Raw genomic sequence first — 445,476 nt, 5'->3', positions numbered from 1 at the left:
CCAAAGAAGCCCATCGCTCTCAGAAATAAATCCTCAAAACGTACTCCTGATGTGGGGAAAAAAGGAGAAGCTGAGTCTGGATGTGACTAATCCTCACTTTGTCAGGTCACCTTGGCAAGAGATAGAATTTAAGCATCTGCTCGAAGTAATCACAAAAGTCTTGGAATCTTGAATCCACTTTCTTTTCCATGGACTCTGTATGACCCTGGAGTGAGTCACTTCATTTCTTCATCTATTTTAGCTGGATAAAGCAGAGTTTCTTACCTGTAAGAGGTTTCTCCCAGGACAGCAGGATGTAGTCCTCACATGTGGGTGATGTCACTGGATGGATCCCTATCACGGAAAACTTTTCTGTCAAAGTTTCTAGAACTTTTGACTGGCACACTGAGCATGCCCAGCATTACATAATCCCTGTAGCCACAGGGGTCTCCCTTCAGTCTCGTTTGTAGCAAAGGTGTGAGCAAAAAAATAAAATAATAAAACGTTTCGGACCCAACTCTGCGGGTGGCGGGTAGGTTTCGTGAGGGCTACATCCTGCTGTCCTGGGAGAACACTTGTTACAAGTAAGCAACTCTGCTTTCTCCCAGGACAAGCAGGATGGTAGTCCTCACATGTGGGTGATTAGCAAGCTACAGGCTGACATATTTAACTTGGACCAACAGCATACAAATTGTGCAACAGGCACAACAACTGGTGTACTGTTGGTAAAAATGAGGCAGCCTGAAAATCACAGCAGATTGGATGTGGAAGGAGTTGGGATTATACTGGAAATAAATTCTTCAAGACGGATTCGCCAAAGGCAGAGTCTTGGCGTCCTTCCTTGTCCAGGCAGTAATGTGCTGCAAAGGTGTGAAGAGAGCTCCATGTTGCAGCTTTACAGATCTCAGCAATCGGTACTAGGGATGTGAATCATTTTTGAACGATTAAAATTATCGTCCGATAATTTTAAAATCGTTCTAAATCATTAGAGTACACGATACAATACAAATGCCCCGATTTCTCGTCAGGAGCATTTATATTGTATCGTTAAATGAGCACGGGAATTATTTGGGGGAGGGCGGGAAAACCGGCACACCAAAACAACCCCTAACCCACCCCGACCTTTTAAAACCAATTCCTTACCCTCCCCCACCCTCCCGAACCCCCCCCAAAATGTTAAGTTACCTGGTGGTCCAGTGGGGGGGGGGGGGGGGTCCCAGCGCGATCTCCGCTCTCGGGCCATCGGTGCCATTTTGGCTACCACTGATAAAAAGGCGCCGATGGCCCGAAAAAAAAAACCCACCCCGACCCTTTTCAAATTACCCCTTTGCTTCTCCCACCCTCCCGACCCCCCCAAAAACCTTTTACATGTACCTGGTGGTCTAGCGGGAGGTCCCGGAGCCATCCCTTCAATCGTACTGGTGCCAGTGATGGAGGTTTCAAAATGGCGCCGATCGCCTTTGCCCTTACCTTGTCACAGGGAGCGACCGAGCAAACGGTCACCATGCAACCAACAACACAAAAACACAAAAGAGGGAGCAAGGGAACGGAGAGCAAGGGAACAGAGAGCGAAGGAGCAGAGAGCAAGGGAATGAGAGCGAAGGAGCAGAGAGCAAGGGAACAGAGAGCAAGGGAGCGAACAGAGAGCGAAGGAGCAGAGAGCAAGGGAATGAGAGCGAAGGAGCAGAGAGCAAGAGAGCGGAGAGCAAAGGAGCAGAGAGCAAGAGAGCGGAGAGCGAAGGAGCTCAAAGAGCGAAAGAGCCAAGAGCGAGAGAGCAGAAAGCGAAGGAGCGAAGGGCGAAAGAGCGAAAAGCGAGGAAGGGAAACGAGGGAACGGAAACATGGGAACGAGGACGGAGAACACACAAGCGGGACCCAACAAACGGGAAAGAAAACAAAGGGAAAAACAAACAAACAAGCAGCCAACACACACAGCACAGACAATACAAGACAGACAAACGAGCAACAAGCAAGAACCAACAAGAGCACCCAGAAATACCAAGAAGACCTGGGGGAGGGAACCCAGGGCGGGCAAGGAAAAACCAGCAAAGCAGTAGGGGTGCAGGCGCCTCCTGCAGGTCGAAAAACCCCCAATCTGGCAACAAGATGGCAAAAAGTCTGTAGCAGGCTCCTCCTGCAGGTCATTACAAAAAGAATCCAGACAGCTGGCACCTCCAGCAGGTCGTGACTATGGCAAACTGGCGCCTCCAGTAGGTCGTACATATAGTCCTGAAAAATTTTTTCCGGTCCCATAACAGTCCAGGACACAAAGACAAGACTCTGGAACAAGGTGAAGAAATCAGCGGGGCACCACCGTTGGGCACATGGCCTTGCATTCTGTTGAGAATGGCCTCGAAAGGCCTTACATTCTGTTGAGAATGGCCTCGAAAGGCCTTGCATTCTGTTACCCTCGGGTGGTTTAGTGTACCCATGGGCCTCAGCCCGACCCAGACCTTCCGGGCCGAGCTAAGGGTTGACGGTGGCTCCGCATGGCTGACGGTCTACCCTCCGCCAGGCCGGCAAGCTCCCATGGCCATCATCCAAGAATGTTGGAATTTGAATGGTCCTCCGACCATTCCGAGCCCTTTCGGACCTGCTGCGAGCAGCATGGAGCTGCAGGCCTGGCCTGAGGTTGAGGGCAGACGGACCTTGACACGAAGACAAGAAGATTGATGCAACGGCATCACATGGCATGAAGACTTGGGTTGATGCGACGGCATCACATGGCACGAAGACTTGGGTTGAAGACATGACACCAGGACTATGTAGACATGACACCAGGATCGATGCAATGGCATCGCAGACGAGACTTGACACCAAGGCTGATGCGAAGACATCACGGACCAGTGGTCGATGCGACGACATCCCGGACCAGGGTCGATGCTACAACATCAGGAACATGACGCTGAAGGGCAGACACAACAAGGAACTTGGAATCCAGACGAGACGAGAAGCAAGGAAGGCGGACATTGGCACTGTCTCTCAGGGCGCCCTACTCAGGCCACCTGCGGGACTGAGTCGCGGACCACCCTGTCCCACTGCGCACCCTACACAGCCCTTGCAGACTGGTCACGGACCACGAGGAGAACGGGACAGCGCAGGAACAAACACCAGGACATGATGGCTCAGGAGCACAGGACAACCGTCCACCAGCAGGCTAGTCCACTCAGGAATACTTCATCTGAGGGACCCCCGGCCTACCGGACCAGAAGGCTCGAGAGCAAAGACAGACGTAGGAATGAACATCGAGGAAGGCAGGAACACCAGGACGTAGAAGATCAAGACACCAGGACATCTGGACGAGGACCTCAGGCACGAAGACATGACATGGCATGACGAGAAGACATCACGATGAGGAGCTCCACAAGACAAGAAGACATTACACAGGCTCTGGCAGGCAGGAGCCTCCAGAGTGAAGTCACCACGATGCAAGGCCCTGGACAACTGACGGAGCAGCCCTTTATAGGGCTGGTACAGGAAACAGTCACCAAGGCGGGGCCAAGACACTTCCTGTGTCTGGCCCTTTAAATGTTGAAGGAAGACGAGGCCGCGTGCCTAGGAGAGAGCAGAAGCACTGACGTAGTTGCGTAGGACTCAGGGCAGGGCCTGAGGGGCAGGCCCTGACATCGGCAGCAGCTCCAGCTGCTGCGGGAACCCCGGGGGCAGCTCCAGCCGCTACTCCCGCCTGGGGCTGCGGCCTTAGCACCGCGAAGATGCAGTCAGCAACGGGGGCGGTCCCTGGCCCCGAAAAAGGTGGAAAAGTCCGCGGCTCCGGCCGCGGTGAAGAGGAGAGACGCAGGCGACCTCCGGGCCGCGTGGGCAGGCTGACGGCGGTGTCCTGCTGCGTCGGCAAAGAAAACACAACGTGGGAGTCCCGCGGGCAGTGTTCATAACACTACCAATTTCTAATCATCCGTTTATCTCCAGATTCATGTAGGGCATGCTATGACTTTGACCCACCGGTGCCATGGGACCTGAACGTGGTTTTGGAACAACTAATGCTTCCTCCCTTTGAACCATTAGATACGAGCCACATTAAATACCTGACATGGAAAACAGTCTTCTTGGTGGCCATTACATTGGCAAGACGAGTCAGTGAACTCCAGGCCTTAGTTCACTACTCCCTTTATTTGGAATTCTACCATGACAAGGTGACACTTTGCTCTCACCCCACCTTCCTTCCTAAGATGGTCTCTATATTTCATCTCAATCAAACCATTACTCTACCTTATTTATGCCAAAGCCTCATAACAATGAGCATGAAAAACTTCTGCATTCCTTAGACTGTAAAAGGGCTCTAGCTTACTATAAACAAAGAACTCCATCCACTATGAGAACTTCTCAACGGTTCCTTTCCTTTAATCCAAATGATCCTGGTCAACCTGTCTCAAAACGAACTATCACCAGTTGGTTATCTCAATGCATTCTATTCTGTTACAACAAACGTTCCATCAAACTACAAATCAAGCCTAAGGTGCACCAGATACACGCCACAGCAGCATCAGTGGCCCACTTGCACAAAGTCCCATTAGTAGATATCTGCAAAGTGGCAACTTGGTCGTCCATCCACACCTTTACATCCCACTATTGTGTACAACAACAGAAGACCTCTGATGCAGCGCTGGGCACGGCAGTCTTATTGACACTTCAAAATGTATGAGACTGTCTACTACTCCAAGGGTTGTTGTCCAATCCTTAAAACACATATACCAGGAACACAACCCGGGAGCTTGGGACTCCCAGACAGCATGGCTAATTCAGCCCTGCTATCAACGGGAAAAAGCAAGTTTGCTTACCGTAAACAGTGTTTTTGTAGATAGCAGGATGAAGTAGCCATGCGATCCCTCCCTCCTCCCTAGATAGTCACAAGGAGGACACATACTTTTTTCATTCACCTCTCGCTTGGCTACAAAGAAACTGAAGAGGAGAGGGAATCGCGCGGGAACACTACCGCACAGCTGCATAGAGTCACAGCTCTGTGACTATCTGAGGAAACTCCGCCTACTTGTGGTCATGACGCTTCCCAGACAGCATGGCTAATTCATCCTGCTATCTACAGAAACACCGTTTATAGCAAAGCAAACTTGCTTTTGTCTTTCTTGTTGCAGTTTCTTTTTCAGTTTTTGTCTGCAGGTTTCTATTTTGCTTCATGGTCTCTTTTTATTCTGTATTTGGTGAAGATCTGTCTGCATTCTGCTAGTGTGAAGGGATCTATAGCAGCTTGGCTTGTTCCGTTTCCTAATAGCAAGTGTATTGGGGCCTAGTGTAATATTTGCAGTATTGCCTTTTTCATAGGAAGGCAACACTGTTATTGAGGGTGTGGTTCAGTGATGGGGCTCCATCTTTGAAGAAGCGGTGGTTGCTTAAATCCTTTATGAAAAGGCTGAGTAATCAAGACAGAAGAAGGTTTACTTGCACAGTGAATGACGGCGTTGGTGAATGAAAAAATAATTTGGGAATCAAGAAAGTCAGTTGGGCTGTAAAACAACAAAGAGTTCCGAGGGACTTTGATTAAGAAATATAAAGAAACACATTGAAGATAAAAAGAAGATTAAAGGAAGATAGTTGAAATAGATGGGATTATAAAGGGTTTGGGAAACATTGTGAGGATAAGTGTTTTAGGGTTGGAAGGAATGTGTGGGTATGTGTGAGGGGTTGTGGATGGTGTGATGCATTTTAAAGTGTAATGTTCTCTGTATGAGATATATTTATTCCTTGGATAAAAAACATTCAGTGAAAAATAAAGAGAATTTTTTGATTGAAGTAAAGTAGTTTCTGTTGAGATATGAGCATAAATAGATAGTCTGCCTATGTATTATTCTAGTACTGATTGAAGGCTGACAATTAGCGCTGTTTTGGTATAGGAGGTTTACTATATTGTAATTCAATTTATTTATGGCTGTCTAAGGGTGAAGCCAACACTCAAAATGTATTACAGTGGGCCTAATACCAAATTAATTCCAAGTGTCTTTTCTGAAGCATTTTTTGGCTGGTACCTAAGTAGTGCATGTAAATATATACACGTTTTTGTAAGTGATTTTTTTTCCTCAGAAGACTGTACTTTGATGTCCTTTTTCATGTAAGCTCTGTTATTAATGCATCATTTTTAATTGTGCGTGGGAATGGCTGGGGGAGAAGGAACAGGGCTGTAAGGATCACCTAGGGCACCACACACATATCCCCCATCTCCCACTTCCCCAGTGTACAGATGCTGGGGAAACAGGGGAGACAGGTGGTGGGCTTCCCGAGGGTGTGGCTGGGTTGCCAGATTCCTAGTGTCAGTGATAATATTTCTATCTGCCACTCCTCTGGGAATGTGGATGGTTGAGGGAGGGAGCTGGCCGACAGGACACTTTTTGCTGATGCCGCCTTACAATTTTGTTCCATGCCTGGCCTCAGGCCCTGCTTAATTGTAGAATTGCACGGTTCGCAGGTAGGGAGCGTGGGACTTGGAAATTTCTTAATGCTTATCAATTTTAAGATGTGTGTGTGTGTGAGTGTGTGTGCATATATATAAATTATATTGTGTGTGTAATTGGGTACCCATGGGCCAATATGGAGAAAAATCCTCTGGGCCAATATTTTCCCACAATCCGCCCCTGTGCGTGACACTAGCATAGAGCCCTGAAACATCTTGCAACCCAAAATATCAAGGAATTTTTGGTCTTTGTCAGGAGGTGTTGAAGAGTGAGGTCGCAGTCTTCTGGTCTTCTGTGCAGACTCAACAACCATCGATTGATGGGGTAGTTGTGGTTTTTGGAATCCAGGAATATGTTGGACCAGGTAAGTTGCATCTGTCCTCTTATTCACTGGCTGGACAATACAAGGATGGTCCCAGAGATGATGCTGGAGATGCACTAGCACTTCATGGACAGGGATAGCCATAACTTCTTTCGGAGCATCAAGAAATTGGAGAACTTCCAATGTTTTATGGCGTGTGTGTCCTCCTCTGTAATCAGGTCAAAGGGGATTGTCTCTGACATCTCCCTTACAAAATTAGCAAAGGAGAGATCTTCTGGGGAGATTTTCTTCATTCTTCCGTTGGAGATGGTTCTGATAAGATGTCCTCCGTGGATGTGTTGGTGTCAACATCTTCCCATGTGTCAGAAAAGGTCTCTAGTCGAGATCCTGAGGGAGGGAAAAAGGTTGGTACTGTTGGACATGTTGGCACCGATGGATCCTTTGATGGCCTTGATGGAAGATGCGGTGGCACCGGTGTGGGTTTTGGTGGCACCGAAGGCATCGAGGGGAAACATGGGCCTCTTGGTCCCGAGAGCCCTGATGGACCAGGCATCGGTTCCGGCATCGGTAGAATCGGTGTTGAAAGGGGACTGGAGTCCATGTCTTCGTCCTCTGAGGATCCTGGAATGGGAATCGGGATTTTCAGAGACTTTGCGGGTTGCTTTGGCATCGGTGGCCCAGGTTGTGGCGGAAGGGCACTGATGAGTGCATCCAGTCTGGTTAGCAACGGTGTAAATATCGATGGCTCCGGTGTTGGTATGGGTGCCGACATCAGTGGCTGTAAGTCTCGGAGAGCATCGAGCACTGCCTGGAGAATGAAACCGTCCAGTTCCTCCCTGAAAGCTGATGTAGATATTGCAGCCAATAAAACAAATCGGAAGGTGATCCCACGTAGCCAAGGCAAAAAAACAAAGAGACAACCTTATGCCGTGGAAAGATTTATTAATTTATTGTAATACAGAGCCCGACTCCGGCCGAGTTTCGCCAATTAAGGCTGCAACAGGGGATGACTTCTGATGGCAAAAGAAACTACATAAGTATATTCTTTTGTAGTGTTATCAATTCAAATTTCAATCTTGATCCTGCATATAGCTCTCTTCGCTTCGCGAACTGGCAGCATATCTCGCTCAAAAATGTGTAGGAATAAGGCAAAAATAACCAATGTGTCTATAATATTTTGCAACCTCTCATCCGCAATAAGACAGGTCCTCGTATTGCTAAGCAAAAATATTATAGACACATCGGTTTATGATACAGATGCCTTAGATGGAGGCGAGGTTTGATGACTAATTTCTTCGATGTTCCTGCCGGTGACGATTGGGTAGACGTTGTTGGAGTCAGCTTGATTTTAAACAGGGTCTCCATCTTGTCGAGATGAGCCCGCCTACCCTTCGGAGTCATCTGGGCACAACTTGGGCAGTGAGAAATGTCGTGTGATGAGCCGAGGCACAGCACACAGACATCATGTGGGTCGGTAATCGACATGGTGTGGGGGCATTCCGGACATTTACGGAAACCTGTTGCCATGATGGCAGAGGCTGAGGCCCAAAAATGGTCAATGGCCTGCAGACACTGAAAAAAGGTAGGGGCAGAAACCGACCGGGGATAGTGAAGTTTACTCACCAAGCGATGAAAAACAATATCGCGATGGGAGACCCCTATGAGGGAACTTTTTAATGAAGTAATTTTCAAGTTTTTTTCCCGTGAGGAAAATTGTATGAGAGAGTTCTCACAGAGCTCCTAACAGCGAGGCAACTGCAGTGCTGAAAAAAAGAGACTGAAGGGAGACCCCTGTGGCTACAGGGATAATGGCATGCTGGGCATGCTCAATATGCCAGTCAAAAGTTCTAGAAACTTTGACAGAAACGTTTTCTGTCAAAGGGCTCCGTCCAGTGAAGTCACCCACATGTGAGGACTACCATCCTGCTTGTCCTTGGAGAATGACGATTTTCAGCTTCATCTAGTTTAGCCAGGCCTAGGACAGTTGTCCTATAGTTAGCTGGAAAAACTTATCAGACTAACTATATGATAGCTGAGTATATTCAGCAGCAGTCATGCTGCTGAACATCTCAGCCAAGTTAGCTGGATAAGTTTAACCTGCTAACTTGCTCAGCTACATAGTGTCTGAATATTGGCCTTTTTTTCTCATTGGGCCTCATTTTTTTTTTTTTTATATAATTTATACTTTATTTATTTTCAAATTACACATCAGTGATAGCAAATTTTTCAAACTTTAAATAAAGTAAATAAATTGTGCACATCATAATAAATTCAATATAACATAAAAATAATAATTAAATTTAGCACAGTTTATCCAATAAAGGGAGCCGCTTATCACAATAATCAGTCAAAGAAAAATAAAATTACAAGAGAGAGGAGGATTACATTTCTATTACAATTCTAACCCAAATCCGTTATTAAAGCCTGATTTAACTTTTCTGATTCTTTATCCCTTAAAAAATTCTCCATATGTACAGGTAAAGTAAAGATAAACTTATTCCTTTGATAATTGACAAAACATCGGCAGGGAAACTTTAAATAAAAAATTGCCCCTAATTCCAATGTTTTAGCCTTCAACATAAGAAACTGTTTTCTACGTCCTTGCATAGCTTTAGATATGTCAGGGAAAGTGTATACCTTTGTCCACAAATAACATCTCCTGATTTTTTAAGGCTTTTTCAAATATGAACTCTTTATCCCTCTCTTGCACAAAGGAAACAAACAAAGTTGTTCTTTTATTTATTAAATCTAAGGAATCTTCCAAGAATGTTGATATACCTGGAGACTGTAAATCATCCAGTCCTCCAGGCTTATCAGCCAATTTTATAGGAAAATAATACATTTTTGAAATAGGGGGAATTTTGTCTTCTTTATATGCTAAATTTTCCTTAAGATATTTAACAAACATCTCCAACGGAGATAATAACCTTGTATAGGAAAGTTAACAAAACGCAAATTCTTAATTCGGAGAAAATTTTCCAAATTCTCTATTTCATTCTGCAAAATCACATTATCTGACACACGTATTGTTTCAACACTCTGTATATTTTGAACATTAGTTGTTAAATTATTTACCTTAGTTTCTATATCTAATAATTTTTTCCCTTGTTCAGTAATTGTTACTTTATTACTATTAACAATCATTGAAAAGGAAGAGTTCATTTGGGTAACATTAGAATCAAGTTTTAATAACATCCTCCACAAATCCCCCATTGTTACTTTGGATGCATCCACTTCAGCTGCCTGGATGCTCGCTTGGAATGGAGATGGAATACCATTCTCACCTTCCTGTTGTAGGGAAGACAAAGATTGTAGAGATTTAGATCCTACCACTTCGGGTGTTACCTCCTCTCTACTTACATTAGCAGTCTCACTTCCAATGGTTTTATCCACGGTTGCTGCCCCTGGGGGTTGTGTAGGAATGGGTCCCGTGTCAGGACTTAAGGAGACTTCAAAAGAGTCTCTGTTTCAGTCCTCTCTTGGCATGTTGAGTCCATTCAAGTGGGCGTCCATCGGTCCGGTCCTAGGTGTAACTGGAGAAGAGGTGTAGGCCTTGGCCTTCCTTTTACGCCCCATTTATCAACTCCAAAATTTTCAGGCAATCAAAGGCGGTCAAAGCCGGTCTAAGCCGCGCACGTCCCCTTTGGCGCGTGCGGCTTAGGTCATGTGCCGGCGGCGACTATGCGCCGCTTCTCGTGGGGTTTTGAAGCCCCGGATCAGGCAGTGATGTCACGCGGCAATCCCAGCTGGTCAAAGTTCTTTAAATTTACCGCTGCCTGAAGAGCTCCAGCGGTCCTCCGTTCTCCCTCCGGCTCCACAATGCGCCACTTCTCGCGGGGTTTTGAATCCCCGGGTCAGGCAGTGATGTCACGCGGCAATCCCAGCTGGTCAAAGTTCTTTAAATTTACCGCTGCCTGAAGAGCTCCAGTTGTCCTCCGCTCTCCCTCCGGCTCCACAATGCGCCACTTCTCGCGGGGTTTTGAAGCCCCGGTCAGGCAGTGATGTCACGCGGCAATCCCAGCTGGTCAAAGTTCTTTAAATTTACCGCCGCCTGAAGATCTCCAGCGGTCCTCCGCTCTCCCTCCTTCGGCTCCCATTGGGCCTCATTTCTAATCCTAGCTCTGTCTATGTGGCCCATGTGTTAGGGTATCAAAACTATAGCTTGCACTCTAGAGATAGTTGTATGTATGTCCCTGAAGTACAGTGAAATAGGTCTATTATACCAATAGGGGGATTGAGGATTTATTGCTCAGCTAGGCTGTCCATAAAGGACCTATGGATAGGGTTGCCAGTTGGCTCCAGGTTTTCAGGACAGACTGATCCAGTCCTGTTTTTACCCCATTGCATGCAGAGACTTACAGTTCTGATTTGCTTACTGCATTTCTTAAGAAAATCAAGACTACAGGTCCCTGCATGCACTGTTGTAGAACCAGGACTGGATTAGCCTGTCCTGAAAATCTGGAGCTAGTTGGCATCCCTACCTATAGATTTATTTGCATTTAAAGAATAAGGTAAACAATGTGGATATTAGGGGTTATTAATGGATTTGGTGATGTATCATTGGTACTTTTGTTAAATGAAGGAATCCAGAGACAACCCAAGCTGCTTTCCTGTAAATGAAATACAATGTCTTACATTTTTATTTTTTTTAATTTTCATGATGTTCCCTGACTTTTCTCATGCACGAAGCCAAAGAATCAGTTCTCCAAATATCAGCTCTTTAGCTTTAATTTAAAACCACTGAATAAACAGGAGATAAGAATGGCCTCAGGGTGAAACCCAGGGTCCACATTAGCAAGGTTCCAGAGAGAGCTGTAGTTTGTGGCCCCATGCCCAGTGATCATCGCTGCATTGGCTGGGGTAAGCTGGATGGAGGATATAACAAGCAGAAACTAACATATTCTTTAATGATTCAACAATGCCTCAGTTCTTTCTCTCCCCATAGCTTCCCATGCAATCTCCCACATACGCATTTCTTTGCCACAGATTCCCTCAGTAATTACATCCGCCCAACTACCCAAACTACAAAGACCACTTCTAGAGCCGGTGCTGGCCTAGGGAGGGTGGCAGTTTTGAAAAGACAGACGAGATGAGAAGTGGCGCAGGTGAGGCATGGAGCTGGAGGGCATGAGAGATCACGGGACATCATCACTGCCTAGGGCGGCTGGACACCCTTCTACCTGGCCAGTGGAAGGGTGTCCAGCCTAAGGCTCTCTGTACCTTAAACTTTCATGCTTGTACCTGATGCCATTGCCAAGTTTTAAGGGAGGGGCCACAAACACAGTCACGCAAACCTTTACATACACAGACATCGCTACGATCTCTTTCGATAGGACTGAGGCTAAAAACAAGAGAAAAATCCCCAGGTGGCTGTAAAGGAAGTGGCACCATAGCCCAACACAGACTGGTCTCAATTAAAGGAGAAGGAGTCAGGTCAAAAAAAAACCAACCCAGGAATGACCTTAGGAACTGAAGCCCATCTTCTTGCCATTTACTGCATCAGAGACCTCAACCTCTACCCTCCATTTCCTCCCCAGTTGCTCTATGAGTGAGTCAGCAGAACCATGTTTGGATCACCTTCAGCAGCACTGAGTACCAGAGATTATGCAAATTAACAAAAGCATGGAAAGCATGCTCAGGCCTGGCCGTGTAATTGTGTAATCAGTGCCAGGGTGGGCAGGTGCTCAATGAAAGATGCTGACAGAATTTCCCCGGAGACCTTTAGCGGGTCAGGGTTTCAGTATAATTCCAGCAGGTCTGAATTACTGTGTACTGCTGGAACCCTATGTGGCTCTGTGATGGGTTCTGTTATTTTGGTGGCAGTAGTGTGAGGCTATCAATGCTTTCTACTGGGATCGAGAGAATGTATGGTGCAGTATGCCGCACTGTGGCCTAAGAAGCAGTCCCCACCGCAGTGCTGGCTCTGAGTATCCCAGCACATGCCAGGGCAGAGACAGTTCATTTCTAAGAAGTCATCAGGTCTTTAAAATGGAAACTCCATCTTTTTTTTTTTTTTATTATTATTATTCCTCTTCACTCCACCACCCCAGATTCCTTGCCCAGCAGCAGGGCATTACTGGCACTGAGGCTGGATCTCTCAGCACCATTACTTATGGCTGGATAGGGCAGCCACAGTAATGGCAGCAGCTACCTTTCATCCCTATCCCCACCTCAGAATCAAGTGTATCATTGCCATGATGTTCTTGACCCCAGTTGGCCCTGACAGATGGCACCCGTAAGCTGGAGTCTACAGCCTTTCTCACAGGGCCAGCCCCGGAGAATTTTGTTCAACCTCAGAATGTTACCATTTTCCCATGATATTCCTCTCTCTCTTTCCCTTCCTTCAGATGTGTCAGTGGAGGATTAACACACGTCCCTGTTTTGCTCATCCAATCCCTTTAACTAAATCTTTCCAAGGGTGGTGGGTGTACAAGTCCTGTGTGACCTCAGGAAAAATTTCACTCTTTAGACATAATTGTTACTGTAAAAGTGGTCATAGGTTTAATTCGATCTCTACGTATTCCTGATTTTTTTGTCACTGGAGGGTCATGCTTTGCTGGCCATGGTGGTCATCTGATCTCAACACCATCACTGGTTACTTTTATGGACAGCTGGCCTTGTGGAATTTTAGCGCTGGGAATCTGATGGTATGGCCACTTGATAAGCTTTGTTTCATTTGTATGCATAAACACTTGGCCTCAATATTTAAAGCAATCTGTTTAGATATGTTAGCTGAGTAAGACTTACCTGGCTAATTTACATGCGATATTTAGCAGTTCGTTTCCCTGTAGAAATTGCCACTTAGCTGAATAAGCCATATCTAGCTAAGTTAGACCAGCTCTATGGCAGGTCTAACTTATCTGGTTTGACTTAACCGGATAAGTCCAAATATTGGCACTTACCCTGCCCACTAGATATCTGGCTATTCAGTGGCCGCCACTTAGCTGGACAAGTTGCTACTTATCTGGCTAAGTAGCCTTGAATATTGGCCTCCCTATGTATATGCACAGTCTGTACACATAAACTAATAAATAGGATACATAGCTACACAGAAATGCTTTGAGGTATGAAGGACTAAGTATGGAAGTGGAAGCTACTCTTTTGAGTTCCCAGCTGGCCATCATAATAAAGCTAGGTAGGTAGAACACAGAAACTGTTTTAACTTGCCAATGGGAGGTCATTTAGAAGTTTTGGGGTTAGTGGTATCAGGCCTAGCCTGCACGGTCTCTGGAGCCTGCGAATGCTGCATTCTTGGAGTGCTTTAACTTGTTCTCCTCTGCCAGCTGCTCTTCCAGTTCCGGGGTGGTTCCCCCTGTCACTAGCGTCTGGAACAATGCCAGAATCTGATAATTAAAGTAAGTCTGGAAAAGAAGACATGACAAAAAGTGGGGGCAAAAGCATGAGTATATGGACTCTAGTGTCTGAAACCGTACAAATAAATGGGAAAAAACAAATGCGGCTATGAAACACCAGCTAGGAACACATCCTTTTATGAATGTATTAGTTCTTTTGTCAGACTAACGGTAACACTCTTGTAATAATGCTAGGCTTTTAAACTAAGAACATGCCATACAGGTTACTCTGAAATTAATGAGCTCAAGAAGATCTCCACTTTAACATTCAGCTGAACAGCTGAGGGCACCTTAAAAGATCGCTGCTGAGCTTCCAACATCAAGGGCTCAGCTAGGCCTTCCACCCTATGCTTACAACACAAGGGTTTACTCTCAGTTTGCTATTTTATCTGACTGTGTCATACTCAAGAAAACCGCAGAGTTATACATGCATACATATATATGTGCTTTGATTTCCATAGGGCAGATTTAGTTCATCATATATCTTATATCTGGTATAACTGTGTCTATGGACATTTTTTTTACATAGAACAAGTGAGATATTTAGGCACCTGTCCTCAATGAAACACATGTTGGGGTGAAATGGTGTTCCCTGTACGTACCCGGATCAGTCCAGACTCCTGGGTTTTGCCCTCCCTCTAGCAGATGGAGACAGAGCAGTTATCAAAACAAACGCCGCCTATAAATAGGCTGGTGCCACCTACAGTCCGGCAGTATTCCTCTGTCTCCAGCAGATGTGGGAGGTGCAAAACCTATAGTGTGGGCTGTGTGCTTACTTGGTTTTCTTGTGTTTAGTTAGTTTAGGGGGCTTCTTTGTCTTTTGTTTCTGGCTTATTTAAGCTTTATTTAAAAAAAAAATATATATAAGAAAACAGCTTGTGGCAGCACAGTGGTCGTTAGCCTCCCCCGCTGGTCTGAGGCAGCTGCTTCACAGGGTCGAGGGCCCTACTTATCTTCTTAGCAGCTTGGGTGCGACACCGGGGAGCCCAGTTCACTCCACCCAAAGGGATCAGCACCTTGGACCACTGCCGGGCAAGTTTTATAATTTAAAAAAAAAAAAAAGTTTTACTTTCGTTTTCTCTCGCGCCCGCTCTCTCTCTGACTCTCTCTCTCTCTGACTCCTTTCTTCACAATTTTGTTAAATTTTGTTTAATTTAATTCCTGTCACAACTCGATGCTGCGTTCGTCGTTTTAACCATCCACAGGTCGGCTTGCGTGCTTCTCTCCAGGGAGGATCTTTGCTCTGCTTGAATCCCGGGGGAAGGGGTCGTCGGGAGCCAAAAAAAATGTTAAAACTGCAAAACTAGTAAAAACAAAGTCTGCCCGGGTCCCGGTTGGGGCGTCTGCTGCAATTCACTCTGAGGCTGATCAGTTCCCTTCAGTGCAGGAACGGGGGCCCTTTTTCAATCTTTCAGGGTTGTGACTAGTGCAGCGCTGGGCCCAGGCAGGTCATCTGGAAGCTTCGGTGGTGTACAGTGCAGATGCACTACATGATCTTTTGCGCACATCGCCCAGATCCATGGTTTTAGCTGTCTCAGCTCCTCTGGTTGAGAAACTGGTCAGCGGATGTCTCCTCCAAGTCACAGCTTGGGTCCTTGCCCTTCAAAGGCAAGCTTCTTTTCAGTACGGACCTAGAAGATATGATCCAATCTCTAGGGGAGAATAAGATTCATCGGTTACCGGAGGATAGACCGAAATCCAGAGGCTCCTTTTCCCCTCGAGCCAGATTCAGAGGGAATCGAAGATTTTGCCCATCTAGACCGCCGGCGGCCCCTTTTTGGCAAGCTCCTAACAGGCAACAGACCTAGTCCCAGTCCTTTTGGGGCTGCCAGTTCGGCAGGCCTGGTAACTCCCAGTCTGCTTCCAGTGCAAAATCATCACAATGAAGGGGCGCAGGTCCATTCCTCGGTGACAGAGATAGGGGGCAGACTATCCCTGTTTTTTGAGGAATTGACCAAAGTAACGATGGACCAGTGGGTCCTTACCGTGATAAGAGAAGGCTACACTTTAGATTTTGCACGGCGTCCTGGGGACCAATTTCTAATTTCTCCCTGCGGTTACGAAACCAAGCGAAGAGCGGAGCAGGACACTTTGCAACGACTTCTGCATCTAGGGGCCATCCTCTCAGTGCCTCTAGAGGCAAGAAGGAAAGGCCGTTACTCCATTTACTTCATAGTGCCAAAAAAGAGGGATCCTTTCAACCCATTGAGAGTGTAAACAGATGTCTCCGGGTTCCCCAGTTTCACATGGAGACGCTCCGGTCAGTCATTGCCTCGGTGGGCAATGGAGAGTTTCTAGCATCCTTAGACCTCACGGAAGCTTATCTTCATATAGGCATTCAGTCAGACCACCAGAGGTTTCTTCAGTTTTCGGTACTGGATCAGCATTTTCAGTTTCGGGCTCTGAACTTCGGTCTGGCTACAGCGCCCAGGAATTTCACCAAGGTGATGGTGGTGGTGGCAGCCCATCTCCACAGAGAGGGGTTGCTGGTGCATACTTACTTGGACGATTGTCTGATCTGTGCGAAATCAAAAGCACTTGCCCAGGAACCTCCACTTAGCACTTAAAACTACAAAAACAGAGCTGCTTATCATAGCAAATCCACAGAACCCCAGACTAGCCCTCTCAAGTAACCCTCCACGCAACCTGACCTCTTTACAGCCTTTTGTACGTAATCTTGGTGTCATGATTGACCAACAATTCAACTTCAAAAAACACATTAACACAGTCCTAAAAGAAGGTTTCCATAAGCTCCATGTTATGAAGAAACTCAAACCCTTCTCTATACACATGACCTCCGCACAGTCATACAAGCGACCATCTGCTCAAAATTGGACTATTGCAACTCCCTTCTCCTGGGCCTCCCATACACCACCATCAAACCGCTTCAAATGCTCCAGAATGCGGTAGCCAGAACCCTCACCAATTCCCGTTAATCCGACCATATAACACCTGTCCTCAAAGAACTGCACTGGCTCCCTATACCCTCACGTATCCTCTACAAAACCCTCACCATTATACACAAAACTCTATACAACCACAATTCCAACTGGCTTGAAGACCCATTGCGTTTCATCCTCCATAACCACCCCACTAGAACAATCTACAAAGCTACCCTCCACACATCCCCCCTCAAGAATGCCCACCTCACCTCCACAAGGGAGTGAGCTCTTTCAGTTGCAGGTCCCACCCACTGGAATTCCCTCCCCGCTGAACTCCGCACTGAGCCCTGCCATTACAAATTTAGAAAAAAGCTGAAGACCTGGCTCTTTAAGCAGGCATTCCCAGCATAGATCTCACAGCTCCTCCTATCAAGCACCCCACCATATAATATTTATTATCAGATTAAATATGACTACGTAACCTTCTGTTATCCTTACCTTCTGGTTTCTATTATGTTTACTATTATCTGACACCCCACCAGTGTTCCATTCTTGCCTCTCTCCTGTTCATCCCCCCCCCCCCCCCCCCCGGTTAACTTCTTCAATGTTATTATTATTATTAGTATTATTATTATTTTCCCTCACTTCATTATATAATGTCATACATCTTATTTGCAAACATTCATCCAATTTGTTACTCTCTGCCTTTTCTCTGTTAATCCCTTCCCCATTGTTGTTATTTACTCCCTCCCCTCCCCTTGTTCGCTGTATTTCTCATAGTTCATTGTAAACCGATATGATTTACCCACGAATGTCGGTATAAAAAAGTTGTAAAAAAAATAAATAATAAATAAAATACTTCAGCTCCTACAATCGCTGGGCTGGGTGGTCAATCTCACCAAGAGCCGACTGGAGCCCACTCAGTCGTTGGAATATTTGGGTGCTCTATTCGACACTCAGCAGGGCAGAGTTTTTCTTACCACGGAACTCATCTCCAAGCTGCAAGTCCAAGTAAGAGGTTTAATGCTCAAGCACCCACCCAGAGTCAGAGATTATTTACAGGTTCTCGGGTCGATGACTTCAACATTAGAACTGGTACCCTGGGCCTTTGCTCATATGAGGCCTTTACAGTCTGCCTTGCTTTCCCGATGGAACCCAGTCTCCTAGCTTTTTCATCTATCTTTGCCGCTTACGGAGGCAGCGCGATCCAGTCTCGATTGGTGGTTGGTGACGGACAATTTAATCCGATGAGTTCCCCTGGAGGTGCCCCACTGGACAGTGGTCACCACGGATGCCAGTCTCTCTGGTTGGGGAGTGGTATGCCAAGGAAAATCGGTGCAAGGACTTTGGTCTCCTGCCGAATTGCTCTGGTTGATCAATTGACTGAAAACCAGGGTGGTATGGTTGGCGTTGCAAGCGTTGCATCCTTTCCTCCAGGACAAGTCGGTCAGAATTCTCTCAGACAATGCGACCACGGTGGCATACATCAATCGCCAAGGAGGAACCAGAAGTCAACTGGTGGCGATGGAAGCTCGCCAATTGATCAGCTGGGCAGAACAAAACTTGGTAAGCATAGAGGTGTCTCACATAGCCGGCGCAGACAATGTGCAGGCAGACTTTCTCAGTCATCCTCGCCTAGATCCCGGAGAATAGGTGCTGGCGGAGACCGCCTTTCAACTCATTTGCGATATATGGGGCACACCTAGCATGGACCTAATGGCAACCTTTCGGAATGCCAAAGTGCCGCGGTTCTATGCTCATTGCAGAGAGACAGGAGCAGAAGGGGTAAATGCCCTAGTGCTGCCTTGGCCCACCGAGGTACTGCTGTACATCTTCCCACCTTGGCCATTGATCAGCAAAGTGCTCAGGCGGATAGAAATCCATCCAACGGAGGTCATTCTGATAGCTCCAGAATGGCTGAGACGTCCCTGGTTTGCGGACCTTCTCAATCTAGCGGTGGACGGTCCGCTGAGGTTTCCAGTTCTCCCAGACCTGCTGCATCAAGGACTTGTTTGTTTGGAGGATGTCGATCGCTTCTGTCTAGCGGCATGGCTTTTGAAAGGCAGAGGTTAAGTCGCAAAGGCTATTCAACAGCCATGGTAGCTACGCTTCTCCGATCGTGTAAGACTTCTACCAATCTCACATATGTTAGAGTATGGAAGGTTTTTGAGTCTTGGTGTTTGGACTGAGAGGTCGCGCCTTCCCGGGCCTCGGTGTCGGATATTCTGTGTTTTCTACAATCCGGTCTTTCTAAGGGTTTGTCATGTAGTTCCCTCAGAGTGCAGGTGGCGGCACTTGGTTGTTTGCATGGCTTCTTCCAGGGTGTAGCATTAGCGGCACATCCGGATGTAGTTCATTTTCTTAAGGGAGCAAAACACTTGCATCCTCCGATTCGGCATCCTTATCCGTCATGGAGTTTGAATTTAGTCCTCACTGCCCTTTGGTCGGCGCCTTTTGAGCCTTTGAAGAGATCGACTCTAAAAGATCTTACCTTAAAGGTGATTTTTCTGGTGGCCATTACATCGGCTCGTAGGGTGTCGGAACTCCAGGTGCTTTCCTATAGGGAAAGGAAAATTTCAAACTACATACTCTAAAAAGAATCAAACCGCTTCTGCATCCACATGACTTCCGGACAGTTTTACAAGCTACAATATTGTCAAAACTGGATTACTGCAACGCCATACTTCTTGGTCTCCACAAAAACACCATACAACCACTACAGATGCTACAAAATGCTGCAGCACGCTTACTCACTAACACGCACCGCCATGAACACATTACTCCTGCTCTCATGTTCCTTCACTGGCTTCCGGTAGCATCTAGGATTTTATTCAAAGCTCTTACACTCATTCATAAATCGATTTATAACCAAGATATGCAATGGTTCTCCGATCAGTTTATCTTCCGCACATCAAAGAGACCAATAAGAAAAATGCACCAAGCCAAACTCGCCACCCCTTCACTTAAACACATCAAACACGTTGCTACTAGAGACCGCTCATTCACTATTGCCGGAACCAACCTCTGGAACAAAATGCCCACAGACCTGCGTCTAGAACCCTGCCATAAGAAATTCAAGCAGAATCTCAAAACTTGGCTGTTTGAACAAGCATTCTCCCAATGATCATCCGTTTCCTGAAATGCCTATTACTTAACCCTGTTTTCTCTGATCTATATTTACTCGCCTAGTTATCACCGCCCATTGATTTTATACCGCTGCTAAATTTTACTTTATCGATCTCTTACCTCCCATTTATCATCTAAAATTGTCATTAACATTAGAATATTATTATCTTTAGTTTAATTGTTCTTTGTTCTTAACTTGTGTTTAATTTATATATGATGTTATGATATATGATATGTTCACATTATTTAATATTGTCTGTAAAGCTTGTTGCTAATTATTGTTTATTGTAAACCGAGGTGATGTTATTAACGTGCCGCGGTATATAAAAAAAATCACTAAATAAATAAATAAATAAATAGATAAATAAAATTACTTCTTACCTATTAATTTTCGTTCCTGTAGTACCAAGGATCAGTCCAGACTGCTGGGTTATGCCTCCCTTCCAGCAGATGGAGTCAGAGAAAAGCTGAAAAGCACCTCCCACATAACCCGGGGTGCCACCTGTGATCCCTCAGTATTATCGATATCAAAGCAGAATGAATGGCTGAAACTACAATTTTTTTATAATCAATCATGCGTAAACACGCCTTATCAACCAATGACTAGATCAAGTTAAAAGTAAACCGGTTAAAAAGGTAGAACGTGCATGAAACTATAAGAAGAACAATTAGAACTATATTGGTGCTGCAAAAATAAACTGACTTCCATCATAACCTGTCAAGAGAATATGAATAGCTGAGTGGACTTTCCTGTGTACGGGCGGGCGCCTGGACTGACCCTTGGTACTACAGGAACGAAAATTAACAGGTAAGAACTAATTCCTTTCCCTGTACATACCAGGATCAGTCCAGACTGCTGGTATGTATCCAAGCTGTCCTAGAGGGGGTGGGACCTGGAGAGTCCCGCGCGAAGCACACTGCTGCCAAAAGAATCCACCCTCGGATCCCGGTCATCCAAACGGTAATGTTTAGCAAACGTGTGGCCGCCCGACAAATCTCCTGGGGCGAGACACATTGGCTTTCTGCCCATGATGCTGCTTGAGACCTAAGGGAATGCACCTTAAGGCCATCCGGTACTGGGCGCCCGTGACATATGTAAGCGGAAGCAATAGCGTCCTTCAACCAGCGGGCGATAGTAGCTTTAGAAGCCTTAGCCCCTTTCTTAGGACCGCTCCACAAAACGAAAAGGTGATCAGACAATCGAAACGGATTAGTAATCTCCAAGTACCGCAAGAGAACCCTACGGACATCCAACCTCCTCAGTTCCTTATCCTCATCAGAGGATACCGGTAACTCAACTGACTGGTTGACATGAAATGCCGAGACTACCTTAGGCAAAAAGAAGGGTACTGTGCGAAGAGAAATACCCGAATCAGAAATACGCAAGAAAGGCTCTCGACAGGACAAGGCTTGGAGCTCTGAAACCCACCTAGCCGAACAGATAGCCACGAGAAACACCGCTTTAAGCATCAAGTCTTTAATTGTCGCTCGCTTCAAGGGCTCAAAAGGTGGCCCACAAAGGCAACAAAGAATCAAATTCAAACTCCAGGACGGACAAACCGTGCGTACTGGTGGTTTCAAGTGCTTGGCCCCCTTCAAAAACCGTATCACATCCGGGTGTGCCGCAATGGACATACCATCAACCTTACCACGAAGTCCGCCCAAAGCCAAGACCTGAACTCTGAGCGAACTATAAGACAAACCCTTCCATAAGCCGTCTTGTAAGAATGACAGGATGTGAACAATAGTGGCCTGTCGCGGGGACAAGTTCAACCCGCGACACCAAGAATCAAAGACTTTCCATACCCATACATAGGGAATAGAAGTAGAAGTCTTCCTGGCACGCAGAAGAGTAGAGATAACTGCCTCTGAGTAACCCTTTTTTCTTAACTGCCTCCTCTCATAAGCCAGGCTGCTAGACAGAACCGATCGACCTGATCTAAAAATACCGGGCCCTGCCTTAGAAGGTTGGGTAGGTGACTGAAGCGTATTGGACCGTCCACTGCTAGATTGATCAGATCGGCGAACCAGGGTCTTCGCGGCCACTCTGGAGCCACTAGAATCACCAGCCCCTGGTGAGACTCTATGCGACGCAATACCTTTCCTATTAGTGGCCATGGAAGAAACACATAAAGGAGAATGTGAGGTGGTCACGGAAGAACCAGAGCATCCACTCCTTCAGACCTGTGGTCCCTTCTGTGACTGAAGAAGCGAGCTGCCTTTGCATTCAGACGCGTCGCCATCAAGTCCAGGCGGGGGGCTTCCCCATCGTCTCGAGACCATTCGTAGCACTTCCTCCGACAGTTCCCATTCTCCGGGATCCAATTGATGTCGGCTGAGGAAGTCCGCCTGAACGTTGTCGACCTCGGCTATGTGAGATGCCGCAATCTGGGCCAGGTGACACTCCGCCCAGCTCATCAATTTGTCGGCCTCGTCGGCCATGGGACGACTTTTGGTGCCTCATTGTCTACGTAGGCCACCGTGGTCGCATTATCGAAGAGAATCCGCACCGCTTTGCAGCGTAACATTGGTAAGAAGTGTTGCAGAGCTAGCCGGACCGCCCTGGTCTCCAACCTGTTGATGGACCACTTTGCCTGTAATGGAGTCCAAAGACCCTGAGCTGACCTCGACTGGCACACTGCCCCCCAACCGGAGAGGCTGGCATCGGTTGTTACAACTACCCATTGAGGACTCTCAAGGTCTACCCCTTGCAGTAAGTGATCCGGAGTGAGCCACCAGTCCAGACTGGATCTGGCAGGTTCAAGCAGATGCAAGGGGATCTGGTACTCTTCGAACTTGGGATCCCAACGAGACAGCAGCGCTCTCTGCAAAGGTCTCAGATGCACGAAAGCCCAAGGAACTAGCTCCAGGGTAGATGCCATAAACCCAAGAACCTGTAAATAGTCCCACACCACTGGGGAGGGGAGCGATAGCAGCCGCTGCACCTGAGACATCAACCTGTCCATGTGCTTGAGGGGTAACGAGACTTTGCCTACAACCGTATCGAATCGAGCCCCCAAAAGTTCTAACACCTGGGTCGGGATCAACTGGCTCTTTGCATAATTGACAACCCAGCCCAGGGACCGCAGGCGACACACAAGCAAATGAACCGCCACCTTGCAGAGGTCCTCCGACTTCGCTCGAATGAGCCAGTCGTCAAGTAGGGATGTACTAGAATCCCTTCCCGTCGTAAGCTCGCCGCCACCACCACCACCACCTTGGTGAACACGCGGGGTGCAGTTGCCAGCCAAAGGGTAGGGCACAAAACTGATAGTGTTGATCCATGATCATGAATCTCAGAAACCGCTGATGGTGTTCTTGGATCCCTATGTGAAGGTAAGCTTCAGTCAAGTCCAAAGAAGCCAAAAACTCGCCTTTGTGGACCGCCGCAATGACTGATCTCAACGTTTCCATATGAAAACGAGGTTCCCGCAATGCCTTGTTGACCTGTTTGAGGTCCAAAATCGGTTGAAAAGTTCCATCCTTCTTGGGTAACACAAAATATATGGAGTAACGACCGGTCCGGCGTTCTGATCGAGGAACTGGCACAATGGCTCCCAGAGCCTTCAACCGAGCTAGGGTCTGAAGGACCACCTGTTGCTTCTGGGCGGTCCGCAAGGAGACACTAGAAAGAGATCCCGGAGGGGACGAGCAAAATCCAAAGCATAACCGCGACTTATAATATCTAGTACCCACTGATCTGAGGTAATTTTGACCCATTCCTCGTGAAACTGGGATAGTCGGCCCCCGATCTTTGGTATGGAGGAATGGGCCGGTGTCCCTTCATTGTGCTGGTTTGCTGTTGTGTGCGAAGGCCTGGGCCCCGGCATGCTGAGGTCACCTGCCCCGAAAGGAATACAACCACGACTGTGCTCTTGAAGCTGTTTGCCTAGGGGTATAGCTCGACGCACCCCTACCAGACCGGAAACGACGCTGCCGCCTAAAGTGGCCCCTGTAGCTACCCAGTGAGCGGGCCGCTCTGGGTTTGTCCTCTGGCAGCTTATAGACCTTGTTGTCTCCCAAGGCTTTTATGAGTTGTTCCAGCTCATCACCAAACAACAGCTTACCCCGGAAAGGGAAGGACCCCAGCTGAGATTTAGACGAGGCATCCGCGGACCAGTTACGGAGCCACAATAGACGCCGTGCGGACACCACTGAAGACATAGTGCGCGCCGAAGTACGTAGAAGATCATAAAGGGCATCTGCCGTACAGGCGACTGCTGATTCCATATGGGGCCACCTGTTCAGCCTCCCCCGGGGGAAGGTCTTGGGCCGTCAATATTTGCTGAACCCAACGTAGCAAAGCTCGCTGCATAAGGCTACTGCATACAGAGGCCCGTATCCCTAAGGCGGATACTTCAAATATGCACTTGAGCAACACTTCCAACTTCCTATCCTGAAGGTCTTTGAGCGCTGTGCCTCCAGTCACCGGAATAGTAGTATGCTTGGCTATGGCCGTAACTGCCGAATCCACCTTCGGAACTTTAAGTAGGTCAAGCGAATCATTAGGAAGTAGATATAATTTCTCCATGGCTCTGGTAACCCTCAAAGAGGCCTCCGGGGTCTCCCACTCACGGGATACAATCTGGGACAGCTTCGGGTGAAAAGGAAAAGTCTGCGGTGGGGTGCGAAGCCCCGCAAAAGCTGAATCTCCCATGTATAAATCTGACGTTTCCTGTGAAAGAGGAAGTTCCAGCTCCTGAAGTACGTGCAAGATCAAGGGATCCAGCTCCTCCCGTCAGAACAGACAGAGGACTTAGGGGTCATCCCCCTCCACCTGGGTAGCATTGTCCCCCTTATCGCCCATATCTTGGGTGAATGAATCCTGAGACCCTGGATCCACCAGGGTCACTGGGTCAGGCAGCCTATTCCCCGGGTTAAAGGAAGGGAAGAGGGAATCTGCCTTTCCCTGACCCATGGAATCCCTCGGGATCTTGGCTGGGCTAGGAGACTGGGAATCCCACTCAGTCTCCGCCTCCATATACGCTTTATGAATTAATAAAATAAAATTTGAAGAAAATGGGTGCTGCCGCTTTAAGGCCCCCCCCCCCCCCGGGGGATTGGAAGGAGGAGGAGCCGTGTCCGAAGACAAACCGCGCGGCCTGTGCGGCGAGGACAGCGGAAGAGGGAGATCCTCTCCCTCCTCAGAGAAATCAGTGTCCCCGTCCGAGGCAGACAAGATGGCCGCCGCTCCCAAGCTAATTGGGAGCGAGCCAGGCCTCTGCCCCTCAGCCTCGTGAACGCCGCGCAATTTTTTTCGCCATGAAATGGCCGCCCCCCCCATGCCGAATCTGGTCATTGTGAAGGCCCCTCGCCCCCGGGGAGACACCAGGAGCAGAGGCCTTCGCGGGAGAGCCGGCTCTCCACAAGAATTACACACCGTCCCCCTCGGCATCGCTGGCAGCCGGGTGGAAGCTCTACCCCTTCTGGAGACCCGGGAGACTGTAGGCAGGCGCGGCTGAGGTAAGAAATTTCAACTAATAAAGTATTAAAATCTCCTTCTTTTACTTTGTACTGTTCTTTTTTTTTTTTTTTTAAAGTACTCAGCCCACGGGGGAACGGCACTGGAGGGGTGCCAGAGGAATTAAAACATCTCTGAGGGAGGGGGAGAGTGACCGGCCCACCGGTAAATCTTCCCCCTCTTCTCACCGTGCTATTGCTGTGACCACTCCGGGAATTGACTGTAGGGCAATGCCCTGCCTTGCCTGCCCCTGGCTGGCTGCTGCAGAAAAACTTATGAGAAAATCAGAAGGAAACAGAAAACCAATACCCTGTTTTTTTTTGTTTTTTTTTAAATGATCCAGTCAAAAGTTCTAAATGTCTGTTTTTTTTAAGAAATTCAAACCTGGTGGGGCAAGACCCCAGGAATTTTGAGATCAGGACCACAAGTTATGCCCCTCTCAATCTGCTGGAGTCAGAGAAAATACTGAGGGATCGCAGGTGGTACCCCGAGTTATGTGGGAGGTGCTTTTCAGCTTTTCTCTGACTCCATCTGCTGGAAGGGAGGCATAACCCAGCAGTCTGGACTGATCCTGGTATGTACAGGGAACCCTTTTTGCGGATTTCAGATTCGGGCATTACTTTAAGGACGGTTCTTGCCGAAAGTGGTTTCCTCCTTTCATGTCAACCAATTGGTGGAGCTGCCGGCCTTCACGGAGTTAAACTGTTCGGATCCTTTGGCTAGTGACTTGCGGAAGCCCGAATTTCGCAGAGTCTTGCTGCGTTACCTTGAGGTTACCAATGAGTTTCATGTGACTGACCATCTTTTTGTGCTGTGGAGCTGTCCAAAATGAGGACAGCAGGCGTCCAAAGCTACTATAGCTCGTTGGCTAAAGGAAGCTATTAGTTCGGCCTGTCTCCTTCGTGGTAGATCCCTTCCTACAGGTTTGCGTGTCCACTCTACTTGTTCACAAGCGGCGTCTTGGGCAGAGTGTCAGATGGTATCACCGCAGGAGATTTGCAGGGTGGCTGTGTGGAAATCCCTGCATACGTTTGCAAGACATTACAGATTGGATGCCCAGGCTCCAGTTTCAGGACGATTTGGAGAGGGAGTGCTTCGAGCGGGCCTCTCCGGATCCCTTCCCAGGTAAGAAAGCTCTGGTACATCCCAGGAGTCTGGACTGATCTGGGTATGTACAGGGAAAGGAAAATGAGTTTCTTACCTGATAATTTTCGTTCCTGTAGTACCACGGATCAGTCCAGAATCCCGCCTGTCAGAGACATGGAAGAAAGGGAGAGTCCGCTCGGTTCTTATATATTTCTTTATTTCAGATTGGCAGAGATTTTCAATTTTTTGTCCTCAAGTGGTATTCAAGGTTCAGGTCCCAGGAGGGTTCAGTGGACCGGTTTGCTTCTTTTATTATATATAGTTATGATGATTTTGAGAGTTCCATTCTGCTTTGACATTGAATAATACTGCCGGACTGTAGGTGGCACCAGCCTATTTATAGGTGGAGTTTGTTTTGATAATTGCTCTGTCTCCATCTTCTAGAGGGGGGGCAAAACCCAGGAGTCTGGACTGATCCATAGTACTACAGGAACGAAAATTATCAGGTAAGAAACTAATTTTCCTTTGCCAGCGGTTATGTCTGGTACATGACTGACTCATAAAGACTTTATCGCCAGCAGCACCTGCTCATTACCCTAAAAGACATGCTGTCAGAGATGCACAGATAACAGCATCCAAGTATCTTTTTTAATTGGTGCTCTTCTGTTGACGTTAGTGTCTATTAAGTCAAATTGATGTGGTTATGTATGAGTATTTGTAGTCTGCACTGATCATTGTTTTTTTTTGGAAGTATGTGGAATATAAGAATTTGTAAATTTTTCCGCATTGTCTTACATACTGCCATAGACACAAGGTGCAATTGGCCAAGTTAGGGCATGGGTTTATCCTTCATGATTTTTGCTGCTCAGAAACATGTTGCATTAGGTAGGCCCAGCAATCATCTTTTCAGCTCTGAATTTGAAAAGTGTGCCCTGTTTGTTCGGTGCCTTGCTCTATCTGATGGTTTCATTTGCCCCTTTGGGATACACAAGGCACCTAGTACAAATGGGAGACCTGGCTCCACCCGACTTGTGAGTACTCTGTGATAACTGTCCCTCCAAACAAGTTTTCACGGTCATTTAATAAATGCAGTTTGGCTAAAAGGAAACCATTGTGCCCATTAAACCCATCCATATTAAACGTCCACACAAGTGGTAGCCCGCACTCTAAGTATTAAAAATGCTGAAGACAATATTAAAATGGTTTATCTAGCTAAGTTTGAGACTTAGGAAAACAAACCTGGAAGTTTAAATATGTTCTCCTGTGTTCTAAGGACAGGACTTAAACCTAGCTGAGCAGCAAGAAATATCAGTGCTGTCTGGTTAATTTTACCTGTTAAGTCTGATCATGTTAAGAGCAGTACACGCACATGGATAAATTTAGCATTAACTGGCTATTTTCAAAATATAGGCAGGCAAGTGGAGAGAAAATAAACAAAAAAATTCTTAAGGGCTTACTGGCCTGCTCGCGCCCCCCCCCCCCCCCCCCCCAATATATCAATCAAACATATGTTGGGCATATCGCCCAAATTCTCTCCATCACCCCTGCTATATCACTCAAAATTTTGTTGGGCATAGCTCCCAAATCCCACTTCCATCAACCCTGCTATATCACTCAAACGTATGTAGGCATAGCATCCAAATTTCCCTCAATCACCCCCACTATATACTCAAACTTATGTCAGGCATAACGGCCAGACCCCTTCTACCATCCTCACTATATCACAAATTTATATTGGGCATAAGCATAGAGGCCAAATCCCCCTCCATCACAAACTTAAATTGGGCATAACATCCAAAGACCACCTCAATCACCCCCGCTATAACATACAAACTTATATCAGGCATAAAGGCCAAGTCCCCCCTTCATCACCTCCACTATAACACTCAAAGTTATGTCAGGCATAACTCCTAAATCCTCCCCTCTATCACCCCTGCTATATCACTCAGATTTATGTTGGACATAGCACCCAAATCCCCACTCCATCACCCTCACTATATAACTCAAATTTATGTCGGATCTAACATCCAAATTCCCCATCCATCACCCCCACTACATCACTCAAACATATATTGGGTATAAGGCCCAAATCCCCCCCTCCATCACTCCCGCAATATCACTCAAACCTGTTGGGCATAGTGTCCATATCCCTCCTCCATCAACCCCTCTATATCACTCAAACCTGTGTCAGGCATAGCACCCAAAACCCCAGTCCATCACCCCCGTCATATCAATTAGACTTATGTCAGGCATAACGGCCAAAGACCCCCCTCCATTACCCCCACTATACCACTCAAACTTATGTCAGGCATAACGGCCAAAGACCCCCTCCATTACCCCCCGCTATATCACTCAAACGTATGACAGGCATAACGGCCAAAGACCCCCTCCATTACCCCCGCTATATCACTCAAACATATGTCAGGCATAACGACCAAAGACCCTCTCCATTACACCCGCTATATCACTCAAACTTATGTCAGGCATAACGGTGAAAGACCCTCTCCATTACCCGTCCCCTGCTATATCACTCAAACTTATATTGGGCATAACACCCAAGGACCCCTTCAATTACTTTTGATATGACATACAAACTTATGTCAGCCATAGCACCCAAATCCCCCCTTCATCACCCCCATTATATCACTCAAACATTTATGTTGGGCATAGCACCCAAATCCCCCCTTCATCAACCCCACTATATCACTCACTTATATTGGGCATAGCACCCAAATCCCCCCTTCATCACCCCCATTATATCACTCAAACACTTATGTTGGGCATAGCACCCAAATCCCCCCTTCATCACCCCCATTATATCACTCAAACACTTATGATGGGCATTGCACCCAAATCCCCCCCTTCATCACCCCCATTATCACTCACTTATATTGGGCATAGCACCCAAATCCCCCCTTCATCACCCCCATTATATCACTCAAACACTTATGTTGGGCATAGCACCCAAATCCCCCCTCAATCACCACCATTATATCACTCAAACACTTATGTTGGGCATAGCACCCAAATCCCCCCTTCATCACCCCCATTATATCACTCAAACACTTATGATGGGCATAGCACCCAAATCCCCCCTTCATCACCCCCATTATCACTCACTTATATTGGGCATAGCACCCAAATCCCCCCTTCATCACCCCCATTATATCACTCAAACACTTATGTTGGGCATAGCACCCATATCCCCTCTTAATCCCCCCCATTATATCACTCAAACAATTAGGTTGGGCATAGCACCCAAATCCCCCCTTCATCAACCCCATTATCACTCACTTATATTGGGCATAGCACCCAAATCCCCACTTCATCACCCCCATTATATCACTCAAACACTTATGTTGGGCATAGCACCCAAATCCCCCCTTCATCACCCCCACTATATCACTCAAACACTTATATTGGGCATAGCACCCAAATCCCCCCTCAATCACCCCCATTATATCACTCAAACACTTATGTTGGGCATAGCACCCAAATCCCCCCTTCATCACCCCCATTATATCACTCAAACACTTATGATGGGCATAGCACCCAAATCCCCCCTTCATCACCCCCATTATCACTCACTTATATAGGGCATAGCACCCAAATCCCCCCTTCATCACCCCCATTATATCACTCAAACACTTATGTTGGGCATAGCACCCATATCCCCTCTTAATCCCCCCCATTATATCACTCAAACAATTAGGTTGGGCATAGCACCCAAATCCCCCCTTCATCAACCCCATTATCACTCACTTATATTGGGCATAGCACCCAAATCCCCCCTTCATCACCCCCATTATATCACTCAAACACTTATGTTGGGCATAGCACCCAAATCCCCTCTTCATCACCCCTGTTATATCACTCAAACACTTATGTTGGGCATAGCACCCATATCCCCTCTTAATCCCCCCCATTATATCACTCAAACACTTAGGTTGGGCATAGCACCCAAATCCCCCTTAATCAACCCCATTATCACTCACATTAGGTTGGGCATAGCACCCAAATCCCCCCTTCATCACCCCATTATATCACTCAAACACTTATGTTGGGCATAGCACCCAAATCCCCCTTCATCACCCCCATTATATCACTCAAACACTTATGATGGGCATAGCACCCAAATCCCCCCTTCATCACCCCCCATTATCACTCACTTATATTGGGCATAGCACCCAAATCCCCCCTTCATCACCCCCATTATATCACTCAAACACTTATGTTGGGCATAGCACCCATATCCCCTCTTAATCCCCCCCATTATATCACTCAAACAATTAGGTTGGGCATAGCACCCAAATCCCCCCTTCATCAACCCCATTATCACTCACTTATATTGGGCATAGCACCCAAATCCCCCCTTCATCACCCCCATTATATCACTCAAACACTTATGTTGGGCATAGCACCCAAATCCCCCCTTCATCACCCCCATTATATCACTCAAACACTTATGTTGGACATAGAGCCCAAATCCCCCCTCCTTCGCGTCGTATCAATTAAACTTATGTTGGGCATAGCGCCCAAATCCCCCCTCCATCACCCCCATCATATCACTCAAACTTATATTGGGCATAACACCCAAGGACCCCTTCAATTACTCTTGATATAACATACAAACTTATGTTAGGCATAGCACCCAAATCCCCCCTTCTTCACCCCCACTATATCACTCAAACACTTATGTTGGGCATAGCACCAAAATCCCCCATCACCCCCACTATATCACTCAAACACTTATGTTGGGCATAGCACCCAAATCCCCTCTTCATCACCCCTGTTATATCACTCAAACACTTATGTTGGGCATAGCACACAAATCCCCCCTTCATCACCCCCACTATATCACTCAAACTCTTATGTTGGGCATAGCACCCAAATCCCCCCTTCATCACCCCATTATATCACTCAAACTCTTATGTTGGGCATAGCACCCAAATCCCCCCTTCATCACCCCCATTATATCACTCAAACATTTATGTTGGGCATAGCACGCAAATCCCCCCTTCATCACCCCCACTATCACTCACTTATATTGGGCATAGCACCCAAATCCCCCCTTCATCACCCCCATTATATCACTCAAACTCTTATGTTGGGCATAGCACCCAAATCCCCCCTTCATCACCCCCATTATATCACTGAAACACTTATGATGGGCATAGCACCCTAATCCCCCCTTCATCACCCCCACTATATCACTCAAACACTTATATTGGGCATAGCACCCAAATCCCCCTTCCATCATCTCTGCTATATCACTCAAACCTATGTCAGGCATAACGGCCAAAGACCTCTTCCATCAGCCCTGCTATATCACTCAAACTTGTTGGGCATAGCATCCAAACCTCCCTTCCTCCATCCCTGTTATATCACACAAATTTGTATTTGAATTTGTATTTATTAAAATTTCTTAATCGTTACATGTAAAAGCTCTGAGCGATTTACAATATTAACACACATACATAAAAATTTATGTTGGGCATAAGCATAATGACCAAAGAGACCCTCCATCACATCCGCTATGTCAATCAAACTTATGTCAGGCATAACAGCCAAAGACCCCCTCCATTACCCCCGCTATATCACTCAAACCTATATTGGGCATAACACCCAAGAACCCCTTCAATTACTCTTGATATAACATACAAACTTATGTCAGGCATAGCATCCAAATCCCCCCTTCATCACCCCCACTATATCACTCAAACACTTATATTGGGCATAGCACCCAAATCCCCCCTTCATCACCCCCATTATATCACTCAAACCCTTATATTGGGCACATCACTCAAATCCCCCCTTCATCACCCCCATTATATCACTCAAACTCTTATGTTGGGCATAGCACCCAAATCCCCCCTTCAGCACCCCCATTATATCACTCAAACACTTATGTTGAGCATAGCACCCAAATCCCCCCCTTCATCACCCCCATTATATCACTCAAACACTTATGCTGGGCATAGCACCCAAATCCCCCCTTCATCACCCCCATTATATCACTCAAACACTTATCTTGGGCATAGCACCCAAATCCCCCTTCATCATCCCCATTATATCATTCAAACACTTATGTTGGGCATAGCACCCAAATCTCCCTTCCATCATCTCCGCTATATCACTCAAACGTATGTTGGACATAGCTTTCAAATTTCCCCTCCCCCAAATTCTTAAAATATATCAGCCTCCATGCCCCATCCTAATCCCCATTCATAACCCCCAACCTGAACGCTCCCACCCTGGCCACCACCCCCAAAACTCCCAAAGCCTTCAGAAACGTGGTACAAGCATACCACTCATGCGAGCATCCATAAGCTACCAGCATTGTCGTCAGTTTACAATATGGCAGGAGCAGTGGATGCCACCGGGAGCTATATGATTGTACTGCTCTCCTGGCAGCTGTTGGGGGTTTTGGGGGGTGCAAGTTGGAGTGGTAGGATTTGAGCTGGGATTGTGGGTAGAGGCCGGATATATTTGAAGAATTTGACAGGTGGGGAGGTTCTTCAGCCAATAGGTCTACAACTTTTAAAATCGTTTTTTGGGGTGCTTGAGTGGGAGGGGATTTCAGGCGCTATGCCTGACATATGTTTGAGTAATTTAATGTGCTGGGGGGAATGGGGGATTGGGTTTTTAATTTTGTTTTTTCTTCCAGTTAACCACTTATATTTTGAATACAGCTAGTTAAGGCTAAAGTTATCCAGGTACACATACTCGGATAACTTTAAACCTAAACTTGTCATATGGAAACATAGCCAGTTAGCTTTTAAAGTTATATGTGTTACATTACCTGGATAACTTTAGCTGAATATATTCAGTGGGCGCCCTGTCCTGCTGAAAATCTGTGACGTTATCTAGTTAATTTTAGCCAGATAACTTGTCACTCTCTGATTTCATGGATACTGATCTTGTTATTATTAGGAATGCACAAGACAAATTCCTCATGGTGCTCCCTCATAATTCTTCAGACATGTTTGGAACAGTGTCACAACTTGCCATGAACAGAATGGTGCCCGATGTGTTCATGCTGTGGGATGTCACTTATGGTAATATAACCAATACGGACCAGTCAAATCCAGTGCATATAAGTCATTTTTAAAATTCTTTCAAACACGGCCACTCCAAGAGGGCTTAAGGGTAACCTCCAAAACAGTGGCTTCAAGAATTTCACCTATAACACTTCCTAGAAGCCACATTTTAACTACTGGTCAAAACCTCTGCGTGCCATGTGCCAGCATGATACTTTTATTATGAATGGATGTGATTTACCAAACATACCATGTAGTCCATTGCCTTGATACTCAGCCAATGGGGGAACACTGGCAGGAATAAAATACTTACAGTAGACATCAGGGAGTCCAGGAAACTGCCAGAAAAGACTGATCCAGTAGCAAATGATGTAGTCATGTAAAGTGTCCTCTTGGTATCCCTTGCACTCAGCTCACCAATCTGTTCAATAAACTGGATGTTTGACGTATTCTCTAAGAGACATAATGTAGCTCATTTATTTTTTATCCAAAATAAAATGAAACTTCACCTTAAGATGTTCTTTCTGTGGCTGATGTGGACCATCTTTCTGGTTATTTTACTAAATGTCTGCTCTGTGTCCTTAGTTCTTCGCTGTGTGCACTGAATGAGGATCTTCTATCATAAGGTAACTTGTTGCTTGATTTGGGGATGGCTGGGGTCATAGGGGTCATGGTTGAAAAATCATCTGCTGCCAGAGGAGACCTTCATAGATTTTCTCTATGGTCCTGCTACTACTGTCTTCTTACTGCTGAGCATGGTTACGCTTTGCCTAGTGTCACCACCACTACCTGCACCATTAATATCATCAATAAGTCTACCCCACCTCACCACAGTGCTGTATATGGGGGAATCTTCCATTTATGGCTGTGCTAAAGACCTGCAAATCAGCAGTCAAACAATAGAGGAGGTAAGTTTATCTAATAAAGACGTCTGCCCCCCCCCCCCCCCCCCCCACTGCCTCCCATTGGCATATCACTAGTTTGTGTTACTGACTGCTTAGATGAATATCATGTCATAGAGACTTGAGGATTGTTAATGGAAGAAAAGACAGGAGTCTACCAAGGCTTGGCCAGTGTTGGATGTTGCTAATCAGTGCACTTTTATTTATTATTCCAATTTAATCGCCAAATCTGGGTGGTGCTCATAGCGACTTACAGCAAAACAAAAAATGCAAAGATATTAAAAATGTTTAAAGCAACAGAAAAACATAACAATTACCAACAAATAGCAATAAGCAAACAATTTATAAACAAGTCATCTATTTATGACCTAAAATAGCTACAATTAAAAATCAAAATATAGCAACTGAAACAATTAACTCATTAGTCATAAATGTATATGGCACTCATTAGTTGAGTGATTCAGTGCATGACAAAGAGAGAAAGGCTAAACATCATACAAGTGTCAGGGGTTATGGCTTAGCCTGCGGCAGCTAAGAGATGAAAGATGACACCTGTTGACCTTTCCATGCACTAGTAGCTGTAGTATATGAGAGGCACAATCCCGGGTTTTCCCACTTGCTCTCTGCTGTACAGTGAAGAACTGGAGTCCCAGGTCTGGCCCCCTACAGCAGTGCAGTCTATATCTTGCCAAGCTTCTCCCCATTAGTGGGGGCTAAGGGTGTCAACATCACTGCTAAAAGTGTAAAGTCTCCTGCCCCTTCCCACTCTGTGCCCAGAGACTCCTAGTAAAACAATTACTACAAAGTGTGAAACGCTTTTGAGTTGTCCAGTCTGACACATGAACTGAAGGGGCTGTTGTCTTCTCTGTCAGAGAGAGGAAGCCCTGCCCTGCTGTAACAGCAGAAACCTGGAGCCATAAGCCACTATAAATAAAGCCCCGAGCATCCCACCTAAAGGACAACATACTCAGCTCAGTGATGACGGGAATCCTTCTGTGGGATTCTGGGACCTGGCTCTCCTCTGCTCTCCATCTTCTGAACGGGTCTGCACAAAGGGGCAAAAATGAAAGCATGAGACAGTGAGTGATGGCTGCAGCAAGCACGGACTGATTTCAGGACTCACGATTTCAATTTGCTGTAAATAAGGGTGGGGGGCATGGGGAGGGGGGTGTCCCGAGCAATGAACAGAGTCAAAAAAATTAGATTCGGGACAGAAGGTGTACCGACAACTTAAAACGGCTCTCCTCTATAGTCACCCAAAATCAGATATGAGGCACTATCCCAGTCAGGTGTGTATGGTGTCACTATACAGTGTTACATGTTCTTCGAAAGGAAACATCCCCCAGACTTTAGACAAAATGGTTTCCCCCAAAGCTTCATGCATCTGTGCTCCCTGCAGACCTTTAAACCTTTCCCTTGTCCTATCAGAGAGAGACTGGTAAAACATGGGCCCGGCAGGCTGACAGGGTAAGTGCAGAAATGTTTTGAGGACTAAACCTTTTCTCAGTGTAGTTATTTCCTTTCCTCCACCCCCCCAGGGGATTTATAGCGTTACGCCCCTCCTGCCCCTGCTTCCCCAACAGCTAAGTATTTCTGCATGGCCAGCCTTCTGCCCTCCATGGGGAAGATGCTTTCAGCAGGGATCGCAAGGCTTTTTCCCGAGCTACATTTTGTTCTATTGGTGCCTTGCAAAGTGTAATGATTTGTGTGAGGCATTAGTCCTATAGTGGAACAAAAGCTAATCCCCAAAAATTACTCACCAAAATTCTTTCTCTCTCTTTCTCTCTAGGAACACTATCTTCACTGCCAGATTTAGGCACAAGCTACCTATTAAACTATAATTTAGGAACTCAGATTATAAGGTGCCTCTAAATACAAAAACAATTACTAAATTTCAGATTTTACATTTTTCTTAATTCCTATGGGCCTCTTAAATGTGACATAGTTTAGGTCCTTAGCATGTCTTAATCTGGCCCAGATTACCTTTAAGGGTGAATTTTAAAGGCGTTGCTCATGTTAAAATGCTCATATACATGAGTATATAGGCCATGCATGAGCAACGCATATTTTAAAAGTCACAAATTGTGTGTGTATATGTGTGTGCGCATATTTTTAAAAAAGGGGTGAAGTTGGAACATGTCTGTTGCGAGCGCAGGAGAGCAGTCACTTGCTCGAGAGAGAGTGTGCCCTTAGGCCATGGCATGGCCCCAGAGGAAGACACCAGGGTGTGTGCCATGGCAGGTGAGATATATCCGAGCATGGGTGAACAGGCGGAAAACTTGACGCACTCGAACCTGAATGCACCAAGAGGAGAAAGCAAATGTTGCTTACCTGTAACAGGTGTTCTTACAGGACAGAAAGATGTTAGTCCTCACATATGGGTGACATCACAGGATGGAGCCCAATCACAGAACACTTTTGTCAAAGTTTCTAGAACTTTGACTGGCCCCTACTGGGCATGCCCAGCATGGCACTAACTCTGCAGCCAGCAGGGGTTCCCCTTCAGTCTTGTTTAAAAAGCTACAGGAAGTGCCGAAAAATAAAATAATAAACGTAATGAACCCAACACTGCGGGGCGGTGGGCGGGTTTCGTGAGCACTAACATCCTGCTGTCCTGTGAGAACACCTGTTACAGGTAAGCAACATTTGCTTTCTCAGAGGACAAGCAGGATGGTAGTCCTCACAAATGGGTGAGTACCGAGCTGAGGATGTCCGAGTATGCACCAAATGTACCCAAGATGTGCAACAGGCACAACAACTGGGGTGGAATTTGGCCGAGGGCATCCTGAACCCTAACGGGCAGCGGGAAGGGTGTTGGTACGTCAAGTTGTGAATAGGTTACGCAGGACAGATTGGCCGAAGATGGAATCTTGTTCAAGCAATAGTGGGCTGTAAAGGTATGGAGAGAACTCCAGGTGGCAGCCCTGCAAATGTCAGGAAGCGGCACCGAGCGTAGGTGCGCTACTGAAGTTGCCATGGCCCTCACAGAGTGTGTTTTAACACGGTCTTGAAGTGGAATGCCTGCTTGCTGATAGCAAAAGGATATGCAGTCCGCCAACCAGGAGGAGAGAGTCTGCTTACCCACAGGCAGCCCTAATTTGGTGGAATGGAAAGAGACAAACAATTGAGTGCTTTTCCTGTGGGCAGCTGTACGGTCTAGGTAGAACACTAGAGCCCGTTTACAGTCAAGGGTATGCAGAGCCTGCTCTTCTGGATTGGAATGGGGCCTGGGAAAAAAGGTAGGTAGTATAATGGATTGATTGAGATGAAACTCTGATACTACCTTAGTCAAGAACTTAGGGTGAGTGCGGAGTACTGCCCGGTCCTGCAGAAGTTTAGTGTAAGGCGGATAGGTAACTAGGGCCTGTAACTCACTAACTCTGGAGCCGAAGTGATTGCCAAAAGGAAAATCACTTTCCATGTGAGATAGCGAAGTTCACAGGAATGGAGAGGCTCGAATGGTGGTTTCATGAGCCTTCCTAAAACCAGGTTGAGGTCCCAAGAAGGGGCCGGAGGACGCAGTGGAGGCTTGAGGTGAAGCAAGCCCTTCAGAAAACTTGTTACAAGGGGTTGTACTAATATAGGAACATCCCCAACACCTTTATGGAAGGCGGCCACCGCACTAACATGCATTCTGATGAAGGAAGTTTTTAGACCTGACTCCGACAAGTGCCAGAGATAGTCCAGAAACTTTGTGATTGGACAGGTAAAGGGGTCAAGGGATTGAGAAGAGCACCATGACTGAAACCTGTTCCATTTGTAAGAATAAGATTTTCTCGTGGAAGGCTTCAGTGAAGCAATCAGGACACGGGAAACTGATTCAGAAAGGTTAAGTGGCTGAAGGATTAACCTTTCAACATCCATGCCGTCAGGGACAAGGCTTGCAGATTGGGGTGGCGCAGGCACCCGATGTTGTAGTGGAGCACTCGGAGAGCGATCCCACTTCCTGAGAGATGTGTGTCCTTGGGCCGCGGCTCGACCCCAGAGGATTCCGAAGAGGGCCACGGGAGGCGTGGCATGCCCGAGCATGGGTTGGACGGAAGCAAGACTGGAGTGATGACCAGGCGACAGGCCCTCCTCCGGACCTGCACGCTTCGGAAGACCCAACAATGCAATGTTGGTCTTGTGAACAGTCCTCCGACTGTTCCCAGCCCTTTCGGACCTGCCGCAGGGTACTGCACGAAGCGGCAGGCCGGACGGAGGCCAGGACAGCGAAGACTGGAACATAGATTCAGACGAGACTCAGAAGCAGGGTACTGGACGTGCAGACATAGACTCAGAAGCAAGGTACTGGGAGTGCAGACGTAGACTCAGAAGCAAGGTACTGGACGTGCAGACATAGACTCAGAAGCAGGGTACTGGACGTGCAGACATAGACTCAGAAGCAAGGTACTGGGAGTGCAGACGTAGACTCAGAAGCAGGGTACTGGACGTGCAGACATAGACTCAGAAGCAGGGTACTGGGAGTGCAGACGTAGACTCAGAAGCAAGGTACTGGGAGTGCAGACGTAGACTCAGAAGCAGGGTACTGGACGTGCTGACGTAGACTCAGAAGCAAGATACTGAAGGTGCAGAGGTAGATTCAAAGGCGAGGTACTGAAGATGCTGAGGTAGGTTCAGAAGCGAGGTACTGAAGGTGCAGATGTAGACTCAGGAACAAGGACTGAAGGAAGACATGAGCACAGTCCCTCAGGGCACCCTGCTCAGACCACTCCTGGGACTGAGTCACGGGCCACCCTGTCCCACGCATCCCCAACACTGCCTTGGAGGGCAGGTCACGGACCACACTGAGAACGGGAAAGTGCAGGAGAGATCCAGGCAAAGCGAACTCCGATGCTGGGATACTGACATCCGAAGCCCCGTCGGCTGGCAGGAAGGGAAGCTCCAAAGCACAGGGACGAATCCCACCTGTTGGCCACTCCTGGGCCCAACAGGCCAGAAGGCTCAGGAGCCAGACAAAGACGAAGGGCAGAACATATGGGACTGGATCAGGAACTGGATCTGGCACCGACATCAAGGTAACAGGGAAGAAGCTGGTTTGCTGCACACCGGCAGCCAGAGCAGGATTTGCTGCACACCGGCAGCCAAGGCAGGAGACAGGGTCAGGAACAAGGGCTTCTCAGAGACTTAGAAACGAGGTACATGGCTTGCATCAGAGATGGCCCTAATCAGCCCGCCCCGAGGGCTGGTCACGGACCACGGCGTGGCTTGCCGCGAGATACCAGGACACTGGAGGACACAGGATCAAGATGATAGCTTTCAAGAGATTCAGAAGCAAGGTACTTAGCTTTCAGGCGAGTTTCAGGAACAAGGTGCAAGGCTTGTAATATCTGGACTGGATCATGGATACCGGATTAGGAATCAGACCTCAAGGCAGGAGCAGGAACAAGCGAACATCAGGACTGGAACAACTGGAGACATCAGGACTGACAAGAAGCTCCGACAGGAAACATAGAACACTTAGACCTTGCAGAGGGCTGGAACTCAAGGCAGCTCCTGGAACGAGGATCTCAGGAGTGACCAACTCCTTGCGAAGGCAAAGACAGACTGAACGTTGAATCCCTTTGTAGAGCTGAGGTGGACAACGCCCAGGGAGGAGCCAGCAGGGGCCACACCTGGCTGGCCCTTGAAGAACAGACGAGAGGGGCGCGCTCGCGCCCTAGGAAGCTGGAGAGATGAGTGCTGGAAGCTGGTGGCGTCCTCGGCCACGTGGAGGACCCATGGAAACAGGCAAGCAGCGAAGCAGGCCTGCCCTGGAGCTGGAGAAGTGGCAGGCTGCTGGAGCGGCTTCCAGCTACAAGGACGAAAAGCAGGAGAGCAGGAAGAGAGCTGGAGAAGGCTGACTGCAGGACGAGCCGGTAGCTGTAGCAGGCTGCAGGCAGAGAGGTAAGGCTGGTTGCAGGGAAGCTGGAAGAGCGGTTGCAGACCGCAGGCAAGGTGGGGAGCTTCAGGCACCGGCAGGGACGGCCTCCCTGCCGGGCAAGGACCCGGACTGCAGCGACGGGCACCGGCAGGGACGCCCTCCCTGCCGGCTGAGGACCCCGGGAAGGCAGAGGCACGTTGGGGAGAGCCCGGACAGACAGCGGGGTTCCCAGCCGCGAGGGAGAGCTCGCGGTGGGTCGGCCCCGCTGCACGGAGGAGCAGGCAGCCGGGGAGGAGCCCGGACACCGTGGAGGGACCGCAGCAGCGGCAGCAGCGTCGGCGGCTCGACTAGCCACGTGGAGGTGAGGGCCTGCCCGCGCTCCTCGCGGGCAGGATCGTAAAAGATGTTTTGCGTAATCAGAAGTGGGTCCTTTCCCAAGGGAATATGCCTGCGAATGGAGAGATCCTGAAGTACTGGAAACCACACTTGGCGAGGCCAGTGAGGTGCTATCAGGATCATGGTTCCTTTGTCCTGACGTAACTTCACGAGAGTCTTCGAGAGAAGTGGAAGTGGAGGGAAGGCATATAAGAGACCTGTCTCCACAAGAGGGAGAACGCATCTCTTGGTTGTGAGTGTTGGCTGCGAGTGAGAGAGCAAACGTTCTGTACTTTTCGGTTTTGACATGTTGCAAAGAGATCTATATGAGGGTAACCCCATTTTTGGAAGATTGAGTCTGCCACTATGGGGTTCAGAGACCACTCTTGCGGTTGAAAGGTGCGACTTAGCTTGTCTGCCAACACATTGTCCACTCCCGGCAAGTAGGTGGCCCTGAGGTACATCGAGTGGGAGAGGGCCTCCGCCCATATCTGCGCAGCTTCCTGACACTGAAGGTAGGAACCCGTCCCTCCCTGTTTGTTGATGTACCACATGGCCACCTGGGTGTCCGTCTGAATCAGGATGACCTGATTGGACAGGCAATCCTGAAATACCCTGAGAGCATATCTGATTGCTTGCAGCTCCAGGAAATTGATTTAGTGTTTGGCTTCCTCTGGAGACCAACTTCCTTGTGTCTGCAGATTGGCCACATGGGCTCCCCAGCCGAGATTGGAAGCATCGGTGGTGAGAATTATTTGAGGGTCTGGAGGTTGGAAGGGCAAGCCTTGGAGGAGATTGATCTGATTTTTCCACCAGGTGAGAGACTGACGGAGTGAGTCGGTGACGTGGACAATGGTCGACAGGGGCTGAATGCATTGAGTCCATTGTGACCTTAGAGTCCACTGCATGACTCTCATGGCTAGGCGGGCCATTGGGGTGACCTGAACTGAGGACGCCATGTGTCCCAGTAAGATGAGAAAGCGGCGTGCAGTCATGTGAATGTTTTACGATATTATTGTGAAATCATGGAGTGTTAACTGTTGAATTTCCCTGTTAAATCTACTTCAGGTATGCAATCCAGTGAATTTTTAGGGATAAGTCCCTAATATTAGTTTGGAATAATTTGATATGGTTTCTATGAAACCTATATATATGAGTGTAATATTTATGTTTTTGTTTTTACTATTATTATTATGTATGTTTATTATGTATATCGCCTAGGCCTTCTAGTGTTAGGCGATTAATAAATTTTATTAAATAAATAAAAATAAATGTAGCGCTGACACTGCAGCTGGTGTGCAAGAGAGATGAGAGTGAGAGCTCATTGTCGAGGTAGAAAAGCTTTTGCCTGCAAGGTGTCCAAGTCTGCCCCTATGAATGATAAGGTTTGAGATGGGACTAAGTAGGATTTGTCGTATTTGACGAGAAATCCTAGCGAACTCAGCGTGTGTAATCGACTAGATAGGGGTAGACATGAACACCTTGAGTCCTGAGGAAGGCTGCAACTACCACGAGACATTTCGTGAAGACTCGTGGTGCAGACGCGAGGCCGAATGGAAGCACTCGGTACTGATAGTGCTTGGGGCCTACCAGAAATCTCAGGAATTTGCGATGAGATGGAGTTATCGCAATATGAGTGTATGCGTTCTGGAGGTCTAGAGAGCAGAGCCAGTCTCCTTGTTGCAGAAGAGGAAGGAGGGAACTCAAGATTACCATCTTGAACTTTTCTCGTTGGAGGTACTTGTTGAGGGCACGTAGGTCCAGAATTGGATGAATGCCGCCTGATTTTTTGGGGATTAGAAAGTACCGGGAATAGAATCCTAGGCCTCGTTGGGAAGAGGGTACTGGTTCTATTGCTGTGGACTGGAGGAGGAGGGAGACCTCCTGTTCCAGAAGTGGTGAGTGGTCAGATGTTCCTCACATCAGCCGAGATGGGGAGTCTGGTGGGATGGAGAGAAAGTTCAGGTGATAACCATGAGAGATTATGGTGAGGACCCATTGGTCTGAGGTGATTGTGTGCCACTCGTTGTGGAAATGGCACAATCGACCTCCCACTGGTATCTGAGGCACTGGAAGCTGGCTGCTGCTCTCTATGCAGGAGTCAAAAACTGGAAGCAGGGCCCGGCTGAGGAGCTGCTTGGTAGCAGTGTCAAAGATATCATAAGATGATCTTATCTCCTGCTTGCCCGCCTCAAACCCTCTGTTTACTAGGGTTTGAAGCTGTTCCTGGAATTGCTGCGGCAGGGACTCTGCAAAGTCCTGTATCTGCTTGAATAAGACCCTGTTGTACTGGGTCATATACAGCTGGTAAGAGGCAATCTGAGAGATGAGCATTGAACCCTGGAAGACCCGGCGTCCAATGGCATCTATAAATTTTTGCTCCTTGCCTGGGGTAAAGGAAGTATGAGGTTTTGCTCTCTTTGTTCTCTTTTGGGCAGATTCCACGATGATAGAGTGGTGATCCAATTGAGATTTTTGAAAACCTGGGGCTGTCTATACCAAATAAGTGGTGTCAGCCTTCCTGTTGACTGGAGCAACAGAGCCAGGGTGTTCCCAGTTCTTTTTGAGGAGATCCAGAAGAACTTGGTGAATGGGGATGGAGGTTATTTCCTTGAGAGCATCCAGGAATTGCAACAACTCCATCATTTGGTGCCTGTCATCATGCTCAGTCTGTAATTGGAAGGGAACCAATTCAGACATCTCCTTCACAAAGTTTATGAAGGAAAGGTCCTCTGGAGGAGAACGCTTTCTGCTTTCAGAAGGAGAAGGTGGTGAAGGCAAGTCATCGGTGTCTGGTGAAGAATCATCTGTCCAGGTATCATAGGGATTGGCATCTGCCCCTCTAGGAGCCCTAGGGGGACAGGACGGTGGAATCCCTGAAGGTCCTGGTCTAGGCTCTGAAGGAATCGAAGGAATAATTGGAGGCACCGATGAAGGCATCGAAGGCACCAGTGCAGGCATCGATGAATGGATCGGTGGCGCCGACGGACATATTGGCATCGATGGACGTATCGGCATCGATGGCTGAGGCATCGGTAGGTCTCCCGATGGAGGGATGCGGAACGGTGTTTCTCCTCCTGAAGACAAGGTAAGCGGAGAGGGCACCAGAGCCATTGGTGACCCGGGATCCGTCGGTGGAAAAGTGGCGATGAGCGCTTCCATCTTCGAGAGCAGCGGTGCCAACGCTGCCGGAATCGGATCAGCGGTCAGTTCCATGATCAGTACCGGTGTTGGTGCCAGAGGAACTTGGAGTCGATGCATCACCTTGTCGATGGCCTCCTGAACCAGCCGGTCCAGTTCTTCTCGGAGACCTGGAGCAAGCAGCACCGGCTCCGGAACAGAAGAAGGAGGCAGAGGTATAGCCGGAGGGACCACCGTTAAAGGCGGAATCGCGGCTCCCAATCCCCTTTCGGGTGAGGGTTGCCTTGGTGACCCAGTCGCCGAAAAGATCGGAGCCTTTTCTGGACAGGGTTTCTTCGACGGCGGTTCAGACGATGGCGAGGTCGATGATTTCGCTCCCTCGATGCTCCGAGGCTTCCGATGTCGATGGCGATGTCGCTCTCTACGATCCCCTCAGTCCTGAGAGGGAGTAGAGGGAGCTAAAGGCCGAGAAATTGTCGATGCCGGACGGTCACCGGCCGGTGGTCGATACTTGTGCGAAGTTGACGGTGCCGGTTCTGACGACGTCGATGCAATAGACTGTATCAGGGTTTGAGCACGGAAGAGAAGTTCCATTTTCTCCATTCTGGCCTTGTGACCTTTGGGTGTCATTAGGGCACATTTGGTGCAGGTCAGGACATCGTGCTCACATCCGAGATACATTACACAGACTTTATGAGGGTCTGTGATGGACATGGTGCGATTGCAGTCCGGGCACCGATGGAACCCCGACGCCATGGACACTGAGCCGCGGTACGGTCAACGGCCAGTAGGCTGCGAGGGCCAAACTCGACGGGAATCGACCGAAAATGGGTAAAAACTTACCGGAGTACCGCGGAGTCAAAAATTCGAAAGAGGGACCCCTGTGGGGTATGAAAGTTTTTAGTAATTCCGTGAGGAAAATTCCTGTCAGGAATCTCTGTGGAGCTCCTTAACCGCATGGCTACTGCTGCGCGGAAAAAATAAGACTGAAGGGGGACCCCTGCTGGCTGCAGGGTTAGTGCCATGCTGGGCATGCCCAGTAGGGGCCAGTCAAAGTTCTAGAAACTTTGACAAAAGTGTTCCGTGATTGGGCTCCATCCTATGATGTCACCCATATGTGAGGACTACCATCCTGCTTATCTGTGAGAACCAGCAATGCAATGCTTGTCTCTGGGGTAGCCCTCCGGCCACTCGATAGCCCTTTCGGACTTGCTGCATGGGAATGGCAAGTGCGACAGGACAGACAGAGGTCGAGGACAAATGAAGATTCTGGAACAAAGACAAGACATGGCAAAAGCACTTGGAGACTTGGACGAGATGAAGTCACTTGAAAGACTAGGACAAGTCAGACAAGGAACTGTCCCTCAGCACACCCTACACAGCCCCCTATGGGCTGGTGGCAGGCCATGCTGTCCCACTGTGTGCCCTACACAACCTGAACAGGCTGGTTGCGGACCACGCAGAGAGCGGGACAGGCTCAGGGCTGGCGCTCAGGAAGGGAGAGAAATCCGGGCAGCTCTTGGAAAGAGGATCCAACTGGAACATAGCTCCAAAGACGGGAACATGACTCAGGTTCAGATTCAAGGATTCAGATTCGGATTCGGATTCAAGCTTAAACTCAAGGGTGGTCTTTTGGAGACTGGATCCGGTGGTGAGGAACAAGGCTGGAAACCCAGACCCAGGAACTGGAGAATCTGGAACATCTGGAGACAGGAACAAACTAGACTAGGACAACTGGACCCAGGAATCGAAGAAACTGGAACATCTGGACACAGGAACAGACAAGGACCAGCAACCAACAAGAAACCAGGAACACACATTGAAGACAAAGGATCTCCCACAAAGAACAGAAGACACTGAAGAAGCGAAGATGGACCTCAGGAGCCTCCTGGAGAGAAGCATTGGAACAAGGAATCCAGGAGCAGGCAACTCCTTGCGAAGGCCCCGAGGACCTGAAGAGAAGCCCTTTTATAGGGCTCAAGACGTGACAAGGGATGACATCATCAGATGGGATCACGGGGCTTTTCCTGCCGCTGGCCCTATAAATACAGAAGAGAGGCACATGCGTGCACCTACGGAGAATCCAGCCTCAGAGCAGCAGTGGTGGCATCCTTGCTGCGAAGAGGAAGCATCAGCGGCGGAAGCTCCCCCCACCAGGAGGAGAACAGTGGCGCTGGTGGCACCTGGGCCATGAAGAGGAGACTGGTGGCGGCCCTCCTGCCGCGAGGAGCAGCAACATCAGTGGCAGCTCCCCCGCTATGGAGAGAAGAAGTCTGGCATCCAGCCAGCAGGCAGGAGTGATAACAGCTCCATACCACAAGGCAGGCAGGCAAGGCCTCATCAGCGGCACTCTTGCCGCAGGGAGAGCCAGCGGCATTGGGTCGGCAAGAGGTGAGAGGCTGCTCATGGTTGGGCATGTGAGCAGCATTGCAAATTAGTCAGGGTGTTTCGAGGGTGTGCCCATAATTTACACGCATAAATCAGAATTTTAAATGCGGTGGCCACAGAGTGGAACGAGCTGGGTGCGGGGTCTGGAACCAGAGAGGTCCGGATGACCTCAAGATGGACTGGGCAAACTGGTGGACTCATTGGTAAAACTGGGAATGTCCTTCACGCAAGAACGTTTCAAAATCCACTTTCCTGCATGTGTTAAAGCCAACAAAGTCCTAAGGAAGATACATGAAATATGTTTGCTCGAGTAACCACTTAAAATGAGGAGCACACTAGGGATGTGAATCGTTTTAGGACGATTAAAATTATCGTCCGATAATTTTAATATCGTCTTAAACCGTTATGGAACACAATACAATAGAGATTCTAACGATTTATCGTTATAAATCGTTAGAATCGTGAGCCGGCACATTAAAACCCCCTAAAACCCACCCCCGACCCTTTAAATTAAATCCCCCACCCTCCCGAACCCCCCCCCAAATGACTTAAATAACCTGCGGGTCCAGCGGCGGTCCGGAACGGCAGCGGTCCGGAACGGGCTCCTGCTACTGAATCTTGTTGTCTTCAGCCGGCGCCATTTTCCAAAATGGCGCCGAAAAATGGCGGCGGCCATAGACGAACACGATTGGACGGCAGGAGGTCCTTCCGGACCCCCGCTGGACTTTTGGCAAGTCTTGTGGGGGTCAGGAGGCCCCCCCCAAGCTGGCCAAAAGTTCCTGGAGGTCCAGCGGGGGTCAGGGAGCGATTTCCCGCCGCGAATCGTTTTCGTACGGAAAATGGCGCCGGCCATACGCGTATGGCCGGCGCCATTTTCCATACGGAAAATGGCGCCGGCAGGAGATCGACTGCAGGAGGTCGTTCAGCGAGGCGCCGGAACCCTCGCTGAACGACCTCCTGCAGTCGATCTCCTGCCGGCGCCATTTTCCGTACGAAAACGATTCGCGGCGGGAAATCGCTCCCTGACCCCCGCTGGACCTCCAGGAACTTTTGGCCAGCTTGGGGGGGGCCTCCTGACCCCCACAAGACTTGCCAAAAGTCCAGCGGGGGTCCGGAAGGACCTCCTGCCGTCCAATCGTGTTCGTCTATGGCCGCCGCCATTTTTCGGCGCCATTTTGGAAAATGGCACCGGCTGAAGACAACAAGATTCAGTAGCAGGAGCCCGTTCCGGACCGCTGCCGTTCCGGACCGCCGCTGGACCCGCAGGTTATTTAAGTCATTGGGGGGGGGGGGTTCGGGAGGGTGGGGGATTTAATTTAAAGGGTCGGGGGTGGGTTTTAGGGGGTTTTAGTGTGCCGGTTTTGCGATTTTACGTTTTTTTGATTTTTCACGATTTTTCACGATATTTTACCCCCCCAAACGGCAACAATACGATTCCCTCCCCCTCCCAGCTGAAATCGATCGTTAAGACGATCGAGGACACGATTCACATCCCTAGAGCACACATATGAGTGATAGGTGTATTTTAAATTATACGCGCGCAACTGCATGCACAATTTAAAATTCCAGCATATGGGCACTCATGTACTCGTTTTAAAGTTATTGTCCCTACCCTTTGGAATCCAAGAAGTTTTGAAAATTTTCATAGAATCCTTGAGGCCCTTCATTTTCAGTATTTATTTTATTTTGCCTGGGAATTTCAATGTTATAACAAAACAAATCAGTGGCAAAATGACTTTGTTATATCACATAGGAGAGAAATCAGTGGAAAAGGAAAATTAGTTCTTACCTGTTAATTTTCGTTCCTGTAGTACCTCGGATCAGTCCAGACTGTGGTTGAGCCTCCTTTCCAGCAGGTGGAGACAAATTAAAACTGAAAGGATATCCTATATGAGGACAGAGCCTATCCTGTAACCCTTCAGTATAATCATTGTCAAAGCAGAAAGCAAAACCAGAATAGGATCAAGCAAGTAACCATAAAACTCAATGGAGCAACTGTAGAACAATGTAAGAAACATGGTATAACTATACGCTCTTGCATATACTTGGTATTCAAAACGACCAAGGCTTCCGGTGTAATCGCTCAGTATTCTTGCACAAAAATGAAGTATTAGAATCTGCGAATCTGCAAGAAACAAGCTTCGAGAGGACAGAAATAAAGACAGACAGGGAAGGGCGTCTGGACTGATCCATGGTACTACAGGAACGAAAATTAACAGGTAAGAACTAATTTTCCTTTCCCTGTATGTACCCAGATCAGTCCAGACTGTGGGATGTACCAAAGCTTCCCTAAACCGGGTGGGACCGAGACAGTCCCGCTCGAAGCACTTGCCGCCCAAAAGAACCGAAGACCGGAGCTTGCACATCCAGACAGTAGTGTCAAGCAAAAGTATGCAAGGATGTCCAAGTGGCGGCCCTGCAAATCTCCTGCGGAGAAACGGATTGACTCTCCGCCCAAGAAGTAGCTTGAGCGCGCAGTGAATGAGCCTTCAGGCCCTCAGGAACCGGTCGACCTTGGCAAAGATAGGCTGAAGAGACCGCTTCTTTCAACCACTGCGCAATAGTGGTCTTAGAAGCCGGCTTACCCCAGTTGGGACCACTCCAAAGGACAAAGAGATGGTCCGAGACCCGAAAGGCGATGGTAACCTGGAGATAGCGAAGCAGGACCCGTTTGACATCTAGTCGATGGAGGTCACCCCCAGTCGTACTCGCAATCTCCTCTGGGGAAAATGCAGGGAGTTCTACCGACTGGTTGACTTGGAAGGTGGAAACAACTTTTGGCAAGAAAGAAGGGACCGTCTTGAGAGAAACCCCTGAATTGGAAAAATGCAAGAAGGGCTCCGCTTGAATCTCGGAGATCCGCCGAGCGGAGGAGATAGAGACCAGAAAGTCTTCAGCGTAAGGTCTTTTAGCATAGCGTGTCGGAGAGGTTCGAACGGAGCCTTGCAGAGAGCCCGAAGGACCAGATTAAGACTCCACGATGGGCACGTGGCCCGAGAAGGGGGGTGGAGATCTTTAACGCCCCTCAGAAAACGAATCACATCTGGATGGCCCGCTAGGGAATGATCTTCCACCCGACCCAGGAGAGAGCCGAGCGCGGAGACTTGTACGTGCAGAGAACTGAAGGAGAGGCCCTTGGAGAGACCCTTCTGAAGAAAAGAACCACAGAGACCAGGGCGGAGCGCGCTGGGATACCCGATTCCGCACAAACAGACTCAAAAACCTTCCAGATTCGCACGTAGGCTAGGGAAGTTGACTGTTTCCAGGCCCGTAGCAAGGTGGAGATGACCTCCTCCTTATAGCCCTTACTCCTCAGGCATTACCGTTCAAAAGCCAGGCTGCTAGACAAAAGCGATCGGCCTAGTCGAAAAATACAGTCCCCTGTCGAAGAAGACGAGGCAGGTGACCGAGTCGAAGAGGTCCGTCCGTCGCCAGGTTGATGAGATCCACAGTCTTCGCGGCCACTCGGGTGCTACCAGAACCACGGGTCCCCGGTGGAGTTTGATTCTTCTGAGAACTTTTCCCACCAGAGGCCACGGGGAGGATACGTACAGGAGGACGTCCGCTGGCCAAGGAAGAGCCAGAGCATCCATGCCCTCTGAGCCGAGCTCCCTCCAGCAGCTGAAGAACCAATTCGCCTTGGAGTTGCGCAGGGTCGCCATGAGGTCTAGGTGGGGGGGCCCCACCTGTCCACTATCAGAGCCATGTCCGTATCCGAGAGTTCCCACTCCCCCGGATCGAGTGATTGACGGCTGAGGAAATCGGCTTGGACATTTTCCTTGCCCGCGATGTGGGAGGCCGCCAGGCACTGCAGATGCTGTTCCGCCCATGTGAAGAGACGGCTGGCTTCCAGGGCCACCAGGGGATTGCGAATGCCCCCTTGGCGATTGATGTAGGCCATCGTGGTAGAGTTGTCAGACAGGACTCTTACTGCGTTGCCGCGGAGCAGGGGGAGGAACTCCTGAAGGGCCAGGCGCACCGCCAGGGTCTCCAACCGATTGATGTGCCAGCGAGACTGAGTCTGCGACCAGGTTCCCTGGGTGGACTGGGAGAGACAAACCGCACCCCAGCCCGACAGACTGGCGTCCATGGTTACTATCGTCCACTGTGGAGCTTGGAGAGGCATCCCCTGGAGGAGATGAGGGAGCGACAGCCACCACTGGAAGTCGTCGACTGTAGAGTCCAAGAACGGAATGACCATGTGAAATTGTTCCGACACCGGCTGCCAACGGGATAGCAAAGCTTTCTGTAACGGCCGCATATGAGCAAAAGCCCAGGGGACGAGGTTGATGGTGGAAGCCATGGATCCCAAAACTTGCAGGTAGTCCCAGGCTGTCGGGGAAGGTAGCGCAATCAGGTTCTGGATTTGCTCGATCAACTTGAGAGCGCGCGCATGCGGTAAGAAGACCTTGCCTACTCGGGTGTCGAAGTGGGCTCCCAGGAACTCTAACTCCTGGGAGCGCTGAAGGTTGCTCTTGGAGAAGTTCACTATCCACCCGAGGGAAGCGAGAAGAGAATACGCGATCCACCGCCTAATGGCAGGAAGCCGCCGATTTGGCCCTGATGAGCCAGTTGTCCAGGTAGGGATGAACCAGGATTCCTTCCCGGCGAAGAGCCGCCGTGACCACCACCATGACCTTGGTGAAGGTACGAGGCGCGGTCGTGAGACCAAAAGGAAGCGCTTGAAACTGGAAGTCCTGGTTGAGAACATGGAAGCGGAGATACTTCTGATAGTCGCTGTGAATTGGAATATGGAAGTACGCCTCTGCGAGATCGAGTGAAGCAAGGAACTCCCCGGGGCGAACCGCTGCGATGACCGCTCGCAGGGTTTCCATGCGGAAATGAGGAATTTTGAGGGCCAGATTGACCCTCTTGAGGTCCAGGATCGGGCGATAGGACCCGTCTTTCTTGGGAACGACGAAGTAAATAGGATATTGGCCGGCACCAAGCTCCCTCTCCGGGACCGGGACCACCACACCCAGATCCAGGAGTCTGGTGAGAGTTTGTTCCACCGCGTCCCTCTTGGACCGCCCGCATGGAGAAAAGAGAAAAAGATCCGGAAGGTCACGGACAATTTTGAAGGCGTACCCGTCTCTGATAATGTCGAGGACCCACTGATCCGACGTGATTTTGACCCATTCCTCGAGAAACAGGGAGAGGCGGCTGCCTAGAGTGGGGATCGAGGAACGAGTCAGCTGAACTTCATTGTGTGGCAGGCTTGGGGGTGGAGTGCGCGGGCTGGCCCACGCGAAAGGGCTGCCGCCCACGAAAGGGCTGCGACCAAGACAGATAGGGAAGAATAAACCCGCCCATGTGGAGTATAACGACGCTGACCCCGGAAGTGAGGACGAGAGGGTGTGTAGGACAGGGATGGTTTAGGACGGTCCTCCGGGAGCTTATGGACCTTGTTGTCCGCTAAGGAGTCCATAAGCATCTCAAGGTCCTCACCAAAGAGCTGCTTACCTTGAAAGGCAAAGTGCCTAACCGGGCTTTGGAGGACTGATCGGCCGACCAATTGCGTAGCCAGAGGAGTCTCCGGGCAGACACCGCCAAAGCCATCGCCTTCGCCTGAACATGAACCAGATCATAGAGTGCATCTGCCCCATAAGCGATTACGGCTTCCAGACGCTCAGCCTGCTCCACCTCTGCCGGTGGGAGGTCCTGGGTGCAGAGTAATTGTTGGACCCACCTGAGGCCTGCCCACAGCATGAGACTGCTGCAGCAAGTCGCCCGGACTCCGAGAGCCAAGATTTCGAAGATGCGTTTCATGTGAGCTTCCAGCTTACGATCCTGTCCATCCTTGAGAGCCGTCGATTCCTCCACCGGGATCGTGGTATGCTTGGTGACCGCCAAAACATAGGACTCCACAGAGGGATTCTTTAGCATTTCCAAGCATTCCTCCGGGAGGGGATAGAGTTTGTCCATGGCACACCCCACCCGGAGAGCCCCCTCGGGAGCCTCCCATTCCCACAGGATCAGGAGCTTGAGCATGGGATGGAAGGGAAATGCGGTAGCCTGAACCCTGAGACCCCCCCCAGGACCGGGTCCATATCCTTGGGCAAGGAGGCCATCAAGTTATCCGCAGTGGGCCCCTCCAACCCCAATTCCTGGAGGACAAAGGGGAGGAGGGCTCCAACTCCTCCTTACGGAACAAGCGAAGGGCTCTGGGGTCGTCCCCCTCCAGAGGAAGAGTACCCTCCGGATCCGGGGGAGCGGTGGGGTCCGGAAACCCTGGATCCGCCGGGGGGGGGGGGGGGACATCCCTGGGACCACCCGCACCTGAACCGACCCCTGAGGCTCCGCAGCCAGGCTAGCAGTCAACGGCGCAGAGCGAGGGAGTTTTGGTGGGGGGGGGGGGTCGAGGGGGGGCTTTCGTCCTCCTCCTGCAGGCTAGCTAGATATGATTTATGCATGAGGAGGACGAACTCAGTTGAAAAACGGACCCTGGATTTCCCGAGGGGGGTGAGGGAGGCGTCAGGGAACCCCTCCTGGGGACCCGTGGGGCTCAAATCAGGGGGTATCTCCAAAAAATCCGGCCCCCCAGCCCCAGGCAGCTCCGAAAACGGAGCCGCTGAAAAATCCAAGATGGCCGCCGTTCCCAGGCTTTGCCGACCCGGGAACGGCCTGGCCATGCCGGAGGAAGTCGATCCCCGGACTAAATTTGCTTGTTCTGCCGAGGAGGGACCTTCCCCACCCAGCAGGCAAGCAGAGCAGAGGCCCTGTCACGAAAATCGTGAAGAGGGCTGCCCACAAGAGAGGCAGGCTGCCTGCTGCGGCATAGGAGAACCGCTTCTGAAGAAAAAAATATGAAAAAAAAAAAGTTTGATTGACAGCCTGCAGGCCCAGAGTGAAGCAGGAGGGAAACCTGCTGACTCCTGCCTGTCTGGCTGCCGGTTCAAGGCCTCCTGAGACCAGAAAAAAAGAAAAATACTGGTTTACTGCTGCAAATAAGTTAGAGGTAAGGGAATACCTGTAACTTATATTCAACTTTGAAATTGACTTTATTTATTTATTTATTTATTTATTTATTTATTTATTTAAACTGAGCGCAGCAATCGGGTTCTAAACCCTCTCGGCAGCCAGACCTGGACAGACTCGGTCCCCACACCTGGAAGCGGGTACGGACTCAGGCTATGCAGCGCACAAGGGGCAAAGCGCACAAGGGGCAAAGCGCACAAGGGGCAAGAGCTGGAAGACGGATCCGTCTCCCACACAGAAGAAACAGAAAAAAAATCACTAAAAGAAAATTCTCTTTTAATAGGAAGAAGAATAAGTACTTGCTTGATCCGTAAGAAAAAGAAGGAAAGGCTGACTAGCCTAAAGCAGAGAACTGAAGGGTGAGCTGCTACACCTTCTGGAGACAGATGAATACTGAAGGGTTACAGGATAGGCTCTGTCCTCATATAGGATATCCTTTCAGTTATAGTCTGTCTCCACCTGCTGGAAAGGAGGCTCAACCCACAGTCTGGACTGATCCGGGTACGTACAGGGAAACTTTATTTAAATTGAAATTCCCAAGCAAAATAAAATAAAAACTGAAAACTAGTAGGAATCCTGTATTTCTCAATAATATGATAATAGTGTTATCAAAAAATGGATTTATCAGCTGGTGGATGATATAGGGTGAATGCATCAGTTATAAGCCAGGGAGAGTAAACCTTCAGGGAGGGAGGATAAACCTTCTCTGTGCCAATATTTTTCCCCATCAGGAGCAGCACAGGATTGTCCATGCAGTCCTAAGGCATGGCAGGGTGTTATTACCAAAAGATGAGTTAATCATGGATTTCATGAGCTGTCCCATTAAACTCCTGATACTTAAGATTGAGTCACATTTAGTGTGCAGGCTTTCTCAGTTTGCTTTTCTGTGAACCAAGAAGTAGATGACTGGAGCAGCGATGAGGAACTGAAGCTTTGCCATGACCGGGCATGTAGGACAATCATGAAGCTGTCCTTACTGGGGGTTATTTGTGGGGCAGTGTTGGCTGCTGGTTAGAAGCTCTGGCTGGGAAACCTGGAAGCATGGGATCCAATCCCACCACCACTGCTCACCCTGTGAAACTTCAGTAAGTCAATTACCTCCCCCTGTGCCCAGTAGGGCACGAATTTATTCACAGCACCTGATTTCTCCCATTCTCTGTATATGGGAATATGGCCTACATTCAATGTAAAAAACAAGCAAAAAAATGACATGCCTATATTAAGGGGTTAGGGCCAGATATTCGTACCTACGCGCGGGCGTAGATTTGTGCGCACAACCCGGCGTGCACAAATCTACACTCGATTTTATAAAATAAGCGCGGATGCACGCACATGTTATAAAATCCGGGGTCGGCGCGCACAAGGGGTGAACACTTGTGCACCTTACACATGCCGAGCCCTAGGGGAGCCCCGATGCTTTCCCCGTTCCCTCCGAGGCCGCTCCGAAATCGGAGCGGCCTCAGAGGGAACTTTCCTTCCACCCCCCCACCTTCCCCTCCCTTCCCCTACCTAACCCGTCCCCCAGTCCTACCTAAATCCCCCACCTTTATTTTTTTATTTATGACTGCCTCCGGGCAGACGTAGGTTGCGTGATCCCCGGGCCCAGCGGCAGTGGAGAGGCCTCTGGCCATGCCCCCGCCCCACCCCGGACCATCCCGCCCATTTTTTCAAGCCCTGGGACTTACATGCGTCCCAGGGCTCGGCACGTGCAGGAGCAGGTTTTTGGGGTTAAGCGCGTAATATACACACGTAACCCTTTTAAAATTCACCCCTTAGGTTTTCCCTGTTGGATACCATTATGGATATTTCAGCAGTGGGAGATTCTAAAGGAGCAGGAATGGGTTGCAAAAACCCAAGCGAGCAGTACAGTCTAGGGAGGAAATTCTTCTAGGCATGAAACAAGAAAGGGATCTAGGAGTAATCATTTCTGATGATGTCAAGGATCCAAACAGATGGTTAAAACATGTACAAGTCCCTGGGTAAGACTCATTTGGAATACTGTGTACAGTTCTGGACAGGTCACCTTCAAAAGTATATATAACAGAATTGAGCGGTCCAGATAATCACTGGTCTTCATTGTAAAGCATATTAAGACAGACTTTAAATCTAAATATGTATACCTTAGACTAGAGCAGGGGTCAGGAACCTTTTTGGCTGAGAGAGCCATAAACGCCACATATTTTAAAATGTAATTCCATGAGAGCCATACAATATGTTTAAAACTAAATACAAGTAAATGTGTGCATTTTATGTAAGATCACACTTTTAAAGTACAATAAGTCTCTGAAAATATTACACCAGGCCTTAAGACACCAATACATCTCCTATTAGGAAAACGGACCAAGTCAGGCTGCTATAGAGTCCTACACAGAAACTACACGCCAGCAGAAAACCTCACCTGAATCACGTGCTGTCCCTCACCTAACATAGAATAAAGAGACCAAAACGCATAACAAGAAGCATGCAGACAAAAACTGAATTGGAAACTGCAACAAGCCAGAGTCTCTGTCTGCAGTGTAACAAAGGAAAAAAGAAACATCACACATCCTTATAAAACAAATCAAGAAATATAAAATCATCAGCAGTAAAACTGTACTAACAAAAAGAACATATTTCGAAACAGCTGATGAGTGGAATATCCAATAATTAAAAACTCATATAAAACATTTCCAGATACCAACAAAATATTTCAAAATAGCAGACACTAAGATCCAGTAATGAAAAATAATAAGGATACAAAAATTTTTTTGCTCTGCATACCTGGGAACGTTTGATATCCAGGTGTCCTGAGATTGTTCTGAATTAGCAGGAGGTGGGGTGGTTTGCTTGGAACTTTCTCCTCTCTCAGTCACATACCAGCGCTCTCTCTCACACTGGCTCTCAATGACACACCTATACACACATGCTCTCAGTCACTCACATATACAAATGTTTTTTCTCTCTCACTTATATAGGCTCTTAATTACACATATGCTGTCTATCTTTTCACGCTTACACACACACAGGCTTTCAATCACATAAATACATGCTGTCTTTTTCTCTCACACACAGACTCTCATTCACATGCTTACAAACATGTCCTCTCTTTCTCTCATTTACACACAGGCTCTCAATCACATACTCACATGCTCCCTCACCTAAATCAGCTCTCAATCACACAGACACACATGGTCTCTCTCTCTCATTTAAACACAGGCTCTCAATCACATACTCACATGCTCCATCACCTAAACCAGCTGTCAATCAGACACAGACACACATGATCTCTCTCTTACTTATACACACAGGCTCTTAATCATACATACACATGATCTCTCTCACACACAAAGGATCTCAATCATACACACATACTCTTTCAAACAAACAGGTTTTCAATTACAAACTTACACATACAGGTTCCCAATGGTAAACTTACATTCATGCTCTCTCTCTCTCTCACAGGCAGGATCTCAGTCACAGACATACTCTCTTTCACATATACAGGCTCTCAATCATTCACATACATGCAATCTCTCACTCACACACACACAGGATCTCAAACACACATGCTTGCTCGCTCATTCACTCTCTCTCTCCCCCCCCCCCGGGAACTCGCGGCAGCAGCAGCCACCTCCCAACGCTAACCTCCTTCATTTTCAGCCCTCGCGGAGGCGAAGGCGGAGTCCCATCGGCCGCGGTTGAAGATTTTCATTTTCCTCCGAGCCGCGCTGCAGTTTTCTTCCCGTCGGACACTAGCGTGCCTGCGCGGGTCTTCCCGCGCAGGCACCCGATGCTCTCCACTTCCTCTTCCGGGCCGCGGGAAGAAGAGAGCACCGGCGTGCTCTCTTCTTCCCGCGGCCCGGAAGTGGAGAGCATCGGGTGCCTGCGCGATGACTCCAGCGCTGGCACCCGGCTGACACCCGATGACTCCCGCGCAGGCACCCGGATGACTCCAGTCGGCGTGCTCTCTTCTCCTCCCCCCCGCGGCCCGGAAGAGGAAGTGGTGAGCATCGGGTGCCTGCGCGGAAGAAGAGACCACGCTAGTGTGGTCTCTTCTTCCCGCGCAGGCACCCGATGCTCTCCACTTCCTCTTCCGGGCCGCGGGGGGGGGGGGGAGGAGAAGAGAGCACGCCGGTGCCGCTGACTCCAGCTGTCCTGCCGCGTTCCGCCCGAGCTGACAGCATTTTAAGCCCGGGCGGCGGAGGACCGGGGAGCAGCTGGGTCAGCGGGGAACCGCGAAGTATGGCGACACTTGTCTGCGAGCCAGATGCAGCCCTCAAAAGAGCCATATCTGGCTCGCGAGCCATGGGTTCCCGACCCCTGGACTAGAGGAAAGGTGACTGGCATAAGGGGTCATGGCATGAGGGTGAAAGAGGGTAGAGTGAGGAGTTATCTAAGGAAATATTTCTTTACAGAAAGGCTGGTGGATGCATAGAACAGCCTCCCAGTCGAAGTGGTGAAGACAAAGACAGGTTTCAGAATTCAAGAAAGCATGGGACAAGCAAGGGGATTTCTGAGGAAGTGGTAGCGATTGCAAAGCTTAGCAGTTGTGTGGATGGATAGACAAGATGGGCTGAATGGTCTTTTTCCACTGTCATGTTTCTATGTAATACTTGAAAAATAAGAACAGAAATGCATTTCCTCCTGCACTGTATAAAATCCAAAGATATCAGAGACACATTTCCAAAATGAACATATTCTAATTACTAAATTAAAAATAAAATGTTTGGTTTCTATCTGGACGTTTTTATTTTCCAATCATGTTAATTCTGGTCTCTTTCTCCTTCTTTCCTTTTCCAGGATCTTCTTTCCATTTTCTGTTTCTTTACTCTGTTTACTTCCCCTGCACCTCTCTCTGACATTGATCCTTCCTTTTCATCTATTTTTTCTTCACTTCTCTCTTTCTCTGCATTTCTATCCATTCATAGCTAGATTTCAACCCTTCTCTTCCTCTAGTTCTTCCTGTCCCAACCCTACACCTTCCCAAATGTACCCCTCTAGTGCCCCCTCTCAGCCTTTTATCTCACGCTATTTGGCTCCCTTGCCTTCCCATCTACAGCAACCTACTGTTAGTGTTCCCAGCCGCGGGTGGCCACGGCTGGCCCCTCCTACCTTCTCTCCCGGCGCCGGGACTGCCGCCGGCACCTCTGCGGCAGCAGGGAGATGTCCCTGACGCAGGCTCCTGGCCCCCTCCTTCCTAGCAGCTTTGGCTGCCAAACCCCTGACGTGCTCCGCGGTGAGAGAGACAACACTCGGCCTCCTCTTCGCGGCATCGGGCCGTAAGCCAGCACTTCCTGCAGCCCACTCGGGCTGTCTCCTTCCCAGGTGTGCGGCCGCGCCTCCTACACACATTTAAAGGGCCAACATCACTTAAACTCCTTTTAGCTGCCTGGATGACGTCAGGAGTCAGGGACTATTTATAGGAGCTTCCTCTTCCTATTCCTCGACTTGGCACGAGTCTGCTTCACTTCTTGTGAGGTCTTCGGCGCTCTGGTGGTATCGAGTCCTGTTCCTGCCTTCCGAGTTCCTGTTCCTGCTCCTGCTTCCATTCTCCAGCTTCTTGGATGGATCTTCTGGCTTCTGACCTTGGATTGGCTTTCAACGACTCTTTGGCTCCCGACCTCGGACTGGCGATTGGCGATTCTCTGGCTTCTGACCTCGGACTGGCAATTGGCGATTCTCTGGCTTCTGACCTCGGACTGAATCTCTGTGATTCCTTCGTCTTCTCAAGGGCTCACCTAAGTCCAGCCGGCCCCACGCACCCAAAGGCTCAACCTGCAGGGAATGAGGTTGGTATTGGTGAAGTTCCAGTCGGCCCTTGCTTCAGTTCAGCCTCACCTCCTGATGGTGGGAACCTATGGGGGTTCGCTCCCTTAGGTAGCGCCAACTCCCCCTCGGGCAAGGGGTCCACATTCTCCTCCATCAACACTACAGATTGCCAAGTCCATGGACCCGGCAGAGGCTTCGGCTCTTCAAGCCATTCCGGGCATAGCACAAAGGATCCTGGAGCAACTGAAGGCCCTGGATTCCCTCGCCTCAGCAGTAGAAAGCCTGAATCGACATTTGGACTCTGCCGGCCCTATGAATCCCGCCTCACCACCAGTGCCTATTGCCACACAATCGACATCTGGTGTCCATCCGGTGATTCTTCTACCTGCTCCTCTCCACTTCGCTGGAGACCCCCGGTTCTGTAGGGGCTTTATTAATCAGTGCAACATGCACTTCAGCTTACAACCAGCCCTCTTCCCAGACGACGTTACGAAGACAACCTACATCTTGTCTCTCCTCGATGGAAAGGCCCTAGCCTGGGTGTTTCCCTTGTGGGAGTTCGGCGACCCTGTTTTACGTAACCTGAGTGAGTTCTTGGCTCTCTTCTGTATCATCTTTGATGATCCCACTCAACAGGCGGCCTCCGGAGCAACTCTTTTACACCTACGCCAAGGATCCCGGACTCTAGCTGAATTTGTATTTGAGTTTCGAACATTGTCCTCGGAACTTCACTGGGATACCGCATGCCTGAGGACCATCTTGCTGGAAGGATACAACCCTAGAATTAAGGACAAACTTGCAGCCCGCGACTTACCAGATCCTTGGACTCCCTCATTGAATTGACCGGGCACATCGACAGACGCCTTCAAGAACGTTCCCGGGAGGTTCAGTTCTCTAGGAAAGCTTCCAGTGCCTTCAGACGCCCTCGGCTTTCACCATCCCCGAAGGTCGAACCAAGCCCTCCAGGGTCCTCAGCAGAGGAACCCATGCAACTGGGCCGAAGCAAACTCTCCCTTCAGGAATGCCTTAGATGCCTGCAAGGTGGTCTCTGCCTCTACTGTGATGGTGCTAGGCATGTCCTGACATCATATCCGGTGCGTCCAGGAAACTCCCGGGCCTAGCATCTGAAGGAGGACTTTTCCTGGGCCTGGGATCACCTGCACCTTCACTGACTCTACCGGTCACGCTGACAACGGGAGACCATGAATTCCATACCCTAGCCCTGATGGACTCGGGAGCCGGGGGTGACTTTATCATGAAGAATTTGGTGGAACACCTCGGGATTCCACTCCTCTACGCCCAGGTCCATTGGTCCTCTCATCCATTCAGGGCGAACCCCTTCTGGGCGGGGTCACCCACGTTACTGCTCCCATCCAGGTCCGCACTGGGTTGCTTCATGTGGAACATCTCACCTTCCATGTCCTTGATCGGTCTATACATCCCATCGTGTTGAGACTCCCCAGGCTCCAAGCGCATTGCCCCCAGTTCGACTGGAAGACTACAATTGGTCCGCTGGGGACTGACCTGTCAAACCTCTTGTCTTGATATGGTCTCTCCGTTACACTGCCTGACTGTGACCACCCTTCCTCATGACCTACCATCACAATACGCTTCCTACGCAGACCGTTTTTCCAAGAAAAAAGCCGCTGCCACCTCATCGGCCCTTTGACTGCGCAATTAATCTGCTACCTGGTACCGAGCCTCCCTGGGGGTGCACCTATCCTCTCTCACCCTCCGAGACCCAGGCCATGTCGCTTTATATCTAGGAAAACCTGGACTGAGGATTCACCTGCAAATCGACCTCCCCAGCGGGTGCTGGGCTCTTCTTCGTGGGCAAAAAGGATGGGACGCTCCATCCCTGCATTGACTACCAGGGGATGAATGCCATAACCCTTAAGGATCGCTACCCATTTCCCTTAATTTCAGAGCTCTTTGATCATCTCCAGGGTGCGCAAGTCTTCACCAAATTGGACCTTACGGGAGCCTACAATTTAATTCGTATCAAGAAGGGTGACGAATGGAAGACGGCCTTTAATACCAGGGATGGGCACTATGAGAACCTAGTTATGCCTATTGGCCTTTGTAACACCCCAGCCGTCTTCCAAAACCTAATGAATTAAATCTTCCGAGACTTATTATATCAATGTGTCGTCATCTACCTCAACGACATCCTAGTCTTCTCCAAGTCTCTCTCTGCTCACTGCCAAGACATCTCTCAGGTCTTAGGGAAAATAGACTCTATGCCAAACTTGAAAAATGCGTCTTCGAACAAGAAGCTCTCCCATTTTTGGGGTATATCGTCTCCAGTCAAGGGTTCCGCATGGATCCACAGAAACCAAAAGCCATTCAAGACTGGCCTCAAACTTCCGGACTAAAACCCCTACAGCGATTTTTGGGTTTCGCTATTACCGTTCCTTCATCTCCAACTATGCCTCTATTGTGGCGCCGCTGACTGCCCTGACCCGTAAAGGCGCTGACCCCAAACCTGGCCGCCTGATGCGATATCCACCTTTCTTCACCTCAAGTAAGCATTTCTCCTCAAGCCCTGCCTGACCCACGATGCCCGTTTATTGTTGAAGTGGATGCCTCCACCGAAGGAGTTGGAGCCGTTCTCAGCCAATACTCTGCCAATCATACACTACATCCCTGCTCATTTCTCTCCCACCAATTCTCCACAGCAGAACGTAATTATGCCATTGGCGACAAGGAGCTCTTCGCCATCAAAATCGCCTTCAAAGAATGGCGCCCTTGGTTAGAGGGAGAGCAACACCAGATTATGGTCTATACCGATCATAAAGATTTAGAATATCTGCATCGGGTGCAACTTCTCAATCCACGACAGACCCGTTGGGCCCTATTTTTTGCTAGATTTGACTTCATTTTACGATATCGCCCAGCCGCCAAGAATTTGAAAGCGGACGCACTCTCTCGAGCCTTCGACACCGTGGATATGCCAGAACCTCCCAATTTCATCATTGACCCATCCCAAGTAATGCTGGCTGCTACTACGCCCGTTCCACCAGGGAAATCTTTCGTGCTATCAAGCCTCTGAAATCAGGTCTTGACCTGGGCTCATGACTCCCGCAGCTCGGGATATCCAGGACAACACCAGACTCTGGTCACCCTCCGCCAGTATTACTGGTGGCCTGGGATGCCTAAGGATGCTCGATCCTACGTTGAATCTTGCTACATGTGCACCCATCACAAGAATCCCCCAGGGTTGCCTCGGGGTCTGCTCCAACCTCTGCCTGTCCCCAACGAACCGTTGGCTGCAAGAGGAGGGATTTAGCAGTGCTGGGCATCTTCCCACCTCTTTGTATCTGCTTGATGCACATGGTGCCCAGAGCATGCAGGCTGTGGTCATGCAATAAAGTCATACTTCTAGGGACGCTTGGAAGGCTTCAATTATGGGAGCTAGTACAAGAGTTTTCGTTCAGAAATGGACACAGTCTCTGCTCTGGACTGTAGCAGGCATTGCTTAGCTGGCACATGATAACTATGTTAATAACAGGAAGTAGCATGGTCAGCACTGAATTAAAATAGAATGGATTTCCAGGCTGCTTGAACACATCCACTGGAAAAATAGCATTTTCTTGTGATCCTCGGATTGCGCTTAAAGCAACTGAAGTCACTGCTTAATAAATCCCGGCCTATTCAATTAAAGCTATTTCTCAGATTTACCGTGTTCCCTAGGACAGAAGAGAGCCATTAAATTAAAATACATTACTATCAATAAATAAAAACACATGCAGAGCATGCCGGGATCTCTTTTTTTACTAAGCCTGCAGTAAAAATTGTTAGTAATATTAAAAGTTGCTGTCTCCCTTACTCTGTGCCATTAGGCAAGGCACTAAAATATGCAGTTTAATTTCCTTCTTGCAACATGTGTACATTGCTGGTGTAATTCTGGAGATGAAATTCATCTGTAACAGTGGTACAGAAATGGTGTAAGCTTCATCAATTTCTGGTTTGATCCTAGAACAGACTTTGTGGATTCTGTCCGGAGTCAAAGCACCATGAAGGTAGTGTTTGATCATTTGCTGTTCTTAACATATTTTGGATGCAGTAAAATTTTGACTCCCTGCCAGTCTCCACATCCCCACTGAGTACCCATCTTGCACATGTCAACTCTAATTTAGTCCTACTTTTTGCTAGATTTGACTTCATTTTACGATATCGCCCAGCCGCCAAGAATTTGAAAGCGGACGCACTCTCTCGAGCCTTGCATGGAGTTGTAGATCTAATTCTTCCAATAAATTCTTATTACTAAGTAAGAAACTACAAGAATTCCTTACTAAAAGGAGTGAACCAAATTCCTGGGTGAGGTACAGTGCAATTAGGTAGCCAGAGGTTTTGGGTTTTGCTACCCCATGTGGGAGAAGCAGCTGGTGCGCTCAAAGCCTTTATAATTATCTATATAAATAAAAATGTAAATGTTTGTTTGTTCAAAATCTTAAATCTCCAAAAGTTCTTCACCGATTGCTTTGAAATTTTGACACAACGTTGCATTCGAATACGCACGTGTTTTTATATACCTATATTATATAGATGTCACACTTGTGACAGGTAAAAACATGCTTTTTTGGAAAAACAGCGCCATCTGTTGGACGTACAAGCAACACACACTATCTACAATATAAATGGGCTCTGACCGACGGCACGCAAATGCACGGTACAGAGCAGCTCTACTGCGCATGTGCGGACCATTGAGCTCTGCGCTATGTGCTGGGTGTCACAGAGGGGAGGAGGAAAGGGCAGACGAGTCGCCGCTCCAAGAAACGGCTCAGCCCGTTCCTCCCCCGCTGGGGAAGGGGGGAGGGAGTAGGGACTGCTGGACAGTTACACACAGGAGGAGAAAATGGTAGAGTCGCCGAGCCAGTCCGTCCACCGCCAGGGAAGGGGGGGAGGGAGTTGGGACGGCAGGAGCAGAGCAAATGCAGTAGAAAGCGGCTGTCAAGAGATCACAAGCAGCTGCAGCCTGCAGCAGCCAAAGTGCAAAGAGCTGAACAGAGAACAGCTCGCCCTCCTCCCCTGCCCCCTGAGTCCCGCAGATAAGGAGAAGCCAAGTAAATATCCCTCAACTGTGGGGGGTGGGGGGGGGGGGAGAGGCAGTGCTGTCAACCCGCCCGTTGGTCTCAGCCACCACAGGAAGAGTTTACATGGGCATCGCTCCACCCCCACTCCCAGCAAAGCACCGTGATGAAACTGAAAGCCAGAACCCTGCTCCCTCCTCCCTCTCAAGCCCCCGATCGGATTTGTTAAAGGCACAGGTCTCCCAGAAAGAGCTAAGTAAGCTAGGCAACGTGTCCCAAATCTGTTGCAGTGCCTGCCGCCTGCCCTTTGCGAGGGGGGGGGATGGTGTGTTTTCCTCACTCTCCCAGACACAACTGGTGTGGGAACTTTGCAAGCTCTTGCGAGTGCACAGCAAAAACTTAGGTGGGGAGAGGACAAAAATCCCGCCTGTTTTAACTGTGTGAGAGAGAAGTGTGGTAATGTGTGCTGAAGGCGAGTGTGAGTGCCAGAGAGAAAGGGAGACTACGTGAGGGATTGTGTATGTGTGTGAGAGGGATTGGGCGTGCGTGTGTGAGGGACAGAGGAAGAGTGTATGTGCGAGAGAGAGAGAGGAAGCCTATGTAGGGGGCTGTATGAGAGAGAGATTATCTACCCTCCCCAGCTCTCCACTTATAGGTTACAGTGGAAGGGGTTCAGTGTAGAGTGGAATGGGAGAGCAAAGGAGTTGGGGCCTGTAAGGATAGAGTGAAAGGGGTCTGAGCCACCGGGGAAGGGGGGAGGGAGTTGGGATGGCAGGACCATTACGCCTCGCGAGAACCCCCTCGGCCACCGCTGCAGCTCCTACCACCGCCGCTGCCTCTGGCCCTTCGTGGTGCTGGGGGGGGGGGGGGGGAGGAACGGAGCAGAACAAAGACGTAGGAGGAGAGGGGACAAAAATCTCGCCCGTTTTAACGGGCTTAATGGCTTGGACTAAATATTTTACGATTCCATTGGAATCGTAAAATATTTAGTCCAAGCCGTCACTATGCTATTGTATCGCGGCTCTAACGATTTTTGACGATTTAAAATATATCTGACGATTGTTTTAAATCGTCAAAAAACGATTCACATCCCTAATCTCTACCAGCAAATGGAGATAGAGTAAAACTGACTTGCTGATGTTATGGACATATAGCCCTGCCCAGACATGAGCCCGCCAGTGTTATCTGGAAAAGCCCCCCCCCCCCAAAGACTTACTGAAAATCCCTGGTGGTCCAGCGGGGTCCCAGGAGTGATCACCCCCTCTCAGGCCATCAGCTGCCACTAATCAAAATGGCGCCAATGGCCAATGTCCCTTTGCCCTTACCATGTGACAGGGTCTATCGGTGCAATTGCTCCTACCATGTGACAGAGGCCGGCCAATGGCACCGATAGCCTCTGTCACATGGTAAGGGCAAAGGGCCACTGGCGCCATTTTGTTTACTGGCAGCTGATGGCTCGAGAGCAGGAGATCACTCCCAGGACCCCTGCTAGACCACCAGGTACTTTAGGCAAGTTTTGGGGGGGGTCAGGCGGGTGGGGGGTTATTATTAATTAAATCTGAAGGGTTGGGTGGTTTGTTTGTTTTTTCGGTTCTGGACAGCCAAAAAAAATCGCCCTGAACCGCAGGAAACAAAATTTCCTGCGGCGGACCGATAATGAAGGCCGAACTGAAAGGTTTGGCCGAATCACATCTCTATTCCTTAGAGGAAAGGAAATTATCAGGTAAGTAAGTAGTAATTTCTCCTTCCTCTGCATTCGGTTAGGCCAATCCACACAAGTGGGATGTACCAAAGCTACTCCTGAAAAGAGTGGGAGGCTGCCTGTGGTCCTGTCAATGCCGCACACACGAAGGTTGCATTCTCCACGTCCAAGCGATAATGCTTAGAGAAAATGTGTAAGGGTGACTATGTCACCACTCGGCAAATCTCAACAGGAGACAACAACTGAAGCTCCACCCACCATACTGCCTGAACCCTAGTGGAATGCGCCCTAACCTATCTAGGTAATGGGACATCAGCATCCACATGGGCGGCTGTGATGACTTCTTTTACCCAATGGACAATAGTTGCCCATGTTACCATTTCACCCTGTTTATCTCCACCATGGAGCACAAATAGATGATCAGACTTCCTGAAAGATTTAGTAATCTTCAAGTACCACATCAGATGCCACCTGACATCCAAACCATGGAAAAGACAATAATCACTCTTATCTTTATCCCTGTCCAGCATGGGCAAGGAAATAATATGATTCGAATGAAATTCCAAAACTACTTTGGGAAAAAGGAAGGTACTGTTCTAAGCTGTACCGCACCCAGAGTCATTTGTAGAAACAGCTCATGGCATGAAAGAGCTTGCAGCTCAGAGACCTATTGTGCTGAACAGATTGCTACAGTAAAAACTGTTTTCAAAATGATCAGCCGTAAGGAGAGACCATGCAGTGGCCAAAAAGTGAGACCTGCCAAGAAACTCAAGACCAGATTAAGGTCCCAAAGAGGAGCCGGTTGGGAGGACACAGATGCTTAACTCCCTTAAAAAACCTGGACACATCTGTATGGGAAGACAAGGCTCTCCCATTGACTTGTCCTCTATAGCAAGCGAGAGCTGCTACCTGCACTTTTAGAGTGTTAAGGGCCAAGTCTTTTAGCAAGTAGGGATGTGAATCGTGTGCCCGATCGTTTTAACGATCGGGTTCGGCTGGGGGGTGGGGGGAATCTGATCGTTACGAGATGTGAATTGGAATCGGTTCCGATTCCAATTCACATCACTAATTTTTTTTAGTGAGGCCCGCGCCGATAAAAAACCCCACCCGACCCTTTAAAATTATCCCCTTAGGCTCCCCCACTCTCCCGACTCCCCCAAAACTTTTTACACATACCTGGTAGTCCAGGGGGGCCGCGGGGAGCGATCTCCCGTTCCCACGCTATCAGCTGCGCTAAAAAAAAATGGCGCCGATGGCCCTTTGCCCTTACCATGTGACAGGGGGGTCCAGCTGGGGGTCCAGCTGGGGCCCGGGAGCGATCTCCTGCACGTGGGCTATATTGCCAATATTCAAAATGGCGCTGGCACTACCTTTGCCCTGTCACATGGTAAGGGCAAAGGGCCATTGGCGCCATTTGTTTTAGCGCAGCTGATAGCGTGGGAACGGGAGATCGCTCCCCGCGGCCCCCCTGGACCACCATGTATGTGTAAAACGTTTTTGGGGGGGGTCGGGAGAGTGGGGGAGGCTAAGGGGATAATTTTAAAGGGTCGGGTGGGGGTTTTTTTATCGGGCCATCGGTACCATTTATATTAGTGGCAGCCAAAATGGCGCCGATGGCCCGAGAGCGGGAGATTGTGCCGGGACCCCCCCACTGGACCACCAGGTAATTTAAAACATTTTGGGGGGGTTCGGGAGGGTGGGGGATTTGTTTTAAAGGGTCGGGGTGGGTTTAGGGGTTGTTTTGGTGTGCCGGTTTTCCCACCCTCCCCCCCCCCCCCCGATTTATGATTTTTCACGATAAATCGGGGGAATTTCTATTGTATCGCGACTCTAACGATTGTTGACAATTTAAAAAATATCTGACGATTTTTTTAAATCATCAAAAAACGATTCACATCCCTATTAGCAAGCCTTCCTGTAAAAAGTCCAGTATCAGAAGAATTTCAACTTTGAGAGGATGAGAACCTCAGACCTCACACCAGCTTTCGAACACTCTTCAAACTCTAACAAAAGCTAAAGATGTAGAACATTTCCTGGTCCAGAGCAAAAGAAAACACCGCAGAAGAATAACTATGCTTCAGCAACCGAGCCCTCTCATGCAGAATGGACCCCTGATGCAATAGATCCTTCCGGAATGGCAGTCTCAGAGGACTGTACATCAGAAATCTCTGAAGATTGGCATACCACAGCCTCCAGGGCCAAGAAGTACAGTTTTGGTTTGACAAGCAATCTTTCGAATGAGCTTGCCTATCATCGGCAAAGGCAGGAAGGCATACAACAGCCCACTCCGCAATCAGACCTGAATGAGCACATCGATGCCTAGCAAACTCAGATTCCTTCTCTTCTGTGACTGAAGAACTATGGTATCTTCGCGTTGACAGAGGTCACCTGCAAATCCAGATGTGGGTGACCCCAGCATGCCACTATGAGTTGAAAAGCTTCATCTGCTAACTCCCACTCTCCTGGGTCCAAGTTTTGCCTGCTTAGGAAGTTGGCTAATACATTGTCCTTCCTGGCAATGTGGGAGGTGGAGATGTCCTGGAAATTACACTCTGCCTACACCATGAGTGCAACTACCTCCACCGACACCTGTTGGCTTCTGGGTACACCTTGATGATTGATGTAGACCACCGTTGTGACACTGTCTGACATTATCCTCACTGCTCAAGCTTCTAGTTACTCAGCGAACTGCAAGCATGCCAGACGAATTGCACATGTCTCTATGTGACTGATTCATCCACTGCCGCTCCTCGGCACTCCAGCAGCCTTGTGCCATCAACTCTTTTTAGTGATCCCCCCATCCCAGAAGGCTCACATCTGTCATAAGCACAAACCATTCTGGTATCTCAAAGGAAACCCCCTTGCTGAGATGATCCGCTTATAATCACCACTGCAACTGGGTGCTCACCTCCAATGGCAAGAGGAGTCTCATCGTGTACTCCTGTGACTGCAGATTCCACTGGAAGAGCAATGTGTGCTGAAGGGGTTGCATGTGTGCCCTCGCCCAGGGGACAATGTCCAACATGGCTGCCATCGACCCCAGGACTTGTAGATAAGATCACACCCTTGGGCAAATCATCCTTCTCAGGGCCTGAACCTGAGAAATGAACTTCTGAATGTGACTTTCTGGCAGAAACACTCTGCCGTATCGAATCGCACGCTAAGATATTCTAGCATTTTAACCAGAAGTAAACTGCTCTTGGCCAAGTTCACCACCCAGCCTAGTTCCTAAAGCAAGGAGATCACCTTGTGAGAAGCCGATTGGCTCTCTTCTGCACTTTTGGCCTGAATCAGCTAGTTGTCCAAATATGGTTGGACTAGAATGCTCTCCTTGCGCACAGCTGCAGCTACTACCACCAGGACCTTGTAGAAGGTCCTGGGCATAGTCGCCAGTCCAAAGAACAGAGCCTGAAATTGACAATGACATCCCAGAACAGCAAAGCATAGGAAACGTTAATGTTCCTGGCAAATGGGAATATAGATATGCCTCCGTCAGTTTGAGAGACTTGAGAAATTCCCTTGTTTGCACTACCATTATTATTGAATGTAGAGTGAGTTTCCATTTGGAAATAAGTCACACGCAAATGCAGATTGACACCTTTGAGATCCAGGAAAGGCCAAAAAGACCAATCTTCTTTTTTGGGAACCACAAAATAAATGTAATAGTGCCCTATATTTTCCTGTGATCTGGGAACAGGAATCACGGCCTTCAGAGCCAACAAACTCCTTAACGTAGTCTCCATTGCCATTCTCTTCTATAGAGTTGCATAAAAAGACCATAAAAGCATCTGGAGGAATGTGGCGAAATTCCAGAGCATTCTTCACCACGTCCAGGATCCACTGGTCCATCATAATCTGGACTCACCTCTAATAAAAGGGAGATAGATGCCCGCCTATCTCCTGCACCAGGAGCACCGGATATAGAGCACCTCGATCTTCATTGTGAAGATCGAGGTGCTCTGGTCTCGAAGTCTGTATCCTTATGAGGCTTTCTAGGCTGAAAGGACTGAGATCTTCCATATGGATGAGACCTTTCAGTAGATCCTCCTCTGTAAGGACGAAACTGCCAGGATTTTGTCCTTCGGTAAACGAGGAATCTTAGATTCCGCCCAGCTATTTACCATTTTTTCCAACTCACTGCCGAACAAAAGGGAACCCTTAAAGACTAACCTTGTAAGATTGGACTTGGAAATAATGTCTGCTGACCAATTTCACAGCCAGAACTGGCGTGTAGCCACTATCACAGAAGCTACCTCTTTAGCAGTTGTCTGCACCAATTCACAGCCCACATCAGCTGAGAATGCAGCACCCGGTTCCATCGCTGATCCACCATCAGACCCCGCTCCTTGCATCTCTTGAGAGAGACACAAACCAGCCCGAGGAGCCAGGCAGCAGCAAGAAGCAATCTTCAAATTCATTGCCATGGCCTTAAAGGCCTGCTTAAGGATAGCCTCAATCCTCCTATCCTGAGCATCTTTTAGAGCTGCCCCTCCTTCCACTGGAATGGTGGTTTGCTTGGTAACAGCGCACATCAAGGCATCAACCTTTGGGCACTTCTACTGATCTCTTTCCTTAGGATCCAAGGAGTACAAAGCCATTAAAGTGTGCCTCCCCTTTAAAATTTGCCTCCGGGGCACTCCATTCAAGGTCAATCAACTCTTGAATTGGATCCAGAAGGGGAAAGAAACAGGATGCCTTGTGTAAGGTGACTAATGTGGGATCTTTCTTTTGCAAGCTCGCAGCGACACCCCTATCTACACTGAGCATCCTCAGGGGCTGATTCAACAGACGTGGCAATTCATTTTTATGAAAAAAAAACAGAGCAGAGTCTGATGCAATTCCAAATCAAGTGGAATTAATTCTTTTTTCAAGTCCCCATCAGAATCAACCAAGGTATCACGATCCTCATCCCCCGGAATATCACCAGGGATTAGAGATGTGAATCGTGTGCCAGATCGTCTTAACGATCAGATTCGGCTGGGGGGGGGGAAATCTGATCGTTAAGATATGTGAATTGGAATCGTTTCCGATTCCAATTCACATCGCTAATTTTTTTTTTAGGGAGGCCCGCGCCGCTAAAAAAAACAAACCCACCCGACCCTTTAAATCGACCCCACCCTCCCGACCCTCCCGACCCCCCCAAAACCTTTTAAAATTACCTGGTGGTCCAGGGGGGCCTCGGGGAGAGATCCAGGGGGGCCTCGGGGAGAGGAGAGATCCAGGGGGGCCTCGGAAAGAGATTTTCCATTCCCAGGCATCAGCTGTTCTAAAAAAAAAAATGGCGCCAATGCCCCTTTGCCCTTACCATGTGACAGGGTATCCGTGCCATTGGCCGGCCCCTGTCACATGGTAGGAGCACTGGATGGCCGGCGCCATCTGTACTCATCAGCCCGACCCTGATGTATCCTTATGAGGCTTTCTTGGCTGAAAGGACTGAGATCATCAGGGTCGGGAGGGTGTGGGAGGCTAAGGGGGGTCGATTTAAAGGGTCGGGTGGGTTTTTTTTTTTTTAATCGGGCCATCGGCGCCAATTTAATTAGTGGCAGCCAAAATGGCGCCGATGGCCTGAGAGCGGGAGATCGTGCCGGGACACCCCCCCCCCCCCCCCCACTGGACCACCAGGTAATTTAACATTTTGGGGGGGTTCGGGAGGGTGGGGGAGGGTAAGGAATTGGTTTTAAAGGGTCGGGGTGGGTTTAGGGGTTGTTTTGGTGTGCCGGTTTTCCCGCCCTCCCCCAAATAATTCCTGTGCCCTATTTAACGATACAAATCAAATGCCCCTGACGATAAATCGGGGGCATTTGTATTGTATCGTGCACTCTAACGATTTAGGACGATTTTAAAATTATCTGACGATGATTTTAATCGTTCAAAAACGATTCACATCCCTACCAGGGATAGCCACAGTAGTTGACAAATGGGTACCCCAAGCACGCAAACCCTTCTTAGTAGGTTACTTCACATTGGCTGGGTGCCTCTGCAAAAAAGCCTGCAGACCCTGGAAAAATTCCACCCAGGAAAAGAAGAAGAGATCCAAACTGGGGCCCATAGGCTCAAACTGGACACTCTGACCCTTCTGCCAGAGATGTCTCTGCCATTGGGAACAAGGGGGGAAGGTACCTATCCACTGTGTCACCTTTCACTCCACTGCCCTCCCTAGGGAATGGCCCAACATTGGCAAAATCCAAAGTGGCCAAATCGCCTTGAGCATCCAAGCAGCACTGACACAGGCAAAGAGAAGCTTCCCTACTCTTTTATTTTTACTACAAGCAATCCCCAGTAGGAAGATGCATATCCACCATCTTCTAGAGACAGAGAATACTGGCAGGCTGATATCGGGGCAGGGCTATATGTCCATGATGTCAGTGAGTCAGTTTTACTCTGTCTCCATCTGCTGGTAGAGGTACATAACCCACTTGTGTGGACTGACTTGCCTGAGTGCAGAGGAAAACTGAGTTGGAATCCAGTTTCCAGCATGATTATTGCTGCTGTCTAAGTTGGGAGATCATCAGTGCTGTTTACAAGAGACTGGAAGAGGTGTCTGGGAGTAAACAATGCAAAAGGGCCTTGAAGCTGAGCTTCTACCCAGAGAGGGATCCTGGACTCAGAGCTGGTGTTTTGGGTTGTGAGAACTGTGCAATTAGGGGTAGATCTTTAAAAAATACGCGATCGCGTACTTTTGTTCGCGCACCAGGTGCGAACAAAAGTACGCTGGATTTTATAAGATACGCGCGTAGCCGCGTGTATCTTATAAAATCCGGGGTCAGCGCGCGCAAGGGGGTGCACATTTGTGCAACCTGCACGCGCAGAGCCCAGCTCGCGCTGCCTGTTCCCTCCGAGGCCCTCCCCCCACCTTCCCCTCCCTTCCCCTACCTAACCCACCCCCTCGGCCCTATCTAACCCCCCCTACCTTTGTCGGCAAAGTTACGCCTGCTTTCAGCAGACGTAACTTTGTGTGCGCCGGCCGGCAGCCCCACTCTGTCCTCCGGTCCCGGGGGCTGGTCCAGAGGCCTCGACCACGCCCCCGGGCCGGCACCACGCCCCCGAAACGCCCCCGAAATGCCGCGTCAGTTCGGGAACGCCCTGGACACGCCCCCTCCCGCCCCTTTTCGAAAGCCCCAGGATTTACGTGCGTCCCGGGGCTTTACGCGCGCCGGCGGCCTATGCAAAATAGGCGTGCCGGCACGCGCAGGCCTTTTAAAATCCGCCCCTTAAGGTCCAAAATGGAGATGTGAGCTGCTGGGTTCAAAATCAGGATTTTCTTGCCCAGGGATTACAATTATATATATAATTATTATAATAAAAGAAAAAACTACCTATCCATGCATGCAAGGAGGCAAAACATGGACTGGATCAGCCTCTTCAGACTATCCTGAGTGAGATGGTAACCGTGATCCATCCACCCCTATCTGAACTTGAAGGCTCTCTCACTGTTTCTGTTTTTGTTTGATCTGCAAGTGCGCCGCTGAGGATTTTACCTGCAATTATAGCGCTGTCCCTTAGATGCATGGACTGGATGTTCAGGGTTGCAAGGATGCTGTCTGTGTCCTCCAGGTAGTAACTGTCCGTAGATCTCCAGTTGGAGGTGAGAATGGCGCACATGGAACAACAGTGGGCACCTACCGCTCTCAGATCTGCACAGGACTGGGCACAGCCCTTGGCAAAGCAAAACGCAGAACGTTAGAAGGCAGACAGAGAGGTACAAATGGAAAAGAAGAGAGGGAGCAATGTGCACAAGGACAGGACAGACAAGAGGAAGAAAGATATTGGAGGAGAGTCTGTAAAAGGAAAGGAAAATAGAAAAGTGGAAGAGAAAACATCCTTGATAGTGAAAACAGTAGTTGAAAACATTGCCAATGAAAGCTGAAAGCATAATAATTACCATCACAGTTCTGATCTGTACAGGGACTGTTAGTGAAATACTGTAGAAGCTGGGAAGGTGCTTAGAGGGCAGTTTTCATAACTTAGTGGACGGGTGCAAAGTATGAGCATACTTTCCTTTTGAAAACTGCCCAAGAAAAAAGCAGCCACAGATACTTTTTAGTTTAGTTTAGTTGCAGTTTGGGTCATATATTTCTACGGGTAAATCCATATTCTGTTGCAATACAGAATCAAAAGCATAATACACAAATCATTAAAACATGGGGTCCATATTCAAACGCTACTTAGCCAGATAAGTCGGATTTATCCAGCTAAGTGGCTGCTGCTGAATATCTGGCTATACTATTTAGCCAGATAAGTCACTTATCCGGCTACATAGTTAGCTGTATAGTCAGTGGGCAGGGAGTGGGTGAAACTGGGTGATGCTATCTATCTGGCTAACCTAGCTGAATAATTAGCAATATTCAGCCTTATCCGGTTAAGTTAACCAGATACGTGAGATGTGCCCCATAGCAAGTCTAAAGTTAGCTGGACAAGACTTATCCAGATAACTTTAATACTTATGCAGCCACATTTCCATGCCACTGAATACTTTGTGTAAGTTAGCTTGATAAGTCTTATCCGGCTAACTTATATACGGGTCGATACTGTAAGGCCGCGGTAGAAACAGTGCGGCAGTGTCAGGCGCACCCTTCCTCCCCGCACGCACAGTTCTCTTGACCTAGCGCCTGATACTCTCTTCTAATTGCATGCAAATGCATGCCGCGGCTGTGAAGCGTTAGGGAAGGGTTATGCCCGCGCAACCCATTTTACTGTATAGGTGCTTAATACAGCGCCGCCTATACAGTAACCTGGGTGCGCTGGTACCTGTCATTTCAAATGTCATTTCAAATGACAGGCACCAGGAAGTGTAAAAAACAAAATTTTTAAATACCTGTCGGAGGGCCGCGTGGGTCCAGGCGGTCGGCGGGCGGGATCCGGGGGGCGGGTGGTCGCGTGTTAAAATCTAGGCCGCGGGCGGGTGGGCGCCTGTTCCAGGCGGCGGGGGCGGCAGCGGCAGCGGCGGGGGCGGGTGGACGCGCGTTAGTTTCAGACGGCCGGCGGGCGGCGGCGGGAGCCGGGTGGTCGCGTGGTAAATCTAGGCCGGGTCGCACAGACGCGCATTCATCCAGGCGGAGGAGCCTGGATGAATGAATTCATTCATCCATCCAGGCGGAGGAGCCAGCTCCTCCGCCTGGATGAATGCGCGTCTGTGCGACCCGGCCTAGATTTAACACGCGACCACCCGGCTCCCGCCGCCGCCCGCCGGCCGTCTGAAACTAACGCGCGTCCACCCGCCCCCGCCTGGAACAGGCGCCCACCCGTCCGCGGCCTAGATTTAACACCCGGCTCCTGCCGCCGCCCGCCGGCTGCCTGGACCCACACGGCCCTCCGACAGGTATTTAAAAATTTTTATTTTTTTTTCTGACAGGTTTTATGTGTCCCACAGCATTACATTTTCTCAATCATCTCTGTATCGCTTTTTTTTTTATTGTGTTTTATTGTTTTTGAGTATCTTAAGCGGTGTCGATGGATTTGTTACTAGACTCACAGTCCTAACTCCTACTAGGGGGAGGCGGTAAACTAACACGTTAAGGCCGCGGCAAAACAGTGGGTTACTAAGGAGATAATCTGAGCGTGCGTTACGGTATCGGAGGGGAATAGCTAATTCCTTCATTATACAGCATTATACAGCTAATTCGTTCATCTACATGCCGCGTGCGGAAAGGGTTATGCGTCTGTTTTAAGAAGCGCTAAGGACGCGTGAAACTGGAGACTGTATCGCTGGATCGCCTTACGCGCCCGAATTGTGCGCTCCCTGCACGTTACAGACGGGCAATCTTCGACCGAACGATACTGTATCGACCCGATAATCAGCTAGTTTTAAATATTGGCCTCATAATCAATATCAATTGCATAAACACAAAGAGGTCAATATTCAAAACATTTAAATGGCTAGCTTGGAGTTAGATGGATAATTTGGAGCTAGATGGTTAACTTGCCATTTAGATGGGTAACCTGTGAGTTTTCCATCTAAATGGCTTTGAATATTGACCTCAAAACATTAGAACAAAACTTAATTATATCAATATATAATTAGGGATCCTCTAGGTTCTCACTGTCCAGCTGCCCCTAACCTAAACCCTGGGCTAGGATTAGTTAAGTAGGAAGAAGGGTAGTTTGCAGACCCTGCCTTATAGGCATCTCCTGTGAGATTGCCTGGACTGGTCAGCAGCTTGCACAAAAGCAAGCAGAGCACGAGGAGATGCGTGGAATCTTTTAGTGGAGTTTTGAAGAAGCTTGAGACTATTGGAGTCTTCTCCAATTTTAGGGGAAGAGGCATACTTCTGATCACTACCCCCTAGGTCTGGCAGGGAGTGTCTCTGAGAATGGAAGAAGAGATTTTGAGAGGGGCTGTTTTTGAGAAGATTTTAGGTCAACATTCAAAGCTAGCTGTTTAAGTAACTTAGCTGGATGTATATTCAGTGGCACTACGAATATCGGTAGTTAGGCGTATAAGTTATACGTCTAACTCGCTCCACTCCCTATCTGCCCAATACACGCCCATTTTTTTGTGCGTACATTTTAGCCATATAAGGGACTTGTATGGCTAAGTGGCAGCCTCTGAACATACAGGCATATTCAGAAGCCGCTACTTAGCCGCATAAGTCCTGCTTATCTGGCTAAATAGCACGGAATGCGCTTTGAATATTGAGGATGTTCCCCCCTTCCTGGAGGAGATCAGGATGAGGTGCTGTGATTCCCTGCTACAATACAAGGAAGGATAGCAGTGTCTTGCCAGAGAGGAAGAGAGGAGGATTTTTTTGAGAAGATTTTGTTCCTGTTTGGTTGGGAGGAATTTTTGCCACCAGTTCCTTCTCCTGTTATAGCAAGATTAGAGGATGTCTGAACAGTTTCTGGGGCTGCTGACTATAGAGCCAACTGATCCCTCTTTTGCCCCCTAACTTTAGAGGGTTATACCATGCTCAGAATTCAAGGTGTCTGACTGTCCATCCAGGTAAAAGGAATTCCCAGATACCAGACCCCAGCAGATGGTGAGCTCCCCAACCCTGAAGAGGATCCTCAGCTGCTGCTCTTGGGCACATCTGTTTTTTACCAGTAGGAGAGCAATAGGTCAGAAAGCTCACTCCACTGTGAGAAAAGGGAAGGATCCTGTGACATCAGAAGACCCAATAAGCTGCGCATATGCACCTCTGAAAACTCCTCACCCTAGGTTCCACTCCCACACCACCATCTTAAAATTCTACCTTCTTAAATTATGCAAATAATCTTAAGTGTAGAAAATCCAATCTTGCTTCATTTGTACTGTATAGGATGTCTTTGAAACCTGTTCTTGCTCTTCTGTGTATTGTCCAGTGTGAGCACTTACTGGCAGCACCAGCAGCTTTGGAAAGTTGTGGATAGTTTCCCATTCTCGTTTCATGTAATCCAGGCTCCCAATGAAGACGATGTGCTTCAGCTCCTGGTAGGTGTAGTTACTGGTCCGCAATGGCATAACAAAGTTCTGTAGCCCGATGAGTGTGGAGCTGATTTCGCCAATGATACCAACGACAATGTGGTCTCGTAGGTTTAGCTTCTGAGCCATCCGACGAGTCTGAGGTGGAGAAAGAGAGGGTTTTTGTCTCCCGTCACTTAATTCCCCCTCCACCAGTACCAGTAAAACTGGTACAGACACAGGTGCTGATGGAGCCCAAAGAGGGAAGGTGCAGTTTAGGCACAGCCACTGGGTCTGAGAGTCACTGGGTAAGGGCACAGCTCGGAGTCCCAGCTGACTCTATTTTTTCAGGGCCAAGCCCAGGACCTGGTTTTACCCCACTGCACTGCATAGACTACAGTTCCGATTCCCATCAGAAAAACTACAAGTCTGTGCAATCAATGGAGTAAAACCAGGTCTGAAAAAATGGAGCAAGCTAATAGCCCAAGCAAGGCACAGGGCAATACTCAATCATCATGAAACATCATTTTCTGAGATCTGATCAAGTTCTGCTACCTAAAACTAATAAAAACCTAAGTAATAAAAACTAATAAAAATCCAACAAAAAAACTAAACCATAAAAATTGTAAGGCAAATCTCATTCTTACTCTAATCAAGTTCATTTACATCAACTAATGAAATTTTTGGGAGTGTTTAATCTGATTTGTCCGAAGTCAAATAATCTCTCTCCCAAAAAGAAAGGACTGAATATACAGCCTTGTAAACCTTATAGGAAACTAAGGGGTGAGACTTGCTTTATGGAAACTCATCCCCTCCCTCCCTCCAATGCAATTCCATGATACACATGATGGAGCTCTTTATCGATAATTAAATGGCTTTGCTAATGTTTGTCATTCTTGTGCACAATCACTCTCTTTTGGATGCAGATGCCCCGACCATTGCTTGTGAGTTTGAATTCTGTCATTTTTGTAGTTGTCACTTTCAGGATTCTTGCAAAGATTAAAAAAAAAAAAAAAAAGTCTTCAAATGTCTGATGGCGAATCCCTAGCAAAGCTCAAAGTGACAGGATTTAGTTTCACTATAAAATTAGAGTGTTTGTGCTTTGTTCTGTTTCTGCAAAATGAAAAAAAAAACAAAAAAACAGCAAGCAAAATTAAAATAAAATGAAACAAAGAAATGTTGAGTCCACAGTAAAAAAAAAATTTAAAAATCCCAGGCCCTCTCCTTCTTTCCCCTCAACCACCAACCTTATTATCCTGTAGTTGAAAATGTCTTCATAGGGCAAGAGCGATCCCGCTGCTACTGCTGCTGCTACTGGAAATGATACCAGACGTCTAGGCTGGATTACTGTTAATTTGTTGCATACAAAATGACGCTAGACAGGCTCAGGCCAGCATCATTTTGTGCAGCAAAGATTAGCCAGCCTGGGTCTTTGCCACTTCCAATAACAGCAGCAGTGGAGTAGAAGCAACTGGGATTCACTTCTACTCCATGAGGAAATGCTCAACTACAGAATAAAAGGGTCCCAGGGATGGGTGTGCCCAAGAATTTTTTTTTTTTTTTTGCTGCATTCATTTTTTTCAAACAAAACCAATGAAAACAAATTAAATTTTGTTCAGTATTCTTTTATCTTAAAAAAGAAATTGAAACAAAGTGGGAAATGTAAATTTCTCGTTTCATTTCAAACAAATGCATGTCCCTAATTAAACCCTCAGTGTCATCCATTTTATTTCAAGAGTTCAGTTATCCTTTAAAACAACCCTGACATCCTGCACCCATCTTTCAGGCCAATACTCCGTCGGAGTGCACTGTTAGCCTGCTATTGGACGCGCATTTTCCCTTACCCCTTATTCAGTAAGGGGAGGAAAACGCGCGTCCAACCCGCGGCACCTAATAGCGCCCTCAACATGCAAATGCATGTTGATGGCCCTATTAGGTATGCGTGCGGGATACAGAAAGTAAAATGTGCAGCTAATTTCTTCCGGCACCCTCCGACTTAATATCATAGCGATATTAAGTCGGAGGTCCCGAAGAGTAAAAAAAGTAAAAAAAAAAAAAAAATTTGAATTCAGCCCGCGGCTGTCGGGCCGAAAACTGGACGCTCAATTTTGCCAGCGTCCGGTTTCAGAGCCCGTGGCTGTCAGTGGGCTCGAGAACCGACGCCGGCAAAATTGAGCGTCGGCTGTCAAACCCGTTGACAGCTGCCGCTCCTGTCAAAAAGGAAGCGCTAGGGATGCTCTCCCGCAGACTTTACTGTATTGGCCCGTTTGTTATTTAACACCAGTGTGGGTTACTGATGTTTAAAGGTTTGAAAATCTCTTCATTAGTCACTCATACCATCCTGAATCAAAGGACATCTCTAGGCTGATCTTCAATGGAGCCACATGCGGGCATCACACTGCTGCATGTAAAGCCTGAGCAGAGCACAGACATTTTATCCAGGTACAGAACTATATTTAAGATTACTGCACCCATAGATAGAGGTCCAAGCTGCAAGGGGCTCCTCCTCTGGAAATCAGGGAGCAACAGGGAGAGTCCTGGTATTTTGGCTGCCATCAGAATTTGGCACCCTAGGCATGCACCTATGTTGCCTATGCCTAAATCTGGCTTTGTCCAGGTAACACCTACTTCCATGCAGCGATCAGCTGAATTAGCTGAAGCAGTGCAGGAGGAATAGCTCACACTTACCAGAACAGCCTGCTGCAGAGGAACAGGGCGGCACCAGTGGAACATTCCTGTAGAGTCCAGGACCGGTTCATCAGTCCATTCCATTGGCCTGGTCACGGGTCTGCATGGAGTGGTAAAAAAAAGGATATGAGGATAACAGTTTGTGCTCAGCAATGGGAAGTCTTCTGCAGACTTTCCAGCAAATTTGAAACAATTTTAAGAAACCTTCTGTTTTTTTTTCACATCAGTTTGACATCTCTTTGCAGTAAAAAAAAAGTCACATAAACATCATGATACAAAGTAAAATGCTACAGGATCCCCGGCACACAGTCAAGCCCAAGGTACAAAGATTAGAATTAATTTGGTAGAAAGATTTTGTAATTACATAGGGGTCATTGTTCAAAATGCTCAGTTCCTAAATGAAATGCCTAAATTTTCAGCTGAAAATTCCCTAAATATAAGCACCTAAAATTTTGACCTTTAATTCATTTGCCTACATTTAAGTGTCTAAGGGGCTGACTCAGGCCTAGATTTATCATTTTCTATAATTTTCGCATGAATAATGCCTGTGATAATAAAAGGGACATGATTAGGGCAATTTTTTAGTTACTACATGTGCTATTATAATGTTTTGCATAGGGTATTTTACTGCAACATGTGTTAAATTTATTGCACCTGTGATATTTTCCCTTTGTAAGCTGAGAGAGAGAGAGAGACAGAGACTCTTTCTAAGCCTCTCCTATAAGTCAATCATTTATGCCACTTTAGGAGGATCAACTAGTAACTCGAGGTGAGGTTTTGGTGGTGGTCTAGGGTTTTGGGGCCAGTTTTACATACACAGTGAGACATACGAACAGCACACTACACATCGGTGAATATTTGATGTGATTTGGAATGAGGAAAGGTACACAAAGATGAGATTTCTATTATGTACTCTTGCCGTAGCTGGGTGCTATCAAGCTAGGGCAAGAGTACATTGAAGAAATCCCCCCCCCCCCCCCCCCAGGATTTGTAATAAATATTGTAAATCCAACTTCAGGCATTAGGGTGTTATCACTAACACCCTAATGTGATTTGAAAAATGACCCAGATAGTAACCAACATGTTGGTTATGAGAGAACAGGTGCCATTCAAAACAATGGAGTTTGGGGGTCATGTGATAAGCTGCAAGTGAGAGGATGTTCCCTGACTGGGCTCCTAGATCTACATCCTTCCTATGGACAGTCTAACTTTGCTTTTTTGCAACATCCAGAGATGTGCCTGCCTGCATTACATAAGAACATAAGAACATGCCATACTGGGTCAGACCAAGAGTCCATCAAGCCCAGCATCCTGTTTCCAACAGTGGCCAATCCAGGCCATAAGAACCTGGCAAGTACCCAAAAACTAAGTCTATTCCATGTTACCATTGCTAGTAATAGCAGTGGCTATTTTCTAACTCAACTTAATTAATAGCAGGTAATCGACTTCTCCTCCAAGAACTTATCCAATCCTTTTTTAAACCCAGCTATACTAACTGCACTAACCACATCCTCTGGAAACAAATTCCAGAGTTTAATTGTGCATTGAGTGAAAAAGAAATTTCTCCGATTAGTCTTAAATGTGTTACTTGCTAACTTCATGGAGTGCCCCCTAGTCCTTCTATTATCTGAAAGAGTAAATAACCGATTCACATCTACCCGTTCTAGATCTCTCATGATTTTAAACACCTCTATCATATCCCCCCTCAGCCGTCTCTTCTCCAAGCTGAAAAGTCCTAACCTCTTTAATCTTTCCTCAAAGGGGAGTTGTTCCATTCCCTTTATCATTTTGGTCGCCCTTCTCTGTACCTTCTCTATCGCAATTATATCTTTTTTGAGATGTGGTGACCAGAATTGTACACAGTATTCAAGGTGTGGTCTCACCATGGAGTAATACAGAGGCATTATGACATTTTCCATTTTATTCACCATTCCCTTTCTAATAATTCCCAACATTCTGTTTGCTTTTTTGACTGCTGCAGCACACTGAACCGACGATTTCAATGTGTTATCCATTATGACGCCTAGATCTCTTTCTTGGGTGGTAGCACCTAATATGGAACCTAACATTGTGTAACTATAGCATGGGTTATTTTTCCCTATATGCATCACCTTGCAGTTATCCACATTAAATTTCATCTGCCATGTCGATGCCCAATTTTCCAGTCCTACAAGGTCTTCCTGCAATTTATCACAATCTGCTAGTGATTTAACTACTCTGAACAATTTTGTATCATCTGCAAATTTGATTATCTCACTCGTCGTATTTCTTTCCAGATCATTTATAAATATATTGAAAAGTAAGGGTCCCAATACAGATCCCTGAGGCACTCCACTGCCCACTCCCTTCCACTGAGAAAACTGTCCATTTAATCCTACTCTCTGTTTCCTGTCTTTTAGCCAGTTTGTAATCCACGAAAGGACATTGCCACCTATCCCATGACTTTTTACTTTTCCTAGAAGCCTCTCATGAGGAACTTTGTCAAACGCCTTCTGAAAATCCAAGTACACTACATCTACCGGTTCACCTTTATCCACGTTTATTAACTCCTTCAAAAAAGTGAAGCAGATTTGTGAGGCAAAACCTGCCTTGGGTAAAGCCATGCTGACTTTGTTCCATTGTTGCGTTCGTGCCTGCTCTTGCCCTCGCTCCACCCTCTCTACCTCTGAGGCGACTCCCTTCGGGTCTGATGGACAGTTGCTGCCACTGCTTCTCCTCGCAGTTTCTTCCCGGAGTCCCCGGACTGGCCCTGACGCTGCGGATCCGCCATGTTTCTGATGACATAGGGTGCGCGCGCGCTCCGAAGTTTGTACCAGCAAGGGCGTGAACCTCGGGGGTGTTCCCCCGTAGTGACGTAATCCACTTCCAACATAAAAGGTCTTTGCCTACGATTACGAATCGAGTTAGCAAGGGATTGATTGCGGGGATCATCTCAACTCACTTCATTCTCCGCTGCTCTGCCTCTTCGATCTTACCAGGGGTACCCGCTCCTCGGAGGCCCCGCTCTCTCCTCTTCTTTTCAGATTGCTAAGACGGGATCCGGTACTCGCTCCTCGAGGGCCTATGTCCCTGAACGCTCAGAAGACTCCCTATTGCCTGGAAGCGATCACAGACGTGAACATTGTGAGTTTCTATTCCAGTTGCATACAGGAATCGGTACTCGCTCCTCGAGGGCCCATGTTCCTAGAACTCTGAAGATTCTCTTCTGTCTAAGACGCTATCGCAGGTACGGAGATCGTGAGTTATTATTACAGATTGCAGATAGGAACCGGTACTCGCTCCTCGAGGGCCCATGTTCCTAAAACCCTCCAAAGACTCTCTTCTATTTCAGAAGTTATTTCATATACAGATATTGTGAGTTCTTATTTCAGTTTGCATATAGGAACCAGTACTCGCCTAGAAGCTCCTGTTCCTGAATATACTAACTATTCTCTATTGCCTAGAAACCATTACAGAGATAGATAACTGTGAGTTACCATCGCTCTCTCAGAGCTGTCCCTGGAACCAGGTACTCACTCCTTGAGTGCCTAACTCTCTCCAGCTACTGAGCCTTCTTATTAATCTATGTGAGTGTATCATCTACTTCTGGTTATGTATCCAGCATACCCTGTCTACTCACTATCTATGAGTCTTTCTACAGCTCAGCAAACCCGTACATAGCAGTTCCAGGATCTGAGGGACTTCAGCCCTGCCGGGCACATCAGCTCACTACTGCCACCTCTGGTGGTTCTACTACCTGTCTAATAAAGAACTATCTGTGTTTGTCTCCATACTCCAGCCTAGTCGGTGGTCCCTCTCATGATATCCTCCTGAGGGCGCTGTCATCTGCCATCGGCCCAAGGATTCACCATTCCACATTAGAGTGCTCATCTCTCACACTTCAAGAGCTGAGTACAACAAACTGCTATCTTGCAGTCTACCCTCAATTGTTGCTGATCTCTCCACTCTGGGGAGCAACTCCATAACAGTTTGCTAACAGATTGCTAACCCTAGCAGAGTCGCTAACACATTGCCAGCTTCTCCCCTCTGGGGGAGCAAAGCTGTACAGGATTGCTGACTCCTCCCCATGGGAGGAGCAAACCCTAACAGACTGCTAATTCCTAGCGGCTCCGTCTTCAGGTTGCTAACTCCTCCACTCTTGAGGAGTAGAACTCTAACAGATTGCGAACTCCGCCCACGGAGTCTTTCTATATGTTCTGTGATTTTGATGTTTAGAACACTTTCCACTATTTCCACTATTTTTCCTGGCACTGAAGTCATGCTAACCGATCTATAGTTTCTCGGATCGCCCCTGGAGCCCTTTTTAAATATTGGGGTTACATTAGCTATCCTCCAGCCTTCAGGTACAATGGATGATTTTAATGATAGGTTACAAATTTTTACTAATAGGTCTGAAATTTCATTTTTTAGTTCCTTCAGAACTCTGGGCGGTATACCATCTGGTCCAGTTTGTCAATCAGGCCTACCACATCTTCTAGGTTCACCGTGATTTGGTTCAGTCCATCTGAATCATTACCCATGAAAACCTTCTCCAGTATGGGTACCTCCCCAACATCCTCTTCTGTGGACAGACCAGTCGATGTAATCACAAAAATCCGGAATAAAGCATCGGCAGACAGAGGAGAGGGAGCAGAGGAGCGGGCCTCGGAGGAGGAATGGTCTGCCCTTGCAACTCCTTTGGATGCTAATGCACAATTGAAGCAGCTGGTTAAGGCATTTCTCAGCTAAACTTACCTCCACAATTAACAGCAAGTTAGCCATTGTTGTAGAAAAGATAAAGGAACTAGTAGCAATCATGCAGGAAAACTCTATCTGGCTCAAGGGGCTAGAGACTAGAATGGGGGAAGTCGAGATGTCTGACACCAATGCGAGCAGAAAAGTTGAGAAGTATGAAAAACGGCTTGCTGCAGCACTGGAAAAAATAAAAGACCTTGAGAATCGTGGGTGCTACCAAAACATCAGGTTGGTCGGATTCCTGGAGGGTGAGGAAGGGACTAATCCGTCTGCATTCTTTGAGCAATGGCTCTCTGAAACTCTGGCCTTGAAGTGAAAGGAGGCCGAGTTAAGATCGAAAGAGCGTATCATGCACTCGTTCCACCTCTGGCACCGGGCAGACACTATGTTCAGTCGAACTGAAATCTTTTTTGCTTCTTGGCTGACTCCTGGTTTTCAAGCTGCTACAAATGCCAAATGGATTCAAACTATTCGTTATCAGTTTATGCAATTGTTAATTTAACTACTGATGGACTTAATGCTCTTAATTCTGAACTGCGTGCTACTGCTGTCATGGTTCAGCAGAGTCGTTTAGCTTTAGATTCAATTCTTGCTTCAAAGGGAGGTGTCTGCATTATTATTGGCACTGCATGCTGTACTTATATTCCCACTGCTGCCTATGACCACAACATGTCCTATGTTTTTCAACATCTTCGTAACCTAGCTCGCATTATGTATGCATAAGGTACTGTGAGTCCTTCTGCTGACTCTTGGTTTTCCTCTTTATTTTCCTGGCTTCCTTCATTCTCCTGGTTACGTATATTGCTTATATCCCTGTTTGCTATTTTTGCGATTCTTATCCTTGGTTGTTGTTGTTTTCAATGCTCTTATTCTCTTTTATCATATATTCACACTTCCTCCTCTTCTGTTTTATACTTTCCACTCCTGTCTCTGCCTCTCATTATAAGACTGTACTCCTTGCAGAGACTCTCCCAGTATAATGATATTATGAGAAAAATAATACTTTCCATATTAGTTTCTCTTTGTTTTTCCTATATTTATACTTGTTACAACATTATGTGATTACTTAACTCTGAAAGATAACATATGTGGTCTTGCTATTATATGTTTTCTCTTTTTTATAATGCAGCCATACTTGTAACTCAACTATAGAGCTAACCGACATCTAGTGGAACTTAGTCACAATGCTATTATTTGTTAACTAGAGAATGCATGTCTATCTATGAGTATCACTTTTAGTAGGGCTCTAGAGGGATACATGCACTACTTTGTACACACAATATACACTAAAGGTTAGTTGTTAGCCTACACATTTTAGCCCATTTGCCATGATCAATTCTTACTGTTCTGTCCTCCCCTCTGGTACTTAGGTGTGCCACTATGACCATTTGTAAGTGGCACAAGAGGGAAATGATATGTGTGTATGAGCTTGAGACCAAAATGGAGATGGCAACTGGCCCAGAATCCTCTGCTATCTTAGCCTTTCTGGCTATGGAACTTTAAATGCCCTACTGAGCCTGACCTGGAGGAATTCCAAGGACACCTGGACAGCTGTTGAAGCTGGCGACAATTTGTGATGCCTAATTATAGGGTCACAGAGCAGAAGGCAACGGTCAGAACCTCAGGCTAGAATGTCATTACAGGGGCATTTGTAAACACAGCCTAAGATATAACAATTGCCCTGAACAGCAAGTTTTTAACAGAACAAAGGATTATCTAAAGAGTGATGGTAAATGGGCCCCAACTTGGAGAACTGGTCAGGGTAATTTAGGGATACTTTATCATGTTGTTGACATGACAACCTATATAAATGATACTCCAGGTGGTCACGCAACTTAAGAATTTCTGACCTAGTACTATATTGTATTTTACCTGTATAAGAAGGATCAATTGCCTCAGGTACAAACTTAGATTGTAAGCCCTCTGGGGATAGGGAAATACCTACAGTACCTGAATGTTGGTATATAAAAATAAACAAATAAACAAAATAAAATGTATACAGATGAGAAACTGGTTAGTCAGTTTGTCAGAGAACTGGCATCCAGCATCTCCCAAGAATACTTATATTGCTCAATAAAAATTATACTTTCTACAAAATCTAAGTATAGTGTTCTTGTGAATATGGAGAAGCACCATAAGCGTGTTTGGCGCATAACAACACCCGCGTACAATTATTATGCAGGTTCACCGATTTTCAGATAAAGTCCACATATTAGACAAGGAATAAGAACTCGGCGATGTCCATTTTAAAGAAAGAAGAATCATATTTTTCCAGGACTTTGCAGTCACGATGCAGAAATGGCGAGTGGACTTTGGTCCGGTCAAGAAGGAGTTACAGAAACAAGGGCTGGCCTATGCCCTACTTTACCCGGTGGACCTCAGCGACAATAAAACGCAGATATTTGACTCGCCTATGGAGGAGCAGGTTGGGGAAGTGTGTCCAGTGAGGAAGCATCAGGTTGCTTCTGCTCAGCATGATACTTGAACTGGTTTTTTTTCACAACTGGTACTTTTTATTGTTCTCTAACTTTTTTTGGCTCCTTTCTTGAATGGCTGTCTTTTTCAAGCATTTCCAACTGCCTGGGGGTCCTGGGTGGCTGAGGGGTCAATTTGGGACTGGGATTGGGTAAGTGGTGGTGTACTGTGGCCAGAGTAGGGATGGGATGGGGGGCATGGTTTACCTTATCATTATTGTTTTTAACTTGTCTTTGCTTTACCTGGAATTGGAGATGAAGGAGACTCTGGCTGGGGGAGTGGGGTTGAAAGAGCCGGGGAGGGGATTCAGGGGGATGTTACATTGAGACTTGCCCTAGCGTGTGGGCTAGATGGGTGGCGGTGGTTTGGCTTCCCGCCCTTCCTGGAAACAATGTGCCAATCCATGGGCTGATTGCGACAGTTGTGGTCATTGCTACTAGCTGCGTCCTTCACGTTGATGGCGGGAACCATTTTGATATTCTTTCTGCGTGCGCATGTGTTTAGGAGATCCCAGAAGAGTTTTGTGATGTTGATTACTCCTGTTTGCACTAATGGGAGACTTAACGGGTGGTGGAATAGAACACTCCTTCTTTTGGCCCGAGCACTGCACCTACGGACTGAGAGGGAATTCTCCTTTCTTTTCTCTGTGGTTTTTGGCATTATAACTATGCAAACACATGCGTTGTTTTTGGGGAGAGGCTAGTGGGTCATTTGGCAGGTTTGTTTTACAATTCTCTCTGTATTTGCTCTCTGTTAAGGTGCATGCTAGACTATTGGTCACACTATATGCTCTTGTTTACCAACCTTGATTTTTTACTATTCTGCAGGAAATGTGTTAGTGCTCCTTTTTTACAGCACACAAATGGGATTGGGATGTGGGACTGGCTGATTTGATGGAGGGTGGGATGGGGAGGTTGGGAGTTTGTGGTGGGGTGACGGGTGGGTTGGTAGTGCTAGTATTGATTTACTGTACTTATGTTCAAAGGGTGAGAAATATGGGAGGGTTTCTACTTGGTTGGAATTGGAGGACAGGGAGCTGTTGTTGGACATTGGGTCCACCCCTCGGATCTCGATTTATTTCCCATCTGAATGGCTATGGACCTGTGGGTGAAGGGGGTGGGGGGGGGGAGTCGATATTCCAGTTGGGGCTGATATTAACTGACCTGTTGGTTTGGGTTGGTTGGGCAGATGGGTTTAGTTTGGGGTTGTTGTGTGTTTCTGTATTTAGGTAGGGTAGGGTAAAAAGGCATACTGGATATGGTTCTCCTTTACGAGTCTACATTTCAAACTTTGGAAAAAGAGTTGGCTGTTTTTTGCCTATTTGTCCTGATAAATATAGATTTTGATGGTTTCATGCTCAAAGGGGGTTCTCCAAAGGCACTTTTTCTTGATGCTTCTGGGTCAGTATCATGAGTAACTGTGCTCAATTTCTTTCTCTGAATGTTAGAGGGATTTCCTCCCCAGTTAAGCGGAAGAGAATTTTACAGTTTGCCAGAAGGAATAATTTTCTTTTGCCTGAGACACACCTGACAAAGCAAGAACATGAAAAGTTAAATGTGGGGTGGTTGGTACAATATATCATTCCTCTTACAATTCCCATGGTTGTGGGGTTTGCATTCTTATAGATAAAAATTTGCCTTTACAAGTACACCGATCCTACTCAGATGTAGAGGGTCACTATGTGATTCTGGAATGCATGTTGTACTCTTTAACATTTACGTTGGTGAATGTATATGACCCAAACACTGAACAGCTGACTTTTTATAATCTCTTGTCAGATAAAATAGCTTCTTTTGGTTCTGAGAAATTGTTACTAAGGGGTGATTGGAATATCTGTCCTAATCCTGATATAGATTTTTATTTATTTATTTATTTATTATTTTTATATACCGACATTCGATCTCAGTTGAGATATCACACCGGTTTACATTCAGGTACTGTAGGTATTTTTCTATCCCCAGAGATAAAAAGTCCAAGGCTAAATGGGGGCTTCTGGAAGTTTTACTGATAATGATCTGGTTAATATGTTTCACTTAGTGGATGTCTGGAGGCAGCAACACCCTTAGAAAAAGAATTACACTTTTTTCTTGCCCAGACATGCAATGTACAGCAGAATTGATTATTTTATGTGCACTCCCAATCTTTTCTCTAAAGTTCTGGATAGTGCAAGATTACCATCTGATTCAAGTCAACTCCAATTATTTCCATCTAAGCCTCAGGTTCTACTTAGAGATTTAATGTCTCTCTTTTGGGAGATCAAGAATTTCCAGCTTTGGTGAAGAAAGCAATCACGGAGTTTAACGAGTCAATCCTGAAGAGGATTATGAACCTGGTCTTCAATGGGCGGCCTTTAAGGCTTTCCTGTGGGGCAGAATTATAGTTTATGTGAGCCTTCTTCAGAGAGACCGCAGAAAGGAGGCTGTTGAGCTTATTGCTGATATTGTGAAACTAGAAGAGAGTCATAAACAAGATTGTTCTCCAAATACATATAAATTGTTGGAGGCTAAACTGAGGGACTTAAAATCACTGGAGATTGAAAAGATCGGGCATGCTCTTAAGCACTCAAGGTTAAAATTCTATGAGCATGGGATCAAGCTGGGTACTTTGCTGGCAAGGTTGTCAAGCGGAGGGCAGGTAAGTCCCATATACTTTCATTACATATATGAGGGGTAGGATTACATCAGATTCGGGAGAAATGAAGCATTTATTTGTGCAGTATTTTTCCAATCTACTCCGTGCCTGACCCTCTCTCAAGCAAAAATATTCAACATTTTTTAGAGGATCTTAACTTTCCTAAATTGCGAGCTCATCAAATAAGTAAGCTGGCAGCTCCTATTTCAATGCTCAATATTCAGGGTGCAGTCAAAGCTCTGCCATGGGGGAAATGTCCAGGTCCAGATGGCTTTCAATTGGAGCTTTACAAGATGTTTCTCCCAGAGGTTTCTTTTTTTCTTCTTTTGTGGTTTCAGAGGACTAGCGAGCTGGAAAGGGCATTGTATGAAATGGCTGATACTACTATCACTTTAATTCATAAAAAGGGGAAAGATGCACAGATTGTGGTTCTTATAGGATTATCTCTTTATTGAACTCAGACCTGAAGATATTAGCAACGATATTGCAGATACAGCTAGAGGTTGTTTTGCCCAGTTTGGGCCATAGGGACCAGGTGGGATTCGTAAAGGGTAGGGTCTCCATTGTAACATGAGGTGGCTATTTAACATATTCCATATGGCCAAGAAGGGGGACAGCCAGCAATGGTCATCTCTTTGGACTCTGAAAAATCCTTTGATCGGCTGAGCTTGCCATTCCTGTTTCAGACTTTAGCTGTTTCTGGATTACCAGATTGGTACCTTACCTGGTTTAGGGCCATGTATCATCGACCAAGAGCGAGAGTCTTATTAATGGGTCATTATCCATTTACTTTAACATCACTAGGGGTACATGTCAGGGTTGTTCTGTCTCCTCTGCTCTTTGACCTAGCAATAGAACCGCTAGCCGCTGCCATCAGGCAACATGCTGGTATTCACGATATCAAGCTGGATGGTAGGGAGCAAAAGATCTCACTTTAAACAGATGATATTTTAATTTATCTGAATCATTGCCCTCCGTGTCAGGACCTGCCTTGTTAAGCATTTTGAATAAGTATGGGACCCTTTCAGGATATAAAATTAACCTAGACAAATCTGAGATCTTCCCTATTGATAGAAAAATGCCAATCCCGAGTTGTTTTTCTAGCTTTCGAGTACTACCAGATGGCTTTATATATCTTGGTGTATATTTTCCCAGGGATCTTCGTTATTTGTTTGTTAAAAAGTTTGGCGGACTCTTTGGGGGCATTAAGAAAAAAATGCAGACTTGGGGCAAGATGTCTATTTCATGAGTGGACAGAATTAACTTGCTTAGATGTTTGCTGATGATATACTTTTTACAGTGGCCTATCCTGAGACTTTGCTGGACTCTCTGGTGGCGGAGTTGAATAGATTTAGTGGGGTTTTGGGTTATCAATTAAACGCGGATAAGTCTGAATTACTGAATATCATCCTTCCAGCAGAGAGCTTGCAGGAAATACGGAGGAAATTTCCTTTTAGAATTGTACCATCTGAATTAAAATATCTGGGGGTGAAGGTTGGTGCCAAATTAAATTACCTCTTTGCTAGAAATTATGAAGGGGTTTGGTCAAAGATCTTAGAAGATTTAGAGCGATGAGAGCGAGGAGAGTTATCTTGGTTGGGTAGAATTTTGGCTATTATATGAATATATTGCCCAGATTTACTTATTTATTTCAAACACTGCCTATCCCTGTCCCGGATGCTTATGTCAAGATATGGCAACGGAAACTTTTGAGATGGAAGCAACGCCCTTGTAGGGTAAATAGTAAAGTTTTATATTTACCCAAAGATAGGGGGGATTGGGTGTTCCTTGTTTATTAAGGTATTATGTGTCAGCACAGCTACAAGCAGTCCTTGATTGGCACAAAGGTGGTGAGGGGAAAACTGCTTTGCAACACATTTCCCCGGCTACTTTGGTATGGTTACCTGCTAAAGCATGAATTTTGCCAAGTTCGAATCCCCCACCCATTGCTCTCACGTTAAAGATTTGAGACAGATGGAAGGGAGGTTTGGTGGAAGCCCAGAACTATTTTTATAGATCACCTATCTTTTTTAATAAAGACTTTTCACCAGGGAATTCCAGGGTTCTGGTGAAGAAATGGGAGAAGGGCTGCTATAGACTGGAACATATCTGGAGTGGTGGAAAGCTGTGGGAATATCCAGAGGCGATGGGGAGTTATGGATTAGGGCTTTCAGATTATTATTTTAATTTTCAATCTGCAGTTTTATATCTTGGAGGGAGGTGAGAGCGGCTTTACGCCAGGGGAAATCTCTTTTGAAGGATTCTGTGATAGGGCTAAAGGGTTAATGAAGGGGATCTCTAGAATATACAATTTTTTGAATGATGACTTGGACTTTACACCATCACATATAACTGGCTGGGAGAGGGATTTACAATGCACTTTAGGTGTTAAGAAGTGGGAACTCTGCTATAAATCGATTAAACGGAGTTCGATTTCAGCTCAGCTCGTAGAGTAAGGTTATAAAATGCTTTACCGATGGTACCTTACTCCAGCTAAGTTGCATGTGTTACACCCCAGGGTGGGAGATTTATGTTGGAGGGGGTGCGGATCGCCAGGCTCTTTTTTACATATGTGGTGGGACTGTCCTAGGATTATTCTTTTTTGGGATTCTGTTGTTCAATTGTTTGACATAGTGGGAAAAAGAATCTCTAAAGATCCTTTGTTTTTTCTTTTGAATATTATATATACAGTCCCTGCTGTAATGGTTCTATCTCAACAAATAAGCTTAGCCGCAAGGGGGTGTTGTGTTCCGCGGCCTTGGAAGGCCACAACCGCGGCCCCCTACCTTGCCCGCAGTGGCGACCCGCTGCAGCAGCTTCGGGGAAAACCCCTGACCCAGTGCCCATCACTCCGGCGTGGGTCCCCAAGATGGCCGCCGGGTGGGGAACCGTCCCTGCTCCTTCCTCGCGGCGGCCGGCAGCCTTTCCTCCACGGAGGAAATCCAAGATGGCCGCCACCATCTTTAGGCGCGAGGCCGCGCCTCCTCCCTAGATTTAAAGGGGCCAGGCCCCTTAACTACTTACAGCTGTTTTTAATGAGCCAGAGCAGAGGAAGTATAAAGGGAGGCTTGCTCTGCTCATTCCTTGACTTGGCATGTGGCGCAGTGCCTAAGTTGAAGAGACCTTGATCTAAAGGTTGTGGGTTCAAGTTCCACTCTCAGCGCTTACTAGAATTGATTCCAAGTTCATGGGTCCCAGCCCACACTTCCTTGAACTTAAGAACACTTGTTTCCAAGCTTGGGGGTTCAAGCTCCCCCTTCAAGAATTCCTACAACATCTGCAGGACCAGAATGTCTCACTGCCTTGTTCAGCAGCTGCTTGCCCTGGACCCCACTCCTGTGGATTGGTTCTGTCCAGGACTTCATGTTCCTGCCAATGGCTGGAGAAGTGGCTTGGTAGGATGAAGATCGAGCACTGCTATGATGTCCTCTAGCGCTGTCTAAGTCTGCTTGCTTTGGTGAGTCTTCTAGTGCTTTGGATCCTGGTTCCTGTCTTGTCTTGCTGTTCCTAGTTCGGACTGGCAAGCGACGACCCTCTGGCACTTGACCTTGGACTTCTGGACCATCATCTCCAAGGGCCCTATGGGCTCCTCCCAGGGGGACCATGTGTTTCCAGTGGCGAAGACTCCATTCCTCTCCTTGAAGTCATGACTCTTTGTCTGCCTCCACGGTCACCTCAGTCTTCAGTGCCGAGGGTCAGCTGGTCACATCTTCTGTTCAGCCTCGCCACCTGATGGGAGAACCTACTGATCTTCCTCCTAAGGTATACCTCCCGTTGGCCCAAAGGTTCACAAGCCTGAGCATAAGAGGGGGGAAATTACTTATTTTTGGAAGAGGAAATATACTCCACCCTTACAAAGAGTTATTCAGATTGGCAAAGGTACATTACCTTAATAAATTAACTGCTATTAAGAACAAGCAAGTGGGTAAATTTAGAGAATTGTGCAGCATTATTATAGTGAAATCATGAACTCAATGTTTGTATTAGTTTATAGGTGCTTCTGGAAACTAGAGTACATGACGGGGTGGGGGGTTGGGACTATATATAAAGTTGTGGTTCTCTTGTAATTTGGATTTTGTGATCTCATAAAGCTTTATGTTATCTACCTAAGTGGACACCTACATGGGTTGGATGGTCTTGTGATCTTCTTGGTCCTAGTTTCACTGTTCGTTCTCTTGATTCTTATGAGATGTTTATTTTGGGTCTTTATAGTCTAATACTTGCTCTATGTATATTTATGGACATTTGGATTTTGTTGCACAACTTTGTAATGTTTTTTGTCAAACCACAATAAAATGTTAATAATAAAAAAAAAAGAATTAACTTGCTCAAGATGAATATTCTTCCTAGTTTGCTTTATCTATTCCAACATGTTCCATGTGAGGTGCCTAAGAGGGTCTTTTCCGATTTACATGGTATGATGGGTAAGTTTATTTGGAACTATAAGCCTGCTAGGATAAAGCTGAGTCAACTTTGGTTGTGAAAACAACAAGAGGGGATGGTGTTATCTAATCTCTATTTATATTACTGGGCTGCCAGGTTAGTGTGTCTCCAAGCTTGGATTTGAGGCTCAGAAGAACCGTGGGTAGCTATAAAGAGCAAACAGACTGGAGCTGTTCGTTGGCTATGCTTCCATTCTTGTGACTCCCCATTGTGTTGCAGGGCATGCAGGGGTAGCTCCATTTTGGCACACACTTTGCTGATCTAGCAACAGATGGCTCGATTCCTTCAGGTAGGATGGAGAGGAAATATCTCCCATATCTCCCCTATATTGTAATTTGCTTCTATCTAGCTGTACTTTTTCACCTGTGTTTAAAGACTGGAGGGAGCATGATTTGGTTACTCTGGCACATTTATGGGGGATTGGGAGGAAGAAGGGATGGTATCCTTTCAAACTCTTGTGGAAGACTTTAATATTGACATGACATCACGGACTCAATATTTACAACTGTGTCAGACTCTGATGGAGAGATTTTATTTGGATAGACCTTTAAGGTGTACAAATGGTGTGGAGGCCTTTTTGGATGCTGTAGGTGTGCAGCATAGGGGAATTGCGATTATTTACTGAGGTATTTTGGAGGGCAAGTATGGTAAAGAGTCCCCTCCTACTCTCACTGAGGCTTAGAATACAGACCTTGACATGGCACTGGGTAGTGGAGATTGGAAGAGTATTTGGACATCTACTCATCGTGTGTCCATGTGTGCAAAGAGGGTGGCCTTAATGGTCAGACTGTTACATAGGTCCTACCAGACCCCACTTTTCTATTCCAAAATATGCCCTGAGTCTAGTAATTTATTTTATTTATTTAAAAACTTTTCTATACCGTTGCTAAGTAAATACCATCGCAACGGTTTACATGTAGGCACATATTTAATGAGGGTAAAAGCGTACTATAGTACATTCTAACAGGTGCCGTTAAAGGTTTGGTTACAATATATCATTAGACATAGACATTTAGTGAAGTAGTTCATGACCAGTTGTACCAAGGTACTTACACGGGTAGTTTTATCACACATAGTATTATAGTTATGTTTGTTGTGGTGTAGAGTTCATAGACTAATCTATTGTAAAGTTCTAAGTACTGTGTGTCTGTGCCTTTCTGTCTTTTCCTGAATAATTTCTCTCTATTCTTTCGTCTCTTTGTAAAATGCTTGTTTAAAAAGCCGTTTTTAAACTTTTCTTGAATGTCTTTAGATCACTTTGTAGTCTGATCTCTGGAGGCATTGTGTTCCAGATTATGGGTCCTGCTAGTGATAGGGCTCTTTCTCTCACTTGCGTCAGTCTTGCTGTTTTAACTGATGGAATGGTTAGGAGTGCTTTATTTGCTGATCAGAGATTCCTGTGTGGAGTGTGTACCCGTAATGCTGTGTTTAGCCAATCTGATTTCTCATCATAAATTAGTTTGTGAATGATACATAGGGTTTTGTATTTAATTCTGTGTTCAATTGGTAGCCAATGTAACTCTGCTAGGGTTTCAGTAATGTGTGCTGGAAGGGGTGGGGTGGCACTGTCAGATTGTTCTGGACTCAGACCACCCAGGAAGTGGCAGATATTTTGGGGTACACTGTATTTATTGGGTCAAGCTTGGGACTGTTGGGTAGATGGATGAGTTCTGCTATTCCCGTTAGACACGGAACATTGGTAGGGCACGTGCTCTTGGCTGCTCGTTTTACAATTGCTACGTTTTGGAAAACTAATCCTTCCATGACTTATTGGCATGCCCAAATGCACGACAATGCAAATGTTGAAAGATTGCATTTCGATTTAAAGAATGAACGTTTTAAATTTGATCGAATATGGGGATCCTTTGTGGAATATTACAAGTCCTAAAGGTCTATGATTCAAACTACTTGTAAGGTTGAGAACTTATATGTCGACTATGTAATTATATGAGCTGTTATGTTTGAGAACAATGTCTATTTTCACTCTTTGTATATTTTGTACCTAAAGAGTTGTCAAACAAAAAGTTAAAAAAAAAACAATGGGGTCTGTGGCAAATAGTACACATTAGCTCATGTTTAACGTGCATTAACATGTACTGCAGATTGTCATGGGTTAGTGAATCACCCCTTGAGTTAGGTGCCTAGTGCTGAAAATCAGAGCCAAGCACCTGTTTTTCCCCTACCCTAACTCTGCCCCCATAGTCGCACATTTTTTTAGTAATCTACATATAAGTACCTAATAAAAATAGGTGCCTACATTTAGCCGCTTAGTATTCATTAGTTTTCCAATGGGCATTTAAACGCTTAGAAAACTGACCCCCATGGTATTTTTCTCTGGCCGTTATGTTCCATCATCTTTAGGATGCCCTGAGTGGGGTCAAGTATAATAACCTCAAGTTGCTATGGCAAATCTACCCTTCACATCTAGTCAGAAACCTTCTTTCTCACAGCTGCACAAACCAAAGCAGTAATTCTAAATTTTCACAACAAAAAAGAAAGGTTTTATTTAATTGTATTTAAGCAGGTGTGAGCCCTTTAAGCAGAAAAAGAGTCAGGTTTATGTGATACCCTACTGATAAGGAAAAACAGAATCATTGCCTTTCGCAAAACTCAGAATGAAGTCCTAATTCTACAAACATGCACAATCTGGTCTTATATGGCAGAAGGGAGCTGGTCTTCCAGTCCCAAAGATTTTAATCCTGGTGGTTGCTTCACCCAGCTGGCAATTAGCCTATAGCCCAGGCAGCCAGCTAACCTGGAGCTCACACCCCTACCCTCTGGTTGATTGACTGTCACACTAAATATGTATGAGGAACATTGAATGAATTCTGTATTCCCCATAACCTATATCTGTTTATGCACTGGGCATTAGGGATCTGTAGGTGGTACCCAACAAGAGCATTCTGATAATTAAAAAATGTCATTAGGTTCCATGTGAAACAATATCGAATGGAGAGATTATGGAACATTATACCAGTAGAAGTAATTATGCCAATAACAATCAGTTCAGGAGTAAACTGGGGTATTTCTTAAGTGAAAGAGATAGTAGTGGGCATGATACAGCTCCATGCCAGAGAAAGAAAAACATGGATTCAGCAATTCTGAGCCAATCGCCAGATTTGGGGTAGTCAGGAATTTTGTTTTTTCACTGCTGCTGAATTGACTACAGATGCACAAAGATTTAGCAGTTTCCCCCTGGATTACCCAGCAAAGAAAGCTGTTAAGCATGGGGTGGTCAATTCTGGTCCTCGAGAGCTACAAACAGGCCTGGTCTTCAGGTTATCCACAATGAATATGAAGGAAATGAATTTCCGTGCGCTGCCTCCATTTTATACAAGTCTATCTCATGCATATTCATTGTGGATATCCTGAAAACTAGGCCTATTTGTGGCTCTCGAGGACCAGAGTTGGCCCTTCATGTCTTAGGCAATCAGAAGAGGTTGGGCTTGAGTAGGGCTGGCGGAACCACTAGGTGAGCTAGGCCTGTGCCTAGGGCTCCGAGACTTAGGGGGCGCCGCGGCAGGCAGAATTTTGAAAGGGCAAAAAGTGCCCTTTCAAAATTCTGCCAGTCTTCGACTCGCCTAGATGGAGACCAAGCGCCGAGATTTAGGGGGCGCCGCGGCAGGCAGTCAGCTCCCGACTCCCCTGCCTCCCCTCGAGTGTCACCCTCCTGACCCCCCCCCCCCCCCCCCCCCCAGTGGTCCAGCGGAGGTCCCGGGAGCGATCTGCCGCTCCCGGGGCCTCGGCTGCCACTAAGCAAAATGGCGCCGGTGGCCTTCAGCCCCTATCATGTGACAGGGGTCAACCAATGGCACCGGTAGCCCCTGTCACATGGTAGGGGCTGAAGGCCACCGGCGCCATTTTGCTTAGTGGCAGCTGAAGGTCCTGGGAGCGGCAGATCGCTCCTGGGACCTCCGCTGGACCACTAGGGGGGTGTCGGGAGGGTGACACTGGCGGGGCGGCAGGGCGAGTCGGGAGCTGGCTGCCTGCCTGCCGCGGCGCCCCCTAAGTCTCGGCGCCGATCTTCTTTCCGTGAGAGTGTGTGTATGTGAGAAAGGAATCTGCCAGTTTAAAAAAATGAAATATGGTAATACATATACCTGAACTCTTGAAAAGTTGGATGAAAGATAAAATTACTAAATTTTAAGCATCCCTCTTCTGGAAAATAAAATTTAACTTAAAGTGGGTAGAGACAAATACTAAAGCAAAAAAAATTAAAGTTTTTAAAATGTTCATTTCAGCAAAATCACAAATTTAAGATACTGATGGCAGGTGGGTTTTTTTTTTTAAAGCATAATTTAAGCATGAAGACTAGAATAGTTCCAATCTGAAACGGTTTTGCTATTTTTTTTTAAGCCTTTAGAAAATGTATATTTTTAAATGACTAAGACTGGAATCTTCCTATTTAAAAGGGAAGCCGACTAAGGATGTCTTTCAGTTCCATATCTCCCACATGAATAATCATACGACTGATAGTTTGAAGAAAGACACTTGCTTTATTGCCTGGAAGCGTAAAACAAGAGAAGCTGTTCTGTGTGGGTGGCTGTCCCTTGGGAGGACAGAACCTGAAGGAAGGGTGTCATTTCGCCTTCTGAAAGGAATGTGGTTTTCTTATTTAATGATTGGGATCATCACTTTCACTTCTAGTAAAAGTGAAAAATGCTGGAAGTTTGAAAGCAAGGTGCTTCTGTGAGAATGTAATGTGTATGTGAGACAGGGAGAGTGCTTCTGTGTGTCAATGTGTGTGTGCAAGAGAGATGGAGCATGTTTTTGGCTGGCTTGTGGCTGTGAGAGAGGGCATGTGTGTGATTGAGCCTGTTTGTAAGTGAGATAGAACATGTATGTGATTGAGAGCTTGTGTGTAAGTGAAATAGAGAGAGCATGTGTGTGATTGAAATCTTGTGTGTAAGAGGGAGCGAGAGCATTGTGTGATTGAGAGTCTGGCCAGAGAGGTGACATGAGTATGTGTGAGAATGGCTGATCAGGGAGATGACTGGTGTGTGTGTGTGTGTGTGTGTGTGAGTGTGAGAGAGAGAGACTGGTTGGGGAGAGATTGGTGTGTGAGAGACAGAAACTGGTCCTGAGGGTGTGACTGGTATGTGTGTGTGAGAGAGAAGAGACTGGTTGTGGTCCCTAAGGAAGAGGTCTGTGAGGACAGCTTCAGCAGCTACTGCTGCTTCTGGTATGGCCTGCAAGGGAAAGAAATAGGAGAACTGCTGAAGAGGGTAAGTAAAGGTGGCTTTTTAAGTTCATTTTTCTTGATTGACTACCATTTTAATTATTGGGTAGTATGTGATGTGTCTGCAGTTTGAAATATTTTATTGGTGTTTGGTAAAGCTTTCAAAATTTGCATGCATCTTTAATTATTGGATATTCTATTCATCAGCTGTTTTGAATTTATTTTATTTGTATGATTTTATAATTATGATTAATGATTTATATATCTTTATTTTATTGATTTGTTTCACGAGGAATGGTGACATTTTTGTTTTTCCATTGTTGCACTGTATAGAGTCTGGCATGATACATTTTACAGTTTAGATTTTGTCTGCGCATTTCTATTTATACTTTATGTGGCTTTATTCTGTATTTGGTGAGGGTTTGTGTTCTGCATGCAAAGACTGAGATGAAGCATTCTTCTAACATGTGGTTTCTCTGTAGGGATCTGTAGTAGCTTGGCCTGTTCTGTTTTCCTGATAGGAGGTGTATTGATATTTTAGATTCTGGTGTAATATTTTTGATATTCTTTTTCATAGGTAGGGTTGTTGTTCTTTGAGTGTTGGCAGATAGTACTGTGTTGATATGGAGGACCATGCCAAAACATATCACATTAGGTATGATGCCATATGAATTCCAAGATGCAAAGTTTTCTTGTTGGCATCACAACAGTGCATGAAATTATCACAACAACTTGTATATTAATTTTACCTCAGAATGTCATTTTTCATGTAAAATATGTTATAAATGCATAATTTAAAATTGTGTATGGGGACGGGGGCGCCAGCCTGTAAGGTTTGCCTAGGGTGCCTAATACCCTTGCACCGGCCCTGGGCTTGAGGCATCCCCGGTCGTCGTTCAGCCTAAGACAACTCTGTAACCATGCAGCATTTTGTTTCTGACTCCTGCCAGGACTTTGGAAGACATTCCTTTAAGTTTGAACAGCCGTCATCCTCATCACCTTCTCCATCCCTCCGAGTCTCCCATACACACTTACACATGACCTTGCTTTCCTGAAACAAATGTGTGGTGACCATATGTTAGCAATATTTTGTGAATCAGAGAGGCAGCTATCCTGTGAAATTCCTGGGATGCTCTGTAGCCATTACACAAGACTGCTGTGTCCATTCAAAGAGTGACTCCTCAGCAATTGGCAGCCTCACCAATGATAAATAACTAGCAAGGGCTGACCTTCTGGCAATTGTTTTCCTCTGCAAAGAACAACAAGTCAGTCAGCCAGCATACACCATGCTGTCACATTAAAACTGTGAACCATATACGCTCACTGTCATCCATTATAACTTTCTTCGTCGGAGCATTATAAGAAGCAGGTCTCTGCCATGGAGGAAACACCTGCTGAAGTCCCGGGTAAGGGAAAATCCTAATCTGTTTACTTCATCACAAAGGCATTCCACCTACCATCATTGCCAAAATGAAACAAACACAGTTTTGCTGGCCTTAGCTTAACTCAAACCTCTTTCCCACCATATGCCTCACAAATGATACAATCCTTGTGAAATCCACTCCCCTTAAGAGATTAATAAATCAGCGCAATGGATGCAGGAACATGGAGAAGGGGAAATTAGCCCCAGGGCTGCACTACTCTGGCTTATTTTGCTTTTGTTTATTTAAAGTGACTTCCTGGTTGCCTCAATGCAACAAAATGCCGTGTTATACTGAAGCTGCTTTACCCCAGCCTCCTGAATCATCACCCGGCACACAGGGGGGCCTGGGGCTCGATGTACAATTGACCCCTGCCATTAAGGGTCGATGCACAACTCATACAACAGCACCACTACATGTAACTGCTGTCCTCCCCCCCCCCCCCCCAGTTATGCATATCCAATACATACCCCCCCCCCCCTCTCCTCCAAGCATCAAATTTCTAGCTGTGAAAGTCTTGCATCAGAAAACGTGTGGTTTGGACACTATATATAGACCTACATGTGGTCAGCTTTTGAAGTCAATTTCTAGGGCTGGGAGAGGGTCACAAGAGAAAAATGAGTCTACATAGCTATCCTGCCCCCAGCATTCCAATGCCTCTTAACATTTAGGAAAAAACTCAAGACATGGCTCTTCCGCCAAGCCTTCTCTGACCCCCCAGATACACACTAGTTTGCCCTTATTCTATACCTGAACGATGGTCTTATTCTCTGCCTGAACGATGGACTCTGGTACTTCTAAGCACATTATGCTTTAACCCGTCATCTCTATTGTATTATATTTATAATTACTGCCTGCTTTAACCTCTCTTTCCAGCTGATTAAGCTTCCAAGTTCTTACTCCTTGTTGAATGTAACTTTTGCCTCTTCCACTTCATTTGTTTATTTACTTTAGTTATCGCTCCAGTTTTTACCCTTGTTCGATGTAAACCGATCCGATATGGTTATTACTATGAAGGTCGGTATAGAAAAGTGTTAAATAAAAATAAAATGTGAAAACACTCTGAACAAGAAACAAATTCCTTGGAAAAGCAAAGATCCACAACAATACTGTTTGTTGTATTGTAATCGCTATACAATAAACAACAATAATTCACCTAGAGACACTGTCCCTACTCAAAAGAGTTTAAGAGATTTGCCCGGGGCTGGACTGTGAGCAAGGGAGAAGGAATTCCAGTGCATCTGTGCATTAAGCAGTACAGTGCAGCGTATTCAGATAATGCACATTGCTGCTTGGCTTGGCAATGTTAAAAATGACACTTTCAAAAGCCACTTGTCCGGGTAAACAGACTGTCTAAAAACTGCTCACTGTGTATGCGAGTAAAACTACATACAGGGATCTGTTGTGAGTGAGCTGTTTAGTGGACCCTTGGGCCGACCTGTGAGAGACTGGGGAGAGGTGTGCTATAGTCTCTGGTGAGTGACAGGTCGGGAGGCGGGTACCAGGCAGGAGCTGGACGTGAGCTTCACCCTGGAAGCTGGTACTCCCCCGGGAGAAGCCCGTAGGAGCCCAGCCGCTGGGACTTAGGTGATTCACCCTGGAAGCCGGTGCTTCCCCGGGAGGAGCCCGTAGGAGCCTGGCCGCTGGGACTTAGGAGATCACGGAAGCTGGAGCTGGAGCGGGCAGGCAGGGATCAGTGGAAAGTCAGGAACTGAAGCAGGCTGGGACCGAAGCAAGCAGGAACTGAAGCAGGACTGGCTACTGGAACCAGACAGGAGCTGAAGCAGGACTGGCTACTAGAACCAGACAGGAGCTGGAGCAGGACTGGCTACTGGAACCAGACAGGAGCTGAAGCAGGACTGGCTACTGGAACCAGACAGGAGCTGGAGCAGGACTGGCTACTGGAACCAGACAGGAGCTGAAGCAGAACTGGCTAATGGAACCAGACAGGAGCTGAAGCAGGACTGGCTACTGGAACCAGACAGGAGCTGAAGCAGGACTGGCTACTGGACCCAGACAGGAGCTGAAGCAGAAATGGCTACTGGAACCAGACAGGAGCTGAAGCAGAACTGGCTACTGGAACCAGACAGGAGCTGAAGCAGGACTGGCTACTGGACCCAGACAGAAGCTGAAGCAGAACTGGCTACTGGAACCAGACAGGAGCTGAAGCAGGACTGGCTACTGGAACCAGACAGGAGCTGAAGCAGGACTGGCTACTGGAACCAGACAGGAGCTGGAACTGAAGCAGAACAGGTTACTGCAAGCAAGCCAGACAGAAGCAAGACTTGGGCACGGAGTGAAACAAGTCTCAGGCAGGAACGGAGTTGCTAACGCAACAGAGAACCACAAGGAACCCCGTTGCAAGGCAAAGTCCTGGGCTCTGCGGCAGCCTTACATAGGCTGCAGCGTCTGACATCACGGATAGGGCGGAGCCTTCAGTGGCGAGAAACGGCCTTCATAAGCGCGGCTTGCGCGCGCGTGCCTAGGAAGAAGGCGTCCAGGCAGGGCTTCTTGGCGGCGTCCCCCCCGTGGGGATGCCGCAAAACAGGCCGCAGACCCTCGGAGATGGGCTGGGACCAAGGAGGTAAGGGCCTAGTTGCGGCTGCCGCGACTGGGACCGCAACAGGAATCAACAACATGTGCACTTTTACCCATGGGATAAGTAGAGGCAGGAGCAACAACATGGGAAGTTTTGCATTTTCAAAGAAAAACAGGTGCAAACTCTGCAGGTGCTTTTTCGCTAGGCAGTTTTCGAAAGGAAAGTGCGCACATACTTTTTTCCCCTTTAAAAACCGGAGAAAAATCCAGGCCTTTCCAACTATCCACGGTTTTGCAAATTTCTCTTGATAGGAAAAAGTGTGCCCTACTGGAAGCTCTTAATCTGCAATGGTATTGAGCAGGGACAACAAAACCCAAGGTGACAGCCATGGTCATTGGCACTTGTCAAACACAGCTCCCATCTGAAAATGGATGATCTCCCATCAGCTCTGCCAACCATGGACATGAGGAAGAGGTGCACACGAGGCTGAGTCAGACCTCTGTTTACATACAAACGTTATGGAATTCCAGTGGGGTCTGACTGAAGGGTTTTGCACAACTTGTCCTTACGAGGGAATATGCATGTTTCTCCCACAGTGCTTCCTTTTCGTGCATAGTCGTAATTCAGAAACAACAACTTAAAATGCAGTTGCGCTCAGGGGTATATTATTCAAATCAACATTCTCTATTTTCTGTTTCAGTGATCAGTCACTTTCCATATTTACCTGCTCAAACAGTCAATAAAGTTTATGTTGTTGCATTAAGATTTGGCCAGGCTTCTCTAGGTAAATAGTAAACACCACCGCAAAGGTTCTTTACATTTTCCAGTAAGTGGCAGAGATGGAATTAGAAAACAGAACCAAATTAATAAACAGAAGCCTGGGCCCACAACAGTAGGCTATCCCACCAGGAAGGAAATATAAAGGAGAGAGAGAGAGAGTCAGGGAAGGATGTAATACAGTCTGGAAAAGGATGATGCTTGAACTACAAGCTTTCAGTAAAATTAGTAAAGGTTTCATTGAAGATGGCATTAATGTCTGTGTGAATATAATATAGACCTACAAACAACTGAATTTTATAGTAGTAGTAGTAAGGGATTTCTAGTTTGGTGTAAAGATGATGGGCATCAGTGAGAAAAGATGTGCAAAACCTGTAGATTTAATTTTGTGAGCGTAGAGGGTTTATGTAGCATATAAGCTGGCATTTTCGGGGTTAATAGTTCCTTCTATCAGAGAAGAGAGTGCAGCTGCTTTGCACCTGCTGGAGGGAGAGGTAGAGCTGTGTGGAGCTAGGCAGAGCACTGCAGGCCTTGCTAGAAGCTAGCTGTGATATACTGTGAACAAACATTTCTGGTGGAAGAACTGGCTCAGAGTGTGCGTCATCTGTTGCGCTGAGCAGCCTAGTAGCTAACCAAGGTGATGAGGTGGCTGATGGTCCCGCCTGATAATAGGCCCAGATGATAGCAAATACCTGAATAACCTGCAGGTGCCAGCCAGCTACAGGAGGCAGGGCTCCAAGTGAACAGAAAGAAAGGTCTCTTTTTCCACTTACAAGTAGAGTAAACTTGGAGCATGTCATCTTCAACAAGGTGCAGGCACCTTATCCAGACAAGGGAAAGGCCATTGTGGAGGCCCCAGTGCCTAAAAATATAACAGAGCTCAAATCTTTATTGCACTTATTTTTCCACACTCTGGTAGGGTGTCCCAGCCTTGCCTAAAGGAATTTTCTTTCAGAAGAGATACCTCACCGTGCACTCCCTGCCAGAGGGTCCTTCTTATAATTTACTATGAAATAGACTTTTAAAGAATGATACCCCTTTGGGGTAAGGGGCTCTCTTTAGGGCACCAAAGACCTGTGAGCCTACTCTACTCACTAGGCAGGCAAGCACCAGTGATGGACCCTGCTGCAAGAGACAGTGAGAGCACAGAAGTTATCCAGATTAAGACTTGAAAGTATTTTTTGGAACTAAAGAGTAGTGGGGAGGTTTTTGGATTCCCCTTCCCCACTGGGATTTCAGCATAGGAGTAATAGCCTGATCCCCAGATTTTTCCACCAGAGAAATCACTCGCAGTAACAGCTGAGAATAAATGAACAGCATAATCAAAGGAAGGAAGAGTAAGAGAAGGAGCTCCCATCCGGATTTCCTCTGGAAGAAGATATATAAAGGTAGGATTTTTGCCAAGCAAAGGGGACCCTTCCATTAGGATTCCCACAGCACAGCCGCTGGGAGAGGAAATACATTTAAAAATCATCATGGGCTCTACCCAGAGGTCTATAATAAGGACACCTACCTACCCAGAAAGAGCCCTGTAGCTACAGTCAGAAGTACATGCATCAATTTGAACAATGGACTTTATTTAACCTTATGAATCAGTAAACTTTATTTAAACACCCAGACCTGGTCCTGTCTGAGTTCTTACAGCCTCTCACCTCATGGGAAGCACCTAAAGTACAGCACACACACACTGGCGAACTTCTTTCATCATTTGGGCCATAAGTGACAGCTTCCCCCCATAACAAGTGTTCCCACCAGGTATTAAGAGTCAGCTTGGGAGTGAATGATTAGCCAGAGCAGCCCCAGAAGATATAAATAAGATTGTGTGCACTTGGGACTTAAAACACCCCACTAAGTGTTAACAGAAGGTTTAATCCTCCCTGTTTCGCCAAGGCACAAATAGTTTTTTGTCCCCAGTGGTGTTGCGCTCCTGCCCACGAGCCGCAGGCAGTCCCCCACCTACTTTACAAATGCGGCCAGCTAGGCCACTGCCAACGCTGTCCCTCACGGCAGGCCGAGCCAGAACGCTCCGAGCTTCCCCGCGGTCCTAGTGACGCTGCCGGGAGTTCCTCCTTCACGGCACGGAGCCGCTGCTGCAGCCAGTCTCTTCTCTTCGCGGCAGGGCTGCCGCTGCCGATGTCTTCTGGGCCTCCCACGCAGCAGGGCCGCCGCCGCTGATGTCTGCTGCTTCCAGCTTCTCCTTAGGCGCAGGTATGCGCCTCTCTTCAACTTTTAAAGGGTCAGCGGCGGGAAAAGCCCCGCGGCCCTCTGTAATGACGTCATCCGTCCTCGTCTGCTTCAGCCCTATAAAAGGGCCCCTTGTCTGTTCTTCTGGGCCTTCGCAAGGAGCCAGTCTGCTCCTGAATGTTCCAGTCCACCAGTCCAGGAGGCTTCTGAGGTCTATCACTTCTTCAAGGTCCTGTGTTTCTCGTTGGAGCTCCTTTGTCTTCGTCTGTGCCTTTGTTCCTGTAAATCCTGATGTTCCATGTCCAGATGTCCTGTTGTTCTGTGGTTTCGTTCCAGATGTTCCAGACGTTCCGTGTTCTTGATGTCTTGGTCCTGATGCCCTTGTCTTTACCTCTACAACCAGTTCCCAGGTTCCTTGTGCCCACCTTTCCTGACGTGCCATGTCGTGATCAGTGCCGGAGAGGCTGAGTAGGGCGCTTTGTGGTACAAGGCCTTCTTCTCGTCAACAGTGCAAGCCTCCGGGAGACTTCTGTTTTTAAAACCTTGTTCCTGAGTATCTTGTTACCGGTCTACAGAGTCCCCTTGTGCCTGTATCCGTCCATGCCTAAGACTCTGCCAGAACCTGCTCCGCTTCAGCATGGTCCACGACCAGCCACAGGCGGCTGTGTAGGGCGTGCCCTGGTTCAGGCCTCTACTGAATCTTCGTCATGTTCCAGACTCAAGTTCCATTACCTCGTCTGGAGTCTGCTTCACGTTCAGCATGGTCCGCGACCAGCCATGGCAGCTGTGTAGGGCATGCTGCGATGCCGTTCTCACCCAGTACTGTCGCCTGACTCCTGAATCCTTGCCTAAAACTCCCGAGTGTCCTATCCCTGTCCGAGTCTTCTGAGTAACCTGAATCCCTGTCCGAGTCTTCAGAATGACCTGAACCCCTGTCCGAGTCTTCTGAGTACCTGAATCCCTGTCCGAGTCTTCTGAGTATCCAGAGTCCTTGTCCGAGTCTTCGTCTGAGTCACCTGAGTATCCAAGTCTTCGTCTGAATCCTCCAAGTATCCTGAGTCTTCGTCTGAGTCTTCATGTTCCTGCCCTCAGCCTCCGTCTGGCCTCACACACTCGTTGTTCCCAAGCGGCGGGTCCGAAAGGGCTTTCGAGTGGCTGGAGGGCTACTCTTGTGACCAGCATTGCGTTGCTGGGTCACACTGATGTGTGTAGGTCCAGCCTTGTTCCTGTTCCGGATTCCCTCGCCTGTCTTCAGTCCAGCCTCGCTCCTGTCCTGCCCATGCTCGGACACACCTCGCCTGCCTCAGCACTTCTTCGGAGTTCCTCTGGGGTCGAGCCGTGGCTCAAGTTCACACTCTCTCCCTGAAAGTGGAACCGCTCCCTAGCACTTCCCAACAGTGGGGATGAGTTGGTGGGGTGTTAATAACTAATACGTACATACATGTTCTCAATGTCAGGCCAAGATGGGACAGTTCTGTGTTCATGGCTCAGACCTTACGTTTGATAAGAACATAAGAACATAAGAAAATGCCATACTGGGTCAGACCAAGGGTCCATCAAGCCCAGCATCCTGTTTCCAACAGTGGCCAATCTGGGCCGTAAGAACATAGCAAGTACCCAAAAGCTAAGTCCATTCCATGTTACCATTGCTAATGGCAGTGACTATTCTCTAAGTGAACCTAATAGCAGGTAATGGACTTCTCCAAGAACTTATCCAATCCTTTTTTAAACACAGCTATACTAACTGCACTAACCACATCCTCTGGCAACAAATTCCAGAGTTTAATTGTGCGTTGAGTAAAAAAGAACTTTCTCTGATTAGTTTTAAATGTGCCCCATGCTAACTTCATGGAGTGCCCCCTAGTCTTTCTATTATCTGAAAGAGTAAATAAATAACCAATTCACATCTACCCGTTCTAGACCTCTCATAATTTTAAACACCTCTATCATATCCCCCCTCAGCCGTCTCTTCTCCAAGCTGAAAAGCCCTAACCTCTTTAGTCTTTCCTCATAGGGGAGCTGTTCCATTCCCCTTATCATTTTGGTAGCCCTTCTCTGTACCTTCTCCATCGCAATTATATCTTTTTTGAGATGCGGCGACCAGAATTGTACACAGTATTCAAGGTGCGGTCTCACCATGGAGCGATACAGAAGCATTATGACATTTTCCGTTTTATTCACCATTCCCTTCCTAATAATTCCCAACATTCTGTTTGCTTTTTTGACTGCCGCAGCACACTGAGCAGACGATTTCAATGTGTTATCCACTATGACGCCTAGATCTCTTTCTTGGGTTGTAGCACCTAATATGGAACCCAACATTGTGTAATTATAGCATGGGTTATACAAAAAGATTGAGAAGCGATAATTCCTCACAGTGCATAGTAATAACCCGCATGGCTAGCCTGTATGTTATTGCCAATTGAATCTGTACATCCCACTGTATTCAGAGCAATTTATTGGATGCAAGCAGCTTTAATCATACATTTTGAGGGTGGAAAGACATGCTGTGCATCTTTTGTGCCATTCAGTAATTGGATTATAATGGATATATGTGAATATTAAGGAGTGGCATGCCACAAAAGTCTCTGGAGATGAATAAAGTGCCTTTTAACAAGGGGTGCTGGAGAGTTATGGTGGATTTTTCTTCCAGCGTAACTCAGATCCCTTTGCACCAATTAAAGGAGCCTCCCTGTATCCATACCATACAGCATTACTTGCTATCACTGTCAGAATTATTTAAAAATCTGAAGTGAAGGATGCTGCAGGCATAAGTCACTTACAGCTATCTCATTGCGGTTTGGGGGCTGGAATATTAGGGATTTAATTAAATTTAATTCCAGATTTATATTCCTCATTTTTCAAGAAATCCTTGGACAAAGCGGATCACAAAGATGGGGGATCAGCACAAGCAGCTAATGAAACCTCATTACAAAACTGATGTAGCAGGGTGTCAAATTCTGCCCCTTGCAAGTAGTGTTTGCCCTTCATGTGCATGGTATCTGTGGCTTTAGCTGGACTGAGTGCCCTCAGAGTGACAGAGGCCTCACCAGACTTTGCCTTTTGTGTGACGTCAGTGTAGTGTCAGTGAGTCTCCAAAGGAAGAAGGGGAACCAGCCAGAGGTGGGGGGTACCAGAAAGTGGCAGCCTGAAAAAGCGAGAGGCGAGGCAGCCTGATTGGGAAAATCCAGAGTCAGGAACTGATCTACGAAAAATCGGCAGCGGGTCTCCAAAGAGAGAGATTAAGAGGAACTGATAAGAAGATGGGTCCCATCACCCAAATGGTACTGGAGGGGCCCGGGGTGGAAGGGGATCTTCCCTTAAGACAGTGGTTCTCAACCCTGTCCTGGGGACCCCCCCAGCCAGTCGGGTTTTCAGGATATCCACAATGAATATGCATGAGACAAGTTTGCATGTTATGGAGGCAGTGTATGCAAATTTTCTCTCATGCATATTCATTGTGGATATCCTGAAAACCCGACTGGCTGGGGGTGTCCCCAGGACAGGGTTGAGAACCACTGCCTTAAGAGCTTACTCGAATGGCAAAAAGGTGTGAGAAGACGAAGAGAGACAGAATTTGAATTTTTGTGACCTTTTTGGACTTTGTGCTGTTGTGGTGCACGTTCAGGTGGTGCACTGTTTTGGATTTGTGTTTCTGTCACCAGTTTTTCAGCAATTGGAGTGAAGCATGGTTTCTGGTGTGCTGGAAGCTGGTGTGCAGAAGAGCCCCCCCCCCCCCCCCGAGAGATAAAAATCCTAAGGGCCTTGAAAAGACTAAACTCCCCCCCCCCTCCCCCATGTGTGAACCCTGGGATGTCATTGGGCCATGTGTGCCCAAGAGCTGACCAGGATGGGGCTACACTAACAAAGTATACCCAGAAGCCAGCCAGTGCTGTGAATTCAACAGTTTCATAATCAAGAAATTCTGTGCTTCATAATACAATCAGCTTTTCATTTTGACTTTTTATTTTCAGATTGTAAAAATAGATAGTTTTTCAGATTAACCAAGAACTTAAAGTACAGAACAGTAAGACTTAAAAAGAACCAGGTTCCAGTCCCATCCTGACTGCTCTCTGAGTCACCTAACCTCCCTGAAATCTAACCTATCGTATAAGCTGTTGGAGGGAAAGATTTTTTAAAGGTGTCACGTTTACTTTTGTATTATGTACCTAAATGTTAAACTACATCTTTGCACACCAGAGAACAATTTATTTTTATATAATTGATTAAGGTTTGCTTGCCCCAAGGGAATGTAGTGTGAAATTAAGAGAGGGAAAGAACAGTCATATATATGGTAAATACATAGTCGCCTTGCTGCATCCCGAATCAAACCTGCTTTGGAGCTGATAGAGATCGTTATTATTCATACTATATATATTATGCATAATATCAACCTGATCAGTCAGCTCAGCCTCCTCTACAGTGGAGGTTCCCTCTGTGCAGAGGAAACACACCAGGCCCTGATGGGCCCAGTGTGATAATTTAAAGTAAATTGGGAATAATACTGAACCCAGAACCACTTCCTCTCTCCTTCTAACCAAACACTTCTTGGATTTTGCAGTCCATAGGAAAAGCAGGACTACAAATCTCAGAGTCCTGCAGGCCCAAAGATCAAGAACACAAGAGAAGATTTTCTGATGTTTAGCTGAATGGTAGAGCACTGGTACAAAAAGGCACTCCTGGGCCAAAACAAGAAACAAGGGAGAAGGTGGGTAGCAGCCGGCAGAATAAGGGTATAGAATTCCCAAGGACCACAAAATAATGCAGAATGAAAAGCAGGGCCAAATTACTGTAAGCAATAATAGAAACATTTTATGTCTTCCTAATCCAAAGTTTTGGTCCTAATGCAGGACCCTTTCCCGATGAAGTTTCTGTAATTAGGATTGAAATGTTGAAGTAATGTTTAGGTGTTTGTTGACAAAGAAGACAGCAATGCCGAATGGGGAGATCAGGTCCATCCTGTATGTGCGTCTGTGACCCTCTTTCAACTTAGAATCCAGCAGACAGATTGGCATGAAATAAACAGGGAAGAGCTGAGAATGCCATAGATTAGAATTTCTGGCATCATAGCATTCCTCATCTTTGGGATTGGTATTTTTTTGGCACTAAACTGCTGCAGCTGCCAGACCTGCCTCTTTTGCCGCCACCAATGCCGCAGGACTTGCCTTGCTGCCACTAATGTTGCCCTTTGAGGGCCTCTGGGAGACCTGGCGGGGGGGGGGGGGGTGTCACACCACCAACATAGGTACAGAAGATGTGGATGACCGAAAAAGCTGGGATACAGAGGTGGGTTCTGGAGGAGAGAAAGAGGAAGGAAAGGGACAGGAGGGAGAGAGAGAGATCAAGAGGAGAGAATGAGGGTGGAGGAGAGAGGCTGATGGGAGTAGTTTGGGGGTGGGGCAGGGAGAGGGAAGTTGAGAAAAGGAGAAGGAGCAAGGATGAGAGAGAGGGGGGATGAGGGGAGGGGGTTGAGACGGGGGTGAGAAAAGGTGGTGGGGTAAGGGGGAGAAAGAAGGAGCTAAAGGGAGAAGAGGGAGATGGGGATAGAAGTAGGGTGCTGAAGGAGGGAGAGGAGAGGGCTGGGAGCAGAAGAAAGGACTGGTGGAAGAAGGAGGAGGGGACTGGGATAGGAAAAAAGAGGAGGGACTGAGGGGAGAGAAGAGAGGCCTCCTTGGCTTGTGTGTTGTGGGGGAGTAATTGTTTATTTTTCTCGGGGCGGGATTTTATAAGGACCACCGAACCTTCATTTTTCTTGTGGACGGTGGAACCGTCAAACCTTCATCATATTTCTTGTTGGGATGGCTGTTTTGTTGGGGCCACTGAGTCTTTGTTGTTTTTCTTATGGGGGGTGTTACATAACATAGCAGCCTCATCTATTTCCATGCCAATCTGTCTGCTGGGGCCCTCCTTACCGGCAGCATAGGAGGAAATGTAGTTCTGTTTCTAATGCTCCAGTGTTGCCTTGCATGCAGAGTCTGGCTTGTTGGGGTTTACCATTTTAGATTTTGTCTGCGTATTTCTTTTTCTGTGATCACTTATTTTGTATCTGTTGAGGGTCATTTTGCATGTGCAACCACTAATAATAATGATGATCAATTATACTTCATATGGGTGTCTCACAGAACGGATGTAAGAAAGAATGGCATTAATAATAAACATAAAGCAAGAAATTGGTGGGCGGAGCTGGAGATGGAGCTGGGTTGATTTGCATGGGGCCCGCCAAGCAAAAAAGGTGTTCTGCTGCCCCTGGAGGCACAATGAAAGTGAATTAGCTTGCAGTGGATGGATTATTATTGGTTCAACGAATGCCACTCCCACGTACGTGTACCCAGTGGGACCTCACAACCATTACTTGTTTCTGTTCTTCTGATATACCAGATGATGGCAGAAAAAAGACCAACTGACCCATCCTGTCTGCCCAGTACATACCGTACACACCCCCTGGCTGCCAGCTATAGAGCGTGACCACCTGTCAGATATCACTTCTTACCCAGGACAGGGGTTTGTTGTCATCTCCCTTCGTACTCTACAAAGATCCCCTGCTAGTTTCCCTCCTCTCCCTTTTATTTTAACAATAAGGCTTTTTAATCATCTAAATAGCTACCAATACTAGTGTGGCTGTTGCCCAAACAGCTGGCCTGCTGTGTGCCCTGCATGTCCTGCCAGACAGCCCCCTGTTATAATAGCACCCGCCTTTCCACTAGATCTTCCAGTTGTCTGCTGTCATTTGGAGTGCCTGGCCAGATTTTTGTCTCTCCAGCACCTCGTCTTGGGTCCTATGCAACCAGGAGTTTACAGGCCATGCCATCGGCCCCTGCACTGTTCAGTTCCCAGGTAGAAGAGAAGTCACTGCTCATGGCAAGATAGGCACTGTGTATTGTCTGGGTCATAACAAAACAAAATTAACCCCCCAACCCACCCACCCCCCTTTTATTTTTAATCTCATTTAATCTTTCTTTAGAACACAGTTTTACACTTGTCCTTCATAAAAATAACTTGAGGGTGGGAATTATACAGAAAATACCATGTTCAGCACTCCATCTGTTCATTTTCTGACAGCTGTATATAATGTTAAGACCGTAAAAATGTGAAAAAAATAATGCAACATAAAAGGAATTGACTCCGATCCAAGAGGCCATAAACGGTAAGAAATACCATTGGATGATTTATACCCTGCTGTAATTTTTACAGTAAGTCATCTTTCAGACGTTTGCTCGTGACAGATTTTAATAATATTAATGCCTAGGGCAATGCAAGTCATCGGCGATGGGCATGTTTCATCAAGCCGTCAATCCCAGTAAATGAAATTCTATAAGCAATAATGTAACATGTTTAAAGCAAGCTAATAAACAAGTCAGCAGAGAAATATTACTGTCACGGTCCTCTTTCACTAATCCTGTCTATACATTATATATATATATATATATATATATATATATATATATATATATATATATATATATATATATATATATATATATATATACATACATAAAAATCTCAAATGTAAATCTTTTTCCCTCTAAGATTTATGACTGCAGAAACACTGCTGACCTTTCTGAAAACTCCCTCCCATCTCCCTCTTCCAAACATTCAGGAGAAAATGGCTGGGCATTTTTCATGATTAACTGAAGGGTGTGTAGGATCATGGCTGGGTAATAACGTCTTTCATTAGTAGTGTTTTGTTTTGGGGATGTGGATTTTTTTTTTTTTTTTAGTTTTGCCATTGGGTTGGGAGTTTTCTTAGCAGTATCAAAGGTAAGGAAGTGCAAACCCCAGCCAAGAGAAACCTGCCAGTAATTATCTACATTCTCATTAAGGGAAATTAAATGTATTTTATTCCTTGCGCTAACTTCTCAATCCATTTCACAATCTGTCTTCTTTTAGAGTCATTATCTGCTCCATGTCAGAGTTATGCTTTTGGCTTCAAAATAAACCTGTCTCCATTGGGTAACCCTTTGGTATTTTGAAGGTATGCAAGATCTATGGGGCGGATTTGTCCCCTATACAGGGTTTATCTTCTGGACCACAGCACCCTTGTACCTGGTACCTGTAGGTTTGGCACAAAGGCTGTGACTCCCTCCACCCACACTCCTTCCACAGCATTGTTCGCTCTTTTCTTCTCCAGTGAATGTGAGCTAAGTCCCCCAAGCCACTAGTCCAGCACAAAAGGTTTTTCTTTTGCTTTGTCTTTTTTGACCCAGTAGTTCCTCCTTTCTTTTTTTTTTTTTTTACAGCTCAATTGGAACCAGTGCTGGGATTCTGTTGCCATGAGCCTTCATTTGCAACAAGCTAGGGATTTTTATTTTAATAGACCCTCTGTTTCTAGTTTGGGCATTGCAGCAACAATCCTGAGGTTGGGAGCCATGCACAAGAGCTCATGGACTCGAAATCCAGCCATCAGGTGCTGCCTTAGTGATGACCATGACTCCATCCCGTCCCCCGCCCCCAGTGGCTGAAAACACTGTCTCTATAGCACTCCTGGTATTGTGAAAGGCCTGATCCAGGAACTGAAGCACTGATCCTCTGGCATGGCAGTGGATCACTCAGCTGACCCAACTCAAAAGTTTTTAAGTTCTTGAGTAAATGACCAGACCGTCTTATATACCTTCCTCAATACCATCAACTCTCATGGCATTTTCCTGAGAAAAGGCTACTTCCTGTTTGGAGACATCACAGTGGCTACTGTGTAGAATGCTGAGATGTGCATAGAAGGGAAGCAGGTGGGGAGGAGAGCCTAGGATGGAGGAAGAGCTGTCTGAGCGCAAAATACAGTGGGGGGGAGGGGGGCAAGTGAAGAGCTTCAATTTTTGCTGGTATTGTATTATTTAATGTTTGAACTTGAAACCCATTTTGAGTACTAAAGTGGGATAACAATCCAGCTAAATAAATAAATAACCTAAGTGCAGACACGATCAGGAGGATCTAAGCAGGGCTGATCCAAGGGGCATCCCAGGCAAACCTTGCAACCCCTTGTGTCCCCACCCCCACACCCCCTCCACACACAATTAAAAATGATGCATTTATAATATATTTTACATTAAAAAGGACATCCAATCTTCTGAAATGGAAATATCAATTACAACATGTATATTGTATTTTCATGCACTATTGTGGTGCCAATCAGAAAACCCTGCAGAAAAGACCCTTGGAATCCATATGGTGTCAGACCTATTGAAACACATATTGGTTGTAGTCCTGGCTATCAGAAAGCCATGAGTAACCTGAATTACAATATAGTAAATCTCCCATATTAAAACAGCAGTAACTGCCAGCATTCAAACAGTAACAACTCTACCTATGAAAAGGCAACACTGCAAATATTACACCAGGCCCTAAAACACTAATACACCTCCAATGGGAAAATAGAACAAGCCAGACTGCTATAGATCCCTAAACAGAAAGTGCACGCTGGGAGAATACCTCACCTTTGTCATATGTATAGAAAAGAGGCAGATCCTCATCAAATACAGAATAAAGAGACCATAAAATAGAAACAGAAATTTGCAGATAAAAATGGAACTGGAAACCACAACAAGCCAGACTCTGTATGCAAGAATGGAAAAACAGAGACATTACCATTCCTCATAAAACATCAAACAACAAAATCAAGAAATATAAAATATCAATCATATAATAAAACTATACTAATAAAAAATAAATATTTAAAACAGCTGATGAAAAGAATAACATTCAATAATTAAAACTTCATATATTTTTTTTTTTATTTCCCAAACACAAATAAAATTTTTCAAAACAGCAGACACATCAAAGAGCATCCAATAATCACAATTAATAAGGATAAAAAAATACCCTGCTGTCTATACCTGGGAACCTTTGATTTATAGTCACTCTGGTCTTGTGGATTTCTTGGGAGAGGGTGGCCCACAAACTTTCTCATCTCTGTCTTATATATTTACAAACTCTTAACACACATATATCCATTCTCACACATTCTTTCACATATTCTCACAGGCTGACTGATAAACACCATGTCATTCTCTCATACACTCACTGACTCATTCACATTCTAACACCCATGCTGACTCACATACTCTTCAACTCTCACATACATGCTCACTGACCCACACTCACATATAATTTCTCACTCATATGCTCACTGACTCACCCTCTCTCACTTTCAGACTTTCTCACTGACTCATTCAAATCACTGTAGTCTGCTTAGTGCAATGGTTCCCAAACCTGTCCTGGAGGACCCCCAGCCGGTCAGGTTGTCAGGATATCCAAAATGAATATGAATTAGATAAATTTGCATGCACAGCATGCAAATTTTAACTCGTGCATATTCATTGTGGATATTCTGACAACCTGACAGGCTGGGGATCCTCCAGGACAGATTTGGGAACCTCTAGCCTAGTGCTTCCACTGGCCTAGGGCTAAATGATTTAGGCTCTTGAAACAAGAGGCTAAAAACATTAGGGCAAAAGAAGATCGAGATTTGTGTTGGAGTAAGTGAAGACATGAGAATTGGGACCTATTTTGTGTTGCTGCATCTCCTCTCACTGAACATCCACACAATGCTTTGGTTAGAAATAACTAATTGTACCATTAGACAGCAAAGAAATAAAAATGTTTAAAACCCACTTCCTTTTGTTAAGCAAAAGGCAAAATAAATAAAATGCTTATAATCCCCGAGACCCCATCCTTGTGTATGAAGCGTCACTTTGCTTTTCCCACTGGCACAGCTTTCTTTTCAATGTGCATTTTTTAAAAAATATTTCAGTAGGAAGTGTGCACTTTTTTCTTTAAATATGAGAATCAAAGAGAGTAATAAATCTAATTACATTTTTAGTTACAGTATATTAACAAATCAGCACACTCTTAGTGTTTACCATGCACTGCGGTGGTTGTTCTAATATTTACTGCAGACCTTTAATTGGTTGTGCTGGGGGGGGGGGGGGGGGGATGAGGAAGATGGGTGACATTTCAATGCAGTAAAAGAATAAGTTGGAAAAAAGGAGGAAGGAGAGCAGAGAGGAGGGGAGAGAAGTGACCAGAAGAAGAGCAAAAGTCCTGAAAGAAGGAAAATTGACTGTCAAGAGATGGGGGAACAAGGTTACACTAGCAGCATTGGACCTGGAGAAAGCTGGAGCCTCAGAATGCTCCAATACCTTTTATCAGACCAGTTTTATCCACAGTTAATTCTGCCCATGAGTTTAATAGCTTGCATGCAGGTCTCGTCTTCAGTTGTGACCTGTGGAGCCTTCAAATCTCACTGCCTTTGAATAATTCTTATTTAGGCACCTTAAAAGCATTAACATCCCAGATAAATGGGCACCATTATAATTATAAATCTAGTGCTAGCATTGTTAGGGGGTAATGCAGATTTTATTCTAGTGATATGGTAGGTGGATTCAGTCTTCAAAGGGCTTACATTTTAGGTCTCAGCACAGGGAGGTGAAGAAATGACTCACGTAGAGCACACTTGATAAAGGAACTGGAGCAGAATGTTATAGGGATGTGAATCGTTTTTGAACGATTCAAATTATCGTCAGATAATTTTAAAATCGTCCAAAATCGTTAGAGTGCACGATACAATACAAATGCCCACGATTTATCGTCAGGGGCATTTGTATTGTATCGTTAAATAGGGGGTGGGAAAACCGGCATACCAAAAAAACCCTAACACCCACCCCGAACCTTTAAAACAAACCCCCACCCTCCCGAAGCCCCCCAAAATGTTTTAAATGACCTGGGGTCCCGGCGCGATGATCCCGGCGCGATGTCCCGCTCTCTGCCCACGGCTGCTGTGAAGAGAAATGGCGCCGGTGGCCCTTTGCCCTTATCATGTGACAGGGCAAAGGTAGCGCCGGCGCCATTTTGATTCCTAGCTCCCGACGTCAGGCGTCCAGGAGATCGCTCCCGGACCCCCGCTGGACCCCCAGGGACCTTTGGCCAGCTTGGGGGGGCCTCCTGACCCCCACAAGACTTGCCAAAAGTCCAGCGGGGGTCCGGGAACGACCTCCTAAACTCGAATCGTTTTGCCGTACAGCAAAATGGCGCCGAGTACGGTCGGCGCCATTTTGCTGTACGGCAAAACGATTCGAGTTTAGGAGGTCGTTCCCGGACCCCCGCTGGACTTTTGGCAAGTCTTGTGGGGGTCAGGAGGCCCCCCAAGCTGGCCAAAAGTCCCTGGGGGTCCAGCGGGGTCCGGGAGTGATCTCCTACGCTCCTGACGTCGGGGGACAAAAAAACAAAATGGCGCCGGCGCTACCTTTGCCCTGCTGTCATATGACAGGGCAAAGGTAGCGCCGGCGCCATTTCTACAACGCACCGGAGGTCCGAGAGTAAAAGATCACACCGGGACCCTCCCTCTGGACCCCAGGTAATTTAAGGCATTTTGGGGGGGTTCGGGAGGGTGGGGGATTTATTTTAAAGTGTCGGGGTGGGTTTTAGGGATGTTTTAGTGTGCCGGTTTTCCCGCCCTCCCCCGATTTACGATTTACACGATATTTTAAAAAACAAAACCGCGACGATAAGATTCCCTCCCCCCCCCCAGCCGAAATCGATCGTTAAGACGATCGATCACACGATTCACATCTCTAGAATGTTATACTGTACTGTCATACTTAGGTGGAAGTGGTGCCCGGCTGTCAGCAACAGAGTACTGGAAGGCTCATCTGGATACTTCTTCCAGCAGCCCCAGCAAAGGACACCTTCAGCCATACGGGCGGATTTTAAAAGCCCTGCTCACGTAAATCCGCCCGGATTTATGCGAGCAGGGCCTTGCGCGCCGGCGGCCTATTTTGCATAGGCCGCCGGCGCGCGCAGAGCCCCGGGACGCGCATAGGTCCCTGGGTTTTTTGAAGGGGGCGTGTTGGGGGCGTGTCAGGGGCGGGACTGGATGACGCGGCGTTTCGGGGGCGGGACGCAGCGTTTCGGGGGCGGGACTGGGGGCGTGGCGCCGGCCCGGGGGCATGGTCCAGGCCTCCGGACCAGCCCCCGGATCGGAAGACGGCGCGCCAGCAGTCCGCTGGCGCGAGTAGATTTACGTCTGCTTCTCGCAGGCGTAAATCTAGGGACAAAGGTAAAGGGGGGTTTTAGATAGGGCCGGGGGGGTGGGTTAGGTAGGGCAAGGGAGGGGAAGGAGAGGGGAGGGCGAAAGAAAGTTCCCTCCGAGGCCGCTCCGATTTCGGAGCGGCCTCGGAGGGAACGGAGGCAGGCTGCGCGGCTCGGCCCGCGCAGGCTGGCCAAAATCGGCAGCCTTGCGCGCGCCGATCCAGGATTTTAGAGGATATGCGCGGCTATGCGCGTATCTTATAAAATCCAGCGTACTTTTGTTTGCGCCTGCTGCGCAAACAAAAGTACGCGATCGAGCTTTTTTTAAAAAATCTACCCCATAGGTTTCAGCTTCCAAAGCCCCTGCTCTCTATCCAGCAGCAGAGAACCTGAAGGCTCATCTGCATACTTCTCCAAGCGAAGAACCTCCTGAGCACTCTAGGCTTCAATTTCCACAACCCCTGCACTCTTTCTAGTAACAGAGGACCAGAAGGCTCATCTGCATACTTCTCACAGCAGTCCTAGCAAATGATTCCAGAGGATACTGTGAGCCATCTAGGCTTCAGCTTCTACAGCCCTAGCTTCCATTGCCTCCACCCTCTTTTCAGCAGCAGAGGATTGGAATGCATTTGCCAAAACATCACTTATAAATTTTCAACAGATGTATTTATTTGATACAATAAAGGAATTAGTTCAAAACAAGTATCAATATGGTGTTTAACCAGGTAATTATAAGAAGATTAATTGCAGTCTCTGGAGGATCATTGACAGACAAATATAAGATAAACCAATAGATTAAAAGTACTTTAGATTAGTTTGAACATGCCTACTTCCTTAGAAATTGTAAATCGCTAACAAGTGAACAAAATTAAGATGCAGATAGTAGTCCAGCAGCCAGAGAGGGGTTATTCAGTCTTTTGTACTTCGCTTGGAGTGCCACATGTATGATCTACCAGTTTGCAAACAAGTCTGATCTCTGGAGGCTTAGTGTGACTGAGGCAGGCTGGTGGAGGCAGGCTGTGCTAAGGCTGGTGGGAAGGGTTCAGCCTCAGGGAGAAGACTGACTGTTCTGGGGCTCGGGGGAATGCAAGCTGTGTGGGGTCTGCTAGGGGAGGAGGGGAGAGGAAGCTGTGCTGGGATTGCAGGCAGTTGGGCAGGCTGTGCTGGGGCTGAAGGGGAGAGAGCCATAAATAGGAGCCTCCAAAGAATTTCCATGGATGGCTGTGCTGCTGCTGAGGCAGGGGCTTGGGGGAGAAAGAAGGCTGTGCTGCTCCTGCTGGTGTGGGGGCGGGGAGAGTGGGCTGTACTGGGGCTTGGAACAGGAGGGCAGGCTGTTCTGAGGATAGAGGGGAGGGCATTTTAAAGAGGCCTCTGGGGAGTTTCCATGGGTGTCAGCTAGTTTCAATGTATTTGCTTATAAGCCACAAATCTAAAGTTCAATACATCATTATTGTACAGAGGCTGTGAGGGACTGAGGAGAGGCAGAGGTAAGATGAACACTGTTCAAGGCTTCCACATGTTGCTCACATAGAGCAAAAGAGAAAAGCACTTCCTGTGCAGATACAAAGAGATAACAGTGCTGCTCATTTACAACAGTATACATGGCTGCCATCTACTGGCCAGATCTAATACTGGACAGTAGGCAAAATACACAACACATGATTGATGAAGTGGCAGATTGGAACCTGGGTCTTTAAGTATTACAGACTTAACTCATTTATTTATTTATTTATTTATTTATTTATTTCGGATTTTTATATACCGACATTCTCAATACAAGTATCGAATCAGGTCGGTTTACATAGAACATTGGCTTCAACCCTACGACATAATGGGAAATACTCCCAGCTTATGCCCAGAGTACCAGTAGCCAGGCCAGAACTACTCAGAGATAAGCAGGTCTGTAAAACTTTTGTTACTTTTACCTGATGTAAGTGCTAAGGACACCAAATGACCGAGATTTTACCAGCCGTATTGACGAAGCAGAAGTTATGGACTTGTGTGGAAAGAGCTCTGCAGACACTGAAATAAAACGAGAACAGAAAGAAAGGTGATAGATGCCAGTAACAACCAACTCCCAACTCATGCAAAAAGTGCCGTGCCTGCTGATTTGCCCAATAATCGGTTCAAATTCTGGTTCTGACCAAAATGGAACTCCTGAACTTCATTCACTGTGAAGATCAGTCTTACTAGAGTTTTTTTTTCTATGTCCTTACTATAAAAATTCAGCTTCCCCTGAATTACTTCCCATGTTCTTACTGCCAGCTTTTTAAACCTTCTAAATAATATAAAATTTTAAAGCAAGATGCTCAGAAATCCCAACAGAATAACTATATAAAAAAAAAAAGACAGGACGGGAGTGTGCATTAGAGAGGAGAGAGTACGTGCATTTGTGAGCGTCTGTCAGTCTTGTCTGCCTAAAGAAGTGCGGTTGTCTTGTAAGTTCACCTGAATGCTTGAAAATAAGGGTAATAAACAAATAAATAAGGTAATATCTTTCAATTCGATTAACATTAACTAACTTTCTGGAGCCATTACTCCCTTCCTCAGGTCAAAAGTCTGCCTATTTGTTTAAAAGCAGTAGGAGTCTGAGCGAGAGAAAAGAGATTCTGTGTCTGTGTGAGATAAGAGACATTCAGGCCGATACAGTACAGTGCGCTCTGGTGGAGCGCACTGTTAACCCGCAATTGGACACGCGTTTTCGACGCGCTAACGTTACCCCTTATTCAGTAAGGGGTCGAAAACGCGCGTCCAATCCCCCCGAACCTAATAGCGCCCGCAACATGCAAATGCATGTTGATGGCCCTATTAGGTATTCCTGCGCGATTCAGAAAAGAAGATGTGTAGCCAAGCCGCACATTTTACTTTCAGAAATTAGCGCCTACCCAAAGGTAGGCGCTAATTTCTCCGGGCACCGGGAAAATGCACAGAAAAGCAGTAAAAACTAGGGATGTGAATCGTTTTTCAACGATTAAAATTATCGTCCGATAATGTTTATATCGTCTTAAATCGTTATAGAACACGATACAATAGAAATTCTAACGATTTATCGTTAAAAATCGTTAAATCGTGTTAGTGCGCACTAACTCGAGTTAGTGCGCACTAACTCCCCGTTAGTGCGCACTAACTCGATTTAGTGCGCACTAACTGAAAATGATACAAATAAACACTTTCCAGGTCACTGAAGGTCAGTTAGGAATGAATATGTGTTCCTATTGGCTGGCTGCCCTCTTATCTATTGATGTTACCAAGGTTACCACTGAGGTGATGGTTGGGGGGATGGGAAATGGAACTGGAAACTAACGAACACCAACAGAAAATGAAACAAAGTGTTCACACTTCCCAGGTCAGTAAAGGTCACTTAGGAATGAATATGTATGTATGTATTCCTATTGGCTGGCTGTGCTCTTATCTATTGATGTTACCAATATGGTTGGGGGGATGTGAAATGGAAACAGTTGGAAGCTAGACAAAAAAAGTAATGTAATGATCAGCACTCACCTGACTAGAACTTGTTTGTTTATTATTTTTGTTAGCAGGCACCTGAAATGCTAGTGCATGTTGAATTTGCCAATCACTGTGCATTTTAGAAAGGTGGTCCTGGCTGGAACTGTACACAGTTCAAATATATGTAATTGATTGTTGGTAAGTGTATTTTTTAAGTAGCCACACTGGCACCAGTATGTTTACTTTTCCTCCTACTTAACTCACTAGCTCAGCTTTGTAAGAAGGGCTTCTCTGCTTGTGTGTTGTTTTTGTTTGGTGTGAGGAGAGCAGAAACATCAGATCTTTATTCAATCTACTACAGTCATCTCTTACAGTGCCCTATCCCTATTAATACCAGGAGTGTTGTGATCTTCCTGCACACAGTGCCCTAACCCTGATACCAGTCTGAGACAGCTCCCTCCCTGCATTACTAGTGAGAGGCTGGCTTCACAGACAGGGGGGAGCTGCCTGACCCTCACTCCTGACTTCCCCCATGTCCCAGCTAGTGAATGGTGTGTGGGTGAGGGGGGGGGTGGAGGATGGTGAAGTCTGAGACAGCTCCCTCCCTGCATTACTAGTGAGAGGCTGGCTTCACAGACAGGGGGGGAGCTGCCTGACCCTCACTCCTGACTTCCCCCATGTCCCAGCTAGTGAATGGTGTGTGGGTGAGGGGGGGGGGGGGGAGGATGGTGAAGTCTGAGACAGCTCCCTCCCTGCATTACTAGTGAGAGGCTGGCTTCACAGACAGGGGGGAGCTGCCTGACCCTCACTCCTGACTTCCCCCATGTCCCAGCTAGTGAATGGTGTGTGGGTGAGGGGGGGGGGGAGGATGGTGAAGTCTGAGACAGCTCCCTCCCTGCATTACTAGTGAGAGGCTGGCTTCACAGACAGGGGGGGAGCTGCCTGACCCTCACTCCTGACTTCCCCCATGTCCCAGCTAGTGAATGGTGTGTGGGTGAGGGGGGGGGGGAGGATGGTGAAGTCTGAGACAGCTCCCTCCCTGCATTACTAGTGAGAGGCTGGCTTCACAGACAGGGGGGAGCTGCCTGACCCTCACTCCTGACTTCCCCCATGTCCCAGCTAGTGAATGGTGTGTGGGTGAGGGGGGGGGGGGAGGATGGTGAAGTCTGAGACAGCTCCCTCCCTGCATTACTAGTGAGAGGCTGGCTTCACAGACAGGGGGGAGCTGCCTGACCCTCACTCCTGACTTCCCCCATGTCCCAGCTAGTGAATGGTGTGTGGGTGAGGGGGGGGGGGGGAGGATGGTGAAGTCTGAGACAGCTCCCTCCCTGCATTACTAGTGAGAGGCTGGCTTCACAGACAGGGGGGAGCTGCCTGACCCTCACTCCTCCGGGGTATTGTGATCTTCCTGCACACAGTGCCCTATCCCTGATACCAGGGGTGTTGTGATCTTCCTGCATGCAGTGCCCTATCCCTATTAATACCAGGAGTGTTGTGATCTTCCTGCATGCAGTGCCCTATCCCTGATACCGGGATGTGTGCAAGAAGATCACAACACCCCCGGTATCAGGAATAGGGCACTGTGTGCAGGAAGATCACAACACCCCCAGTATCAGGAATAGGGCACTGTGTGCAGGAAGATCACAACACCCCTGGTATTAGGGATAGGGCACTGTGTGCAGGAAGATCACAACACTCCTGGTATTAATAGGGATAGGGCACTGTGTGCAGGAAGATCACAATACCCCTGGTATCAGGGTTAGGGCACAAGTTCTAGTCACATTGACTGATCACATTACTTGTTTTGTCAAGCTACCAACTGTTTCCATTTCCCATCCCCCATATACTGTCAGTAGGAAACTTGGTAACATGAATAAATAAGAGGGCAGCCAATAGGAATACATATTCATTCCTAAACTGACCTTAACTGACCTGAAAAGTGTCAAATTGTATCATTTTCAGTTAGTGCGCACTAACTCCCGTTAGTGCGCACTAACTCGAGTTAGTGCGCACTAATCGGAAAAAACGATTTTTAACGATTTTTTAACTAAAAAATCGTGCCTAAGACGATTTTCTTGCCCTGCCACACGATTTCTATCGTTAAGACGATATGGAAAACGATTCACATCCCTAGTAAAAACTGCTTTTCTGTGCGCCCTCCGACTTAATATCATGGCGATATTAAGTCGGAGGCCCCGAAAGTTACAAAAAGTTACAAAAAAAAAAATCTGAAGTCGGCCCGCGGCTTGAAAACCGGATGCTCAATTTTGCCGGCATCCGGTTTCCAAACCCCTGGCTATCAGCGGGCTTAAGAACCGACGCCGGCAAAATTGAGCATCGGCTGTCAAACCCGCTGACAGCCGCCGCTCCTGTCTAAAAAGAGGCGCTAGAGGCGTACTAGTGTCCCTAGTGCCTCTTTTTACCTCTTTTCACTGCCGGGCCTAATTTGAATACTGAATTGCGCGCACAGGAGAGTGGCGTGTGCGCGCGCCGGGAGAGTGGGCGTTCGCCCGCTCTCCCGCAGACTTTACCCTATCGGCCCGTATGTGTGATTGTTTTTGACTATGGTATATGAAAAAGGTGTGTGTGTGTGTATACACCTGCTTGACTACATGTCCATCTGTGTGAAAAAGTTCAGCAGTCTGTGCATGTGTGCCTCCATCTCTGTAACAGGCCGATTCAGTAAAGTCCGCGGGAGAGCGGACGAACGCCCGCTCGCCTGTGCGCGCGATTCAGTATTTAAATTAGGTGGAGCGGTAGAATCAGGCAAAAGGAGGCGCTAGGGACACTAGCGTGTCCCTAGCGCCTCCTTTTAGCCCGGAGCGGCGGCTGTCAGCGGATTTGACAGCCGGCGCTCAATTTTGCCAGCGTCGGTTCTCGAGCCCGCTGACAGCCACGGACTCGGAAACCAGACGCCGGCAAAATTGAGCGTCCGGTTTTCGACCTGACAGCCACCGGCCCATTTAAAAATTTTTTTTTCTTTTTTTTTTACCCTTTGGGACCTCCGACTTAATATCGCCATGATAATATCGCACTTTCCAGTGCCGGCAGAAACTAGCGCCTACCATTGGGTAGGCGCTACTTTCTGTATCGCACGGTAATACCTAATAGGGCCATCCATTGGCGCGCACTGTACTGTATCAACTTATAAGATAGGAGACTATGTGTTTCTGTCTGTGCATCTTTCTATTGTATGGTCTCTCTTGCTGACTCACTCATTCCCTCGCCAGGTTTACCTGCTTTTATGGTGTGTGACTGACATCTAGTGTTCAAAAGTTAATTTTACTCAAACACTAAAAGCTGAATGAGTCCAAGTGTGAAACTGATGAGCAGTAGCACGGCAATCATCAAGGCTTCAACCCTGGCACTACTACTCACAAGTTTCAAACTTGGGCTAAATTCAACCACTTTTTGTGTCTCTTACCTTGTGTCCAATATATGCACACATGCTTTTCTCTGTTTTACTCAAGAAAATTCTGTGAGTGAGTCAATGCACCCCTCAAGCCCAGATGTAGGCGTAGACAAGGAAGACAACCACCTCTGATGCCAAACTTTCATAGGCACCGGAGCAACGTCACTACTGCCATGCTGCTGATCTATTCCAGCAGCCACGCTGCCATCCTGCTGGCATCAGCCCAATAGCAGCAACAATTTCGGGAAAGGAAATTCAGCACAAGTCCCACCCCTCCTCCTGCACAGGCTTCCTTTTACCATGGAAACCTGAGAGGGAGGGGTCACTGCAGGGCCTCTGACACACCAGGGCTGGCAGGCCCTACACTGAATTTCCTTTCCCAAGGTGAGGGGGGGGGGGGCCTTGCCTATGGGCACCCACAAGTTAAAGCCGGTTCTGGCTTACCTTTGCATTATTGCATGAGAAAAATTAACCTGCAGTAAACATTTATACTACATTTATAGCTGCAGTAACTACCGTATGAAAATCATTGCCCAGGAGTAAATCACCACACGAGGCAAACATCTTTGAGATGGTCCCGATATCTTTTTTTGCAGCAATTTATACAACTTAGATCATGTAGGCTGAAGAAAATGGGAGGGCCAGCAGCGATTCAAGTCCTGGGAGTTCCTGCTGTAGAAGTGCAGGGAATGGGCCCCCCCTGGAGTTCCTGCTGTTTAATAAACGCAATGTCTGAGTCCTCAGCAGTTTTTGCTGTATGATAAGCGTAGGCACTGAGTCCTCAGGAGCTCCTGCTGTATAATAAGCACACGGACTGAGCCCCAGGGAGTTTTTTTTTTTTTTTTTACTCCCTCTGAACACCAGTCAGAGCAAATGTTGGAGGAGACAGTGACAACAGAAAGACAGATAGTAAACCTGACAGCAGAGCTGCGCTGTCACAGTCAAGTCACAAATTCTTCAGGTTGAATTGGGTTCCGTCATTTGTCTAAAATATTAACAAGCAATTAGCTGTCGACAGAAGATCGCGGAGGTTAGCTGCTTGTGCTCTTGTGAAGCTGACCGGTTGCTTTTATTCGCAATATGTGAGAAACCGGCAGCTCAGGTCAGACTGTAAATGGTAATGAACCCTACCTTGCCTGGAGGGGGACCTCAAGGGGTCTTTGCAGCGACAGATTGTGATGGGCTTACTGCGACTGTCTGTGCTAATATGGCAGGTCTTACAATAGTAACGGGCTCTGGAGAACAAAGTAAAGCGGGTTAGAGCAATATCACACCCTGTCACTTCAGAAAGTCATAGAAGAACAATAACACAGAAGAGGTTGAGAGGCGTATGGGGGATAATGGGGGGGGGGGGGGGTTTCAGGGCTGGCATGAAATGTGCTGGCACTGCTGAAGGGGAGGGCAAGATTAGGGTGCACTGGCAGAGCGGTGCGTGCAACCTTCTCCTCCCTGCGTTATGCTGTCCTTTGACCAGCGCAATACATAACTTTCCAGAAAATTGAATTACCTTTTGACTTCTGCTGCAGATTTGGCTATAAAGAACCCCAGGGTGTTTTCCTGCAGGATAATCTGTGCCGATGGGTTGACCAATATGCTACTAAAATGGAATGTGAAATCAAAAGAGCACACATTTTACCCTTGTTTGCATAGCCACTATTCATGGAAGAATTAATTCTTCTATGAGTTTCAGCTCTGAAGCATGCCTGTTCCCCAACTGACACAATTTACACAGCACTTGTTTGGGGGATCAGTAAAGTTTTCAGTGCCCTCTGTTGCAAGCAGGTAAGCCTACAAAGGTTTCCGTTCTTCTTCTGACCCTCTTCCAGCTGCCTTCTCAGGAGCTATTCATATATATCACCATTGCGGTCCTCAGTATTATGCCTGGATGCTGCACTCTGCTGGTATTTTCATTAGGAAAAGGTGAGGTAGATCAGAAAGTTTGATTTGACTACTTTGATGATGTTTTTTTTGCAACTCATGGTAGAGTCATATTAAAATGCCATGTCAGGTAGGCTGTAACGTCTCTGGGATACAATATTCAGTCTGTAAGCATCTGATCAGGTACACTTTAATTTCAGTGGCTACACTGTTCCCTGTTTAATTGCTTTCTGTGGTTGGTGTCATTATATGTAGCCCAGAAGGAACTGGCTGTATCTTTACAAAGTCAATCAAAGGGACAGCATACTAAGGATGTGTAGGCTAAAGAAATTCATTTTGTTTCAATTTTTGTTTCAGGGTTGTTGGGTTTTTTTTATTTCTTTTATAGTTTGCTTAATGTTTACTTTGGTTTGGTTTGTTTCAAGAACTGAAATAAACATTAAAAAAAAAAAAGCCTGAACCAAAAATAGAAGCAAAATGGGATCTCCCAAGCCCCTCCAGAACCTCTCCTGCCCCCCAAGACAGCTTTGTAGCCCAAGCCTACCCCACTGGCCTGAGGCAAACCCCATCAGAACCTCTGCAGGCTCCTCCACCCCTCAACAATAACCACAGGGCTCGGGCCTACCCCACTGGCCTGAGGCAAACCCCATCAGAACCTCTGCAGGCTCCTCCACCCCTCAACAATAACCACAGGGCTCGGGCCTACCCCATTGGCCTGAGCCAAACCCCATCAGAACCTCTGCAGGCTCCTCTGCCCCTCAACAATAACCAGAGGGCTCGGGCCTACCCGGCTGGGCTGAACCACGCCCAGCTGGGGCCATCCTGGGCCCTTACTGCCTCCCCCAGAAAAAATGTTCCAGGACTGGGGATTTCCCCTGCCCTCACCTACCCCTTCTGTGAAAGCTGCTGGGGTAGAAAGGGGCAAGAGCAATGCCTGTAAGCAGAGCCATAGCCAGGCCATGTGGCACCTATGGCCAGGTGATAAAGTGCACCCTCATCATGAGCACAACATACAACACGATGAGCTGGGAGACTATTAAATGGAGGGGGCTTTGAGTTTTATTTTCACACAGCAATTTCCTCCAGCTCCTTTGGGTTTCCAACTCGATAAGAACCAGTACAAAGATCCTGGCACCACCTTCATTCGCAACTCCTGGGGACCTTTTTTTCCCCCCAGTCATTGCAGTGTCCATCCTGGGCTGGGGGGTCATGCAGCAGGGCTCCCTTCAGAACTCGGTAATCACGGGCCCCCAATCCAACCACTAGGTGTCACTCTCCTCCCACACATAATTAAAGATTATTCAGATTTTACATGAAAAAGGACATTCTGAGGTAAAAATATCACTTACAAAATCATGCTTATTATGTTTTCTTGCATTGCTGAGGCGCTAACTAGAAAACTCTGCAAAACAATTAAAAGAAAAAAGGCACTTGGAACCAATATGATTGGTATTAAGCCTATGGTAACGCATATTAAGTGTAGGCTTGGCCCTCAGAAAGCCATGAGTAAACTGAATAACAATTACAATATACTGAACCTCCCATACCAAAACAACACTAACTGCCAGCATTCAATTCTACCTATGAAAAGGCAGCTTTACAAATATTACACCAGGTCCTAAACACCAAAACACCTCATATTAGGAAAACAGAACAAACCAGGCTGTTATAGATCCCCACATAGAAACTACAAGCTAGCAGACCACCTCATCTTATTCACACATGCTGAATACAGACCCTCACCAAATTCCTAATAGAGAGACTATAAAGTGTAAATAGAAACCTGCAGAGAAAAACTGAACTGTAAACCATAACAAGCCAGACTGTAAGAAGTACAAATATGGAAAACAGAAAATACTATCATTCCTCATAAAACATCAAACAATAAAATAAAGAAACATAAATCATAATAGTAAAAGCATACTAATAAAAATTATAAATATTACAAAACAGCTGATGAATAGAACATCCAGTAATTAAAAACTTATATCTCTATCGATTTCTAAAAGTCAATAAAATATTTCAATACAGGTGATACATCAAATATCACCTAATAATTAAAACTAATAAGGATAAAAAAAAAAAAATCCCCTGCTGTCCATACCTGGAAAAGTTTGATTTCCAGATGACCTGAGACTCTCATGGATTAGCAGGGAGAGAGGAAGGGGTTGTTGCATACAAACTTTCTCCATGCTTTCCCTCATACTTGCTCAAGCATATACACACACACACATGCATGTTCGCTATCTCTCTCTCTCACACTCAGTCACACACACACACGTACTTGTTCAGTCTCTCTCACATGATAAATCATGTATATACAGGCTCATACTCTGTCACAGGCTCAGTCATTCACACACACTCATGTACTCTCTCTCAAGCATACTCAATCATATGCACATACATACATACTTGAGTGCTGTCTCATGCTCAACTATATCCAAAGATACATACGCTTATTCAGTCTCTTTCATATGCTCAGTCACACACACACACACACACGCTCATACCTCAACATGCTCAATTATACACACACATGCTGATAGGCTCTCTCTCACATACTCAATCATACACACACACACACACATACTTATAAGTGAATTTTAAAAGCCTGATGCAGGCCAAAACTGGGAGAAATGCGAATATGTTGGGCCAATGCGTGCCGAACGGATTTTAAAAGCTGCCCAGATATGCGCGTATCTCCCATTGTGCACACAAAAATATGTTTCCAAAGAAGGGGGTGGGGCATAGGCATCCCTGGATTTCACATTGAAACCAGCGCATAAATACTTACGTGCACAGGCGCGCAATGGGATCCCCTGTTGCGTAACTTTACTTCTGCTATGGATGGCGTGTAAATCATAAAATAAACAAACAAAAAAATACAAAGATCAGCAGGGTTTTAAGGGTCAGGGGAGAAGGGAGGTTACTTAACTAGGGAGGGTTAGGAAGTCCTTGGGTAAATTGGGAACGAACTGGGAAAATGGCCAATTGCATTGGCACACGTAGCTTTTAAAATCCCCCCACTTACATAGTAGAAGTGATATTTGGGCGCATTGGTGCCTGCCTACTTAAAATTGCACACACATTTGCATGTGGCTCAGTCTATTTTATATCACGTGCACATATACGCACATATGTTGTAAAACAGATGCGCCCATGAGTGCTCATCTGTATAACAGATGAGCCAGCAAATGAGTGCTCATCTGTGCCCCTCGCGCCTGTTTAAAAGTTACCATTTTAGGCTCTCTCTCTCTCTCACGTGCTCAATCAGATATGCTCATAGTTCTCAGATGTTCAGTCGGACACACAGACACTCATACCTCTCTGTCACACATCCTCAGTCATATACAAACAGTCTCATTGACTATCTCGCTCTCATCTAGCCTCCAGGTACGCTGAAGCATGGCCAGGGCTTCTTGGCATCATGCGGGCCACGCTGCTGCTGCTGCTGCCCATTGCCGCTCCTTGAGGCCCTGCCGGCCATTTTGCTTTTCACTGCCGGGCAGGGAAAGGGAGCAGGAAAAGACCAAGGCTTTTTTTGCGGCCCTGGGGCCATGCTGCTCTACGCTAACAGGGCGGGACGAAGAGGGATGGAGAAGGAGACCAATGATTTTTGATGCCTTAACGGGTAGCGCTACTTTTCATTGCTGGGGTGGGGAGTTGGAGGGGGTCAGGAACGTGGGCCGTGCTGTTCTTCACTGCCCCGGCGGGAGGAGGGTTGAGGAGATCGATTGTTTTCGAGGTTCCGTGGGCATTGCTATTTACTGCCAGGGTGGGGGGAGGGAGGAGGAGGCTGGAGGCCGATAGGTTTTGTGTGACAGAGCCCCTAGTGGATGGCACCCATGGACGAGGCCACACTGGCCGTAGGCTAGCTATGGCTCTGTCCGTTTGCTCCTGCTCCTAGCAAGAGACTTTGAAAAATGGCACCGGGGGCTCTAAGAACTGTGCCAAAGTGATGACACTTTGCTATTGCTCTCAGGGCCAGCCAGTGCCATGATGTTCAATAGCTGTACACTGGCGGCACCATTTTTCAAGGACTCAGTTAGGCTCAGGCATGAATGGGCATCGCTCCGGCCATTTTCTTCATCAGCAACCCCCACGGAAGAAGAATGTGGGGGCCCAGGTCTCCTGTTCTGGAAAACATTTCTAAGGGAGGCGGGAGGGGCCTGAGGACAGCTTGGTTGGGCCCGGCTCAGTCCACTGGATAAGTCTGAGCCTTGCAGTTTTCTTTGAGGGGCAAGAAGGGGTTAGAGGGACCCGAGGAGGCCCCAGCTGGGTTCGTCTCGGCTTAGCCCGGTAGGATCACACCCCATAGCTGTCTTGGAAAGAAGGCATTTGAAGGGCTTGGAGAAGGCCCTGGGTTTTTTTTTGTTTTTTTTTATTAATGAAACAAACATTTGGGGGGGTTTTCGTGTAAGGCCATTTTCAGTTCAGATGTGCCATTCATTTAAAATGAATGTACATTACTACTGCATACAACACTGCGTAAAACTCAAAAATGGCAGTAACTAATTTAATAAATGATTACCTGTTTTCCTCATTGTCTGATCTAAATTCAACCGCAATTAAAATAAGGTTCAGTTTTCTAAAGCAGATCCTAGGGAAGAGGAAGGTAGATTAGCGGCCAGGCATTTTCCAACAGAGAAATTAAAGGTATGTAAGTAGGCATTACTTACTGACAAATCTCTGGATACGACATTCCTATAAAATCATCGGACAGGTACTGAGTCACTATCGTGTGGTTAACACCTTCCAAGAACTGCCTCTGCCACTTGTATTTGATGGCCTGAAATACAGCACATGCTATAAAACAGGCCAAGCAGAGGACAGAGCAACTGTTATAACTGTAGTCTCCTGGGTATTACTCAATCTTGTGATTCTGAGGAAGGGGGAAGCGGGAAAGGAAAATTGGTTCTTACCTGCTAATTTTCGTTCCTGTAGTACCAAGGATCAGTCCAGACCGCTGGGTTGTGTCTCCCTTCCAGCAGATGGAGTCAGAGATAAAAGCTGAAAGGCACTCCCTCTTACACTGGTATGCCACCTGCGATCCTTCAGTATAATCCATACCATAGCAGAATGAAACATATCATAACCTCAACATAAGAACCAATGGCTATATCAAACCACCTAATGAAAAAACTGCATAACTTCTTGAACTTATGTACATGGAGGGAGTACTTCCATATGCAAAGTGAATGCTGTCCACTTGAGAATATTCTGTAGAATGAAAACAATACCGAATGGACTCTCCAGATACCATGGGCGGGCATCTGGACTGATCCTTGGTACTACAGGAATGAAGATTTGCAGGTAAGAACCAATTTTCCTTTCCCTGTACGTACCAGGATCAGTCCAGACCGCTGGGATGTACCCAAGCTGCCCTAAATGGGGTGGGACCTGGAGAGTCCCGCTAGAAGAACACTGCTGCCAAAACAGTCACCATCCGGAGCACGGACGTCCAAACGGTAATGCTTAGCAAAAGTGTGTAAAGATTTCCAAGTAGCCACTCTGCAAATTTCCTGCGGCGAAACAAACTGACTCTCCGCCCAAGTCGCCGTCTGAGAACGGATTGAATACGCTTTCAAACCATCCGGTACTGCGTGACAAAGACATATATATGTCGAAATTATGGCTTCCTTCAACCATCAGGCTTTAGTTGTCTTATGTCCTTTCTTAGGACCACTCCATAAGACAAACAGATCAGACAAACGAAAAGCATTAGTGACCTCCTGAAAGCGAAGCAGAATCTGCACATCTAATATATGCAAGTTGCGAGCCTGAGGCGAATTCCGATCCAAATCCGTGAAGGCAGGCAAATGAAACTTCGACATGATCATCGATAGAAAGGAGGGCACCGTCCTAAGGGACACCCCTGAATCCGAAATCCTGAGAAAAGGCTCCCTACAGGACAACGCTTGAAGCTCAGAGATGCGCCGTGCCTAATTGATAGCCACCAGGAAAATCGCCTTAAGTGTCAAGTCTTTCAAGGTGGCCTGTTTCAAAGGCTCAAACAGAAGACCGCACAAGCTATGGAGAACCAGATTCAAACTCCAAGAAGGACACACTGGACAAGCCGGAAGGTTCAAATGTTTAGCACCTCTCAGGAAACGTGTTACATCCGGATGAGCCGCCAAGGATGTCCCGTCAATCTTTCCCCGCAAACATCCCAGTGCCGCTACTTGAACCCTGAGAGAACTGCCCGCCAAGCCTTTCTTCAGACCCTACTGTAAGAACACCAGAATATGGACAATTGATGAGCGTCACGGGATTGCATTCAACCCACGACGCCAGGAATCGAAAACCTTCCAGACTTGAACATAGGTGAGTGAAGTAGATGTTTTTTGTGCCTGCAGAAGGGTGGAAATAACCGAATCCGTGTAACCTTTCTTCCTCCGAATTCCTCCCTGTGCCATGGGAGCATGCTGAAAACGACCCGCTGCTGCTCCCCAATAGTCCTTCCCCTCCCGGGAGGCACCGTGTACAAAGGCCATTGCGGGAGAGCTGTGCCACTGGCTCCCCACATGCTGAAGACGCCAAACCCCGCAGCATACCAGTGGAGAGGGAGCGAGCACGAGGCCGAAAAAAATTGGCGAAAATCGCCCCTCCAGAACCCTGGGGAACCTGTGCTCATGGTAGAAAAATAACACTTTTTTTTTTTTTTAAACGCTGACACGCAGCCACCCAGGGTAAAAACGCCCCTGGGACCTCAATCGCGGCACAGGCAGCCCCCCCCCCCCCCCCCGAGGAATTATGCCATCTCAGGGTACAAGGGGGAGGGACCTGCCCACCAGTAAATCCTCCTACTCACCGGCAGAAGAAGCGGCTCGGGGAAAATGGCTAACGGGGTATCTAACCCCAGCCATACCTCAACGAAGGCCGCAGCCTCGGGAGGACTGAGTCTGCTCACCTCCAGAAAGAAAACTAACTACTTTTTTTTTTTTAAACAGCTTGATTTAGCCACTGGTAGAAACAAACACCCTTAGGTCTTATAATTTCTAGTTTGCTTTGTTTTCTTTTAAAGGATCAGGACCGCCGGTTCTGTCACCCTCTTCTGGAGTCAGAGAAATATTGAAGGATCGCAGGTGGCACACACCAGTGTAATAGGGGGTGCCTTTCAGCTTTTTTCTCTGACTCCATCTGCTGGAAGGGAGACACAACCGAGCGGTCTGGACTGATCCTGGTACGTATGGGGAAAGAGGATTATCTCTAGCTGAGTGTCCTTAGAAACAGCCAAAGGCAAAATGATAACTTCGGGGGACGAGAACACCGGCTAGGGTTCTTAAAAGCATTCGGCCAAACACTGGACATACCATTTTACTCAGCAAAAAGAAAAAAAGCTGCAGATTTTACCTTCACACCTTCCTTTATCATGAACAAGCTGGTCAAAAGCGTGGATAAGCCAGGCACAACGCAGCTCTGGGCCATAAACCCCAGTTTCAGCTCAGCCAAGCAGATGATGCTGTCTCCTGTGGTCCAATCCCAGCTGGGGATATTCTGCAGGTAGTTCTGGACCATGATAGAAAAGAGGACACCACTTAGTTATACTAAAAACTCGCCACAGTGTACCTTTCCTTGAACCAACTACAAAAGATGTGGGAGCACCTGACCGTTGGAGACTACACAGGTCTCATCTTCTGATGGGAGGTGTTCCCAGGGCAGACAGCTTACGTGTGGCATCCTCTCTTTGGCCAGTGAATAAAAAGGCTATCACAACCTGCCATGATTTCAGTTTTTTCATACACACCCCATTTTTTATTGCTGTGTTGCAAAACAGAGGATCTGAATGCAGACTTAAGTTATAATTTCTAACAGATTTGCAAAGGCTGAAGTTTCAGTCATCCTTGGCGGCAGCCAGAATGGAAATGGTAGCCCAGAGTGTGGTATGGGAACTATTGCAGTTTTGAGTGGATGAATTACATTTAGGACTAGTGATGCGACTTGCCACTTATTTTGGTCGGCCTCATTTGTGTAGCTATTCTAATGCAGCTACAACCATCAGGACCAATAAATCTTTCATGTGTCACACTCTATAGCTATACAGCTCAAGGACTAGGGCATCCCTTGATGAGAACCTCAAAACCCTATGGAATGAATACAGCAGAGTCTGCATGATCTGCAATTCCCCCTCCTCTCTCTCTCTAGTTCTCTCCCATCTTCCTTTGTCTCATCCTCTGGCTCCTTCCATCTCTTCCTCCCTCTTCCTTGCTTTTCCTCTCTCTCTCGCCCTCTCTCTCACTGATTGCAATTCTGACCTGGTATCGAAGGGACTTCAGATTTGTAATTTATGTTCTCACAAAAACTTCATTGCACACATAACTGTTGTCAGTCTGTCTTACCTTGTTACGAGATTGCAGGACCTGGATGATAACTCGTGCTGCCGGGTAGAATGTTTTGATGGATATCACCCTAAATAAAGCCCCCCCCCAAAAACACCCAAAAAAAAAAAAATCCAGCTGTAACATTTTTGATCAGGTTGAGTAGCAAACTCCCTCTTCTGGGAATTAAATACCACCGTGCTCTTACTTTCCAACACTACATATGTTCATCGCTCACTTTAACCCTTTGGAGTGCCTTCCATGAGCCTTCAGATGGAATGCAAAATGTTCTGCAGCTCATTTCACATACATCTGATTCATGGCACACTGAGGACATCGCATCAGCACCTGCTATTTACCTCATTATATTTGAAGCATCTTCCGCATCAGGGTTAGAGCAATATTTGTTTGTCAGAATCAGGCAGGCTTCCGCCGTAGCCACCTATTGCCAAGGCAGAAAAAGAGAGGCCTGGGTGAGGAAAGCCTCAAGTCCATGCACGGTTCACAGTAACATTTCTACTAAGACCCAGGGAGGGGGCTGGGAGGTGCAGAAAGCTTGGAGTCACCAAACCAACCCACCTGACCGCGCCAGCAGGGAGTGAGAGCAGGCCCCCTCCCAAGTCTGGAACTAAAACATCAGACTCACCAAACCAAAGAAAAGGTTGCATTTATTTAGTACCAGATGGAAAAACTTCAGCCTTCACAAAGGGGGAAATTTTCTGGGAGCACCATGAGCACACCATATTATACATTTTAACGTGAATTCTAAATTCATGCGTAAGTAAAGGTGCGTGAGTAAAAGTATTAAAAAAGGGGCAGACCTGGTGCATTCCAGGGCGGGGCCAACATTTACGCACATAGGGGTAGATTTTAAAAGCCCTGCGCGCATTGGCGCGCCTATTTTGCATAGGCCGCCGGCACGCGCAAAGCCCCGGGACACACGTAAGTCCCAGGGCTTCGTAAAAGGGGCGGGAGGGGGCGTGTCCAGGGGCGGGAGGGGGCGTGTCCAGGGGCGTGTCAGCAGGTCGGGGGGTGTCCGGGGGTGTGTCTGGGGTCAGGGGGCGGTCTGGGGCGGGTCCAGGGGCGTGGCGACGGTTCGGGGGCGGGTCGGGAGGGTGGTCCTGAGTCCCCCGGCACTGCGGCCTGTGCCGGGGGATGCCGAGGCAGCGTAGGGGGGGGATTTAGGTAGGGCTGGGGGGGTGGGTTAGATAGGGGAAGGGAGGGGAAGGTGGGGGGACGCGGAAGGAAAGTTCCCTCCAAGGCCGCTCCGATTTCGAAGCGGCCTCGGAGGTAACAGAGGCAGGCTGCACTGCTCGGCGTGCGCAGGCTGCCGATTTTGCGCAGCCTTGCGCGCGCCGACCCCAGATTTTATAAGATACGCGCGGCTACACGCGTATCTTATAAAATACGGCGTACTTTTGTTTGTGCCGGTTGCGCGTACTTTTTTAAGATCTACCTGATAAGTTGCTATTTTATAAGCAAGTTACCCATACAGATCTGGCAGCTTGTTCACAGATCTCTACACCTGCTCTATATTTGGAGTGAAAGTAAACGTAACAGTGAAAAACTGAACCGGGTGGAGGATCTGGGTGAAATGGAGGACTTCAGGCTGAAGAGCCAGGTGGGTCTCAATGTCTTGTGGATAGACTGGGCGAACTGGGAGACTAATTGGTAACCCTGGTAATTTCATTGCTACACACGTGTTAGAAAATCTCCCAACTTTCCTACTTGAAACCCGACTTACTGACGGTAAATGCATGTAAACTATGCAGGTAAAGTCTCCACATGAATAGTAGTTGTGTGCTTCTTATCCGGGTAAAATCCAATTTATCTGGCTAAGTGGGGATTTTGCCGCTACTTAGCAGGATAAATCGGAACTTATAAGTGCTAGCGGGCGGATTTTAAATGCCCTGCTCGCGTAAATTCGCCCGGATTTACGCGAGCAGGGCCTTCGTGCGCCGGCGCGCCTATTTTGCATAGGCCGCCGGCGCGCGCAGAGCCCCAGGACGCGCGTAAGTCCCGGGGGTTTTTAAGGGGGCGTGTCGGGGCGGGGCCGAATGACACTGCGTTCCGGGGGCGTGGCGCCGGCCCGGGGGCGTGGTCGAGGCCTCCGGACCAGCCCCCAGGTCAGATGACGGCTCGCCAGCAGTCCGCTGGCGCGCGTAGATTTACGTCTGCTTCTAGCAGGCGTAAATCGAGGGACAAAGGTAAGGGGGGGGGGGGGTTTAGATAGGGCCGGGGGTGTGGGTTAGGTAGGGGAAGGGAGGGGAAGGTGAGGGGAGGGCGAAAGAAAGTTCCCTCTGAGGCCGCCCTCCAGGGTTTCTCGCTCAGCAAAAGACTCTCAAGACACCCGCTCCTTGGGGGTCTTGCTTTCTTCTACTTCTCTCCAGGTACTCTGCTTAGAAGGACGCCTAGGTACTCATTCCTCGAGGGCCTTGCCCACTCCTGACAGCTCCTGGGTTATCTGCTCTTCAAGGACCATGGCACCAGCATTCGGCCTGCCTCACTACCTGTACTACTGCAGAAGCTATATCCTCGGCAGCCTTTACCAGCCTTGTGAATACCTCATTCATCAGTCTCTCTACCGTGTCTCACTATTGACCAGATTCTCGGCGTACTCCGTTCTGCACACCACTACCAGATCTGTCTTCACTGTCTACAGTCTCTGGGACTGGGTTCATGGCCTACCCCGCTCTGAGGACCACTACCAGATCCTTCACTTCCCAGCATCAGGTGAGATCTACTCTGCACTTGTGTCACCAGTGCCTGGACTGAGCATTACCATCGGAGACTTATCTGTGGCTGAGGAGAGCTGCTCGCTCCTCGGGGATCGCTCTATTGCTGTACAATAAAGATTCCTTCTTCCTTGTGTTGCTTACTAGAGAGCCTAGCCTATTGCTGTGGTTCCCCATGGTGGGCTAGGGCATTATAGACCCTTGCTCCAGCATGCTGGCCCTGACAGCACCCACAGTGAAGGAAAGGTGCCTCTCTCCCAGGGACAATAATTAAGGGACAAAGGGTCGCCCCTAGCACTGTGGGCCTTGAAAGTAAATCTATACCCCCAGAAACAAAAGATCCCCACCGTGAGGGAAAGAGTAAAATGTTAGAGCTAGCCAAGAGTTGTTCCAGCTACGAAGAGACTAGTAAATCATTATGACCCCATCGGAATGCATTATGCTGTCTGGGATGGGGTTACATATATAAGTCTGGAGAAAAATGAATTTGTGCCTTTTTTTTTTTTACAGTGTCTAATGTATGTTTACCCCTGGCACAGGCATCTTTGATGCTGCAACACTCTCCCATAACACGGGGGATGATTATGGAATAGTACAACAGCCTTTGGGTGAGTTTGAGCCCGCTGGTACAGATTCCAGGCCATGTTCTGACATCTTTACAGACACCTGATGAAAAGGGAGTTTGTGATATATCACAACGGATCTTTATTAAATGGCAGATTTATGATGCTTTTCATCAAGGATGATGCAGCAGCATGTTATGGTGTCCATTTTCATTGAAGTGTTTGGTGTTTTCTAACACAAGTTTTGCTAAAACCTAAGACCTGAGTGTCTTTTTTTCATACTTGTTGAGACTTTGGACATGCTCTGCAAGGTTCTTTCAACCCATGGACATTTGGGGCTTTTATAAGGTTTAGGATAACATATCAGACGATGATGAAATTAGAACAATGTATTTTGTAATATTGTCCTTATGAAGACATTATGAAGAGATGTTATAAAATATAAAGACATGTTAAAAAAAAAAAGAAAAGAAAAATAAGAAAAAATATGTAATAAGGTAAAAAAAAAATAAGTATAAAGATTTTATTGTTCTCTGCCTTGTTGGATACAATGAATTGCCCAGACAAAATTTAGCCAGGAAGAGGGGGAAAATATTAAAATCTCGAGTTTTATTCGGGTAACTCCAAAAGTTACCCGGACAAAACCTTTCAATATTGACCTCCTAGACACTCAGAGGGTAATACAGTTGTTATAAGTTAATGTTTTTTTTAAATTAATTTTAATTTTAAAAAAAGAAGTAGGAGGCATCAACAATACATTCAAAGTGCAAACACCTGTAAAGCAGTGCGGCTGAAAGATTCTTAAAGTCCATGGGTTCCAGTTAATCAAATGTTCTGTCTAACCCACTGCAAAGGTTAAAGGTCATTACAAGTTTAGTATATTCATGACCCCTGGTGCTCTGTTTCTGTAGACAGTAAAGTGCAGGTCTCACCTTTACCCTGAGTAGATCTTGGCTGTTGAGCACCGATCCATAGAAGAATACCGTTTTCATAAAGTTGATTTTGAATATCGCTTCTAACTCCAGAGATGGATCAATCCTAGAATGATTTAAAAGTGAAGCAAAGTCACCCTTATCAGTCTGGACCTAAAGAAGTTTACTATGTTCTGAATTCTGATTAAATATAGCATTTTTTCAGTGAAAAGAAGTAGGGGTCATGGCAGGAGGCTGCAAAAAAGGCAGACTCGGCAGTAATATAAGGAAATATTTTTTTCACAAAAAGGGCAGTGGATGCATAGAACAGCCTTCCAGTAACAGAATTCAAGAAAGCCTGGAGCAAGGTAGGATCTTTGGTTGAGAGGAAATGAAACTAAAGCCAAAGATGAACAGAAGTGTGCATGCAAAACATTTTCACTACATTTGGTTTTTCATTTCATTTACAATTTTTTATATTTTTTAAAATTTTGTTTCTACATTTTAACGCAAGCTAAGAAGGGTCATTTTCTAAGCCTATCGCACGTGAAAAGTCCCTTTTTGCGTGCGATAGCTTGCCGGGGTTGGTGACTGGGCGGAGTCGGTGCTGGAAGGGGAAGAGTTGGGGCGGCATCAGGGCAGACTCCGCTGTGTCTTCACTGGCGGCGATAAGGTAAGCCACGTTATCGCTGCCAGTAGCGCACCCGATAGCACCACCTTTCACGGTGGTGCTATTGGGTGCGAAAGCCGGCAGCGATAAAACCGCGGTGGTGGGATCGCTGCCGGCTTTCGCAGGACTGCCCCCTGCTTCGCCACCCCACCCCCTGTTACTGCGGGATTCACTATTCCTTGCGGGAATAGAAAATCCAGGCCTAAATCACCTTATTTGTTGTATCATTTCAGATAGAAAATTACACAGAATGAAACAACAAATGTCTGTTGATTTCCCAGTTGTTTCCAAAGGATAGCACATCTCTAGAGATCAAACAGAGTTTGTGGTATTGCAACAAAAAGAGAAAATGAGCACCATAAATGAACTTTGTAGTCTTCATCTGCCATCATATTTTATGTTTCTATGCATCTACTAATCACATTGGTCCTTGGGGCCTCTTCATTTATCTTCAGCTCATAATAATAATCTTTATTTTTGTTACAAATCATACTGTAAAAATGCTCAAAGCATGGCACAACACTATAAAATACAGATAAAACTTTCAATTCTAAGTAAATCATAATGCATTAGGGATGTGCAGAGGGACCACATACGTCCGCATAGCCCCTGTGACATAGTAAGGGCAAAGGCTGTTGGCTCCATTTTGATTACTGGCAGCCGACGGCGTGAGTGCAGTAGATGGCTCCCGGACCCCCGCTGGACCAACAGGGAGTTTTGGTAAGTCTTGGGGGGTCAGGAGGGTGGGGGCTTTGTTTAAATTAGCTCCTTTAGACGGCCAAATAATTCGGTGAAGATTCGTTGTATTTGTGGGAATCGCGATTCGTTTCGCTTCCCCACGAATACGAATATGGCCCTATACGTTACGGATTGCCAATACGTTGCAAATGAATGCACACCTCTATAATGCATATAACAATTTAATCCTACATTACCACATAGAACAAAGGCAAACCTACAATTAGTAATCAAATAATAAATATCAATACAATTAAGACTGAAAGCATGTAAATAAAAAGAGGAAGTAACAAATATAAAATGGGATGATCGGATAAAATACAATCAAGAGAGCTTCAAGATGGCGATCTGAACGGTCAGCCTCAACGCTGCTCCTGTAAAGATTTCCTTAAATTCAACTCAGACCGTGAGGGTTGTAATACTCTTCAATAATAATGCCACACAAATGTAAAGGGAAAGTTAGGGTTTACCCAGCTGAGCCCGCTTTTATCCCGGAGCAAAGATTGATATCTGAATATGCCATTCCAACACAGGAATTGCGGGGGTTTAGCCCCATTGGCAGTGCGAGAGGAGGAGACCCGCTATCGCCCGGGGAAATTACACTGTCCCCGCCGGATCCTAGACAACCTCCAATAGCTTCCTCCCCGAGTACCTCCGTCATTGCACAGGCGAAAGATGACGATACAGCCATCAGACAGCTGAAGCTGGCTGGGAACACTGGAGCTAACCCGGATGTACAAACCACTTCAGGTCCCACAGGGTTCCAGGATCCTACAGAGGAAGGTGCAGTTGTTGATGTTGGTCCCTCGGTGGGAGAAGAAAGAGCCCTGGTGAGAGGACCTGAATTATCCAGCCTGTGTTTAGAGGATTTACCCAAACCGGAGGTTGTCACATTGGATTCCCTATGGGAATTAATGGCAGGTATGTCGAGACTACTCTCGTGTGGGGAGCTTGAGAAGAAAATGGACTCTGCAGTTCAAGAAACTTATTCAGCTCTGCAACAGCAGACACAAGTTACAGAGAATATAAAAACTGACGTTAAAAAGCTACAAGAGACCACTGTGGGTATTGCTCATGAAAATTCTATTTCTTCAAGAAGATTGGAGGCGGTTGAGAACTTTTTGAGACACTTAAATATAAGAATGTTGAATTTCCCAAAGATTATGGGCGAGTTACCATTAATAACTTTAAAAATATATTTCTCAGAGGTTTTAAAGATCCCAGAAAAGAAAACACCCCTATAAAGAAAATCAGCTTCCTGGTTCAGGAACCTGATTTCCTGAATTTGACCCAATATTTGGAAAATTCAGAATTAGAAGTTGTAGAGCCGTCTTATTTGTTTCCTGCTTTTCTGAACAGGACTTTAGTCTTATAATAAATTAAAAAATTATATAGTAAATTGCAACTTGTCATACCCTCCCTTTCCTCTGCTGAACTATCAAACACCAGGAATAGAGCCTTCTCTATTGCTGGACCGAAAGCATGGAACTCTTTACCAGATTATCTAAGCACAATCAGGGACACCAAATCTTTCAAAAAAGAACTTAAAACATGGCTATTTAGACAAACTCTCACAGACAGAGTTGGCTAATCTTATCTTTTGCTCTGTCTTGCTCTGTCTCAGTACCACTACAAACCTTTCTTAATTTAACTCCCTTCCTCCCCCCCTGTCCTTCCTCTCCTACCCTCTCTAAAACCTTTTCCTCCCCTATTTCCCTTGAATCCTTTCCTTCTCTACTCCATCTCTCCTATGAATAATCTCATTAACACATCTCTGGTGCAGTTTTTTTTTTTTTCATTTAAGTTACGTCCTTTCATGCCTAACTCTACTTGCTCTCTCATCATATAGGCCGATGTGTTGACTGGATTTGCTATATGCCAAAATGTAACTTATCTGTTAACTGTTTTTAATATGTGTTACTCGAATATGTTTTATGTATTAAGTTGTTTAAACTGTAACCCGGAGTGAAGGCTGCCTGCTATACTTCGGTATAAAAAAGAATCTAAAATAAAATAAATAAATACAATAAATAATGAAGGCTTACTTTAAAAATTTTAATGTTTTGTTTCATGGGCAGCCTGTTCATTTGTTTCCTGATCTAGCAAGACCAACACAGCTTAGACGAAAAGTGTTTTTATCTATGAGATCTGAAGTAAATGCAATTGGGGCAAATTTTCAAATTCGGTACCCATGTCGTTGTATTGTAAAAATATCAAATAACACCTTTATTTTCTTTAATCCTGACCACCTGAAGGAGTTCTTAGATAGTAGAAGGCAGAACACTGCTATAGATTAATATCTAGGATACAAAATTATTAAGCTGTGCTTGCTATAATCGTCTATCTGTTATCTTTGTATGATAAATTTTTTGTTCACTCCTTATAATATTAGAAAGTACTCTCCTATATTTCCTTGTGGGTTTGAGAATGTGATGAGGGTATGGGGGCATGTCCATAATGTACTCCTTCCTTTATTATTCTTTTGAAAGTTTTCTTTAAAAAAAATGTTTCTTGTCACTATCTCAATCATGTGTGTTCTTTGTTTAATTATTGTAAAAATTGATAAACAGAAAAAAAATACAATCAAATTCATAGTGTACTAGTACTTTAAAATATCATAGCGTTCTAACATCTTATCAACAAACGGGTCAATTTTCAAAGAGCCACATGCATAAAAAGCAGGGGTTATGTGCATGGCTGGGCCTTGCGTGTGCCGTGCGCATTTTAGAACAGGCCCAGCCAAGTGCAGAAGTGCCTGGCCTTGAAACAGGGGTGGGTCAGGGGGGCCTGTTGGGACAGTGCCATTAGCCGCTGTCCTGGGGTAGCACGCGCCAGCAGCCAGCTGTCATGCACAGATCACTTCTACTTTAGAGGAGCAGTAATAAGTAAATTTTCAAAAGCCAGCACGTGTAAAAACCGGGAGATACATGCGAGGCCAGGCTGTGAGCATGCTGTGGAGATTTTTAAACAGTTCTAGCCACGTGTATAGCTCATAAAGGGGTGGGCCAGGACAGAATGTGGGCCGACCAGGACAGAGCCATTAGGCACTGTCCCAGTGAAGTGTGGGCCAGCAACCGGCCAGCCCTTGCAAATTACTAGTGCTCCGATAAGGAAAGTATAAAAACAAAATGATAAAAAGGTAGCTAGAGGGGTTTTTGGGGAGGATAGTGGAAAAGGTAGCAGGATATGTGGGGTTTTAGGAAGTTCCCTCCCAATCCACTCCTTTATTGGAGTGGGCTGGGAGAGAACTGGGGGAGGGCCTGATCGTGGCACCTTGTGGTTATTATAAAAATTTGCTCCCTTACACAGGCGAGTCACCACTCACACACACATGCGTGCACCAACATAAAATTGAGTGTGCATATGTGGATGTGTAGCATGCGTGCCTTGGCATGCTGAATCTAAAATTTACATGCTATAAAATCGGCATGTCCATGTGCACACGCCGGGAACCGTATGCAGACACCTGCGCGCATCTTAAAATTAACCTTATAGTGTTCCAAATGGTTCCTACTAGGGATGTGAATCGTTTTTTGACGATTTAAAATATCGTCCGATATATTTTAAATCGTCAAAAATCGTTAGGGCCACGATACAATACCAATTCCCCCGATTTATCGTCAAAAAATCGTAAATTGGGGGAAGGGGGAGGGCAGGAAAACCGGCACACTAAAATCCCCTAAAACCCACCCCCGACCCTTTAAATTAAATCCCCCACCCTCCTGAACCCCCCCAAAATGCCTTAAATTACCTGGGGGTCCAGCAGCGGTCCAGAACGGCAGCGGTCTGGAACGGCCTCCTGCAATTGAATCGTGTTGTCTTCAGCCGGCGCCATTTTTCAAAATGGCGGCGGCCATAGACCAACACGATTCGACTGCAGGAGGTCATTCCGGACCCCCGCTGGACTTTTGGCAAGTCTTGTGGTGGTCAGGAGGCCCCCCCAAGCTGGCCAAAAGTCCCTGGGGGTCCAGCGGGGGTCCGGAAAATGATCTCCTGCCGCGAATCGTTTTCCGTATGGAAAATGGCGCCGGCAGGAGATCGACTGCAGGAGGTCGTTCAGCGGGGGTCCAGAACGCCCGCTGAACGACCTCCTGCAGTCGATCTCCTGCCAGTGCCATTTTCCGTACGGAAAACGATTCGCGGCAGGAGATCGTTTTCCGGACCCCCGCTGGACCCCCAGGGACTTTTGGCCAGCTTGGGGGGCCTCCTGACCACCACAAGACTTGCCAAAAGTCCAGCGGGGGTCCGGAACGACCTCCTGCAGTCGAATCGTGTTGGTCTATGGCCGCCGCCATTTTGCGCTGCCATTTTGAAAAATGGCGCCGGCTGAAGACAACACGATTCAATTGCAGGAGGCCGTTCCGGACCGCTGCCGTTCCTGACCGCCGCTGGACCCCCAGGTAATTTAAGGCATGGGGGGGGGGGGGTTCGGGAGGGTGGGGGATTTAATTTAAAGGGTCGGGGGTGGGTTTTAGTGTGCCGGCTCATGATTTTCACGATTTTCACGATACTTTAAACACCCAAACGGCAACAATACGATTCCCTCCCCCTCCCAGCCAAAATCAATCGTTAAGACGATCGAGGACACGATTCACATCTCTAGTTCCTACCACACATGAGAAAGTCCTTTGTTGGGTTTTTGACAGTCTAGCTTGCTTTACCATCAGTACCATCAACAGTGCATTATCTACAAACCTTAAGGTTCACTTGGAACATATTTAATTAAGGATTCTTTAAGATACAATGGTGTGTGAATGCGATGGAGAGGGGAAGAAAATTATTTTAGGGAGTTATTTTAGTTACCCGAAAGAGCATTATATGAGGTGGGGTTAATAGCGGATCAAGGCAATCATCAATAAATCGATAAATGTGGATCAATGTATATATATTGCACATAGCTTAAGGATAAAGATCATTAAGGCATGAAAATGTAGTATATTGTCTTTGTTTTTCTTTTTTTCTAGTCTGTATCGTACTAATGAGCTGAGATAAGAGCAATGAACACATCTGTTCTCTGTCAGATAATGCCAGTGCTTAGTCAGAGAGTACTATGATCTCTAATAAGCCATAGCCTAATGAGCTACGGTTGGCCATAAATCTGGTCATTTGTGAGTGCAAGTCAGAACAACTAAAACTAGCAGACTCTGGTTTAGAGCCAGAAATGAAGCTACTATTGGCAGTGATCTTTGGATGATCCAAGGACAAAACTGGATAGTTATTGCATGGGGTTCCCAGGCCCATGATTGTTTTTGTTTCACAAGTTCCAGTGTTTCATAGAAAAGAACACCTAAGAGGGAAGTATCTCTGTATAAAAGCTTTCCTTATTTCTATTTTTTGTTATTTTGATACTATTTACTTTCATTCATTTCTGTAATGCTTACTGTGAAGCTGTTTGCTTTTATTGATATTCGCTGTAATATTGTTTATCATTGCTGATTTATACTTTATTTTACCATATTTAATAAACTAAGGTAGTCATTCTCTAACACTATCGCACGTGAAAAGTCCCTTTTCGCGTGCGATAGCTAGCTCGGGGCAGAGTCGGCCCCGGAAGAGAAGGAGTCGGGGCGGCACTGGGGCCGATGCCACAGACCCATCGCTGGTGGTGAAAGGTAATATTCCTTATTGCTGCCAGTTTCGCTGCCGGCTATCGCAGGACAACCCCCCCAGCTTCGCCCCCACCCGCCCCGAGTTACCGCCCGATTCTCTAAGGTCTGCGACCTTAGAGAACCCAGGCCTAAGTTTGCTTTTATTACATTATTTTGTGTGTTCTATGAAGTAATATAACCCCCATTCAGCCACCACTTACATTTGACATCATGAACAGAATATTACATATTACATGATAGTAATGTTCATTGAGGATGGGATTAGTGGTTGTTTGTCTTCTATAGTAAGTGCTAGAAAGTGGCAGAAACAATACTTTCCATCATGTCAGTTTAGCACTGCTCCAACTGACCAGGTTTCTATGTCAGGCTGTACCAATCATGACAAATTTAATGCTCTAGCAGAGTTACTGAGTCAAACAGAAATAGCTGACTTGAAGGAACTTATAATACTGGGACAAAGCTCTGATTTGACCACTGATTATAGTTACCTGCCTCTTCCAGTGGAAATTGGAAACTGTCAGGAATTGTTTGCGGACATGTCTTATGCTTTTGTCTGTCTGCCACAACGGTTTATCAGTATAGACTTCAGAAGGGTGCATCTGCTTTATTGCATCAAGTTGAGGAACTTTAGTCAGCCCAAATCTCGGAGCAGGAATTGGCTATGAATCCTGGAATCAAAGCTCAGTTTCCGTCTGCACTTGCAGTATAAACACACACTTATGCAGAAATTCAGTCTGGTCACAGTGGGACAGGAAAATCCCTCTAGTGAGGATATTAACAATTCTATTACTGCAGAAGCATTTACTAGTACTGAGATTTTTCAACCTGAAAGGACACAGGGAGTTGAGGAATTAACAGAATTTGTTGATAAGGAAGAAGCAGAGAGAAAGGGGGTGAGAAAAATTGTTTTTAGAGTGCTAATAAATTGGTTTTACTGTTTAAATATTATAAACAGACTGATAGAGAGTTAAATGAGTTGATTTTTACAGCAAATTAACTGAATTTAGTAAATTTCTTAAGTACATTTAGCTCTGTTTGGACCGAAGTGAGATATGTAACTCATCAAAGTTATAGGGAGATAGTTGCCCCTCCTAATGGCTATCACTGAATTTGTGTAGAAGCTGTACCATGATCAGGACTTCTTTCTTCATTCAAAGAAGCTGTTAAGAAATTCTGTATTTGGTAGTATTATAGTTATGCAACTGTGTTAGCCCTTATTGAACACTGCTCGGTAGATATGACATTTGGTTTCTTTAAACACTGGGTAATGAAATGTTGTAGAGACCAGAGATGAAATCTGGCTCCCAGCAAGTTAAAGCATTTTGACCAGAAGGAGAGAATAGCCTGCATTTTTTATTTTAATTAGTTATACATATAGGGGCAGATTTTCAAAGGGGTACGCTCGTAAGATATGAGTGTATCCCCAAAAAACCTGCCCCAAGTTCCTCCTGCACCTATGTTGAATAGGCTCGGCGGCGTGCACAAGCCCTGGAATGCGTGTAAGTCCCAGGGCTTTCCTGGGGGGGGGGGGCATGTCAGAGGGGGGCGTGTCGCAGCGGCACGTCATTCGAGGGTGGGCCGCGGGCATGGTTCCGGCCTGGGGACATTTCGGGGGCGTGGCCGAAGCCTCCAAAACCGCTCCTAGGCTGGGGAATCGCGTAACTTTTCTAACAAAGGTAGGGGGGATTTAGATAGGGCTGGGGGGGGGGGTGGGTTAGGTAGGGGAAGGTGCGGGGGGTGGAAGGAAAGTTCCCTCAGAGGTCGCTCCAATTTCGGCGTGGCCTCGGAGGGAACGGAGGCAGGCTGCATGGCTTGGTGCGCACACACCGACCCCGGATTTTAAAGGATGCTCGCAGCTACGCGCGTATCTATTAAAATCCAGCATACTTTATTAAAATCTACCTCATAATATATTTTGTTAACCCTTTTTGCTTACCCTTCCCTCTCTTTGTCTTTGTATCTAGAAGTCAAAGAATAGCATTTTATTGCTGTTTGTGCCTTATGCTTAACCTGGGTTCTTCTGGTCCTGAATCAGCTACTGAAAACTTATTTCATCAGATCAGAAAGCCCATCACGCATGATCAATTGTGTTCATAAGTTTCTTTTTATATGCAATGAAATATTATTGATACTTTTTTATTTAGGGAAGGAACCTGTATGTTATAGCATGAATTGCAGAATGAGTTGAACTGTTTATGTGGAGAGATTTATGAGATGCTGAATATCTGCATAGAAAGCCACAGAGAGAGAGAGAGATTTTAGGGAGCTGCCTTAGTCATTTGGATGGGTGGTGGAGGAATGTAAATTAATCTATTAGTTATGTTGAAAACGTTTAAAGTATGCTGTTTAGAATATGAAATAATGAGGAATAGTACAAAGAAACTGATAGTATTAAAGTTTGGATTTCCTACCATGTGTTTTATCCCTCATTACATTAGGCAGGAGTCACTGCTGAAAGACACTGGGACATTGTGGAATTTACTTGCATCAGAATGAATCCACAAGCCCTGTGTGGGAACTAGCGGTGATTCCAGCCATGCTTAAAACAGTATAATTTTATTACAGCTTCACACATGCACAACAGTAGACTGTCTTCCATTCAGAACAGTGTACTGTCTTTACATACAGTTCAGTACTGCTTCTCTCATACTTACAGTTTAGATTCATCTCAGCTCTGTGTTTGGACAGTATTATGTTACAGGAGCTGCCTTCCTCCTGGAGACCTGGGTCTGGTTTGCTTATCCCCACCTGGATCCCAGCTCTTATTCCCCAGTCTCTGGTTACATCCTCTGAGCTCCACTTGTCCTGCAGGATCCCGCCTACAGAGCATACTCTCCTTAGTGGATTTAAGGTAGACCAGGCATCTAGCCTGGTCCTGCACAGGTAAACAGGGGAAAACCAGGGGCATTACCTCACACCCTGATACAAGCACAGAGATACAAAAGACTATCTATGCTGTACATTTTTTGTTCGCCTCTACTTTCTTGGGACTATAATTATGAACATTCTATACAAAAGACTGTTTAGTTCGTTTGATTTAATTTTTTTATTATTGTATTTTACATGTTTAGTATTAGAATCATTCACAAATATCACCTGATATGATAATAATTGTAACCTACATATACGTAGTGAGCGTGAAATAATAATAATCCCTCAGAATTTAGCCCTTGAGATATTATTGGCTTTTCTTAATATTTCTAGTTATATTGTCTCATAGAATGCCCCAATACCATTAGCCATAATAGCTAACTGTACACATAGTAATGCTAACCCTAGCTTCTTTGTTCTGTATCCACAGGTTAGACCTATAAGTTGCAACTGCTAATATTTTTTTTGTTAGTGCCATGCAATATCATAGCCAGGTCTTCCAGTGGAACCAGGTAGTCATTGAGGTAAATTTAGTATCAGCGAATTATGATTATTCTGAATATTTAATCTTCATAAACTATTTCCCATCCCAACCATGTTTCAGCTCTTGTGTATTTTTCTTATCAAAGGGATATAAATTTAAGCTACTCTCCCTATTGACTGAACTGAAAAATGTACCTTTATTTATGCTTATCTGCACATCTTCCTTTCTTTATGCCTATCTCCAGACTTTTATGGGTGAATATTAAAAGGCCGATGCACGTCAAAACGGGCAGATACGTATATGGATGGGATGCACACGTGCAGCGGAGATTTTTAAATACAGCCACTCACATATCTGCCCGTGTGCACAGAAGAAAGTGTTTGTCAAAAAGGGGCAGGCTGGAGGCAGAGTCTGGGTGGGATGTGGGTGGGGCATGGAGCAGACTGGGAGGGAACTAGGGAAAAGGCCTAATCCATCACCGTGCACATCTACTAAATTCCCCCCCCACTTACACATGCGTGCCGATATAAAATCATGCGTACATGTGCGCACAGGTAGTGGATTTTGTAACATGCGCACATTGAAGCACGAGCATTATAAAATTGGTGTGACCATGTTCACACGCTGAGAACCACATGCATACGGACACCCACACATGGGTTTAAAAGTTATCACCATAGTGACAGATGCATTATTTTCATGGGCATAGCATCCATAGTGTGTGTCTGAGGGGAAATGGGAGCCTGTGTGTGAGAAAGCATGTGAGAGTGAGAGCCTGTGTTAAGAATAGGGAAATGCATATAAGAGCATATGAGTGTGAAAGCCTGTGTGTGTGTGTGTGTGTGTGTGTGTGTGTGAGCCTATGTGTGAATGACAGCATGTAAGAGTGAGAGCTTGCATGTGTGTGTGTGTGTGAATGAGAGATTGCATGTTAGAAAGAGCATGTGAGAGCGAGAGCTTTCATGTGAGAGAGAGCATATGAGAGCAGGAACTTGTGTGTATGTGAGAGATAGCACGCAAGAGTGGGATCTTGTGTGAGAAAAAGCTTGTGTGTGAGAGCACGCATGTGAGAGAGAGCCTGTTTATGTGTGTATGGGGGAAGGAAAGGAGACAGGAGGAGAAAAGAAACAGAAAGAATAATAGAGACCCTGAAAAAGGAATAAGAAAAAGACAGACAAGGGAAAACAAAAGACTGGAACCAATTGATGAGAAAAATAAGATCAGACAACAAAGTTAAACAAATTATTTTGCCTCTCAGCAACTGGAATATGCCATCTTTGTGACTGTGCATTTCTTCTATATTTGTACTTTTCTTTTTCTTCACTATTTCAGAGTTCACAGTCTGGTTTTACCTGCATATTTCTCTAATTTGTTGTCTTTTATTCTGTATTATTTATTTATTTAATCTGTTTTATATACCGAACATTTGCATTAACTTCATTGTCGGTTTACAGAAAAACATGATGAAAAAAAACATGCCATTAATCATTTATAAATAAAATGACATTAAATTAAAATTCTAATAATAAAAACAAATAAATACAATACATAAAATGAAATTATCCTATTTTATTTTATTTTAACAACAAAATAAAGGTAAAGGTCTGTCTGTGATGTGCATGTGTGAGAGAGGTGCAATATTTTGACTAGCATATAGTTTCTCAGTAGGAATTTCTAGCAGTCTGGCTTATTCTATTTGCCCAGTAAGTGGTGCATTAGTGTTCTAGGACCTGGTGTGTTACACACAAGCTCTCACGGGCAGGCGCATGGGAGAGAGAACCTGAGTGTGTGAGAGTGGGAGTGTGTGTGAGAGCATTGGCATGTATATGAGAGAGAGAATGTGTGAAAGAATAAATGTGTTAGTATGTGTGTGTGTGTGAATGAGAGAGAGAAGAGATAGGTTGTGTGGCCCTACCTCCCCAATCTATGAAAATCTCAGAGACTGGAAATCAAAGGTCCCAGGGTGTAAAGAGCAGGACATTTTTTAATCCTTGTTATTTTTAATTACTGGGTATAATTTGATGTTTCTGTTGTTTTGAAACATTTTATTGTTTTTTTGGGGGGAAATATTAGAACATTTTTTTTATTATTGTATGTTTTATTCACCAGATTTTTAAAATATTTTATTGATGTTTTAAAAATATTAGAACAAATGTATGCAAGTTTTTAAAAATTATTGGATGTTCTTTGGCTATGTTGACATTTATTCTTTTTATTATCATGATTTTAATATTATGAATGATGTTTTATATCTATTGATTTAATTGCTTGATGTTTTGTGAGGAATAATAATACAGTCGGGCTTCTGGTTTCCAACACGCCTGATGCCACCGAGTGTGCAAACCGTGAAATTGCATGGGGCGGCACACTTGGTGGGGTGATGTTGGTAGCAGAGAGAGGCCCATGTTGCCACCGGTGGACCCGATCCCACCAGCGGCGGAAAAATTAGGAAGCAGTTTTCTACCCGGGGGGGGGGGGGGGGGGGGCAGGAGGGCATGTCACGCTGATCGGTGGGGCCGTGGTGCAGCTCGACCCACCACAGCCCGATGAAAAATTCATAAGAACATAAGAACATGCCATACTGGGTCAGACCAAGGGTATATCAAGCCCAGCATCCTGTTTCCAACAGTGGCCAATCCAGGCCATAAGAACCTGGCAAGTACCCAAAAACTAAGTCTATTCCATGTTACCATTGCTAGTAATAGCAGTGGCTATTTTCTAAGGGGAGGATTTTAAAAGGCCCACGCGCGCCGGCGCGCCTATTTTGCATAGGCCGCCAGCGCGTAAAGCCCCGGGACGCGCGTAAGTCCCGGGGCTTTCAAAAAGGGGAGGGAGGGGGCGTGTCTGGGGGCGTTCCTGAAACGACGTGGCGTTTCGGGGGCGGGCCCTGGCGTTTCGGGGGCGGGCCCGGGGGCGTGGCGCCGGCCCAGGAGCGTGGTCGAGGCCTCTGGACCAGCCCCCGGGACCGGAGGACGGATCGGGGCTGCCGGCGACGCGTGCAAATTTACGCCTGCTTTCAGCAGGCATAACTTTGCTCACAAAGGTAAGGGGGGGTTTAGATAGGGCCGGAGGGTTGGGTTAGGTAGGGGAAGGGCAGGGAAGGTGGGGGGAGGGCGAAGAAAAGTTCCCTCCGAGGCCGTTCCAAAATCGGAGCGGCCTCGGAGGGAACATGCAGCTCGCGCTGGGCTCGGCGCGCGCAGGTTGCACAAATGTGCACCCCCTTGCACGCGCCGACTCCAGATTTTATAAGATACGCGCATATCTTATAAAATACAGCGTACTTTTGTTCGCGCCTGGTGTGCGAACAAAAGTATGCGCTCGCGTATTTTTTAAAAATCTGCCCCTAAGTCAACTTAATTAATAGCAGGTAATGGACTTCTCCTCCAAGAACTTATCCAATCCTTTTTTAAACACAGCTGTACCAACCGCACTAACCACATCCACTGGCAACAAATTCCAGAGTTTAATTGTGCGTTGAGTAAAAAAGAACTTTCTCCGATTAGTTTTAAATGTGCCACATGCTAACTTCATGGAGTGCCCCCTAGTCTTTCTATTATCCGAAAGAGTAAAACCAATTCGCATCTACTCGTTCTAGACCTCTCATGATTTTAAACACCTCTATCACATTCCCCCTCAACCGTCTCTTCTCCAAGCTGAAAAGTCCTAACCTCTTTAGTCTTTCCTCATAGGGGAGCTGTTGCATTCCCCTTATCATTTTGGTAGCCCTTCTCTGTACCTTCTCCATCGCAATTATATTTTTTTTGAGATGCGGCGACCAAAATTGTACACAGTATTCAAGGTACGGTCTCACCATGGAGCGATACAAAGTCATTATGACATTTTCCGTTTTATTCACCATTCCCTTTCTAATAATTCCCAACATTCTGTTTGCTTTTTTGACTGCCACAGCACACTGAACCGAAGATTTCAATGTGTTATCCACTATGACGCCTAAATCTCTTTCTTGGGTTGTAGCACCTAATATGGAACCTAACATTGTGCAATTATAGCATGGGTTATTTTTCCCTATATGCATCACCTTGCACTTATCCACATTAAATTTCATCTGCCATTTCGATGCCCAATTTTCCAGTCTCACAAGGTCTTCCTGCAATTTTTCACAATCTGCTTGTGATTTAACTACTCTGAACAATTTTGTATCATCTGCAAATTTGATTATCTCACTCGTCGTACTTCTTTCCAGATCATTTATAAATATACAAGCCGTTAAGCCCGTTAAAACGGGCTACATCCCTCCTGTCTCTCACCTCCCCCTCATTCTCTCTCTCCCCTCACTCTTCATCACCACTCCCTCCCTCACCCACCCACATCCTCCCCACCCTCCCTCTCCTCTCACTCAGTCCCTCCCCTCCCACTCAGTCCTCACTCAACTCCCTCTCCCCCCTCTCTCCCTTCCTCTCACTCACTGTCCCCACTCCTCCCTCTCTCTCCCCCTCCTCTCTCTCCCTCAGTCCCACTCCCTCCCTCAGTCCCACTCACTCCATCTCACTCAGTCCCCCCTCCCTCTCACTCAGTCCCTCCCCCAGTCCCTCCCCCTCACTCAATCCCTCCCTCCCACTCAGTCCCTCCCTCTCACTCATCCCTCCTCCCAGTCCCCTCCCCCTCACTCAATCCCTCCCTCCCACTCAGTCCCTCCCTCTCACTCAGTCACTCCCTCCCCCCTCTCTCCCTCTCACTCACTCAGTCCCACTCACTCTCCCTCAGTCCCACTCCCTCCCTCTCTCTCCCAGTCCCACTCCCTCCCCCCCCAGTCCCTCCCCCTCACTCAATCCCTCCCTCCCACTCAGTCCCTCCCTCTCACTCTCTCTCTCCATCCCTCCCTCCCACTCAGTCCGTCCCTCCCTCTCTCTCTCTTCTCCCTCCCTCGCTACTGGCCGCTACCGCCGCCCGCTACCGCCACCGCCATCGCTACCGCCGTCCGCTACCGCCACCGCTCGCTACCGCCGCCGCCGCCGCTCGCTACCGCCGTCGCCGCCCGCTGCCGGTACCGCCGCCGCCGCCCGCTGCTGCCACTGGATGCCGCCATTTTTTTTCTTAGCGTCAGACCGACGTGCTCGCCCGCACATGCGCGGTAGAGCTGGTCTCTACTGCGCATTTGCGGCACGTCGGTCAAGCTTCGTTTATAGGTATTGATTGAAAAGTAAGGGTCCCAATACAGATCCCTGAGGCACTCCACTGCCCACTCCTTTCCACTGAGAAAATTGTCCATTTAATCCTACTCTCTGTTTCCTGTCTTTTAGCCAGTTTGCAATCCACGAAAGGACATCGCCACCTATCCCATGACTTTTTACTTTTCCTAGAAGCCTCTCATGAGGAACTTTGTCAAACGCCTTCTGAAAATCCAAGTATACTACATCTACCGGTTCACCTTTATCCACATGTTTATTAACTCCTTCAAAAAAGTGAAGCAGGTTTGTGAGGCAAGATTTGCCTTGGGTAAAGCTATGCTGACTTTATTCCATTAAACCATGTCTTTCTATATGTTCTGTTATTTTGATGTTTGGAACACTTTCCACTATTTTTCCTGGCACTGATGTCAGGCTAACCGGTCTGTAGTTTCCCAGATTGCCCCTGGAGCCCTTTTTAAATATTGGGGTTACATTTGCTATCTTCCAGTCTTCAGGTACAATGGATGATTTTAATGATAGGTTACACATTTTTAATAATAGGTATGAAATTTCATTTTTTAGTTCCTTCAGAACTCTGGGGTGTATTCCATCAGTCCAGATGCCCCTTCTTTTTCCTGCCTACACAGCCCCAGAAGAAAAACACTGCGAGAGCCACATAGGCAGGAAGGAGGAGAAGCATCGGCTGCGTGCAGAGGAGCAGTAGCGATTGTAGTAGGGCTGCTGTGGAACCCACCTCGCTGCGGTCCGAGAAGATCAGGGCCACCGTGGAGCCCAGCCTGCAATGAAGAGGAGGCCAAGAGGTGAGGCCCTGTAGAGTGTGTGTGGGTATGAGAGTGAGTTGAGAGATTGTGTGTGAGAGTGAATTGAGAGACTGTGTGGGAGTGAGAGCCGTATGATCAGAGAGAAAGCATATGAGGCTCTATGTTTGTGTGAGACAACATGCGAGAGAGAGACCCTGTGTGTTTGTGTGAGACAGCATGTGAGAGTCAGAGCCTGTGTGTTTGTGTGAGACAACATGTGAGAGTGAGAGAGCCTGTGTGTGTGAGAGACAGTGTGTATTTATGTATGAGAGCATATGAGTGTGAGAGTATAAGCCTATGTGAGAGATAGCTTTTGAGAATGAAAGCCTGAGTGTTTGTGTGATAGAGAGACAGCAAGTGAGAATGAGAGCCTGAGTGTTTGTTTGAGGGAAGAAAAGAAGAAGCTAGGTGGATAGAGAAGAAGTAGAAAAAGAGAGACCTTGTGAAAGGAATTGGCAAAAGACCAATAAAGGGAAGATAGAAAAAAAAAAGCCTGTGACCAACCAATTAGGAATCTATGATCAGACAGCAATTCTTAGTGATTGGCGCATTTTCTCTATGCCGATCTCACAATGTACAAGATCAGTATGGAGGAACTGGAAGCCCTTCAATTTTTAAAACCATGGGGCCTGCACAGAGAAGGCAGCAGAACAAGCATCAGTGCCAGTAGCAGCAATTGGTGCCTCCCCAATAGCCACAAGGCAGCAGTGACAGTGGCAGTAGATGAATGAGAGGGGCTCCAAGGTTGCTGGCAAAAGAAATGGGAGGGGGGGGCCTGCCTTCAGTGTGTGCATGCAGGGCCGGCGGAACCACTAGGTGAGCTAGGCCTGTGCCTAGGGTGCCGAGACTTAGGGGGCGCCACGGCAGGCAGCACAATTTTGAAAGGGCAAAAAGTGCCCTTTCAAAATTCTGCCAGCCTTCGACTCGTCTAGATGGAGACCAAGCGTTGAGATTTAGGGGGCGCTGCAGCAGGCAGCCAGCTCCCGACTCGCCCTGCCGCCCCGCCAGTGTCACCCTCCCGACACCCCGCTAGTGGTCCAGCGGAGGTCCCGGGAGCGATCTGCCGCTCCCGGGGCCTCCGCTCCCACTAAGCAAAATGGCGCCGGTGACCTTTAGCCCCTACCATGTGACAGGGGCTGAAGGCTACCGGCGCCATTTTGCTTAGTGGCAGCCGAGGCCCCGGGAGCAGCAGATTGCTCCCGGGCCCTCTGCTGGACCACCAGGGGGGGCGTCGGGAGGGTGGCACTGGGGGGGAGGCAGGGAGAGTCGGGGGCTGGCTGCTTGCCGCGGCGCCCCTTAAGTCTCGGCGGCTGGTCTCCGGCTGCATCGATCTTCCTTTCTTCGGCCACGTGATCAGCTAGACCGGCTGCGCCGATCTTCTTTCTCTGTGTGTGTGTATGTGATGTGATGTGATGTATATGTAAGAAAGGAATGGAGCTTCTGTGTGTGTGTGTATGTGATGTGTATGTGAGAAAGGAATCTGCCAGTTTAAAAAAATGAAATGTGATAATACATATACCTCAACTTTTCAGCTGATTTTGTTGAAAAGTTGGATGAAAGATAAAATTACTAAATTTTAAGAATCCCTCTGCTGGAAAATAAAATTTAACAAAGTGAGTAGAGACAAATACTAAAGTAAAAAAAAAATTAAAGTATTTAAAATGTTCATCTCAGCAAAATCACAAATTTAAGATACTGATGCCAGGTGGGGTTTTTTTTTAAGCATGAAGACTAGAATAGTTCCAATCTGAAACAGTTTTGCTTTTTTTTTTTAAGCCTTTAGAAAATGTATATTTTTAAATGACTAAGACTGGGGTCTTCCATTTAAAAGGGAAGCTGACTAAGGATGTCTTTCTGTTCCATATCTCCCACATGAATAATCATACGACTGATAGTTTGAAGAAACACACTTGCTTTATTGCCTGAAAGCATAAAACAAGAGAAGGTGTAGGTGGCTGTCCCTTGGGAGGACAGAACCTGAAGGAAGGGTGTCATTTCGCCTTCTGATAGGAATGTGGTTTTCTTATTTAATGGTTGGGAGCATCACTTTCACTTTTAGTAAAAGTGAAAAATGCTGCAAGTCTGAAAGCAAGGTGCTTCTGTGAGTGTAATGTGTATGTGAGACAGGGAGAGTGCTTCTGTATGTGTGTGGTGTATATGTGAGTCAGGGAGGGTGCTTGTGTCTGTCAGTGTGTGTGTGTGCGAGAGAGATGGAGCATGTTTTTGGCTGGCTTGTGGCTGTGAGAGAGGACATGTGTGTGATTGAGCTTGTTTGTAAGTGAAATAGAGAGAGCATGTGTGTGATTGAAAGCCTGTAGTGTTAGTAAGAGAGAGCGAGAGCATTGTGTGATTGAGAGAGACTGGCCAGAGAGGTGACTGGTATGTGTGTGTGTGAGAGAGAGAAACTGGTTGGGGAGATGAGTGATGTGTGAGAGACAGAAACTGGTGCTGAGGGTGTGATTTGTGTGTGTGTGTGTGAGAGAGAGAGAGAGAGAAGAGACTGGTTGTGGTCCCTAAGGAAGAGGACTGTGAGGACAGCTTCAGCAGCTACTGCTGCTTCTGGTATGGCCTGCAAGGGAAAGGAGTAGGAGAACTGCTGGAGAGGGTAAGTAAAGGTAGCTGTTTAATTTCATTTTTCTTGATTGACTATCATTTTAATTATTGGGTAGTATGTGATGTGTCTGCTGTTTGAAATATTTTATTGATGTTTGGTAAAGCTTTCAAAATTTGCATTAATCTTTAATTATTGGATATTCTATTCATCAGCTGTTTGAAATTATCTTATTTGTATGGTTTTATAATTATGATTAATGATTTATATATTTTTATATTATTGATTTGTTTCACAAGGAATGGTGAAATTTTTGTTTTTCCATTGTTACACTGCATAGAGTCTGACGTGATGCGTTTTACAGTTCAGTTTTTGTCTGCACATTTCTGTTTATACTTTATGTGGCTTTATTCTGTATTTGATGAGAGGTCTGTCTCTGCTCTGTATGTGTGACCATGATGAGAGATTCTGCTTGCATATAGTGTCTGTATAGGGATCATTAGCAATCGGGTTTGTTTTGTTTCCTCAGTAGGTGGTGTATTGGTATTCTAGGACCCAGTGTAATATTTACCCTTGCTTTTTCACAGGTAGGGTTATTGTTGTTTGAGTCCTTGGTGTTATTACTGTTGTGTTCAATGGGATTGCAGTATAGATTTTGAATGTCTTTTTTGCGGGGTTTTGTGTTAGTTCACAATGTGCCTGGCAGTGGAAGCGTTTGTGCTGCTGTTACTGTGAGGTGACACCAGAATTTGAAAATATCTTTTAGTATGATGAGCTGTAAGGGAAACATCCAAGCTCCATTGTTTGGGGGAATTTCAGTGGATGCACAGAGTTACAGAACTGGAGGTGCAGGATTTATATTGACATTCTGTCCCTTCCTATATATTCCTGACTTCACTCTCATAGCCCTATAGAATTAGTTGAATGAGGCTATCAAATAATTATATAGTGTGAAACTGGCCAGCTTTTTAAAATTACCCAGAAGAGCCTTTGGACTTTTTTATTAACACTATTTTTTATAACCAATTTGAAAGCAGGATCCATGCTATGGAGGTGGGTGTGATTAAGAAATGTCATTTTGGCTTCCCCTCCCCCAATTCTTCTGTCTAGCGACACCACTGATTTTATTTGACCTTAAGCATTAGTACAAGAAGGATTAAGGGGCGATGCTGGAGAGGTACACAAATGCATTGGCCCCTGGGTGCCGGAGACCCTTGGTGCTCCACTGGGTGCGAGTCATATGGGACTGCAAGCGGTGGCAAAGAGGAGTGGAGATTTGGCAGGCCGTGAGCAGTGCCTAACCTGCTTGTGACCGGAAAACCACACAGTCAGCGGGCGTGATCGAGAATGAGGTAGGAATTGGGGCCGAGACCGGGGGGTGGCGGCGCAACGGGGGAGCGCAAGGGAGAAGGCTCTCCTAGGGCGCCAAATCCCCTTGCACCGGCCCTGTGTGCATGTTTGTGTGTGTGTGTGTGTGTGTGTGTGTGTATGAATGTGTGCTACAGGTGGATTCCAACCTGCCAGAAGCTGAAATGAAGATGAGGGCCTGATGCTGCTGGTAGATCCCAACCAAAGAAAAGCTGGAGATGCTTGTGGGTTTATCTGAGAGCAGCGTATGTGTATATGAGCTTGTATATTTGTTGTATATAAAAAAGGTTGCCGCAACTCAAAAGGTCGCCGCATCTCAAAAAAGATATAGTTGCGATGGAGAAGGTACAGAGAAGGGCAACTAAAATGATAAAGGGGATGGAACATCTCCCCTATAACGAAAGGCTGAAGGGGTTAGGGCTGTTCAGCTTGGAGAAGAGATGGCTGAGGGGGGATATGATAGAGGTCTTTAAGATCATGAGAGGTCTTGAACGGGTAGATGTGAATCGGTTATTTACACTTTTGAATAATAGAAGGACTAGGGGGCATTCCATGAAGTTAGCAAGTAGCACATTTAAGATTAATCGGAGAAAATTCTTTTTTACTCAACGCACAATAAAGCTCTGGAATTTGTTGCCAGAGGATGTGGTTAGTGCAGTTAGTGTAGCTGGGTTCAAAAAAGGTTTGGATAAGTTCTTGGAAGAGAAGCCAGTTAATGGCTATTAATCAAGATTACTTAGGGAATAGACACTGCTATTAATTATATCAGTAGCATGGGATCTTCTTGGTGTTTGGGTAATTTCCAGGTTCTTGTGGCCTGGTTTGGCCTCTGTTGGAAACAGGATGCTGGGCTTGATGGACCCCTGGTCTGACCCAGCATGGCAATTTCTTATGTTCTTATGTAAAGTTTGTGCATCCCCTCCCACTACTCCATGGCAATCCCAGGGTGACTGGAAATCAAAGTTCCCAGGTATGGAGAGTGTGAATTTTTAAAATCCTTTTCAGTTTTATTTTTCAGGTATATTTTGCTGTGTCTGCTATTTTGAAATATTTTATTGGTGTTTGTGACATTTAAAAAAATTTGTATATGAGTTTTTAATTATTTGATCTTTTATTCATCAGCTTTATTTGAAATATTACTAGTATGTTGTTAGTATTATGATTATGTATTTATTTTATTTCTTGATTTTATTGTTTGATGTTTGAGGAATGGTGATGGTTCTGTTTTTTCATTGTTGCACTGCATAGAGAGTTTGGCTTCTTGCGGTTTCCAGTTCAGTTTTTGTCTGCCCGTTTGTATTTCTACTTTATGGTTGTTCTATTCTGTTTATGTTTTACATGTGTGACTAAGGTGAGGCATTCTCCTAATAGGAATTGTATTAGTGTATTTGGCTTTCAGAGGGTGAAGCCCACACCCAACACACATTACAATAGGCAATTTGGGTTCCAAGTGTTTTGCAGGAATTTCTGGTTGGCATCACAGCAGTGCATGTAAATATAATGTAAGTGATGTTTTTACTGCAGAATACGGTACTTTGATATTTTTCATGTAAAATATAAATGCATAACTCTTAACTGTGTGTATAGAATGGGGCAGGGGGCGTTGTGCAAGGTTGTAAGGTTTGCCTGGGGCACCTAATACCCTTGCACCAGCCATGAGTTTTGAGGGGGGGGGGGGGGGGGCGGTGTCAGTTTTTAAAGTTTGTATCACTGAAGGGAGCTGGGCGTTTTTTGGTGGTCTCAGGTCAGAGAATGAATTATCGCACAGGGCAGCATAAAAGCTAGCACCAGCCCTGGGTTCTGATGGCACATTTCAATTTTGTATTTGGTAAGGGTTTGTCTGTATTTTAAAGGTTCAGTTCTTGTGTAACTTGAATTTTTGCTGTGAAAATTATGGTACTTATCATCGCTGGCTTTTATGGCATTATGGTCCTCTCTTTCTCATTTCTATTTTAAACAGAAGTTTACTTTTTATTAATTTCATTTGCATGCAGAAAAATGGTTTTGAATGTTCTTGCAGAAAATATTTTTTTCATTCACTTATTTTATTCTAATTGATGTTAGGTTAGGTAATTATTTTAAGGGATGGCTTTAGTTAATTTTCCTTCTAAGGATTGGGTTGCTCTGAGTATAAAATTGATAGGCTTTTTGCATCAAAGAAAGTACTGTTCATAAGGTAATGTGGGACGGTGGACTGTGTTCTAGGGCACCTGACAGCAGCAAAATGTATGGTGCTTCACCAACTTCAGCAGTCATCCTATGCCGCTGATTATCCTAATGCTCATTTACAGTTATTAGCATGTAGCTTTATGCTATTCAACTAAGAGAAATAATAGGTATTTTACAGGATCATGGACTGGCTGTGGATTTGCTGTTAATAACACAAGGAGCCCTATGTCATACACTCCATCTTGTCAGTGCCGTGTAGAGGTTACTGACCATACCCCTATTATTCTTAATTTACTCAAGCATTTAGAAGACAATTTCAAACTGCCCCCTGATTAGTTAGCTGAACCAGGGTGGCAAACATTTTTTTCTTTATGGGGAATAAAAGTATTAATCTATTTCCTCATAAGATCTGCATGTTGATTTGCAGTGTCTTTTATTATAAAGGATTATGGTTTGTCTATACCCATTAATATATATGGAGTGCCACAAATCAAGAGCTGAGAACTCATATAAAGGAGAGATATATATGCTACAGTGTATCACTCTTATGAATCCCTCTTCCCGCGGGTCTCCCTGCGAGCAGGCACTCACCCCATGCTGCTTCTTCACCCGACGTGGCCGGACACCGCCGTCGGGCCTCCCCATGCAGCCGGAGCCGCGGACTGTGTCTTTCCCTGTGGCCCGGAGGCCGCCTGTGCTGCTCCAATGTAACCCCAATATTTAAAAAAGGCTCGAGGGGCAATCCGGGTAACTATAGACCAGTGAGCCTAACTTCAGTGCCGGGAAAAATAGTGGAAACTGTCCTCAAGATCAAAATTGGAGAGCATATAGAAAGACATGATTTAATGGAACACAGTCAACACGGATTTACCCAAGGGAAGTCTTGCCTTACAAACCTGCTTCATTTTTTTGAAGGGGTTAATAAACATGTGGATAAAGGTGAACCGGTAGATGTAGTGTATTTGGATTTTCAGAAGGCGTTTGACAAAGTCCCTCATGAGAGGCTTCTACGAAAACTAAAAAGTCATGGGATAGGAGGCGATGTCCTTTCGTGGATTACAAACTGGTTAAAAGACAGGAAACAGAGAGTAGGACTAAATGGTCAATTTTCCCAGTGGAAAAGGGTAAACAGTGGAGTGCCTCAGGGATCTGTACTTGGACCGGTGCTTTTCAATATATATATAAATGATCTGGAAAGGAATACGACGAGAGACGTTATCAAATTTGCGGATGATACAAAATTATTCAGAGTAGTTAAATCACAAGCAGACTGTGATACATTACAGGAGGACCTTGCAAGACTGGAAGATTGGGCATCCAAATGGCAGATGAAATTTAATGTGGACAAGTGCAAGGTGTTGCATATAGGGAAAAATAACCCTTGCTGTAGTTACACGATGTTAGGTTCCATATTAGGAGCTACCACCCAAGAAAGAGATCTAGGCGTCATAGTAGATAATACATTGAAATCGTCGGCTCAGTGTGCTGCAGCAGTCAAAAAAGCAAATAGAATGTTAGGAATTATTAGGAAGGGAATGGTTAATAAAACTGAAAATGTCATAATGCCTCTATATCGCTCCATGGTGAGACCACACCTTGAATACTGTGTACAATTCTGGTCGCCTTATCTCAAAAAAGATATAGTTGCAATGGAGAAGGTACAGAGAAGGGCAACCAAAATGATAAAGGGGATGGAACAGCTCCCCTATGAGGAAAGGCTGAAGAGGTTAGGGCTTTTCAGCTTGGAGAAGAGACTGCTGAGGGGGGATATAATAGAGGTCTTTAAGATCATGAGAGGTCTTGAACGAGTAGATGTGACTCGGTTATTTACACTTTCAAATAATAGAAAGACTAGGGAGCACTCCATGAAGTTAGCAAGTAGCACATTTAAGACTAATCGGAGAAAATTCTTTTTCACTCAACGCACAATAAAGCTCTGGAATTTGTTGCCAGAGGATGTGGTTAGTGCAGTTAGTGTAGCTGGGTTCAAAAAAGGTTTGGATAAGTTCTTGGAAGAGAAGTCCATTAACTGCTATTATTTATTTATTTATTTAACATTTTTATATACCGAAATTCATGTAGCAAATGTTTTATTAATCAAGTTTACTTAGGGAATAGCCACTGCTATTAATTGCATCAGTAGCATGGGATCTTCTTAGTGTTTGGGTACTTGCCAGGTTCTTGTGGCGTGGTTTGGCCTCTGTTGGAAACAGGATGCTGGGCTTGATGGACCCTTGGTCTGACCCAGCATGGCAATTTCTTATGTTCTTATGTTCTTCGCCGCGGCTGGAGCTGTGGACTTCCTGCCGTTCCCTGCACGGCCGGGACCGCCACCGACGTCACCTGATCTTCGCAACTGGAGGCCGCAAAAGCCTCATTCTTTCCTGGAGGCTGGAGCTGCCCTCGAGGCTGTCTGCAGCGGCTGGAGCCGCTGCCGTCTTTGGGGCCTGCGCCCAGGCCCAGCCCTGCGTCTGCGTGTGGGGTCGTCGGTGCAGGCCGCTGTCCACGGTCATGCACAGCTCTTCCTGCTTCCCTTAGGTGCCGGCATGCGCCTCTCTTCAAGATTTAAAGGGCCAGCCACAGGAAGTGTGGCTGACCCCCACCTAGGGAGTGGACTTCCTGCTCAGCCCTATAAAAGCTCTGCTCCGTCATTCGGTCTTTGCCTTGATTCGGAGTTGCTTCACTCTGGAGGCTCCTGCCTGCCAGAGCTCTGTCAGGTCTTCTTCTTCTTCTCCATGGAGTTCTTGTTGTCACGCTATGTCAAGTTATGTCTTCGTTGCCTGAGGTCCCTGTCCAGGTGTCCTGGTGTCTCACTTTGATCCTCCGTTTCCTGATGTTCCAGGTTCCTTAATGTCCTGCTCCTGTGTCTTCATCTTCAGTGCTCTTGAGCCTTCTGGTACCTGTTAGGCCGGGGGTCCCTCGGATGATGTCTTGCCCGAGCGTGGACTAGTCTACAGGTGGACTGGTGTGCTGTGCTCCTGAGCCGTCATGTCCTGCCAGCCATTGGTGGAGCTTCGGAAGACATCGGCTCCGTCGTTGGAGTTCAGCTTCGACTGGATCCTTCCCTGTGCTTGTCCCGCTCCCAGCGTGGTCCATGACCAGCCTCCTCGGGCTGTGTAGGGCGCGCAGTGGGACAGGGTGGTCTGCGACTCAGTCCCGCAGGTGGGCTGAGTAGGGCACCTTGAGAGACATTGCCAATGTCATTCCGCCCAGCTTCTCATCTTGTCTGGACTTCTTCAGTTCCTAGTCTCGTCCTGGATGCCGTTGCATCACTCTTGGTATCATGTCTTGTTCCTGATGTTGTCGCATCGACCCTGGTCCAGGATGCCGTCGCATCGACCACTGGTCCGTGATGTCTTCGCATCAGCTTTGGTGTCATGTCTTCTTCCGTGATGCCGTCTGCATCAGCCTTGGTGTCAAGTCTTCGTCTGCGATGCCGTTGCATCGATCCTGGTGTCAAGTCTTCATCCGCGATGCCATTGCATCGATCCTGCTGTCATGTCTTCGCGTTAAGGCCCGTCTGCCCTCGACCTAAGGCCAGGCCTGCTGCTCCATGCTGTTTCATGCAGCAGGTCTGAAAGAGCTCGGAATGATCAGAGGACCATTCACATTCCAACATCATCCTGTTGTTGGCCTTGGGAGCTTGCTGGCCTGGCAGAGGGTAAGACCGTCAGCCATGGTGGAACACGCCGTCAACCCTCGGTTCGGTCCTGGATCCGTCTGGGGTTGGGCCGAGGCCCATGGGCACACTAAAACACCCTAGTGTAACAGAATGCAATGCCTTTAGAGGCTGTCCTGCTCAACAATCACATGATATAATTTTTTATGAAAGCAGTAAGAAAAACTCATTTAAATTGGCTTGCTAATGTAATTTAAGGCATCACTTAATCCACATTTTTCTAGATAATTTTTGGGTGCTTGCCTTGTTCCAAGACTTGGTGGGTGGAATGTGGAAAAATATTTTAGGGAATTATTTTAGTTTCCCAGAAGAGCATTGTATGTAAAGGTGAGGTTAATAATGGATCAAGGCAATCATCAAAATGTTGATCAATATATATATATATATATTGCACATAGTTTAAGCATAAGAATCATTAGGCATGAAAATGTAATATATTGTCTTTGTTTTTCTTTCCCTCTAGTTTGTATGGTACTAACGAGCTGAGTTAAGAGCAAGGAACACATTTGTTCTCTGTCAGATATTGCCAGTGCTTAGTCAGACAGTACCAGGATCTCTAATAAGCCATAGCCTAATGAGCTACAGCTGTCCATAAATCTGGTCAGTTGTGAGTGCAAGTCAGAACACCTAAAACTGGCAGACTCTGGATTAGAGCCAGAAAATGAGAATATAAGAAGCTGCAGTTGACAGTGATCTTTGGATGATCCACGGACAAAACTGGATGGTTATTGTGTGGGGTCCTTGGGCCTGTAATTGTCTTTTGTTTCCTAAGATACAGTGTCTCATAGAAAGGAAACCTTTCCTTATTTAATTTTTGTTATTGTAATGCTATTTCCTTTCATTAATCTCTGCAATGCTTACTGATATGCTGTTTGCTTCTATTGATATTCACTGTGATATTGTTTATCTTTGCTGATTTATACCATATTTTACCATATTTAGTAAACTAAGCTTTTTTTTTTTTACTAGATTATGTTATGTGTTCCATGACATAATGGGGCAGATTTTCAAAGGGTTACCCGCGTAACCCCGAAAACCTGCTTCTGCGCGCGCTGAGCCTAGTTTGCGGCGCGCAGAAGCCCCGGGACGCACGTATGCCCCGGGGCTTTGAAAAATGGGCGGGAAGGGGCGGGGTCGTGGGGCCGGTCCGGGGGCGGGACAGAGGCCTCCGGCACAGTGGCTGTGCCATGGGATGGCACGCCAGCAGCTGGCCGGCAGGCATAAATAATTGAAATAAGGTGGAGGGGGATTTAGGTAGGGCTGGGGGTGGGTTAGAAAGGGGAAGGGAGGGGAAGGGAGGGCAAGGTGCTATTATTTCACAATTGAAGATAATATCGGTGTTCGGTCTTCTGGGTGGAAAATGTTCCCCCTCCTCTTTTTTGATGGAGAATTTGAAAAAATGTTTATGAGGTCAATGGGAGGAGTACAGGTGATTAAATTCTTCGCTTGATATTGGACCCATGATGTTTTGGAATGTAGCTAAATATTGAGAGGTCAGATTATATATTTTCAGGCACACACATGTAGTAAATATGCTCGAAAAATTTTGAATTAGACACAAAACTTATCCTCTTTATGGAGACTTCATGTGAAAAATCTTACTGCTGACATAAAACATCAAATTACTGCAATTAGGAAATCATTTTTTTTAAATAAATAAAATTGGACACACTACTGGAGTTTAAAGCTCACTGTAATATCTTATATTTTCAGTATAAGCTGTTTCAATGGGGTTACAAATTTGGTAAGTTATTGACCACCTTATTAAATTCTAAGTTCAAAACATTTATAACCAGGTTGAGATACAGAGATGTAACTTGTGTAACTACTTCTATTTCACAGGACTTTGAATCTTTTTTTCAAAAATCTCTATAATGCTGACTCCTGCTCTCTGCAAGTCCAGGAAATTTTTTTAAGCTAATCCATTTCCCTCATTTATCTGAAGAACATAAATTGGGCCTTGATGTGCCAGTTCAGGAGGCTGAGATAGGAAGGGCCATCGCCCAGCTCAACTTGGCTAAGGCCCCCAGACCTGATTGGTTTGGAGTTGAATTTACTAAATTCTTGGGGACTCTGTTTTGATTCCCTTGAAGGATATGTTTCATGCTGCACAGCTATCTGATATGTTTGAACAGGGGCATAATTTAATCAAGGCTGTTTTGATATCAAAACCTGGCAAAGACACACTTTTCACTGAATGTTATAGACCCATTTCACTTCATAACCAAGATATAAAAATATTGGCGTCCATTTTGGCTTGCAGGTTGAACAAGATAATTAAGTCTTTAATTTCTCCAGATCAGACAGGCTTTATTAACGGTTGATACCCCTCTTCTAATTTGTTAAAGGCATTAATGGCTATTCATAGTTGAAAGAAAGGTAGCACTGAAGGCCTATTGGTTAGCTTGGACTCTGACAAGGCTTTGATTGGGTAGAATAGCTGTATTGGTGGCCTTTACAAAATTACAACACTGGGGATCAATTCCTGTGTTGGGTACATCTATTATGTTCCAAATTTTGGTCAACGGTTCTTTATCTGATAGGTTTTCCTTAGGTACAAGGCACCTGCCAGGGTTGTCCCCTATCCCCGTCACTGATGTTTTATCTTTAGAACAACTGGCCATTAAGCTGTGTAGTTTGAATGTTTTTCAGAGAATCACAATTGTGAAGAACATAATTAAATTGAGTTTATTTGCTAATGAAATACTACTTTTTCTTGGCAATTCCAAGATAGTCTTATGGGAATAATCAGTATTATTGAACAATTTGGATCCTTTTCTGGATTAAAGATCAACTACAAGAAATCTGAGATATGTCCTTTGGATTCCTTTTTGAAAGTTAAGTGGGAGGGCTCATTTCTTTTGCTGTGAGCATTAAATAAAATGTGTTATCTCAGTATTTAATTGATATGAACTGTGCAGGAAATACACTCTCTTAACTTTGTGGTTATTCTGGAAAAGATAAAAACAATGTTGAGTAGTTGGATGTCTCTCCCATTGTCAGTGATGGATAGAAGTGTGGTTATTAATCAGTGGTACTTCCAAAATTACTTTATTGCTTGCAGATGATACCCATGTGGATAAAAAGCTCTGATGTACAAGCTTTTCATTCCCTAATCTCTAGTTTTATATGGTGCACTAGAAGAGCAAGATTAAATATTGAGATTCTGAAATATGATTAAAAATGGGAGGATTGGTTCTTCCTGATATGTCCTCTATAACGTATCTCATCTTTTACGATATATTTAGGATTGGGTTTCCCTCAATAACAAATCTGATACTGGGGAATTACTGGACTCACCCTTATCAGCCCCTTAATTTGCTCCATCTGCTTTGGCTTCCTTGAGATTCTGTTATTCCTGGCTAACTGCTTTAAGGAGGGCCTAGAAATGGTGGAGAGAGCATATCAACACAACTTTACCATATCTCCTTTTCTTGCTTTTGGTGGTAATATCCATTTACCTTCAGGATTTGTCAGCTCTGTGTTTCAACTCTGGAAAAATAAAGGATTATACTGGGTGGGTCATCTAATATACCCCGATTTGGGATATTTATACTCCTTTCAACAGGTGAGGAATCATTATTCCATCACAGCCAATCATTTTTTTCGCCTTTCTTCAAGCACATCATTATTCTTTAAGAGTGGCTAAGGATAATTTGGTCATATTACTTCTTCAGATGATGAAGAAACATTTTTGGAGACATTCCTAAATTTAATAAAATAGGAATTTGGTATGCGTTGCTTAAGAAACTTTCACATTGGTGCATATATCTAAATTGGCTTTTTTATGGAGTGGGGATTTAGATTTTGTACCGGGTGAGGCTGATATACTTCAAGTTTTTTCTCCTATATAATTTGAGAGAGATTCAGTTCAAAATTCAAAATTCAGTTCAAAATAATTCACCATATTTATATAATTTGAGAGAGATTCAGTTTAAAATAATTCACCATATTTATATTACTAATTCACTGGGCATTAAGATTTATGTCCTAAGTGTAATTGTCAAATTGGTACCTTATATCACAGGTTTGTGGGTTGTCACAAGCTTCAATCTTTCTGGATTTAAATTTTTGCTTAGTTGGATGGTTTGATGGGATGTTCTATTAACTAGTCTAGGAAATTAGTTGACAGAAATCTGATTTTACCAAGAGGTGGTAAAAATTGTATGTGTCTCTCTAACACTGGCAAATTGTTTCGATGTTTTGGAATAGTGACAAACTGACTACTTTTCGTCTTTGGAAGGGTTTACTGTTTACTGATATGTTATGTATCTTTGGACTTGTTGAGACAAAAAGAATCTTGCACTTCTAAGAACCTCCTGATGCAATGTGGTGATTTTCATTATTGGGACATTTTACACAGAAATTGTTAGCTTGCCTATTACCAGAGGGTGTTGTTTTGTCTTGAATTTATTCTTTAATTGTTACTTGTTCTTAGGGGCATCCACAATTGTGGGTATGGTGGTGTGGATGGTATGTATGTGGTGTGCTTGGGGAGCTTTTCAAGGTAACTAACTGTGAGTCTCATGGAATTATTATTATATGTATATCTGGCTTTTTGCTATGTTCTTGGAATTATGATATTTCTAATGTTCTATTTCTTCTATTCCATGTTTTTCACTTAATAAACATATTGCAAAAAAAAATACAATGGTGTCTAGTTTGAAAGTGATTTGGATGTTAAAATCATTACCTTAAAAATCACTCTGTAGTGAACTGGGAATCTATGCAATTGATCAAGAACTGGTATAATATTCTTTCAATATTTCAAGCAAGAAAGAAAGCAGACAATCACATTCTGTAAGAGTTGAAATTTGGAGATAGACTTTTAAGGCAACCCTAAATACAAAATGTCACAGTAATACAATTTTGTTATCCATACTGAATGCATCACGCTGAATATAAAAGATTCTAAATAAATAGACGCCTGTACCAAAACTACCAAATCTAAAACCTGACATAGGGACCTAATAATCTGCATATAACAAAAATTACTTTTAACCATTGCAGAAATGTGTATCTTTATTGATAGGCCAGAATCAAGAACCATTCTTAGGCTTTTACATATTCCTAGCTTCGCAGAAACAAGATGGTGGAGAAACATGATGGCAGAAAAAGACCATACACAGTCTATCCAGTCTGCCTGACCTGATGGCTTATGAACCCATTAACCCTTCACAGGCAATACCTCTGCATCGCTCCATGGTGTGACCTCATCTTGAGTACTGTGTGCAGTTCTGTCACCACATCTTCAAAAAGATATAGAAGAATTAGAAAAGGTGCAGAGAAAGGCGACCAAAATGATAAAGGCGATGGAATGATTGGAGAAGAGACAGCTAAGGGGAGATAAGATAGAAGTCTATAAATAATGAATGGAGTAAAACAAGACAACATGAATTGGTTATTTACTCTTTCAAAAAGAACACACATTTAAGTTACTAAATTGTTCATTTAAAACTAATAAAAAATATTTTTTCACTCATTGCATAATTAAGCTCTGGAATTCATTGACAGAGGATGTGGTAAAAACTATTAGTGTAGCTGCATTTTAAAAAGTTTTGGACAAGTTCTGGGAGGAAATGTCCCATAAACTATTATTAAGGGTGAGTTGCAGAAATCCACTGCTTATCCCTGGGATAAGCAGCATGGAATCTATCTACCTTTTGGGATGCTACCAAGTACTTGTGACCTGGATTGGCCACTGTTGGAAACAGGGTTCTGGGCTTCATAGACCTTTGGTCTCGTCCAGTATGCAATCTTACATTCTATATATTCTTATGTTCTAATTTTGTTATCTGCAAATTTGGTTAAATCTCTCATTATTCCTTTCTCCAGATCATTTATGAATATGTTATATAGCACAGGCTCCATTACAGACCCCTGGGGCACTCCATTAATAACTTTTTAAATATCAATTGGCTCACCTTTATCCACATGTTAATATTTATACCTTCAAAAAAATCAAGTAAATTGGTAAGGCAAGGCAAGACTTTGTAAAATCCATGTTGACTCTCCCCCATTAACCATGTCTATCTATGTAGTCAGTATGTATGGGCAGAGGCAACATTTTTGTTTCAGGTCATTAATTTGTTTCATAGGTCAACTCCATTTGTTTGGTTTGTTTAAAACAAAAAAAATGTGTTTATTTGTTCATTTGTTTACCATTAAATTCAATGGAGGAAGCGCTGCAGCCTATTTGGGTTCCAAGATTCGGGTTTTCTCATCAATTCTAATAAAATATGTGGAAAGACATCATCAGAAGGAGAAATAACTCCAAGGCACCAAAATGTGGCAAAATGGCTGTTACGAGTGATGTGAACATGAGCATCTCTTGCCGTGGCACACTTGATGCAACCTCGTGGACAGAGCCCTAAGGTCTGCACCGACAGCAAGCAAATAAGTATTTGCATGAGGCAGGCTATGATAAGTCCAGAAGGCTGTAACTATGGTCAAAACCAAAGAGCCAGACAAGGCCAGAGACCAGACCAGACAAGGCTGAGGCTGGAGCAAGGTTGAAGACTGAAGGCTGGAGCAAGGTTGAAGATCAAAGTAAGGCTGAAGACTGGAGCAAGGCTGAAAACAAGGCTGAAGACCGGAGTAAGACTGAAGCCTTGAAAGCGACCTTTGCTGAGACAATCCAGTGTTGCACAGATGGGGTTTAAATACCTGCCTGTGTGATGTCATCGGAGGGCACCGAAAGCATGGGTTCCCACCACAAGACCTCTATAACTTGGTGCGTGCTGTGTGTGGGTGTACCAAGGAGGGGAGCAGGAGCAGCAGCATTTCCCTGCTATGTGAAGCAGCAGTTTTCATCTGGGGCGTCAGGGTGACTGACGCCACTCACAGGGTTGTCCTGCGAGTGGTAAACATAACAGAGCCCCCTCCCCAAGCCTCTTTTTCTTCAGCGTCTGGGAAAACATTGAAGGTACATCTCTACTTGGGGGTCTTGACATGATGTCCAGGGATTCTTTTGAAGTTGAACTGAAGAAGTATTCACAGATGGTCCTGTTCCACAAACAAGGATCCTTCAAAGGAGGAAAGACATGAGTTATATGTTCTGAGATTATCATGTTGAATGAGGACGGCCCTTGCTGACTTGGCAGTGGTTTCTACCTCCACGATGACAGACTTTGGAGATTTGGGGTAGTCAGCAGAATTGCATGCTCTAGGGCTCCTGCTCATGTCTCATAACATAAGCAGGAACAGCATGTAAACAGGAGCAGTAGATCCAGTACTCCAGGCAAGGTAGTCTGGAGCGGAGCACCCGGAAATGGAGCAGCACAATGTTCCCGGCAGGATGGGCCCCAGTGGTTGATCTGCAGGTGCTCCAGTCGATGGACATTTGACCGAGTCTAAGCCAGGGTAGTCCAAGTACAAGAGAACTGGATGCCTTAGGTAACACATAGAACTGAACATCTTTTTGGTGAGACTCTATGTCCATAGTGATGGGAAAGATGGCTGCGGTCATGTGGCTGGGTAAGGGTTCTCTGAAAATGGAAGAAATAATATGAGGAGTAGACAAAATGGTAGTAGGACAGCCACATTGGCATAACAGTGAATCTTGAATAAAGTTGCCCCTGGCTCTGATATTTATTAAAGCTTTAGTTTGAACTGAGTATTTCCCAATGGTGAGGAACACTAGTACCATCAATTGTGGAGGAAAAGCAGGATGGTGAAGAACTGTCGTCCCAACTAGACTTGTTTCTTCAGAGTTTCCCAGTCTTTCAGTGCACCGAATGACAAAATATCCCTGGGCTGTGCAGTAGAGGCAGAGTTTATGCCATCTTCGCCTTTGTTTTTCTTTGAGTCGGGTGTTACCCAATTGCATGGGCTTCTTGAAGGCAACCTTCTGCGGTTATGGGGTGGACTCCGAGCAAGGGCTTGGGAGGTACGGCAGTAGCCTGATAGGAGCTCTTCCTCTTTTGAATTTGTTCCTGAAATCTCAGATTTATTTGAATAGCCAAGGCAATAAATGCATCTAGGGTCACGGGAAGGTCTTGAGCCACCAGTTTCTCCTTTATTCTCCCAGATAACCTTGCCAAAAAATAGTGGTTTGGCTATCTTTGTCCCAATGGTGTTCAGAAGCTAGGGTATGAAATCTACTGCATACTCCGCCGACTGAGCGAATGCCTTGATGAATACGAAGACGTTCTGTGGCAGCAGACGAGACACGCCTGGGTTGGTCAAAGATCAGACAAAATTGTTATGTGAAGTTATCCAAGTTCCTGAAGAGTAAGTCATCTTGTTCCCATAAGGGAGAAACCCAGGTGAGACCAGGCCCATCCAATAGGGAAAGGATATACATAATCTTGACCGAGCAGAAAAAAAAATGTGCCAGCTGTAATTCAAAATGCATCTTGCAGACATTAAGGAACCCTCTACATCCCTTGGGGTCCCCACTATATCTCACAGTTACTGGAAGCTGTATTATGGTTTCCACGGTCCGGATGAGTGCTGGTGCATGGTTCTCCAGAGCTTTTATTGGGACTGAAGCCAGACGTAGAGCTTGTATCACATCTAATTGCTGAGACAAAGTCTGTACTAACCCATTTACTTGATCAAGTTGCTGCTGGCCTGTTGCATGAACCTGTTCAGGAGACCATTCAATTCAGTCTTTTGTTCCTGCATCTGGGTGGCTAATGCAGTGATGGCCCATCACAAGGATGCATTCAACAAGCTCATGGTCTCAGCAACCAGTTGTGAGCAACATTAGCGTGAGCCCCTCTTGCCATGGCACAGTTGATGCAACCTTATGGGCAGAGCCCTAAGGTCTGCACTAACAGTGGGTGAATGAGTCTTTGCATGAGACAGACTACGATAAGTCCAAAAGGCTGTGACTATGGTCAGAACCAAAGAGCCGGACATTAGAGACCAGACAAGGCTGAGGCTGAAGCTGGATCAAGGCGGAAGACCGGAGCAAGGCTGAGGATTGGAGGCTGGAGCAAGCTGAAAACCGGAGCAAGGCTGAAAACTGGAGGCTGGAGCAAAGCTGAAGACTGGAGCAAGGCTGAAGACTGAAGGCTAGAGCAAGGCTAAAGATTGACAGGCGACCCTTGCAGCGGCAATCCTGTGTTGCATGGCTGGGGTTTAAATACCCAGTTGTGTGACATCATCGGAGGGCACCAAGAGCATGGGTTCCCACTGTTGGACCTCTTTAACTCAGTGTTCACTGCTCATGCGCACCTAGGAGAAGAGCAGGAGCGGAGGCGTTTTCCTGCTGCATGGAGCATCAGTCTTCAGCTGGTGGCATCTAAGTGAGTGAAGCCACTCACAGGGTTGTCCCACAAGTGGTAAATGTAACAGTGGCACCAAAAATAGCACAAATACTCTAAGGTACCGTAAAGGGGCAAAGGATTACCAGTAGTGGTGAAGTTCTCCAAAGCACAGTGAGAGAAGAAAAGAAGAAAAGAAGCAGCAAGAATGGCCTGTAGGTTTCCCAAATCAAATACTTACAACTATTACAAAACACTGCAGGAAAAGTAACTATGTAAGTAAATTGGATCATGTGCGCACCCCCCCCCCCCCAAAAAATAAAGAAATTACATTAGCTGCAAGTGATTTGTCATATAAGTGATAACATCTTATGCTTGACCTTCCGTGCTGTCCAAACTGGTGTGCCTGTGTATGTGTCTAAATTATTGATTGCTTACCTTCCTTCAAAAACATTGTGCTCATCCCAAAAAGGATTTTTGCAAATCTCCTCACCTTTGCTGATTAAGCTTGAGGTCACTCACAAATCTGCCTTCAGTTACCAGACACCGATTCTATGGAATACCCTGTCTCCAAACATCACATTATCAGAGATTTGGGAAGGCTGTAAAATCTTGGCTTTTCAATCAAGCTTTTACTGCTGAATTGAGTTATGTTGTACAAAGCAGGTTTGATTGCCTAAGGCTTGATGTGCCATCCTTTATCAGCCCAGTTTTTCACGGTTCTATTTTATATTTCTATGGAGTGTATTTCTCTTTGAATATTATTTGATTGTGTTTGGTTTTATTGTCAACTGTCTGGATACATTTATTTTACAAGAGGTATATTAAACTTAATAAAAAATAAAATAATAAATAATACCCAAGGCTTCAAAAGAGGGTACCAAAAGTGACGTGAACTCTCAAAATCAAAAAGAGAGACAAAGTAGCACCAAGCTTGGCATCAACATCCTTAATATGACATGGGAGCAAAGCAAAAAAGGTGGCAGGAAAAACTCTAAGGTACACAAAAAGGGGCAAAGCAGAACAAGAAGTGGCATGAACACACCAAGTCACCATCAGGCCAGTGCGCTCCGAAGAGCAGGAGCGGAGGCGTTTCCCTGCTGCACATTTTACTTTAAGAAATTAGCGCCTACCCAAAGGTAGGCACTAGTTTCTGCCGGCACCGGGAAAGTGCACAAAAAAGCCGTAAAAACTGCTTGTCTGTGCACCCTCTGACTTAATATCATGGCGATATTAAGTCGGAGGTCCCGAAGAGTAAAAAAAGTAAAAAAAAAATTTTAATGGGCCGGCTGCTGTCGGGCCGAAAACCGGACTCTCAATTTTGCCGGCGTCCGGTTTCCAAGCCCGTGGCTGTCAGCGGGCTCGAGAACCAATGCCGGCAAAATTTAGCGTCGGCTGTCAAACCCGCTGACAACCGCCGCTCCGGGTGAAAAGGAGGCGCTAGGGACGCGCTAGTGTCCCTAGCACCTCCTTTTGCCCATTTCTACTGCACCACCTAATTTAAATACAGAATCGCGCGCACAGGCGAGTGGCCTGTGCGCGCGCCGGGAAAGCGGGCGTTCGTCCGCTCTCCCGCGGACTTTACTGAATCGGCCCGCATGAGAGGTGTAACACATCCTCTCCCCCCCCCCCCCAACGCAAGAACATCCCAAGGTGTAGTGTCTGAGGTATGATAACAGGGCACAGTGACAGTAAGACCCTCAAGGTACAAAGTCTGTGTATGGCAGCAAGTCTGTGTGAAATAAAGACTTAAGGTATAGGATAAGGGGTATAGCAGCAAGGCATGAGAGATGTCTGTCTTCCTGTTGAAGCACTTGCCACTTGTCAGATATAGTACAAGAGAATGATCTGTCATTAATATCACTTTTGTAAGAAAATCTTTATTAAGTTCCCTATTTCAACTTGATCTTACTGCTGGGTAGAATTTTGGGTGTTATTGTTTGTAAGGATTTTGGGTGGACCCCTGGACTGTGGCAGATGACCATGCCCATGGGGGAAGGTCCCGTGAGGGGCCACAGGTCAGGCTCAGCTAGGACACACACACAGTTAGATCTTTTATTAGACAGTATTGGTGAGCCACCAGAAGTGGCGGTAGTGAGCTGGAATGTAGCCCGGCTGGGCTTGTAGTCCCTCAGGCTCTGGAACAGCATTCCCACAATGGCTGTGGCAGTGGTCTCTCAGTATGGAGCACAGGAGCTGAAGGAAAGGCAGGCCCTCGAGGAGCGAGTACCTGGTTCCAGGGAACAGCTCAGAGAGATGTAGATGATAACTGACAGATGGTATAGGCAGCGGTGTCTTCCAGGCAGAAGTGAAGTCCAGGTAGCGCGTCCAGGAACATGGGCCCTTTAGGAGCGAGTATTGGTTCCAGACAGTGACCTGAAAGAGAAAAGAGAGGCCCCCGAGGAGTGGGTATCCCAAATAGAGTAGTCCGAGTGGAGGCAGAGTAGCTAGGTACGGAGAGCGAATCCCATCCGTTAATAAACCATTACCTTGCTAGCTAGGCTAGCAATTGCGTAGGCTATTTGTATCCTGGATGCATGACGTCATCAAAGGGGGATGCCCCTGAGGTTCGCGCCACTGAAGGTACTTGAAGCAGGGCCATGCAGCGCGCGCACCCTAAGGCAGCTGGACAGCATGGTGGGAGGCAGCGCCCAAGCTGGTCCAGGGACGCCGGAGAGGATGGCAGGCAGACGCCGCGGAAGCCAAACGTCTGTCAACCGCAGGAGGATTTGCCAAAGAGGTAAGGAGGGCGGAGTGGAGATGTTGGGCAGCGATGGTCCAACAGTACCCCCCTTCAAAGGTCGGTCTCCTCTTCGGGTACCAATCTTCGGTTTAGAAGGATGAGCAAGATGAAATTGACAGAGCATCTCTTTATCAAGGATGTTAGCCTGAGGCTTACAAGAGTTTTCTTCGGGGCCAAAACCTTCCCATGAAAGAAGGTATTCAAGTGTTTTGTCTCGTCTTCGGACATCAAGAATCTCTTCAACCTTCAATTCAAGGTCATCTTCTGCATTGATAACAGGTGGTTCCTGAGTCTTGGAAGAGAATTCGCTGAGAATGAGCGGTTTTAAGAGTGAAACGTGAAAAGCGTTATGGATGTTGAGTCCAGGTGGTAGCTTCAGACTATAGATGATGTTGCCAAGACATCGGAGGATTGGAAATGGTCCAACATAGTGAGGAGCGAACTGAGTGGAGGGTAGCTTTAGTCTGAGGTGTTTGGTAGATAACCAGACTTTATCTCCAGGTTTGAAGACTGGCGATTGAGAATGGTGAGCGTCCTAGTACTTCTTAGTGCGATCACTCGCTTTATTCAGCATGTTCTTTGTCTGAATCCACAGGTTATGGATTTCATCAGCAGTAGCTTGAGCTGCTGGGGACATCACTGAGAGCTTCAGTGGAAGTGGCAGTGTTGGATAGCGTCCATATACCACTTCAAAAGGTGTTGATCCAGTTGATGTTGCTGGATGAGAGTTCATGGCGAATTCAGCCCATGGTAACAGTTCGGCCCAGTTATTCTGATGGGAACTGACGTAGGCACGAATGAACTGCTTCAAAGTTCTATTCATCTGTTCTGTTTGGCCATTTGATTGCAGATGATAGGCTGAAGTATAGTCTAGAGCAGAGCTTTCCAAACTGTGTGTCGGGACACGTTAGTGTGTCGCCTGCAGTGTGCAGGTGTGTCGCGCAAGCCCGGTCAACTCTGATGCGAGTTTGGGCTTTTTTTTCCTAGAGATTCACTTTTTTTTTTCAGTTTATGGGTTGCTTATTATTGGGTGATTTTTTGCTGTCAATCGCGTTTTTTTGGGGGGCTTGGTGGGTGGAACAAGCCCAGCCATCCTTGCATTGGCTGCTGCTGCCGATGAGGCCTGGCCATGAGGAGTACTGACTGCAAGCAGCAGTGTCTGGTGATCATGGAAGGGAGTGAAGCACTTAACTGGCAACAATCAAAAAGACGAGGTACATGAGTGTGGGGGCCAGACATGTGCTGGGGGGGAGAGAGATGAGTGAGTGAGGGGCAAACATGCTGGGGGGACAGACATGTGCTTGAGGGGGAGAGATATGAGTGTGTGGGGGCCAGACATGTGCTGGGGGGAGGAGAGAGATGAGTGTGTGGGGGACAGACAATTTGTTTTATTATTGTTTCTCATAAATTATAACAATAACATGAATCTTGGAATATATATTTTTAATATAAATTTAAGGTTTTCATGAGATAGGTTGTGTCGTGAAACATTTTATTTATGTATATATTTAAGGAAACATACATAAATTGTCGAAATATGTTTCGTTCGTTTAACCTTTAACCTCTGGTTTACTAGTAGACTGAATTACCGTGTCGTGAAATTATGTTTGTCTAAAAAGTGTGTCACCAACATGAAAAGTTTGGAAAGCTCTGGTCTAGAGAGATGTCAAATAACTTGCACAAGGCCCTCCAGAATCTTGCCGTGAATTGAGATCCTCGGTCAGAGACAATGTGACTAGGTAGGCCGTGAAGGCGAAATATGACAGTATGAAGAGCTTCACAAGCTCCAAGGCTGAGGATAAGCCAGGAAATGCCACAAAGTGTGCCATCTTGCTGAAGCGATCAACTGTTACCCAGATGGTATTCATTCCTCCGGAAGCGGGTAAATCGACTACAAAATCAATAGTGATATGTGACCAGGGCTGTTCCGGAACTGGCAGAGGTTGCAGCAAACCCCACGGTTGGCCAGAAGCAGGTTTGTTCTTGGCACAGTTGGTACAGGATGCCACATAGGAATAGGTATCCTTCTTGATCGTAGGCCACCAATATAACTTCTGGATTTTGAGCAGGGTACGGCATTGACCAGGATGGCCAGCCACCTTGGAATCATGCACCCAAAAGAGCACCTTCTACCTGAGGTGTTTTGGTATGATGGTCTTACCAGCGGGCACAGAATGGGTAGTCGCCAAGATAACTTTCTTTGGGTCAATTATGTGCTGAGGTTCTTCAGGCACATCCTCAGAGAAAAAGGAGCGCGACAAAGCGTCGGCTCTGGTATTTCTGTCTCCGGGTCGATACTTGAGCACAAAGTCGAAACGATTAAAAAATAAGGACCATCTGGCTTGACTGTGGTTAACACGTTGCGCATTGCGGAGATACTCTAGATTTTTGTGGTCCGTGAATACGGTTATTTGATGTTGAGCGCCTTCGAGCCAAGGCCACCATTCCTCGAATGCAAGCTTTATTGCCAAGAGCTCTTTATCGCCGATCCCATAGTTCTTCTCGGCCAGGGAGAATCGTCATGAGAAGAAGGAACAGGGTCGTAAGACTTTAGAGTCTCCTGTCTGACTCAATACGGCCCCCACGCCGACATCTGAAGCATCAACTTCAACAATAAAGGGCTTGTTTGGGTCAGGATGCCGCAAGCATGGTTCCATGGGAAAGGCAGTTTTCAGATTCTCAAACGCGGAAATGGCCTCCGCGGGACATTTGGAAGGGTTGTCACCCTTGTGGGTCATTGCGGTCAAGGGTACTGTTAAAGAAGAGTAGTTCTTTTTTTTTTTTTCATTATTTCTTTATTGAATTTTTAACAACCTTACAAAGCATCCACTTTGACTAAGTAATATGGTTTTAACAATTGAAAAAGAACAGGAAAAGAAAGGCAATCTTCCATAATTACAATCAAATAATATCAATTATTTCAAACCCTTTAGACCCCCTATACTCTGGGGGGAGGAGTAACTGCAAATTAAAGGAGACAAATGGAAAAAGAAAAGGGAATAAATTTCCCATAAAGAAAAGGCATCGTGTTAAACCAGATCACATATTATATAGACTATACATTGCCTATTGCAAATGGTATTTTCTTTGCATCTATAAAATTCTTTAGCTGTTCGGGTTGATAGAAGATACAGTTGTTTACTTAAGTTGTTACTTAAGTTGTTTACTTAAGTTGTTTACTTAAGTTGTTACTTAATCACGCACTTGCAGGGGAATCGCAAAAAAAAGGATGCCCCCACTGCTAGCGCTTCGGATTTAAATGCCAGGAAATTCTTCCTCTTAATCTGAGTCACTTTAGTCAAATCGGGATAGATCCTTACGTTTCCTCCCATAAAAGTAACTTGCATTTTTTAAAAATAAGCACGCATTATCTTCCCCATATCCAACTTGTTGAAAAAAGATATTAATAAAGTTGTTCTTTCGACTATCTCGAATGTAGAAGTTTCCAAGAATGTTGTCAGATTCTCTAGAACATTTGAGGCCACTTGCACTTGCTGAGTAGTACGAACTGGAAGGAAATATACTTTATCCAGAGGTGGGATCTGATCAGTGGAAATTTCTAATGCTTCTAAAAAGTAGCGTTTAAGAGTCATTCTTGGTAATTCTCCCATCATCCTGGGGAAATTTAAGATCCGCAAGTTTAAATGCCTCATATAGTTCTCAACATTTTCAAGTCTTCTGTTGATATTATCTTGGATTAATGTTGCTTGCACTTGTTTAACCTGTTTAATTTCCATATCCAGATTTTGTACTATCACCATTGTTTCTTGTTTATGTTCTGAAAAGCAACTACTTAATTTATCTACTTGTTGAGACATTGATGTTATTTTACCAGAACAGTCAACTAAAGCCTTTGCTAGAGCAGATGTTAATTGCCAGATTGAATCTAGCGTTACAACCTCCGGCTTAGAGATATTAAGAATGGCGTCGGGTAATAAAAGAGGGCATTGTGTGATCCTCTCACCTCCACTCCTCTGGTCACCTCCTCCTTCTTGATCTAATTCTCCTTTGCCAGTCTCTCCGTTGTCTAGGGTATTTGGTGGGAGGGTTCCCCTCTCTGTCGTCCCCTCAGGTTGAAGAAATCCGACCCCTTCGGTCGTCCCTTCTAACCGCGGCGTTGAGGTCCCTCTCACAGCCGGTGGAAGATGTTCATCTAAGGGGTTTAGGGTAACCTCTTCCGAGGTTGGGTCACAGTCTCCTTCCTGTGACCCGACAGCCGGACCTCATAGCTCCACATTCACTGGTCTTGGAGTGCACTGCTCGATCGTTCGCTGTCCGGAGGTGACCACGGACACTGAGGGGTAATTCCGGGGTCTCCCCTTTCTCTTTGGAGGCATTATGGAAAAAAAAGAAAACTTTACATGTGAAAACGCCGGCACAGGTAGGAGCGTGCACCCTTTCACGGCGCCATCTTGACTCCTCCCCCAAGAGTAGTTCTTTATGAAGCTTCTATAATAGTTGGTGAACCCCAGGAATCATCTCAGAGCCTTCAGGCTGGTAGGTTGGGACCAATTTTTGATACTCTCAAGTTTGTGAGGATCCATCTGGAAGCCATCTTTAGACACAATATAGCCAAGGAAAGGCACTGAGCCTTTGTGAAATTCGCACTTAGAGAGTTTGGCGTAGAGCCAGTGTTCACGGAGTCAGCGGAGTACTTGTTTGACAACTTCAATATGAGTGGGCAGATCTTGGGAAAAGATTAGGATATCATCCAGGTATACCACGACACTTTTGTACAGCAGGTCCCACAAGATGTCGTTCATCATGTTCTGAAATACAGCGGGCGCATTGCACAGGCCGAAAGGCATCACTAAGTACTCAAAGTGGCTGTCTTGAGTGTTGAAGGCTGTTTTCCATTCGTCACCACCTCGAATGCGAATTAAGTTGTAGACCCCCTTCAGATTGAGCTTTGGAAATATTTTGGCCCCTTGCAGCCGGTCAAACAGCTCCGAGATTAAAGGCAGGGGGTAGCAGTCTTTAATCATGATCTCGTTCAGACCTCGGTAATCGATACAAGGATGTACGGTACCAACCTTCTTCCCCACAAAGAAAAAGCCTGCGCCGGCTGGAGACTTCGACGGTCTGATAAACCCCATCTGTAAGTTCTCCTCAATATATTCGGACATCGCCTTGTTCTCAATTGCTGAGAGAGGATAGACACGTCCTTTAGGAGGTTCAGTATTGGGTTTCAGTCTTATGGCACAGTCATAGGACCTATGCGGAGGAAGGATGTCAGCAGCAGGGTTGCCAGGTTTTCATGAAAGAACAAGCACTTTTTTCCAAAAACCAAGCCCAAAAAAAGCCCAAAACACAAGAAATTGAAACTTTTTTTATTTTTTATTTTTTATAGCATTTAACGCTTGAAATACTTTTGTAATGCACATAAAACAGCTGACTTTATTGTAATAAATTGTTGTAGCTCTCACACAGGCCGATACAGTATATTTGGACGCGCGTTTTGGACGCGCAAGCTTTATCCCTTATTCGGTATGGGGTAATAGCGCATCAAAAACACACGTCCAACCTCCCCCCCCCCCCCCAAAACCAATAGCGCCCACAACATGCAAATGCATGTTGATGGCCCTATTAGTTATTCCCGTGCGATTCAGTAAGGAAAATGTGCAGCCAAGCCACACATCTTACTTTTGAAAATTAGCGCCTACCTAAAGGTAGGCATTAATTTCTGCCAGCACCGGGAAAGTGCACAGAGTACACCCTCCGACTTGATATCATGGCGATATCAAGTCGGAGGTCCCAAAAGTTTAAAAAAGTTAAAAATAAAAAAAAATTTTAAATCGACCTGCAGCTCGAAAACCGGACACTCAATTTTGCCGGCGGCCGGTTTCCAAACCCGTGGCTGTCAGCAGGTTTGAGAACCGATACCAGCACAATTGAGCGTCGGCTGTCAAAATCGCTGACAGCTGCCGCTCCTGTCAAAAAAGAGGCGCTAGGGACACACTAGTGTCCCTAGCGCCTCTTTTTTCCACGGGCCCTAATTTGCATACCTCCTGAATCGCGCACCCAGGAGAGTGGCCTGGGCACTCGCCTGCCCTCCCGCGACTTTTACTGTATCAGCCTGTAACAGTTAACTAAAACAAGGTCTGACAATTAGTGATAACAGCCAGTTCTTCGTTCTCTATATTGTCAGCATTGTCACGATTCATATTTTCATTAAATTGCTTCAGCATATTTCTACCTGGTAAGAAGCTAGTATAGCAAATTCCCTCATGCTCATTCCCTTCTCCCCATCCTCCTCCAAGCACATCCCTGGCACATACTCATTCCCCTCTCCCACCCCCTTCAAACACGTCTTCAATTCCCTCATGCACATTCCCCCCTCCAAGCACATCCCTGGCCCCCCACACATTGACTCCCCCCTCTCTAACCCTCACATCCCTGGCCCCTACACACTGATTCCCCCCTCCCTACCCCCTCCGAGCACATCTCTGCCCCCCCCACACTGATTCCCCCCTCCGAGCACATCCCTGGCCCCCACACACTGATTCCCCCCTCCGAGCACATCCCTGGCCCCTACACACTGATTCCCCCCTCCGAGCACATCCCTGGCCCCTACACACTGATTCTCCCCTCCCTAACCCTCACATCCCTGGCCCCTACACACTGATTCCCCCCTCCGAGCACATCCCTGGCCCCTACACACTGATTCCCCCCCTCCCTACCCCTTCTGAGCACATCTCTGGCCTCCACTCTTTCTTTCCCCCCTCCCTACCCCTCCGAGTACATCTCTGGCCCCCACATTCTCATTCCCCCCTCCCAACATACTAATTCCTCCCCTCCTGATACCTGACTGTAGCTGCAGAGTCTGAAGATTCCTTTGCTGCTGTGCTGCTGGCCTTCTGGCTCCAGGTCTGCCCACATGCGATGCTGTGCATGCCATGCTGGACGGAGGGTGCTGGGCCTGCCCACAAAATGTGCTCGTGTGTGTGAGTCAAAGTTTTCACTGCAGCTCTGCTCTGATTGGCTTACTGCTGCAATATAGGGATAGGGTGCGCCTGCTATGGACAGGCTTCATCGCAGCAGCAGCCAATCACTGTCACATGATTCAGAGGCCAAGTCCCGCCCAACAAGCCCAAAAAACGCGACTGGAAGAAAAATTAAAAGCAACCCGCGAATCGGAAAAAAAAAACGCGAATGACTACAAAAAGAAGCCCAATCTCGCGGTAAATAAGCGAGGTTGGCAACACTGGTCAGCAGCTTCTTTGGAGAACTCATCATTAAAGGATGCGTATTGGGGCAGCAGTCCCAGCATCGCTGGAGTCGTAGGCATGCAGATGACAGGAGTAATCTCCTTGAGGCACTTCCCATGACACTCTGGGCCCCAACGGGAGAGTTCCAAGGATGCCCAGTCAAATTGGGGTTGGTGCAATTGCAGCCAGGGTAACCCCAGGACGATAGGGTGCATGGCCTTCTCTAACACAAAGAAGGAAATTAACTCCATATGGAGAGCTCCGGTGCAGAGAGACACTGGTATAGTTTGACAATTCACGTCGCCCGGTAAGGACTCTGCATGGATGGAGGATAAGAGTAGCGGAACCTTCAAGTTGATGAGGGGAATCCTCAGATGCTCCACTAAACTTCGGAGAATAAAGTTGCCTCCTGCCCCTGAATCCACCAGGCCAAGAGTTTGAACCTTAGAGGGTCCGCAGATCAAGGAGACTGGGAGAGAGAGCGGAGGAGAGGGTGTAGTGAGGCCTAAGAACAGTCCTCCTGCAGGACTTAGGCCCATCCGTTTCCCAGACGAATTGGGAATGTAGGGACATCGTGGCCCGACTAACCACAGTACATGCATACCCCCATGCTTCTTCCGAAGTCTTCTCTCTTTGGAAGTCAAATGTCCGCGACCAAGTTGCATCGGTTCATCTTCACTCGCAGCAGGAATTACTGGAACCATCCAAGGTGCAGATTTAGCACTCGCCTCTTTCAGACCAGGTTTTCTAATAGACCGGAGCTCTTTCACCTTATCACTTAGCCGGTGATCGATCCGAGTGGCCAAAGCCACAAGTTCATCCAGCGAGTCAGGTGTTTCGTGAGCGGCCAGCTCGTCTTTTAAACGAGTATCCAGGTCTCTGAAGAGGGTCTTCAGGCATTTGGGGTCCAAGCAGAGTTCTGTAGCAAGAGTCTTAAACTCTATCGCAAAATCAGCCAGTGATTGGTTGCCTTGCTTCAGGTCCACCAAAGCAGAACCAGCAATGGTGCCTCGAGCAGGATCATCGAAAACGGATTTAAATAAGTCCAGAAATCCATCTATGTCCTGCAAAATAGGATCCTTGCGTTCCCAAAGTGTAGACGCCCAAGACAGGGCCTTTCCATCCAGCTAGGAAAGGATGTAAGTAGTCTTGGAAAAAGCTGTAGGGAACTGAGAAGGCTGTAGAGCAAAATGCATGCAGCACTGGTTTAAAAAGCCCCTGGTCTTCCAAATCTCTCCCAAGAAACGAACTGAAGCCGCCAGCAGTACAGCAGTCTTTAAAGTTACTTTCTGTAACTGACCTTCATTCCTGGAAGTAGCGCCTTGGGTCTTCTGTGTGTGCAGCTGGTGAAACGCTGAAGTGAGTTTCTCCAGTGCTTCTTGCTGTTGAGAAATGCGCAGGGCCAGGCCCGGTATAGCCTGCAGAGCATTGAGCTGTCCCGGATCCATGGAGTTAGCAATCTGTTATTGTTTATAAGGATTTTGGGTGGACCCCTGGACTCTGTGGCAGATGACCACGCCCACGGGGGAAGGTACGTGAGGGGCCACAGGTCAGGCTCAGCTAGGACACACACACAGTTAGATCTTTTATTAGACAGTATTGGTGAGCCACCAGAGGTGGCGGTAGTGAGCTGGAATGTAGCCCAGCTGGGCTTGTAGTCCCTCGGGCTCTGGAACAGCATTCCCACAATGGCTGTGGCAGTGGTCTCTCAGTATGGAGTGAGTACCTGGTTCCAGGGAACAGCTCTGAGAGATGTAGATGGTAACTCACAGATGGTATAGGCAGCGGTGTCTTCCAGGCAGAAGTGAAGTCCAGGTAGTGAGTCCAGGAACATGGGCCCTCGAGGAGCGAGTACCGGTTCCAGACAGCGACCTGAAAGAGAAAAGAGAGAGAGGCCCCCGAGGAGCGGGTACCCCAAATAGAGTAGTCCGAGTGGAGGCAGAGTAGCTAGGTACGGAGAGCGAATCCCATCCGTTGGTAAACCTTTACCTTGCTAACTAGGCTAGCAATCGCATAGGCTATTTGTATCCTGGATGCATGACGTCATCATAGGGGGACGCCCCTGAGGTTCACGCCACTGAAGGTATTTGAAGCATGGCCGCACGGCGCGCGCGCGCCCTAAGGCAGCTGGACAGCATGGCGGGCAGCAGCGCTCAAGCCGGTCCGGGGACGCCGGAGAGGACGGCAGGCAGATGCCTCGGCACCCAAATGTCCGTCAACCGCAGGAGGAGTCGCCAAAGAGATAAGAAGGGCGGAGTGGAGACGTCGGGCAGCGATGGTCACAACATTGGGTTTCTTGTGAAATTTTCTTTTCATTTGAAACTTTTGTCACAAACAGAATATGATAATGGTCTCACATCAGCGTGGCTTTCCTGGTCATTTTGAGGTTTGCTTTATTAAGAAAACCTTTCCCATATTCTTTAGCTGAACACAGTCTCTCCCCTTTATTGCTTTTCTGGTGATATATTAGTTCCCTCTTCCTACTGAAAATTTTCCCACATTCAGAATATATAAAAGGTCTCTCCTATGCATGTTTTCCTTTCTGATTGAGGGCTTATGTAAACCAAACACTTCAGTATAACCAAGAAAAAAGAAGAGTGGGAGAACTATACCAGGATCCTAGAGATGTACAACACACAGTAAGGTAATGAACCAGAAAAGAGACGGGGTGGGAGGAGAAACTTATATTTTTTCTTTTTTTTACATTTTATTTTGGGGACAGAATACCCTAGTATAACCAAGAAAGAGGTAGGGTGAAAGAACTAGGCTGGGAACCAAGCAGCAAACAACAAGAAGGCATCAAAACACCCAAGGTGGTATATCAGCGGCATGGCAGGTAGGCAGAGTGGCATCATGACCCCCAGGGTGGAATATATGAGGCATGGCACATAAGCATGTGGCAATGAGACCCCCAAAGATGGTATATCTGGTACATGACAGGAAGACAGAATGGCAGCAAGACCTCAATGGTACTTTCAGTCATTTTGCCACTGGTATAGAAATACTTGGAAAGCCCAACAGAGGCAGATTGATTTTTTTTAAAACATAACTTTTCCATCAAGTCTGGCACTGAACGATGATGAGCTCACAATGTCCACTGCCATTCAGAAGACATGTTCACTGGACACACTGGTGAGTTGGGCAGGCAAAAAGATAGTGCTGAGTCATCTTAATTAGGTCTGGCCGATTACTGACTTGTGTGCCCAATAGCCACAGCGCATCTGTGTTTCATGTCTTTGATGGGCTCTGCGAGATAGCATATCACAGAAATTCTGCTGTGAGTCTCTTTTACTGGTGTTGAGCTAAGGGTCTCTCTTGCCAGCTGCCTTAGGTTTGACCTGTTTGTCAGGAGAGATGGTCCTTTGCGGGCAATGTGGTTTTGGCATATTGAGGTGGGGGAGGAGAGTGGTAGCTGACAGGCTGCTGCTCATGCTTGCATTACTCTTTGGAGTAGCCACTCTTTCCTGTGCTACATCCCCACTATGCCTCTGTTTCTGGTGCTCCTCTTTACATACGCTAGCTATTAGTATCCTCCTTCATGTATGTGAGATGCTGGTGGAACTGGAGAGTGAGACTCCCTTTCGTACATGAATCATAAAGTGTGGGATGCACGTATGTATTGTTTTCTTGTCAGACGTTTCAGTCTCACTTGCACCTGCTGTTGCAATAAGTCCACAAACTGGAACATCTCTTGCTCATGGAAACCCTCTAACCTTTCCTCCAGAATATTTACTATAGGATGACCCTTACCCAGGGTGGCACTTCAGGAACTCATATCTTCCTTGAAGGGCTTAGGATTTTTTTATGAGTTGCTCATCACTACCCAATCATGATGCCTAAGGGGAATCCCACACTTTTCTCTGTTTCAAGAGATATATCATGAAGGGTGTCTGCTGCTCCATTAACCTCTGTCACATTCTGAATCAGACATTTATGAGGCATCCTGAGTTTCTTTCTTCTTCTCCTCACTGAGAAGCTGCCAGCCTTCATGCTTCTATGAAAATGTCCCACTTGTTTCCTGCACCTCTCTATCAGATCCTTCAAGAATAGATTCCCATGGTTCCTCCTTGTTGCCCCAGCCCCAGGGCATCCCTCACTGCCAGGTGCATTAACCATGCAAAGCAACGAATACCCTTGAAAGCCCTGTCATCTATGCCTTTATCTATTTTTCCCACTCTCTGGTCACAAAGAAAACATGCCTTGAAGACTTTTGCATCTCCAGTCTAGCTGCCAACCCTCCAACACCTTTCTTATGGCTAATAGAATATTGTATGAGGTATGTATGCTATCCATCACCTGGGTATGCAGCACAGCCCCTCTGTACAGCTTGAGGGAAAAGTCTGCCTTTTGCAACCTCTTTCTTCTGGCTTTTATTTTGAGTGGCAGAAGGGGGTCATCCTCCTCTGATGACAGTGCTGGTGGTGCTGCTACTACATGTGGTGCTACATATTAGCGTTTGTCAGATGCCCCATTTGCCTCCTTCAGCTGATATCCTTACTTCAGTGAATACACTGAGCAAAATGTTGGTCTTCCCTCACTGTAAAGTACCTCCAGATCAGGGATGTCTTTCGCGATCTCTTCTCTACATCCTTGGGGGCAGGCCTAGATATACCACTAAGCACACTGGACCTAGGCCTAGGGTGACAATAATCTGGAGGGCAGTATGTCAGATGAAGATTTGTTGCCTAATAGCCGTGCTGAATCTCATTCAACAGAGAATAGCTTTCTGCTTCCTGTCCCTCTCAGAGCACAGCAGAGACCAGGAGAAGAGGATTGAGGCTGGAAGGAACAGAGCAAAAAGAAAACTGCTCTACTCTCTATTCCAGCCTCTCTCCTCCTGTTCTGTGCAGGAAACAGGAAGAAAGTGGTGAGGCTAAAGCACACAGCAGAGGGCAAAGAAAAACCACTCAGCTCCCTAATTCGGCCCCTCTCTTGTCATTCAGGTAAATGAGAAATGGAGGCGAGTCTGGAGCAGATAGAGCAGAGCAAAGAAAGCTGTGCCTTAGACCTTCTGCTTGATGTTACCCAGGTAGAGAGTCCATCCTTGCCCAAATCTCATCTTGAAGTGAGTTTCCTCACTCCGAAGGCCAGCCAATCCTCACAAGAGACCACTGTTCTGTTCGTACGTCTCATGTACAATGTGAAAGCGGCCCCTAACCCCCTACACTCTTACCTAATCCCCACCTCGAGTTACTAGGTGGGCCTATCCCAGGGATACAAATACCTATGCATGGGACATGCTATTATGGCCAGGCTCTCTTCGCATAGGTAATTATCGCAAAATGCGATAAATACTACATTAGCATAAACCACACCCCTTTTGCTATTGCATGCGGTACTTACCGCATTTTGATAAATCTAGGCCTAAGTCAGATAGCCGGACAAGTAGTGCTTTTTAGACTTATCCGGCTGAGTGTTACTACATAGTTGGATAAATTGGAACTTCTCTGGATAAGTGCAATATGTATTTGTGAGGGTTTTTTTTTTTTACATGTGCGCGTGTAAAATCCTCAACAATCAATACTTTTGGAGGTGGAAAGAAAGGAGAAGTATTGATTGTTGGGGATGTTAATTTGCCGGATGTGGACTGGAGAATTCCTTCTGCAGAAACTACCAGACGTAGAGAGATAGTGGATGTGCTGCAAGAAGCTCTAATCAAACAAATGGTAATGGAACGAACCCACGAGGGAGGGAGTCATACTCAACCTAATGCTCACTAATGGGAATAATGTCTCTAATGTCTGAGTGGGTGCCCACCTCAGCACCAGTGGTCATCAAACGGTATGGTTTGATATCGCAAATAGAATTCAGAGAAGTCAAATGAAGATCTGGGATTAGAATTTAAAAAATACGGACTTTGTTGAAATGGGGATGTACCTGGAGGTAGAACTAGTAGACTGGGAGAAAATGAGAGAGGTGGAACAATGGGCCACACCAAAAACGAGCAATTTCAAAGGAAACAAATCTATATGTTAGAAAAGTAAACAAAAGGAAGAGAAATAAGAAACCAATCTGGTTCTCAAAGGAGGTCGCTGATAAAATAAAAGCAAAAAGAACAGCATTCAAGAAATATAAAGGATCAGAAAAAGAAGAACACAGGGAAGAATGTATGGTGAAACTGAGGGAGACGAAGAAAGAAATCAAGAAAGCAAAAAGTCAGGCGGAATAAAGGATCACCAAAAAGGTAAAAGGAGGTGACAAAACAGTGACTGGTAATGGACTCTATAGAAATTTTCCAAAATTAAATAGTAGGTGTTATGATTCGAAAAATATAAATCGACACTTCTTGAAAGTTATTACTGTTTTCATCTTTAACTATCATATACTGTAATGCCCAGTCTCTTAGGCAAAAAACCCCTGTGTTTGAAGATATTCTAAATGATAAAAAACTGGACTTTTTATTAGTTACAGAGTTGTGGCTATCAGAAACAGATACGGTAATTATAAATAATTTGTGACCTAAAGATTATAACGCTTTCTCCGTTTCCAGAAATAACAGAAAAGAAGGTGGAATATTAGCTTTGATAAAATCATCTCTTGGTCCTATTAAAAAACAAATTGTTAATATTGAACAATTTGAAATACTAGTGATAACCACTCCATCTCTAAATTTAATAGTAGTGTATTGCACTCCTAGAACCTTGGATCTGTATTTATCCAACTTTCTAGAAATTCTTGCTACACTAGCTTTAAATTTAAGTAAGACATTATTAATAGGCAATTTTAATTTACATGTCAACTCAAAAACCCCATCGGTTAGCACTACAGCATTTTTAGAAGCAATGTCAGGGCTAGGATGGCTTCAACTTATTACTGAACCCACACATTCCAAAGGTAATACTCTTGATCTGTTTTTTTATAATTCATCGTATATCACTTTACCCATTAAAGACCTCAGTAACATAAAAGTCCCATGGTCAGATCATCATCTGATATCCTTTTCTATAAAACTAAGAGAGAAAGCAAAATCAAATAAGCTAAATAAGATTGTAAAAAAGAGGAAATTCAATTCATCGGATGATTTTATTAATGCCTTCATGCCCAATTTACCACTGGCTCTATCTGATGATATCAATAAATCAATAGAAGAATGGAACCTAACTCTATGTAACAATTAGATTTAGTAGCTCCAATTAAAACTGTAATTCAAAATAAATACAACCAAACCTTCCTTGGTATAATGATAATCTACGTCAATTAAAAAAAACTCTTAGGAAACAAGAACGCACATGGCAAAAAAAAAGAAGTGATAGTACAAAGAATAATTATTACTGCATACTAAGATCATATAGGTGTGCAGTAAATTTGGAGAAAACAAGGTTTTATGACAATAAAATTAGCCTTACAAATAATAATCCAGCTACCTTGTTCAATATAGTCAAATTGTTGACAACTTCCTCTGATAATATGTCAAGACGTTGATGACCACATATGTAAACAGATAGCATTGCATTTTCAACAAAAGTAAAAAATATAACATTAGAGTTTAAAGATTTACCATATCCCAACTATAAAAACCTGGAATCGGTGTTACACTCGGGTGTTTTTAGTGTGCTCTTGGACCTCAGCCCGACCCCAGATGGATCCAGGACCGAACCGAGGGTTGACGGCATGTTCCACCATGGCTGACGGTCTTACCCTCTGCCAGGCCGGCAAGCTCCCATGGCCGGCAAGCTCCCATGGCCAACAACAGATGATGTTGGAATGTGAATGGGCCACCGACCATTCCGAGCCCTTTCGGACCTGCTGCATGGAACAGCATGGAGCAGCAGGCCTGGCCTGAGGTCGAGGGCAGACGGACCTTGACACGAAGACATAACAGCAGAATCGATGCAATAGCATCGCGGACGAAGACTTGACACCAACGCTGATGCCGTCGCATCGACCAGTGGTCGATGCGACGGCATCCCGGACCAGGGTCGATGCGACGACATCAGGAACAAGACACGATACCAAGAGTAATGCAATGGCATCCAGGACGAGACAAGGAACTGATGAAGTCCAGACGAGACGAGAAGCTGGGCGGAAGGATATTGGCACTGTCTCTCAGGACGCCCTACTCAGCCCACCCGTGGGATTGAGTCGCGGACCACCCTGTCCCACTGTGCACCCTACACAGCCCGAGGAGGCTGGTCACAGACCACGCTGGGAGCGGGACAAGCGCAGGGAAGGATCCAGTCCAAGCAGAACTCCAACGACGGAGACGATGTCGCCCGAAGCTCCACCAACGGCTGGCAGGACACGACGGCTCAGGAGCACAGGACACCAGTCCACCTGTAGGCTAGTCTATGCTCGGGCACAACATCATCCGAGGGACTCCAGGCCTACAGGACCAGAAGGCTCAAGAGCGCTGAAGACAAAGACACAGGAGCAGAACATCAATGGACCTGGAACATCAGGAAACAGAAGACCAAGATGAGAAACCAGGACACCTGGACAGGGACCTCAGGCACGAACATGACTTGGCATGACGAGACGAAACAACAAGAACTCCATGGAGAAGACAAGGAAGACCTGACGGAGCTCTGGCAGGCAGGAGCCTCCAGAGTGAAGCAACACCAATGCAAGGCCAAGACTGACTGACAGAGCAGCCCTTTTATAGGGCTGGTACAGGAAGTCCACACCCTAGGTGGGGCCAGCACACTTCCTGTGCCTGGCCCTTTAAATTTAGCAGAGAGGCGCGCGCCAGTGCCTAAGGAAGAAGCAGGAAGGTGTACAGGACCGCGGACAGCGGCCTTCCCTGACGCACAGCGTTAGAATCAGCAGGGCTGGCCTGAGACGCAGGCCCGATGACGGCAGTGGCTCTAGCTGCTGCACGAGGCCCCGGGGGCGGCTCCAGCCGCTACTCGAGCCCGGGGCTTGCGGCCTCCATGCCGCAAAGATCAGCTGACGTTGGCGGCGGTCCCGGCCGTGCCGGGATGGCAGGAAGTCCGCGGCTCCAGCCACGGCAAAGGGTGGCTCGATGGGCGGCCTCCGGGCCGCAGATAGTAACAGAGTCCGCGGCTCCGGCCACTTGGGAGGCCCGACGGCAGCTTCCTGCTGCGTCAGGTGAAGAAAAGCAGCATTGTGAGTGAGCCTGCTCGCGGGAAGACCCGCGGGAAGCAGGATTCATAACAATCGGTAACTGAATGGTCATCCTTTAATAAAATAACAGTTCAAAAAATTATTAAAAAACAAAAGATATCGAATTCCCCATTAAATCCATGTTCAGGTACTTTTAATATACCGACATTCATAGAACACATCACGCCGGTTTACAATTAACTCAAAGAAAGGAAAATTACATTTAACGGGGGGTGAGGCGAGGGGAGCAGGCAAGAAAAGGGGAGAAAAATAAGGGCTTGGGAAGGAGAGGGACTAAGAGTAGAGAACTGAAACGAAGTAAAGAGGAGAGAGTAGAGAGGAATCAAAATAGCTATAGAAACTTACTATATTTACTAGGGATGTGAATCGTTTTTTGACGATTTAAAACAATCGTCAGATATAGTTAAATCGTCAAAAATTGTTAGAGCCGCGATACAATAACAATTCCCCCGATTTATCATCAAAAATCGTAAATCGGGGGAGGAGGGGAGGGGGGGAAAACCGGCACACCAAAACAACCCTAAAACCCACCCTGACCCTTTAAAAGAAATCCCCCACCCTCCCGAACCCCCCCAAAATGTTTTAAATTACCTGGGGTCCAGTGGGGGGCCCCGGCGCGATCTCCCACTCTCGGGCCACGGCTGCGTTAAGAGAAATGGCGCCAGTGGCCCTTTGCCCTTACCATATGACAGGGCAAAGGTAGCGCCGGCGCCATTTTGGTTCCTGTGACCCGACGTCACGAGTGCAGGAGATCGCTCCTGGACCCCCGCTGGACCCCCAGGGACTTTTGTCCAGCTTGGGGGGGCCTCCTGACCCCCACAAGACTTGTCAAAAGTCCAGCGGGGGTCTGGGAGCGATCTCCTGCACTCGTGACGTCGGGTCACAGGAACCAAAATGGCGCCGGTGCTACCTTTGCCCTGTCATATGATAAGGGCAAAGGGCCACCGGCGCCATTTCTCTTAATGCAGCCGTGGCCAGAGAGCGGGAGATCGCGCCGGGACCCCCCCCCCCCCACTGGACCCCAGGTAATTTAAAACATTTTGGGGGGGTTCGGGAGGGTGGAGGATTTATTTTAAAGGGTCGGGGGTGGGTTTTAGGGTTGTTTTGGTGTGCCGGTTTTCCCGCCCTCCCCCCTCCCCCGATAAAACGATTTTTTAACCTAAAAAACTAAGACGATCAGATTCCCCCCCCCCCTCATCCAAAATCGATCGTTAAGACGATCGATCACACGATTCACATCCCTAATATTTACATCATTGGGAGAGTACATAAAGTAACTGGGCTAGCTATTCACATAAATATATTGTAAGGCGAGTTCTGCGAGGCAGGGTGGGCCTTGTCTAGATTTGGTTAGTATCGGGGTAGGCCTGTTTGAAAAGCCATGTCTTGATGCCTTTTTTAAAATTGCGTAAGGATGGTTCTAGACTGAGATCAGTGGGAAGGGAGTTCCAGAGGGAGGGACCAGCAATGGAGAAGGCTCTTTCTCTAGTGAGGGTAAGGTGTGCAGTTTTGAGGGATGGGGTGTGAAGGTTGCCTGCAAGGGAGGTTCTGGTGTGGTGGTTAGAGGATCGGAAACGTGTCAGTTCTTCGAGCCAGGGAGTGTTGTCTTTGTAAAGTGTGTTGTGTAGGATGGTGAGAGTTGTTTTTTTTTTTTTTAATTTATAGTTTATTAAATTTCTATAACATTTACAATGAAAGAAATCAGGAAATCTTGGGATACATATCCATATACAAGAAAGGAAAAACAATACAGGAAAATAAAATTTACATGTTATCCCAACTAATTAGTCCACTTTATCTGGGAAGCTACTCAAAAGAATATATAAAAGGTAATATGTCTAATTATAGAACTATAGGTGGATCCTTATTTTGACCAATTAAATTATCCATCATGTAGGCTGCTCATGAACCCCAGATCCCTCTTTATAAGAAATACTTCCAGGTGCTCAGGTTGAAGAAAAACAAATTTGTTTTTTTGATAAGTAACAATACATTTACATGGGAATTTGAGGAAGAATGTAGCCCCAATGGCTAAAACTCTTCCTCGCATTGCCAGAAACTGCTTCCTCCTCACCTGGGTTGATCTTGAGACATCGGGGAAAACTTGGACAGTTTTACCACAGAATAAGAAATTTTTATTCCTGAAATATTTCTGTAGAACAAGATTCATTTCAATTCCTAATCCAAAAACCACTATTAATGTTGCTCTTGTTGTTATATCATCCCCAGAAGCTTCTAAAAAAGATGTCAAATTGGGACTTTTATCAATTATTTCCTCCATCCCACCCTCAGTTACCTTCCCATCCTTCTTAAAGCTGGAGAAGTAATAAATATTTGATATCAATGGTGAGAGTTTTGTATTGAATGCGGAAAGGGATGGGAAGCCAGTGCAGATCCTTTAGAATGGGGGTGATGTGGTCCCTTTTGCGGGTGTTGGTTATGGTTCTCACCATTGAGTTCTGCAGTATTTGCAAGGGTTTAAAGGTTGATGACGGGAGGCCTAAAAGAAGGGAATTGCAGTAGTCCAGTTTAGATAGAATGGTCATTTGCAGAACTAGGCAGAAGTCCTGGGTGTGGAGGAGGGGCTTAAGTTTTTTAAGGACATGGAGTTTGTAGAAGCCCCCCTTTATTAGAGACTTAATGTGGGGTTTGAAGTTTAGGCATTGATCTAGTGAGACGCCTAGGTCTCTTAGGAAGTGTAGTGGGGTAGGGATGTGAATCGTGTCCTCGATCGTCTTAACGATCGATTTCGGCTGGGAGGGGGAGGGAATCGTATTGTTGCCGTTTGGGGGGGTAAAATATCGTGAAAAATCGTTAAAAATCGAAAAATCGAAAAATCGAAAAACCGGCACATTAAAACCCCCTAAAACCCACCCCCGACCCTTTAAATTAAATCCCCCACCCAAATAACTTAAATAACCTGCGGGTCCAGCGGCGGTCCGGAACGGCAGCGGTCCGGAACGGGCTCCTGCTCCTCAATCTTGTTGTCTTCAGCCGGCGCCATTTTCCAAAATGGCGCCGAAAAATGGCGGCGGCCATAGACGAAAAAGATTGGACGGCAGGAGGTCCTTCCGGACCCCCGCTGGACTTTTGGCAAGTCTCGTGGGGGTCAGGAGGCCCCCCACAAGCTGGCCAAAAGTTCCTGGAGGTCCAGCGGGGGTCAGGGAGCGATTTCCCGCCGCGAATCGTTTTCGTACGGAAAATGGCGCCGGCAGGAGATCGACTGCAGGAGGTCGTTCAGCGAGGCGCCGGAACCCTCGCTGAACGACCTCCTGCAGTCGATCTCCTGCCGGCGCCATTTTCCGTACGAAAACGATTTGCGGCGGGAAATCGCTCCCTGACCCCCGCTGGACCTCCAGGAACTTTTGGCCAGCTTGTGGGGGGCCTCCTGACCCCCACGAGACTTGCCAAAAGTCCAGCGGGGGTCCGGAAGGACCTCCTGCCGTCCAATCTTTTTCGTCTATGGCCGCCGCCATTTTTCGGCGCCATTTTGGAAAATGGCGCCGGCTGAAGACGACAAGATTGAGGAGCAGGAGCCCGTTCCGGACCGCTGCCGTTCCGGACCGCCGCTGGACCCGCAGGTTATTTAAGTTATTGGGGGGGGGTTCGGGAGGGTGGGGGATTTAATTTAAAGGGTCGGGGGTGGGTTTTAGGGGGTTTTAGTGTGCCGGCTCACGATTCTAACGATTTATAACGATAAATCGTTAGAATCTGTATTGTATTGTGTTCCATAACGGTTTAAGACGATATTAAAATTATCGGACGATAATTTTAATCGTCCTAAAACGATTCACATCCCTATAGTGGGGTAAGGGCTGAGGCAGAGTTATGAGGGGTGGATATAGATGTGTGTTCAGGTTGCTTAGAGAAACTTGCTCGGACCATATATGTGCATTAATCAACCAATCTTTAGAGTTAAGTAAATTTCCTGAATATTCGAAACATACTTCAATTTTACCAATACCTAAAAATAAATCATAATCATTTACAGATGTTGCCAATCTTAGACCCATTGCAACATTGACCTCACTTTCTAAAACATTAGAATCTGTAGTCCTACATCAATTAAACGAATATCTAACAGATTATGAAATATTACATCCAAACCAACATGGATTTAGGAAGGGACACTCTACTGAGACTCTCCTCCTCTCTTCATTCGACTCTTATTTCAGAGGCTTTGACTCCAATACAGATTTCATTTTAGTGCTACTAGATATCTCCGCAGCGTTTGATAAGCTAGATCATAAAATGTTTAGGTTACAATCTATTGGTCCACAAAACAAAGTACTAAACTGGTTTAGTAGCTATCTTTCAGATCAACCTTGTCAAATTAACATTGGTTCGCATTCTTCTCAATCATATATCCAAACCACAGGTGTTCCACAAGGATCGTCCTTGTCACCAATTCTGTTTAATATATACCTATTTCCACTTTGCCAAATTCTTTCAGCAGTAAGCGTCCAATTTAAAATCTATGCGGACGACATACAGTTATTTGTTCCATATAAATCCACCTGGACTGAAACACTTGCCTTAATCAAGATTTATATCACAAGAATTGAACGATGGCTTGCCCACAGTTGATTAAAATTAAATACAAAAAAACTGAATTACTGTTTCTAAGCATAATTGAAGACCCCAGTAATGCTCCACCATCCTACATTACTATAGGTAATGAGAATTAACTAGATAAATGAAGCTTGACCGACGTGCCACAAATGTGCAGTAGAGAGCAGCTCTACCGCGCATGCAAGCACATCGGGCAGAGCGTGCCTGTTAAAAATGGCGCTGGAGGAGCAATAGCGGTGGCGGCGGGGCGAAGAGCAGGAGCAGCGGTGGCGGCGGTGCCGCGAAGAACAGGAGCGGCGGTGGTGCCCCGAAGAGCAGGAGCGGCGGTGGCGCCGCGAAGAGCAGGAGCGGCGGCGCCGCCGCGAAGAGCAGGTGCAGCAGCGGCGCCCCGAAGAGCAGGAGTGGCGGCGGCGCCGCAAAGAGCAGGAGCGGCAGCAGCGGCACTGCGAAGAGCAGGAGCAGCGGCGGCGCGCGAGGGAGGGAGGGACGGATAGACGGACGGAAGGACCCCCCCGGATATCTTCCGAGGGGGGGAGAGAAGAGTGATTGAGGGGAGGGGGGAGGAGGGAGGGGGGAGAGAGGAGTAACTTAGGGGAGGAGGGAGGGGGAGAGAGGAGTGACTGAGGGGCAGGGAGGAGAGAGTGGGGGGAGGGAGGAGAGAGTGGGGGAGAAAGAGAGTGGAGGGAGGAGGAGAGAGTGGGGGGAGGGGAGAGTGGGGAGGAGAGAGTGGGGGGAGGTGGGAGGGAGAATGAGGGGGAAGGAAATGAACCAAAAAAAATGTTAATGTAGCCCGTTATTACGGGCTTAACGGCTAGTATAAAAATAAACAAAGTAGCTCGGAACTTTGGAGTATTATGGACACTAATCTATCCCTTGTTCAACACATAGCCAAAATTGTTAAAAACTCTTTTTTCAAATTACATCTGCTTAAGCGACTATGACCTTTATTATTTTTCAAAGATTTTCAAACGGTACTTCAGTCTCTAATCTTTTCTGGTCTAGATTATTGTAACGGTCTCTATTTAGGATTACCTGAAGCTACAATTAAATCATTACAATTGATTCAAAATACAGTGCCCCGTATGCTTACAGGAACCCCAATGAAAGAACATATTTCTCCAATTTTATGTAAATTACATTGGTTACTGATTAAGTTTATGATCAAATTCAAAATACTATCATTGATATATAACTTGTTAAATAATAGGATAATATCTGGCTGTGCAAGTCTTTATGGCTTTATAAATCTACAAGACACTTAAAATCCACTAATATGAATCTTTTAGAAATCCCTTCAGTTCGGTTAGCCAGACTACATACTACAAGACAGAGGACTTTTTCAGTAGCAGGTCCTATCATGTGGAATGCACTTCCAAATGCCTTAAGATTAATATCAAATCATAAAGAATTTAAAAAAGCTTTAAAAACATACCTCTTTATAGAGGCATTCGGATCGATAGGCCAATAGGTATTTGGAAACCAGACTGGAATAGGCATTTTGCTTTGCTGCCTTTTTAGAATTTCCTTAGTCCTTCTTGGAACCCACGAGAGAAGGAGCTATACTCGACTTAGTGCTCACTAATGGAGATAATGTCTCAGACGACCAGGTGGGTGCCCACCTCAGCACCAGTGATCATCAAACGGTATGGTTTAATATCACAAAAAGGACACGGAAAAGAAGCACAAAAACCCAAGTTTTGATGTTCAAAAACACAGACTTTGATGAAATGGGGAAGTACCTGGAGGAAGAACTAAAAGGCTGGGAAAACGAGAGAGATGTGGATCAACAGTGGACCAATCTAAAAGGAGCAATTACCAAGGCAACTAATCTATATGTTAGAAAAGTAAAGAAAAGCAAAAGAAAAATGAAACCTATCTGGTTCTCAAAGGAGGTGGCTGACAAAATAAAGGCTAAAAGAACAGCGTTCAAGAAATATAAAAGATCCCAAAAGGAGGAGCACAAAGAAGAATATCTGGTAGAACTGAGGGAGACGAAGAAATTAATCAAGATGGCAAAAAGTCAAGCGGAAGAGAGGATTGCCAAAGAGGTAAAGAGTGGTAACAAAACATTTTTCAGATACATCAGTGAAAAGAGAAAAGTTCAAAGTGGTATAGTGAAATTGAAAGGTGGAAAGGATCAATGTGTGGAGAGAGACGAAGAAATGGCAGAAATATTAAATGAATACTTCAGTTCTGTGTTCACTAAAGAGGACCCTGGAGAAGGACCGTCACTAGTTAACAAGAAACTGGAGGGGAATGGAGTAGATGTAACTTCATTTACAGTAGAAAATGTATGGGAAGAGCTGGTGAAACTGAAAGTGGACAAAGCCATGGGGCCTGATGAAGTTCATCCCAGAATACTGAGGGAGCTCAGAGATGTGCTGGCAGGTCCACTGTGTGACCTGTTCAATAGATCCCTGGAAACGGGAGTGGTGCCGAATGATTGGAGGAGAGCGGTAGTGGTCCCGCTTCACAAGAGTGGGAACAGAGAAGAGGCTGGTAACTACAGACCGGTTAGCCTCACTTCGGTGGTGGGGAAAGTAATGGAGTCACTGTTGAAAGAGAGAATAGTGAACTATCTACAGTCGGGAGAATTGCTGGACCAGAGGCAGCATGGATTCACCATTGGAAGATCCTGTCAGACAAATCTGATTGACTTTTTTGACTGGGTAACCAAGGAATTGGATCAAGGAAGAGCACTTGATGTCATCTACTTGGATTTCAGCAAAGCTTTTGACACTGTCCCGCACAGGAGACTGGTGAATAAAATGAGAAGCTTAGGAGTGAGTGCCGAGGTGGTGGCCTGGATTGCAAACTGGTTGACGGACAGAAGACAATGTGTGATGGTAAATGGAACTCTCTCTGAAGAGAGAGCGGTTATAAGCGGTGTACCGCAGGGATCGGTGTTGGGACCGGTCCTTTTCAATATCTTTGTGAGCGACATTGCGGAAGGTATAGAAGGTAAGGTATGTCTTTTTGCGGATGACACTAAGATCTGCAACAGAGTGGACACGCCGGAAGGAGTGGAGAGAATGAGACGGGATTTAAGAAAGATGGAAGCGTGGTCGAAGATATGGCAGCTGACATTCAATGCCAAGAAGTGCAGAGTCATGCATATGGGGAGTGGAAATCCAAATGAACTGTATTCGATGGGGGGGAGAAAGGCTGATGTGCACGGAACAGGAGAGAGACCTCGGGGTGATGGTGTCTAATGATCTGAAACAATGTGACAAGGCGATAGCTAAGCCAGAAGAATGCTGGGCTGCATAGAGAGAGGAATATCGAGTAAGAAAAGGGAAGTGATTATCCCCTTGTACAGGTCCTTGGTGAGACCTCACCTGGAGTATTGTGTTCAGTTCTGGAGACCGTATCTCCGAAGAGACAGAGACAAGATGGAGGCGGTCCAGAGAAGGGCGACCAAAAAGGTGGAAGGTCTTCATCAAATGACTTATGAGGAGAGATTGAAGAATCTAAATATGTACACCCTGGAGGAAAGGAGGAACAGAGGTGATATGATACAGACTTTCAGATACTTGAAAGGTTTTAATGATCCAAAGACAACGACAAACCTTTTCCGTCGGAAAAAAATCAGCAGAACCAGGGGTCACGATTTGAAGCTCCAGGGAGGAAGATTCAGAACCAATGTCAGGAAGTATTTCTTCACAGAGAGGGTGGTGGATGCCTGGAATGCCCTTCCGAAGGAAGTGGTGAAGACCAGAACTGTAAAGGACTTCAAAGGGGCGTGGGATAAACACTGTGGATCCATAAAATCAAGAGGCCGTCAATAAAGAGTGGGTGGCTTGCCAGAATGACGGCTACTGCCTGGAGATAATACCCTTATTCAATAAACATACACATGGTTACTGTGACTCCAACATCGCTCTAAGCTACAATAGCAAGAGGAAATGTGGAAAAAAGGATTCGCACTCACAAAGCGGGGAGTAGCTGGCTTGTTACGGCAGTTACTACCCCAAACCAAATAAGCCTGATACTTCACTTTCAATGCATATCCAGCATAGCTCTCTGCTTCAACGGCAGGGGAGAAGAAAAACTGATACTTCACGCATATCCAGCATAGCTCCCTGCTTCAACGGCAGGGGAGAAGAAAAACTGATACTTCACGCATATCCAGCATAGCTCCCTGCTTCAACGGCAGGGGAGAAGAAAAACTGATACTTCACGCATATCCAGCATAGCTCTCTGCTTCAACGGCAGGGGAGAAGAAAAAAGGATTCGCACTCACAAAGCGGGGAGTAGCTGGCTTGTTACGGCGGTTACTACCCCAAACCAATAAGCCTGATACTTCACTTTCAATGCATTTCCAGCATAGCTCTCTGCTTCAACAGCAGGGGAGAAGAAAAACTGATACTTCATGCATATCCAGCATAGCTCTCTGCTTCAACGGCAGGGGAGAAGAAAAACTGATACTTCATGCATATCCAGCATAGCTCTCTGCTTCAACGGCAGGGGAGAAGAAAAACTGATACTACACGCATATCCAGCATAGCTCCTTGCTTCAACGGCAGGGGAGAAGAACAACAACCAATAAGGGCTGAATAACATAGTCTGGGTAAAACAAATAAGCATGGGTGTAGCTTGCTTATTGCGGCGGTTACTTCCCCTACTACCCCTAACTAATCAAGCTTGATATTTCACTTGGATGTAGCTCCATCACTGCTCTCTACATTAATGGTGGGGGTGGAAGGGAAATAGAACCAAAGAGCTAAGAGAAACAGATAAGTATGAGAAAAAAATGTGTGAAGCTTGCTGGGCAGACTGGATGGGCCGTTTGGTCTTCTTCTGCCGTCATTTCTATGTTTCTATGTTTCTTGTACTCCTTATTTTATTTTTTTCCCCTCTTTTACTTGAGTTAACTATAGAATATTAGTTTTTAGTTTATTAAGAAAGTACATAAAAATTTTGCATAGGGATTTGAAATGAATTGTATTTATCTCTTAACATTTACTATTTTTTATTTTATCTTTTTATTTTTCTTAATTACTTGATTTTTATTTTTATTATTTAACTTATGTTTAAACATAAATCTGTATGCGCTTCCAGCAAAATCACTATTAAGAAAGAGAGCACTATCAATAGCAGGACCGCACCTATGGAACTCCCTTCCACCAGACTTACGCCTTGAACCCAGTCTTCCAGAGTTTAAAAAACAACTAAAAACTTGGTTATTTAGACAGGCGTTCCCTGACTCATAATGTAAACAGACTTCCCAACCTCCTTCCTTTACCCTCCGCTCCCACCCTACCCATTGCTCATTGCCCCAAATCATTCCGCTGATGAACTATTCAGCTCAAGACAATATCCAGCCATAATATCAATTCTGTTAAGGCAATCACCATCATATCCTCTTCAAGTCTCTCCACTGTAAATATCATCTGTACAGTTGGGGGCTCATGGCCGTTCTGTTTCCTGCACACTGTGATCAGAACCAGTTCTTTTATCTGTTTATTTATCTAACTGTTTATTTAAAATTATTATTGAATTATTACATGTTAACTGTTTAACTATTTATATGTTTACCTGTTCACTGTAAATAAGCCATGTTTAACGGTTCAAATGTTATAATGTAAAAAGCCCCGGCCGAGTTCCTTTTCTCTGTAAATCGGAATGATTTGTATCTAATGCAAGAATTTCGGTATAGAAAAATTAAAAAAAAAACAAACAAACAAAAAAACACCCAAAGATGGAAAGTAATTATCACATTTTTATGTGTAATTATTTTATTTTTATTTATTTTGTCTTATCTTTTATTTTATTTGACTATGTAAACCACTTTGATCAATTATGCAATTGCTAAAACGGTATAGAAATAATTTAAATAAATAAATAAATACATTTTTCAGATACATCAAAGAAAGGAGAAATGTCCGAAGTGGTATAATGAAATTGAAAGGTGACAATGATCAATGTGAGGAGACAGATGAAGAAATAGCTGAAATATTAAACAAATACTTCAGTTTGGTGTTCACTAAAGAAGACCCTGGAGAAAGACTGTCACTAGTTGACAAGAATGTGGATGGGAGAGGAGTAGACGAAACTCCATTTACAGAAGAAAATGTCTGGGAAGAGCTAGGAAAACTGAAAGTGAACAAGGCCATGGGGCCAAATGAGGTACATCCCGGGATACTGAGGAAGCTCAGAAATCTGCTGGCGGATCCACTGCATGACCTGTTCAATAGATCCCTAAAAACAGGAGTGGCACCGAGTGACTGGAGATGAGCGGTGGTAGTTCTGCTTCATAAGAGTGGGAGCAGAGAGAAGGCTGAAAACTACAGGCCGATTAGCCTCACCTCGGTGGTGGGAAAATTAATAGAGATTCTGCTAAAGGAAAGGATAGCGAATATCTACAGTCAGGAGGATTGCTGGACCCGAGGCAGCATGGATTCACCAGGGGAAGGTCCTGTCAGACAAATCTGATTCATTTTTATGATTGGGTGACTAAGAATTGGATCGAGGAAGAACGCTCAATGTGATCTACTTGGATTTCAGCAAAGCTTTTGATACAGTCCTGCATAGGAGGCTTGCGAATAAAATGAGAAGCTTGGGAGCGAGCGCCAAGGTGGTGGCATGGATTACAAACTGGTTGACGGATAGAAGCCAGCATGTAATGGTAAACAGAGCCTATTCTGAAGAGAGAACGGTGTTAAGTAGAATGCCACAAGGATCGGTGTTGGGATCGGCCCTGTTCAATATCTTTTGTGAACGACATTGCTAAAGGGATAGAACGTAAAATTTGTCTGTTTACGGATGATACTAAGATCTGCAACAGAGTGGACATGCCGGAAGGAGTAGAGAGAATGAGACGTGATTTAAGGAAATTGGAATATGACAGCTGGGATTCAATGCCAAGAAGTGCAGAGTCATGCATCTGGGTGTGATAATTGAAAAGAGCTGTATGTGATTGGGGGGGGGGGGGGGTGAAGGCTGTTGTGCACAGAGCAAGAAAGGGACCTTGGGTGATAGTGTCTAGAGATCTGAAGATGGCAAAGCAATATGACAAGGCAATAGCTAAAGCCAGAAGAATGCTGGGATGCATAGAGAGAGGAATAACCAGTAAGAAAAAGGACATGATAATCCTCTTGTACAGGTCCCCAGTGAGGCCTCAACTGGAGTAACTTGTTCAGTTCTGGAGACCATATCTCAAAAAAGACAGAGACAGGATGGAGGCGGTCCAGAGAAGAGCAACCAAAATGGTGCGGAGCCTCCATCAAATGACTTATGAGGAGAGGTTGAAGGACCTGGCAGGTGTGTCGTGGCTCCGGTGTCCCACTGCCCCGGTTGTACTTCCCCGTTCCCTGATCCCGCGGGCCAATGGCAAGCCTCCTCCATTCTTCTTGCCCCCGCGCAGGCCAATCAGAAACCTCCACTCTTCTACCTGCCAGGGGGAACAGGAAGAAGGGAGGAAGCTTCTGATTGGCTGGTGAGGCAGGAAGAAGGGAGATAGCATATGCCGGGGGTGGGGGGTTGGGAGGGGCGGTAGTGTCAAAGTGAGGCCGCCACGGGAGCTCATCCCCATAGTGGTGAAGAGGAAACCGACCCCGATGAAGCAAGGCCGCCATGGGATCCCATCCCCGTGGTGGTGAAGAGGAAGCCTGACCCTGGCCAAGCAAGGCTGCCATGGGAGCCTATCCCCGTGGCGGTGAAAAAGAAGTCCTGATGGAGTAAGGAAGCAGCAGAACTGGAGCCCATCCCTGCAGCGAAGGACGAAGAGGTTTGGCAGTGAGGCCCGGTGCATGCATGTGAGAATGGGAGCCTGGATGTGGGTGTGAATGGGAGCCTGGGTGAGTGCTGGTGTGTGTGGGTGTGAATGGGTGCCTGGGTGAGGGCTGGTGTGTGTGTGGGTGTGAATGGATGCCTGGGTGAGGGCTGGTGTGAGTGGGTGAGTGCTGGTGTGTGTGATTTTGAGCTTGTATATAAGAGAGAACATGTGTGTGATTGAGAGAAAGACTGGTCAGGAAGATGACTGGTGTGTGCTTGAGAGACCAAGACTGGTCATGGAGTCTAATTTGGGGAATGTGTGTGAGTGAGTGACTGGTTGTGGGCGCTAAGAAGAAGATCATGAGGACAGAGCTTCAGCAGCCTCTGCTGCTTCTGGTGTGTGCTTTTGTCCTGCAAGAGAAAGGAGTAGGAGAGTTACTGGAGAGGGTAAGTAAAGGTGTCTTTTTCAGTTTATTTTTCTTGATTGACTGCCATTTTAATTATTGGGTAATATGTAATCTATCTGTTTTGAAATATTTAATTGGTATCTGGACAATTTTAAAATAATTTTTCTGAGTTTTTAATTGTTGGATGTTATTCTGTTCATCAGCTGTTTTGAAACATTTATTAGTATAGTTTTACAATTATTTATGCGTGGGGTTCTATTGCAGCTTGGCTTGTTCTGTTTTCCTAATAGGAAGTATATTGGTGTTTAGGGCCTGGTTTAATATTTGTAGTGATAGCTTTTCATTGATAAGGTTGTTACTGTTAGAGTGCATGCCATAATGAGGTGTAACTTTGTGCAGGTTAGTTTGTGTGCATTATTGCAGATCCTGGGACTGTGTTAGGTGCTATATTTCTCTTTCCGTTTCTCCAGGTTCACACTGCATGCAGAGTGGCTTTTTTGGTTTTCCATTCCAGTTTCTGCCTCCATATTTATAATTTGTGGTCATTCTGTCCTTGGTGAAGGTCAGCTTTCTGTGTGACCGAGGTGAGGCATTTTACTAGCATGTAGGCATTTGTATCAATCTATTTGTTATGTTTTCTCAACAAGACATGCATTAGTGGTAAATTATTGTCTTTTCATAAGGAAGGCTATTGTACTTAGTAGTAAAGGGAGTTTGTTTTGCTTTTACTGAGATGTCATCAGAACCAGAATATCCTTTTTTGTATGGTGAGTTTTATGGGTAATGACCTAGTTCTGTTCTGACCCATTGTTGGGGGTCGAGGGGATTCCTGTGGATGCAGAGTGCATGTTTACATATAGCCCCATGATGGTCACCTGTTCAGTGCGTCACGCATGTGAGAACCATCTGTCAGGTGTGTCCCGGCTGAAAAAAGGTTGAGAAGCACTGCCCTGGAGGATAGGAGGTGCAGGGGAAATATGATACAGACCTTTAGATACCTGAAAGGTTTCAATGATGCACAATCAACAAACCTTTTATGATGGAAAGAAATCAACAGAACTAGGGGTCACGTAATGAAACTCCAGGAGGATGACTCAGAACCAGCGTCTTGAAGATTTCTTCACAGATATGCTTGGAATGCCCTTCCGGAGGAGGCGGTGAAGACAAAAACAGTGAAAGATTTCAAAGGGGCATGGGATAAACACTGTGGATACTTAAAGGCTAGAGGATGAAAATAAAGAAAAGAATGGATGGGGGGAACTTGCCGGTGTGGCGGTTACTGCCCTTAACCAATAAGCCTTCATACTGTTGATGCAACTGCATTATTGCTCTCTGCTTTAACAGCAGGGGAAAAAGAGGAAAAGGGAAATTAGATTCAGACAGCAATCAACAAGGACATTGAATTTTACAGTTTGGGAAAAGAAGCAACTTGCTGATGCAGCTGTTGCTACCCTCTTGATCAATAAGCCTGAAATTTTCTGATGCAACTCCAACATTGTTCTCTGCTTCAAAGGTAAAAGGTAAAGAAAATTGGTTCTTACCTGCTAATTTTCATTCCTGGAATACCATGGATCAGTGCAGACTCCTGGGATTATGCCCCCCCTCCAGCAGATGGAGACAGAGAAAGTTTCACTGGCACTGGCATATAACCCGGAGTGCCACCTGCAGTCACTCAGTATGACCTATACCCAAGCCAAGATTATTCCTACAACAATCCTAATAAACATGCCAAACAACTTCCCACAAATGAGCAAGGGGAAAGAGGATAAAACCCCACCTTGAAAGAAAACTCTTCACTTTATAATTCTCAACCAGGAGAACAAACTTGAAATCTGAAGTAGCTCTGCAGTCTATGTGCAATAGAACCATGTTAGCAGAATGAGCGGACTTTCCCCCACACAGGGCGGGACCATGGTATTCTAGGAATGAAAATTAGCAAGTAAGAACCAATTTTCCTTGCCTTTTCATACCCAGATCAGTCCAGACTCCTGGGATGTACTCAAGCTTTCCTAATTAGGGTGGGACTGCAAGAGTCCCACTAGAAGAACACTCTCACCAAAGCCCATGGCCTCTGGAGCCTGGATACAAATTATAATGTCTGGCGAAAGTGTGCAACGACTTCCAAGTTGCTGCCTGACAAATTTCCTGCAGTGACACCAGGTAGCATTAGGCCCAAAATGTTGCCTGCGACCGAACTGAATGAGCCCTCAATCCCACCAGGACAGGACACCCTTTACAAATGTAAGCTGAGCAAATTGATTCCTTCAACCATCTTGCTATCGTAGATTGAAGTTTTCTGTCCCTTCTTAGGACCACTCCACAGCACAAAAAGATGGTCAGACACCCTGAAGTTATTAGTAACTTTGAGGTAATGCAACAAAGCCCGCTTCACATCCAAGCATCGTAGTTCTTTAGCATACGGAGCCAATGTGTCCACATCTGGGAAGGCTGAAAGTTCCACGGTCTGATTCAAATGAAATGCTGACAACCTTCTGGAGCAAAAGGGGGAACCACCTCAAAGAAATTCCGGTACCTGAGATCTTCAGGAAAGGCTCTCTACATGACAGTGCTTGCAGTTCCGAAATCCTGCGGGCAGAACATATGGCCACTAAAAACATCACCTTCAACATGAGATCCTTTACCGTTGCCTTTCTTAAAGGTTCAAAAGGAGCCCCACACATCCCTCTGAGGACTAGATTTAGGTTTCATGAGGGACATATTCTCTGCAATGGGGGATGCAGATGCTTTGCCCCATGAAGGAAGCAAGCCATATCTGAGTGCACCTCACCTCGAAGACAGTCCAAGGCCTCAACCTGCTCCTTAAGAGAGCTGAAGGCCAGAGTTTTCTCCAAACTCTTCCGCAAGAAGGCCAAGATGTGAGTTATCAAGGTCTGAGTTGAGATTACTCCTTGGCTGGTGCACCAGGACTCACTTTACAGACTCTGACATATGATAAAGAAGTGGAAGTCTTCCTAGCCTGCTTAAAACTGGTAATGACATCCTCCGGAAATTCTTTTTCACTCAAAAGTCACCTCTCAAAAGCCAAGCCACAAGACAAAAGTGATCTTCCTGATCCAAAAATATTGGACCTTGCAGCAGAAGGTTTGGCAAATGATGGAGCCATAATGAGCTGTCGACCACCAGGTTGACCAGATCCGTGAACCAAGGGTGCCTTGGCCATTCTGGCGTTACAGGAATCACTTCTCCGGGGTAATTTTCTATTCGCCTTATCAGCTTTCCACAAGGGGCCAGGGAGGGAACAAGGGGCCAGGGAGGGAACATATTACAGAAGAATTCCCCGAGGGCAAGGTAGAACCAGAGCATCTATGCCCTCTGCTTTATGCTCTCTTCTGTGACTGAAAAACCGAGGTCCTTGGCGTTCGTCTGGGATGCCATCAGGTCCAGGCTGGGAGTACCCCACCGTTGACAAATTAGAGCCATTGCCTCTTCCGACAGCTCCCACTCCCCATGATCCATCTTCTGCTGTCTGAGAAAATCCACCTGTACATTGTCCACTCCGGTAATGTGAGACACTGCAAGCATCACCAGATGCCGCTCCGCTCATAGAAACAAGTCCTGAACTTCCTGGGCTACCACCCGACTCCTGTTTCCCCCTTGTTGGTGAAAATATGTCACCGTGGTTAGGTTGTCTGACAATATGCGCACTGAACAGCTGCTCAAGAGAGGCAGAAAAGCAAGTAACACAAACTGCACTGCCCTTGTTTCCAGCAATTGATAGACCACGATTTTTCTTCCATGGACCACTACCCCTGGGCCGACTGATTCTGGCACACTATCCCCCAGCCGTAGAGACTGACGTCGGTGGTAACTACTACCCAGTCTAGAACCTCCAAGTCCACTCCGTGCCTGAGATATTCCTGACCAAGCCACCATAAAAGACTGGACCTGGCAGACTCCTCGAACAACAAAGGAAGATGAAACTGCTCAGACAACAGATCCCAAAGTGAAAGGAGGCACCCCCTACAGAGGCCTCATATGCGCAAAGGGACCAGTTCCAATGTCGAGCCATACAGCCCAACACCTGAAGGTAATCCCAAACTCTGGGAAGCACTGCATCCAACAACCTGCGCACCTGCTTCTGCAGCTTGAGAATACAAGCATCTGTAAGGAACACTTTCCCTATTCTGATATTGAAATATGCTCCTAAGAAATCCAGAACTTGAGATGAGGTGAGATGACTCTTTGTCAAATTCACTACCCAGCCCAGAGACTGCAACAGCTACAAGACCCGAGACATTGCTTAAGTGCCAAGGGCTTCCGATTTCACTCGAATGAGCAAGTCATCCAGATATGGATGAACCAAAATGCTCTTCTTCCTGAGCGTTTGTTGTTATTTTGTGTGTTTTAGTGGATCCTTGGGTGCTATGGAGGTGACCACGCCCATGGGGACGAGCCCCATGAGGAGCCACAGCACTGGGCTAGATTCGAGACACAAAACACTGAAATTGAACTCTTTTATTATACAGCTTTTTAGGTGGCCACAGGGTGGCAGTAGTGAGTTGCAGTCTCAGGGACCTCAGCAGACGGAGCCCTTCTCCCCTGGATGACATCAGGAGGTTCCGCAGCAGGTAGTCCAGCGAGGAGTTACTGTGGAAGAGATAGACTGAGAGATTAAAGTTACTCACTCGGTGTTAGCTGTAGTGATGCGATACCAGGAGATAAGTTGTAGAAGGTACATGCACCGAGGCAGGGAGAGCAGGCCCTCGAGGAGCGAGTACCTGTTCCTTGAAGGCACCTGAAATAAAGCAGAGGACCCCCGTGGAGCGGGTACCCAAGCCATTAGATCCCTGAAGGGCAGAGGGAGAGCTTCCAGCGGCAGCACAGCGCAGACAGGAATGGAGAAGTCCTTAGTCCCAGTCCTTGCCAACTTGATGAGCTAGCAAATCTGAGGAGATGATATACCCGGATGGCATGATGTCAGGATGAGGGAACGCCCTCGAGGTTCGCGCCAAGGGTGGTTCAAAGACGTGGGTTGCATGCACCCTAGTAAGTACCTGGGAGGAGCAATGGCGGAAGGCTGCACCATAGCCGTTCTGGGGACGCCAGAGTGGTCAGCTTGTCAACGCTGTGGTAGCCATCTTGCCCAGGTAAGCAGGAGGAGCCGAGAACAGGGTGAGGCAAATGGGATGAAGCCGTCGAAGACTGACGGACCAACAGTACCCCCCTTCAAAGTGTGTCCACGCTGATTCCTACCAGGTCTTGGTTTCTGAGGATACAGGTGATGAAAGTCCCGTACCATCTCTTTATCCAGGATATTGGACATTGGTGTCCAAGAGTTTTCTTCTGGGCCATACCCATCCCAAGACAGAAGGTATTCCCATACTCTGCCTCATCTTCTTACATCGAGAACTGCGTCAACTTTGTATTTGATGTCTTCCTCTGCATCTACAGGTGTAGTGTCAGGTATCTTGTTGGAAAACTCACTAAGTATCACTGGCTTCAATAGTGAGACGTGAAATACATTGTGGATCTTTAAATTAGATGGTAGCTTCAGACTGTAGGTTGTCCAGTCGTCGGAGAATGGGAAATGGTCCAACGAAGCGAGGAGTGAATCGAGCTGAAGGAAGTTTAAGTCTTAAGTGCTTAGTGGATAGCCAGACTTTATCACCAGGCTTGAAGTCTGTAGCCTTGCAGTGATGAGCATCGTATCCTTTCTTTGCCCGTAGTCCTGCTTTAATAAGCATCTCTTTTGTCCAAGTCCAGAGTTGTTGGATATCTTTGGCATTAGATTGAGCTGCCGGAGACGACACTGATAACAGAAGTGGCAGTGGTGGCAGTGGTAGTCGTCCATAGACCACTTCAAATGGTGTTGATCCAGTGGAAGTTGCTGGATGAGAGTTTATGGCAAATTCTGCCCATGGCAACAGTTCGCTCCAATCATTCTGGCGGGTGTTCATGTAGGCATAAATGAACTGCTTTAGTGTCCTGTTCATCCTTTCTGTTTGCTCGTTGGATTGAGGATGATATGCTGATGTGAAGTCGAGGGCTATAATCGAACGTCTTACATAATGCCTTCCAGAAGTTAGCTGTGAACTGGGCTCCACGATCAGAGACTATTTGCTTAGGCAAGCCATGCAGGCGAAAGATGTGCGTAATGAACAATTTGGCAAGTTCTATGGCGGTGGGTAAGCCTGGGAGAGCCACAAAATGCGTCATCTTCGAGAACCTTTCAACGGTTACCCAAATGGTGTTGTTCCCTCCTGAAGGTGGCAAATCTACCACAAAGTCTGTGGCAATATGTGTCCAAGGTTCTTCAGGCACTGGTAAGGGTTGGAGTAGACCCCATTGACAACCCGGTGGAGTCTTCTGTTTAGCGCAGTTTGTGCAGGAAACGACATAGGTGAATGTGTCCTCTTTCATGGTGGAACACCAATAAAAGGTATGTAGTTTAGACAGAGTCCTACGTTGTCCAGGATGTCCTGAGAGTTTGGAGTCGTGAGCCCAAGCCAATAACTTTTTTCTGAGGTTCTTGGGTACGATAGTCTTTCTTGCAGGTACCGAGTAGGTAGCTGCCAATATGACCTTCTCTGGGTCAATGATGTGTTGCGGCTCTTCAGGTATATCCTCTGAGAGGAAAGAGCGTCCCAGTCCTTGCCAACTCGATGAGCTAGCAAATCTGAGGAGATGATATACCCAGATGGCGTGACATCAGGATGAGGGAACGCCCTCAAGGTTCATGCCAAGTGTGGTTCAAAGACGTGGGTTGCGCATGCACATGCACGCACCCTAGTAGGTACATGGGAGGAGCAATGGCGGAAGGCTGCACCATAGCCGTTCTGGGGACGCCAGAGTGGTCGGCTTGTCAACGCTGCGGTAGCCATCTTGCCTAGGTAAGCGGGAGGAGCCGAGAACAGGGTGAGGCAAATGGGGCGAAGCCGTCGAAGACCAACGGACGCAATAGCTTTGCTGCCACAAACAGCCTCACCTTGGTAAATGTTCTTGGTGCTGTGGCCAGACCGAATGGAAGGGCACAAAACTAAAAATGTTTCCTGAGGACCATGAAGTGCAGAAACCGCTGATGATCTGGGCAGATTGGAATGTGCAGATACACTTCGGACAAATCTAGAGAAGCCAGGAATCTCTTTTGTGTACTGCTGCAATCACTGAACATAGAGTCTCCATTCGGAAGCAAGGAACCCTGAGAGCCACATTCACCTTCTTCAAATCTAAAATTAGACGGAAGGACCCTTCCTTTTCAGGACATGAAATAAATGAAATACCTTCCCGTCCTTTGTTCTCACATAGGAACAGGAACTACGGCTCCCAGTTGTAGCCAAACCATGGTTCCTTGAACCATCTTTCTCTTGCAGCCAGGGGTGCAGGGGAAAGCCATAAATAAGTCCCAGAGCAGGCGACAAAATTCTAATGAGTAGCCATCTCTTATCACACTGAGAAACCACTGGTCTGTTGTGATTTTGGTCCACTCATTGTAACACAGAGTCAGAAGTTCTCCCACACGAGGGAGAGAGGAGTGGACCAGCATCGCTTCATTGTGAGGACTTTGCTCCGCCAGAACCCTGGCCGAGATTTTCTCTGCCTGATTTTCTACCCCCTCGAAAGGATTGATTCCAGGATTGCTGCCTTCCGGCGCCTTGCCTTTGAGCTCCTGCAGAGGGCCTACTTGTATGAAACCGCTTGTTCGACCGAAATTGGGAGCGTCCAAAGGAACCCCTGTTCTCTTTTGGCTTATCTTCTGGCAGCCTATGCCCCTTGGACTCTCTGAGCCTCTTCATGAGCTCTTCTAAATCTTCTCTAAGCAGAAGTTTTCCCTTGAATGGAAAGGATCCCAACCGAGACTTAGACCAAACATCCGCCAGCCAGCTCCTCAACCAGAGGAGCCTTCTGGCCAACACCGCAGACATCATAATCCTGGAAGAAGTTCTGGTAAGGTCATATAAGGCGCCCACAACATAGGCTGCTGCTTAGCCTCGGATGGAGATAGCGTCCTAGTAGCCTGTAACTTAGGGAATAGCCACTGCTATTAATTGCATCAGTAGCATGGGATCTTCTTAGTGTTTGGGTAATTGCCAGGTTCTTGTGGCCTGGTTTGGCCTCTGTTGGAAACATGATGCTGGGCATGATGGACCCTTGGTCTGACCCAACATGGCAATTTCTTATGTTCTTATGTTCTTAACTGCTGCACCCAGCGTAAACTGGCCTTTTCATGACACTACTGCACACCACACACAAATGCCAAAGGCAGACACCTTGAATATTTTCTTGAGGTGAAACGTCAACTTCCTGTCCTACATATATCTTTTAGTGTCGCTGAACCAGCCACCAGAATGGTGGTCTTCTTACTGACCACAGACAGTGATGCAGCCACCTTAGGAAGTGCCAACAACTCGAGCGAGTCCTCAGGCAATGGGTAAAACTTAGCCATCGCCCGGCCTACCTTTAGTCCCAGCTCCAGAGTGTCCCACTCCCTGACCACAAGCTTTTTAACAGATTTGTTTAAAGGGAAGGCCAACACTGGACCCCTCAGGCCAACCATGACCGGGTCCACTCCCTCATGAGGAACCTTAATCCCCAGTTCATCAAGAACATGAAAGAACAAGAGCCACAACTCTTCCTTCTGGAAAAGATGTGCTACGTTTGAGTCGTCCCCTTCCACCACCGGCACATGGTCTAAACTTCCATTAGGATCATGACCATCCAGGCTCTTAAAAGGTGCCACCGGATCGTTGTCAGGCACAGCTGGGTCTGGAAAAGCAGGCCCCTGCAGAGCTCCACCCTCTGAATCATCGGAAATGATATCCGAATCACCCGGAAGTATCCTCATTTTGAGGTGCCTTTCGCAGCACTGGATCAACGGAGTCCCCAGGACACTTTCCCGGTCGCAGGCCACCAGGTCTCGCTGAGAACCTGCCAGCCGCCTGGTGCACCAAATATGCCTCGTGCATAAGCAGAATGAACTCTGATGAAAATGGCGCGGGAGCCTCTACTCCCTGACCAGGAAAGACCCCCTTGCTGTCAGAATTGGCCTCTCTCCGGTGAACAGAGTCCTGTTCCACCAGAGACAATGCAGGGGGAAGGTCTTCACCCCCCTGAAACAGTCCAGGCAAGTCATCAGCACCCGACAATATGGCCGCCTTTCCCGCACCCAGTGGAGGAGGGGTGGCCGACTTCAAAGGTGTTCCGCACACGAACACTGCTTCGGCTGCCTCTCTGACGCGGCACCTGCCATCTCCGACCCACCTTTTCCTCCAGAGAGGGAGCAGGGATATAGTCCAGCGCAGGACAACCGCACGCGAGCATCGCCGCAAGAGCAGCATGCACTGCCGCACGCCATCACAGAAATGAACACCACACCGCTTGCAACTAGGCTGGCCACGTGTTAGAAGCAGTCCTGCCGTGCCGCGTGGTGAACTGCAGCATTGCCTGCCACCTGAAAACTCACCTTTAGCAGCCGTACAAGTTCAAACGCAGCCTTCCCGGCCATTAGTACCCTTGTCTCTTTGTCACCTCTTTCCCTCCTTTCAATTAAGCTTCTGTTGTTTTTTTTTACTTTTTTGTTTAAACTTTAATGAGACAGAGGAAAAAAAAAGGAAAGCAAAGGGTACTTCACTGATCGAATTGCTGCCAGATTCCACCTTCTGGGGGGGGGCGGAACTGGTCCCACCAGCTATTCACCCCCCGGCGGCGAAAACTAAGCCAGACAAGGGTCCCTGACCCCCTGCTCGTTCCCATCAACACCAGAATGGCTTGCTCCACCAGGGCCTATCAACGTCCCAGGAGGGATGCTAACAAATATCCTCGTTCTCTCTCTCTCTTTTTTTTTTTTTCAGACTGCAGGGATTGCACCTCTACCATCTGCTGGAGACAAAGAAATATTGAGCAACTGCAGGTAGCACTCTGGGTTATATGCCAGTGCCAGTGAAACTTTCTCGGTCTCCATCTGCTGGAGGGAGGCATAATCCCAGGAGTCTGGACTGATCTGGGTATGAACAGGAATGGGGAATTGGACTCAGAAAGCAACTTACAAGGGCCATGACTTTGACAATTTGGGAAACTAAGTATGGGGTTGACCTGTATGGTGCGGCAGATGCTGCCATGGGCTTACGGGGCAGACTAGATGGACCGTTTGGTCCTTTTTTGCCGTCATATTCTATGTTTCTATGTCTATGTTGCAGGGTACATTTGTGCACATTTTCTAACCTGCAACTATCATATACTTGCAGGTTATAAAATACAGAAGTAGATTTTCACACACCCATGCCAACTTGTCTCATCTCAGCTCCCAGTAGATTGTGATGTCTTTTAGGCAAGAGCTGGTTACTAAATTACCCTCAACTGTTTTTTCAGTGCTCACTGCTCATAGCACAGCCATAGACTTGAAAAGGTAACAAACAAATGAGACAAACATTTTTGTTTCATTTGTGGGACCCTCCATTCATTCCAGGGGTCCACGAAAAAACAAATATGGGCATTTTACCCATTTATTTCAAATGAAGGCACGTTCCTAGTTGTCAGTACTTTTATTTTTAAGAATAGCTTCTACCATTTTACCTGGCATTAACGTCAAGCTCGCCGGTATACAGTTTTCTGGATCACTCCTACAGACCTTTTTAAAAATTGACATCACATTGGCCACCTTCCAGTTTTCTGGTACTGTGGCTGTTTTAAATGTTAGGTTATAAATTACCAAAAATAGGTCTGCAATTTCATGTCTGAGTTCTTTCAGAACTCTGGGTTGACTACTATCTAGTCCCGGTGATTTGTTATTCTTTAGTCTGTTAATCTGATTTATTTCATCCTCCAGTTTCACAGTGATTTTGTTTAGTTGCTGAGAGTCATCACCATCAAAAAATGTTTCTGGTGTGGGTATGACTTTGCCATCCTCTTCAGTGAAGACAGAGGCAAAGAATTCAATTAGTTTTTCAGCTATTTACTTGTCCTCCCTGAGCACTCTTTTACCCTTCAGTCATCTAGTGGGCCAGCTGATACACTTGCAGGCTTTTTGCTTCAAAGGTACTTGAAAAAGTTTTTATGACTTGTTTTTACCTCTATGACAAGCTTCTATTCACATTCTTTCTTAGCCTGCTTAAAGGAAAATTGGTTCTTACCTGCTAATTTTCGTTCCTGTAGTATCAAGGATCAGTCCAGACCGCTGGGTTGTGTCTCCCTTCCAGCAGATGAAGTCAGAGAAAAAAACTGAAAGGCACCCCCTCTTACACTGGTGTGCCACCTGCGATCCTTCAATATAATCCATACCATAGCAGAATGAAAAATATCATAAGCTTTAACATAAGAACCAATGGCTATATCAAACCACTTAAGGAAAAAACTGCATAATTTCTGGAACTTATGTACATGGAGGGAGCATTTCCATATGCAACATAAATGCTACCCACTTGAGAATATTCTGCAGAATGAAAACGATACCAAAAGGACTCTCCAGATTCAATGGGGTGGGCGTCTGGACTGATCCTTGGTACTACAGGAATGAAAATTAGCAGGTAAGAACCAATTTTCCTTTCCCTGTACGTACCAGGACCAGTCCACACCGCTGGGATGTACCCAAGCTGCCCTAAATGGGGTGGGACCTAGAGAGTCCCGCTCAAAGAACACTGCTGCCGAAGCAGTCGACATCCGGGTCCCAGACTTCCGAACGGTAATGCTTTGCGAAGGTATGCAATGATTTCCATTTAGCTGCCCTGCAAATTTCCTGCAGCGAGACAAACTGACTCTCTGCCCAAGACGCCGCCTGAAACCTGATTGAATGTGCCCTCAGACCATCTGGTACGAACGCCCAAGACCGATGTAAGTCGAGGATATGGCATCCTTCAACCACCTAGCAATGGTGGCCTTAGATGCCTTTTGCCCTTTCTTGGGACCACACCATAAGACAAATAGGTGATCAGACAATTGCAAGGTATTGGTAACCTCCAGATAATGAAGTAGAACCTGCTTCTTGCGATGGAAAAGGTACAGAGAAGGGCTACCAAAATGATAAGGGGAGTGGAACAACTCCCCTATGAGGAAAGACTGAAGAGGTTAGGACATTTCAACTTGGAGAAGAGACGACTGAGGGGGGATATGATAGAGGTGTTTAAAATCATGAGAGGTCTAGAATGGGTAGATGTGAATCGGTTATTTACTCTTTCGGATAGTAGAAAGACTAGGGGGCACTCCATGAAGTTAGCATGGGGCACATTTAAAACTAATCGGAGAAAGTTCTTTTTACTCAACGCACAATTAAACTCTGGAATTTGTTGCCAGAGGATGTGGTTAGTGCAGTTAGTATAGCTGTGTTTAAAAAGGATTGGATAAGTTCTTGGAGGAGAAGTCCATTACCTGCTATTAAGTTCACTTAGAGAATAGCCACTGCCATTAGCAATGGTAACATGGAATAGACTTAGTTTTGGGGTACTTGCCAGGTTCTTATGGCCTGAATTGGCCACTGTGGGAAACAGGATGCTGGGCTTGATGGACCCTTGGTCTGACCCAGTATGGCATTTTCTTATGTTCTTATGTTCTTATGTTCACATCCAACCTATGCAACTCACGAGCCTGAGGAGAATCCCGATCTAAATGCATAAATGCAGGCAACTCCACTGTCTGATTCAAATGAAACCCCGAGACCACCTTCGGCAGAAAAGATGACACCGTTCGAAGGGAAACTCCCGACTCTGAAATCCGGAGAAAAAGCTCCGAACAGGACAATGCTTGAAGCTCCGATATGCGTCTTGCCGACGTGATAGCCACCAAGAAAATCGTCATGAGAGTCAGGTCTTTCAAGGTAGCCCGTTTGAGAGGCTCGAAGGGAAGACCCACCCAAGCCATGGAGAACTAGGTTCAAACTCCACGAAGGACAGACCTGTCTAACCGGGGGATTCAGATGCTTCGCGCCCTTCAAAAACCGTGACACATCTGGATGAGTTGCGAGGGAGATGCTATCAATCTTTCCCCGCAAACATCCAAGGGCCGCCACCTGCACCCAAAAAGAACTGCACACCAACCCTTTTTTCAGTCCCTCCTGCAAGAACGCTAGAATATGTATAATGGAAGCGCGCCGCGGGGACACATCCAACCCGCTACACCAGGTGTCAAAAACCTTCTAGACCCGAACATAAGCAAGAGAAGTGGATTTCTTGTGTGCATGCAGGAGAGTTGAAATAACCATATCAGGGTAGCTTCTCTTCCTCAACTACCGCCTCTCATAAGCCAGGCCGCTAGACAAAAGCGATCCACTCGATCGAAAATACTGGAGCTTGCTGAAGATTTGGTAGATGATGGAGTCAAAATGGACCGTCGACCGCCAGAATGATCAGATCGCAAACCCATGGCCGTCGTGGCCACTCTGGCGCCACGAGGATAACGAGTCCCGTGTGCATCTCTATGCCCCGTAGGATCTTGCCCACCAAAGGCCAGGGAGGAAACACGTAAAGCAGGATTGTCACGGGGCCAGGGGAGGACCCAGGGAATCTACCCCTTCCGACCCGGGCTCCCTTTGGCGACTGAAAAAACTGAGCCGGCCTTTGCATTTCTCTGAGTCGCCATCAAGTCCAGGCGAGGCATGCCCCACCGACGAGCCAGGAGGCACATGGCTTCCTCAGACAACTCCCACTTTCCAGGATCTAGCACTGATGACTGAGAAAATCCGCCTCTGAAACACTGTTGACTCCGGCTATGTGAGAAGCCACCGGACAGACTAGATGGTGCTCTGCCCAAACCATCAGACAGTCGGCCTCTGTAGCCACGGGATGACTCTTGGTCCCTCCCTGACGATTGATGTAAGCCACTGCTGTAGCATTGTCGGACAACACTCGCCACCGAACCGACGGCGAACCAAAGGAAGAAAATGGCGCAATTGCCAGATGTACCGCCCTGGTTTCCAAGCGATTGATGGGCCATTTTGTCTGTCGCCCCATCCCAATTGCCCTGTGCCGCCTTGGGATTGACAAACAGCGCCCCAACCGGAGAGGCTGGCATCTGTCATCACTATCACCCATTGAGGTCTCCTCCAGGTCCATACCGCGCTGCAGGTGGGCCGGAATCAACCACCACTGGAGACTGGACCGGACAGGCTCCAGGAGCGGCAATCAGATCAGGTCCCAACAAGAAAGTAATGCCCTTTTCAAAGGCCTCATATGGACAAAGGCCCAAGGGACTAATTCCAGAGTAGACACCATAGAACCAAGCACCTGCAAGTAATCCCACACTCGGGGCAATGGTAGGGGCAACAGCCGGCGAACCTGCGCCACCAGCTTGGTGGCCCGCTCCTCCGTGAGGAAGACCTTGCCTATTGCCGTATCGAACCGAGCACCTAGGAAGTTCAGAACCTGGGACGGAATCAACTGACTCTTGGCGTAATTGGCAATCCACCTGAGAGAGCCACTTTGACAACTCCTCCGACTTCGCCCGGATCAGCCAATTGTCCAGGTAGGGATGAACCAAAATCCCCTAACTTCTGGAATTCTCTACTATGGCTAGCCAATGTATCTAAGTGAGTTGTTGAAATGGTATTCTATGTCCAGAGCATTACGCTCTGAGAACCTATTCTTACTTGTTGAACCCGGCATGAAGAATGTGCGATTGAAGGAGATGTGTAAGTGCACCTTTTTTTTTGCTGCTCCTACTTTATGGAACAGGGTTTTATTGTTCATCCGTAAGGGTGGGTGATTATAAGGGTTTTAAGAAGCTTTTTAAAAATTCATCTATTTCAAGAGGCATTGCAAATTGCAAATTAGACTATAATGATTTGTTGATTTTGTCATTATGTACCAGTAATAATGTCTAAGTGATGCTATATTGTTGTTTTTTTTTAACTGTTTTATTTTTATGTGATTGTATATTTTATATGAAATCTATCTTGTAAGAACATAAGAACATAAGAAATGCAATGCTGGGTCAGACCAAGGTCCATCAAATCCAGCATCCTGTTTCCAACAGTGGCCAATCCAGGCCATAAGAACCTGGCAAGTACATAAAAACTAAGTCTATTCCATGTTACCATTGCTTAATGGCAGTGGCTATTCTCTAAGCGAACTTAATAGCAGGTAATGGACTTCTTAATAGCAGGTAATGGACTTCTCCATTCATGATTATATTTTATACTGCTGGAATCCACCTAGAATAGGCCTCTGGTAATAGGTAAAACACAAATTATATAAATAAATAAGTATATTTTTAAATGATGCCCTTTTGACTTTATTTATTTATTTAAACTGGAATTTACCACTTGTAAAGCAAGTTAACCATTGCCTCTTTCACCTCACTATTAAACTACCACAGCAGTCATTTTGTTTTCCTTTAACCTTTTCTAATGCATGGAATACATTTTGTCTGGGCATCAAGAATCGATATTATCCAGAACAGATTCTACTTTTTCCAATGTAAAAGGTTGTGAAATTCTAACAAAAGTCCCCAAGAACTTAATGAGAAACCATTCAGATATTATATCAAGGAGCCAACTTATAATAATGTACATTAGGGACTTTCCTTTTTTAAGGGAACAGTGACTGAACAATTTTTATCACTATATCAATCATTTATTTGCATGTATACTATATAGTACTCACTCTTCCATAAACAAGACTTCAGTTTCACATTTTCCCTGGTTCTTGTGAAAGAAATCATTCAGAAAGGCAGACACGCTCTCCAGAGTTAAATGGCCACAAACAATTATATGTCTATAAACAGAAATTAGAAAGTTAAAGGTAATGTTTTGAGTTTTATTTTAAGTTGATTAGATACAATTGTCCTGTGGCAAACTCTAGAAATTCTTCATGCTTCACTATAGTCGGTGCAAAATAATCATGTTACAAATAAGACCCCATATGGTGTTAGTAGTCATCGGGTCCTAGTGACATGTGAAGCCAGAAAGGTGCTTCCCACACAGAAATACCAGGCAGACTGGATAGACCAATTGGTCTTTTTTGTTTGCTATCATCTACTATTTTAACATGTTATATAATATTTATAAAGAGTTACTAGGGTCATGCTTGAGTTTTGTCAATGGAATTTGACTTACAAATCTTGAATGGGCACGAAAACTTCAGAATTGGTCAGTAACTCATTTGAGATGATGAATCCCTGGAACAAAGTTGCCTTGGCAAACATCCCTGTCTAAGCCTTCAGTAATTAAGTACTCATTTGAGGTAGAGAAGGATAACTTACTTTCGTCCTTGAGTTCTCATATAGGACCCATCATATTTGTTGTGTCTTCCAGCCATTTTAACAATTTCTGGAACGTAGTTGGCAAATAGAGCCTGGAAAGGACATATGATTGTAATCTAAGCAATTAATGCTAGCAAGCAATTTAAGCATTTTCCATCTTTCTGTAAGGTGTAATCTACTATAACATACATGGGTAGTCATGGGAGAGAAAGAGGGTTAGAAGTAGGTTACTTGACACTCAGTGGCAGAAATTTTCAGTTTTAAAGTTTCAACATGGAAGCTCTGATGAAAGGATCGATTAGAAGTTCTCAGTCAATCAGCATAATTTCCCACTTTGGCATTCCTATTATTACCGCTGTCTTGTGGGATTTCTGTTAACAAAAGATTAACTTTCTAAGCATGGGCTTTCTCACTTTCACAGCTGGATGAGGATTAAGTTTACATCAAGTTTCACATTTCAGAAAAAGTTTCGGTTTAAAAGTACAAAAAAGTCAATACAAAGCCACCGAAGATGTAGAAAACCATGAACACACGACCGATGACAGTTTTAGATGAAATGTCTCCATAGCCAACAGTTGACATGGTCACCATCATTAGATAAACGCAGTCAAAGTACGAGACATTCTGGGAATTAGGTGTAACGGCCCATGGATCTCCAGAGTTCTCTACCTAGCAAAAACCATAAAAAGATGAAAATTGTGCTACTTGTATATGGTAAGGTATTGTTAATACACACAGCAACAGCAACATGTATTCACTGAAACTAGAGTACATTGGATATAGCAGGTATGCCTAAAGGTGAGATTAAGGGGTAAGTTTTAATAGGACGCCCTGACATATACATATGTACTTTTCAGCCTATACAATTCCAGGTGGATTTTTCAAGACAAGGTACCTGGGGGCATTGTTTTTTATAATCAACTTGTTACTCAGCTGAAAGTAGTGCATAAGCTTACACAGTGTTAAACCGTGGCATAAAGTACACTTCAGCAGGGCCAGAACAAGTGTCTGAAGCACCCTAGGCAGAGATCATTGTAACGGGTGTGTGTGTGTCTCTCTCTCTCTCTCATCGAACACATATTTTAATGCAGGGTGGAGGGAGCTGACTCTACAAGTGGCAGACCTGCCACTGCCCACATAGTCGGATAAATACCAACTTATCCGGTTATATGGCAATGGGATGCAATGACCACGCCAGATTGTCAGATAAGTACAGATGTGTCCAGCTATCTGGCAGCTGTTTCCCACACCTTTCTGCATCAGCCCCAATGAGGGGACTGCTGCGGACCGCATCCTGTGGCAGCTGAAAAAGGGGTCTGATGATGGACAAAGAAGAGGCCCTATGTGTGTATATGTGTGAGTAAAAGTTTGTGTGTGTTAATCTGAGCTTGTGTGTATGTCTATATCTGTCTGTGTGTGTATGTGTGTGAGCCTGAGAGAGTGAGAGCCTGTAAGTATGGGAGCCTGAGAAAGTGAGAGCCTGTGTGTGTGTGCGAGTCTGAAAGAGTGAGAATTTGTGTGGGTGGGATCCTGAGAGCGCGAGAGCTTCTGTGAGTGTGGGAGCCTGTAAGTGAGCCTGAGAGAGTGAGAGTATGCATGTGTGTGAGAGCCTGAAAGAGTAAGAGCCTGTATGTGTGTATATGATGTATATGGGTGAGCCTGAGAGAGTGAAAGTCTGTGTATATGTGATTCTGTGTGTGTGTGTAACCCTGAGTGTGTGTGTGTGTGTGTAGGTCTGGGAGAATGACATCTCTTTGCATGCCTGTGTGGGAGCTTGTGTGTGTGTGAGTCTGAGAGACAGGGCTTTGCAGACAAATATTGTCTTTGCACAGTGTACAAGTGGTCATAGACAGAAACAACAATGTTAAAAATTTACTGAGCAACACAAGCCTTTTATATATATAGATAAGCAATATAGCATGAGGGGGCAGGACTATTGCTATTGCTATTACTATTTGTTTTAGGTGGTTTGTGTAGTATGAGACTGGGGGCTAAGTGCCTTTAACTAAATTGGTATGGTATGCAAACAAAGCTCTTATCTAGTACCGGTATGTATTCTTGTTTTTCTTTTATTTGAAGGACAACTAACTATCATAGTACACTCCATATTGCTGGCCATAGTCTGAAACCTCCTCCTTTCCAAACTAAAAAGATAATCAAAAAGATCCATATTCAGAGCCTCTTAGCCAGATACGTTTTGAGTTTTCAAAGCAGCGGGCGTGCGTTCATGTGTGCGCGATTTCTGGCGCGCACATTTGGATGCGCTAATTTTATAACATGCGCGTGTCACTGCGTGCATGTTATAAAATACGATATTTGCATGCACACGCGCACCGGATTTTAACATCGACGCACATGTGCAGGTGGACCGCAACTCTCGCGCGTGGGGGGGTGGATTTTATAAAGTATGTGCGATCAGTGGATAATGGCGCTGTCCCGGTCTGCCCCCGCCCAGACTACGCCCCCGGGCTGCTCCTTTCAGCAGGCCTGGCACTCGTGGCTGGACCCTTTGTAAAATGCGCTTGGCATGCGCAAGGCCCAGCAATGCGTGTAACCCCCAAAATTTACGCGTACAGTCCTTTTACAATCGAGCCTTAAGTTGGGATATTTAGCAGTATGACCATGCTGCTGAATGTACCCGGCTATCTAAAAGTTAGCCAGATAACTGTCAGACGCTGATCCCTGGTAAATGTTCAGCTGCTGCCACTTAGCCAGATAAGTCAATACATATCTGGCTAAGCGGCATTGAATATGGGCCTCTGGGTATAGTCAGCAGTGCAGCTGCGCCCTAAATATCCCAGCTAAATTAGCCGGAAATATTTATCCAGCTAACTAGCTCAGCCAGATAGCGGCTGAATATGAACTTCACAATATTTGTAATACCACATTCTGAACAAATCCATGTCCAGTATAAGATCATAAGAAATGCCATACTGGGTCAAAAAGGTTCATCGAGCCTAGAATCCTGTCTCCGACAGTGACCAATCCAGGCCATAAGAACCTGGCAAGTACCCAAAAACTAAGTCTATTCCATGTTACCATTGCTAGTAATAGCAGTGGCTATTTTCTAAGTCAACTTAAATAATAGCAGGTAATGGACTTCTCCTCCAAGAACTTATCCAATCCTTTTTTAAACACAGCTATACTAACTGCACTAACCACATCCTCTGGCAACAAATTCCAGAGTTTAATTGTGCGTTGAGTAAAAAAGAACTTTCTCCGATTAGTTTTAAATGTGCCACATGCTAACTTCATGGAGTGCCCCCTAGTCTTTCAATTATCTGAAAAGAGTAAATAACCGATTCACATCTACCCATTCTAGACCTCTCATGATTTTAAACACCTCTATCATATCCCCCCTCAGCCATCTCTTCTCTAAGCTGAAATGTCCTAACCTCTTTAGTCTTTCCTCATAGGGGAGCTATTCCATTCCCCTTATCATTTTGGTAGCCCTTCTCTGTACCTTCTCCATTGCAATTATATCTTTTTTGAGATGCGGCGACCAGGATTGTATACAGTATTCAAGGTGCGGTCTCACCATGGAGCGATACAGAGGCATTATGACATTTTCCGTTTTATTCACCATTCCCTTTCTAATAATTCCCAACATTCTGTTTGCTTTTTTGACTGCCGCAGCACACTGAACTGACGATTTCAATGTGTTATCCACTATGACGTCTAGATCTCTTTCTTGGTTAGTAGTACCTAATATGGAACTTAACATTGTGTAACTATAGCATGGGTTATTTTTCCCTATATGCAACACCTTGCACTTGTCCACATTAAATTTCATCTGCCATTTGGATGCCCAATTTTCCAGTCTCACAAGGTCTTCCTGCAATTTATCACAATCTGCTTGTGATTTAACTACTCTGAACAATTTTGTATCATCTGCAAATTTGATTATCTCACTCGTCGTATTTCTTTCCAGCTCATTTATAAATATATTGAAAAGTAAGGGTCCCAATACAGATCCCTGAGGCACTGCACTGCCCACTCCCTTCCACTGAGAAAATTGTCCATTTAATCCTACTCTGTTTCCTGTCTTTTAGCCAATTTGCAATCCACGAAAGGACATCGCCACCTATCCCATGACTTTTTACTTTTCCTAGAAGCCTCTCATGAGGAACTTTGTCAAACGCCTTCTGAAAATCCAAGTATACTACATCTACCGGTTCACCTTTATCCACATGTTTATTAACTCCTTCAAAAAAAGTGAAGCAGATTTGTGAGGCAAGACTTGCCTTGGGAAAAGCCATGCTGACTTTGTTCCATTAAACCATGTCTTTCTATATGTTCTGTGATTTTGATGTTTAGAACAATTTCCACTATTTTTCCTGGCACTGAAGTCAGGCTAACCGGTTTGTAGTTTCCCGGATCACCCCTGGAGCCCTTTTTAAATATGGGGGTTACATTAGCTATCCTCCAGTCTTCAGGTACAATGGATGATTTTAATGATAAGTTACACATTTTTACTAATAGGTCTGACATTTCATTTTTTAGTTCCTGCAGAACTCTGGGATGTATACCATCTGGTCCAGGTGATTTACTACTCTTAAGTTTGTCAATCAGGTCTACCACATCTTCTAGGTTCACCGTGATTTGGTTCAGTCCATCTGAATCATTACCCATGAAAACCTACTCCAGTACGGGTACCTCCCCAACATCCTCTTCAGTAAACACCGAAGAAAAGAAATCATTTAATCTTTCCGCGATGGCCTTATCTTCTCTAAGTGCCCCTTTAACCCCTTGATCATCTAATGGTCCAACTGACTCCCTCACAGGCTTTCTGCTGGACATAAGTCCAATCCTTCTTACCTATAACCAGGTGTAAGCATTGGTTTTTCTCACATTTATATTGATAATATTGCTTTATGGACTTTTCTTCAGGTAATGGTAAACTCTTTAAACCCAGCCATGCTAACTGCTTTCACCACATCTCTGGCAACAAATTCCACAGTTTGTGTGCTGCATGAAAAAAGACTTTATCTGATTTGTTTTAAATGTACTACCTATTAGATTCATGGAGTGCCCTCTAATCCTAGTCCTGTAGAAAATTGTAAATAGCCATTCCCTGTTTATCTGCCTCATTCATAATTTTAAGTCACTTTACCCTCTGTTGCCTCAGGTACAAACATAGGGCCTGATTTACTAAGGTTTTTCTCTCATTCTGTGTCTATGGGAAAAAAAATGCTTAGTAAATGAGGCCCTTAAGATTGAAAGCCCTCTGGGGATAGGGAAATACCTAGTGTACCTAAATGTAATCCACTTTGAAGTGCTGAAAAGCAGAATATAAAAATCTAAATAAATAAGACCTCTATCCTATCTCCTGTCTGCTGTCTTGTCCCTGGACTGAAGAGCCCTACCCTGTTTAGCCTTTCCTCAAAAGAGAAAAGCAAACCCTCATAGCCAATTAAATGACTCATTTTCTATGGCCCCTTGTCTAAATAAGAGGTAATTTAACTAGTAAGCAGAGCAGATGAGACCCAAACAATTCATGAGTGTGTGACCTGGGACACTTTGAAATGGTAACCAAGAATGTCTCCACCAGCAGGCTTTCTCCTTTTATCCCACAGATGTGACATTCTCGGGGTCAAAGAATGAACTACAGAAAGACAGAAGCAAAATATGACCACTAACTTATTACTTACAAACAAGAGGCTGTGGTGAAACATCACATACCAGGTGGATGAACCCTGCAGCTGTTAACCACACGCTGAGGAAGACGGCCACCATGCTTGTCAACTTAATGGAATTGCTGTAAGGAAAGAGAATAACAGCATATGGTTACCAGGGAAATAGCTGTGTTCAGCTCTTCAGGGCATCAAAAAGGGGTGGGGCAGGGTATAGTCATTAAATGGATGTGATGTCGAGAGAAGTCTGATGTGGGAAGAGGGAAAAGGGAGCCTACTGCCCTTACCTTGGACTAGGGTCATCCTGGACCTGTGCTTGGATCTTCTGAATGTAGAAGAATAAACCATATATAGCACAGGGCTCCCATTCTGGGCCTATCAAAAATCAAAACGGACTTCTCTCAGGATAAGTTCTTCACTTTTCTCCTATATAGTTTGGGCCCATTCAGTGGCATACAGTCAGGGCTTTCAAGGGATTCAGTGGATTCCCAGCCCTAATCAATTTCCTTTTATTTATTTATTTTCCCATTTTGGTTTTTTTTTAACAAGTCAGGCAGGGATAAAACAAACCCCTGCCTGAGTCGATGTAACACTCAACCACACAATCCAGTTCTTTGCCCCTACAGCCAGCAGCAGGAGTTGCATTTAAGTGAAGTCTTCTCCTACTTTCACAGGGCCAATCTCACAGCCATGAGTGTGAGATCGACCCTGCGGCAGAAGGAGATGACGTTTCATCAGCCCATGCCATGAAGACGACGTGTGATCTGGCAGGCAGCTACAAAGCCCATCCTGTGGCGGCTGAAGAAGAGAGACCCCCATGACCCAGCGGCCGTCAATGGAGCCCATCCTGTTGGCAGCTGAAGACGAGTCCCAGCAGGCTGCTGCAGTGGCCAAAGAAGAGAGAACCATGACCTGCCAGCTTGACGAAGAGGCATAGAAGAGAGGGGGAAGCCCTGAGCCTGTGTGAGTAAGAGAGTATGTGTGAAAGTGAGTGAGCCATAGTAACATAGTAATGACAGCATAAAAAGACCATCTGGTCTGCCCAGCAAGTTTCTTATGGTAGTAACTCCCACTCCATGTTGTTACCCAAGCCTTATGTTAAGGTGAATAACTACTGCTGCTCTGTGCAGGTTACCCCCAAGTCTTATGTTAATGGTAGTAATATTAATAATCAAAACCAGGCAACTGTCAAAACTCATAATAAAATTACTGCTAGCAACATTTTTACAGGGTAAGCAGACGTCTTGATAATTCAGTCATTGCTGTTTGAACATGCTTTCCTTTTGGACTTGGCCATAGAAGCAGTCTTGTGCTTTTCCCTATTGTCTGTGTATCAGTACCCCAGACTGTAAAAGTAAGGGCTCAGCAGTGGCTGTCATATGAATTCAATTTTCCCTCCCCACCCCACTCCCTGAGCATGGAGAGTGATGTTTCAGTTGCTTCAAAATCACATAAGCTAATTGGTAGTAATCCTCATGCCTTCTGTTAGGGGTAGTAGTTGCCGCTCCTTGCAAGTTACCTCCATGCCCCCTTTCCTTCATTCCACCTCCAGGCTTTAGGAATCCACAGTGTTTATCCCATGCCTTTTTGAATCAGTCTACTGTTTTCATCGTCACCACTTCTTCTGGCAGGGAATTCCAGGTATCCACCATCTTCTCCGTGAAGAAATATTTCCTGATGTAGGTTCTGAGTCATCTCCCCTAGAATTTCATATTGTGTCCGCTGGTTTGTTTTCCAATGGAATAGGTTTGAGGATCATGCATCACTAAAACCTTTCAGGTATCTGAAGGTCTGTATCATGTCTCCCCTGCACCTCCTCTCTTCCAGAACATAACATATTCAGATCCCCAGCCTCTCTCATAAGTCTTCCGATTACAGAGCCATAAAATTTTGGTCACCCTTCTCTGACCTGTCTATCCTTTTTGGGATACAGTCTCCAGAATCTGAACACAGTACTCCAAGTGAGACCTCACAAGGACCTGTACTAGAGCATTATCATCTCCTTTTTCTTATTGGTTATTCCTCTCTCTATGCAGCCCAGCATTCTTCTGGCTTTACCTCTCACCTTGTTGAGACCGCACCTTGAATACTGTGTACAATTCTGGTTGCCACATCTCAAAAAAAGATATAATGCGATGGAGAAGGTATAGAGAAGGGCTTACCAAAATGATAAGGGGATGGAACAGCTCCCCTATGAGGAAAGACTAAAGAGGTTAGGAATTTTCAGCTTGGAGAAGAGATGGTTGCGGGGGAGGGGATATGATAGAGGTGTTTAAAATCATGAGAGGTCTAGAACAGGTAGATGTGAATTGGTTATTTACTCTTTCTGATAATAGCAAGACTAGGGGGCACTCCATATGAAGTTAGCGTTTGTGGCACATTCACTCAATGCACAATTAAACTCTAGAATTTGTTGCCAGAGGATGTGGTTAGTGCAGGTTAGTATAGCTGTGTTTAAAAAAGGATTGGATAAGTTCTTGGAGGAGAAGTCCATTACCTGCTATTAATTAAGTTGACTTAGAAAATAGCCACTGCTATTATTAGCAACGGTAACATGGATAGACTTAGGTTTTGGGTACTTGCCAGGTTCTTATGGCCTGGATTGGCCACTGTTGGAAACAGGATGCTGGGCTTGATGGACCCTTGTTCTGGACCCAGTATGGCATGTTCTTATGTCCCACTGCTTCACCACATTCAAATCACCAGTCAGTACTATCATCCCAAGGTTCCTCTCTTAGTCCATGCAAATTAGTCTTTCTTCACCCTTCTCATACAGTTTCTTTTGGATTACTGCACCTCCAAATGTATGACACTGCATTTTTTGGCATTGAATCCCAGTTGCCAAGTCTTTGACCACTCTTCAAGCTTTCCTAAATCACTTTTCTTTCTCTCTTCACTTCTCTTCTCTCTGCTCCTTCAGGTGTGTCCACTCTGTTGTAGATCTTAGTATCATCTGCAAATAGGCAAACTTTACCTTCTATGTCTTCTGCAATGTCACTCACAAGGATATTAAACAAAACTAGACCCAAATCAGAACCCTGTGACACTCCATTTAACACTGTTCTATCGTCAGTGTAGGTTCCGTTACTATTACATGCTGTCTCCTGTCAGCCAACCAGTTTGTAATACACTCTACCACCTTTGTGCCCCACTTCCAAGTTTCTCATTTTATTCACAAGCTTCCTGTGCAGGACTGTATCAAAGCTGTGCTAAAATCCAAGTACATCGAGTACTGTTCCTTGATACAACCTCTAGTTATTCAAAGAGTCAATTAGATTTGTCTAACAGGACCTTCCCCTGGTGAATCATGCTGCCTCAGGTCCAGCAATCCCTCCAGTTTGTACATAGGTCACTATAATGATATAGGGAAAAATAGCCCATGCTATAATTACACAATGTTGGGTTCCATATTAGGTGCTACAACCCAAGAAAGAGATCTAGGCGCATAGTGGATAACACATTGAAATTGTCGGTTCAGTGTGTGCTGCGGCAGTCAAAAAGCAAACAGAATGTGGGGAATTATTAGAAAGGAATGGTGAATAAAACGGAAAATGTCATAATGCCTCTGTATCGCTCCATGGTGGTGAGACCGCCACCTTGAATACTGTGTTACAATTCTGGTCGCCGCATCTCAAAAAGATATAATTGCGATGGAGAAGGTACAGAGAAGGGCTACCAAAATGATAAAGGGGAATGGAACAACCTCTCCTATGAGGAAAGACTAAAGAGGTTAGGACTTTTTCAGCTTGGAGAAGAGACGACTGAGGGGGGATATGATAGAGGTGTTTAAAATCTTGAGAGGTCTAGAACGGGTAGATGTGAATCGGTTATTTACTCTTTCGGATAGTAGAAAGACTAGGGGGCACTCCATGAAGTTAGCATGGGGCACATTTATTTAAAACTAATCAGAGAAAGTTCTTTTTTTACTCAACGTACAATTAGACTCTGGAATTTGTTGCCGGAGGATGTGGTTAGTGCAGTTAATATAGCTGTGTTTAAAAAAGGATTGGATAAGTTCTTGGAGGAGAAGTCCATTACCTGCTATTAAGTTCACTTAGAGAATAGCCACTGCCATTAGCAATGGTTACATGGAATAGACTTAGTTTTTGGGGTACTTGCCAGGTTCTTATGGCCTGGATTGGCCACTGTTGGAAACAGGATGCTGGCTTGATGGACCCTTGGTCTTGACCCCAAGTATGGCATTTTCTTATGTTCTTATGTTCTTCAGCAGAGTCTCATTTTATTTTCAAACCACCGAGGTGAGGTTAACTGGCCTATTGTTTCCAGCCTCCTCTCTGCTACCAGTCTTGTGCAGCGGGACCACCTCCACTCTTCTACAGTCCTGCAGCACCACTCCCATTTCCAGAGATTTATTGAACAGGTCTTTCAGCGGATCGAGCAGCACATCTCTGAGCTCCTTGGGATATATCTCATCAGGCCCCCATGGCCTTCTCCACTTTCAGCTTTCCTAGCTCTTCCTATATATTCTCTTCTGTAAACTGAGTTTTGTCTACCCCGCCCCCATCTATGGTCTTCTCAACCAACGGTCCTTCTCCAGGATATTCTTTAGTGAATACCAAACAGAATTTTTTTTTTTTTTTTTTATATTTCTACCTTTTCTTCATCTCTCTCCACACATTCCTTTTTGTCATCTTTCACTTTCACTATACCACTTGGGCCTCCCTTCTTTCTCTGATATATCTGAAAAATGTTTTGACACCTCACTTTACCTCTTTGGCAATCCTTTCTTCTTCTTGACCTTTTGCTTTCCTGATTTCTCATCTCTCTCAGCTTCACAAGCTATTCTTGCCTAGTTTCTCTTTTGGGATCCTGTTATACTTCTTGAATGCTTTCTTTTTGCCTTTTATTTTTTCAGCCACTTCCTTTGAGAACCATCTCATTTTCTTTTTTCTCTTACTTTTGTATACTTTTCTAACATATACAGGGGCGGTTCTAAAATGAGGCAAGTTGAATCAGCCACCTCAGGCAGCAAAATCTGGGGAGCAGCAAAAAGTGTCCTCCAAAAGTTCTCCTACGGTGGCTGCCTCACTTTGCCTAAGTGCCTATAGCGGATTGTGAGGTATGGTAGGGTCTCATTAGGGGCGTTGTCCACATCAGAGCCCATCCCCCCATGTTTGGAATACTAGGCCCACCAATGCTTAAAGAGGGTCATGGCCATGGCTAGAAGAATAGACCCAGGGAGTCCTGAGTGTTTGTGAGAGTAAGTGATAGCTTGTGTATGTGAATAAAAGTAAGCAGGAGCCTGAGTGCAGGGGTCTGTAAAGTTGATGTTTGAGAGAGCATGTGTATGTATGTGTGAGAGAGGAGGAGTGCATGTGAGGGTCTGTTTGCACATGTGAATGCGTGTGAGAGAAAAGATGTGCTTAACAGCCTGATTGCATGTGTAAGTGTGTGTGAGAGCATGTAAGCATGAGTGAGTGCGTATGGGAGTCTGTATATGTTACACATGGCGGCCCGCACGGCAAAACTGCTGACTGCTGCACTCACCTACACTCCCAGTGCCAGGCCTGGCCCCTTTTTCCTTGATATGGCCGTTCACTGTGCTGCTGCAACCCAACATGGCCAGATGCCGGGCCCAACTTTCTTGGCATATTGCTACCCTCCTGAGTTGCTCCTAAGGAACTTGCCCACCCCCGATTTCCTCTCACTTAACGGGCTAGGGGAGGGAACAGCCTGAGGACACTTCCAGAGACATCACTTCTCCTCCAGGCACACCTCCAGTGCCTCACCAATAGGTCAACTCTGTTGAAGTAGTACTTTGCCTCTGCATTCCTGATTCCTGGTTCCCGATCCTTGCTTCCTGGTTCCTGCTTCCGCTGTGTGTCCTGTTCCCAGTTCCTTGGCAGTTTGATTTATCTTCTGAGTTCATGGTGAGTCCTCCCTTCATTTCTCTTCCGCTTCTTCTCCATGCTGGCCTGCAACATCTCTTATGCAACGAATCTTCACCTCCACAGAGGCCTCGCCTAAGTCCAGCCAGCCCTGGCACCCATGGGCTCAACCTAAGGGGAACATGGAATGGTATTGGTGAAGCTCTAGTTGGGCTTCTGCTCCAGCTAGCTCTGCCTGCTGATGGTGAGGACGTGCAAGGCTCTTCCCTGCATGTTGTGCCAACTCCACCACAGCTTAAGGGTCCAATTCCGCAACAGTATGCATTTGTGAATTCATGTGAGAGAGAAAGTATATGAGAGCCTGTATGCATATGTGAGTGCGTGTGAGAAAGAATGGGTATGTGTGAGAGCTATATGCATGTGTGACTGCATGTGAGAGCCTGTTTGCATGTATGAGTGTGAGTGAGAGCATGCATGAGAGCCAGTGTGCATGAGGGAGTGAGGGAAAGAGAGCCTGGGTATATGAGAGGGAGCGTATGAGAACATTGGTGTGTGTATGACAAAGGAAGTGTTTAAGTGTGTGTGTGTGTGTGTGTGTGAAAGAGAGAGGATAAAGTTTCTTAGCCCCCTTCTGCTTGACAATCTGATAAGGGAATCCGTGTTGAAGTATGACAGAATTTTGAAAACTGCCATCCCTAATGAGTTTGGGTTAAATGATACAAACAATTGAGAAGATTTGCGGTGAGGCTGAGTTCTTTGTTTATAGTAGGAAAATGCTCTTTTGCAGTCTAACGTATGGAGCACAGATTCTCTCCTGTTGGCATGAGGCCTGCAAAAGAATATTGGAAGTGTAATGTCCTGATTAAATGAAAAGCTGACACCACCTTGGGAAGGAACTTAGGATGAGTCCAGAGAACTACTCGTCATGGTAACATTCTAGTAAGGTGAGAAATGAACTAAGGCCTGTAGTCACTTTCTCTTCAGGCTGAAGTTATTCCTAATAGGAAAACTACTTTCCTGCAGTGGTTCAAAAAGGATTACGTTCAGATCCCAGGGAACTGGGGGTTTCCGGATTGGAGGATGAAGATTAAATAGTCCTTTTATGAAACGAGATATTAGAGGGTGTGAGACTATCGAGGAGTCATTATGTCTCTCATGATACGCCGTTATAGTGCTGAGGTGTACTCTTATCGATGAAGTAGGTAAGCCTGCTTTGGAGAGGTGAAACAAATAAGTGAGGATTTCTGTAGGTGTCGAGGAAAATGGAGAAACATTTTGAGTTTGACACCATTTGGCATATCTCTTCCATTTGAAGGAATAGTTTCTTCTTGTTGATGGCTTTCTCGCTGCTATTATAATTTGTTGTATATCAGATGTAAGAGTTAAGCCTTGTAAGATCTCCATGTTCAACATCCAGGCCATCAGGCAGATGGAAGAGTGAAGATGGGCTCCACCTTAACTAGAGTGGAACCAAGCTGCTGGCACTAACTTTCAAAAAGGTGATAGAGCAGCTTTTAAACTAGAACAAGGGGGAAAGCCAACAGTCACTCAGCAGTGCATGGTTCGGAGAAATGTATCCTTGAAGGATACTAATGAAACAGGAGAGTTAGGGCATCCCCAATAGAGAGGTTCCATTAAATGCAAACATAGTTCATATGCCTATATGTAAAAAATCACCAAAGCTAATGAGTTCCGAATTATCCCAAACAACTGAAAAGCAGGTTGTTAAACAAGCAAAAACCACACTTTGAAATGTCTGTATGCCAATGCCAGAAGTCTAAGAAGTAAGATGGGAGAGTTAGAGTATATAGCAGCAAATGATGAGATTGACATAATTGGCATCACAGAGACTTGGTGGAAGGAGGATAACCAATGGGACAGTGCTATATCAGGGTACAAATTATATCGCAATGATAGGGAGGATCAACTTGGTGGGGGTGTGGCACTTTATGTCCGGGAGGGTATAGAGTCCAACAGGATAAAGATCATACACTAGACTAAATGCTCAGTAGAATCTATATGGGTAGAAATCCCATGTGCGTTGGGTAAGAGTATAGTGATAGGAGTATACTACCACCCACCTGGACAAAATGGTCAGACAGATGATGAAATGCTAAGAGAAATCAGGGAAGCAAACCAATTTGGCAGTGCAATAATAATGGGAAATTTCAATTACCCCAATATTGACTGGGTAAATGTAACATCAGGACTTGCTAGAGACATAAAGTTCCTGGATGTAATAAATGATTGCTTCATGGAGCAATTGGTTCAGGAACCAACAAGAGAGGGAGCTATTTTAGATTTAATTCTTAGTGGAACGCAAGATTTGGTGAGAGAAGTAACGGTGGTGGGGCCACTTGGCAACAGTGATCATAACATGATCAAATTTAAACTAATAACTGGAAGGGTGACAATAAATAAATCTGCAGCTCTAACACTAAATTTTAAAAAGGGAAACTTTGATAAAATGAGGAAAATAGTTAGAAAAAACTGAAAGGTGCAGCTGCAAAGGTTAAGTGTTCAACCGGCATGGACATTGTTTAAAAATACAATCCTAGAGGCGCAGTCCATATGTATTCCACGCATTAAGAAAGGTGGAAGGAAGGCAAAACGATTGCCGTCATGGTTAAAAGGTGAGGTGAAAGAGGCTATTTTAGCCAAAAAAACACCCTTCAAAAATTGGAAGAAGGATCCATCTGAAGAAAATAAGATAAAACATAAGCATTGTCAAGCTAAGTGTAAAACATTGATAAGACAGGCAAAGAGAGAATTTGAAATGAAATTGGCCACAGAAGCAAAAACTCATAATAAAAACTTTTTAAAATATATCCAAAGCAAGAAACCTGTGAGGGAGTCGGTTGGACCATTAGATGACAGAGGGGTTAAAGGGGCTCTTAGGGAAGATAAGGTCATTGCAGAAAGACTAAATGAATTATTTGCCTCCGTGTTTACTAGGGATGTGAATCGTTTTTGAACGATTAAATTATCGTCAGATAATTTAAAAATCGTCCAAAATCGTTAGAGTGCACGATACAATACAAATGCCCATGATTTATCATCAGGGCATTTGTATTGTATCGTTAAATAGGGGGTGGGAAAACCGGTACACCAAAAAAACCCTAACACCCACCCCAAACCTTTAAAACAAACCCCCACCCTCCCGAACCCCCCCAAAATGTTTTAAATGACCTGGGGTCCCGGCGCGATGATCCCGGCGCGATGTCCCGCTCTCTGCCCACGGCTGCTGTGAAGAGAAATGGCGCCGGTGGCCCTTTGCCCTTATCATGTGACAGGGCAAAGGTAGCGCTGGCGCCATTTTGATTCCTAGCTCCCGACGTCACACGTCCAGGAGATCGCTCCCGGACCCCCGCTGGACCCCCAGGGACTTTTGGCCAGCTGGGGGGGGGCCTCCTGACCCCCACAAGACTTGCCAAAAGTCCAGCGGGGGTCCGGGAACGACCTCCTAAACTCGAATCGTTTTGCCGTACAGCAAAATGGCGCCGACCGTACGGCATGCTCGGCGCCATTTTGCTGTACGGCAAAACGATTCAAGTTTAGGAGGTTGTTCCCGTACCCCCGCTGGACTTTTGGCAAGTCTTGTGGGGGTCAGGAGGCCCCAACAAGCTGGCCAAAAGTCCCTGGGGGTCCAGCGGGGGTCCGGGAGCGATCTCCTACGCTCCTGACGTTGGGGGACAAAAAAACAAAATGGCGCCGGCGCCATTTCTACAACGCACCAGAGGTCCGAGAGTAAAATATCACACCGGGACCCTCCCTCTGGACCCCAGGTAATTTAAGGCATTTTGGGGGGGTTCGGGAGGGTGGGGGATTTATTTTAAAGGGTCGGGGTGGGTTTTAGGGATGTTTTAGTGTGCCGGTTTTCCCGCCCTCCCCCGATTTACGATTTACACGATATTTTAAAAAACAAAACCGCGACAATAACATTCCCTCCCCCCCAGCCGAAATCGATCGTTAAGACGATCGATCACATGATTCACATCTCTAGTGTTTACTAATAAGGATGTTGGGGAAATACCAGCTCCGGAGATGATTTTCAGGGGTGATGAGTCAGACGAACTGAACGAAATCACTGTGAACCTGGAAGATGTAATAGGCCAGATTGACAAACTAAAGAGTAGCAAATCACCTAGACCCGATGGTATGCATCCTAGGGTACTGAAGAAACTCAAAAATTAAATTTCTGATCTATTAGTTAAAATTTGTAACCTATCATTAAAATCATCCATTGTACCTGAAGACTGGAGGATGGCCAATGTAACTCCAATATTTAAAAAAGGCTCCAGGGGCGATCCGGGTAACTATAGACAAGTGAGCCTGACTTCAGTGCCGGGAAAAATAGTGGAAACTATTCTCAAGCTCAAAATCGTAGAGCATATAGAAAAACATGATTTAATGGAACATAGTCAACATGGATTTACCCAAGGGAAGTCTTGCCTAACAAATCTGCTTCATTTTTTTGAAGGGGTTAATAAACATGTAGATAAAGGTGAACCAGTAGTAGTGTATTTGGATTTTCAGAAGGCGTTTGACAAAGTCCCTCATGAAAGGCTTCTACGAAAACTAAAAAGTCATGGGATAGGAGGCGATGTCCTTTCGTGGATTACAAGCTGGTTAAAAGACAGGAAACAGAGAGTAGGATTAAATGGTCAATTTTCTCAGTGGAAAAGGGTAAAACAGTGGAGTGCCTCAGGGATCTGTACTTGGACAGGTGCTTTTCAATATATATATAAATGATCTGGAAAGGAATACGACGAGTGAGGTTATCAAATTTGCGGATGATACAAAATTATTCAGAGTAGTTAAATCACAAGCAGACTGTGATACATTACAGGAGGACCTTGCAAGACTTGAAGATTGGGCATCCAAATGGCAGATGAAATTTAATGTGGAAACGTGCAAGGTGTTGCATATAGGGAAAAATAACCATTGCTGTAGTTACACGATGTTGGGTTCCATATTAGGAGCTACCACCCAGGAAAAAGATCTAGGCATCATAGTGGATAATACTTTAAAATCATCGGCTCGGTGTGCTGCAGCAATCAAAAAAAGCAAATAGAATGTTAGGAATTATTAGGAAGGGAATGGTTAATAGAACGGAAAATGTCATAATGCCTCTATATCGCTCCATGGTGAGACCACACCTTGAATACTGTGTACAATTCTGGTCGCCGCATCTCAAAAAAGATATAGTTGCGATGGAGAAAGTACAGAGAAGGGCAACCAAAATGATAAAGGGGATGGAACAGCTTCCCTATGAGGAAAGGCTGAAGAGATTAGGGCTGTTCAGTTTGGTGAAGAGACGGCTGAGGGGGGATATGATAGAGGTCTTTAAGTCATGAGAGGTCATGAACGAGTAGATGTGACTCAGTTATTTTCACTTTTGAATAATAGAAGGACTAGGGGACATTCCATGAAGTTAGCAAGTAGCACATTTAAGACTAATCGGAGAAAATTCTTTTTCACTCAACGCACAATAAAGCTCTGGAATTTGTTGCCAGAGGATGTGATTAGTGCAGTTAGTGTAGCTGGGTTCAAAAAAGGTTTGGATAAGTTCTTGGAGGAGAAGTCCATTAATGGCTATTAATCCATTTTACTTAGGGGTAGATTTTTAAAAACAGCGCGATCGCGTACTTTTGTTTGCGCAGCAGGCGCTGGATTTTATAAGATACACGCGTAGCCGTGCGTATCTTCTAAAATCCTGGATCGGCGCGCGCAAGGCTGCCGATTTTGGGCAGCCGGCGCGCGCCAAGGCGCGCAGCGTGCCTCCGTTCCCTTCGAGGCCGCTCCGAAATCGGAGGGGCCTCGGAGGGAACTCTCTTTCGCCCTCCCCTCACCTTCCCCTCCCTTCCTCTGCCTAACCCCCCCCCCCTACCTTTATCCATGGATTTACACCTCCCGGAGGGAGATGTAAATCCACGCGCGCCAGCGGGCTGCTGGCGCGCCAAGACCCGACCCGGGGGCGGTTCCGGAGGGCACGGCTACGCCCCCGGAACACCCCCGGGCCGGCGCCACGCCCCGGGCCCGCCCCCCAAACGCCGTGCCACGCCCCCAAACGCGGCATCACTCGGCAACGCCCCCGACACGCCCCCGACACGCCCCTTTTCAGAAACCCCGGGACTTACGCAAGTCCCGGGGTTCTGCGCGCGCCGGCGGCCTATGGAAAATAGGCGCACCGGCGCGCAAGGCCCTGCTCATGTAAATCCGGGCGGATTTACGCGAGCAGGGCTTTTAAAATCCGCCCGTTAGGGAATAGAACATAAGAACATAAGAAAATGCCATACTGGGTCAGACCAAGGGTCCATCAAGCCCAGCATCCTGTTTCCAACAGTGGCCAATCCAGGCCATAAGAACCTGGCAAGTACCCAAAAACTAAGTCTATTCCATGTAACCATTGCTAATGGCAGTGGCTATTCTCTAAGTGAACTTAATAGCAGGTAATGGACTTCTCCTCCAAGAACTTATCCAATCCTTTTTTAAACACATCTATACTAACTGCACGAACCACATTCTCTGGCAACAAATTCCAGAGTTTAATTGTGCGTTGAGTAAAAAAGAACTTTCTCCGATTAGTTTTAAATGTGCCCTATGCTAACTTCATGGAGTGCCCCCTAGTCTTTCTACTATCCGAAAGAGTAAATAACCGATTCACATCTACCCGTTCTAGACCTCTCATGATTTTAAACACCTCTATCATATCCCCCCTCAGTTGTCTCTTCTCCAAGCTGAAAAGTCCTAACCTCTTTAGTCTTTCCTCATAGGGGAGTTGTTCCATTCCCCTTATCATTTTGGTAGCCCTTCTCTGTACCTTCTCCATCGCAATTATATCTTTTTTGAGATGCGGCGACCAGAATTGTACACAGTATTCAAGGTGCGGTCTCACCATGGAGCGATACAGAGGCATTATGACATTTTCCGTTTTATTCACCATTCCCTTTCTAATAATTCCCAACATTCTGTTTGCTTTTTTGACTGCCGCAGCACACTGTACTGACGATTTCAATGTGTTATCCACTATGACACCTAGATCTCTTTCTTGGGTTGTAGCACCTAATATGGAACCCAACATTGTGTAATTATAGCATGGGTTATTTTTCCCTATATGCATCACCTTGCACTTATCCACATTAAATTTCATCTGCCATTTGGATGCCCAATTTTCCAGTATTTTCCACTGCTATTGATTGTATCAGTAGTATAGGATCTTCTTAGTGTTTGGGTAATTGCCAGGTTCTTGTGGCCTGGTTTTGGCCTCTGTTGGAAACAGGATGCTGGGCTTGATGGACCCTTGGTCTGACGCAGCATGGCAATTTCTCTATCAAAGATGTCCATTGCAAGTCAGAAAAGGCTAACCACATACAACTACCTGAATGGAGATGGCAACAGATGGCAGAAGATGCAGAATCAGCATGGATGCTCCAGCAGCACAAAGATATGCCTTTCTATTTTAAATTGGAAAGCTTCTGGGTTAAGAAAGCTCCAGGGGCACTTGAGGTTAGATGGGGTTTAGGTGTTCTTGATAAGCATCATCTGACCAAATACACAGAGAGAACAGTAACTTTCCTTCTTTAGTGAAGGTATTTTGTAAGTTGCAGACTGAGTTAAGGGATAGAGGACTGCTTGGGAGATGGCTGGAAACAGCCACAGAGAGAAAGGGAATAATAAGAGAGATTACAAAGAAACTGATAGTGTTACAAGTATGGACTTGTGGTGAGAAACTTTTAATTTTTATTTTTGGTATTTTTCTCTCACATTTTGTGGGACTGAATGCATTAGTGAATATAATTATGTTTTTTATGAGAGAAAAATATGGTCATAAGAATATACCATACTGGGTCAGACCAAGGGTCCATGAAGCCCAGCATTAAGAATTCTCTTCCATCAAATGCAACTAGACTGAGCAGCTTTTATTAAACTGAACCAGACACTACCAACCTTTCAATACTACGTTTTACTTCTTGTTAAACTTTTATCTTTCCTCTTACTCCACTCCCAGTTAGAATAACCCCTGTTTTATTGTAACTTGTTATAATGTGTAATGTATACTCTTTTGTTTTAGTTATGTACGTTATAATGTATTGCTCACCCCTTGTTTTATGTAAACCGACATGATACGAACTTCCGTGAATGCCGGTATAGAAAAACACAAATAAATAAATAAATAAATAAATAAAAATAAATCCTGTTTCCAACAGTGGCTGATCCAGACTATAAGTACCTGGCAAGTACCAAAAACTAAGTCTACCCCATGCTATTGATGCTAGTAATAGCAGTGGCTATTTTCTAAGCCAACTTGATTAAAATTAGATAATGGACTTCTCCTCCAAGAATGTATCCAAACCTTTCTTAAACCCAGCTACACTAATTGCGCTAACCACATCCCCTGGCAACAAATTCCAGAGTTTAATTGTGCGTTGAGTGAAAAAGAACTTTCTCCGATTAGTTTTAAATATACATGCTAATTTCATGGAGTGCCGCCTAGTCCTTCTATTATGCGCAGGAGTAAATAACTGATTCACATTTATCCGTTCTAGACTTCTCATGATTTTAAACACCTCTATCATATCCCCCCTCAGCCATCTCTTCTCCAGGCTGAACAGTCCTCAGCTCTTTAGTTCCATCCGCTTTATCCATCCGCTTTATCATTTTGATCATCCTTCTCTGTACCATCTCCATCGCAGCTATTTATTTATAGTTTTGTTTCACTAAGAAACAGTTTTTCTTCATGCTTACAAGATCCGCATGCACACAAGTAGTCACCCTCCCTTCTCACCCTGCTTCTGCTAGAAGCGGCCCATGGCCCCCTTCACATCATTTCCTGGCCTTCTCCCCCTTCAAAGATTCCCCCGTGGCACACCTTCACACATTCCCCCCCCCCCTTCTTTCGCCACAGATTCCTCCAGTGGCCCTTCCTTTCTCTAGCCTGCTAGATTCAACGTCAAAAACTAGTGCAGTGCGCTGAAACATCTGGCATCTGTTCAGGGCAGAATGTATTAGATTTAAAGAAAATATGGTGATTAAACAGTGGACAAAAGGACAAGAAGTCCACCATTTTAGAGTACATATGCAGACTGACAACTGTTCAGGGCAGAATGCATAAAAGTTAAAACCAGTATTGTGATTAAACAGTGAACAAAAGGACAAAAGTCCACCATTTTAGAGTACATATGCAGAAAGTTTTTCTTAGTAGTTTGGCAGTATATCAAGAAAGGCTATACAAAGAAGTCCAGACAGCACATGTCCTATCCCAAGGGGCATAAAACCCCCATCACCTCAAACTCTAGCCCGATTCCCTGGAAAGAACTGATTATATGGATCTCCAGTGCTGATCTGTCTCCAAACGAGAACTTGCTTGGGTGATTCACCCATCTGGGGGCAAGGACACACCCTTTTCAGGAAAGGTGACAGCTTTCACTAGGCTTTTTATATAATCATACCCTATTAGTTGGGGAAATTACTTTTGCTTAATGTGCTGATATATTGTGTTCTCAGGTGTTCTCATAAGCATTTGTTGTATACATATATAATATACAGGAAAATATAGCTTTTAATTATTTCACAAAAGACATAGTGTTATTATTTTCCTAGTTTGTTTGTAGAACACAGATTGCAAGGCAAATAAGGCAAAACCCCATTATACCCCTGCAGTTCAAACTGCTGTTCTTTGAGCCACATGGGGCTCTGTGGAGACAGAGCCTGTAATTCGAATAATGGAGTTTAGATTTCAACTGCAGGCCAGAAGAAGAAATAGATGTGTTATGTGTAGTAGAAGGAGCCTGCCAAACTAAGGATGTTTGGATTTGTGAGAAGATAAGATGTAGAAGGGAGATCAGGAGAGCAGAAGACTGAACACTGTCATATGGGCACTGGGAGTGGAAGAGCAGGAAAACAATAGGGAGTGGGACTGGGGAACTGGGGAGAGAGCAGGAAAGAATAGGATCTGGTGGAGCAATCAGGTGGGGACTGGGGCATTGGTGGGTAGGAGGACAAGGGAAGAATTGGGACTGGGGACCTGGGAAGTGAGAGAGAAGGGAAAAAATAGGTCTGGGGACAGATCAGGTTGGGACTAGGGAACTTGGGTGTGGGAAAGCAAGATAGGAATGAGGACTATGGGAGAGTTCAGGTAGAGACTGGGGCACTAAAATGTGGGAGAAATCAGGGGAAGAATTGACTGGGAGGGTAGGAGAGCAGTGGAGAAATGGACTGGGGATGGGAAAGCAAGGGAGAACAGGGCTGTCACTTAGGGACTAGGCAGAGAGAGCAGGTGAAGAACATGACTCAGATACTGGGTGGTGAGAAAGTGAGGAAGAGCAGGGGAAGAATGGGGACTCAGTGACCAGGAATAAGAGCAGGAACTCCGTGACTGGGGATGTAGGGACTTGGAAGGGTAGGGAATCTGAGATAAAGTGGAGGGGGAAGGATAGCAGAACAAGGACTTGGAGATGCAGGGACAAAGATTGAGCAGTCATTTGGGCAGCCAATAGGAACTTGGCAATTGGGTGAGTATGAGTGAGGGTGTATTAGATGAGCTAGGGAAGGTATGAGTGAGGGTGTGAATGACCTGGAGTACTGGACAGTGTATGAGAGATAGTGGAAAAGTAGTTGGGTGTTGTGAAAGTGTGAGAGGGTGGGAAAGGGGCTAAGAAGGCAGTGAAAAAGAAGCAATAGACAGCTTAGTAGGTGGCAAGAGACAGAATAAAGGGGCCAGGGAGGAAATGTGTGACAAGGAAGGGAGCTGGAGCTGAGAGAACCAGAGAAAGGGTAGATAAGGGTTGGGTGTGAAGGTGGAAATGGGGAACTAAGGAATAGGTGAAAAACAGAAAAGGAATAAAAGGTTGCGGAAGCATGAAAAATGGATGGAATGGGAAGGGGTGAGAAATAGAAAGCTGGTAGATAGGTGAGAGGTAAAAAGAGGGAGACTGAGAACTGGAAGATTAGAGGGGGAAGAGGAGAGTTGAAAGTTATGTCTGAGATTAGAGGACAGGGAAGACAAATCAAGAATAAAGATGTAAGGGAAAGATCAATGTCAGAAACAGATGTAAGAAAGGAAAGGAAGAAAAAAGGAGAGGGGAGAAATGGAAAATGGGAAGGACATCCTGGAAAAGGAGATAGAGCAGCTTTTAAACTAGAACAAGGGGGAAAGCTGACAGTCGCTCAGCAGTGCATGGTTCAGAGGAACGTATTTTTGAGGGATACTAATGAAACAGGAGAGTTAGGGCATCCCAACAGAGAGGTTCCATTAAAAGTAAAAGTAGTCCATCTGCCTATAAGTAAAGAATCACCTGAGCTAAAGAATTCCAAATTATCTCTATCAAAGCAGGATGTTAATACAAACAAAAAATGCAGTTTGAAATGTCTATATGACAATGCCAGAGGTCTAAGAAGTAAGATGTGAGAGGGCATAGCAGCAAATGATAAGATTGACATAATTGGCATCTCAGCAACTTGTTAGAAGGAGGATAACCAATGGTATAGTGCTATATCAGGGTACAAATTAAATTATATTGCAATGATAGGGAGGATCAACTTGATGGGGGTGTGTTACTTTATGTCCGGGAAGGTATAGAGTCCAACCGGATAAAAATCATACAAGAGACTAAATGTTCAGAAGAATCATGGGTAGAAATCCCATGTGTGTTGGGTAAGAGTATAGTGATAGGAGTATACTACCGGCCACCTGGACAAAATGGTCAGACAGATGATGAAATGCTAAGAGAAATCAGGGAAGCTAACCAATTTAGCAGTGCATTAATTATGGGAGATTTCAATTACCCCAATATTGACTGGGTAAATATAACATCAGGACATGCTAGAGACATAAAGTTCCTAGATGGAATAAACAACTGCTTCATAGAGCAATTGGTTCAAGAACCAACGAGAGAGGGAGCTATTTTAGATTTAATTCTTAGTGGAATGCAGGATTTGATGAGAGTGGTAACGGTGGTGGGGCCACTTGGCAATAGTGATCATACCATGATCAGATTTAAACTAATAACTGGAAGGGGGACAATAAGTAAATCTACAGCTCTAACACTAAATTTTCAAAAGGGAAACTTTGATAAAATGAGGAAAATAGTTAGAAAAAAACTGAAAGGTGCAGCTGCAAAGGTTAAAAGTGTTCAACAGGCATGGACACTATTTAAAAATACAATCATAGAAGCGCAGTCGAGATGTATTCCACACATTAAGAAAGGTGGAAGGAAGGCAAAACAATTACAGGTATGGTTAAAAGGTGAGGTGAAAGGCTATTTTAGCAAAAAAAAAAAAATCCTTCAAAGATTGGAAGGATCCATCTGAAGAAAATAGAAAAAAGCTTAAGCATTGTCAAGTTCAGTGTAAAACATAAAACATCGATAAGGTAGGCTAAGAGAATTCAAAATGAAATTGGCCATAGAAACAAAAACTCATAATAAAAAATTTTAAAATATATCCGAAGCAAGAAACTTGTGAGGGACTCGGGTGGGCTGTTAGATGACTGAAGGGCTCTTAGGGAAGATAAGGCCATTACAGAAAGACTCAATGTATTCTTTGCTTCTGTGTTTACTAATGAGGATGTTTGGGAGATGCCAGTTCGAAGTGGATTTCAAGGGTGAGGAGTCAGATGAACTGAACCAAATCACTGTGAACCTGGACGATGTAGTAGGAGCAAATCACGTGGACTAGATGGTATGCAACCCAGGGTTTGAAGGAAATAAAAGCAAATTTGCTTACCGAAAACGGTGTTTCCGTAGATAGCAGGATGAATTAGCCATTCTGTCATGGGGACTGTCAGTCTTGCGTCAGAAGCAGATATTCACAAAGCTAATACAGAGCTTTGCTCTGTGCGGCTGCGCGTGTGTTCCTGCGCAGAAAGACAGCTTCTCCTCAGTCTGTATTGTAGCAGTAGTTAAATATAAGGTTGTCCAGGGAGGTGGGTGGGTCAGCATGGCTAATTCATCCTGCTATCTACGGAAACACCATTTACAGTAAGCAAACTTGCTTTTTCCTGTCGATAGCAGGGCTGAATTAGCCATGCTGTCATGGGAGTCCCTAGCTCCCTTGTCACGCTAATATAATTAATGTCCTCTTTTTTTTTTTTTCTTTGTGTAACCTGTCTGGAGTGGACAGCTGTTATAGAGTTCTTAAATTATTCAAGACCGCTCGTCCCAGTTTAGCAAACTGAGACATCTGCTGGTCTAAGAGTAATGAGATGTAAAAGTATGTAGAGGTGACCAGCTTGCTGCCTTATAAATGTCAATAGGTGAAACTTGACTTAAGTAGGCTAAGGAGGTGGAGAGTGCTCGAAGTTGATGAGTATTCGGCTTTCCAGGTAATGTCCTGTGCCTCTTATTGTAACAAAACTGAATGCATTGAGCTATCCAGCTAGAAATTGTCCGTTTTGCAACTGGTAGACCAGGTGCGTTTGGGTTAAAGGAGAGGAATAGTTGAGATGGTCTGGAATTCAACTGTGTTTTTGTCTTATAGTAGGCTAGCACCCTTTGGCAATCTAAGGTGTGAAGTAATTTCTCCCGGGCATTATGATGTGGTTTTGGAAAGAAGGTCGGGAGTTCTATAGACTGGTTGATGTGAAAGGCTGAAACTACTTTCGGGAGGAAGGAAGGGTGAGTCCGTAGAACTGCCTTGTGGTGGAAGAACTGAAGATGAGGTTTGTAGTGAACCAGTGCCTGCAGGTCACTTACTTATTCACATTTTATCCCCTTGTATCTGTTTGCACCCTCCCCCTGCCCCCCCTTTGTATCGACCCCCCCCCCCCCCCCATCCCTCCCCAGCTACTTAGTTAATTGTTCTGTTACTGCGTTTTACGTTATATACCGTTCTCTGTAAAGGCTATGCCTATATATCTTCTGTTGTAAGTTACTTGTAAACCGGCACGATGTGCAAACGGTTGCCGGTATATAAAATTAATTAAATAAATAAATAAATAAAATAAATAAATACTCAGCGTGCTGAAGTCACTGCAACCAGGAATACTACTTTTCATTAAGGTATTTTATGTTTGCTGAGTCTAATAGCTCAAATGGAGGGCGCATTAATTGTTCAAGAACTAGGTTAAGGTTCCAGGCCACTGGCAGCTTAGATATTGGGGGTCAGAGGTGGTAAAGGCCCCTGATGAATCTAGAAACTATTGAGTGTTGCAAAATTGGGTGGCCTTGGAGTGGCCTGTGATAGACTGCAATGGCACTTAGATGTACCCTGACTGAGGCAGTCGCTAATCCTGATTAATTTAAAGAAAACAGGTAATCTAGTAGAGATGTAGGAGCACAATGAAAAGGATCATGGTGATTCTTGGAGCACCAGGACTTGTAACATTTCCATTTATATTGGTATGCTTTCCTGGTAGAAGGCTTTCTGGTGACTAAGAGAATGTTTTGGCAATTCTCCGATATCCCCTACTCCCTGAATATCGACTGTTCAATCTCCACGCTGTCAAGTGTAGTGAGTCCTGCATTGGGTGGAGGAGAGCTCCCTGGTCCAGGGACAGTAGTCCTTCCTTGTGACCCAAGGGAATGGAGGTGTCGATCAAGAGTCAAAGAAGGTAAGAAAACCATGGTTGTCTCGGCCACGCCGGGGTGATGAGGATGAGGTCCACCGCCTCGGCTATGCATTTCTGCAGTGTGCGAGTTATTAGTGGAATTGGAGGGCATGCATACATTAGATTTCCTGACCACAGGAGTAAGAAGGCATCTTGAGCTGTTCTGCGATGACTGGGAAACAGGGAGCAAAATTGAGGTACTTTCCTGTTTTGTTCTGTGGCAAAGAGGTCCATGGATGGTGTTCCCCATTGCTTGAAAATGTGGTCGGCTACCTGTTGGTTCAGAGACCATTTGTGAGGGTGAAAAATTCAGCCCTCATTGGAGGTTGCATAGCCTGTGTGTTAGCTATGCCGGGAAGATAGGTTGCTTGCAAGTGGATTGAGTGACAAGACGCCCAATGCCATATGAGAAGGGCTTCTCTGCAGAGTATCCATGAACCGGACCATCCTTGTTTGTTTATGTAGAACATGGCCACTTGATTGTCCGTGTAGATCATTACTCTTTTCCCTTGCAGTTGTATGCGAAAGGTTCTGATGTTATAGTGGATTGCTCTGAGCTCGAGGACGTTAATCTGATAAGGTTTCTCGTGAGGCGTCCATAGCCCCTGCGTTTCTAGCTGATTGAGGTGTGTTCCCCATCCTTTGTGGGAAGCATCCATTGTTAGCACTGGGGCGGATTTTCAGAGCCCTGCTCGCCTAAATCCGCCCAAAACCGGGCGGATTTAGGCAAGCAGGGCCCTGCGCGCCGGTGAGCCTATTTTACATAGGCCTACCGGCGCGCGCAGAGCCCCGGGACTCGCGTAAGTCCCGGGGTTCTCCGAGGGGGGCGTGTCGGGGGCGTGTCGGGGGCGGGCACGGTCGTCGCGGCGTTTCGGGGGCGTGTCGGCAGCGTTTTGGGGGCGGGTACGGGGGCGTGGCTACGGCCCGGGGCGGTCCGGGGGCGTGGCCGCGCCCTCTGTACCCGCCCCCAGGTCGCGGCCCGGCGCACAGGAGGCCCGCTCGCGCGCGGGGATTTACTTCTCCCTCCGGGAGGCGTAAATCCCCGGAGAAAGGTAAGGGGGGGGGGTGTAGACAGGGCCGGGTGGGTGGGTTAGGTAGAGGAAGGGAGGGGAAGGTGAGGGGAGGGCGTTAGAGGATTCCCTCCAAGGCCGCTCCGATTTCGGAGCGGCCTTGGAGGGAACGGGGGTAGGCTGCGCGGCTCGGCGCGCGCCAGCTATACAAAATCGATAGCCTTGCGTGCGCCGATCCAGGTTTTTAGCAGATATGCGCGGCTCCGCGCGTATCTACTAAAATCCAGCGTACTTTTGTTTGTGCCTGGAGCGCAAACAAAAGTAGGCCTATTCGCGGAGTCTGAAAATCCGCCCCACTATGTTGTGAGGTGGTGTTGTAAACAGTGCACCACTTTGAAGTATCTGTGGCCGTAACCATCAATCTAATTCCTTGCTCATCACTGAAGTCAAGTTGATTCTTCGAGAAATAGGTTGTGAGTGTTGCGTTTCAGCCCCCATTGGAGTCGAAGAATATGAAGACGTGTGTTTGGGACCCATATGAATGGCTTCAGTCATATGACTCAATACTGAGAATTTGTCAGGCTGTTGGTCTGGTCATATAACATAGGTGTTTGGCCAGTGTCTGAAGCAATAATTCTCTGTCTTTTGGGAGAAAAGCTCTGTTTTTTGTTGTGTCCAATAATGCTCCTATGAACTGTAGCGTTCAAGAGGGTTTTAGGTTGGACATCTTGTAGTTTAGAATCAGACCTAGGTTCTGAAGACAGGAGATTGTTTGTTGTAAGTGATCTAGTAGGGTCCTTTGGTCTGATGCTACTAGAAGCCAATCGTCCAGATAGGGAAAAACTTGAATTCCCAGTTGACGAAGGTGGGCCACCACCACTGCCATGCATTTAGTGAATACTCGCGGGGCAGCTGAGAGGAAGAACTTTGTATTGGTAATGTTGTCTCTTGTAATGGAAATAGAGGTATTTCCATGAAGAGGGGTGCATTGGAATATGTGTGTAGGCATCTTTTAGGTCCAGTGAGCACATCCAATCATTGGGTTGAAGGAGTGGAAAAATGGATTTTGGGGAGACCATTTTGAACTTTTCCTTGACTAGATATTTGTTGAGGTTGCATAAGTTCAAAATTGGTCTGAGACCCCCTGATTTCTTGGGAATCAAGAAATAACGGGAATAAAATCCCATATTGCAGAGGTATGATGGCAAGATCGGTATTGCTCGCTGATTTTTTAGAGCTGATATTTCTTCTGCCAAGTGAAGGTGATTGAAGCAATTGCCCATGTTGGTAGTTAAACGAGGAAAGGCGGGTTTGGAAAGGAAATTTAATTGATAGCCCTGAGAGACTATTTCCAGTAGGGGTGTGAATCGTGTGATCGATTGTCTTAACGATCGATTTTGGCTGGGGGGGAGGGAAATCTGATCGTCGTGTTTTGGTTTTGTTTTTTTTTAATCGTTAAAAATCGTAAATCGGGGGAGGGCGGGAAAACCAGCACACCAAAACAACCCTAAAACCCACCCCAAACCTTTAAAACAAATCCCCCACCCTCCCAAACCCCCCCAAAATGTTTTAAATTACCTGGGGTCCAGTGGGGGGGGGGGGGGTCCCGACGCAATCTCCAGCTCTCTGGCCACGGCTGCATTAAGAGAAATGGCGCCGGTTGCCCTTTGCCCTTATCATGTGACAGGGCAAAGGTAGCGCCGGCGCCATTTTGGTTCCTGGCTCCCGACGTCACGCATGCAGGAGATCGCTCCCGAACCCCCACTGGACCCCCAGAGACTTTTGGCCAGCTTGGGGGGGCCTCCTGACCCCCCACAAGACTTGCCAAAAGTCCAGCGGGGGTCCAGGAGCGACCTCCTGCACGCGGGCCGTATTGCCAATATTCAAAATGGCGCTGGCGCTACCTTTGCCCTCACTATGTCATTCGGGCGACCATCGCCATTTTGAATGGCCGGCGCCATTTTCCGTACGGAAAAACGATTTGCGTGCAGGAAGTCGTTCCCGGACCCCCGCTGGACTTTTGGCAAGTGTTGTGGGGGTCAGGAGGCCCCCCCAAGCTGGCCAAAAGTCCCTGGGGGTCCAGGAGGGGTCCGGGAGCGATCTCCTACGCTCCTGCCATCGGGGGACAAAAAAAACAAAATGGCACCGGCGCTACCTTTGCCCTGTCATATGACAGGGCAAAGGTAGCGCCGGCGCCATTTCTACAACGCACAGGAGGTCCGAGAGTAAAAGATCACACCGGGACCCTTCCTCTGGACCCCAGGTAATTTAAGGCATTTTGGGGGGGTTCGGGAGGGTGGGGGATTTATTTTAAAGGGTCGGGGTGGGTTTTAGGGTTGTTTTAGTGTGCCGGTTTTCCCGCCCTCCCCCTTCCCCTCCCCCTTCCCCGATTTACGATTTTTTGACGATAAATCGGGGGAATTGTTATTGTATCGCGGCTCTAACGATTTTTGATGATTTAAAATATATCGGACGATATTTTAAATCGTCAAAAAACGATTCACATCCCTAGTTGTAAGTACTATGGTGAAGCTACAGATGAGGAAATAGGTCAGGTCCCCACTCTACAACATTCCTGGTAGTCCCCGCCCTAGTAAAGTTTAACTACAGCCCCTGTGTTTTAGACACAGGCAGAAACATCGCCACCTACCGGCCAAGATGCAGTGTCCATAGCTACAACATCACATATACTGACAGCAAGGTAGTGCTGGGCTACATACTGTATACAACCAAACCAGAAGGTTTTACATATATATATATAAGCAACAGGGTTGAGCACGTCAGGAAATCAACAGAATCAGAGCAGTGGCATTATGTGCCCACAGATCAGAACCCGGCAAACCACGCCACAAGATCCATCTCAGCAGAACCGTGGATTCCCAACTGGAAGTCACACTTTTGAGCTTGCAAGCCCTGAATCGGACACCGAAATCCATCCACAGATAACCATACTTGCAGCTAGCATCATCCTTGAAGGAAGGTTGGGGGCACACCAATTCTAATGTTTTTTAAAGTGGGTGATGCTGAGACGAGCTATAGCACACCTCATCCATGTTGTGCTCTCCTTTCATTAGATCCAGGACAGTACAGCAGATTCATGTCACCGCTGGCATTTCTGTACAAGACTTTACATGTTTAATGAATTATCATATTCAGAGAATGCCATTCTGTCTTGTATACAGCAAGAAGTTCATGCCAAAGAAATCAAGTGCATCATCCAGAAAGACAACATTCCCAAATACAGTCTTCTGTGGAAACCGAATCCTTTCACTGATGAAAATGGTTGAGACATTCATCAGACCAGTCATTGAGGCAATGCCTTTACATCTCATGAAGATACTTGAACATTATAGATTGTTACAGGTTTTTTTGACAGTTCTTTAACTGCTTAATGTTTAAAATAGTGATATACGAACTGTAGTAATTATGTTAGCTAATCATGTTTTTAATTGCATTTCCACTTGTTCACTGTAAGTTCACTTCAACCTTGTTCCAATGTATCCGCCCCTAAGGCGACAGTTCAGTTCTCTGTAAACCGGTGCGATATGTATTCTATACAGGAACATCGGTATATTAAAATTAAAAATAAATAAATAAGCAAGGAGTGTTCTGCTTTTTCAGTATACTTAAAAAATAGGTATATACTTTTCCCTGTTACGCTGTTAGTCAATGTCATTTTATTGATATTGCTCAGCTTGAGTTCTCTATTTGTAGAATTATCTCTCATGATTGATTGTCTTTCAAATGATTCTACGCTCCTTGTTGGATGTTTCCTGTTATGCTTCGTTTCTCTATCTGCTTTCTTTTGCCTGTTCATATTTGTTTATTTATTTAATTAAATGCTTTTCTATACCAAAGTTTAGCTAGCTGCCTTCACTCCGGTTTATGTTGATCCCTTGCCGCTAGAAATACTTGGGACAGTTCATTTCCCATGTCTTCTTTCAGCTGGAACTGGGCTCTCTGCAAGCTAGCATCATCTCCTTCTCCTGTTTCAAGCTATACAGACGTATTGCTTTTCACCCTTCATATTCTACAGTTTCTCTCTCAGCCACAGTTGACTCCATTGGAGTACCAAGCTTCCAGACAGAACTTATTACAGCTGTGACAGACTTTCCTTTCTGTGCGGCTATGCTTGCTGCTTCTTCATTCTGTGAGTGTTTGAACTTTCATCCTTCAAATAAATGTCGTTTGGTACTCAAGACTGGTATTTGAAGCTGGGAATACGTTTTAAGTGACTGTTTAGGCTCTCAAGAGCTGAGAACAGCACATTTATTTATGGCTTTCTGAGGGCCAAGCCCATACCCAATGCATGTTACAAAATGCCTAATACCATATGGGTTCCAACTGTCTTGTATTTTAGGGACAGGGGACAGAGGGAATAAGACTGCTGAAGATGAGCAGGATGTGGGAAGAGAGAGAGGGTGGAGGGAGTGAGACTGCTGATGACTCAGGGGTGGGGAAGAAGATGGAAGTGGAGAGGGAGCTGAGGGAGTGAGACTGAATCCCTTACTATAAATGTCATCAAATGCCTTTGGGCCCATTGGAAAACAAAGGGCCTGGGCAGAATGCCCCACTAGCTCAGCATTTCCCAATCGTTTCAAGCACAAGGCATATCTATAATAACAAAAATATTGTGTGGCACACCAGTCTCCATGGAGTAGGCAGTGAGGACATGAAGAGGACTCATGCGGCTAAAAGAAGACCTAAGAAAGCACAAAAAGCCCCACCACTCTCTCTTCCAAATTTTAAAACAGAGAGAGTGGGCAAAGACACCTGAACCTCTTACAGTGGATCAGTTCCCTCTATATACAAGTGCAGGATAAGGAGAAGTCAGTATTGGGCAGGCAGCTAGCTAAGGGCCAAATTCATTAAGACTTTTCACCCATTCTGTGTCTATGAGAAAAACCCTTAGTGAATCAGGAACTAACCCCTAGATTTCTCAGAATGCTATAAATATAGAGGAAATAGTGCCCGTGATTAGGCTAATTTCCCTGCTCCTGCTTTGGCAATTTCCACACCACGTGATAAATTCCCACAACTTGTGCCATTTTTCACTTCATATGCTGATTAATACATTGCATGGAGAGAGAGAGAGAGAGAGAGACTGTATAGGAGCAATATGACACTCTATATATGTACCACTGTAAAAGGGGCACTTTCAATCGGGGTGGATTTCAAAAAGTGGGATGGGGTTTGGGGGGACGTACAATGCTAGTAGCATTGTACAAAACAACTCCTCTTGTTATACTTTTCATCCATTATAACGACTACAAATGTTTAGTGATGTCTATTACTATGAATACCTCAGAATGTTTGTTCCAACACCCCCCCAAACCCCACCCCCTCTCTCCTCCCCAGTTGCGCTGCATTAAAAATATTTTCCCCATAACGCAAGTGTATCGCAAGCACACTTCCAGTGCTCAGTGCACGCTTTCCCCATCACACTCGGCCTGAGGATAGGACAGATTCTGGAAGGACTCAAAGGAGGAGGCTCAGGAAGGGTAAGATGAGGAGGTGCTGTGGACGATGTGTACCGCACAAAGCCCGTCCCAGCTATCCATGCCCTGATGCAGCCCATTAATTACCACACTCCAGGCTCATGTTGTAGCTAGAAGAGGCGTGCATAACACACGTTCTCAGAAAGGAGCTCCTATAATTTTAAATGCCACCACCAGTGTCTCTGGTTGCTGCAAGGTGGTAAGAGCAGAGTCCAGGTGCTGGCCTGGATCTGAGCATCAGGCAGTGGTGACTTTTCTGTGGCACACTTGATCAGCTCTGAAGGCACACCAGTGAACCACAGCACACTGGTTGGGAAACAATGCACTAGCTCTTTCGAGGACCCTCTCACTACATGTAATGCCACCCTCACTTATCTTTCAGTTTTTTTTCCCAGTGTCCTAGACCTATGAACAATATGCAGTCAATAAACAGAACCACAAAATGCACTTACTAGCTTCTGGTAACTTTTAAGAACTGTAAAATATTTGGAAGTTCCAGTAGACTGAGAGCTCGCAGGAAGCGCAGGCCTATAGAGAGAGAGAAAAAAGACCTCCTTAATAAAGATCCCCGCTCCAAAAAAGTAGGTATGAAGCTCACATTAATGACTGAGGGGTTGGGGAGTAAGCAGTGTGGACATCATGTACTGGTAAATTCATCCCCGTCAGAGATGCTATAGGACAAGATGGCAGTGAAACAGGCTCTCAGACCAGCTCTGGCGTGCAGACCTCAGGTCCAGGGTAAAGTTGGAGAGAAGAGAAATAGAGGAGGACTTAGGAAACAAATGATTTGGATGTCTGGCAACATATGTATAAATGAGTAGCAGGATAAAGTTATCAATTTCTTAGCATGAGGACAGGTGGATCCAGAACCAGTGAATTATGCACCTGTACCAGCAGATGGAGATGGAGCAAAGCTGACATCATGGGTATATATATATACCCCTACAGTGACATCAGCCTGAAGGAATTCTCCGTCTCCAGCAGATGGTGGACATTCATCACCCTACTGGGGATTGCTTAAAAAAAAAGTTTCAAAGAGAAGGAGATTTATTCTCCCTGCTCTCCTGTGGTGATGCCTTATGGTCCCTCCCTCAGTTGAGAATTCCTGAGGTGATATCTTTGGATCCCTTCCTCAGATGAGGGCCTTGGTCCCGTAGCTGGTTTTTCATCCAGTGTAGATTTAGCTGTAAAAAAATAAAAAAATAGCTGAAAGGCAAGTGGGTGCAAGAAGTCAAGCATGGTGGTGAAAGTCCTTGCTCTCTCCCCCACCCGCAGCTGGAGACCGACCTTGTGCTCAGCCAGGATAGGCTGAGCTCACATAAAGGGTAATTAAAAAAGAAAAAAGAGAGAGAAAAGGAGAGTTAAGTAGGGATTCCTCTTTCCCCCCAGTTCGGTGCGCTGATCCGTTGTTCGTTCCCACCTCCGAGGGATCTTAGGGAACGTGGCAGTTTGAGCAGCCTTTTAGCTAGGCCCCGCTCTTAGGCTTGTCGTGTTCACTGCATGGTAGGCCATGGTGGCGTTTTTGCGCATTTTCCTGCGCAAAAGAATGCTCTCTTCAGTTGCATTAGTTCGTGCTTGTGCGTCAGTTTGGGTGACTAGTTAGGCGCATAGGAGCGCCTACCAAGGCATTCAGTTCTGTGCTTGCACACGCACGCACTTATATGCGTGCACTATCTGAAACATCCTGGTGGGATCTCAGTTTGTGCGCTTATCAAGGCACAGTGTTGAGTGCCTAATTTTTGAACACTTAAATTTTGAGCACCTATTTTTTGCAGCGCGAACCCGGCTGGGTCAGACACCTGTTGGGGCATATTGGCATTCTGATGGCGCCCATAGCAAAGAAGCCTAATTGCGATGCCCTTTGTGTTGCTTGTCATATTCGGGCATCCCAACCTGGTGTTCCCTCTAATTTGTGTCAGAGCTGTCTAGAGACTCAGAGAGAATTACCTCCATCTGATTTTATTAAGCCCGTTTTTTTCCCAGCCTGGTTCAAGAATGGAAAAAGAGCTGCCAGGGGTGTCGCCTGATTTTGGGGCTCCCCTAACTGGTTCCTCAGCAGAGGAAGGTAGTTCAGTGGGTGCAGGTCCGATGCCCCCTGGTTTTGGCATGGATCCCTCTGCCTTTTCTTGGGTAGAATTTTTTCAAAGACTGCAGTCTTTTCTTCGGGCGCAATCCTCGGCCACAGCCAATCTTAACAGGTCAGGATTGCAGGCTGTGGATTCCTGCACGTCTCGTGCTGTGGGTGTCGGCGTACACTGAAATCTGCTGCGGGTGTCCCCAGTAGGGACCCAGATGGAATGGATGATGAAGCCAATCCTTACTCCCTGGAGGATGGGGAAATTCCTCTGGGATTGGAGCCGTATAGAACTATATTGCTTTTCTTTCATAGAGACGAGTTACCGGTTCTGATTTCCCAGACATTGAAGATGCTGGGAGTACCAGGGGGCTGAATCCATGTCTGGATTTCTTTGTGTAAAGCTTCATATTTCTTCCCTATTATGGAAGTCATTCAAGAATTAATTATTTGAATGGGGCGCCCTGGAAGCTAATTTTAAAGGGGGACTTTATCCCCTGGATTCAGCTGCAAGAGAGTAATTGCATTTTCCAAAGGTGGATGCACTTGTGCATGCCATTACCAAATGGACGAGTATCCCCGTAGAAGGGGGAGCGGCCTTGAAGGATGCTCAGGATAGGAAAATTGAGGCTATCCTTAAGCAAGCTTTTGAAGCAATGGCAATGACTTTGTAGATAGCTTCTTGTTGTTCCCTGGTGGCGTGCTCTTGTTTACGTCTCTCTCAGGAGGTCAATGAATCTGGTGTGAATTCTAGGGCAGTGATGGAACCAGCAGCTGCCTTTTTGGCAGATGCGGGCTGCGATTTGTTCCGCACTTCGGTCAGAGAGATGGCTTCGGTAATAGTGGCCAGGCATCAGTTATGGCTGAGAAACTGGTCAGCTGATAGAACCTCAAAGTCTAACCTTACAAAGTTGCCCTTTAAAGGCTTGCTCTTGTTTAGGAGCAAGCTGGAGAAAATGGCCAATAAGTGAGGTGATTCCCAGGTTTCTCAGTTATCAGAGGATAAGAAACAGACGCCACACTCCTCCAGCATGAGAGTTCTTACTAGGGGGTTCAGACATTTTCAACATTACAGAGGAGCGGCCTTTCAGAAGGCTCGACCTTTGGGTAGGTCTCAGTCCTTTCATCTCAGGTAGCCCCGAGCCTCCCAGTGAAGGTGTGCCGACTAACCCTTTGAATCAGGAGATAGGGGATCATCTCTCTCTTTTTTATTTGTGGTGGGTTGAGATCACGTCAGACCACTAGGTTCTGGAGGTGACAAGAGATGGCTATGTACTGGAGTTTCACAGTGTTCCTTGGGACATTTTCATGGTGTTTCCCTGCAACTCTCTGCAGAGGAGACAGGCAGTGGAGTGTACATTGTCAAGACTCCTCAGCCTGTGGGCTGTGGTTCCAGTGCCCATGTCTCAAGAAAATACTGGCTCATATTCATGTATTTCATTGTGCCCAAGAAGGAGGGATCTTTTTGCCCCATCCTGAATCTCAAGAGGGTCAACAGTCATTTGCAGGTTGACTCTTTTCGCATGGAAAACTTGTGCTCAGTGAAAATGGCAGTACAGTTGGGGGAATTTCTGACGTCTCTGGACTTGTCCGAGGTATACCTTCATATTCCTATCCAGCTAGAGCACTAACATTTTCTGCATTTCATGGTTTTGGGGCATCATTATCAGTTTTGAGTGCTACCTTTTGGTTTGGTGACCATCTAGAACTTTTTCCAAGGTTATGGGGATGGTGGTGAAAGAGCTGAGAAAGGATGACTGGCTGATTTGGGCCAAGAGTCTGGAAGAGAGCCTTCAGGTCTAGCGCAAGATGATCTCCATGTTGCAGGAGTTAGGTTGGGTGGTGAACCTGGCCAAGAGCAATTTTCAGCCATCACAGTCACTGAAGAATCTTGGAGTTCAACATGAAGCAGGACAGGGTGTTCCTGCTGGAGGGCTGTATTCAGAAGTTGATGGTGCAGGTGTGTCTACTGATGAACACGATACATCCGTCAGTGTGGTCTTATCTATAGGTACTCGAATTGATGGCGGCGACCCTAGAAGTGGTGCCATGGGTGAGGGCGCATATGTATCCTCTTCAGCGCACTCTGTTGTCTTGTTAGAGCCCACAGTCTCAAGACTGTTCGATTTGGCCCACCTACCAATGGAGATCTGCATACACTTGCAGTGGTCGTTGCAAGCGGATCATCTAAGAAAGGGGATTTCCCTAAGGTCACCAGACTGGCTAGTACTCATGACAGATGCAAGCCTCCAGGTTTGGGGAGCTCATTGTCAGAAACTGACAGAGCAAGGGCGCTAGAGTAAAGTAGAGTCTCTCTGGAGCATCAATCGACTGGAAGCCCATGCTGTCCGGTTGGTATGGTTGCGATTCAGCAGCCGATTGTAGGGTCAAGCGGTCCCGATAATGTCGGACAATACAACAAAGGTGGCTTACATCAATCACCACGGAGGACCCAAGAGCCAGCAAATGTTGCGGGAAATAGCCCAACTTATGGAATCTTCAAGAAATCTCAGCCTTACACACTGCGGGAAAAGACAATGTAAGAGCCGACTTTCTCAGCAAATAGAGTCTGGATCCAGGAGAATGGGAATTGTCAAACGAGGCGTTCCAGTACATAGTGGATTGCCGGGGTCCTCCTGTTTCTGGACCTGCTGGAAATTTTTCACAATACAAAAGTTCCTCACTTTTTCATTCGCAGGAGAAATCAAAAGTACTTGGGCATGGATGCCCTTGTGCAGCAGTGGCCGGAGGGCAAACTACTGTTTGCCTTTCCACTGTGGCCCATATTGGGCAGAATCATTTGGAGGATAGAGAGTCACATGGGGATGGTGCTTCAGGTGGCACCAGATTGGCCCAGAAGATCGTGGTATGCAGATTTGCGAAGGCTCCTGGTGGACTCTCTTCTACGATTTCCAGCTCACTGGAATGTGCTTCGGCACAAGCCTGTTTGTTCTTCACAAAGATTCAACTTGATTTTGTCTTACGGTATGGCCCTTGAGAGGGCTCGATTGCTGAAACATGGATATTTTGCTGCTGTGATTGCCACCTTGCTGTAAGCAAGAAAGTTCTCCACTTCCTTAGCCTATGTGCAGGTCTGTTGAATGTTTGAGGCTTGGTGTGAAAATTGAGGGATTCCTCTTCATTCGGTTAAGCTCCTGCTCATTTTGGAATTTTTGCAGGATGGATTGAGAAAAGGATGGATTGAGAAAAGGCTCTGTCCTATTTTCAGGGTCAGGTGAATGGTGGACCCTTGTTGACTCATCCAGATGTGGCCTGTTGCTTAAAAAGATTGAAGCATCTTCGTCCTCCCTTGCAGATGCCGGTGCCTTTGTGGAATCTTAATCTAGTTTTGGATTTTTTGGCAGGCCCCACTTTTTGACCGATGCGTAGCCTTTCCTTGAGGTTACTGACCTTGAAAATGGTGTTTCTTGTGGCAATTTGTTCAGCGCGTAGGATTTCCAAACTGCAGGCCTTGTCTTGTCGGGAGCCCTTTCTACGGGTGACTCCGGGGACGATACAGCTGCATATTGTTCCTTCGTTTTTGCCAAATGTGGTCTTGGATTTTCACTTGAATCAGTCAATGTCCATGCCATCATCATTGGACAGGAAAAGAGATGCGGAGGAATATTGCCTGTTACGGCCCTTGGATGTCAAGAGACATATCTTGAGGTATTTGGAGGTTTCTAAACCTCTCAGAAAGATGGATCACCTGTTTGTTCTCCACAGGAGGAGTAAACAGGACGAGCCAGTGTCACATCCAGCCCAGTGGATTAAGGAGGTAGTCACAGCTGTGCATGTGGATGCTGAGCAGCAATTGCCTAGTCAAATTAGGCCTCATTTCACTAGGGCTCAGGCAGTGGTTAGACTGAGGTTAGGCAGAGGTTAGACTGTTGTCTCCCATCGACATTTGCCGAGCTGCGACATGGTCCTCCTTACACACCTTTTCCAGGCATTACTGCCTAGTGTTATGGTTTTGAGGTGTTGGTGTGGATTCATGGGCACTGCGGTGATGGAAACACCCATGAGGAGGAGCCCCGTGAGGAACCGCAGTACTAGGCTAGACTCGTATGCTCACAGATACCAAATATTGGTATTTATTGCCCAGGAGGTGGCAGTAGTGAGATGACCCAGTAGCACAGTCCAGGGGGCCTCAGCAGAGGACCAGTTCCTCACTTGGCTAGATGAACAACAGTGCAGGTTGGAGAAGTCCCGGATGCAGGCTCCCAGCGCTGAAGGTGAGACAGACTGACAAGGTTAGGTTACACACTGAAGAAGATAGCTGTATGGATGATAATCCTGGCAGGCAGAAGTAGTTGGATTGCAGGCATCAAGGCAGGACATGCAGGCCCTCGAGGAGCGAGTACCTGATATTCAGACAGGCACCTGAAAGAAAGCATAAGGGTCCCCGAGGAGTGGGTACCCAGGTTAGCGATGCAAAACCCTGAAGGGCAGAGAGAGCTTCCAGTGGCAGCGGGAGAGCAGCTTAGACCAGAGGCAGTCCAATCCTTGCTAACTCAGTTTGTTAGCAAACAAAGGGCAGGCTAAATACCCGGATGGCGTGACGACACTCGAGGGGGACGCCCCCGAGGTTCCCGCCATGACGTGAATAAAGACGTGGGTGGCGTTCGCATGCGCACCCTAGGAGGCCCTCAGGAGAAACATGGCAAACACCGTCGCCGGAGTGAGCAACAAGAAGACGCGGCAGCAGCCATCTTCCCAAGGCTTGAGGAGAGAGGTGAGGCACAGAGGTCGAACCGTCTGAGACCGACAGACGCAGCACCTAGATGTGCAGGCCCAGGAGGATACAACCTTTGTGCGTGCGATGTTGATCGGACCGCGGGCAGCCTCCCACCCTATTCGAGAGTAGTTTTGGTACATCCCACTGGTTCTGGATCCACTTGTCCATATGCTAAGAAAGATGAAATTACTATTTACCTGATAATTTCTTTTTCTTTAATAAGAACAGATGGATTCACTTTCCCACCCTTGGTAGCCAGATGGTTGTGCTATTGTCCTCCTGCATGGCTACGTGTCCTAGGGGGTTACTGGTAAGTGTTACTCCAGTCCCTTGTTGTACTCGTGGACCCTTGGGCCGGTTGGGACAGAAGATGGTGTGCTGTGTAGTCTGCAGCAAGTGTCCCAACCAGGAGGCGGTTCGGAAGGCTGGAGTGCTTTGAGACACTGGACCACGGAGGAGTTCTATGCGACCAAGAACTCTGTACCCACTGGAAGGATGGCAGACGTTGGACCCCGGAAATCGAAGATTCTTCGCCCTGGAGACCGGTACTCCCCTGGCAGGAGCCCTTAGGAGTCCAGCCGCTGGGACTTGTGAAGATTCACCCTGGAAGCCGAAGTCCCCCCAGGAGGGGCCCGTAGGGACACGGCCGCTGGGACTTAGGCGACTCCCCGACGGTGGAAGATGGTCCGGATGCAGGCGCCTCCTGCAGGTCGTGGGTTCCGGACGGCTGGCGCCTCCAGCAGGTCGTAGGTTATCCAGAAGTCGGTCCAGGAGTCTGTATCCAAAGAGTGGTCCGCTGCCAGTCCAGGGGTCGGTGTCCAGCGAGCGGTCCAAAGCCAATCCAGGGGTCAAAGTCCAGCGAGCGGTCCAAAGCCAATCCAGGGGTCAAGTCCAGAAGAAGCAATCCAGCAAGGAGGGCAAGGCAGAAGCGGGACGAAGAGAAAGAACCAGGAACACAGCTACAGCAGGCCGAAGACCAGGAACCTTGTTGCAAGGCACAGAAGAGAGCTAGTTGCAGGGTACTTGTACCCTGAGGGCGTCTGACGTCATTCCCAGCTCAGCAGAGGTATTTCCCGCGCTGGCCCCTTCAAATGGGGCTCCTCCCCGCGCGCGTGCGTCAGGGGGCGGGGCCAGCCACGTTGGAGCATCGGCGTCTCTCCCGAGGAGGGAGAGACGCGCTGGAAGGCCTGCAGGCCCGGGGCCTGCTGCAAACAAGACTCGAAACGGCTCAGGCCGCCCCCGAGGTAGGTGGAGGGACCGGGGCACAGCCCGGGACCGCAACATCCCTAGACTATTGTTATTTCACTCTTTGTCTGAGCTCAATGTTTTTTTCCTGTTGGCTGAGTACTGGAATGGTTATCTGTTAATAATCAAGTTTTGTAAGTTTGTCCACAGTTGGCTTTTGCAGAGAATACTGGCAGGCTGATGTCACTACAGGCATATATATACTGTTATGTCATCTTTGCTCTGTATCCATCTGCTGGTAGAGGTGCATAACCCACTGGTTCTGGATCCATGTATCCTTATTAAAGTGCAGTTGCTTAACTGTAGCAGGTGTTCTCCTAGGTCAGCAGGATGTTAGTCCTCACATGTGGGTGACATCATCCTATGGAGCCCGGCACGGAAAACGTCTGTCAAACTATCTAGAAACTTTGACTGACAGACTGAGCATGCTCAGCCTGCCGCTATCCGCCCATCCACGCGTGATCCCCCTTCAGTCTCGGAACATAGGAAAATACGAGCAAAAAATAAAGCAACCAACCAAAGGTGAACCCAACATCATGGGGAGGCGGGCAGGATTACTGAGGACTAACATCCTGCTGTCCTAGGAGAACACCTATTACAGGTAAGCAACTGCGCTTTCGCCTAGGCAAGCAGGATGGTAGTTCCCACATGTGGGTGATTACAAAGCTCCAGACTGCCCCATTTAACCAAGGGGACCCACAGAGGCCAAACAAGGTGCCAATGGGCACAACACAACTGCAGCGCTGTGGGACAGCAGGGGGGAGGTCTGGTCCCACAAGGAGCACGAGAGGACAGTTGGGTTCAGGACTGGAATAGGCTGCGCAGGACGGACTGACCAAAGGCACTGTCCTGATGGCTATCCCTGTCAAGGCAGTAATGAGCTGTGAACGTGTGGAGAGAACTCCAGGTTGCAGCCCAACAAATTTCTGCAACAGGGACCCCAAACAGGTGGGCCACCGACGCTGCCATGGCTCGCACAGAGTGAGCTTCCTCCCTGCCGGCTAGCTGGGTCACACCTGAGCATAGCAGAAAGCGATACAATCCGCCAGCCAGTTCAATAGGGTCTGCTTCCCCACCACTGAAGCCAGTCTATCTGGGTCGAAAGACACGAAGAGCTGGGAGGTCTATGGGCCGCTGTGTGATCCAAATAGAAGGCAAGCCCCACTTGCAGTCAAGATGTGGAGAACACGTTCCCCTGGGTGGGAATGCCTTGGAAAGAAGATGGGGAGAATGATGGACTGATTGATGTGGAAAGCAGTCACCACCTTAGGTAGAAATTTGGGATGCATAAGCAGCACTACACGATCATGGAAGAACTTCATGTAGGGAGCATATGTAACTAGGGCCTGGATCTCACTGACCCTGTGAACGGAAGTGATCACCACCAGGAACATGATTTTCCAGGTGTGGAACCTCAGGTCACAGGACTTAAGGGTCTCGAACGGAGGCCACATTAGCCTTGCCAGGATAACTTTGAGATCCCACAGGGTAGCTGGAGATCGAAGTGGTGGCTTTAGTTGGTTGAGGCCCCACATGAAGTGTCCAACGAGAGGTTGGACCGAAATGGGTGCACCAGCGACATTCTGGTGGTAGGCGCTGAGTGTGCTGAGGTGCACGCGGACCGAGCTGGTCTGGAGGCCACACTCAGACAGATGCCAGAGGTAATCCAGCAGACGGGATAGCAGACAGGAGAAAGGGTCCATTCCATGTCCACCGCATGTCCACTTCGAGTTGTAAGACTTCCTGGTGGAAGGCTTCTAGGACTCAATCAAAACCCGGGACACACCATCAGAGAGCTGCAAAGGCTGAAGGATCATTCGCTCAACATCCACGCCATGAGGGCCAAGGCCTAGAGATTTGGGTGGTGCAGGGTGCCCTGCTTCTGCAATATTAGGTCAGGTGCCATCCCCAGTGGAATAGGCGCACACAGTGACAGGTCCTGGAGGAGAGAGAACCACACCTGCCTTGGCCAGGAGGGTGCCACTAGGATCATGGTCCCCCCGTCCTCTTGGAGCTTCAGCAGAGTTCTGAGAGGAGTGGGATGGGGGTACGCATACAGGAGACTCCGCCCCCAGTGAAGGGAGAAGGCATCGCAGGCCGGATGGCCCTTCCCCGGTATCAGGGAGCAGAATCTGCTTACCTTGTGTTTTAAGGGGGAAGTGAATAAGTCCATGTCTGGCGCACTCCAGCGGTGGAATAAGTTGGCCACCACCACAGGGTTCAGGGACCAATTGTGTGGCTGGAAAGACCGACTGAGGTGGTCTGCCAGTGTGTTCAGGAGACTCGGCAAGTAGGTGGCCCATAGAGACATCCCTCTGGAGAGGGCCCAATCCCAGACTTGCACTGCCTCCTGGCAGAGGAGGAACGAGCCCGTGCTGCCCTGCTTGTTGATGTACCACATCGCTACCTGGTTGTCCGTCCTGTTCAGGATATCCTTGGACGACAACTGGTCTTGGAAGGCCCACAGGGTATACCGAATTGCCTGAAGCTCCAGGAAGTTTATTTGGCAGCAAGATTTGGCTGCAGTCCAGAAGCCCTAAGTACGTAGGCCGTCCGTGTGGGCCCCCACCCCTGAGACGAGGCATCGGTGGTGAGGGTCACCTGGGGCTGCGCGGGTTGAAAAGAGAGCCTGCTCTCCAAATTGGGGAGGGCTTCCCACCAGGCCAGGGAGAGTCAGAGGGGATCCGTGAGCATAATCGGAGCCTCCAGATTTTGGGATGCTTGCTGCCATTAGGACCATAAGGCCCACTGAGGGTGCCTCATGTGGAGGCGGGCAAAGGAGGTCACATGGACAGAGGCCGCCATGTGGCCCAGCAGGCGAAGCAGGAGGTGGGCTGGCACCCTCTTGCTGTTGCGAACGAGGGTGGCCAGCGTGGCGAGGGCGACTGCCCAGTTCTTGGGCAGGAAACCTTTTGCTTGCACTGTGTCCAACCTGGCGCCTATGAAGTCTAGCTGCGGAGACGGACAGAGGTGCAACTTGGGGAAAGTTGATGACAAATCCTACTGTCTGCAGGGTTTGAACTGTCAGGGCCAGCACTTGCAAGGTCCCGGAGTGGGAGTCGCTCCTGATTAGCCAGTTGTCCAGGTATGGAAAGACATAGACCTAGCGGCACCTGAGGTAGGAAGCCACCACTGCCAAGCATTTGGTGAGGACGCGTGAGGCTGATGCCAGCCCAAAGAGTAGCACTTTGTACTGAAAATGTGCCATCACCACCAGAAAGTGGAGGTACTTTCTGTTGTTGGGGACAATCACAATGTGTGTGTATGCCTCCTTTAGGTCAAGGGAGCAAAGCCATTCTCTTCTTCAGAGGAGCTGGATCAACGTGCCCAAGGAAATCATTTTGAATTTTTCTCTTTCAAGAAACTTGTTTAGCACCCTGAGGTCGAGAATGGGGCGCAAGCTGCCATTCCGCTTCAGAATTGTTGTGTTTGAGGCATAGTTGTGGACCTTTGGTTGTTGTGGCGATGACTCCTCCCACGGGGAGGGGCCCCATGGGGAACCACAATGATAGGCTGAACTCAGAAGTAAGCGGACACAGAAGAAGCTTTATTGTACAACAATGGTGCTGTCCGAGGAGCGGACAGTGCTTGAGACTTGGAGTACCTCTGTAATGAATTCCGACCTGATACAGGATATTCAGGTGTTGAACAGCTCTCACCCTGGCTGAGAGACGTAGGTCCGGTAGTGGTCCACAAAGCAGGGTAACCCGAGAACCTGTTCCCAACAGTATGGCTGATGTAGACAGATCCAGTAGTGGTCCGCAAGCGGAGTATGCCGAGAATCTGGTAGGGTGAAGCAGATAGAGAGTCTGAAGAGCTGAGGTACTCACAGGGTTGGTAGCTGTAATCAAGGTGGTAACTTCCTCTGTAGAAGACAAGCAAGGTGAAGGACCCGAAGTCCGTGGTGCAGGATACCCAAGAGAGAGTAGGCTCTCGAGGAGCGAGTACCTAAGGTCGTCCGTCTGGGCACCTGGAATAAAGAACAGACAAGACCCCCAAGAAGCGGGTGTCCTGCATGGTTAGAGCAAGGTAAACCCCGGAGGGTGGATAGAAGCAGAAGGGCCCCCAAGGAGTGGGTACCCAGAACTTCCAGGAATCAGCAAATTACCCCGGAGGGTAGAAGGAGGAGTTGCAAGCGGCTTAGAAGCGGTCAGAATTAGCTGGACCGTAATCCTTGCTAACTCGCAGCACTGTTGGTGAGCGGAAGCTAAGTACCCGGAGGTAGTGACGTCATGCGGTGGGGCTGCCCCTAGGTTCCCGCCATCACTCATTCAAAGGAGCAGGTAGCACGCAATCACCCATGCCGGTCTGGGGATGCTGGAGAGGTCGGCAAACAGTAGTGGAGGCAGCCATCTTTCCCAGAGGAGGGGAGAGAGGTAGAAAAGAGGTAAGGCAGAGAGGGCGCAGCTGTCTGCAACCAACGGACGCAAGAGGAATGAGGAAGTACCTTGAGTAGAAGCCGTGGCCCCGCTGTTCATGAGGAACTGATTCTACTGCACCCGCTGTGAGGAGGGCGGAGAGTTCTGATTGAAGAACGACCTGATGGGCAGACAAACCCCACGACGGACACGGGAGAGCAGTCCCTGGGAGTCTGCTGAAATTCAGACTGTAGCCCTGGTGGACGATGGAGCCTGGAGGAGCGGAAGTGTGTGTCTGGGAACGCCTGGCTTTTATCAGGGCAGACTCCATGACCGCTGACTGGTGGGGGAGGTGCCGCCTTTCAAAGCCCAAGGCCTGCTGCACCAAATAGGTGCGTCGGCCTTTCTGTTAACCGAGGACACAGACACTGGGTGTTCCCACATAGGGAGGAGGAGCTCCTTAAAAATGTCATGGATAGGAACTTCCACAATTTCTTTGGGAGCATTGATGAACTGGAGAACCTCCACATCTTATGACAGGTATCCTCCGAAGAAAGGAGCTGGAAGGGGATGGCTTCAGCCATTGCCCTCACAAAGCTCGCAACTGACAGGTCTACGGGTGAGAACGATGCCGCTTCTCCGGAGGGGAAGGCTCCAAGAGGGGCTCGTCTGAGAACTCAGAGGATGAATCCATAGAGTCATCGTCCCACAGGTCATAAGGACCCTCTTCCTCACTGGGGCCCAGGCGCCGAGGACGAGGGCCATGAGGGTCATTTGGCCCGGGCCCGTGAAGGCATCGACGGCACCGATGGAACCCCCGGCAAGGAAGGAGATATCAGCTGCAGCAAGCCGGGTGGAACCAGCGGCAGCTCGGGAACCGCAGGCAAGGTTGCCCGGTCCCCGAGGCCTCATCCTCCTCAGAGGACCTGATGATCGGGATCGCTCCAGTGGAGGGCATCGGTGGCAGCTGAGGCATCAAAGGCCTCTCAGGCATCGGCTGCATCGGTAGGATGCTGAGAAGGACGTCTAGATGCTCCAGCAGAGATGCGAGTATCACTGGCGGAGGCTTGGGCACCGGTATGGGGGCCAGTGGCGCTGGCAGCTCAACGCTTTGTAGCACTTTGAGCACTGCTGATTGCACCCTGCGGTCCAACTCTTCCTGGAAGTCCTGAGTGGTCAAAACTGATGGAGGGGGGATGAGGCGTCACTGGCGCACCCTTGGGTCCACAAGGTGGCACGGCATCCTGCACCAGAGTCGGTGGGGAACACTTCAGGCTATCGGGGGCACCGGAGGTTGGGGCCTCCGGTGACTGGTGCCGCTTTGATGACGACTCGGCAGCCACCGATGCTGCTCTGGAACCGTGCTGAGATGGTGACCTGTGTCGGTGCTTTCGAGACTTCCGGTGCTCAGCCTGGTCTTTCCCTGGCACCAAGGATGTCAATAATCCCGAGGTCTGGGGGAGGGGAGAGACCACCAAGGATCAGTCTCCCTCTCCCTGATCCTTAGGGGGTGCTGGATAGTAGGATGGCGAGGGGAAGAGATGGAGACGGTTCCCTGCAATCCTTGGGCATCGAGGACACTGAAGCAGGAGTGGACGACTTTGGGGTCTCAAAGAGCTTCTCCATTTCATCTAGGCACACCCGATGCCCTTTGGGTGTCATTTGATCACACAAACGGCACCTACGGACATCTTGCGAGGCCTCCAGACAGAGGATACAGACCTCGTGCAGATCCGTGATGGACATGGTCCGCAGGCACTGGGGGCACCATCAAAAACTGGTCAACGCCATTGAAAAAGAGCTGGCGTGCGGTGGATGGCCAACGGGCACCAAGGTGCAGAGTGTTGGGAATCGACCGTGAAGTATGAAAAAATAGTCGAAAGAAAGGGTACCTACCATGACAGAAGGATACTGACCGCAAAGGGGGACCCAAGGAGGAAAAAACACTCGAGAACCAAGGAAAATTTTTCGAACGATTTCGAAGGAGGTTGGAGCTCCATAACTGTGAGGCTACTGTACTGTGGAAAAGAAGAGACTGAAGTGGGACCTCACGTGGACGCCGGGCTGCATTGGATGATGTCACCCACATGCGAGGACTACCATCCTGCTTGTCTTAGGAGAAAAGGAAATTATCAAGTAAGTAGTAATTTCTCCTTATGTGCCTTGGCTGAGCCCTGATTCATTGAAACTCATCACAGGACTTATGTCATGAATGTTTTCTGCTACACAATACACACTGGTTCATTAACATTTGAGAACAGATTTATATGTAGACTTTTTTATTTACATAGAATAGGACAACATAAATCCCACTTAAAGATCAGTCCCTGATAGTTTCCTGTTGAGTTCAGACCTAAATCTACTCTGATACAATAACTCAGTCCTGTTTCTTATTAATTCTTATCCTTTTCCTATTAACACCCCTTAACCCCATGACTGCAAGTCTCATGGTTCACTGGGATGGAGTTTAAGAATACCAGAGTTGGATCATCCTGTTAACTTTAATCTAGGTCAGGCAGCAACACTAGAAGAGTTTACATATAAGGGGGATGTGTGACCTGTTGAAGATCACATGGTGAGAACTAGTGGCGGAAAGGTGACACCACAGCAGTCTAAATATATTGCAGATGCGATTTCAAAATGACACACAGGTACCTTCTTCAGATGTGGTCACAAGTCCATGTGACTTCTTTGCTCAATCTTATGGACTCTAAATGAAGATCACAGAAAGGAGGACCTGAGAACAGAATGAGAAAATCTGGGAGGCGAACAAGGCAGACTTACCAAGCCACTTTCTTTTTAAATAGAGCGACACGCAAAGGGGAGGGATGGTGAAGAAATCCACAATGGAATTAAGATCGATCCAGAATTTTAATTTGTTCTCAGCAGCAATGAACTAGAAAATGAAACAGAATAAAGAACACAGAAGCACACAGAAAAAAAGTATCTTAAAGCTAGCTAATGGGTCCTGAGTATAATAATGAGGAAGGGTAAAGGAAGAGGCAACAATACTGCACAAAGGAGAAGGTGTAGCTTCATGTTAGCAGCACATGTGGGTGTGATCATGCAGCAGGCCCTCTTCCTGTCTGGAATTCAAGCACAAGACAATTCACCTGGATGGATTCCATGAGTGACTTGCATGATTTCCTACATGCTTCATGCTAGAAATACGCACGTGTGCACGTGTCACCAAAATAGGGTCTCATCGAGTCTTAACAGCCACAGAAACACACATGCCTGGGGAACAGTGACTAGAAACTGATTACAAAGATTTAGAGCACCAAAATAGTTTTCCAAGGGGAAAAGAATTTTATTACTAGGCATCGGAAGACAAAGAGATTGGACCAATGTCATGCAGAGAGTTGGCAGCAAAGCTAAGGATTAGAAATAAGGCATAGGGAGATAAAGGCTCTTGCCCTAGCATCGCACAGAGTCAGTGACAGAGCTGGGGATTAGAACTGAGATACAGGGAGATAAAAGGACTTCCTCAAGGTAATGGCTCTTGTGTGCTCAATTTGCACATCTCATCCAGTAAAGCCCAAGCAGAGAACGATGAAGAGACAGTATGGTCTCTGTGAGGGAAAGTTTCCTAAATGACCCAATTCCTTGGGTTTAGGGCAACAACTCATCATGAATTGTCCAGAACACGTTCTGCAAATTTCACTGATCCTAGACAAAGGACTTAATATGACAAAGCACTGGAAGAAAACGCTTAAACAGTGACTTTAGTTTGAAAATAACGGCTCATGAGGGCAACTTGAAAACCTTACCCGTAACCCAAAGTAGAAGAGGAAGAAGACATTGAAGGACATGTCCACAATGAGAGTAACCTCGTGGGAATGCTCACAGTACTCCAGAGGACTGTAGAAGGAAGAGACACAGGCTGTTAGCTTTTTAAATGCTGTTATTGTAGTGTCAGATGTAGGAACAGATTTTCAGGCTGTATGCTATTGTCTCTGTCACCTGCACAACCTTGAGGGAGCAGTGACAGCTGTCCGCAGCACCCTCTAACTTCATATGGTTGACTTCCACCCTAATGCTCCACATGAGAGCAAATAAGAGGGAAGAGACACTCATGAAGCTCCCCTCCCTCCGCAGTCTGCCTACATTCTTTTCTGGGGGGGTCCATTCCAGTCCCACACAATTACCTGCTGATGTTTTCCCTCCCAGTGAGGATCAGCCATGGCAGATGGTGGCCTATAACATCGTGACCGCAGATGCACTACTCACACCTCCGCTCTCCTACACATTCTGGATCTTGCTTACGAGCTATTTAAACGTATGAGACTCCGTTCTCATGGAATTGCCTCTGTGATGTTTAGTTTTGGAACAAATATGTTCACTTCTTATTTATAAGCTGTGTGATTAGAATGTATGTTCAAAACTTTAATATTTCATTTTGCAAAGTTGATTATTACTTTGTAATAGTTTTGATAAATTAATACATAAATAATAAAACAAAACATATGAGGCTCAGTCTTCTTGTGGTGGGAAAGGCCGCAGCTTTGTTATTTAATTAACAGTAACATTGAGATGCACGAGTCACCCTTCTTATCTGCGTGTAATCGCCAGTCCAGGGTACCACCCGCCATGTCTCCTAGCAAGGTGGTCCCTCCCTCAGGCCCCCGCCGTGCTCCTCCTAGCAAGGGGACCCCCATCCGGGCCTACCAACTCCAGCCCCGACTCGTGCACCCACCTAAAGCTGCGACGTGTGTATCAACAGTTGAATAATGCAATAATTAACAAAGGTACTACGTAATGAACAAAATATTCATATAACGAAACACACTTAATAAAAAGGTTACTGTCCCTTATTCTTATAATCCCTTAATTAACTCCACGTTCTAGTCTTAAATGCTGTTCTTGCTGTTTTACGGATAAATCTCAACTGTTCCATTGGGAGGGGAGGTGGGCGGGTTTGCTTGCCGCCCCCACCGCTGCAGAAGAGAGCGATGGCAGCGGCCCCCCCCCCCATCCATTTATCGGGGCCGCGACGCACACAGATCGTGCGTCGGGCGGGTCCCGCGCTCTCGCGAGAGGCCCCAGCCGATGCACCCCCCGGAAACCTCCTCGCTGCGCTAGGGGAGCGGGGCGCGCAGTCCCCATGCCCGGCGGCGCCACCGTTAGCGGCGGGCTCGCACATGGGGGGGGCGCAAGCCCTTGTATTAAGCAGGATTCTGCGCCCAGGAGCTCAAAAGTTACTGTAGAAATGGATAACTTGTGAGGGGGAGCACTGGCTAGCTGGGGCAATGCAGACTCAGCCAGGAGCTGGAACTGACTGCAAAGATGCCCTGCAGCCAAAACAGAGACTCTATAGCACAGTTTGCACAGAGCAATTTATTAAAATGGAGTCTCTTTATCTCTCCTGTGCCACTGGGAAAACATAATGGCCAGGTAGATAAATGTAAATGTGACCCTGCTGATACTTGCAGGTCAACATCAGGTTTGGGACCAGCCATGGGAGGAGAGGAGGGAGGGACTGAGTGTACACATGCCGATGGAGATTGCCACTGCTTCTCTCTCCTCACCCACCTACACAAAAGAAATATATTGCCCTGTCATCTGTAAGCCCTCTCTTCCCAGTAGTTGCCATCTATGTTTGGCCTGGGGCTCAAAGGAAAATGATAACTGCTGACCCTGGCCAGGGGTATGTTTGGAGGAAGGGCTGAAGGGAAGGATCAGGTGTAGGAGGGGGTTTGAGGTTTATACCAGCTGGAGAGGGATTGTTTGTGGAGGGTGGAAAAGGGAGACTGACAGAATGGCTGGAGGATGTAAGAAACGAATTGGAGGGTGACAGAATCAGCAGAGGGGTAAAGACATTGCAGATATTGTACTTCTTCAATATATGTTGGAGGGTGAAAGGTTTAAATACGATCGGCTGTGGGGCAGTTACATTGAAAATTATGTCTTGGGGAAAATGGTTTGAATTATTGTACATTTATTTTACAGACTCTGACCCTGCTCCCACTTTGCTCACACATGCAATTTTATGTAACTTTGTTCATGCCAAATGTTTCTGTAAATAAAAAGTTAAAAAAAAGAATCAGCAGGGAGGGTGAAGGGGAGGAGGTGCAGCTGGAAGGCGAGAGGGGGGATGGTGAATGAGCATGAAGAGGAAATGGGGATGGGGAGATAGGGAAGGGATGCCAGAATCAGTTGGGTGTCATAAGAAGGGTTGAGCATGAGAGGATCCAACAAGAGGGATACAAAAAAGGCTGAAGGGGGGTAAGAGAGGGAGATGGGCTGGGGAGGTGAGAGCAGCAGGGGGGGATGTAAGAGGGGATCAGCTGGAGGGGAAGAGTTTGAGAGAGGGGGGGTGTCTCCTGGAGAGGAGAAAGCTAAGAAAGGAAATCCTCTGGAGGGTGAGAGAGGAGATCAGCTGCAACGCAGGCAGGGTGAGCGGGTAGTGATTGTTGGAGGGGGACTGCATCTTGCCAATGTGTTTTGGACTTCCTCTGGGGTCTTGTGAATTTTCAAGTTCTAAAATGTGGTCACATTGGCTAAAGGTTTGAGAAGCCCTGCTGTAAGCTGAGAAGTTTTGGAGTTGCTGGAAGAGCCAACCAGAGGGATTAGACCTCAGAAGAGAGAGAGAGAGAGAGAGCCTCTGCCAGCTGGGGAAGCCCTCCGGGATCAGAAACTGGGAGCTTTAGCCTGACAACCTTGGGTTAAGAGTCAGCATCTGAAGTCAATTCTACGTTGGGAACTTGTACTCAGTAGAGACTGTAAGTGACTGTATTCTTTCCACTTTTCCTTTGTTTATCCCTGTGGGATTGGACTATTGCTGAATTTAGAGCAGTGGATTTTTTTTCTTTTTTTCTTTTACTTTTGAATTATTTGGACTCGAAAATACATTTTGTTTGCTTTGAAACTACTGTTTGGGGTGGACCTTGGTTTTTGTGCAAGTCTCCCCTCAGGCCTCCTAGAGTTTTTTGGTCCTCGATTGGTAAACTCTGTTTAAGTGATTTTTTTTCCTCTTCCAGGGCTGCAGAAGGTTCATTCACCATCCCCACGGCCTCCGATGGTGACCCCCGACGGAAAGAGGATTACATAAAGGCAGAAATTGTGACAGTCTCAGTAAAACTAGGACATACGGTCAGCTCTAGATTATGTGGAAGTCACTTATTTCCCAAGCACGCACCCATGATGTGTGGCTGTGCTAGGTTGTGTTGTGGCAGATCTGCGGTTAGCGCATGTTATGGTAAGTGGATGGCTTGGGGTTCTCCTTATGTATCCTAGTACTGCAAATAAACAGTGGCTCCCGAGTGTCATTACAGTGCTATCCTTAAACTGGCAGCAGGTGACAGCTAGGCGTGCCTCCTTAGTGCCAGTTACTCTACATTAATGCCCCTCTCCCTAGCTGCTAGGTTTGCCAACCAAATAGGATCGTCGTGAATTCTCCAGGAACTAAACATTAATTCCAGGACAATGCTGCAAGCCATCCTGAAGAAAACTTACAGGGAATTCCTAAAATATGGGAATGAGATTTATCTTTGTAATAAGCATCTCCTTGCTTTATTATATTCCTAGAGGCTATAATCCAGCCGTTGTTTGCAGTGTCAAATGTTAAGGAGGAATTCATAAGTTGAGCACTAACCCTCAGTTACAGGAGTGACTCAGTCTTTGTAAAATAAGTTCTTTAATTATTTTTCAGCTTAATGACTACATCGTGGCTGACTTGGTCATTCTGTGATATTCCATTTCCTTTTAGCTCTCTTTAAATAACTGGATGAAACATAGACTAAGCAACAAATGCACACCACTTAAAAATGTGTTAAAATATGATATAAATCCCAGCAGCCCTGTAAATCTAAAGTGTCTGGTATTACTAGTGATTTTTCACTATCATTTTCTTTCTGTAGTGTGCTTGGACTTTGTGTGCACATAGAAAGCCTGATCCATACTAGTGCTTCTCTACTAGTGAAGCGAACTGCTGAACTGACACATTTTAATAGCCAAATCCTTAAAGACCTCATGCCATGTGATGAAACCTCCAGGAATAGATCCAACCAGGGGAGGGGTGGGGAACCCAACCCAACCCAACCCAACTTAACCCAACCCTCACAGGAGCAGTGAGTGCTACCTCCATAACATTCCTTGCACTCTTAGCCTAGCACTCTTAGCCCAGGCCTGTAGGAGATCCAGATTCACTAGATAATAGCTGGAGCTCGAAGCTCAGCAGAGGATGAGAAATGATTGAAATATTATAGTTTGGTATATCCTTTGGTCCCATACAATTCATTGGAAACAATGTGCTGGAAACACATTGATAGTCACAAGGTCTAGTAAAGACAAGTGCTACTTACAACCTGGAGATGAAAAAGTAAATCACAACCGATCCAACGCTCATCAGGAACACCATGATCACCTGCGGTATAGATACCAGTGTTATGTAGGGTAAGGTAACAGAGTTATTGCCACAATCACCAATGGTACGGGACCTATCTTATCTAAACAGCATAAGACTAATGATGACAGTGTAGCAGCTCTTATTAATTTTCATGTCCCAAAGAAAGTCCTCACACTAACCCTGATTTGCTTACCACATCTTCTCCTGGGCTTTCATTATTGCTGGCTTTCATTTTCTTCTACCCTGCCCCTCCTCTCTCTGCTTTCACCCCTCTTAATCCCTATCTCTGGAACCACTAGGTAACTGAATAAATCAAATTATCAATTCCGACTTAGAGGACTGAAAAAAAAACTCCAATTATACCTTTGTGGATTGTGTAAAGAGTTACTGATGCAGGGCTGCCAACTGTCAATTTTTCTGACAAATTTCTTTTTTTAGAAAGAACAAAAAACATGGTATGTCTGTAAAAATAATCTTATGTCATTATTAAAGGTGCATTATGATGGGTATGTGTCTCCGGTGCCAGAGACTCAGGTTCTGCAGGACTCAGGAGTCAAGAACTATGTCTCTGTGCAGGAAGGGGTGAATATTGGCATAAGTCCACCTGTGCTCAAAATGGCAATGGTAAAATGTCTGTTGGTAAAAAAAAAAAAAAAAAAAAAGGCTAGGTTGTCAGTGAAAATCAGAAAGACTGCTAGTAAAAGCATTTTCATAAGTTGGCAACTCTGTACTGATAGGAAGGACAACGTGTGGGACCACCCTTGCATCTCACCTCAAAATGCTTCAAGTGGGTTAAAAGAATTTGCATTACTGATTGTTCTGCTCTCACCTCACCCTCAGAGAATCCCTTTAAATGTTCCAAATACGCTTCCATTCTCATGTACAGAAAAATCACTTAGATGCACAGACTGTGTTATAAATCTCACTCAATCTATTCTGATTTCGCCCTCAGTCAACCAGTAAGGCCTTCTAACTGCGACACCTAACACCAACTCAAAATGTGTTTTGAGTTACATAACCAATTCACTTTCAGGATCCAGTTATTTAGGGAAGAGGAAACAATAGCCACCCTGGACCGCAGAAAAGGCAAAACAAAAACCAAGAACAAAGAAGAACATCAACTACATAGCAACACTATTTATTTAAGAACATTTATAAATCACTTTGTGGTTTAAAATGTTTTAAACTCTCAAAGAGATGTACAATTAAAATAAAAAAATAAAATATAATACATAAAACGCAAAGGAACAACTAAAACATAAAAATAAAACAAAAGTCACCAACAATCCACATCGCACAGTCACGGCTTCCACCCAGTTACACACAAGAGAACCTCTCACGCCTGGCATATGGACCCATAGCCTAGTAAAAGTCAGGTCAGTCAACAAGAAATTCACAACGATCCATCACAGTTAGGAGGTGAAACCCTAACAAGGCTGCTGGTGGCCTACCAATCCCCTTGAAATGCCACATCATCCATTCAAAAGCTACTAGATCAAATCACAGATCTTAAGCTAAGATCCCCAGCCTAGGGATTATGAGTGACAACCTAAATATAGAAAACCTTTTATAGCACGCAACTGATTTCCTCACCACTCTAATGTCATTAGGTCTCATTCAGGCTATTAAAACTCGTACACATGAGAAGGGACACATACTGAAACTTATTTTTTTTTTCACTGGAGAGGAAAATAAAGAACATTACATGGATGGTATTTAAATAACATCAGTCTCGTGGACCAACCACTCATTAATATTCTCTCATGATGCAGTAATTGTAAACAGGTGGATAAGACAAGATCCTTGAAAAAGGTTCAAAATAATAAATACCAGACACCCTCCCCCCCAAAAAAAAACCAAAAAACAAAACCTGTTAACTGAGCTGGATTTCCTTCCAATGGATAAAAAACTTGCATCAATAACAGACAAGGTAAAGGTATGGAATGCAAACTTAGCAAAAGCCCTGTAGAAAATAGCTCCACAAAAACAGTCCTGTGCCCTCCTCACAAATGCTTTCTCTGGTACTCCGAAGAAGTTCAAGCTCTAAAACGACAAGGGCGTAGACTAGAGAGGAAATGGCACCCAATATTCCACGAGGAAGGCAGAACTCAATGTTCTTATGCTTATGACAATCTGCTGCGAGGCCTTCAAGGCCAAAAAAAAGATACTTCTCGCACTGCACTGAACAAGCTTGAAACCTAACCAAAAGACTGCTTGAAATAGTAAATGACCTGCTATAACCCCCCGCCTTAACAGAATCATACCTCTCAATCAAACTAACATCGAACGCCTGTGCCTTGTTCTTCAAGGACCTCTGTTGACACCATAAGGACAACCCTCACACTGAGACAAGACAAGCTTGATCCCTCTTGTTAGACATGTATTTTTAATCTAGTCTGTATTACAGCAGCTCTTCTCAGCTAGTGTTGTACTGAAACTGCGTGTTTGCCAGTGTTATGCTGCTTAAAGTTCAAAAGAAAAGGCGGGCTACTTCCTTTACCCTCTGCACGAGAAGCAGGACGTTGCTCTGCCGCCATCTTTTGGTGCACACTATTAAAGATGTTCCATGTGCTTTACAGGTTCTGCTTGTCACTTGCATTTCTGCTAACTCTCTGCTATCAGGTTATGGACCCGGAACCGTACCAAACAACGCGGACTGCAGTCAAAAGAGTGCCGAATGTGACAGAGGCTAAGGGGCGGATTTTAAGAGCCCTGCTCGCCTAAATCCGCCCAAATCTGGGCGGATTTAGGCGAGCAGGGCCCTGCACGCCGGTGAGCCTATTTTACATAGGCCTACCGGCGCACACAGAGCCCCGGGACTCGCGTAAGTCCCGGGGTTTTCTGAGGGGGGCGTGTCTGGGGCGGGCCCGAACCACGCGGCGTTTTCGGGGCGTGTCGGGAGCGTTCCGGGGGCGGGCCCGGGGGCATGGCTATGGCCCGGGGCGGTCCGGGGGCGTGGCCGCGCCCTCCGGACCCGCCCCCAGGTTGCATCCCAGCGCGCTAGCGGCCCACTGGCGCGCGGGGATTTACGTCTCCCTCCGGGAGGCGTAAATCCCCCGACAAAGGTAAGGGGGGGGTTTAGACAGGGCCGGGCGGGTGGGTTAGGTAGGGGAAGGGAGGGGAAGGTGAGGGGAGGGCAAAAGAAAGTTCCCTCCGAGGCCGCTCCAATTTCGGAGCGGCCTCGGAGGGAACAGGGGTAGGCTGCGCGGCTCGGCGCGCGCCGGCTATACAGAATTGATAGCCTTGCGCGCGCCGATCCAGGATTTTAGCGGCTACGCGCGTATCTACTCAAATCCCGCGTACTTTTGCTTGCGCCTGATGCGCCAGCAAAAGTACGCCAAATCGCGCGGTTTGAAAATCTACCCCTAAGTGAGCAAATAAAACAAAAAAAAAAAAGAGGCAGTCGCAGGAAATGGTGGGCAGGGCATTGGCAGTACTGCATGCAAGTTTGCAGTTGCTCCCCTGACTAACAAAGCCGTCCGTAGCCATGCAGTTTGATGCCTATGGCCAAGTGAAAAACTGTGCCCTCACTCATTGCACACAACATGACACCATGAGTTGTGAAATACTAGTAAATGTTTGTAAAGTAATGTCCAAGGCCAGTGCACGGGTATTAGGTACCCTAGGAGAATCTTACAGCCTTGCACCCCACCACCTTATATTCTCCCCACAGACAATTATAAATTATGCATTTATAATAGATTTTAGATGAAAAAAGATATTCATTCAAAGTACAGTCTTCTGAGGTAAAAATATCACTTATAATACAAATATATATATGCACTGCTGTGGTGCCAACCAGGAAACCCTGCAAAAAAGCAAATGACACTTGGAAATTTAATGCGCCTTGGGCATGGGCTTGGCCCTCAGAAAGCCACAAGAAAACAGAGTTACAATAAGAACAAAAGACTTGTCATACTGGGTCAGACCAAAGGTCCATCAAGGCCAGTATAACTTTTTCCAATAGTGGCCAATCCAGGTCACAAATAGCTGGCAGGATCCCAAGGGGTAGATAGAGTCCAAGCTGCTTATTCCAGGAATAAGCAGTGGATTTCCCCAAGTCCATCTTAATAAGTTTATGGACTTTTCCTACGGAAACTTGTCCAAACTTTTTTTTAAACGCAGATACACTAATAGCTTTCACCAGGGCAAGATGGCGGCGTAGACAGACGCTAGTACGCTGAGCTCCGCTGTTTCGAAATTTTTTTTCCTGCAAAAAATGCCCGCGAAAAGAAAGGGTAAGCTCCGTACCTATCCCTCAGACACAGAGCTTATGGCAGCACAGCATTTGATTACAACCTACGCGTCTGTGAAGGTCCTGGAAGTTGGGGGAGCGAACTCCGTTGAGGGATCCACCGAGGAAGCGCTGGTCTCTCCTGGAGAAGTGACTCTCAGCCCCCCTGTTCCTCGTAAACCCGAGATTGCTTCTCCCCCCACGCCCGGAGGCCGCTGAGACGCAGGCACATGACGTGCTACTGTTGAGCTCGGCGCAGGGAGGTCAGAGGGCGGCGGATGATGAAACGCCGGAGCAAGAACCAGAGGTCCCCGGAACTGCAGGGGCAGAGGCTGAGGATATGCCCCCCGTTTCTACCCCGATCCGGAGTGAGGACGCTGAAACATCGAGAGGCGTTGCTTCTGCATCGGAGAGGGAGAGTAGCCTGGCCGGAATATCACCAGTATTGAGGACGGGTGAGTTTGCAGCAAGACCCCGTTTTCAAATGCCTTCTAAGCCAGAGAAAATCACCTTAGAAGCAATATGGGATATTATGGCGGCGTTAGTGAATGTGATTGGAAACTTTCAGGACAATTTGGAAACTGTTGAGCAGAAAGTAACATCATGCGAAACCCAGATAGAAGAAATTAAACCTAAGCTGGCTCTGATGGAGGTTGAAGTAAAGAAAAATCAGGATTGCAATGTAAAGATTATAAAAGATGTTACCACGATTTCTAGAAGGTTGGAATACATGGAAAATTACTCTAGACATTTAAACTTGAGATTTCTCAACTTCCCAAAAATTGTTGGCGAACTTCCGTACATAACGTTAAAAAAATACTTTGTTGAAAACTTGAAATTTCCTGAGGGAGAAATCCCCCAAGTGAATAAATTATATTATATACCAACATCGAATAAAAATAGGAACGTTTTGCAAACTAATGAAGGGAATCTAACTAGATTCCTAGAGGATTCAACAATGGAATATTATGAAACAGTTACTTTAATGGTATCTTTCATTGTAGAAAAAGATTTAAATGATATAATGAAAAGGTACTTCAAGAATATTCAGAACCAGTTTCAGGGGGTAAATATTCCTGTGTTTCCTGATTATGCACCTATAACCCAAACTAGGAGACGTGAATTTCTAGTAATGAGACCTCAAGTTTTAGCTTTGGGTTTTTCCTATGTATTGAAGTACCCATGTAAATGTATTATTAGATCTGGGAAAGATATATATGCTTTCCAATACCCTGAACAGTTAAAATCCTTTCTGAACGCTAGGAGGGTAATAGCTCCCTCCATAGTTAAGCCCTAATATGGAACAAAGATAAAATTAGTACCTTTATCTACGTAAAGCCATTAATGCATGTTAGATTATTTTTTTTTGAACTTCCTTAAAATTCTGTCCCCATAGCTATATATTTCATACGATGAAATGCAATAATGTATCTAATTGATGAGATGTTATCAAGTATTCTTGCAGTAATTGGTTTGATGCTTAGATTAATTGCATTTTCTTTTTCTGTAAGTAAGCTTAAAACTTGCTGTGATTTTGAAAATTTGAAAAATAAAATTAAAAAAAAAAAATAGCTTTCACCATATCTTCTGACAATTAATTCCAGAGCTTAATTATGCATTAAGTAAAAAAACCCAAAACATTTGGAGGAGAAAGAGGAAGGAGCCTTACCGCCTGCAGCAGAGCATTACCAGAGGTGAGATATTGCATCTGGCCCCAATGGGACTTTGCTGCGCTCCCTGATGATGACATAGGGAGGGGCCAACAGGAGATCTTAAAAGTCACCCCCCCTGTTTGGTTTACCCCAAGGAGAAAGAGGAAGGAGCCTTACCGCCTGCAGCAGAGCAATACCGAGGGTGAGATATTGCATCCGGCCCCGACGGGACTTTGCTGCACTCCCTGATGATGTCATATGGAGGGGCTGACAGGAGATCTTAAAAGTCACCCCCCCTGTTTGGTTTACCCCAAGGAGAAAGAGGAAGGAGCCTTACCGCCTGCAGCAGAGCAATATCAGGGGTGAGATATTGCATCCGGCCCCGACGGGACTTTGCTATGCTCCCTGATGATGTCATAGGGAGGGGCCAACAGGAGATCTTAAACGTTGCCACCCCTGCAGCGCGCAGCCCAAGCCGTGCGTGCCTAAGGGGCGTGCAGCTTTGACTAACTTTTTGCCGTACTCTTTCAGAATTGGGATGAATTAGACTGATTTCTTCTCAGATAGGCTGTTTATTTTGGCTACTAATTTATCCTCAAGTATCCTCCACCTCGTTTTGCTGATCTAAAAATAATTGTGAAGCAGTGTAAGCACCATTATTTCCTGTTATTACTATAACTGTGATAAAATGCCACACACCTCCCGCAAAAGAAGAGCAAAGGAGAGGATAGACTCTGCTAATCTCCCAGAAGTCTCAATTCGCGGGCCAATGGATGCACATGTGCAGCGGAGTTATAAATTGGATGCAGGGCCGGTGCAAGCGTATTAGGTGCCCTAGGCGAACATTCTACCTTGCACTTGCCCCCCCCCCCCCCAGTCCTGGCCCCAACCTTGACCTCATTTGCTGAGGTGCCACTCGTGGCCCACCGAGTGTGTGCTTCTCTGGGCCACGAGCAGGAAGGGTGTTCTCACGGCCTATTGAGGGTCTACTCCGCTCTGCCACAAGTGGGATATGCTCCGCTCGTGACCCCACATGGCTGCTCTTGGGCACCCCCTAATGGTTGGCACCCTAGGCGACTGCCTAGTTCGCCTAATGGGATGCACCTGCCCTGATTGGATGGGTCGCATTTGGCCATGGAGGATGAGAGTTTTCAGTCATCCCCCTTGCCAGAGCTCTCGACATCTCTATCCCCGATTTACAGGGAACCACCAGCTAATCCAGCGTCCTCCAAGGTCCAGGGTAGATTGTCAGAGAGTTCACAAGTGGAAGGCGCTGAAGTGAGCCCACGAGCAGGTCCAGTTAATCCCGGAGAAACTGGAAGAGAGAAGCAGATAAGTCCCATTGAGAGACCAGCAAGCCTATCTACAGGAGGGAATGGCCTACCATTGCAGCAACAACCAATTAGTGATGAAGATTTTCCTCTAAAAGAATATGAGCCCCCAGTTCTGATGAAACCTGAGACTGTTACATTGGACACTATCTGGGAAGCTATTTCGAGACTGAGTATTTCCATGGCTACACAGATAAATCCAATTGTTAATAAAATAAATAAAATACAGGAGAGGGTAATTGATTTAGAAAATTCTAGGAAAGTAACAAGAATTGAAATGGAGAAAGTAAAATTAGAAAGTGTTAAATGGAAATCAGTACAAGATATGATGATAACTGAAAATAAGGTTTTACAAATGAAAATAGAAAATTTGGAAAATGCTAATAGGAAAAATAACTTAAGATTTATAAATTTTCCTATGTTGCCATATATGACTCCTAAAGACATGTTTAAGAAATATTTGGTGGAGGTACTTAAAGTCTCTAAGGAAATGGTTCCTCCAATTGCAAAAATATATTATTTAAAACCATATAAAAAACAAGAAGGACCTGACCAAGGTCAAGAGGGTAAACAATCTATGGATAGAATACTTACAAATTTGGATATTTCACAAGTGTTAGAGACATCTGTCATTGAATTGGTACAACCAACAACTTTAATTGTATCATTTGTTTTGGAACCAGACAGAGACTGGGTATTAAGGCTATTTTTTAAGCATCGTCTTGCTGAATTCTTTAATCTAAAAGTTAGGGTGTACCCAGACGCCTCCAAACAGACACAAAAAAGGAGACAATTTTTGTTATTAAGATCAAAGGTTAACCAGATTGGGGGAATATTCTTATTAAGATATCCATGTAAATGCCACGTAAAATATAAAGGCGAATCGTATGGTTTTTTTTTACTCCCTCTCAGTTATCTTTATTTTTAAGTGATAAATCACCTTTGGTATAAATGTTTTGGGAGTCCATCTCCTCCAATATATGATTCAGGCAACCCTGATATAATTAGTAAACCGCTGTAATCACTGCTTTAACAATTACTGATTATTAAGATGTTTGTGATTGTACTATTAATTTCTAATCTTACATCAGTATTTATCATAGTATTGTGGACTACTTGAAAAAAGAAGAGTATTTATATAAATTAACAAATATTGGATATTTGATTTGTAAAATTCTTTTTTCTATTTTGAACAAGAATTTTCTTGTAATAGTTTTGTTAAAAAAAACTGATAAAGAATTTAAAAAACAAACAAAAAAAAAAAACATTTTCTCTCTTATTAGTTTTAAATGTATCACCTAGTAATTTCATTGTTTGACCCCTGGTCTTTGTACTTTTCAAAAGAGTAAGCAATTGATTGTTTACTTGTTCCACTCCACTCATTATTTTATAGTCCTCTATCATATCTCCCCTCAGCTGTCTCTTCTCTAAGCTGAAGAGTCCTAACCTCTTTAGCCTTTCCTCATAGGGGAATTGTTCCATCCCCTTTATCATTTTGGTCGCTCTTCTCTGTGTCTTTTCTAATTCTGCTATATCTTTTTTGAGATATGGTGACCAGAACTACACCCAATACTCAAGATGAGGTTGCACCATTGTTGCGTTCGTGCCTCCTCTCGCCCCTCGCTCCACCCTCTCTACCTGGGATGTGACTCCCTTCGGGTCTGACGGACAGTGCAGCCGCGGCTTCTCTCCGCCTCTTGGTCCCGGTTCCCCCGGGCTGGCCTGTTGCTATGGATCCACCATGTTCCCGATGACGTAAGGGCATGCACGCCCGCTCCAGACTTTGTACCAGCAAGGGCGAGAACCCCGGGGACGTCCCCCCGTAGTGATGTCATCCATTTGCACTTTAAAAGGTCTTTGTTTGCTAACCTCTAACGAGTTAGCAAGGAACTCCAACGGGACTTTGTGGGGGTTGGGTGTTTGGCTTCCCTGACAGATGGCACGCCACCTCAGAAGGTCAACATCTGTCCCATGTCTAAAACCTACTCGTAGCGTAAAGAAAATGTTTGCTCCGACCGCAGCATATGAACAGCCCCCAGCTAACAGGAAGTCAGCAGGAAACATATTTAGTGCAAAGCTCTTGCAGCAGCTCATGACCTACTTGCATTTATGTGCCTTTCACACCTAGATAGTTTAGAACAAATGACCAGCTAATGACCTCCCCCCTCCCTGCCTGAAGACTGACCGCTTGCACCTACTGCCCACTTGCACCCACGTAGTAAAAGGTCAGCATAAACACTTGTGGTGGAAAACATTGTAGCAGGAAAATATGTGACGTATGTATCATATCAAATACTATGAGATCATTTACAATAAAAGAGCAGCCTTCCCAAAAGCCGGGGAGAGCACGCTTCACCCTGAAGACCGTCTGAGGTGTTTTCATTGCGACAGGACTTGCTTTGGCAGTCCACGATACTTGCACCAACGATCCGAGTCAGCCAGGGAACCCGTCCCCACTGCTTGGCCTGTTCAAACTTACCAGGAGTATCCGCTCCACGGGGGCTCCGCTCTCTCTTCTTGATTTCAGATTGCCAGAACGCTCGGAAGACTCCTCGTTTCCTGGAAGCGATCGCGGACGTGAACACAGTGAGTTCTGTTACATAGGAATCAGTACTCGCTCCACGAGGGCCTACATTCCTATTGCTCTGAAGACTCTCTTCCATCCAAGACGTCATCACAGGTACAGAGATCAAGAGTTACATTGGCAAGATTACAGATAGGAACCGGTACTCACTCCATGAGGGCCCATGTTCCTAGAATCTTATACAGACTCTCTTCTACTCTAGAAGCCATTTCTTATACAGCAATTGTGAGTTCTTATTACAGACTGTTTGTGGGAACCAGTGCTCACCTACGGCTCCTGTTCCTGAATGTACTGAAGACTCTGTGGCATAGAGACCATTGCAGACATCTACTATTGTGAGTGTACCATCTTGTATCCAGTATACCCTGTCTGCTCACTACTTCCGGTCTCTCTCTACAGCTCAGTGACCCAGAGATTATTATTCCAGTATCAGAAGGACTTCAGCCTTGCCGGACATAGCGACTCACTACTGCCACCTCTGGTGGTCCAGCTTCCAGTCTAATAAAGAACTATTGTGTTTATCTCATATTCTAGCCTAGCCGGTGGTTCCTCTCAGGATCTCCTCCTGAGGGCGCTGTCATCTGCCATCGGCCCAGGGATTCACCATTTCCTGTAAGTGGTCATTCCTTTCACTATTGTCACCTTGTGGGAGCCAACCACTACAGACCACTGACTCCGCTTACGGAAGTATTATATAGACAGCTACTCCTCATTCTCTGAGACTTGCCAGGAACTCAGAGAAGTAACATCTGTAAGGAGGTGGAGTCTCTCACTGAGAGAGATCCTGCAGGGAATGATTTTCCCGTTCATTCCTGGGAAGAGGAGCAGATCAGTGGCACCTATTTACCACTATGATATCATCTGTGACGGTACCATCCAGGTAGCAATAAGGACAATAAGGAGACTGGATAAGAAGTAATTCTAATACATCAGGACAAAGGTATGACAAATGGGATTTACATTTATGTCATCTAAATTGGATTGAATAATTCTGTCCACTAGATTTTGGGAGAGAATTCTAAAATTGCCTCTAAAACTGGAAAGGAGCAATAATGCAAGAACAAATAAACTTAAAGCTGTAAAGTCACAGATTTATTGAAAAGACCAACAGTGTACCAGACTGTGTTGAGTTACAAGTTGTAAGTGAACACTACTATCAACTTTCACTCAGTTATCTGTAAAGTATAGTTGGAAACCGCTTTAAGCTTCCAGCATGATATTCATGCTGTATACAAAAGATTTAACCACGAATTGAGAATGCTCAGAACCTTGAAGATATTCTCCCACTCTGCCCCCACGACTCAGAGGGACTTAGACACAGTAGAGGAAGCCTCACAAGAAAAGGTGACTCTGCGACTCCATGGGGACTTTCGTTAGCCCAGGGGTTACATGTAGTTTTTATTTATTTTTTTAATTAAGCGTTAGCCATTTTGGCATATACAGGCTATCTCAGAAGGAAGACTCGGGGGCCATGCTATACAATTAACATACTTTCAACAATCTGCAAAACTGGAATGATGTAAATTTCACAGATAAAGATTAAAATTATCCATCCTGTCTGCTCAGTTATTTCCCAGGGCTGCCAGCCATAAAAGCTCATAGGATATTGCTCCTTATTCAAGTCACTTTTATTTGTCTTCCTCATTGCTTATCTATCATAGTGGGTAGATGAGCACACAGGATCCCATATTTAATCCAACATTCATCAGCCTCTGTCCCCAGAGCCTTGCTGGATAGTATCTGGCCACCACCAACCTGCTGGCCTTAACTTGGTTGTTTTTTGGAGAGCTGTAAGCTGCTGGTTCCAACCCAGCTACCCCATGGCCTATGATGTTGCTAGGTCATACTTAGTGTCACTAGGTAATTTTTCTTATTTCCTTACTGGACAACATCTAGCCATCACCAAGCTGCTGGCATCACCCTGGTGGAATAAATACCTATTGACCCATCCAGTCTGCCCCATCTAAATTCCTCCTCTCTGGTTCTCTTCCATATTGGGTAAATAAGCATATACAGTAATATCCCATACTTAAATCAGCATCTGCCCCCCCCCCTCCCCCAATGCATTTTATTACACCTTTCATCCCTGTTCTTGAAACTGCTCTCTATAACTATATTAATCATGTTTACCAGTGCTGCCTCTGCTTCCTCCACTGGTAGGCCATGTCGCTTTCCTCCTTGGTTCTTACAGTCCCATACTTAATCCAACACCCAGGCTGCCTTCCATGTCTTCTCAACAAGTTTCGTAACAATCCAAATAGCCATCAAAATTAGGGTGGCCATTGTCCAATAAACATGTGTGCTCCCCATGTTCACTGATGTTTTAACCAGGGTCACTCCATGCAGGTTATCCCAGTCTTCTAGGAAGCCTGATTAGCCATGTTGTATCCATGCTTTACATGTATCAGTATGAAACCTGCATGGGGCTGTGATGAAGATCCACTCTTCAGCCATCTGTGCTGTATTCAAATAATACTAAAACAAGGGGACATGCCAGGAAACTAATAAACATCAGATTCAGAACAGAAAGTACTTTTTCGCTCCACGCATGGTCGGACTTTGGAATTCGTTGCCAGAGGATGTGATCGGGGTGACTGGTGTGGCAGGGTTTGGAAGAGGTTTGGGCGGGTTCCTGGAGGAAAAGTCCATAACACATTATTAGCCAGGTAGACTAAAGAAAGCCATTACTATCCCTGGGAGCAATTAACAGGATTTAGATCTACTTTATGGGATCTGCTGGGTTCTTGTGATCTGGACTGGCCACTCTCAGAGACAGGATGTTGGACTCAATGGACCTTAGTCTGATTCAGCATGGCATTTCTTATGGTTCACCTGTCTCAGTGTGATGCCTGCATGGTACTCTGATGACTGTTCTTCAACAGTGTGTGTGGCCTTCGGGCTTTCTACCTTGCTATAAGGTTCCTTGACCCTGCCCGGACCCTGACACTGTTTGCCTGCTGTCTGCCCTGACCCAGCCTGGACTTGACACTGTTTGCCTGCTGCCTGCCCTGACCCAGCCTGGACTTGACACTGTTTGCCTGCCGCCTGCCCTGACCCAGCCTGGACTTGACATTGTTCGCCTGCTGCCAGCCCTGACCCAGCCTGGACCCTGTCGCTGTTTGCCTGCTGCCTGCCTAGACCCAGCCTGGACTTGACACTGTTTGCCTGCTGCCTGCCCTGACCCAGCCTGGACTTGACACTGTTTGCCTGCCGCCTGCCCTGACCCAGCCTGGACTTGACACTGTTTGCCTGCTGCCAGCCCTGACCCAGCCTGGACTTGACACTGTTTGCCTGCCGCCTGCCCTGACCCAGCCTGGACTTGACATTGTTCGCCTGCTGCCAGCCCCGACCCAGCCTGGACTTGACATTGTTCGCCTGCTGCCAGCCCCGACCCAGCCTGGACCCTGTCGCTGTTTGCCTGCCGCCTGCCTAGACCCAGCCTGGACTTGGACTTTGTCCCAGCCAATACCCTGCTCCACATATTCACAGCCATCATCAGAGACCTTCCAGCCATCCCTGTCTCTCTCCACTTGGAGCCACTCTTTTGGGTGGTGTTCACGACACCGGACCATAGCTCAAGCGTAACAGTACGGGGGCCTCATCTATAAGCTATTTTACAGTGCACCCCCAGACTAAAGCCTGTGCTGTTCTGTAGAGGTGAGAGGAAAATCCAAATTCATACTCTGTACAGAGAGCCCCCGATTAAGGCATGGGCTATCCTTGGAATGAAAGGAGAGATCAAGTTCATATCCAGTATACAGAACGTCAGAGTAAGGTCTGAGAGTTGCCCAGGGTGCTGAAAGCAGAGAGCCATCACTGCAGACTAAAGCAGGAGCTCTCCAGAGTCCTGAATCTGCACCAACCAGATTATATGTATTTATTTATTTAAATTTATTTTTAGCCCGCGCCCTCCAAAGTTTGGGGTAGGTTACAGTAATGCATACATAAAAGCAAGTATGTACATAATCAATTAAAATGAACTACAACCCCAAACCAAATAAGCCTGATACTTCACTTTCAATGCATATCCTGCATAGCTCTCTGCTTCAACGGCAGGGGGGAAAGTCTGATACTTCACTTTCAATGCATATCCAGCATAACTCTCTGCTTCAACAGCAGGGGGAATGAAGAAAGGTGGATCTATATACAGACAACAACCAACAAGGACTGAATTATTTAGTCTGGGTGGGCAGACTGGGTGGGCATGGGTGTGGCTGGCTTATTGCAGCAGTTGCTACCCCTAACTAATTGGGCTAGATATTTCACTTAGATGCAGTTCCAACACTGCTCTCTCATTAATTTTGGGGGTGGAAGGGAAATAGAACCAAAAGGTTACTAAGAGCCAAGAGTAACATAAGTATGAGGAAAAAAAAAGTGCAAAACTTGCTGGGCAGACTGGATGGACCGTTTGGTTTTCTTCTGCCATCATTTCTATGTTTCTATGTTTATACAGATTGCTACTCCGTAGCGGGGGGCATGATAGATTGCTATCTCAATAGCGAAGTACTATATACCTATTGCCAACTCCTCTTCCTTGGAGAGTTGATCCATAACAGATTGCTACTCCTTAGGAGATTGATATAGCTTGCTACTTCCTTTCCTTATAGGAGCATCTAACAGCAGTTCGCTAATAGAATTACAGCTAGATAACTCCTCCCCTCTGGAGTTGCAGGTCATGTCATATCACTACTCCTTCCCCTTTCAGGAGCACAGCAGAACAGCTTGCCAACTCCGCCCTCCTGGCGGAGTGAGCGACAGCAGATTGCTAACTCCTCCCTTCTGGAGGAGGTGAGCATAACAGATTGCTAGCTCCTCCCCTTTGGAGAAGGAGAGCGTAACAACCATGGAGTGATACAGAAGCATTATGATATTCTCTGTTTTATTCTCCATTCCTTACCTAATAATCTCTTGCATTCTATTTGCTTTCTTGGCTGCTGCTGCACACTGAGCAGAAGATTTCAACGTATTATCAATGATGATGCCTAGGTCCTTTTTCTGAATGGTGATTCCTAATTTGGACCTTGCATTGTGTAGCTATAATTTGGGCTACTCTTCCCTAAGAGGTAGATTGTAAAAGCATTGTTCATGCAAAAACAGCCACATACACGCATATGTGGTCCGTGCACGAGCAATGCAAATTTTAAGAAGCTGCGAAGTACGCGCATTCATACCCATGCACGCGTCAAGTATAAGGGGGTGAAAAAGGGGTGAGGCATGGGCAGGGATAAGACTTACGCGGATAACTAAATTTTAAAAAGCTGACCATGGCACACGTCCGCATGTCATCCACGTAACTTTACTGCAGATCGTGATCAGGAGCAAGTCTAGAGATTTAGAGTTTTAGGGCTTTCAGCACGTTGTGATGGTTTGAGGTCAAGTGAGGGTTTTACAGAATTAAAAACCAGAAGGGTCTTGAAGACCTCAATATCAACTGGACAGACTGGAAAAACTGCTTCTTCCCCCAGGAGAGCATGTTTTAAAATCTGCCTTCATATGAGCATAAAAGTCGCTAAAGCCGTAGCAGAAATTTGTGCAGGACATTTACTTGAGTCGCTTCTTAACATTTCGTGCACGCTTACAGGTAGCAGGGGGGATTTTAAATGCTACGCACGTACTCACGCACACGATATAAAATAGCAGCCAGCGTATTTCTGCTCACGCACTAGTATGTGCATTTATGGAAACACACACGCGTTCCTTTTAAAATTTCTGATAAGTGCATCACCTTTGCACTTGTCCACATTAAATTGCATTTGCTATTTGCATGCCCAGTCTCCCAATTTTGCAAGGTCAACTTTCAGTTTTTCACAATCCTCTTGTGATTTAACAACTTTGAATAATTTGGTGTCAATGGCAAATTTGATCACCTCACTCGTTGTCCCCATTTCCAGGTCATTTGCAAATATATTAAAAAGCAGTGTTACCAGAACAGAAATAAACTTTCTATATCAAAACACCCCTAACTGCCAGCACTCAAAGAGCAACAACCCTACCTATGAAAAGGAAACACTGCAAGTATTACACCAATACACCCCTACTAGGAAAGCAGAACAAGCCAAGCTGCTAAAGATCCCTCATAGAAACTACACACTATTGGAATACATCACTTCAGTCACACAGATAGACTCTCAAATACAGAATAAAGAGACCATAAAACATAAATAGAAATGTGAAGACAAAAACTGAACTGGAAACCATAACAAACCAAATTCTGTACGCAATACAACAATGGAAAAACAGAAATATCACCATTCCTCATAAAACAATAAAATCAAGAAGTATAAATATCATCAACAGTAGTAAAGCCATTCCACTAAAAAGAATAATTAAAAACAGCTAAGACACTGAATAATATCCAAAAATTAAAAACTCATATAAAAATTTTCCATCCACCAATAAAATATTTCAATAGAGACACATCAAATAACACCTAATAAATAAAATGAATGAGGATATAAAAAAAATATCCCACTCTCCATACTTGGAAATGTTTAATTTCTTGATGCCCTGAGAATGTCATGGATTAGTAGGCAGAGGAGAAGGGGGGGGGGGGGTCATTTTGCATAGACTTTCTTCTCTTTCTCACACACGCATACACACTCTCTCTCTCACACATACACATGTGCTCTCTCACACACACGTACACTCTCACACATACATGCATGCCCTCACATGCATACACACGCGCTCTTACACACTCACATTTAACACCCACACATATATGTGTGCTCTCTCATTCTCACATACATACAAAATATTCATGCTATTACACACACACAGGCTCTTTTACTCTCGCCCACACACACATGTGCTCGCATACATGTGCACACTTTTACTCTCACATAGGCATGTGCTCTCTCTCATTCCCACAGACACAAACACTCACACAATCACGTGTGCTCTCTCATTCTCGCATATATACAAAACATGCATGCTGTTACCCACGCAGGCTCTTTTACTCTCACCCACACACACAGGTTCTCATATATGTGCACTCAGTTACTCTCACACACGCATGCACTCTCTCTCACTCCCACAGACGCACAGGCACTCTATTAATCCTACACACACACACTCATACTTATGCAGATGCTATCTCTCATACCCCATGTTCACCCCCCTTCTTTCATTAACTCAAAAGAACAGCAATATTCTCCTCTTTCAGCACACACACACACCCCCGCGGCTGTCAGGACTACTTCTTCGGGCCGTGAGGACCAACCCCACTGTGTCCATGTGTTCTTTCCTGCAGGGCATTCCGCAGGAATTATTAGGAAGGGAATGGTTAATAAAACGGAAAAAGTCATAATGCCTCTGTATCGCTCCATGATGAGACCGCACCTTGAGTACTGTGTACAATTCTGGTTGCCACATCTCAAAAAAGATATAGTTGCGATGGTGAAGGTACAGAGAAGGGCGACCAAAATGATAAAGGGGATGGAACAGCTTATGAGGAAAGGGGATGGAACAGCCTTATGAGGAAAGTCCCTTAAGAGGTTAGGACTGTTCAGCTTGGAGAAGAGATGGCTGAGGGGGGGGGGGGGGGATATGATAGAGGTCTTTAAGATCATGAGAGGTCTTGAACGAGTAGATGTGAATCGATTATTTACACTTTCGGATAATAGAAGGATTAGGGAGCATTCCATGAAGTTAGCAAATAGCACATTTAAGACTAATCGGAGAACATTCTTTTTCACTCAATGCACAATTAAGCTCTGGAATTTGTTGCCAGAGGATGTGGTTAGTGCAGTTAGTGTAGCTGGGTTCAAAAAAGGTTTGGATAAGTTCTTGGAGAAGTCGATTAACTGCTATTAATCAAGTTTACTTAGGGAATAGCCACTGCTATTAATTGCATCAGTAGCATGGGATCTTCTTGGTGTTTGGGTAATTGCCAGGTTCTTGTGGCCTGGTTTCTTATGTTCCTCTTAGATCCCGCCGGTGATGCTGTCACTTCTGGTAGGACACCCCAACACAGTGCAGCTCCTCCTCTTCTTAAGCCCCACCACTACTCCTTTTTCTAAGGCCCCACTGGTGCGCATTTACTTTTCTTCCTAGGCTCTGCCGGCCATGCTTCCAATTCTGGTGGGACCATGCTGCTTTTGACTGCTGCAGCAGGCAACATCTTCCCTTCTGCACCAGCAGCGTTATGGTGTCCTTTGGATAGTAGCGCCTATGGCCAAGGCTATGTTGGCCAATTGCATGCTACAGCTCTCCTCACTAACCAAAACTACCAGACACAGAAATTTAAGGTAAAGATGCTGCTTGTACAAGAAGGTACATAGAAATGTATAGGAGAATCTGACCCTACCCCAGTCACAAAGAAATGGGATGAGAATTGTGCAGATATGTAAATGTGTAAGAGCCAAACAGATGTTGAATGAACTGAAGACGAAGCATGACAGAGCAAATTTAAGCAATAAGCTGTATTTACTTAGAAAGCTGTACCAAACTAAACTGTTTAAAGGCCAGTGCATGCAGGATTATATAAAATGTGCCTTAGAAATGGTGGAAAGATTGTGCGGCATAACAGAAGAAATTAAAGACTTTCATGGTGCAGCCCTGCTGCTCAGTGGTCTCCCAGATAGTTATGAGGCATTCGTAACAGCACTGATGCTAGACCAGATGATGAACGTATCCTAGAACAGTGGTTCCCAAACCTGTCCAAGGGGACCCCCAACCAGTCTGATTTTCAGGATATCCGCAATGAATATGCATGAGATAAATTTGCATGCAATGGAGGCAGTGCAATTAAGTCAACTTAATTAATAGCAGGTAATGGACTTCTCCTCCAAGAACTTGTCCAATCCTTTTTTAAACCCAGCTACATTAACTGCACTAACCACATCCCCTGGCAACAAATTCCAGAGTTTAATTGTGCATTGATTGAAAAAGAATTTTCTCCGATTAGTTTTAAATGTGCTACATGCTAACCTCATGGAGTGACCCCTAGTTCTTCTATTATCCGAAAGAGTAAATAACCAATTCACATTTACCCGTTCTAGACCTCTCATGATTTTAAACACCTCTATCATATCTCCTTTCAGCCGTCTTGTTAGGTTTTGTGGACCCAATGGTAGTCAACAGTCTTACCTGACTCGGCTTGGGAAGGAAGTTGGACCTGGAGTTCCCGACGACAGTCCAGCGCCCCCACAGGAGGAGAAACAGGCAACAGGAACCCTAAGGCTGTCCACATCAGAAGGCAGGCAGCAGATGAGGGTGATCCAGAGATAATCCAGGTGCAAGGCAGGCGGCAGACAAGGGTAATCCAAAGACAGTCTGGGTACTAGGCAAGCAGCAGACAAGGGTAATCGAAATACAGTTTGGGTACAAGGCAGATGACAGACAAGGGTAATCCAAAAACAGTCCCAAACAGCAGCAAAACACGAGCTCCGAAGACAGCACCAGCACAAGCGAGCCTGTAGCTGAGGCAAGGGACTTGTGCTGGGCTGTCAGATTAAATACTGTACTTTTCCCGCGCTAGGCGCAGGGGCTGCTGGGAGGGACGTGATAAAAAGGAGGAGCAATGCTGCGTCGGCTTGAACACTGCATTGCAGCACAGGACCGTACCAGGAACAGCCCTGATCACGGCGGATGGCTGGCAGCAGCGCGGGGGCACAGGTTCATTTACTAACAGGATCCCCTATGCAAGGCTCTCGCCCCAGATTCTGAGGCCTGGGCTTCTGAGGAAAGTGTAAAAGAAAGTCATGAATTAATTGTGGAGCTTAGATGTTTTTAAGTGGTTCCCAATGTTTTCCTCTGGATCAAAGTTTTTCTAAGAAATTAAATATTGAAATGTTCGTCTCTTTCGTCTGACGTCCAAAATCTCCTCAACTTCATATTGTGTGTCTTCTTCCACTATGATGGATGAATCTTGCTTATGATTTCTGGATGGCCTGGATGTAATTGTCGGTTTCAAGAGGGATATGTGAAAGACATTTGAATATGGAGTGTGGGAGGAAGACGTAATTTGTAGGTGTCCTCCCTGATCTGCTTGTCGATGGGAAAGGGTCCCACAAAACAAGGAGTGAACTTCAGAGATGGCATGCGTAATCGAAGGTTCCGGGTACTTAACCAAACTAAATCTCCAGAATGGCGTTGGGGAGCTGGTCTTCGTTTCTTATCCGCTTGTTTCTTAGCTTTAATTGCTGCCTGCTGTAAGAGGTCACGGGTTTCTTTCCACATTTTTTTAGGTCTTGGATGGCCATCTCCACAGCAACAGATGGAGGAAGTATTGATCGGTAACGGTATCCGAGGGTGTCACCCAAAGACCAGATAGAAGGGAGAAGACCCAGTGGCCTGTCTATGATGATTATTATGGCAGATCTCTGCCCAGGGAAGCAGCGGGGACCAGTTATTCTGTCGTTGGTTTACATAACAGCATAAAAAAGTTTTAAGGTATGATTAGTCCTTTCTGCCAGACCATTGGCCTGGGGATGGTAGGCTGAGGAAAAGTTGAGTTTTATCCCAAAGTTTTTGCATAGATTCTTCCAATATCGAGCTGTGAATTGTACACCTCTGTCCAAGAGGATGTGTTAAGGTAGTCCATGAATTCAGAATATGTGTTGAACAAAATGCTGGGCTAGTTTTGAAGCCGAGGGTAGACCAGGAAGAGGGATAAAATGTGCCATTTTAGAAAACCTGTCAACCACGACCCAGATGGTGTTATTACCTTTAGATAGAGGCAGATCCATGATAATATCAGTAGCAGAGTCCAAGGTTTGTCGGGTATAGGTGAGAGTTGAAGTAGGCCCCAAGGTTTAATCCGGGGAGTCTTGTGAGCAGCACAAATGGGGCAGAACTCAACAAATCTTTTGGTATCTTGTTCCCAATGTGACCACCAATAATGGTGGGCTAGGAGTTCTTTGATGCGATGGACCCCCGGATGGCCTGCCAGACAAGACTCATGGGCCCAGCATAAAACCTTTTCTCTCAGACGCTTGGGGACCATGGTTTTTCAGGAGGGATAGAAAAAGTAGTGGAGATCATAATTCGAGCAGGGTTAGTTATATACTGAGGCGGTTCTGGCATCTGCCCTCAAATTTTTCTTGGCTGGTTGAAACAGAATTTTAAAATTAAATCGACTGAAGAATAGAGCCCAGCGGGCTTGTCGTGGATTCAGTCGTTGTGCATGCATGAGATATGCCAAATTCTTATGATCTATGTAGATGGTAATGGTGCGTTTTGCACCCTCCAATAGATGCCGCCATTCCTCTAGTGCTAACTTAATTGCTAGAAGTTCCTTATCACCAATGGCATAATTCTTCTCGGTTGGGGAAAATTTATTTGAAAAGTAAGCACAGGTGAAAAACTCCTCGTCCTGAAGTTGCTATAAGAGGATAGCTCCGACGCCTAGGGTGTGGTTTTGTAGGGTCTGGACGTTGCAAACATGGGTCCTTTATGAATCTTTCTTTCAACAGTTGAAAGGCTTGAACAGCCTCAAGACTCCAGTTACGGACGTCTGCCCCTTTTCTAGTTATGGCTGTGAGAGGTGCCACTAAGGTTGAGTAACCAGGAATAAAATGACAGTAATAGTTTGAAAACCCCATGAATCGTTGTAAGGCTTTCAATCCTACAGGTTGCGGCCAGTCCAGGATTGCCTTAAGCTTCTCAGGATCCATTCGTAGGCCATCCTGGGAAATGATATAGCCTAAGAAGGGGAGCTCAGTCTTATGAAACATACATTTCTTTAATTTACAAATAACTTATTTTCTCGTAGACGGAGGACCTGTGGGACATGGACAATGTGTTGTTCCAAGGATTTGGAAATATAAGAATGTCATCTAAGTAAACCAGGACCTGAGGGTAAAGGAGGTCTCGAAAAATATCATTGATCATGGTCTGAAAAACTGCTGGGGCATTACATAGTCCAAAGGGCATAACCAAATATTCATAATGCCCATCACTTGTATTAAAAGCTGTTTTCCATTCATCCCCCTCTCGAATTCGTACGAGATTGTAAGCTCCTCGAAGATCTAATTTTGTGAAAATTTTGGCACCTTTAAGCTGATCGAACAATTCCGTGATGAGGGGAATTGGGTATCGATTTTTAAGACTGATGGTATTAAGTCCTCGATAATCAATACATGTTCGCAGAGACCCATCTTTCTTTTTAACAAAAAAGAATCCTGCCCCTGCAGAGATGAGGATGGTCTAATAAAACCCCGAGCTAGATTTTCTTGAATGTATTGATTCATTGCCTCTGTCTCGGGTTCCGAAAGCACGTAAACTCATCCATGGGGAGGAGTTTTCCCCGGAAGGAGGTCAATAGCACAATCGTAGTCACAATGGGGGGGGGGGGGGGGGGGGGGCAGCCTCTTGAACTGCTATTTACTAAAAACATCCATAAAATCTGTGTATTGACTAGGCAGTCCGAATAAGGTAGATTTCATACAGAAGAGATTACTGGAGGAGGATTTTATAGAAGCCAAACCGTTTTTATTACATTCTGAACTCTAGCTGGCTAGTTGTAAAGTCTCCCAGTCTATTCTAGGTTGGTGCAGTCTTAACCAAGGCAGGCCCAAAATAACTTCATTGACTGAGGAAGGTAGCACATAAAGACAGATAGTCTTATGATGCAAGAGTCCAGTAGTCATGGTAATGGGTACCGTTATGCGTGAGATTCTGTCATTAAGAGGTTATCCGGAGACTGAGGAAATGACGAGGGGCACCTTTAGTCGTTCAGTGGGAATTTGGAAATTTTGGATTCGTTTTTCTTCAATAAAGTTCCCAGCAGCCTCGGTATCCAAGAAGGCCTGTAAATTAATGGATTTCTGGGCAACGGAAATAGCAACAGGAATTAATATTTGTTGAGAGGAAGTTGCTGGACCCAGGGAGGCCTCTCCCACCCATCCTAGATCCAGGAGTTTCCCGATTTCAGAGGACAGGTTTTGGCGTAGTGACCAGAGCCAGCACAATAGAGACATAAGTTCTGTTGTTGCAGCCGCTGTCGTTCCTCCGCAGAAATACGAACCCGATTGATTTGCATAGGTTCTTCGGAGGGACCAGAAGACTCCTGAGTTTTGGGAGAAATGAATGATCATTGAAAGGAGGGTGCTAAACACACCGTCTGCCGAAAGGTGCTCTTTTCTCGAGCCTGCTCTTGAAAGCAAAGATCCAGTCAGATTGCTAGCCTGATTAAATCTTACAGGGAATCTGGTGGGTCTCAGCCGCTAGCTCATCCTTTGTTTTATCGGAAAGGCCCTGGCGAAAGATGGCGGTAAGGCTTTCTTCACCCCATCTGTTCTGCAGCAAGGGTACGAAATTGGACGGCATACTCCCTGACAGTCCTTGAGCCTTGATGAATTGGAAGCATTTCTGATGCTGCAGAAGCACAGCGTCCAGATTCATCAAAAACCAAGTGAAAATCTTTCAGAAATTGATCTAAATTGTTTAGCAGCCGATCGTCATGCTCCCAAAGCAGAGATGCCCAAGCCAAAGCTGAACCTTCCAGGAGAGAAAGGATGAAGGTAACTTTGGTCTTGTCGGTGGGGAATGATGGAGCTTGCAAGGAAAAGTTCATCTTGCACTGGTTAATGAACCCACGACATAGCTTCGGATCTCCGTTAAAGCAGGGAGGAGGAGGCAACCGCAGAACAGTACTGGGGGCTGGAGGAGCTGCGAGGGATGGAGGAGGTGCTATTGTTAATGCATCCATCCGAGCCGCCAATCTTTCCAGAACTCCCATAACTTGATTCAGGACCCTCTGATGTTGCTGGACTCAGGTTGCTAGTCCTGGGATGGCCTGCAGAGCTGTTAGATCTACAGGGTCCATGGCCTCAGCTAGCTTTTAGGTTTTGTGGACCCAATGGTAATGCAACAGTCTTACCTGACTCGGTTCGGGAAGGAAGGTAGACCTGGAGTTCCCAATGACAGTCCAGCGCCCCACAGGAGGAGAAACAGGCAAAAGGAACCCTAAGGCAGTCCAAGTCAGAAGGCAGGCAGCAGACGAGGGTGATCCAGAGACAATCCAGAGACAATCCAGGTGCAAGGCAAGCGGCAGACAAGGGTAATCCAAAGACAGTCCAGGTACAAGGCAGGCGGCAGACAAGGGTAATCCAAAGATGGCCAGGTACTAGGCAAGCAGCAGACAAGGGTAATCCAAAGATGGTCCAGGTATAAGGCAGGCGGCAGACAAGGGTAATCCAAATACAGTCCTGGTACAAGGCAGGCGGCAGACAAGGGTAATCCAAATACAGTCGGGGTACAAGGCAGGCAGCAGACAAGGGTAATCCAAAAACAGTCCCAAATAGCAGCAAGACACGAACTTCGAAGACAGCACCAGCACAAGCGAGCCTGTAGCTGAGGCAAGGGACTTGTGCTGGTGCTGTCTTCCACTTCCGAGCTAGGCGCGGGGGCTGCCGGGAGGGACGCCGATGAAAGGGGAGGGGCAATGCTACGTCGACTTCAACATTGCATCGCGGCACAGGCCTGCACCGGGAACGGCCCCGATCGCGGCGGATGGCCAGTAACAGTGCAGGGGTACAGGTCTCTTCTCCAAGCTGAACAGTCCTAACCTCTTTAGTCTTTCCTCATAGGGGAGCTGTTTCATTCCCTTTATCATTTTGGTCGCCCTTCTCTGTACCTTCTCCATCGCAACAATATCTTTTTTGAGATGTGGCAACCAGAATTGTACACAGTATTCAAGGGGCGGTCTCACCATGGAGCGATACAGAAGCATTATGACATTTTCCATTTTATTCACCATTCCCTTTCTAATAATTCCCAACGTTCTGTTTGCTTTTTTGACTGCCTCAGCACACTGAACCGACAATTTCAATGTGTTATCCACTATGACGCCTAGATCTCTTTCTTGGGTGGTAGCTCCTAATATGGAACTTAACTTTGTGTAACTATAGCATGGGTTATTTTTCCCTATATGCATTACCTTGCACTTATCCACATTAAATTTCATCTGCCATTTCGATGCCCAATTTTCCAGTCTCACAAGGTCTTCCTGCAATTTATCACAATCCGCTTATGAATTAACTACTCTGAATAATTTTGTATTATCTGCAAATTTGATTACCTCACTCGTCATATTCCTTTCCAGATCATTTATAAATATATTGAAAAACACGGATCACAGTACAGATCCCTGAGGCACTCCACTGCCCACTCCCTTCCACTGAGAAAATTGTCCATTTAATCCTACTCTCTGTTTCCTGTCTTTTAGCCAGTTTGTAATCCACGAAAGGACATCGCCACCTATCCCATGATTTTTACTTTTCCTAGAAGCCTCTCATGAGGAACTTTGTCAAATGCCTTCTGAAAATCCAAATATACTACATCTACCGGTTCACCTTAATCTACATGTTTATTAACCCCTTCAAAAAAGTGAAGCAGATTTGTGAGGCAAGACTTGCCTTTGATAAAGCCATGCTGACTTTGTTTCATTAAACCATGTCTTTCTATATGTTCTGTGATTTTGATCTTTAGAACACTTTCCACTATTTTTCCTGGCACTGAAGTCAGGCTAACTGGTCTGTAGTTTCCCGGATCGCCCCTGGAGCCCTTTTTAAATATTGGGGTTAATTAGCCACCCTCTAGTCTTTAGGTACAATGGATGATTTTAATGATAGGTTACACATTTTTACTAATAGATCTGAAATTTCATTTTTTAGTTCCTTCAGAACCCTGGGGTGTATACCATCCAGTCCAGGTTATTTACTTCTCTTCAGTTTGTCAATCAGGCCTACCACATCTAGGTTCACCGTGATTTGGTTCAGTCCATCTGAATCATTACCCATGAAAACCGTCTCCGGAATGGGTATCTCTCCAACATCCTCTTCAATAAACACCAAAGCAAAGAAATTGTTTAATCTTTCCACGATGGCCTTATCTTCTCTAAGTGCCCCTTTAACCCCTTGATCATCTAATGATCCAACTGACTCCCTTGCAGGCTTTCTGCTGGACATAAGTCCAATCCTTCTTACCTATAACCAGGTGTAAGCACTGTTTTTTCCCACATTTACTGTCAGTTTTTGCCTCTATGGCCACTTCTTTTCAAATTCTCTCTTAGCCTGTCTTATCAATGTCTTACATTTAACTTGCCAGTGCTTATGCTTTATCTTATTTTCTTCTGTTGAATCCTTCTTCAATTTTTGAATGAAGATCTTTTGGCTAAAATAGCCTCTTTCACCTCACCTTTTAATCATGCCGGTAATCATTTTGCCTTTCTTCCACCTTTCTTAAAGTGTGGAATACATCTGGACTGTACTTTTAGGATGGTATTTTTTTAACAATGTCCATACCTCTTGCACACTTTTAATCTTTGTAGCTGCTCCTTTTAGTTTTTTTTCTAATTTTCTAATTTTATCAGTTTCCCTTTTGAAAGTTTAGCACTAGAGCCGTGGATTTGCTTACTGTCCCCCTTCCAGTCATTAATTCAAATTTGATCATATTATGATCACTATTGCCAAGCGGCCCCACCACCGTGACATAAGAACATAAGAACATAAGAAAATGCCATACTGGGTCAGACCAAGGGTCCATCAAGCCCAGCATCCTGTTTCCAACAGTGGCCAATCCAGGCCACAAGAACCTGGCAAGTACCCAAAAACTAAGTCTATTCCATGTAACCATTGCTAATGGCAGTGGCTATTCTCTAAGTGAACTTAATAGCAGGTAATGGACTTTTCCTCCAAGAACTTATCCAATCCTTTTTTAAACACAGCTATACTAACTGCACGAACCACATTCTCTGGCAACAAATTTCAGAGTTTAATTGTGCGTTGAGTAAAAAAGAACTTTCTCCGATTAGTTTTAAATGTGCCCCATGCTAACTTCATGGAGTGCCCCCTAGTCTTTCTACTATCCGAAAGAGTAAATTACCGATTCACATCTACCCCTTCTAGACCTCTCATGATTTTAAACACCTCTATCATATCCCCCCTCAGTCGTCTCTTCTCCAAGCTGAAAAGTCCTAACCTCTTTAGTCTTTCCTCATAGGGGAGTTGTTCCATTCCCTTTATCATTTTGGTAGCCCTTCTCTGTACCTTCTCCATTGCAATTATATCTTTTTGAGATGCGGCGACCAGAATTGTACACAGTATTCAAGGTGCGGTCTCACCATGGAGCGATACAGAGGCATTATGACATTTTCCGTTTTATTCATCATTCCTTTTCTAATAATTCCCAACATTCTGTTTGCTTTTTTGACTGCCGCAGCACACTGCACCGACGATTTCAATGTGTTGTCCACTATGACACCTAGATCTCTTTCTTGGGTTGTAGCACCTAATATGGAACCCAACATTGTGTAATTATAGCATGGGTTATTTTTCCCTATATGCATCACCTTGCACTTATCCACATTAAATTTCATCTGCCATTTGGATGCCCAATTTTCCAGTCTCACAAGGTCTTCCTGCAATTTATCACAATCTGCTTGTGATTTAACTACTCTGAACAATTTTGTGTCATCTGCAAATTTGATTATCTCACTCATCGTATTTCTTTCCAGATCATTTATAAATATATTGAACAGTAAGGGTCCCAATACAGATCCCTGAGGCACTCCACTGTTCACTCCCTTCCACTGAGAAAATTGCCCATTTAATCCTACTCTCTGTTTCCTGTCTTTTAGCCAGTTTGCAATCCACGAAAGGACATCGCCACCTATCCCATGACTTTTTACTTTTCCTAGAAGCCTCTCATGAGGAACTTTGTCAAACGCCTTCTGAAAATCCAAGTATACTATATCTACCGGTTCACCTTTATCCACATGTTTATTAACTCCTTCAAAAAAGTGAAGCAGATTTGTGAGGCAAGACTTGCCCTGGGTAAAGCCATGCTGACTTTGTTCCATTAAACCATGTCTTTCTATATGTTCTGTGATTTTGATGTTTAGAACACTTTCCACTATTTTTCCTGGCACTGAAGTCAGGCTAACCGGTCTGTAGTTTCCCGGATCGCCCCTGGAGCCCTTTTTAAATATTGGGGTTACATTTGCTATCCTCCAGTCTTCAGGTACAATGGATGATTTTAATGATAAGTTACAAATTTTTACTAATAGGTCTGAAATTTCATTTTTTAGTTCCTTCAGAACTCTTGGGTGTATACCATCCGGTCCAGGTGATTTACTACTCTTCAGTTTGTCAATCAGGCCTACCACATCTTCTAGGTTCACCGTGATTTGATTCAGTCCATCTGAATCATTACCATGAAAACCTTCTCCATTACGGGTACCTCCCCAACATCCTCTTCAGTAAACACCGAAGCAAAGAAATCATTTAATCTTTCCGCGATGGCCTTATCTTCTCTAAGTGCCCCTTTAACCCCTCGATCATCTAACGGTCCAACTGACTCCCTCACAGGCTTTCTGCTTCGGATATATTTAAAAAAGTTTTTACTGTGAGTTTTTGCCTCTACAGCCAACTTCTTTTCAAATTCTCTCTTAGCCTGTCTTATCAATGTCTTACATTTAACTTGCCAATGTTTATGCTTTATCCTATTTTCTTCTGTTGGATCCTTCTTCCAATTTTTGAATGAAGATCTTTTGGCTAAAATAGCTTCTTTCACCTCCCCTTTTAACCATGCCAGTAATCGTTTTGCCTTCTTTCCACCTTTCTTAATGTGTGGAATACATCTGGACTGTGCTTCTAGAATGGTATTTTTTAACAATGACCACGCCTCTTGGACATTTTTTACCTTTGTAGCTGCTCCTTTCAGTTTTTTTCTAACAATTTTTCTCATTTTATCAAAGTTTCCCTTTTGAAAGTTTAGCACGAGAGCCTTGGATTTGCACACTGTTCCTTTTCCAGTCATTAAATCAAATTTGATCATATTATGATCACTATTGCCAAGTGGCCCCACCACCGTTACCTCTCTCACCAAGTCCTGTGCTCCACTGAGAATTAGATCTAAAATCGCTCCCTCTCTCGTCGGTTCCTGAACCAATTGCTCCATAAAACTGTCATTTATTCCATCCAGGAATTTTACTCTCTAGCATGTCCCGATGATACATTTACCCAGTCAGTATTGGGGTAATTGAAATCTCCCATTATTACTGCACTACCAATTTGGTTAGCTTCCCTAATTTCTCTTAGCATTTCACTGTCTGTCTCACCATCTTGGCCAAGTGGACGGTAGTATACTCCTTTCACTATAGTCTTCCCCAAAACACAAGGAATTTCTTCCAATAAAGATTCAATTGTGCATTTAATCTCATGCAGGATGTTTATCCTGTTGGACTCTACACCATCCCGGACATAAAGCACTACACCACGTCCCAGATGCTCCTTTCTGTCATTACGATATAATTTGTACCCCAGTATAGCACTGTCCCATTGGTTATCCTCCTTCCACCATGTCTGTGAGATGCCAATTAAGTCTATGTCATCATTTACTGCTATAAATTCTAATTCTCCCATCTTACTTCTTAGACTTCTGCCATTAGTATACAAACATTTCAAAGTTTGTTTTTTGTTTGTATTTTCATTCTGCTTTTTAATTGATAGGGATAAATTAGAATTTTTTTAGCTCAGGTGAGTTTTTAGTTATAGGCACTTGGACTACTTTTCTTATTATTGGAACCTTACTGTTGGGATGCCCTAATTCTAATGTATCATTAGTATCCTTTGAAGATATCTCCCTCCAAACTGTCGGCTTTCCCCTTTGTTCTAGTTTAAAAGCTGCTCTATGTCCTTTTTAAAAGTTAGGGAATCTTCCCCAAGATTCCCTAAAAAGGTTCCATAAAATCCCCAATTCCTTACAAAACTAAATCCCTCTTCCTTGCACCATCGTTGGCATTTAATATTAATGCAGGTGTGATTTCACAAAATACCTAGTATATTGACTCAGGCACCACAAGTCATATGACAAATGATAAAAATGTCTTTATTCAATTTAACCATAATAAATCTAAAAGGATTGTCACAGCCAATGGAGAGTATATGGTCTCAGAAGGAATAGGGGAAGGGTATTTTCACTGCCCTGTCTCCCCAAACCTTACCCGAAAGATACCTATTAAGGAAGTGTTATATGTGCTTAATCTTGAAAGCAACCTGCTGTCAGTGGAAAAAGCTTACCAATATTTAAAGGGGGCAGCTGTCTTATCACAAATGGAAACCACACAATTTCAGAAGGCAAAATCTCATTTGAGCTATCTCAATTCAACTGCAGTGAAGTTGTTAATGCTGCAAGAATATCATGTTAATTGTATTCAGGTATGGCACTGTCATTTAGGGCACAGAAATCCTGAAGCAATAAAAAAGCTAACCCAAAAACAAGTTGATATTATCAAAATTGATCCATGCAGTCAAGTAATGAAATGTACTAGCTGCTTACAAGGGAAAATGTCAAGGAAACTTTTCCAAAAATCAGTAATAGCAGAGCTGAAAGATGTTTGTATCTGATTCACACAGATGTGTATAGTCCAATGAAAAATAAGACTCCAGAAAAGAAAAAAATATTTTCTTACATTCATAGATGATTTCTCAAGATTTATGACAGTTTACCTGCTGCACAGCAAGGATGAAGTCTCTGAAAAACTTGAGAAATATCTTGCTAATGTAGGCAACAAATTTGGCAGTTTTCTTAAAGTACTATGTGCAGAATATAAAAGTGGAAAAAAAAAAAAAAACACGTGAAATTCCATTCCAGACCACAGTTCCATAAAATCCAGAACAAAAGAGTGTGGCTGAAAAAATGACTAGGACATTTTGTGAAAGTGGGCAAGGTATGCTCTTTGTTACAGAAATGCCAGCTACTGGAGAGAAGCCATCACGACAGCCTGCTATCTCCAAAATTGCTTATGGGGAAAGGCAATTGAAAGGACTCCATATGAGTTATGGAATGGAAAGAAACCTAATCTACAGCATATTAAAATATTTGGAAGCAAAGTTTTTGTACATGTTCCAAAGGAAAAGTACACAAAGTGGGACACTCGTGCACAAGAAAGAGTGCTTGTAGGCTACAGTGAGTCACAAAAGAATTACAGAATTCTGAACAGAGATACCAACAAGGTAAGAATTAGTAGGAGTATTGTGATTGATGATGTATCTCTAACTTTTCATGAACTAACATAAGAAGTCCAGGTTGAGCAAGAAGCTCAGGCACCTCCATCTGAAAATGAGCAAAGAGATACTGAAGTTGCTATAGATGATCCAGTTAACACTGAAGAGGAAGTGGAGCAACAACTTTAGCCTTCACTCAGGAAATCCACAAGGTGGAACAAGGGTATCCCACCTAAATGTTTATCCTACATTGCTCAGACCACCACAATCTGAGCCAGGATCCTGGAAAGGCATGCAAAAATTGCCTGCGTTTGAAAGACAAAAATGGATTAAAGCTGCTGATGAAGAGATGGTATCTCTTAAACAACTCAAGAAGGTGGGAACTTACAGAGTTACCCCCAGGAAAACATGTTATCATATGTAAATGGGTTTTCAAAATCAACTGTAACTCTGAAGGTAATTGTTATGGGAGTCTCTGTTTAGTGGACTCTTGGGCCGACCTGCTGGAGACTGGGAAAGGTGGTCAATGTCTCTAGTGAATAGCAGGCTGGGAGGCAGATGTTCAGGCAAAACGTAGATGCTCTTCACCCTGGAAGCTGGTACTCCCCTGGGAGGAGCCCGTAGGAGCCCAACCGCTGGGACTTAGGTGGCTTCACCCTTGGAAGCCGAAGGCCCCCCCCCCCCCCCCCCCCGGGAGGAGCCCATAGGGGCCCGGCCGCTGGGACTTAGGAGGGTTGTGGATCAGGACAGGTAACTGGAACCAGACTAGGACAGTAGCAATACTGTAACTGGGTTCGGGTTCTGGAACAGGCAGGAACTGTAGCAAGCCTCGGGTACTGGAACCAGGCAGGAACTGTAGCAGGATTCGGGTACTGGAACCAGACAGGAACTGTAGCAGGCAGGCAGGTACTGTAGCAGGCAGGCAGGAACCAGGCAGGTACTGTGGCAGAAATGGAGCGACGAAGCAAAGCAAGTCACTCCGGGGCACAGCGCAACAGGAAACCGGGAGGCTAACCCGTTGCAAGGCAAAGGCTGGATGGCCACGGCCGGCTTATCAAGGCCGCGGCGTCTGACATTAGGAGTTGGGCGGAGTCACCACTGGCGGGAAACGGCCTAGAAAAGCGCCCAAGTGGCGCGCGCCTAGGAGCCAGGCATCCATGGGAGAGCTCGTAGCAGCGCAGCCCCAGTGGGGACGCCGCCAAACAGGCCGCAAACCAGGCCTCTGGAAGCGGGAGCAGGTCCGGGAGCCCGGAGGTAAGGGCCTGGCCGCGGTGCTCGCGGCCAGAACCGCAACAGGTAACATTCATAGGTATAAGGCAACATTAGTGGCAAAGCATTTTTCTCAAAAATATGGGGACGATTATGATGCTACTTTTTCACCAGTGGCTAAGCAAAGTACTTTCAGAACTGTCATTGCTATAGCTGCCTTGAGAAATATGGACGTGAGACATTATAACATCAAAACTGCTTTTCTCAATGGTGATATTGAAGAGGAGCTGTATATGGTACAATCTGAAGGTTACATTAAAAAGGAAAAACATCTTGTCTGCAAACTACAAAAATCTCTCTTCGGTCTTAAGCAATCAGCTAGGGCGTGGAACTGCAAAATAAACAAAGTTTTGCTAGAACAAGGGTTCATATGAAGCAAAGCTGATCCATGCCTATACTCTAAGTTTGAGGATGGAAATTGGATGTATCTAATGCTAAATGTAGATGATATGTTTATTGACCACAACAAAAGCTCAACATTTTCAAAGCTAAGCAAAGTTCTTAATCTGCACTTCAGTACTAAAGGTGTAGGAGAAGTGACCTACTATCTAGGAATCCATATTCAGCTATGAGAATATGGGAGTCATCTTCTAAATCAGTCTGCTAAATTTAGTGCAATTCTCGACCAGTTTGGGATGTCAAAAGCTAAGGGTGTAGCAATGCCAATGGAAGCATCTTATCTGAAGTTAGAAAGAGAGAATGATCTTTTACCAAGCAATGATCATTACAGACAAGCAGTGGGGATACTTTTGTATGTGGCAATCACTACTTGAGCAGATATTAGCGTGGCAATGTCTCATTCGTGTAGGCATGTCAGTAAACCTCGCCAAGGAGATTGGAATGCCATTAAAATAATCATGCAGTACATTAAGGGCACTCAAGACTTAACCAATGTGATATGTCAGATCGAATGTCAGTATATATAAATAAATAAACAAAACTTTAAAAATGTCTGCAAAAGTGATCTTGAGCTGAAAGGATATGTCGACTCTGATTAAGCTGATAATTCCAGTGATTGTAAATCAATAAATAGCTACTTGTTTAAACTTGGTGACAGTCTAATTTCTTGGTCCAGTAAAAAGCAAATGTCAGTTGCATTATCATCAACAGAAGCTGAATACATCTAAGCAGCCTGCGCTAGTCAAGAAGTTATCTGACTGCTTCAGCTACTACAAGATATTAGAGATCAGTTGCTCAGTCAACAGTCTTATTTGAGGACAATCAAGAATGTATAAAGTTTGCAAACAGTGAGAAAACAAATGCCAGAACCAAGAATGTCGATGTCAAATATCATTACCTTCGAGATTTAGTAGAACAAGATATGATTGTGTTTGAATATTGTGAGTCTAACAATAAGCTAGCAGATATTATGACTAAGCCAATTCCAAGGCCAAAGTTTGAGAGTATCAGACCTAAACTGGGACTTATCTGAGAAGCAGTTGTTGAGCGGGGGTGTAAGACCTATATTTTGAATCCAGTCTTAGTCTTAGTCTTTTGAATCCAGTCTTAGATTGTAAGCCCGCTGGGGATAGAGAAATACCTACAGTACCTGAATGTAAACCGGTGTGATATCTCAATTGAGATCGAATGTCGGTATAAATAAATAAATAAATAAATAAATAAATAAATAAATAAATATTACAACTGTTCTCAGCTGAGTACTGTGTATAGAAATTGTGTGCTTGTCAGTGTTATGCAACTTAATGTTTTTAAAAAAGGGGGTTATTTCTTTTGCACTCTGTACAAGAAGCAGGAAATTGTTCTGTTGCCATCTTTTTGTGCACACTATTAAAGATGTTCCATGTGCTTTACAGATTCTGCTTGTCTTACTTGCATTTCTGCTAACTCTCAGCTATCTCCCTAGAGCAGGTGTGGCCAACTCTGGTCCACAAGAGTCACAGACAGGGCTCATTTTCAGGTTATCCATAATGAATATACATGATTATAGGTCTGCATACACTGCCTTCATTGTATATATATCACATGCATATTCATTATGGACATTCTGAAAACCAAATCTGTTTATGCTCTTGAGGACTGCAGTTGTTCTCCCCTTCCCGAGAGATCTGGATTTGTACCCTGCCATGAACTGTGGGTAAATGCAAGTAATACAGTTTTTAAATTAATGAGTGAAGTACGTTTTGAAAAACCTCTGACTTCTCTATGCCCAACAACCTATTACGTTCAGCCCTTAACCAACCAAATTAATGGCTAGTAAGTGAGGACCTCAAAACTTGGGCATGCAAAATTATGAACACCTTTCTGTATGAGGGTCTACTTCCTAAAGACCTGAAAAAGATGCAATTCGACCACTACTAAAAAAGGCCAGCCTGGATCCAGGAACAACAGAAAAGTAGCACCCAGGAACTGACATCTCACTTCTAAGGGAAGTAGTAGAACAAACAGTAAAAACTCAGCTCTATGACTGGCTGGCAGAGAGAAACCGGCTGGACTCTTGCCAGTACTGATTTAGAAAAGATTATAGAATAGAGACAGTCCTCGTTGCCCTGTTGGATGATCTCCTCAGATACCAGGGATAGAAATCAGGCAATGGCTCTAGTGCTATTGGATTTCTTAGAAGTGTTTGACATTGTCGATCACAACATCAAGCTATCACAACTAGCTGAGGCTGGAATAAGGGGCAAGGCCCTAACCTGGTTCAACTCCTTTCTGTCTGACAAGCAACAATCTGTACCTTTTGCTGATACCGCATCAGCATGCTGGACACTTGAAATATGGGAGCCCCCCAGGGGTGCATACTATCACCACTTCTTTTCAACTTGTGGGCCCCCTTGGTCAGGAAATGAAACTCCAGGGAGGACGACTCAGAACCAATGTCAGGAAATATTTCTTCATGGAGAGGGTGGTGGATGCTTGGAATGCCCTTCCGGAGGAGATGGTGAAGACAAAAACAGTGAAAGAATTCAAAGGGGCATGGGATAAATATTGTGGATCCCTAAAGGCTAGAGGATGGAAATGAAGAAAAGAGTGCATGGGGGTAACTTGCTGGTGCGGCGGTTACTACCCTTAACCAATAAGCCTTCATACTGTTAATGCAACTCCATCATAGCTCTCTGCTTCAATGGCAGGGTGAAAAGATGAAAAAAGGAATTCCTTTCTGCTTAAACGACAAGGGGAAAAGAGCTAAAGGGGAATTAGATTCATACAGAAACCAACAAGAACATTGCATTTTATGGATTGGGAAAACAAATAAGCATGGGGGTAACTTGCTGATGCAGCTGTTACTACCCTTAACTAATAAGCCTGAGACTTCTGATGCAACTCCAACATTGCTCTCTGCTTCAATGGCAAGAACTAGCGGGGAATTGGACTCAGACAGCAACCAACAAGGGCCCCCGACTTTTATAGTCTGGGAAACTGACAAGTATGGGGGTGACCTGTATGGTACGGCAGATACTACCATAAGCTTGCTGAGCAGACTGGGTGGACTGTTTGGTCCTTTTCTGTTGTCATTTCTATGTTTCTTCAGGCTCGTAGCCTGAATGGGGGATGAGACAGGTCCCAGTCACCCCAATTCCACAATTCTGTGCCCTTCCCACACAACCTCTCAGTTGTGGCACCGCAGAGCAGATAAAATCATCACACCAGAATAAAACAGTAATTAACCCTTTTACTAGTATTGTGTAAGTAGACACAATATTAGTAAAATCCAACCAAAACATTAAATAGGAAAAGTACAGTAGTGAAGTATAATATAAACTTGCAGTTTTCTTATTTTAAATCAAGCAATGCAAAAATAACACTGGGGTATGGCCTGTTAGCCAGGGCTACCAACACACTCACATGGATAGTAAAAAAAAATATATATATAAGGAATGTTAATTTAGAGAAAGGTTGGGGAGAAAAAGCAGTGAGGTACACAGCTTTCAGAAATTGTCTTTACCCCGAGTACTCAAAAAGGGGGGGAGGGGAGAACAGATCTACCCCAATGTCACCAGTTTGTAAAGGGGCACCCTGTCCCAAACACAAAATTGTGTGGAAAAAAAAACCAATCAAGGAAATGGAGTCCTTCTTATGGTGGAGCCGGCTAGATGACAAACCATATAGATGAGCGCTGCAGTGGTAGAAGATCTCTCTCTCCTGGGGAGCTTCCCCAAATGGTTTACTTGACACTAAACAGAAAGCAGGCCTGGTTTCAGTCTCTTACAGAAAGATCATGGGTCCATCAGCTTCTCTTTCCCTGCCCCATCTCATGTAGCTGTGGTAAGGGTTTATACTTGACTTTCAACTGAAAGGCTGAAGCAGTTTAGATGAGATCCTGACCATGAAAAGCAATTAGATATTAGAACAACTTTCTTTTTGAAGCTTCCTGCATAAGAACATAAGAAAATGCCATACTGGGTCAGACCAAGGGTCCATCAAGCCCAGCATCCTGTTTCCAACAGTGGCCAATCCAGGCCATAAGAACCTGGCAAGTACCCAAAAACTAAGTCTATTCCATGTAACCATTGCTAATGGCAGTGGCTATTTTCTAAGTGAACTTAATAGCAGGTAAAAGACTTCTCCTCCAAGAACTTATCCAATCCTTTTTTAAACACAGCTATGCTTTATTACTTTTCAAGGGAAAAGAATCATGTTTTCTGATCCGTTGCATCTCAAGGCATTTTTGTTAGATAAAACTAGTGCTAATGAGAGTCCATCGGTAACTATATAGATTTAGGGCCAAGCAATTTAACTCTCCTCTCTCCAAGATTTTATTTTTCTTGACATATTTGCTTTATTATCCCCCATGTATTATTGAGTCTTTGTAAAGCAGTAACGGTATGTGTCTACTTATTTCCTTCAAGGTTTTGAACTGATGTACAAATGTATGTGTAATTTTCTTTTTGTTTAAAATTGAGAAATCAATAAAGAAAAAAAAACTGGGATACTGAATTTGTGACAAAAGAAAAGGAAATAAACCTGCTCCCTCCTCTGCTAAGATACTCCTAGTTCAAAGTTTAGGTTACTTAACTCAGTCTCTTAGGAGGGTGATTCAACCATGTGCTCCTGGACCTGGATGTCTCTGGAAAGGAAGTCTCTCAATCCTTCATCGCCTGGCTCCTTTGTCCCCTGTTAGGATTTTACATGTAGCTCAGCTACAAAGTAAGAACAACTGTCTGTCTCTCTATTTCCTCAGATTGCAGAAATCTGTCTCTCCCTCTTGATAATTTGTTCGTCAGCAGAAGAATTGATCACAGAGCTGCCAAATACACTTCTCTCTTCCTGGCTACAACTCCTGGCCTTCCCACCCCTCACATACAGACACAGCCAGCCAATTTGTGCCTTTTCTACCTTAAATGGTCTCCCATGATTCCTTTGGCTTCCTCCACTGCTGGCTATGTAGTGTTGTTCTCTGAGCAAAATAAACAGTACAGCCCTTTCCCCAACTTGTTAACACTGTGAGTGCTGGATGCTGGTTCTTGCAGAACATTTGTCATTCACAGGAGAGCACACAGGGGCTTTTGATGAATTTTTATATTCCTTCACCTTGACTGTGGCAGCTTGCAGTCTCTGCAAGGTTGAAACCCCCTTTTTGACAAATCCAAACACATCACTCAGATCCAGATGCAGTTTGGTCCACATTGTAAGGCTATAATACATGATAAACTCGTAAGGGCAGGAACCTAGATTATAGTAGCTTGCTACAAACATATGTAACCCTTAACAGGGTGATTAGTCCCAAGGGATTTGTATCTTTGGGACTTTCCCGGCCAGCACTCCTCCTTGTCTTGCATTGTGTCCCCCGAGGAGGATTCTTTTTATGGAGGGAAGCTTTCATTTATGGCCCAGAGAATGGTGTGTTAATCCTTGTGTGTGGTGATAGATAGGGCATCCCCTGGAGGGAGATGCAGGGACAAACTAGGCAGGACAGGGCACTGGGTGTTAAATCATAATTTTACTGATTTGTTACCCCAATATTGACTGGGTAAATGTAACATCAGGACTTGCTAGAAACATAAAGTTCCTGGATGTAATAAATGATTGCTTCATGGAGCAATTGGTTCAGGAACCAACAAGAGAGGGAGCTATTTTAGATTTAATTCTTAGTGGAACACAAGATTTGGTGAAAGAAGTAACGGTGGTGGGGCCACTTGGCAACAGGGATCATAACATGATCAAATTTAAACTAATAACTGGAAGGGGGACAATAAGTAAATCTGCAGCTCTAACACTAAATTTTAAAAAGGGAAACTTTGATAAAATGAGGAAAATAGTTAGAAAAAACTGAAAGGTGCAGCTGCAAAGGTTAAAAGTGTTCAACAGGCTTGGACATTGTTTAAAAATACAATCCTAGAGGCGCAGTCCATATGTATTCCGCGCATTAAGAAAGGTGGAAGGAAGGCAAAACGATTACCGTCATGGTTAAAAGGTGAGATGAAAGAGGCTATTTTAGCCAAAAAAACATCCTTCAAAAATTGGAAGAAGGATCCATCTGAAGAAAATAGGATAAAAGATAAGCATTGTCAAGGTAAGTGTAAAACATTGATAAGACAGGCGAAGAGAGAATTTGAAATGAAGTTGGCCATAGAGGCAAAAACTCATAATAAAAACTTTTTAAAATATATCCAAAGCAAGAAACCTGTGAGGGAGTCGGTTGGACCATTCGATGACAGAGGGGTTAAAGCGGCTCTTAGGGAAGATAAGGCCATTGCAGAAAGACTAAATGAATTCTTTGCCTCCGTGTTTACTAATGAGGATGTTGGGGAGATACCAGTTCCAGAGATGGTTTTCAGGGGTGATGACTCAGACAAACTGAATGAAATCACTGTGAACCTGGAAGATGTAGTAGGCCAGATTGACAAACTAAAGAGTAGCAAATCACCTGGACCGGATGGTATGCATCCTAGGGTTCTGAAGGAACTCAAAAATGAAATTTCTGATCTATTATTTAAAATTTGTAACCTATCATTAAAATCATCCATTGTACCTGAAGACTGGAGGGTGGCCAATGTAACCCCAATATTTAAAAAAGGCTCCAGGGGCAATCCAGGTAACTATAGACCAGTGAGCCTGACTTCAGTGCCGGGAAAAATAGTGGAAACTATTCTCAAGATCAAAATCGTAGAGCATATAGAAAGACATGATTTAAAGGGACACAGTCAACATGGATTTACCCAAGGGAAGTCTTGCCTAACAAATCTGCTTCATTTTTTTGAAGGGGTTAATAAACATGTGGATAAAGGTGAACCGGTAGATGTAGTGTATTTGGATTTTCAGAAGGCGTTTGACAAAGTCCCTCATGAGAGGCTTCTACGAAAACTAAAAAGTCATGGGATAGGAGGCGATGTCCTTTCGTGGATTACAAACTGGTTAAAAGACAGGAAGCAGAGAGTAGGATTAAATGGTCAATTTTCTCAGTGGAAAAGGGTAAACAGTGGAGTGCCACAGGGATCTGTACTTGGACCAGTGCTTTTCAATATATATATATATAAATGATCTGGAAAGGAATACAATGAGTGAGGTTATCAAATTTGCGGATGATACAAAATTATTCAGAGTAGTTAAATCTCAAGCAGACTGTGATACATTACAGGAAGACTTTGCAAGACTGGAAGATTGGGCATCCAAATGGCAGATTAAATTTAATGTGGACAAGTGCAAGGTGTTGCATATAGGGAAAAATAACCCTTGCTGTAGTTACACGATGTTAGGTTCCATATTAGGAGCTACCACCCAGGAAAAAGATCTAGGCATCATAGTGGATAATACTTTGAAATTGTCGGCTCAGTGTGCTGCAGCAGTCAAAAAAGCAAATACAATGTTAGGAATTATTAGGAAGGGAATGGTTAATAGAACGGTAAATGTCATAATGCCTCTCTATCGCTCCATGGTGAGACCGCACCTTGAATACTGTGTACAATTCTGGTCACCACATCTCAAAAAAGATATAGTTGCGATGGAGAAGGTACAGAGAAGGGCAACCAAAATGACAAAGGGGATGGAACGACTCCCCTATGAGGAAAGGCTGAAGAGGTTAGGGCTGTTCAGCTTGGAGAAGAGACGGCTGAGGGGGGATATGATAGAGGTCTTTAAGATCATGAGAGGTCTTGAACGAGTAGATGTGACTCGGTTATTTACACTTTCGAATAATAGAAGGACTAGGGGGCATTCCATGAAGTTAGCAAGTAACACATTTAAGACTAATCGGAGAAAATTCTTTTTCACTCAACGCACAATAAAGCTCTGGAATTTATTGCCAGAGGACGTGGTTAGGGCAGTTAGTGTAGCTGGGTTCAAAAAAGGTTTGGATAAGTTCTTGGAGGAGAAGTTCATTAATGGGTATTAATCAATTATACTTAGGGAATAGCCACTGCTATTAATTGCATCAGTAGCATGGGATCTTCTTAGTGTTTGGGTAATTGCCAGGGTCTTTGGCCTGGTTTTGGCCTCTGTTGGAAACAGGATGCTGGGCTTGATGGACCCTTGGTCTGACCCAGCATGACAATTTCTTATGTTCTTATGTTCTTAAAGTCCATTTTATCCATAAATATGACATTACAGATGAATTTGGTACAAACATTGGTGTTCCCTCTAAGTAGGTGTCCTTTACTTCATCAATCTGAGCAGAGCTTCCCATGATGATGTGAATGCGCACAAAAGTTCTCCTAGTGGCCTACCGAGAATCCTATGAAAGGGATCCCCTTCTAACACAGAAAGGCAGTCCTACTTGAATCCCCAGCTCATTCCTGAACACCCAGCCCAGTGTCCTGGTCCCATATAGGTGGAGATCCAGATGGGAATCTCCAGATCTTACTCCATTTCCTTAGATGTTTAGAGGGTGAGCCTGGCTCCCAGTGAGAAGGAGTGGTTAAAAACCTCCTCACAACAAAAAGAGAAATACTTCTTTAATTAAAAACGTTCCATGACTTTTGTTCTGCTGTCACAGGTACTTGCTACATTCGAGGGGTGAATGGGCTCACTGATCTTCAGTCCATTTCCTCTGTGTCCAGCCAGGGAGAATGACCTTCCCCAAAGCATCAAGGTTTAAACACGGTCCCTTTCCAAAAATAGGTTTCTTCTGGTCATCAAATGTCTCACGCTGCCAAGCCTATTACAGGTGCTTGCCACATTCATGGGGTGAATGGGCTCCCTGGTCTTCAGCCCTAGAACAGGAATCCTATAGGGGTGCAGGCAAAAAAGTTTCCTCACTGCAACTAAGAGCAGAGAGATCTTCTGGCAGGGAGTGCACAGAGAAGGTCCCCTTTAGAAAGCAAAAGACTGATGGGGCAGGAAGGCCTCACCAGGAGGGAAAAACTAGACATCTGTACTGCTCTGTGTCTATCCTGAACTAGCCACACTTTGAATCACAAAATGGCTGGGTTATAAAGGCAAAAGCATCCAATCCCAGCTCTCCAAGGTGGAAGGAGGCCAAGGGAGATGGAAGGCTCATGGCAGTTGAAATATCTAGCTAGGACAGGCAGACTGAAGGGTCCGGCCACACATATACATAAAACTAGGGAAGTGCATTCCTTTGAAATGGCGTGAAGAGGGTCAACAACATGCCCTATGTCATTTTCAAAACAAAATGATAGAAAAAAAACCCCAAAATATTGTGTTCTTGATTTCTAGCATTTTTTATTATGAATGATTAAATGTTAGCCGCCCAGAATATTGGATGATGTGGCATAAAAGTTTTGTAAAATAAATAAAAATAAAATAAATAGTGTGCATTATTTGCAAATAGTGTACACTATTCAGAAATAATGCACTAGTTCCTCTAAAAAAAAAGGTTTCAAGCTGTGACAGGCATAGATCCTGCCCCCTATCCACAAACCTTCCTCTTTGTTGAAAAATAGGCCTTTGGGAGCTGGCCCCCCCACCCTAGCTCAGCTTTCTGACCCCTCCTAGACTTACCAAATCTACCTAGGAGGTCTCAAAGTGACCCCTAAGCTCTGGACCCAGCAGCCATCATTTTCCAAAATGGTGCCAGCAGCCTTATCATGTGATGGGGCAAAAGCCCAGCTGGCGCCATTTTGGAAAATGGCAGCCGCCAAGTCTAGAGTTTAGGGGGTCTCTCCAGGTCCCCACTGGACCACCAGGGCGGATTTGGTAAGTCTAGAGGGGTTTGGAAGGTGAGCTAGAGTGAGGTTTGGCCTGCTCCCGGGGGAAGCTATTTTTAAACAAAGTGGGGGGCTTGGGGGTGGGACCTGTGCCCATCACAGCTAAAACCTTTTTTGGTGCAACTTTAGTTGCCTCCAGGGGTGGTGTGGGGGTGGGACAGGGGATCTCCAGAGATCCCCATGGTCCTCGAGCCAGTTGGGGTAGGGTGGTGATCAGGACTGATCAGATTTTTTACTTTTTTTTTTTTATAGGTTTCAGAAAATAGTGAGCACTATTTTCTGAAACCCAAGAAGAAAAAAATGTGAACAACAGAAATTGAACCCCAAATGTCACAGAACAAAACAACACAAAACCTTTGGGCTGCACACTCCTACCTAAAACCATTAGCATAGATGATCCAAACCATTGATGCAAAAGTATATGTCTATGCTGATGATTTCCAGCTTGTACTAGCAATGGACCTGAGCCCATCAACAGCTATAAAAAAAAATGCTAAGTATCTGTTTCATAGCTATCCAAGAATGTACTAAAAACAACAAACTTTATCTAAATCCAAACAAAACTTGAGATTCTATGGATACAAATCATATACAGACAAGTAAGTAACTGATCGGAAAATCCCATTTAGGTACTATGAGTTCTCGTTAACAACACAGGTAAAAAGTCTGGGAATCCTGCTGGATTTGGAACTGACCATGCTCCCACAAGCCCAACCGACAGTAAAGTGTTGCCTCTTCCAATGGTGCAGCTTACAAAGGCTACATCCTCTCAATAAGACAAGCCTAATCGCAATGATCCCATGCCATGGTACTCACACACCTGAATTACTGCTACAATCTACAAGGGTTTTACAGCGAGGGCCCTCCACAAATTCCAGGGCGAACAAAATCCTGCTGCACGGCTGATAGAAGGCTGCAAGCCACATGACCACATCGCACCACTCCTACACAAACTGTACTAGATTCCAGTCCCATACAGATCCCAATTCAAAACCCTGACACTGACCTTCACAGCTCTAAGAAGAGAAAGCCTTAATTACTTGTGGGAAAGACTATCCCTATACATGCCCTCCAGACTTCTAAGATCCTCACTGAGTGCCTCCATAACAATGTCAGCCATAAAAGAAATGAAAAGAACAGGTATTCAATAACAATCCTTCTCTGGAGCAGTACCTGCTTTATGGAACTTCCTCCTGACAAATGAACGAATGCTCCCGTTTCCGGAAGCAAGGAAAAGCCTTTCTGCCAGGCCTTTAATGTCAAACTCCCCCACTTCAGAAAATGTACTCTGAATGGAAATAAACTATGATAATCTGCTTGTGCACCATGTTTGAGTGCCTGAGTCTGCTACTACAACATAGTATTTGGTTTGAGATGCTTATAGATTTATTTCAAGTTAAGTTCACTGTGTTTATAAGATTAGCATTATTTATCTAAAATAGGCATTAATGCTAATTTAAAGTTCAGTCATTTTGTTGTGCTCTTATTTAATGTCATGCTGCTAATAATTAATCCCTGATTATATGCTGCCACTCTATTTTGTCTTGGGTGAATTTCTTACTTAAAACGGTGAGTAATAAATCCAAATACGTACTAACACACGGCCCATGAAGTTCTGTGCTGATAGCATCATCTCAACCTTTGTCTTCACTGCTTTCATCAAGATGATGGCTTCCAGCTTCTTCATGATCCTAATAAACGTCTGTAGCATCAGGTTATCCTAAGAAGGGCCAAAGGGATAGAATCATGAGTGTCCTGGTTGTCTGTGCTTGTAAGGTGATGTAGTCTCTTGGTAAGCCTGGCATCCTATTATTTAGCTAACTTAAGAATCATTCAAAGTAGATGCTGTCTTTGGAGGCACCTTCTTCAGATCTGAAAGGCTCATTTACAGCATCTTCTTTGATTAACTCTTTAAAAGGTGTCACAACCTAATAAGAATTTGCTCATCCACTGAACCACCACAGCTTATAGGACTCTGCACGGGCCCATAAGTAAAGGATTGCATGCACTTGACTTCATTTTATATAGGAAATGATGCGGTTACTTCAGGAGATATCAAAAGAATAACATTCAAAAGCAGGAGCACCATATGACTGGATAGCTCAAGGGAATTGGAACAGGGTCACTGGTTCAAAGTGGCTAAAAGCCATCACCATTTTGAAAGCTGTTTGGTGGACTTTTATGAAATTAGTTGGTGGCCTTAGTCCGGTTCCCAGCAGACAAGTATCCACATCACCAGGCCATCAGAACAATTTTGTGCTGATTGGTCGTGAGACAGAACACTGCTGCCTATGATATATGTCTTCTGTGGGTAAATAAAAAACTTTGGTTTCTAGTGTTATCTGCCTGGCACTTTTCATAGTAACAAACTCGTATTATTTATTTACTTTTTTTATTTAAAAATCTAATATTCTGCCTATATCAGGCCAGCTGTGCTAGGCAGATAACATTAAAAACATTTGTAATATATTTCATTGAAAGACATATTGTAAATGACACTGAATAACAACCAAAACTGTTCATCCAGTTGACAGTTGCAGATAAATTCCCACAAGCAACTCAACAGCTAATACCAGCTCTCCCTGACCATTTAACCCTTCTACTACCACTGCCCTTCATATTTTTCCCAAGCACGCCCCAAATCTCTCACAATGAAGTCTTCAAACTAGGGCCAGTGCTACATGTTTAGGTGCCCTGTGCAAGCAATTTACGTATCCCCCCTCCCCCCACCCCGATCCAAATTGTGTCATTCATGGGTTTCTCTTTTTTTCCAACAATAAGAACATAAGAACCTGCCATACTGGGTCAGACAAAGGGTCCATCAAGCCCAGCATCCTGTTTCCAACAGTGGCCAATCCAGGCCATAAGAACCTGGCAAGTACCCAAATACTAAGTCTATTCCATGCTACTGTTGCTAGTAATAGCAGTGGCTATTCTCTAAGTGAACTTAATTAATAGCAGGTAATGGACTTCTCCTCCAAGAACTTATCCAATCCTTTTTTAAACACAGCTACACTAACTGCACTAACCATATCCTCTGGCAACAAATTCCAGAGTTTAATTGTGCGTTGAGTGAAAGATTAGTTTTAAATGTGCCACATGCTAACTTCATGGAGTGCCCCCTAGTCTTTCTATTATCTGAAAGAGTAAATAACTGATTCACATCTACCCGTTCTAGACCTCTCATGATTGTAAACACCTCTTTCATATCCCTCCTCAGCTGTCTCTTCTCCAAGCTGAAAAGTCCTAACATCTTTAGTCTTTCCTCATAGGGGAGCTGTTCCATTCCCCTTATCATTTTGGTCGCCCTTCTCTGTACCTTCTCCATCACAACTATATCTTTTTTGAAGTGCGGCGACCAGAAATGTACACAGTATTTAAGGTGGGGTCTCACCATGGAGCGATACAGAGGCATTATGACATTTTCTGATTTATTCACCATTCCCTTCCTAATAATTCCTAACATTCTAATTGCTTTTTTGACTACCACATCACACTGAACCGACAATTTCAATGTGCTATACACTGTGATGCCTAGATCTCTTTCTTGGGTGGTAGTTCCTAATATGGAACCTATCATTGTGAAACTATAGCTTGGGTTATTTTTCCCTATATGCATCACCTTGCACTTATCCACATTGAATTCCATCTGCCATTTTGATGCCCAATTTTCCAGTCTCACAAGGTCTTCCTGCAAGTTATCACAATCTGCTTGTGATTTAACTATTCTGAATAATTTTGTATCATCTGCAGATTTGATTACCTCACTCGTGATATTTCTTTCCAGATCATTTATAAATATATTGAAAAGTACGGGTGCCAATACAGATCCCTGAGCCACTCCACTGTCCACTCTCTTCCACTGAGAAAATTGTCCATTTAATCCTACTCTCTGTTTCCTGTCTTTTAGCCAGTTTGTAATCCACGAAAGGACATCGCCACCTATCCCATGACTTTTTACTTTTCCTAGAAGCCTCTCATGAGGAACTTTGTCAAACGCCTTCTGAAAATCCAAATACACTACATCTACCGGTTCACCCTTATCTACATGTTTATTAACTCCTTCAAAAAAGTGAAGCAGATTTGTGAAGCTACACTTGCCTTGGGTAAAGCCATGTTGACTTGGTTCCATTAAACCATGTCTTTCTATATGTTCTGTGATTTTGATATTTAGAACACTTTCTACTATTTTTCCTGGCACTGAAATCAGGCTAACCAGTCTGTAGTTTCCCGGATCACCCATGGAGCCCTTTTTAAATATTGGGGTTACATTAGCTACCCTCCAGTCTTCAGGTACAATGGATGATTTTAATGATAGGTTACAAATTTTTACTAATAGGTCTGAAATTTTATTTTTGAGTTCCTTCAGAACCCTGGGGTGTATACCATCTGGTCCAGATGATTTACTACACTTCAGTTTGTCAATCAGGCCTACCACATCTTCTAGGTTCACCGTGATTTGGTTCAGTCCATCTGAATCATTACCCATGAAAACCTTCTCTAATACGGGTACCTCCCCAACATCATCTTCAGTAAACACTGAAGCAAAGAAATCATTTAATCTTTCTGCGATGGCCTTATCTTCTCTAAGTGCCCCTTTAACCCCTTTATCATATAACGGTCCAACTGACTCCCTCACAGGCTTTCTGCTTTGGATATATTTAAAAACGTTTTTACTGTGAGTTTTTGCCTCTGTGGCCAACTTCTTTTCAGATTCTCTCTTAGCCTGTCATGTCTTACATTTAACTTGCCAACAATTATGCATTATCCTATTTTCTTCTGTTGGATCCTTCTTCCAATTTTTGAATGAAGATCTTTTGGCTAAAGTAGCTTCTTTCACCTTCCCTTTTAACCATGCCGGTAATCATTTTGCCTTCTTTCCACCTTTCTTATGTGTGGAATACATCTGGACTATGCTTCTAGGATGGTATTTTTTTAACAATGACCATGCCTCTTGCACACATTTTACTTTTGTAGCTGCTCCTTTCAGTTTTTTTCTAACTATTTTTCTCATTTTATCAAAGTTTCCCTTTTGAAAGTTTAGCACAAGAGCCGTGGATTTGCTTACTGTCATTAATTAAAATGTGATCATATTATGGTCACTATTGCCAAGTGGCCCCACCACCGTTACCTCTCTCACCAAATCCTGTGCTCCACTGAGAATTAGATCTAAAATTGCTCCCTCTCTCGCCGGTTCCTGAACCAATTGCTCCATAAAACTGTCATTTATTCCATCCAGGAACTTTATCTCTCTAGCATGTTCCGATGATGCATTTACCCAGTCAATATTGGGGTAATTGAAATCTCCCATTATTACTGCACTACCAGTTTGGTAAGTTTCCCTAATTTCTCTTAGCATTTCACTGCCCTTCTCACCATCTTGACCAGGTGGACGGTAGTATACTCCTATCACTATAGTCTTCCCCAACACACAAAGGATTTCTACCCATAAAGATTCAATTGTGCATTTAATCTCATGCAGGATGTTTATCCTGTTGGACTCTATGCCATCCCGGACATAAAGTGCTACACTGCCTCCCGGGTGCTCCTCTCTATCATTGCGATATAATTTGTTCCCCGGTATAGCACTGTCCCATTGGTTATCCTCCTTCCACCATGTCTGTGAGATGCCAATTAGGTCTATGTCATCATTCACTGCTATAAATTCTAATTCTCCCATCTTACTTCTTAGACTTCTGGCATTAGCATACAACATTTCAAAGTTTGTTTTTTGTTTGAATTTTCATTCTGTTTTTTAATTGATAGGGATAAGTTAGAATTTTTTAGCTCAGGTGAGTTTTTAGTTATAGGCACTTGGACTACTTTTCTTATTATTGGAAACTCACTGTCGGGATGCCCTAATTCTAATGCATCATTAGTATCCTTTGAAGATACCTCTCTCGAAACCATGCGCTGCTGAGCGACTGTCAGCTTTCCTCTTTGTTCTAGTTTAAAAGCTGCTCTATCTCCTTTTTAAAGGTTAGCGCCATCAGTCTGGTTCCACCCTGGTTAAGGTGGAGCCCATCCCTTCAGAAAAGACTCCCCCTTCCCCAAAAGGTTCCACAGTTCCTTACAAAACTGAAATCTCTTCCCTGCACCATCGTCTCATCCACACATTGAGACTCCAGAGCTCTGTCTGCCCCTGGGGCCTGCGCGTGGAACAGGGAGCATTTCAGAGAATGCTACCCTGGAAGTTCTGGATTTAAGCTTTCTACCTAAGAGCTTAAATTTGGCTTCCAGAACCTCCCTCCCACATTTTCCTATGTCGTTGGTGCCCACATGTACCACGACAGCTGGCTCTTTCCCAGCACTGTCTAAAATCCTATCTAGGTGACGCGTGAGGTCCGCCACCTTCGCACCAGGTAGGCAAGTTACCAGGCGATTCTCATGCCCACCAGCCACCCGGCTGTCTACATTCCTAATAATTGAATCACCAACTATGACGGCCGACCTAACACTTCCCTCCTGGTCAGTAGGCCTTGTGGAGATATCCTCGGTGCGAAAGGACAATGCATCACCTGGAGAGCAGGTCCTTACTACAGGATCCTTTCCTGCTGCATCAGGTTGATGCTCTCCAATCATGAGACCTTCTTCCTCCAAGGCAGCACCAGGGCTGCCAGTCTGAAGTTGGAACTTGGCTACTACGTCCCTGAAGGTCTCATTTATATACCTCTCTGTCTGCCTCAGCTCCTCCATGTCTGCCACTCTAGCCTCCAGAGATTGGACTCGTTCTCTGAGAGCCAGGAGCTCTTTGCATCGCATGCACATGTACAATTTCTCACTGGCGGGTAAAAAAATCATACATGTGACACCCGATGCAAAAGACTGGGAAGCCCCCCTCTTGCTGCTGGGCTGCTGCCTTCATCTCAAATTTGTTCAGTTCCTACTTAAGTTTTAGGTTGCTATGGGAGTAGGAATGTGTCTAATTAATGTCCTTTAAATGTATTAGTGAATTCACTATATGTCTGATAGTGGCCTACAGGAGAATGATCAAACTCTCAATAAGGTGGGGGGTTTTTTGGGGGGGGGTTTGTGAGTGTCTGAACAAATTATAGTTACATTGGGGTTAGAGTAAGGTAACCAGATTTCTGGTGAGCTAATCTGGGACACTTGTTCACAGCAGTGATCAAGCAGTTCATTTAGGGAAGGGGGGTTGAGGGAGTTATCTGGATGGATTGTCTCTGTGAAGAATTGTAGGTATCCACCCTCAATATATTCCAAAACGCACACTCTTTCAATTTTGTAAACACAACATATTTCAAACCCTGTAGAAAAGCCACATGGCTGGTGGATATTATGTCCTGCACACAAGAGAACTAATTATGCATAAAAAGTTCAAACCAGGCAAGAAAATCCAGCTGTTAACATTTAAATTCTGTGTGAAAGACATGTCCAGGTCAGAGACTTAGAACTGGGGCCCAGGATATCTCAAACTGAAGTCATTCCCTATCTCTTCCTTTTTGTTCTCTGTCTCTTTCTCTCTCTATGGTGTCCTTTTTTCTTTTCTGTTTAAATTCTCTCTTCTTTATCTTTTTTCTTCAAAGTGGATATGTTAATACTTTCTTTTCCTTCTCTCTCTCTTCTCCTACTTCTCTCTTCTCTTCCTCCTTGTCTCCACATTCTTCCTGTTTGTCTTTACCTATTTCTCTTCGTTGCGCTCCTCTTTATCATATACTTTCTCCTCCTTTCCTCTCCGGACATTATCTTTCTGAATCCCCCCATCCATCAAATTAACTATCCTCTATCAACCCTATTCCCAGACTTTTTCTCCTTCCCTCCTCTCCCCCAACATGAGTCCTTTCTCCCTCTCTCTCCACTCAATAACCAAACCTCTTTCCCTCTCCCTCACTCCTATCTCCATTACATTGCCCCCTAGCCAGGGTACTTTCTCCCTCAGTCCACAGTACTTCCTGGCCCCCCATGTCCATCCTTCTATCCCTCAATCTCTAATCCTCTCTCCCCTTCTTTCCATCCTGAGTTGTTGTTTTTTTTTTTGCTCTCCTTCATCCCCATATCTCCTCTTCTCTCTCTCCCAGGTTCAATCTTTCCTCAATTCCTGGAATTCCTTTCCCTTGTCTCCCAGAAAACTCTTCCCACATCCTCCTTCCTATCCTTAGAAATCTCTCCCTGCATCCTCCTCCCTTGAAAGGCTCTCCCCATATGCCCATCCCACTCCTAGAAGGCTCCCTATCTGTCAGACCCTACCCCTAGAAGATCATCCCAGCATTCTTCTTTTTCACCTGAAAGGTTTCGTTGCATTTCTCCCCCTAAAACGCTCTCCCAATTCTCCCTGTCCTGCAATCTACAGTGCAAGCCTGGCCTCGTCCTGATCTCAGCAGAAGCAACAGCGTTTAACACAAGACCAATACCTAAGCCAACACACAAGCCGCCTTCTATGTCTTATTATTACCAAATTTTGTAATTATCCCCCACAGCCACCAAGGGTAGTGAGGCTACTGTAAAAATAAATACGGCGTCCCCATGCTCCTTGAAGTTTGTGCTTCAACTATTGGTTTCTCCATTTAAGCCACCATAAATTTCTTGGGACTCCAATGCTCTTATACCATTGCTGTTTAGGGCTGTAATCATCGCTCAGTGTAGATTACTCCAGTACTCTTTTGGAAGCCCGATACAATTATCCCACTGCTGTTTAGCAGCATTAAAATTCACCAGAAAAAAAAGGTAGGAACACAATTAAAAATGCATAAAAATTCACCAGTATTTGTGGAAAACAGTTGTGATTGTTCTGCATTCTGCACACAGCCTAGCCTGGATTCCTGTCTCATTTCACAGAAATTAAAACAAGGCTACGCCAAACTAATGGTACTCAGAAGACTAAAACCCCTACTAACACTGAACAATTTTCGCACAGTGCTACAGGCAATGATATTCGCAAGCACAGACTACTGTAACTCTCTATTAGGGCTACCTCAAGTTAAAATTAGACCACTCCAAATATTGCAAACTCTGCAGCTAGAATTTTGACAGGCAAAAAAAAAAAGAGACCACATCACAGGAACACTTGCAGAACTACACTGGCTTCCAATCAAACAAAGAATACAATAAAAGGCACTGTGTATAATTCACAAATTAATCCATGATGAAAAGGCCGACTGGCTTAACACGGCACTGCACGTACATGTCCCACACAGAAACCTGAGAACTGCTAATAAGGCCCTACTAACTGTTCCTTCTGTTAAATCAGCAAGCCTTACTGAAGTAAGGGAGAGAGCACTCTCACTGGCTGGACCTGTACTATGGACTCCATGCCACTCGAAATAAGGCTGCAAACAAATTTGAAATTATTTAAAACTAAGCTGAAAACATGGCTCTTTAAACAAGCTTTCTTGAAAAACAAAGAGAAGGAGGAAAACAATTGATAGATAAGGATGCACTGAGCAATCAGCTTTTTTCCTAACCAACATTTAACCTGTATTCAACACATAGTTGCTATTATTAAAATGTTACCGTTCTATGTTGGCACATGTTTAATTTGTAATCTATACCAATCATACTATTTTTATTGTGCCTTTCTGTAAACCGTTGTGATGGTGCATTAACTTTACGACGGTATAGAAGAGTTTTTAAATAAATAAAAAAAGAAAGAAAGAAAGAAAACATGTCTGCTCTGTGGTTTCAGTACAATGATCACAAGGTCTTTAGTTGCCATTCAGATATTTTATTTACCTTCCTCTTGAAAAACTGATTTTGATCTAGATAGAAACTCAACATTCTCCAAGCGAAGATGATCATCAGTCCTCCAAAGAAAACAGAAAATGACGAAATCAGAAAAGCAGAAGTATGAAGGGTGCAGTCCTGAAATTTGTCATCTAACATAATTTCAGAGTGATTTTGTTCTTTCTCCATAATGGCTTGAACAGGCTGAAAAGAACTCCCTTTGGGTTACAGCAGTTACTCCCTTTGGGTTACAGCTGGAACTCCGATGACATCACTAGTTCTTTTGCTGTTGTGATGTCACTGTCAGGTGCCATGGTGACACAGGTACCTTTAATGACATGTCAGATTCAATCCCAAGCAGCCATTTGGACATTGGCTGACCAGAAGCCCAACAAGGCTTTGTTTAGACTTCATCTGCCCCTCTGTAATTGGTTACTGTATTGGGTCAGGCATGAGGAGAACTGAAACCAGCTGTAAGGACATATCTTTTTTTTTTGGCCTGGCAGTCTCCTCTTGCTCATTAGGCCTCCAGCTCAAATCTGAATCAGAGATGGAATCTAGTGCCATGAGACTTTATTTGCAACTACCTGGGGATTTTTCCTCTCTTATTTTTTTTTATCAACCCCCCAGCCCCACCCCATAATTCATTCAGTCCAGCTATTGTAGCAATAACGATGCCGAGTCTGGCTGCTAGGTGTCACCATTGGGGGCTGTCCCTCCCTCTCAGAGCTGTGAGTGCTGCATCTGCTGCATCCCCAGCCACTGTTGGTCCAAAAGCTTGTGGATGGATCTTAGGTCCTGGGCATGACGGCATGCTGTACTACCACTGAGCCCCCAGGCCAGCCATAAGGGCTGGAGTCAGGATTTCTGTGTCCTGATTGGCTAGAATTTCTGACATTAGTGATCTCTTGATGCCTAGTGGCCCAACTGACTTATTTTTCTTCCTAAATGTTCTTTTTATTGACATATTTTGAAAGCTGGTAATTTGGGTTGGCTAGAGACAAATGCAAAATTTCCATTTCTGAGTATGAATGTGTTATAGACTTTAATGGACAACAATAATATGCAAAAGTCCAACCATCAAAAATGAATAACCAATAAGAGGAGGAAAGACATAAAAAGTTTCATAATTTCCATGTGGGTCAATGTTTTATTATGCTTAGGCAAGAAAATTATTCAGTGTATCAGCATCAATCCAGAATATTTGTAGCAAGAAATCAGTCCCCCGACACAGGCCGTGTTTCGTGAAGACTGTGCGGGAGGGATCCCAGAGCTTGTGAGATTAAGAGTTACAATGAAACAGCATTTAATCCCCAAAAGCAGGGTTCACCCAGCTCAGCTGTCATCTTGTCTGCTCTGTTTCAAATCTCAAACTGGCTAGGTTTCTATGAGATTGTTAGCAATCCTGGGGATTAAATGCTGTTTCATTGTAACTTTTAATTTCATTCGAATTTCTCACAACCTCTGGGCTCCCAACCACACAGTCTTCACGAAACACGGCCCGTGTCGGGGGAGAACCATTGATTTCTTGATACGAACATTCTGGCTTGATGCTGAAACACTGAGGGGCAGATTTTAAAACCTGCGCATGGGCGCAGATTTGTTCGTGCAACCCAGCACAAAGAAATCTACGCCCAACTTTATAACATGCGCGCGCAGCCGCGCGCATGTTATAAAATTCAGGGTCGGCGCGCGTAAGAGGGTGTACAATTATGCAATTTGCGCGTGCCAAGCCAAGCAGCCTGCCTCCGTTCCCTCCGAGGCCGCTCCGAAATCGGAGCAGCCTAGGAAGGAACTTTCCTTCTACCCCCCCCCCCCCCCCCACACCTTCCCCTACCTAACCCACCCCCCAGCCCTACCTAGGTCCCCCCCTTACCTTTGTTGAAGAAGTTACACCTGCCTCCGGGCAGGGGAAACTTACACGTGCCAGCCCACGGCCAGCCCGCGATCCTGGGCACAGCGGCAAATGGCCGCAGTGCCTGAAGGCTCAGGCCACGCCCCCAACCTGTCCCGGACCGCTCATGCCCCGCCCCTTTTTGCAAGCCCCGGGACATACGCACATCCCGGGGCTTGTGCGCGCCGCCGAGTCTATGCAAGATAGGCTCGGCGCGCACAGGGGTAGCTTGGAGCTTTTCTGGGGTTACGCGCGTATCGAACGCACGTAACTCTTTGAAAATCTGTCCCTGAATATTTTGCTTGCTTAAACGCCCTCCTCCCCCCAGATCTTGAACACTCACCCCTTATCAGAGCTATATTTGTAAGATGCCATGGGCTATATTTGTAAGATGCCATGCAAACTTTCTTTCCCTCTCCGAGCATAATTCCCCCTGTGCAATTACTGTCACCTTACTCAACATATAATCTAGTTATTTCTGCAATGTTCCTATCTTACTTGGTTCTTTCCCCCTCCCAGTTTATTACCCAAGTTCAATGTAAACCGATAGGATGTTCTCACGAATACCGGTCAATAAAAGCTTTTAAATAATAATAATAATAATAATAATAAAACATTGAATCATATGGACATTATGAAACGTTTTATGTCCTTCGTCCTCTTATTGGTTATAGACTTTAATGGAAACATTATTTTGGATGAGATTGTGAAAAATGTCTAAAATTGTCTGGTTTCACAATGGCCCACAATATTTCACAGTAACCTCTTCTTTCGTCTTTTTGTAGTACTTTCCAACACAGCTGAAAAGCGTTTATGCAGTGTTTCAACATGTCTTATCTTTCAGTCCATCTGGAGGCATAATAACTTTCCCTAAAGTGGATCAAGCAGGATCAAATTTGATATGAAGACCAACTATGATCCTGGTATTTATCCTACTAAAATTCACCAGAACCTGATCAGTGGCCACAGCAAAATATTGAAAGCTTCTCCGAAACCCTATTAGTGATGCCTTTCCTTCCCTGGATTGTGTTAAAGACAAAAGTGAAAAGTTGATATATGCTACAAAATCCCACTCATCGGTATGATTTTGACTACCTTGTTTAATTTTTCCTACTCAAATGTTTTCATGGCTATGCAGATTTAAAGGAATATTTTGGAAAATATTTGCAAAGTGAAGAATTAGCTTTCCCTCTGCCCCCTCCCTTAATCCTGTAACAGTGACTGCCACCTCCACCTTTCCCAAATGGGTCTGTGCAGTGCTGGTGTAATCCCAGGGCTGAAGCCTTCAAGTAGACTCCAAGGGCATGTCTCAGTTTCAAGGGCCTAAGATGTCTTCACCTCCCATGTTTTCCATAAGTTCACGTTCTTTCCAGGAATCCCTTTTTTTTGGGGGGGGGGGGAGGGGGATTACTCTTCAAGGAACTGAGCATTGTTATTATAGCCTTTAATATCCACTATAATAAACATGATGGCCTCTGTAGGAGGTTCCATAATAACTGTATTGATAATTGATTTAAAATTGAAATGAATGACAATGTACATTTCCTTATTAAATACAGTTCATTACATAATTCTCTTTCAATAAATGTGTGACTGTATTGATGAAAATATCTGGTCCTTCGTTTCATATCCCAACCCAGTTTCAGAGGCAGTTTGGGAGATTTCTCCATAAATGATGGATATGATTCTTGAATTGGTCTAGCTGGTATAATTAAAAGTCCCATTTCTCATACCTTAATTCAGATATCTTGAAGAAACGTCTTACATTTTTTCAACCTCTTCACTTTCCTTGGTGGTGCCTGGGTTGCCCATCCCAGTTCCTCTCCAAAATATCTGGATGATATTTCAAGTGATTAACATTGGATGAGTGTCATTGTTTGCCTTTCTTCCTCCATTGCCCTTCAAGGACATGGCTTGACATTTCTTATGGTCGTTAACCACTTCTGTAATTTTAGAGTTGCAGAACAGAACTTCTTCTACTGTCAATTCACATCCTGCTTTACTATATTTTGTATGCATCTGGAACATTTAAATTCAGTTGTTTCTTATTCGTCTATTTCCCCCCTCTTGACATCTGAATGTAGTATGTGATAACATTCAGATGTCAAACTTTGACCCAACCAGCAACTCAAGAAAGGCATGATGTACTAGAAGAAAAGTTGTCATAATATGGAATGCTTAGGCATGTGAAAACCAAGATAGCATGTAGCATTGATAGAATAATGATTATATATTTTAGAAATGCAAAATAAATTGCTGAACTATAGAAAACAAAACAACATTTGCAAATTGTGTAGCAAGTATATGCAATTTATTTATTTATTTATTTTTATTTGTACGTTTTTCTATACCGAGGTTTGGCGAAAGCCTTCACTCCAGTTTACAGTAAAACAACATTTTACATTCATCACAGAGAAAAAGCAGTATAAACATTTGAATTCTGTACATTAAGGGGTAGATTTTATAAAAGTACGCCCGCGCATACTTTTGTTCGCCCACCAGGCGCAAACAAAAGTATGCTGGATTTTAATAGATACGAGCGTAGCCGGTGTGCGCAAGGCACCGGCTACGCGCGCACCGGCTGGATAGTGCCGGCTGGATGGCTGGCTGGTGCCGGCTGGATGGACGGTGCCATCTTTAAAAATGGCGCGGGCCATCCAGTGCTCCTACCATGTGACAGGGGCCAGCCAATGGCATGGATACCCTGTCATATGGTAAGGGCAAAGGGCCATCGGCGCCATTTTGATTAGTGGCAGCCGACGGCCCGGGAGTGAGAGATCGCTCCCGGGACCCCCACTGGACCACCAGGTACCTGTAAAATGTTTTTTGGGGGGGTCGGGAGGGTGGGGGAAGCTAAAGGATTAGTTTTAAAGGGTCGGGGTGGATTTTTTATTTATCGGCTCGGGCGCAGCCGATAAACAAAACCGCGATCGGGCTGGATGAAAAAAAAACACGATGTGAATCGGAACCGGAATCCGAACTGATTCCGGTTCCGATTCACATCTCTAGTAGTAACTGTCAGACCAGCAAGTTACCCCCATGCACTTTCTTCTTCATTTCCATCCTTTAGTCTTTAGGGATCCACAGTGTTTATCCCATGCCACTTTGAAATCTTTCACCATTTTTGTCTTCATCACCTCCTCTGGAAGGGCATTCCAGGCATCTACCACCCTCTCCGTGAAGAAATATTTCCTGATGTTGGTTTTGAGTCTTACTCCCTGGAGTTTCATTTCGTGATCCCTAGTTCTACTAATTTCTTACCAATGGAGAAGGTTTATTGATTGTGCATCATTAAAACCTTTCAGGTATCTGAAGGTCTGCATCATATCTGCCCTGCACCTCCTCTCCTCTAGGGTATACATATTTAGGTTCTTCAACTTCTCCTCATAAGTCATTTGATGGAGATTCCCCATCATTTTTGTCACCCATCTCTGGAAAGCCTCCAACCTGTCTCTGTCCCTCTTGAGTTATGGTCTCCAGAACTGAACCCAATACTCCAGGTGAAGCCTCACCAAGGACTTATACAAGGGCATTATCATCTCCTTTTTCTTTCTGGTTATTCCTCTCTCTATGCAGCCCAGCATTCTTCTGGCTTTAGCTATCACCTTGTCATACTGCTTTGCTATCTTCAGATTGCTAGACACTATCACCCCAAGGTCCCTCTCTTGCTCCATGCACAGCAGCTTTTTACCCCCATCACAAAAAGCTCTTTTGGATTACCAAACCCCAGATGCATGACTCTGCACTTCTTGGCATTGAATCCCACCACCGTTCAAGCTTTCTTAAATCACATCTCATTCTCTCTACTCTGTTGTAGATCTAAGTATCATCCACAAATAGACAAACTTTACCTTCTATCCCTTCCCCAATGTCACTCACAAAGATATTGAACAGAACTGGTCCCAACACCGATCCTTGTAGCACTCCGCTTACCATGTACCATTACATGCTGCCTTCTATCCGTCAACCAATTTGTAATCCACTCCGACATCTTGGCGCTCAATCCCAAGCTTCTCATTTTATTCATAAGCCTCCTGTGTGGGACCATATCAAAAGCTTTGCTGAAATCCAAATAGATCATATTGAGCACTCTTCCTCGATCCAATTCTTTAGTCACCCAATCAAAAAAATCAATCAGATTTGTCTGATAGGACCTTCCCCTGGTGAATCCATGCTGCCTTGGGTTGAACAACCCACTGGATTGTAGATATTTCACTATCCTTTCTTTTTATTTATTTATTTATTTATTTAACAGTTTTTTATACCGACCTTCATAGTAAATAACCATATCGGATCGGTTTACATTTAACAGGGGGTATAACTGAAGGAAACAATTCGGTTAACAATAGATAACAATAGATATGAATAAGTCAAAGTTACAATCAACTGGAATCGAGAACTTGGAAGCTTATAATAAGCTGGAAGGAAGATAAAGGTAAATGATAATAATAAATGAATACGATAGTGAAAAACGGGTTAAAGCTTGACGGTGCTTTAACCTGGAGGAGCCAGAGTCCATAGTTCATGGAAATAAGTGTCTAAAGGCCGGGTGCAAGTGGAAGGCCATTAGTGATTGTCTGGTGGATCGGAGAAGGCTTGGTGGAAGAGCCACGTCTTGAGTCTTTTTCTGAAAGTTAAGAGGCAGGGTTCCAATCTGAGGTTTGAAGGGATATTATTCCAAATTGATGGGCCTGCTATCGAAAAAGCTCTGTCTTTGGTCGTGGAGAGGCGTGTGGCTTTAGTAGGAGGAAATTGTAGAGTGCCTTTATGAATATCTCTCGTTGGTCTGTTAGAGGAGTGGAGTTTGAATGGGATTTCCAGGTCGAGTTGAAGTTGATGATGGATGATTTTGTGTATTAGGGTGATTGATTTGTATAGGATTCTAAAATTTACTGGTAGCCAATGTAGGTTTCTGAGGATGGGTGAGATGTGTTCACCGCGGCTGGTGCTGGTCAGCAGTCTCGCTGCCGCATTTTGTATCATCTGCAGTGGTTTGGTAGTAGATTTGGGGAGGCCTAGGTAGAGAGCACTGCAGTAGTCTATTTTGGCGAACAGTATCGCTTGGAGGACTGTCCTGAAATCATGGAAAAATAGAAGTGGTTTAAGTCGTTTTAGGATCTGTAGTCTGTAGAAGCAGTCTTTAGAGGTTGTATTGACCATTTTTTTTAAGTTTAATCGATTGTCTAGTATTGCCCCAAGGTCTCTAACATGTTTGCAAGTAATGTGGGAATTGTGTGGTGATGGTGGCGGAAAATTGTTTTCGTTTGAGGAGATGAGGAGTAGCTCTGTCTTTGAAGCATTGAGAACCAGGTTTAAGCTGTTAAGTAGATTGGTGATGGAAAGGAGGCAGTTATTCCAATGGATGAGAGCTTTTGAGATAGATTCTGTTATAGGGATTAGAATCTGCACGTCGTCTGCGTATAGATAATGAATTAGGTTGAGATCAGTTAACAGTTGGCAGAGGGGGAGGAGATAAATGTTAAAGAGGGTTGGAGATAAGGAGGATCCTTGTGGTACACCCAGGGTTGAATTTGTTAGGGGAGGCTCTTTATTATTGATTTTGACTTTGAAAGTTCTATTGCTGAGGAAGGACTTGAACCAGTTGTGGGCTGATCCAGAAATGCCGATATCTGCAAGGCGATCCAGAAGGATGGAGTGGTTGACGGTATCAAACGCCGCCAAGATGTCTAACAAGACTAATAGAAAGGAACGTCCTTTGTCTAACCCCATTATGATATGGTCTGTAAGTGAGATGAGGAGGGATTCCGTGTTGCGTGAATTGCGGAAACCGTATTGCGAAGGATATAGGATATTGTGGTCCTCAAGATATTCAGAGAGTTGTGTGTTTACCAGTTTCTCTGTAAGTTTGGCAACGAATGGGAGATTAGAAATGGGTCTGAAATTCGTCAGAACATTGGGGTCTAAGTTATGTTTCTTGAGGAGGGGCTTGAGAGAAGCGTTTTTTAGACTATCTGGGTAGCTTCCTTGAATTAGTAGGCCGTTTATGATACTTGTCAGAGGACCTGATATCGTGTTCGGGATGAGAAGCAGGAGTTTCGACGGGATATTATCAGCCGGATGGCTAGAAGGTTTCTGTTTTTTCAGGAGTGATTCGATCTCTTTGGTGGAGATAGCTTCGAAACTGTTGAACTTGGGTCTACTAAGGGAATTGGAATTCTCTCCTGACTTGAGAGGTGTAGTATTTGGTGGGAGGAGGGCGAGGGTGTTTAGAATCTTCTGTTGAAAGAATGAAGCGAGCTCATTAGCCTTGGAAAGAGCTTGTTCATCTGGAATAGATGGAGGGGTTGATTTCGTGATTTGTGTTACGTAAGCAAATAGGGCCTGTGCGTCGTACTGGAAGTGGTGTATTTTGTTGGCGTAGTATTCCTTTTTTTTTTTGTAGAATAGAAGTCCTGTAGTGATGTAAGAATCCCTTGAATGTTGAAAGTGTGGATGTGTTGGGGGTTTTGCGCCATCTATTTTCTTTATGGCGTAATTCCTGTTTCATCTGTTTTAGTTCGGTGCTGAACCAGGGTTGATTTCCCTTTTTTGTTGGATTGATTGTTTTGGAGACTAATGGGCACCATTTGTTTGCCACTGCTTCTGTAATCTTGTGCCAGGAGGATAGGGCTGAGTCAGGATTAGAGTGGTCTAAGTTAGAGAGTTCTTTGGAGAGCTGCTCGCTCAGAATATCCGATGGACATGCTTTCCTGAATTGAATGGTAGAGAGGTGTGGAGAGGAGAGTGTCTGTTTGTATGTGGAGAAGGAAGATTCGATCAGGAAATGGTCAGACCAAGGGATAGGGGTACATGTGGGTTCTCTTGTGCAGGTGAAATTAGAGTTGATGAATATTAGATCCAGAGTGTGTCCGGCTTTGTGTGTGGGGCTGTTGATAGTCTGGGTGAATCCCATTGCACTGAGGGTGGTGAGGAGGGCTTCGCAGTTTGCAGAGCGGGGAATAGAGTCTGTATGGAGGTTGAAATCACCCATGATCATTGTTGGTAGGTCTCCGTTAATATGTTTCACAATTGATTCTATGAGGGGTGAGGGGTCCGTTTCTAGAATTCCTGGGGAAGCGTAGACTAACAGTATTTGTAGGTGTTTTCTTTCAGCAGAGTCTCCATTAATTTTCCCACCATTGAGGTGAAGCTAACCGGCCTGTAGTTTCCAGCCTCCTCTCTGCTCCCACTCTTGTGAAGTGGTACCACCACCACTCTTCTCCAATCTTGTGGCACCACTCCCATTTACAGGGATCTATTGCACAGGTCATTCAGCAGACCCGCCAGTATATCTCTGAGTTCCTTCAATATCCTGGGATGTACCTTATCTGGCCCCATGGCCTTGTCCACTTTCAGTTTTCCCAGCTGCTCCCATACATTCTCTTCTGTAAATGGAGTTTCGTCTACTCCTCCCCCAACCACAGTCTTGTCAACTAGCGATGGTCCTTCTCCAGGGTCTTCTTTAGTGAACACCGAACTGACGTAATTGTTTAATATTTCAGCCATTTCTTTGTCACTCTCCCCCATTGATCTTTGTCTCCTTTTAATTTCACTATACCACTTCGGACCTTTCTCCTTTCTCTGATGTATCTGAAAAATGTTTTGTCACCTCGCTTTACCTCCTTGGTAATCCTTTATTCCGCCTGACTTTTTGTTTCCTTGATTTCTTTCTTCAACTCCCTCAGTTTCACCAGATATTCTTCCCTGTGTTCTTCATTTTGGGATTCTTTATATTTTTTAAATGCTGTTCTTTTTGCTTTTATTTTATCAGCCACCTCTTTTGAGAACCAGATCGGTTTCTTATTTCTCTTACTTTTATTTTTCTAACATATATATTTGTTGCTCTTGTAATTGCTCCTTTTAGTTTGGCCCACTGTTGTTCCACCTCTCTCATTTTCTCCCAGTCTTCAAGTTCTACTTCAGGGTACTTCCCCATTTCGACAAAGTCCATATTTTTTAAATTCAAAACTCGAGTGACTTCTCCTTATTTTGTTTTATCAAACCATACCATTTGATGATCACTGGTGCTGAGGTGGGCACCCACCCGGACATTAGAGAATTATCCCCGTTAATGAACTCTAGGTCGTGTATAACTCCCTCCCTTGTAGGTTCCATTACCATTTGTTTGAAGAGAGCCTCATGCAGGGCATCCACTATCTCTCTACTTCTATTAGATTCCACAGAAGGGATTCTCCAGTCTATGTCCGGCAGGTTAAAATCTCCAAAAATCAACACTTCTCCCTTCTTTCCCACCCTTTGGATGTCTTCAACCAGCTCTCTGTCCAGTTCTTCTTTTTGAGTCAGAGGCCTGTAAACCACTCCAGTAAAAATGGATATACCAACATCATTTTTCAGGACAGCCCGTAATGCTTCTTCTCTACCCCACATTCCTTGCAGTTCAGTTGCTTGGATATTGTTTTTGATATAAAGAGCTACTCCTCCCCCTTTTTGTCCTCTCTTTCATTCCTTAACGAATTATAGTCCGGGACAGCCTCATCCCAATCGTGAGAATCTGTGAACCATGTCTCCGTAATAGCAACAATGTCCAAGTCAGCCTCCACCATTAGGGCCTGCTGGTCTGGGATTTATTGACCAAACTATGAACATTGTTTGTTTTGCTTCTTAGATACCTGTTCTGCTTTTTTGAGCTGATTGATATTGTTGTTTTCTCCTCCCACATCTTGTATAGCTTTTATTGCTTGGGAGTGACATGTTCCTTTTATTGGCCATTTCCTGCCACCCCTATTCTTTAGTTTAACTGCCTGAATATATATGATCTAAATTTCTCAGATAGCATCCTCTTTCCTGCTACTGACACATGTAGGTAGGTAGGCCTTCCTTTCCATATAGCCTTTTACTGCTCCATACTCAACCCCAGCCTCCAATGCATCCCAAACCACTTTCTGTACCTTAGTTTTTGAGCCAGGAATTGAAATTATCAATACGGCATAGCTTCTCATTACCCTTTCCATGAACAGGTAATTACTTCCAAAAAGGCAATAGTCTTTGCAGTGTTTCTCGTCATCTTCCTAGATTTTGGAAATCTTTTTGTACTTCATTAATCCCATTTCTAATGAGACTGTTGATCCCCCCTCCTCTATCAAAACTTTAATTCTCTTTAGACTAGGATAGGGAAAAAAAAAAGCTTCACAGGTCCTGCAGCTTCCATAGAATGAACAGGCAAGCGTCATCTTTTTTCTTTCTGTAACATAAATTCTCACATATAAAAGGTTAATTCAGTTTGTAAATCAAATCACAAGGTCATATAGTTTAAGAAGGGGATACAGTAAATCTCTCTGATCTAGCTAAATAACTTTCATTTTCTTAAGCAAATTAAGTTCGACAGTAGAGGTTGTGGGGGAAATGTCCCAAACCACTTTTTCCTGCTGTCTGGATCAGGTCATCACAGCAGCCTCTGACCGAATTAATCACTACATATCATTTCCTTGAGACAGGCAGGACTTGATGGACTTGAAGAGGGGCTTTTACTTTTATGCCTTTGCAAACGTTCACGGTGTTCTGGGAGCTATCGACTGCACTCACATGGCCATCATTTCACCCCGTGACAGGGAGGAGATGTACCACAACAGAGAAGACAGAAAAGTATACCTGCATTGCTAGCAGCCTTCCCCCTAACCTAAACATACACAAGACAGTTTAAACTTCTACATTCCTAAAGGCTGTTATGAGCAAAAAGATAGCAGAAAAGATTTATGACCAATTAAAAAGGCCAGACCAGTGCAAGCAAAGGCAAGAAGAAAAAGAAACAAGGATATTCTTTTCAAAATGAACAAAACACTTACACCTCAAAATAAGCATTACCCCCCATCTTCTCCTCCTGCAGCAAAAAAACCCCAAAACATTTTATTCAGAGAAAGAGAGAGCGAGAGAGTGAGTTCTGACAGGCATAAAACAACTACAGTAAGTCAACTGAAACACATTGGTAATTTCAAAGAAAGAAAGAGAGCTTGGCTGATGGAACAAATTAGAGCAAGGAATTTCAAAGATAAGAGACTGCGATAGAGTACCGAACAGAAAGCTTCAGACTCCCTTAAGGGACCGGCTCCAACTATCTGGCCCGGTCCACCTTAAGACAGACAGGAAAGGGATCCTCAGCAGGGGCATTTCCCTGAGCCAGGGGATAAAAAGGTTAGCCCCTGAGAGAGGAGAGAGGCCCAGGAAGAAGAAGGAACATAAGAAGATAAGAAATTGCCATGCTGGGTCAGACCAAGGGTCCATCAAGCCCAGCATCCTGTTTCCAACAGAGGCCAGACCAGGCCACAAGAACCTGGCAATTACCCAAACACTAAGAAGATCCCATGCCACTGATGCAATTAATAGCAGTGGCTATTCCCTAAGTAAATTTGACTAATAGCCGTTACCTCCAAGAACGTATCCAAACCTTTTTTGAACCCAGCTACATTAACTGCACTAACCACATCCTCTGGCAACAAATTCCAGAGCTTTATTGTGTGTTGAGTGAAAAAGAATTTTCTTCGATTAGTCTTAAATGTGCTACTTGCTAACTTCATGGAATGCCCCCTAGTCCTTCTATTATTCGAAAGTGTACATAACCGATTCACATCTAGCCGTTCAAGACCTCTCATGATCTTAAAGACCTCTATCACATCCCCCCTCAGCCGTCTCTTCTCCAAGCTGAACAGCCCTAACCTCTTCAGCTTTTCCTCATAGGGGAGCTGTTTCATCCCCTTTATCATTTTGGTTGCCCTTCTCTGTACTTTCTCCATCGCAACTATATCTTTTTTGAGATGCGGCGACCAGAATTGTACACAGTATTCCAGGTGCGGTCTCACCATGGAGCGATATAGAGGCATTATGACATTTTCCGTTTTATTAACCATTCCCTTCCTAATAATTCCTAACATTCTGTTTGCTTTTTTGACTGCTGCAGCACACTGAGCCGATGATTTTAAAGTATTATGTGTAGATCTTTTTCCTGGGTGGTAGCTCCTAATATGGAACCTAACATCATGTAACTACAGCAAGGGTTATTTTTCCCTATATGCAACACCTTGCACTTGTCCACATTAAATTTCATCTGCCATTTGGAAGCCCAGTCTTCCAGTCTTGCAAGGTCCTCCTGTAATGTATCACAATCCGCTTGTGATTTAACTACTCTGAATAATTTTGTATCATCCGCAAATTTGAAAACCTCACTCATGGTATTCCTTTCCAGATCACTTATATATATATTGAAAAGCACCAGTCCAAGTAGAGATCCCTGAGGCACTCCAATGTTGACCCTTTTCCCCTGAGAAAATTGACCATTTAAGCCTACTCTCTGTTTCCTGTCTTTTAACCAGTTTGTAATCCACGAAAGGACATCACCTCCTATCCCATGACTTTTAGTTTTCTTCGAAGCCTCTCATGAGGGACTTTGTCAAACGCCTTCTGAAAATCCAAATACACTACATCTACCGGTTCACCTTTATCCACATGTTTATTAACCCCTTCAAAAAAATGAAGCAGATTTGTTAGGCAAGACTTCCCTTGGGTAAATTCATGTTGACTGTGTTCCATTAACCTATGTCTTTCTATATGCTCTATGATTTTGATCTTGAGAATAGTTTCCACTATTTTTCCCGGCACTGAAGTCAGGCTCACTGGTCTATAGTTACCCGGATCGCCCCTGGAGCCTTTTTTAAATATTGGGGTTACATTGGCCACCCTCCAGTCTTCAGGTACAATGGATGATTTTAATGATAGGTTACAAATTTTAACTAATAGATCAGAAATTTCATTTTTTAGTTCCTTCAGTACCCTAGGATGCATACCATCCGGTCCAGGTGATTTGCTACTCTTTAGTTTGCCAATCTGGCCTACTATATCTTCCAGGTTCACAGTGATTTCGTTCAGGTCATCTGACTCATCACCCCTTAAAACCATCTCCGGAACTGGTATCTCCCCAATATCCTCATTAGTAAGCACAGAAGCAAAGAATTCATTTAGTCTTTCTGCAATGGTCTTATCTTCCCTAAGAGCCCCTTTAACCCGTCTGTCATCTAATGGTCCAACCGACTCCCTGACAGGTTTCTTGCTTCGGATATATTTTAAAAAGTTTTTATTATGAGTTTTTGCGTCTATGGCCAACTTCAATTCAAATTCTCTCTTCGCCTGTCTTATCAATGTTTTACACTTAACCTGACAGTGCTTATGTTTTATCCTATTTTCTTCAGATGGATCCTTCTTCTAATTTTTAAAGGATGTTTTCTTGGCTAAAATAGCTTCTTTCACCTCACCTTTTAACCATGACGGTAATCATTTTGCCTTCCTTCCACCTTTCTTAATGTGTGGAATACATATGGACTGCACCTCTAGGATTGTATTTTTAAACAATGTCCATGCCTTTTGAACACTTTTAACCTTTGCAGCTGTACCTTTCAGTTTTTTTCTATTTCCTCATTTTATCAAAGTTTCCCTTTTGAAAGTTTAGTGTTTGAGCTGCAGATTTACTTATTGTCCCCCTTCCAGTGATTAATTTAAAGTTGATCATGTTATGATCACTGTTGCCAAGTGGCCCCACCACCATTATCTCTCTCACCAAATCCTGTGTTCCACTACGAATTAAATCTAAAATAGCTCCCTCTCTTGTTGGTTCCTGAACCAATTGCTCCATGAAGCAGTCATTTATTACATCCAGGAACTTTATGTCTCTAGCAAGTCCTGATGTTACATTTACCCAGTCAATATTGGGGTAATTGAAGTCTCCCATTATTATTACACTGTCATATGGGCGTCGTGAGGGCAAAGGTAGCGCCGGCGCCATTTTGAAGATTGGCAATACGGCCCGCGTGCAGGAGGTCGCTCCCGGACCCCCGTTGGACTTTTGGCAAGTCTTGTGGGGGTCAGGAGGCCCCCCCCAAGCTGGCCAAAAGTCCCTGGGGGTCCAGCGGGGGTCCGGGAGCAATCTCCTGGACACGTGACGTCGGGAGCTAGGAATCAAAATGGCGCCGGCGCTACCTTTGCCCTGTCACATGATAAGGGCAAAGGGCCACCGGCACCATTTCTCTTCACAGCAGCCGTGGCCAGAGAGCGGGACATCGCGCCGGGATCGCACCGGGACCCTCCCACTGAACCCCAGGTCATTTAAAACATTTTGGGGGGGTTCAGGAGGGTGGGGGTTTGTTTTAAAGGTTTGGGGTGGGTGTTAGGGTTTTTTTGGTGTGGCCAGAGAGCGGGACATTGCGCCAGGATCGCGCCGGGACCCTCCCACTGGACACAAGGTCATTTAAAACATTTTGGGGGGGTTCGGGAGGGTGGGGGTTTGTTTTAAAGGTTCGAGGTGGGTGTTAGAAACATAGATAGAAACATAGAAACAACGGCAGAAGAAGACCAAACGGCCCATCCAGTCTGCCCAGCAAGCTTCACACATTTTTTTCTCATACTTATCTGTTTCTCTTAGCTCTTTGGTTCTATTTCCCTTCCACCCCCACCATTAATGTAGAGAGCAGTGATGGAGGTGCATCCAAGTGAAATATCAAGCTTGATTAGTTAGGGGTAGTAGGGGAAGTAACCGCCGCAATAAGCAAGCTACACCCATGCTTATTTGTTTTACCCAGACTATGTTATTCAGCCCTTATTGGTTGTTTTTCTTCTCCCCTGCCGTTGAAGCAGGGAGCTATGCTGGATATGCGTGAAGTATCAGTTTTTCTTCTCCCCTGCCGTTGAAGCAGAGAGCTATGCTGGATATGGGTGAAGTATCAGTTTTTCTTCTCCCCTGCCGTTGAAGCAGGGAGCTATGCTGGATATGCGTGAAGTATCAGTTTTTCTTCTCCCCTGCCGTTGAAGCAGGGAGCTATGCTGGATATGCGTGAAGTATCAGTTTTTCTTCTCCCCTGCCGTTGAAGCAGAGAGCTATGCTGGATATGCGTGAAGTATCAGTTTTTCTTCTCCCCTGCCGTTGAAGCAGAGAGCTATGCTGGATATGCATTGAAAGTGAAGTATCAGGCTTATTTGGTTTGGGGTAGTAACCGCCGTAACAAGCCAGCTACTCCCCGCATTGTGAGTGCGAATCCTTTTTTCTTCTCCCCTGCCGTTGAAGCAGAGAGCTATGCTGGATATGCATGAAGTATCAGTTTTTCTTCTCCCCTGCCGTTGAAGCAGGGAGCTATGCTGGATATGCGTGAAGTATCAGTTTTTCTTCTCCCCTGCCGTTGAAGCAGAGAGCTATGCTGGATATGCGTGAAGTATCAGTTTTTCTTCTCCCCTGCCGTTGAAGCAGAGAGCTATGCTGGATATGCATTGAAAGTGAAGTATCAGGCTTATTTGGTTTGGGGTAGTAACCGCCGTAACAAGCCAGCTACTCCCCGCTTTGTGAGTGCGAATCCTTTTTTCTTCTCCCCTGCCGTTGAAGCAGAGAGCTATGCTGGATATGCATGAAGTATCAGTTTTTCTTCTCCCCTGCCGTTGAAGCAGGGAGCTATGCTGGATATGCGTGAAGTATCAGTTTTTCTTCTCCCCTGCCGTTGAAGCAGAGAGCTATGCTAGATATGCGTGAAGTATCAGTTTTTCTTCTCCCCTGCCGTTGAAGCAGAGAGCTATGCTTGATATGCGTGAAGTATCAGTTTTTCTTCTCCCCTGCCGTTGAAGCAGAGAGCTATGCTGGATATGCATTGAAAGTGAATTATCAGGCTTATTTGTTTTGGGGTAGTAACCGCCGTAACAAGCCAGCTACTCCCCGCTTTGTGAGTGCGAATCCTTTTTTCCACATTTCCTCTTGCTGTTGTAGCTTAGAGCGATGTTGGAGTCACAGTAACCATGTGTATGTTTATTGAATAAGGGTATTATCTCCAGGCAGTAGCCGTCATTCTGGCGAGCCACCCACTCTTTATTGACGGCCTCTTGATTTTATGGATCCACAGTGTTTATCCCACACCCCTTTGAAGTCCTTCACAGTTCTGGTCTTCACCACTTCCTTCGGAAGGGCATTCCAGGCATCTACCACCCTCTCCGTGAAGAAATACTTCCTGACATTGGTTCTGAATCTTCCTCCCTGGAGCTTCAAATCGTGACCCCTGGTTCTGCTGATTTTTTCCTACGGAAAAGGTTTGTCGTTGTCTTTGGATCATTAAAACCTTTCAAGTATCTGAAAGTCTGTATCATATCACCTCTGCTCCTCCTTTCCTCCAGGGTGTATATATTTAGATTCTTCAATCTCTCCTCATAAGTCATTTGATGAAGACCTTCCACCTTTTTGGTCACCCTTCTCTGGACCGCCTCCATCTTGTCTCTGTCTCTTCGGAGATGCGGTCTCCAGAACTGAACACAATACTCCAGGTGAGGTCTCACCAAGGACCTGTACAAGGGGATAATCACTTCCCTTTTCTTACTCGATATTCCTCTCTCTATGCAGCCCAGCATTCTTCTGGCTTTAGCTATCGCCTTGTCACATTCCAACAATTGCAATGGGTTTTTTTTGTTAGGGTTTTTTTGGTGTGGCCAGGGTTTTTTTGGTGTGGCCAGGGAGCAGGACATCGCGCCGGGATCGCTCCGGGACCCTCCCACTGGACCCCAGGTCATTTAAAACATTTTGGGGGGGTTCGGGAGGGTGGGGGTTTGTCTTAAATGTTCGGGGTGGGTGTTAGGGTTTTTTTGGTGTGTCGGTTTTCCCGCCCCCTATTTAACGATACAATACAAATGCCCCTGACGATAAATCGTGGGCATTTGTATTGTATTGTGCACTCTAACGATTTTGGACGATTTTAAAATTATCTGACGATAATTTTAATCATTCAAAAACGATTCACATCCCTATTGGTGTGTGAGCAGGCACTACACACTTTCTACATGTTAAATTTCAAAATGCCCTGTTCTTATCCTCCCATTGGGAGCTATTTATAACTATCTGGTTAATGACAAGCTTGAAGTGTCACACTGCTGGTATTGCATGATCACATGTGGCCAGTTAGCGAAGCATCATCTAGAGTGTCGGCCACAGTTTGTCTTGAACCTCACACACTCATCCAGAAGTAGTGTCCTGTGCATGTTAGTGGCCTAGCATATTCCCAAGGTCGGGCCTCACAAATTGGTTTAAATGCAGGTCATACTGTAGAGCTGGCAGGGACATTCTCTATCTCACCATGAGGTACCGTTTTTCTGTCTACACAGTTGTGGCAGCTCTTATGTATTGCATCAGGTTGGAAGCCTGCTACACACCAGTAGCCTTAGCTCGGTTGTGAGGGTCTGGCATGCAATTGTTGGAATACTTACATGCGATTTAGTAGTCCAGAAGAGCAGAGTTACTTTGAGCTACTGCTAGCCTGCACATATACTGGCCCAGAACAATGTGACATGCACTTAGACTAGGCAAATTGGCCTTTAAGGCTCAGGGAAAGGTACAGGTTACCTTATACAGTCTTATAGGATGCTGTGGTTTGCAAGCCAGATCTGCACGTGATAATGCTATGATTGATCGCTTAAATCTGTGTTTGCCTCAGGAGTTTCTGGGTATGGTCGCTCATTGAGGGAAAATAGTGGCCCGGGGGATTTTTCTCCATACTGGCCCATGGGTACCCAATTACATATACAATATAATTTACATATATAATTTACATATATATGTACACACCCCTATATTTCGGCATGGTCCTCCCATATCAACACAGTACTATTTGCCAAAACTCAAAGAATAACAACCCCACCTATGAAAAAGAATACCACAAATATTACACCAGAATCTAAAATATCAATACACCTCCTATCAGGAAAACAGAACAGGCCAAGCTACTACAGATCCCTACAGAGAAACCACATGCTAAAAGAATGCTTCATCTCAGTCTTTGCATGCAGAACACAAACTCTCACCAAATACAGAATAAAGCCACATAAAGTATAACTAGAAATGCGCAGACAAAAACTAAACTGTAAAACGTATCATGCCAGACTCTATACAGTGCAACATTGGAAAAACAAAAATGTCACCATTCTTCATGAAACAATCAATAAAATCAAGATATATAAATCATGAATCATAATTATAAAATCATACTAATAAAATAATTTCAAAACAGCTGATGAATAGAATATCCAATAATTAAAGACTCAAGCAAATTTTGAAACCTTTACCAAACACCAATAAAATATTTCAAACAGCAGACACATCACATACTACCTAATAATTAAAATGGTAGTCAGTCAAGAAAAATGAACTTAAAAAGCCACCTTTACTTACCCTCTCCAGCAGTTCTCCTACTTCTTTCCCTTGCAGGCCACACCAGAAGCAGCAGTAGCTGCTGAAGCTGTCCTCATGGTCCTCTTCCTTAGGGACCACAACCAGTCTCTTCTCTCTCTCTCTCACACACACACACACACACACACCAGTCACACCCTCAAGACCAATTTCTGTCTCTCACACACCAATCATCTCCCCAACCAGTATCTCTCTCACACACACACAAGCACACACATACCACCAGCCATCTCCCTGATCAGTCTCACACATACACATGTTGCCTCTCTGGCCAGTCTCTCTCAATCACACAATGCTCTCGCTCCCCTTACTTACACACAAGCTCTCAATCACACACATGCCCTCTCTCTCACAGCCACAAGCCAGCCAAAAACATGCTCCATCTCTCTCTCGCACACACGCATTGACTCACACAAGCACCCTCCCTGACTCACATATACACCACACACACAGAAGCACCATTCATTTCTCACACACACAAACACACACAGAAGCACCATTCCTTTCTCACACACACACAGATCATTGAGAGTATAGGAGCACACCTGCCCTGCTCACCACTAACTGTAAAAGTGACTTACACCACATGAGGCATAGCATAGAGGACAGCAGCTCTTCCTGATTCACCATAAGTCGTGTCAGGCAGGTGGATGAGCAAGGGCATGCATCCATTAAACCACAGAAACGTGTGGAGTGACATTTCAAACTAAACTATCTGCAAGCTGTTTGGCGCAGGAATGCTCAGCCTATGTGCTTTAAGGATGGTAACAGATCGCACCAGGACTTTCAGAGAGACTAGTTATTTCTACAAGCAAAATAGTCAGTATATTTTCTGGGTACATACATCTGTACATACAGCTGTACCTCATGACTATAAGTGAGCCCTAATGGTCAAGGGCCTTATAGCACCCAGATATCTCAATATCTCTGTGAGGCTAGCTGTGATGATTGACTTGAAGGCAGGAGGTTCAAACACACCTAACCGGTAGCTTCAGTGATGTAAACTTGTGCTCAGGAGAGATGGGTGTACTCTTAGAGTTATTAGAAACTATAAGGTGACTGTGACATCTCAAGGCTCATAGGAAAATACAAGTAAAGGCAGGACACCATCTGATTCCCAATCCTGCTTTCACAGAGCCGGACGGCCATCCTGGTGTAGGCTCGCCGAGAAGATAACAGAACCTACATTACACCACAACAGCCAAGGCTCTCACCTTCTGCACATTATCATTTACAAATTGCATTGGTAGGTGTAGTACGTGGATGTGTGTCGGGGTGCATGCAACCACCAAGAGGAATGCTAGCTTGGAAGGATCTGTGTGCATTGTGGGAATGGCACCAGGTAGCACAGGCCCTTTACCCAAGGCTGTAAGGGAAGATGTGCTACTGGAGGATAGGGCTGTTCAGCTTGGAGAAGAGACGGTTGAGGAGGGGATATGATAGAGGTCTTTAAAATCATGAGAGGTCTTGAAGAGTAGATGTGACTCGGTTATTTACACTTTCAGATAATAGAAGGGGGCAATCCATGAAGTTAGCAAGTAGCACATTTAAGACTAATCAGAGAAAATTCTTTTTCACTCAACGCACAGTTAAGCTCTGGAATTTGTTGCTAGAGAATGTGGTTAGTGCAGTTAGTGTAGCTGGGTTTAAAAAAGGTTTGGATAAATTCTTGGAGGAGAAGTCCATTAACTGCTATTAATCAAGTTGACTTAGGGAATGGCCTCTGCTATTACTGGCATCAGTAGCATGGGATCTTCTTAGTGTTTGGGTACTTGCAAGGTTCTTGTGGCCTGGTTTGGCCTCTGTTGGAAACAGGATGCTGGGCTTGATGGACCCTTGGTCTGAACCAGCATGGCAATTTCTCATGTTCTTGGAGCACTCTGATGTCAGCAAAAGGGTTGCCAAATGACTCCAATTTTCAGGCAGGTAAATCCTGTCCTGGTTTGTAACACATTACATGCAGGGATTTCATCTGATTTCTGGACTGGTTCAACATATATAGGAAATCTTGATTCAGTTTGAAAACCAAGTCAGCAGTGGCTCTAAAACTGGTGATGCAGAGGTGTCAACTGTGTCTTGGCACGACTATGTGACAGTAAGTTGACCCAGTACAGGTGTCTAAGTTCACATGCACACATTTGTCAGCTACGGAATGAGGCAGTGAAATGGGAACTCTGTCATTGAAACCTTTAACTGTCCGCCAGTACTTTTAGGCTATGCCTTTAAGCTTCTGAGCTATTTGATATTTACAGCATTTCTAGAGCTGTAGCTCTCTATGCTCGAGAACCAACTGGGGTTGTCAGAAAATATGTTAGTAAATATGTTATAATATGTGCATATAATCATGTATGAACAGTGTAGTCAGTTATTCCAAGTTAGTAATAAAACATAATTGCTTTTCATGTGCCCTGCACTAGAAAAGGGCCTCTTTTTGAAATACTTCCAATTACAGACACCTGTGTCCTTGGAAGCTCAGAAGAAAAATAAAAAAAATAGAACTTTTATTTCTTATCTTTGCTCGTGATTAGAAAACAATGAAAGCCCTTCCTGACTACCCTTGTCGGGGGGGGGGGAGGGGGGGCAAAGAAGTCAACTTTCTTAAACTGGGAAGCCTTCCAACTTCAGACTCTCTGTTTTAGGAAGGGGGGGGGGCAAATTTGTTAACCTTTTGAAAAAGAAGGAGCAGACTAGCCCCTACCTGGCTTTTCTGTTTATTTAAACCCCTGGTAACAAAGAAAGAGGGCAATGCAGAGGGAACTTTGACTGACTGCACACACACGGGTTAATTGCTTCATTGATATTGGTAAGCTTTTTTATTACTTTTCTACATATGAGAACCCTTTCTAGCAAGTATTAACAAGATATGTATTAGAAATGCATTTATTTTACAAAGAGAAATATCTTTAGTAGATGTTTATCTAATTTCTGTTGTTGCAGTCACTATTGTTACAATATTTACACTCATAGCTCTGCACTGTTTGATTAAAATGTGATTTAAGCACTGTAATGATTCATAAAGTTATCCACATGCTTTACAATATTATCACCTTTTTTTATCTGAATAAAAGAAATTATTTTCATACATTCAGACTGATTTATTTCTCTAAATATCACTAAAGAAGAATCCACAACTCTATATAAATAATAAATTATTCCTATGGACAGAAGGGTTGTGTGATTCAGGGAGGGTAGGAGCAGAGCGTACCCTGTCATTCATCGACAGGGTGGCATCACACTTGTGGCACTATCTCATCCACATGTGAGTGCTAGGATAGGGTCCACATGGGATAGCTGGTAAGTCAGACAGCACTAGCTAGGCTAAACTATGAACTCTATGGGCCAGATTTTTAAACCTATGCGTGGGCATAGATTTGTGCGCGCAACCCGGCGTGCACAAATCTACGCCCGATATTATAACATGCATGCGTAGCCACGCGCATGTTATAAAATCAGGGGTCGGCGCGAGCAAGGGGGTGCACACTTGTGCACCTTGTGTGTGCCGAGCCCTAGGGGAGCCCCAATGGCTTTCCCTGTTCCCTCCCTGTTCCCTCCGAGGCTGCTCCAAAATCGAAGCGGCCTTGGAGGGAACTTTCCTTCCGGCCCCCCCCCCTCCACCTTCCCCCCCTTCCCCTACCTAACCCACCCCCCAGCCCTATCTAAACCCCCCCCCCCCTGACCTTTGTTGATGAAGTTGCGCCTGCCTCTGGGCAGGTGTAGGTTGCACATGCCGGCCAAGTGCCGGTGGCCTCGGTCCTGCCCCCCCGCCCCGTCCCTGGCCCACCCACTCCCTACTAGGGATGTGAATCATTTTTTGACGATTTAAAATATCGTCCAATATACTTTAAATCGTCAAAAATCATTAGAGCCGCGATACAATAACAATTCCCCCGATTTATCGTCAAAAAATCGTAAATCGGGGGAAGGGGGAGGGGAAGGGGGAGGGCGGGAAAACCGGCACACTAAAACAACCCTAAAACCCACCCCGACACTTTAAAATAAATCCCCCACCCTTTTACTCTCGGACCTCCGTGCGTTGTAGAAATGGCGCAGGCGCTACCTTTGACCTGTCAGGTCAAAGGTAGCGCCGGCGCCATTTTGTTTTTTTGTCCCCCGACATCAGGAGCGTAGGAGATCGCTCCCGGACCCCAGCTGGACCCCCAGGGACTTTTGGCCAGCTTGGGGGGGCCTCCTGACCCCCACAAGACTTGCCAAAAGTCCAGCGGGTGTCCGGAACGATCTCCTACCGCGAATCATTTTTCCGTACGGAAAAACGATTCAACTGCAGGAGGTCGTTCCGGACCCCCGCTGGACCCCCAGGGACTTTTGGCCAGCTTGGGGGGGCCTCCTGACCCCCACAAGACTTGCCAAAAGTCCAGCGGGGGTCCGGAACGACCTCCTGCAGTTGAATCGTGTTGCCGTACGGCCGGCGCCATTTTGCGGAAAAACGATTCGCGGTAGGAGATCATTCTGGACCCCCGCTGGACTTTTGGCAAGTCTTGTGGGGGTCAGGAGGTCCCCCAAGCTGGCCAAAAGTCCCTGGGGTCCAGTGGGGGTCCGGGAGCGATCTCCTACGCTCCTGACGTTGGGGGACAAAAAAACAAAATGGCGCCGGCGCTACCTTTGACCTGTCATATGACAGGTCAAAGGTAGCGCCGGCACCATTTCTACAACGCACGGAGGTCCGAGAGTAAAAGATCACACCGGGACCCTTCCTCTGGACCCCAGGTAATTTAAGGCATTTTGGGGGGGTTCGGGAGGGTGGGGGATTTATTTTAAAGGGTCGGGGTGGGTTTTAGGGTTGTTTTAGTGTGCCGGTTTTCCCGCCCTCCCCCTTCCCCTCCCCCCCCCCACTGGACCCCAGTTAATTTAAGGCATTTTGGGGGGGTTCGGGAGGGTGGGGGATTTATTTTAAAGGTTCGGGGTGGGTTTTAGGGATGTTTTAGTGTTTTCGATTTACACGATTTACACGATATTTAAAAAACCCAAACTGCGACGATCCGATTCCCTCCCCCTCCCAGCCGAAATTGATCGTTAAGACGATCGATCACACGATTCACATCTCTACTCCCTACCCATTTTTTTCAAGCCCCAGATCTGGCCCTTAGCTGCCTTCGAGGTCTTGGCCGCACGGTTGCCAAACAGCATGGCATAATGCTCCAGGACCCCTGCAATGAGCCTCTCATTATCCTCAATGCTGGAATTGATAGCCGTGAGACGAGGGTATCCTGCTGCCTGGCTGCCAGAAGGGGTGCCACTTCTGCTTCCGGAGCGGTGTCCTCCCTTTCTTCACTCTCCCTCCCACTCTCCTCTCCCCTCCCTTCCTCCCCACTCCTGTCCTTGCCCTGCCAATTCCCTTCCCCTCTGTCCTCTCTGTCTATTCCTAGCCTGCCGTCCTCCTCCCTCCGCCCTCACCTGCCTATCTCATTCCCCTTCCTGCCTCCAATTCCTTCCCTCCTGCTTATCTCTACTCCTGTCCCTGCTCCTACTCCTCCTTCCTCTAGTACTTCTGCCCTCGTCCTCCTGCATCCTCTCTTCTCTCTCCCCATCCTCCTTACTCCTCCTCACTGCAAACACCACTTGTCCACCAACACTCCTCCACTCCTCCTGACTCCTCCATTCCTCCCTCCACACACACTCCTCCACTCTCCTCCACCACCACTCCTCAACACCAAAAGACTGACAAACTGGACTAACAAACAAAAACGTTCACTCCAACAAAGAAGATAAAAGACCAAGGCAAAGGGAAACAGATGGCAACAGACAACAAGACAACTCACTGAGTAATCACTACACAGAACCTCCAAATAGCCACCAACACTTACCTACCTCCTCTCCCCAAACTCCTGACACTCCCTCAATGAGGCAGCTGCAGGAAGCTAGTATATATTAGGGATGTGAATCGTTTTTTGACGATTTAAAATATCATCCGATATATTTTAAATCGTCAAAAATTGTTAGAGCCGCGATACAATAACAATTCCCCCGATTTATCATCAAAAATCGTAAATCGGGGGAAGGGGGAGGGGAAAGGGGAGGGCGGGAAAACCGGCACACTAAAAAAACTCTAAAACCCACCCCGACCCTTTAAAATAAATCCCCCACCCTCCCGAACCCCCCCAAAATACCTTAAATTACCTGGGGTCCAGAGGAAGGGTCCCGCTGTGATCTTCCACTCTCGGACCTCCGGTGCTTGTAGAAATGGTGCCGGCACTACCTTTGGTTTTTCCGTACGGAAAAACGATTCGCGGCAGGAGATCGCTCCCGGACCCCCAGGGACTTTTGGCCAGCTTGGGGGGGCCTCCTGTCCCCCACAAGACTTGCCAAAAGTCCAGCGGGGGTCCGGAATGACCTCCTGCAGTCGAATCGTGTTGTCTACGGCCGGCGCCATTTTGCGCAAAATGGCGGTGCATTTGGGGGGGTCCGGGAGCGATCTCCTGCCGCGAATCGTTTTCCGTACAGAAAAACGATTCGCATGCAGGAAGTCGTTCCCGGACCCCCACTGTACCCCCAGGGACTTTTGGCCAGCTTGGGGGGGGCCTCCTGACCCCCACAAGACTTGCCAAAAGTCCAGCGGGGGTCCGGAACGACCTCCTGCAGTCGAATCGTGTTGTCTACGGCCGGCGCCATTTTGCGTCGCCATTTTGCGCAAAATGGCGCTGGCCGTAGACAACACGATTCGACTGCAGGAGGTCGTTCCGGACCCCCGCTGGACTTTTGGCAAGTCTTGTGGGGGTCAGGAGGCCCCCCCAAGCTGGCCAAAAGTCCCTGGGGGTCCAGCGGGGGTCCAGGAGCGATCTCCTGCCGCAAATCGTTTTTTCCGTACAGAAAATGGCGCCGGCCATACGCTGTATGGCCGGCGCCATTTTCAGTATGGAAAAACCAAAGGTAGCGCCGGCGCCATTTCTACAAGCACCAGAGGTCCGAGAGTAGAAGATCACAGCGGGACACTTCCTCTGGACCCCAGGTAATTTAAGGTATTTTGGGGGGGTTCGGGAGGGTGGGGGATTTATTTTAAAGGGTCGGGGTGGGTTTTAGGGTTGTTTTAGTGTGCCAGTTTTCCCGCCCTCCCCCCCACTGGACCCCAGGTAATGTAAGGCATTTTGGGGGGGGGTTCGGGAGGGTGGGGGATTTATTTTAAAGGGTCGGGGTGGGTTTTAGGGATGTTTTAGTGTGCCGGTTTTCGATTTTCACGATTTTCACGATATTTAAAAAACCCAAACGGCGACGATCCGATTCCCTCCCCCTCTCAGCCGAAATCGATCGTTAAGACGATCGATCACACGATTCACATCTCTAGTATATATAAACTGAAAAAAATAACACACCTTGCACTAATTTACGCTAATCGCGTAAAGTGACGCACCACGCGGTGACGCAATGCACGACACACTGACACAATGCCGTGTGCACTGACACTATGCCATGTACGCTCACACAACACCATTGGCTGTATTTACCTGTCCGATGCAGAAGGCCTCAAATTTGTCTAATCTTGCCTTATTTTATCATGGGTGCTATTTTTGCTATATTTATAGCAATTTGATGAATCTAGGGCTAAGTTAGCTGGATAACTTTAGAGCTGCTTCAGAACAACTTCTGGGCAAGTTTTATTTATTTATTTGGATATTTTATATACTGTTGTTCCAGATACAGATCACAATGGTTTACAAAGTGAAATTCATAATTATGACTCAACAAACAATGATTGGTTACAGATGTAGTATTCCTGTACATGTATTGATATCTATTAATATCTATCTTATGAATTTTCTATTACATATTAATTATATCTGTTGCTGGATTTATTTCATGTTTCGATTACTATCTTTTGTCCTTCCTGTTCTTGCGGTTCTCTATTTTCAGGTGTATTCGGTTAATTCATATGCATTTTTTAATAACCATGTTTTTAGTTCACATTTAAATCTATTTCTGTCAGGTAAAATACATAATATCTCAGGCAGAGATTTCCATAGCTTTGGGCCCGCTACAGAAAACACATGATCTCTTATTTGCATTAGATGTGTGACCTTTATTGTTGGAATAGTCAATAGTCCTTTATTTCTGAATCTTAAAGTTTGCTGGGGTGTGTAAGGTTGTAGTGTCACTCCTAACAAGCTGGAAATATTGTAATGAATGATGTTGAAAATTATCATTAGTACTTTATAATAAATTCTGGATTAACTTGGAGTGAAGTCATAGCCTAGTGGTCAAAGCAAAGGGACAGGGTTCATTTCCCACTCAGGGATTACTAGGGCAAATTACCTCTCCCTCCGGAAAAATAAATGTGGATTGTACTGGTAACCAATGCAGTGAGATTAGCAAAGGTGTAATGTGGTCATATTTCTTGGATCCTAGTAGACGTCTTGCTGTGGCATTTTGTAATAGTTGTAGCTGTTTTAATCGACATGCTAGAAGTCCTAGTAGTAAGGAGTTGCAGTACTCTAGGTTTAAGAATATTAGAGTTTGCAATACAGTATGGAAGTCAGCCATTGTTAATAATGGTTTTAACTGGTGTAATATATGCATCTTGGCATAACCACTTTTGATTAGTTTACTGATGTGCATTTTCATTGTTAGGTTCTCTTCTAGTAATATTCCTAAGTCCCGTTCTTGGTCCGAGGGATTTATTTGAAAACCTCCTAGGTCCATGACAGATGGTTTCACTATCGGTGTGTTTTTACTTAGCCAGATGATTTTGGTCTTTTGGAGGTTTAATGTGAGTTTCAGTTGCGAAAGTTATTGCTGTATTGCTTTCATATAGTTAGAAAGTATCAAGGCTGTATTTTCATGTTTTGGAGAATGGTATGTAAACTGTAAGTCGTCAGATACAAGAAGAAAGATATTCCTAGATTTGTTAGAAGTTTACATAGAGGGAGCACATAAATATTGAAAAGTGTTGCTGAGAGGGCTGAGCCTTGAGGGACTCCTATATCACACTGGAAGGTGTCGGATATATGGTTGCCTAATTTGACTTGGAATGTTCTGTTGGATAGAAATGAAGAGAACTATCTGAGAACCTTGTCGTTGATCCCAATGTTTCTCAACTGATAGCAAACAGATTATGGTCTACTGTGTCAAAGGCTGCTTTTAAGTCGATTAGTACAAGGCAGTGAGATTTGTCAGAGTCTAGCCCTCATAGAACCCGAGTCCTTTAGTGAGAGGCATAATGTCTCAGTTGAGTGATGTTTCCTAAATCTGAATTGATTTGGGAATAGAATATTTTGGTCTTCCAGATGATTACCCAGATAGGATAACATTGCTTTCTCAAGAACCTTTGCTGGAAATGGTAGGTTGGATATTGGATGGTAGTTGTCCCAATCGTCCGTTCTATCAGACTTATTTTTTATGATCGGCTTTATCACCTCTTGTTTTAGTCCATTTGGGACAGTTCCTTCCTAGAGGGACAGGTTAATTAAGGTTGTGATTGCCCAAGTGATAACCCTGGGTATTTATTTCAGGGAGCTGGTTGGATGGGTCATGTGGGTGAGTGGCAGGTTTAATTTTAGTAATGATTTGACTAGTTTCCAGCTTTGATACTCTGTCAAATGCAGACCACTTAATTATGCCACTTAATTCTTCAGGTGTTTTAATTGAGGTTTAGTTGGGGAATTGCGTTCTCAACTTATTGATTTTGTTTAAGAGTGCGGTTGTATATTCATTGCAGGAGGCTTTTGTGTAGTTATTTCCAGATATGGAAGATGTTGGGTCGTTAATTAATTGTTTAACAACATCAAAGAGCAGTTTAGAATTGAATATGACCCCGTGGATTTGTTTGGCATAGTAATCTTTTTGAACTTTATTTGTTAGTGTTCAGTATTTTGTAAGGAAGGATTTGTATTTTCCTAGGGATTCAGCAGATGGACATATCCATATATACTTTGTCCTAGTGTGAGTTCAGTATTGTATATTTGATACATTATGTTAGTAGGGTTAGCCTGGAGGAAGTAATTAGTATTATTATCACTTCAGACTTGTATTTCACGTGTGCACGCAGGAGTGCATAGATGGTAAAGGTCTTTCATTGCAAGTCTCTTGGCGTCGTTCCAGGGTTTAAATTGTCTGAGATGGTTGGGCAGGCAGTGGGCAGAATTGCCTACCTGGTGCTGGCGATTTCCTGGGTTCCTCCTCTTTCCGCAAGGTAGTTTTGTGCCAGCAGCGTGAATCCCTGCTGTCTCCGGTGTCGGTGCACTTGCCGGTTTTCCTCTTGCAGCTGGGTAGTTTCTTTTAGCTTACTGCGATCTGTGAGCTTCGGGCTTGCACCACAGGCGCACATGAAGAGGTGCATGAAGGGGCAAGCTCCTTTGTTGCGCTCCTTTGTGCGGGTGCCTACGGCATCGCCACCACAAGTTTTCTTGCTGCTGAGCAGGCGGTGGATGGTGGGCGGGCAGTCACCACGGGGCTGGCACTTCCTCTCTCGTTCCGGGAGAGCTCCTTACAATTTCCTCCTCCTCGCCGCCACCAGTGTCGGTCATTGGGGGCTGACAGAATAGACAGCGCACCCCACAGTTCCCGGCATCGCCACCGCGGTTTTCATGCTAGTAGGCAGGCAGTCGCCGTGGTGCCAGCACTTCCTCTCCCATTCTGGGAGAGAGGGAGGGGAGCTCCTCACCACTTTCTCCTCCTTGTCCCCGCCGGTGTCGGTTGTTGGGGGGCCAGCAGAGCAGGCAGCACACCCCGCAGGTCCTGGCATCACCGCCATGGTTTTCTTACTGGTGAGATCCGCCATTCCAAGACATAAGGTCAGTATCTGCTGAGCAACTTCTCTGGCGAGATCCGCCACTCGTTCGGTATCCTACAGGCTTCCTTCCTGACAGGATCCACTGCGCAAACCACTTCACGCCACACACATTGAGTCAGCATAACTGATGGTAGTCTTCTTAGAAAAGATCCAGTAGGGCTCTACATTGGTGATCCTTGTTGGCCCTGTAGCTGGAGAGTCACTGATTCCAAATTGCACCCTCTGCGCTGTTGAATGGCCGCTAGTAGCCATCATGGTAGTAGCAGTTGCTTTCCCACCTCCCTTTTTGGGCCTGTGCAAACTGCTTTCATGGTACACCAGACCCTATATGCCTCCTTTGAACAGTGGATCCAAATGGCTGAATCTGACAATTAGATTTTTGCACATCTTTAAGCATATAAATAAGGTCTGCACAAACATTTGAAGGACAGGTCCATTAGATATTCCTAGGCGGGAAGGTTTAGAAAATGACATCTCTTACTTCTGTGAGTAACAGGAAATGAATCTCATTAGGATCTGCTGGATTTGCAGGTGGCTACTGTTGAGAACAGAATTCTGGGCTCAAATGACTATTGTAGGGGTGGCCAACTCTGGTCCTCGAGAGATACAAACAGGCCTGAAAACTGGCCTGTTTGTGGTTCTCAAGGACCGGAGATGCCCATCCCTGCACTATTGGTCTGATTCATCATGGCACTTGTTGGGGCGGATTTTAAAAGCCCTGCTCGCGTAAATCCGCCCGGATTTACGCGAGCAGGGCCTTGCGCGCCGGCGCGCCTATTTTCCATAAGCCTGCCGGCGCGTGCAGAGCCCCGGGACTCGCGTAAGTCCCGGGGTTTTTTGTCGGGGGCGTGTCAGGGGCGGGGCCGATTGACGCAGTGTTTTGGGGGCGGGATGCGGCATTTTGGGGGCGGGCCCGGGGCGTGGTTTCGGCCCGGGGCGGTCCGGGGCGTGGCCGTGTCCTCCGGAACCGCCCCCGGATTGCATCTCGGCGCGCTAGCGGCCCGCTGGCGCGCGGGGATTTACTTCTCCCTCCGGGAGGCGTAAATCCCCAGACAAAGGTAGGGGGGGGGTTTAGATAGGGCCGGGGGGGGTGGGTTAGATAGAGGAAGGGAGGGGAAGGTGAGGGGAGGGCGAAAGCGAGTTCCCTCCGAGGCCGCTCCGATTTCGGAGCGGCCTTGGAGGGAATGGAGGTAGGCTGCGCGGCTCGGCGCGCGCCGGCTGCACAAAATCGGCAGCCTTGCGTGCGCCGATCCTGGATTTTAGCAGATACGCGCGTATCTACTAAAATCCAGCGTACTTTGTTTGCGACTGGTGCGCCAACAAAAGTACGCGAACGCGCATTTTTTGTAAATCTACCCCCTTATGTTTTTTAATAACCAGATTTTGACCACTTCTTTTGCAATTAAAATCCATGATTTTCTTGCTTCTTCTGAATATTCCTGTATGTTGATTCCACAGTACATGACTATAGTTTCTTCCCTGGAAAAACGTGCTACATAATTTGAAATAGTTGTGATTCTAGGTACTTGGAGAACTGGATACAACAGCACTGTATCTCTTGATTGTGCTGTTTCCAAACTGTCAACCCCTCCTCCCCCCTCCAAAAAAAATAGTGCTTTTTCTTTAGATTTTAAGAGATTATTTTAGAAGCAATGATGCAGAATGAACATTAATGTTACTAAAATATGTATATACATTGGTAAGTAGAAACTGCTATTCTTTTGATCTGTCAGCAGGTGGCAGTGTTTCACTGAAAATTTCCAGCCCAGAATTTATTACAATACTTGCAGGAGGATGCCACAGAGTGGCACTAGTCAAATAGGTACCTGGGTCTTAGTCAAGAAGAAGGGTTAGCAGCTACCTAAGGCTGAATTTCATGTAATTATAGTTCAAAAAGAAAAAAAAATCTGCTCAGCAAATCAAAACCGATAATTTCTCGATTCCCCTGGATATACAAGGAGTCAATAAGTGTTCAGAACTCAGGGCTTTTTCTATAAAAAAAAAAATCAGACACAAAGACAATTTAGTCATCTTTTTAATACATCCTTCAGGCAACTGTAGAATTCTTGAGCTCTTTTCATTTAGATGAATAATGCAATCAAACTCTTTTGCAATCAGCCCAGCACTGACTGCGATTAGATGGAACCGTGAGACGTCTTAAAAATGAAACTGGAAAAACAATTCCAAAATGAATCACCATCGGTCAGAACAGTGAATATTCCTGGGGCCTTTAAATACCTTAATTGCACCTCAGGAACGGCTTGTGGTAATGACCGTTACTGGTTGCTTTTGAAACCTCTTACTGATTTTAGCAGAAGTCAGAAAGCCTATTATGGATGCCAAGATCGACCAGGTGAGTGAACAAACCAGTGTTCCTTTTACTAGGACAATGAAAACTTGTTATGGGCAAGCTCACCTGACTCCAAAGGCCTGTCTCAGAGCCAAGGCTTGGAGGCAACCCAGTTGGGTAAATCTAAGTAGATGCATCCAAAACTTCATTACATAATTGATAATAATATGTTATTATTTAAGTGCAAGACCAGAGTATGCACTGATTGGTTATAAGGTCTATGCATCACAGAGATTACAGTCTAGGTTTCAGCACAAGGCTCCAAGTGCTGTGCTTGCCGAAGACGATTGGTGGTAGAAAAGGGATAATCACCTGAGTCCGCAGGTTTCACAGCTCTGCGAGGCGGCCATAGGGTTTACAGTACCAGCTTATACCCATGCCTGACCTTCTTCTGACCTTCGGATGAGATCCATCGAAAGAAATCTGGGGCCATCCCCAACAAATAATCTAACTATGCTGAATTCCCAGGAGAGAGACATAGCATATTATTAGTCCAGCTGTGGTATTTTTGCAAACCCACGGAAAAACAAGAATCTGGACATCCAGCCACTTACAAATCTTCATGCAAATAATTCTTTCCCTTCCTATCTTCAATACTGTCACAGATGTATTATGTTAGTCCAATAAAAATGTCTCACCTACAACTCGTTTGTTGACCCTTATTTCTGCATAATTTCAGTACTGGATTCTTCATTGCTGTAATCCTCAAGTGTTAGCTTTGTTACTATTTAGCTTGAATTCATAAGACTAGTATTCATAACTCAGATTTATTACATTTTAAAATCCATTAATGGAGATACCTGGGTAACTGTATTTCCACAGCCATTCCTTGAAATTATTATTTCAACTCTTTAGCATGTATTTTTCTGGAACCACTGCATAGCCATACTCTTTTTGGTCAGGCCTGTGCAGAGATTTGAGTATGGCTTGGAGAACGTTTGGACCAAGAAAACAAGGAAGGCTATCTATGATCGCCGTGAGGGAAACAATGTGGATTAGAAGCCAGCTTTATATGCTGCCATGCTATATGTCTTGTCAAATGTCATCTTTTAATTATGATTTGGATTATTATTTCATGTGTCAATTTTTACTGAGTTATTTATGTTTGTTTGTGTATTTTAGCCCCCAAGGCAGCCCCAAATGTAAGGGGCGAAACTCGGACAGAGTCGGGCTTGTTTTAATATCACGTCTCCATAAAATATTCTGATCGGACATCTGGCTTCTATTCCACTTTGTTTCTCCTCTTGAGGAACGTTTGGGAATTTTTCTGCATCCTAAGAACATTTTTTTTGGAATGTAAAGTTGGAACCTCGTCATCCAGACCTATAAACTTCAGTGCAGTTTGTGAGAAATTCCCTATGCAGCATTGAATAGGAAAGGGGAGGGGATGGGGAGGTGGTCAAGCTTGACAGAGCTCCAGAGTTGGGCTGAGCATCTTGGATCTAATCCTGCCTTAGTTTGCATTTTATTCAAACATCCGAGGAGTACCCTGGGACCAGGATTCCATGGCTCATTGGATGAACAGGACAAAGTCCCCTCTTATGACATAAAACACAGCCTCCCACATTCCCTCCTAGTTTAGTTTCTCTTGGCTTCTGCTTCCATTCCTCCTGCAATGTTGATGCTGGAAAAGTCTCGTCTCTGGGTGCCCTTCTGAGAAGATGAATCAGCGAAAGCTGAGTGTAGACACAGGATGCTAAGTTTGACAGTCCCCACTGCATAATCATTCCCAGCATCCTTACCAAAAGGAAGCAGGCATCTCCTTAGCAATGCGCCCTGCCAAGAGCTCAGCCATCTGCATGTAAACAGGCCTCTTACTGATCTCTTCTCCTTTGACTTCGTAGGATCATGGCACAGAGTAGGGCAAAGGCTCCCACCTCCAGAACGTTCTGAGCTAGGCGCTCTTGGGAATGAGTCAACGGGACAGAGCACAGCCCACTGGTCCTCTGCCAGTTTTACCGAGTTTTACCGAGACTGGTAAAACTCTACCCTGACAGGCACTGGTCAAGCCTAGCATGAGAGACAGAGAGGGAACCAGTATGTTGGCTCCGTATGCAGTACAGCATGGACATAGGAAGGTGTCTGTACCACAGTCTTCAATAGCTCTTACTGATGTAGAGGGCAATTTCAGATAAGCTGTGCAGCTGGAAACTATGCAAGCGCTTTTGGCTTGCGCATGGGAGGGAACATTTTCAATGGGGGACAACCCACATTGTTTCTTTTTTGAGATTAGCCGCCATAAAGTGCCTTGCACATAAAGCAGATCACTCTGGCATCTACCTGGGGACAATACTGACCAGCCCGGGCGCCATTCTGAATATTCAACGAATATTCAGAATGGCGCAACCACCTTTCAGAAGGCGATTTCCCAAGGTATTTACCTGGATAAGATGGCCTGATCAACAATCTCCCTCCTCAAATGCTGCCACAAGTGCGTGCAGACTTCAGAGCGCACCTGTGTTTAGTCACACTAAAAGAGGGCACCTCCAGAGGCGGGCACAGCATGTGCAAACCACATGAATACTTTACGTGCCCACGCTTTGTGGCTGCTAATCTTAAAAAAAGAAACAATGCAAGTGGTTTCCCATTGAAAATGTTCCCTCCCGTGCGCAAGGCAAAAGCGCCTGAATGGTTTCCAGCTGCACAGCCTATCTGAAACTACCCTCTACAGCAGACTAACTTACCATATTAACATAAGACCATGGCCATGGCATGCTGGGTCAGACCAATGGTCCACTGACCCCAACATCCTATCTCTGGCAGTGGCCAATCCGTTTCACCTAATGAGGAGATCCATTTCCTGTTGCTTGCTCCCAGAAGCAAAAGGTCTCTAATTCCTTGTAGCCAAAAATTGCCAATGGATCTATCTTTCAGATGGGGCTGGATTTACCTCTCTGACACCCCTACTAGTGGGGTTGAAGGGGCGGTCGTTTTTCTGAAGATGCAGTGGCTGGGGCCCTTCTTCGAATAAGAGCTGTGCTAAAGCGGGGTGCCACTTTCTCCATGGGGTGGGCCTCTGCCGCATCCCATCCATCCTGCTCCCAGAATGGCGAAAAGGTGGGCCAGCAGAGATTCTACAGGAGTGCAGCCAGCAATGCTCCTGCACCTTTAAGCCCCGAGTCCAATGGGATCCTGCTGCTCAGGCTGAGCGGCACTTATAAGAAAATGCTTCCAGGATGGAGGAGGAGGTGCCCTGTTCAACCTGGATGCCTACACTGCCTAATGGGAAATGCAGGCTTGCCACCAGAAACTTGTCTTTTGACTATTTATTACTATTTATTTGATTTATATTCTACCAACTAGCTTATGGGAGCGCTGCCCCTCTATCAGGTTAATGCAGAATGAGGTAAGGATGTGCTGCTTAAATATATGAATATTCAATGGAAATGCATTTGGAAAATGATTTATATTACTGTTCAGCTCCTTCAGACACCTTCTGTTCCAGTATATCTAAAAAATGCTGTCATTACTCCTTGGGGAAGATAAAGAGAGGCACAATGTTGACATCCTTGCTGTGTAGATTTCAGCAGGAGCTTGGGTGTACAGCAGGGAGAGACGCCTAAGGCAACACTACTGGCTCCTGATGGAATATCAGATGTATCTACTACTGGTCCATACAGACCACGCCTGTGATAGTGGTGGGGTGAGCTGAGGAAGAGACGTAGAAAGATGAAAAGTATGAGGAAGGACTGGGGGTGGGGTGGGTGTTGGATCGATCAATTATTGACTGTTTTCAGGGTCAAATCAATCCTTGGCCTGCAGATAAAATGTAGCCTGAAGGCCTTTGCGTCTGAAGTTAGACAAAAGAGATGGCTGCATGCTAATGAATGATCTGAAACTTTTATGCAACCAGTCTGATTATCTCTTTATTCTGCTAAAATCACATTTCATCTGATGAGGCCTCTTCAGCCTAACGAGGGTAAGGAAATGTCCTGGAGCGTAAGGAGAGAGGGGCGAGAGATGCTGAGGAAAAGGGATAGGATCTGTGTGTAATAAGTTGTTTCTTTGCCTACAGCACAGAGAAAGGCTCTGGGGGAAAAGCTACCGGAAAGCTCTGCTCTCTGGCATTTTAAGGTGATGACTCGGAGAGGCAGCACCAAAGGTTTGTGCTACAGAGAGGCAGAAATTGTTCAGAAGTGACGCTCTCAGCAAAGCTTCACAAGAGCCGACAGCAGTTTACGCTTTGCTGAAGCTGGCTTCAAGACGGCAAAGGGCACTTGCTATATTGAATGCAGACAGAATGCAAAAAGGTATCGCTAAAACACAGAAAAAGGCACCTCACAGTCTGGTATCGCTTTTTCTTAGCATTGCTTTATCTCCCTGCACCTATTACTAGTTTATTTTTCCTATGGATGCTGACAAGCAGTCTAGGTACTGGCAAAGCCATGCACACCAGAGGTGGCTGTGTGGAGGGAACCAGATAAGATGCTGGCAAATAAGCAAGCCCACCCAGTCTTCCCAGTTGCACCTGCCTACTGTGCTGCACACATGGGTCTCATTCGATCTGTGGTCTTCTCCTAGGCTTGCTGAAATTCTGCCACTGTTCTGGCTCCTACAAGCTCCATTGGAGGTCTGTTCCAAGTGTTCACCTCTCAGTGAAAAAGCATTTTCTCACCTTCCTTTTGAGCTTTACACTCTATGGAAAATGCATGTTATTGAAGGCAGCTAGATATCTAAACCATTGAATCATGTCTCCCCTTTCCCACATTTCTTCTGGGGAATGGCTCTTTAGCTTTTCAAGTCTCCCTGAAAACAGGTTTCAAACAGGATCTAGGCCTGTGAGCATGGAGTCATGTCCCATGATTGCTGGGTGAGGAAATTGCCCTGGGCAGACAGGGCGGCCAAAGATGTCCGTGAACTCTCTCAACGAGGTGGTGTTCAGCCACTTTGACCATAAGGAGGAGGGCTGGTTGGGTCACGACAGAAAAGTACATGTACAGGATTGCATTTTCAAGTCTGCGTGTGCTGCTTCTCTTCCGGGATCCCAGCAGCAGACATAGCAGGTGCAAAATATGCCCTGCATCCCTTAGGACAATTCCCTATAGCGAAACTGCTCACATGGTTATTCTTAGAAAGCCCGCCTACAGTTGCACAGGCACTTTGTTCCTGAGACTCGCTTGGATTTGCTGCCTCTCCGCACGGGCTATAGCGCAGGCGTTGCACCATTTTGTTGTCCCTCATTTGAACTGTCTCTACTTTGTCAATGTCCTTTTGTAGATTTGGCCTCCAGAACTTTTCACAGAACCCAAAGTTAGATCTCACTAGAGACCTGTAGAGAGGTAATGCTACTTCCCTCTTTCTATTCTTTATCCACCTAATTATGCCACTAGCTTTCCTCACTGCTTTGTCCCACTGACTGGCTCCCTTGAGGTTTCTGAAGTGCTAACTTAAAAGTGTTAAACGGAAGGTGGATGAAAAATCCAAAATATTCTTGTCATCCCTGTGGGTTAGGTGAAATAAATTTCAGATCTCACCCACACAGAAAATAATTTTTGGTCCAAGTTTTGCTGGCTCTGAAAAGGCTGCAGATTATCACTCAGAATTTCCCCCGACAGCTTCAGCTCTCAGGGATCCGTTTTGGAAATGATGACTGTGTGTACCAGGAGAAGCTTGTGGGGGCAGTGTATTCCAGCTGCCTCCAAACTTATAGGCCGATACAGTAAAAGTCGCGGGACAGCGGGCGAGCACCCGCTTTCCTGTGCGCGCGATTGAGTATGCAAATAAGGGCCCGCGGTAAAAAGAGGCGCTAGGGACACTAGCGCGTCCCTAGCGCCTCTTTTTTGACAGGAGTGGCGGCTGTTAGCGAGTTTGACAGCCGACACTCAATTTTGCCGGCATTGGTTCTCAAACCCGCTGACAGCCACAGATTCGGAAACCAGACACCGGCAAAATTGAGCATCCGGTTTTCAATCCGTGAGCCGCAGGCTGATTTTACATTTTTTTATTTTTTATTATTTTTTACTTTTGGGACCTCCGACTTAATATCGCCATGATATTAAGTTGGAGGGTGTACAGAAAAGCAGTTTTTACTGCTTTTCTGTACACTTTCCTGGTGCCGGCAGAAATTAACGCCTACCTTTGGGTAGGCGCTAATTTCTGAAAGTAAAATGTGCAGCTTGGCTGCACATTTTACTTACTGAATCACACGGGAATAACTAATAGAGCCATCAACATGCATTTGCATGTTGCGGGCGCTATTATTTATTTATTTATTTGAGTTTTATATACCGTCATTCGGTAGAGCCATCACAACGGTTTACAAAAGTATACATTTTTCTTAGCAGTTGTGTAACAGAAAAGCATTGTGAACGTTATACATTTTCTTAGCAGTTGTGCAACAGTAAAAACAATTTGAACAATATCAGAAATAAGCATATCAAGTCCAGAGAGCATTATTAGGTTGGATGAGGAGGGTATGCAGGTTCAGGGTGAAGAGAATGTATTAAGAGGTTTACAACTGAGAGTTCAGTTGAGAGTTGGGATGATCAGAAGTCTGAAGGTCAATGTAGAATTTGCGGAACATTAGTGTTTTTAGGTCTTTTTTGAATGTTTTTAGGTCGTGTTGGGTTCTCAGGAATTTAGGTAGGGTGTTCCAAAGTTTAGGTAAGGCAATTGAAAAGGCTCTTTCTCTTGTGGTTGCCAGATGTGCATCTTTGATAGGGGGAATGTTTAGGTAACCTGAGTTATTAGAGCGTAGGTTTCTTGGAGGATTTTGAGGGATTATATTTAGGGTGTAAGACCTTGATGATCATTGTTTAGGATTTTGTGGATTATGGTCATTGATCTGAAAGCAATATGTGCAGTAATAGGGAGCCAGTGAAGTGAGGTCAATATTGGTGTTATGTGTTCACTTCTTTTTGTTCCAGTTAGGACTCTGGCAGCTGAGTTCTGCAGTATTTGGAGTGGTTTGAGGGATGAAAAAGGTATTCCAATTAGTAAGGAGTTGCAATAGTCGAAGGTGGAGAAGATAAGAAGTTGTAGTACAGTTCTGAAATCGTAGGGGCTGAGAAATGGTTTCAGGTGTCTTAGGGTTAGGAGTCTGTGGTATCCTTATTTAGTTTTATTTGCTCTGTGGTTCTTGAAAGAAAGTTCTTTATCAATGATAACTCCGAGGTTCCTGGTGTGGGTGGTAGAGAGTATAGTTATCATTTGTTTGTCAAGTATTGTCAGGAGTGGCGGAGTTGGATTGGGTTTTTTATCCATGAGTATTATTTCAGTTTTGTCAAAGTTGATTATGAGTTTCAGGGAATTTAGGAGATGTTTGATTGAGATAAATAGTTCTGAGGTTTTCTTGTAGGTATCTTCAATCGAATTTTGTATGAGAATGAGGAGCTGAATGTCATCAGCTTAGAGGAAGTGTGTGATTTCATATTCTTTTAGTAGTTGGCAGATGGGGAGAAGGTATATGTTGAAAAGGGTGGCTGATAAAGCTGATCCTTGAGGGACTCCGGTGTTGAGGTTGATTATTTTTGATAGGTTGTTGTTGATTAATACTTGGTATGTTCGATCAGATAAATAGGAAGAAAACCAATGTAAGGTATTGCCAGTTAAACCAATTTGGGATAGTCGCTCCAATAGTAAATTGTGGTTCACTGTGTCGAAGGCGGCTGAAAGGTCCAGAAGAATGAGCAAGTATTTTTCACCTTTGTCAAAGCCTCTTACAATAATGTCATTTAGGGAGATGAGGAGAGATTCCGTGTTTAGGTTTTTTCTAAAACCATATTGGGATGGAGGTAGGATGCTGTTTGTCTCCAGGTAGTCATCTAGTTGAGTGTGTACGACTTTTTCAATGGTTTTGGCTATGAACGAAAGGTTTGATATGGGACGGTAGTTGGTAAGGATTTCCGGATCTAGGTTGTTCTTTTTAAGGATCGGTTTGATGACAGCAGATTTGAGGCATTTGGGGTAGTTGCCTTCGGTCAGTGATAAATTGACAATTTTGGTGATGGTTTTTGATATGGTAGGTTCAATTGATTTGAGGGTTGTTATTGGGATGTTGTCTAATGGATGGCTGGCGGGGTTCATTTTATTTATTATAGATTGAATTTCAGTGGTGGAGGCAGTGTCAAAGTTTGACCATGATGAGGTTATCTTGTTGTTAAGTTTGGTGTTCTGGTTGTTGTTGGTTATGTTGGATTGGATTAGATGAGATATTTTGTTGTTGAAGAAATCAGCAAAGTCATCGCTTCCATGTTAGGTGCATGAAGACTCTTGGGTGGTTTTGGTAAGTTTCTGAACTATTGTGAATAACATTTTGGGTTATGATGAAATTTGGAGATTATGTTGGAGAAGAATTCCTTTTTCTCATTGTTGATGATATTTTTTATATTGAGCTAAATTGCTCCGATAATTATTTAGTGTGGTAGTATTTGTTTTTTCTCCATTCTCTTTCTTTTTTTCGGAGTATGCGTTTGGCAGTTCTGATATTTTCGTTATACCATTGGTTGTTGTGTTTGGGTTGTTGTTTAGTCTTTGTAATAATGGGATTGATGTTGTCTGCAACTTGTTTTGTGATGTTTAGCCATGATGAGTTAGCGTTCTTAGAGCTAGATAGATTGATGTTGTTTATCCCTGTGTCTGTCCACTGAGCCCTCCGATACTAGATGAGTTGGAGGGTGTACAGAAAAGCAGTTTTTACTGCTTTTCTGTACACTTTCCTGGTGCCGGCAGAAATTAACGCCTACCTTTGGCACATTTTACTTACTGAATTGCGCGGGAATAACTAATAGGGCCATCAACATGCATTTGCATGTTGAGGGCGCTATTAGTTTCGGGGGGGTTGGCCGCGCATTTTCGACGTGCTATTACACAGACCAAATTATCCTCCACCAGAAGCAGAGCCCTTTCCATTATTGGCCCAAAACTATGGAATTCGTTACCTCATTTCCTCACCAATCAAGAAAACTTAAAATCCTTCAAAAAAAGACCTAATATCCTGGCTACTCAGCCAATCTTTTAAAGACAGCACTCAATGACTCTAAAGTACTTTAACATAGCCTGCTATCTTTCAATATCCCCCTTGATCAATCTCCCTGTTTCATGATACAGATGCCCCCTTTTTTCGATGTTCCCAGATATCTCTGTTCACCTATTCAGGGTTTCTACCCTGTGTTATCTTATTATATTCATTCTCCTTGCTATGTCATTTTTCATTATTGTTAATTTTAAAAATTTTATATTTCATACTTCGTTCAATGTAACATGTTGTTTTTGTATGTAAACTGGAGTGAAGGCAACTCTGCTATACCTCGGTATATAAAAAATGCTAAATAAATAAAATAAATAAATTATCCCTTACTGAATAAGGGGTAAAGCTAGCGCGTCGAAAACGCGCGTCCAAACGCGGGTTAACAGTGTATCGGCCTGATATTGAGCAGCTTTGGCTCAGGCCAGGGTCTCTTTGAGTAATCCCAGTGGGGCCACGGACCCAAGATTCTCAAACTCTGCCTACTTCCCTTAGGCTGTGAGTCAAAACAGGATTTCCCCTGAAATGGAAAACTGGTCAACTCTTTTGGTGCGTGAATAACTGCTGCAAGATTTTTGGACTCTCTCTCTCACTCATAAATTCTGTGCCTTGTTGTGGAAATGGGTATTACCAGGAGTGTCTCTTAACAATGTCACCTCCTGCAGCTCTCAGACTAGAAAGTAAAGCAGGGCTTCCCAAACCTGTCCTAGTGACCCCACAATCAGTCGGGTTGTCAGGATATGTGCAATGAATATGCATGAGATAGATTTGCATTAATTGGAAACCTGGTATATATATTAATGATCTCATCAATGCCCTTCCTCTCTGGGTATCCATGCATGCATGCAACAGATGCACCACTTGTATTAAAAGCATGCAGCATGCCTGTCGCATGCCTGGATTACTGCAGGGGAAGGGACTGGGCAGATGTCCTTTTCCACTAGGTAATCCATAGCCTGTGTGGAATAATAAAATCAGTTTCACACAACAGGATCACGACATGCTTAAGAATCTTGTGCCAGTGAGGTGAGGATAGGTGATATTCCTGCCTCCTGGATAATCCTGTGCTGGTGAGGATAGGTGGTGCTCCTGAGTAATGCATAGCCGGTGTTTAAAATACTTGAATCCCTTATTTAGTTAATGAAACTAGCTAAGTGAGGGAATGGCATATGAATATAACCAACAAAGGTGGTGAATACATACACTGCATTACCTCCAAAAACCACCGTGACTTGTGTCAATCAGTCCTTGCACCATTAGCCAGAACAGAAGGAAGTGGCCCAAAAGTATATTTAGGAAACCAGGGAACCCAGATGCCAGGTGATTTCCTAATCCCTGCTGTGACAGAGTGCTGCTATTTAACTAACTGCTGGTGTAATTGTCTGGAGCGATTGGAGGCTGGCTCAGGAAAGGAGCAGTGATTACGGTAATGGTGTTAATCTGCACAGTGTCTCAGCCCTGGCTGGGCCACGAGGCCTCCCGTTCCAATCGAAGCCAAGTGCCCTGGCTAATTGAGCCCTCGTCAACAGCGCCACATTTATCACCCCGTCTTACTGTGCTCACTTCATTTCCTTTTGATTGCTGCGCCGCTGAACAGGGTACTCCACAGCCAGCTTTGAAGAAGAGACTTAAATATGGGTCTGATTGCCGAATGTTTACAGAGTGAGCGGGGCGGCTGGGCCCGCGTGATGCGCCCCCGTGCACTGCTGACCTTCAGCGCACCACCCTGGCCTGGAAGTCATCCATCAGCGCTGTGCGTGTTCTGACTGAACGGAAGCGGCACTGCAAATTACAAATGCGGAAGTAATAAAGTGTCTGCGCGGGTGCCTTCACCAGCAGGGTTCGACCAATAATTACCAAAGCCCCAAGAGTCTGTATAGGATTTTGCTTTTGATTATTGCTTCCCACCGGAATAATTACCCGCAGAGAGCGTTCCTAGTTTCTCTGCACGCAGTTTTTTCCATTGGAAATGGAATAATCAAACCTACTCGCATAGCTCCACTGTGCCTCCGAGTCTAACCAAGGGTAGACGTTTGTGAGTGGCTGAATAATACGCATGCTTTTGTCCACACACACTTCGCGCAGAAAGGGCTTTCGATATTGCCTCTCCTCTACACTGCCTGGAATATGTTCGAGCCCCATCAATAGTGAAAGCTAAATGTTTCTAGATTATTGTGGGAGCAAGCTCCCCAGGTCATTCACCTTCTTACCTTTATATGTCGGTTATATTTCTGGTTCATTCAGGTACCTGGAAGAAATTTTTCCTTTCAGTCTTACATAGTCAAGGACAAATATTTTTAGCCATTAGTGAGGTAATATTCAGTCACTGGCCAGATTGCAAAGTTAGCTGGGTAACTTATTGGGCTAACTTTGGAGCACTGGGGCAGCCATACTATAGAATATAGCCAATTACCTTATAGATAGCGTGATACAATTTATCTGGCTACCTTCAGGACCACCGTATAGCATGACCAGAGTTAGCCAGATAAGTTATTTGGCTAACTCTGAATATCTGAGTTAGCTGGATAAACTGGCTAATTTAACTCTGCCTTGGAATGCATCCGGAACGCCCCTACGTAATACAGTTAAATTTTAGACGGATAATAAGTTATCAGCTAAACTTTAGCTGGGTAAGTGAGGGAAATATTGAGAAGTCAACATTTAGCGAGATAACTTGTGAGTTATCCAGCTAAATGTGGCTGAATATTGACCCCTAAATCTTTTAAACTCTGCAGGAAATTTATAAAAGACATATTAAACTGTTCAAACCTTGGTGAGTGTTTTTATTCCTAATCCTGCTGAATTCATGACTGTACTGGAGGGCTCAGGGGATAAGTACAAAAGTACAGAGCCTCTCATCTCTAGTGAGGGCTCAGTGGGCAGACACAGGGATAAAGAGCCTGACATCTCTAGGACTGGGGAGCTCCGTGGATGGACATAGAGCCTGACATCTCTAGGACTGGATGGGTCAGGAGATGGGCACAGGGATACAGTCAGAGCCTGTCACTTCAGGCTCTAGGACTGGATAGCTCAGGGGACTGACACAAGGATAGTTCTCATCCTTCACTGTAGCTGCCCAGTGCCTGTCCTGTGGATAAATGTACTGTCTAGCCCTGTCAGCCAGCTGGCTTCACAAACACTAGCATGTCACCAGACTCTCAGATGAATTTGCCTTTCTGTTCTTGCATCTGAACACCAGTGAACATGACTCATTCTTCCTGGGATCCATTATAAAGTAGTTTGAACACAGTGTGCTGGTTACCGTGTGACTAAGCATAATTTACTTTTAATCAATCATTTTAAGTTTTTAGATTTATTATTTTTGCTAGGGTCGATGAGCTGAAGCAGCAGTAATAGAAGTGTCAATACCTGTCATTTGCAGCTGTCCAGTTTCTGACAGGACGTTCAGTAATGAAAGTGAACATCACATTTCCCAGCCTTCCCTTAGTCACCTCGACTGGGGGCAGGAGGGGAGGTCACAGCTATTCTTAAAGCATCTTTGCTTACTTGCTTCCTGGAGGCGCGCTGTACCCCGAGATAGGGCTTGTCTGGTTCTTGAAGACATCAATAGGTCAGACAGTGACAGAAGATGCATTGTGATGGGATATCAAAAAGTATGAAATCTCATGACACAGTGATGTTGCGTTGGCAACACTGTAGCATGCTAGAAGTTTTTATGAACTAGACATGATGCCATGTTTCTTATCATATAAGAGATTCCATCCTGTACTAAATGGGCAAGATGACCTCAAACATATTTAACTATAATAAAGAGGAAAGTTGCCCGGCACTTGCATAGCCGGTATGCAAATTGAGCTCCACCTTCTCTCTCTCCTTGTACTCTTCAGCTCTGCCCCATCCTCTAGCTCCGCCCCCTCTCCCGATATATATAACTTGAGTTCGCCCCAGAATAGATAGATTGATGAAGTGGATGGCACATTAACTCTCTCCCGTCTGTTCACCAACCCCAGCTCCCTTCAGCCAAACAGGAGGAGGAGGAGGAGGAAGACAGTGGCCTCTCCCCTCTTGCTGGGGCCTGAATGGTGCACCTTGAACCCCATGGTTCAAAGCACAGTGCTCGGAACCTGGCAGGAGAGGAGGACGTGCCGGAGACATTGCAAGGCCGCTGTCCTCCTCCTCCTCCTCTTCCTCTTCTTCCTGTTTGGCCGATAGGAGGCAGTGAGTGAGGGTGTCTGGGGAGGGTGGGAGGTGGGGGCAAGGAGAGAGTGAACCAGGGATCGCAGGGTAGGGAGCAGAGAATAAATTGACTGGGGATTGGAGGGACAGTGAGTGAACCAGGGGAAGTGGAGGAGTGAGTGGGTGAACTGGTGAAGGGGGGTGAATGAACAAGAGTAAATGGGTTCATGGGGGAACCAGGGTGAGAGAGTGATTTGTGTGGGGGGGGGGGGGGGGAATCAGGTTGAGGGATGGAATTGGGTGGGGGGAGGAAATTAAAGAGGGAGAGTGATTGGAGGGGAATGAGTAAACTGGGGAAGTGGAGGGTTCATGGGGTGGGGGAGGGAGTGACCAAGGTGAATAAGGGTTTGGGAGGGGGGAGTAAATCAGGGTGAGTGAAGGGGGTGTCTTTAGCTGGCCAGGGATCTCACCCACTGAGGACCCCTCTATGACACCCCCCCCCCAACTGCTGTTTCTACTTTTCCTCTCCCCTCAAATACCAGAAAATGTAACTCTCTTCATAGTTTATTCTAAACCAACACATTTTTATTGTTCTGCTAAACCAGCAGTTAGAGAATAAAACAGAGCAGAATGTATTCACTGATTAAATCAGGGCCATAGGCTTACACAGCTAAGCTGAGGTAGAAGATACATATGAGAAAGAGATAAGTACAAGTGTAAATGCTTTTGCAACCACATGCATTGTATTCCCTAATAAAAGGAGATCCAATTCACATTTACAACATCTTCTACCCCCTCCTCATATCGTACAGTTTACAGGACTATCAGTAAGATATAATTTTCACATTCCCATCCAGTAGTGTCTCTTCTCTATGAGATACTATGGATGGATATCACCATCTCACCATCCACATATACAGCACCAAACAATTCAGTACTCGCCACTTATGACTCACCCTTTCCCCAAGGATCGCGAATCTCATTCTCCCATCTCTCATCCAGGGTAACCATGAACTGTCCCAGAATCCAGGCTCTCGTCCTTCAGAGTGTCTCTACTCCAGCTCTCTCCTCTCACATTTGGGACTCAAGTCAGATCTCTGGTTGTCTCTCTCCATTAGAAGTCATGCCACTCCTTAGCTCCTTCCCCGTGAAGAGTGCTGGCTACTGCCTCAGGCCAATCCCTTGAAAGGTAAATCCCCTGCAGGGCCCTCTCAGTGAGATGCAGTTGGAGGGGTCAGTCCAACGACTCCTAATCCATGATGGCAACTTCGCTTGACTCCCCTAAACCATCCTTTTATATTGAGGGACAACACTCCCTCTACAGGTCCTAACCTTAAAGGACCAAAAACAGTCACCATGACACTTTTATCCTCAAGTTCACCATAAGGATATGCCATTTTTCCCCTAGACAAAAAACAAACAAACACTACACTGGGAGTCAAGCAATCTCCCCTAAATTCTTATAGGGGTCTCTTGTGATGAACAAGGCTTCTTGGAGGGAAACCCGTCACAAATGTCTTTAAACTCTTTCCATGCACTTTGCCTCCTGCAATGCATCATAGCTGGAGTACACCTGATTAGTACATGCCATGTTGACATCACAACTGCCTATATGATCCTCGCAGGAATACTGAGTAAAGAATTTAAATATATAATACAAGTAAAACTTGGAAATGACAGAGTATTATTTGCCCTACGCTCTTTGGAATATTTCACATAAGACAGACCATGCAGTTTTCCTTTACAGTAACTTTCCATCTTTAAAGATGTTTTCTCTGTTTAAGAGGACAATAAACTTCATTCAGAACAGTTTCATAGGACCAGCATTTTATTTTGTTTTTGGCTGTGTTTAAGCTGTTGCTTTAAAAAACAAAAAAAAAAAAACAAAACACTTTTCTCCGTGATATAAATCAGTGGAAATGATTTATGTACTGTATTGACTTTATGCATGGGAAAAAATGTTTGGTATGGTAACATTTTTCCATTAAACTTTGCAGCGTGAAAGGCAGATAAATGTTGTTATGAGCCGCAGCTGAAATGGAGTCTTTTTTTTTTTTTTTATTGTTCCTCCGTAATCCTGCCTGTTCATGCTTTTACCTAATCCTTGCCAGATGTGGATAACAATTTGTTAAGCACAATCGTACCTAGGGGCCTGATGTATTTAACCCCTTGTTTTCCCATAGACCAAAATGGGAAAAACCTTTCACTGCATCTGGGCCAAAGCATCGTGCCATGGCTCATGGCGCTGGCCTGGAGTATGTGCTTTGAACTCCCCAACTCATGAGTCTAGGCCAGACCCTGGCCGTAGGCTCAGCCTGTACAGATTAGTTGCTGGCAGGCAGCCGTTGGCCGGCCATGAGACGTTGAATCAATTGACCTGTGAGGTACCTGATTATAGATAGTTTCTTTATAGCGTGTTTTTACAGGACCGATAACGGCTGAGCATGGCGCTGAGTGGCTGGGTCAGAGTTAGGAATTGCTATTTTGTTGGGGTTTTTTTAGGGTAAGGTACTGAGCACATAAAGAGCCGTAATTAGCACAAGTTTGGAACTTGTGAGCAGTGGTGCCAGATGTCATGGCTTGAACCCTGGCTATTGTCTATTCACTCATCTCTCCTATATAGTTATAATTCAAGTATCATTAAAAAAAAAATGAATCTGTCTAAAGTGAAGGCCCATCTTACATTCACTCACCTCATACTTGAGTCAGAAAGGGCTGGGCATTCTGGCTGCAAATGCTTGAAGGAAATCTTTCCAAATCCTTAGGAAATTAAAATATCAGTGGCGAAGGTACTTCTAATGCTTGGCATGAGTGTAGATGTGTTATATTTTTAGTAATATCCACTGGACATTGTGTGTTCTTAACTGAGATTACCACCTTTGTCCTCGGTGTTTCTTTTAAGTTAGCCACTCGAGGTTTATTCTTATATTGATGGAATGCCCCCCCCCCCCCCAGGCTCATTATCAGGATGGCCCTGGGTAACTCCTGGTTCAGCTAGTGCAGTATAGGTAAGGACAATGGGGAGGACCATTCCTTACAGCCCCTGCCACCCCCTCTGGGCAAGGAAATAAAAGCAGTTCTCTCCTAAGAGTTCAGGGGGGCAGTATAGTTTACTTGGAGATTTGGAGGAAGGCTGGAGATTTTTTTCTTCTGTTGGGTTTTTTTTTGGCCTACCTGGGGGCTTGGGCTCCATCCTGCCTGTGGTACTCGGGCCAGGTTGGGCACTCCTCTCCTCTATCATGCTCCTTAGGTGCAGGATGGTTTGCCCTGGTTGTTTTGTGGGAGTTTTTGCATTTCTTTTGTAAGAAGACTGTGAGACACCCCCCCCCCCCCCCCCCCCCCCCCCCAGGGAGAGTTCTTGGGGAAACCGCTTCTTGGAGGACCCTGGATAGGGAAGTCCTGCCCCAGTGTGACCTTTTCAGGGAGCAGAGGAATGATGATGATGATGGCCCGCAACAGTGTCCTTCTGATGTTGGATCTAATTTGGGGAAGAGGTGACACCTTTTGAGGACCCCCAGTTGGAGTTCTCTAGCCCTGGGGAGAGAGGAATTGGACTCTCTGTGCATAGTCTCTCTAAACTACCATTTGTGACAAGATTTGGAGGGGTTTTCCTGTCCTAACAAAGGATACCCTGGGCCTCTCGGGAACCTCACTTAGCCAAGCCCTACAGGGTGAGTTTTTCCCATGTCCTGGTATGTGAAACACATGCACAGATAGGAAAGATCGTCTGTGGTGCTTGGGACTGTATTTATTGTGCCATTTATCCATCTGATTACCCATCAGAAAAGATGTTCATTTTGGACACTAAACACAAGCCTTTATTGGCACTGACAGCAGCCGCAGTGGGGAAAGAACACCTATCTCTCCCAGGGAAAAGAAATGTATAGGCATCCCTAACCCTCCAGGCCCTGAAAGGATATTCCTTTCCCCCCTCCAAAAAAAAGGACTTAAGCCCTGGAGAAAGCGACTTGTGACTAAGAACTAGCTGGAGTGATCCAGCCCCAAGAGAGACAACAAATTCTTTTCTGGACATTGGCATGCAGCCAGCATCCGGGGGTGGGGTTACATTGAAAAGAGTCCGACCTCAGCACCACAGGCTTCTCATTAGATCCTTGGCATAATGGGAGAGCCATTGACAAGCAGTTAATCTTCATCAAAGGCGTTTGCTTTCTCATTAGTCCTCTTTCTGTTGACTCCCTATTGACTCTGGGACCCGTGACTTCACCTTTTGTCCCCGGGCGTTCGCCCACCTGCTTTGCTAGAATGACCACTCTAAAACGTATCTTGGGTAAAACTGGCCGCAGCTTTTATTTAACCATATATTATATATATTAGCACACAATGTAATCATAACAACCCACCACCCCGGGCCAATACATATATATACCTCTATCGCCATGCGTTCTCCCGGGACCTTGCCCACCCCACGCTCCAAGCAAGGCGACTTCCATTCACCGGCCCCCCGCCGCATAGTAAGCAGGGGGGGCCTGCCTCCGGGCGTGGTCCCCCTTTTCTTCCGGAAATCTGCTTGTCAGCCCACGGCTGATCCCTTTACCCTAAGTCCTTTTGGCCTGGGTACCCGCCACCGGCACCGAGCAGTGTCTCCATTTGCTCAGAGCCCCCCAACCAGAAACAGTGCTTTAGCTGTGGCCCCGGTGCTTCTCTACCTGCGCCTCTATTGCTTCGATTATGTCATAAATAAACAAATTGTACCCGATGTCCAAAAGGTGTATTTTATCGTCCCGATAGAAGCCCTCGCATTGCTCATCCGCCCACTGATGGCGTACCTGGTAACCCCCCTAGGCGCCCCAACCAGGCCCCCAACTGCCTATTGAGCTTCTTGCGACACCTTCCCCATAACTTGGTTTTCGCGAATTTTATCCGGGGAATAATGTCTGACCGACATAATACCGCACCTGGGAACAATGTCTGCAACTCGCGCATATCCTTTTTTGCCTCATGCAACAGCTGCCTGCAAGTCCATGCTCCCAAATCGTTGCCTCCCGGCTGCACTGTTAACATGTCTGGGGCTGCCAATTCTTTCCTCCTGATATGAAGCATAGGCAGTAGTTGCCGCCACCACATCCCTCGCTTTCCCATCCATGTAACCTGTACTACCCGCGGGGCCAAACCGAGATGCACGCCATGCTTGCGCTGTTGGGCCCTCTGCGCCACCCAATGCACGAAGGAATGCCCCACGATCCAAACCTTTTTCGGCTTATTGAACGATTCTGCAATTAAGAACAATTCCTGTTAGTTATCCATACCCTGTGAGCTAACTCTGTCCAGTCTCACGTATGTGTTAACCGCTAATGAACGCCACCTTTCTATTTGCTGTATGGTCTCCGTAGCCAAGCCTGCCTGTGCGGTGCTTGTCGCTGCCCCATCCGAAAGGAGTAGATCCCAAAGTTCGCTGCGTTCCGCCCCACCTTGGTTAACGCACGCTTAAATACCGCCGAAAATTGATACCTTGTCAAAGGGACCCAGTTGTTATGTACTAACAGATGGTTCCCCTTTTTAGGGCGTACTGCCAAAAATGCTTCTAAATTAGCCAGCGGGCAGGTGACTTGATTGTCTAACCTGGTTAATGTCACCGCAGCCCCTTTTCCTGATTGGTCTGCCTTGGACCAAGGTATCAATATTCTGAGTGTGTTTCCCAATATCTGTACATTCCGCAGTAGCATCCCCGTGTCACCCGAATCCTCCCTAGATGCTGCCACTAGTTCGCCTATGTGCAGGGCCCCAAAAAACGCCAGCGAAAATGCCAGCTGAAATAACTGCGTTTCAAATTGCGAGTCACAAATCTCCCGTAGCACATACCATATCTGAGCTAATAACTCGTGTGTAACTGAGTGTCTCCCATCTTTCTTGTGCCCTAACTGCCTTCCCCAACCCTTCATTAGTCTTTTAACAAGAAATCCCTTGGTGGGATTGCCCCATCCTTGAGCATTTGTGAAGAAGGCCAGTCCTGCCAGCTGCTTTACCACGATGCCCCTCGACAGTCCAGACTCCTTGGCCCAAGCGATGTAGTCCACTACCAAGTCCTCCGGCACCGGCCCGTTTGCCTAACCATGCTGATTAAGGAAGGCACGCACTTTCCCGTATCCTCTGGAATACGCACTCCATGTAGCGGGCACCACCGATCTCCATAGCAAGTCTAGGGTGGTTGCAGTCCAATTGCCCATAAGTGTTCCGGTACCGGAGTCCCCTCCTCCTCCGCGTTGGGTACCTGTTTGCGAAAGAAAGACCATTTGGCACGTGATAACGCATCTGCAATCCCATTGCTAATTCCAGGTGCATGTCGTGCTCGAATGGTAGTGTTTAAGCGCAAGCTGCTCAGTATTATTTGTCTCAGTAGGTTCGCAATCTTTGGGCATTTCACCGTCTGCCTGTTTATGACGTATACTACGGCTTGATTGTCGCTCCAGAAAATTATGTGTTTGTTTTGTAATCAGGCTCCCCATATGACCAATGCAACCCAAATTGGGAATAGCTCCAGGAATGTTATATTGCGTGTTGTACCTTCTTGCACCCATGCTATCGGCCATTGGGCAGTCACCCACGCGCCTTGGCAATACACTCCAAATCCCCCCCCCCCCCCCCCCCCCCCCCGAGGCATCCGATTGTATGTCCAGGTCACGATTTCACATCGGGGGCTCTTGCCATATGGATATTCCACTGAAGTCCTTCAAGAAACTTTTCCATATCGCTAGGTCGTCTTTTATTTCCTTTGTTATCCTTATGTAGTGATTTGGTTTCCGTACGGATGTGGTCGCGGCCGCTAGTCTCCTCAAGAAAACTCTGCCCATTGGGATCACCCTACAAGCAAAGTTAAAGGCGCCCACTATCGATTGTACTTCCCGCAGTGTTAACTTTTTCGCCTGCATTGCGGTTTCGATGAGGTTCATTCTGTACCTTGTCCTCTGGAAGCCTGGATATCATTTTTTCTGAATCCAGTTCAATACCCAAAAAGCACATGTTTGTCTCTGGCCCTTCGGTCTTGTCCATCGCTAAAGGGACGCCGAAATCCTTCGCCACTCCTTGGAAAGTCTCAGTAGGCGAGTCGCTGCACCTGTCCCTTCCGGGCCAACAAACAAAAAGTCATCGAGGTAATGTATGATGTTGTCCAAACCTGCCTTCTCCGCCGTCACCCAATGAAGAAATGTGCTGAGCACCTTAAAGTAGGCACATGAAACTGAGCACCCCATAGGCATGCACTTGTCAATGTAGAATTGTCCTTGGAACTTGAAACCCAGTAGCGGGAAGCTGTCTGGATGTACGGGCAACAGGCGAAACGCCGATTCTATGTCTGTTTTTGCCATCGCTGCCGACCTCCCACACCTCCTTAACAAGGATATGGCACTGTCAAATGATGCATACTGCATTGCACATGCCTCTCATGGTATGTGGTCATTTACGGATGCTCCTATTGGGAAGGACAGGTTTTGAATGAGTCTATATTTGCCCGGTTCCTTCTTCGGTACAACTGCTAGCGGGGAAATCATAATCTTCTGGAAGGGAGGCATCTGGAAAGGGCCGGCAATTCTGCCCAACTATCTCCTTGTCCAGTTTGCTTCGGACAATGTCAGGGTGCCGAGTTGTGGATGGCGTATTGCCTGCTGAGTGGATGTCGATGTTGCCTTGATAAGGGATCCTGAACCCTTCTTGGAAACCTGCTGAAATCTTCTTTGCTTCCTCTCTCCTCGGGTATTTGTCGAGTCAATGCATCATTCGTTCTAATCTTATTGGCGAGGTGGCTTTTTGGTAGTGCTGGACTTCATTTTTCCATAGGAGAACTCCCACTCCTCGATTTTTTCATGCACTTATTCGCCGGGTGTGGTGTGGAACAAATCAGGCATATGTGCTTGAATTTACACTCTTTGAAATTGCATGAAGCCTTGTTGTATCTCCAACATGCGCTGTTAGATGCACCTCCGGTTCCTGGGTAGCCTAGTCCCAACGTTGATAGTTTCGCAGCTGTTCGACTCCGTCCTATGGCGTCGCTGGCTCTGTTGGTCATTTGTTTGAGCCAGAGGTTCACATCGGGCATTCCCTAAGATAGCTGCGCATTCTCCTCCATCCGATTGCGGAAACGCTCGTCGTAATTCAACCAGGCCCATCCCTCGTACGCCCGGTAAGCTTCTAGGATCATGTCCCCATAGGTTAGCATGGGTCCACACTGCCCCGGATCGTCCTTTGTGATGACGCTCATCATGCGGAAATATGCGTGTGTCCAGTTCACGATGCTGCGCGCAATTTTCTCATTATTGTCCGGCGGTGGGTTGCTGGTCTTAGCTCTCTTCCTGTCTCGCGGACCTCTCCTCCCTTCCATGAGTCGGAAAATGTCTAAGTATTTTCTCTGCTTTATCCGCTTTCGCAACTTTCTTGGCAGGCTTTCCCATAGTGGAATGCCCTGTGCTGCAGCTGCTGTTGACTCCACGCCTTGGAGTGTCGCCGACAGATTCTGATTATTGTCATCCACGCTGTCCGTATCCGTAGAGGAGCTGCTTTCGCTGGAGCTGTACCTCCTCCTACGCTTTGCTTTTCCTTTCCTTTTACTTGCTTGTGCAGTTATGGGTCCCTGAATGGACTGAGGGGGTGGGGCGACTTGTGCAGGTAACTCACCTCTGCTTGTATCCTGCGCTGCATTTGCCCCTTCGTCGTCTCAGGAATGATCTTCCCACGCTGTCGTCTCTGCTGTCCCGTTCTTGGGATGGGTGCACTGTTCGTGGTTTGGTGGTGATTCCTGCATGATTTGCTGTGGTAGGTCGGCATGGGTCATCTCTATGCTCCCCGAGCCGTTCGGTGGGTCCTGTGAATCGTTGGGGGGGGGGGGGGTCCTCGAGGGCTGGGGAGCCCCGACAGGGTGTGGCAATCCCCTGGTTGCCCAGGCCAGTACCCCCACAGGAACATCTGGTATGGGTAGGCTGGCGGAAACCATTGCGGCTGGGAGTGTTGGCCTGGGATCTGTCCGGGTGGACTTACACCTGGGATGCAGTTGGAAGCTTGCATCCAAGGGGGGATGCCCCATGGTAGGGGGAACCCCGGGTAAGCCGGGGTCATGCCGGTTGGCTGCTCAGGCGTCAGCGGGGTCGCAAAATGTTGTCCGAGAGCTTGACGTGGACTCTGCGGCGGGTCTTGCGGTGTCACCCGGATCTCTCGTTGGGGGACCAGTCCGCCCTGTTCCCCCGTCTGTCCTGTATGGGGTCCCCTGTCGGTGTCTGGGGTGGTGTCAGCTTCCGGAGCTGGGTCCTTGTCCACTGGATGTAGGGTGGCTGGGTTTGAAGGGGGGCGCTCTTCTGGCCCGTGGTCGGGGGGGGGGGGGGGGCGGCACCTGGGTTTGTGTGTTCCCTGTCCCCTGCTTTGCCTTAGCTCCTCCTGAACCTTTTGTCGGTCGTTCCCCTGCTTGATGTTTTGGACCCTTCCCCATCCTGCGTCGGAATGGGTTACTCACAGGTTTTTGTGCCCGCAGGGGGGTCCTATAAGCCGGGGAGCTGGCCGTGCAGTCCTTTGCTAGCTCCAGGGGTCCGGCCCGGTAAAGGACCGGGTGGTCCTGGGCTGGTTCCGGCTGGGATCCTGTGCTGGGTCCTGCTCATTCCGGCTGTGCCTGGTGCTGGGTCCTGCTCTTGATGTCTGTGGAGATGCTGTGCCCGGGTCCTGCTGCCTGTGGCTGGGTCCCAGTCCCTTTTTTTTTTTTTTTTGCTGCTTTGTGTGGCTTGAGCCACCGGTAGCTTTTTAGTATTTTTTTTTTGTTGTTGTTGCCTGCCGCGTGGATCGGGCCGGGGGGACGCGTTGTTGTCCTCAAAAACGGGTCGTGGCATCCCCAAAACGGATCTCCTGCGAAAAGTTTTCCGTCGGCGATGCCCCTCCTTACTGAAGCTGCCCCGGAACGCCCCCACTGGGGCTATACCCTGCCCCGACGTCATCGGGACGCGCCTCGCTCTTGCGGCGCGTCCCGATGACGTCACGCGACGCGCCCGGCTGCCCTCGACGAGCCCAGGTAATCCGTGGGCTCTGATTATATATCAGGCCCACCTATTACTGATCTGCAGTTTAAAACCTGTGAAGCACTTTTGCGACTGTGCTGCTGCCCCATTGCCTCATGCCAATGAACTGACGGGGGGGGGGGGGGGGGGCCCGCTGCTCCATTGTGCCCCTGCTGACTGTGCCATTGCCCCATACCGATGATTGTTATTTAGTGATCAACTCTGAATCTAATAGTCTCCCCCTCCTTTTTCTAGTGAAAGAAACAAGGCCTCAAAACAAATCCTCTGTTATACAGCAGCACAGAATAAATAAGATGATAGCGGAAGAGCACAAGGTCCATCCAGTCTGCATATTCTCCTCCCCATTACAAAATGACAGACTCTACTTCAACTCTGGCTGTGCCCTCACTTCACCACCACCAAGGATCCTCTCCTCCCATCCTTTACTTTCTGGAATTCTATTACTGCCCTGACCTCTCCCTTCTCCCCGAGAGGCTGTTCCATGAGTCCACCATCCTCTCTGTAAAGAAACGTCCTAATATTACTCCTTTGAACTTGTTTTCCGCTGATAAATGCTTGACTCCCGCACACTCTTTATACCTTTCAGCTAGCTAAGGTAATTAGGAGTGCTTACTGTCATCTTCATATAGCAAATGAGGCCCTAATGCAGTTGGACTATCTGGCAGTTTTCATCTTTGCTGCAGTAGTCTCTCGCTTAGACCACTACAGCGTGTTATACCGTGGCCAGCCTCTGCAGAAAATACAGAATGTGGTGGCCCCCAAGTATGAACTGCCAGTTTTGCATGGGATCCTATTAATCCAATTATAAAGTCATTACACTGGCGTCCTATGAGTTTTAGAATGTAATTAAAATCATACAAACATGACCCAAGGCTTTAAAACCCCTGTATATTTCCAGGCGTGGTTTTTTCCCTTACATACCTAATTGCCCCCTGAGGTCCCAGGATAGTTGTCTTCTGATAGTATGTATCATCTGTCAGTGAGGTGCTAGGAACCCAGCTCTGTCTTGTTCATTTCCATGATTATAGATTAGAATGCTTATAGAATTTTGTTCTTTGACTGGTTACGCAGTACCGTGTGGTTCCCTGAAAACCTGGCTCTCTAAGCAAGCATGTGGGCCACGATTTGGAACTGTCACTCTCTAATATAATTCATGGGGGTTACTTCCTTATTTTTGGAATTCTGGATTGTATTATGTGGCGACAGGGAGAATTAAGCAGGGTCATAGGACGATCCCATTTGAGAATTGGGATTAAGTTTTTGTGATTGTTCTTTCAGGCAATGTTTTAGTGAGGTTTTATTTAGTTTGACTCTATATAATGTTTTGGGGTTTTTTTTATGCAATTGTTGTTACTGAGCTGGTTGGGAGGGATGGAATTGATATTATTTATTTGATGTTGATCCTCACTTCGAACACAATATGATGAACTGAGTGAGAGGTTTTATACATAAACATTATTGTTTAATTACGAACAAGTGGTGGACCAACACGTCCAGGTATGAGGCATTTGCTGAAGGTTATACCCGCCTGAGTTTGGCAAAACAAAGAAAAAGAGGCTTTAATCCATTACTGAAATACATTAGAGTCTGTGAAGTTTTAGGATGGCGAACATGGGAAAAAGAGGAAAGAAAGGGGAGGCTTCCTCTGAAGCAGAGAGCGAGCAAGGCTGCCCTTTACATTTATAAAGCACACAGTGCAGGATATTCACAGCTGGAACTGTGCTCACCAGTGCATACATAGGATTCAGAGGGTATTTCTGGGGGCACCCAAGGCAGTCTGGGAACGCTTTCTCATATTACACACCAGCTCGTGGCAAAATGTGCTTTCTGATGGAAAGGGAATAAACAGCCTTTGTGGTCCAAAGGCGGCAGCTCTAGTGAGGAGCCAAACATTAAGTGCCTCTAGTGGCCGAGTTATAGAAATGAAGACATTTTGGTGGCAGTTCCCATTTTCAGTCCCTAGAGGGAGCTCATTACAAATTGTAAATAAAACAACCTACAGAATAACCAGCTGATTTGGTAATTCTTGGCTTAAAACAGATTTTAAAAATACAAAATTGCAGTTGTGTGCTGCGATGACACTCAGAGTGGTTGCATACAAACAAACACATTTTAAAGAACTCAATAAAGTGAGAATATCTCATCAATAATTCATACGTCCTTTTAATCAGACAGAGTTCATAATATATAGGAATATCCTCAGACAATGGCAGCTTAATCAGGTGTCAGAGAATTAAGTCCCCCGACAAGGGACCGTGTTTTGTGACGCTGCATCGGGAGGGACAAGGCAAACCCAACAGGAGTCAGAAAAATTCAGTAAACAAAACAAAATGAGTAAAAATGAAGCGCAGAACCAAAAAAGACACAGAGCAGAAGGTATGCAAAAACTGAGTATATATACATACCAAATATACAGTAAGTTATAAATTGTCAATGACAGGTCCAACCGTGGGGTAACAAATCCCTACAAAAAAGGAAGTATCTGTTTGTTAGTACATGTTTTTTCATTTATTTAGTACATATTTTTCATAATGGTTAAAAAAAATAAAAGCAGATACCAGAAGAAGTACTAGAAAAATAGAAATGTAAAGTAAAATGTGTGAAAAAACAATCAGTTAAGGACCTTCAAAAAAAACTGCATTACATACCTGATGAAAAGGAGGATTGTGAGGAAAACAACCACGGGAGTTTATAATGACTGACCCCCCGGTTGGACTTGTTATTGACAATTTATGGTTCTGTGCTTCATTTTGTTTTGTTTACAGAATTTTTCTGACTCCCGTTGGGTTTGCCTTGTCCCTCCCGATGCAGCGTCACGAAACATGGTCCCGTGTCGGGGGACTTAATTCTCTGACACCTGATTAAGCTCTCATTGTCTGAGGATATTCCTATATGCTATGAACTCTCTCTGATTAAAAGGACTTGTAAATTATTGATGAGATATTCTCACTTTCTTTAATTCCTTAAAATGTGTTTGTTTGTTTGTATGCAACCACTCTGAGTGTTATCGCAGCACACAACTGCAGTTTTTTAATTTTCCTCATTTGTGTGTTATCTGCGCACCGACCCACTATTTTTTGTGGTGTTAAAACTGATTTTATCCAGAAATTATGAGTAAGACAGGACATCACAGCTATAAAACAAATCTGTGCTTAGAAATGACTAAGAAGGAAAGCTACAGAACATTGCTGGCTTAGAGTAAAATAATAAAAAAGAGGGCCAGGGTACAAAGGCCTGGGGCAATAAGACTTGCAGCTGGGGTAGAAAAGCTTGGGGCATTGAGGCAGGTGGCTGGGGTGGAAGAGCTTGGGGCAGTTGGGCAGCTGACTGTGATGTTATTCTGGGGAGCTTTAACTCTTGCCATCTTGTCACTCCAAGCTACAAAGCAAATGTGTCTTTCATTTGCAGTATTTCATTACCTAGTCAGCAAATGACACACTCATCTCTTAATTAGATTTAGAAAAGTTTTGCAGTCTAAAGGGTTTCTAATGAACCTCGAAAATAACATTTCTTCTTTGTCCTGCCAGGCCAGTGAACCTGTGGGATTCTCCCTCCTACCAGCAGATGGGGGCAGAGTGCGAAAGTTCCCTTTCTGGTGTCATCCCTATATAGGCTGGCCCAGCAGAGGGGAAGTCAGTAGTGTTAGTAGTCTCTGCCTCCAGCAGATGGTGAAGGGCACAGGTGTCCCTGGTCCAGCAGTCGAGGAGTGTCCCCAAGGCAACAGCCTCTCTTAAGGTCGCTTTCCCTAGGAGCCAGGGCTGGGAGTGGGGGGAGCCACCTCAGGATGACAACCTCTGTAGGTGTGAGCTTCCCTCCCCAGGGCAACCAAGTGGTGTGGTCTCCTGGTTTCCCAGATGAGAACATTCAAACCATGAATAAAAAAAAATTTTTTTTTTTAATTCCTCCATGGTATCAGAGGGAGGGGCAGCCTAAGCAAAGTAGCGCCAGCATCCAGGATCTCCGGAGAAGAAGGAGTCAGAATTCTCCTCAGACTTAATTTTAGCCATGCACCAGGCCTATCACCAAATGAAAGATAAGCACAGCAAGGCAGCAGCCCCAGGGGAGAAGCTCTAGCCACAGTCAGACTGGGAGGATTGGAGACCTAATATGGAGTCCCCTAGGGGAGTTAGAAGAGGAAGAAGGATCTTCTCGGGAAGAATTTATGTTTGAGGAGGAAGTTTGCCTGTTCAGATCAGAAGAGCTGGGTACCATGATTTCAAAGGGCTCGCAGGTAGGTGCTTATTCTAAAGGGTAAACACATATTTACTCTTGTAAAACGTTTTGAATATTGTCCCCCCCCTCCCCCTCCCCTGTTATCATTTGCTTTGTGCTTCTGCACCATCTGACAAAAAGACTTCACCTTGGTGTAACCGTCTCTTTTAGTCAGTAAGGAGGTCCAGACAACTGATCCGTAAAGATAGACTTTTATTGCCAGCAAGATGCAGCTAAGACAAGGGCTTAGTACAACTGCATGCCCCTCCCCTCCAGGAGCAGACTCTTATGCACTTTACAGTTCTTATCTTTTACACATGCGTTCTAAGCATTGCTGAGCAAGCATATTCCGGCTGAAGGGGCTACTGACCCCCTCCCTAGACACCCTGGAACTTTCGTGAAACTTCTCCCATGTTCTGCAGGAGAGGCTGCTGGGACTTGCAGTTCTGGAAAGGAATTCGCGAGTCTGCAGTAGTACAGCCCATCACATAATACATCCATTGTTCTAATCTAGGTTACAGCAGTGAAAGCTTATCAGAGAATAAGAACAGCGAAGCCAAAAAAATGAAAATGTGCAATGTGCTGACAGAGAGTTTCTCAATGTCCTAATTACAGCTGTATTGCAGACTGTAAGTAAACCCGTCATGAAGCAGGGAATTCTGGTACATGAAGTCCTGTTTGGCAGGAGTTTCAGGTTGGCCTTTGTCAAGTTGTAGCCTTCAGACCCCTTCATTCCCCCCTTTGATACTTATCATTCTCTATGAAAAGTATCACACCATCACAACGCAGCTGTGGAGCTAAAAGAAACAGAAACAAGAAAAATTAGCAATTTGAGTTCTCAGAGGGCCCTAATTTCCCAAACAGTCCGATGGTTTCTTCACGGGTTTGAGACGGATGGGCCCTATTGGCTCCACCCCCCCTTTGTAGCCCGAACTTGTCATGTATGGGAAGATGGCCCAGGATAAAACATGAGGATGGTTAAACAGGTTCTATAGGTTCAGAGGAATACATGTACAGTGACAGGAGCTGCGTGGCTGTTTTGCGTTCAGCAATGTCCTTCATCACCCGACGAAGGCGGTTTGAGCAAGAAAGGAATAATTCAGGTTCCTAAAAGACAAAACAGAATTAAACTGGCTGGGATAACAAACAAGCTCTTAAATCCACCGATCATGGAAAACCAACCACGGAATCCATTGGTCCAGTCGCAAGCACTATTCCACTGCTGGACAGGGATGTGTGCCATCTTGACCATGCGATCAGTGATGTCTTGGATAACCTTGTTTTGGTCATCTACCTGTAAACAACAATTGGAGAGGTTAAATGTTCCACAAACCCTCCTTCCTGGGCCAGAGGGTAATCTAAAACCAATCTATTCTTCACTTAATCCACTGTTCCCCATAATACTCGCCTGCAGGGTTCTTCCGATCGTCACGAAAGCCTTCTTCCCGGATCACCAGCCCAAAGGTCTCAGAGGATCTCCGTGGAATGACCCCCTCAGATACCTGATCACTGAACTCAGCGGTGGTTACTCACCAGGCAAGTCTGGGGGATCACTCCGCCACAAAATCCCCTGGACCAACTGGGGGGCTAAAATAGCGTCCCCGGTACCTCCTGGCTGAGGCTCGCCAAATGTAACCATCTCTTTTAGTCAGTAAGGAGGTCCAGACAACTGATCCGTAAAGATAGACTTTTATTGCCAGCAAGATGCAGCTAAGACAAGGGCTTAGTACAACTGCATGCCCCTCCCCTTCAGGAGCAGACTCTTATGCACTTTACAGTTCTTATCTTTTACACATGCGTTCTAAGCATTGCTGAGCAAGCATATTCCGGCTGAAGGGGCTACTGACCCCCTCCCTAGACACCCTGGAACTTTCGTGAAACTTCTCCCATGTTCTGCAGGAGAGGCTGCTGGGACTTGCAGTTCTGGAAAGGAATTTGCGAGTCTGCAGCAATACAGCCCGTCACATAATACATCCATTGTTCTAATCTAGGTTACAGCAGTGAAAGCTTATCAGAGAATAAGAACAGCGAAGCCAAAAAAATGAAAATGTGCAATGTGCTGACAGAGAGTTTCTCAATGTCCTAATTACAGCTGTATTGCAGACTGTAAGTAAACCCGTCATGAAGCAGGGAATTCTGGTACATGAAGTCCTGTTTGGCAGGAGTTTCAGGTTGGCCTTTGTCAAGTTGTAGCCTTCAGACCCCTTCATTGGGACAAGCTCCCAGATAGGGCAGGTGCAGAGAAGCACAGGAAAGCCCATCTCACCCCCACCCCTCCTCGCATACAAAAATGCCCTCTGCTCCTCTTGGGAATTCTTAGGTGAGGACCATAATCAGTTTTCTGTGACAACACATCTGTTTCTACGGTGACAGATCACCAGCCAAAATGGTTTCCTCGTGTCCTTTAATGAAGGAAGGGAAGCAGCAGAGGTGGAGGGAGCAGCTAGGGAACTGGCTGTTCCTTCTTTTCAGGAGAATTGTGCTTGTTAAAAAAAAGGGAAGCACAAAAAAATGAGAAATGATATAATAGATTTACTGCTGCTGTGCTCTCTCTTCCTCCTGGGTCATTAGGAATTTGTTAATAGTATTTCTGTCCCAGCATGCACTGCATCCCTCACCCAGAAGGCTGCAGAAAGTTTGCTGTTAACAAACTGCGGCATGCAGGTTATCTGCTGGCATTATCCTGCCACCCTGGCTGCAGTGAGCCAGTTCAATGGCGCCACACAATGCAGATTTACAAATCAGAAGCTGGGACAGTTTGGTGGGTCTAGCCCAGCACTCTCTTCTGCGAAGGATCGGGAGTGCCTTCCAATGCCAGCTGCAAAGATTCATGTTCACCCTCCTGGGTTTTCTACACTCTTCTGTGTGGTCTGGAAATCAGAAGGCTTCAGCCTCTGCTGGCTGTTTTCCTGGGTTCACCATACTCCTCTGGTGCAGTGGTAGACATTTTTATAATTCCCTGAAATAGCATACTAAAATGATTTGAGTTCCATTTAAGCAAACTCCAAACAGCTGAAGAGCAGCATCTGAGGGAATCAATATGTTTAGTCCTGAGAAAACCCAGAAGGAGGAATCTTGACCCTATTATTTGACTGTAAAAAGCTGTTGCAGATATTCCTGATTTTGGACAGAAAAGCAAGCGTCAGGATTGATCGACCCTCTACCCTCCAGCCTCTCTGGAGAACTGAACATTGCCTGGAGCTTTTTTGAGACTGGGTGATTTCTAAATTTAAGATATAAATAAATTCAGCTTTCCAGGAAGCAGCCAGTTGTGGAGACACAGGAGGATATAGTCCTTGCAAGGACTGCTTGTATACTCACATTGAGCTGGCAATTGCTTCTAAGGACAACCGAGCCATTTCATACTATAAAAAAAATATATATATATATATATGGTTATATGCTTAGGTTACTCAGTCCTAATAGTGTTCTCTTTCCAATTTATATTGTATGTAAGGGTCTCACCAAAGTGTCCCTTATTGAAGGCATCAGAGCCTTCCCAGACACTGAACATATAAGGACAAACTGAGTAGGAATGTGTAGTATTCCCCTGACACTCCTCAGCGGGAGGTATCTTCAGGAAAGTGGAGTTTCACAAAACTCATGAACCAGCTTTAACTTGTGGTGGGTTGTTTTTTTCTCCATCTCCTGTCCTGAGAGGGTGTCTGGGTCCCAAGAATGGGGAACCCAGGTCCTAGGGACTTGGGGGAGATTTTTCCGAGTTCCAAGAAAGATCTTAAGAAGGAAAAGATCCAAGGAGATACAAAGGAAGAGGGATGTAAATCCTATACTCCATGTCTGCTGAGAGAGTTTTCCTCCATGCCTGGATTCTAAGAAGTAGGGTTTTTACTGGAGTCAAAGGGATGACTGCCAGTACTGAAACCTTGCTTCAGAGCTGCTGTATGTGAGAAGTCTTACCTGTGCAAGAGAGATTTCCGGTGTATTGCTGCTGGATTTCAGAATTCTGCACCAGTGCCTAGAAAAGAGGTACTATGGAAGTGCAGCCCCAAAATTTTGGGTTTGATTTGGGTTTGTTTTTTTTTGTTTCAGTGGAGGAGGTGCTGGTTTAATCTAGATTAGGTTCATTAATTTTTTCACTTTGGTTTGTTTGCCAAAACAAAAAATATTTGCCCCCCCCCCCCAAAAAAAAAACCCAAAACTGCAAACAAAACAAACCAAAAAATGGGCCTTCACTGGGACTAGGTCTCAGCATCGAGACCCAGCCCAAGGCCTAGGCCCAGTGCCAGGCATCAGGACCAGTTTATGGCTGCAGGCCTAGACATTGATGACACGAACAGGCCTCAAGCCAGGCCCTGGCATTAAGTCTAGGCTTTTGAAATGGGACCAGCCTTTGGCTGAGTCTTAGTGCCGGGACTAAGCCTTGGCGATGGACCAGGCCTCTAGGCCCAACCTGTCCTGGGCCTAGTCCTGTTGCCAAAGCCTAGGCTTTGGCAACAGGACTAGGACTGGGTCCTGACACTGGCCCTAGGACTTGGCAACAAGACCAGGCCCCAGCACTAGGCCTAAGCCTAGTCCTTGGTGACAGGTCCAGGACTTGAGCTGGACCCCAGACCTAGGACTCAATAACAAGACCAACTTTTGGGCCAGACCCCTGCACTGGGCCTAGGTCTAGACCTTGTTGATGGGACCAGGTCTTAGACCTAGTTCTTGTTAGCACCCGGCCCTTGGGTCAGGCCCCACTGCTGGGGCTAGCTTAGGCTTTGATGATGGGACCAAAGGCATTCTTTTTAAATGCACAAATACCAAAATATTCAAACAAATGCACATCCCTAACAGGTGCTGCTACAAAGGAGCCCAGAGGGGACTTCACCCAGAAGAGCAGCCTGTATGAAAGTCTAGAGGAAAGGTTCCCAAAGTGCAGCAGATATTTGTGGGTTTTACCAGTGACTATGAGTGTTTTTAGATTTCTGGACTTAAATTTCTGTACCGATACCACTCAATCCAAGTGTATACATTGCATGATAATTTGCATGCACCAAGTTTACCAATAAAGGATTTATTTTTTGAACAATACCAAACTGCAGTGTGATTTTTTTTTTTTTTACTAGAATGTGTTTATCTGGAAAGACTTTTCATTCCCACATGGTGGGAGAAAAACCTGGGAACATGGATCAAAGTATGGCCCCAGCACTCCATTGACTTAGTCTAGTACATGAGGCCCTATGTTTGTACCTCTATTCCCCATTCTGTGTCTATGGGAAAAATGCTTAGTAAATCAGGCCTCTGGGGATAGAGAAATAGCTACAATACCTGACTACAATCTGCCTTGAAGTGTCTGAAAAACATGAAGTGTAAATCAAATCAAACAAATAAATAAAGTGTACCTCTAAGCCCTACTTTTATTCCGCCAGAGGCCTCTCTCCTTCAACTGCTCTCCTTCTTCCACCGGCGGATTGAGCTCCTGCGGCCTCTTCTACTGCCACCGGCCTGCCGCCCCCCCCCCCCCCCCCCCCCCTTGGTGTGCAGCCCCATGCACACCCGGGGGGGGGGCACACCCAGTTGCGTTGGGCCTGGGTCTGCGCCACTTTTGAAGAGATAGACTTTGATCGGGATTTTTATAAGTTTTCCTTCTCGTTCTGTGGAACACCTTGTACCTTTTGGAGAGGGGCAAGCCCCCAATCCTGAGGGCAGGGGCTGATAATCCTTCTACTCTCTAGAGGAAGCAGGATCAGTGACAGCACTACCCAGCGTGGGATATTTTTAGACTTACTAATTTGGATTTTTCCCCCTTTTTGTTAGTCTGGTGGTGGGTTTTTTTTTCCCACCCCTCCTCACAACTTGGAGTAAGGAGACAGAGGACGTTGTTCAAGACTGGGAACATCAGACTTTCTCCCAGAGAAGCTGCACAGAGTGGAAATGAGAGTACAGATCTGAAACAATTCAAGATCAGGTTTCCCCCTAGGATTCCCTAGCCTGACTGGGCTATTTGCAGCAGGATGAGGAAACAGCAGCAAGCTCCCTGCCAGGAGCTAGAGTGATGGACACCAGCACCCCAGCAGAGAGACTATGTAAATAGCTCTGACGTCCAGTTTCATTGGTGGAAAGTATGGGGGACAGTGATTGACGTTTTGGAAATAATCAGTAAACTTGATTTGAACACCCAGTTTATTGTCCAGCCTGTCCGTCCCTAAGGAGATAAACGAGTAAGGAGAAACACTCCATCACCTGTCCCACAGAGGTTTTCCTTTCCCTCCACAGCAAGAACTGCCCTGAAGAAAAAATACTTTTATGGCTCTAGGGGAAACAGCCTCCCCCGGCTCCCAGAAAAAGGTTTACATATATGCCTAACGTTTATACTGTGTTTTGCTGTACTGTTTCAGTAAAGTTTATCTGTTGCAACTCTACGCGACCCCTGGGTCTTATTTTTACTGAGTGCCAGAATTACTGCAGGCTTAAAAGCAGCATTTGCACAGAAGTGACTGGGGAATTGTATTCTCATGTATTAATGCAAAAACTGCAGTCACATCACATTTTAAAGAACTCTGACCCTTCTACCTGCAGGAAAAGGGATAAGCCCGAGGTGGAAGAATTACCTGGTCACGACATTAGAAAGCTGCATCCTGGGTCAGTTGGTCTGTCTGTCAGTCAGTCAGTCAGTCAGTCAGTCAGTCAGTCAGTCAGTCAGCTGGCTGCCCCTTCACAGGTTCCCCATCTTCCTCTATGCAGTCATGACGTCAGAAGGCTACGCCAGCCACCTACACATTTCAGGGTGAGTTTCGGCCACTCCAGCCCAGTGAAGATGATGAAAAGCCAAGGCAGATGCTATCCATAATGCTAAGTGCCTGTCAGAGCCCGAGATGTGCTTCGCCTCCTCTGGGGAATGACAATTCTCATTGCTTCTGACGGTAAAGCAGGAGCAGTCATTGTCTCCGAGTGGATGCAATGATGCATACTGTCACCAGTAATGAATTGCCGACTTTTCCTGTATTGTAGGGAAATTCCCTGTTAATTGACCAAAAAAAACCCAGCAAATGCTTTTCTACTTTCTCTCTCAAGAGAATTCCTCTTTCCTGGCCAATGTTTTCTTAGTCCGGATGCAAATTGAATTTGGCGACCAATGGGGATAACCCAGGTCTGAAGGTTTCCCAAAACGTGTGGCTGTATGGTCTGCCCACACCTTCTAGGTCCAAAACCCTGGGGGAACAAGGGAAGCATTGGCAAGACATGGTTAGCATCAACAAAACACAAAACTTAAGCACAGAGCACACTGAGGTGCTAGATGGGAACCTAGTGCAGGATGGGAAAACTATTTGCTTAACAAATGAGAATGCAGATTAGCTGCACTTTCCAAGAGATGTGGCATTCCTGGGCCTGATGGCCCATTAACAGCAGATGTTCCAAGTTCCAGCTGTTGCATACATCATCCAGTTATTGGTGAAGAAGGTCAGTAAGGGTTGAAGGATGTGACAGGGCATTTGTCAGGATACAACCATCTGGTAACAACCTGCCTCCTCTGATTAAAAGCACATAAGCAGAGTAGTTGGGTAGAGAGAATAACTTTGTATGACTATAAATCATAGAGGCTGTCATACGAAAGTGTGCTAGGCTGAGCACGTTTACTTCCTTTTGTGTGCATTAACTTTACGTGCGCAAAATATGCTCACACAAACAGGAGTAAAATTGTGCACACAGATTCATTAAAGTACCATGTTAATGGTACTTTAATTAATTTAATTATTATTCCCCAATGCAGGGAGGTGTGTTAAAGTCCTGAAAGCTATACTCATGTTTTCTTAACACTGGAAATTTAACTTCTGGGTCAGAGCTGGAGTAAAGTTAACTCACAATTCTGGGCTTAACGATGGCTTATGGCACTGTGCCAGCCTGATCCCGGACCTGGAATTCCTGGATGCAGGGGTTCTGGATTTGGGCATTAGCTTACTGCATTAGGAGTTCACTCATTTTTCAGCACATGAATAAAAAAAGTGTGTGCTAATATTTAGCTTACTATCTTTTATTCACATTAATAAGTACAAGGCTGGGGGCAGCGTCCACCGTGCCACCATTAACATGGTAGCGGGCTGGCATTCTGCCCCTCAACTTTGTCATGCTTTTAAGACGCAGAAGGGGGAGGGCGGAATGGGTGTTGGGCGGCAGCGTGAAGAGTTTATCAGGCCTAGTAGGAAGGACAGCAGGGAGCGCGTCGCATCAACAGGTAGCGCCGGCGGTGGGGAAATTCAGACTGCGGGCAGCATGGAGGAGAGGCAGTCTCGCAGTAGTGGGGACACATAGAGTGCAGGCAGACACACAGTGTGTTGGGAGTAAGAAGGGAAGAGTCCAAAGGCAGGCAAAAACGAGCAAAGGGTAAAGCAGAGCAGTGCATGGGTGGGTAGATCAGGCCTGGAGAGTCATGATTCCCCTGGGATGACGTAACTGGGTTCGGGGTTGTTGGGTTGTTGTTTTTTCAGACTTTGCAGGTCCCGGAGGTCCTCATGTGTCAGGTGGTGCTTGCAGCGCTGGTGACAGGGCAGAGGGTATGCTTGCAGCAGCGTCATCGGGTGGGCGGGAATCTGAGTTGTCAAGGGGAAGAGATCATAATATGTTTTTAGAGTGGGGTGGGAGTTGGGAATCTAGTTTGGGATGGCAAGGTTTTTCTGGAAGGAGTTATAGGCCAGGTTTGGCTTGGGTACCAAGTTAGCATAATAGTAGGGGGATGGGGTGGGTTAGGTGAATGAGGTTGGGATTTTGGAGGGTGGCTGGGAGTTTCCAAGGGTGAGGTTTGGGGGGGGGGGGGGGGATTGACCCCTGGATGACTGATAGGATGTGGTGCCCTGTGCAACATGGTGCAGGCAAAGAGCACATCCAGGTCAGCAGGGTCTAGAAGGGGTAGAAGAATGAGGGTTATGGGTCCTGGTTCTGGTTCTGGTGCATCCTCTATATCTGTATCTGTAGTTGCAGGTTCTGTGGTGGAGGAGGCGCAGCCCGTGGCTTCTCAACAGGAAGTGTGGAGGAGGAATGATGCATCAGCACAGATTCCAAATAGACCCAGAAACCTTGATTCTCAGCAGGGTACAACAAAGGAAGGTGTGCATCAGCAGACAACAGTAAACGGAGCTGTGGGTCCTCTGGGATCAATGGACAGTGGATCTCAGAATGGAGCTTTGTGAGTTTATGGAGATAACATTTTGGGTGCCTTTTAAAGATTACGAGGATGGGCATAGCTTAATTAGACAAAAGGTTTTGAGATAAGATGGAAGAGAACTGTCATGTGTCTTGGGGCACACAAGACATAAATTTATGGGTAATCCAAATGACAAATAAAGGGCATAGTGGGGGCAGTAAGGTGAGTAGTGGGGTCATAAAAGCGAGATCCTTTTGTGAATCCTGTTTATTCCCTGACTGTAAACTTCGGCATGCTTGTTCCATATGCAGAGTGGGGCACCCAGCTAGGCAAGTGCGTTAAGTGACCCTCTGGGTTAGCTGTGTGGGAAACACAGCTAACCAGAGGGTCAGCTGTGTGTCACAAGTCATAATTCCCTAATGCTGGTCAACTTGGAGGCTATGCGGTGTTGGCTGCTGAGGCATCCTAACAAGGGAACAGCAAGCTTTAAGGGTGGGATTTGGGAAAGGGTTTATCATTCCTTACGAAAGTTCCGGATTGGGGGGATGATCAGGAATGCAAGGTCCACTATGTGTCTAGCGTTGGTGGTTCAGGAGAAATTAGGGACAAAATTTGCTTTGGGACATGTTGCGGGTTAGCTTCGATTTGCCACTGTTTCAGCTAATGCATCTTTTGCCTCTAGCAATAGTCCCAAAGAAGGAAGCTGGGAAATATAGATTGATATTGAATTTGTTTTTCCCTGCGGGGTCCTCAGTGAATGATTTTGTGCTTAGGGAAAAGTGCTCTGTTCGTTATGCTTCCTTTTGATGTGGCGGTGGCATTGGTTAGGCGTGCTGGTCAGGTTGCGTTGATGGCCAAGGAGGATATAGAGTCAGTTTTTCACTTGCTGCCCACTCATCCTAGCAGTTTCCCATTGCTGGTTTTTGCATTCCAAAGCAGGTACTTCATTGATCGTTGTTTGCCGATGGGGTGTGCAGTGCAATGAGCTCTGTTCAAGGATTTTAGTCCATTTGTGCACTGGGTAACAGTACAGGTGATGTGTCTGGCAGTGTTATATACTATTTAGATGATTTATTCTTTGCTGGTGTGGCAGTTGCTCAAGCAAAGATGGAGGGTCCGGTATCAAGGATTACATTTCTGGGCATTGAGTTGGATTCAATGGACATGGTGTCCAGGTTACCGATCACGAAGGTACAGAGGGCTTCAGAGGCTGGCTGATTTTGTGGGATCGGCTAAGAAGCTGACACTTAGGCAGATGCAGACATTGATTGGATCTTTAAACTTTGCTTGTAGAGTCATCCCCATGGGGATACGTTTATTAGGTAATTGTCAGCTTTGACGGCGGGTGAGAAAGTGGGGCATCATTTCATCCGGGTCTCTAAGAGAATCAAGGAGGAACTGGATATTTGGGCCACTTTTTTGGAATCCTTTAATCGAGTTTGTATAATATATGCTGAACAGGTGTCTATTATGGACATCAAGTGTATTCGGATGTTTATATTCAGATGAGCGGGTTTGTCTGATTTCAGAGTGTATTGGAAAGGGACACTGTGTGTGAGTCAGTAACTGTGGTCATGGGAAGAATCGGTTGTTACCAGGGCTGGCAGAAGCACTAGGCGAGCTAGGCCTGGACCTAGGGCGCCAACCATTAGCCATGTGGGGCCACGAATCTCCACTCCTCTTTGCTGCTGCTGCTGCTGCTCTCGAGAGGTAAGAGTCAGGGCTGCAACCGTGGGGGGGGGGGGGGGGGGGGGGGGGGCGGCGCAAGGCAGAAGGTGCCTAGGGCACCTAATCCCCTTGCACTGGCCCTGGGTGTTACCAACAATATTACTTTCCTGGAGTTGTTTCCTGTTATGGTGACTCTGGTGTTATAGGGTCACCATCTAAGGGACAGGAAACTTTTGTTCTGGTGTGATAATCAAGGGGTGGTTGAGGTAATAAACAGGCAGTCGGCCAGATGTCAATGGGTGTTGGCATTGCCGCAAACAGTTGGTGTTGGGTCTCCGATGGAATGTCACTGCGATTGCGAGGCATGTTCCTAGGCTTGATAATTCAATTGCTGATGGACTCTCGTTCAAAGTGGGATACCTTCCAGACTTTGGCCCCTCATACACAGAGGCAGATTGGCTATCGGGGGATTGGGCTTCCCCCGGTGGCCGGTCGCTACCATCACGTGTTTTGGGGTTTATTTGTTTTTTTTAAGCTTCCTGGCCAAGAAAAAAGGAGAGGTGCTTCTGCAGCCTGAAGAGAGGCCTGCAAGGCCATGGCTGAGTCGATCGAGCTGTGGCCTGAAGCAAGGCCTGCAGGGCCACGGCAGAGCCCATCCTTCCATGCCCTGAAGCGGATCTGTGGGCCGCAGCAGAGTCCATCCTGCCACAGCCAGAAATGAGGCCTGTGTGGCCACGACAGAGCCCATCCTTCTGCGGCCTGAATACGACCTACGGGGCCGCAGCAGAGCCCATTCTGCCGCGACCTGAAGAGAGGCCTGCAAGGCCACGCATGGTCCCCCCATTTGTTGTTGAACAGCCTGGCCTCCTTCCACCTCCTTTCAGGGAGTGAGGAGCAGCTCTGATTCTAAAACCGGTAAAGAGAAGGGCCAGAAAAAAGGGAGAGGCCTGCAAGTTGTATGTGGATATACATGTGTGTGAGAGAGTGCAGTGTTTGTGAGAGAGAGGAAGAGCCTGCCGTATGTGGTGTGTGTGTGTGTGAGCCTCAATATGTACAAAAGAGCCTGCATGTGTGCACGAGAGAGCTTGCATGTGTGTGTAAGAGCCTACATGTTTATGAGAGCAACAGAGCCTGCATAAATGTGTGAGAACCTGCGTGTGTATAAAAGAGCGAGAGACTGCATATTTATGAATGCAAGAGAGCCTGTGTATGTATGAGAGAGCAAGAAAGCCTGTATGGGTCTGTGAGAATGAGAGAACCTCTGCATGTGACAGCATATATGTGAGTGAGAGAGAGCCTGTGTGTGTGACAATAGGTGTGTGGGAGAGAGAGAGGTTAAAGATTGTGAGGCCCCCTCCCCCAATCTACAACAGTCTGGGGTGACTGAAAATTAAAAGAACCCGGGTATGGAGAGCTGGAGATTTTTAATCCTATTTTAAATTTTGGAATGTTATTTCCATGGCTGAAGGATGGAAAAGAAGAAAAGAGTGCATGGAGTAACTTGCTGGTGTAGCAGTTACTACCCTTCAACCAATAAGCCTTGATACTATTGATGCAATTCTATCATGGCTTGATGCAACTCCATCATTGTTCTCTGCTTCAACAGCAGGGGGAAAAGAGGAAGTGGATTCATACAGCGACCATCAAAGGCCCCGACTTATATGGTCTGGGGAAACAAGAATGAGGGGAACTTGTTGATGCGGTGGTTACTACGCTAAACCAATAAACCTTGATACTGTTAATGCAATTCTAACATTGCTTTCTGCTTCAACGGCAAGGTATAACAGGGAATTGGATTCATACACCAACCAACGAGTACCCTGATAAGCAAAGCATGGGTAACCTACAGGGCACAGCAAATATTACCATTTGGTCCTTTTCTGCTGACATTTCTATGTTATTTCATGTCTGTTTGAAATATTTGGTGTTTGAGAAATATCACAAAACATTTGAGTCATTTTAATTATTGGATGTTCATTGGCTGTTGCCTACTTGACATATTTATTCTTTTTATTAGTATGGTTTTAATATTATAAATGATGTTTTATATCTCTTGATTTTATTGCTTAATGTTTTTTGAGGCATGATAATGTTTCTGTTTTTCCATTGTTGCACTGCATAATACAGTCAGGTTTGCTGAAATATCCAGAGCATGTGTGTGTGAGTGAGAAAGAAAGAGCGTGCCAATGAGCATATTATTCCTGGGGGAATTTTGTGCTACTGTGGAGTGCAGAATTGCCAAATTCTGCACAGAAAATGGCAGAGGAGACCCCAGCATGCCGCGAACGGAGCGCACAAAGATGAGGGCCCCAGCACTCCGCTTGCAGCAAAGATAAAAGCCCCCGTGTGCCGCGAAGGGAGTGTGCACCGTTTGCAGCAAAGATGAAGGTCCCGGTGAGAATGAGTGTGCATGTGTGTGTGAGAGGAGAGGGGGGGAGGGGATGTGAGAGAGCAGGAGGGTGGGTGAGAGAGCAGGGAGGGAGATGCTTGAGTGTGGGTGCCAGAGAAAGGGAGCCTATATGAGGAGATTGTGAAGGTGTGTGCATGTGGGTGAGAGATTGGGAGCTCGTGTATATGAAAAAGGGATTGTGTGTATGTGAGGGTGCAAGCCTGTGTGAAGGGATTGTGTATGTGTGAGACAGAGCCTGTGTGAAGGGGTGCGTGAGAGAGAGACATAGGTAGCCTGTGTGAGGGTATATGTGTGTGAGAGAGAAAATGAGCTTGTGTGGGTGTGTATGCAAGATAGAGGACCCTGTATGAGGGGATATGTGTGTTTGTGTGTGCGAGAGAGTGAGGGAGCCTATATGAGGAGATTGTGAAGGAGTGTGTATGTGTGTGTGAGAGATTGGGAGCTTGTGTGTATGTGAGGGTGCTAGCCTGTGTGAAGGGATTGTGTATGTGTGAAACAGAGCCTGTGTGAAGGGGTGCATGAGAGGGAAACATAGGTAGCCTGTGAGGGATGTATGTGTGAGAGAAAGGGAGCTTGTGTGGGTGTGTATGCAAGAGAGAGAGGGACCCTGTATGAGGGGATGTGTGTGTGTGTGTGTGTGTGCGCGAGAGAGTGAGGGAGCTTGTATGAGGGTGTGTGTATGTGTATTAGAGAGGGGGAGCATGTGTGTGAGGGAGGGAAAGAGGGAGCCTGTGTGAGGGGCAGTACTGAGAACAGGGTCAAACTCTGGGACTGGTGATAGAGTGGAAGGGGTTGAGCCTAGAGATGGAGGTGAGAGATACTGGCAGGTGGAGGAGTTGGGGCCTGAGAGGGCAAAGTGGCCAGGGGAGTAGGGAGAGTGAGTGGAAGGGATGCTGTTACAGCGAATTTCTAGGGAAATTCTGCTCAAAATATTTAAAATTCTGCATCTCTAAGTGATAACTTTTTTTCTGTATTAATTTAAAATGTAATTACTTAAAGACTACTAAACAAAAACAGAACGTTGCAACTTGAGGTACTGCAAAAAAGCAGGTATGTTGTACTTTTACTTTTAATATGTAATTAACAAGACTTACCAGAGAGAGTGGTATCAGAAAGATGTCAGTGTGTTCGCAGTCTCATGAGCTCTTGCCCTTACAGGGCTACAGCCCTCCTCTTGACTTCACCACTTAATAATTACGTCATTTACCTACTCTCTTCAGGTTTGTCTATTAATTACCTACTCTCTTCAAGTTTGTCAATTAAACTTATAATCTTATAAAGTGCAAATATGCCTCCCTTAAAATCCCTAAAACCACCCGTATTTGACCCATCTAAACATGCCACAACCAATCATTAAAACATTGTGTGTTTCGATTTATGCTTATCTCTCAGCAGTATTTCTACTATGTTCTTCGCCGTGTTACTGCACTGCTTCAGATGAATCGCCCGACATTGGCCATGTTTCGGCGCGCTCCTCGGCGCCTGCTTCAGGGGCTACCGTTCCTTCACAAACTCTGTTACAAAAAACATAAGTCTATAAATACCTTTAAAACGATGTTTATACGTCTCTCACTCTACTAATGCATTGCTACTTACTATTCAGTGTGGCACAGATTCTTCCTACCGCTTTGTCTTTCAAAAAATGGCGCTCAAGCGCTAATCTTCCGTCTCTACCGGATATCAGCTGTTTTATACTCTAACCTCAAATCTGAACTAACCTATCCACTACAAGAAGACCGCCCAGTCAACTTCCTTATTGAGCCCAGCCGGGGCAATTGTATTCAACTTAAAAATCCAGCGCTGTTCGCGCTGTAATAAACAAAGATTTAAATCCCCTCCCCGCTCATCCTGCTCAATACAGTCCAAAACCGTACTACGTAAAGTCTCAAAAACATGGGATTGTTCAGCGCAATGCTGAACTAATGGAGCTTCCATCCTTCCTCGTTTCAGTGCACTCTTGTGCTCTGTCAAACGCGTTTTTAATGCTCTCGTGGTTTTGCCCACATAAATGAGCCCACAAGGGCACCAGATGGCATATATAACATTTCGAGAGACACAGGTAGTTGCTCTGATCGGTTTAAATTTTTTTAATTTCTCAAGAGGAATATTTATAATGGAATGAGCAAGTGGGCACATTACACACGACCCGCACGGGAAATGACCATTCCCTTCTTCAGATCTAATTGCTGGAACTTTAAAATGTGACCTAACCACCTGATCTTTAATGCTCATTCCTCTTTTGAAAGCTATTAAAGGCTGAGTTACAAACTCATTGTGAACCTGTAATACGTTCCAATGTCGTCTAATACTCTGCACTATCCCATTCACTCCCACAGAATACGGTAACACACATGTCAACCTATTATTTATAAATTTTTGCCTCGGTTGCAATAGATATTCTCTATGATTCCATCTAGCTCGCTTACAAGCTTTCCGGATTACCCCCAACGGGTAACCCCTATCTATGAATCGCTGACTCATCTCTCTTGCTCTTAATTTGTTTTCTTGAACTGATGAGCATAGTTTCCTCAGCCTCAAAAATTGGCCGAAAGGAATGCTGTTACGCAAAGTTATGGGATGACAGCTAGAGTACTCTAATAATGTGTTGCGATCCGTTGGTTTCTGAAATATCGTGAAACAAAATTTATTGCCATCCAAAGAGATCCTTAATCCAAAAAAGGAATTGAAACATGATCATAATTATATGTAAACTGCAGTGCCTGTTCACAGGAATTTAACCAAACCATGAATTCTTGAAAAAGGACCTCAGTCCCATGCCACACTATGAAAATGTCGTCGATGAAACGGCGCCACACTATAATATTGTTTTTGTATGGAGAACTCTCTAACCAGCGTGCCTCAAAATGTCCCACATATAGGTTAGCGACACTGGGGGCCATAGTGGCCCCCATTGCCGTGCCACCAACCTGTTGATAATAGCTTTGCTCAAATAGAAAAAAATTTTGTTTCAACGCCAAAGTGGCTAATCTATAATGAAAGCTATCAATACAAGAGCAGAGGGGCTTTGCAAGAAATAAAAAGAGACACATCTCTGGTGGTCAAAAGTGCCGACAAAGGTGGAGCAGTGGTGGTAATGAATCAGGACTTTTATAGAGAGGAAGCTTTGAGACAGCTGGCCGATCAGAAGTTCTATAAAAAATTAGAAGAAGATCCCACTAAACAGTTGAAAGAATCGATTGACGAACTGTTGGAAGATGCTTTTGTGCAAGGCTGGTTAACCAAGAGAGAATTTCGGTTCCTAAAGGTAGAACACCCTAGGGTACCAACCTTTTATCATCTTCCAAAAATTCACAAAGATCTGGTACACCCGCCAGGGCGTCCTATTATTTCGTCTAAAGGTTCGCTTCTGGAACCACTCTCCCAATATGTCGACACATTTCTGAGACCACTTGTACCATCTCTGCCCTCTTATGTCCGGGATTCAGGACAATTAATTCAATTTTTGGAGACCTTAAATGTTCCTTCAGATGGTGTGCTTCTAGCTACAATAGATATTGTGTCTTTGTACACAAATATACCGCAGGATGCGGCATTAGAGGTGCTTAGGGACAGTTTAACAGCACAGGCAACATCCATTCGTCCTCCCATAGCTTTCATTATAGATTTAGCCACTTTGGCGTTGAAACAAAATTTTTTTCTATTTGAGCAAAGCTATTATCAACAGGTTGGTGGCACGGCAATGGGGGCCACTATGGCCCCCAGTGTCGCTAACCTATATGTGGGACATTTTGAGGCACGCTGGTTAGAGAGTTCTCCATACAAAAACAATATTATAGTGTGGCGCCGTTTCATCGACGACATTTTCATAGTGTGGCATGGGACTGAGGTCCTTTTTCAAGAATTCATGGTTTGGTTAAATTCCTGTGAACAGGCACTGCAGTTTACATATAATTATGATCATGTTTCAATTCCTTTTTTGGATATAAGGATCTCTTTGGATGGCAATAAATTTTGTTTCACGATATTTCAGAAACCAACGGATCGCAACACATTATTAGAGTACTCTAGCTGTCATCCCATAACTTTGCGTAACAGCATTCCTTTCGGCCAATTTTTGAGGCTGAGGAAACTATGCTCATCAGTTCAAGAATACAAATTAAGAGCAAGAGAGATGAGTCAGCGATTCATAGATAGGGGTTACCCGTTGGGGGGTAATCCGGAAAGCTTGTAAGCGAGCTAGATGGAATCATAGAGAATATCTATTGCAACCGAGGCAAAAATTTATAAATAATAGGTTGACATGTGTGTTACCGTATTCTGTGGGAGTGAATGGGATAGTGCAGAGTATTAGACGACATTGGAACGTATTACAGGTTCACAATGAGTTTGTAACTCAGCCTTTAATAGCTTTCAAAAGAGGAATGAGCATTAAAGATCAGGTGGTTAGGTCACATTTTAAAGTTCCAGCAATTAGATCTGAAGAAGGGAATGGTCATTTCCCGTGCGGGTCGTGTGTAATGTGCCCACTTGCTCATTCCAATATAAATATTCCTCTTGAGAAATTAAAAAAATTTAAACCGATCAGAGCAACTACCTGTGTCTCTCGAAATGTTATATATGCCATCTGGTGCCCTTGTGGGCTCATTTATGTGGGCAAAACCACGAGAGCATTAAAAACGCGTTTGACAGAGCACAAGAGTGCACTGAAACGAGGAAGGATGGAAGCTCCATTAGTTCAGCATTGCGCTGAACAATCCCATGTTTTTGAGACTTTACGTAGTACGGTTTTGGACTGTATTGAGCAGGATGAGCGGGGAGGGGATTTAAATCTTTGTTATTACAGCGCGAACAGCGCTGGATTTTTAAGTTGAATACAATTGCCCCGGCTGGGCTCAATAAGGAAGTGACTGGGCGGTCTTCTTGTAGTGGATAGGTTAGTTCCAGATTTGAGGTTAGAGTATAAAACAGGCTGATATCCGGTAGAGACGGAAGATTAGCGCTTGAGCGCCATTTTTGAAAGACAAAGCGGTAGGAAGAATCTGTGCCACACTGAATAGTAAGTAGCAATGCATTAGTAGAGTGAGAGACGTATAAACATCGTTTTAAAGGTATTTATAGACTTATGTTTTTTGTAACAGAGTTTGTGAAGGAACGGTAGCCCCTGAAGCAGGCGCGAGGAGCGCGCCGAAACATGGCCAATGTCGGGCGATTCATCTGAAGCAGTGCAGTAAACACGGCGAAGAGAAACATAGTAGAAATACTGCTGAGAGATAAGCATAAATCGAAACACACAATGTTTTAATGATTGGTTGTGGCATGTTAGATGGTCAAATACGGGTGTTTTTAGGGATTTTAAGGGAGGCATATTTGCACTTTATAAGATTATAAGTTTAATTGACAAACTTGAAGAGAGTAGGTAATTAATAGACAAACCTGAAGAGAGTAGGTAAATGACGTAATTATTAAGTGGTGAAGTCAAGAGAGGGGCTGTAGCCCTGTAAGGGCAAGAGCTCATGAGACTGCGAACACCACTGACATCTTTCCTGATACCACTCTCTCTGGTAAGTCTTGTTAATTACATATTAAAAGTAAAAGTACAACATACCTGCTTTTTTGCAGTACCTCAAGTTGCAACGTTCTGTTTTTGTTTAGTAGTTATATATTTGAGGTTTTTTGAGCCAGCATATATTATTACTTAAAGACTGTCATGTAAATTGTGTTATTTTGACCAATATAAAGTTTGCAGAATTTTGCAATTTTAAGTTTTTGTGCACAGAATTTTAAAATTTTTTGCACAGAATTTCCCCAAGAGTAGTATATGCATGAGCAAAAGGACTATTTAAACCAATGAGCATGTGTATGAGCAAGTACAACTCAATGAAAGTGTGTGAGCCAGAATTTATGAGCCAGTCAGCATGTATGTGAGAGAGAATATGAGAATTTGTGTAAGAATGAACATGTGTGTTAGTGTGTGTATAAAGTACATGAGAGAAAGGAGAAAATGTATACATACCCTCCTATCCCTGACTAATCCACTGACAATCTCAGTGTGACTGGACTCTAAAGTTCCCAGGTATGGAGATCAGGGGATTATATTATGCTCAGCCCAGCCGCGTGGTCTCCCGATGCTGTGCTCTCCCCACTCATGGTGGGCCCAACACTGTGGCCTCTGCTGAGCGCAGCAAGGAGCCATGCCACACTGCTCCTGTCTCCCTCTCCCCGATGCCGCAGGATGCTGTTGGGGCTTCAGGATAGGGGCCACCTTCCTCTCTGCATCTGCTTCATTAGGTGCACGTGAGTCCGTCTCCCCCACTTTTTAAAGGGCCAGTGGCGGGAACGGTCCAGTGGCACCCTCCTATGATGTCATAGGAAAAGGCCTATATAAGGCCACCTCTGTTCTTCCTCCAGTGCCTTGACATTAGGTCTTCTCATCTAAGAGAAGTGGATTGCCCTGCGTGCCAGCTCCTAATTCTTCTTCTGTAGAGTGTTCCTGTCTTGGGTTCGTGTTTCCCTGCGTCTGGTTCCAAGCTTCCGGGCCATGTTCCCATTTTGTCTATCTCCACCACCTTGTCTTCTCCGCCTTCCTCATTCTTGTTTCTTGAATTGGGACTCCTGGCTCTTGACCTCAGATTGGCTCCTGGCTTCTCCTCAGATTGATCTTCTGCTTGACCTGGCTTGCTTTCTGACTCCGCTTGATTGCCACCTGCCCATACCGCTGCTTGAATCATGACTCCGCCTGATCGCTACCTGTCTAGACCTCTGCCTGAACCTGACTCTGGGTGCTCTTCCTGTACTGGCCTGTCACACCTGCATCTCATCAGATCTTCAGCTACCCAGAGGTCCGCACCGAAGTCCATTCGACCCCGCAACCTAAGAGCTCAACCTAAGGGGAATGAGAGCTGGTATTGGTGAAGCTCTAGCTAGGCCTCCACTCCAGTTCACGCCACCTACCCAACGGTAGGGACATGCAGGGCTCCTCCCTCAGTCTAAGGGTCCACACTCCCCAACAGATTATTTTTAGCCTTAGTTTTTAATTATTGGGTGTTATTTGATGTCTGCTGTTTTGAAATTTTTTATTGATGTTTGGAAAATTAAAAAAAACAATGTTGTATGTTTTTAATCATTGGATGCTGTATTCATCACCTGCTTTGAAATATTTATTCTTTCTATGAGTTTGGTTTTACTATTATGATTGATGGTTATATATCTTGATGTTCAATGTTTGCTATTAATGAGGCATGGTGATGTTTTTGTTTTCCATTGCTGCACTGCATATGAAGTCTGTTTGTTCCAGTTTCAAAGTCAGTTTTTTTCTGCATGTTAGTTATAATTTATTGTCTCTTTATTATGTATTTGGTGAGGGTTCCTGTGTTCATGGTGTGACTCAGGAGAAGTATTCTGCTAGCGTGTAGTTTCTGTGTAGGGATTTCAACAATTTGGCTTGTTCTGTTATCCTATATATCAGGTGTACTGGTATCCCTGTATGTACCCGGATCAATCCAGAACTCTTGGGTTTTGCCTCCCTCCAGCAGATGGAGACAGAGAAAGTTTTGACAGATTCTGCCTTATATGTCAAAGTAATACTGGCAGACCCACAGTCTGCCAGTATTACTTTGTCTCCAGCAGATGGTGGAGGTGCAAAACTTACAGTCTTTACTGGTTACTTGTTAAAAAAGATAGGGCTTAGAGTTTAATTTAATTAAAAATAAATAAATAAAAGGAAGGAAGACAATAGAGAAGGAAGACGGAGAGCGTCCTTCAGCCTCCCAGAGGGTTTGTCAGGTGCTGAGGGGACCATCCCCCCTGGTGTTTGAGGCAGCTGTGGCTAGGGGTCAAGGGCCCTATTGCCATTGTGCAGGAGTGCTTGGGGGTGATACCGGGGAGCCCAGATCACTCACCCCCGCAGGTCCAGACCACATCAGATCAGGACCCAGGATTTGGCCAGGCAGGTTTGAGAAAAAAAAAAAGGACTTCTTGCTGTCCAGTTTTTTATTTTCTTTCTCCCGGGGCTCTCTTTATTTCTCTGCCATGGCTGATGGGGATCGCTTGCATTTTGGTCACCGATTTAAAAAAAAATAAAAAAAAAAATAAAAAAGGAGTTTCGCTATTTTTTTCAATATCTCATGCCGCAACGGGTGTCTTGCCACGTGTTTGGCTCCGGGCGGGCGTGCCTCTCCAGGGATCGTTATTCGAGGGAGGTCGGTGTTGCTTGCATTCGGGGAGCTGCAGGCTCCTTCCCCCAGTCCGTTCCCGCTGAGTGCGGGAACCGGTGCCATTTTAGGCTCTATTACTTCGGTAGCTCAGCTCGCATTGGGGGAGGGGAATCTCCCACCCCACGTTGTCTCCCCAGCAGCCAGTTCCCGCGGCCTAAATCTCCTGTGCTTGCCGGCCTCAAACGCAAAGGGGAATGTCACTGGGATGGATTCGGAGGGCTCTTCCTCATCTTTTTCATCTGATTTTATTTTATTTTATTGCTACATAAGGCCTTTAAGGCCAGGAAGGCCAGCAAAAAACAGGCTGCTGACAAGGCGGCCTTCTCGAATCCTCCCCCCAAGGCCAAAAAGCGGTTCGCATCTGAGGGGATAGGAGGCTCCTCAAAAGCGAAGCGCCCCTTACGGACTATGGCGCCGCAGGACGACTCAGACACGTCTCCAGATGCGGCAGATCCGGATGGTCAGGACCTACAGCCCAGACCCCGAGGGGGCTGGAGGGGCATGGGGACCAGCAGCAGTGTGCTGCTTCGCGAGTCCCTATGTTGTTGAGGGAGACAACCCAAAGGTAGTTCGCCTATTTAGAAAGGAGGAGCTCAGACCTCTCATTCCCGCTATTTTGGGAGAGTTGGGAATTGATGCTCCGCAAGAAGAATCTTGCTTAGGTTCTATGGATCCTGTCTTAATGGGCCTGAGGGGTCCTCCTACATTTTTCCCTTTCCATTTCTCGGCTCAGACCTGCTATTCAGGGAATGGGATACCCCAGATTTGGGGTTGAAAGTCTCCAAAGCAATGGACAAGCTCTATCCTCTGCCGGAGGAAGCTTTGGATATTCTATGGGTTCCCAAAGTAGATGCAGCAGAATCAGTGGTCACGAAAAAGACCAGTATCCCAGTCACGGGGTCAACGGCCCTTGAGGATCTGCAAGATCGAAAGCTGGAGCTGCAGCTTAAGAAGATCTTCGAGGTCTCTGCGCTGGGAGTCCGAGCAGCGATGTGTAGCAGTTTTTCTTTGAGAGCGGGCCTCCGCTGGGTGCAACAGCTACAGGCCAACGAATCACTGTCTGAGGAAGAAGCTCTTCAGGCAGGGAGGCTTGAAGCTGTGACCACTTATAGTGCGGATGCCTTTTATGACCTCTTGAGGACGTCTGCTCGGTCAATGGTTTGTGCTGTCTCAGCGCATAGATTATTGTGGTTATGTAACTGGTCTGTGGATGTTTCTTCAAAATCCAAGTTGGGGTCCCTGCCTTTTAAGGGCAAGCTGTTGTTTGGGAAGGAACTAGAGGACATGATTTAGTCCCTGGGCGAGAATAAGATTCATCGGCTGCTGGAAGATTGGCCAAGGTCGAGAGGGTCCTTTTCTTCTAGGTCTCGCTTTTGAGGGAGTCGAAGGTCTCGAGTGCCCCAAAACTCAAATTCCTCCTTTCGGCAGAATTCTAGCAGGCAACAGTCGTGGTCTCAGTCCTTTCGTGGGTCACGCTTCAGCAGACCTGGTAACCCGCAGTCCGCACAGGGAAGTAAACCTTCGCAATGATGTGCAGCCGGTCCATTCCTCGGTTCTGGTTGTCGGGGGCAAACTGTCTCTGTTTTACGAGGAGTGGACCAAACTCACATTGGACCAGTGGGTTCTCTCTGTGATAAGACATGGCTACGCTTTAGATTTTGCGCAACGGCTCAGTCATCAGTTCCTGGTCTCCCCTTGCGGCTATGCAGCAAAGCGTCGGGCAGTACGAGAGACGTTGCAGCGCCTTCTCGACCTCTAAGCACTTACGCTGGTGCCTCCGTCGGAGCTGCGAAAGGGCTGTTACTCCATTTACTTTGTGGTACCAAAAAAAGAGGGAACCTTCCGGCCCATTCTCAATTTAAAGCGGGTCAACAGATGTCTTTGGATCCCTCGCTTCCACATGGAGATGCTGCGGTCCATCATTGCTTCAGTTCGGCAGGGGGAGTTTCTAGCATCTGACAGAGGTGTATTTACACATTGCCGTCCGGGCCGACCACCAGAAGTTCCTGAGGTTTGCTATCCTAGGGCATCATTATCAGTTTCAAGCTCTGCCTTTCGACCTTGCTACAGCACCCAGGACATTCACCAAGATAATGTTGGTGGTGGCAGCGCAGCTACGCAAGGAAGGATTCTTGGTACATCCCTACTTGGACAATTGGTTGATTCGAGCGAAATTGGACGCGCTTTGCCACTCAGCGATCCACCGGGTGTTCCAGCTATTATGAGTGCTCGGGTGGGTTGTCAACCTTCCCAAGTCGTCTAATTCCCTCCCAGTCATTGGAGTTTCAGGGGGCGCTATTCGATACACAACAGGGCAGAGTGTTTCTGATGTCCGAACGAATTGTCAAGTTGCAGGGTCAAATTAAATTCTTGTTGTCCAAGCATCCTCCAAAAGTCTGGGACTACTTGCGGGTCCTGGGCTCCATGACATCTACACTGGAACTGGTTCCATGGGCCTTTGCGCACATGCATCCCTTACAATCAGCATTGCTTTCCCAGTGGAATCCAGTTTCCGAACAATTTCATCTACCCCTGCTTCTGACGGAGTCCGCACAGTCCAGTCTGGATTGGTGGCTACTCTCGGACAATTTGAGTCAGGGGGTTCCATTAGTGATTCCAGAGTGGATGGTGGTCACCACGGGTGCGAGTCTTTCCGGTTGGGGAGCAGTTTGTCTCGGGAAGTCCGTGCAGGGCCAATGGTCCCAAGAGGAGTCTCAATGGTCCATCAATCGTCTGGAGACCAGGGCAGTACGGCTGGCGTTACAAGCCTTCTTTCCGATCCTTAAGGGGAAATCTGTCCGGATGCTGTCGGACAATACGACCACGGTGGCTTATATCAATTGCCAAGGAGGAACAAAAAGCCAGCTGGTAGCATTGGAAACTTGTCAGCTAATCAGCTGGGTGGAGCAGCACCTGGTCAGCATAGCGGCGTCTCACATAGCCAGGGTCGACAACGTTCACGCGGATTTCCTCAGTCGGCATTGGCTCGATCCAGGAGAGTGGGAGTTGGCTGACAAAACATTTCAGCTCATCTGCGACACGTGGGGCACACCCTGCATGGATCTGATGGCGACTTTCAAGAATGCCAAGGCTCCGCGCTTCTATGCTTGCCCCAGAGACATGGGAGCAGAGGGAGTGGATGCTCTGGTTCTTCCCTTGCCGTCGAACGTCCTGCTCTATGTATTCCCGCCTTGGCCTCTAATCGGCAAGGCCAATTGCTTCTCTCTAGTGGCATGGCTTTTGAGAGGCAGCCGATTGCTTCTCTCTAGTGGCATGGCTTTTGAAGGGCAAAGGATATTCGGAAGCTGTGGTGGCTACACTTTTGAGGTCGCGTAAAACTTCCACTTCCCTGTCTTATGTCTGAGTATGGCAGGTCTTCAAGTCTTGGTGCATAGGGCGACAGGTTGTTCCTACCCGGGTGACCGTGCCAGATATCTTAGGTTTCCTTCAAGCTGGGTTAGCTAAGGGCTTATCGTGCAGTTCCTTGAGGGTGCAGGTGGCAGCTCTTGGTTGTTTATGCAGTGCCATACAGGGGATTCCATTGGCTGCGTATCCAGATGTATGTCGCTTTCTTTGGGGAGCGAAGCATTTACGTCCGCCGGTGAGACATCCTTGTCCGTCTTGGAACTTAAACTTAGTCCTTACGGCTTTGTGTGCGGCGTCCTTTGAGCTTTTGAAAAGGCAACATTGAAGGACCTCACGTTGAAAGTGGTTTTTCTAGTGTCGATTTCCTCTGCTCGTAGAGTGTCCGAGCTTCAGGCATTATCATGCAGGGAGCCCTTCTTAAGGATTTTAGATTCTGGAGTATCCTTGCGAACGGTTCCTTCCTTTCTTCCAAAGGTAGTTTCCTCTTTTCATTTGAATCAATTGGTGGAGCTCCCATCTTTTTTGGAACTGGACCGGTCGGATCCCCTTTCTAAGGACTTAAGGAAGTTAGATGTTCGCAGGGCTTTACTGCATTATTTGGAAGTTACCAACTGTTTTCATGTCTCAGATCATCTCTTTGTGCTCTGGAGTGGCCCAAAAAGGGGTAATATGGCATCTAAGACCACGATAGCCCATTGGCTGATAGAGGCCATAAATTCTACATATTTGCTACGTGGTAGGCCCTTACCAATGGGACTTCGAGCACATTCTACTCAGGTGGCTTCTTGGGCAGAGTGCCAACAGGTTTCGCCGCAGGAGATTTGCAGAGCGGCTACATGGAAATCCTTACATACGTTTGCAAGGCATTACAGGCTGACTGTCCAGGACTCGGGTACTGGAGCATTTGGCGAAGGTGTGCTGAGAACGGGCCTCTCCATATTCCATCCCAGGTAAGAAAAGCTCTGGTACATCCCCGGGTATATACAGGGGAAAAAAAATTGGTTTTTACCTGATCATTTTCGTTCCTGTAGTACCACGGATCAGTCCAGAGTCCCGACCGCTTGGCGCATAGAGATAATGGAGAGTCCGCTCTTTCAGCATTTGTTTACTTCTGGTCTGCAGAGCAATCTTATTTACCCTATTTAAAGGGTTTGGTTCACAGTTGGGGTTAGTGATCCAGTTCGAGTTTATGGTTAGGTTATATAGTTAGTTTGGTTCTGAACCATTCTGCTTTGACACTGAGTAATACTGGCAGATTTTGGGTGGCACCTTGGCATATAAAGCAGAGTCTGTCAAAACTTTCTCTTTCTCCATCTGTTGGAGGGGAGGCAAAACCCAGGAGTCTGGACTGATCCGTGGTACTACAGGAACGAAAATTATCAGGTAAGAATCAATTTTCTTTTTTAGGGCCTGGTGTAATATTTGCAGTGTTTCATAAGTAAGATTGTTACTGTTTGAGTGCTGGCAGTTAGTGCTGTTTTTGTATGGAAGGTTTACTATATTGGAATTCAGTTTCCTCAAAGCTTTCTCAAGGCCGACATGCTTTACAATAGTCCTAATACCTTATGGCTGCAGGTGTCTTTTTTGTAAAGTTTTCTCGTTGGAACCATAACTGTGCATGTTAATAATATATATGTTATAAGTGATATTTTACCTTAGAACACGGAATGTTCTTTCATGTAAAATCTGTTACTATAAATGCATCATTTTTTAATTATTTGTGGGAAAGGTGGGGATAAGAGTGTGTGCAAAGCTGTAAGGTTCACCTATGATACTTAATACCCTTGCACCAGCCCTGGCACCACAAGAGAAAGCAGGATTCTATCTAGAGCTGTGCTACTTTGGGTTAGTGGCTCTCCCCAGTCTTGGCCAGGGCTTAATTTTCTCTTTTATAAGCCCAGGGAACAGTATGGATCACTTCTGATCCCCCTGGAGTTGGAAGGCAGAGCACAGCCTGAGAACCATAAAAGCAGCAGACTGTGTAGCCTGCAGTCAATGGGTATGCACTAGACTGGTGGGAGGGTTGCGGAGAAGTAGAGGCAAGCTACAGGCACAGGAAGGAAGGGGATAAGCCAGGAGGAAGTGCCTGTGCAGTGTTGGGGAGGCTTCTGTCTGAGGTGACTGTACTGAGCTCTGAGAGAAGCAGCTGGCTGTGGAACCAGCGAGTCTTCTAGAGAATGAGATTGGGAAAGGGAGGGGACTGCCACAGAATGGGGAAGAGCCGGCAGCAAGCATGAACTTTACACCATGATGTAGCAGTGCTGGACTGGGGGCAATCACCGTTAAACAAATTTCAAATGGCCATGCTCGTAAATAACGGAGGTTATGTGTGTGGGTGGGACTTGCACGAGCTACACGCGTTTTTGGAAGAGCCCAGCCATGCCCGTAATCCTGGTTACGCGCAGAAGTGCCGGGCCCAGAAAAAGGGTTGGGTTGGGGGTGTGGTCTGGGAAGGGTGGGGCAGGATGGAGGCCGGCCAGAACAGCGGCCATTAGCCGCTGTCCCGGGGAAGCGCGCGCCAGTAGCTGGCCAGCACACGGAAACTACTTTTGCTCCGGAGGAGCAGTAAGTAGTAAAATAAAAACTGGCAATAGTTAGCTTATGTTTAGGGGGCACGGAGGACAGCGGGAGAGGGAGGAAGGTTAGGTAGGGGGTTAGGGAAGTTCCCTCCCAGTCCGCTCCTTAATAGGAGCGGACTGGGAGGGAACTGGGGGAGGCCCGATTGCGTCGCATGTATTTAATGAAAATTCCCCCCCCCCCCCACACCGCGTGCACATGGGAATCGGATTTTATAACATGCGTGTGCCGGCATCGGGAACCACGTGCACATGGGCGGCCACACGCTACTCTTAAAATCGACCCCAGTGTGAGTACATAAGCAGTAGCACAATGTGTCAGAGAGATTGAGAGAGACATACACCCATACACACTTTGTCTGTAAAAGAGGTGTGTATATATCTTTCTCCCAGACACACACACACACTGTGTGTGGGTATGACTTTGTGTGTGAGAGAGAGTATGTGTCTTTGTGTCAGTGTATATGTGACAAAGTTTCTGCAATCTAAAAATCTGTTTGTGATTGAGCATATGTGTGTCTGACACTGGCTGGCAGTGTCATTCCTTGTAATTGGTTCAAGAGCCAGACCAGGAATCCAGAATGTAATCTCTATAAGAGATATAAGCAGATGCGTAGGGGGCCCAACCAATTTGCATGAATGGAACGGGGCTGCAGCTCTGCTCACCCCTGCTCTAGAATGTGCTCAACTTCTTAATTATTTAGGAAAGATGAAGTTTATTTTGGCTCAATTCTGCCTGGTTCAGGGGTTGACTTGGCAGGCTTTTGGGAGCTGTTGACAGATGTGCTGCAGGGAAAGTGCATGAGGGCATTTGATACCCCATGGGCTGGTTTTGAAGAAATTCCCCAGGCCGATATTTTCCTGCAATCCAGCCCTGCTCATACAGAAGAGTTTGGAGCACCAGTTCTGGAGTACCTCTGGTTGTTCGGGGGGAAGGCGCATGGGAAATCATTTAGTCATCCATGGCACAGGCAATTTAGGCTTCGTTTGCCAAGGGCAGAAGTGCTGTTTCCAGTTTTCTTTGGGCTCAAGGGTAGAGCCGGGGGCAGGCAGGTGACATGGCAATGGTACAGTTCATAATGTGGGCAAAGCAGGTAGGTAACTGGGCCCAGGTTGTGGAGTTTTCTTTTTTGCAGAAGATTTGTGGTTGGGGCAATCGGCGGTGAGTTTTTGTGTTAAGCACCTTTTAGGTTGCTGGCAGAAGGGAGGGGATGAGAAGAAGGATAGCACGAGGCCCATTCGTTATGCAGAAGTGTTAAACATAACGAGATATTTGCCAGAAGTGTGCTGGTCCACATATGACATTACTCTTTATGTTTGCCTTTTTTGGGGCAATGAGGGTGGAGGAATTGGTCACGGAAATGACTGCGCATCCAGGGGGACTGCTGGTGCGTGACTGAGGACTAGGTGCATTTCTGTACCCGTTGGTCTAAGATGGATCAGAAGAGTAAGGGGCATATCGTTCAGTTGGGGCTTGCCGCTGAGGCGTTGATTTGTTCAGTGTAATCTGCATGGACTTTTTTCTGGGTTAGGCCATTTAAGGAGGGCCATTTTGTAGGGCATGCTGATGGATCTCTCTTGATGCGCTTTCAGTTCTCCAGAGTGCTGTGCTTAGTAATAGTCAAGTTGGGCTGGGATGCCATGGTGTATAAAACACATTCATTCCGTATAGGCACGGCTAATAGTGCAGCGAAAGCAGGGATGTCAGAGGAGCAAATCCAAGTATTGGATGGTGGCAGTCCAAGGCAGTTGCTTCATACATTAGAATAGGGAGGTAAACTTATTACGAAGAAGGGTCATGTAGAAGGGGAAAGAGTGGTTAACTTTGATTATGTTTGTTTCTTCCAGGGTTACAGGCGAGTTGCATCAAACACGGATGTGCTTGGGTTGTGGGCCACTCATTTGTTTACTTGGCTATGGTGAGCATCTGGGCTTGACATCGGCGGATGGCATATTTGCTGGTCTGGAACCAGTTATTGCGGTCTTCTTGGACTTAATGAAGAGTTGACATGCTCCTAAAGCTCTCATTGTGCTCTTGGGAGGGGTAATGGCTTGGGGGGTGTGGTCAAGTAGGGAGTTAATTGTGGGTCTCTGATGAACATATTGCCGAACACTCGGTTTTGGATGGTCGGATATTGTGATCAGGTGGAAGTTTCAGATCAGCCCCTTTGGAAGCGCAGAGTTAAAGTTAATAAACAGGTGGGTTTTGGGATTAGGCATGTTCAGGGCTTTGTAGGTCAGTTAGAGTACATCTGTCCAACATGGACATTGACTTGTTTAACAACGTGCTCCAAGAGGCATTGGAAAGGTTTTGATGTAAGGGAAAATGGGCCACAGTTTGTGGAGAACAAGGATTACCGAGGATGCTGAGCCTGTTTGATTGTTAGATGAATTGTTTCCCACCTGTGGGGGGACCTAGTGAGGGTGCGTGTTAACTGGGGGGGGGGGCTGCTACACGTGGCAGTTTTGCAGGGTGATCCCAGAATTCGGCTGCTGGTTCTTCCTGCTGGGATGAGGCGGGAAGGACTGGTAAGCGGTGGCCGGTGCATATAGTGGCATGGTGGTTAAAGGGAGGGGTGCAGTTTTATGTTTGTTAAGGCTCGGATATGATGTTGCTAATACAGCTATGTTAATTCCCAATGTGAGTCCTATGTTTTTTGGGGCAGGGAGAGAGGAGAGAATGTCATGTATCCTGCCTTGCCCATGTTATTACATCAGACCCTCAGTAAATTGTAATGCATCTATTTATTTATTTATTATGTTCACATTTTTTTTTTTTTTTTTAAAGACAATGCAACAAGCAACCTGGTAGTGGTTTAGTCTTCTCAGCCTTCATGGACATAAGAACACAATCTGAAAAAATTTACATTTGTACAATACAACATCCCTTTCCCTACCCATAACCCCACCCTTATATTTATTTGTTTATTTATTTTAAAATGTGCATACCGCCACAATAAGAGAAGCTATCAGAGCAGTTTACAATAAAATAACATCCATAAAATTATAAAAACAAGAAGAGCAAACACATAAGATTTTGTAGGATAGTTTTTTAGACCTCAGATGTAAAATCCATGCTTAGACTATTGAGGTTCCTTTTTCAGACAAATGAAGCAATCCTTAGGTGTCCTGATCATTATAGCCCAGAAAGACATCATCTCTCCCCCACAACATTAGTTTTCTTTCAGCTAATTTTGTGGGCTGTCACAAGGCTACTACATTTCTACTTTCTGGTTTCACCTGTGGCTACCTAATCGCTTTAGGATGTTTCGTGCAGATGGAGCAGTCTGGTAGGTTAATGATGATGACACGGGTGCCTTAAGGTGGAATAAGTGTATGGGGAGCTTTTAAAAACCTGTTTCTTGCCATTTTATTGGTTTCCTAATTGACAATATGCGGCTTCCTTTATGAGGAATGATATAGGTTCCCCGGATACTGAAAGAGACATGGCAGACAACCTTGTGTCTGTCCTGATAAGTGATGTAAATGCTCAGACTCTTTTCCCATGTAAACGTTGCCTCACCCAGTGGCTCTTCAGGATCCTTATATACCACATCCTATTCATAATTAATAGTTCAGTAACACTGGCTGAGAGGAAGGAGTTAAGAGCTAAAGGAAGCTGGAGATCTCTCACCCCAGGGCATATTAACAGTTCTCGTTCAGAGACTGTTAATACTGTGAATATGTATACATAAACACTACAAATTTGTACAGTTTACAAGAGCTGGCTATTAACAAACTCAGAGATCTGCAAATATTTATTTACAGGGAAAGTGCAGGTTGCACAGGCAGAGGACATATCTTGGATATTAATGTCCTATTTTCTCAGGCCATGCCCTGTTCAGTTTGCGATAATTAGTGTCAGTGTAGTAACACCCTAGAAATATCTTTGGTGTAGCGTGCACAGGTTTCTCTGCTAGAGTCCTGTTGATTGCAAGGCGAGTATATGGGCGCACTGTATGATGAACTGACCACCAGCAAGTGACAGAAAGGGAGCGGGTGAGGCTGCTGGGGGAGGGAGTGAACTTGCTGGTTTCCCCACTGACTTAGACAAAGACAAGCAGGAAGTTTTTGCAGTAGAAAAACTGCTGGCAAAAAGCAGAAGGAAGGAATCAAAGAAGCTGTGGAGGTGCCTGGAGGTAAAAGTTGACTTCTTGCCTTTTTTTTTTTTTTAAGGAGAACAACCTATCCCTGTTATGTTCCCACCTTAGAAGGTTTTAGTATTTCCAGGTTTTCTTTTATTTCTGCTGTTCCTTCTTCCTTACTCTATTGAAATATAACATCCAGCTTCTAGAAACATGAGGGATGGGGGAAGGATCAGCGAATCAGTCCTGTTTCCCTGCAAATTTTACTGTAAGGAATTGAATATTTGCTGCCTTTAGAAGGGAATCAGCAGTTCTGTAATATGATGGGGGTAGCGGTAGTGGTGGTAGTATGGGGGTGCGGGATTTGTCACCGGGGTGTTCTCTTTTACATCTTGGGACAATAAAATGTATCAGGGCCTGCAGTCCACAATACATTGGCCACAGAATTCAATGAAATGTATATTATAAAATGTAGGAAGGCTAAACTTGACCTTGACTGTAGTGTAAAGGAATGTATGTCCCATCAGGCATTCTTTTTAAATGTGCTCTCTTTTTTAGAGTTAGGCACCACTCTCCCATCCAGCTTTTGGACCACCCAAAATGAATTTATTTCAGACTCTTGCTAACAGTTTAAATAAGTTATGGGGTAACCTAGCTTCTCTTTACAATGTTTTTAGTTGGCACTTAAAAGGAGGGTATGCAGTTATCTGTGGCATGAATACCCTGAGAGAAGGTGAGGGCAAACCAATCTGACAATTGTTCCTCGCCTCAAGTTTAATCATTTTTGCATCTGGTGGAATCCAGGCGCATTCTTCTACTCTTCCCAGAGGCTGTCAGTTTTGTCGGAGGACCCCTAGATAATATACATATCTTGGCTTCAGAAATGCACTTCATGAGTTTATAAAAGACTTTGTCCCTACCCAGCTCTCTGGCTGGTTGTTGTGATTAATGAGGTTATGTTATACGAAGGTCAGGAGTTGAGTGAAAAGTTTGCTGTTTGCTCAGGATGGTGCATGGGAGTCATGCATCGCTGAGGTAACAGCATAAATATGATGCCGCAATATTCTACAGTGCAGCGTGGCCTAGCGAGTTAGCACAGTGGGCTGAAGCCAGGGTTCAAATCTTGCCTTTCCCACTGATGCCCCCTTGTGGCCTTGAACAAGTCATTTTGCCTTCTATTGCCCCTAAGCTGTTTCTTATAGACAGACACTGAATGGGGAAGAAAAGCCTTAGTAAATCAATCCCCTTAGGGGCTGATGCAAAAAGCTAAGCGTTTAAAGCTGTGCACCGAAATTCAGCGCAGAGTTTTATTGACTCCTGCTGCAGTAAGCTGATGGTATGCTAATGCATCGGGAGTTATGTGCACAAGAAAAGGTTTTTAGCACACAGCAAAGCATGACTTATTTTATTCACAGAAAACATGGTTTATATGCACATTTGTGTTTTTCACGTATGAAGTATGAGTTACATGCACAAAAAACTGCTTTCTGCTCATAAATGATATTTTATGCTTGGAAAACATGATTTATGTACATAGGTCCTAGCACCAGAATGTCACTTCCATCCATAGACCAACATTAGTCCTGGAAATTGTTCCCCAACTCGGATTAGGAGTTAAGTTTCCAATGCAAAGAAAACAGGAGGTCAGCCAGCACCCTTCTCTGCAGTGGGGGTAATAGTTAACTATGCTGGATTTATCTGATATTCATATAGTGTTGGACTGAAAATGTGCGTCCAAATTGCATAAAACGGCACACTAGGCCGGGCACACTTTATTGTGTCGGCCTGAAGGTGAGGTATTTTACTAGCCATGCTAATTAAATACCTCACCTCATTCTCACACACACACAGATCTGACCTTCACCTAGTACAGAAAGACCACAAATTACAAATAGAGACAGAAACTGGAATGGAAACCCAAAAAAAGCCACTCTACATGCAGTGCAATCTTGGAGAAACCTAACATACTCCCAGGATCTGCAATAGTGCACACAAAGTAATCCACACAAAGTTACACCTGCATTATGGCATGCACTCAAATAGAACAACCCTACGTATGAAATGGCAGCACTACAAATATTAACCAGGCCCTAAACACCAATGTACCTCCAGGTAGGAAACAGAACAAGCTAAACTGCTTTAGAGCCCCACAACAGAAATAATTGTTAAAACTATACTAATAAATGTTTCAAAACAGCTGATGAACAGAACAACATCTAACAATTAAAACACTTAAAAATTATTAAAAATTATCCAAACACTAATAAAATATTTCAAAACGCAGACACATCAATGATACCCAATAATTAAAGTGGCAGTCAATCAAGAAAAATGATCTTAAAAGCCACCTTTACTTATCCTCTCTAGCAACTCTCCTACTCTTTCCCTTGCAGGCCAATAGCACTCACCAGTAGCAGCAGTGGCTGCTGAAGCTCTGACTCATGGTCCTCTTCCTTAGGGACCACAGCCAGTATATATATATATATATATATATATATATATATATATATATAAAATCTCTCACCTCTCTCTCTCTCCTCTCTCCTCTCCAGTCACACCTTCAGGACCAGTTTCTGTCTCTCACAGACCAGTCTCTCTCACACACACATACATACATGTCACCTTCCTGGCCAGTCTCTCAATCACACAATGATTTCTCTCTCTCTCTTACACACAGACTTTCAATCACGTGCATGTTCTCTCTTTCTCACTTGCACACATGCTCTCTCTCTCACTTATACACTGGCTGGTTGACTGTTTCACTCCCACTCTTTTTCTTCCCCAGATCATAAATGGTAGCTGCAGCAGCCTCCTCCAACCCCTCCAACCCCCACGCTGCTGTCTCCCTTGCTGATCGCTGGCTGCTTCTGATTTTGCTCCATTCCTGCGCTGCTGCTTGAGGCCAATGCTGCCACTGCTCTTCAGTACAGCATGTCCTTTTCTTCCCACGCGTCCCTGCTACACATGCTCTTGCACACAACACACACACACACACACACACACACCTTCCTCATGTTCAAGGCCTCCAGTTTTTCTTTCTCTGCTACCACAGCTCAGGGATTCTCTCTCACCTTTATTTCTTCACTGCTGCTGGCCCTCTCTCTCTTTCCTTCCTTTCTTTCTTCTGCAGTGGCCTCCTCTGGGTCTCATCCTTTATCACCGCTACCTCCACCCTCCATATGTGAGACCCCATCCATCCCATCCCTTACCTTCATTCATCCTCCTCCCTTCCTTTTCTCTCCCCCACTCCACAACCCTGCTCTTTGTTCCATCCATCTTTCCCTCCCCCTTTCACACCATCTTTCATTCACTTCCTTCCCTTCCCCTCCCATCCACCTCACGCCATCCCTTTCTTTCTCCCTCATTTCTTCCTCTACTCTCTCATCCCAACCTTTCCCATCCCTTCTCTTCCTCACCTGCTTTGGTCCAGCTAGGTCTTTCTTGGTGTGACGTTGCCTCCCAGTCAGTGGCTGTGCTCCTACAGTGCCCCATTCTTCTTTTTCTATGGGAGAGGCTTGGCCTCCCCATTGCACACCTGGTGGTGGTTCACCTGAATCCACTTTCCCTTCCTACCTCATTAACCCACATCTTCTTACCCTTCCCCACTTACTCACATCCTCTTCCCTTTTCCTTCCCCTCTTTACCCCTCTCACCTCACCCCTCTTCCCTCTCCCTCAGTCTCAAAATCAAATGTCTGACTTGATTTTTCCAAACTTTTCCATTCTCCTGGAGAGGAAATGACGCTCTTGAATTATGGCAGCATTTACACTCTATATGCCTTCCACATCACTCTCCAGGGAATGCAAAGGCACTGACTGCTCCTGCAAGATGTTCTGATCGTCCAAGGCAACCTTCTCCAACTTAAGGAAACTGCCTCCAACCACTGAGAATGAACTCTAAAGGTTTGGGACAGTCCTGCTATCAATTCCCAGAGAGAATCAAGGGTAACCACCACCAGTTTGTAAATCAAAGGGGGAACCCTCAAAAACAGACTGCTCACCTTCCGGACGACTTCAGCCCTCAAAGGAGTTGAGTCCAGAACAGCAGCGCTGTCTTCTTCAGATGATGTTTGAAGATGTCGCAATGGCGTGGATCTCAGCCCCTTTCCAAGTGAAAGAGCCAACAGCGCCTTCCACACAAGGCATGGCGGTGAAGTCATCAGCACGCGCCCCCAGTCTTTCGGCGTTTGTCTGGGATAATGAAAACAGCGGGATCATTTTCAGGTGGGCTGAGAGGCACTTCACCAAGCATAACAGAGCTCCTCCCTCCGTCTCACCAATGGGCTTGAAGCCCGCAAATCGGTGATGGAAATGGCGTATTCAGGGATGGTCCATTGATCCCGGAGAATTAAGTTTGGAAGGATACACCCTCACTTCCCCTTCATTTTGTGAGGCATTGAGAGTAGGAACCTCTACAAAGAATCGGTAAGTGGAGAGCAACGGGAATACGTGACCGTTCACACTGCCGTCGGGTTCCTCCTTTGTGAGTATTTTCTCTTTTAAGAAATTTCAGGAAGGATGATATTCCTTTTCTTTGGGCTAAACAACAGATGGCCTGAGGGAGAAAGAGTGCTGCTTTCAGTGAGTGAGAAAACTTAAGGTAAATAAGAACAATAGCTGCACCACTGGTTTGGAGATTCTTCTTTTTCTGACTATTGTATTTTTTGGGCTTTGTTTGGTATCTGCTGAAACTGCCATTTGTTTTTCCAGTAAACTTTCTCTGGTTTGGATCATACTTTCTAGTTTGGGCTGTGAAATCCTCTTGGTGGCCCTTCAGGAGTATTCCTGCTCCCATTCCACAGAACCCATGTTTCTTCCCCCCACCTGTTTGAGTGCCCAGTGGCTCTCTGGGGCTGGGTAATGTGGCCCCCCCTCTCCCCCAAGGAGGGAAGTTTACACTAACATAGAATGAATACATCTGCATAGCACTGTACAATGCATAAGTGCAATTATACCTCAGAAATGCTCTCCCTCCCAAAAAACAAAACCTGTTCGTTTACAAATTACATCCACGCTCAGAACAGACTGCATGCACATCCCCTTGAGCGATGCTGAATCAGCAATACTATAGGGGCATTTCTCCAGAGGAATGAGGATATTTTTGATTATTCAAATTTGTGAGCCAAGCAATCATCATTAAACAAATAAAAACAACCCTTCTCCTCTCCAACACCACAGTCTTCCATATCCCCCAATGACCTGAAGCCCCCCTCCGCTCCATCCTGCCAGAACCGCAGATCATTAACATTGTTAATTTGCTCACTCAGAGAGTTTGGAGATTGTGACAAGTCTAATTTGTTACCAAGAGACAGGTTGGGAATATATTTAAGATCCATTCCTTTCCTTTGAATGGATGTGGTCTGCTTCCTTGGCTTTCTGTTGCAGACTGCTTGTCATTTCCTGGCTCTCTGGAGCATGCAACCCAGAACTGAGACTGGAAATTCAAATCACTCCCCTTTCCTTCCCCAGCCTCAGGGCCGGTGCAAGGGTATTAGGCGCCACTAGGCAACCTCTGCCTTGTATTCCTCCCCACCCCTGGTCCAGGCTCCGGCTCTGACCTCATTCACTCAGGACAGGCTCCCCTCTCTTACACACACTTAAGTGCCTTGTCTCATTACACAAACATCCTTACACAGACTCATCCTCTCTCACTTACACCATTGCTCTCTTGTACACACACAGAGGCACCACTCGTGGCCGACTCTGCTTCTCGGCCATGAGCAGGATGGGCTCCGCTTGTGGCCCCACATGGCTGCTCTTTGTCGCCCCCTAATGGCTGGTACCCTAGGTGACTGCCTAGTTTGCCTATTAAGAAGCCCGGCTCTGCCCATCCCATCCCACCAGCACGAGGGAGTCTGTGAGCAGCGCTTCTTATCTTCTGCTTTCTCCTGCTTCCAGGTGAAGACAGAACTGGATCAGGCCAGTAGGTCTTGTGAGAGTACTGAGATCCACATGGTTCCAACTTCAGTGGGAAGCCAATAGAGGAGGAGGAAGCAGTAGCAGCGCAGGTATGGATCTCTGCTCGTTCAATGAAGAAGATGATGAAAGAGAGGAAGGAAGGAAGGAAAGAGAAAATGGTGATGCTTCGGGGAAGGGGAGGAGATGTAAGGGAAATGGTGTTGCTGGGATGGGGAGGAGGGAAGGTAGTGATGCCAGGGGGGGCTGAGAAGGAAAGGAAAGTGGTGATGCTGGGGTTTGGGATGGGGAGGAGGGAGGAGGGAGGAGGGAGGAGGGAGGAGGGAAGGGATTGCGGTGATGTCAAGGGGTGGGACTGAAGAGAAGGTAATGATGCTAGGGAGGGGCAGAGAAGGTAAGGTGATGATGCAAGAGGTTAGTGGGGAGATGGAAAGTGGTGGTACCATCACAAATGATCCAATCAATTCACAAAAGCCCCAACAACAAACGTATTCCAGAGACCCACACAGTCATATAAACTCACAAAAACAAAATTGATCAACTGGTCATATAACTTGATCATCTATAAACTCATACCTTATGTAAAAAACTCTTTTTATGTAGACATTTATGTGGGACCGACAACCCTAAGCTCTTCAGTTTTATAAAAGAGCCAATTCAGGAGGAAAGTCCACTTTTCTTTATTTAATCCTATCTATATATGTTTTTATGTTATTTTGTATTTTTTCAAAATTCTTTAGAAATCACCAAAAATATTTAGAAATCACTAAAAACAGTCCCACACATTTACAGAACAAAATTCCTTTTCAAATGAGCATCTCACACTTACTTGTCAACAAATGTCCGATCCAACCCCAACACGATATCAGGTTTCGAACTTCTGTCTGCCTCAGGGGGAAAAAAATGAATCCACTTGCTCACATTCTTATCTTGTTTTGTTATTCTTCTGGAGTGAAGATATAGAGCTGTCCCAGACGAATAACAAAACAAGATAAGAATGTGAGCAAGTGGATTCATTTTTCCACCCCCTGAGGCTGACAGAAGACATCTTGGAGAATCGGTCGATAATGACCCAAATAGTGCTGCAGCTGTTAGAGAGGGTAAGGTCCACCACAAGTCAGTGGACAGATGGGTCCAGGGTTCCCTGGAGACCAGCAACAGCTGTAACAGCCCCCAGGATCGTCCCACCAAAGGTTTTTGCTGTGCGCAGGTAGGACAAGAGTCCACGTGGGCCCTGACATCCTTTTAAGAACATAGAACATAAGAAAATGCCATACTGGGTCAGACCAAGGGTCCATCAAGCCCAGCATCCTGTTTCCAACAGTGGCCAATCCAGGCCATAAGAACCTGGCAAGTACCCAAAAACTAAGTCTATTCCATGTTACCATTGCTAATGGCAGTGGCTATTCTCTAAGTGAACTTAATAGCAGGTAATGGACTTCTTCTCCAAGAACTTATCCAATCCTTTTTTAAACACCCGCTATACTAACTGCACTAACCCACATCCTCTGGCAACAAATTCCAGAGTGTAATTGTGCGTGAGTAAAAAGAACTTTCTCCGATTAGTTTTAAATGTGCCCCATGCTAACTTCATGGAATGCCCCCCTAGTCTTTCTACTATCCGAAAGAGTAAATAACCGATTCACATCTACCCGTTCTAGACCTCTCATAATTTTAAATATCTCTATCATATCCCTCCTCAGCCGTCTCTTCTCCAAGCTGAAAAGTCCAAACCTCTTTAGTCTTTCCTCATAGGGGAGCTGTTCCATTCCCCTTATCATTTTGGTAGCCCTTCTCTGTACCTTCTCCATCGCAATTATATCTTTTTTGAGATGCGGCGACCAGAATTGTACACAGTATTCAAGGTGCGGTCTCACCATGGAGCAATACAGAGGCATTATGACATTTTCGGTTTATTCACCATTCCCTTTCTAATAATTCCCAACATTCTGTTTGCTTTTTTGACTGCCAGCAGCACACTGAACCGACGATTTCAATGTGTTATCCACTATGACGCCTAGATCTCTTTCTGGGTTGTAGCACCTAATATGGAACCCAACATTGAGTAATTATAGCATGGGTTATTTTTCCCTATATGCATCACCTAGCACTTATCCACATTAAATTTCATCTGCCATTTGGATGCCCAATTTTCCAGTCCTCACAAGGTCTTCCTGCAATTTATCACAATCTGCTTGTGATCTAACTACTCTGAACAATTTTGTGTCATCTGCAAATTTGATTATCTCACTCGTCATATTTCTTTCCAGATCATTTATAAATATATTGAAAAGTAAGGGTCCCAATACAGATCCCTGAGGCACTCCACTGTCCACTCTCTTCCACTGAGAAAATTGTCCATTTAATCCTACTCTCTGTTTCCTGTCTTGTAGCCAGTAATATTGCTGGAGCAGCGTGAGAGTCTGTCCAGGGTGACCTGCATACAGAAGTAGTGGGACCATTCAAAACTTTCTTTCAGAGCTGGTGTGGAATGACCATCTTCCCTGGAGAGATAGTCACAGAAGAAGCCAAGAGGGTCCGGGCCCGGATCGATAATGTACCTGGGAAGATCAGGCATGTCTTCTGCCTCAAAAGATTGGGGAGATGGGCGTCCTCCCCGAACATTCTTGGATGCAGGGCCGGTACTCATCACTTCAAAGTCAAACGTGCGAAGAACAGGGACCATCGGGCTTGACATGGGTTCAGATGTTGTGCATGGTGAAGATGTTCCAAGTTCTTATGGTTAGTATATATCGTAATCCAGTGTTTGTGCACCCTCCAACCACTATTGTGTGAGCTTGATGGCCAAGCAACTCCATAGTTCCACTTGGCAGAAGAGAACTTTCGTGAGAAGGAGGAGGAGCATAGACCCCCATACTGGAATACTGGCTAAGGAGGAGGCATTGACTTCCAAGAGGAACGGACTTGTGGAATCCAGATGAATGGAGGCACAGTTTCCCGGAGAAAAGCCTTCTTCAACTCTAGAAAAGCAGTGACCCGCTTCAGGAGGGCCAAGCCTTGGTACTGGCTCCCTTTCAGGTGAGTGCCGTGAGTGGGGCTGCGATCCAGGAATAATTGGGGACGAAGTGCCGGTAGTAGTTTGCAAAGCCCAAAAACCTCTGCAAGTGGGGCCAGAAGCTTGTGACCAGTCCTGGATACACTTGTCCTTCTCGGATCCATATAGAAGCCTCTACTGAAACGATGTATCCTAGGAAGGGTAGGCTCTCCTTTCGAAGAGGCACTTTTCCAGCTTCACATATAATTTATTTGCCCATAGCCTCTGGAGGACTTGGCAAATATACTGATGATGAGGCCTGAGTTCTTTTGAGAAGATGAGGATATCGTTGAGGTACACCACAACACAGATGTACAGAAGGTCTCTGAAGCTTTCATTCATCATGTTTTAGAATACTGCAGGGGTGTTACACAGGCCAAAGGGCATGACCAGATATTCATAGTGGCCTTCCTGCATGTTGAACGCCATCTTCCACTCATCGCCTGGTTTTATTCAAATTAGATTGTAGGCCCCAAGGAGGTCCAACATCATTAACACTCTAGCCCCCTGGAGGCGGTCAAAGAGCTTGGAGATAAGCGGAGTGGATAATGGTCTTTCTTTGTTACGGAGTTCAGCCCCTGGTAATCTATGCAAGGGCGTAAAGAACTGTCTTTTATGGACACAAAGAAGAACTTCGTCTCAAAGGAGGATATGGAGGGCCTAATGAAACCTCGGTCAAGGTTCTCCTTTATATACTTTGACATAGGTGCGGTCTCTGAAACTGACAAAGGATATTCCCTTCCTTGTGGGGGGTTAGTGCCAGGCAGCAGATTAATGGCACAGTCGAATGTTCGGTGGGAAGGCAGCATCTCCACTTATCTTTTGGAAAACATATCTGCGTATTCAGTATACTGAGGAGGCAGTCCCAACAAGGTCACTGCCAGAGGCAAAGTCGGTGGAGACTTGATTCGTTGAAGGCAGGAATCATGGCAATGGGCCCCCCAGCTCGTTAGCTGAAGCAAGCCCCAGTCAAAGTGAGGAGAGTGGAGCTGCAGCCAGGGTAGCCCCAACATGATGGGATGGACAGCCTTGTCAATGATGTGGAAGACTATACTCTCCACGTGCAGAATGCCTGTGCAGAGGTGCTGGGGGGCCATGGTGGTGGTGATCTGGCCGGGAAGCGGCTCTCCATGTATGGAGGAGATAACTAATGGTGTCTTTTGAGGAACCACATAAGGCTTTAGATGGTCCACAAGGACCTTCATAATAAAGTACCCCCCGGTGCCTGAGTCAACCAGCGCTAGAGTGGGGAACTCATGATTGCCTACTGCAATAGACACTGGGAGGGTGATTTGGGGAGCAGGAGTGGTAAAGCCTAGGATCATCTCCCCACTAGCTCCTAGGCTTGCTAGTTTCCCGGCTTCTGAGGGCAGTGTGCCAACTGGTGCCCGGACCCAGCAAGTAGTAGCAGAGTTCCAGGTTGCGGCGGCGGCAGAGCTTCCCTTCCAGAGAGAGGTGACTTTGTCCTAGCTGCATAAATTCCTTAGCCCGGGCAGCAGTAGGGGCCATTGCTGGTACTGCAGAGAGGGGGCATGAAAAGGATGAGCTAGTACCACTTGCCTTCTCAGTGGTCGCAGCTCTTGGATCTGTTCTGGAGGTGGCGGTCGATTCTCCTGTCCAAGTCAATGAGCGCATCCAGAGACTCAGGAAGTTTCCGCGTAGCTAGTTTGTCCTTTACCCAAGAGCACAGCCCTTCTAAAAAGATACTCCAGAGGCTGTCCTCCCTCAAGTTCATCTCAGTGGCCAAGGTTCGGAATTCGATGGTGTAGTCCATTAATGGCCGATTGCCCTGCTGGAGATGTAGGAGGTCTGATCCTACCGTGGCCAGCCTTCAAAAACCAGTTTGAAGGCCTTGACGAATTTTTGCAAGTCCTATAGCAATGCATCCCCACGCTCCCACAAGGGAGAGGCCCAGACCAAGGCCTTCCCATCCAGAAGGGAGAGTATAAATGTGGTCTTGATGGTGTCGCTGGGAAATTGCTCTCACTGAAGCGAAAAATGCATAAAGCACTGATTCAAGAATCCATGACATAGTTTCGGATCTCCCGCATACTGGGGAGGAACCAGGAGACATACCATGGCGCCACCACTGGAACCAACGGTACTGCAGAACGCATAGAGACTGTGGATTCTGCAGTTGCGTCAAGGTGAGCGCTGAGCCACTCCATGGAACCTGCCAAGAGCTTGAGGAAATGTTGCTGCTGCTGCTGAATATTCTGTGCCAGGCCGGGAATGGCATGGAGGCTCGAGAGATCCGCTGGGTCCATGGCCTTTGCAATCTGTTGTGGAAGTGGACCCTTGGGACAACAGTGAAGTTAATGCTACCCACAGAGAGGAGCCCTGCAGGTCCTCACCATCGGCAGGTGGAGCTGGCTGGAGCAGAGGCCCAACAGGAACTTCACCAATACCAGCCCTCATTCCCCTTAGGTTGAATGCCGTGGCTGGCTGGACGTAGGTGTGGGACTCTGTGAAGAAAATAATCTGTCACAGAAGAGGTTGTGGCCAGCAGGCAGAAAGTAAAAGTCCAAGCAGAGGTTGGGGCAGGCAGCAGACAGCAGAGATGAGCAGACCAAGGTCAAGGGCAGGTGGAGTACAGCAAGATGAAGAGCAAGCAGAGGTCACAAGGCGGGCAGAAGGCAGCGTGGTCAAGATGCAGTCTGAGGTCAAGCCAGGAATCCAAATGAAGACAAACTGGGGATCCAAACAGAGGTCAAGCCAAAAAGTCAATCCAAGGGGAAGGAGGCAAGACAGAACAGCAGGAAGACACTGAGAAAGGACGAGGAACTCTGAAGACACAGGAAGGAACCAGGAACACGAAGACAAAGCACTGGAACAGAAGCAGGATCAGGAACCAGGAACAGCGAAGCAATCAGCTACTCAGAAGAGTTTGACCTATTGCCGAGGCATCTGAGGCCAGTCTGAGCAGGCCTTAAATAATGGAGAGCATGTGTTGTCATCTGAGGGTACCACAGTGGTTTTCCTGCTGCAGGCCCTTTAAATGGGGCTGAGTCACACACACGCTTGCCTAGGGATGGCTCACTCGGTTAAGCGGTGTCCCTAGTGCAGTGTGTCAGGCCTGTGTGGCAGCCTGCTGCATTTTCGTTTGGGGGCCTGCCATGGCTGAGGGGGGATATGATAGGGATCCTTATAATCATGAGAAGTCTAGAACGGGTAAATGTGAATCGGTTATTTACTCTTTTGGATAATAGAAGGACTAGGGGACACTCCATAAAGTTAGCTTGTAGCACATTTAAAACTAATCGGAGAAAATTCTTTTTCACTCAATGCACAAATAAACTCTGGAATTTGTTGCCAGAGGATGTGGTTAGTGCAGTTAGTGTAGCTGTGTTTAAAAAAGGATTGGATAAGTTCTTGGAGGAGAAGTCCATTACCTGCTATTAATCAAGTTGACTTAGAAAATAGCCACTGCTATTACTAGCATCAGTAGCATGGGATAGACTTAGTTTTTGGGTACTTGCCAGGTTCTTATGGCCTGGATTGGCCACTGTTGGAGACAGGATGCTGGGCTTGATGGACCTTTGGTTTGACCCAGTACGGCAATTTCTTATGCTCTTAACTTGAGGCAGAAGGTAAGATCAGCCCATCATGGGTCGGATCCACAACTGGCCAAATGCAACAGTGACCTTTTGCTATCAGTCCTCCAACAGTCTTGATATGAGACTGCCCAGAAGTGCTAATGGGTTTGTGAGACAGGCCTCACTAGAAAGAAAATGGCAATTCTCTCTGGACCTGCACCAGTGGTAGGTCATGAAGTAGAGAGAACTGGGAATGGGATGAAGACCACCTCTTTTAAGGATCCAAAAGTTAGTTATGACCTATGGTCTCCATTCATCTAACCCATGGTTTTTCAGCCTCCTTCACTTGCCATGACTGAAAAGCTTGTAATCTTAACATTTAACCCTTAATTCCATCTCATTTTATGTTTTAATTAACAATTATATGTATAAATGAAGTCAGTGAAGAGCCACATGCAGGGCCTGATTCACTAAGGCTCTTCTCTCATTCTGTATCTAGGGAAGAGAGCTCAATGAATCAGGCTCTCTTCCAGCCTTGTGGTTCCCAATCTTCAGACTGACCCAGGCCAAACTTAATTTAGTTTTTTCTCCATTCAATCTCTTATCAAGAAGTAATAATAGCGCTGAAGGGGATGGTAAATGTTTGCAGCTCCTGGATTACAGCCTCTACCACGCTTTAAGCATTTACCGTATTAGTGAGCAAAAAGTGAATTTACAGCTTCAGTATCAAGTTTATTTAAACGTTTATTGCTTTGTTCTTAATTAGTTTAAACTGGCTGCACTCTGGGGAGACTTCCATCCTTAGAAATTTCATTATTCTGTTCAGTGTCTGTTCTCCATTAGCAGCATGGTGTGTAGCTTTAGGGAGCATGGGGAATTTCGCTATGCAAACATACTCTAGACACACTTGCATGCAGAGGGTCTCTGCTCAGGCTCAATTTCTTGATTCCAGAGTGGTGCTCTGTTAGTAAAAAAGCCATGACTGGTACCTACCACTTATTGAATATAGCAAGCTTGTGGCCTGCACGTCTTTCTACAGATGACATACAGTGCACACAGCAGGAAGGTGCAAGAGACGAAATAAACTCTGTGCCTCTCTTTTTATCTTAAATTTCTCAGTGATTATAATTCTCTGAATTCTTCTGGCCCATTGCAGTCTACCAGTCATATGCCTTCAGCCGAGCCTGGAGCCTGTCACTGCTGCTCCAGGAGCTGCCAGGCAGGGAGCAAATTTCAGCCTTCCTGCACTTGGGATTTGCATAAATTCCAAGGCAGAATTACAATAATTAATCCCACAAATGCAAATATGCAAAAGCTTCATGTTGTGGACAACTACTGCAACATAATTTTATGAAAGTGAATTTCCTGATGGTCTATGGGTCTGATGGTTTATTGTGTTTTTGGACTAAACCATCACTAGGAGGGTTGCTGACAGGATCCAGGGGACCTCAGGGGCAAACTGAGCCAATCCTAGAGTTACTTGCACAGCATCTCTAGAGTTGTAGTTCCGATATTTCTGAGAGGGGCAGGACTAAAGGCCCTTCTCGGAAATATTGGAACTACAGCAAACAGCATAAGATGAGCCCAGGCCTAGAGTCTCCCATTCCCACTCCCCAACTCCGAGTTACTACAAGCCCGGTAAGTATGGCTGATGGAAAATAAGTCCTTTTGTTCCCCCGCCCGGGCTGGCCAGTTCCCCTCCCCAGAGATGCCATCTGAAGTTAAAAAAAAAAAAAATCTTTTCAGCACACAGACCCACCGCGTTCCTGTGACCCTGTAGCTTTTGGGTGTGCCGGTAATCAGCACCAGTCTCTGTGCACTGCAACAGCCCTGAGGTAACCCAGAGTGTACAATCTGCTGCTGCTACTACTGCTGTTGCAGGCAGGGACCCCAGGGAGCACGAGTGAATAACACAAGGTTCCCTCTTGCCTCACACCATGGCCTGCCTGTCTGCGCAACACTGATGCGTTACTGAGATACTTCTTCAAGAGGCATACGTTGCTGAAGATCTTTGAGGTAAAAAAGGGAGCTTCCTGAGTCACCAGCACAAGCAGTTTTGTGTGTCAGAGCATATGTGAACTTGTGTGTGTATGTGAGTGAGCGTGTGTGTCAGTGAGAGCATGTATGTGTCAGAGTATATGTGAATGACAGCATGTGTGTGTGTGTGTCAGGGAATGCAAATGTGAGCATGTATGCTAATGAAAGCATATGTGAGGGAGCATATGTGTCAGTGACAGCAGCATGTGTGTGTCAGTGAGTGCATATGTGAGAGCATGTGTGTACATGTGTAAGTGAGAATGCATGTGAGAGGGAGTGTGTGTGTGTGTGAATGAGAGCATGTGGCAGCATATGTGAGAGAGGGAGCATGTGGAAGAGTGTGTCTGTTAGTACGAGAGAGAATGAACCTGTGTGTTTAACAGAGCAGAAGGTTTATGCGGCCCCTTCACCTTCCCTCCCTCCTGTCCCATAACAGTCCACAACAATTGCAGGGTGACTAGAAATTTAAAATTCTCAGGTATAGAAAGAGAATTTTTTTTAATCCTTAATTCTAATTATTGGATATTATTTGATGACTGCTATTTTGAAATATTTTATTGGTGTTTGTGAAATTTATAAACAAATTTTATATTAATTTTTAATGTTCTATTCATAAGCTATTTTGAAATATGTATTCTTTTTACTATTATGATTGGTATATATTTAATTTTTTTGTTTGATGAAGCATGATGATGCTTTGTTTTTCCATTGTTACACTACATATAGAGTGTGGCTTGTTGCAGTTTCCAGTTCAGTTTTTGTCTGCAAGTTTCTGTTTATACTTTATGATTTCTTTATTCTGTATTTGGTGAGGGTCTGTCTGCATTCTGCATTGAGGCCGAAGTGAGATATTCTGCCAGTGTGTAGTTTCTGTGTAGAGTTCAATAGCAGCCTGGCTTTTCTGTTTTCGTAATAGGAGATGTATTTGTGTTTTAGGGCCTGGTGTAGTATTTGCGGTGTTGCCTTTTTTCATAGTTAGGGTAGTTATTGTTTGAGTGCTGGCTTTAAGTGCTGTTTTGATATGAGAGGTTTACTATACTGTAATTATAATTCAGTATACTCATTGCTTTCTGAGGTCCAAGTCCATACCCAACATGCGTTATAGTGTAGGCCTAACACCAAATGGGTTCCAAGTGGCAGAATCTGAAATATATGCAAATGAGGTGCGGACACCCCACTCCGCCCTTGGTCCTCAAGTGTCCAGTCCTGGTCTGTGGAAAAGTTGTCAACCCTAATCCTGAGTAGCAGAGGGTAGAAACCTCCCCTGGCTGACAGGAACTGCAAGCCCTGTACTTGTTGGCAGGAATAAAGGGTGCAGTTTAGCCTATCATAGCAATGGAGAATCTGATAGCAGATAAGGATACTAAGGCCCATCCCATCCCATCTCTGCCCAATTTAATTCCAGTTGTACCGCCACAGGCCTCAGCTGATCTCTGTCTTCCTCTTCGCTCCTTCTTAAGGAGTCTATGTGCTTATCCGGGGATTCCTTGAAGTCTCTTACTGTTGTTGCCTTTTCCCCCTCCCCAAGAAGGGGGGAGCATTCTATACGTGCCCGCGATGACATGGAACCAAGCCTCCTACCCCAAGTGAAAGCTGCACAAAGTGGGAAAAACTACCAGAGAGAGAGAGAGAGAGAGCGGGGATCAGCCCTGCCGGAGATTTACGACCACAACTGCTGGGGGACAAACAAAGCAAAACTCGGCACCTATATTAAACTGCTGGTCAGGTGATAAGCGGCGGTGATATGAAACCCACGGGAACATGTCACAGCCAGTGTCACTGCGTCCGGGCACCCAGAGAGTGACTTAAAATGTCCTCTTCTGCTTTATGACATTACTGCTTTTAATTTTATCAAATGGAGGAGCACAGGGCGGTGGGAGAGGTTTCATGCAGCATAGAGTTAAGCCTTTCTAGTTATTTCAACCATAAAAAATATATATATAACCGCCCTCAACTAGAAGTATGCTTGACTTTAGTATCTAGCACTTCAGCCGTCAAAAAATGAACCTGATAACATGTTTTAGGTTGGATAGGGCTAGATTACGAAGGGGGCTTTCTTCATAATATAGCGAAATTTAATGAAAAAAAAGGGCCTCATTAAATCTGGCCCCCAGAATACTACAGAGCAAGAACGGGGCGTACTGCATGGTGTATGGGGAGGGTTAATCACTGCTTCTCCTCTCCACATTAATATAACTCTCCACATTAATATATTTCATACATGGCACCCCATTGACGTGTGATTATATTTACAGAAAACCTCTGTTTGGGATAACCAGAAGTGCCCATGTGTGCTAGCTAACTGTCTTACTCCCCTGCTGGTCCTGCAGTGTCCCCCGTGTTTAATAGGCAGGCAATTCCACCAGAGGGCAGAAGAGATTCTTTTACTAACTCATTCCTTGCAGCAAAGCTAATTTCAGAGGGGAAAAAAAACAAAACAGATTAAAGTCCCCAGAATGCAATAATGTAATAAAGTCAATTTCTCAAGAAGTTTAAGACAAAAAATTGCAAAAAGGTGGGTAGCCAAAACAAAAGCATGATTACTGCTGCTGTTGCTGCTTTTCCATCCATCGGCATTTACTTGATGTTAGCAGACGGACAGACATAGGGCGTGCGAGGAGCAGGGGGTTTGTGCAGTGTATAAACTCAGCTGGTAATGTTATCCATACAGATGGTCCATTCATGTCTAAATGACTTCATGTCTTGCTCAAGCGACTCCTAAACATAATTGACCTGCTCACAGCGCTGAGCTCTCCACTCATGGCACTTTCTTTGCAGCCATTAATGCATAGCAGCATGAGGGTATCACAAAAAACTGTCCATCCACACATGTCAGGATGGTATTTTTAGCAAACAGTGCCCTGTGCACATGCCCTGCCAGCATCCAGTTGGCCAATGGCTCCCTAATACAGGACTTCATGAATCTGGCCTGGTGACCTCACAGCCAGTTGTGATTTCTGGATATCCACAATGAATATGCATGAGATATATTTGCATACATTAGAGACCCAATCTATGTAAATCGAATGCATATTTATTGTGAATATCCTGGCTGTGAGGTCACCAGGACAGGTTTGGTAGCCTGCCCTAATGGATTATGGCGGGGGGGGGGGGGGGAGAAGGAAAGGGGTGTAAAGTGTGCATGGATACGCTTCAGAGAATAAGACTTCTACTGTACAGCTGTTTGAGCCATTCCAGCTCTTACTATGGACTTAATTATGCACATGTACGCAGCTAAGATCTATCTTTGCAGAAATGTCCAATTAAGCTGGAAAATTAAAATTAAAAGCTGGAATGTCTCCAAGTGCATGTGCAATGGGAGTCTTAGAATATTCCTTGCTAGGCAGTCAAAAATCTTCTTTGATTAGACTTTCGCCCCCTCCTCACTAAATTGCTGTTTATTGCTTCCTCTTCACTCTCAGACCTGTAATGGAAGGATACACAAATATTGTCTAGTGCTCTCCCTACCTTGTTTTTTTTGTTTTTGTTTTTTTTGTACCTTTCACGGAGATACATCCTATGCTACCCAGTAGTCCCTGGGAGTATAAGTAATCTTCTGACCTATACATAGGGGGATAGACTGGGCACCAGACTCTGTGCTGAGTTCTCAGTTGCTATTTCACTAATGTGACATTTCTCGCTAAAGATATTTATTCATCTGCATCACCTGTAAGCCTATGGATTACAAGTAAAACTAGTACTGCGTTATTTAAACGTTACCCTTTGACTCTTGGCTCCATCACCACCTAGAGTTGTAAGGGATGTATGCTCATCCTAGTTGTACCAGCATTGTGCTTCAATATTGTCTGTCAACCTCAGAAAGTCAAAAGGAACATCACGTGGGTAAAGGAATACTAAGCATTGTAGTGCACATTTGTGGTGGACTGTGAGACAATTGTATTTGTTTGTACATGAGTAATATTTGTGCATGTGTAATATGGGCCCAGATCACTGATAATTTAAGAAGCTTTACCAGGCCTTGGTACCAGTAATTACAAAGATAAATAATATCTGTGATTGATTATTCTATGTGCAGAATGGTACTCTAGAACTGTGTGCACTGATTATGGATGCTTGCCCTTGCACTGTATAGGTTTAATCTTTTATTGCCCAGCTTCTAGTGCAGCCCTGCTTCCTGCAATAATAAAAGCAGTGTTGTTTTATTTCTGTTGGTTCACAGGGACAGTTCCCCCTGGGAAGTTTATTCACAGAGGGAAGGATCCATCACCACACAGGCCACACCCCAGGGCAGGGCTACAATTGGACTTCATGAGGGGTTTCCTCAAGCAAAGTCCCATGGTCAGAACTCTCCTACAGACTTTGCTAAATCCAAAACCCTTTCTCATGCCTGCCTTGTGCATAGCTCAAAAGCAGTTTCCAGTAGAGATTCATTTAAACTGGGGTGGGGTTATTTTTCATTCCAATTAGGATCTTACATGTCTTCCTTTCTATAGTGAGATCCCTATAGATGACACATTTTATTTCTGCAGGTAAATGGGCTTGGCATCATAATTTTTCCACGCCGGTTTTTTTTTTATTAGACCAATTTTCAAAGCGATTTACAGGGATAAAAAGTGTTTTACCCTTGTATATCGGTTATCTGAAGGCTGCTCCAGGTGAGAGGAGGCATTCCTGGAAGCCGTATCTCAGTTGAGGGGGGGGGAGAGCATGCGGAAACCGCAGTTTCAGATCTTTGCAAAAGGTGCACGTTCTTCCGGCACACAAAGTGGAGGCGGACGACCATGAAAAGCTTCAGAGTGAAAGCATGGACACACTTTCACTTTGAAAACTTGTGCAAAGTGCCAAGTCCACGGGTAAAACGTCTGTGCAGTCTCTGTCAATCCTAAGTATCATGTGCTGATGGAGACCAATGAGCCACACCACTATGGACCGGTGCCATGCATGCTACTGGAGCAGTATTTGCTAATGGTCAGGGTCTTTATATTATGTGAAGCAGACTATCATATATGACAATGAAGTAAAGCAATACCCTCTCCGGATCCTTCTCCTTCAGGCCTGATTCCCATTCTGTGCCTATAGAAAATAAAATCTTTATCGAATAAGATCCATAGTATTAACTTCCTACAGTCTGCCCTATTGTTTAGAAAGGGAGGTGCGAGTGTGAGTTTTCCACGTGTTACGCAGGTGCAGTCCCTGAGGACGCACTACTCTCCCTCTATGATCTTCCTCCCTTTCCATCTCTGTATTCTTCTTGCCTTCCTCCTTCTGCTTCACCTTCTGTCTCTCCCTGACTTCTTCGTTCGTCTGTCTCTCCTTTTCCCCTTCACCTTCCAGGCTGGGGCTGGGGTAAGGAAATTCCCCCTATGAGCCAGCATGCCTCTTCACTCTCACAACCCCTCTTTTGCTCGGTCCCTCATTAGCAGAACATAAAGCAATTGGCTGTGGACAGAGGACAAGAGGGCTGCAGAGATCTTTCCTTGTGCTGAGAGGAGGGGTGGGGGTGGGGGGGCAAGGAAGGGTTAACATACTAGCATGGTAATGATGGCAGAAAAAGACCAAATGGTCCAAAGAAATGATTCCCTCTCTCCCTCCAAACACAATTATCTGCCATTGGCTTGCTAGGAAGGGGAGAAAGAGAGGGAAAAAATGCTCTGCCCAGAGATCTATTGGATCTTCCTTGAGGAGGGAGGAAGAGCTTTCCTATCTTGGAATCATGATGCAGATAAAGGCCATACAGCCTATCTAGTCTGCCCTTCCACATCAGCTCATTCAGCTTTATAATCCCTCAGAGACCCTCTGGGCTAGATATTCAAATGCTACTTAGCTGGATAAATTGGGCTTATCCAGTTAAGCGGCTGCCGCTGAATATCCAACTATGTTCAGCAGCCACCACTTAGCCAGATAAGTGTTTGTCCAGCCAAGCAGATAGCCGGTTATCTTAGGGGCAGGCAATGGGTGGAGCAAGGTGGAGCAACTTATCTGAATATCTTAAATGGATAAGTTGCCTATATTCAGCCTTAACCAGTTAAATTAACCAAATAAGTTAGACCTGTTCAATATAGCAGGTCTAAAGTTATCCGGTTATAAATTATCTGGCCAACTAGAAATTATCCGGTTATATTCAGCAGCATAAGCGTGTTGCTCAATATCCCTTCTAACTTATTCGGGTAAGTTATATCCAAATAACTTAGATAACCGGATGAATTTTGGGCTCTCTATGTTTATCCCTTGTTTTCTTGAATTTGGATACTGTTCTTGTCTCCACCACATTAATGAAGAGGTCGTTCCATGCATCCTCAACTCTCCCTGTAAAGAAATATTTCCTTAGATTACTCCTGAGGCTACCCCCTTTCACCTTCATCCCATCACCCCTCGTTCTAGAGTCTCCTTTCCATTGAAAGAGGTCCGCCTCCTGTGCATAGAAACCATGGAGGTATTTAAATGTCTCTGTCATCTATAAACACCTTGCAGCTCTGGGATGCAGGTGAGCATGAAATGTGCATGTCACCCATTGAACTCAGTCCCTCATTGTTCATAGGACAGCAAAATTTCTACCACCCCCTTTACACAATTTCCTGCAGCCTTCCCTTTAATATATCACACACAACTAGAATGCTTAGGAAACGTATGAGCAGCTTTGCTGGGAGTTATTGAGGCCATTCTCAGCCACATTTACTTACTGTCCTCTATAAACACCTTTTCATGCTGAAGAAGGCACTTGAAGAGCTCTCCAAAGAGAAAGAAATACCATCGCTACCCATGAATCTCACTCGTTGCCTGCTATTCACCATGTCTGTCATTGACCAGAGAATTGCTGGCGGAGACACTGTAAGTGATGCAAAGCAGGATTTTCACAGTCACTGAATGCTGCATGGCAAAAGCCTACGATGTCAGCCTTAAAAATATGTTGTTTTCTTAAACTGCTTTCAGTTTACATTATCTTTTTTTTTTAATTTGTTTTTGCTCATCAGCTTTATCCTATATTTTTTTTGGGGGGGGGGGGGGGGGGTCAGTTCCATCAGACTTGGGGCTATGACACCAGGAGCCCTCATTCACAGCTATCCAGTGGTTCCCCCTCCCCTGCCTCCATTTTTAAAAACCCCTCCAGATCCCAGCACAGATGTGCCCTTCTGCCAGCTGTTGCACATCTTTATTGGGCAGTGACTGGGGTCCCCTCCCTCTGAGGCCTGAGACTGCCATCTCCATCCACATTGTTTCCAGCCATGGTCAAGCCAAGGAGCACAACCAGGCTTGGGAAATGAATCCTGATCTCTTGGCTAAGCTAAACAACTTCTGAATGGAGAAGCACTCATCAACCTCCTGTACTACTGAATCATGACTGATCTTGGGGAAAAATGATCCTTTCCCAGCCCTGGCACAATTGCCTGTCATGATACACTTGCCTGTTAATGTGATATCGTAACTCTGAGCTGCTGTTTCTGCAAAGCGAGTTACTATTTCTTAATTAGGACAGGAAGAAAAGGCAGCCAATGGGGGAAAAAAAATGAAGTCATGAAATCCAGAAGAAGCACAGATTGTAAAACTGCAGTAGGGTCAGGCCCATCAGGCATCACTCACAAAGGATCAAGCCTGAGGTTCACTGCAGGCTCATGGGACCACTGCCAGCCCCGTGCAAGCAACCCTCCAATGATGACAAAGTATGCTCATTGATGGCCTGGGCAATTGGTGGACAATTGGTGTTGTAATTGGTGGACAAGCAGCACAAGACCCAGGCGTCCGTCAGCTTAGCTATCAAATCCCCTCTGGGGTTTTGGTCTGGTGGAGGGACACTTCCAGGGCCTTCTCATTTAAAAGAAAGAATTGAGCTCAGCGGGATAAGAACCTATCCTGAACCAATTATCCATTCTTACTTATAGGTTCATTTTTCTCCTATCATATATAACAATGTAAGAAACTGACTTTGATTTAGTAAGTCCAGAAGTTGTTCTGAGAAGGATCAGAAAGGCCCTTGACTGCCACAGAGGTTAGCTACACACACGGTAACCCTTCATATCTGAAATGCCTCATGTACGATATTTATCCTTTTTCATTTTGCCAGGAATTGGTAAAATAATAGTGTATTTATTATTTATGAAGACATTATTTGACTGTCTGATACTTCAGTAAAAAATGACAATTTTCTTAGAGATAATCACAAGTTTGGTACCAATTAGTCTCAACATTTTGACAGCAAAAAACTTGATAAACTTTGAGTGAAGCAAGTACAAATGTGAAGTATTTTTCATAAGAAGAAATGAAATATTAATTATATTTCATTAAATCAGTGCTTTTCAACCCAGTCCTCAGGGCATACCCAACCAGTCAGGTTTTCAGGATATCCACAATAAATATGCATGAGATAAATTTGCATGCTACCTGACAGAAGCCTCACTTAACACTGCACTGGCACCACCTCCTGACTCACCCCTCCCTTTGTCAGTAGCTTGCCTCCCCACTTCCAGCATATTCTCATTGACTGTGTGCTACATAGTCTGCTGCTTTTATGGCTCCCTAGCCTATGCTCTGCTTACCTATTCCTGAGGAGAAGGGACCAGAAGTGATCCATGTTGCCTGCTTCCTTCACGGCTTAAGAAAAAGATAGCTAAGACCTGGCTAAGACTATACACATCACTGCTGCTACCAAGACTAGGAAGAGCCTGACCCATGACAACATAGCTCCAGATCAAAATCTGCTTTCCCACGTGTGCCAGGGCTAGTGCAAGGGTATTAGGCACTCAAGGCAACACTTTCGGCCTTGCACCCCTTAGCCTCACGCTCCACACACACACACACACACACACACACACTAAATTTAAAAATTATGCATTTGTAATATGATTTTACATTTAAAAAAGGACATTCAAAGTACAATCTTCTGAAATAAAAATATCATAGCACGTATACTATGGATTCAGTATTCAAAGCAATCCACTTAGGTCAATTAGCCGGGTAAGACTTATCCGGCTGATTTACATGGGATATTAAGCAGAATGGCTATGCTGCAGAATATTCCTGTATTTGACGCTACTTAGCCAGGTAAGTTATATCTGGCTAAATCAGACCTGCTCTATGGCAGGTCAAACTTATCTGATTAAATTAACTGGGTAAGCATGAATATTGCTACTTATCCAGCCAAGCTAGCTGGATAAGTAGCGCCGCTCCAATCTGCCCACTGCCAACCACAACGTATCCAGCTAGCTACGTAGCCAGGTAAGTGACTTAGCTGGCTAAGTGGTGGCTGCTGAATATAGCTGGATATTCAGTTTCTACCACTTAACTGGATACGTTTAAATTATCTGGCTAAGCAGCATTTGAATATCGGGCTCTACATTTACATACATTGCTGTCGTGCCAACCAGAAAACCCTGCAAAAAAAAATAAGATACTTGGAGGTCATGGTATTAGATGTATTGTAACGCGGGTGTGGGCTTGGATTTCAGAAAACATTAAGTAAACCAAATTACAATTACAATAGTGTAAATCTCCCATACTATAACAGCATTAACTGCTAGCACTTGAATTTAATAACTTTGATTATGAAAGGCAAGACTACAAATACTACATCAACCCTAAAACATCAATTCACCTCCTATTAGGAAAGCAGAACAAGCCAAGTTGCTACAGATCCCTATACAGAAAACATCCCCTAATGGAATACCTCATCTCAATCTGATACAAGCAGACCCTAAGCAAATATGGAATAAAGAGATCATAAAATATAAATATAAACATGCAGACAAAAACTAAACTGGAAACTTCACCAAGCCAGACACTGTACGAAAAACAGCAACATTACTATGCATCATAAAACATCAAACACTAAAACCAAGAAAAATAAAAAACATGATAGCAAAACCATACTTAAAAAGAACAAATATTTATAAACAGCTAATGAATATAATATGAAATAATTAAAAACTCAAATATTTAAAAAAATATACTGTTCCAAAATTGTTTTTGGTATTTGGGAGACACATCAAATAACACCCGATAATTAAAACTAGTAAAGATTGGAAAAAAAGTCCCTTGCTCTCCATACCTGGGAACTTTAGATTTCCAGACATCCTGTTGTGGATTAGTAGGAGAAAAAGGAGTGCACAAACTTTCCCCTTCCTCCTTCTCCCTCACACAAACAGGCACACTCAGATACAAACACACACACATGCAAGCAGGCACCCTTTCACACACATGTACAGAGGCTGGACTCTCTTACAAACACAGATATGTAGAAAAACAGGCACCCTTTGCCACACACACACACATATCTATACAGAAGCAGGCACCCTTACACACACACACATACGCATATATACATACACATATATAAAGAGGCAGGCATCCTTTAACACACACACACACACACACACATTCAGAGGGAGGCACCCTTTCTCACACACACACACACACACACACACATAATTACAGAGGCAGGCATCCTTTCTCACACACACACATACATGTACAGAGCTAGGCACCCTTTCATACACACACATATGTACAGAGACAGGCACCCTTTCACACACACACATACATTAACATAGGCAGGCACTCTTTCGCACACATACACATATAGAGGAAGACACTCTTTCGCACCACACACAAACACACACATATACAGAGACAGGCACCCTTTCATACACACACATATGTACAGAGGCAGGCACCCTTTCACACACACACATACATTAACATAGATAGGCACTCTTTCGCACACACACACATACAGAGGAAGACACTCTTTCATACACACGTACAGAGGAAGGTTCCCTTTCACACAATTATAGATGCAGGCACCCTTTCTCACACACACACACACACACACAGACACATATACACATACATAAAGAAACATGCACCCTTTCTCACACACACACATTCAGAGAAAGGCACTCTTTCACACACAATTACAGAGGCAGACCCTTTCTCACACACGCACATACATATGTAAAGAGGCAGGCACCCTTTCACACACACACATTAACAGAGGCAGGCACTCTTTCACACACACACACACACACACACACAGAGGAAGGTACCCTTTCACACACAATTACAGAGGCAGACACCCTTTCACACACACCCACACATATGTACAGAAGCAGGCACCCTTTCACATGCACACACACACACACACGTATAGAGGCAGGCACCCTTTCACCCACATATACAGAAGCAGGCATCTTTTCATACACACACACATAGAGAGGAAGACACTCTTACACACACACACACACACACACATACAGAGGAAAGCACCTTTTTACACACACACACAGGTACCCTCTCGCTCTCTCACACAATTGTGCCTCAGTTCATTCCTCGGCTGCCAC

At 45.7% G+C, this 445,476-nt stretch overlaps 1 protein-coding gene across 1 annotated transcript; it reads right to left on the bottom strand.

Moving 5' to 3' along the window:
* Nucleotides 1-13,931: 13,931 nt before the first annotated feature.
* Nucleotides 13,932-328,956, bottom strand: LOC115092424 (calcium-activated potassium channel subunit alpha-1-like). The gene is made up of 25 exons (XM_029603258.1): nucleotides 328,779-328,956; nucleotides 320,686-320,811; nucleotides 276,960-277,021; nucleotides 272,427-272,517; nucleotides 271,441-271,552; nucleotides 256,694-256,769; nucleotides 229,386-229,461; nucleotides 224,202-224,372; nucleotides 223,704-223,795; nucleotides 223,106-223,216; nucleotides 140,551-140,656; nucleotides 136,680-136,762; nucleotides 136,342-136,411; nucleotides 135,356-135,511; nucleotides 132,682-132,791; nucleotides 132,534-132,602; nucleotides 127,632-127,721; nucleotides 127,256-127,359; nucleotides 121,191-121,287; nucleotides 79,863-79,962; nucleotides 77,109-77,333; nucleotides 73,276-73,453; nucleotides 35,537-35,614; nucleotides 33,981-34,120; nucleotides 13,932-14,081 (listed from the first exon to the last, which is right to left on the bottom strand). Exons 1-25 carry the CDS (start codon nucleotides 328,926-328,928, stop codon nucleotides 13,932-13,934), a joined length of 2,823 nt encoding a protein of 940 aa, XP_029459118.1. The 5' UTR covers nucleotides 328,929-328,956.
* Nucleotides 328,957-445,476: the final 116,520 nt, after the last annotated feature.

The sequence above is a fragment of the Rhinatrema bivittatum genome, chromosome 5 (assembly GCF_901001135.1).
Source record: "Rhinatrema bivittatum chromosome 5, aRhiBiv1.1, whole genome shotgun sequence".
Lineage (NCBI taxonomy): Eukaryota > Metazoa > Chordata > Amphibia > Gymnophiona > Rhinatrematidae > Rhinatrema > Rhinatrema bivittatum.
The sequence above is the reverse complement of the archived record's forward strand: the minus strand, read 5'-3'. Positions and strand labels throughout refer to the sequence as shown.

Excerpts from the sequence above, each read along its gene's own strand:
- LOC115092424 (XM_029603258.1), bottom strand. The coding sequence starts at position 328,928 with ATGTTAGATGACAAATTTCAGGACTGCACCCTTCATACTTCTGCTTTT. Across the intron at positions 272,518-276,959 it reads TACTTTTTCATCTCCAGGTT|TCCTCTGGAGTACTGTGAGC; the intron begins GTAAGTAGCACT and ends TTCCTTCTACAG. Across the intron at positions 136,412-136,679 it reads GATGCTTCAAATATAATGAG|GGTGATATCCATCAAAACAT; the intron begins GTAAATAGCAGG and ends GGCTTTATTTAG.